Source organism: Mustela nivalis, assembly GCF_964662115.1.
Source record: "Mustela nivalis genome assembly, chromosome: 1".
In the NCBI taxonomy this organism is placed as follows: domain Eukaryota; kingdom Metazoa; phylum Chordata; class Mammalia; order Carnivora; family Mustelidae; genus Mustela; species Mustela nivalis.
The window spans coordinates 105836529-106341935 of NC_139020.1; the positions used below are offsets into that span (position 1 = coordinate 105836529).

Sequence of the window (505407 nt, forward strand, 5' to 3'; positions counted from 1 at the left end):
TTAAACAAATAATGCATGCATGTTTAGCAAAATATACAGGGACACATAAACAGACTAGTAATTACTTAGCGTAGTGCTTTCTGATTCCAGATTACTTCTTATCTTAACTTCATTTTTATTTCTTTTCTTCATTCTTCCGTTTCAAATTCTGACTTCTTTCATCTTCCCCACTTCACACAAATTGCTCAATATTCTACAAGTGGGACTTCTGGTCTGATAATTAGCATGCATTCTTTCTTTTATTTTTTCAAATTTCAGCTTCACTTATTCCTGAGCTTCAAATACTCATTTATAAAACTTGTCAAATGACGACTTCCGCATTTTCCTTCTTCAACATTAACCTTAATAGAAAAAGAACAGGATGAAGATATTTTAAAACTCCAGGATAATATCCAGTGCCAAAACTGAAACTAGAAAAAAAAAAAATCCCTTTTTTTGGACTTAAAAAAAAAAAAAACATAAAAAAACAAAAAACCTACAATATGCAGCTCAAAAAACTGAAACTAGCTTCCTGTTGGTTCTAAAATACATAAGGTAATCAACCTCAACTGTCTACTTCAAATAGATTTATCATGCTTAAGTTAAATGCGAAGTGCGCAACTGAACATTTGCTGTTCATCTAACATTAAAAAACTTTAATTACATTTCACACTTCTTACTTATTGTATTCATCCAGAGAAAATGTTAAGTGTCAAAAGCACATCTCTAGTCAAAAAGTGACACATTAATACAAAAGTGCAAGAAAGGAAAGCACGGACAATTCATTTGTACAATGATGACAAGGCTCAGGGTTGGAGAGGCTTACAACTTGTGACTTTTCTACATTATAAAGTAAAGAAATATATTTAATGTCACAGTGAAGAAATGTAGTTAATGTCACACATTTTTGTACTGCATATTTAAAGAGCTCTGAGAAAACAGTGTCAGGGAAATCAGAAAATTTGGGCTAAAGTGCTCAAAACCCACCCCCCAAGAAAGCTGCTCTAGTGACATTTTAGAATTATGAATGGTTCAACTACTAATTTAGCACTAACATAATAAAAAGACAAAATCAGGTCAACCAACTACTATATCCAAGTAGCTATGAAGGAAAGCAGAACAAATCTGAATCCAACAGTGGTATTTTCAAAGAATCTTTAAAATTCCCCCTCAATAAACAAAGTATTAAAATCTTCCTCAGTCCAAAGGAGAAATCCGACTTTTTAAGGTGGCAATATTGGGAGAAAATTATAGCTCACCTCCTGAAATTATTAAAAAAAACAACAACAAAAAAAAACTCGTATCACTTAACAGATCAATAAAGTATAATAGTGTCTGTTAAACAACCTGAACATAATAGTCCTCACAAAACAGCCTCGTTCTCCTTGTTATCCTGTACTTCACCTTATGATCTTTCATTCTGTCAAGTCAACAATTTCCTCTCTATTAGTTTTATTTTCTTTTGGGGTGACTGGGTTAAATAGTTTTTAAAAAAAGGGAAAAAAATAAGTCCTTGTAACTCTAACTGGGTATAAAGACAACCATGGCTATCGTGGAAGTGTTATGATGTCTTTCCCAAGAAAGCACAATTTTCAGTTTAGTTTTTTTTTTTGAAAGTCAATTGTTTATTTAATTCAGGAAAAAATTTAAATAGTTTTTTAAGGGAGTCACAGTAATTGATTTTCTTTAAATATCCATCACTAAAATGTAATGGGAAAGTTTGCTGGCAGCACAAATGTAATCGTGGAATCAGAATGCCCAAGCAGGTTTCCTCTTTACTGCCTCCTAAAGATAACATACAGATACAGGGCTTAGATGCAGAAGATACTAGAGTGGAGGAGGCCAAAGCTCTAGGTTATCAGAACTTTTCAATATGGATGCCTTCCTGCCTTTCTTTTATTACCCATTCCCAACCATCTTCCTCCTTTTATATTCGAAGATCAAAACATTGTTGCTACATAATGTAAATATAAGGTTTACTTCAACTCAACTACTAAGCTCAAGTGGCCACTTTAATAAAACCAGATGACCAACTATTGGGCTAATGTTATTGTCCATTTGGTTAAGAGATCCTATTAGAAATAAGCAAAAAACTTCTCCCACCATCAACACAATTTCTGTTTAAAAACAAAACAAAACAAAACCCGATTCTAGGGATTACAGCTGGAATTCAAGTAACATTAAAAACATGTACAAACTCCACCGGCTGCTGATAAGGTAGTATCTTAAAAACTGAAACAGGGCAAAGAAAAGTCTGTTGATACTGCTAGAAACATAAAGGTTAATGCTACTATCAACGGACTATTTTATTTTTCCATAGTCAAAGTCTACCGGATGACTGGGTGGAGAAAAGATCTTCAAAAGACTTAAGAAAAATGTCTGGGGATGGGGCAGTGCCCCTTCATCTGACTTGCCTCAATCAGTGGTAACACCATCTCTTGCAGACTCTTATAAGGGGCCTAATACATGCTGAACTATCAGGCAATCCTGCATTGATTAAAGTAGCAATGTGAAAATAACCTCCACAACCTACCTAATTCAAAAGGATTTTGGGGAATTTGAAAAGTCCAATTGCTATAGTGAAACATTTGGGGGGGGCCTTTCTTAAAAACAAGATGAAGTGACAACAATACCTAAAATTCGATGTAACCCATACCCAAAACTAAATTGGGTAAAAACTCATAATTTCCTAAACTTCAATCACCATCCCTTTTCAGAAAATAATTACGAATGAAAACAGATCAACATAAGACAGAATGCTAAGGCTCAAAATACAGAACTGTAGTTCTGTCCTTCTCTTGGGTAAATATGAAGTATGAAAAAGTTAATATTATCACTTAGGTTTTGGGCTTTATTGGAGATAAAGGGGAGAAAAGGTAAATGCTATCAACATTAACATCTCTCACCACCTGAATTCCTCTTTAATCTTTTGACAAAACCGGAGTACTTACCTTGTTATCACTTGTAATTTCAGTTTGAAAATGCCACCTTCTAGTTCCAGACAACACCAACATTATAACATTCTTAGTTAAAATCAAGAAAAAATATTCGTCAACCTGGTTTCTTCAAGAGACTTGTACCTAACCAGACTCAGTGAAACAGTGCAAACTATTTCCTCCCAATGGACATTAATTCAATCCTGTATTAAAGGAATTGGTACAATAGCTGTAATTCTTTAGAAAGAAATAGATTGAGATGTTTCAGTTTTTGAAAAGCAGAACCCGGAGTTAAGGGCTAAAAACAATGAATACAGAAAGACAACCCAAGATTAAGCAGAAGAGAAAAACTGCAGAAATCTGAAAAGCAGTTTGATGGATGGTATCTGGATGCTATTCATCTCCATAAAGAATAAGACTAAAGATAATATATCTATATTGCAAATATTTCTACAAAAACTATAGCCCATATTCTACCAGAAAATTTTCTTTAACTGCTTGCTATTATAATCCTAACTACAGGACAGAAATTAAAACCATCTGGTTCACACAGTAATGTTTCCTTAGTTTCTGGATTCTCTAAATATAGATGCATTTGCACAATCTTAAAGAAATTACAATCAATTAGGAAAGTATAACATTAAACAGGTGCCGAGACCAAACACACAAACACCGCATACTCTAAATATTATGACTGCTACTGGGCCTTAAAGATTTATTACCCCTCAACAGTACTATGGATCTCCAAACTTGGTACTTTTATCATATTCTTACTCCGTTCAAATTGTGACATAGCTGCTAATACTACTTTTTGCAAAAGCGCTGGTCAACCTTTTCCCAAAAACTGTCAGCAATTTTTGGACAATACTGGAAGATAAGTGAATTTGGAGATCAAAAGTATCTTTGCAGCACCAGTTTGGCTACATCAAGAAAGTCGACTCTAAAGACAAATTTTAATTTAAATCTATCAACTTTCACAGGAAAAAACCCACAAAGGTAAAAGCTACTCTACCGTAACTCAATTACGTGAACGACAAAAATTCTATAATATACCCCAAGTGTGCATTCAAAAGGAGATAACAGGACACACTTAACCACAGTTCTAAGAGTCAATAATTCACTCTATCAGGATGATCAAACTGAGAACAATTTACTGCACACAAACTACCAATCTGTTTAGGAAATGAACTTCTAAAGTACAAATAAGGAAAAAGTACCTCTAGAACTATCCTGGGGCTGCAGATACCAGAATATCTGGATCCTGGACAGCTATATTAAGTGGGAGATGGGGTAGGTTTGCAAGTAGTTGGGATTCCAACCAAAATGAGGATATTTGTATTACACGTGGTTACATAACCAGTACCAATATGGCTTTTACTAATGATTCACATTAATAGTCTGAAGTGTTTGAATGCCCGGAGTGGATTTACAGTAATTTTTCAGGCTCCAGAGAAGCTATTCATAACAGACATGTCCAAGATTATTAGCCCGAATGTAACTTTTTCACTGCTTTTAGGCATTTTCAAAAGCAATTTAGCCAATCAGACCTCCCTGTCACCCACACCTAGTCTTTTTTACCGCCTTATATCTAAACTGCTCTATTAAGCTTTAGGTTTTTGCCAGACGTTCTTCAGGAACCTCAACATGCTTTTTAAAAGGTCTCTTCTAACCTCTTCAGGCTTCAATACACCAATTGGAAAGCAATCCACATACAAAACAAAACTTCTAAACAACCTGTTAAGTATTCCTCTACTTCGAAGTTTAGAAACACTTCCAGGCCTCCTCCCTCTCTCTCTGCCTGCCTCTCTGCCTACTTGTGATCTCTATCTGTCAAATAAAATGAATAAAATCTTTAAAAAAAAAAAAAAAAAGGGGGGGGGGGCGCCTGAAGCCTCTGCCATCAGCTCAGGTCACGATCCCAGGGTCTTGGGATCGAGCCCCGCATCGGGCTCTCTGCTCATCTGGGGAGCCTGCTTCCTCCTCCCTCTCTCTCTGCCTACTTGCGATCTCTGTCAAATAAAATAAATAAAATCTTATAAAAAAAAAAAAAGAAGAAGAAGAAGAAACACTTCCAGGATTCAAGACTCGTATGCAAGAAAAAAGTTAATTTTTAACATACAGGCTGAAAATATTTTATTGAGTTTCCTTCCGTAAGACATCAGTGAATACCTATGTAAACAAGATTGTGGAAAAAACTAGGAAGCATGGTTCACTAGGAAAAACAAAACAAAACAAAACAATACGAGAATGTCAAATAATTGGGATGATGTCCCTTGAATGGTCTCAAGCCAGGAAAATACTTCCAACAATTACTTCCTCCCTTATGTAAAATATGCCAGTTTATTTTTGGGCAATTTTTGTCTTCACAAGCACACCACTGGGGGTATATAGCTCAGTGGTACAGCATCTGACTGCACAAGCACACCATTACAAGTACCTTATTCACGTATATGCAACCCAGAGCTCTTCCACTCAGAAACCAGCCATTTTGCATTCTCTCAACAGTCCAAAAAGCACTCAGTAGTTGTTCAGAAAATGGAGGCTTTAATTTATCCTTTGCTGTCTGGTACAAATACCAATGATTCGTTCCAACGGCATAGTCTACTGGCAGAATCAGAAATCACATCTTTAACAATTTGTGGGCTCAGTCCAAACTTTCTTACCGTAAGAAAGCCAAGGGCTTAAAAATAATGGTAGGTACATCCACCCGTGACAGTATCATCAATCGCGTTTCCTTTAAGTGTAAAAAGCCAATATTCCTCTGAACAGGTGAAGAAGGCGGGTTATTTCAATCTATTATCAGTGAGATTTGGCTCCAGTTACACAGTAAGTTCAACAACATGCCAGAAAATAAGAATTTCTTTTTAAAAATACCTTCCTAATTAAGGGCCCCACATCTGTTTTAAATGAGTCTACTTGCTAATACATTTTAACAGATTTACCTGGCGACCGCTTCTGAAATCTTAGGATGGGCAGTAGGAGAAAGGGAAAACCTAACAGGTCAACTGTAAAAGAACCTTACTCATACCTATCAAGTTTAAGGATAGAGTTCTATGATGCTTTTTGTTAACCTCCTAAGAAATTCTTCATAACCTCCGAAAGGTGCAAGATTCTGACAAGCTTTGTATTTTTGCATCTTCATTAATACCCACAGGCTTGCAACCAGCTTTGCATCACGCTTTTTAAGCCCGAAACTGTCTTGTTTCTGCAACTTAATTACCCCCCACCGAACTCCGTATCTGGGTGGTGGAGACTCAGAATATAAGTGTTACCAACACAAGCTGTGGTTCACAGAATCAGAATGCCTGCCTCAAAACAAAGGAAATATCGGCGCCATGAACTGTTGCCCGCCAGTTTCTTAAACAGTCCCGTGGAAAATATCCACTCCATAAAACAAGAAAACCTGAGGCCTGGGGTCTAGTCCACTGGATGCTCCGATAACTATTTTTATTTTGAAAGCGCTGCGGTATTGAAGAAAAGCACTCCATTTAGGCCTACAACAAAGCCCGCGCCAACCCCCTCTAGCCGCCCAGAACTTGTCTACCTCGGATTAGTTTCCCCCAGCCTAAAAGAGGCCCCAAGAACACCTCAGATTCCGCCTTTCTGGGGTCTATAAAACGATCCTTTCTTAAACTAAACGCCGGACAGAACCCCCCACGCGGCCCTGTGAGGCGCGGGCCCGCCTTGACGCGCGGCTCCTCCGCCATTTTGTGCCTCTGGCAGAGCGCCCGGCCCGCCAGCCCAAGATGGCGGCAGCGAGGCTTCGCAGGAGAGCAACGGCGAAATGAGATACCGCTCCCCTCCCCCAACACCAAGGGGACGCAGCGGCCATTTTTAATTTTCCCCCTCTTCTAACGGAAAAAAACCGACGTCTCGGGTGGAGGGCCACAAAACCCGCCGGTGTCCTACTTAACGACCGAAATCACTCTCCGCGAAGGCTTTTTAAGCCACCCCCCCCCATGCTTTCCAGATTCAGAGTTCGGAGCCTAACTCGCTCCTGTCTCCTGGTCTGAGGCCGACGGGCCTGGGAAGAGATGCAAGCTGGAACCACACAGCCGCCCCCTGCACCACCTCTACGTACCCGCTCGCCGTAGTTCTGCTCGCCGCTGTCGCTCATGACTCCTAGCTGCTGTCGCCGCTCGACGTGCTTCAATCGAAGCTGCCAACCTCTTGCGCCTTCTATAGGGAGGCTCCGCCGCAGCCTCTCAGAACGCACACGTTCCCGAGCCGCTGAGGACCGAAGCGCTCCACACCACCTCCGCACAGGCTCTAAGTCGGCCGGACGTGACGCGACGCTCCTTAACCTGGCCCCTCCCCCTTTCAGAACGCGCGCTTTCTTGGCTCCGCCCCTCCGCTCTTGGCCTTCCCTTTCTAGCAGGGGCGCTTCCGGAACCGGACGTGACGTAAGGCCCGCAACTCGCTGGGCCCTACCCACCATCTCTGGAGCTCAGTGAGGCGGGAAAGTCAGCGTGCTGGATCGGCCTTCTTTTGTGGTTGGTGGTCGCCAAGGGGTGTAGTGATGTCACCGGCAACACGCGAAACAGTTCTGGAACTTTTCGGAGAAACCGTCCTGGCGGTGGGAGGGAAGAGATGCCCTTTTCTCCCTTCCGTGTTTCCTTTCTTCTGCTTTATTAATTTTTGTCTTTTTTGTGCCTTTTTGGTTGGAGTGGGCGGATATCCTATACTGGGTCCCATGCTCCACGTTGCGCTTATTTAACTTCAATTCTGGATGCTTCCTTCCTGAAAAAAACCGTTTGAGCACCTATAAAGTGTCCAAGCACTCTTGTCAGCTCTTGCTGTGCTGAAATTAGACGTAATCTTTACTCTGAAAAAGTTAGTGGTCTTGTAAGGGAGAACCATTAAACACAAGTATTTGATTTTAAGTGCTAGAGGTGTCTAATGATATCACAGGTGGATGATTAATTCATTTATCACCCAACCACATGGTATACAGTGGGCTCTTGAACAACATGGGTTTGAACTGTTCTGATTCACTTATTTTTTGTTGTTTTGTTTTTTGATAAATACAGTACTTTGGTAAGTACAGACCTTATCCTCAGCACTTGTCATTTCCCCACCGATTAAAAAAGTAGTACCCGGGTGGTGAGGTACTTTGGTACCTGTAAAGGGCCATTTGATTTTTTAAAAACAGCTTTATTAAAATATACTGGGGCGCCTGGGTGGCTCAGTGGGTTAAAGCCTCTGCTTTTGGCTCAGGTCATGATCCCAGGGTACTGGGATCGAGCCCCCGCATCGGGCTCTCTGTTCAGCAGGGAGCCTGCTTTCCTTCCTCTCTCTCTGCCGGCCTCTCTGCCTGCTTGTGATCTCTGTCTGTCAAATAAATTAAAACAAACAAATATATATATATATATATATATATATATATATATATAACTTACCATGCAATGCTCCCATTTAAAGTGAACAATTCAAATGTTTTTTGTTGTATTTGCACAACTGTGTAAGCATTACCACAATTTTAGAATAGTTTCATCACCCCTAAAAAGAAACCTGTCATTGTACATCACCCTCTCCACCCTCCTTCTACAACACTCCCAGCTCTGAGGAATCTGAAATCTACATTGTCTCTATAGTTTTGCTTATTTTGGACATTTCATATAAATGGAATCCTATAATATGAAGTCCGTTGTGATTGGCTTCCTTAATGTGATGTCTTCAAGGTTCATCCATGTTGTATCATATATCAGTATTTCATTCTTTTTTATTAGTGAATAATATTCTATTATAGAGATATATCCATTTTATTTATTCATTCACCAGTTGATAGACTTTTGCACCCAAAAGTGCACTTCACCACTTTTTAGCTATTAGGAATAATGATAGCTGCTGCTGTGAGTATTCAGGTACAAGTTTTTGTCTGAACATACATTTTTAATTATTTTGGGAATATACCGGGGGGTGGAATTGCTGGGTCGTATGGTAACTCTATGTTTAACTTTTTAAGGAACTGCAATTTAATTCTAGCTACCCTAATGAGTGTGAAATGGTATCTCATTGTGGTTTTGATTTGTATTTTTCCTAGTAATGGTGTTGAGCATCTTTTCATGTGTTTATCAATCATGTATAGCTCTTCTCTGGAGAGATGTCTATTCAGATACCTTGCCCATTTTTTAGTTGGGTTATCAATCTTTTTATTATTAAAAAAAATTTATTACTGAGTTGTAAGAACTGGCAATTTGATTCTTACTTGGTATAGCATCAGTATTTAAGGCACTTGAGACCCAGAAGTTTGGTGATGACTCAAGGTGACAATTGTCCTTTTTTTTTTACATACTCTCTCTCTAGAGCCATCCTCAACTGTTTTCATGGTTTCAATTAGTGACCTGTATGCTGCTGGCTTCCAATTTTATATTTACACTTTTGGACACCCACCTCAGTTTTGTGCTTAAATTCCTGTTGCCTGCTTGAATTTTTCCTGGATATTTCAGAGACTTATAAAAATTAACATATCCAAAATAAATAATTTTAATAATCTCTTCCTCTGCTATCTAAATCTCTCTGCCAAAACTTTCTTCTCTTTTCCCCTCCTTATTTAATTAGTTAACATAGCTCATCAATTCTACTTCTTGTACAATTAAATTTTTTTTCTTTTCTTCTTTATGCCCCTTGCCACCATTTATATCAATAGAATATTACTTAAGAAACTAAATTAGTGTTTGTGGGGTTTTTACAGTATTAAGCAGTTTAAGCAGCTTTATTTCAAGTTTTAATAAGAAGAAAATAATGATTGGAAAGATTCAAACCATTACTAAAGATAATTTCTAAAGATAAAATGCGACAGGGTGTACCTGAGAAAAAATTCTAGTACACTTCCCCTAATAATTGTGTTTTGAATTTTGCAACAATCCCTTGTGTTTTTGTGCACTTAATAATTATTAATTTATTATAATTATTAATTTCTAGTCATTTTATTGGCCAGGTGGTATCATTTCTAAACTTCCTTGTAGCCTCCCTGGGAAGAAGAAATTAAATTTCTTTCCTCCTTTTTCGCACTTAGACACTTGTCAATGTGATATAATTTAAAAATTAAGTCAGGAGCAAACTGATAGGTTTCATTGTATGATTCTCTCCACTATGTATGAACATTTTTGTAATAAAATGTTGAGGGGAAAATACGTAAGTCAGGTCCTGGTACCACGTGCTCTGGAACCATCAATGGCTCCTCATAACTTTTAGGATAAAGTTCAAAAACCTTAGTACAAGCCCCGGTATTCTGCATGATTTGTTTCTTATCTGTCACTCTCCCACTTGTTTACTATCCTGTAGGCACACGTTTTCTCACACTCCCTGTATCCTCTATCTTGGACTTTTGAGTAGGCTGTTTCCTCTTCCTGGGACATCTAACAATCACTCTTTCTCCCAACACACACCTATACTTGGGCTCCTACTCAGATCTCAGGCCTTGCCTTGCTTCCTGGTTTAGATTAGATTAGATTAGATCTCTTGTTTACGTACTTGTATAAGCACCCCTCAGATCATTCAAAACGACTGTAGTTAAACAATATAATTATAATTATTATAATTATTTCTGTGATTTTGGCTTTTATGTCTGTCCTCACTGGACTGGATTCCTCGAGGACTAGATTCCATGCCTATCTCATCTACTGCTTTATACCTAGTACCAGTACCTGCCATGTTAAGCCTTCAATTAATAGTTGTTGAGTGAATGAGTGTGAAGTATGAATTTAGAAAGGGGTAGGTAAGCAGGAGGTACATTTTTTAGGTCCCTGAGCAGGGAAAAGATTTGGTGAAAGCAAGGAGGATTATCCTGGCAAAAACATGGACGTGATTCTGAAGGGCTCATGTCTGTGATCTTCAACATCTAGTACAGGGCCAGGCTGTTGAATGAGGGACTGTGTGGGATGTGGTTTCCGTACTGTTAACACAAGGTGGAGAGGACTGGCAGCTGCAAATGAAGAGGAAACAGTGAGTGGGTAGACTCTCAGGCTGGGCCTCACTGATCTTGATGATGGGAACATGTGGACAAAATGCAAAGAGATAGGGAAAAATGACCATAAAAACTTTGTCCTGGTAGGGGAGGTATATGCAAGAGGAAATAATATGCCTGCTTGGCAGTACTCTTCTTACCTGAGACTTACTCCCACAGCTTAGAGAAAAGGCAGAGGCTGCCTCCAAATTTGATTATTGTTTGCCCTTATAGAGACTAGACCCTTGATGTTCAACTTCTGTCCTGAAATTCATGAGTTCATTCTTTCTTTGATTGATGGTTTCATTTTTGTTCATTTAGTTATCCAATAAACTGGAGAAGAAAGCAAGAGGCAGATCACAGAGGACTTTGTATGCCTTTTTAAGGAGTTTAGATGTTATTTAATAAACAGGGAAGTTTTGAGAGGTTAAAAGGTGAGTTACATTGTTATGTTTAGGTTGTAGAAAAGTGGTAGCAGTATGGAGCACAGATCTGAGGAGTGATGTGGCCAAAGAAGACTGGAGTCCCGGGACAGATGAGGAACAAGACCTCTGCTGTCAGCTGTGCAGGGCATATCTAGCAAGGGTCCAGGAGAATTGATACCCAGACTATGTGTTTTGCACACCCAAAGGAAGGCTCTTCCGCAAATTCAAACATCATCATTTGGGTAAGTGGCAGGCAAGCCAAGTGACCAGTTCCTAGACTCTTTCAACGTTCCAGACAAGGAATAAAAAGAGTAAGTGAGAGAGTGAGTAAGTCTGAATGACAGCCATGGCCAATGGTATTAGAGGAGAATGAATGTACCTGACTTCCTCTGCTCGTTGCTCCAAACTCATCCTTTTTGCCTGCTCTGTGAAAATAGATGTGGCCCTTTTAATATATCTGTTTTGGCCAATTGGCACTGATGCTTTGTCAGGATAGGGCATCAGACAGGCATTACAGGAGGAAGGGTTTGACTTCTTAGTTCTAGAGTGTTCTACAGACTCCTGCAGCACATGAAGCTTCCCTAGTGACCAATTCCTACAGAGATTATAACTCTTTCAGCTCTGAGCTTCTGCAGTGTGTTGGCAATATCTCCAGATCCCAGCTCCTGCAGTGCACAGGGACAAGCAGCTCCTGGCAGCCTGCAGCTTCCCTAGAGCACCCACCCCCAACTCCAACCAAGTTTTGTAGCAGAGGCCTCTGGCTCCTGCAGCATCTGCTGCTTTCCAGGGCTCTGCTCCTTTAGTGCACAGAACCCAGCAGCACCCAGCTGCTGGTGGCTTTTCCTGGATCACATCGGGTAGTTTTGTAGGTGAGACACTGTCCCATGAACAGCTTTCCCTGGCATCCTAGAAGGAAGATTTCTGAAAAATTCTAGAGGGCAGATTTATATTATGTTCTGCCAGGATGATGCCTCAGCAACTTCTCTGTTATCCAGTGAGCTACAGCTGTGCTCTCTGTGGAAAGGTCTAGACCTCACCTCTCGAGGAGAGGCAGGTCTTCTTTGGGAACTCTGTGATAGACCTAAGGATAGGTCTATCCTGTGTTCTTTAGAGATCCCTTTACTTCTTCATAGTTAGTTTCTCATTGTCCCTATCCCCAATTATAGTTAATAATTCTTTATATTAAGGGTCTGCGGTCAGAGTGAAATGGTGAGGGAGAGAGCCTGGCTTTGCAGATGGAGGAAGGGGCCATTAGCGAAGGAATGTGGTTGGCCTCTAGAACTGGAAAAGAATGTTCTGGAACAAACAGGAAGATCAGACAGGAAGTTGCTGTTGGGTAATTCCATGCTGGGTAGAATGGCTTGGGCAGGCTTGCTGCTTTCTTACCTCAAATGCTTTGGTTTCAGGGCTCAGCATGACTCAGGGGTACAAACTCTGGAGGGTCTGCCCCGGAATGTGACTCAGGAATTCTGACCAGTCTCCCTTGCTCATATCTAAAACTGGCAAATTTACAAAACCCAAAAGCTCTTAAAATCAGAAAAGATAAATTCCTATATGGAAGAAAAACACAGCAAAAAATTACATGGGCAATACTTGAAATTGCCTTCTGTGTCAGCAAGAAAGAGGTCAGATGTGGCTAGAAGGATACCATGGCTGTATAGCTGGATTAAGCCTGTCCTTCTAGGAAGTGAATACCTAGAGGGTGCCTCTGGTTGTTAAAAGTTGTTTGAGAACTTCGCACAAACAAAAAAGTTCTCTGCTCATGTTACCATGTAGCTTATCTCTCCTGATTGGACCCTGATTCAACATTGCTCCCAGGAATGTGGTCCCCTAAAATTCTGCTGGGGTGTGTAAGTGAAGGCAAGAGAAAAGCTAGACCAACTTCTAGGTTTAGCTTGGGTGACAAGGTGGAAGGACATTGCTGCCATTAACTAGGGAGGAAAATAAGGACAGGTGGGCAGAACGATGAGTTAAGTTTGGGACATGTGGGAATGAGGTTTTGCTGGAACATCCATGCCAAGATGTCCAGTGAGTACTGGTTATTGCAGTGTGGGACTTGGGGAGATCTGGGTAGAATATATTGAACTAGAATTACCAGTATAGAGATGGTCAAGGAACCTTCACTGAAAAAGCAAGATCCTTAAAGGAGTGATGGGGGGGGGGTGTCCTCAGAGAACTAATAGTGGATCTAGTGACTCAACACCTGTCCATTGCTTGGAAACATGAATGTAGAGGTCAAAACTTGGAGACTTATTTACAGCAGGTTTTCATGAACCACTTTAGAACTGAGAGGAAATTAAGAAACAGATAGTATGATGACTATGACTGCATAATAGAAATAACCATGGTGAAATAACCAATTGCTTTGGAGTGTCCTGAGCACTAAAGAGAAACTAAGCTTAAAAAAATAAAATAAAGACCTTCTCCAGCTACTTGGAGAAATCTGGGAAAGAGATCAAGGGAGCAAAAACTAGAATACCAAAATAAAAACATTTAGAGCTCAGACATTTAACATACAAAGAAAATGTTTGCCTTAGAAATCTTTTTTTTTTAATTAACATACAATGTATTATTTGTTTCAGAGGTACAGGTCTGTGAATCCTCAGTCTTAACACATTTCACAGCACTCACCATAGTACACACCCTCCCGCATATCCATCACCCAGCCACCCTGTCCCTCTCACCCCATCCCTTCTAGAATTCTTATTATATGAATAATATAGGCTGAGGATATAAAAAGCCCTCCAGTAACAATTAAGCAATGTAAAAAGTGAAAATCCTCTTTCCCATTCTCTTTTCTTTTTCAGTTTCATTACTCAGCTTCTCCAGGTATGTATTTAGTGTAAAAACACTAAATTTAGATGTCTGATGGACAAAAAATTTTTTAAAACACATGGAATCATGTATATGTATTCTTTTAACATGCTATTCTGCAACTTGCTTTTTTCAGTTAGGAATCTAAAATACACTAAATATTTTTCCATATTAGTACCCATAGATTTAGCTCATGTTTTAAAAACAGTTGCGTGGTATCCCACGGTAAATATGTGCCATGACCTTTATACCATGCTGTTTTTATGAAGATGAGAAGCCAGCTGTTTCAAAAGCAAGAAAGCTGTATTCCTAGGAGGGAATCAACGAGGGCACAAAGGCGCCTAGGTGAGAATATTTGGCAGATTCCAGGAGCCCAGAGACAAGACCACGGGATGCCTGCGAAACAGCTGGGTAGTAAGGAGGCTTGCGGTGTTGAAAGCAGATCTGCACCAGATGAGGTGGAAGCCTGCCTCCCCGTGACTTGTTGGCAATTGGAATGTTATAACTGAATTCTTTTCTCTGGTTATATAAGTGGTTTTATATGTTGGGTATATATTACTGGTTGTGTAATATTCTACCATATGGCTATACATATTTATTTAAAATTATTTAACAATTTTCTATGTTTCTTTTGATTAATGTTTAATTCCCCCCAAACTCTAAACTTCAAGAGGACAGGAATATTTTCCTCATCACTGAATCCTCACTCAAGGAATAGATGTGGAATGAAAGGAGGACAAAATTGTAGGAAGTGGGAGGAGAGAGGTACTGTGATTGGCTAGGCTAGCTCATGTGCTTACCCTTAGCCTGGGACGCAGCTCTCTTCCTGGCAAAAGAAAGTGGCACAAATGTGGTCAATGGGAAATCACTGTAAGCTGGGTAGCTATCTCAATGAGTGTTGACCACAAAAGATTATCCATTTTCATGTAATCCAAGCTACCCATTTTCTTTGTTAGGAATTTTTTTTTTTTTAATTCTATTTAAGCTGAGAAAGTCCTTTCTTGTCCTGAGATAAGATAAATGTACTTTTACATTTTCCTCATGGTTTTTCTTTTCTTTTTTTTTTTTTTTTTAACCATTTGACAGCAGTTGCACAGTTTTCATTATGACAATGCAGGAGGAAATAAAGAAAGAGGGTTTGGCGTGCAGGAAAAATTTTCTGAACCAAACAGAAGTGAGAGGGAAGATTAAAAATTCTGTTTATCTTCTGATATTTGTCTTCTCAGACAAATCTGATATGATTTTTTTTTTTACTGATTTGCTATGGGAAAATGAATGTCTTCATGTTAATAACTCCTTCACCAGAATATTTATAGGGCCAATATCATTAAAAATGAGTAGATAGTTTTTTTTTAATCAACACAAGTCTTCCCAGACCACATCAGTACAGTGAGGCGAGAAGTCAAATGATCAGTTACAATGCAGGATTTGATGCTCAACCAGCTGAAAATCTGGAACCTTCCCTCTCATCCTCAGTCAGTCCTGATTCAGTCCAAGGAGGCCCTAAGGAGGTGTCTGTCACCTGCTTCCTCCTTGTGGCATTCCTCTACTTTTCCTCGACAGGAGGTAGGAGGGCCCTTGGGACTCTGATTCACACTGCTGGCTTTTTTTTCTTGACATCTGGGAGAGATTCCGGTGCTGTAGCTCTCTTATTTGGTACCTTCCTATTAAGATGTTAAACTGGCTACCAGTGTACTGAGAAATTTTGTTTATGAATTTTTTATGAATCTTTCCTCGATCATAAGTTACAAAGATCTTCTATCCTTTGTTCTATTTGCTGTTTTCATCTATCACATTTAGGTGAAATTCCAAGTCCAGTCCTCTTTTGTGTAGCGTGGGACATAGATTGTTTTATTTTTTTCCCCATAGAGGGATCACCAGCTTCTCCAACATGGGGTAGTAAATAACTTGTCCTTTCCTGTGTGGTTCTATTTTCATTGTAAATTATGTTCCCATTTGTATACAGATTTATCTTGAAGTTGCCATCTTCCCTCACCCAGGGTCAGCAGTGTTGGTGACTAAGTTGTGGTGGGGACAGGGGACAGCAGCCCTGGTATTTTTGCCAGACCAGCTCTGTGACATCATTTTGAGGCATGTCCTTACCATTCAGCCTTGGAGATTTGTCCTCAGAATTTCTGAGGTTTCTAAAATTGACTTGTATCTTTTGAATAATTTCTACAATCAGTGTCTATTGTTTGCAAATGAGAATCCTCACTAGTAAAATCTTCAATATACTAACATGATTTTATTATATTTTGTTCACCTTTATTTTACCTAAGAGCTACCCACCGGTATATAAAGAATGATCTCAACTATATAAAGACAAAAATGAATAAAAAAATATGAGACCAAATATGTTAAATGGCATTCCCTCGGAAGGTAGTGATATTATGAGGAAAGTGATCCTAATCTACTCATGCTAGAATTTTCCAAATCTTCTGGAGGGGAAAACATTATTTGATAAATTAGAAAAATCCATTCAACTCCGAGAAACATAAACACAAGGAAAGAACTTCATCTAAACTTTTTTAAAAATTTTTTTAATATTTTATTTCTTTATTTTTTGAGATAGAGAGATATCACAAACAGGGGATAAGGGTAGAGGGAGAAACAGACTCCCCAGTGAGCAGGGAGCCTGATGTGGTGTTTGATCCCCAGGTCCTGGGATCATGACCTGAGCTGAAGGCAGAGGCTAAACAGACTGAGACACCCAGGTGCCCTAAACTTTTTAATGCTTAAAACTGTTACGGTGGTGGGGTTATGACCATTGGGGAAGGTATGTGCTATGGCGAGTGCTGTGAAGTGTGTAAACCTGGCGATTCACAGACCTATACCCTTGGGGCTAATAATACATTATATGTTTATTAAAAAAAAATAAAAAAACAAAAATAAACTCCTTGAAAAAAAACAACAAACTGTTATGGGCTTGTAAAGCTTTGTCCTTTGGCAGGAATAACTTTCTTACCCAGTTCTACAGTCCGAATTCTTTACCTGAACTAGAATATGAGGCCTTTCCTAAGTCCTTCCCCTGACTTTTCCCCTTTACTCTTCTCTCCAAGTGATAAATGATTTTTTCCCCTCTTGAGAACACCAATAATTTAGCTTATATTTACTATAATATGGAGGAATTATTGGACAGTTACCATGTCCTTCTTATACAGAAAGGGAGGCTGTGTGTTTATTGAAAACAGCATGGGCTTTGCATCCGGACAGAAAGAAGAACTGAATTCTAACCTTGGCTCTGCCCATTCCTAGTTCTGTGGATTTAGCTGTAACTCACTTTCCTCCTCTGAAAAGTGATCACAGGGTTGGTATAAGGAGTAAGTATTTTGTTAATACCTGACATAGTGACTGGGACAGACTAGGCATAGCATGTCTCAGCTGAGTGGACTGTGGGTGGATACTTAAGTTAGGCAGGTCAGTACTTTCCCCTGAGAATTTACCTCCATTCTCAGGAGAGAGAACACACACACACACACACACACACACACACACACACACACACTTGCTGCTGCTCTGGGAAATGCAGGTATATAACAAGTCTTGGTCTGCTCCAAAGGGAACCAAGAGGATGCAGGATCCTGGGCCAGGTTCCTACAGAAAGGGAACTATCTAGTTTAAAAGATAATTACACAAATGTGTGTTTTACCAGACAGCGGTGTTTCTCTTGGGTAAAATCTAGAATTTAAGATGCCTAGGAGTCCTGTCCATGCTAAGGAGACTTAGTCTCACCTCCCTCCCCCAATCCTGGCCTTGCTGGATCCTGTCTTTACTGAACATTTGGAAATATGTTCACCATGGATGGTGGGGATTCATTTTGATTTTTAAAAATCTTGCATTAAGATCTTTATCTTCAAAAATCTTGCATTAAGATCTTTATCTTCGGGCGCCTGGGTGGCTCAGTGGTTTGGGCTGCTGCCTTCGGCTTGGGTCATGATCTCAGGGTCCTGGGATCGAGCCCCGCATCAGGCTCTCTGCTCTGCAGGAAGCCTGCTTCCCTCTCTCTCTCTCTCTCTGCCTGCCTCTCTGCCTACTTGTGATCTCTGTCTGTCAAATAAATAAATTAAATCTTTAAAAAGAAAAAATCTTTATCTTCATCATGGATTTTTTGGCAGTCTCTTATGATCGGAGCCAAAGGTGTTCGCTTAACCAACTGAGCCACCCAGGAGTCCTTGGCAATCTCTTAAATTGTGTACTGAGTTGAGTGCCTCACTTGTCAAATCCTCCTCAGGGCAACCTCCCCAGATCCCCCAAGCTTCTCTGTCTCCTTGGATGGTGTCATTAAGACCCAAGGAAAACGTTAGAGCCAAGGTGCCATTCGTCCTTCAAGAGAAACTGCGGTGGAGAGTGGGAGACCGGGAACTCTCCAACCTGTCGTTAGACGACTACATCTTCTGTTTGGATTTGAACGTTCTTCATGCCTCCCCCACTTCCAGCCAGATTTATTTCCATATTTTCCTTTTTGATAAGCTAACTGCTGCTCTTTGAGCATATATCAGTTTAGTGCAGGGGAGAAGATGAATGGCAATGTGGGGTAAGAGGCTGGTTGCGGTGAGGAAGCTAGCCTGCGAGTGCCAAGTGGGTGAGAAATAAGAGCAGTTCATTTCTTTTAACCGCATCACATAGGTTAAGTGGTTTAATTTCATTTAATCTTCACTACGCCCATATGCGGTAGATACTACTCTAACGTCCAGCCTGTAAATGAGGAAATCGAAGCTCAGGGGAAGTGTGAAACTTGTCTCAGCTCACACAGCTAGTTAGGGTTGGAGCTGGGTGTTGAACCCAGGATGGTCCTGCTCCGCCGCTCAAATCATGTTATACAGCCTTTTGGCTGAGCGTTGACGAGCTGGAGGTAATTACACTCCCAAGTGAGAGGCAAAGGCAGGCAAGGCAGTGTGCTGCTGAACTTTAAGAGCTGAGACTCCTGCCCGTTCTCTCCACTGGGTGGACCAAAAACACAGACTCCTTTCATCCAGGGAACCCTAAATTAACACTTGGACATCAGCTCAGGATGCCTTCAAACTACAAAGAAAAAGGCATTGACTGTTCTCTGTGAGCACATGGTCTTAAAGGGTCACTACTTACCCTGCTGGGGATTTGCTTAGACAATGAATTCTGTTAGGCTGAAAAGAAATTAATTAAAAAAAAGTCATAGAAACTTCAATAAATTGCGGAAAATATACAATAAAAAAAAAAAGCCACAGGTTTTTGTTTCCACCCTGTGTATATGCTTACAGGCTGCCCACTTTAGCTTCTCCTGTTGGGTCACTTTAAATTTATTTTTCCTTGAAGTAAACTTTCCAATGAGGTGTAAGATATATATAGATATATATGTAAGATATATATAACTTTATATATAACTTTTAAAAAATGTGTTTAGTTTTAAAAGATTGTATTTATTTGTTTGACAGAGAGAGAGACACAGTGAAAGAGGGAACAGAAACAAAGGGAGTGGGAGAGGGAGAAGCAGGTTTACCGCTGAGCAGGGAGCCCGATGCGGGGCTCTATCCCAGGGCCCTGGGATCATGACCTGAGCCAAAGGCAGATGCTTAATGACTGAGCCACCCAGGCGCCCCTACATATAACTTTATAATATATAATATAATATATTTTATATAACATATGCCTATATATTATAACACATAAATTATTTATAATAATGATATGTGATTTTACATTAATTTTAAATATTTTATGTTAATAATTTAAATATGTTTTATATTAATAATTTAAAATATATTTTATATTAATAATTATATATTATATATCTATATATAAGATTTGCATGTGTTTGTATATACCCAAATATTTGTATATATTTGGGTATTTGTATATATGTATTTGTGTGTGTGTATATATAAAGGCCTTGTTGGGACACCTGGGTGGCTCAGTTGGTTAAGCAGCTGCCTTCAGCTCAGGTCATGATCCCAGCATCCTGGGATCCCACATCAGGCTTCTTGCTCAGCAGGGAGCCAGCTTCTCTCTGTCTCTCCCTGCCACTCTGTCTGCATGTGCTCGCTCTTGCTCTCTCTCTCTGACAAATAAATAAATAAAATCTTAAAAAAAATTTATTAAAGAAAAAAAAAAAGGCCTTGTTAAGCTCCTTTGGGTCACTATCCCCCAGAGTAACCACGACTCTGACTTCTATCACTGCAGATCAGTCTTTCCTTTTAAATTTAATGTTGACTGAATCATATGCTAGGTGTTCCTCTACCCTTCCGCTCCACATGTCATAGCAGCAAGGAAAGTGTGAGTGTGATACTGTCATGTTATGCCCAGTCCTTGAGCCCCACCACCAACGTATTGCATAAAAGCCTTCAATAGTGTATGCGTATATAATTATTTTTCCTTACAACCCAGAATCACACCCTATATTGAGTTCTCTATTCTACTGATAGCACATCACTTTATGTTGTATTTTCCCATAGTACGAAAAGTCTTAGAAAATGTAATTTTTAATGGAGATATACCATTCTGTCCTATGGCTATGCCATAATTTAACTGATTCTTTAGTGGCAAACATTTAGATTATGTTACAATTCAAACAATGCTATGGATAAACTGCTCTGAATATAAATCTTTGTCTCTTTTGCCTGCTGGCTTGGAATGGTCCTGAGAATTCTCCAACCAGCTAGAGCACAGGACTGTGTGTGCTCTAGGGCAGCAGAGGCATCGCGTGTCTTTCTTGTGATATATCTGACTGTATTCCATGAGTATATTTATCTTAGAAAAGAGGTCAGGCTAGGAGCCTCTTTGGAAAATAAAACTGTCTGAATAATCTCAAAATAAAATCTTTAACCTGCTAAGAGAAGGGTTGCTCAGTTGAATCTGGGGCAGGCTCTGGCATCCTACTCATTTGGCGACCTTTTGCCTTGAGCCTCTCCCATCCTTCCTCCCCATGACTTCTGCAAAGGTGCCAGGAGCACCTCCCCTGCCCCATAGGTGACTCTGGTCATAGTTCAACAAATGACTCAAACTAGTTTGAAAACCAATGTAGTAAGGTAGGGGGACACCTTCTGATGTAGCTACTAGGGCAGCTCGACTCTGAAAAGTGGAGCTCAACCTCCTTTAGTGAACTTTCTTTCTGATCCTTCCTGTGTTTCTCCTCTCCCTGATCCTGCAGGAACTCAGGATGGCTCTATGACCAGGGCTCTTTTGGAGCAAAATGTTGGCTGGGAGACGACTGACCAGGTTTGTGATTCCACCAAACGCACGGGTGCTCTGGAGCTTTGGTGCCCTGGTGGTAAAAGGAGACCTGAATTATGAAGCAGATGCCACCTTAAAAGGTGCCTAGGGGGCTTCTCTGGGAACCAAATTCTGGGACCATCTCAGCCAAGAGACCGAGAGAAAGAAGCATGTCTGGTGGCAATGACCTCTGAGCCCTTTCCTTTCATCCTCCTTGGCTGCTCTACCCTCCTTAGAAGAGGGTAGGCCTTCAGTCTGGGCAAAAATATAGATCTCACTCCACAGCATCCCTCTGGCATTTAAGAAATAGATGTACTTTCAGTGCCTGGTAGAGTGTCTTTGATTGTGAAATCAGTGCTATGTGTCACTTGTCCAAATCTCCAGACCTAGGATACCTGAGAGGGACTGAGTAATGGAGCCAGTCATTAGATTCTTGGCTTCGCATTTGCATGTAGATGGCATAGGAGGGGTGGCAGAAAGGACACCCCACATATTAAGGTTACTCTGACAGTGGAAAGGGAAGAACAAAAGTGCAATGAGTATATTCACACTTCTGGTCGAGAATTTGGGGGTGAGTTAGTAATGGATACATAGAAAAAGAAATAAACAAGCAAATAAACCCACAGCATTAACTCCTGAGAATACAAGAGTTTGTAGAAAAAATAAATGAAACCATAGAATGTCATTTGGCTCAGCCTCAGCTATGTGAGAGCCCTGATTCCTGATCTAACCCACAGATACAGCGTTAGGAGGATGAACTGAAGGAAATTGTGTATACGTGTGGCGGTGATAGCAATGGACTGTGTGTATGCGAGAGAATTGAGAGAGAACACTAAAATGAGAGCTTAGCTTTCATAGCAGGAATTTAGGAGATGACACCATAAACTGGAAAAAACCAAGAGTTAGCAGAGTTAGTATGTTATTTAGAAATAATGAAATAGCTAAGAGATGAAAATAGTTACTTATGGAGAGCAGTTATCAGCACTGGGGCTCAGAGAATGGCTTTGTCATTATAAGATCTACGTTTTCCCTCCTGACAGCACTTTTGAAAATGATATATATGTATAAATTAGAAAAAATTATGAAAATTGGATTTTAAAAATGCAATAGATGGGGTCAGCCTCTTGCAGAAGTGGCACAATTCAAAACATTAAGAGCAAGATTGAACCGTTTAAGGAATGTCTGTTAAATGAATTCTACCATTTACAGCTTGTCTTTTAATGATAAACTTTAGGCGGGCTTATTTTAGTAACTCTGTGTTCTAAATCAGATCTCCACTCACTGTGGAACGAGGAGTGCAAGTCACTTCTCTGTTTTACTTTCTGCATCTACTATTTCAGGTTAATGATGTCTTCTCTGCCTGCTCCATGGGTTTTGTAAGAAAGAAAAGAGAAAAGAGGGAAAAGAGAGAGAGAGAAATGAAGGTGTTTTGGAAAATTTGGAATTCAAAACACAAAAAAAGAGAAGATATGTTTGCTGTAAGTATATATTTTATACATACAAATTTACATATTTTATAAATTATATAAACAAACTGTCAGTGTGTAATATATCTATATCTCCTCAGTTATGCCCCCCATGTCCGAATGATGTGCAGATAGACTCCATTAGCGGAAAACCATATTTTATACATATACATAAATGTGACCATCCACCACAAAGACTCTGAAAGGCCAGAAGGCGGGGCCAATGTGGACTATTCCACCAGGTTGCCTCTCAGCTTCCCAGAAATCCCTGGAATTCCTTTCTTCTCTGCTCCTCCTCTCTCTTTCCTGTTCAACTCCCCACCACCTCCTCAGTGTTCCAGGGTCTTCCACCTCTACTGGGAGCAGGCCACTGGCTTCAGCATTTTGACGCAGTGGAGTCTCTGCTTGCTAATTCTGGTGGCCCCTCGTATGATACCTTAAATATATTTTTATCCTGGACAGCCCCCTTTCCAAGGAGAGTGGTAAGAAAAGGAGGGAGTGGAGGGGACGCAGCACCTGTCCTCTAGTCTCTATGCAAATCTAGTCATCTATAGAAAGAATTTGTCCCTTAAGGAAAGCTCATGGCAGAGGCTGCCAAGCCCCTGGGTGGGAAGCAGGTGATACAGAGCTGCCTGGAGAAGGGAAAGTGCCTGGGTAGGTGGCAAGTTGGAGGTGCCACAGTTGGATAGGGAAGGAGAGGTAGAGGGGTATTTCTGGTCCATTGGCATCCCATGACTAGTGTCTGCATGGCAGCCTCTTTGAAAACTTTCTCACCATGTGGAAGCCGGTGATTGCTACACCTTAGGTAAATGGAAGGTTGCAATGCTCTCTCTTTTTAAGTAAACTCTGTGTCCTACGTGGGGCTCAAACTCACGACTCTGAGATCAAGGGTCACACACTCTACTGACTGAGCCAGCCAGCCAACTACAACCCTGGAAGGTTGTAGTTAAAGTTAGCCACATAGCTGCTGTCCTCCTCTTTCCCCTCCCTCTTTCCCTGGCGTCTTCTCCTCAGTGGACATTTGAGTGCCTACTCTATGCTTAGTTCTGTGTGAAGAGCTGAAAGGGATAGCAGACTCTCCCAGAACTCACAGAGAACGGGTCTTGGACTGGGAACACAAAGGGTTACGCTTCCAGTCTCAACATTCTGACGCTCCTTCTTTAAGTAGTTAGCTTCATGACCTCAAGCCTTAGTTTCTCATGTCTGATGGGAAAACTGGACAATATGACTTCTTCTAGCTCATCCACCTGACCTTCTGGGACAATAGGGGAAAGCATTCTCCTCTTGACCTGGGTGGGTCCTGTGATCAGAATCCCCCGAGGGACCCTGCCTCCCCAGGGACAGGTTCCCAGCTCTGCCTGCGGAGCCCGATTCCATCAGTCTGGGCTGGGGCCTGAAAGACTACTTTTAACGAGGACGCCTGGGAATTCCATCGCTGTCAGTCCACTGGTCAGCGTCCCCTTACCCTTTGGGGCTGTTTTCTTTACCCAGAGTCCGGGCTGGTTCTGGGGTGTGGAAGGAATACTGCTGTATCAATGGCAGCAACTTAACCTTTCTTCCATGGTGTACTATTAAGACTCTTTAGAGGCGTAACTTGGGGCAGGCAGAGTAGACCTGAGCTAGAGCCAGGAGCACATCCCCTGCCACATAGGTGACTCCAGTCATAGCTCAACAAATGACTAGATAAGTGTATAAATGTGGCACATCTCTTCACCCCCAACCCCCTTTCTTCCCACGCCTCTACTAGGTTTCAGAGGCCAGCTCGTCCGACATTTCCTAGATCGGGCCTCGGTGAAAAGATGATGCCTTTCACTTCTGCTGATACCCAGTCCCATTAGGGGCCACAAAGTCTGTAAAACCCAACATCAGATATCCCCACTTCTCACCTCCCCGCCCCCACACTATAGGAATAAGTAACATTTACTAAGCACTTACTAGGTGCTTGGCACTGTGCTAATTGTGTGCATTTTACAGATGAGGAAGCCAAGGGACAGATTTACCAAGTAACTTCCCCAAGATCACGAAGGTAGAACCAGGACTTAAACCCAGGCACTTGGGCTCCAGAGCGATATTCTTTACCACAGTCCCACAGCTGGTTTGAACTTGGCCCAAGAACGTCAACCCTGAAATAAAAACAGTTCTCCAAGTCAGAACAGACTTGACTCCGAGTGCCTCAAAAGGCTCTAACTGCTTGACAAACACAAAATACAATTTAATCCAAGGAATGAGCAGACATTTTGCCTAGATCTAATCAAGGAAGCAAATTTTGCTATAAAAGACTAAATGTGGTTAATAGTCCCTGTCTGCTAAGCCTGAGGTCACTTTTCCTGTAATGACAGTGGGGGGCCATGACACTTGTCTCTGCTGGCTGCCCTCTAGCCGTGAGGCACTGGGCGAGTAAATAGACTTAGTTTCTTCATGTAAAAGAAAAAGCATGCTGGGGTTAAGTCATGTCTGCACTGGATTCTGGTCTGGGATTCTGGGAATCTGTGAGAGGCTATACCACCCTGTAGGCAGGGCATTGTGTTGGGAGTAATAGAGGAGGGTTTGAACCCACTTCCGCTGCTTGCTGGCTGAGTCCCTTCAGGCAAGTACCTGACGTTCCTGTGTTTCAAGGCTGTTTTGAGGATCAAACTAGCCAACATGTTTGTCTGTTTGCCAGTCCCTTATTGAGGAATCCGTAATAAACAGTTCAAAACAGACGATGCTCTGCCGTCGTGAAGCTCATGTTCATGAAGATGACAGATAGCAAACATACCAGAGAAGTAAAACACAGTGTGTGTGTCAGGAGGTGACAGTGCTATGGAAAACGCAGGGCAGGGTCAGTATATGTGGAAAGATAGCAGGAAGGAGAGGATGTGAGATTTATTTATTTATTTTTAACGATTATTTATTTATTTATTTGACAGAGATCAGAAGTAGGCAGAGAGGCAGGCAGAGAGAGAGAGAGAGAGAGAGAGAGGAGGAAGCAGACTCTCTGGGGCGCGGTCCCAGGGCCCTGGGATCATGACCTGAGCCGAAGGCAGAGGCTTTAACCACTGAGCGCCACTCAGGCGCCCCAGGATGTGAGATTTAAATGAGACAACTGGTGGGCTTCCTGGAGAAGGTGACTGTCAGAGCACCTTTTCATGGAGGTAAATAACGGGCTTTGTGAATATTCAGGGCAAGAGGCTTTTGGGCAAAGAGAACAGCCAATATGACTGGATCAGAGGAAATGCAGGGGAAAGTGGGACCTGAGGCCAGAGCTAACAGAGGGGCTGGGCCTATAAGCCATATTTTTTAAATGATTTTTTTAAAAGATTTTATTTATTTATTTGACAGAGAGAGATCACAAGTAGGCAGAGAAGCAGGCAGAGAGAGAGAGAGGAGGAAGCAGGCTCCCTGCTGAGCAGAGAGCCCGATGCGGGACTTGATCCCAGGACCCTGAGATCATGACCTGAGCCGAAGGCAGCGGCTTAACCCACTGAGCCACCCAGGCGCCCTATAAGCCATATTTTTGTTTGTTTGTTTGTTTTTTGTTTTCTGAGAGACACAGAGAGCCATTGGAGGTATAAGCAGACATGAGCTGACTTCAGTTTTTACAGAATCATTCCCACTTGTGTTGAAAAGAGACCATGGAAGGGCAAGAGTGGAAACAGGGAGAACTTTGCAATAACTCAAGTCAAAGGGGGTGGTGGCTGGGACCAGTGTGGTAGCAGTGAAGACAGGAGAAGTGTTTGGCAGGCAGTACATACATGTCAGGCCCCTGTTACGTCCCAGTGGTATTTTTGAGGAGTTTACGGGGGGAGGGGTGTGGTAAAAATGTTAATGCACCTGAAGTCACAGTGCGCAGTACTGAACAGAAGGCCATAGGTGCTCAGCTGTGCTGCTCACACGATTTGTGCTGGACGTGACCAAAGACCAGCAGGAGAAGCTTCCTGGAGAAGAAAGAGGTCAGGAGGTGGTCCTTGAGCGTGGGCAAGACTGTGTCTGGGTGGGAGGGAGTGATACGGCTGGTCGGTTAAATTCTAGAATCAACATGAGTGAACCAGAGGCTCTTTGGGGGAAGTAAGCAAATCCTTGAAATAGCAAATCCTCCACCTATCTGTGGAATCTTGGCAAGATAGGTAGCCTCTCCAGCCTCAGTTTATCCATATGTTTAAAAAGATTATCACATCTCTCTCTCCTGGGACTGTTGCAAGGCTGAAATGAGGAACACATGGGAGAGGCCTGGCATGGGGTCTGGTGCTTAGTAAGCCCTCAGTAGCTGATCAGGCGGGAATGGCCTGGCCTAGAATGTGGCTAGGACAGATTTTTTTTTTCTTTCTTCCTCTTTCTTTCTTTCTGTTTCTTTCCTTCTCTTTCTTTCTTCCTTCCTTTCTCTCTCTCTTTCTAAGATTTTATTTATTTATTTGACAGAGAGAGAGAGAGAGAAAGAGAGAGAGCAGGTACACAAGCAGGGGGAGTGGCAGTCAGAGGGAGGGGGAGAAGCAGATTTCCCAGTGAACAAGGAGCCCAGTGAGCAAGAGGAGGCACTTGATTCCAGGACCTTGAGATCATGATGTGAGCTGAAGGCAGACGCTTCACCAACTGAGCCACCCAGGCGCCCCAAGGACAGCCCTTTCACAGAAAATCGAGAGAAACTGATGGTATTGAGCACTTCTGGCCATTTCTCCAAGGAAGGGGAAAGAGAACGAGGGTTCTGAGAAGGAAGTGTGTGTCTGTGTGTGCCTCACACTGAGTCTGTCAGAGCTGAAGAGGGGCCCAGGCCTTCTCTCAGGCTGACAAGCATTAACTAATCCGCTCTTTGACTCTCTTGGCTGTGGTTCTCCCAGCTGTGAAACAAAACTGTTGTTTGGATGATTTCTAAAGTCCAATCCAGCACTAACATCTCTTCAGAGTAGGGGCCCCCTTCTTCCTTACTGAGCCCAAGCCTGCTTTATGTAAATAATGATTTATTGGAACACAGACACACTATTGTTTGTGTATTGCCTGTGGCTCTGTTCATGATTCAGTGACAGGGCTGTATAGTTAGAGACCATACGGCCCACAAAGCCTAAAATATTTATATCTCGCCCTTAAAGAGAAAGCTTGATGATCCCTGCGGTAAAATGCTTCCTGGGGTTAGGGATAGACCTTACTTTTGTTTTTATCTGCAACTCTTGGTCCAAGCGAGTCTCGCGGGGCTATCTAGATTCCTCTCACTGCCTCGGGTACTGGAACCACGGGATTTTTGTTTTGGTTTGGTTTGGTTTTTGTTTTGTTTCGAGGAGTGGGAGCCATTGTAGCTTTCAATCTAGCCACAAAACCCATCTGGGGAATCTCACTAAAAACTACACATAGTTTCATGGAGAGAATATGTTACTCCCAATCCCATGCAAAAAAATGGAGCTCTGAGAAGATCTGCCAAGTCACTTGCACCTGGGTACAAATTTACTTCTCCGTGACCAACCTCTCTCCCAGGGAATTTGCATTTGGGCTTTATATACGGCTTGAGGTGTGGGGTTTGAGTTCTGTAAGGGAGAGGTGGAGAAAAGTGAATGAGTGTGAGCATGCAGTGTGAGTGTGTGTGTCTGTGTGTGTGTGTTCATTCTCAGTGGACTGAGTAGACATTATTTTGGAGGGCACAGGACCTTCCAAGCATCTTTCAATCATATACCTGGTGCTTGACTATTCTTGGTACACCGAGTTGTTCCACAATGCAGCGGAAACTTCTCTGGCACCACAAGTTAAGGGCTTTAGAGGTTGGGTGTTCTACAGAGTGGTCGATCCTGTTCTTAGTAACCTGAACATGCTCTCCACTGTCTAAGTGGGGAAGGGCTTCGGCACCATGCTACTCAGGGGAAGGATGCATGTGGCCACGAGGTGGCGCTCCAGCCCTGAAAGTCTGACTTTCCTCCGAGTCTGGTCAGACCGAGGCCGTGGGCTTAATCACTTCAGGGAATGCGCGGCTCAGAGCAAACTCCCATCAAGAAATGTAGTCTAAGTTAATCCTCTGCCTTTGGCTCAGGCCATGATCTCGGGGTCCTGGGATCCAGGCCCGGGTTGGCTCTCTGCTCAGCGGGAAGCCTGCTCCCCCCCCAACCCACCCTGCCTGCCTCTCTGCCTGCCTGTGATTTCTCTGTGTCAAATAAATAAATAAAATCTTAAAAACAAAACAAACAAAACAAAACAAAACAACAACAACAACAACAACAACAAAAAAAACAAAACCAAAATGACACTGGTCTGGTTGAAACTGTCTAATCCCAAAAGGAACACAGTTATCTCAGGAGTTGAGACACAGCAGAACAAATCTTCTTCCTTCAAAAATCTACAGAAAAGAATCTTATTTGACAAAGAGATATTAGTAATCCAAATTACAGGATGAAAGAGTGACCCAAGGAGACAAGAAATCATACTTCATGCTTCTCATATAGTGTTCTAGTTGCAAACTCACTAAAATTTTAATTTTTTTTCTGTTTTCAAAAATAACAGAGCTTTCTGCAGACAACTCAGAAAATAAAGAAAATTATAAAAAAGAAAATAAAAATCACATAATTCAATTTACCAGAGATAGCAACTGTAAAGATTTGGCACAATTTCTTCTGGTCTTTTCCCAGTGTATTTATGCAATAAAATTAAAATAGCACTATATGTACCATTTTGTGTCTGGCTTTTTGTTTAATGTTATATTATGAGCATTTTTCTATTCTGTTAAACTTCTTCAGAAACATTACTTTTAATAGCAGCATAATATTCTTAGAGAAAATGTATCCACATTTATTTTGCCATTCTTTTTTTGGGACATGTAATTTGTTATTGATTTTTCATAACTATAAATGGCACATGATGATTGCTGTTTTATGTACATTTTTTTGTGCCGCCACATTTTTTAAAGCCAAGTGGTATAACAAGGTGAGAGTTTATCTCTGGAGACTAAAGGCAGATCACACTGGACCCAAAGTTTAGAAATGGTCTTTGCTGATTCAGGTGGGCAACTGTTGGTCTAGTCAGGGTCTAAAGGGACTCGGGTGGGTGGATTTTATGGAAGGTGACAGAAGGTGGCTCGGTTGGTGCGTGATCAGTAGCATTTCTGTGGGGCCTGGACCTCCCTGGCAGAGGCTGGGATGCTCAGAATGCTCATTTTTAACCAAGGAGGGGAGTGATGATGGAAAGGGTGTCAGGCAGAAGGAAAGGGGAGAGAGCCTGGTGCCAGAGTGAAGGAGTCTTGGTGCTGCAAGGGGTTAATGGACTGCCTGATGAATTCCATGAAGACTTATCTATGGAAGCCAGTCAGGTGAAGGGGGGTACAGGTCCGAAGCACCTTATTCAAAACACCTGGGGCAGGAATAATGTAGCTTTTAAGATCTTCCAGCAATTTTAGATAGGTTATGGTCCACATGTATTATGTAAGATCACCAGCAGGGACGGGAGCAGGAAACTGTCATCAACACATCAATGTCTCTGCAGAAAAATATATGACTATTTCGACTGAATGGGATCACTGAACACCACAAATGGCTTCACGAAAGTTCAGATCAGGTTCTGCCACCAAATGAACTGAGAAAAGTCAGTGTGCTGCCCAGTTGCTCGTGAAGAATGTTCAGAGTATCTTGGATTTTAGAGTTGGGCTAAAGCATTGTGGACCTGTCTCATTACTAAGGGGAAGGAATAATTTCATTTCAAACTACTTTAAGTGTGGGCTACAGCATTCCTTGTCTTTTAACTTGTTCTTAAAAGATCACCCCCCCGAAGCTTACGGGAAGCTGGGATTTCCTGCAGCGGAGGAAATGACCAACATCTGTCGCGCCTCTCAAACGAAGCCAGATCGTGATGTCAGGCTCCCCCACCGACTAAACCCCAAAGTCAAAAGCTTCAGCCAGCTTATCTCAGAGAACCAGGGAGCCTTGGAGGGCATTTAAACTGTTCAGATAGGCCCCTGACCACAAAACGCTCTTTCTCCCTGGTCCTGGTCCTCTTTATAGAACAGCATCTACATATATGGAAGAGATAATGTCAAAACGCGGTTGCTGGAATGCCAGAGATGTCCCTGTGGCTCTCTTCTCAGTAGGAACAAGGCTGTGGTGATCTGACACGGTGCTTTCACTCACACATAAATTTCCAGCCAGCGTTCAGAGTGGTACCCCCATTTGGTTACGTGAGAAGCCCCAAACCTATCACCTTTTGTAGCTGCTCCCCCGCCCCCCCAGCTGTCAAATTGCCTCCAAAGGCTCTGTCCTGAGGAATTTGAAGCTTATTCCCTCACATGAGTTGGGGGCCATTCAACGTTCCCCTGCATAAGTGACTCTGAACCTTGGTTCTGAAATTCTCTCTCCGCAGCTGTAGCCTCTCCAAGAGGATTGTCACATTCTCAATAAACTTTTATGTAACTTGAATTTCTTAAATTAAAAATTCATCATAGTGGGGCGCCTGGGTGGCTCAGTTGGCTAAGCATCTGCCTTCGGCTAAGGTCATGATGCCAGGGTCCTGACTCTCTGCTAGACAGGGCGTCTGCTTCTCCCTCTTCCTCTGCCTGCTGCTCCCCGCTGCTTGTGCCCCCTCTTTCTCTCTCTCTGTCAAATAAATAAATAAAATCTTAAAAAAATCTTTTTAGGGAATTTTCTGGGGAGCACCACCTTCAGTGAGCAAGCACGAGTGTTGGAAACTCTAAAATTCAGTTTTGCTTCAAGGATGGAATTTCATTTCCTGGTTCGTTCGTTAAACCATCTATTGACTCATCATTCAGCTCTTTGTCGATTTATTGTCGATCTCTCATTTATCCATTCCATAAGCTTGGTGTTTAGTCCTAGCACTGACGGGGTGGTCCAGGCTATTGCAGGCAATCTTGATTCTTGGGGGGAAGTCACAGTCACAGTGCATTTGAGGACCACTTTCCTTTTCAAAGAGCACTTTCCTTATCCCCTGAACAACAAACTTAAGGCCACTGAAGCCCTCAACCCTGTCAAAATGGGTCTGGATAGATCTCTAAAAAGGGAAAAGGAAAACAAAACCCTAAACTAAAAAGAGGCAGTTTATTATTCATCTGGGTGGACCAGTCAGGAAAAAATGGCTGCTCTTTCCTAGGTAAATCTCAGTATCCTCTAATGGGGAGTGTTTGCAGGCTGGTGGGTTTCCTGGCCCCCTTGTGTATTTGCTGGGTGGTCCTTTCGGGCATTGGGACAAGGCTGGGGTAGCCCTGGACCAGCCGCACCATTGTTCTTGGAAGGTGCATAAAGCCTCTTCTGGGCTTAGAAGCGAACTTTACAGTTCACTGTAAAGCAAACTTTACAGTGGCTCTTTGGAAAGGAGATTGTGCTTGTAGGGGCCGCCTTTGCGTCTTCCTCTCCCATAATCACTAAGGGAAAAGAACTGTGACAGAAAGTCTACAATATTTTAATATTTGTTGACAGTAGACAAAGGAGCTGTCCTCCCCCCTCAACAATCTTTGGGCTTAGGAGAGGAAAACTTCCCTTTGGATTTGCTCTGAGTAGAGACATGGGGAGCCAAGAGAGGTCCCGAAGTGAACATAGGGCTGTGTACTACCGTGAACAAAACTGCCCTCTGTTGCCCAGGGGATGGGTTGGATGAAGGTAAGGCGGGCTGGGGCGATGAAACAGAAGGGACACAGGAGATCTTTCTCTCTTTCTTCAATTTTGGAGACGTTCCTAGAAACCGAAGCTATGAAGTCAGATAATGCTGGATTTCATCCCTCCCTGTGGCACTAACTAATTGTGGGTACTTGGGCAAGTCACTTGACTCTCTGGGCACTGGTTCCCATCTTCCCAAGGGGCTGCCGGGAGGACCAAAAGGTTGAAAGCACAAAGAACAATTTGCATAGTCCCTGGCAGACCGTAAGCGCTCAGTGAAGAGTAGCTGTAAATATTATTGGGAATAATTCCTGCCCTTATCTCCGTCACATGGCGCCCTGACTTCTGTGGTATCCCCAGAGCGCTCTGGGTCTCCCCTGACCTGCCCACCCACTTGTGGCCTTCTGTACTGCCTGTTCCTCCTACCCTGACTGCCCTCTGCTGGGGTCTTGTCCCTGCCCAGCTCCCTTTGCCCACCACTAGATGGCAGGATGAGCCTTCCATTAGAAAGGTTGACATTGGCCTTGACCCACTTGGATTTCTCCAGGGGCTTTCACTGAGAACGAGGCTCCAGCAGACAGTTAAGATGGTGCATAGTACAGCCCTTTGGTCTCTCTCTTTTAGGCTCTCTCAGTCCCCCTCCAAGGTCATTTCAACAAACATGTGCTAGACACTGTCTTTGCACCTGGCACTGTGGGATTAAGTGCCTCCTCTGTGCCTACTTTGGGATTAAGGAAAGGAAAGGAAGAGCCAGGGTATTATCCAAAGGCTCCAGAACTGGCCTGACCCAGCATGGAGAGAGGCTTTCGGGTGGAGGGTGAACCTTTCACAGAAAGAGGGCTCCTGCCCCAGGAGCACAAAGCACTGCTCTCTAGCCCAGTGGTGAGGAGAGCAGAGCCTGGGTCTACGTGCTTCAGCAGTTGGCTTCAGTGTCATTCTATCTCCTGCCCAGGGACCCTTCCAACTCTGTACACCAGAACTGTACAAGGGGCAGAGACAATTTCCCCAAAGGAATTCAGAGCATTGGTAGGAAAAGAAAGTGCATGCTGGGCAGCCCCTCCCCCCAACTCCCCCACCCCCCAAACTGTGCACTCTCCAAAGTCACTGTCCCCTGTAATAGAGTCAGCTCATGGGCTCCCTGCAGAAGTGAATAGGAAAACAACAGCATGGATTTTAAAAAACTCCAGAGAATAAGATGTAATCGAATTTCTGAAGGAAATACTGAGTGGCCTGTTGCAGGAGGATTAGAAATGTACATCCCTTTTGACTTGGCAATATCACTTCTAGGGAGCTATTTTAAGTAAGTAAACACAAGTCCTGATACAAATAAAAGTTGCAGCATTTTATATGGAAGTATTGTTCATGAGAGTAAGAAAATGGAAATAATCTAAATGTTCAGCACTAAAGGAATGGATAAGTAAATAATTGGATAGTTTTAAAATTTCCTTGAATTTCAAGTTCTTTTGAAAGACCCGCGGATCCCCTTACCCAAGAATCCAACACTGCCACTGGATGCAATCAGCAAGAGGTTCTTTATTGTTACGCAGGCGCCTGCGGGTGGTCAGCGCGCACCTGCGGGTGGTCAGCAGCTCCTGCTAGCTGAGCACCCCGGGCTGGGGTGGTGCCGGGTTTTTATAGACAGGTACAAACAAGTTTTGGGTGGGGCGCAACTGGTTGGTGGACAGTTTGAACTTTTGAAAAAGGCATTCGTGGAGTTTGCTGATTGGCTTTGGGGACCCGCTCGCACGGAAGAGAGAGGCGGGAAGGGGGAACAAGCTGATTGGTTCTGAGGGCCCGCGCACGGGAGGAGAGAGGCAGGGAGGGGGAACAAGAAGGGGGAAGGTAGGAATGCCATCATGGCGTCTTCTATTAATTCTATAAGCTAAACAGTTACAGAAGGGCAAAAGAGCAATTAGTCACGCAATTAATAACCTAATCTACGCCTAAAAGCCAGCGGTTCACAGAAAAGCAAACAAGCGGTTAGTTATCCTATCTATCTTCCAGGGGAGGGGTCTTTCATTCCCCCCTTTTTCTTTATCATGGATAGAATCTTATATCCATTCGTCTTGTTCCTGCTCTAAGTGGGGTGCAAGGCGCCAGCTTTTGCTTTCTCCTCAGCCAGCCTCCTGCTCCTTCATTTCCCCCTGAACAATCTTGACCCTGAAATCTTTAAGGGGGTTGAAGGTGGAAGGTCTCATCTTCTATAACTTCTTCATGCTGAATAGGGGCGTAGAGCTGTCCCTACCTGCTCGGGTCAATATTGATCAGGGAAGGAACATATAAGGGAGTTACAAAGGTGGAGGCAGCTGAATCCAGTGCTGACAGTGAAGAGGCGTCCTTGCGCGCGACAAGGATCGTCTGTCGTGGCGAAGTCATTGTAGCAATGGAGTCTCGGCACCAAGTAGAGAAACATGGAACAAAGCAACATATTAAGATTAATAACGCGATAAGAATGAAAAGCCCGAAAAAGAGATTCGGCCATAGTCCTCCTTCAAATTAGGAACTTAACCATTTACTGAGAGAGAAGGATCTTGTAGGGCCTTAATCTGGGTGTTCATATCCTTTATTATTCCTGTGACATTTTTGTGATAGTCTGGGATGTATACGCAACATTCTGTCTTGATAATTGCACATGTGCCATCCTGGGCTGCTGTCAGGACATCCAAGGCCATCCTATTTTGTAGGACTGCCTTGCATATCTGTGACACTTCAGTATTAAGCTGGGAGATGCTATTTAGTGAATCATTGAGTGCCTTTGTAGTATATTTATTAAGGGCTTCTACATGCCACATGACATTCTCTAGTCCCGCAGATGGAACAAAGATGGATGCTAAGTGATCATACCATTTAAAAACAAATCGTGTCCATCTTTGTTTCAAGTTGGGGAGATTAGCTGGAGTTGTGATGGTTTTAGTAATGCGCCCATGGATCCAGGCAAATCCTAAAGTACAGCGACCTATCCACCCTGGAGGAAGCCAGGGCCACAGGTTGGTTCCATATATCCAGTGGGTTCCGTTTGGAGCTGGCCATCTGATGCCAGGTCACCTTGCCCAATCAGTAGCAAACCGGTCAGTAGCCTGGAGTACTATTACTTGGGAACACATTTCTAGTGAGCCATCCTAGACATCATGTGTTATTTGCCCAAGTACCACTCGTATGATTCTTGTTCCCAGCATAAAACTGCCTTCTGACTGAACTGTCCAATCATGGGTGTAAGACACAGATGTGTATCCCAGATTTGATATATGCCATCCTTAGTATAGTGATGAGGAGGGTTTTGGAACTTCGGCCCATATTGGATTGGGGAGTTATGGCTTGATAGCAATCCCCTGTCCTTCCAAATAGCTCCATGGGCAGGTAGTACCAGGAAAGCATATTTGGAGTCAGTATAAATGTTAATTCTTAGGCTTTGGCAATTGCAAAGTGCTAGTGAGCACTATGGCACACCTAGCTTTTCTTATTTTTTTCTATGAAAACTACTGTCATCAGAAAACCAACTGTCATTCATATTTTTAACAGGGGCATCTTAAATCTGGACAAATAGAGTAAGCAAGATCAATAACTTTTGAACATTTTTGCTCTATAGAGAAAGAAGTACAGTGGTCAGGTTCAGGCATACAGGTAACTAGGTTTAAAGTTTGACAAGTTTTATTTCTGGCATATCTGTTAATGTAGCCCAGTATTTAATAAGTCGGCCTCCATCATCCATTGGTGGCCTTTGGCTTCTAAGACAAATCTGGACCTGATGTGAAGTCATTACAGTCAAGGACTGTTTTCTAGTGAGCTTTGAGGCTCTTTTTATGAGGAGGGATGTTCCATGCTTAGCTAAAGCATCTGTTTGCAATTGCACCTCAACAGAGGTGGCCTCTAGGATAAATATGACTAAGGGATGAAACCAATAAGACGACCTTTGAGTGGTCCAGCCTTAACAATATCCTGATTACAGAGGATCATTGTCAAGTGGGAGAAAACTTGTCAAGAGATAAGGGGAGTCCCCCATGAATCATCCAATCCACTCATAAAGAAAGTGGGGTCATCCATTATCTCCACAAGTCCATAGTTAATCCTATGGAGTGCGATATGGTGGTTTTTAGGCAATTTCATTATCCCAGCCACACATAAGGTGTTAGTTAAGTTATACAATTGTAGGGGAGTCAATCCCATTTTCCAGTTGTTTAATCATGTGCTGTGGGGTCTGCTAATATCCCCACAAAATAATAAGATCGACTAAAGAAGCGATTGTACAACTTCTCTGAAGTTTATCTCAAATTGTTTAGCTTAGGTAAACATTTAAAGACAATCAAATCTAGAATTTAACATTCATAAAGGTGTGTTACTAAAACAATTTTTCTCTCTAAAATAACCCTCATTTCCATAATTACAGTATCAAGCGATGATCTCTCAAAACGTTAAACTTTAGGAAGTGTGTAGAATCTCTAGAATAGTTCTAGCATTTTCCCAAATGTAACCCAAGGTTTATCATTGGTTCAGTAGTACTTCATGAGCAACTTCACATACCTTTAACCTGAGTTAAAGAGATTTACAACTTAAATCTTGTCAACATTTGCTAAAATCTTAGAAAGTTCTAAAGCACATGCCTAAATATAATTAGGGATGTTAAACACCTGATAAAACTGAACATAGAAACTCGTTTTTTCTGGGCAAAGAAAAAAACCATTTACATTTTCTTAACAGCAGATCAATTGATCTAAGAAAACATTGTCCTTTTGAACAGAGAATTTCAGTCTTGTACCAATGTACCTTTAAAACCCATTCATTTCAATCTTAATCCATTCTTGACCATAGCTAAAATTCCTTTTCTGAAGATTTCCCTTCACAAACCTTCTACAACTTTCCTTTGCATTCAGGTTTTGTCCCAAGCCATTTCCTTCTAAACAACCATCTCATTTAGGACAAAATTATCTTTCTTTACCTTCAACAAAATGTATTCCCATTCCTTAAATCTTTCCTACATATCTCCTATTTTCCTACATACAGAGTTTCCTTTTATTTCCATCAGTCTTAGTTACACTAAGCAGAACTTTGTATTCTTAGAAACACCTTTAGTTATTAACCAATTGTGAACTGTTACAACAGAATTCTTCAGGTGGCAAATTTATGAATCAGTTAAGTGGAAAACAAGCTTACCAGCAGATTTAAATACTCTTAGTTTCTTTGCAGTAAGAAGTCAAAAGCACAAACCTACATCCAGTAATTTATGACTTAGCATTTTATCCTGTTTGGTTAAGACCTAGATGTCCACAATTTAATTCCATTTGTCATCCAAGCAAAACTTAAACTTTCAGGTTACCAAAGACTTTGAAAGCTACTTCAGCAATTACCCATTAGAACTTTGAGACAGACAATTAACCATCAGTTTAGTCATTTCTCTGCTAACAAATTTTAACAAATAACACAAGCTTATTTGACCTTCAGTAAATTTTGAAGTTTCACATTTACTGCTGATAACTTAAAAGACAGGTCTTAATTAAACCAACAAACTTAACTTAGTTCCAATAGTGATTTATGTTCCACCTGGGCCCACTCCACTTTGAATGTTTACCTGAGACATGCGTGGGAAGATCTGGAGTGGGGAGTGTTAGGTCCAGGGGTGCTCTTCTTGCTCCTTTACAGTGGAGAGAGAAGGAGCCGTGGTGCATGATCTAGAGGCCAGTCATGCAGGCTGCACACACGTTGGTACAGAAACACGTAAGGGGGAAACAGAAGAAACAAAGTGCTACCAGGAGGCAGAGAAAAGATTACCAGTTTTAGAACTCATAAGCCCCAACAGAGGAGCAGAGGCCATGCTTTCCCACCAGCAAGGGGGGAGGGGTTAGGCAGTCCAAGTCAGGCCAGAGAACACAAGGAAACTTCCCCGAAACAAAGAGAGTTTCGGCAGCTGCTTGGGAATATTCCTTATAGTCTCTGTCTCGAGTTAGACCAACCCCAGTTGGCTCCAGTAATAGCCATTTACATGGGAAGTGAGTGAGGGAGAAGCCCCCCACATCTATTAGGAGAAACAGAGAGAAATAAAGCCAGAGTCCCCTTAAACAGAATGTAACCTTCATGACCAGTACAAGGAACATATATCCACATTTAAAGACATAACATGGAGACATGCATGAAGACATACATTGTTGGCCTCCATTCGGAGTCAAAGAAAACACCAAGGACAATAAGCAAGACACACAAAACAATTAACAAGAAGGACGCTGCGCGTTCGGTACAAAACCGAAAATACAAATTCAACCGGCCCAGGGGAACCATGAGGTCTCCCTTTGGCGGACAGAACCAGCCCAGGGGAACCAAGAGGCTCCTCTGTGGCGGACAGAACCAGCCCAGGGGAACCAAGAGGCTCCTCTGCGGCGGACAGAACCAGCCCAGGGGAACCAAAAGGCTCCTCTGCGGCGGACAGATCCCTGGGGCGTCCCCCAGGGTGGCAGGGGAGAAGTCCGAGTTCGTCAACTCCTTCTCAAGCTGCCTACAGAATACAGAGCAACAACGCGCGCTGTTGTACAGTCCTATTCTGCTACCCGCAGAACAGGCAGAACAGAGGCCTCACAAGACGAGAGACAACAAGAACACAAGACAGGAGACAAGAACACAATTACAAAAATTTAGATGCTGGCCAGCTTACCTCCCGGTGGGAGTCAGTTGGATCCGTGGGCAGGAGTCCGATGATCTCGGTGGGACCTCCAAATGAAAGACCCGCCGATCCCCTTACCCAAGAATCCAACACTGCCACTGGATGCAATCAGCAAGAGGTTCTTTATTGTTACGCAGGCGCCTGCGGGTGGTCAGCGCGCGCCTGCGGGTGGTCAGCAGCTCCTGCTAGCTGAGCACCCCGGGCTGGGGTGGTGCCGGGTTTTTATAGACAGGTACAAACAAGTTTTGGGTGGGGCGCAACTGGTTGGTGGACAGTTTGAACTTTTGAAAAAGGCATTCGTGGAGTTTGCTGATTGGCTTTGGGGACCCGCTCGCACGGAAGAGAGAGGCGGGAAGGGGGAACAAGCTGATTGGTTCTGAGGGCCCGCGCACGGGAGGAGAGAGGCAGGGAGGGGGAACAAGAAGGGGGAAGGTAGGAATGCCATCATGGCGTCTTCTATTAATTCTATAAGCTAAACAGTTACAGAAGGGCAAAAGAGCAATTAGTCACGCAATTAATAACCTAATCTACGCCTAAAAGCCAGCGGTTCACAGAAAAGCAAACAAGCGGTTAGTTATCCTATCTATCTTCCAGGGGAGGGGACTTTTCAGGGCAGGGGTCTTTCACTTTAAAACTAGCATTTGTGGGGTGCCTGGCTGGCTCAGTGGGTTAAGCCTCTACTTCCACTCAGGTCTCCATCTCAGAGTCTTAGGACCCGGCAGGCTTTGCGCTCCCTCTACCCCTCCCCTCACTCACACATGCTCTCTCTTTCAAATAAGTAAATAAAATCTAAAAAAACAAACAAACAAACAAACAAAAAAACCCAAAACGAGCATTTGTAAAGAATTTTTTACAAAAAAAAAAGACTTATTATGTTTTAAGTGGAAAATGTTAGATGTGAAACATTATAGTGAGCTTGATTCCAATGGTGTAAATTATACACGTACATAGTAAAATCCTGAGGGGAAAACCACCAAGATGGTAATAGTGGTTTTTACTGAATAGTGAGGTTTTTGGTTGACTCCTTTTCTCCTCTTTTAAGCTTCTCCTTTCTTCTCATTTTTCTTAGTAAAAATACATTAATTATATGTTGAAACTGTATGAGAAAAAAGGTAACTTTAAAAATTCAATAAATAATCTAAAAAAACAAAACAAATGAACAAACAACAAAACCGAAACAGAATCGTAAATACAGAGAATGGGTGCTTTCCAGAGCAGAGGGTGGGGGGAGGGGCAAAATAGGTGAAGGGGGTTAAGGGGTACAAACTTCCAGTTATAAAATAAATAAATCAGGTATTTATAAAATAAATATGCAACGTACAGCATAGAGAACATAGTCAATAATACCGTAATGACTATGTATGGTGACAGACGGTAACTACACTTATTGTGGGGATCATTTCATAATAGATATAAAGGTCAAATCACTATGTTGTACACCTAAAACTAACATAACATTGTATGTCAATTAAACATCAATAAGAAATAAGTAAAAAGTAAAATTTAATGAAGAGCATAGATCAACCTAATGCTTCCTTACATCATGGCAAGCTATAATAATTATTTATGATTATTCACTTGATATCATCACTGTGCTCTGAAACTGCTTATATGTGCTTTCACAAAGTCTTTGTATCAATGCTCTCCACAAGACTATCTCCTCAATTTACAGAAAAAGAGATACCAGGTCAGAGAGTTCAGCTATTTTGCCCAAACTCATACACTTTGAAGGTGACAGAGCCAGGATTTAAATTGAAGTCTGTCCGTCTCTGAAGTCCGTGAGCTTTCCACCATATCAGAACTTTGACCAATGCAATTCTCAAGTTATGGAAGGTTTGGATCATAATGTTCATCCTGAATTCATTTGTTTGGCATTTGGGGCCCATTTGTTCTTAGAAACAAGGTGGAAGCGCTAGCCGGCCACACTGTATATAAATCAACCGTCCAGAAGTCAGGGACACCTCGTCCAGTCCTACGCTCTGAAACCACAAGATTCAGTAAGATGTCGCTCGTCGACCCTTTCACCCAGATGAATAATGAAATTGATGCTAAAGTGAGGACAAGGCAGTACTTGGGGGAGTCACGAGGAGGGTATCCCCAAAGCTGTGTATGTGTACAGAGAGAGAAAACAGAGCCAAGGTATGGCTCAGGGTACAGGCAAAGCCCATGAGGTCTGAAAGGCCAACTGGGAATGCACCCAAGAAAGGGTGGCTGGGCTTGAGAGTGGCAGCCCTGTGTGGAGACCCAGGGAGCCCTCAAGAGGTCTTGGGGGGCATCAAATCCAAGGGTTCCCAGGAACCAGGCAGGTCAATGAATGAAGCAGAAGGGATATCATCAACAGGGAAGTGTGGGGACCATGGAAGTGAGAGACCGTATACCCCACCTGCAGGCACGAAGAATATTTAACAGAAATACAGGAACACCACTGGTAACTGACCTCACCTGTTCCTTAAGCAATGATTTTCTGACCCCAAGTTTAACAGCTCCAAGTTCCAATGTCATGGAAGGGTAGGGACCTGGTGAAGCTGTCACGGCTGTGGGGAGAGTGCTGGAAGATGCAGGGAAGGAGCACAAACATGGTTCCAGGGTCCCCCCATGTCAGCAATGGGGAAATGTCGGGCGAGGGCTTGTGGAGGTCAGGAGCTTGTTGGCACCAGCTGCTCCTTGTGCATCATTACAAACGAAGATTCTCTCACTGCTTCTTGCAAAAGTTTGGCCCTGGAGAAAGAGAAAGAGGAGAGGAAACAACCTGTGTTGAAAGCTGCCCTATTTCGTAGACATTATTTCCTTTAGCCCCATCATTGCCCTGGAAAGTTGGTGTATGTGGCCAAGACTAGGTAGATGGTCATTAAACTTGTTTCCTCACCTTCCCGGGTGGACCTCGGTTCTAAGTGTTCTTTGCAATTAATTGCAGCCACGTACCTGTGCTATAGACACTAGCCTATGAGTGGAAGTGCTGTGCGATGTTTGTAGGCTTAGAATAAACGTCTTCCACTGCCCACAGTCCTCCATCATCTTCCTCCCACTTTTGCATTGACACCTAAAGAGCCTGATGACCTGGAGAGCCGCGTTTAGAAAATGAGGAAACCAGACAAAGGACCCAGGCATGTAACTCCTCTCCTGCAGGAGAACAGCCTGCAGATTAGGAATACCTGTTTTGTACTTTATGTGAATTGGAAATGAACGTCAACAATGTTAGAGCCAAGTAACTTTGTGTGTGTGTGTGTTTATTACAACAGCTAGCATTACCTGAACCAATATGGTGTTTTTATGCCCATTTTATAGCAGAGAAAACTGAGGCTCAGAGAGGTCAAGTAATTTGCCCAAGGTCACACTACGGAAAATAAATGAATTTGAACCCAGGTTTATCCAGCTGCCAAACCCAAGCTCTGTCTGTAACAACATACTGCTTCTGAGGTAGCCAATAAATTCTGTAGTGTTTAATTTGTGGTTTCTCATTCTATTATAACTAACCTACTCACCTCCAAATTTGATGGGTGCCTTCAAAAATGCAAGCAAGTGGACAGAAACACGGGGGCCTGGGGGAGGGCTGGATCACCTCCCTTCAGTACCTCCTTGTGGAGGGTGACTTGCAGAGGTGGCTCCCAGGTCTTTCTCCTGAGAGCCAGGAGGGGCCGCTGACAGAGCAGAGTGTGGCCTGACAGTCCTGGGGAAGAGTTTTGATTCCCAGTGGCACTCTTGCTTGGTCCCCTTGTTCATTAACATCTGTGTCCCTCCAATTTGGGCTCTGGCTTGAACTCTGTGAACTGCTCAAAGAGGCTCTTGCTACCTCTTTGTTCAAACAGACAATGGTTGCAATAACAAAGAGGAAAATCAGATGCAGGTGAAAGTTTATTTTTAACATTTCCGAGGCCAAATGGGGATTTAACATGAAAATCAGAGCCCTCACTTCCGCCTGCCCTCTCCAAAAGTGGCTGGGGTCCTTCTGGCTGGCCAGGACTCCCACACACTTGGCCTCCTTCCAAGCAAGTGCTCCACTTGATGAAGTCGACCGTTCAGGCCTTCTAGGGCCTTCTTTTGGCCAGAAAGAGATGTTTTGTTTGGAGATGGTGTTAAACTTGGGCCCACACAGTGTGATAAGCTTAGGAAGGCATGCTGGTCTGGCCGCCCCAGATTTGTGAGGTCTCTCTACATTTTAGTCAAATCAGACCGAAGCCTGAATAAATGTATCACAAAGTTAAAATTCTTGGAAGCCATTAGGTAGAAAGCTCGTGGGAGTAGGTCCCTAGCTTGTGCCTCCTGTGGGGCTCCCCTAGAGGATTGGTGGTTCTGGTGAGAAGCAGCTAGGCCCACGGGGCCAGTCTTCTGGGAACACCTAGGTTAGGCAAAGTCACTGACCATGTTATGTCACCCTCATGACCCCTCCCAAGGCCAGAGTCATTCTTACTGTGTTTGATTGGTGAGGAACCAGCAGCTCTAAAACACGAGTCAGCCTCCTAGTTATAGAGCACACCTAAGTGTAGCTGATTCCAGAGTTCGTCTTCTCGCGTTGTCTCATAGCGGGGATGAACATTAGCCTTCTCTCCGCGGGTTTTCCACCTGCCACAGGGAGGCAGAAACATGCAGAATCGGCTCTGTGCTTTCTCTCTCGGGAGAACCCCAGCGGCCGCAGTTTCCCTGCAGAAACGAGGCAAAGAGAAGTTGTGGGTTCACAGCAGCCACGATTGAAATACAATGTTTCAAGGAAGAAAAATAAAAAATAAATGGCGTGTTCTTCTTTTTGTGTGCTTACTTTAAGCAAAATTGGTTTTCCTGTATAAATGGCTTTCCTTTCGGATTCAGTTCTTTCATCGGCAGGTCTTGGGGCAGGTACAGACTGTAGAGAAAAGGAAGAGGAGAGTCAGCAGTCCCAAGAGCTAAGCACCGCCTTTCTCTAGGACACTTGGTGAACGTGCCTTCCCCTGCTTGTATTTTAGGATTTTCTTGGTAGAGCAGAGAAAAGATGGAGTGACTGCTGGAGGGAAGGGAGGAGCAGAGAAGGGCAGGGGAGGAGGGAGAGTGAAAGAGGACATCTGGGCAGGACCAGGGTTGGCTTTAAAACCACCTCCCCCAGATGGATTGGGCCGCCTGGGGCAAACATTGGGCCATAAAGCCTGGGAAGGACTGTCCCATTGTTCCATCCAGCTCTCCTCGCCATCTAACTATTTCCTCTCTGCTCTATGCCTTCTTAGACTGGGCAGTCCCTACCCACTCCTGCTGCTGCCCCGTTCACAGAAGAGTCACTCATTGAACCTCCACCTCCAGCTGGCACCTCTCACTCCACACTGCCCTCTGAGACTCCGTTTGCATCACCAGCAACTTCTACAAAGCTCAACAAGGCAAAGTGATGGCTGGATCTTCTCTTACAAACCAACGTCTCCTTCTTTCTTCCCATTGTTAGAGGGTCATTGCCAGTGTCCGGGACCCCGGGGCTGGAGTTCAGGTCCTTTCCCCTGAACTCCCACAGTCCGTCATTCGCAAAGCCCTATCTGTCCTTTCTTGTGCATGCCTCCTGTGTTTCTTCATTTTTCCTCACTCCCTCTCCCGTCCTAGCCCAGAGTCTCGCACCTGCCTCTTGCACCTGCTTCTTGCCTGGTCTCCACATAGACTTTCCTCTCCAAACTGTCATTCCACTGGGTGTCGTTTATTATTCTTTCATCAGGAGGGCATTCACTGAGGACCCACTAGGTGCCCCACAGCGTACTAGATGCCCGATGCATGGCGAGGAAGACAAGCACGGTCCAGCCGGGGAAGAAGGCAGTCATCAAGCATGTATGGTGATTTGGGGTGAGTGTGGTGACGGAAGAAGTGCAGGCAGTTGAGAAGGCCCACAGGTGGGGTCCTCGTCTACACAGGGAACTGAGTGAGGGGAGCCCCACAGGTGCCGACCATGCTCATTGTCATCCCACAGACCCTTCTATCCTGTTTTACCAAAAATTGGCCTTCTATTCCTTTTGCTCCTTCAGGTTTGCAATGAGCTGAATGTATCCCATCAAAATTCATGTTGAGGGCACCTGGGTGGCTCAGTGGGTTAAGCCTCTGTCTTTGACTGGGGTCATGATCTCAGGGACCTCGGATTGAGCCCCAGGTCGGGCTCTCTGCTCAGTAGAAAGCCTGCTTCCCCCTCTCCTTCTGCCTGCCTCTCTGCCTACTTGTGATCTCTCTCTCTCTCTCTGTCAAATAAATAAATAAAATCTTCAAAAAAATTCATATGTTGAAACCCTAATCCTCAATGTGATGTTGTTAGGTGGCGGTGCTTTCGGAGGTCATGAGGTCATGGGGTGGAGCCATCAAGAATGGGATTAGTGCCCTTGTTGAAGGGACCCCAGACAGCCTGCTCACCCTTTCTGCCATGCAAGGATCCCACAAGATGTCAGCAGTCTGCAACCCAGAAGAAGGTCCCCACCAGAACCAGACCAAGCTGGCCCCTTGACCCCAGACTTCCAGCCTCCAGAACTGTGCGGGGTCCACTTCCAGTGTTTATAAGCCGTCCCGTCTGTGGTGCTTTGTTATAGCTCCCCGAAGAGGCTGAGATGAAGCTCAACTCTACAACGTGAGACTCCAGACTTTCTCTCCTCAGGTCAGCCCTGTCCTCAGAACTCGCTGATGGTGGTAGAAGTGGTAGGAGAGGAACAATGGCCACAGCAACAAAGTGGCATGAAGGTCATCCAGGCTCCAGCGCCCCCTTCTCAGGGCTTCTCCCCCTTCTCACTCTTCACAACATTCTCTGCTAAGGAGGGACTGTAACTGTCAGCGCTGACACAGGAAGAAACTGAGGCATGTGGGCTAAATGGTAGACTCTGGTTTCAAAACCTGGTGGCATGGCTCCAGGCCCGACACATATGACCATACCACCATGGCCATGTGGATCTTGGCTCTCTATCATACCCCATAAAATCTTTTTTCCTGTCCTCTGTCTCCTGGGAATGCCCTTATGCTCTTTCTTTCTCTCTTTCAAGACTGAGGGGGGTGGGGGGAGCAGAAGGAGAGAATATCTCAAGCAGATTCCATACCCACTGTAGAGCCGGACTCAGGGCTCAATCTCATGATCCTGAGATCATGACCTGAGCCAAGCCAAGATTTGGACTCTTAACCAACTGAGCTACCCAGGCGCCCCCTCTTCTCCTTTCTTAGCACACCCTATGCCTTTTACAAAGCCTCCCTCTTTGAGGGAGGGGCTGGGTCTGGACTCAGTTCTGTGTTCAACTCCCTTCTCCCTGACTCTCAGTTCCCCCACCTCTGCAACGGGACTGTCACTCTCCCGAGCACGCCGTGAAAATAAGGATATGAATGTGTTCTGCAAACTGGAGAGTTGTACGCAGAGGTGAGGTAATCAGCATCATTTTTGCCTTTTGTGTCCCCAAGTTGGTCAGAATATTTTTCCATACAGTCTGTACTTCACTGTGATGAAGTTTGCTTGCACATTCCCACATGACTTCATCTTTCTAAACCTTAGCTCTGTCATCTGTGAAATGGGCATAATACCATTTGCCTTCTAGAGTGATTCGTGGGGATTAAACGCAATAGTTTTTCTAAAGGATTACACAACTGATAGCCACATGAGAATGTGCATCGCATGCCTCCCAAACGTTGACTTTTCTCAAGCTGCTGGGGATAAATTGCTTTTGTCTCTCACTGAAAAGCCATCTAGAATCATGCCTCTCTCTTTCTCCATTTTTAAAATAAACGAATGACACCTGTCTTCTCTCAGCCTCATGTAATTCAGCATAAACAGCGGAATATTTACTTAGCAAAGAAAACCCCTTTTCCCTCTCGTCTTGCCTGTGTCACACACAATCACCACCACACGCACCGGCAGCCGCCCCAAGCCCGTTCCCCAGCGGCAGGACATTTTGTGAGCACAGCAGTGCTCTGTGACCCTCCGAGTGCTTGTTCAGCTGGAATTACTTGCGTCTGGCACAGACCTTCTCTTTTGATTTTGGCAGAACTTCAGGGAGTGAAAAAGCTGGGTTAGTGTGAGGGCTGGGATTAGAATTTGAGACTCAACAGATCATACTGTTAACACTTCTTCTCTTTGCTAACTTTATGAAGTTCAAGAAAAGCTTTCTGGGGAACAGCATCGGTTCATTTGCCAAAAGCTGAGATGGGCCAAGGAAGATGTAGTCAGCATTTGGAATCTCCTTGCCTTAGAATTTAACAGCCAAGGAGGGAAGAAGGATGCGCCGGGGAGCTGGGGGCCTGGGGGGCTGAGGGGGTAGGGGTGTAAAAGGGATTTGGAAGGATTCACAATGCTGAACAGGTTTGGCTCCTTGTGCTTCCACCCCCCCTAACATCTCTTAAGCCGTCCCTTCCCATCCTCCTCTAGCACTGCCCCCTGTCCTGGCCCTCGTCACCCTCACTAATGACAGCGATACTTTCCGATCTGCCTTCCCGTTCCTCTGGTTCTTCCTAAACACGGCTGTTAGGTTTTTTTTCTACTTAAGATCATCCAAAGCTCCCCAGTGTTTATCTGGGTGACCCCAGACTTCTCTCTGCCCCCATCACATCCCTTACTGAGCACAAACCTCTCAAACCTCCAGGTATAGGTCCGTGCTATCCCACTGTGGGCCAGTATGGTCCTGTCTTGGAGCCTTTGCCCTGGCTGGCCTCTCTGCCTGGACTGCTCTCACCTGGTCCCCACCTTTGCCAGGTGGATCCCTCCTCACCCTCGAGATCATAGTTCTAATATGGTTCTTTCTGGGAAGCCTTTCTCTCTTCCTCCAGGCAATGCCGAGGCAGCCTCCTCTCTCCTCCGTGGGGCCATGTACTGCATTTGTTTATGCGTGCCACCCGTGACTTTGGGGACAGGACTAAGCTTTATTTATGTCTTCCCCATCCCTGCCTTGTGCCTCATTCAGTGGATGCTACTTTATTTAAACGTTTGAAAGCTGATGGGACAAACTCCCATGATGCGATAGGGAGGAGCAACAGCAGCTATCCTACTCTGGTTTTCTTTCTTCTTTCTTTCTTTCTTTCTTTCTTTCTTTCTTTCTTTCTTTCTTTCTTTCTTTCTCTCTTTCTTTCTTTCTTTCTTTTTTTTTTTTAAATTTGATTTATTTATTTGACAGACAGAGAGAGATCACAAGCAGGCAGAGCGGCAGGCAGAAAGAGAGGGGGAAGCAGGCTTCCCATCGAGCAGAAAGCCCGATGCGGGGCTCAATCCCAGGACCCCGGGATCATGACACGAGCCGAAGGCAGACAGATGCTTAACCTACTGAATCACCCAGGAGCCCCACTACTCTGGTTTCCAAAGTGTGATCCCCAGGCTAGCAGTAGATAGCCCAGGAAAATGGCCAGAAATGCACATTTTAAGACCCTACCCCAGATATCCCGAATCAGAAGCTCGGGCCGTGAGCCCTGGCAATGGCCACCAGGTATTCTGATGTGCACTGATGTCCGAGAACCACTGGGCCCCATTCCCACAAGAATGAAAACAAAACGCCATAGTGGCTGAAGGAAGGAGCAATGTTTGATCAGAGGATAAGGAAACTTAAGAGGTCTTTCTAGAAATGACAGGTGCCAATGAGAATATGGAGAAAAGGAAACCCTGGTGCACTGTGGCTGGGAATGCAGACTGGGACAGCCACTGTGGGAAGCAGGATGGAGGTCCTTCAAAGAATTAAAAATAGAACTACCCTTTGATCTAGGGATTCCTCTACTGGGTATTTACCCAAAGAAAATGAAAACGCTAATTTGAAAAGATAGGTGCATCCCTATGTTCATGGCAGCATTACTTATAATAATCAAAATATGGAAGCAACCTAAGTGGCCATCGATAGATAAGTGGATAAAGAAGAGGTGGCATATATCTACAATGGACTAGTACACAGCCATTGAAGAGAAGGAAATCTGGCCACTTGTGACAACACAGATGGACCAAGAGGGTATTATGCTAAGTGAAAAAAAAGCAGACAGAGAAAGGCAATATCATATGATTTCACTTATATGTGGAATCTAAAAAAGTAAACAAAAGAAGCAGAAACACACTCATAAATACAGAGGACAAACTGAAGGTCGTCAGAGGGAAGGTGGGATGGGGGGATGGGCAGTGTAGATGAAGGGAAGTAAGAGACACGAACTTCTAGTTACAAAATAAGTAGGTCATGGAGATGAAGTGGGGAGTAGGAAATAGAGTCAATATATAGTCCACACAGGGACTATAGTCAACAATATTGGAATAACAGTGAGTGGCGATGAATGGAGACTACATTTACTCTGGTGAGCATGGGGTAAGGTATAGAATTGTCAAATTACTATGTTGTACACCTGAACTAATATAGCATTGCCTGGCAATTATACTTCAATACTCAAAAAAAGAGAGAGAAAAGAAAAGTTTTTTGAGGTGGGTCTTGAAGTTTGGGCAGGTGGCTTGAAATGACTACAAGTTCACGCATAATATTATAATTAATTGTAATACTGTAAATATAAAAATCTCTTACCTCAAAACATGACCTTTTTAATTTAATTTTATTTTTTTAACCACCGATCTTTTCCATTCCTGGTCCATGAGAAAGCCTACACTTTTTTTTTTTTTTTTTTAAATAACTAACACAAATACAATTTTCTAGTTTACTTTTTTACTTACCAGTTTTCTTCCTGCTACACTGTAGTTTTTCTTATATAAGCGTTTTGACCACTCACAATGAATGACTTTGGGGAAATTCATTTAAAACAACTTTAGAAATTATCTACGGGCTCATCACTATAACCTAATCATCATGATCATTTCCTTCTAGTCCTTTTCCCGTGGAAATTGTTTACACAAGAAGGATGGAAGCAGAGAAGTATTATCCACACGTACTTTACATCCTAGCACGAGCATTCTTCTTTGTTACTGAGCTGCTTCGTTCTGCACGAGAGGCTAGCAAATCAATGTATCATAACTTATTTAACCCACCTTCTAGTATTGAACATTTTGGTTGTTTCCAGTTTCTGCTATGATAAACATTTTTGTGTGTGAAATACTTCCTCCCACATTTTGAGTTATTTCCTTAGAATAGATTTCCAGAAGTGGAATTACAGGGTCACAGGAAGAAACTCTTTTATGGTTCTTCATGCATGTGGCCAAATTCCTTCCAAAAGGTTTGTACCAATTTATATTGCCACCAGCAATGTGTGACAGTGCCAGTTTTCCCACATCCTTGGCAGTTTGGAGCATTTTAATTAAAAAAAATTTTTTTTTTTTGCCAATTTAACAGGGGAAGAACTTCACCTTGTTTTAATTTGCATTTTTATTACTTTACCTAATGTTACTTAATAAATGTCTTGCCATGTTGCTTTAGTGTTCTTAATATGTTCCTTTATGGTTGCAATGTCTTTTTTATGGTTTAGGTTTGATTTTAGTGGTGGGCATTCCAGTTTAGAGACCACCATGAGCCAGAGTGCAGGGTCAGGCAGCTCAAAGACAGCCTGTCAGGGACTGGACTCGTTCTCAGCACCTTCCTCCTTCTGGGTTCCCTATCTTAGTAACTGGTACCCCTAGCCATGTAGTCATTCAAGCCAAAGCCTGGGTGTCATTAATGACTTCTCCCTGCTCTTCATCACCTACATTCGTTCAATAGCCAAGTCCTCTGAATTGCTCTTGAAACCCTACTGCTACTACTTGAGTTTAGGCTATATCATCTCTTTCCAAAAATGATCGCGGAAGCCTTCTGATGGTTCTTGTTCCCATTCTCGACCATGCTTCACCTTACAGGCTCACCTATTAGTGTTCTCCTATCCAAATATCACTCAAGTCAAGTTTAACAACTTCCCATTACTTTCAGGATGAATTCCCAACATTTCTTAGTTCATTTGCATGGGCTCCTTGATCTGAACCCTGCCCTACTCTTTTCCAGGTGGTGCAGTTAGAAGGTTATGCACATCTCCTTCCTTCTGAGCAGAGACCATGACCAGATCTTTGAGGACCACATTCTCAAAATGGCTGGCTGGGCTGCCAGATGCTAGTTGGGAAGCACTACCTTGTTCACATGATTGGTCTCACTATCATGCCCTGTATCCTGACCAACCCTGGTGCTTTATCTGGAGCTACTCAGAGTAGCTCCAGGATTTGCCCAGGAAGCGTATATTACTGTTTCACAATGGGTGAGGACAAGAATAGAAAGTATGTGGTTAAAAACTGTTCCAGCAATTTGATAGAGTAATTTTCTGTCTGGAATCTAATAATTAAAAAGTTGTATTTTGTGAGGCTTTTAAAAATTCAATTTGCCTATTACTTGGATTTTATTGTCCTTTTCAAATACTTGGTCTATCAGAAGATTAATTGGACATTTTAAAATAAAAGCTCTTGATCACAGATAGTTAGAGTTGAATTCTGGAAAGTTTAGTCTGAAATAAACACTCTTCCTTTAAGAGTGTAAACACACTTTTTGGAGTAAAGAGATGTTTGAATGCCCACCTGGGAGAGTGCGTTTAAGATTGAAGAAAATCATGAAAAGAAAGAAATCACAACTTTAATTTATATTTTAACTTCATGATTTTTCAGAGAGAAACTGGTTAAAATAGAAAGCTCTGGCTTCTGACTCTCCAGTCAAAATGTAACAGTACTTGATATATTGAATGGGATGGTAACCAGGAACACCTAAGAGGGAAAATTGGTTTTAAGAAATTCCTTGGGACGCCTGGGTGGCTCAGTTGGTTGGACGACTGCCTTTGGCTCAGGTCATGATCCTGGAGTCCCAGGATCGAGTCCCGCATCGGGCTCCCAGCTCCATGGGGAGTCTGCTTCTCTCTCTGACCTTCTCCTCATTCATGCTCTCTCTCAAGTAAATAAATAAAATCTTAAAAAAAAAAAAAAAAAGAAAAAAGAAATTCCTCATCTTCCTGGCCTGTAAAGTGAGGGGGTGGGATGAAAAAAACTTCTGATATTCCTTTCTGCTCTAAGACTATGTGGTTTCATAATTCTATGCTTGACTACTTAGTTTAAAACTTTTCTAATAAAGGTATGTAACATGGAGTAACGAGGGCTTAAGAAAAGTAGCTAATAGAGAATCATTCTTCTTTTTTTTTTAATATTTTATTTATTTACTTATTTGACAGACAGAGATCACAAGTAGGCAGAGAGGCAGGCAGAGAGAGAGAGAGAGAGGAGGAAGCAGGCTCCCTGCTGAGCAGAGAGCCTAATGTGGGGCTCGATCGCAGGACCCTGGGACCATGACCTGAGCCGAAGGCAGAGACTTTAACCCACTGAGCCACCCAGGTGCCCCTAGAATCATTATTCTTATAGTTTTTCTTTTCCATTCTACAAATTCAACAACTCTTTAATGGAGGAAGCTGCCAGACCCTGAATCATTTATCAGAGACCTGGGTTCTCTACCACTAACTAGTTGTGTGACTGAGGACAGGTGACTTGTTTGTGTCTTCTGCTTTATAATCAGGAGATCGGACTGTTACCAATGTCCCTAGAGTGTCAAGGGGGTCTCACAGAGGGTGAAAGGGAGAGGGACGGGGAGAAGATTGGGTCCTTCTTGGCATTTTCCCCACTCCAGCCGGATCAGCTTCCCTTTGTATTTAGAGATCAGGCCTTGTGTAAGATTTCATTAGAAGAAATACTTCACTGCTATAAAAGGTTTGGAGAAGCTATCTATAAGTCTACATGATTGCCAATGTTCCTTTTAGATTTATGTCTACTTATTGGCATGGTACCATTTAGTGGCAGATGCCTGACTTGCTGTCACGATGTCTAGGGGGAAGGGTAGAAAATTCAAATGGATAGAAGACAAGCAACCTATTAAGAAGGCTGGGGTATAAGCCCAACAGGGAGCAGTGAGGACTGTGGAAAAGTAGGAAGTGCATCCCTTTTCTAAAGAGAATCTCAGCAATTCAGCTCTGGCCCATTGTTGCCATGCGGGGGTGTGGACACTGACCTATGCATCTGGTATGATTTCTGGAAGCAAAATATGACTCATCTGTCTCTGGACTGCGGCCACCTGAAGATCTTAGAAGTTTTCACACTAATTAAGTAGCGCATGTGAATTCCCAGGTAGTGGCCTGATCATCTTCCCAACTGTTTAGCACTGTAACTGGCACACAGTACACAGACTTTGGATGTTAGCTATCATTACTATTATCATCATCTTCATTACCTAATAATGATGTAGCAGACTGAGATCTCTTAATAATTGCAGTGGAATTATAACATAATTATACAATTCCTTGCTATTCAAGTTTAAGTCCTTTAAAAGCCTTATCACAAAGCAAGCATTTTGGAGAATTACTGACAAGAGGAGAAAGGCAGTAAAGGATGCCTCACTATGAACTTGAGTCATGTCCAAGATAGGTCCTATACTGTTCTGCCAAGTGTGGTCCTTCAGACTCATCATGGCTCACAGGGAAAAATGTGTGGGTGTCCAGCACTATTAAAGACTTGGATGTCTTTGCTCTGTGTGTGTTTTCAAGTCAGACCTATTCCAGTGATAATGAAACAACACAGTCACACTCTGTGAGGTGTTGGGGTTCTTGGCTTCTCTCTCACTCACATAATAACGATAGCTTTAAAAGAAGTTATAATATCTATAGAATAAGGCCCTCTTCCTTACTTTTTTCCAAAAATGTCTTGGCTTGTCTTTTCAGCTTATAAATTTATTTTTCCAGATAAACTTGCTTATGCATATGGGACATAAATACCCGAAGCCTGATTTCAGATATCACAGTGAAATCCTGTCCAGGCAATTGAGATTCTGCCTTAAAAAAAAAAAAAATAAATAAAAGTAAAACAAAACAGAAATGAAGAATATTTTTAAAAAGTATTCTCTCCGTTTCACCAGCCTAACAAAATTATTGTCATTTCTCTGCATTCCCCTCATCACATATTTGTACATTGTTAAGTAAATTGAAGAATCATGACGGTATCAAATCTCTTAGCTGCTGGGGAAGGGATAGGTGGTTTACAAAAGTGAGTAGGTCATAGTTTCTACCTCAAAGGGAGGGAGATGAAGAGGTTAAAAAAAAAATTTTAAAAATAGAATAAACAAAGCAGAGGGTGACAGGGTGGGAGGTGGCCAGGGAGAAGGACAGCTAGAAGAGCTGCTTAATGCTGCCTGTGGGATTACCTAGACTCATGTTTGCCAAATCACTTTGAAACCTGTTCTAGCTGAAGGTTTCTGATGCTGGAATCCCTGGGATCTGGGGGCTAGGACTGTATTTATTATCATGTACAGTTTTGTGTTTTCCTCTTATTAAATTTTATATTTACAAGTAAATAATTTCTCGTGTTGCTACAGAGACTTTCTAATTATTTTTTGTAATCCACTGAACCCTCCCCTTGTATTAGGTATGTATGTTATATTCTGTTTATCACTAATATAAATGACAGATGGTGACAACTACCTTTACACATGTAGCTTTTTTTGGTCATTACAATTATTTCCTTAGGATGCATTCCATGGAATTGGTATCCTAGATTTAGAAAGATAACTATTGTTTTGAATTGTGTCATGTGGCCCCACTGCCTTCCTGGAAGCTTGTATAAATTTACATTGCTACCAGATGAAGTGGCGTTTTTAATTTTTCTGTAGACTTCTGAGAAATGGATTTTATAAATTTTTGGTTTCATTGTTCTGATTTTTGTATTTTGAAGACTAATGAAATAGAGAGTCTTTGAAAACTTCTTGCTTGTTACTCTTTTTTTCTTGGGTTTATTGCTTCATGTCCTCACCATTGTCAAATGGGATCGAGGTGATGTTCTTGTATATATTTGATGCTAGGATAGATAATAGCCCTTTGGTCATTATTTTTAAAAATAGTTATTCTTTTTAAATCTTAGTGTGACTGTATTTGTGCCAAATATCTGCTGGGCTTTCATATACTTTGATCCCGTCTCATTACCGTTCTTACCAGGTTCTGTTGCAATTATTGGTTTATGTACCTCTCTCCCCTACTGAACCGTGAGCGTCTTTACATATGCCCACAATACATAGAATCTGGCACATAATTATTTGCTTAAAATTGCTTGTTGGGTTTGGAAGAAAAAGAACGCTTGATTGAAAGAAGTAAAGGAAGAATGCTTTGCAGAGATCCTACCATTTTGAATTTCTAGAACTACAAGGAGAAACAGGTTTTCTTCCTTCAGTCAGGAAGAGTAAAGGAAAACCTCTGGCTGACCCTGTGGGGAGGGCTTGAGGTTGGAGAGCAGGTCTTCCTCTCTCCCCTGGGGCCTCACCCAAGACTCAGGTCTTACTTGCAGAGCCCCTGGGGGTCCGGGTGGGCAGCTGCTTTCCTTTGGCGCCACTTTCTGGGCAAAAGGTTCCAGTGTTTGGATTTTATTAGCCAGTAAAATTAAGGGGGAAATGCTGGAAAAAAATCACAGCACACTGTTGTTACTCTTGTGAGTGAATAACATAACTCGCAACTAGACTATTAATGTCTAAATGGATTTTCTGTGCTCCAAGCCAAAACACATTTCATAAAGTTGCACAGAGATGGATGGTATCCCAGTTAATAAAAACACTTGTGGGCGAAGGATGCATGGTCTGATGGAAGGGAAGCTGATTGATGCTAGGCTGGGGGGATGGTTGCATTTCACTGGAATTTTATTTATTTTTAAATTGAATAAAGACCAGTTTATTAAATAGTTGAGCTTAAACAGTATTATCAAAACTTAACTCAAAAAAGTGAATTTACTAAGCACGTATTTAGAGCTATAAATGCGTAGATGGAATTTTATGAGCTATCTTGAATAGTTTTCAACATTGTATTATCAACCATTTTAATCCAAATTCTAATTTGTTTCTAGTCATAAGTAGGGACGTTTCTTTCAAACTCACATTTAGGGACAACTGGGTGGCTCCATAGGTTAGGCAGCCAACTCTGGATCTCAGCTCAGGTCTTGATCTCAGGGTCATGAGTTCAAGCCCCAAACTGGGCTCCACTCTGGGCACGGAGCCTACATTAGAAGAAGGAAAGCAAAAGTGAGTTGGGGGAAATCGGAGGGGGAGACGAACCATAAGAGACTGTGGACTCTGAGAAACAAACTGAGGGTTTTGGAAAAGGGGACTGTGGGGATGTGTAAGCCTGGTGGAGGGTACTAAGGAGGGCACGTACTGCATGGAGCACTGGGTGTGGTGCATAAACAATAAAACTTGGAACACTGAAAAAACAAAATAAAATTTAAAAATAAATAAAAAACAAAAAAATAAAAAATAAATAAGTTTATGTTTATGTGGTGGAGTAATATCCCTCCCAGAATTGATGTGCAGCTCCAGAATTTTAGTCAATACTTAAGAATAAGCAACTCCGCGTATTCGGACAGCTGCAGATACCTTAGCTCAAAGAAGGATTTTTGTGACTATCTTCCTTTACAACCTATTGTGATAATATATTTCAGAGTTTGATTTCTTTAGAGCCTCCATTATAGTCAGCTGCAGGAGAAAAGAAAGAATAGGAGTCACTGTACAGAAAGCCTAAAAGACCTGGGGCTTTCATCTGAAAAGGTAACTTCACATTTCAGTCTTAGAAAACTTCCCCATTCCAGGGTATCTCCGTGGTGATTGGCAGCTGGTGGCTGGAGATCACCTGCAATTGCACCTGCCTCTTCCAACAAGGTCATTTGTAACAAGACTAAGAAATATGTGGTATGGGACATTGTTTAGACAAAGCAATTAGAATCATATATATGTGTGTGTGTGTGTATATATATATAAAATCCTATATATAAATATATATTATTCTATATATATTATTATAATATATAATATATATTATACATATATATGTATATTATTCTATATATAGTATATAGAATATATATGCATACATATACATACATTGTTTTCCTTTTTTACATATGTGGTACAGGCATAATGTAAACAAAGGGATAAAATAAAAAAAATAAATTCTGTATCTGTGGAAATGCACTAAGTGTGAAGAGTGGGTTACTCTATGTCATGGAATTAAAAGTCATATTTATTTTTTGCTTGTTTGTTCCTATTTTTTTCTGCATTAAACCTGAAGTTCTTCCATCAGAGAAAAGGGAACTATTTTTCCTTTTCTTTAGTTCTGGAAAATTTTAGACTAGACAAAAAAGCTAGACTGTCACTTAGAGTTGTGCTGTGCATTTCAGACTCACTTGGGACCCATAGCCCCTTTATGCTTTTGCCTTTTTCTTTCTCCCTTTTGGACTGAGAATACCTATCCCATGTCTCTCCCACCACTGTATTTTAGAACTAGATGAGTTGTTTTCTGGTTTCACAGCTCCACAGATAAGAGTGGAACTTTGCATCAGGATGTACCATATCCCAAGTTTCACGCCATAAATGACTTAGATGATGAAATTGGGGCTTTTTGGAGTTGATGATATTCAGATGAGATTTTGGATTTATAGCTGATTCTGGAATGACTTAAAACTTTTGGGGATGTTTGGGGATATTTAGTACATGGGACAGATGTGAAATTTGGGGGGCAAGAGGGCAGACTATACTAGGTTGACTGGTGTCTCCGTCCTCCCCCAAATTCAATCCCTTCCTGGAACCACAGAATTTGACCTTATTTGGAAATAGGGTCGTTGAAGATGTAAGATCTAAGTTAAGACAAGGTCATGTTGGAGCAGGGTGGGCTCCAGTAATCCAATATGACTGGTGTCTTTATAAGAAGGGAATATACATAGAGAGAGATGCAGGGAGAAGGCCACGTGACAGGGGCAGAGGAAGGAAGAGCAAAGACCGCCATTAATACCAGAACCAAAGAGAAAGGCATGGAATGGATTCTCCCCTAAAGCCTTTTGAGAGAGATGATGACCCTTGCCTTAAGACTTCCAACCTTCAGAACTGTGAGACAGTAAGTTTCTGAGGTTTTTCAGTGGGGCAGTTAGTGATACTTTGTTACAATAGCCCTAAGAAACTAATAAAATTTGTACATAGACTCCTGTATGGGTATATTACACACATTACAAAATGTACACAGAAACAGATATTGAAGAATGTGTGAAGATGAAAAAACTAATATATTTTTAAAAAGTCTTCTTTCTTTCTTTCTCATGTTTGTTTGTTTGTTTGTTTGTTTCTTTCTTTCTTAAAGTAATCCCTACATCCAGGGTGAGCTTCCAACCCAGGACCCTGAGATCAACAGTTGCAGGCTCTACTGACAGCCAGCCCCCTGCTCTGAATAAACTAGCATTTTTAAAAAAAACTGCAACTTACTTACTGTTTGCAAAGAATCTGGAGTAAGAAAGCAATGGTACTATTTGCCGTTTTTAAATAAACTTCACTTGGAACAATTTTACAGGTACAGAAAAGTTGCAAAGATGGTGCAGAGAGTTGGCCAGACACTTTCCTGTTGTGGCTGGGGGTGGGGGCACAGACAGGGCCTGCCAGAGGACAGGTGGCTGGGATGTCTAGAAGAGAACACTGACCTTGGAGCAGGAGACCCACGTGAAAGCCTCATTCAGCCGCCCACCATCTTCCTGCCTCCCTCACTTTGCTCATGGGAGGACAGGGGCAAGAAAGCTACCCACAGAGTTGTGAAGGTGAAACAGATCGAGGCTCTGCCCTGTGCTAGCTAAAGGAGCGCCGAGAAAATACTCCACCCCCAGATGCACCATATCCTCCTCTGTAAAGTGGGAGAGCCCTGTCTTTTCTCTAAGGTTATAAGTGGGGTGAGAGGTTGTTCAATTCTAGGCCACCTGGTCATCTGTTCTTCTCTTTCTTTGTCCCTCAGCCACGCTTCCTAGGCTTTTCCTTAAGCAGAGTTCTTGGTTACAGTTGCAAAAACGCCAAAATGCAGCTCAAATATCTGCATGGAATGTTCAGACGCACCCACCATGAAAACTTGCTCCAAAACATACAGCTTGTGACACTAACATTATTGAGGTGTGTGTGTGTGTGTGTGTGTGTGTGTGTGTGTGTGTGTTGAGGGGGGGAAGGTAGGGGTGGGTGGGTGGCTGTGTTGGTGACCCCTTAAGGACCTTCCAGTCTTAGGATTCTTTGTATCAAAAAGAAGCAGAATCTAGGCTTGTTGCTTTTATGCTGTGAGTAGTCCTCAGCTCTGTCTGGAAAATTCCAGGAGGAGGCTTCTTCAGTACATATGTCGGAGAAGAACTGATTTGTTCTAAAACTAGCAAGTGCGTGGGATGCTACGCACCATTGCTCCTCAGCACCCGCCCCTCGCCCCCACTTCTGCGACGCCAGCCTTGCTTTCAGCGGAGGAACCTCTGCCACCCCCGCGCCTTTCTCTCCAGACTCCCTCAGGGGGGAGGGGCACCCTCCAGGGTCTGGACTTCAGCCCTTTTCTCCTTTTTCCCCTTGATGACAAAGATCACCGAATCGGGATTTTAGAGCAGGTTGTTCTGACAGCAGTTAGGCTCTGTTTCTCAATCTTGGCTACACTTTAGAATCTCTTGGTGGAGATTTTGAAGCATACAGATTCCAGGGTCTCACCTTCAGAGATTCTGGGGAGAAGCCGAGACACTGGTATGTTTGAAAAAAGCTTCTCAGGTGATGGGCTTGCCTGGCTGGCTCCACGGTTGCGGTGCACGACTCTTGATCTTGGGTTCGTGGGTTCCAGCGCTATGTTCGATGGAGAGATTATTTAAAAATAAAATCTTTAAAAAATAGTAAAAATCTTTTCAGGTGATTCTAAAGTCCCGCCAGGATTGAGAGCCGGTCCAGAGTTTTCTGACCACCCCTGACTGAAGGCAGAGACCTCATGTCTCTTGTGTATCGCAGTATCCACTAGCAGGACAAATATTTGTTGAATTAGTGAATGAACCACATTCCTCAGAGCCGTGGGCAGTTCCTTGGAAGCCCCCAGGTGCTGGGTAGCAGAGGGCAAATTTACTGGGCTCCAGACCCCCAACACTACTTCACCTGGAGTGCTCACATTTATTTGTTAAATTTTAAATACATGCTTCCATATAAAACATGGAAACCCCTCATTTACTGATGAAGTCTGGATGTTTTACATAAAAGAATAGCGACAATATCCCCTGTTGCAGCAAAATGGCCCAAGAACAAGTTTTCTCATCAAACTCCAACACATATTCATTAACAAGTTTTATAATTTGAGAACACATTTGTGGAGGCGCCTGGGTGGCTCAGTGGTTAAGCGTCTGCCTCTGGCTCAGGTTATGATCCCAGGGTCCTGGGATGGAGCCCCACATCGGACTCCCTGCTCAGCCAGAAGTCTGCTTCTCCCTCTCCCACTCACCCTGTTTGTGTTCCTTCTCTCACTGTCTCTCTCTGCCAAATAAATAAAATCTTTAAAAAAAAAAATCCACATTTGCAGAGGTCATTGTAACCTTATAGCCATTTTTCTGAATGGACTTTAATTTTCAGAACGGTTTTAGGTTTACAGAAGAGTTGTGGAGATAGTTCAGAATTCCCACATACCCTGCACCAAGGTTTCCTTTATGATTAATATCTTACATTAGTAATATACATCAGTTATAACGAGTGAACCAATGTTGATACATTACTATTAACTAAAGTTCATACTTTATTCCAGTTTCCTAGTTTTTACCTAATATCCCTTTCCTGTCTCAGGATCCCACCCAGGACACCACATTTGGTTGTCATGTGCCCCGTATACTTTCCCTGCTTGTGACAATTTCTCACATTTTCCTCTTTCTGAAGACTTTGGCCAGTTTTGAGGAGGGCTGGTTAGGGTTTTTAGAGCCGCTGTCATTGGAATTTGTCTGTTTTTCTCATGGATGGACTAGGGTTGTGGGTTTTGGGGAGGAAGGCCACAGAGGTAAAGGACCATTCTCATCGCATCATATCAAGAGCACAGACTATCGACATGACTTGTCACTGTCGATGGTGACCTCCATCACCTGGCTGAGGTGGTATTTGTCTGGTTTCTCCATTGTTCAATTATTCCTCCCATCCCTGCTCTTGCCCTACTGTGTTCTTTGGAAGGCAATCACTTTGTGCAGCCCACACTTGAGGGATGGGGAGTTATGTAACCCAACCCTCCTTGAGGGGGTAGTATCTCCATAAATTATTTGTAATTCTTCTACTTGGGAGATTTCTCTTTTCTTTCTTTTAGCCCTTCTTTCTTTTTATTTAGTCAATCATATATTTATAACAATATATAATAGATATACTTCGGACATTTGTTTTGTACTTGGGGGTTCTAATCCAGTGCTTCTCTATTTTGTTTCTCAGAATGTTCCGGCTTTGGCCATTGGGAGTGCTTTTAGTTGGCTCAGGTGTCACTCTGACATATGACCATCGGTTTTTTCTTTTTTTCAAACACTTCCTTAGTTTGTAGAACTACAACATGCTACAACAGGCTCATCATGCCCTAAATTGTAGCCATCTAGAAATGTATTAATATTGTTGTGTTCTCCTTAATTTAAGATTAATGTATATTTTTCTGAGAATAATTGAAAAATTTAAAAAGAATTAGACAAGTGTGTCAGGCTGCTAGGGACTTTATGATGTTGGTCAGCTTTTAAAATTCGTAATTTGCTATACTTTCTTTCCTTGGCTAAAATAAATATCATCTTTATACCTAATTCGGTATTCATGATTTTGTTTGTTTTTCTTTTAGAAAGTCCCTCCAATTAGAGAAGTTTTAGGCCCTGGGGAGTCCTTGGTGTGTCCTTGTTTCTATAAGTGAGCCAAGACATTTAGGAATGAAATCGAAGTCTTCAACAGTCAAGGTCAAGTGAGAGAATGACAAAATATGAACATGGGAAAAAGCTGGCCTAGCCCATGGGCCAGGACAGCTGAGCCTTCTCTTAAACTGGTTGCTGACCATGGGTCTTTGCTAAAAGCACTTCTTTGCCAAGAATATAATTTCAGTTGTTATTTTACTAAGCACATGGTACTAGTGACTCATTTAATAACTGCCCAGGGAGAACATTTGTGTGTTAGGCATCTTTCTGCATAGTTGGAGATAAGACGACAAAGTCTCCAACTCAAAGGATGGATGAGACATCAATAATTACAAATGGAATGTGACAGGTGTTCTGGGGCCATCAAATTCTCCAGGAGAGACTTATTGTCTCTTGAGGGGTTGGGGAAGGCTCCACAGAGCAAGGGATATTTGGACAGATGGATAGAAGTTTATCAGGCAAAGAAAGGGTCCTTTCAGTTAGGGAGTAGGGTGGCTGCCTCAATAAGACATAGGTTCCAGCCACATTAGGAACCCTGGGGAGTCTAGTGAGCCCAAAGTGAAATTACTGATTCCTTCAGTGTCCTTGCCTCGATGAACAGGCCCTGTGACAGATTCACCTTTGTAACTCTAGCCCCAGGATGGTTCATGGTGAAGAGTAGGTGCTCAGGGGTGTGGCTGAGTGAAGAAATGAGAACACATGGTACTCGCTCTAAATTGACTGCTTCGGTGAGTGTGAATATTTAGCTTTATGATGTCCAGTGTAGCATTATAGGTAATAATAAGAATCTCAAAAGAACTAAGATTCCCAACAGGGGTGCCTGGGTGGCTCAGTGGGTTAAGCCTCTTCCTTCGGCTCAGGTCGTGATCTCAGGGTCCTGGGATCGAGCCCTGCATTGGGCTCTGCTCAGCAGGGAGCCTGCTTCCCCCTCTCTCTCTGTTTGCTGCTCTGCTACTTGTGATATCTCTCTCTGCCAAATAAATAAATAAAATCTTAAAAAAAAAAAAAGAAAGGAACTGAGATTCACAACAAAAGTGGATTGGTTAAACCAAGTATGGTGTCTTTACTAATGCAATAGAATTCTGTATAGCTATGATTCATAATATTTATGAATATGGAACAGTACTTACAACATGTTGCTGAGTGGGGATAGGAGTTTACAAAAACAAAATATACAATATGAACCCAGTTTTGTAGATTATGTGTGTGTGTGTGTGTGTGTGTGTGTGTAGAGACACACATACATACATATAGGTGTATATATGAATTTTGGGCAAGGATTTTTACAAATTACAGATTATTTCAATTTTCTCCTTTTGGTTATCCACTCTTCCTAATTTCTCTATAATGCATCTACGTTAAAGATGTAATATGAAAAATGTTTCCAGAAGACTCAGATTTTGAGGACAAATATTTCTTGAGGAGCACCTGGATGGCTCAGTGGGTTAAACCTCTACCTTCGGCTCAGGTCATGATCTCAGGGTCCTGTGATCGAGCCTTGCATGGGGGTGGGAGGGTCTCTGCTCAGCAGGGAGCCTGCTCCCCCCCCCATGTCTCCTCTCTGCCTACTTGTGAACTCTGTCTGTCAAATAAATTAATAAACTCTTTAAAAACAAAAGTTTCTTGAAAAACCATAAAGCGGTAACCAAAAAGAATTCTCTGTTGAAATGCAAAGCCCTGTGTGTGCATGTGTGTTTTCATGCAGGGGTCTATGCTTGTGTATATGGCTTAGATGTATCATTATTTTAACACCTAGTTGGTCTCCATTGAATGGTATTTTCCTAACCATTATCTCATTTAACCTTCCCTGCAGTCCTGGGTTAGAGGCCAGGCTGGCATTACTGTGGGTAGGTTAATGTCAATGTGGCAAACTCACAGGAACAGCCTCAAGCTTGCCTTGGTGTACAGAGTGCTAACCAGCTGGCTGAGCTGAAACTCATCCACATCCATAGGCCTTTTGACACCAGAGGGCCGAAGCATTCTTCTTTCCTGGTCTGGAGATTATCTGATGGTGGGGGAGGAGGCGGGGGAGGGCCCAAATCAGCCATATTAGTATCCCAGGTCTTTTTCCTAACATCTTAGCCTTTAAAAGTCACACCGTGGAGTGTTCGATCCTAGACAAACATGTCCATAAAACATTCTTCCGTGAAAAAAGCCAGTTACAAAAGTGTGATCCCATTTTAGTAAAAACTAAAATGTTTGAAGATACATAGGGAAAAATCTGAACCAAGATATACAATCAAGAGCAAAAAGCAAGATGCAGTATATGTGGTCTGATGCCTCTTATAGTAAGAAAGGTGTAGAACAAGAAGTTCTGTTTGTACTTGGGTGTTTGTCTTCAGGAGCCTTACAAGGATACACAGACAACCCAAAAGATTAGACCTGAGAGGGTGGGAGGGGGTGGGAATCACAGCTAGAGGGGGGGCTTGGGGACAACACTTCTCAAGGAATATCAATTCAATACCACTTTGCTTTGAACCATTCAAGAAAATGAAAATTACATTAAAAAAATCGAGTAGACATACCAAAATGCTAATTTTGGGTGGTGGAGAAACATGTCATGTTTATTTCCTTCTTTTTAGTGCATCTGCATTTTCTCAATGTTTTTCATGTGTCAGAAAAGGAGTTATTTAAAAACATTTTTTCTCTAAACTTACTAAAGTCTTTGTACCTTTGGTTGAAAAGAGGAGCTGAACGAGATTTCTAAAGGATTTTGGGGGAAGGGTGGTCCTGTCGGATATCATCAATGTGAATCCTTCTTCCACATGATACTGTTTATTACTTCAGGCTGACAGCCTGCAAAGAGACATTCTGGGCCCGGTTTCCATTGTAAGGAGAGCAGCAGGCCCCAGAATTCTCTCTGGAATTGAACTTGAAGTCCTGCTCTGGCCGCAAGATGAAATGCAGATTTCCCACCACAGGCCATTCCTTCCCACTCTCCGCCCCCAAAAGTTGATTCAGATAATTCTTTAAAAAGAATTCCACACCATCTCCTTTCAGGGAAATGGAAGAAGTCTAGTCCAGAGACATTCTCTGGGCCTTTAGCATTTTTGATTGATTGTGAATTTAATATATTTTTAGCTCAATTCAAGTACTTCTCTCTCAAGAGACTGCTCCTCTTTTTTCTCGTCTGTGTTGTCTGAGTTGTAGTCAGTGGAGTTTGGCTGCGTGTTTGTTGACACATTTTCTGGGCAAGGCTATTTGAGAAATACTGACATTTCCTCTAACTTTTCTCTTTAGGCATCAACCCAGTTTGTCTCCCCATCCCTGTCGGAGCTCCAGTGTCTCTTTCTTGGAAGAGAAGAATCCGCTTTCGTCTTCACAATCACTTTCAGATTTTTTTTCCTCTTTCTTTCTTTCCCTCTGCAGACTTGTCTCTATTCCATGGCCTGGGCCTCTGCCCAGCCAGCTTCCGAACCTCATGCTGTCTCCTGAAGCATGGAGTCCTCTGCTCTCAGGTTTGGGAGGGACCTCAGAGATCCTTTTAATCTGCACATTAGGCATCTCCTCTACTACATTTTTGCCAGATAGTCACTCAGTGTCTTCTTAAACACCTCCAGGGACAGAGAGCTCACTACCTTTCAGGCCAGTTGGCCATCTATTGTTGTTTGCTCAGGAAGCTGAGAGAAAGCTGGCGACCCTCTTACTTGCTCTTTGGGTGATTTCTGATCCCAGTGAAAAGAATCATCTGAGACAGGAGCATGGCGGAGAGAGATCCTTGCCCAGCCTGGACCAAAGGGACCAGAACACTGGCATTTGCCCTGAGGGCAATGGTGAGAGTGGGGGTGGGGTGAGGGGCTCTGGCCTCAGAAGCAGGGCTTCCTCCCTGCGCCATCTTTCACTGACCAACCCAGTTATCTGGGAAAGTCATTTGTACTCTGGAATCTAGTTTCTCTTGTTTATAAACCTGGAGTTGTAATAACTACTTCCCTAGACTAATGGGGCCACCCAATGAAAGAACCCAGGTGAAGATTCTTTGTAACTATAGACTTTTATGGAAAGCACAGTTACCATTTAAATTCTAAATGAGGAGCTTAGTAAGTACCCCGCCCAGGCTGAGGAGGTTACAAAATGGAGGGTTCGGGGATTAACTCTGCCTACACCTGTGTATCATTGGCAGGATCAGCCCGTGACCACTGTTGGTCGCCTCTGGGGGGCTAACCCAAGGTGATGACAGAATCTGGGCACATCCGAGGCTGAAGGATGTGAGTTCCCATCTGGTATAAAATGCTCCTTTTCAAGACGAATGAGTGCCTTGGTGCCTTGCCCAGTCACATGGTTCAGTAATGGTGGGTTGGCTGATCGTTGAACCCACTAATATTTTGGACAGTACTGTCTCCATTTCCTGGATCACTGTAGCAAGTTTAACATCTCTGCTTCCCATCCACTGAATGGCAGCAGCATCCTGTCATCTTTTTTTTTTTTAAGATTTAAAAAAAAAAATTTATTTGAGAGAAAGAGTGAGAGACAGAGGGAGCAAGCTTTTTTAAAGATTTTTTTAAACTTTATTTGAGAGAAAGAGTGAGAGACAGAGTGAGAGCAGTGCAGGAGTTGGGGAGGGGTAGAGGCAGAGGGAGTAACAGACTCCCCACTGAGCAGAGAGACCCTGACCCGGCCTCAATCCCAGGACCCTGAGATCATGACCCCAGCCAAAGGCAGACATTTAAGCGACTGAGCCACCCAGGCATCCTTCAACCTTGAACATTTACTCTCTTTTACAATCTCAAGCAATTCCTCATCTTCTGTTCTCACTCACACTTGTTTGCTCTTTCTCATTCTCACGCATACTCTCTCCCCCATTTATCACCCGTTGCCCACTACTGCTGTCTGTATTTCAGTATGTTTACATTTCTCATTAAAAATACCCCCGGGGGCACCTGGCTGGCTTAGTCGGTGGAGCTTATGACTCTTGATCTCAGGGTTGTGAGCTGGAGCCTCAAGTTGGGTGTAGAGATTACTTAAAAATAAAAAAAAATCTTAAAAAAATACCCCCAAACTCCCCAATCTTTGACCAACTTTTCTCCCCTTCCTCATCACAATCAAGGCTGTTTAACAAATAACAAGAGCAGTACAAAGACATCCCACGTACTTTTGGCCCAGATTTCCCAAATGTTTACATTTTACCACATTTGTTTTCTCTCTCTGGATCTAATTTCACCCAAACATATAAATAGATATGTTTGTATTTATATATTTTATTATTTTCCCCTTAATTTATTCATTATGTTTTGATTTATTCTTATTTATACTTTTCTGTTTTCTAACACATTGATTTATTCTTTTTTTTTTAATGGGGGGTTGGGCAGAGCAGAGGGAGAGAGAGAATCCCCAACAGTCTCCACGCCCAGTGCTGAAAATGATGTGAGGCTCAAACCCAGGACCCTGAGATCATGACCTGAGCCGAGATCATGGCCTGAGCCGAAATCAAGAGTCAGATGCTCAACCCACTGAGCCACCCAAATGCCCCGCACATTGATTTATTCCTGGATATATATATTTTTCTGAACTGTTGCACATAGGATGCTTGCTTACCCCTATATACTTTGTTGTGTATTTTCTAGGAACATAAGTCAGCCATCAAAATCAGGAAATTGGGGCACCTGGGTGGCTCAGTGGATTGAGCGTCAGACTCTTGATTTCTGCTCAGGTCATGATCTCTGCATCATGAGATTGAGTCCCACTGTGGACTCCATGCTCATCAGGGAGTCTGCTGGAGATTTACTCTCCCTCTGCCCCTGCCCCACCCCCACTCGCATGTGCGCTCTCCTTCTCTCTAAAATAAATAAATAAATCTTTGAAAGAAAATCAGGAACTTAACATTACTGCAATGTTATCTGATCTATAAATCTCATTCAGATTCAACCATTATCCCAGTAACGTCCTTTAGAAGGAAGGAAAATTCATTTGTCATGTTTCTTTAGTTGTTCTTTTTTCGTCGGAAACAGTTCCTCAGTTTTTTCTGTTTCATGACGTTGACATTTTAAAAAGTAGAGGCCAGTCTTTTTTGTAGAAAATCCCTCACTTTAAATTTGTCTGATGTTTCTTTGTGATGAGGATAAGGTTATACTCCTTCGTAGGAATACTACAGAAGGGATGCTCTGTTTTCTCCGTGCATCACATCAGGAGGCATGGGATGTTGATTTGTCTTATTACTGGTGATACTAACCTTCATCACTTGATGGTGTTGACCAGGTTTTTCCCCTGTAAAGTTACTATTTTTTCCATTGCAATTAATAAGTATCTTTGGGGAGATACTCTGAGACTGTGCAAATATCTTTTAGTCCTCAAACTTTTCCTTTACTAATTTTGGCATTCACTGATAGTTCTTAGTTTGCATTAATTATACTATTGTAATGGTTGCTGAATTATGATTTTCTGATTCTTTTATTCTTTTTACATTTATTAGTGAATCCAATGCTTACTCTTTTAATTTTGTCAAATGCTTTTTCAGCCTCTATGGGCATGATATTATTTCTCTTCTTAAATCTAGTAATATGAGCTATATTGGTTGATTTCCTAGTATTGAGCCATCCATGCATTCATTGAGTATCTTCATGTAGTTGTTTTCTTTTTTAATTCTTCTGGATCTGTTTGTTAATACTTCATTTAAGACTTTTGTATCTTTATTTACAAATTAGCTTGACCTGCAGCTTTTGTGTATGCAATATTTGTTATTTATCTGTATGGGTGTTAAATTCTCATTATAAGAGACATTTACATGGTTTTTGTTTTTTCCAAAGCTGTAGAACAGTTTAAATAACATGGGCATTAGCAGCTGCCAAGAAGTCTAGTAAAAATTTTGTGTGTGTGTGTGGGGGGGGGATTCCTCGTAAAATTCTCTGAGTTTGCTGCTTTTTGAGGGAGTAGCTCTTTGATAAATTTCTCACCCCCTTTACGGAAATTGTTCTATTTTTATTTTCCACCTGTTCTGGGGTTGACTTTAGGGAATCACATTTTCCTAGAAGTTGGTCAAGGTCATTCAGGTTTTCAAAGTTATCTGCATAGAGTTACCAAATCAGTCTCATGCCATTTTAGTGTCCTCTAATTCTGGGTATATTTCTCCCTTGTCATTTCTTATTTTGTGGAATTGAACTTCTTCATTGTATTCCTTTTCTTTGGTTGCTGTAACAAATTACCACAAACATAGTGGCCTATTATCTCACATTTTAGTAGGTGGGAAGTCTGACTTGGGGACTGTCAGGCTAAAATGAGGATGCTGACAAGGCTGCATTCCTTTCCAGAGGCTGCGGAGAGAAGCTCTTTCTCTGCCTTTTCTAGTTTCTAAAGCTGCCCGCATTCTTTGGCTTATGGTCTTCTACTTTCATCTTCAAGCAAGCAATAGCACACCAAATTCTCACATACATCTCTTGGACACTTCACCCATCGTAACATTTCTTTCTGACTCAGGGAAAGGTTCTCTGATTTTAGAGACTCGTATGATTAGGTTGAGCCCACCTGGATAATCCAGGATGCTCTTCTGTCCCAAGGGGCTTCACCTTAATCACATCTGCAAAGTCCCATATTCCTAGGTCCTGCAGATGAGAGTGTAGACACCTTGTGGGGGGGGGCATTATTCTGTCTACCATACCCATTTTTTTCCTTAATAAGATTGGAAATTTAAAAAAAAATTTTTTTTTTTTAGATTTTATTTATTTATTTGACAGAGAGAGATCACAAGTAGGCAGAGAGGCAGGCAGAGACAGATGGAGAAGCAGGCTCCCTGCTGAGCAGAGAGCCCGATGCGGGGCTCGATCCAAGGACCCTGAGATCATGACCTGAGCCGAAGGCAGAGGCTTAACCCACTGAGCCACCTAGGCGCCCCAAGATTGGAAATTTTAATCTATTTTATTATTTTACCCTTATTTATTCATTATGTCTTAATTTATTCTTATTTCTATTTTTTTCTGTTTTCCTACATTTGTTCATTTTTCTTTCTAGGTTCCTATAGTTTATGCTGTTGTTCTTTTTGTAAATTTCAGAATGAGATGCTCAATTATTGGTTTTTCTTCTATCTTCTTTATCAGTTTAAATAAAATTATGGAATTTTCCCTGAACACTGTTTTAATGTTAGCCCGCGGGTGCTGCTATGTTGTTTTCATTGTTACTGCTTCTATGTAGACTAGAACTTAAGTTATCGTTCCTTAAACCCAAGAAATGTTTAAGACAGAATTCTAACACTTTTTAAAAATTTCTGAAGATGCGGGGTGCCTGGGTGGCTAGGTTAAATGTCTGCCTTCAGCTTGCGTAATGGTCCTGGGACCTTGAGACTGAGCCCCACATCAGGCGCTCTGCTCTGTGGGGAGCCTGCTTCTCCCCTGCCCGCTGTTCCCCCTGCTTGTGTTCTCTCTCTGTGTCAAATAAATTACACAAAATCTTAGAAAAAAAAAAAGTTCATTTAAAAACATTTCTGAAGGTGGAAGGTCTTTTTATTTTTAGATTTTAGAATTACTGGTAATATTGTACATTGGTCAGAGAATGCTTTCCTATGGTCCCAACACCAGATCTAGTCTCATGAATGTTTCAGGGGCCTTTGTGGGGTAAGGGGATGTATTCTTTATTTTCAGGGTACAGAGTTGAAATTTTATCTATCAGAACTTCCTTACTAATAATTATGTATATAAGGTCTTAATCTGTCATTGCTTATCTATCATTTAACCTCTTGTCCTGTCATGGACTGAGAGAGGTATTTGTGTTTATTTCTTTTTGTATCATTTCTAAGTTATGCTACATGATGGTCATTGTTACATTTCTTGGTGTATAGATTTTTATAACTATTATATCTTCATGACCTCATTTAGTGTAGTATTTTGTTAAAGATTTATTTATTTATTTGACAGAGATCACAAGTAGGCAGAGAGGCAGGCAGAGAGAGAGGGGGCGGGAAGCAGGCTCCTTGGTGAGTAGAGAGCCCAATGCAGGGCTCGATCCCAGGAGCTGGGATCATGACCTGAGCCAAAGGCAGAGGCTTTAGCCTACGGAGTCATCCATGCACCCTCAGTGTCGTATTTTTGATGTATAAAAACTTTTAAGGTTTTATGTAGTCATGTTTTATCAAAATTATCCTTTTTGGTTTCTGTATTTTATGTTGTATTTAAAAATACTATCTCTAATCCCAGTTTTTAAAATTATTCAGTCATGCTTTCTTCCAGTACGTTTGTGGTTTTGTTTCTTACATAAAAATTTAAAAAATCATCTGGAATTTATTTTGATGTAAAGAGTGAATAGGTGCCTAGCTTTGCTTCCTACTCCCAAACGTTGGTCTTTTCAGATGGCTTATCAGATGTCTAAACATCTTTATTGGATAATCAGTTATAGGAGACATCTGTTGTTTCTGCCTTCTGCCCAGCATCCTATGCCTCTCTCTTTAATAACAGCCCCTCTGTTTTCCCTGGGGAACTACCTCTCAGTCCATATGGTTTGTCTGGAACTGACACTAAACTCCTGCTACAAGGTTGGGCATATAAATCAAACTGGGTGTCTTCTCCACAGCCACAGTCATTGCCTTGGGTATGGGGCCTGAGCTAATCTAAGACAATCGGAGTCAAGAAGACTTAGCTCTAAGACTTCTATTGGTATTATTTCAGAATACATCATCTTTTTCTATTGGACTTGAAGCTACAAAAGTGTAAGCCTGGGTTTACAGGGACTGCCACCATGTGTAACCCAAGAACAAAACCAACAAAGTGAAAAGGAGAGCCTGTGTGATAGAAGGAGACTAGGTACCGGTGAATTTACCTGAGTTCAACTCTGTCTCACTCCTGGACTTTTCTGTGATGTGAGCCAAGAGGCCTACTCACCTTTTTTTTTTTTTTTTTTTTTTTTAATATATTTTTTTTTTATTTTTTTTTAAAGATTTTATTTATTTATTTGACAGAGAGAAATCACAAGTAGATGGAGAGGCAGGCAGAGAGAGAGAGGGAAGCAGGCTCCCTGCTGAGCAGAGAGCCCGATGCGGGACTTGATCCCAGGACCCTGAGATCATGACCTGAGCCGAAGGCAGCGGCTTAACCCACTGAGCCACCCAGGCGCCCCGCCTACTCACCTTTTAAGATATACCAAAAATGAACATTGTCAATCACCAATGCCCAGGCAAGATCATCAGAGCCTGATAAAACCATCAGGTAATATTTAACTGGGGAATGGACTACTTATTAACCCCATAGGGAAAGAGTAATTTTATAATAGAAGGAACTGATGTTAGCACCTTAACCATGTCATCAGCTTCAGGATCTGTCCTCTAAGGGTGAGCTGACATCATGTGCCTCTCAAGGTGATGGGATGGGAAGTACACTAACACTTAAGTATTATTCCTGCCCCAAAATGTTTCGTTGACTCTAACCATGAGAGAACATCAGACAAAGCCAGCTTGTGATGTATTTTCCTACACAATAGGCTTGGTAAATTCTTACAACTTAGGCACTTCCATTTTATATATTTTTATAAATAGGTAGAAGTTTAGATGCATTTAAGTAAAATGTTTACAGGTGTCTATTATATTATGTTTTTATTTCATCATAGATTTGAAATTAAAAAAAGATGAATTTGCAAACAAAGTATCCTTCATGCAAGCCCACAAAAATAGGTTCTATATAAAAATCTGATGGGGTTTCAAATTTGGTATGCCTCGTTTAATAAAATAGTTAAAACCTCTTTTGTCAAATCATATTATGAAATGTGCATTGCAATTATAGTCAATACTCATCTTATTTCAGCTTATAATAAGATTTTCCAGTTCTTATTAACAAAAAATAAAATTATATGCTAGCTGCTGGACCAATTAGTTTTAGCAGTATATACCTTTCTTTTTCATTAAATACATGGGAAATTTAATCATAAGGTCTAATGAAATTAATGGAGCTATTTTGGCCTTTTTAATGCATTATTTTATTGCATTATCTCCAGAAGCTGTCCGCCAGAGTTCAACACCCACATGAACACACATATACTGAAGGAGTATCTTGTTTTCAGTAATACTTATCACATTAATAGTAATTGATAACTTTAGTTACACATCACAAGAATAATTATAAAGCAATGAATACTACTATTATCATTTTATTCTGATAACTCAGACGTGATCCGTTACATCAAATACGCATCAGTTTGATCTTGACTGCTTTTAGTAATCTTTCTTATAATACATGCTATACCATGTATTATTTCAAGGTTTTTGTATTTCTTAAATGTTGTATTAACACATTTATTTGAACTGAAAAATGACATCTGACTTTTTCTGACAGAAAGTGGTCCGGCTTAGCTGATGGGTTTGGCCATGAGGCCCAGCTTTGCAAAAAATTATTTTAGTAAATATTTTTCAGAATGTTTATTATTATTGAATGATCGACAGGGAACCTCTGAAGTTTGACCAAATAGAGTTCAAGCAAGTGATGAAACAAGGGCCCTTAAACAAACAGTCCCGAGTGATGCAGCAGAGGTCAGGGTGGCTCCAATGATCCCTACTCCCTGGTACTCTTGTCGCAATGTAATAGCCTCCCCTTCCGTATGGGCAGGACCCAAAATTTGCTTTTAACTTAGGGAATATGGCAATGATGATGGCATGTACGTGAGTACATTTAAGTGATTTTGGTTATATAAAAGCGTAGCTCCAGTTTTATTAGGAGAGACTTTGCCTTGTTGGCTCTGTAGCAGTAAATGGCCCTACTGGGCAGATGTCAGTATGGCAAGGAGCTGAAGGAGGCCTTTAGTAGACAGCAGAGAACTTTCTGCTGCCAACAACCATGTGAATTTAGAAGGGACTCTGCTTCCGATGAGACTGCTGTCCCAGCTGGCACTTTGCAGCAGCCTTAAAAGATCCTTAAGAAAGGACCCAGTCAGTCATGCCTGGACTCCTGATCCACAGAAATTGAGAGAAAATAAATATGTGCTGTTTGAAGCCGCTGAGTTTGCAGGTAATACTGTCATGCACTAATAGGTAACTAATACAAGTGGCAAAGATATGTTGAAATTCATATTTCAATATTTGAGTGCTCTTGGAAACTATCAGATTATATAAAGGTCCAGGCAGAAGGATTGCAGATATAACATACAGTAGTGATTCTCAAACTAGAGCATCAGAATCACCCAGAGGGCTTGTTTGGTAAAACACAGACTGCTGGTCTCATCCCCAGAATTTCTGATTCAATAGGTCTGGGTAGGGCCTAAAATTTGCATTTCTAACAAGTTGCCAGATGATGGCTAGTGCACTTGCCTGGAATCCACACTCCGAGAGCCACTGATGTAGAAGCATTTGGTAGCGAAGTCTTGGTAAAACATTTCTGGTATACTTATCAGAAATAACTGGTAACTTCCAGTTTTATAAGTTAAATTGATTCCAGTCTTTCGTTTTCAAGGAAATTGAAGGAGGACCTAATGGAATTGTCAATTGAAAGATCATTTAAGATAATTCCTGATGAAGATTAGTATGTGGACACTTTGGCATATAACACGGATGGACGATTCTATAAAGGAGTGTGCCGTTTCTATTACACACACACACATAGACACACACACACACACACACACACAGAGTATTCCATTCCTAAGGATTTGTTTCAGTGAACAAGGTACATTAGGGGAAGTTAAACTGCTGTTACAGATAGACTTAAACAAGGTTCTTCGTATGAACTGCAAAAGGTTCACCAAAAAGACTGTGATTCGTACTTGGTTCTTATACCCTTTGTCGATGCTGGACATTACTTACGCTTATGCCTTAATATGCCATTCCTTCCTTCTTTTCTTTAATTTATTTGTTCAAATATTATTTATTGAGCACCTGTTACATACCATACACCAAACCAGCTATTTAGAATTCGGTGATGAACTATATCAGTAGTTTTCACATTTTTTTAAAACTAGACACTTGTGGTTTGTCTCCCTCCCGATCCCAACTTGTTTCATTTATTCTTTTCCTACCCCCCAAAACCTCTATGTTGCCTCTCAACTTCCTTATATCAGGGAGATCATATGATAATTGTCTTTCTCTGATTGACTTATTTTGCCAAGCATAATACCCTCTAGTTCCATCCATGTCATTGCAAATGGCAAGATTTCATTTCTTTTGAGGGCGGCATAGTATTCCATTGAATATATATACACCACATAATCTCACAAAACAAACTGAGTGTTGCCAGGCAGAGGAGGGTAGGGAGAGGGTGGTTGGGTTACGGACATCGGGGAAGATATGTGCTATGGTGAGTGCTGTGAAGTGTGTAAACCTGGTGATTCACAGACCTATACCCCTGGGGCTAATAATACATTACATGTTAATAAAAAAATTAAAAAAAAAACAACAAAAAACTAGACACCTGTTATGTTAGCACTATCTTAAGTCAACATTTAATATTTTCTATTATATCATGAGATGTTGAAAAGGATGCAATCTCCAATTTATTGTAAATTCTTACATTTTAAAATAGAATTATTCCAATTTAACGATGGATTCTATATATGCTACCAATTTAATCATCACCATCACTAAACTTTCATCATTGATTATCACCAAACTATATAATCTCTCCTTTCACAGACTTATGTCACTTTTTTTTTAATAGAGGGGAAGGAGGAGCAGAGGGAGAGGGAGAATCCTGAGCAAGCTCACACCCAGTACACAGCCCAACACAGGGCTCCATCTCACGACCCTGAAATCATGTCTTGAACCAAAATCAAGAGTTGGGTAAATTTAAGCAATTGACCACCCAGCTGCCCTTACGTCATTCTTTCTTTAATCCCGAATCGTATTTCCAAATGAATTTCATGCTGATACAATCTATTTTTATGCTTTATCCTGCTTCTTTATCCTGTCTTTTAATCTTACTCTATTATACTTGTATACAATAAATTGTTTTTAAATAATCTCCTTTGGCAATAAGGCTTTACATGTTAAACAACTATTCTGTATTGAGTAATTACTAAATTAGTAGTTCACGCTTGATCAAAACAATGTAATGAAATAGCAAATCTCGTAGATATGTATTAAAATTAAGTCGTAAAAATTTATCAAAAAGGAATCTGTCCATGATCCCTGGGTTGGGAGTGCTCTTGTTTTTCCATTAGTTCACTGTATGAAGGAGATAGGTTTTAATGTCAGTTTGAGTACTAATTTTCAATTTTTGAGTAAATGCAAAAATGCACCATGGGACAGACAGTGCTAGCTGTCTACCAAATTCATTTTCTTCTTCTCCCATGGTAATAAGATTGCTGGCATAACATTGGCTAAACTATATTCCCCAGCATCCTTTGCTGTTGCTGTGCTCATTATCCATACATCGTCACTCAGCTCAAATTCATCCTTTTTGTTTGCTCTGTGAAATGAACTTGGGCCCCACATGCATTCTTTCTTTCCCAGGCGGCAGTGACACTTTGTCTGTAGAAAGCGCGGAGTGACCCTGAAGGAGAAAGGGTTTTACTTCCTTGTTGCTGTGTGCGGGCTCCAGAGGTTATCCCAACTTCTCTGGTACCTAGCTGATACTACTGATATACTTCATCAGTGAATTCTAAAGAGCTGGCTTGGTGTATGGTATGTAATAGGTGCTCAATAAATATTTGAATAAACAAGTTAAAGAAAAGAAAGAGGAAATGGCATATTGAGGTATAAGCATAAGTAATGTCCAGTGTAGCCAAAGGGTATAAGAGCCAAGTATGAATCACAGTCTTTTTGGTGAACCTTTTGCAGTTCCTACAAATAACCTTAAAATATGCCTACTCTTTGCTTAAATGTCTATCTTGTAGGAATTTATCCAAAAGGCATAAAAGAACAGACTCCGATTACTGTATATACTTGTTCAATAGATCTTTTTTTAAAAAAAAGATTTTATTTATTTATTTGACAGACAGAGATCACAAGTAGGCAGAGGGCCAGGCAAAGAGAGAGAGAGAGGGGGGGGAAGCAGGCTCCCCGCTGAGCAGAGAGCACGATTTGGGGCTGGATCCCAGGACCCTGGAATCACGACCTGAGCAGAAGGCAGAGGCTTAACCCACTGAGCCACCCAGGTGCCCCTACTAGATCTTTCTTAATCACCTACTCTGTCTTGGAGATAAAGTTCTTAGCAAAGTATACAGGGTCCATGCTTTCAAGGACTTTATAGCCTATTGGGTAAGACAATCAACTAATCTTGCAAATGAATGAATAATTAAGAATTGTGAGAAGTACTATGGGAAAAAAGATAGTGTGGGACAAGTGGATAATGGGAGGTGAGAGCAAAGCTAGGAAGGCGAGGAAACTGAAATTACTCACTTGTGAGAGCAGTTGATTGTTTTCCTCTGGGGTGACCTTTGAAATGAGATTTAAGCATTTGTTGAGGTTAAGCTGGAGGGATGGTTTTGAAGGCAATGTCACATTTTGGGTCCCGGGAATAGTTTGTGTCTTGCTGAAGCAGGAGGGGGTGAGGCAGGGTTTAAGCACCAGGAGGCCAGTGGGCTGGAATATCTACAATAAGAGCGAATGGGGCAAGATGGATCCGAAGAGCTAGGCAAGGACCCACACTGTAAGGCCAAGTTAAGGACTTTGGTTTATCCCAAGAAATGACTAGAAATATTCTTTTGAGGACTACTTCACATGATCTAAAATGCAGACTTCAGGTGTTCAGTTTGCCCAGTGCTGACAGATGGACGCGTAACAACCATGGGAGCCAACATCTAGAGCATTTCTATCACCACAGCCCATTCTTCTTCTTCTTCTCCTGCCCCTCCCTCCTCCTCCTCCCCCACCCCTGCCCCCTTCCTCCTCCTCCCTCACCCCTACCCCTCCCTCCTCCTCCTCCTCCTCCTCCTTCTCTTCCTCCTTCTCCGTTGCCTTCTTTTTTAAATTACTGAGTAGCATTTTGTTCTGTGGATACCGCAACTTGTTTATGGGATCCTCCCTGGATGGACACTTGGGTTGCTTTTGGTGGCTCTTGTGAATGAGGCTTCTCTAATGTTCTCGCAGAGGTCTTCATGAACACATTATCTTATCTCTCTAGGCTAAATACTCATGACTGGACTTGCTTGATCATCAGGTGGATGTCTGTTTACCTTCATAAGAAACCACCCATTTTCCAAAGGGGTCACCCCATTTTACACGCCCTCAGCACTGTATTCTCGCCAACATGTGGTGACATTGGGCTTTTTAAATTTTAGGTACTTCAGTGGTGTCGATGGGAAGTCTCAAGTGAGGAAGTGCCTTGGGCACTCTGACTAGAGTAGGGAGAAGGGGTTGGGGGAGGTAAGGATGGATGAAGTGAGGTGGGTTAGATAGTGATGGCAATAGTCCAGTGAGAGGTGGTTGTGGTTCAGTTATGGCAATGATGGTGGATGTGGATTTGAGAGATATCTGGGAGGTAAAATTAGTCAGAGTTGGTTGTTAATTGGGAACCCCAGAAAAACCCTCAGTTCTTGTTTTTATTTACTTGATTTTGGAGGATGGAGATCATTTGGCTTGGTTTTGGATATATATTTGTGGTGCCTTAATCTTTAGCAAAGGGACTGCTCAAAAATGTTATAGTACGAATGTACTGTGAAATACGATGCAGGCACTAACAATGATACTGTAAGAGAAAGACTTCCTGATCTGGAAAGATATTCAAAATATATTGTTTAAAAAATAAGTTACAAAACTATGTTCACTGTATAGCATGACCTTTTTTTCATAATTAAATACTAGTCCAGAGAAAAGGCATGTGGATGGAGCTCCTGGGTGGCTCAGTTGGTTAAGCAACCGGCTCTTGATTTTGGCTCAGGTCATGATCTCAGGGTCCTGGGATCCAGCTCCCTTTTGGGCTTCCCCCTAAGTGGGGAGTCTGCTAGAGGATTCTCTCTTTCTCTCCCTCTGCCCCGCCCCACTGCTGCTTGCACACACACACACACACACACACACACACACACACACTCTCTCTCTCTCTCTAATAAATAAATTAATTAATTAAAAAAAAAAAGAAAAGCCATGTGGAGGGATGTATGATAGAGGGTTTACTGTGACTTCTACGTGGAGTTTTCAGAATAGTTTTAAATTTGGGCTAAGGCTTTTTTCTGTTTTTCTACAAAGAACATATGCTAATTGTGTAATATGAAGAAAGGTTATTTAAAAACATTTAACATTTCAAAAAAGGAAATTGAGGAGCACAGAACAAGAACAGAGTCCCACAGGAATGGCAAAGACGGTGATGACAGCAATGTAATCTCTCCTCCTCTAGCCCTGAATCACTCCCCTAATATCTCCTGGGCAGGGCACCTGGCAGGGATGCCCAGGGCTCTTTCAGACTTTGAGAGTCAGGGAATCCAAGGGCTAGTGAGAGAGTCTGAGCTGAACTCAAGCCCAGGATTCAGAATCCATGGAGCCTTGGCTGATCCCTGCCTAAACCCTTCTTTGGGTCATTCAGCCTCTCTCTCACTGTGGAAATGCACAAGTAATCCATGACCTCCATGTTGCTAATTCTTTCCTCACCCTACTGACAGGGAATCAGAATCACCCGCCGTATTGATTTCTCCTTTCTCCTGAAAATACTGTTCTGATCGTCCCTTCTTGACGAGCCACTTTCCCCCTTCTCTGATGGTTCTTTTCCATACCTCAACCTCTTAATCTTGAAGTCCTCAGGGCTCAGTCCTGGGAACTTTTCTTTTTTCTATCTAGACACATTCCCTTAGTGATCTCATCCAGCCTCAGCTCTAAATACACATTGATGACTTCTTTGTCTCTATGGTCTGGGTCTCTCCCCTGAACTCCTGACTTGTATATCCAAATCAGTGTTCCCATTTGGTTTTCTAATAGGCATCTCAAAGTTAATGCGTTCAAAACAGGAGGCCCGTTCTTCTCCCCCTCCCACCCCCAATCTCTCCTCCTCTATCTCAGTAAGGAGCTGTAAATGGCAGCTTTGCCAAAAAACCTTGCAGCCATAACAGATTCCTCTCTTTCTCTCACTCTACACATCTAAAACCTATTGGCTCTACCAGACTATGGCCTCTTTGTGGCCTGGACCAAACCATGTGTCACCTCGCCTGCATTACTGTATAGCCCACGATACAGGCTTGGGCTTCCTTCCCTATTCCCTATAATCTATTTTCAACTCTGCAGCCAGAGGGGTCCTTTCAAGTACAGGTCAGATTATGTCACTTGTCTCTCAAAACCTCTGACAGCTAAACATTAAGAGAGCAAAGGTCAGTCTTTCGAGAGCCTGCCTGTCCCTAGATAATACAACCACAACTTCTTTCTGCCTTTCTCTCTCTGTGTGCCCCGGCGTATCTCACTCCCTCTGATGTGAGTCACAGGCCTTGCTATTCCTCAATATTCCTCAGTATTCAAAGTTCCAGGGCCTCGCACTTGCTCTTCCCTCTGTCCACATGCTTTTCCTTCAGCGATCCATCCGGGTATTTTACTTTTTTCAAGTCTTTACCCAGCCGTGAGGTCTTCCCTGACATCCCTGCTTAGAATCACAACCCCCACACTTCACCCTTCACTATTTCCCTTCCTTGCTTTATTTTTGCCGCAGTACTGAACACCATCTAAAGAACACCATCACTATGTGTTTCATGTGATTCCCCCCGCCCCCCAAGGTAAGATCCCTGAGAGCAAGAGACTTGCACCTCTTTTTGTCTTCCCACCACTGATCGCAGAGCTGTGCCTGGCATAGCACAGGCACAATTTACTGGATGAGTAATAGTTACAACTTGTATTCTAGTTTCACGTAGAAAACCATTTTCCCCACTAGCCTGTGAGCTGTTTAAGGGGAGGGTGGGTTTCCCTGTGTGACCCCCACACCCTTCTCGAAGCATCTATTGCACTGTCTTATACAAAAGAGATGCTTGATAAATGTTGGTTAACAGAACGACGGAAGCAAAGAATCATCCACCTTAAGTATGGAGACCGAACAACCAAGGTCATCCAGGAGAGCCCTGCTAATGCGGGAAGTGGGTGTCGCCACCCCACATCCCTGCTCTGCTTTGCCTAAGCCCTTTGCCGGCGTTCCTGCCTCTGCCAACAGTTCCCAGCACATGGACCCCCGGGTCTATCCTCTGCTCTTCCTGGTGGGAAGTACCTTGAGGGGAAATGCCCGCCCTCCTCAGCCTCTGGTCAGTGTGGTCCGAAGAAGGCGGTGTCAGTGGCGTTTGTGACCGAGCCGCCGTGAGCCAGGGACTGCATCGTTTATGGAGTCACTAAGGTACTACCGTGCCACGAACAGGGTTTTATTTGAAAAAGGCCATCCGAAGTCATTTATCTTCAGCATCCAGCAGTGCCTGGCTTCTAGCAGGTGCCCCGCAGAGGCCTGGGAAATGAACAAGCACATACCTTTAATGATGGGACTCAGCTCATAACTTCCTCAGAAGTAATGACTTGAGAATGTTTTTAACTGTTAAACCTTTGCACACATGTGTATGTACACACACACACACACACACACACACACACACACCTTGAACTCCCGAAGAAACTCCTCTCTCCCATACCTCCTAAAAGATCCAGAGGCATCGGCTTGTCAATGCACTCGCTGACCTGGGGGGTAGGATCAGGATGGCTCTGAGATCATCAAGTTAATCCAGTCAGTCCCAGAGTTGGGGCCAGAACCCCCGTGTCTAGTCCTCTCCCCACTGCAGCCACTGTGAACATTCCAAGAAAGTACTTTGGGAGGCTTAACAGCCGTATTTTCAGATTCGATTTCAACAGAGTGTTACCATTTAAGAAAGCCTGCCAAAAAGATAATGGGGACGAAAAAGTGCTCTGTAAACTGTTAAGTGCCATCCAAAGGTGAGCTCTCTGAGGTTTACTGCAAAGGTCAACAAACAAGGCTTGGGTATGGATGCAGATCTTAAACCGGAGGAGCAGAAGCAAGGCTGATGGCTCAAGGACCAGCGTCTGGGACATCAGTGCATTTGCCGGGGTCAGGACCCAGCGTCTGGTCTGACCACCACTCTCACTTCCACCGCCTACTTTAAGTACAGTGCACTTATGCTAAATTAAATCAATGCTTATGTAAATATATGTGCTAAAACTGATGCTTTTCTGGCCTTTTACGAACCCTTTTGCTTATGTTCCAGAGGCCACACACGGAGCTCCAGCCACCTATACCACCAGGCAATGGATTGTCTAAGGGGTCCAACCATCTGGGTACATGAGTGTTTTTCTTCCACTTTCGTCTACGTTTGTCCCAGCTGCGTTAGAATTTAGATTCTGCACATACCCGGGCTCTCATGACTGCATTCTTTCGCCCTCACACTACCTCTTTGTCATCTAACAACTGAGTAAGCATTGTCTGCCTGGCTTGGCTCACGAAAGGGGACCTCGATGAAGAGTAAACTTCACATTTTCTGGGCTTCCTTATCCTAGCGCCCAACGCTAGAAGGACGGCCGGTGTTTGGTGACCTCCGGCATTAGGTTAACAATCTGGGTCCAGGCCCGGGTTGGATAATGAGCCCGTGAATAATGGGGAACTGATTGTCACAGACTTATCGTGGTGAAGCGGAGAGGCAGAGCTCGCCTTGTCCTGGGCTCCCCTGCCTTGTCCCCAGGCATCTCTTAATCTGTCGAAGCTAATGGGTTTATGTGGCAGGCATTCAGGCCCCACAAGCTCCAATTCGAGCCGCTATGCACGGAGTCAGTCTCAGATGTTTGTACACTTACAGGCTTGTAAAACAGTGAAAGAAAGAAGGTAGATAAATTTACAGAAAGCCTTCTGTTAAGAGGCCTGGAAAAAGGTTCTACTTATTTCTCTCCTGTAATGGGAGTCTTGAAAAGCCCAAAGGAAGGTGCAGAAAAACGTGAAAGAGTAACACGGTATGGCCTCGCCCCGCACCCAGCCAATATTTCCTTCCACCACACCCCCGCCCCCAACAATACATGCCCACGAGGAGGAGACACCCGGGAAGAAAAATTCCTTCTGCTGCACGGCCAGGAAAGAAACAGGCCAAGACTTTCCCAAGTCTTTGTTGTCATTCTCAAGGAACAGCCTGATGATATTGGTAAAAATTTTACTTGTTGAGATCAAAGCTTGTTGGGGGAAAATTAGTAATGAAGAATTCCTTAGGTGCTTCTTGGTTAAGTAAGTATCTGAGGGGCTGAGCTCCAATCACTCTGGAACTCACAGTTCTAGCCTAGTTAGTAATCTTTCACAAAATCCAGGGTCCAAACGGGAGCTAGGCTTTGGCAAATGGTTACAAATTTTGAGCAGGTAGGTGGGCACAAGGGGATGGGGTGGTCTCCGCTCACCACTGGCTGGGAAGAGGACCTCTCTACCTCCTCGTGCTTCAGATCCCAATTTTTCGCCAGAGTTTGAGAGGTGAGGCCAAAGAGCATGGGGCACTTCTATTTCCAGCTTCTTTTAATTAGTCTCAACTCCAGTCCACTGGTAAGGTTAAATAATATTTCAGGTTAATTAAGGTTAAGGGAGAGGGAGATCAGAGAGAATGAGAGAGAGAGAAAGCCAGGTGGCTTCTGCTTGCTTTCCAGTGAGACCACGGAGGGCAAGAAAGAGGCAGGTTTCAGGCACTTGGTAAACTGAAAGCAAACTTCTTTATTGTACACAGTACAGAATATAACGCAGCTTGGCAGGATTGCATACGGCCCTGCGCGGGGGAAAGTATTTCAAATCAACTGGCAGGTTAAAGCCTTTCTGCACTGTAGACTTTCCACACTCTGGAAAAGAAGCAAAAATAAAACAAAACAAAAGAAATAAAAAAAAACCAAAACCATCCGGGAGGTGCATGAGTCCAATGGGAATGCAATGGTGATACGCCATCCTGTGTCCCGTGACAGCACAGGCCCGGTAGTTACAGCGTGGGGTGGGGGGCGGGGAGGAGAGCTCAGGCTACAGAAGGTTAGTTTCGTACTTGCTAAGACAGCGTAAATCCATCAAGAAAAGAAAACCCAAACCAGGAGAAGGAAGAAAAAAAACAAATCCTATACAGCATTTACAACAAATAAATCTCTAGCCAGCTGGGGGTGAAGTATGCATCTATATATAGACTATGTGTAGGTTAGAGAGCTATAAATATGGTTGGGGAAGAGTCCTTTGATTAGAGTACAATGCTAATTAAGGCCCAAGCTAGAGGTTCAATACCTTGGCGGGCTAATTAGCTTCCATTAGGGGGAAACCTCATGTGTTCATAGCTGTAAAACGCGCCCCTTCTCCCTAGTGAACCTCTTTGCAAACGTGCTGCTGCTGATCAGAAGGGGGACTAGTGAAGACGGGTGCGCACCCTGTTCAGAGGCAACAACGGAAAGCATGTTTCTTCCCCTCACTGGGTCAGCACTGTCTGGTGCAGGTGCAGACCAGGGGTCATTATCAACGTGCTAAGTGCCGCGGGGGGCGGGAGGGGGAGCAAGGGATCCTATCAGCGGAGCAGGCAGCAAGGCACTACCACTTACTTCCTAAGAACTTCTCCTCTACTCTGAGGCCGACTTGCACATTGCTTTAGCTGGGTGGTGGAAAACTTTTCCAGTATCATACAGCATCTGGAGTAAAACTTTTTTTTTTTTTTTTTTTTTTTTTTTTGATAAGGTGGAGGGAAACTAAACTGCTAGCACTGTTTTACCTGTCAGTGTCACACGTACATCTCAAACCCTGTTGAATCCTATGCAGGGTTTAAAGTCCAAGAATTAAAGAAAAAAAAAAAAGAAAACGAACTGATGAAATGGAAATTGTCATCGGTCATGCCTGGGGAGACAGCAGACAGCCCCAGGGTTCCCACCGGGTGGCCAGGTGTCAAATGGACATGACGCGTATTATGTACATATGCTTTCCAGAGAGGGCTTGTTAGAGGACACGGGGAACTATACACATGGAATCTAAGCGGTGTGTCCAGGCTGCCCTGCACACCTCAAAAATGTACAACTCAGGTGCAAATGTTCCGTCAGGCTGTCTGGTGCAGAAAGCACAAAGCAGGCAATAGAGTGGGCTTGTGCGTGGCTAAGGGGGCGCCCCCAGCAAAGCCCCTTTCAAGCTGCAGCGTCTTCATCAGTCGGCACTGCCGTTCTAAGGACGCAGTGCACAGTTACCAAAAGGTTTGTTTTTTTTTTTTTGCTTTAAATACCAAAACTACAAAAATCAGTTTATAAACTGTTTTCCCAAAACAACCACCAAAACAAAACGATCCCCCGAATCGAAGCAAAACAAAATACTGTCAAAAGTGTAAGTCACCCTTCTACAATGAAAGCCGTCCACACACAGCCGTGTGACTGGGAAGAGAAAGGGGGCTTGTTCTACGTGGTGACCACATGGCTAGAAGGTTCCCAAGAGTAGCGACGGTTTATTATTTGAGAACCACGGAGTGGGTAACAGCTGTTCTGACTTTCACCCCCTTCTTTCTAGACCCAGGGGGAAACATTTCAGCTTGAGCTTGAAGAGCTCTCCGAATTTTAAGATCTACTTTTAACCCTTCACGGGCTGAGCTGCCCCAGCTTCTTCGCCGAACGTTCTATAGGTTTGTCATTTCTTTGTCAATAAATTGTGCAAATCAGAGCCCTTCGATGTAAAGGCAATTAGTAGTCCATGACCAATGCAGATTGTCACACACTCTGTCCCGGTTTGTGGGCACTAACCTGAACAAGGTATTGCTTTGCAGATATTGTCCGTGGGAAGGAGGCTTCTTTGCAATCTCTTCCCAGAAACCTTGTCAGGATCAGAGCTGAGGCACCAGCCTTTTGGTGGTTTTTCGGTCCCTTCCCTGTTCCCACTCCCCAGCCCAGGTATCTGTCGTTAAGGGTGCCAATCCAGAGACAGCTTGGGTTCTCCAGATAATACTCAAAGGGCAAGCTTTAGGAACAGCCAAAAACACACACAAAACCACTGCCCTCGTTTGCCTGAATGGGAACTGCTAGCTCTAGGGTTCGGCCGCTCAGCCACTCAGAAACTTAGTAAGCAAAGCCCTCGGCATAGGGGAGGCTGCCGCAGCGATCCATGTCCAGGAGGTAAGCTGGGTTGTCTTCAAAGTGGGTCAGCGGCAGGGTATCTTCCTCGTTGAGGTGACACTCAGACTCTGCTTTCAGGAACGGACGCTGGTTGTCGGGGAAGGCCATGGAGAAAAGGGCATCTGGGTCACAGACAAATTTGTAGACATATCGCTCCCCGGCCACCTGAGAGAGAAAGCACACCTTCTCAGACCCAGCTGGAACAGGGCACGGGGTCGCAGGGGTGGGGGGAGGAAACCAGGGAAGGGAAGGATGGTGAGGTATTCATATGTCAACAAGTTCTCAAGGAGCCGGGGACCAAAGGATGCGCGTTAGTAGCTGATGGCCCAGACCATTCCGATTTATTTGGAGAAATCTGGGAGACCTCTCATGTGCCAAGTGTTTTGTTGACACCAGTGCTCAGCAGCGGTGTCATCTGACTGACTGAAAGACACCCCAATTTCAAATTCACACTGGATAGGCTCACCTTTTGTTTGTTTGTTTATGTTCTTTTAGAGGCAAATTCTCACTGTGTTATATTCACAGGTGAGAAAGAAAGGTTATACTGAGGCCGGTGCTTGGTGTTACAAGGAAGATTGAAAAGTGAAAAGCAGAAGTCAGGCCATGTTTTCAGTTACCTCCAAAGTCCACAGTCTTCACGGTACAGCTTCGTTATTTCAAAAGGCTAGGAATTTGATCATTAAAGCCTATGCGGAAGTTTGAATGTGTTCCAAAGCCAAACAGAACTGCTTTTTGGCTTACCAATGATTTAAAATTTTGCATTCCACAGTTCTGCTACATCGAAGAACTGCTAACTACCTTTTTATGAATTTTATGCATTATCTTATTATTAGAACCAAAGGTCTTGATTCAAAGGCCTCACAATGTAGCTGATGAGCCATCCAGGTCCATGGGATCAGCCATTCTCTGCTGGCTGGTTAGCATCAGTGCAAGAGGAACTCCACCATTGAAAATCAAGCCTGATAATGTGCTTGGCTTGGGTAATGCAAAGGGGCAAGGGAAGGCCGCTGAAATTACTGATAAAATGAACATGTTTAAGCTCAAAAATTCAAAAGGTCGAGTTTTACCCTGCCCTTCGGTCATTATGTTGTGATTCTAGAATCTCTTTTCAATTGCGGAAATATGGCTTTGCTTCCAAATCTTGGGTTTAAAAACATCTGTTGCTATGGTGGCAGCTTAGAGAGGGAACGGTAGAATTCTCCTAATAGGTCCGAAAGCTTATTTTATGGTGACATGTCTGTCTAGTCACCAGAACACGGTTGTCTGCACCAATGTTCTTTGGAACTCAAGCACTAGGAATTAGGGGCTGTGTGAGCAAAACTGAACAAGTAGCATCATCACCAAAACAAGATGTAAGTGTAGCAGATATACCCAAACAACCCTATTTAGTTACAGGCTTAATGCTAAATCTCTTGATGGCCCACCCCGAAAGCCAGTACATATATGCAGCAGAGTGAGGCAGAAGGGCAGAGTGGAAATAATACGAGATCAGGAGCCAGGAGTGGATAGCTTCCCATCCTCGTTCAGTCACTAATGAGTCTTAACCTCTGTGCACCTCAATTTTCCCTTTCAAAAGCTGAGAGTATGGGACTCCAGGCTTTCTATATCTCTCCCCATGCGGGCATCCTATCATTCACCCTTAATTAGTTTTCTTTCACTCATGGGTCATGTCATAAATATAACAACAATTCCTTACATGGCATAGCACAGTATTACCTCTGGGACATTTTCACATATATTACCCTGTGAAATTACAGTAGGGTTTTTTTTTTTTAATTGTTTTGTTTTGTTTTTTGGGGAAGAGAAGTTTTGGCAGGTCAATCTAAAGCATCCAACTAATAAATGAGAGTGTTAGGATTGGAAGCCATCCAAGCCTCATTCTTGTGCCTCCCAGCACTCTGCCTGTTTCGTCCTCAGAAATGAAGTTCTCTTCCACTTCCTGAAACAACTGAGGACCTGGTCCCAGGGAAAACTAATTGTTGGTAGTTCAAGTTATTGTGTCTTGGTCACATTCCCTCAGATTGGATCTGGAGTTGGGAATAGCAAAGGAATAATAACTCTTCTTCCTGAATTTTAGGATTCCACCTGATAGTATTAACATTAAAAGGGGTGTGTGTGTGTGTGTGTGTGTGTGAGAGAGAGAGAGAGAGAGAGAGAGAGAGAAAGGTTTGGGGGAAAATGGAAAGTGATTGCGAATGGGTTTGGGGTTTCTTTCTGGGGCGATAAAATCTTCTAAAATTGATTGTGGTGATGGTTGCACAACTCTGTGAATATATTTTAAAAACCACTGAATTGTATGCTTTACAGAAAGGGGAAGTCAAGAGACTGCCCATTTAGATTGTCTATCAGCTCTGTGCCAAGCACTATAGTCGAACCCTCAGCGCTGCCCCAGAGGAGCTCACAGTACAGTACAGAGAGAAGGACTGTGATGGAGAGGTGCACGGGGGCTACTGGGGGCAAGAAAGGAGACCCAGCCTTAGGACTTCAGATTCTTGGGAGTGATGAGGTGATGATCGGCTGGCCAGGTAATGAAGGCATTAGGAATGTTCTAGTTTTTAAATAGAATGACAGTTTAATAGGTCCCCCCCCCCCCCCACTTTCTGATATGCCTAATGACTTCCATGCATGTGGTGTATATTCTTTGGTAAACAAATTCTACATGAATTAAGAGAAGATGGCCATACTAGTGAAAGCAGTGAAGCATGGGTGAGGAAACGAGTTGTTGATGGTACCCAGACCAGCAATAGCCTTAGAGTCTGTATGAAACACTACAAAGTCTATAAGACTTTACCTTTATCTTCACCTTTCTTCTCTATCGAGAGGCCCATGGCAAACTCTTTAATACTTTTGAAGGTGGTGAGAGGAAACTGGGGTCCCATTACCACCTGCCTATGAAAGAGGTAAGCCTGGCTTCAGCACAGACAGGTTTTCAGCAGCCATGGCCGCACACTTCTGCCACTGCATCTTACTGGCTACCCACCACAGACAGCCTAAATGTGTAAATGTTAGAATCTGGGTAAGAGCGTGGCATAAAATACGGTGGCTAAGAAAGATGAACCAGTGATTAATCATTCCCATCTTCTGCCTATCCAAGTAATTTTCAGATCGTGGTCCCATTCCACCCAGCCAATGAGGATTTTTGTACCGGCTTCCTCAAAATATGCCTTAGCCTTCATTCTGCAAAGAGTGACCTGGTACTAGTTGATTCTGCTGCCATTCTATAAACCTTGTGGGGTTTTTTTTTTGTAGTTGTTATTTTTTACATTTGAGTTCCAGTTTTTTCTATAAGTTCTGAAAGAGAAATAGGATTTCCTTACTCCTCTAACACTATTGAAGAGTATGAAACCAAGAGATTTAGAGGTCTGGGTATTTTGACAACGAAAGACTTCAGCTCAGCTCTTATGGGAGTGGAGGCCTTCAATCTGACTCCTCCATGTACTCCTTTATGTAACTGTTGGACTATGTTTCTGGACATTTTGGTAATTAGAGGCAGGTTAAGTAAAGCCAGGGGGCCTAATTTTCCTATAGTGTGTTCCATGTGTAGCCTCTGGTGTTTGCGTCCCCAAGAGCATTAGAAATACTCTTTATATCTCATTTCACTCTTAAGTTTTTTCTCCCAAGTTTTTTCCTACCACAGAATCGCTTACGAGGCTAACATTTTCTCCCAGCCATTACACACAGTTGTATTACAGAAGCCCTTGACATGTTTGAAAGTGGTCAGAGTGGTCTAGGTGCCTCTCGTAACTGCTCACCTTCTGCATGATGCCCTTTTCGTAGTAATAGCGTAGAGAACGGCTGAGCTTGTCATAGTTCATGGCTGGCCGGTTCTTTTGGATACCCCAGCGCCGAGCAACCTAAAGAGACAGGGAAGTAGAGAGCAATGGAAACTCGTTCCTTGGGCCTAGTGGTATTCTCCCAATCCTGGGAGCGCCAGTTCTGAGACTTGACTGCTTTGGCCAATGGTCCGCTTCCCTGACCTGGAAGCAAAAATACTTAATTCCCTCAAGACCCAATATTCAACAAAGGTGATGAGTCAGTCACAACTGCTAAGAGAGGTGAGATCCAGAGGTGGAAGGATCCTAGCACTTTAAGATTACAGAGGGCTTGGCTAATGGCCCAGAGGAAGCAGGCTCTCTACTGTTTCTCCACATATGAATTATTGACCAATACCCATAGACCATTAACATGTTGCCATTAAGTGCTATGGTTTCTGTAGCAGTCAATAAGGAATAATTAGAATGGTCATTCCTGAAACATTAGAAACACACTAGTGAGTTGCTAATGGGCCAGCAGAGCAAAAGTTCAATTCTAATAAGATTGGCGAGGGGCTGGGAGCTGTTTACTTACTGCAGCTCATGGAGTAAGGGGGAACCAGATCATTCCAGCCCACTGCCATCCAATCCCCTGCTCCCAGCAGACTTGCAGAATGGACATTAAAACATGCAGCACCATTATCCACTTAATGAAAAATTAACAGGGCTTCCCAAACAGTTCTGAAGTACATTATATCCAACCCAGTCCACCTGAGGTGCAGTGATGGGGAGATGTAATTGGGGTTTTAGGCAAAGATGCCTTATAGCAAGAAAATTTCCTAGTAGAGTTTACTCAATTGTCAGGACAGCCAAGCAATTCCTGCTCTCAAGAATCCCAATGTCCAAATCCTACTTGTAAGGATGACCGTCCATATAGAAGAGTAACTCTAGAAATGGGAGTCTCCTCAGAGGTCTTTAAATGTATGGAAACCAGGGGTCATGTTTTGAATATTTGAGGTCACTTTTGGAAACTTAAGAAAAAAACAAAAACAAAATAACTATATTCCTTTGATCTTTAAAAAAACAGATGTTACACATGGAGTGGGAAGCAGGGAGACTGCAAATGGGAAAGTGGATAAAAAAAAAAGCATTTCACTTAAAGCATCTGGGCAGAATGAAAGCAACATCTTCTGAAATCAGGATTCTAAAATGACCTTTAAAAATGCCAGAAATGATCTGATAAGCAAGGAAGAATGCGTCTGTCCTAATTACATTAGAATAATTCAATAGCCATGATTCTGATTCCTCTCTGCCTTGCAACAGACCGTGTGAAAGTGAAGTTTCCATTCGTTTGCTTTGGGCCCCTATGGCACGCACGATGTCCCTGGCTCTCCTTCTTTCTCCATACTCTACCCATCCAAGTCTCTCTTTGAAATAGCCAAAAAGGCACAGTTCACCAAAACTCCATCCCTTGGCTACAGAAGATAAACATTTTCAACCAAAAGAAATAGCAGTGCAAGAGAGACCTACTCAACCAATACACAACCTTCTACCCTGTTCAAAAGCAATGACTACGAAACTGACTTTGAACTGCTGTGAGCCCACTAGTTGCCGGGAACCCAAAAGGAAGCCCAGTCTCATCGTCTTCCTGTATTCAGTGGTGGAAATCAATTATGGAAGATTCTTCAGCTCCAGCCCTGACCTCTCTCTGCTGTCACTTGCATATGCAGTGGCTTCCTGGAGCGCGGTTCTGCATCCGCACCGACTTCCAAGCAGCTCTGGTAGCCATAGTTACTGACTCATCCTCTTGGGCCAGGGCCCTGTGATTCAGGAGCCCTCCCCAGGGCTGCTCCTTCTACAGTAATGCATGATGAAGCACAACGGCAAGCTGCTGGAAATGAAGGCTGCCCCATTTCTGGGGGGAGGGGAGCAGGCAAGAGCTTGTTAGCAGCTCTTTCTGTCATTTTCCCATTCATTACTTTGATCACACACATCTTGAGGATAGAGGCCGAAAGAGTTAAAAAAACCCCTCACATTTCTCTTCCTCCCTCTTCAAGAGACAGCAAGCCACAGCACGGGGAGCAGCTCTTTCTCGAAGCCCATCCTTTTAAACCTCCCCATGGCATCAGTTATCTGCCACATGTTCAACAAACAACCCTACCCCCCAAAATATTCATTAATGCAGATTCACAGTTAAAATGGCTCCAGATTAAAGCCGAGTCAGTCATAATTGAGAGGGTGCTAAGCTGGATGACTATCAAAAGACATTTGATTAGGGGGCCTGCCAAAACGCAGCTCTAAAACCACAATTTCCATGCACAGTGTAATGGATATTATGGATAATTACCCAGAGTGCACTACTCAGCCACACAGCTGCCTACAATTACGTCCCAAACAGCTTCCTCCTCCGCTTCACCCTTCAAGCTCCCCCCATGACAACGTCTTCCAGCTTTCTCGAGGAGTTGGTATCTTCCCGGCTTTAACAAAGAGTGGGGATGGTGAAGTTAACACAACCGGGAGGGAAAGAGCTCAGCCAACGCTGCCCGCTGCGTGTCCTGAGGCCAGAGTGTGCACGCGGAATAGAAGTGGTTCTGGAACGTCAGAGAGCGGATCACTCAGAGCTCGTGGAGCACCAGGGGATTTCAGGGTGGGGTGGAAAGAAGGATTCCTGCAGAAACGAAGCCGTCCTGTTGGCTGAGGGAGGCGCAAAGCCACAAGAGGCCTCTCGTGTGACTTGGCTACTTGGCTTTATGAGCATTTTGGACTAATGTTAGTTTCTCTAAGAAGTATGAAAGCAGGAACCTTTTACCATCAGTTCATCATTGTCTTTCCAGCTGGTAGGAAAGCCAAAGATTCAATAAGGCTTTATAGAGGATCATAGCCAGGTTCACCTACAACAGCACAGCCCGTGGTCAGGCCCAAGGCAGTGGCAATAAAGGAATAAAAGCTCCTGTTTGTGAAATGAGATAAATCAATAAGGACGGCCCCTGTGACAGACACAGACTTGCTTGCAGTAAGCCTCGGTGAGTCCAGGCAACATGCTTTCTTCAAGCATCTGGTCAACCAGTCCAGGTTAGGAGGAAGAGCCTGTAGGGCGGATGGCTCTTGGGCATGCCTCCATTTTCCACCTGACTTGCTCCAGGAAAACCTTCGAGAAACACAGGAGTACCAAACTCCGGCTTTGAAGGGAGACTCAGTCTTAACGGAAATGGGTGACGATGGGAGATGGCCTCATACTTTCATTTTTATGAAAGACGCAAGACAGGGAACGCCACAGATCCTTCTTCTATAACTGCCTTTAGTGAAGCCTTCCTTACCGTCCTAGTAGCCGGGATTCTTGAGACATTTCCAATCCACATAGTCTCCTTTTCTCATCTTAACTTTCAGAACATTTTCTTCTTCCAAACCAAGTGCCAAGTGGCTATTTCCTGCTGTTGACCCCCAGGCCAACTGATCCGTTTGGTGTGCTGAGGTGAGCCCTGGAGTTAATCCAACAACATCTAAAACTGCCATTCTTGCTCAAATGCCTGCTAAGAGGACTGTTGCCATTTCATTTACATCCAACCCAAAGACAGCTTTTGCTTTGCTGGTTTAACGTATAATGCCTAAGTATAAGCTACCAGAAGAAGCCTATATCAGATATTCAGGACAGTTTTTTCCCCCCTCATTTATAATTTCTCTAGAGTCTAAATCAAATAGAAATTTAAAATCAACCCCTTTGGAATATGCCAAACTGAGAACATGATTTAATTTACTTCCCTATGTGATATTCAGGAAAGGGGTTCTGTAGATTTTCCCCATTGAAGAAATGATACTGATGCTGTCTATAGGCCTTTCTGTCAATAGTTCTGGGCACACAAATAGTAATAGTGTTTCTTTTTCTATTAGGATAATGAAGGTTTGGGCTACCTCTCAACTATTGTGATGCCACATAATACACTTAAGAAAAATCTAAGCCCATAAGAATGACTCATTTCTGATCATTTTATTTCTCTAGGGTAGAGTCATTTGAAATATACAATCTGTTGTATTGTAATTGCATCTGATATTAACACAAAGTCATAAAATATGTTAACGTAACCTTAAATATAGCCTGTAACAAATGAGGACCCACACCAATACAAGTTGGTATCACCAACATATTGGTATCACCGAAACAGCACTTGAAAAAGACTTTTCGATATGGAAAACAGATGCTCTCTGGATGCAAGTCTTCGTGGCCGCACTCTTCCGATTTTACAGACATATTACTAATACTTCTTGTGTTTTCTACAGTGGAGAACTTTGCCTGTCCCTGAATTGTAACTTGTCCTAGTAACAGGAAGAGAACTGCCAAATCCACTGGCCGGGTCAGAATCTGAATGAGAAAAGCATCCTTAACACAGCAAGAAGCTTCCACTGAGAACTGAACAAGAGCAGACATCATCATCATCATTGTTGTCATCATCAACCAATCAAACATCACCCAAGCCCGGCACTAGTGCTTACCTCCTCAGGTTCTATCAGCTTAAACTCCATGCCACGGCCCGTCCAGGCAATGAAGTGGGCATTGGCCGGGTCATCAAGCAGGGTAACCAGGAACTGCCACAGCTGAAGAGAACCTCGCCTCTGGTAAGGGGGCCCCTCCCGATACATGGTGGGCTCTTGTTTGACTTTGCCTATTTGGGATGAGGATATACATGCAATAGTTTAGTCTTAGGTTTCTTGGACAATTTGGGCATGAAGGATTTGTGAATGCCAACCTGGCGTTCACAAGATTGAGGGGCTCTGATATCGCTGACATTCTGGCTTAGCAACAAACTGGAGGAGCTACTTACCTTCCAGTCTCTCAGGAACAACACAAGTGTCGTCAAAGTACAACCGGGGATCTTTTTCATATGAAAAACCTGAAAAAAATTTAAAAAGAATGAACATGTTGCTTAACAAATTCTATCTGTATCCTACTTAAACTCTGGTTTTAAGGACTAAAATGGAATTCTGCTATTTCGGGTCCTAATCCCTACTAATTGCCATATGTTTGCCAGACTCAATCTGACAGGGCTTCAGAAGGACTTAGGCATTGGTGTTCTGATGCCTCAGTCAGAGAAGCATCGATTCCTCCTACTCGAGCTAAGACTTCAGAGAAGTGCTGAGTCACCAGTAAGCTCCTTCACATCTTGTTATAAGGTCTGTACAGGTCAGTGTTGCCGTGACCGAGCTTTTATATCTGAAAAGACAACTCATCTATTTCAGTGGGCCTACCTGGGAGGATTTGGTTGATCTGTACATAGTCTTAGCATTTTCCTTTTAGCAAATATTAATTTCAACCTTTCCCAGGACTTGTCGAGGCTGCCCATGTACCTCATTCAATTATGAAAGAGCTTGGAGGGTGGACAACGATGCCAAAATGAGTAAAGACTTGGGCCTGTGGAGGATTGTGACCAGCAATAAATTTAAAAGCAAGCTGGAAGTATTATCACCAGACATAATGGAAGAAATCTGAAGAGACTTCCTAGCAATAAAAACTTGCTCATCGTAGAGTTAACAAACCAGAGGTCAAAAAAGGGGAACTGATGGGCTCAACACGTGTAAGTGTAAATGAAATGAAGGGAGGGCAAAAAGTGAAAGAGGTCAAGGAGAGGGAAGGATGGCCAGCAGTCTCAATCCAGAATGTGTGCCTTCTGTGCTGACCACCCAGTCACGTCACCAGGCACCCTGACGAGATCAGCGGTTCAAATCAAAGTCAGTTAATAGGCTTGATGGGACCACATCCCTCCCTGTGGCCAAGCCTGTTTCTCAGGGGTGAGCATGCCAGCCCTGCTCCCTTCCAGCACACTCCTCAGCAGAGAGTCCTGGCAGCTCCCGTGAACTCAGCCATGTGCCCTGCTCTGTCCAGCTGGGTGGGCAGTACAGAGGGGTGTGCGTGTGTCGGGTGTGTGCATGGCAGGTGTGTGGTGGGGAGATGCCACGAACCTGCGCTGCGGTGAATGACTAGCATGAGATTTTGAGAAGGATTTGCTAGGACTTGAAAAGTTCACGGGTAAAGACGCCAGGAAATAATCTGTTCTTTCTTCACAATCGGCCAAGATCAAGTTCTTCTTGGCAGGACCAGTGGTGCTGTGTTTAAAAGGCCTGGGAGTGGGAAAGCACTGCCCGCCTTGGAAGAGACTGAGATTATCTTAGGGTGTGTGCTATTCATTTTTATTTTCTCAGCCCGAAGCACTATTTCTTGGTTTGCCGCACGATATCAAAGGAAGTCTATTTTACTGACATTTATTTATTAGTATATTTTATTGACATTTATTATTTAATCCAATAAATATTTATGCCAGGCACTGTGCTAGAAGAGGGTGGGTAACAAGAAGAACAGAGACTTGGTGCTTGCTCTCATGCAGCTTGTATCCCCAAAACATGAGACTATTGGGAAAGAAAAGTGAGACTTGGGGTAGTGGGGAGCATTATAGAGTGTGGGCCATGGAGCCGGACTGACGGACCTGGATTCACTGTGTGACCTCTCTGCGCTCCAGCTTCCTCATTTGCAGACAGGGGAAGATGTTAATTGTATGAGAATTGGCTGTGTGAGAATATGGGTTATTAACATATACTCTGTTACGTTGATCTGTTTATCTTTATACCTCGGTGTCAAGAGTAGTGCCTGGCACATAAGTGTACAATAAATGATAGTTAAAAAGACTAAGATAGTAACCGTACATTGTGATGAGTACTATTAAGAAATTAACAGTAGAAGGGCCTGAGTGGCTCAGTCGGTTAAGTGTCCGACTCTTCATTTCGGCTCAGGTCATGATCTCAGGGTTGTGAAACTGGGTCTGAAGATTCTCTGTCTCCCTCACCCACTCCCCAAAAAAGAAATTAACTGGATAATGTGAGAACTTTATCTCATATAGTCTCTGTCATGGGTTCTAAATTCCTTGAGGATAAAGAACATGTCCTGAATATCTTTGTAATATCACATCGCCTTGTACATAATAAATGCTCAACAAATATTTGAATAAATATGAAAGAATCTCCATTAAAAAAAGATTTAAGAACACAACACTTGCTTTTAAGTCAGGGTTTCAGTGAATCCTATGATAAATTTATTTTCCAATCTGGTACCAGGAAACTGACTTTTATGACAAACTGTTACACTTTCTATTATCAATAAGTATTACATAATCCCTCCTCATGTTTCTTCCTTCTCCCTCCCTTTCTTTCTTTCCTTCTTTCTGCCTTCTTTCCTTCCTTTCTATTTCTCTCTCCCTCCTTTCTTTCTATTTTTCCATTTCTTTTCTTTCTTTCCTTTCTCTCTCTCTTTCTGCCATGGCTACCAGGAAGCTATAAATTTCCTGACTTCCTCTGGATTCTGATACTCCAGTGATGTTTTAATGGCCTTATTATAAAGCCATTATAAGGAAACTCTTCGAAATTTACACATCTGTCAAACTTGTATTATCTGTAAGGATAATACATTCACTGTATACAGGGGAAAAAAAGGTAAACCTAAATGAAATTCTAGGTTTGGCTTTCAAACCAATCAGATGAGGGCCTGCCGTGAGTGTCATTTCAGTGTATCTGCGGTTTCTAGTCACTGCCCCACGAGGTCTTTAAACATCTGCAAGATGTTGTTGGCTTATGTGAAATTAAGTCAGTTGAATTTGCCCCAGCAGTTACAGCAGTTGTGGCCACAACCATCCCACCACTCAAAGGTGGCAGGAAGGAAGAACCTATTTGAGGAGCCCAGTGGAAATGAAAGATTCACCCGCTGTGCAGAGATTCCAGGTGAACGAATGCTAAGGCAGGATGGCTATCTTAGTAATCACAGATGCCAATCAGAAACACTTGTTTCACTAACTGGCATCCGTGGTCAAGCCTCTAGAAGAAGGAAGGAGAAGCCACATCACAGTAATTTAGAGCAATTAAGAATGCAGGTCTCTTTGAAACTAGTTTCTCTGCTGCGTGGGGGGTCAGGGAGAGGAATGGAAGAGAGCAGGGGGAAAACACACAAACTCGCCAGATATTCTGTGTGTAGTAAGCAGCCCAATGCTTTACTAAAAATATTTCCTTTAAGAGCATGCTCCTTCCTAAATGTTGTAATTATGCAAAATGTTTTCCTCCCTCTCTTCCCCTACCCCCTCCCAGTTTGCCTGCTGCAGACATCAATTGCTGCCGCAGAAACATTCAGGAACCTGGAAGAGAGCCTCGCACAGCTGTGCTGATCGATCGCAGTCAGAGGTCCAGTAGACAGCCCTTCTTTCCCAGGGCTGGACACGCACTCCGAATATTTTCGGACACTATTCTTGGGCACCCAGTGCAACTCCACATGAGAGAGACTCTCATCTCTCTCCAGGTCAGTGGGAAGCAGCTCCCCATAGAGAGCATGCTTGTGAACCAATCATGACACAAATGAGCAGGTGCTTCCTAGTACTGTCCCATTAGCTTTTCAGTCCTCCTTGGATACACATTGGAATCACCTGGGGACCTTTAAAAAGAACCAATGCCTAAGACCCACCCCAGAATTTCTGATTTACTTGTTCTGGGTGAAGCCCAGACACCAAAAGTTTTGAAAGCTCCCAGCTGATTCTAATGTGCAGCCAGAGCTGCAACTCCCAGTGCTATAATAGTTCTCAAACCAGAGCGAGCATCAGGACCACGTGGAAGGCACGTCACCACACGGAGTGCTGGGCCCCTGGAGCCTCTGAGGCAGTAGGTGGAGGGGGTTTCCCAAGAACCTGCCTTTCCAACAGATCCCAGGTGAAGCTGATGCCATGGCTTTGGGGAATCACATGTCTCTGGGTATTTAAGAAGAGATGTATATGACAAAAGACAAGACCTACTTCTGGGGAAAATGTTCTAAGAAAAAAAAAAACCTTTCCCTGTTTCAGTGTTCAGAGAAGAAGTCCTAAACCTACCATCTCAAGTTGTCACACAGTTCCCAAGTGCTCATTCAGGCTGGTAATGTTATATACTGCTAGATACACCTCCTTAGATGGAAATTTTATTTGGTTTATTGGTTTATTTTTTCTTCATATCATCTCATGAACTCTGAAAAGTTAGAGTCATTACTATTGAAAATGATGGTGGCCCTCACTGCGTTCAGGACCATGCCGAAGAATGACTGAAGGTTACTGTCAATGAGTTCTCATTTTCATGACTCAAGAAAGGTTTAACTTATCTATGATCCCAAATCTCAGCATGGAAGCTGAACAATTTTCAGCTTGCTTGAATATTCTTTTTTTTAGAAGTTACTTACCTTCATGGCTGCTGGAGAAATATCCCCCTCTGATGTAGGACGACTGGCAGTTAGGCACTTCTGAAAGAAAAACAGACATACACTCTGTCAGTAGTTTCTGCAGGTGAGTCAGCACATCTCTTGACCTGCAGCCCTAGACAGTCTCCTGCTCCCAGGTCATGTCTTTCTTGTCTTGACCTGGGAGAGAGTTGTCACCCTAACAGACAACATGGGCAACACCATCACCCACCATTTGAAAGTAGGACTCTTGGCTCCTCATCAAAAGAGTGAGTAGGAAAAAATAATGCTTTATTCTCATAACTTGTTCATCTTAGAAATTAGTTAGCACCAACTCTGGGGAGAGGGTTAATGGTAGAAAAAGAAACTTGGCTTTCAAAAGGCCAAGCCTGGCCTTCTGTTTCTACTGACTCAGGGGCTCTAGGGGTTAGACTGGGATGAGGGGTGCTTTAGATATTTCCCAATTTGCTCCCCTTTACAGCTGATAGTCATATCCAATTCTGCTCCAATGGATGAGGGTGTTTTCTGGACCAAAAAGATTTGGGTATTTGAGGTTAGGAAGCCAGTACAAGAGCTGGCAGGAGGGAAGCGGGGGAAACCTGCCATTTGCACGTACATTTCCCCATGTTGGAAGTGTTGGAATGAAACCTGTGCTCAAGCGAGCTCTTCTTCAAGCATCAGGTTACCAAGATGTCCACCGAGAGGAAGGCTGGTAGGTTGAGTTGTGCCCATGCAGGACACGAATTGCAGATATGTTAACATCTGCTGAGTGTCTTGCTTTAAGGGAGTGGGGTGGGGTGAAAAACTCGCCAGGATGGATTAAAATGTCAATCCCAAAGGAAAAATGTTGCTGGTCACGCCTGTTCCTGAGAAAAATACACCAAAGCCTTCAGGAGTGCCAGTGGGAATTTTACAAGCTATCACTACCTATACATACACTTGGTAATTTTTTTTAATATCATAAAGCAACAGATGTCTCCCTTCTGTCTACTTCCCAGCCTTTCCCATAATCCATTTCTGCCTGAATTGAGCAATCTATATACTATCTCCCAGAAGGCCAAGAGCAAACTGTATATCCTATTCCATTTGCAAAAGTCGTTCAAATACGTACTGCCCCACTGCTCCCTCAGGTTCTTCAAGAAAAGCACCCATGGAAAAGGCTGAAAGCCTACCTACCACCCTCAAATTCCTTTGGCACCAACTGCAAAAGAAGACTGAAGAAGTTTAAGTAATTTCTGAAAGAAGAGGAAAAGAAGAGGAGGAAACAGTTTCAAAATGTGCAAACTGCAAAATTCCAACTCTTCTTTCCCCTAATGATGTCACTTTATATGCCGGGCCTAGAAGATACATAGTTAGTGAATGAGTGTGTGTGGTGGTGGTGGGGGGGGAGAGCCCCCAAGTACAGCTTAAACTTCTTGATATGCTTACATTTCTAGACAAGAGGTAACCCACAAACAGACAACAGGTGTCCTCTCCCTGTGTACACCAACAGTCTCTGAAGGACACCAGGAACTTTCCCAGGTGAAAGCAATGCAATAGGGCAGTGAATCCCATGAAGCAATCAACAAGACAGCCTTCTCCATGGTGTACCCAGCACCCCATATAGTCATGACATACCAGGTGCTTTCTCAAAATACCGTTCATTTCAAGAATAGAAAGAATTCCATCCTACGTGTAGACTCACTTCTTTATGCCCATATTGGGAGTTGGTGAGTCTACTATATTCAAAAGGAAAGCCATAAGGCTAGGGGCAAGGACTAAAATGCAGAAATGATATTTCCTAGGTCCAGGGATTCTAGGATCTTAAAAAAGGGCATCACCATGACTGGATCTTTAGGCTTGGATTCAGAGGTGTCCTCCCCACCACCTCTCAACGCCTACTGCTCTTCCTATCATGGGATGGCTTTTCTGTTTGGTTTTATACTCAGTTGTGCATACACAAGTCTGCTTTACTAGCTCCTAAGTTCTTTGAGGGTGATTTTTAGTAAAGCTATTCCCTAAAGCTGCACACACAGAAGACAATAACAGCCAGACAGATAAATGAGAGAACAAAGAAAGGAATGGCATGATTTTATGCTAACCTGAATCAACGCAGTAATCCCGGGGCTCCTGCTTGATTCCCATTGGTGACTGGAACCCATGTGCTGGGGGGCCTGGCATGCCTGGGACCCCATGTTCATAGAGTGGATCATGGTATTCTTGTTTGAATCCCTGAGGGGGTGGGGGAGCTGCAGGGACAATAGGTTCTGACATTTGCCGGTGGTAATTGGGGCGAGTATCTCCAGGAACTCCTGATTGAGGAGGGAAGGGGTGGCAGGGTTCAGACAGTTGTCTCTGAAATCTGTAAGAAGAAAGTAGTTACAGTTTTTAACTAAGAACATGATATACACCTCCTCGATTTAGCATAGGAATTAGAAGTTCAGATAAATGAAATTATTTGCAAAGCACTTATATTAATGCTTATTTCTGAACATTTTACCCTCTTCCCCAAATTATATGGCATAGTTCAGACCTCTTGAGTCAGGGAATGGCAAGAAAAAAAAACAATCAAAGCAATGACACATAGCCTTTGTTTCCCACGCACATTTATCTCACACAGTCCACCTGTACAGTTGGGCCAGATTATGTGTCTAAATATATACAACCACTTATTTTTGCAAATACGACTAACATATACATATATTTACTACTTCATTCCTTCTTTTACCAGTAGATAGAATTAAATTTTAAAGACCAAAGAGTACAGATTGACCAGTTAGAAAATGTAATTTAAGAAACCCATTCATAATAGTAATAAAAAACAGAAAATCTCTAGGAATAATCAAGAAATGTGCAGGCCATATAAGAATAAAGCCGTAAAACTATTTTCTGAGGAAAAGAATGAAAATTTAATTAAAGAGAAAATATTTAGGACTTTGAAGCTATTCTTTTGTCAACAATTATTTTTTAAAGCAATGACTTCCCAATCAACTTGATAAAATGATTCTAAATTTTATTTAAAATATTATATAATTTTTGAAAAGAAATGATGATATATTAGATATTCACAAATTTTCTAAAACTGCAGTAATGAAAACAGCAATACAAGGAATGAAAGATAGGCATAACAAAGGAATTGAAAGGGAAGTAAAAAACTGAGGTATATTCCAAAATTTACTACTTGTTAAAGTTAACATTTCAAATTGGTGTGTGTGGGGGGGGGGTGCGGGGAGTTAGGCCCCTGTTTTATACCACATGTCAAAATAAATTTTAAATGGATTAAAGATTTCAATGTGAAACTTTTTTTTTTAAAGATTTTATTTATTTATTTGACAGAGAGAAATCATAAGTAGGCAGAGAGGCAGACAGAGAGAGGGGGAAGCAGGCTCCCTGCTGAGCAGAGCCCAATGCGGGGCTCGATCCCAGGACTCTGATATCATGACCTGAGCCAAATGCAGAGGCTTAACCCACTGAGACACCCAGGAGCCCCTCAATGTGAAACCTTAATGGCAGGGAAAATATATGTGGAAACATAAGATCTTGGAGCGAGAGAAAAGCTTTCTATGCATCATACCAACAATGGAAATCGTCAAGATAAATATGGATATTCCTCATTGTATAAATTTCTACAGGTCAAAAGACATCAGAAACAAAATCAAAAGAAAACAAACTGAGGAGAATGTTTCTAACAGAAAACATCAAAAACAAAAACCAAACAAGCTGGGGAAAAGTCTCTAACAGGTACAGCAATGTTAATACTGTTGACAACAAGCAGTTTTTAAAAATCAGTAGAGAATAACTATCCCAGTAGAAAAAAATTGGTAACAGACATATATAAAGAAGAAATACTAATGATCGTCAACAAAAAAGCAGTTCAATTTCATCAGTAATCAAAAAAGTACTAAGAGAGAAGAGTTTGTTCTGGATACTTGGAGGATGAACAGGTGGTTAACAGAACTGTGCCTGGTACACAAAAAGCACTGAAATCATAGATATGATGAGATCTAGCTACAAGCACAGCCACCAGTGCAAGCCTCCAACAAGGAAACTGGCTAAGCACATTGTGATACAGCGACTGAGTTGAAAGCAACAATCGAATATGATGTAATACACAAATATGTAAGAACCTGGAAAGATATTTTTGACGTATTGTGAAATAGTTCCAAAGAGCATCAAATTTTGCAAAAATAAAAATTATGAAAAAAGTATGGTGTCATACAAACCTTGGAGAGATCTGCATACTTATATAAATGTGAATACTGCTTATCTTTGGTTGGTTATGATATTAGAGGATTTTCTTTTTTTGCTCATCTACAGTTTAATAAATACACACTATTTTATGATAAGACAGTGTGATAAAAGCCTTTTGTTATTAACTGAGTAGCATTAATATCCTTGAGCTGTCAGAAAAATTCGCAAGTGTGCCAACTGCCCTTTCTCTGTTGGAAGGGCAGTATAGTGAAAGGGAAAGTGATAGACGGTAAATTTTCTTGGCTTCAGTTTCCTTGTCTGTAACATGGGGGTGTATTCTGCATCATAATGCTACTGGAATGACGAAATAAAAATCCTGCCTACAAAGCACAGTTTGCACCATGGCTGTAAGCACTACCAGACTTCAGGAGGATGGGTTTAGAAGTCAGAGATGGTAACCGTCAAGGTGAGGTCTCCATCCAGGAAATACGCGTAAGGCACTGATCTCTGTGTATAAAGAAAAGCATTTGTGAATATATGCCCTCAGGCAGAAAGCAAGAGCTGAGGTTCAGGTTCAGAAATAACCTGTTCACAACAGCAAATTCCAATAGCTTTTTTAAAATCAACAATAGAATCCTGTAATATTAAGGTCTTACTCTAATTATAGCTTGACTCCTATGAATAGTTTTCATAAAATAATTTGAATTTGATTTGAATCAATCTGTGGCAACAGGTGGCCAACAGATTTCTAGAATATCAAGATTTAAAATCTTTAACTGAAGAGATTTGGATGCAGATAAAACATTGTTTAGATCGGGGTTTAGCACGGCACTCCCTCTGTGGGAATCTATACTACCTTACCAAAAGCAGCGCCGTAAGATCATGCCCTAACATGAAGATCACCAAACAATTTTACATACGCTCATTCTTTTATCCCAGACACCAAAGGCCTCGGAATCTGCCTGGTCAATGTATTACACAAGTTGTACCAACTGTAGAAGGTTCGGTGGGCTGAGAGCCTTTCCCTGTGGTGCTGAATGCATTACAGTGGAACTTCATCAGGAATGCGGATTTTCAAGGTTGCTGTTATTTAAGGAAACCCTTCCATGGTCTTTGAAGAAGTGTAAATTTGAAACCCGGGTTTAGGCTTGACATTTAGAATACAGGCAGCAGCAGCACACTGCAAACCTGAATTTTTGAAGAGAATTCTGAAGAAGTGGGCAGAAAAGAAAGAAGAAGATATTCTCAAGGCCTTATTTTTATAAAGTACCAAGCCTTACACCGGCAGGAAGGAACAGGAACAAAGGCACCCATCTTCCACACGCTCTTCCCTCTGCCACCATCTTAGCACCTTCAAAGGTGACCTCCACAAATCACTTCCTTTGATGGCTCTGAGAGGGCACAGAACCGCTTAGTTCTGTAACCAGAGCCTCTGCAGCTGGCAGGCCCAAGTCCTTCACTTCCTCCGGGTGCCTAGCTTCTCACCTTCCAGAATGAAACTCTAGAGTCGGCCTGGTGTGGCCCCTTTAGGAAAAGGTACTTCCATATGGGTACCAGCCAGCAGCCCCTGTCCCTCCCCCAAGCCCCACTACAAGGGTGCATGGAGCTTAGAGGCCTGGGATCTGCAGGAGAGAGTCTATAATTGGGATGGTTCAGTCCTGGTTTGTTTTGAGGGAGTGGCATGGCAAAGGGGATCTTAAGGGTAGGTCACAAAACCAACATATTTGGAGAAAGAGTCTCTCAGAGCTTGCTGCTGATAATGGGTTTTATTCTCAGAGATTAGTAAAGTAATTCCGTTCTTGTCCTCAAAATACATTCTGTGAACTTTACTCACTGACCTTCATTTGAACCCCCTTCCCCTTTCCGCAATCCTTTTGAAGTATCTAAGAACGTGTTGTATATATAATACAGCTCTGACAAGGATGCCTCCTGTTTACTGAGGCAGGCAATCATGTTCAGTGGAGGAGCTGCTTGGTTCCTCACAAGCCCCTTCTCCGGCTCACCCCCCTCCCTTCTCCCTCCCACACCGCCATCCCAGCAGAACTCCTCCGTGGTGGCCGTAGTGAACTCACAGCTAGGGAGCAAAAGATTTCTGACTTTTGAGTGAGCTTCAATCCAATAGGTGACGGATGAAGGCTCTTTCGGTGCCAGTTTATTTAAAGAACCAGTTATTTATTTATTTGTCAGATTTATATAGCGCCTTTCCTCCCAAGAGCTCACCCACGCTACCAACATTTGGTTTACGTTATGAAAACCGTTAGATGCTTTTTCTGCATTTCCTTTTCGGTTTCTGCTGCCAACACACAGAGTAAACACAATGCTTGGAGGACGAAAGGAGAAAAGTGTGGATTTGACGAAGGCTACACAGTGGCTATGGGTACCAGGTAAAGTAGCTATGGTCCAGAGGTCAGCTGGGAGATGAGACATAAAATCGGCCAGGAAACCAACACCATGTCCTTAATGTTTCCATTAAGGCTAAGAGAAGGTAGAACAGGGAAGCAGCAGAGCTGGATAAGAGGCTATGGCTGTGAAGGCAGAAGATTCCGGGCTGAAATCCAATCTTTACCACTTACTGGCTGTGTGACCTTGGGTGAGTTATGTAACTGCTCTGAGCCTCATTTTCCTTGACAGTAAAGTAAGGATGACCAGGATACCCATCCAAAGTCTTGTTGTAAAGATTACAAAAGCTAATGCATGAAACAGGGCCCGGCTAACTGTTAAGTTTTCCTTACATTACTTTCTTCCTTATTTTTTTTAAACAATATTTTTTTAAATTCTTAATTTATTTGACAGACAGAGATCACAAGTAGGCAGAGAGAGAGAGGAGGAAGCAGGCTCCCTGCCAAGCAGAGCGCCCAATGCGGGACTTGATCCCAGGACCCTGAGATCATGATCTGAGCCAAAGGCAGAGGCTTAACCCACTGAGCCACCCAGGTGCCCCACCTTACATGACTTTCAAACACCACTATCAACTGTCCCAAATCCTCCCCCACCTCCCCTCCACCCAACAAGCAAAATTCAGAAGCTACACAACTGTACAGGGAGATCTTAAAGAATCGGGAGAAAACTATCACGCACACATAAAAAGAGTCCACTAGTTGCCTACCCGATATCTACTCTCTCAGAATAAAAATGCTGATTTTTATTCACATTTATTTCATACTAACGTTTACTTTCCTGCCATATACCAAGAGCCAGACGCTGTTACCAAACAAAACTCGAACACTCCCTAAAAGCACACCACAGAACTCTGAAAAAGCTCTCAAGGCTCTGTGAGGTCTGTCAGCACTGCCGCAACTCAAATTTGGCCCATCTAAACTGTGATAAAACATTGATAGATGAGGAACAAAATATGTCCTTTAAAGGCCTAGATGTTTGTCTCATTTCCTAACATCAAACACAGAAAGAAGGATGGGGATGGAAATACAGGATGTCCTCAGAATATCAGGTGGTGAGAGTGTTAGCTTTATATGTACAACACTAATGCATCTGATGATGAAAAGATTAGGGATAAAGGGAGCTTCACACAGTAAGAACTTACCCTTAACCAATGAAGCAACAGAAGTTTCTAAGCTGTGGTATCTGCATCATTTTAGGAAGATTCCTTTATGGAATGTGAAAACTATCTTTAAACAGTGTCACAAGAGCTAGCATTTACTGAGCCCCTTCTCTGTGCCAGTATGATGTCATTTAATCCGCCCGATGATTCTATGTGGCAAGTAACTACCCTTCTACCGTTTTCAGACAAAGAAACCAAAGCTTAGACAAAGTTAAGTGCCTGCCTGAGGTCATGCAGATAGGAAGTAGCAGAGGTGGGATTCAATCCCAGGCCCAACTCCAGAGCCTATACTGTTTCTGTAACTACTTTTAAATACTCTCTTGATGATATTTAAATAAAAATCATATAGTCCAGACAGCTAGAAAACTCCCATATGTTTGGAAATTAAGAACTATATTTTTAAAGAACTGCAGGATTGAGAGAAAAAATAGAAAACACTTAGAACTGAGGTTTTAAATCAAATCAGAATTTTAATTTAAAGCAGAACTTCAGGGATGCAGCTAAAGCAGGACTTGGGTAGGGAAATCAAGTAACTGATTGTATAAAGCAGGACATTTGGGGGAGTAAAAAGGAAAGCTACGAGCAATAACTTCGATTAGCCATAAACCATAAGTGATGACCTGAGACAAATGGAATATCTGGTGACCCCAGCCTTAGGAGAAGTTTTATTTGCTTACATGTTATACTATAAAGAAAAAAAAGCTAAAAAAGTAACGAGTGAATCAAACCAAAGAAAAGAAAAACAAAACAAGGAAGTAGAAAGAATAAAAGATTTTAGTAAGAGCAGGGAGAAATCAATGAAAAAGAAAACATCTCATAGAGAGGATGAGCAAAACCGATGTCAATTTGTTGAAAAGACAAATGATATTGTCTGCCAAGAACTAACTAGAGTTTTTATGGCAATTAATTTTAAAACTCAGACAAAATGGAAAAATTCCCAGAAAAAGTAATTTACTAAATTCACTGAACTAAATAGAAATTCAGAGCAAGACCAGAGAAGTGAAGATGCTTAACCGGTAATTAAAAATCTGCCCACAAAGAAAATATCAGGCCCAAATGGTTTTACTGGTAAATTCTTCCAAAAATTCAAGGAATAAAGAATTCCAATTTCACATGAACTATTCTGGTATACATAAAAAGGAGGACACCCCACCCCCCACTCCTTTGATGAGAATAACTTCAGTGCTAACACCCAACAAGGATAATATAAGAAAAAAAATTATACATTATTCTCAATCATAAATACAGATGCAGAAGTCCTCAATATGTATTGGAGAAAAAGTCCAGCAATGCAGAAAAGGTAACACATAACAAGTAAGTTAGGTTTAGCACATGAATACAAGGCTGGTTTCATATATAAACCAAGGTAACTCACTACATTAAATGGAAGGAGAAAATTCAGTTGATGATGTCCATAGACAGAAAAAATGTTTGATAAAATTCAATATCCATTCATATTAAAAACTCTGAGTAAACTAGGAATAGAAGGAAATTTCCTTTAACTCGACACAAAGAAACAAAATAACTAGGGTAAACATGGTGAAATGCTAAAAACAATCCCTCTTAAGATTCAAAACAAAAACACCCCCCACTCTAACCATTAGAAGTACATCAGCCAGTCTGTCAAAGAAGGTTCCATTAAGCATCTCTGAAACTCAGTTTTGGATCCCAAAGTGAATTGGTGCCGCCATACGTAACATGCTATTAACAGCAGTGCGTGGAGAGGAGATGCGTCAGACACATTCACTTCATTCCAGGCCAGGCTACAAATATGACTCACAGTCAGGTTCTTCCCTCTCTAAAAACTACAAAATCTGAAGGACAAAAATGAACAGCAATTTATTGGGGATGGACTTTAAGGGAAGAAGTAGAAACAACAAGAAGCCTTGAGTTTATTAAATCTCTTAATCTGCACAGCATCTTTAGGGAATGAATAGTTATCGATCTAACCCCAATTCCACAAAATGTAAGCTCATTCCTTTAAGCTTTGAAGACTGGATCATAAACACTGAGGGGGAGAATTTTCCCGAACAGGTTAGGCGATTCGCATAACTGACCCTTTCTTGGTGACTCTGGGACATTCTATTCTATCAATTCAGCAGGACAGCCTATGACAATACTGATCCCTTGGGGAACATCCAGAAGCAGAGGATTTTTCCACCAGAAGTACTGTCTTAAATGTTGTCATTTCTTGAGATCTGTCTCTTGATGCTGAGTGAGAGAGCAGTGTATTCCAAAATTTTTAGATGAAAAATTTCCTAGTGGAGCCTCTTCAGTTGAATGGTGGGGGACTACCTCAACTCGAGATGTAATGAGAAATGGTAAAACAAAGGACAAAATCATACCTAGCCAGTACGATGGGTATAACATAGGAACATTTTCTAAATTTCTCCACTCAGCCCATGTAACATCATAAGTAACATGATGAAAAAACTTTTGAGATTGGGATGGCTGAATGAAAAAACACGCCGCCTCTTTAAGGAACAGCTGGTCTTTAAGGATAAATGGAACATGTCTCAACATGCCAAATTACATGTTAGTCCCCACCCCCCCTTGAGGGGGAGGAAATCACGAATCTAAATCATGGATTCCAAACACAGTATTTATCTTCTAAGAATAACTTATGAGTTGTGAAAAATTATATAGTAAGATTATATGGAACATTAAGAATGTACTTTTGAATAGATTATATTTTATTTGTTTAAAGCATAATCCTCGCAAACTACTAGCACTGTCAATAAACATACACTGAGGACAAGTAAGATACTGGGCTAAGAAGGTTCTAAGTCATGGTTTTTAAACCTCAGAAAGTTTATTCAAGTGCAGAAATAAGGCATACTGTGAGCAATACAAATAAGGTAACTGTCACAACATGAGTTTAGACAAGTAAAATAGGAATTTAGTAGGATTTTGTAATTTAAAATAAGGAGAGAGTTCTGGTAGTTTAAGAAAATGTTAGCAACCTTCCCCCCCTCCAACCAAATCATAACCAAAACAAACAGTGCATGCTTTGTTTCTAAATGTAGGCCCCTATAGTTGGCTATGTGACCATTAGGAAGTTCCTTAGCTGTTCTGAGGCCCGATACCCTTATCTGTGGAATAGGTTTTTTTACTCTGCTTTGGTTAGAGGATTGTTAAAAAGCTCAAATGAGACTATTTGCCCAGGTGCCTGGGTGGCTCAGTTGGTTAAGCATCCAACTTAAGGATGATGATCTCAGGTTCCTAGGATCGGGCCCCTCATCAGACAGTATGCTTATCTCTCTCCCTCTGCCCCTCCTCCACTCATGCTCTTTCTCTCAAATAAATAAGTAAAATCTTAAAAAAAAAAAAAAAAGATTGTATTTCCTTCATATCTCATATCTTGCAAAATACCATATATTTTGTTAGGGGGTTATTTTTTGAAGTAATATTCTTAGATTGTAATTAAATAAAAATTTAATTTTTCTTTTAAAAATAAATTAAAGAACAAACTCCAGTTACCAAAAAAAAAAATGATCTGCTCCATTTTAGGCAGGCATAATCATTATGAAAGGTGGGATTATGAAGCTTGTTATCATACACAAGATGCAGGGTCATATCATACACAAGATGCCCAGGGTCCTGGGATCTCCTAAAGAAGTGCAATTACTATGACTTTTACAAAATCAGACCAGGGATTTTAGTTTGCCTCATTTTCTGTGTGTTCTCCAGTATCTATAAGCAAAATAATTTGTCATGTCTTTGATATAATTTACATCACCCAAATATCACATGGATACCATCATTGAGAACCGATAAGGGCAATAAGAACAAAATTCAGAGTACTGGGTATTTGATGCTTAAGAAAAAGGGGGGCTGGAGTAAGGATGGGGGTAGAAGAAACAGCTGGATCATGTTTTCTCAAAGTGTGACACTAAAATATCCAGGCCACGCCCCAGACCCACCAACTCAAAATCTGGGGCCAAGGAAGGAATCTGCATTTTTAATGAGCTCCTGTGGGAACTCCTGTACACTCGCAACCTGGTGGGCTACAGTGCCTTAGGGTACAACACTGAGTGTCCCAGTGTTGCTCTTATTTTACCAATTTAGGACTTTGCCCTTCACCCCAGTTCTCCCAAGGACCTCTGTATCAGCCCAGTGTGTGGGGGGTCTTTTTATTCTAGACCTACAGTCCCAATGGCAGAGTGTAGGGGAAGTAAGTCTACGATACACAGGCAGACGTCAGGGAGGAATCCTCCCCAAAAAGAAATACCTGGTTTCTGGTTCCTGCCTCTCTCTCTCTGGACACCTGAGGGCAGATACTCCTATATTTCAGGGATCAAACCTCCCCTTTTGGGGACAGAGGGTTGGGTAGCCTGGTGACAAACCTATTTCACCATGGAGACCAAGGCTTCCTGTCTGCCAGGGCTGCGAGAGGACAAACATTCTCCTTACACAAGCCCTCTGGATAAGAAACAGGATTGAGGGGGAACTATGAATAAAAGAGACTGAACATGAAGTAATTTTCCTTTACACATGATATAACAAATACAAGGTTTGTTAAGTATTTCAAATACCAAATATATGACCTCCCTCATCCCTCCTCCTCAATTAATGATTCCTGCAGAAAATCAGGAAGATACTGTTTAAAAAACACAAAACTAAAAAAACTTTAGAAATAAAAATGCTATCCAGGCCTGAGTGCACAAACTGGCAGCTTTGCAGAGTGATTTTGCCCCAGGAAGTTTTGTTTAGTCTGCAAAGTGTTGCTGTTGTTTTCAATTTGAATTAGTTGCCAACTTAAAAAAAAAAAAAACCCAAAACAAAAAAAACCCAAACCCATACAACCTGGAATTTTCAAATGAAAATCCAATTTCTGAATTCTCCCGAAGAAGTGCAAGACTGTTAACACGGTAATAAACTGGCAAAGCTCAGTGGTAGCTATCTCCTTCAGATGAACTCCCTATTGAAACCGAGGCCCGCTATTAAGACACTTGAGTCAGTGTTTGCCTCTTGGGACCCATGTATCATTGGTGTTCATGGCTCTTGGCCTCGCTAGGGGAATAACGACTAACCAGCCAAATTATGTAGTCCTTTATGGTGACTTTCACAGCAAGGGGGAAAGGGAATCAGAATCAGACAAGAGGGGCACCTGGGTGGCTCAGTGGGTTAAAGCCTCTGCCCAGGGTCCTGGGATCAAGCCTTGCATCAGGCTCTATGCTCAGCGGGGAGCCTGCTTCCTACTCCCTCTCTCTGCCTGCCTCTCTGGCTCTTTGTAATCTCTGTCTGTCAAATAAATAAATAAAATCTTAAAAAAAAAAAAAAAAGAATCAAACAAGAATGTCTGCTTTCTTTTTGGTGTTTCATCTAGAAATAAAGTGACCCCTGAGTATGTGGGTTGGACCAAGCCTGAGGAAGGTATACTCCTATATCCTCCCTCTCCTGCCCCTTGGCCCCTACACCCAGGCAGGGCAGAACAAGAAAGTGAGGAAGGAAATACCAGTCACCATCTTGAGACCCTTGGTAACATCACTGACAACTCCCTACCTATAAGTCTAGAGAGACTTGAAATAAAAAGATGGGTCTCTAGAACACCCTTTATAAAGGAAGGCCCCAGGCAACCAAAATTCTAGAATACCCAGATAATGGATTTACAAGGCTGGGACCTAAGATGTTAAGTTTGGTGTTTTTTGAGTAGGTTCCCTTTCCACTTTAGTTTATTTGATGAATGAAAGACTCTGGGCAAGTTATTCCTGATGTCTCAATTTCCTTATTGAACACAGGACCTAGCTGGAGTGAAAACAGAAAGTTTCTATTTCCAAAGTAGGTAATTACAAAAATGTCTTTAGTTAATTCCCTGTTAAAATATGTTACAATCAGATGAATGATAATATGTTTTGTAATTTAGCAATCCTCCCTAGTACGTGAGTAAAATGTTAATAAAGTATTTGTAGGTAGCATAAACCAGGGTTTAATGCTAGCAGGGAGTATCCAGTGAGAAGCCACAGCCCTCAGTGAGGGTCAACAGATTGTATAACCAGGTTCTGTCAGTCTTCTACCTTCATAATGGGGGGATGGTACTAACGATCTCTCCTTTATCTACTTCATAAATCGTCTGGAGTACCTCAAGAACAGGGTGCTATATAAATGGGTCACATTCCTGTCATTTGTCTTACCTCGCAAGACGCCTCAATGCCATGAGAACGATATATGTCCCTGGGAAACATGACTAACTGCTTCCTTTCTCCTGGTGGGGCACAAGGGAGGGGATGAAGGCAGTGAAAGAAGCCCAGATCAGCACCCACCTCTGTTCTGATGGATACTGGTTTTCAGGCATCATCTTTGGCATCTGCAGGGGCTGATGTGGTGGCCGGGGGACCGCAAAGGTTTGCTGCTGTGGTCCAGGTTCAGGAAGCGAGTGAGGGGCGGGGGCAGGGCCCACACCTGGTACTGGGCCCGCTGCGGGGGCGTGTGCAGAGGTGGGCAGAGTTGCCTGGGGTGGGGGGAACAGGGAGTTCTGATGGGTAGGTGACAGGGGGGTGGTGGGAGGAGTTAATGGCTTGAACCCAGAGGGAGGCTTCCGATCATAGGCACTGTAAACAGAAAGAGAGAAGGAACCATTAAGCCACGATGAAGCCATTAGCCTGGTTGCTGGTCTGGCAGGACAGCTAGGCTGGGTGGCAGGCCACATTGCCAGGAAATGACAGCATTAACATAGTTAAATTGCTGGCAGCCCCGAGGGAATATTTGTACCTCTGAAAAGTGACAAACACACTGCGTCACAGAGACTTGTTTAACACTTCTAGTGATTCTTCTCAAAGATAATTTTAGCCTCTGTTTCCGGTTTCCTTTTTCCCCCTTCTAAAAGCACTCTCCATATATGCCATGTGTAGGGATGGATTGGGGGGGGGGCAGAGTTTGTGCCCTGGGGGGTTTCTGGCCCCCTCTCCCGAGGATTCCAGCGTCCCCAGAAATTAGGTTCTCAGTGGAAGATACATTTCTGCCGTAACATCGCTTGAGTTAACGACTCTTCTCCCCCTTTCCCAGGCAGATCTTTGTTTATCTTCTAGAGCAAAGACTGATTTAAAATTAAAGCTTCATTCCTGGGGCCTGGATATTCTTAAGTAAAGGGCACAGGCACGGGGACTTTTTCATATATTCTGATTTGAAGATTACTTCTTTGGTGCTTAAAGTTCACATTAACATATGATAGACATGAAGAAGTATATATTCCCTCCCTAGAAGCCCCAGATCAAATATCCCAGTATTCAGGGTTCTTTCCCTCAGGAGGGCTCAGTACCCCCTGCGCTCAGTTCCCCTGCAGAGCCCGTTTCACAGTTTAGCTTTTCATGTGCAGCACAAAGGCCCCCATTTGTACCAGCCCCCATCTAGAGGACGACATCGCCCTGAGAGGCGACTCTGAGCTCTACTCTAAGTGTCTGCTAAGGGTCCTTGAAGCAGCCTGCCGGGGGGCTCCTTTCCGGCTGGCCCTTCTGTGGGTCCACTTACCAATAGCTGTAGAGGCACTTTTCTCCATAGTTAGCACCGAGAGCCTGCTCGTGGCTGCAGGATGACAGCTCCGAGGAGGGGCTGTGCAGCTCCCGTTTGATCTTGGTTGGAGGTGGGGCGTGAAGCACCACTGCAATCAGAAAAGGGTTGGGGCCGGGTTGGGGGGGGAGGGAGGCAGAGAGAGGATAGCTGATTAACAGCAAGCACAATGCTTTCCTTCTGTAACCCCTGTCACCAGTGGATGGTTCTTGGAAGTCATATCGAGTCACATGCGGGGGAAAGCCAAATGCTGAAACACAGAGCCTTCCATCTAAAACCAATGAAAAGCTCTTTCAAGTCGGAAGTCATCATCTGACACTTTTAATTAGCCGTGTCTTTATTCCCTCATATCTGTGGTGTTGGGTCTACTTCCTTAAAACTCCTGCAGGGGATGGTTCGTCCAGAAAAATGCAGGTGCGACAGAATACCAAGGGTTGCAGACATGGAAGAAATCTGTTTCCAAAAGGAACAAAACAGCCATAGATACATTGGGAGACAGTACACATGAACTTACCAAAGGCTTGAAACTGCTCTGGTAAGTATATTTCTTATTCAGAGGCATATAAATTAAATATTTGACTTTTTAAAAGTCCTTCCTCAAGCAGCTCTAAACATCAGCTCCGAGTAAGAAATACTGAGCTTTAAAGGCATTTCAAAAAATTTAAGAGCAAAGAAATACAACAATGGCCCAAACCTCAACCTTAGTTAAGGCTAACTGTGTAAGGACAAGTCCTGGAAACCTTTGTGCTTATGTCTGCTCTGTGCCTTTCCTACAGACCAACCCCTGAGGGTAGGTTTTCATAACCAATCTTTTCAGATAAGTGCCAATTACTTCTCCAAAACCGATGAAACAGTACACAGAGCTCTTGCGTAACGTTCGGAAATAAAGTGCATATTCCTTAAGTGATTCCGAGAGGGCAAAGTTTTTTCAAATCAAGGTGACTTACAGGGTAGCAAAATGAAACAAAATAAAACCAGGTTTGCCTCTTCTGTCTCATCTAGGAGCTGACTCATTTTAGTGAGAGCATTTTACCCAAAGTAGAAGGACAAACTCTAAAAGACGCTACACCACGGGGGCTGTTTGTTCCTTATGAGTTAGGATCGCTGCTCCCAGTCCAGCTCTCATGAAGGGTGGGAGAGAGACGAGTTGCCAGCAACTCTCCACCCTATCAAAGGTCTCATTAAATAGCTAACCACCATCACTGCCCTGGTATCCCACCAAAATTGAGGTCTGACTTAGTGCTTGACCCTAGAACACTTTCAGGAGCTTAGTTCATTCTTAGTGATGATACCAGGCAGAATTAGCGAAACAATCATCTGTTTTCTGCTGAAAAGATTGAACAATCTTCTGGCCAATGCTTGCTCAGGTGCCATTTACAACCCCAAGTTCAGGTCTCCAACGTGAACAAATGCGACAGATGACTCCTTCACAGATGACAAGTTTATAAAGCAAAGTCCTGCCAGTGACTGACTGGAAAGGACAGGTTTTTATAATTCTTTTCCTACATAATGCCAACTGCTTTTCCTAAATACATGCAATAAGTTCGGAACTGGAAGACTATATTTAGAAGTCATTAGAGTCGCTCTCGTGATTTTTTGATGGTGACATCATGGCAGCAACCCTCAATTGTTATCAAATGTTTTCAGACATTCAGACACAGAAAATGGCTAAGCTTGTTGTTGTGAGAATGTTGTTAGTACATGAAAAGGGAGAGTCAGACAGCTTGACACTGAAAAGCACTTCTCCAATGCAGTGGTATTCTGGTGGTTCTCAGCACAGTCCCTTTGTCATTGCCTCTCATTAGCCTTCTGCCATAAAAGTTTTGGAAAAATCATGAAGGAAGGTTGATGATGCCCCGGTGTAAACACAAGTTACATGTCCTTGAAAAGTCTACTTTTTTTTATCTAAAGAAAATCCTTTCTAATCATGACTTTATCTACATTTAGAAAGTTAAAAATTTATGGTATCATCAATTTTTCTATTTCAGGTTTTGGAAATGTATTGACATTTTCACAGGATTATTTAAAAAGTTACCAGTTCTGCTGACAAGACGAACTCCAGAGGGTAAGCCAAAGTTGTCCGGAAGGAAACATTTTTCTAATGGCTTCAGGAAGAGCATATACCCATTTTGAAAAAGAATCTAAACTGACAGCTAAGCCTGATGTCCTGATTTCTTCAGATCTACACAGTACTCTTAGTGTGTAACCTATCATTTTGCCTCTAAAGTAAAATGGCATCTTCTACTACACCCCAAACTGTCTTATACCTGGAATCTTATGTTCTCTACACAAAGGAGGAGTTCAAGAAATATCTGGTGAGTGCTATGGTCTGAATGTTTGTGTCCCCCACCCCAGATTCATATGTTGAAATCCTAATCCCCAAGTAATGGTATTGGCGGTGGTGGGGGGGGGGGTGCTTTGGGAGGTGATTAGATCATGAGATCATGTGAGGACAAAATAAGAAGACAGCCTTCACCTGACCATACTGGCACCCTAATCTCAAACTTCCAGCCTCCAAAACTTTCAAAATAAGTGTCTGTTGTTTATATGTTATCCTGTCTGTGGATTTTGTTACAGCAGCCTGAATGGACTAAGACAATGAGTGACTGAGTGGATTGTTTCCAATTAATTCTTTTAACCTTGAAGGCTGGGACCACTTCTACCCTACAAGGCAAGGCAGTGTTAGTCATAAATATGTTTTCCCCAGGAATGAACCACTGCAAAGAGAGAGAAGAAAGTAGAACATGGCCAGAGGAAGAATTGAAAGTTCCACAGGTCAGTGAAAAGACAATCATTAGGGGCCATTGGAGTGGTAAGGAAGAAGGCTCAGCTCTCCAAACGGACTGCTGGGCCAGAGGATGTGTGAAGGAACCTAATTATGGCATGCATTAGTCAGAGATAGTGGTGTATTTAAAGCAGGAACTTAGAAGCCCAAGGAATGCTCCTTGCTTTCAGTCTGCTCCCTCCTTTGTAAAATGAGATATGTGATGCTGCCTTGAGAAATACAGAAAATGGCACAGCACCTTACAGTGCTGTGATGTTGTGTAATTACACACTGTGCTTTCAAAAATAGAGTATTTAACTTCGCACAGGCAACTTCCTAAATGATGACAGAGACCTAAGACTACAAAGCATGGCGACCCACTGGAAAGAAGAAAGGTCATGAACTCCTGAGGAGGTTGGCGAAGAAATGCCAAAAGAATTGACTAGGTAAGCTGATAAACATTTTCTACAATTAGAAATTCTGAGTTTAAGCTCAGAGTTACAGAAAATGGGCCCAATAATCCCCGCTGAATACAGACAACCTTTGCTGTTATAAAGATACCATTCATTCATTCATCCATTCACCCACTCACTGAGCATCTTCTATGGGCTAGGCATTCTGGAGATGCTGGGGACAGGATGTATGCCCCACAGCCATGGCCCCTTTTTCATGGCATGCACAATTTAGTGAGGAATCTGACTTCTAGCATCATCTCTTAGATGCACTTACAGTTAGACTAAGACCACACAGTCCTCTTCATTCAGGGTCCTACATTTATAAGGACTGTGAGGCCCAAAGGAATTAAAGTAATTGCTCAAGGTCTTGGAACTGCTATTAGAGGGGAAAGAAAGCAAGTGTTTCTGTCATTTCAGTAATCTATGGCACTGACAGAAATGGGAGACATTTTGCTCACCCACTTCGTACACTAAAAATAGAGGACACGAACCTTCCCCCACCCCAACAAAAACAAAAATATCACATTACACCTGGTGGAGAGAAAGTACTCTAGAACAAAGAAAAAAATGAAATAAGTACTAAAACCTCTGGAAAAGAACAAGGTAGACAAGAAAGAGGCAGCCAGACAGACCCCTTAAGCATTTACTTTGTGATAAGTTGCTCTTACATACATAATTTCAGTCCATCTTCCCAACACAATAAAAAAGCTACTTCTAGTATTCCCTTTTCATAGGATAGAAAACCCAGGCTCAAAAAGGTAAGTAATCTGGCATAGTCTCTTAGCTGTAAGTGGTCAAGATTCCTACTTAAACAGTGCTTAGTGACTCTACCATATTGCCTCCTGAGAGAATCTGCAAGAAAAAGACTAAATTCAAAAGGTATTAAAAGAAATGGGGGAAGAGAGAGAAGAAAGACACCACCTGAGAAGAGAGCAGAAGAATACTTTTTGCCAGCTCTCTGGGTCCCTCATGTTTCCTCTGCCTTCATGTTTACTCTGCAGTCTCCAGCGGGAGACACGCTCTCAGGGTCCCTCATGTTTACTCAGCCCTCATGTTTACTCTACAGTCTCCAGCCGGAGACACACCTGATACACCTGCATCCATCCAACTCATACCTTCCTTGTCCCTAGGCCACCAAAATGCCCAAGATCCCTCTTTCACTCCTATCTTGAACCAACATCTCTTGACTCCAGTAGCCTTTACTTCTTATCAATCCTTGTCACCCATTCCACCTAAAAGATCTCCTCTCCCTTCTATAATCCAGCTGACCAATATTTTCTGCTTATTAAGACAGCCATAGGAATTTGAAGACCTGGTATCTTCCACAGCCAGTCACTGACTGGCCAGATCCCACCTTATGGCCATGGATACCATCTCTCTGCCTCTCCTGAAAGTGCTTCTAGACAATTCCCTCTCAATGCCACCTGTGAGGCAAGAATACTTTGAGTGAACTAACTGGACTCTTACTGAACTTCAAAAAACTCTGTTAAGGATCCATACACTATGAGACTCTCTGCTTGTCAGGGGTAGGAAAGATAAGGATTCCTGTTTAACCAGATTTAAGTCTGTAGCTATGGACGTGTACCACAAAGTATAATATATTGCTTTGTAGACCACCATAACACCATTTTAAATCTAGGTATTATGTTCAAGATCAATCAACTTAACTTTATAGTTGGTTTTCTTATTAGGGAACTCTTTGGGAGATTTTTCTATCTGACACAAAAATCAAGCCTGAGGGACTCCTGGGTGGCTCAGTTGATTAAGCATCTACTATTGTCTCAGGGCATGATCCCAGGGTCCTGGGATCAAGTCCCACATCAGGCTCCTTGCTCAGCAGGGAGCCTGCTTCTCCCTCTCCCTCTGTTTACTGCTCCCCCTGCTTGTGCTCTCTCTCTCTGATAGATAAATAAATAAATAAACAAATACTTTAAAATCAGCCCTGATCTTAGCCAACGTAATAAGGCAAGAAAAATAAATACAAGGCAAATGGATTAGAAAAGGAGAAATGTAACTGTCATTATTCAAAGATGGCCTGATTTGGTATGTAGAAAATACAGAAGTATCCCCCAAATATAGGAATCAGTAAACTAATTTACCAAGACCAATGGCTACAAGCCTAATACAAAAAAGAACCATTTCTGTATATACGTGAAATTTAAAAAATAAATTTACAATAGCAACAAATGACATCAAATGCCTAGGAGCACATCTAATAAAAGACATGTAAGATGCCTAAACTGAGAACTATAAAACACAAGAAAATAAAAGAACTCTCAATATATGGAAGGATATATCATGTTCATCATTTAGAAAGCTTAACATTATAGCGATATGAATTCTTCCCAAATTTATCTACAGGCTCATTGCAACCCCAAACTAAATCTCAGCACTACACAGAAATGAGAATAAAGACATCCCAATTACATTGACCAACGTGGAATCTCACAAATACGCTTAGTAAAAGCCAGACACAAAAGAGTACATACTGCGTTAGTCCATTTATATAACATTCAAAAGGACAGGAAACTAATAGATGGTGTTTAAGGTCAGAATGAAGGTTACCCTGAGGGTAGTGCCTGTTCAGGGGGCATAAGGAGTCTTCTTGTGCTCTGATAAGTTCTGAGTCTTGATCCAAATGCTTGTACAGTTTGTGAAGCTTTATGATCTATACATCATATCAGTCAAGTTTCTCTGTTTTTGTATTAAGTTTTTTAGTTTAATTCCAGCATTGTTAAGATACATGGTTATTTTGGGAAAACTATGGAACACTCCACGAATTTGCATGTCATCCTTGCGAAGGAGCCATGCTAATCTTCTCTGTATCATTCCAATTTTAGTTTATGTGCTGCTGAAGGGAGCGCAAGTTTCTCATTTTTAAAGCAAGCAGCCCTGCTCAATAGCATCATTGAGTTAATACTTATTAAGAATTCTCAAATTTTAGAAAATCTTTCTTCTTTGATGGTATAGAAACAGTCTTCCAAAGAAATAACCCAATTGTTTTGAAATAGAAAAAATAGACAAACTGGCCCATTCAAGAGAAATAATAATTCCCTCTGCTGACAAAATCTGTTTCCTGCCCACAAGTACAGGCTTGTGGACTCTGTCCAAGGCAGCTACCCCATGCCAGTGCTGGCAGTGAACTTCACTATTACAGCACATACGATCAAAACAAAGGAAAACACTTTTGTTGAATGTTATGATGAACGACAGTTTGATTTAAAAGGATTTTTTTTTTTTTTTAACTAAGACAAAACCCACCTCCTCTAATACGGCTTTCCTTCAGTGTCCCCATAATCTCAAAGTTTCAATTTGCCACTAACTTTGTTGTGAATACATATAACATTCACATAGTTATTGAGCGTTAAAGAAATTGCTGATCAGTGATACTGCAGTCTGAGAGGGAGAAAGACTAAGCCCATTGTTATTTCTCCCACTTCACACACAGGCTTTGCCTACTTTCCTGTTTATGGTCATTGCTCAGGTTTTGTTTTGGGATTTTCCTCCTACCTTATTCAGTTTCAGTACCTTCATCTGGAGCAGACTCATCTTTTCCAAATGAGTTATGCAGGCCTGCCCTGGGGGGAGGACCTTATGTGGTCACACTCGACAGCCATGATCTTCTTACTTTACACAGAAAGCTGTGTGTCATGACAAAGTTGGTCAGAACCCCAACACCTGCTTCCAAATGGCATGTCCATGAGGCTACATCTTAGGTGGCCAGCCTATGTCTCCAGAGCTTCTCATAGCACTCCTGAATGTGGAATGTAGATAGTCATGGTCAGAGACTTCTTGAGATTCTGGAGTGATAGTCCTACAGTGAAGGTCTATTCTTGAGCTTTACTATTCCCTTTGCCCCAACTTTAGGCACTCTTCCTTTCTTAGACCACTACCATCTCACCTCATGTCCCTCCACAGTAAGGAAATACGTACTGTTTAGTTCAAGAGTGGGGAGGTGGGAGAGCCCGAGACATCTGCCTGTATTATTTTTTGGTTATGGCAGTGAGTAGAGCACGAGGAAAGAAGGCAGGGGGAAAACCATCAAGCAGAAGGACATGGGAATATAAACAGGATGTAAAATGAACCAAAGAAGCCACCGGGAAGAGCAGGTGTGATCTCTTCTCTCCTCATGTACCCTTAATTTGTCAGAGTGCCCCACTAGCAAAGACCAGAGGGCTTTAAGGTACCAGATGTAGTATCCCTTGGGACCTGTGGTTTGAAGAGCACAACAAAGCCAACAGGCTTACTTTCCAATGTACTGCTGCCTTTCCTTAGCTCTGGCCTTTTTTGGACAAATTCTGAGAAAAAGTGCAAACAGCCAGTTAGTAAGAAAAAAGAAGTAGAGAGAACGAGGCTTATTTTTTAAGTTCTACCTTATTACCAGAAGAGGTCAGAAATAGGTCTTTATTTTAGGGCTGAGTAGATTAAAAATTCATTTCAAGCATAAAATGTATTCCTAATGTTTCGATATTCTTTGTAATTGCTATAGCACTACTAGTGAATGACAAGGACAGGAGATAATACTCTGTTCTGGGAACCAAGAAGGTTCGAGGGAGATAAAGTAAGTGGATAGGTTCTGGCACTTAAAAGAGCATCTGGAAAAGGAGACGCCTCTTGGATTTCCAAACCAAATAAGAAACATGCTCAAACCCATTTGAACAGTTAACATTAATTCTGCCTGGCAACAGTTTCCAAAAATAAAAATTTGAAATGTTATCAAATGTAGTTAGGGGGCACAAGTTCTAAAAGCAGAATTGGAGGAGGTATGAGAGAATGTGCTGTTTTCTTTAATATCTGACACAGCTAACCTTGCGAAGTTTAAATTTAAAAAATTGAATATAGTGAAAAATCACCCATAAATAGTAAAATCAACTATTTAGTAAGCTGTGCTAAAAAAATTTTAATGATTCCCTCAAAAGCCCTCTCCTCAAACATGCACAAACTATCTCTGACCTAAATAGCTCATCTGACTCACTGTTCTTTTATATAGTATTTTAGGGTCAGTGTAATAACATGGGTAGAAGAGTAAGGGAATCAGCAACATAGGATATTTCTGGGCCTAAGGCCAGCATTTTAGTGTGTTGTTTCCATTTCTATGTATCCTTTAAAAATGTACCTCCCCAGGGGCACTTGGGTGGCTCAGTTAATTCTTGGTTTCGGCTCAGGTCCTGATCTCTCGTGAGATCAAGCCCTGCGTTAGGCTCCATGCTTAGTATGGAGTCTGCTTCAGATTCCCTCTCCTTCTCTCTCCCCCTCTATGCACACACACACCTATGTTCTCTTTCTTTCAAATAAATAAAATCTTTTAAAAAAGTACCCTCCCAAAACAACTGTCTAGGACCCTTCAAGAAAAGGTCAATGTTATGGGGGGATAAAAGGACAGAGTGTTGTAAAGAAGATAAAAGGTAACAATAAATGCAATATGGGATTCTTAATTGAATCTAGATCAAAAACAATATTAATATCAGCTATAAAATATATTTGGGGGACAACTGGGGAATTCTGAATATTACTGTATAAAAATTAATTTTCCTAGGCTCTGTAGAATAGCCTTAATCTTTGGAGAGGCACACTAAAGTATTTAGAGGTGAAATTCATGTCTGCAACTTGCTTTTGAATGGTTGAGAAAGAAAAAAATAATCTATACACAGAGAAATGAAGCAAATATAGGAATATGTTTTAAAAATCAGTCAATAAGGGGGTGCCTGGGTTAGTCAGTTGACTGTCTAACTCTTGATTTCAGCTCAGGTCATGATCTCAGGGTTAGGAGACCAAGCCCCATGTTGGGCTCCATGCTCACTGAGGAGTCTGTTTGGGATTCTCTCTTTCCCTCCCCTTCTGCCCCTGCCTACTGTGCTCTCTCTAATAAGTAAATCTTTAAAAAAATAAAAAATAAAAATAAATCAATCAGACAGATGTATTCCATCTCCTCTGAGATACTTGGAGGGGAAAAAATGCCTTTAACTTATGGTTGACTAACAGGTCAAAAGTAGATGTGCTAAAAACTTCAAAACCATGCATTCACACAAGTAAAAAGTCACCCCTGGCTCATTACCAAATTGGAAGGGTACTATCCTCTTTATCCTTGACCATGTTTGGATAATACAGCTTCAGGAACTAAAATTACACAAAGACAAATGTTGGTCACATTCTAACATCTAAGCCAGTGGTTCTCAAATACTTTTTGGCCCTGCTCCACTTAGAAAGGAGAAAGGAACACCCAAGCGAGGGCAAAATGAAAATCACCACTTCTACCATCATGACTATGGCCCATGGCCACCTTCACCATTGTCTAGGTAAAAAGACAGTAATTACATAAGTACAATACATTAACAAAAGTAAAATCTATCAGTAATTCCACACACGTATCAATACACACATAACAGAAACTAAAACATATGCCCAACTCAAGACCACAGAGCATTCTTGGGAAAAGATGGAGATTGTAAATATAAATGTGCAACAGGTTTAGAACATTACCAAAACAGCTGGACAACTCCTTAGATTTTATCCCCCCAATCCTCAAGAGGACACAGTGTAGTCGTCACCAATCTGTGAAGATTGGCAGAATAAAAAAGAATTAAAGTCCTCTTCCTTGAGGTTCTCTTTTGTTCTCTTGCTTTCTACACAGCTGGTTTGGCTTCTTCTGTCCATAAAGGCTGAGCAGAGCCAGGAGAAACAGCTTGAAATGGGTGGCCTTGGCTTTTGGTGCTCGGAGCATTAGGGAAAAAAGGCACAAAGTGTCTGAAAGGACAGTGTCATTGGACGAAACCGGCTTACCCAGCCAGACCAGCTAGAAATGCAGATGAAAGCCCTAAGTTGTGTTTTAAAGGGATGCTGGCTTGGACAACCCCCTGTGCATTTGTGTATTGGGAATCAAGGATGTCAGCAGGACTCTGGTGTAGAATCAAGGCTCTCTACACAACTCATGGGAGATATGAAAAACACCGGCAAGGCCAACACCTAGGTGAGCACACGCGCACAGGGACTAGGATTTCAGGGCAGACTCCTTCTGCAGTCTCTGCAGGAACAGCTTCATTTGTCCTGGACAGAGTCCTACATGGAAAAAGCAAGGCATCCTCCCTGGAATAGATTTGGTCTCAGAAGGTAAAGGGAAAGTTCTCTTTAGGATTGGCATGGTGGCAATATTCAGGATTTTAGATTGGTGATTAATTACAGTGGTAGGGGTGGGGGTTTACGGTGTTGTTTACTCCAGGTTATTTTTTCCTACTTATCTTGCTGCTAGTTGGGGACCAAGGGACTGAGTATTATCACCCTGGTGGTATATTTCTGGGCCCCAGGGTACAGAATCAACCCTGAGGTAGCAGAATTCATCAATGAACAATTCTAGAAGCCCTTCCTAGACAGCCAATATTATCTTCTCTACAATAAATATCACAAGAGCCAAAATAGGAACTGATAAAGCTAGTTCCCAGAACATCTGGCTTCAGGAATCAGATTTCTTCTATGCAGTGGGAAAAACCTATAGTCAGCAAAAGAGAGGCTTCAGGAATTAGAGTGTGGACCAAAAAAAGCCAAAAACAAAAACAAAACAAAACCCAACAACAACAGCAACAACGACAACAACAAAAACCCACTTTATTTTTCATGATTTAGAGCTAGAAACTTGGGGTAATAGAATAAGCTCAAGAAAAAAAGACTTTGACCTTGTTATCATGACGTGGACTGTGGGAAAAGGCAGACCCAATAAATAGGATCGGGGTTACGCTGGTATTCGGAAAGGACCAATCCAAAAGTGAGATTCAAGTATTCTGACCCTGCATGAACACGGCCTGGGGAATACCAGGTCTAGACCTAGGGAACCAGGTCTCGTAAAGGAAGAGAGGTGAGGGAAGAAGACAACCTTTTTTTTGCCGTAGGATAGGTGAGGTTATACTAAGTATTTGGAAATCAAGAGCTGGCAACGTTTTCGAGGACACAAGCCCAGGGATCATGCTGGTGAGATCCTGTTACACCGGAGAGGCACTTACTTGCAAGACGGGGTGGGGACTACATCTCGAGAGAGCCCACTCTCAATTCATGACTGGGGTGGCAGAGAAACAGGGTTAGTGGGGACATCAGAAGATTACTTCAGACTTCCGAAAATGGCAACCCAGAGGCCTTGAATACAAGAGTTAGAAATTAAAGGGAAGGAAAAGGAGCTTAGAAAAGCACTGGCCCAACTCTGAAAATGTATAAATAGCATTAGTGAAAAGTGGTATCTGAAATATCTCTAAGTGGCCACCTGCAAAGGCAGTAGAATTCCTCCCAGGATACAGGAATGAGAGTTATTGATAGAATTTCTCCCACCTGGGTTTTAAATTAGACAACGGAATTGATACCATGAAGCAGTTGAAACCCTGAAGCCGTGCTCTGGAAGCCTCTTCCATTTTCTGTTTACCTTGGATAACCCTAAATCTTTGCTATGGTCTGGAGCTCATGGCGACATGGGTTTAGGCTGGGCCATCCGTATTTACTGAACTCGCAGAAACTTGCCTTCTCTGGGGAGATGCTGGCTGTATCTAGGACTGCCACTGGAGCAATGACAAGGTGTCGCAATGCTCACACTGGCTGGGGAAAGTAAAGAGTTTCTAAATTTTGTCTTGTATAGGGCCAGTGTTAGGACATTGTATACCCTTACTGCTCCCTGTAACGTGGAATAGATACAAGACAGATTCGACAATGGAGAAATCCAACTTCAAAGATGCCAGAGCACATCTGTAGCTCGTCCCCGGTGGAAACTTCTGGTAGTCGGCCCCCGCCCCCTCCAACAAAGCCCTTCTGACAAGGGTAAAAGCAGAAAAAGAGAAAAACCAGTTACAAAACAACTGACATTTCTCTGTGACTGACCTGACAAGGGGTTATACTTTACAGGAAAGGGCTTTATTGGGAGTTCTCTTAGACTGCTAGGATATTATTTGAACTATAATGTTTGTATCATCTAGTGACTTCATGTAATGGGGACAGGAATGGGATGGTTTGGAGGTTTGACTCTGTTAAGCTCAGCTCAATGATGACAACATCCCACAAACAATTTCCTCCCTCCCCTTCCCCCTCCTTCCACTGTCCCCTTCAGCAAAGGCAGCAGCTGGCGGGCAGAACCAGCACATGGTATCCCAGAATCAAATCACCAGCTGAAATACTGTTGGTCGAAAGATGAAAAACTCAATTTTGCCCATGAACATCAGTTTGGGAGGTCATTGTGCAATACACAACTGTAACCCAAGAGGTGGGCTAGTACCACACAAGTTGACCACTCAGAATATGGGGGAGGGGGGAGTACCTCTGCCTCCAGGGGGGCTCAAGGCTTTCCCTACCTCTTTGCTCCCCCTCCAGAGAGGAGAAAATGTGATCCAAGTGAAGGATGACATTCAGGCTCTAAAGGAGAGAGGGGGTGGGGTGGGGGAACAGCTTTTGCTAGGACGAGCAAAAGTGGTCCTCAAGGCTATTTGCCTCTTCTGTCGTGAGGGGCTAGAAGCTGTTGCCCACCTCCAAAGGCTGCACAGGCTCTGGGGAGAGCTCAGGGTAATAGCAGGCCTGTTGTAGGCCTTAGAAGCAAGAGTCCTCACGGGCTGTCTAGTAGCAAGTCTGCCAGGGTAAAAAAGTTGGCAGGTCCTGTCTTTTCTTGTTCATCAAGTAGGAGGAGAGTTTCTAAATAGAATTTGGGATATTGACCTTGCCCTTTCTTTAAACTCCATCAGTACTAACAATAATGACACATGATTTTTGAAGGGTTCTATTCTAAGTCCGCCTAAAAGAGAAGGAAAGAGATTCTTTGTATGAACCCTCCTTAAAAGAAGTGGTCATGTTGGTAAAAGGAGCCCACTTTGGACGGAAGTACTGAATCAGGGATGTCCTGACTCACCGATGGGGAAGTGTGGGGAAGAACAAGGGTCTATCCCAGAACAGCTCCTTCTTGTTCTCAGCACAAAATTACAAATCTTTCAAGTAGTGATTTCCAAATAGAAAACCTCTGTTATCAAATCAGGAAGATAATTTAATGCCAATGGTAGCAGAGAGGTGTTTTTTTTTTTTTTTTTTTTTTTTTGACCCAGATAAACTAGTCTCAGATTTACTTCAAGTTCACACTCTCCACACCTCAGTATTATTTTTGAAATGGCTTGGATCTGTGCAGTTTCTTTTCTTCAAAGACTCATTTATCCTAATAACTTAGGATTATTACTTTAGAATTTCAAAGTGGAAACCTAGAGGCTTTGATTAGAAGAGGTAGAAATCAAACAGAGGAAAGCTTCGAAAAGTACCAGCCCCATGTTGACTGAGTTAGGGCTTGTGTATTAACTGAGATGGGGTTCTTCCACTAAAATATTTTGTACAGAACGAATATATCTAATTGTATCAGTGTGTCATATCCCCAAATTTGTGGGCCACTGGCTAAACCAGAGCATTGGACAGTGAAGGAAAAGGGTTATGTGGGTACAGAGACCTGACTCAGAGGAGAGTCAAGATAGAAATAAGTGGTCTTTCTGGCTTTGAAAGAACCACCCCATTTTGACTACCCCCAGGTGGGTCTTTTTAGACCCACAGCCCAGAAAGCAGGTTTCTACCTGGGGCGTTTGGTTACTTTCAAGCTGAAGAGACTAGGAGGATGAAATGGTGACTGACTGGCCTGCTTACCCCAAAAGGAAAATCTGAGCATTATCCATACTAATTCCTTTCCTGGGGCAGCTGCTCCAAGAATTTAGAACTTTCACCAATATAATAGACAACCATTTGTTTGATTTCCACTCGTGAGAAATAGGTCTATAAAGAGAGCCTCTGCGGTAGAGAGGACAGGATGGCTTCCTTTCCTGTGGGCCTTACGTCAACCACAGATTATACCGTGAAGGGCTGCTCACGGCGGGAACACACTGTCAAGAAAAGAGGAAACAGGGCGTTTTTCCTGAATGGGGAAAAAAATGCAAAACTTAACCTTCTTTAACACTGTTCCTATAATTTATTCCCAATTTATGTGATTTCATCTGAACTAGCATTAAAGAAAAGTGTTAATGATACTTGAAACAGGACTTAAGCACTGTGGAAAATTTTATCTTTGAACTTAAAATCTGACAGGAGAAAAATCCAAACTCTAGAGAAATTAGGGAAATCAGCTTCTCTGAGAACCATTCCTCTATTTCTGGCCCTCCTTCTCCTAAAAGCAGAAACTCGGCAAATGTGTCAAGGGTGTCTGCACCGTGACTTGTTCTCTAGCACATGCAGTCTGACTGGGAAACATAGCATTAGCTGCACAAAGTCTAAATGCAGCCTAGGAACACTTGGCTTGTATATGTGCTTAAAGGAGGAATTAGAAAATGAGAACTAGTCCTACTTCGTTTTTTCCTATGCATCTCTAAAGTCATCCGAAGGACTCTCAGAACTCTGGTTTTGAGATCCTCTGTTTCTCTGAGCAGTTAGAAGCTGCTGCTGGGGGCTGCTGAAAGACGGGTTGGGAAGGGAATCTGACAAGAGAATGGGGTATGTATGCAAAATACTCACCAAGTACTGGCAGTGTGCAGAGCCCCGCGCTAGGACTGCAGCAGAGAAAGAAACAACATGGGGGTTCTCTGCTTTTCGAGAGATTGTTTCCTGTTTTAACAAGAATGTACATTGGGAAGCAGGGGCGAAGTTTAATATTTATCAAAATAGAAATGACATTAAAGCCCATTGCGGCTTTCTCCTCACTCCTCAAGAAATTCCAAGAGGGAAAAAAAAGGAAAGGGAGTTGAGGGGCAGAAATCTTCTGATGTGAGGACTCCCTGGGCATAGGCACAGGCACAGGCACAGGCACAGGCACAGGGAAGCCATCACTAAGTTACCCCCCCATTAAGAGTCTGATTCGGACACTTGGGATAGACATTCCAGGATCTGGTTTTCACTGTGGGCAGGGCAGCCCCCATAGAAGACACATCCCTTCCTTGAATCTACCTTTCCTATGAGAAAAGTATAAAGGACCCTCAATATGTGCCCTTTCAGGGAGTCACAAAGCCTTTCCAGGCACTCAACTAAAAGTGTTTCTGGTAGCCGAAGTCATCCTCAGCCCCTCTGGAAAAGCACAAATGCCAGCATCCTCTTACAGGGCTGCTCTCTAGGGTCACCTCCTGAGAGGCTTCAAACTCTCTCTCACAAAACAACAATCTGCCCAGGCCTGTTCTTTTTTTTTTTTTTTTTTTTAAAATAAGGAAGGGAAGACATTCTTGCAGGCCCAATTGATAGCAAAGGAAATATTTCAGGGGGGAAAAAAACACCTTCTAGTAAAACACAAATGCAAAGAGCCTCATTTCAGGTGTGAGGATAAGGAGGAGGCACTCGGAAGAGCTCTTTAAGACCCCCGAGGAAGCTGCACTGAATCAGTATTAAGTTTTGTTTTGCTTTTTTAACGGATTGTCCTTTTCATGTTTATCCCATGGCCCTGGTCTAGCCCACGCGGCCCTCTGGGGGTGCTCTGTGAGCTGTTGGCCAAGAGGGTGGACGGTGTCTGGAGGGGATGTGGCTGAGGACATCTAGAGTCCCCCTAGAACCTGGCCTCATGTGAGGTGAGGAGGACGCTCCGGTTTTGGGGTTGCTCAGAGGCAGGGTTCTTTCTGGTACTTCCTGAGATGTTCATTGGAGGGGGCCAGGCATCTGATGCGTGCTGGAGAAGGGTCACAGCCAGAGCAAGGCTCCCCTGTAGCTCAGTAAGTCTGGGAAGTATCATTTTAAAATGACATGTATCCGACCACAGTGGGAAATTAAACAGGACAGAGAAGACCAAGGAGTAGGGAAATTACAGCTTTGTCATTGCCGAGTCAAAATGTATGCCTCGCCAAGAGATCCCGGCGCTGCAGAGTACACCCGATCCCCAGGCCCACAGTCAAGCCTGGACTGAGTGGCAAAGAGCAGACAGGAACCTTCACTGGGAATGAGAGCTCCAGCCACACCACGAGCAAGCGGAAGATAAAAGGCTAATATCCTCAGATCAAGTCTCAACACCCCTCTATCCAGGAAAGCTACACCACCCTCTTCTGTTAGCAGCCCCTTCAGACAGGTCCAGTTAAAACGGGAATAAAAGAGAGGGGACTGGCCTCCGTGGTCAGGCACAGCTCTACCTATGAAGCCCAGACCATCCGTCCGGCAGCTGCAGGGTTAAAGCTAGCACTTAAAAGAAAACTGGAACCCCATTAAGCCCAGGCTCATTAAGCCCAGGCTCGGAGAACTGGGAGCAGCAGGGAAGCCAAAGGAAACTAATTTTGGAGGTTCTCCAAGCTGCCAATCACAAGCATATTTCTAACAGTCCCAGTGTTGTTTGAGTTGCTTGTTTTTCCACAGGCTGCACAATAGGGTCTGGTTATTCATTGAAAAAGTCTGCAAGGGAGCCCCGCCCTCCATTCACAACCAATTTGGAATGCTCCATTCAGGCAAGAGGGGGACTAGGCAGCTCAGCTCGCTGGGGCGGACGGAGCAGAGCCCAGCTGTCGCCGCAGGGACGCTTGCTCGCCCAGTGCGCTGTGTTTATGTAAGAAATTCAGACACTGCAGGCGCCTGCCTGCTCTGCTCCCTCCCTGAGATTCAGAAGGCCAAGACCCTGGCTGAAATCTGCAAGGATGGGCAAGTCGGCTCCAAATAAGGTCGGCAAGCGCCAGCCGGCAAAAGGGGGAAAGGCGAACTACCTTGCGTGGCCCTGTTCAGAATCCGACTGTAGCTACCAGCTGAGAGAAAAGACTTCAGTGGTATTTCTCCTGCCCCCAGACAAGCTGGTTGGCATTAGAGGACAGCTCTCTATGAAAGTCAGCCTTAGCAGACTCCTTGCTTTTCCATTCACTGCCAGTGAATGCCACCTGGCATCCTCTTCAAGGGAGAGGGTCTCCGGAGACACTACTAGATTCTCTGGCTGCGGAGGGGGGGAGGGTGCGAGCTACCTATTATGAACAGCTTCACAGTTCCTTTCCTGGCTTCACATCCGGCTTGAAAGGTTTATAATCCCCCCACCCCCCCACCCCCGCCCATGCCCAAGAGACATCAAAAGGGAGAGCACGGATATCTTGGGGTTGGCGGGTGCAATCCACTCCAAGGACAACGCAAAGTACAAGGCTAAAAACTAGTTCGGTTTCTTAGAGATTTTTCCCCCAAATCTTCAATAATTACCCTGAAGATCTGATGAAGCCAGTCTGACAGCCAGAGTTTATTTCAAGAAAGCATCCTACTTTGTGAAAATCAAATCCACAAGATAAATTAGCTCTTGGGTTGTTTCCTTTTTTTCAGAACATATTTGGCTATTTTCAAATACCTCCTCTCTACCTCTTCTCTTCGCCTTCCCAGGCCCCTCCCCCACACTAGTGAACACCGAGGGCAACATGGGATGCATTTCTCTACAGCTTTTCTGACCACAGAACCTCCATTCAATGCCTTGGCTGCTCTGCAGACCAGTGGCAAACTCCTGGTCTCTTAAGAACTAGGTCTTACTCTGCTCCCTGGAGTCTTTGCGCCCTGTCCTGCAACCTTCCCCCGAGGTTTCCTCATTCTGGGCAGGGGAGCCCCCCCTTTGTTTGCTTTGTGGGGGCTCTTCCCTTAAGAAGAGCTGCTACTCCCTTGCCAAGCCTAAGGAGTACTTACATTGTGGTTACACACACACACACACACACACACACACACACACACACACACACATTCTCTCTCTCTCATTTGCGCCCACCCTCATATACAATGCAGACCTAGTATTTTGCCCCTCCTTTAAGCCGAGCCTCTTAGAGGGCTGGGACAATGATAGAAACTGACGACCAAAGCCTCTGTTAAATGAGCTTGATGAGTTCACAAAATGAATTTTTAAAAAAGCAACCTAATCCGGTACTGGCAGCAGCAAGCCTGGCACTTGTCCAAGAGCTGGGAGCTGCAACATGACAAGACTCTGAGCTCCTTGGATTCCAAGTGGAGAAGCACTGTGTGCCAGGGCACAGATGGGGCCCAAGCTGCCTCAAGGGCAGCCATGCGCCCGAGAGGGGGCTGTCAGCCTCTGAGGCTGGTTCTACTTTACCGCCATTAAAACTGAAGTCACATGTGGAGGCTACAGTCCCTTGGTAGAGAATCACACACCCCACCCAAGCCTACCACCATGAACAGTTTTCCTGAGACTGGAATGAAAACAATGATACCCCTAGATGGTAAAAATGGCAGATAATACAAATCTGCAGCTCTGTCGTGCCGCCCATATTTTAATCTTAGAAAACTAGAAGAATGCTGAAAACAGGGTAGATGGTAATTTCTCGAAGGATACCAGGATTTTGTGAGCTCTGAAATTTACATAAGTGATGTGCCTGGGGCAGACACACATGTAATTCCCCGTCCCAAGTTCTTGCCAAACACAAAGGACTGGAAAGGTTACTGGGTTTTATTAGAGGGCTAAGAGCAGAAAGACATCAAAGAGGAAGAGAAAAAGTCATTGTTTTTAATAAGCCTAACTGAATTAAAGTCAGAGAAAATAGATTTCGTGTGAACATATGGCTCTCTTAGATAAATGGGGACTCTAGGTCTTGGATCCTTAAGAGTCTGGTCTATGGATCTTAGAGGCTATCAGAACAGGAAGGATTTCCAGTGCTTAGCACCCTCTCTGTGGTAAGGTAGTGGGCTAGAACAAAGACTCTGAAAGATACACTGTAGCCTGGAGTCATATGACCTCTTCCCTCTACACCCCCCCACCCCCAACACTCCTGTCTTCTACCTTCAGAACTTCTGGCTCCCAAAAAGGACAAACTGATAGCTTTGAGTCCCCCACATTTCTCATTTTCCAAGTGCTTAAAGTGCCTACTGTTACTTTCTTAGCTTCCAAACAAAAAGACTTAGGGACCATCTTTTCAAATAGAAATGGTCTAAGACCACAGAGCAAGTAAACTTAAGAGTCTTGCTCCAAAGTGGGCCCCAAATGATGTGCATTCACTCTCCAAAAGAAGGCTCTGTCTCTACTCTATCAACTTCACATGTAGTTTAAAAAAAAAAAAAAAGTCCAGTTGAATAATTTCATATTAAAACAGGATTAAGATCAATGCGTTTTAGGCTCAAGGGCTGCCTTTTTCCCGAGCCACCTATTACAATGTATTTATGAGAAGTCGATTTTATCAGTTAATTAGCCAGTCCTTAGGAAATTACTAGTACTTCCTCCGATCGGTCCATTCTTTTTGAAACACAGATCTAAAAAAGAACACTTCAAGGAGAAAATGAGGTCATTTGGATTTTCAAACAGTTCTCTAAATTATATTTGCTATGGAGGCCATGGTTTTAAAATAAGATTTTTATCATGCCTTTTCTCCACTATAAAATATTTTTGTTATTCAAGATGCTGACAGGTAAACATTCACAATATTACAATTCAAACAAATGAGTGTAATTAAAAGAAAATTAGAACTGAAATCTGCATTTAAAAAACACTATTGATATATCCTAAAATCTAGTAATACCTTTAAGTGCCAAGTCAGTCCAGAAAAATTAATGTAAGCTCCCCCTCCCCAAACCTAAGTACTTTGAGTTCCAATCTTATCCATGGTTTTGATTTATAGTTAATTCTATGAAAATGTACAGTAAAAACATATACACAGCTAACCACTGACCCAGAGTCCAGGTATGCAGCTCTGTGTTAACACACATATTTAGCTATACACACATTTATATGGATATATATGTACACAAACTTATATTATATAGGATGTATACAGATAAGTTTTGTCTGTATGTACACTAGTGTGCCTTATAGGAAAGATGTCAGTTTTATAATTTTTCTGTTTTATAGATCTCTTCCAAATCCTAGATGGAAAAACTCAAAGCACCAAGATATTTAATAAGCTTTTCAGGATCACGGAATGAAGAGAACTGAAGTGTCAAACTGGTTGGCCTATGGTCTCCCTAAGTTTTTTCTGAGGGCTGGCTTTGAGTCCCCCACATTTTTTGGAATCATTAGGGAGAGCCTGGACCATACCTGCATGTGCCGATACCCCCCAGCCCTGCAGCTCTGTGAGAGCTTTTGTAAGGATAAAATGTTATAATTTCTTTTTCTCATTTCACCTAACCCCTCCCCTTTGTCCCAACCTACCAGTCAGTCTCTCCAGTTATCTGGACCTTATATTATCCCTTCTGTAAAATGAAGGGGTTAGGAAGGCTATGTCTACAAGGGACCTGCAGCCCAAACAATCTAGGACTTCAAGGTTATTTCTCAGGATCAGGGGACAATCGGGGGCATCGGCAGAACCTCTATCGTCTATAGGTTCCACTTTCTGTTGCCTTGAATTTGATCTTTAAGAGTTTCCAGATGGGGGGATATTTTGCTAATGTCTGTATTTGTGAGGTAAGGTGAAATCTATGTAGCTAGAAGTAAGCTGAACATTTCTCTAAGACTTACAAGAACAATGGTTTCATTTATTCAAATCACACTTATGGATAGATGCCTCTGGGTAGGAACCCAAATCTGGAAAACTTACAAAACATAATCTCTTTAGAAGCTGAGCTCATAGCACTTACTGAAAAAAGTAAGCCATAATCTTCAAAACTGACATTCTAAAATAAAAATTACCACATTACTTAGTATTTCTTTTTCTCCCATACACACACACACACACACACACACACACACACACACACACAGACTCTCTCTGCCTTTGCACCCTCCTACACACACACTCTCTCTCTCTCTGCCTTTGCACCCTCTCTCTTTCTCTCTCTCTCTCTCTCTCTCTCACACACACACACACAGGAAAATTAATCAAATCATCTTAAAAGGACCAAGTATAATCAGTGTGGCAGGCCACAGAAGAATATTTGTTACAAATGCTTTTGCTACTATAGGGAAAAGGTTTACTTTACTGGGCAAGTGCAGTTTGGTTTACAGTTCATTGATTGGCTGATTCAATCAACTCATAAGGTTTTATTTGAATGGGTTTCTCCTCCTCCCCTAGAATAATCATGGGCTCTTCCAGAAGGTGACTGCAGTCAAAGCTGATCCTCAATCCAAGGCTGTGAGAGGTGCTCCCAGAGAAGTCTGCCCAGCACCCCCTCCATCTCCACTGTCAGTCACAACTGCAGTCAAACCAGTCACAAACAACAGGAAAGGCGAACTGCTCAAGAACATCCCACCCCAACCTTGTACTCTTACTTAACTTCTAAGGCAAGCTGATCTGCTTAAAGCCCTCCTTCTTAAAGCTCCATCTCCCGAAATAAGAGTCAGAGAAGCGGAGAGAATGATTAAAACACTTTTTGAGGCTACTCAACTGTCTGTTTCATCCTTAAAGGACAGAAAAGCTCAACCTTAAGAAGTTAAGGCAAAAAGCAAACAAAAGTAAAAAACACATCCCACTTGGTAAGCAGAAACCTCTCAAAGCATCTCCATTTTAGGTAGGTATGGCAATTTAATTGAAGAATTTAGTACATTCTATTGGCTGAGTGGGAATTATTTCTAAGGAGCCAAAACACATTTATTGATTCCTTCACTTTAGCCTATTCCTGCAGATAAACATCTCTCATCTCAAATATAAATCTTGTTTACGGACATCTTTCTCTAAAGAGCATACCTTTGCTTCAGCACATGAAATCAATTTGAATGCAGTCATCTCAACTCCCTCTTAACTCTTTGGGTTACAGAGAAACAAACAAAAGTGTCATAAAAGCATTTCAAAGAACTTCTGCCAAGAAAGCCACCTCCCAAGCAGACTGCAGTTTATGCTGCTCTGGGCAGGAACGGGAAAGGCTGGGCCAAATTGTCAACACAGAACAAAGTGGGATTACAAATCCTGTCTTTTATCTTGCAACACACACACGGACACACACACGCACACACACATACACAATATTTGGGTTATCTTTATTTAGCCTTTTAGTGGCAACCTTCCCAAACACTTGAAAGCAATCAAAGGGCAATAATTAACATGCATGCCCCTTCTTATAGTAAAACTATAGCGAGTTCTGACATCGCTAAGGTAAGTATGCATCTGTGGGCTAGAGTTTACTCCCTTTTAAATTTCATGGCATTGTGCCTTGAACAGGGTGCATTAGAGAATGTTTAGCTGGTACCTCTGGTCTTTTATCCAATAATTTCGAATAGCCAGCTTTTACTTGGATACAAAGAACCCTCTCTCTCCCATGGCATTTACACACATATACACACATAAACACACACACACACACACAAAAACAAAGCAGGGAAGAATTTGTTGGTACAAAATGAGAAATCGAATCCTTGCCTGGCTCAGGTGCTTGCTATTATAAACTATGACTAAGAGACATGAATTTCTCTATGATGCAACCCTCAAGAGAGGCAGCATTTTCTCCAGGCCTCTCTTTAAACCTGCTCACTCGCCAGTGACTAATGCTCTCTAGAGCTGCCCTGTGCTGCTCACATTTCATCAGCTGGCTTTGTCCTTGATAGCTCTGCCTGGACCATAAAAGCTCCCAAACCTGTTGAGGACAGCCCGGAAAGATCAGCACAAAGCTAACCATGCCCTTGCCAGCACCGAGAGCCATCTTTTGAGCTTCCCACTGCGTTTATTAACACAATGATAGGGGCCCTTCACAAACATTCGAAGAGTAAGTTTAGACTCCTCTCTGAAAGATAAGTCCTGAACTACACGAAAAATAAGAGTCAATCAGATCACACCGTGACCACCCTGTGTCAACTTAGAAGTAGAAACAAAATTGACAACATGTTGGGTGAGGCCACAATTAACTGGAATCTTCCATTAACTATTTTCTGCACCTTTAAAAGAGAAAAAAATGTCAGACTCATGATCTGCATCAAGGAATTAATTTATAAAACAAAACAAAAAAAAAAACAAAAACAAACCACCATAAAATAATGTCTGGTTAATGGATGTTAAGTCCAACATCTTATTTATATGATATCAGTTGATTGATAATTCTGAGCTTGAAGGCTTGCAATATTCTGAGGCAAAAAAATTTAGGTGAAATTATGTTCAGTAAATCTTACCTGCAAAGGAATAAAAGCATTTTAGAAATAACTCCAATAAGGAATGAAACAAAAGTTTTGGGGGTTAACTCTGAATTATTAAAAGAAACTAAATGCATCCCACTGTCCAAATACGCTGGCAATGGCTGAAAAGAGTCTTCCAGACATGGATGTTCCAAGACCAAACGTTTTCGGAACAAACGTGCCACCCCCAGAAAGGTACTTACAGTTATCAGACTGGAAATCTGGGACAAATTGTTCATCATCAGGAACTTGTGCTGGAAAAGAGATTTTTATTTTAGACCTTTAAGTTTTATTACAAAGCACAGCGAAATGTTTTATATGGAAAATCGGACAGCCAAGAAACTTGCCTTCAGCTAACCAAGCCTCTTGAAGTTGACTGAGATCCTGAAACAACTCTGGAATTGAAAACAGAAGACACCAGAATGAGAACTCCTGTGCTGGGGAGAACAGGGAGGGTGAGTCTACATGTGGCTCTCACAGGGGACCATTTGAAGAAGCCACAGACCAAAGGGAAAAAGCTTCGCTACCTTCAGAATCATGGGCCAGATCCGTGTCCAAAAACTTCCTCTTTCTGTCAATCACAGGCCGTCCTCTACATTCCTCTGATCGAGATTTCTGAAAGAGGCCAAGACACGGTGAAGGCTCAAGGGTAATAAAGGGGTCAAAGGGGATTGTGCTACTAAACCAATGAGAGGACTCATATTGGAAGAGAGAGAACAAAACAAACCAAAGCCACATCAACTTACCCCTGGGACCATAAAAGGGACTTGCTGATCATAAAACCCATCCATGGTGTTTCCAATGCCTCGAATATCACTTTGAAAGGTTTCAGCATTGAGTACTTTCTGGGGGGAAAGGGATCCTCCTGTAATAGGAATTTGGGAGATTTTAACTGAGAGGGGGAAAAGGAGAAATGAAGTAATTTTTACTGCTCTTTTTGTAGGGCCTGTGCAAAATCACTACCTTTCTCTGAGGTACTTAAAGCCCAGTCAGGATGTAAGATTTACAGACTAAAGGTGTGCCTGATTAAGGGCATCATAAGTTCACAGTGTACTTAGTGTCAATCCATTTACCTAGCTGTCCTTCCCCCTCTCTCTAATCATTAACATCATAAGTTTGTTACTGTCTGTTCCCTATAAAAACCAAAACCAAAACTCGTTCTTGTCATTATAAAAGGGTGATTTCAAGTTTCTCTCCAATAGAAGATTCTCCAGGGCATTTATAATGTTAGGTCTTTTTTTTTTTTTTTTTTTAAGAGATAATTTAATTTTTGACAGTACAGTGACAGGAAGTAGAAAAATGGGTTTAAGCCTTCCAAATTATTGGCAATTAAAAATTTGACATACATAGTGTTTCTAAAAGTAGTTTGTAGGTCAGTGATAAGATACCATATATAGTTCCAGGCATATATTGATCAGAGATATACTAATCTTCACACAACACTCTTTTAAATCCTAATTCTTCTGTTCAAACAGATCTAGTGTCTGTAATGTCACAAATATTCCTATGGCAACTTACAGAGATTATCTGTGATATCACCAACTTCTAAAATAAATAAAATAGCCATGAAAAGTAATGAATCAAGAAACTAAATTCCAACACACAGATTTTAAATATATCTCTACCAGAGATCTTAAAAATGTATTAAAAGCAAAAGATCCATGTACAGAAAATTCAGTTTGTTTCTTAGAGTGAAGTCAATTTTCCCCAAACTTGCAAAAAAATATTAAAACTTAATTTAGCACTGTCAAGTCTTGGGCCTGGGAAGACAGGTTAAAGGTCAATATGGAAAGGAGGGAAAGTTATCTTTTTTCTTTTCTTTTTTTTTAAAGATTTTATTTATTTATTAGACCAACAGAGATCACAAGTAGGTAGAGTGGCAGGCAGAGAGAGACGGGGAAGCAGGCTCCCTGCTGAGCAGAGAGCCAATCTCAGGTCCATCCCAGGACCCTGAGATCATGACCTGAGCCAAAGGCAGAGGCTTAACCCACTGAGCCACCCAGGCGCCCCAGGAGGGAACGTTTTCTAATTTCAGAGGAATAAATAACAATTTTAGGAAGGTACCATCTTTGTTTCATTCTCCAAATAGAAATGCGGTTAAATCAACAAAATGGAGAAAACAGTAATTTCCTTTACGCAGCTCTAAACAAAGCAAAATGTTTGCAGATAATTCTTTTGTTTACCTTGTGTACAAATTTTAAATAGGGAACTTTCTCTCAGTGGGCAATTCCATGCAACTTGTTTTTCTTAAGTGAGCAGGATACAAGAAAACCCTTCATGGTCCTCTCAGCACTCTGGCCCAACTACTCAGAAATTTTCAAAGTCAAAGAGAAAGAGGGAGAGGAGCAAAACTGTACACAGTCCATAATTTCCTAGAAAAACACTCCCGCTGGCATGCCTGCATGCCTTCCAAACAGCGCTAAACGTTCCGAATAAAGCCTCTTTCTCAAATGTCACTAACCCATACACAAAATCTGAGAAACGTCGGCAGTGAGTTGAGGGCCATGAAAATGAGTCCTCTGTAGACTTCAAAATCTGTCAGATTAAATCGTGACCTTAGAATTTATGTCAGTGTCTATAGGGGAAAAGGCACAACGGAGAAGAGATCGGAGAGGGACATATTTCCGAGTCTCACGATGAAATACGTTGCAAGATACCTCACCACGAAGAGCAATAATACCTTTTTTAAAAATGAAATAAAAGAAAGAAGCTGCCATAAGCGAACCAGGGAAGGGCATCGAGAATTTTTAAAGCAGCTCTCAGAGTTCAAGGGCTAGGAAAATCTTGTTCGAAGTATAATTTTTTGTAAAGCCTTAGGGGAGTTTAAACCACTTCCTTTGTGGTCCCCCCTTCCCGGTGCCCCCAGGAAAACTTTAACACGGCGCAGCGGCGAGATCGAGGCCCCTCCCCCGCGGCGCGCAGCGGGCCTGGTTTTATGAATGGAAGAGCGAGCCGCGGCCGCCACATCAGGTAAAGGCTGTAACTGGATCCCTCGCGCTGGGCCCCATTCACAAAACAAGACACACTTCCACCCAATTCCCAGCCTTCCCCATTCATGAAAACTCCTTTGGATGAGCCCCCGCCCCCACTTCCAACGCACGCCCAGCCTCCGACGCAGGCCCCTCACCCCCAGCGATTTAGGAAGAAAGCTCAATGCTTCATTCACAAAAAGGGAAAGGAAAAAAAAAAAAAAAAAAAGCCGCAGGGAGCAGCGAGCCAACGAAAGAAACCCGCTTCATTCATAAAGTCATCCACATTCATAAAACCGAGCCGCGGCGCCGGGCGCTACCAACCACCCGCAACGGCCCCCCGGCCCCAGACCCCCAAACATCCAAACAGCTCTTCTTGGCACTCCTCCTCAGCCAGGAGTTCGGTTCCCCCCAGAGGTCTCCTCTCCTCTGAAAATGCGGACAGATCCCTAATCCAGCGAGAGGCTCCAGCATCTCTCCACCCCCACCCCGCACCCGCTCCCCCCCCCCCACTATCCTCAGGCCACTGCACTGATGCTCCCCGATTTCTCGAGAACCGCGATGCAGCCTGACGCCCTCAGGCTGCTGGGGGTGGGAGTTGGGGGATTGAGTGTCCACTTTCCACAATCTGAAACTTGCAAGGCCTGCATAAGTTCCTGGCCAACCCTCAAACCCTCAGGCTGCACATGCCTGTGTCATTTAACCCTTCCTGGTACTTTGGGGGGCATCACCTCTCAAATATTCCCCTTCAAGCTGCTTCCCGCCCCCTCCTCCCCACCAGAAAAGCTTCGCCGGGCGTCTCTTCTCGCGAGCCTCCAAGTCTTCTCCGGGCTCTCAGACCTCCAGAGATTGTAAAGCCCCGCAACTCAGCATCCCTCCCCCGCCCATCCCCACCCGAGAGCCCCAGCACCTCGCGCCCGGGCGCGCCTCCTCGTGACGTGCGGAAACCCGCTCTCCGAACGCTCCGGAACCGTTAGCCACCCCCACCCTACGCCTCCCAAGAACCGAACCGAAGCGAGCCACGGGAGGAGGGGGCAGCCCGCTCGGGGGTGGGGGTGGAGAGCTCAGTCCAGATAGAAAGTACACCCGGACTTTGAAGATTCTGAATCAGCCAGTGAATTCTCGCCAGCTGGGCCCTTCGGACCCGTTACTGGACACCCCCTTCGATGCCCCCCTGCTTCCTCGACGCCCCCTCACCTGAGGCAGCCGCTCTCCTCCCGTTGCAGCGGCCCCGGGGCGCAGGCGCGCTCACGCACGCGCGCACCGGGCCTGGGCGCCTGGGCGAATGGCTGGGCCGAACCGCTCCGGGGACGCTGAACCGCTCTGCGCACCAGCGGCTGGACTCTGCGCCGCAGCTGCCAACCAGGCTGGAGCGCTGGCCCGGCCCCCCGGGGCGTGCTGCTCCGCCTGCCGCCATTGGCCAGCAGTCCTAGCTCAGCCTGGTTCTCATTGGCCCGAGGCAGCTCCTCCGCCTGTCTATCACGTCTTGTTTACCCTCTCTGCGGGCAAATCCAGCCAAGCCGCCCCATCAAATACAGCCCCCATTGGTCAATAACGCGTCCCTCTCCGCCCCCTCAGGGGTCTGTTTTACATAATTTATGCACCGGGGGCCATTGGCCAATCAGCACAGGCTTGTTTATATAATGAATGTAAGGACGTTTTTCATTCATAAAAAACGCGACCTGAGGGGGAAGCTTAGCTGAGTCAGTGAAGCACTTAAAGGGGACGAAGCCGCGAAGAGTCGCGTTTACTTCCCTCCTCACAGCTCTCCCAACTTTTCACCGAGGCTTGGCTCTTCCCACGTCTCCATTCACCCCTGCTTCTCGCCCCCAACCCCCGCCCCGCAAGGCCACTGCTAGGATGGGCCACTGGGCGCCAGACGTTCGCAGCTGCAGCACCAAGCAAAGTTATCATTTTAGAATTCAGGCGAGAGAAATTCGTCATTCCACCCAGAAAGAAACTCGCTGACCGACCTGGGCGTTTGGCCCACAGAAACACAGAAAACGGAAACCAAGCCCTCTAATCTTAGGTACCTTTAAGAGAGGCCTTAATTTCTTTTAACCAGGTTTCCAGTGGGGAGAAATAAGCAGTATCTCCCTTTAAAATCTGAGCTCTCAAACAGATTTTAGTTACTATTTTATTCTGGCAAGGCCTAAGGCCCAAACAAATTCCGTTTGCTCCCCCTGTTTAATTGCAGTTTACAACGTCCGCCAGCGTGGGTTCTGGACCCGAGATGAGATGAGAGAGGGTCGGAGCTCAAAGAAATCCTCTCCGGGGATGGCACTAACCAGTCAACCGACCTAGAAACGTAAATCCCTCCGAAACCGGCCTGCAGAGTTAGACCGCCTGCTTCCCTTCCGGGACTGCTTGTTTTCCATTTAAGTATTGAATGCAAGATGGTGCATTTGCGAATTAGATCCCGTGCAGCTGGGAACGGCGAGAAGCTACTCTGCCTGCCAAACGATCGGGCACTAACTGCAATTGCTGAGATTCTTAACAGGGTGTTCCAGGAAACAAATAAATAAGCAATTCTCTCCCCACTCTGCTCCCTCTACCCCCTTCTGTGAAGGCGGGGCAGCTCTCTGCTCTCCCCCAGGATGCTGGGGTGCCCTGCCATTCACCCCGTGTGCCCGTGGAAGGGAGGAAAAACATCAAATGTTAGAGGAGAGCCTCTCCCCCAGTGAAGGGGGTCCCAGGGTAGCCAACTGTGGGGCTGCCACCACCCCTGCCTGGGGAATGCAATATGGATTTTTAGGGGGGAAATTTTTTTTAAGTCAAAATTTGCCCACCTTCTTTTCTGTTCCTAGTTGTGTATCTTAAAGAGAGAAGCCACTTGTTTTGTCATTTATAGCCCAAGAAATGTTAGGGTACACCAAAGGAAACTGGAGTACACTGCTGGAGTCCTGGACCCAGCACTGGTCCCGTGAGAGCTATTGGTTCTGCAAGATACTGGGGGTAGCACAAGTTGATGGGTGGGAAGGTGCTCTGAACTTTCAACAAGCAGTTCCATGATATTTGATTTTCCAATAGAGTATTTTGCTTCTGACCCCAGCTCAAGGACAGTTTTTCCCTTAGAACCTCTATTCATTGCCAGGTAATGCTATTTCTGTTTGGTGGATGGAGATTTTACCCCACTCCTGTGCTGCCACTGGGTTGCTAACTGCCCTGAGAGCCTTTTCTCTTCAGCTAGACTCCCCGCCCAGATTAGCTCTACATCCACTGCTCTAAGGCAGGCAGGCTCCAGAGACCCTATGTGGGAAAAATTGCATGTGTCTCAGTTGATCAGCAAATTACCAGGAAATATCATTTGAACCCCAAATAGTAGAGGACAGAACTGGCTGATGTCACAGGGAAGCAGATATTAGCTTGGTGTAGTATGAGGCAGGACTTTGGGATGTCTGGAGTGGCTCAGTAAAGAGACTGGGTGGGGGGGGGGGGGGATGCAGATAGATGCTTGCAGGGAATTGTTCTAGCTCTAAGAGTCTATGATTCTGGGATTTGGAGCTTGGGTTGAACAGGGAGGTCCTTGGGGGCCCAGGCCCCATAGCTATAGTGCGAAACATGATGGTGTAACTCATGGTGACCGACTTTGGCAGGCTGACTCCTGGGCCCAGAGTTGGTTCCTTTTTGTTTAGCATTTCTGATGTCTTTTCTCCATACCTATTCCTCCTTTCCGTCTGTTTCTCCTTCTTGGCGACTTATGTCCTCTGCTGCCATCCCCATTTTACTCCCCATCTTCTCCTGTTATCTGTACTTTATAAGAGTTCCTTTACTCTTAGGGGCCACCTGGGTGGCTCAGTCAGTTAAGGCTTTTGATCTTGGCTCAGGTCATGTTCTCAGTGTGGTGGGATTGAGCCCCGCATTGGGCCCATGCTTAGGGCAGAGTCTGCTTGTCCCTCTCCCTCTGCTCCTCACCACCCTCTACTTGCTTTCTCTCTCAAATAAATAAATAAAATCTTTAAAAAAAAAAAAAAAGAGGTGTCAGTATTTAGAAGTTCTTTGTCTAATGAACAGACATTTCTGCAAAGAAGACATCCAGATGGCCAACAGACACATGAAAAAGTGCTCCACATCACTTAGCATCAGGGAAATACAAATCAAAACCACAATGAGATACCACCTCACACCAGTCAGAATGGCTAAAATTAACAAGTCAGGAAACGACAGATGCTGGCGAGAATGTGGAGAAAGGGGAACCCTCCTATGCTGTTGGTGGGAATGCAAGCTGGTACAACCATTCTGGAAAACAGTATGGAGGTTCCTCAAAAAGATGAAAATAGAGCTGCCCTACGACCCAGCAATTGCACTACTAGGTATTTACCCTAAAGATACAAAAGTGGTGATCCGAAGGGGCACGTGCACCCGAATGTTTATAGCAGCAATGTCCACAATAGCCGAACTATGGAAAGAACCTAGATGTCCATCAACAGATGAATGGATAAAGAAGATGTGGTATATATACACAATGGAATACTATGCAGCCATCAAAAGAAATGAAATCTTGCCATTTGTGATGACGTGGATGGAACTAGAGGGTATTATGCTTAGCGAAATAAGTCAATCAGAGAAAGACAATTATCATTTGATCTCCCTGATTTGAGGAAGTTGAGAGGCAACATGGGGGTTTTGGATGGTAGGAAAGAAATAAATGGAACAAGATTGGATCGGGAGGGAGACAGCCCATAAGAGACTCTTAATCTCACAAAACAAACTGAGGGTTGCTGTGGGGAGTGGGGTAGAGAGAGGGTGGTTGGGTTATGGACATTGGGGAAGGTATGTGTTATGGTGAGTGCTGTGAAGTGTAAACCTGTACCCCTGTTTAAAAAAAAAAAAAAAGAAGTTCTTTGTCTAGTACATTGAGTCTTTCCTCAGAACATCACTTACATTGAAGGTTTTGTCCTTCGTATGTTCTAATGTACTGTTTCTTCTGTTCCAGGAGAGTAACAGGGCTGGAAAAGATACCAAAAAGAGTGAGCAGTCCTCTGGAACACTCATCTAGTGTCAACCTAACTTTTGTCTTCTAGTGGTAGCAAAACTCACTTAATTACAACAGGATAACTCACACCTTGTTGTTTGATATGCAGTATGTCTTCAGGGAAAGAACATGGAAGGATGGAAAAACAAGTTTCTTGCTCCAAGCCTGAAAACATGTTCCCTTAGAGGGCAGCTTTTAAAGTTTTCCCTAAAATCCCCAAAGCAGGTTAAAGCGTGAGGCAGCCAACTCTGCCTCTAGCTGATCACCAAAATGGTGGCAGAAAATGTGGCAGCGTCCTGCTCCTGGTCCCTCACCTTGGGGGACTGCCTCCCATTCCTCTGTTAGAACTGTCCTGGTGAGTGTAGCCCTGGATGGAGGCTAGGGTGTGGCTGCATGGACACATCCAGTATAATATGGAGGAAGAGATTTGAGGGCAATGTCAAAAAGGTAAGGAACTGTTAATTTGTTTGTTTTGTCTTCAAGGGAGAAATAAAGAACTCCATTTGGCTAGTATCTCTTCCTTTCTAAAATTTAGAAGTAAATACCCTAACAATGGAGAGAGAGAAAAGAAAATTTTTTAGATTCAATGTATCTTTAAACAAACAGGGGCCATATTGCCTTCAGGGTTCCTTATAGCCGGAGAATAATAACAGCTGACATTTACTGAGTGCTTCATATGAGCCAGACACTTTCCCAAACCCTTCACACGTGTTAGCACATTTAGTCCCAACAACAGTCCTCTGAGGGAGGTACTATTATTACCACATCTACTTTTCACAGATGAAGGATTTTCAGCCTGGGAAAGTTCCATAAATCACTCCAGGTCACAGTACAAGCACCCAGTGAGAGAGAGAATGTCTCTAAGGGTCCCTCCAGAGCCTGCGGGTCCCCACTCTGCTGGGACACCTCAGCCCCAGGGAAGGACCTGCAGGACCACAGCCAGAGCTGAGAGAGCATTTTGCTGCACCAGGCAGGTGAAGGGATATGCTTGTACTAACCCCCTTGACCTTCCTAGACCTTCATGGACCAGGAAGCCAAGAGAGATTAAGGAATTGGTCTACGATCTAAGAGTAGGAGTTGGAGTCAGGAGCTGAATGTAGATCTTGAATGGAGTCCTTGCTCTGAAACACTTCATGAAGTCTATGTTTCTGCAGTTTCCCTCTGGGTCTTTCCCTCATTTGCTTTAGGTGCTCTGGCTGCTTACTGACCACTCCCTTGGAGGTCCCAGTGCTTCCTTGGGGACTTGCTCCAGCAGCTCGCACCTGACTACTACTACTACTACTTCTTGGTCATCGTCGTCGTCGTCTTCGTCTTCTTTTAAAGATTTTTATTTATTTATTTGACAGAGAGAGAGGGAACACAAGCAGGGGGAGTGGGAGAGGGAGAAGCAGGCTTCCTGCTGAGCAGGGAGCCTGATGTGGGGCTCAATCCCAGGATCCCAAGACCACAACCTGAGCCGAACGCAGACACTTAAAGACAGAGCCACTCTGACTTCTGAATGACACTCCTGGGCCAGCAAGACTTGGTGTTCAGTGAAGCCACTTTAGAAAGAGAATGGAAATGGCGTTTACTGATCATCCGTCCCCTAGACGCCAAGCTAGGCGCTTTGTGTACGTTGTCTTAGTTAATACTCCCAATCCTCGTCAGAGGGAGCAAGAACACCCAATTTGCAGCTGTGAAAACTGAGAGTCATAGCAAGAGATTAACAAATTTGTCTGAGCTGTCATAGTGAGGAAGGAACAAGCCAGGCCTCTGACCCACAAGCCAGGCCTAGTGGGACCTCACTCCTCTCCTGGCTCATTTCCTAAGCTTGAGAACATCCTCTCTCCTGCCTCCTTCTCCTAACTTTCAATTCTTAGATTTTAGAAAACATCTACTCTCCAGGAAACCTGGAGTGCATGTCATATTTAGATTGCTGATGGCTGAGGAATTCTTTTTCACTAATAAGATAGTGAAAATCTTTTCACTAATAAGATAGTGAAAATCTTCAGAAACTTCCTAGGACTCTCACAGCCTTCAGGGAGGAGTCCGGCTCTGTGGTGGGCTCTCTGCTGTATACAAGTGCCCCTGCTGTCTCTCCTGAGCCTCCTTGGCCCTCCGGTGGGACAGTCACAGCCCAACATCCTGCTCAACCCCCCAGGCCTAAGAAGGAATGCCTGTCCTCAAAGAAAGGAGCCCCACCAAGCTGCTGGAATCTGGGGGGGAATCCCGGGTCTTATCTTTAAAGTTTTCTTGCTCCTTTGCCTCCCTAGTGTGTCAGTCAGAACTTGTCTGCATGTTAAGAACATGCGTCTCCAGCAACCCTTCATGGCTGCTGTAAATTGCTGCCTCTGATCCGCGAAGGGAAAGCAGCCAACCAAGTGAGATTGAATTGGGCGTAGAGAAAGGGTCCACGGGTTCTGGGTGAGAGCCACAAGGCCCCCTCCAATGAGGAAGTGGATGAACTTGAATGTGTCGACTTGGCAAAATCTATTTTGACCATTCAGAGTCCTCTTTTTTGCTTCCTTTATGCCATTGTGGAGAGTTCCTTATGGCCAGGGGTTAACACTTACTGCCATGTTCTCAGTTCAGCCTCCCACGTATGAGTAGCAGGCTCAGAACTTGCCGCCTCGGGCTCTGCAAGGCCTCTCTCTGGCATCGCCCCTTGGGCCCGCTGGAAGGGCAGGCTGTCGCGGCTGGAATGTGGATTCTCTTATGGGCCTGCTTCAACGTGGCAGCTGGAGAGCGGGTGGTAAGGAGGGCCGTTCTTTCAGCTCTTGGCTTGGCTTCTGAAGTGCCCACCTCTGCCTCGGCTCTGTCAGGCCTGTGGAGGGGGTTGCATTTAGTTTGAGTCGGACAAAGGAAAGATCAAGGACAGCCACTGGTACGGGAGCCCCCAGGTGAAATGCCCCATCCGTGGATTTGATCATATGGCTTCAACCAGACATCCAGCCTACCCTTTAGACCTGAGACAGTCTTTCCCCCTTATTGCCCTATAGAGCCAAATGGTCAGTGTTTAAATACAAGTAATGTCCCCTTCTGTTTCTCCTTCACCATGATTCTTCCTAGTAGTCTGTCACCTGCCCCTTACCTCTGGGACATAAGGCACCTTCTATTTAAACCAGAGCCCACCTAAAAACCTCTCCTCATCCCTTCTCCACAGTCTCTCCCATGAAATAGCCAAACTACGTAAGAAAAAATGCAAAACATGAGAACAGCCTCCCATCCCAGGAAAGCTCTGACTTCTCTACCCCGTGGAAGTGCTCAGGTCCTCTGTTCCTCTTCGCAGCGTGGGCTCTGCCTCAGGGCAGGACACAGGGGCACAGTTGGGCTCCCATCTCCATTGTCCCATCGCTGAATGTTTTGGGAGGCTGGAAGGTTGGCATCTTGCTCTTAAGAGAGATTATCAGCTTGAGGTAAGGACTACTCTGAATTCTCAATTGTGACCGATTTTGTGACTTTGTTTACTTTTTGCTGAAGCATGTATACAGGCAAGGACACAAATCGTAAGTGTAGAACTTGATGAATTTTCACAAAGCAAGAACTTCCGTGCATCTAGACCCAGATTACAAGAGAGAACGTTATCAGTTCCCTGTTCCCAAAAGACTTCTTCGTGCCCCCTTCTCTCCAGTTACTCCCCTCTCCCCACTCCCCACAAAAGTAGCCCCTATTGTGTCTTCTGTTATCAATGACCAGTCTTGCCTCTTTCTGTACTTTTTATAGATGGAATTGTACAGTACAAACTCTTCAGTGTCCAGTTTCTTTTCTTTTCTTTACTATATTTGGAAGAGTCATTCTTTTTGTAGTGTGTAGCTCTGTTTCATTCAGTCTTTGCTGCATAGTATCCTATCATATGAATATATTACGGCTGATATATCCATTTTACTGTTCATGGACATTCAGGCAGTTTCTTGTTTTTGCTATTCCTAGAGAGATGGCTATGAACATTCTAGTAAGACTGCAGATTGTGTTTTTTAGTAACATTATAAACCTAACTTGAAGTGGTTCATTTTAAATGCAGTCATAAGGGGCACCTGCCTGGTTCAGTCATGACTCTAGATCTCAGGGTTGTGAGTTGGGTACAGAGATTACTTAAAAATTGTAATTTAAAACTTAAAAAATTAAGAACTATATAGTCATAAGATCCATTTTTGTGTCTTATTTCTTTGAAAAGTGACAGAGACTCATGACAAAAATTCTCAACATCACAGAAAGGTGTGGAATGGAAAACAAAAACCCCTATATCTTCCTAGCCTTTACCCATTATCCAGAATCATCCCCTATTAATAGTTTCTTGTGTATCAGTCTAGGTATTTTCTACTGCTCAGGCAATCATATCTAAGGGTATACATTATACCATTAAAAACCCCACAAATTGCATTTTACTACATTCGATTTCTGTGCCCCCCCCTCCCAAGCATTACAGAGTCCTGGCAATCATCAGATGAGGGTGTCTGGCCCTGGAAGGTGAGTGGCCCATCCCTCCTGTCAGACAAAGCCGGGCTATCATTTTGAATGTGCTTTTATTAAGGTAAGACACATGTGAGTTTATACAGCTGGAACTTTCATGCCTCCTTCCATACACATTTCTGGAGCAGCTGGTGTCCTCAGAGTGGGGCTTGTCTGAGAAGAGCTCCCAGCATGGTGGGAGGTGGGTACAAGGCACAGGAACAAATAGCTATGATATGATGTTGACAGGTGTCGAAACGGAGACCGGTAAATGGGTTCTGAGAGTACAAATGAAGGAGCGGTGAGTACTTCCTGTTAGGGTCAAGGAAGGCATCAGAGAGAGTTGATATTTGGGCCAGTCCTGGACTGTTTAATTACTAGGGTTTTGCTGGGCAGAGCAAGAAGGGGAAGGCCTTCCAGGCAGAAGGAAGGACTCACGCAGACATAGCGAGGCTGGGCAGTCACTGGCACGTTCAGGGACGTGTGAGGTTAGACCCCAGGATGGAAGGAGGGTAGGGCTGGAAGATGAATGAAATCCCAGGAGTAAGATAGGGATTTGGGGGATAAGCTGTCAGGGGACTTAGACAGTCATTCTGGGAGTGATCATCCACATTTCGGAATTGTGGGCTACATCTCTTAGGTGCTGAAAAACGATGAGCCAAAAGACACGGAATGGTTGCTTCCAACATCACCTCCTCTACGACACCCTTGATTAAAGTATCGATCACATTGTTCCTGGGTCTGTATTGTCCACAGGACGAAACCCTCTCCTACAGATCCCCTTCCATGCTTGCCTGGATTGCCCCGCCCCAAACACAGCTACTGCACCTAACAGGTGGTCAACGAAGGATGAATGAGTACGTGAATGAGCGGCAAGTGATTTCACCTGCACTGCAAAACGGTGCCTGAGAAAGCGGGTGGGTGGGTGAGCGTCTCTTTGTGGATTTGTTTTTAGGCACACCCAGCTTCTGCCTGCCCACATGGTGGGAGAGGAATGAAGAGCTGGTAACCTTGGCTTCTGCACCAGCTCAGGCTGTGTGCTGAGGGAATTGCTTCATTTCCTTAGCAACACTACCTGTGCCCAATGTGGGGCTTCAGTTTAGCCAGATTGGGGATGGCATGGAGCTCGGTGAAACCCTCCAGCCTCATCTCTGTCCATGCCAACCCAGGGGAATTCATACTGCACTAAAATGCCCACACCTTCCCTTTCCATTTTGGAAATCCAGGCCTTGCTCAGAAATAGGGGATCAGCCCCCTTGTTGACCCTTTTGACCTAGATCCTCTCCTGCAGACGGCCCCTTAGCCACTGGACTGGTGACATGAAACAGATTGGAAGAACCACTTTCCCTTTCTCCTCGGTCTGCCTGGCCTTCCTAACTGGTCAGCTCCCTGGAAGAGACCCCTACCCCTAAGGGTCCCCTTTAGACAGCCCAGAAACATCAGCATTTCTACCTGAACTTCGAAGACTTTTTTTTCACCAGGTAGCACCCTGATTGGGAGAATTTCCCCTGCCCTTTGACTTGAACTGCCTTTGCAATCTTTCCTCACTCCTGCTGCTCTTTTCTGCATACCTAATTGCTTTGTCTATTTATCTGGGTTTCATCTGGACCTTCCCACTATGGAATGTTCATTTTATATCTGGAAACTGACCCCAGGGCCTGTTCCAACAGGGTCATCTCAACCACAGGAGAATATAAATGCTAAATATGGTCTTCCTCTTCCTCCCTACGTATTAGACTACCTTCCACGATGAGATGTAATTTTTCATTACAGGATCCGTGTTTTACCTTTTCCAACCCACACATTCCCGAAAGAATGCGGGTAGCATTCATTTCCAACTCTGTGTACACTGCGCAGATGTAAATGGTTGTGAGGTAATCCATCAGGTAATATGGTAATAGCTCTATAGACTCATGTCTGGAAGAAGCTCTTTGTTTATTAAAAAATCTTCAGTGGGCTAGACTACCTCTCCCTGCTTCCCAGACTCACTGCCTTCCCTTGTAGTTACTAAATTATACCTGTGCTCCCTTGTATGGTGAACAGAGGGAGGAGAGTGTGAATACAGAGACAAAGCCCCACTTCATACTTCAGCTCCATCACTGTTAATTATGTGACTGTTGGTGCAGGCCACTTTGCTTCTCCGCAAGTTAGTGTCCTATCTAAAAAATGGGAATAATAACTCTTGCTACACAGAGTAGTCTGTCCAGGGAGACTGGGTGTGAAGAAGTCCGGTGGCGAGCAGGCAGGAGCGGTGGGACTAGGTTTCCATCATGGCTCTGTCACTTGCCAAGTGGATGAATTTGAGCAAATTTAATCTCTCTGAGCCTCAGTTTTGTCACTATAAACTAGGGATGCCAATGCAAACCTTCAGGTTTCTAAGAAGGAATAAATAGGATATTTGAAAAACATCTAGCACAGTGGGATAGATTAGAAACATAACACATGTTCTCACTCCTTTCTTCTCTGTACAAATTCAGGTGCTGGGTGAACCTCGCATGACCATGCCTGACCTTCCTGGGATAAATGAAAGAGTTTCTAACATCTAGCTTTTCGATGTGATATTTTCCTTTCTCATAGATCTCACTGGTGTTTTCTTCCTAGCTACTTCTCTCTGATGTTGAGAGTGTGTCTCTCTTCATTGATTTCTGAAGGAACTAAAGGAGTTCTGTTGGATCTCAGGACAGAGGGCAGAATGCCTTTCATGGAGGATGTGTTATATGAATGGGATCTTGTAGAAAGCTGAGGAGGTATTCTTCGGCAGAGAAGGGGGTGTGGAGAGCACGGGCAGAACAGAACGACAAAGGCACAAATATGCATGTGTGTGATATGTTGTGGGTAGAGGGTCTGAAGCAATTGTTTATAAAGTCACCCAGGTGTCCTGGCTCACAACAATCGGAGTTTTCTTATGCAAAGAACACCAGGATTTTTTTTTTTTTTTTAAGAGGATCGCAAAAAGCACGTGGTATAGAATCCTCTCACACAGGCCTAAGCAATTTAATTAGCAGAAAATGAGGATTTATTTTTTTGTGTGCTATAAAACCACAATGTGAGCACATGTCTGTGAAATAAATAAGCTACTGAAGACACATGATGGGCTGTTCCTGAGGCTTTCCTACAATTTTTCACCAGGGACTTGTTTTTTCGCTCTGCCATCTGTGGGCTCTCACTAGAGATAGGCAGAGCTGCCAGTGCCAAAGGTTTAACAAAAGTCAGTGGGAGAAAACTTAACATTGAGAAAATTGTATCTTTGAGCATAATTTGGACAAGACTCCATTATTCTATTTTAGTGAACGAAAATTTCTTTCCAGTTGATGGGACTTCTAAGGTTCCACTGAAGGGCAGCCTGTAGGGTGGCTCAGAGGGCTGGGCTGGAGGCTGGGGTGAGGGTAGGGAGAATGGAGTGGGGTGGGGGAGTGAGGAGGGGAAGTAGAGCAGAGAAGGGTGAGTTTGGAGGGACCTGGGTAAGGACCAGAAGTTGGGTAGTGAAGATCTGAGGAGTCTGGATCTGATTGCTTGAGGGAGATGGAGCTATGGTAGGGTCTGGCATAACGGAGTGACACATGAAAAGGGGACATTTGGGAAAGACACATCGAATGGATATGAAGGGTGGCTTGAAGTACATCAGAACAGAGAGGTAAGAGGAAAATAGATCAGCTGTCAGATGAAGAGTTGGAGGGGGGGATTTAAAAAAAAACAAACATTCACTCTAGATGCCTCCATGTCTTGGATCAGAATACTCCAAAGTGCAAATGAACAGGACAGGGTCTACAAGAAGAATGGGGAAGATTGGCTATGGGCTATTGGCCGTCTGAGTGCCTCAGAATGGTTGGAATCAACACATTTCCTTCTGCTGCTACTTTCTGCCTCTGCTAGCTTGCATAGTGGAGGGGGAACAGAGTTCTAAATTCCTCCAGTAAGTGACTAAGCTCGCACCAGGTTGGAGAGGAGGCTCCTGTTTGCTTACACCTCTGCCTCCCTTCCCCCATGGGATTTCATCAAGAGCCCCCACTGAAGACTGACCCCGAATGGTAGAGGTCAGTGCAAGGCATTTTGAGCTCAAGTCTGGGATTGACAGGGAACAGAATTCTGAAGCCTGTTACATTTGTTATTTTAAAAGATTTGGTACATTATTACTTGTCAGGGAGTAGGATCGGAAGTAGAAATTGTTCTTTCAACGGGCAGGCTTACATATCTATCATGATACTTTAAAATTTTTTTAATTTATGGCTTAATTCCAATCAGATATTTAATAGCCTCACTTTTTTTTTTTTTACAGTTTCCCCAGAATTGTTTGTTTCTGTACTTTTTTAAAAACCAGTCTTCTTAATTCACGAACACTGGGGATTTGGTCTTTGAAAAATTCTAAAAACATATCATACAAATTATGAAATCATTATATACTCATTGTGTACAATTAGGAAAATACAAAAATGATTCAAAATTAACAGGCACCCATAATTCCAGAAATGAATACTGTTAACATTTAAACATATTTCTTCCCTGGCTTTTCTCTTCACTGTTTTACATAATGGAGATATATTTTTTAATATATAACTTTGCATTTTGCCCAAGATTATAGGCATGTCCCCAGGGCATTAAAAGCTCTCATAAATTTCATTTTTAAGGTTTGCTTAATATGCTTAGTTATGGCTATAACATCATGTACTTGTTTTCCTGAGGTTGGAGATTAGGCTGTTTCCAATTTTTTGAGATTAAAAACAACACTACCATGACAATCTGTGTGTGTGTGTGTGTGTGTGTGTGTGTGTGTGTGTGCGTGCGCGCCCGCGCGCGCCCGCACACGTGCGCCCGCGCCCGCACACGTGTTTTAGTTTTAGTACAGGTGTGACTGTTGGAGATGGGGCCAGACCCTGTTGCCTATGCCAGATGAGGGTCCACTGCCCCCTTCTCACTGTGAATGACAGCTGTCAGCTGAAGGAAGGGCTACTCTGGAGGTATCCCCCAGACCCCTGGAGAAGGTGTTGCCCTGGTCCCTGGAAGAGGCAGCAAAGCCCAGAGCACAGGGCTGTTGTAAAGGCATCAGAGAGGTCTTGCGATTCCATTTTGTAATGGAGGAATCTGAAAGAGAATTCATTTTCAAAGGAAACATAGAGGTTTTCAAGAAGTCTTTTGAATTGATTGGGTTAGTATTGTGTTGCTTTTACATGTGTTAAAATTTTTAAAATTGCATGTGTTAAAAAATAGAGGATCTAATGAGGGAGAGAATAGCAGTTGCTTTGAATAACAAACTAGTAGGAATAAGCAGACATTGGCTTCCTGAAGTTCTGTGCAGGCTGGCTCTCTTGGTGAAGCAGTCCCCTGGAAAGGAGTTTTGGGGTCAGCAAATCAGAATTCTGGCTCTAGCTGGGTTTGCACTGGGCAAGTTGCTTGGCCTCTCTGAGCCCCAGATCCCCCCACCCTTCTGAAATGAAGCAGATGACGCTAATATTTTTCACCTGCGGTTTGTTGAGAGGCTTCAAACACCAAGGAAGGATCTGCGAACGGCACAGAGACTGTGCCCTAAGAAGTAGCTGAGGCTTGTTCTCTAACTGGAATCGTACACAGGTATGCCTGGCCTCAGGACAGCTTAACCTGGAAGACTCAGACTTCCAGTGCCTAGACATGCAGGGGGAAATCCTGGGTTATATTTTCAGAATCTACTGCAGGGACTGAAGTCACGCCTCTTGAGGCATTTACTAAATGGTTGCACTCGGACACCCTGGGTTTCCTTAACTGATCGTTCAATGCTGTGATTTTTTTGTCCCAGGCTGTAAGCAGGGACAGGGCCAGGCTAAGGAACACTGAAACATTGCATTCTGGGGTCAGATGCTTAAAAACCCTGCAATCAAACCTGAGGCCATATTCGGCAACAACTGTATCTGATGACAGCTTATTATGGAAGGTTCTGAACTTCTAAGAATCCCTTAGTAGGAAACATACAAAATGGAAATCTCCCTTCCTGGTTTTCCGCAGCTAGGAATTTTGTTTCTTCCTGACTTCTCCAACCATTCTGCCTGTTTGTTAAAACACGGATCCATGGTGTATGTTGGTGTGTGTGTGATGCTCGGGTGAGCAGGAGGCTAGCTTCAGAGGGCCAAGGAGATGGAGAAGTTCAGCTCACACACATGCATTTCTGGGAGGTAGACTCTCCATTAGTTAACTGGGGGCATCCAGCAAAGTTTTCTGGTGTGAGTGTGCGCTGATGTGTTTTCATGGGTTTGGCTCTTCTGAAGCTGAGGAACAATGGGTAAGAGAACCTTTCCATGACCTGTCATGTCTGGGATCCTGACAGGCCCAGAGGAGGGTTTTTTGTTTGTTTGTTTGTTTTTAAGATTTTATTCTTAAGTAATCTCTACACCCAACATGATATTTGAACTCACAACCCCAAGATCAAGAGTCACATGCCCCACTGACTGAGCCGGCCAGGCGCCCCTGGAGGAGTAGGTTTTCCTTAGAAATGTTCAAGGGGAGTCATAATACCTAGTCTTCATTTGCCCTTGTCTCTGGGAAGGAAAGAGTTACACCTCCTGCCCCCACGGGGGACGTTTTATTTTCGCAGTTCTTTGAAGTGCTCTCAGAGAGCTAAGCATCAGGCCCAAGGCAGCTCTGTGTATCTTTGCAACAGATTAGAACATATTCACATTTTATTTGCTCACAGAACAAATATTTCCCTTGGAATGAAACCGAGGCAGCCGAGCAGGATCAGGCAGGACTAACCGTGAAAGAGCGCCCCCCCCCCATCTCCCACCCTCCCCACTGGGGTGGCCAGGCCAGCTCAGGCCTACACCAGTGGTTCTCCCCCTCACCTCATGTAGGCCCTGCAGACTCATAGTGATTGATTAACTGAGTCATTTATTCGTTTAGAAATAATTATTTTGGGGCACCTGGGTGGCTCAGTCTGTTAAGCATCTGACTTCAGCTCAGGTCCTGATCGCAGGGTACTGGAATCGAGTCCCAGGTCAGGCTTTGCACTGAGCATGGAGCCTGCTTAAGAGTCTCTGTCTCCTTCTTCCTCGGCCCCTCCCCCTGGTTGTGCACTCTCTCTCTCTCTCAAAGAAGTAGAAAAATTAAAAAAAAAATTATTGAGCCCTAACCACAGACCAAGAGCCATACAGTTTGCAAAAACAAAAAGAGAAATGGACTCAGTCCTCAGGGCTCTCCTAGTCCAGTAGGGGAGGTGAGATGTTTATATATGATTATCTCTAATCAAGGTGAAAGAGATAAGTCTTCAGAACTCAGAAGATCAAATGTTCTGAGGTGGGTATTTATTCTGATTCTGTGTTGGGTGTGTGTAAGGATGGGGGGACCAATGGGAGGTGTATGACACAGTTGGCGTGTTGTATATGTGTCTCTGTGTGTGTGGGCTCTGTGTGTGTGCATGCGTTTGTAGTGTGGGGAGTGTGCCGTGTACATGTTCAAGGGAGTAAGTGTACATGTATGTAGTAAGTGATGGTGGTGAGTATGGGTGTGAGGGTGTGGTAGTGGTGATGGGTATAGGTGTGTGATGATGCTGTGTATGTATGGGGTGTGTGTGTGTGTGTGTGTGTGTGTGTGTGGTGGGTATTGATCATGGTGGTCGTAGAAGTGAGGAAGGGATGACTTTTAGTCAAAGGAAGACTTTTGGGGTAGATGTGTATGGTGTGAGTGTGTGTGCGTGTGTGTGTGTGTGTGTGTGTGTGTGTGTGTGGTGTACTTGTTATTGGTCATGGCATGATAGGACAGAAAGAGGAAAGGCTCAGTGCCCAGTGAAGGTGGGGAGGAGCAGGCTGGTGGTGACAGGGGAGGGGGAGGGCCCAGCAGGCAGAGGAGCTGTGCCAGAAAAGGCCTGGAGATGAGAAGACTCTCGAGGGGGTGTGTGAGGGGAGGGTGAACAGTCAGAAATAAGCTAGGAGGGAGTGTTTAATTTTGATAACTGCTTTCTTATCCAGACAATGGCAATTTTGCTTTCCCCAGCTGTCCCTCTTCCTGAGCTCATGTGAGATTCTTGGTTAAAGGAGCCAGTGCCTTCCCTGAGGCTCAGCCCCAGCTCAGACTCGGGCCTTACGACAGAATCTCTGAGCGATTCCTGGGTACCTTCTCCACCTGAGTGGTTGCCCCAGACGTGGTTCCAGGCACTTCCAGCCTCCTGAGCTCAGAATAGCAAAAACAGGGTCTGCTGGGCTTGGGGCCTGAGGAGGTTGAAAGGCAGGCATCCCTGAGGCAAAGGTCAGAAGAAAGGACAGTGTGGTCTACCTGCTGGGACAGCAAGGGGATTGCTAGCTTCCTCATAACTCACGGGCTACCCTGGCTGGATCTGCATTTTGTGGAGCTTTTTAAAGAACAAACAAGGAGACAGATGGTAGGAGCTGGCTCCCTTTCTCAAATTTTGGTTTGCTTTTCATTACTTTTCCCTCTCTCGATAGGGACAAAGCTGCTGCAGGATTCAAAGTTGGCCAGATAAGAATGATTTATTTCCATTTCATTAGACAAGGAACACAAACTAACATTTACAGAAAGTCTGATGTTTGTAAGATACATGTCATCTTCATGGTTACCTATGAGGTAAATATTATCACCCCCATTTTATAGATGAGGAAATCAAGGTCAAGAGAGGTAAGGTAAATAGCACGGGATTACTCCCAAACTTCTGCAGTGAGCTCCCTGTAACCAGTCACCTCGCTGGAAGCTGAGTCTCAGTCTGTGGGCCACTGAGACTGTGCTCTTTTCATAATGCTTTCGGAAGTTTAGGAGGAGGCAAGAGCCAGTGAAATGAGGATGTGTTTTATTGTCAAATACTCAGGTTCAAACCCAAGCTCTTCCCTGTACTGCTCATATAGGCGAGTTTGGACCCCTTCCTTCCTTCCTTGCTTCTTTGTCAGATATCCGTCAAGGGCCTATAATATCCATGTCAAACAGGGAGCCGGGAGCTGAGAACATACCAGTTAACTCCATGGTCCCAGCCTTCCTAGACTTCCTAGACTTCCTTCAGTCTGATGGATAATGCAGACCATGAAGCAGGTAGTCATGACATAGTTGGAGAAGGGCTGTGGTAGGGGGTGGGGTGGGGAGCTCCCCAGATGCGGTGGGAGCACCTCGAGCTTCTCTGGCACAGCAGCTGCTCCCCCCAGGCTAGCGCTGTCATGTCAAATAAATACTGGGTTTTGAAGGCTTCGTCCAAAAAAAAAAAAAAAAAAGTTAAGTATTTAGCTATTAAATTAACTATTTCAAAGTATTTGAATTTTATTTAAAGTTGTTTAAAATTATTTGAAGTATTTAAGTGTTTAGTTATTAAGTAGTTAATACCTTTTATATTAATTACATGTGAAAATGATAATATCTGGGAAATTTTGAGTTAAAGAAAATATTTTATTCAAGTTCATTGCATCTGTTCCCTTTTGCCCTTTCATGTGGTTGCTAGAAAATGTAAGCTTACATATGTGGCCCTGTTATATTTCTATTGAGCAGCTTTGCTCTGCAAGAATAAGAACATGGGATGGTATTTCCTAGCTTAGCACAATGGTCTGAGATCATTTGCCATGTGACCTCCGCAGGAAGGCGCGCGAGAGATGAGTAACATGTTCTCTCCCTTCTCATGACATGTCAGGGGCCACTGTTCACTGCAGGACCCTTGGCACTCTAATAATATGGAGAGGGTGTTTGGTGACAGCTACAGAGCTTCTGGTTCGACCTCCTTGAGGATTCCTTAGTCTTTGGGTCCAATATCTTGACACATAACTCTCCAAATCCTTCCTCCCCTTCCCCACCCCGTAAAAAGCAGGGCTAGCGATCAAATGAAATAGATGTTGCTTAATGCCATGCCCATAGCCACCTTTGCTTTTCTTTATTGTAGCAAAGGAAAACCATGTGAAATATCTGGAGTGAAATCTGATGTCCGGTATAGTCATTGGATTAAAGGAGAAGACTCTTTGGACTAACGGTAAGGTCTTTTTCTACATTAGATTCACGAAACTGGGAGAAGTCTTGGGAATGGAGTAGTCCAATTCAGATGCCCGCTTCTGGGAAAGTGAGGCTCTGAGAGGCTAAGTGGCTTGTCTAGGGCAGCAGAGCCTGCAGAAGTAGGTGGGTTTGGAACCCAGTCTTCCCCCAACCCCCAACATGCCACACCATGTTGTCTATTCTTCTCTGAGATGCTCCCTTTCCAGCTCCTTTCTCCTTCCTTGTTTGGTCCTTCATCCTCTTCGGCTGCATTTTCTCATTGATCCATTGTCTTCCCTTTAATATACAGGGTGGCAGAAGTGGGAGTCAAAAAGATCTAGACAAGTTCAGGGATGGGCAGAAATTAACAAAACAAAATGGAACAGAAAAAAAGATTTTTTTAAAAAAAGATTTTATTTCTTTATTTGACACAGGAGAGAGAGAGAGAGAGTGCCCAAGTAGGCTGAGGCTAGATCCCAGGACTCTGGGATCATAATCTGAGCTGAAGGCACACACTTCACCAACTGAGCCACCCAGGCGCTCTGAAAAAGACTCTGAATAGACACTAACAAATGAAGCCGAGGAGGCTTTCTTGGCCTTAACAAAAGTTATAGTGTAAAGGCATCATGGGTGTGTATGGAGGGTTCGGAACCACAGGCTCAGGGCATGAGGCCTGGCCCATGTGGCTTTGGAAAAACCTTAGCTTCCTCATCTTTTTTTTTTTTTTAAGATTTTATTTATTTATTTGTCGGAGAGAGAGAGAGCACAGGCAGACAGAATGGCAGGCAGAGTGTCAGGCAGAGTCAGAGGGAGAAGCAGGCTCCCTGCCGAGCAAGGAGCCCAATGTGGGACTCGATCCTAGTACACTGGGATCATGACCTGAGCTGAAGGCAGCTGCTTAACCAACTGAGCCACCCAGGCGTCCCTAGCTTCCTCATCTTTAACTACCCTCCCCTAGCTGTGCTGAAGAGCAAACAAGGCCGTGTTTCCGAAGGGACTTGGGGATCAGTAAAGCACCACCCCAGCAGCAGTGACTGGCCCTCACGGGAGGTGGGAGTTGATCTCCGTGAGAGCCATCAGGCTGCCAAGGAAAGCCAACGCAGAGCCTGGAGCCTGGAGCGCAGGGTGTGTCTCTGCCCACTTCTGGGGCACCGCACTCTGCTCAGTTCTGGCAATCCCATTTTAAGAGGGACCTTGGCAACCTGTTGTTGTTCCAGAGAAAGTCGTAAGAATAGCTTAGGGCCTGAGCGTCATGACATATAATGGGTGATTTAAAGATTCAGGGGATGTTTGGTCTGGAGGGGGAAAAAAAAAGAGGACAGGATTGCTGTTCTGAGATAAATGCGCGCTGTCCTGCTGCAGGGGTACGGTGTACTGTGGGTTGCTAGGGGCCAAGCCGGGGCCCAGGGCTTGGGAGTCCATGGGAGGCAGACTTGGGTGTAATAGGAGCCTACCTAAGGCTCAGAGATCTTCTGGAGGGGCTCCCTGGAAAGGAGGTAGGCTGCCCACCCAGGGTAGTCTAGAGGCAGAGGTGGCCGTGCACAGGACAGGGGCCATAGAGCTGAGACCCGCTCTGGCTGAGAGGTCAGACTCGGTTCTCTCTGCGAGCCCTCCAGTCCGAGACCACCATTTCTCCTTCGAATCTCTCCTGTTTTTCTTTCTGCACTTCCTTACCACGTTGACTCTCTTTGACTTTCTGCTCCCTCTGTGAATGGCTTGAAGATTTTAGATTCAGAAATAGTTCGGTAATAATTGATAGTCTGGTTTAATGGAAAGTAGGAGGGAAGAACATCTAAAAACAAAGGCAGTTTTGTTACATTTAAAGGCATACAGTAACCTGTTAGGTGGGGGAAGGAGCAGGAACACGGTCACATGTGTTAGAAAATCTTGTAAAGGCTAAGGCAAATGGCTTATTTTTCACTATTGTTTAAAATGCAAACACAACTGCTAAGGGCCTTTGTTCCTGAATGGACCAGAATTTTCCTTGTTTACCCAATTCTTTTCCTAGCTATGGAGACTGGTGAGTGTTACAGCGGGGCGGGTGAGACCGTAGCTGAATGTCCCCAGTTGAGTGGCCCTGGAGCTATTTCCAGAATTTCGTCCTGTCCCCAGTAGCAATGATGCCTCCACCTCACAGCGCCCCACCTCAAACATCCCCACCGTTATTTCAGAAACCTCCACCTAGACTCCAGGGCACAAAATAGAATTCGGCAGATCCAGGTAGAAAGGGGAGGGAGTGGGTAGGAGTGAGTAACATTTTGGTGAGGTTCCCTGAGGCCAGAGTCTTTGCCCAGCCCTGAGGATGACAGCAGGGACCCAGAGAAGACAGACTTCAGGACCTGAGTTCTGGGTCTTTTGGAACACTGTTGGCCACTTGTGGCAGGAAGAACCTGGAGAGGCAAGCCAATGGCTCTTTGGCTCCTGAGACTGGCCAGTCAGGCCAGGCTGGCCAGGGCAATGGGGGTTGCAAAGGCAGCGGAGGCCGATGACCAGCCGCTGGGCAACCACGGCCTCCTCCTCCGGAGGCTGCCGCACCATTGTAGGCCCCTATCCTGTAGGCTGCCAGGTTGAGACCCTGCCGCCTTGCCTAACCCCGCCTGGGTGTGACTTGGAACCCTTGGCTGGAGACGGCTCAACCTAGAGCTGAGCTGATGGACCTGTTGTTGGCATCTTTGTTCTGGGGTGAGGGGTCAACCCACTCTGATGTGCAGTCCACAGCCTCACTTCTTCCCACATCTGTCTCCTCTCCGGGTCTCTCCTGTCTCACGGCGTTCTTCTGCAGGCTCTGGTTTCTGAGCTCTCCTGAAATGCTGGCTTGGCTCAGTCCTCTCAGACAGGTCCTGCCCTCCCCGCTGGTTGCGGCACGGTGAGTGTGAGGGTCTATAGACCGACCCAGATTTGAGGGTCCTACTCTCAGAGCCCAGGATTCAGGAGGTCTGAAAGGGCCGCAGATCCAGACCTCAGGTGTTTCTGATGTTAGCAGTCCCTGCCCCCCGCACCCCTTGGAGAAATACTGGTTTAGAGCAAAGAGTGAGAATTTTGGGATTTGAGAGAAGAACTGGGTTACTTATTATGTTACTTGTTGAGCAAGTTAATGACCCTTTCTGAGCCTTGGTTTCCTAATCTGTAAAATGGCTCATTACTTCATAGGGGAGTTTTCACATATCAATGAAATGAAGACTTTGAAATGTCTAATAAAGGCTTATTTAATAGGATTTTCAGCTTCCTCTCCCCATCCTGCAATACCAGGAAAGGGGCAACAAAAATTTTCCCTTCTTCCCAGTTCTGGCCTATCAGTGGAACCCCTGGCAGTGGGCACCAGTGAAATGCCACGGAACAGTGTAGAGGAGCCTGCTTGTCTCCAGCGCCCTGTGGCTGATCAGCCGATCCCGATTTCTCAAGCAATGGCTTGAAAAGAAACCACCAGGAGGTCAGGGGTCAGCTGTCCGCTGTCATGTTTATTTGTAGTAAACTGCAGAGGGAAGACACACATACACACAGTACATTACAGAAGAAGTCCACGGCACTCTGGCAGGCGGACAGGCAGGCTCGAGCAGGCAACCACCGCGACAGAGAAGCATATCTACAGGCGGAGGAGGAGGCAGTGGAGATGGACGAGTAAGGAACAAAGATTCTGGACCCTGGCACTGTGCCAGCCAGTCACTGCCTCCGTCTTGGCAGGTGAGTCTGCGTTTATGGGCCGCAGGTGAGGTGTGTTAGGACCTTTAGCTTCAACCTAAGCCCAGGGTGACCCCCAAACACTGAGGTCTAGCTAAATTCTCTAAAAGGAAATGGTGCTTTTCCATGGGTGGGAATGGAGTCTCTCTGAACACATGGGCAATGAGAAAGGGTAAAATAGGTTTGAGCCACAGAAGGGGAAATGTTTACATGTCAGGGATTAAGTATGTGTGTTTGTATATGTCTGTGTGCGTGTGTGTAAACGTGGAGGGCTTCTCAAAGAGTTTCTTTGTAAGGTTCTTTTTTTTTTTTTTTTTTTCATGTTGGTCCCCCAAATCAGCTGGATTTCTGAGCATGATCAATCCTTAAGAGGGAAGGGAAGATTCTTTAAAGGGCTAAGGGTAGCCCTCCAGAAGGGCTGGGGGAAGCCTTGGGCCTGGTGGAAGACCCAGAAGAACAAGGACCATGCCCCCTCTCCCATGGCCGCAGCGTTTACTCCAGGTAAAGGCAAGATCGTTGAAAAGGGAAAGTCTTTAGAGGCCCCTTGTTTGATAGATGGAGAAAGAGAGGTCCCAGAAGGACATGTCCAAGGCCACGTGGCTGAAACAGCGCTGTGGCCCACTCCCCATGTTGCTCTTGTTTCCCAGGCAGGGTTTCATCTCTCGGATCATCCTGGCACATAGGATGGCTCCTTCCACAGCCGCCTCTATGGAACAGTGGCCAGACTTTTCCCACATAGAAAGGTCTAACTTGTTTCCTGCAGAGAGAGAAAAGCATCTGTCAGAACCCCTCTAGTAGTGGCTCCTTTGGGACTATGCTTACTGGCTAACAATAACACTTGCCCAGAGATACCTACCAGGAGTGGAGACTGATAGTACAAGAGGCACAAAAGGTTACTTGTTCCCATTCTGTGGAAGAGGGCAGCTGTGCTAGAAGCTGGGTCAGCAACTTGCCGTTAGACCCTCTTCTCTTTAGTTGGATCTCCTGCCTCTTGCCATCTGAAGAAAGGAAGAAAGAAAATTCTGTAGGTTTTACAATCTGCCTCCTTGCCTGGTGACCTACTCTCTAGGCACACTGCCTCCATCAAGAGTGTGAGCCATCTCGGCAGGTTCACACAGATCCAAAAGGGCTATCAGGCCCTGTCCAAGGGTAGACCTGGCTTGCCTCCTTCCCAGAGGCTGGGAAAAATGACTCTGGAGAGGAATTCTGTATATGGTCACATTGGAACCAAGGTTGAATGACGCCCGTCTACAATCAACAGACCACAGACTTTGTACTCCACAAAGCGTGCAAGGCTGAACTCGAGGACATCGAAGGGAGAGCCTTTCCAGCAACAGGGGGTTGATTCCCGAACTTTCTGCTCAGTGGACTTTTTGTGTTAACTGAGATAGTTGATCCAAAATGGCGACTCCAGTAGGATTACGCTTGTGGGTTATTGCTTAGTCTGTTTTTGTTGATTTCAGAGAAGTCACACCCACCTCTCTGCCCTGGCCTCCGGTCCTCCCTTTGTTCCTGATTCTGTTGTTTTCATAATGAAGCTAATACTCTCTGGTCTGGGATATTCAGCTATGTTGCTTTCATTAAACTTCCCAATGGTTCTATATCCAAAAAGGTGCTCTATGCCTGAGATGTGACTCAAAAGGGAAAAAGAAAAAGAAGAGTAGTACCGAACAGAGGGGTTTCAGTTAGACATTGGAGATCATTTCTGGATGGGAGAAGCTGTGAGACACTCAAATTACATCCTGAAATCAAGCTCTGGACTATGTTCTCTGATCTTCCCTGGGCTTTTTCAGCACAGCCTTGCCTGGAGATAACAAAGTGGGCAAGTGTCCCCTTAAGATCCCTGTGATCCTCTGATTTTATGTATGAAAACTCTAAAAATAGTATCATAGGAGAAAAGGGAAGAGAAACATCACAAGAATAAAAGAAGAAAAGGTGGAAGAAGTAGGCATTGGGGGTGGATGGAAGTTGGGAAAAGCAGAACGCAATGGGAAATGGTGGAGAAAAAGCAAGAGAACTGCGTTGAAACAGGTTAAAGACCCTTCTAGTGCCTGGCAAATAGACATTGGTTAATAACACAATATTTATTGATGGATAAATGAACAAATGTATGAACCACCCTCTCCGGCCCCATCTCACAGGTGGGAAAGCTGAGACATAATCTGACACTTGCCCATGTCCCTACCACTCCTTGGTGCCAGGCAGGAAATGGCGCTGGCCCCAGGAGAGGAGCAGAGGAAGAAGAGGTCCTATCCCTACTTGCCTGTGGGTACACCCTGGGTCATGGCCTGTGAGGCTCAAGGAGGAGAATGAGGAGCTCCGGGCTGAGTTTCTCTGTCTTGTCTGGCACTGCCCTGAGCGGCCCAGGCCTGGAGTGACTGGGGGCAGAAGGGAGCCCATCACTGCCAAGGGCACCCACTCCTCCCCCTCCTTTTCTTCCTTCAGTGGCAGGAGAAGAGCCAAGTTCCTTCTCCTCTTGGGAGCTATGTAAAACATTCCGTGACTTTGGACTTTGGTTTCATGGCCTTCCCTTTCTCTCTCTCTCTACCCCTTCTCTTTGAGTTTCCACAGTGCACTTCCCCCAAATTCCCCCAAAGTTTCTTTCCTCCCTCAAGACAACGGCATCTGGGAGAGGAAGGGAGTTGTCACCAAGTCATTGGGAGGCAGGATCAATTTCCTGCGATGGGAACACTTGAAAGACCTCCATAAATGTTCTGTTTCTTCCTCTGGAGGAAGAGGAGGATTTCCATCTTATTTTGTCTCTCTCTGCCCTAGACCTTGCTCGCAAACATCTCAGAAGGGACATCAGAGAGGGAGTCCTCTGAGATGTCAAGGCAGCTTTGGCCCTTACAGCTCTCACTGCTCCTCCAGGGTGAATGAAGGCGTATAGGCTCCTCAGAGACAGAAGCTGAGAGAAGGGATAGAGCCAGTGTGAAGGGGCTTGACACATGCCGGTGGATTCCGTCCTTTAAATACTATTTCTGCCCCTTGGGAAAACTCCACCAATTTGAATCACTGGGATTTGGGAGGGAACACTGTGCTTCCTTCTCCCTGCTACAAAACCACTACTGAACAGGAGTACAAATCAGCCTCTCTGTTCTGAGGAGATAGAGAAGAGAAAAATCACATTGCCTAGACAAGGCAAATGCGAGCATGCTCCTGCGGAAGGCCTGCCAAGAGCTCTTATATAAGCTCCAATGAGCTCATGTGTTTTCTCACCCATCAGCGGATCTTGGGCTTGGGCTTCGGGGCCCGGGGTGAGGCTGGAGGAGGGAGCTCAGGAGAGACTGTGTGCTTCCAAAGAGGGGGCGCTCTGGGAAGAAAACACGTTCCTACTCTCTGGAGGGTGGAAAGGATTTTCTTCGCCGAGTCAGTCAACAGAGACTTGCCTTCCTTATGGCAGCAATGTCATGGAGAAAGAAGGTGGTGCTTGTTCTTATGAACCCCATGGTGTGGGGAAGGGGGTACTGGGGTGGGGTGCTTCATGAGTCAAGAGGTAAATGTGCCCTGAGGGTATGGATAAGGAAGCTTTTCCATCGGATGGGTGGAAAGCCAAATGCGTGCTCAGTTAGGTCCACCAGCCACAGACTGGGTATCAGGCCTTGGTCTCCAGTTGTTGAGGCCACCTAGGCTGTTTTGAATAGGAAACGAATTTCATTTATTGACAGAGACAGGCTGAACATTCTGGAACCTGCTGTCACTCATTCTGCCTGCTTCTCTTTTGTTCGGCAGAGTCACTGAGCCAGCAGACCTTTGCGAGCAAACTACCCAACCACCTTGCCCGCCATCTTGTCTACAACATCTGCAATTCGCCTGCCCTGACCCCAACAACAAAGCACAGAGCAAGTGTGCCTACTGAAGATGATATCTTACCCCGCCTAAGTGAGCCAGCGCTTCTCAACCAAGCTTCCCAGACGTTCTCCTGGGAGTTGATGTACTTCCCGTTCAGTTATGCCCCAGTGGAGGGGGAGGACCTGTCTGTGCATCTCAGCAGCTTACCACCACCTGCCACCCTGCTGGGTCTAGTGCCTTGCTCATCACATGGTGGGGGCAAAAACCACAATGGTCTTTTCTATGATTAAAGGAATCTGCTGATAGGATGTTTTACTGTTTTACCTGTGCCCAGTCATTCTGTCATTACCAACGTTTTAAACAATTTTTCTTTCAAAAATAAGAACATGCAGTGTTCATGTAAATTTCTACCTCCACACAAGTGCTTTGTGTTTTCTCTCTGGCATCATTATTGTGTATAAGACTTCCCCACTTCCCCACTTTGTGTCTTTTGAGAATTTAGTTAATGTGCGGTTGCCTTTCCTCTCTCTGTATCAATCAGGAATGTTCTAAATACAGCTAAGACCTTCCTTGGGTTCCACCCAAAACTTACTCCTCATTAATTGTTAGAGTGATGTCCTGATTAACTTCTATTTGGGACTGAGAAATGACTGAGCTTATGAGAGCTCCCACACATCTTCTGACAGCAGTGCCTTTCCCACATAAGGAAGGATCCCCTATAATGATATATGTGTAAGTATTTTGGTGTGAGATGTCATGACATCTGTAATTTACTTTAAAATACTTCAGTAAAAAAAAAAATGAAACAAATATGGGAAGATGGTAACGACTGCTGAATCTGAGTGACAGGTATATATGTTCTCATTATACTCCTGGCTCTGCTTTTCTGTATGTTTGAAAATTTCCGTAATAAAAAGAGATTATTCCCAGATATTCTAATTCAAGGAAGTGTATTTAACCTGGATGACCATGGTGGGAAGCTTTAAGAGGCTGACAGGAAGAGGGAGGGAGGTGGGATTACTTTATCCTTTTTATCATTTTTTAATCATTATCATTTTTTATCATTTTATATTTATCCTTTTTTATCATTACTGACATGCCTGGTGGTAACAGAGTATGATAATAGAAAACCTCAAACAGCAATTTAATAATATCCCCTTTTATTCATCCCTTCCATGGACATTCGTTGCTCTGAGTTAAAAGATCTAGTTAGTTCTCAGTTCTTTTACCTCAAGGACTCAGGGAAAGAGGAAATATTTACCAAGAAATTTTTTCTTTTCTTGAAGATCATGCCATTTTCTGGTAACCAATTGGTACCAGTTTTCTTAAAAACTAAAAAAGACCAAAAAAATAAAAAGTTCATTAATTATTTTGAAACTACTAATGTTTAATCCCTCAACAGAAAATGCTCACTTTCTGGAGTCTTTTTATGGATTGCCATTTACATTGCGAAGTTTAGAAATTAATTTCCTTTTGTCTTGTCTAAGGAAAAAAAATATTTCATTACCCCTCAACTTATATAATTCTTGTTAAGTTTCCATTTTTAAAAGGATTTTTGGGGGGTGTTTTGTTAAGGAAAAAGTTCAAAAAAATTTTTTGCATCATTCTAGAAGCAGTCTCTTTACCCCAAATTATGATTTACCCAACAGATTTTTAAAAGGATGTTTTGGAACTCTGTTCCACCTTTATGTATCAGTTACTGAATTCGGATGTTTGACTTCCTGACCTCATTTCACTTTCTCCTGGTCCTTAATATGGTCTCTGTGTCCTTTAAGGTGATCTTTCCTACTATGTGAACACCCTGATCTGGTGAGTTCTTTACCAGCTGCCATTGTTGACTGTCTGCCGTCTGAGCAAGGTCCTAGGACCAGGCCCAGCTGGCGCCTTGGAGAGAGGGCCTAAGAAGAAACGAGGGTAAGGTGCGCATGCACCTTCCACAGCCCTGATCCGCTCCTCCTCCATGGGCCTCTGCGGCTGTTTCCCACTCCAGCTTTGTGGACTCGGGTTTCCAGTTTGACACGGAAATCAGTGAGTTGTGCACATGGGCTTGGTTTGGGGTAGTTAATCCCTATCCCGGTGCTTGGAGCTCTGAGGAATCAGCAGTGGTCCTGCAGGCACAGGCCTGGCTTTGAAGAGGAATACTGACAGATTTGCCATGGGGAGATTTGCTCTGTTCCTCAGTTTCCTCGTCTGTTAAGTAGGGAACCATAGGCCACCAACTTCATTAGAGTGCCTGTGATATTTAACAGTGGTCATCAAAGTAATAGGTTTGGGACCACACAATAAATGACAGTTATTTACTAGCAATTTCATTAATGCCTGGACATGTCCATCTTCCAATTAACTCAACTTTAAGCTGCCTTAAGAAAAAAAAAAAAAAAAGATCTGTCGGTCCTTTCTTTCATTTTTGAACTATAGTGCTCAGTTCCCTTGCCCAAATAAATCTAAAAAATAAAATAAAATAAAAAACCGTTCTCCAGTTGTCTTTTCATCTCTTGAATCTGTACCTTATTATGCCGATCTCTTACTGTGTTGTAACTACACTTTTGCTGCCTTTTTAGTCTTTGTCCATTCTGACCCGATGGCTAAGAAGTAGATTGCAAATATTTCTATCTTTCTGTCCAAGTTGAATTTCATTTTTTTCTGAATCATGCAACTGCCCTCCATGTGACCTAGAAAGCCCTTTGATGATCCATATTTAGCTGTGTCCATCACTCAACAGATGTCTGGGTAGTTAGAGGCCCCCATGAGCTCCCTCTACATCCTGTGGTTTCAAGTTCCCGAGTTGTTAGTTAAAAAGCTTTCATCGCCTCTACCTCCCCTTCCCCTACCCATTCCAGGATAGAGGGGCAGATACCCAGTTTAGCTATTCATTCATTTAAGAAATATTTACTCATTACCTACTACATGCTTGGTACTGGGTTATATGTTCTCTTCTTTGCTTCCAACTTGCGTTTTCCTCATTTGGAGCATTTAGAGTTGTCCTCATATTTTCTGATTATTTCTCTAGAATCTGTGCTGAGCATCCAATCATATGGTCTCTCTTAGCTGCAGGGCTTCCTGGTCCTTGGGAGACTTGAGGGCTTCCCTGCAAACTCTGGTGGCTTGCTGTAATGCACCTGTCACTGCAGCCACAGATCTCAGGATACGTGGGCTCCATTTAAGGGAGCTGAGCGAGCCGATGAGGCCGCAGGGCTCAGCTTGCCATTCTGCACCACAGGCATGAAGAATGAAGTGGTGGCCAGTGTGGATGCCCAGCAGGTTAAGCCGTTAATTTCCCAAACCCCTTGGTTCTCTGTGTCCCTGGTTTCCCACAGAGATCCCCATGAGGAAAGAGGCCTGTCTGCTTTTTGAGCTCTCTGGATCTTCCCATTAGATAGCTTCTCTTGGCATCTGAAAGGCAGCCTGCCATTCTGTTCTCCTGCGGAATACAGATGGCCCAGCCCACGCCTATCACTAATGAGGAGCACATGCAGAGCCTTCTTGCTGGAGGCTCCCTTCAACAACACCAGCCCTCCTTCCCTGTGTAGGCCAGTCACCGTTGACCATGGCATTTATGTCTGAGAAGGCTGCTTGCTGCTCTCCCACCCACGGAACTGAACAGAAAATCTATTAGGGAGCCCTGGGAGACGTTCCCATTCCACTAGAATTTGAAACATTGAAGATTAAGTTTTTGCTGCCAATCTGATTGCAAAGTTGAGGTTTGGGGTTCCAGCTGTCCATGGAGGCTGTTGAGTTTAAATATGAACAAGCACTGGAAGTTCTTTAGAAGGAACGTGGTTAGATGGCTATACAGAGGTAGACCTGATAGATCAATTTGCTAGCGCCATGTAACCTCACCCAGAATGATAGTAGGGTTGGGAACGGACAAGAATGTTAAAAGCACTGAAGTATAGTAGTAAAAGCATTCATTTTTGGTGAGACAAATCCATGTCAAGTCTTAGCTGTTACTACTTACTATCTTTTTGACCTTGGACAAGGTACTTCACCTTTCAATGCACTAATTCCTTTATCTGTGAAATAAGTACAATGCCCATATCATAGGCTGTTCTGAGGATTAAATGGGACAGCACATGAAAAGACCTAAAAGACCTTGACATGGTGCCTTGTATCCAGTAAGCAATAAATGGGAATTCCCTTTCCTGTATCCTTTTCCTGTTTTCTCTCTGTAGCACAAAGTTGAAAGACATACTCCAGCATGATGGGACATCAAGGTGAGCTACAAACAATGGCTCCATGTGAAATTCTATACAATTCTGCTCTCTTGTTTTATCTAAAACTTGACTGTTATTTGAGATGTAGGATGGTTTCTTTTTCCTTGTTATTGCAAACCAGATGCAGGTCTGATATTTGTGACTAGAAGAGTTCCACACTGACAATATGGACCCCAATAGAAAGGCAGGACCTTTTTTTGTCTAAATACTCAACCTCATTCCTTTAACTCTCTAAGCTATTGAGGGGACATCACCACCACTAGCTGTCTGTGGAGGATGTCAATGATTCTAGTCAACCCTGCCATGTATTAGGTGTGGATTATCTGGTTAGTACCCACTGATCCAGAAATGTCTCTGGGAGTCATTTTCATTCTTTCAGAAAACAGGGGATACTGAGGTAACCCTTTCAAAAGGAAGTAACAGATATTGATTTAACATTATTGCTGACAAAAACAGTTTCAATAGCTTGTTGAACAAGGTAGATTGATCATTGCTTGTTCCCCACCCAACAAGGTCAAGACCCTTTCTGTAAGAGCGAGTAAACTGTTCACTCCCCTGGAAGGCAACCCCTTCCCTATTTGGCCAGTTCAAAAAGCAGGCATTACATTGAATTCAAATCAACCTCTCTAGAACTGTGCTGTTTAGACCTGGTTCTGTTCTTTGGAGCTACACAGATGAAGTCTGACCTCCGGCAGCTATGATGTGTCCCCAATCCCTCCTTTCCCACCCACTAACCCCCAGGGGGCAAAGAGTTCAGATCCTTAATTATTGCTTTAAGGCATGTAGAGGGGAAAAATAAAAATATTTCAACAGTCAATTAGAAGAAACTAAAGAGTGTCTTAAGACTGGAGACTCCTTGTCCTAGAGAAGTTCTTTTTGGAACATTATTGCTAAGGATGGTTACTTGTGTGTCCCTGTCTTTACTGAGAACAAAAAGAAGAAGTGGTGGGCATAAAGTAGTATTTCTATTCTATAGATGTTGGAAAACAAATAAAGGACCCTATAATTCTTTACTGTGAATTCTTAGAGTTGAGCCTTTCTATGTCTCTCCTAGAAAGGGAGCTAGTACTTGATCAAATAGCTCTGTTTTCATGGAACATTTTATAGCTACTAGCATTTTGTGAAACATGTCTTAGGAAGTTATGGTCTCAGATATGCTGTGGAGACTTAGACATTTGAAATAACTTCCTGATTGGTTATTGTTGAATCCTGGAAACTGGTGGCCAAGGAACACTATGAAGTTTCTTTCCTTGGAGTGTTGGTAGACTCTTCCTCCCTTCCCTCTCCCCTTGATATTAACATGAGGCACCCACTTGACTAGGGATATTAAGGTGCAGGCCTGGGACGTAGGGAAATCTGAAAGTCTAGATCCTTCCCAACCCCATGATTCTATTTTTATGAACACAATTGTGGTGTGTTCCACGGAAGGTACAACCTAGCTGGGACAGGAGGTAACTGAGGATTTTGGCCAAGAGGAGAGGGGGCTAGAGATGGGAGAAGTTGATGCAATTATTTTTGTCAGGAATTGGAACCAAAGCAGCAGGAGAGAGTAAGTTTTAAGACTCTCTGGCAAAGTAACTTCCTAATCTGTCACTGAGTATGTGTAAAAAAGTGATTAGTGGGTCTCTATATTTATCATGATTACTCACAAATATGTAATTTGCATAATATATACAGCACATTAAGTACTATGTCACCTTATATAATGTGCATATGTATAATGTATATGCATGTTATGTAACGCCAGTCTGGAGGCTCTTCCAGATTCTGCCAAGTATTTCCTAATTTATTTGGCAATTTTAACATATCTTTTCCATCTGTGGAAAGAACTATCTTGAGAGGAGCTGGTCTCTGACCTGAAATATAATCATTCTACTAAGCCTATCTCCATTCTCAACTCACTGGAGGAAATCCACAAAGACCAAGCCATAATGAGATGCAACTCTCAGCTGAATAGTCCAGGGGCAACACAATGTATTGAAGACTTTCTGTTTCATTATTTTTATTGCTGGTGGGGTAGAGCCGTGGGGGTGGGTGGGAACAAGTCTGTGGCATGGTTACAATCAGAACAGGATGAAGAATAAGGGACTGGATTCTGCCCTGATTTCCTAACTGTGTGACTTTGAGAAGTCACTGAACCCTCATTAAGCTTCACTGTCTCATTATTAACTTCGGGATATTAATACCTTCTCCACCAACCTCTGAGATTGCTGGGAAGCCCACTGTGGTGAAACCACGGTCACAGTAGTTAAGGGGTGAGTTGCGATAGCACACTAAACAACAACACTAGACTTACCGAGGTTACCAAACTGGAAGTACTATTCCACTGCCTTGTTATACTCTGTGGCTCTAGGGGGGCCTTGGGACATGTCTCTCAGGCAACACTCCAAGTCCTGGGCACCAGACTAGAACAGGCAGGGGCCACTCTGACTTGTGAATCTCTGAGACTCAGTTTCACCTGTCCACAGTGCCACATGTCAACAGCCTCAATCTTGGGGGATCAAGGTCGAAACACACAAAAAACTGCTGCAAATATCTCCGAATCAGTGACCTCAAATCCGAATCTGCCTGTGTTTCAAAGTCAAGTGGCTTCCAAGATAGTACCTGTTGTTATTCTGGAGCATGCTGGTCCGTCCCGTCACCAAGGATCCCATCATTCAAGACATTCTTCAGGTGGCCTGGTTGTCCCCTCACCCACTATTTCGCGCTGTTGCATCCAGCAGGGTGGTCCTAAATGATTGCTTCCTTCAGAGTTAGGATCCGTGTGTACACACGATCTTAGTTTCCCTTCCTTGTGCGAAGCTCCTGACTCAGTGCAAGGAGATTAGAGAGAGTTCAGTGGAGTGATGTCGAGTGGGCCCACGTATCCTCTGAAGACATCTCGGGGATGGAGGTCCAATGGAGCAAAGGTGCCAAGGCAAATGCTCTACACAGACTTGCCCTCGGGGAAAGGAAGGCAATGCTGGCACCAACTGCATGAAGCCCACTGAGCACTGCTGGGACCCCTCTGGGAACTGGCTGGTAGCACCTTGCAGAAGGTACCTTGGTCCTTCTTGCGCGCCTCCAACTGAGGTCATCCCTACAGCCAGAGGCATTTCCAGACTAAGAGGCTATCACGACCACGATGAGTTGACATGTGGAGAATTTAATCTCATGATCTGTCTAGTGCCTTCAACCCAGACCAACTTCTTACCAGTTCAGGCCAGAGAGCATCTCTGGGAAGCATCATACGGCACTCATTTCCTTGTGTGGGCCTGTCTACACATTCACTCTTCCCTGGAAACCTGCATTCAGATGGAATAATTTCTCTGTGACCAGAAATGACCCTATTCTAAGATGTGTGGGTTCTTTTCTCTAATAAATATCCTCTCAGTGGCACCTACTCCCAAACCACATTAGTTAAGATACCACGGACAAGTCTCTTAACTTTCCTGAGACTTGCTATCTCTGGCAAGTGGGAGAGTAAATTCTGTCCAGCATATCTTTCATGGCTGTTTTGAGAATCCAGAATAGGAATTCTCAGTCTCTTTACGATAAGAAGCTACTTTCATTTCCCTTAAGTCTCATGATCGCCATGGGGAAATGTGTCTTAACAATGAAATGGTGGAATGGGGGAGTAAAAACCTTCTTTTTCTTTCCCACTTTCTGTTCCTAGTCTACAGATTTTTTCCCCCCAATCAGGAAAAGTCCATCATTAAATAAATATATATGTGTATATATATATATGCTACATATATGTACACACATAAGACCATCAGAAGGGCTCTCAGGCCAGGCTCTGGGAGTCATAGGTCCAAAGAGGCAGGTGGGAACCACCTGATGGGTTGTCTCCTGGTCTTCTGAGCAAAAGGCCCTTCCTTATCCTCTTCTCTGCCTTCAGGAATAGTCTGCCACCAGGGCTTGGAACTCAAACAGGAAACACGTTTTGGCTTGAAAAAGAAAGAAACTGGGGGTGGTTTTTTTTTTTTTTTTTCCTTCCCTTTTTACACAATATTATGACACCAATTTGAAAAATAAATCCCAGTTTCTCTGCTTTCCCTCCCAGGTGTTCACAGAACTAAGAAAATAAATACCACATCTAAGGTGTGCTGTGAAGGCAGCTCTGGGGGCTCTTGGAGCCGTCTCTAAACAAACACACAGCCACCAGGAGAAAGCTTTGGGAAAATAACAAGTGCCCACTGACAGCGTGGAGAACCAAGAATGGAAACACAGCTTTCCACAGCCTTTCTGCCTCCTCAGCAAGTTCAGGGAGAAGTTGCCGCTTGAAGGACGACTAAGAAACCAACGTGAGCTTGCTGAGCCCTGCCAAGGGTTGTGCTCTGAGAGCTGGAGGCCGTCTGTCCCTGTACAGAGGGACCTTTGTGTAAATTCTCTGGAATGGGAGCTCTTTTCCTTGGCCGCATCCGATCTCAACATAGGCAAGAAACCTGCAGCCTGCTTCTTGCGAGCGTCCATGAGGGAACTTGCAGGACTGGTGGGAAGAAAGGGGGGATTTCTCCTTCAGTCTCAGAAAGTCCCACTCATGGCCTTCTGGGAATGTGGAGGTTGCCGTATGAGCCAACCACACCCTGGTGGGCCCTAAGTCCATTCAGAATTTTCTGTTGGTGCTGGATCTGTTGGGGTGTGTCCATTGTTGAAGCAGAGAGAATGTAGGGCAAGATGAAGATTTCTTCCTGATGGGTGGCTTTGCTTCCACTGGTTAGAGATGAGTGTGCCTGTGTGCGTGTGTGTCTGTGTGTGTGTGTGTGTGTGTGTGTGTGTGTTACAGTCTCTTGTTTTCTCTCTTGGTTTAACTGGCATTTGGCGTATTGTTTAGTCTTTTGAACGGCTCTTCCTCCTCAGTGAAAAGAAGCTGCTCTTCTGGGGAGGGCCCATCATCATAGGCGCTTGATTCTTGTGAGTAATTTTAATCTAAAAGCAAAGAGGCATAAATGAATTAGTGGCATGCAAATCCCAGTAACTTACGAGGGAGTTGCAGAGGATGGAAGGCAGGCCAGCTTTGGGTTGGAACAAGCCCCATGCAGAAGGACGACTGTCCTTGAACAGCTTCAAAATTGGCAACTGGACCCTCACTGGGCCTGGAGTTTGGCACTGCTGGAAGTGAGGGGCGGAAACACTGGGGAGAGACAGGTGTGAGCTGCCCACGTGGTGATCAGCTCGCACCTGTCTTGTGTCCTTGCTATTCATAGATTCTCAAAATGTCACAGCCGGAGGAGATCTCAGGGACCATCTCATTCAACCTCTCTGCAGGACAGATAAAGGAATGGAGGCCCAAGGCTCTAATGAGCCTTGGATTAGCCTAAGGTCCCACAGAGAGGACAGAACAGCTACAGTCCAGCTCTTAGACTCCTCACTTCCACTGCTCCAGGCGGTGCACAGATATTAGCCAGTCAACTTCAAGTCAACCTTAGAGGCTTTAGTCTGACATCTGACCCAAGCCACATCATGTGGAAAGTTTCAAGTGAGTCCCTTAGTTGTTTCCTCTTTTCTTAGCTTTCCAGGAAAAAAACCAACTTTCTTTTTAAAAGCTTCTTCTTCTTCTTCTTTTTATTTTAGGTTTTACGAGGTTTTTTTTGTTTTTTGTTTTTTTTCTCCTGCAGACTTTAAGTCAGTTGGAAGTGAAAGACACTGGTGAATCCTCATTTTGGTCTTTTCTTCCCAAACTTATCCTCAGGGCATGGCTTCAGAACGCTAAATCCCTATTTGAATGTGGCCTGATGACACTGCACATTACTAATCTGCATTATCAGTCCATCAGCATTTATCAAGTGTGACACATGTCCAGAGTAGGAAGATGATGTGGGAACAACAGGCACTTAGGATTCAAGGAACTGGGTTTGGGCCCCTGATCTCCTGTTTCTTTGCTGTGAGACTCTGGACGAATCATTTAACCTTCAAAGCCATGCTTACTGAACTGTAAGATGAGGGTAGTAACATCTGTCCTGTTTTCCTCACAAAGTTGTTGTGAAGATCCAATGGGAAGCTGTCCATGAAAGCCTGCTGTGAATTGTGAAATGGAATATAATGGTTAGTTGAGTAATTGTTATCTTACACTGGAGGTGAAGGAGAAAGATGTATGTTAAGAGAAGCCATCTATGAGCTCATTCTCATGGTTTCTATGTCATTGGAAATGACAGTGTGGCCACAGAGAACTAAAGAGGAACTCTTGAAGAGAGAGACCCATCCACAAGTTTGAATTAATATAGGGATAGACCAAGTGGGGTCAAAAAGAAGTTAGGTAAGGAAGGAGAAGAGTCTGAATGGAGCAACTGAGAAAGAGTTTTAAGAGCTAAAAGGAAAGGAAGGAGATGTACTGGTGAAGATCGAAAGGGAAGGCACCAGGTGGAAGGGCCACGGATGAACTGGTTGGGTGCAGGGCAAAGGATGAGAGATGGGGTCAGGGATGCAGGTGGGGTGGTTAGTCTAGGATTTTCAAGGGGAGATGGCAGAGGCCGGGTTTAATATGAGGTAATGGGGAGCCATGATAACTTTTAAGTTGGAGAATAAAAACATGATGAAGAAAAGAGTTCCAGGGAAATTATTCCACAGCTCTTGTCAGGGTAAGTTGGAGTGGGGGAGACTCTGGCTAAAAGGGTACTACAGCGAGCCAGGTTTAAATTTAGAAGTCCTCAGGATATGGAAAGACAAGGATAAACCAAAAGACATTGTGGAGAATTAGAATAACTTGGGTGATGGAAGCTGCAAATGGCTCTTCATGTTGGTTTTCACCACCCAGGACCTCCAGAAGGGGAGGACATCTTTCCATTTTGTGGCAGTCCCCAGAAGAGCAAACCAAGAATATATCACGTACCACTTTGTGTTATGGGCCTTATGATGGGCATTATGTTTATTTCAGAATTCACAGAAGTGAGGCATAGACAAGGGACTCTGATGGAGCTTGTCTGTGTCATGTGATTGAGCACTAATTGACCAGAGTGACTTGTGGCACATGTCCTTGTGTTGTGGTGAGCCTTTTCTCATTCCTGGGCACCAGAGCCGCTGTGAGGAAAGACTTCATCTTCTTCACGACACTACTCCCTGAACCAGCGCACAACCTTTTGACAGCACAGGCAGGCGGTGGAAGTACTGACGGATGAGCACAACCCAGGAGAGAGAGAGGATGTCCTGGCAGTCGAGATGGCTATGTTTGGGACAGATAGGGACAGCTGATATATTGCCTATATTTCCCGCTGATAGAGCCCATTTTTTTTTTTTTTTTTTTGGATGATGGAAGACCCTTACTTCTCCTTTTTCTTTCTCTAGCTGAGCAATTTATTTGCTTGTTAGCACCTCCAGGGCAAAGAGGAGGAAGTGAAATTCAGATCTCCCATTTGGTATTTCAGCAGTTTTGACAAAGGTCTTGATGGGATGGGGTAGGAGTTTGGAGATGCTGGCTAACATGAGCTTTTGATGTGGTCTATGGAGTCCAGTGCCATAGGTAACTGAAGGTAAGACGTAGATTATATTTTTGAGTCAAAGAGATGTCAGTCTTTTATCCCCTTCTCTCCCATTTGGGAGAGGCTAACTAGTGGGTTAACTAGTTCAGAGCCCACTGGAGGAGGTAATTGGACATGGTGGAGCTAACCTTTTTAACCCCCAATGGAAAGACAACATCCCATATCTTCGTAATTACACCCCAAATTTCTCTGCTAATTGGGCTTGTCAGGCAATTAACTGAGGTCTTGATGATTTTCTTAAAGACCTTTCAAGAGATTTACAACATTCTGGAACAAGCACTGAGAATAGCAGCCTCATTTTCTTAGTTCTCTGCTCTATGAGGGAGAGAACCCTCATAGGCTCTTGTGTGATAGCTCAAAATTCACAAAACCACTGCAGCATGTAATTTCCCTTTTAGAATGGAGTGCATTTTAAAATTTTACTAGTGCTGAGTGTTGAGTTTGTTTTGGGGGCCATTTCCGGCAAATCAACACATTTTTATTACTCCAAGAGAAGCAATAAACTGAGGGACTCCTTCCTGAACGTTGCCCCCTCTGGGCAGATGACTCAGATGATGTCCCGCAAAATGGCCAGTAACTGTAAGCGTGGACCCTTCCCAAGTCATTTGGGAAACACTCCTGCTTAAAGCAAGCCTCGGGGAGATGGGAGAGCACTTGTAACATCTTTTTAGGTCTTTGCTGTCTAAGTTCTTTGGATGGATGCCCTGCTTCATGAGACGATTTCTTGCCACCAGAGGCTTTTAGATATAGCTGGACAGTTGGGTTTGCCAGTGGTGGAGGAGAAATCTGGGATTTATTGATAAGTCAGGGAATTTGACTAGATTATCTGTTCTCCAGGTATGGTCCCTACACCAACAGAATCAGCATCTCTTGGGAACTTGTCAGAAAGGCAGATTCTCATGCATCCAGAATTACTGAATCAGAAACCCAGCAACCCGTATTTTAAAAGCCTTTCAGGTTATTTGGACACACACTTCAGTTTGGGATTCACTGGACTAGATAACCGGAATCCCTTTCCACTTTGAGATCCTAACTGCAGGGGAATATTCCTAATTATAAGCCTCAAATTATGCTGCCTAGCTGATGATAAAACATGAAAGGTCATCTGACTGTGCTGTAAGCACAAGGCAAGTTTTCTTAATAATACATTTCTGATATACATAAATTTATAGGTATAAAAAACATATGCTCCTTTTTGAGAATTTGGGAAATATGGAAAAATTTAAAAAATCACCTAGAGGTAATTGCAGTTAACTTTTAGGTATTTATATATATTTTTTGGTTTATTTATATGTTTATATGTTTTTAATACTTTGAAATCAGCTTCTTAATCTGTTTTCAGATAATCTGTTTTCATTTAGTGTTCTTTTATAAGTGTTTCTGATGCCATTAGATGTTAATTAACATGGCTTTCAATGACAGAAAATTATTCTATTTGCTGAATCTCACATAGCTTACTTAACCCTTTCCTTAAATGTTGATTTTTTTCTGCCATTTTTTTCACTGATAACCTATATTTTATTTAAAATAAATTTCTAAAAGAACAATGAACAAAATTTTAAGGGTCAAAGGAAATGAGCTGGATCAACGTATATTAATATTTGTAAGGTTCTTCTTGATATATGGCTCCCACTGTTATCCAGAATGGCTTTCTGGTTGTACCTTTTTTTTTTTTTTTTAAAAACTTACTTATTTGAGAGAGAGAGTGAGAGAGCAAGTACGCGAACACATGCGAGTTGTGGGAGGGGCAGAGGGAAAGAATCCCAAGCAGACTTCCTGCTGAGCGCAGAGCCTCAGGTGGGACCCCGGAATCAGGACCCGAGATCACGACCATAGCCGAAATCAAGAGTCAGAGGCTCACCCGACTGAGCCACCCAGGTGCCCTTTTGGTTTATACACTTATCTCACCACTTATACACCTCGACGGCAATGAATATTATTTTAAAAAGGAAAAGAAATTATGCTACTTTGACAAGGGAAACATGGCATGGTTTTCTCACAATTTCAATCTGAAATTCTTTCCCCCTTTTTCCTTAACTTAAGATATTAAGTAATATTTCATGGCTTTGGATGTCCATGGTATTACTTCGGTGAACTGTCTGCTCACTCTTGCATTGTTGCCTCTTCTCCTGGTGTCTAAGAGCTCTTTAGACACTGTGGGAATGAACCTGTTCTCTGAGATAGCTGTTGCACACATCTTGACCTTGGCCTTTACAATTTCTACATTGATTCTTTACTTGTAGACTTCAATGTGCTAGCAGTCAAATATGTCACCTTTTTCTCAGAAAGTGCAAGCTCACAGTGTGATTATAGTCATCTATGTTCCCTCCTCGGTAGTCCTAATTTTTAATTAATTAATTGTTAAATAATTCATTTCTGATTTTGTTTTTGGAGTATAGTTTGGGGTAAGAGGTTTCGGTATATAATGACATTTTCCCAAATTGGCAATTGCTTTGACACTCTACATTAAAGAGCCTATTCTTTTCAAATTAACTTGTGTTCTTTCTTCTTTTTTAATAGGCTTTATGTATACTAGGATTTCTTAGGGCTCTCTTCTGTACTACTGATTTATCTATTCAATATCATGCCAAGTATTATGGCTCTCTATTTTAATACCTTGTGGTAAGTCCTTCCTCACAGCTCGTTCATAAAACACCTTAACTATTGCATTGTTTTGTCAAGTTAAAAAAATAATTGCATTGGGTTTTTGGTTGAGATCCCTATTTAGAAACATGGGATGTTATAAAATTCATATATATATATATATATATATATATATATATATATAATATTGGTTAAGTCTTATTAGTTTAAATTTTTTCTTCATAAAAATTTTTTAAATTTTTTCTTCATATTTTGGTTTTGATTGTTCCTATTATGATACTTTAATTTTTTCTATTATCTTCTTCTGATTAGTTAGTCCTGAAATATACAAAGGCTATTAACTTCTGTCTATCTTTCTATAGAGTTTCACTGAAATAATTTAATCTTTGGAGTTTTCAGTTGATTTCATTAGCTTTCTATATACATAATCATAGTATCTGCAAATAATGACAGTTTTGACTCTTTTCCAAATGGCTACATTTTTTTTTCTGTGTTGTTTATATTGCATTGGCTAAAACTTACAAATGGTATTAGCATACAGGTCTCGCCCAGGATTTTAATGAGAATTCTGCTAGTGTTTTAGTATTAAATAAAATATTTATTATTTGCTTAGGATACTTTTTTTTTTCTTATTTTGAGGGATATTTTGAGTATTTTTCTGGTTTTAGTGTCCTAAGAGTTTTTTTCTTTAAAAATCACAATTTGGGGGTACCAGCGTGGCTCCATTAGTTAAGTGTCTCATTCTTGGTTTCTGCTCAGGTCATGATCTGAAGGTCATGAGGTTGAATCCCGTGTCAGGCTCCACACTCAGTGGGGAGTCTGCTAGAGATTCTCTCTCTCTCTCCCTGTGCCCATCTTCCTGCTCTCAAAATAAATAAATAAAATCTTAAAAAAAAAAAAAAATAGGAGCACCTGGCTGGCTCAGCCAGTTAAGCATCAGACTCCTGATTTTGCCTCAGGTCATGATTTCTGGGTTGTGAACTAAGGCCTGGGTTAGACTCCACGCTCAGCATGGAGTCTGCTTGAGACTCTCTTCCTCTCCCTCTCTCCCTGCTCATGCTTTCTCTCTCCAAGATAAATGAACAAATCTTTTAAAAAATGATAATTTCTCTTCAGTTTTTGTAGCTGTCCTAATTTCATGAAATGGATCAGGTGGCTTCCTTTTTTTGTTTATAATTCAGAAGCGTTTACATGAATATTTATTTCCCAATAGTATGGAAGAACTCACCAGTTCACCATCTGTTTTAAGATCATTTTGGATGTAATTCCTTGAAGGTATTTTCTCTTTCATTAGAAGTTACCTAGAATTTTCATGAGATGGTCAAGTTTATTAGAATCAAGATATGTCTTATAATTAAATGAAACCATCACATTTATACTTATATTTTATTACAGTATATATATTTTATATTTTAAGGTCTCTGATCTTTATTTTTTTGTTTTTAAAATTAGGCTTTTAAATATTTGACATATTTAAAAAACAGGTTCTCGATTTTCCTGCTTCCTAATTATGTAATTTCTTCTCTTAGTCTTACCATTTTCCTCCTTCTGCTTCTCCTGTTTGTTTTAATGTTGTTCTTCTAATTTTGCAATTATTCATTACTTGTTTCCCCTTTTTAAATGATGAAAGTATATGACACTTTGAATTTACTTCCAAATACAGTTCATGATATATTCTGCAGTTTTTCAATGAGAACCTTCTGATTTTTATTATTTTTGGAATAGTCTGTGATGGTGGTTTTGATCTCCCTTTGAATCTACTATTCTTTAGGAGATTTAAAAACCTCCAAGTGATTGGATTCTGCTTGTTTATTCATTTAACCTTCTACTATTAATTTCTGGGTTTGTTGCCTTATGATCAAATAAAATAACCTTTATGATTTTCCCCTCTGGCTTTATATAGATTTTCTTCTTTGTGAACTAGTTTAAGATCTATTTTAGTAAATACGCTCTGGATCCTTGAAAAAAAACTGAGATATTTAATTTGTTTATAGGTTATAGAGTTATCTTATCCATGTTGTGATTTTGTTTATTTTTGCTTCTTGACCTCAAAGGCAGAAAGAAATATTTTAAAGCCTCTCAACACTTGTATCTATGTCAACTTCATCTTTTATATCTATTTTTTTCCCTCAGAATATATATTCATCCTGTCTTTCCCAGTATATATTTTGATTCTGTTATTGCACACCTATAATTTTATTGACTACTACATCTCAGAAATGAGTGTACCTGTTATCAAATGAAAAGTGACCTTCTTATTCCACGCCATGCTTTTGGCATGTTGGAAGGTTAGTTTGCCTAAAATTTATGTAATTAATCATATCATTTTTTACTTTTTATTTCTCTATGCTTGATAAAAAAATAAAATAAAAAGATATATATGTCCTTTTGCTTCTCTTACAAGAAACACATCATTGGATTTTAATTTTTAACCCAATATGAGAGTACTGTGCTTTTAACAGGAAATTTTAGCACATTTTGGGGGTCACTATTGATATATTTAGCCTTAACCTCTTTCATCTTACCTGAACATTTTTATTTAAAGTTTGTTTGTTATTGTTGGGGTGGTGTATGGAATTGTCAGGTCACTATATTGTACAGCTGAAACTAATATAACATTGTATGTTACCTAACTGGAATTAAAACGAAAACTTGAAAAAATTAAAATGTTTGCTTGTGATTTGCTTTCTGTCTGGTTTGACATTGATAGGGTTCATGAAATTTTTTTTTTTAAAGATTTTATTTATTTATTTGACAGACAGATCACAAGTAGGCAGAGAGGCAGGCAGAGAGAGAGGAGGAAGTGGGCTCCTTGCTGAGCAGAGAGCCCGATGCGGGGCTTGATCCCAGGACCCTGAGATCATGACCTGAGCTGAAGGGAGAGGCTTTAACCCACTGAGCCACCCAGGCGCCCCTAGGGTTCATGAAATTTAAAGCCTCCAAGATTTGAAAGGTGTGCACCCTGTTTTTTATTTCACTAATTATTCAAATTTTCTTCTGGTTTATGCTTTTCATTATCAAAGTAAAGACAGACAATGAAAAATTTCACTATATTTTTACTATCCCCTCTTATTTTTAATTGTTAAAAATTATTTATTTTTTAAAAATTTTACTTATTATTATTATTTTTTTACTATGCCTCCCGCATTCCTTCATTCTAATTTAACTGGTTTCAATTTTTACCAAAAGTTGTTTTGTGTCACAATGTCCTGTCATTAAGCCTTTCATTCAGAATTACTTCCCAGCTGATGTATGTCTTCAGGAAAATGTTTCAGAAAGGGTTCTTTCGTTTTCACTATTGCGAGCTGAAGGTGGCTTTCTGTTATGCACTGAATTATGTTTCCCCCAAATTCCTACATGGAAGTTTTAACCCCTACTGCGCCTATATTTGGACACAGGAACTTTAAGGGGTAAGTAAGGGCAGATAAAGTCAGAAAGATGGGGCCCTACACCATGAGGGCTGGCATCCTTATTATAAGAAGAGACACCAGGAGTGTGCACGCACAGAGAAAAAGCCATGTGAGGACACGGAGAGAAGGCAGCTGTCTGCAAGTGAGGGAGAAAAGCCATACCACGACAACCCCGCCAGCACATTGGTCTTAGACTTCCAGCGTCCCGGTGGGACAGTAATACATTTCCGTCATTGAAGATGCCCAATCTGTGATTTTCTGTGATGGGAGCCTGAAAAGACGCCTATATCTTTACATGCGGCTATCCTCGGACTGTGTCTTAAGGTCACTGGGTCACATCTCGTGTTTTCCCACTGAACTGAAATCTCTGAAGGGTGGGTCCGGAGAGAGGGTCAGGGTGGGGACCGGAGAAGCATTGGGCTGTTTCAAAAACCAAGTCCTTGCACAAAGAGAAATGGCAATCCAGTTTCCAGATCTTGCTGAGCCAGGTGGGAGAGGATTTGATTTCTTCCAGCCTTTTTTTAGAAGACAAGAGGAGTTTGGATAGATTTTTCTCAATTTAGCTCCATCGAAATTATAAGTAGTAGAAATTTCCTCCATCCTTTCTAATTCTAACAAAGTGGTAAGCTATTATTAGTTTTTGCTGTAGTGTGTTTTCATCTTTTTCTTAGTCTTCATAGAAGCCAGAAGATTGAGGTAAGGTTTTGCAGAAAAATCTCTGCTTTTGATACCCTTTATAGAAGTTGCCATCCCTAGAGTCTGTCTCTAAGGGCCAGTTTTATAATCTACAGAAGTCACATGGACCCAAGAGTGATGGAAACACATCTACGATTCAGGCCTGGTAGAAATCTCATGCAAACCCTTCCTCTAGTAGAAGAAAACTTGGTGTTCCGAGGGCTCAAAATAGCAGGTTCTTGAGATATTTGAATACTCCACAAGTGAGGGAGCTTAGAAACATTGCCTTTGCCTCTGGAGGTTTGCACAGTCACCACAGTATTGAAGGTGATATTAATGTAATGGCCTCGGAGCACCCTGGCCCCGAACACTGAGACAGTGTTTCTCTTCACCATTGAGTTTTTAGCTGGGTTTCTAGCTAGGCAGGAAGGACGCCTGGCCCCGTCATTGTGCTACATGGAGGGCGGCTGTAGGTATGGTAAGTCGGGGAAGGAGGATGTTCCCTTTCTTTTGTTTGCTCATTTGTTCAGCATTTACTCACTGTTCAGCAAGTATCATTGTGCCCCTGTTCCATACAAGGCACAGGGCTGGATGCTGAGCGAGAACTCGGCGTCTCCCCTTGCAGAGGGGAGTTCAGGTCCATGCCTTGGTGGTGAAGTGTGTGTGTAACAATAACCCGCAATAACCCCTGGGCTCCGGGGGTCACAGTGCCTGGGCAGAAGTTCCAGGGACAGGGTACCGATTTGGCTTCTACACAAAGAGATGCTTTCTAACAATTAGACTTATTCATCAACACAGCAGATTTCCTTCTGGGGGGCCAAGTTCTTTGCCATTGCAATGACTCAAGAGGAGATGCCCAAGGATATTGCAGAGAAGTCTTGGAATTCGCCAGCTGTACGTGTGAGCACTTTAGGGGACAGGTCTTTGTCTCATTGGGTTTGGGAACTGGTACCTTGCGGAGCCTGGCACAGAGTGGGTGCTCTATGAAGTCTCAGCAGGGACGTGAATGGGTGGATGAATAAAGTAGAAAACAGGCGGCACTGGATGATTTCCCCAAATGCCAGGCAACTCTGAGAGTCGGCGGTTTCCCACTGCCAGTGCCCCCACAGGGGCCCAAGATAAAGCTTCTAACCCTTGGCCCAAAGATTGGCGGCACTCACCGTGCAAGGGGGCTGCATCCAGGGCTCCCCGTCCACTTGCATTGGCAGCAGCTTGTTTGTCCTGCAATACCAAGCACCGAGAGAACACAGTGAACTCCGACGCTTCTGGAGGCCAAGAATTTGGCCCACCCAAGAATTTGGGTGGTCCCCCCAAAGGAGACAGAAGTGGGAGGACCTCCTCTGCCCACCTCGGAGTGGTTCCCTAAGACTCCCTTGGAGGGCTTGTTAAAAACAGATTTCTGAGCCCACCTTGGGAATTCTGACCAGGCAGGTCTTGAGGTCACAACTCAGGCTATGGGCAATTCTGTTGCTTTGGTGTTCAGACCCAACTTTGAGAAACACTGTGCCGGGTGAGCTGTGAGGAGGGAGGTCCACTGCTGGAAGTTTGGGAAACAGCGGCAACTGGGATGGCAACGCCGGTGCTGAGCAGACCCTCAGTCAACAACCAGCCGGAGGGCCTGCAGACTGTGCCAGAAACTCCACAGCGAAACGGGAAAGGTTATGAAATGGGAAAAGGCCTGGTCTCCCTGTTGACTGAGAGGTTGCACCATGTCAATGAAGTAATGTCTCTAACTTATGCAAGGTACTGCTCAGGTCTGAGTGTGTTTGCCTTGCCCCCGCTCCTAACTATCCTCTCATTCATGTCTCAAACAGCAGGGCACTCCGTGGTTGCATGGACTATGAACTTGGCTTAGCTGGGAAAGGGGGTCATTGTGAATACCATCCCCATGGTAGGAGGAGAGGAGAGAAGACAGTGTTGCTTTCTCGTCGGGGACAAGGCTTCTCCGCCATACGGATTCTTAGAAGGAGAGAGATGAGGTCTTTAGACTTCCTTCTGGGGAAGAGTTGTGAATTTGTTCTCTATTGCCTTTGGGAGAAAAGGAAAGTCCTTTCGGAAGCCTCTGGTCTGGGCCAGCAGGGAACAAACAGTTGCCACCCACTGGCTGGGAAGCTGTCACCTGGGTTTGGCATCGGCCCTGCTTTTGAAATGATAAAACGAGGAACACAGGCTATGTGTCAATGTCGATCACTGTCTGACTCATCTCGAGAATATTTAATAATAAAAAATAATAAACCTAATAATAAAACCGATCGTAAGCGGAGAGAGCAGCGTTTAGGTTCTTGGGGCTGAAGAGGGTGTCTGGGAAATGCCCAGGAGGATGGGGATCTTGGACCACCCCCACATTCTATCTGAAAATAGGTCTACTGAATGTGAAGAAAAAGTCCTCCCTCTGACACGTGGCTTTTTTGATTCCCCGGGGACTAAGATGTTATATTCTCGTGATCTGTGTCAGTTATGGCTTGGCTGTGCAAACAGACTGGACCTTCTCAGTGCCAGAGTCATGGAGGATAGACAGGAAGGGAGTATGGAGACGAATGTGGAAAACAGGTGCCCAGCACAACAGCCCAGAGAGAAAACAAGCAAAGCTCTGAGTAATAATGGAAAAGACAAAGAAGATACAGGAAGGGAATGAAGAAACGGGTTAGTGGGATAGACTTCAGCTAAGGGATGTCAGGGAACCAGCTCTGGGGATCTTTCTGAAAGATACTGGTTAGTGCCTAGAGCAGCACTTTCTTAAAAGTGTGCTGAGGACACTCACCCAAGGGGTTTTGGGAGGAAAGAGTTCTGTGGTCAAATATTTTTGGGAAATCTGCATACTCTGGCCCTTCAAGGAGATCCCTAAGGCACACTAAAAGCTTTGAACTGTAAAAATTGAATGGGGAAAAGGAAGGGAATAAAGACTTCTCAAATAACCAGGTGGAGAAGAATCTGATGAGTTTTATTGACTAAACAGAAGCAACCAAAATCAGAGGATGCCCTCTTAGACTGAATCTTTCCAGCAGTCTATAGTGACAGACCAGTGACGGCCCCACCTTGCAGAAGCATCGCCCTCTTAGGCAATTATGACAGATGGGCTGATGTTGATGGTTTGGCTCTCCAAAGGCACACAGGGCATAGTATTTCTAAGGCCACTATCCAAGAAAGAGTGAGCAGAGAACCTGGTTTCTGTCACAGTGTAACCCCTGGCATACATCTAGCATCTTAATTTGTAAAGATAAAAAAGGCAGCACTGAGCAGAGGATCGTAGGGGGAGGGAGGGAAAACTGAAAGGGAAGAAATCAGAGAGGGAGACAAACCATGAGAGACTGTTATCTATAGGGAACAAACTGAGGGCTGCTGGAGGGGAGGTGGGTGGGGGGATGGGATAACTGGGGGATGGGCATTAAGGAGGGCACGTGATGTGATGAGCACTGGGTGTCACATGCAACTGATTAATAACTGAACTCCACATCTGAAATGAATGAGGTACTATATATTGGTTAACTGAATTTTAAAAGAAAAGGCAAGGAGTTGAACCTCTGGTTCTCTGGACCTCATAATCTTATACTATTTAGAGAACTTCACCAATTCATTACAAGGGAATAACAGACAGGTCATGGTTGATGTCTTAGATGGTTACCTGGTTTGAGAAACTAAATGTCTCTAAAGATATGCTTTATAAACGTTAATCAGGCTTCTGTCCTGCACTCTCCCTGCACTGAAATCCAAAGATGGCTCCCTAGTCCTTGTCCGTAAGAACACTGAGGGGAAAGAAGACCTGGAGGCTGCTGGGTAATGAGGAAACATACCTGATGGTGACAGAGGAGCACTGGGCTAGCCTCCTGCCCGCACTCTTCAGGCCAGTGTAGATCTGCCCCATCTCCATGGCTCCCTCTAGCCCTACCACTTCAAGGAGCTGGTCACTGAGGTCTGCAGAGTGAGACAAACAGAAGCAGTGCATACACATCTCTCTGTTCCTCAGGCTGGTTTTGGTCAGAAACCGAGATCTGTCAATGATACCCTTTCATCTCCCACCAAACAGCATTTTCAAACTAATTATGAATACAGAATTTCCCCCAAAGGTCAATACATGTACTTTTCATGAACAGAAACCCAATTCTAATGGAAAAAAAAAAATTTTCATTCAGAACATTAATATGCATCCAATGAATAGGTTGGCAATTCTAGAAGTTTCTTCAAAGGGAGAGTAACAAATGATGAACCAGCTATTTCCGAAATGATTTTCAACACCCCCGCCCCCCCAACAGTGCAGCTAAAGACACATGGGTTTGGGTTTAGGATAGGAAGTGATGGTGACAGAAGTCCTTCTCTGTAGCTGGTTCAAGTTTCTTTTCTCTGAATGTCGGAACAACATCATGGCCCTACTGATGATGACGGATGGTCAATTAACCTCAAATTTGGCCTGTGGGAAGCCAGTGGTGAGCCAACCTCTTTCAGGACACCAGGTGCCTCATCTGAGCCAAGGAAGAGAATATTTCACCTCCACCAGATTATTTTGGGTCCACAGTAGAAAAAGTGGGATAGAAAATATGAGTCTCAGGCTCAGAGTCCCATGGGCTCGAAGGTCTCTCACAGTGGCAGTTCCTCCTGATTCAGCACCTGGAAGATATCTTTTGTTCAGAGTTCCTGAGGGCTGCCCTTGCCCGATTTCTTGTGAAATGGCAGGATCAAGGTTTGATGCTGGGAACAAGACTCACTTTTACAACACAATTTTAGTAGTTAAAACAGAAACAAAACAAAAAGGCGGATTCTTTAAAGCTTCCTTTTTTTTTTTTTTCATCCTACTAATATCCCCAAACAAGAAAGTTAATGCTTTTATTTATTTAATAGACGGTTTTTGTCAAAGGTGCCTCCTGGTTATAGCGTAATGGTGTTTGTTAAGATTGCCAAGGAGATATTTGGGCTTGTCTTTACTTTTTTTGTTTAGAAGACTATTGTTTAAAAACATTGTATTGATGGGCATATTTCTAATGAAGAGTTAAGCAGACCATGAGGCTGACTACAAATGTGTCAACACTGCTCCAATCCAACCTCCTGATGATCACTGATGGACAGCAGCTGCCAACAGACAAACCGTGCTCGCTGGTCTTCCTGTGAAAGACACAGAAGCTTTCCCCTGTATTTTCTATTTCAGCCCACACTCCCATTCTCCTTCTCCTTCCTCCCTCTCCTTCTCCTCCCCCACCCCTCCCCTCCCCACCCTCCTCTTCTTCTTCTTTCTCCTCCTCCTCCCCCACTCCCCCTCCCCCTTCTTGTTTTCTTCTCTTTCCTTTTCTTCTTCTCCTCCTCCTCCCCTTTCTTTCTCCCCCCCCCTTCATATCTATGAAGAGATACTGTCTCCTCTGTCTCTTAAACTCTCTTAAACTCTCCATCTCATTTGGTCTTGGACCAAGAGGCCGTGAAAGAGCAGTGTTTGTTTAGGAGAACGCTCCAGGCTCTCTTAAAGAGTTTGGCTCCAATAAACAACAAATATCTAAACCTCTAGTCATTTAATTAGTTCCCTTCTTACTAAAGAGCATTAAATAACCATTGGGTAGTCTTAGCTTACTGTCCCATTTTAACAGTGTCTGTGAAATCAGCACAGGTTATGAATGAGAGCGGTGAGGAAGGGAGGAAGGAGGAGGAGGGAGGAGAGAAACAGAGGAGTGTATCTAGGGCAAGGAAGGTGGGGGAGTTATACTGGGGTAGGAGGAAAAAAGAAGCAGAACTTTTCAGAGGTTCCCCTAATGGCAGAAAGACAGATGTCTTGTAAAATGTTGCTCTTTGTACCAGGCTTCAGTATTTGACAGTGCTGTTATAGTTCAGTGTTTTCCCTCCTTGAAACATTTCCTGGTAACAAAATGTTCTAAGAAGCAGGGGACTTAATAGACTCAAGTGTTTCAGCTTTTACAATGTCTTGGTCTTTTAACAAATTTTCCTGTTGAATGGCTTTAAGTTGTTATCACTTCCCACACATTACCTTGCAGCTATCACTTCCCACACATTACCTTGCTTCCTGGCTCTAGAAGAGAAGTAATGAAGGCTGATCTCATCCACATGGTGGGTGGGTGGGGGGCAGAGGCTTACACACATGTGGGACTGAGGAGATAAATGCAGAGTAAGGGGCTAGGATATAGTGGTATACTTTTTGCTGTTCTGCTTTTAAATTGTACTCTGAATCTTCTCTGGCATAAAGAGGCTACGATGACACTTGTCTACTACTGGAGGAATACTTGACTGCTCTTCTACTTCTCCACCATTGCCTAGCTGATCTTCCTTTCCTTTTCTTACAATGCCTCCCATGAGATTCTGAGATAAGGAAATCTATTTAATGTTGTTTCCCAAACTTATGGGACCAGAAGTCTTTTCTTTTGTGTGATACCCATAAACAGTCCATGGTAGTTTTTTTTGATACACATTTTGGGATTGACATTACTTAATTCCCTTTACTTCCTTTAGCACAGAGATACTTATGCATAAATTAAATTTGAACTTAAAGTGAAAAAGAATAGAGTGCAAGTCAACATCCAAGCACACAGAACAATTATTATTTAGAGCTTAGAATCCAGGATCAAGACATCTGGTATACCAGGTGTCTGTTTTACCTGGTACCAGTGATTCAGAGTATGGTTTTGGCAATTCACATCACCTCCATATTGTCTCTCTTTACACTTTTCAACTCATTAGTATTTAAGCTGGAATGTTCATGTACCTTAGTAAAATAGGAATTCATTCATTCATTCATTCATAAGTTACTGAGTAGCAACTGAGTGCCAGATAAGAACTGGGAATACAAAATGTTCTACTCTTGAAGGACTCTTGGTCAAGAGGGAGAAAATGTAGTAGGTGTAGAAAATGCTATAACTGAACTGTGAGGACAGGGAGGCGTGAGTAAGTATAGGAGGACTAAGTAAGGGAGGAAGATGTCACAGACTTTTAAGGAAAGTCTTGAAGGATAAATGCTGGGTTCAGAAGGAGAAGGGACAAAGATGTTCCAGGGACAGAATGATAAGTAGGGTTGGACGGTCACAGAATGCAGAAAGAAACTAATTTAGCAATAAATCACTTGGCAAATTCTTTGAAAAATATTAACAAAATCTACATAAGGAGAATTATTGTCTAGAATGTTTGTTTGTTTGTTTGTTTGTTTGTTTTTGACACCTATAGGAAGAGGGTCACTGAGCTGGGCACAGGTTTGCCGCAAACACTAGAGTGAGGCCTTTCAGTTCTGCCCCTGGTAAAAATCCTTGTGTTTGTGGGCAGGGAACATTTAATATACACTCTCTACAGAGGAAAAAAAAGATGAAGAATGGGAAAATGGCAAAAAGGAGAATGTGGAAGCAAAGCAAGAACAGCAAGGATGGCAATAGCAGCTCCAATCTGGCCCGCTTGACTCAGCCCCCAGCATGTGATTTTATAAATGCAAATCCGCTCATGTCATCCTCATACCAAAAATCCTTCAGTGGCACCAATCATAACACCAAGTGCTGGCAAAAGAAGATGAAATGTGCATTCTTTCACACCTATGATGAAAGTGTAAATTGGCAAAAACTTTGACAATGGGAGTCTACAATTTTCATACTGTTGATTCATTAATTTCTTTTTTGGTACCAATCACAAGAAATCATTGACAGGATCTAAGTGCACACAAATATGAACACTGTTGTCTCATTTATAGCAGTGACATCCCCCTTCCTCATTTCCGTCTGTATGAGAATGAAGTATACAGTATCCATGACGATGGACTTTTGCGCTGTCATTAAGATATTTACAAAACTTCGAAAACATTAACTATGTATATGACGTTAAGTGTGAAGGTGAGATACACACTTATTTATACACAGCACGTCCTCAGCTAAGTAAGAATATGCATAGGAGAAAAGGATAAATTCCCTTAATATCCTAACAGTGTTGAGTTCTGGATCATTAGATTCGAGACCACTGTTATTTTCTACTTGATGCTTTTCTACATTTTTCATGTTTTCTAGAAGTACATATTAATGTTATAATTTAAAAGTCATTTTTATAAAACCCTATCGGGGCGCCTGGGTGGCTCAGTGGATTAAAGCCGCTGCCTTCGGCTCGGGTCATGATCTCGGTGTCCTGGGATCGAGCCCCGCATCGGGCCCTCTGCTCAGCAGGGAGCCTGCTTCCCCCTCTGTCTCTGCCTGCCTCTCTGCCTACTTGTGATCTCTCTCTCTGTCAAATAAAATAAATAAAATCTTTAAAAAACCCTATCAACTGACTGCTCTTCATGCTTGTAAACTTGATGTAAACTCCCTGGCTTGTTCCCCAAGGCCTGTCCCCATCTGTCAAGAGGCTGCCTTTTCCTGACACTGTAGGGCTAGGTACCTGTGCTTGACAAGGACAACAGCATGAAGATCTCCAGGTAATCTCTCCTTTGTGCCTCTGTGTATGCCGTACCCCTGCTTGAAATGCCCACTTCCACTTTTACTTGTTCATCAAGACTCGGGTCAAGCACCATCAACTTCGCGAAGCCTCTTTGCACTGCACTGTTTAGATCCTCGAACTTTTGCAGGTAAGTGTTGTCAAGGAAAGAACAAGGGCGTTGATGCCATGATGGTGGGCAAGAGATGGCTGTAACACTTGCTGTGGCACAGGGTCTAGTTTGAATAAGGAAGGAGATGAAGGACTAAAGGAAAGGGAGAAGGGGGCGAGAGGTGTAATGAGTTCTAGAAGGTGTTGTGAGCCAGTGGGAGAAGGAGGGTTGGGAGAGATGCGGTGAGCAGTGCTCGTGCATTCCAAGTCCCTCCCATGGCCCCAGTGCTGGGCAGCTGGAGAAGAGGGAGGCGATGGGTGTTAGCGTCAAGGCGAAGTGAGGCTAGGTCAATGGTCACCATCCTTTGCTGCAGGTTTTGGTCACCTGGAGAGTTTTTCCCCTTAACAATGCCCAGATTGCATCTATACCAGTTACATCAGAATGTGTGGGCCTGGGAGCTACGTGTCGGTGCTTGTTTTTAAAGATCCCCAGGCGATTCCAAAAGGCAGCACAGTTTGGGAACCGCTGGGCTGGGATGTTGGGTGGATCACTTCTCAGAGTGAGGTCTTGTAGCAGCAGCATTAATGTCACCCAGGAACTTGTTAGAAACACAAACCCTCGGGCCCCGCCCCAGATCTACTGGGGTTAAGAGTTAAGCAGACCCCCCCTAACTCTGGGGGTTAGGCCCAGCAGTCTGTGTTCTGACAAGCCTTCTGGAAGATTCTGAGGTACGCTCAAGATTGAGAACCTGAGCCTTAGGCAATAGAACTGCCCAAAATATATAGCAGGAGTTGGAGTGAAAAAGATGATAAACAAGTTACTTCCTGATTACTTTGACCTACGGCTTTTTCACTTGAAAATTAGGAGTTAGGAATAATAACCAAGTGTGGTTATGGGATCGAAATGGCAGAGCTGAATGCTAAAGTGTCTGGCATAGACTGGGCACTAAAAATCTCTTAGTTTTACTTTCCTTTTCTGCCAGATTCAACCTGATAGCTTCCAGTCATCCAGCTGGCTACCTTCCTAGAGCTGTGCGTACAAATGTCCCCAAATGCCAGTATTCAGGCTAAATTTTTTAAAACATCTTCTGTGGTCCTCAAGGTTTCACACCTCCACACAGAGGCCACAAATTAGAGGAGCTTTCCATTAAATGTTTTGTTTTTCCTTCCTCTTATCTCTTCCTTCTCTCTGCTTTTCCTACTTTGATCTCAATGGTCCCATTTTTGCTTTTATTTTTTTAGTCCTGCCCACTGTCGGCAGGTGGGTTTGGAGCTCACTGCTAACAGGTAAAGCTGGCAGAGCATTCATAGTGAAGGGGTATGTCTGATCTGTCCACTCCCTCCTTCAGGCCCTTCAGGGGCCCTGGAAGCCCAAGGGACAGAATGCGAAGTTACTGAAGCTGGCCCCATTCCCTCCACAGGTGACCTTTTGCTTAGATAACTCCTGTTTACCCTCCTGAGATACCCGAAGCACCCTGCTTATTCCTTGTCCTTTGCTCTGAGAAAGACAACTGTTTCTGAACATATCACTCTCCCAATTCCAGTGAGAGTGGAAAGTAGGGACGCTTTTCTGTTTTGTTTATCTTTGTAACCCTAGCAACTGGCCTACCTCTTGGCATACAGAAGGCTTCCAATAAATGTTGGTTGAATAAACTGTATAAGATACATGTTTTAGTGCCAAAGACATTAATAGGTTTGACCTGAAAGAGGAAAATGATAGTGAATAATAATAATAAAAATAATAACTACTTGCCTAGATTGAACTTGGTAGCAGGCTTTCCATGAATTAATTTATTAATCTGCATATAACAGGTAACATGCAGGTAATATGATGACCCATTCTGGTTTTTGCCTCTCTCTCTTTTTAAAAAAGATTTTATTTATTTATTTGAGAGAAAGAGAGCATGAGTGGGGTGCAGAAGCAGAGGGACAGGGAGAAGCAGACTCCCCACCAAGCAGGGAGGCCCACGTGGGGCCAAGTCCCAGGACTCTGGCATTATGACCTGAGCTGAAGGCAGACGCTTAACCGACTGAGCCACTCAGGTGTCCATTGCCTCTCTCTCTCAATGCATAATTCTAATGACCATCCTCATCTTGACTTCTGATTCACACTAATGAAAATTCAATCATTTCAGAAGCAAAGGAAGCTCAGGATATATTCGTGTGTGATTTGAACTCCTTGCTTGCCGTACCATAGAGAAGCATGGGACATCCTTAGCCTAGCAGGATGCCTTGCTACTCTCAACCCCAATCCTATCTGTTTCCTCTTTAGTCAGTCATACTCCAGATTTAGGCTGAGAACAGCAATGGGCCAACCCAGGGAACCAAGCAACCCCCAACTGACGTGTGGAAACCCCACGTGACGGCATCCAGAGAGTTTCTGAACCATCCCGCCATATAGCCCCACACCCTAGAACGCCTGTGGGCACTGTCCCCTTACCTGGGTTCTAGCAGCATGAGTGAGCTGAGATGTTGGGCGTCCCTGCTTTGGGTTGGAGTCCTATCAGCTCAGTGGGGAACACTGGTTAGCTGATGCTCACCTGAAGGTCTTCCTGGCAGGGGTACCTGTCTGACTAATTAGAAATGAAAAAGGAATTTGTCCCTACTTGATAAATGGCCTCTGGTAGACAAATAAGGAGTCATAGCGCTCATGGCAGCTTCTGAGAAACTGTACAAGTTCTGGAGTTTAGGGCCAACAGCTGTGTCCATATAGGGCAGGTTTTGCATCTTTTCTGAGTCTGTCAGTTGGCTAAGCCTGCCGTAACAAAATCCCATGAGGCTGGGGGGGCCTGAAACAGCACAAATTTATTTTCTCACAGTTGCACTGGCTGGACAGCTAAGACCAAGGTGTTGTCAGGTTCAGTCTCTCCTGAGGCCTCTCTCCTTGGTCTGCATATGGCCACCCCCTGGCCACCTGTTCACATGGCCTTTCCTCGGAGGCTGTGTGTCCCTGGCATTTCTCTGTGTGTGTCCAAATCTCTTCTTAAAAGGAGACTAGTAAGATTAGATTAGGACCCACCCTCACTGTCTCATTCCATCTAGATCACTTCTTCAAAGACCCTATCTCTGAACACAGTCACATTCTGAGGTAGAGGATAAGGGCTTCAACATATGAATTTTGGAGATGACAAAACTCCCCTCAGGTCCCTGCCCCATAACAGGCACAATAATAAAACCTACTTCATAAGTTACTTTGAGGACAAAAGAGTTAAAGAATGTGAAGGTGTTCTATAAACAACTATTAGAAATGTTCCTTATCCCTCTTCTAGGGAGAAGCTGACCTACACTGGGGGGAGTAGGGGGTTGGTAGGCCTTCTTACGATCCTCAGAAGGAAAGGATGCAAGTGGAGCTCTGCCTTGTGGTGGGGCCAGGTTCAGTCCCCATGGTCCAGATAGGTGAGTGGCAGCTGGCAGGCTTCTCTCAGACTCGGCCTGCCAAGGCTGTGGCAGCTGTCACCTTGGGCTCCTTCTCCTGGGTCCAAATTTCCATGGAGATGGGCCACGTTCCCTTGGTGGCTCAGGCATCCAGAGCCCCACAAAGCCAGGCACTGAGCAGACCGCCTCGGCTCCCCCCTGGGTCTGGTCTGCACAGATGAAAGAATGCTCCAGGCTAAAGAGCTTCAAAGCCAGCTCAGAAGCCTGGCATCCCCAAAATAGTCTGGGTATGGGGAGATGGAGAATCCCACAAGATTCTTTCTTGATTTTCTGGAGGGGAGGGGCTCTGGGCTTTCCTTGGGCACAAAAGGGTGAGTAAGGAAGGCTGTAACTGACAAACAGGATTTTCACCAGGCACGTTCCCAGCTGGCCTCTCGGGTATCCCAACCACAGCTACCCAGAAGAATAACCCAGGACCAATGCTTTTCCTAGGGATCCAAGCTCAGACACAGGATAGAGGCAGAGAGACCTTTGCCAGCAAACCAAGCAGGCAGGAGGCCTTGTTCCTTGGCGTTCTGCAAACCCAGTGTGAAGAATGTGCTCCTGAGATAAGCTGTGGGACCCAGAGCATGGGCCCTGGACAGACTTACATCAACTACTACTGCTTGGCACACAGTAGTCTTATCACCTTGAGAGAAGTCACTTTGCTTCCCCGAGTCTTATTATTATTATTATTATTATTATTTTTGAAGTTGGGCAACATGCACAGCATGGGGCTTGAATCCATGACCCTGAGCTGAGTCAAGAGTCAGATGCCCAACTGACTGAGCCATTCAGGTGCATCCTCCCCCACCCCAATCTTTCTATTATCTGGCAAATGGAGATATAATAATAACTCACTGGCAGGCTTATGGTGAGGTTTAGAAGTGAACCAATCAGGAGCCCTGCCCAGAAAGCCCTCAAGGACTAGTAGAAGTTATTGTGATTTTATGTTCCTTGGGAAGGGGGATCTCCAGAATATCCTGTCTTTGCGACACGGTAAGTGAGCGGCCCTCTGCAGGTGGTCATTAGTGTGACCCAGAACAGGTGGTGCAGAAGGGGAAAAAAAGAGGGAAAAGAGGAGAGGGATGGTGGGGGAGGGGTGGGTAGGAAAAGAGGGAGGAGGAAGATCAGGGAAGAATAAAATGCTGAGAAGAAAAGCAGGCATAGCAGGATGGCCAGATACTGTGACCTTGAGCTTTTAGGATGACTGCCCTTCCTGGCAAATGTAGCATCCCTATTCCTACTTCTTTAAATCTGAAGCAGGATGGAGGGTCAGCATTTTATTTGGAAAAGGGTTCCTTTAGTTCTTTTCCTTTCCCTGAATTCCTGCATACATGTGTGTGTGAGTGTGTGTGTGTGCGTGAGAGAGAGAGAGATACAATTCCACGGTGATCCATTGTTCCTGGGCTGAGCAACGAGAGTCGAGGAGGATCTGAAGATATTTCAGGCATGGTTTTGACACCCTGGTCTAGCTAGGCACCTCCTTTTAGGGACGTTTCCTTTGTGCCCTGCTGTGATCATACTGGCTTGCAGGTTTCTTCTACTCCCCAGGGTCTGTAAAGCCCCATAAGAAAGGGTATGGAGTGGTCTCTGCCTCTTGATAATCCCAGATGACAACAGGTAGGAAGGAGAAACAGCCCAGAACCTCTGCATTCTGAAGAGGAGAGGCTGTAGGGTTGGAGGGAAAGGGAATGTGTTGATCTAGAAGGTTTAGAGCTGGGATTTTTGTCTCTGCTCTGGCTGTCCAGTTGAGTAACCTCGGGCAAGTCATGTTCTTCCTCAAGGCCTCCATTCTCCCTGACTTGGGTGGGGGCAGTCTAACCTTCGGTCTGTTTGAGTTGCTCCTACAGAAGTAGAGACTGGATTGCCTGACTGTCTGGGTCAAGTGAAGAGTGGCAGCAACCCCTACCATTCCTTACACTGTGCAGAAGACAGAACATTCTATGCAACCCTACACTGAGGCAAGAGAAAGAGCAAGGGTGGGTTCCTCACAGCCATTGTTGTTGGCTCCCGAAAGCCTGCTGTTTGGTGAGGTGGGGAGGAAAGAGTGGGGCCTCCATTCTGTGTGACTTTCTCTTCCTGGGTTGGGCAGGGCTCTGATGAAAGCTCTGTCTTCTGTGGGAGGGGGGCTTCTAATCCCCTCTATGCCCAAGGGTCGGGTGTTTGAGGAGGAGAGATGCAGTGTGCTGGGGAAGTCGTGTGGCAGGAAATTTCTCAGGAAGAAATGGCCTCCTGGAAATGGCTCTGAAGTGAGGGCCTGACATCATCATTATTCCTCCAAGAAAAACCAAGAGTGAGAATGTCTTAGAAGGCCTGGGAGGCAGTGGAGATACGGGGAATCTTGACCGCATGGTCCCAGTGAAGAAATGAAGAGAATGACAAATAGCGAGCACAGACTCTGGGCCAGGCCTAAAGCTTTACAAAGGTTATTGCTTTTAGCCCTCATGACAACTCTGTTAGGTGGAAACTATTATCTTGACATTAAAAAACAAACAAAAGAAAACAAACAAACAAAACCCCCCCAAAATTCTTGAGGCTCAGAGGGCTTGAGGAGTTCTGCCTAATGGCACAAAGCTGGCAGGTGGGATAGCTGGAATTCAAACCAAGGCTTGTCTGAGTCCAAAAATAAACAAGGAATAAAAAACTCAAGGCAGAGACAAAATACCTAGGAGTGATAGGATGTCCAATGGCCAGGAAATGAGCATGGAGGGGCTGAGCCTCTCCTCGGTTCCTCTCAGGGAACACTTCTTGGCTACATGATCTTATTAAATGGAATGCTGACTTTCTCGGCTAGAATGTGAAATGCTATTGTTGGTATTTTGCCGGTATATTAGCTGGCTTTATTTTGCTCACTGAGCTTGAGAAGCTTTGGTTCCAGGTACGGTGTATATAATAGAATAAATCAATTAGTGGTGAGATTTTCCAGCTCAACTCAAACCTGATTCTCAGGCATGACACATATAATAAGGTACATTGCAGACATCTACACCCACCAAGCTAATCACAGCTCGGAGAGATGTGCACACCACCCACCTGCCCCAGAAAGGCAAAAGTAGAGAGTTGCGATCAGGAGGGACGGTTTCCGGCTGTTGGGTCAAGATTGGCCAGAGATGGGGGGTGGGGGGACGGTACTGCGGTGCACATGGAGGGAACGCCATGTTTGCAATACCAGGACTTGGCCCTAGTCCCAGATCCACCAATTAGTGTGGCCTCGGACAGGTCAATTAACCTCCCTGAGCCTCGTTTTTCTAATTATAAAGTGTTTCTCAAGGGTGCTGCAGGGGATTAAAATGAGATGATGAGTATAAAGTATTTCTAGCATCTAGTGCTAAATTCAAGGAGATGCGTAACCGGTATTGGACGAAGTGGCCTGAAAATGGGAAGAGGAGGGTGCAGGCGGCACACTGGAGGCGGAAAAGACCCAGGTTCCGGTGTAAGGCGTCCGCTCTTCGAACAAGGGAGCCTTGTGGTGTGGAGGCAGACAGGAGGGCGGAGCATGTGGGTAGAAGCTGGGATGCTGTTGGGTGGTTTGTGGGGGAGGGCAGAACCACCCACTGGGCAGCGTCCCCTTCCTCTGCCCTCCACTGCCTGCTGGCTTTTGTTCTCCATTGTCGCCTGCTGCCCTTCCCTTTCCCTGTCCTCTAACCCAAACCGCACACTCGTCTGCCATCTTATTGCTCTGGGCTTGAACACCTTCACCTTTTCCTCTCTTCCTATTATTAGAGGATCATGGACAAAGCCCATGGCGCACGACTCATAGATCTCTACCTTTCCAGCCTTTCTTTCCGTCAGCTCTGCATGCTGGTGCTCTAACCTATGCTCCCCTTCTCTCACTCACTGTCTTTTCAAATCCTTGCCAGCTTCACTTGTCAGCACATACATATTCTGTATCTCGCTCACTCACTCATTCATTCATTCATTCAGACATCAAATACTTCCTGGTCACCTCCTGGGTGCAGGGCATAGTACTGGCAGCCAGGGATCAAGTTCTTAAGGAAAGCCCTCCTTGTCTTGCTCCCCACACTCTTAACGATACTCTGCTTCTGCCACTCCGTGGTGCTCATCTATGGTACCGGCATTACCAGAATTGCTCTCCATGTATTTCCTGTAGGTAGACTGTGAGCTCCTGGAGCCCCCACACTCTTGCTTGTGTCCTCCACAGCACCTGGAGCCCTACAGATCCTTGAAGGCAGGTTTGAATCCATGCTCTGTCCCGTCCTGTGGGCCACGGGACCCTATTAACCTCAGAGTCCTCAGCCATAAAGTGGATTAAATGCAGAACATTTCCAACTTAACAATTGTTTGACTTTATGGTGATGCAAAAGTAATATACTCAGTAGAAGCCATACTTCACATTTTGAATTTTGGTCTTTTCCCAGGTCAGGGATGCACGGTACCATACTGTGTCATGCTGCTGGGCAGGGACAGCACAGCACAGCTCCCAGTCAGCCATGTGATCAAGGGGCAGATGGCTGCTATGCAGACAGCCATTCTGGTTTTTCAGTTTCAGCACAGGATTCACTACATTACATGAGCTATTTAACACTTTATTGTAAAATAGGCTTTGTGTTAGAGGATTTTCCCCCAATTGTATGGTAACATATGTGTTCTGCATGCATTTAAGGTAGGTTATGCTAAGCTACAATATTCGGTAGGTTAAGCATAGTAAATACACTTTCAACTTACTGTATTTTCATGGTGTTACTAGGAAGTAACCCCATTGTAAGTCAAGGAATATTGGTAGTTAAATATGCAACAGGCTTGGCCCATAAGTAAGTGCTCAGTAAAAAACAGCCCAATATATATTAATTGATTAGTTAAGAACATGAAACACTTCTTACGCAAATTAGGAGCAGATGAAGAACACCAGTGTCCAGGCCACATGGAGTGGAGTGGCCTGCCTGGATTTTGCTGTGGATTGAGTCTTAGCAGACGCCTGATATCGAATGACTAAGAAGCTGCTACAGAGAAATAGGGACTGGTGCGTGGGCCAAGGGAGGGCAAGCCAAGGGGGAGAAATCTAACAGGTCTAGACCTGCCAAAGAGCTACCCCAGAAGTTTCTTCTGCATGTGAAAAATGAAGGGCTCATTAGCTCTGGGTTCTATTTTGAGCAGCGAACTTCTTAAGGCAGGAATTAAGTTGAAGTTTAACTCCAGCCTGAAGCTGGGTGAGCAAGTCTGCCCCTGCCAATGCTGGGCCGCCTCCAGCGACACAATTCTAGCTCGCCAGCCCCTCCCAGGTCTTGGTCAGGGATGAGCTGGGGGAAGAGGAGGAGACACAGCTGGAGTCAGAGCCCTCTAGATTCAGAAGTCAGCCAAGGAAGGATGAGGGACTACTTTACTTGAATTTCCGGTGAACTTAGTTGGGTCAGGGCCAGCCAGAAAGGAGGAGACTGGGGCGGGTACTCTGGCATGTGCAGAAAGAATTCTATGTTGAAATACTAGGACTTGGGCTCTAGTCCCATACCCACCAATTTGTATGACCACGGGCAGGTCCACAAATCTCCCTGGGTCTCATTTTTCTAATCTATGAAGTTTCTTCTTGGCATTCTTAGGGGGAGTGACCAGGCTCACCAGTTTCCTGCTTCTCAAACTCCAGCACACATAGGATCCCCCCGGGGGGTCTCGTGAAAATGTAGATCCGGCTTCACCAGGCCTGCCTGAGGACTCAAGGATCTGCATTGCTGACATAGTCAGGGGATGCCCTTGTTGTTGGTTGTGGACCGCATGTGGTCTGGAGCAGAAATGGGCAAACCACAGCTCGAGGGCCAAATCCAGCCTGCTGTTTGTTTGTGTCAACAAAGTTGTGTTGCAACACAGCTGAGCCCATTCATTTGTATATTGTCTATGGGTGCTTTCACACTAAGTGGATGGAGTGAGGTAGCTGCATCAGAGACTGTACGGCCCACAAAGCCTAATTATTTTAGTAGTTACTCTGTGACCCTTTACAGGAAAATTTGGCCAATGCTTGCTCTCGGGTACCAAGAACTGGCCCATGTGAGCCAAGAAACCTGCCCTTCAGTCCAGGTCGGGCCAAGGGCAAGCCACTTCACCTTGCTCTCACTTTCCTTATCTAGAGGACACAGTGATCTCTGAATTTCTAAGAGACTTGTGATTCTGGGATTTCAGTGCTATGTAGGAAAAGTCATAGTATCTATGGAAACAGACTTCTGAGAACCAGATTTGGCCTTGATTTGGAAGATGCAAAATTCCTACCTGGCCTAACCTGTAGATCGAGCAGGCAGCTCTGACCGGTGCTCCTAGAGCCACACCTAATGTAGGGTCAGCTGGGAACAGATATGGCTTTGGAGAGGGAAGAGTGTGGATTGGGAAGTGGACCTCCTGGCCTCTGGTAGAGGCCGATGCTGGCACAGGGGGCCCCGGGATGTTGTGCCCCAACATTACACTTACAAATTCCACTTTGCTGGGAGATAACTCAAACACAGCTTCCTAACTCACCGCGCCAGGTGCCCCTGACCTTGGGTGATTTTGGTCAACCAATATAAATATTAGCCCTTTCCAGGTCTCAGCGACTGTGCCGGACACAAGGATATAGAAAGAACGATGACATCTGGAGCTGAGGAGCCCATAGCTGGGTGGGGGACCCAAGGTAAGGAAATAATTGTGGGAGAGTTCCACAAGCCAGATGTAAAGGAAAAAGTATGACTCTGGGTCTCTAGTGTGGGCCATAGGTGATGCCATTAACAAGGCAAGGAGCAGGGACGGAGAGGGGGTAGGCTGTATAAAGAAGAAGATAATGCCTCTTTTGGGACATGATGATTCTAATGTGGGCACCCAAAGGACTGAAAGTCAATGCTGTGATTTTTTGTGAAAAGCAACACACTGTCTCTCTGCAGGCCCGCAATGGTTAAGAGGAACAACATGTATGTTGCCGTGGTTCCTCCCCAGAACTGAGGGCAGTCCCAGTGCACACCCAAGTACCCCCAGGCTCTTTAGGGATCCCTTGCCTTCCTCCTCCTCAGGCCCCAGGAGAGACCTTGGCCAGGAGAGAACTCTGTGGAACGCATACTTGATGTAAATTTCAACTTTCTCTCAACTCCCATGAGCAGTAAATAGCTGACTACTGTTCATTATGACTGTCTTTCTGGCCAGCTCCCCACCAAATGGGAAAATTGGGAACCTACAACTCTGGACAGCTCCTCAACCCAATGGGCCACCTTCTGTTATGGTTTCATGGAAGTGGAAAGAAAGCCCTGAGAAAGAAGGAACTCACAAGCTCACAATTATTTTTTGGCTCGTCTGAGCTCCAACTTCTCAGCCGGGAATGTGAGCCTGAGATGACTGGATGGCAGCCCATTCTCTTGCTTTGACATCTAGAGTATGGTCAATACAATCTGTGAAAATCCACATGGGCACAGTACCGAGACAGACAGAACCACGTGTGCCCTTGAAGTAGTGGAGTCAGCTGAAGAGGCAAGTTATCCCCTTCCCAAGCAAGACATCTGCACTGGGGCTGATATAGGACTCTGTTTGCTAGCAGGGTACCTGTGTGATGCCTGGTTGGTGGGTTGGAGTGTGAGTCTAGGCATTCTATGAGCCCCACACTGGCTGGCTGGCCTCGCTGGGGGCTCCTTCTTTGCTGCTTATCACAGATCCTAATTGTATGCCTATCTGTTGGATTAATTTATTGAAGCCTGGTTCCCATGCTCCCTGATGGCTCCCTCATGGTCTCTCTCCCTGTCTTCATTTGCCAGGTATTAAAAAATTATTACCAATGAAAGTCTGGGGAGATTTTGTCTTTTCTGCTTAGAACCTCATATAGGACATCCTGTTGACAGTTCAATTGGGATTGACTAAGAAATCACTGAGAAAAGAGTTGCTTTAATAGCAGACAGACAGAAGGGCTTAGGTGTGGATGACACAGTCTCAAGGCTATTGTTGTTTTAAGACGGAAGGCTGGATTGTGACAGATATGGGGTTCCGTGAAGAATGTGAGAAAAAGTGTAGGAAGTCCCTGCATTTACACCTCGGGTGGGGCTAGGGAGAGATGATGGCAGAACTTCTCAGGGCTTCACTCCCCAGCCTTGCAGGAACTGGTTCGGCTTTGTGTCATGCCCTTGGTGCTTCACGTGGATTCAACACTTGGCATCCTTACCCTTTATCTTGTTTCATTGGAAACTCAGCTTAGGGGTAACTCCCAATTGGAAGCAATAGCCAAACCAACTTAAGCATAGTGCCAACAAATAACCCTAGAGATACAGGTTTTCAGAGCCACAGGTAATTTAAAAATAATCTAGACCAAATTTCTGAAGTAGAGCTTAAAAGAATGAAACACTAAATCCAGCCCCTTTCCTGGGCACCTGGGTGGCTCAGTGGGTTAAGCCTCTGTCTTCAGCTCAGATCATGATGCCAGAATCCTGGGATTGAGCCTCACATCGGGCTCCCTGCTCAGCAGGAAGACTAATTCTCCCTCTCTCTCTGCTCCTCTCTCCCATTTGTGTTCTCTCTCTAAAAAAAAAAAAAAAAAATCTAAAAAAAAAAAAAATCTGGCCCCTTTCTTATCATACACTATCACTCTCCATTTATCACTTAATAATAATTCAGATTACTACTGATTAAACACTCCCCATGTTCCACCCACTCTACTAAATGCCCTACATGGATGATCTCATTTAACCATCAAAACAATGCTCAGTGAGAGAGACCATAATTGTTTCCATTTCCTACGGGTTGAAATGGAGGCTTGGAAGGTTTCATGACTTAACCAACGTCACATGGCTGGTGGTGGGAAGGCCTGGGTCTTTCAGCTTCTGGCTCAGTGTTTCGCCCCTTATCCTATATTGATTCTAAGTCCTCAAGATAGATTTGAATTACTTATTTGCAGATAGCTGGCACGTTTTACTTATCAGTCGAATCTAATGGTATCACAAGGTTGAAAATCTCAGCCTCATAAACACTCACATATAACTCTTTAAAATACATTTTTTTTTTTCTTTCAAGATTTTCCACTGAATGCCTGTTCCTGCCCAGCTCCAGAATCTACTGCCCACTGTGCTGGCAGACCAAAGGCAAGATTCTCTCCCCTTCTCATTCCCTCCAAAAAACATTTCTGTAGACAACATGAGCCAGGTGGGAAGGATGCTAAGCTTTGAGGGGGATACACAGATGAGGACCCCATGCTTCCCATTTTCCAGGTCCTAGCTGAAGAAAGAAATGACAAGGATACAAACACCCATGCCATAGGACCAACCCGTAATCAATGTACTGTCAAGACAGCAAAATCAAGTGCTCTAGTAAGACAAGGGCTGGATTCACTCCCAGAGGTGCCACCAGAGGCTCCAGAAAGGAGAAAGCCCTTGACCTAGACCTTAAAGGAGGAGTAGAACTTCTGCAAGTCTATTTGGAGCCTTTCCTTAGCTTGGTATATAAACATTTCCTGTTTTCTGAGTGTCTGGCTTGTGCAATACATGAAGTAGGATTTTCAAATTAATTTTCTCGTTAGACACTAGACACTAGGGGCTAGCTAGGAATCATGGACTTGGTTCTGATGCTACCACTGGATGTAAATTGTGTAAGAGGGCCCCCTTCTCTGGGCCTCTGTTTTTCCTCAGCTATGAAGTAGGGATGTGGAAAGGAGTGGGTATAACCTTGCTCCTGGGTTTCTGGTTAGGTCACATGAAACTAACATAGGCAAAATTATTTGTAAGCCAAAATGAAATGCAAATATAAGAGACTATCCATTGCTATTCTTACTAGTATCATTAAAAAACAACAACAACAACAACAACAAAAAAAAACAAGAACCAATGCCCATGCACTGCTCGTTATCCAACAACCTTGTTTTGACTAATTACCTATCAGGCACTGGGAATACAAAGATGACTAAACCCCAGCCTCCATGCTTGGAACACGGAAGGTTTAGGAAAGGACATGTTGGGACAATTGATGGTGAAAGTTTAATGTGCTAGCACAAAGGCAGGGGCTGGACTTCTGCAGGAGCTCTGCTCCTTTCTCTTGTTAGTACAGGTAGATGGCAGTGCTAAAGTTAAGAACTTCAAAATCAGAAATCCAGCTGGTATGCTCCAGAATAAACTAGGATAAAAGGGGAGAGGAAATATTTTTTTTTAAGTTTGAGCTTATGCTATGTTCCAGGCACTTACACATCCATCATCTTCATAAGTTAGATATTACTATGCCCATTTCACAGTTGAGGAAGCTGAGACTCTCAGGAAGTCGAGTTTATAAATCTGGAAGGTGTAAAGCCTAAATGTAAATCCAAGTCATTCAGTTGCAAGTATGGTGCTTTTCCCAGCACTCTTGCATTCTAACTAGGCAGTGTTTGTATAGAACTCACTCCATGCTCATTTTGAACGACCTTATTTCTTAGATTGCTTTTCTAAGTAGAAAGACTGATCTGTGATGAGGAGGCTTGACAGTAACCCCTTCTAGTGTCATTTCCTCTTAAACTGCCTGAGAGAAATCACTTCCCTCCCACTATTCCCTCCTGACTTCTTCCTCACCTCTAAACCTAATGAAACCGCCAAGGAGTAAAGAATCCCAGCACATGAAGAGCCTGTTGAGAAGAGATTCCTGCCTTCTCAGCAGCTGGCCTAAAAACTGTGAAACAAAACACACTGAAAGACAGAGGGAGCGTGTGATATGATTTAGCTCAAGGAGCCCACCTAGACGGAAAACTGGCCATGCCTTAATTTTGTGGATCTGCAAGGAAGCTATGATCTCTAGAAGCCTGTGTGATTGTCACACTTGCATATTTTACAGATAATGAAAACTGAAACCCAGCAGGGTGAAAGACTTGCTCAACATCACACACTAGCGAGAAAGAGAGCATCACTGGAACCCAGGTCTCCTGACTCCCAGGCCAACCTCTTCTACTAAAATAGGTTGTCTCTTTAGCTTTCCCCCATTAACATCTCAACTTAAATGAGATCATGGCCCTTTCAGAAGAAAACTCAATGCTGCTGTCTCTGTAAAGCCCAGAAGCCAGGCCCCTCTTGGGCCTCTGCTCTGATCAGCTCATGTCCTCATCTAAAGAACAGGAAGTAGCTTTGTTTTTAGCTCCGAAAGCACATTCTGGGGGTGGGAAAGGGGGATTTGGGGAAGAGAGTTCCTGTAGATGATGGGTAGGAGTGATCAGCAAACACATTACTCTTGCTGGAAGAGGAAGATACATGGGCCGATATGTAAGGAGAAGATAAGTCCTTGAGTCCTAACCAGAACGTCTTTAGCAAGAGCTTTCCCATACCCTGGGCAGGGGTAGGGGAAGGAGTCTACCCTGATCCTGTTTTGCTGGAACTGAATGTCAGGGTGGAGGTTGGGGTAGGAGCACCAGGGTGGGAAAATTTGTACAAAGTTTCTATAACCTCCAATGCTTCCCCCACCCTCTGCTAGCAACCACAACTTCCCTTGCCAAGGAAGGAAGGAGGAACACATTAATCAGTTCAATAATTTACACAAATTGAAAACTTTACTGTGTGAAACAAAAAGGACTTAAAAGGGCAACAGAGAAATAAAAATTCCTGAGTCCTCTCTTAAAGGCCGGAGGTGTGGAGATGACCCCCTTAATGACCTTGACTTGGAATAGAACGATCTGACTGTCCAACAGATGGGTCTGAAATAAGCAAGTAACCCCTCCCTTTGGTGGTCAGCCAAGCTTTGTCTCCTTCTGTGGTAGGATCACATCCAGTCTTAGTACTTGTCAACCAGGGACATCAAAGAACAGAGATCCAGATCCACACATACTTTTTCTGTGTTAGTGGTTCTCAGACCTGGCAGCCTATCAGAGTTGTCTGGGGATCTCATTACAAATTTAGGAACCAACCCAGTGATTATTAAATTGATCTGGGGTAGGGCCTAGGAATCTTCATTTTCAATAAGCAGGACTGGTGTAAGAACCAATGATCTGGCTCAACCCCATTCATTCAGCTATCAAAAGTTTACACGAGATCCTGGTTTTCCAACAAAGAAAACTGAGATGTCAAAAATAGGTTAGAGCCTGTACTTGGACCCAAACCCAGTCTCTTGCCTCTTGACGTGGTATCTTTGCCAATACCCTCATACTCATACATGGCTTTCCTCCCTCAGCTCACCAGTCTGTTACGAACCCCTGAGGATCAGTGGGGGCCATTCATCCAAACCATGGAGAAATCAGAGCTGCACGGGTACTCTGATTGACTTCCCACTTGGTTCACTGATGGAAGTGGCTTGGTAAGGTGTAGGGGTGAACGTGTGGATTGAGAGGGGAAGGTTCAGCTGATGGCCTCTAAGGCATACTTCCCAGTTGTTCCAGTCAGAAAGTAGTCAGTTCCTAGAAGCAACCTGCTGTGTTAGAGGAGACATGGTAACAGAGGCGGGATGAGGGGGGAGTAACAGAAGATGAAGTCACTAAGGTAACCTGAGGCCAGACCATCTAGGGCACTCTGGGCCACATATGGATCTTTGGCTTTTACTCCAACCCACCCACTGTAGGATTTTGAGCCAGAGAGTAGCATAATCTGACATATTTTCGCAGGGGTTCTCCAATGCAGTGCTAAGGACAGACTCTATAGGGCAGGAATAGAAGCAAGGAAACCAGTTAGGACGATTTGTAGGAATCCAAGGAACAGAGGAAGGTGGCTCAGATCAAGGTGGCAGAAATGCAGGGGTGAGAAGTGACTGGATCCTGGATGTTTTTTAAAAGTAGAGCTAGCAGATTTTCTGATGGGTAGGATGGGAGGTGTGAGATAAAAAGGAGTCAAGGATGGTGCCAAGTGTTTTGGCTTGAGCAACGGGCAGGCTGGAGTTAACATCAACCGAAATGGAGAAGGCTATGGGTGGGGAAGGTCTGTGGGAGGGACATCAGGAGTTCGGTTTTGGGCATGCTGAGTCACTGACGCTCACGTGGTTTTTAAATAAAGTCTCACGCCTGGATGAGGTCATCAAGAGTGAAGACAGACAGAAAAGAGAATTGAGGCCCTTGCCTGGGGGCCTCCAGCACTAAAAGATGATAGAGATGGGGAATCAGTGAAAGAGACTAGAAAGGGGTAACCAGTACAAGAGCAGGAAAACAGGAACCCGTGGAATCCTAGTATCTGCAGGAACAGGGACTGGATGAAACACCACTGCTGAGAGGAGGAAGATCAAGTGTGAGAAGTGACTGCTGGATTTAGTTATGGAAGGGCACTGGTGACCTTGAGAGCAGCGCTTGACTCCTGACCTCAGAGTTCAATCTGACTGCTGATTGTCATTTAGGGCTTCCTTATTGTTAATTTTCTCCTCTCAGTCGGACGGTAAACGTTGCAACAAAAGGGATGATGAAATGGCATATTCCCAGAGCAATGGGTCCTTGTTGGGTTGTAGGATGTTCTAGAGCCTGCTGTAGGCCCTGATACAGTTTGCTAACACACCCATCTGAATGTCCCCCTCTCACTAGGGCGCCAACCCAGAGCAATTTTCCCCATGCCTTGCTTACCTTGCACGCAGAATTTCAGTTCCTTTGGGTCAGTGACAACTTTTCTGCTTTCCCGGATCACAGCCCGGTTCTTCTTGGTTTCTCCCCAGAGATTGGTGCCCCCGTACATGCTGGGAATGTTGAGAATGGCAATGCCTTCAAGAAAGATGTTGCTCAGGTCCACCCCAACCCCGTCACACTGAGGGGCAGAGAGAAAAGATCATTGGTTAGTGTTCTCAGTGTATCCCAACCCAAGACGCTATATGTGTGTGTGGCAGGAGTTCTCGTGAAGGGTGTGTGATGGGGCCTCGTCCAGCTGCCGGCCTCTGTTAGATGCTCAACCTGGGGCAAAGTGACGGAGGCCTAATGCCTTGGCCCCTGCAGTGGGTTGGGGAGATACAATCCTGCTCAGCTTTGAGGATCGAAGTACAAGGCTTCAGAGATCCTCTACAGATCTACAAGGGCTCAGGGATCGTTCTCGAGAAAACTGCAAACATGTTCTCTGATCCAACCTCATTATCGTCAATTCTGTTTCTGACTAACCAATGTGAAGATATGGTGGGACGCTGAGCCCTGAACCTAACACATAGTAGATTCTGAACAAAGGACAAATAAGTTTCACTTTACCCCCTCTTATCCTATCCCTCCTGTGATAAGGACAATACGGGAAGACTTGGAAGGCTTTCAGATACAGCACAAGGAACAGAGTCAAAGGTATTGTCATAGCGTTGTACGGTGACAGATGGGAGCTACACTTGGGGTGAGCCCAGCATAAGCTATATAGTTGCTAAATCATGATATTGTGCTCCTAAAATGAATGTAATATTGTGTGTCAAGCATACTTCAATGACAAAAAAGATTTGGAAGGCTTTCAGAATTTGCCTGTCTCTCGTATCTGCATTTTAAGTGCAATTTTGGCCCTTATGCCTGCTGACCTTGCAGTTTCCTTATCCTCTCTCCACCACCCGCATCCTCCGTCAGGTAACAAAAGGCCAGAAGGCCTGAATGTGCCTGTCTCAAATATGCCTACTTTTGGCATACTCTTTACCAATGCAGCAAGAAATGAATTAGTTCTGATCATGGTTCTGCACAACTGTAGGTAGTTCTCTTCATTTATACAAGGGAACAACCCACCCAGAGGGGGGAGTTAAGTTACTCAACGTTGTACAGCTGACACATAAAAGAGAAAGAACTCAAAGTTAGGGACTTTGACTGTAAAGCCCAAGGTCTTTATCGTGGTTCTTGAGAGGCAGGAAAAATGAAAAGCATGCAACAAAAATCTACCGTCTTCGGGGTTACCTACAAACCCAAACGTCCAGAGATTTCTCAACAGAGGAGGAACAGGAAGGAAGGGCTTGTTGCCATTCAGATTTGCTCAGCTCCTGATTTCTTCAAAGCTCTTCGTTTATAGTAACTTATCATCCCCATGGCTTGTCCCCTGACTACAAAATAGAATGGAGTGAGTTTCTCTTATGACTGGAAACTCATTTCTTCACTGGGAAGTTCTGATTATTTGAAAGCTTGTCTCTTTATGTTGAACCAGATCCTCTTTCTTCCTGCTTCTACCTATTGGTCCTCGTTTCCCTTCTGAAGCCAGACAGAATGACCCTCCTTCCTCCTCCATGGGGACAGCCCACCGGCAACATGATGACCATCGTCACTATCACTGTTCACAAGTATTAAGCATTGCCACCTGCCTGGTAAGATTTTGGACACAGCTCATTCAGTACCTTCCTAATAATCTTGGAAGTCAGTTACTGTGACTATCTCCTCTTCGTAATGGGGAAACTGAGACACACGATTGGTTAGACAATTTTCCCCAAATCACACAACCTACACATGGAAGTACACAGACTTGATGGCAGGCAGTCAGAGCCCAAGTCCTAACGGCCCCTTCATCTCTCCTCCCTCTCTCACTGCCATTTTGGTTGTGCCTCCTCTGGGTTGAACATGGTCAGCTCTCTCATTTGCTCCTGTGGGACCTGATTTTCAGATTTCCTTGTCCTGGCTGCCCTGTTCTGCAAAGACTACTGTTGGTTAGTCTCCCATTCTCTTAAGTTCTCCAGCGCTGCCCCAGAATCTGATGGCATAGGTGGCCAAGGCAGGAGCACATCCTGGGGCTGGGATCCTCTCATACTGTCATTCCTCCAGAAATGAGATAACGTGGCAAGCCCATGGAAGTATACAACACATGTCCCCCGTTACCATTATCTTTATTGTTAAATATGAGCACAGTGGCACCAGCTCTTTTGTTAGCAGCTAGATGACAGCTGGATCGCTTCAGCTTGAATGGGTAGTCATCACAGACACCCGAACCCTCCGCCCATTATGTCCTTCTCAGCCTGCTCTTCCCTATTGTGAACTTGAGTGGGTATTTTTTTTTTAATAATGTAGACATAGGGCTTTACATTTATGTCTATCAGTTTCATCTGGTTTCTAGCCCAAGTCTCCTCCTCCATCTAGTTCCTTCATTCTATGACCCCTCGCCATAGCTGTGCTATCATTTGTGGACTAAATCATTAATGCACGTATATGAAGGGCAAAAACAGGGACCGAGCCCTCTCCTTGATCAGTCTAACAAAGCAGACGCTGTACAATACCCAGCCCTCGTGGGGTGGGGAGGGTGTATCCTCTGGATTGAACTGTCTCTCAGTCTCCTTTTCATTACAGTGTGGAATCATGGAAATTAAAAATGAGAGTGCCTTAAAAGAACCTGCCCCAACTTTCATAAACGAGGCCCAGAAGGGTTTAGAAACTTGCCTGTGGTCACTCAACTTACTAATAGTGGAACCAGACTAGTTTCCACGTCTCCAAACCTCAATCCTGTGTTCTCTCCTTTAAAACACAAGATTGTGCTGTGACCAAACGGCATTTTTCTAAATGACTACCCTACCCTTTCTGTCGGAAAAGAAATAAGAGAACTCAGAGTAATATCACTATTATCTGTGTGCAAAGGGCAAATACTTGGTTAATAATTTACTTCAGAAACCTGCCAGGGATTAGGATGTCTCCTTTTCTAATTTTTTGAAAACTGGGGCATTTATCCATTTGTCTCTCATTGGCTGACTCCCACTTTGTTTTCTAGATTTGTCAAAGCGGTCCAGGAAAGACATCTGTAGGCTTCTCCAGCAACTTGGATTCTAATGGGTGTGTTTTCCAAGGCCAGTTAATTCTCTACTGATCTACCCTGGGGTCTGGTACCCACCTTCAGCATCTGTTCTTCCTTTTTTTTTTTTGGTTAAGGTTACTCTCTCTGGAACGGATCATTCTTTTGGAGATCAGAGTTCTAATGAGCTATTCTTCCCGTGTTCTCTTTCGCTTCATTGTCTCACACTCTGTTTGCCATCTAGCATCAGGTCTGTGTTGCGCTTGTGCATTTACACTCGCTTGCATGGTCATACCCTGTTTTTGCACGAACATGTATGGTCTCCTGAATGCCTGGGCCCGACCCAGAGCTCCTCACCGCAGTCGGGATGGTTTTCATAACTCTTTTCCTTTTTCTTCCCAATGGAACTAATCAATTGTTAACAATTTATTTCAGAGTATCTTCCATCCTTCCTATCCTTTATACGGAAATTCTTATTTAAGGATTTAGGCTAGAATCCCAGTGGGTCAGACGGTTTTCCAAACTCTCTGAAATTAGCTTGGCTCAACTCTGCGTCAAGCACAGACGTCCTTTACCCTTATCACCTCTGAGACAAAACGGTCACTTTCACTCTGGGTTTTGTTACTTCCACAGCATCTCAATTTATTTACCAGGGGTCAAAATGCCCCTTCCGCTTCTAGAGGTAACAATAATAACAGAACGAGAGGCTCTTGCTTGGCAAGAGCTTCTTTGGGCAATGTGCTGGTCCTTCCCCTGCTCTCTCTCTTGGGATCTTCATGGCACCACTGCTGCCCCCAGACTACAGGGTCTCACAGGGGTAAGGTGCCTGCTCGAATCTACAGAACTTGCCCCTCTACAAGCTGACAGAGCAAGGACGCAAACCCAGGCAGGCAGACGCCAGGTCTTACTCTGGAGATGAAAGAGTCAATGAGGCAATTCGGAACTTTTGCTGATGCTAGACTTATAGCAAAATTAAACTCCAGCTGTTGTCTGAATAATTGAAATCTTCCCACCACTACTCAGTCTTGCAGAGTACTTAGAGCAGTGCCTGGCACATCAATGTTGGATAATAGTATTAGATCTTGCCTTGTTGCCAACTTTGTTGAAAAAAAAAAAAAAAAGTATACCACTAGCTCAGCACAGCTCTTGGCACACTGTAATCCACAAAGTTACCTTTCTTCCCTGCTGCCATTATAAGTGTACCCTGTCCCCTCCCTCTCCACTCATAACTAGCTAGGAATGTTAGCTATTAACTCTGTCAGTTGTTAACCTCTCTCTTGAAGAGCAAACAGTCCTTCCTTTGCTTTCTGACGGATTGTCCCCTTCTCCCATTATGTCTTGTGCCATAGGCAGATTGGGAGAAACAGAAGAGATGTGAGAGCCTGGAGGCTCTTGGACACTAGATGCCATCACTTTTGCAATGTACCTACTTGAAAACCGAGAGACAATGCAGTCTCAGAAAGAGGGTGCTTGGGCCAGAAGACAAAGAGATAAGGGTTTAAATCCTGCCTCAGAGCTCCTTAACCTCTTGGAACTTTAGTTTAGCATCTGTAAAATGGGGGTGGGGTGTTGGAATGACTTCTACTTCTAGTGTTTGATTGGTCTCTGGAAAGCAGTAGCACTCCATAACTGTTTGCATTGTTTTTATAGTTAATAATAATATTAGCTGTGCCACGAGGCATAGTTCAGACTCAAAGCGGTCCCACTACCTGAGACCTTGCTGAAAGAATTTTAATGGCCTCTTTGCCCCAGCCATGGTTTTGAAAGCCTTGCCAGCCCATCCCTGCAGGCCCATTCTCCAGGGTCCTTGGCCTAGACGTTACACTGATTTCTTTCAGAACCCCCACCCTGCTTAGATCTTGGTTAGGTGGAAAGCTGCCATGCTGCACTTGGGAAAGTGGAGCCTAGAGTCTTACACCGTCTGCTTAAATAGAACATCGGCCCCAGGGCTGCTCCCGGGTGGGTTTCTGAGCTAAATCCTCCACCTAGTTCCATGACGTCATCCGGCCCCCTCCCCCTGCTCTGGCTGGAGGTGGGGTGGGGGAGGGGGCTCCAGGGGAGAGTGCAAGGAGAGCGGACGGTCCCGAGCGCACTATTAGCCGTCCCTAACCTAGGACTGGGCTAGCAGGCTCCCTTCCAAGCTGAGGCTGCGCTGAACCCAGGTATTTATAGCCTGTTGTGCGGCCCAAACAGAGAACTCCTGTCCCCGGCGGCGAGCGCGCACACGCCCGAAGTCGTGCTCGCAGTCACACTGGGACGACCGGCCGCCAGGGTCCGAGGCTGCGCTGCTGGCGCGGGGCGGGGCGCTCCGGGTCCAGCTCGGCCCCTGCGCCCTTGGAAGGCGTTCAGGAATCTGCCAGAGCACCGGCCGGGAGCGGCCCGCGCCCGCCTCCTCCCAGGCCACGATGCGCCTGCCCGCAGCTGTCCGCCACGTCCACCACGGCCCCCCTTGCAACACAGTGCCCTTAGTTTTAGTTTTTTTTTTGTGAGCTGGGGACGGTTGGTTCGTCTGGCGGAAGGCTAGTGAGTAAGCAAGCAGAGACTGGGTTAGGGAACCGGAGCGCCTTTCCGTGCAAATGCAAAGCACTGGGAATACATACCTCCTTCCCCTCCCCCACCCCCACCGGCCCTCTCCTCTCCTCTGGCCTTCAGCTCTTGGATCCCTAAAATTCCCGTTACTCTGGGCACAACCAGGACCCGCGAGAGCGTAGGAAATGCGGGAGGCGTTGATGCTTCTCTGCTCCCGCTGCAGGCTTTTCCGCGCCCCAGTGCCTGCCGGCCTCGGTGACCTGAAAAAGGCGGCGGATCTGAACCTCCTCCCCGCTGAGCGAGGCCGCCTCCTTTCCAGCCCCGTCGGTCCTATTTCTGAAGGTCCTCTGAGAAGGAGATCCCATAATTTACTTGATGACCTGTTTCAGTTTTTAGCAACTAGGAAATTCTCCCTTCTTCTAACCTCGATTCACGGGGCCACGGATTACGTTGATTTTCTCTGGTTTAGAACGCAGATTGTTTTGTTTCATCCTCTTGCGGTTGGGACTGTGTCTGTCTGCTCTCTGGAATGACCCCTCCCGGACCAGATCGGAGGTGTAACCCAGGCCACAACCGCTCTGGGGCATTTGTTCCCCCTTCGGCTTGACATTTTCTTTCTTGGGTTCCCTGCACTGCTTTATCTAGATTTGTCTGCCCCATCTTTGATGATTCCTTCTTCTTTCTTTCTTTCCTTTTTTTTTTTTTGGAATTTTTATTATGGGTATTTCTGAGTACATACGAAATTAGAACAATAAATCCCATGTATCCCACATCTCAGCTTAAGCAATCAGCAACTCACAGTTAAATCTGGTTTTAGCTGTATCTCAGTTTGTTTCCCCATGTCCATACTGAATTATTTTATAGGGAGGGTCTGGGTGGTTCAGTTGGTTAAGTGGCTGCCTCCTGGTCAGGTCATGATTATCCCAGGGTCCTGGATCAAGTCCCTGCATGGGGCTCCCTGCTCAGCAGGAAGTCGGCTAGTCCCTCTTCCCCTCCCCCTCTGCTTGTGCACGCCCTCTCTCAAATAAATAAATAAAATCTTTATTTATTTTTTTAAAAGATTTTATTTATTTGACACAGAGAGAGAGAAATCATAAGTAGGCAGAGAGGCAAGCAGAGAAGGGGGGCGCGGAGCAGGGGGAAGCAGGCTCTCCGCTGAGCAGAGAGCCTGATGCAGACCTCGATTCCAGGACGGAAGATCATGACTGGAGCTGAAGGCAGAGGTTTAACCCACTGAGCCACCCAGACGCCCCCAAAATCTTTATTAACAAAAAGTTCCCGATATTCTCTCATTTCATCTACAAATACTTCTGTATGTATCTTTAGATGACAAGTCTTTAAAAAAAGAACTACCCAATATTATCACTCTTAAAAGGTAACAATTCCTTAATATCAATAAATACCCAGTAATTGTTCAAATTTCCTTGATAATCTCACTGTTAAAAATAATTGGTTTGTTTGAAAGGTCTACGGATGTGTTTGATATGTTTCTTAGGTTTCTTTTTTTGAAATTAAAAAAAAAATTATTTATTTATTTGAGAGAGAGACAGTGAGCGAGGGAGCTAGAGAGAGCATAAGCAGGGGGAGCAGCAGAGGGAGACAGAGAAGCAAACTCCCTGCTGGGCAAGGAGTCCCATGCTGGACTTGATCCCAGGACCCTGAGATTATGATGTGAGCCGAAAGCAGACACTTCACTGAGCCACCCAGGTGCCCCTCTTAGGTTTCTTTTGATCTATAAATTCCTTGTTCTTTTTCCCTTATAGTTTAACGTTTATTGAAGGAAACGGGTCAACTGGGCATACAAATCACTTCAGGATTATTAAAATGCAGATTGGGATTCAGGTCAACTGGGCATACAAATCACTTCAGGATTATTAAAATGCAGATTGGGATTCAGGAGATCTAAAGTAGGGCCTGAGACTCTGCATTTAAAATTTCTACGTGCTCCCCAGTGATCCTGAGTGCTGTGTGTGATGGACCACACTAGAAGTAAAGCCGTAGCTTCCCAGATTCTGGATTTTGCTGATTCTGTATCTGAGGTGTCTTTTATTTATGTTTATTTTAATTTTTTTATTATGTTCAGTTAGCCACAGTATGGTATGTAACTGGTTTTGATGAGGTATCTTTTAAACAGATTCCCAGTCCATCTCCTGTATGTTCACTAAGATGGTAATTACAGATCTAGAGGCTTGATCAGATTCAGGGTTGACATTTTTAATCAAATTTGATCACTGAATTCATTTAACTTATAAAAATTTGAATATAGTTGACACTTGAAGGTTGACTTTTTGGCAAGATTACGTTATCAGAGGGGGTGTGTATTTCCTAGTGCATGTCATTAGGTGGTTATAGCTTATCTCATTTTGTTGTCGGTGGTGGTGTTATATTCAGATTGATTAGTGGGTTCCAGTGTGGTCAGTTTGAATCTTCCATTTCTAGAGATTTTAAATAGTGGATGCTGATCATTGTCTAGACCCATTATTATAGTCCCTTACTGGAAGGACACCCTTGAGGACACCTTAGTACTCTTTCTGTGCCTTTCTTTGGAATATCTACAAATGTCATTTTCTCTATGAGTTCTTCCCTGTCCACTCTCCAAGAGGGCTCTCTCTCTTCTCTGTGTCTGTGTTCTCATGGAATCAAGTTTTAAAAGCCATTCAGTCCAATCACTTCATTTTATAGATGGGAAAACGGAAGTTAAATTGGAATGGTCCAATGTCACAGAACTAATCAGAATCAGCCGGCCTGAAATTAGACTTTTGGTCAATTGGATTGGCAACCAAGAGGTCATGAGTGATTTTGTAAAGAAGATTTTTCGCAGCTGGATAAAGGCATAAGCACGGAATCTTAGAACAGTGAAGCCAGATGGAATATTAGATTTGGTAATCTCTAATTATCAGAATGAGAACAATGAAACCTAGAGCTGGTAAGTGGCCCTCCTAGATTACACAGCTAATTCTTGGATGATCTAGGGCTTAGCAGGGACTGACTGCATGGTGAATAGGGGTAGTAGTGAGGGAAGAGTCAGAACAGCCATGTGTTTTGGGGGTACATGAGGCTGGAGAAAGAAGATTAGATCTAAAGGGTAGTATGATCTAAAGGGTAGATTAGATCTAAAACTAGGTAGATTTTCCTAGTACGACTGAGGAAGAGGGTTTCCATGGGAGGTTTGAGGCAGAGAAAATACTCAATGAATACATATTGGATAAATGCACAGAGGGAGGAGGACATTGAGGATACCTAGAATGCAAGTAGATTGGAATGAAAGAGAAGATGCTGAAGACCGTGGTGGACATTGGTCTGGGGTTGATACTAGAGACCTTTCCTACCCTGGTGAGTGAGAACTGGGGTGTCTTTTGAAGAGTGAAGTAAGGAAGTACTGGGTGATGTCTAGGGAAAATAGTATCTCAGTTACACTAGGAAAGAAGAGAGAGGGCTGAGGAAGAGGCAGGCGATATCCAGATGCGCTTGAATAAGGGTTCTGATGGGGTGAATAAGGGGTGGACATGAAGAGAGGCGGGCCTCACTTGATGCTTGGGCTCTATGTCAGGGCCTTAGATAGACGCTCAAGGGCAGAGGAATGGCTGACATAAAGACCTAGGATTCCCCACCGCCCCCCAACCCTTCTGAGAGAACAGGATACTGATAGGCATTAGGAAAAGGGAAAGCATCTGTACCATCCTCTAGAGTCCCAGGGTCCTGTAGGGCCCAGGAGAGCATGGGTGGTAGTGTTCATTCATAGTGGCCACATTTCTGCTTTGGTCGTGGGGAGGGTGCTCTCTCTGTGAACTGGCCTGGCAGGCTGGAATGGAACTTAGATTATGGGGAAGGAAGGCTGGGCACTGGTTCAGGGTATCCTTTGATTTGGGAAGAGGAGAGTAGCTGAGGAAGAGGGTGAGCTGGGCCCTAGCAAAAGTCAGTCATGATACCCCAAATTGGTCTGTATACAGGCCGCAGAGTTGGGCCTACTTGCTATTATTTCTTTTTCACTCCCTAAATTGCCAATCACCCTTTTTATACCTATTAGAATCCTACCCTTCCAGCTCAAAAGCTATCTCCTCAATAGGGCTTTTCCCAACACTCTACGTAGAAACCGATCTTTTCCTTTTCTGAATTTTCATTGCCTTGTTTCTCTCTCCAGTACAGAATGTATATTTTGTTATGTATTATTCGCCCGTTCCGAGGAAACTTTAAGTTCCCAGAAGACAGGGACCACATGTTACATGGCTCTGTGCATTTCAGTGTACCTGGAATGTCTTCCCCACCTCAGATGTCCAATATCACTACTGGGAAGGAAGGAAGGAAGGAGGGAGGAAGGAAAGAGAGAGAGAGAGAAGGAGTAAGGGAGGTAGGGAGGTGAAATCTCCAAATAGAAATCAAGGTGTTCTTTAAAGAAAACTGACAAAAGTTTCTTTCCTTCTAGGTGCAATCCCACAGCTTCCAAGAAGGAATATATTGGCCAAATAAAGTGCCCTAAATGTCCAGGTTAGGGAGAGATAAGGAAAGTGAATCCAAGTCTGCAAGAAGTAGTCCTCTGATCACAACTAAGGGAAATCCATAGCTGAACAGCTTGTAACAAGACTAGGGCACATGGGTCAAGAGACAGAGGACAAAAGCATTTACTCATCTATCAAGAGTGATGAAAATCGACTTACTTTGGGCTAGACCCTGGGGATAGAGCAAAATGGGACACAGTCCTTGTCTTCAAGGCGCTCACAGCAGGTCAGTGCTAGAAGCAATGGTGTGCTACGAGGGAAGTGCTTAGCAGCAGGATCTCAGGGGTGGGGTGGGGTGTGGGGGGGGTGCAGCAGCAGATCTGATTGTGGTGGTCTATAGTATAAATACTCCCAGTACGGCCAATCTCAATCTACCAACATTCACCATCACTCAAAGTGGGGCTGGAAGTGATGCACTAGCAAGCAAGCAGGCTCTAGAGGGTCATGGAGGAGGAAGTGGCTATCTGCATATCTGTAGGGCCTGTTGCCAGAGACAAGTATTGGGAATACAAGAAAAGCAGACAGGACAAACAACGACCTCTGTTTTCCCTAGAGAATAACAAAAGAGATAATCTGATCTGTATCCTGGGGGAAGAGGAGGATAAATTGAGTGGTGTTGACGAGTGATGATAGCATTATTAGAAAGATAGTCCCGTACTATCTACACTTAAAAAAAAAAAGCCTGGCAAGTAGGTAAATCTTAGGAGACATGGCTTTCCCTGTAGCCGGAGGGGCAGTTTTAGGTCATTTTAGGAGCTGATGTCTGTCATGGGCAGTTAGATACTAATGCCAACGAATGTTGTGTGATGATATTAACATAGATCATTTATTGAGTAACTATTGTGAACCAGGCATACTTCGTATTATTTTATGTCTAAGCCTTACCACTCTGCACTGTTGGTATTTGTAGCCTCACTTTTACGGATGAGGAAACATCGCCTCAGTGAACGAAGGAAGATCCTTCTTTTCCCAATTTATGCGGGTTCGTGGTAGGCTTCAAGAACCTGAAGTTTTCCTGCATGAGATGCAAACAGTGAGCTCAAGAAGACAGTCTAACTTACACAGCACGTACCTGACGCCTGATCATTTTGTCCTTTGTTACCTACAAAACCACTTTTTGAGTATTCTTGAAAGAGATTGAGTATTCTCCAAGAGATTGGAGTCATCATTTCAAGGAGGTTGCTGGAAAAAATGGAGTCTATCAAGAGAAGAGTTGTCAGGAGAGTCACAGGTCTGTACATCGAGTCACACGAGGAACTGGGGATAGTTAGCTCAGTGAAGATAGTAGGAGATGCTGTGGAAGAGAGATCTTCAGTGCTATGAAGGGCAGTCACACGAGGAGCAAGAAGGCATGTTCTGTGGGCCTCAGAGAGTGGAAATCAGCCCACTGCATGTAGACAGATGGGGATCTCAGTCACGCATCCCACAGACATGGACTGTGCACCTACTTTGTTTCAGGCATTGTTTTAAGTGCTGACAGGGGAAGGACGTGGTGAGGAACAGGACACACATCCTTGTTCAACATCCAGGAGAACTTTCGAAAAGTCAGAGCTGTCCAGCCATGGAATGGGATTCTGGAAAAGTAGTGAGCTTGCTCTTCTTGGAGAATCCACGAAGAGGCTGGATATGCACTTATCAGAATGTGCCAGAACGAATCTTTTTGTTGAATGGCAAATGGGACTGATTCCCCTTCCAGTTCAGAGATTCAGTGTCTGGTTCAGCTTTTCTTTGCTGGGCTGGACTGCAATACTGAAAATGTGTCATCCGGACCCCCCACCCCCAACCCCACCGGCTTTGCCCACCCAGCTGCAGGCTCTGCATTCTCTGACAGGGAGGTGCGATGGGCCAGAAAGACTGGAAAGTGGCCACCATCTGTGACAGGGATGACGGAGTTTTGGCGGGTTTGTGTGGGCTCAAGGAATGCAGCATTGAAGCCATGTACACAACCTGCTTAGGAACATCCCATGGGCAGAAAATGTTTTCTTCCTCTTCAGCCTTCCTCTGTTGCCATGCCAGGCGGGCACAATGGTGCCTTTGAGAGGGGCAGCTGGAAGGGGGTATTGGCAGGGAGGCTGGAAGTAGAACATTGCAGCTGGGGGGGGGGGTGCACAAATTCATTTCCAGGAGCAAGCCTGCACTGAGTGCCAGTTTCCAAAACAAAACTGCTGTTTCTCAGAGCTCATGGTGGTGGGTTGCCTCAGAGTTGGAGAGAAGGCAAAGCCATTTCCTATACACTGCTCCACCCTCCCCAAGTTCAAAAAAACCCAACCCAAACACAAAACTGGTGTATTGAGGTATTCTAGCTCTGGATGCAGATGAACAGGTTTTGCTGTCTGTCTGGGTCACTCAGGCCAGTGTGGAGTGGATAGTGCTTTACTGAAAGGTCCAGCTTTTTGGCAGACGGAGCAGGGCTAATGGCCATGGGGACAAGCAGGGCCCAGGGGTAGGTAAGCTTTTGAGCTATAAGAGAGGGCTCAGGATGGAGACCCCTTCTTCTGCCTTTCAGAGTCACTTTCTTTGACCCCACAGCCGCCTGGGACCCTTGCTGTCACATGGGCTCGGCCCACTCGCTGTCTTAACTCTCTCTGGTGGGAAAGAAGTGGGAGAACTCTGGCATTTCCTGCCCTGGGTTGACAGTTGTCCCAGACCCTCTGCTACTTTCAGAGGTCCTAGCAACAGCTCAGGGATGGGTGTGGGAGGACTTCCCACTTAAGGCAGTTAGAAGGCACGAGTGCCCGCTGTAAGCTCAGCCACCTCCCCCTTTGTGTTTGAAATGGAGCAAGGTGCATCCCTTTTATTTTCATGGCTTCCAGCAAAAAGCTCTCTCTTGAGGCTGGTCAAGTGGTAACTTGTATTAATGTTTACACTAATTATGGGATTTTTCACACATTGGTTCAATTTTATAATGAATCACTATAGAGCCATTACTTCATTTCAGGCACTGTGCTAGACGCTGGGGATCCAGAATAAATAAGATAGAGACCCTGCTTCAGGCAGCTGATGTCCTAATAGTTAAGCCAAACCCTTACATGGGATCCCCACTATCAACTCGGGGACATGTGCTTTAGGTGGAAAGCAGAGTGTAATGCAGAGACCATCTCCTCCAGGAAGAGAAGGGACTGTGGGGGCATCTGGGCCAGAACCTCATCCAATCTTAGAGTTCTCACTGATTTTTAGGAGACTTAGTTTCCTTGTATCAGTAACAGGAATAACATACACCATGCAGAGTTGTTATAAGGATTCAATAAGACACAAATGAAGATGCCCAGACAGAGCTTATCTCAAGGTAAATGACCACTGCTATTATTAATCAGTTGATCCTAATGGACTTGAGATATAACACTTACGTGTGCACAGAAATATTTATGTAATCCTTTGTTAGATTAGATACCCTTCTTGAGTCAATTCTACTTTCTTAATTCCTCTTCTGTAGAAGACTAGGATCAGCAAGTTTATGACCTCCCTAAGATAGATAAATGAAGGCCTATCCACTAGAGGCACAAGTCATATCTGTGTATAATATCCCCTGTCTGTTATATAACCCAGTTGTAGGAGCAGTGAAGGTTTGGAATGCTTCTATTCCCTGAGGTTCTTGAATCTCTTGAGCGTGGAGATGAAGATGATGAATCCTATTCAATATTCTAAAAAGTCTAAGAGAAATGATACATTTCCCACTGACAGAAGCTCACAGTTTGTCATTACTTGGAAGATGCATCTCTTTGGTGGACATTGTTTAGGGAAGTTATTCTTTGACTAAGGGACCTTGAAGGTAGAAAAGTTAAACTCACCAGGGCAGAGGTTAGTCTAGCGATCTTCCAGGAACCCCTTGTGGGTGTGCCTCCACGTCTGACAAGCTGTCACATGACCCCAATCCAGGTCATGTGAGACTGCCTACGGCCCCATCTAGCCTCTGTGGCATGTATCCCCCCACTGTTTTGTGAAAATGTGTGCATGAGAATTCATCCTTAAAAGTTATTCCAAGGTCCTTGGAGGACACCAAAGTTTGTATAACCAGGAGTCTGCAGACACAGAAAATCAAAGCAATTCAAGAAGAACAAAGGAAATGGAAAAGAACAAGAAAATAAGAGCATATAGATGAATGGAGGCTTGAAGTGAAATACAGGGTTCACATTTGTGGGAAATTAAAAAAAAAGGGGGTCGTTTAAGAGAGCAAAGAAGTGACGTGGCTGAAACTATAAGAAGACAGTGGCATTTTGTAAGAGAAAACTGATAGAAACCATTTCTTCTTACTTGGCTGAAAGATTTTAAGGATAAGGGGAGGAAACTTGAGGACAGTACATGGCTCAAAGAGGTAGAGAGGGAGCACGGAGCTGTGTTGAAAAATGGGTAAAGATTTAAGAAATCGAAGGATCACAGAAGTCTTCCTAGAGATCCAATTTTCAAGAAACAAGGGCTAATATTCTTAAAGTTTGAAATAAGGCCTGCATTAGAACAGTGCTGACCTGACTGCTTAGAGCGTGAGTTCCCTTTCCCCCTCTGCCTCTTTACAGTTTAAAGTGTTCTACTGAGAATTTAGGTTACTTTTATAATCAGGGAACGAGTGGCCTGCATAGGTGGAGGGAGGAAGCAACTGAGGCGGGGACACCAGCAGCAGTAAGGCGCTGGGCGCTGGGCAGGAAGGACCCTGAGCTGGCTGGCCAGTGCTGCCTTGGATGGTCTCAGTGGGACGATGGTACTGGAGTGGTGAAGCCATTGCTCCTGACTGAGGAAGGGAACAGACCAGAAGGAGGATGCCTCTCTAAGGCCTGTTCCAGCCTCCTTTTGACTCCAGGGTTTCATGCATAATTAGGTTGCCACCTTTTTATTTTCCAGGAACTGCAAATCCCTTTGAATGTTCTTCTCACCTCTTCCTTCCCCAGGAGCATGTTTTCATTTCATCTCCCTTGGATTTGCGGCTGGGTTGATGGCCTGAGTGTTTGGCCCGTTCCCATCTTCATTACTCCAGGCTCTGAAGGGCTCTACCTGCCCACGCTGAGAAGGTCTCAATGCCAGAAGAGGCCTGGATTGAAGATTTCTTCCCCTCTCATTTAAGGGTGTGCACTACTGCAGGTGGAGACTGAGGCAGAATAAGAGAATGCCTCCCCCTGGAGCTGGAGCTGTGAGCTGGCTGGGTGAACTTGGCCCAGCCACTTAAAGTCGTAAAGCCCTTGATTTCTCTCTTTTGAAAAATAATGGCACTTGATTGGCTTGAAGTAGCTAAAGGTATCTGCCCAATCTTGAAACAATCTGATGCATTCATTATTAACTTCTTTATGCACACCTGGCTGTGCTAAATGTTAGTTTTAGCATTTAGGATTCTCGTGGACAAGGCCCATATCATAAGGAGAATCAGCTCTCCCTAGCACCGCGCCCAGCACACTCCCTTTGGTAAAAGTAAATTTCTAAAAATTTAGATGAAATTCACATAACACAGAAGTAACCATTTTAAAGTGTGTAATTCAGTGGCATTTAGTACTTCCGCTCACACTGTCTTTTTAAAGTGTTAGAATAACACAGTCAGCTGGGTTGGTTCCATTTTGTTGTAATAACAAAATGCTGCACTGCACCTCCGTGCTTACCCTCTCGTGAGCTTGTAAGCAGGAAATTCTCTAGGCTTGCGTTGCAAAGAACCTACTGGATCATATGGTCTACAAATGCATTTTCAGTTCAGCATATACCGCTAAACCGCCTTGTAAAGCAGTGGCCACTTGAATTTCCAGAGGGTCCCACTTCTGCGCATGCTCACCACCGCAGGGCGTGGGGAACGAACTAGCTCCGTCCACATCAGCAAAGACAGATCTCCAGAACATCGTGGTGAGTGAAAAAGGCAAGTTGCGGGGCACAAAAGGATTGTGGGGGAACTCAGTTCTCTCTGTAGTATTTTCTCCCTTTGATTAAAAAAATACTTGAAGGGAATAAAGTAAAATATTGACAAATACCATTTCTAAGTGAGGGGGAAATGGGAGTATTTGATATATTGTTCTTGAGATTTTGTTGCATTTTTTAAAATCCTCAATTAAATGGGGGGGGGGGGGTGGAGGAGGACAGTGATGTGCAGCTTCCCAAAATACACAGGATAACAGATTTTTTTGAGCAGCTTCCAAATTTGGATTCACTTCTCCCCATGCAGAAATTCGTATTAGTGGAGCCAGCTAGCCTTCCCTTGTGAACATTGTTTTAAAGTAGATAAAATATCAAGGAATTTTGGAAGTTCTTATTTTTAGCCAGTAAAATGAAAAATTTCCACAGCATATAAAATAAAGTGCTCTAGTCGAAGCCTGCCTGGTTGGCTCCGCCTAACTATGATCACGTCTAAGAACCTTTCCAAAGCTATTCTGGGCCTGGGGTGGGGGAGGTGACTCACTGTGTCCCTCCCTCACCCCAGCCCCTATCTGTTTATTCAGGTGAAATCAGATTAAAATGAACCTTAACAGTAGCTTCAGAAGGGAAGAGAAGTCAGAGACAAGAGATCGTGTGAGAAGCCTTAGACCACGGATGATGAGAGTCGCGGGGGTGACATACTGGCTTCTTAATTAGCATCAACCATAATTTAGGAGCATCCATTTTCCAGAACAACACTAGCTTTTATAGGCCTTCCTCTGTGTTACAGGGAAGGAAGCATTCAGAGTGAGCATGGGCAGTGTTTCTCATGCTCTCTTTTTGATAAATGTAAAAATCTCATGCTTACTTTTAATGCTCTCTGAAATGTTAAATACAAGCATGTGAATAAAAGGAGATCACATGTGCCCCATGTCTAGTTGAGAATCTGGGTTCTAAACTGTGTGCCAGCATCCAGGGGTATCCAGGATTTGCCTGGCCTGACCATTCGTAGGCTGTAGACTTCAAGGGAGCTCCTTGCCCTCTCTCTCTGCTTCTAGCCCCTACTCTGGAAGGGTGATTGTGACGGCCGCCATGTGGGGCTGCTTGCAGATTCTGACCCTTAGCTCCATTGCTGGTTTAAAACAAACAAACAGATGTGAAAACTTTAACCCAGATAATAGCCTTGGGAAGTAGGTTAACCTCTGTCATCCCATTTTATAGACGAGAATACGGAGGCCCGGATATTTCAGCAAGTGACTTGCCTAACTGCAAAACAGGGCTCATCTCCTGGTCTTGTGTGTCTGGGCCAGGTACCTTTAATGGTGCCCACCCTGGCAACATCTCTGTGGGTAAGCAGGAGATCTAGACTTGTCTTCTCCCTTGCCTGAGTCTCTGAGCAGCTCAAAACAGCATCTGGAATGATTTGGCTCACGTGGCTCCCCAGGACCCCTGGATCTAATCTCCTTAGGACTAGTTAAGTGAGGATACTATATTAACCAGCTGTAATGTGTTCTGTTCACTGGGCCATAAGCTTCCAGAGAAGCAACCAAGTCTCCCAGTCCTTCTCAATAAGCCACGAGCCTCAGAAAAATAGACTCTGTTTTCTGTGAGAGACTTTTAATGAAGACCTTCCCTGAGTAATCTCAGGTTAGCTTTAAGTCTTACCACCCAGATTCTGACCAGCATGACACATGTGCACAGCAACTCTATAGACTTGATAATGTGTTGCCTTCAGTCCCTAACCTGTGTGCTCCTTTTCAAGTTGCTGAACCTCTCGGCCTTAGCTTCCTCAACCATAAAGTGAGGATGTAAATATTTGCCCTGGATGTTCTGAATGAAAGGAGTGCTGCATGGGAAAGCCTTTTGTAAACTTGAAGGTACAGCCACGACCCTCCTGTGGTCCAGCACAAACCCATTCCTTTCTCAAGGGAGCTGTTTAGGATTGTGTCTTCTGTTCCTCTAAAGCATCTCTCAGCAGACCCACCTAGCCGCCTTGGCTGAGAGGGAACCAAATGGGCTCACCTTCAATGGAGGAGGAGGAAACCGTGCAGCCATGCTGAAGAATTCACGGAGTGAATTTTTTGCACTTTCAAGGTCAATCTTTGTTTAGTGAGTTCTAAGCTAAAGTCATTCCAGGAGATCTAGAATCTTCTCTCTTACTGGTTTCCAGCAACAGAATCTTGGTCAAGTTACTTCATGCATCTGAGCCTTGGTGTCTTTATTTAAAAAATGTGAAGATACTTGCTTCACCGGGTGCTTGTGTCAAATGAGGACACATAATGGTAGGCAGTCAAAGCATCTGACTTTTTCTTCTTCCCTTTGTAATTTTCTCTTCCTTCTGTTTACCCTTCTAAATTTCTGTGCCTCAGCTTGCTTTTCTGTGAAATAGGAGTAATAACGCCTGGCCATTGAAGCTCACAGGACTGCTGGGTGACTACTCAACGAGCTGAGTTGGGTTTTGAAAACAGTGACGTGCATAGAGATACCTGTGGGGCGGGGGATATTCTTGGGGTCACTGACCTTGAACTGGGGAGGGTACTGGTTCTCACAGGCCTGGGCTGCTCTGTGTAGCAACTGCTTTAGCAGGCCACCTCAGCAGTCTCTCCCACTACTTTCCCTGAGGCTCCTGATGCTCTCCCATCTTCCCGTGGTGCTTTGCCGCTTCCCAGCCCCTGTCACCCACACGCTTCGCCCCCATCTGCCTCTCTGTCCTCTGGATCTCAAGGCCCCGGACCATATCCACACTGCTCTCTGGATGCCAAAGCCATGTCCGCCCCAGTCCTGCAGGCTGTTAGAAAACGGCCTGCACATGACCACCCTATCCCTGCATGAATAAATACTAAAAAGACTCATTTGGGGTAGATAAGGAACACAGGAAATGCTCCCCCAAGCCACCAACGACCCATAGTTTGAACAAACCCACGCCCTCCAGAGGTCCCCAGTGTCCTTGGCCCTGAGGCCACCAGCCCCCTCTGTGGTTGAGGAAGAGGCCTTGTGTCTTGGGCCCAGAAGGAAGCATGGGCAGGGTGGGAGGAGCTGGGAGGGCGAGCCGCACAGGCAGGGGAGCCGAGCTGCTCTATTCTGGGCACAGTTTCAAGGCCAGCTGCAGGGAGAACAAGCAGGCGCTGTGCGTCTGCAGCTGGCAGTGGTTCGGCGAGGGCTGTCCCTCACTTGGGGTGTATTTAAAGAGACCCCACCAGACGATCATGCCAACAGGAAAAATGCACACACACGGGCTCTGTCGGCCTGGCTCAGTCTCCAGGCCCGGCCCCCGGCCTCGTCCTTCACTGCATCGCCCAGGCAGGGGGTTGAGAGAAGCGGCCTAGCTCCCTGGCCTCTCCCAGGTGCAGCTGGTCCCACCTGGGGACACACAGCCCTGGCACCTGGGCCTTTCTGTCCTCCGACTGAGCTGGGCACAAGTTCCAGGGATTAGCCCTGACCAGCTCCTCCCACCCTGGGGTTGGTAACCCGGCAACCAGCAACCGGAGGGGAGAGGCAAGCAGATGAGTCAAATGGAAGCAGAGAATCTCTGGCTTTGTGTTTTGTTTGTGAAAACTCCCTGGGAGCACAGGCTGCCTTGGGCTGGGAATGGTGGGGCTTTCCCACACCGCTTGAAGCCAAATGCTCCTCCTCCAAGGGGTGCCCAGGCCCCACCTGACTGCTAATGCAGGCTTAAGGACAACGCTGGTGGGCCCTGGCGGAGCCCATCCTGGCCAAACTGGTTGGCCGCCTCTTTCACTTGTCTTTCTCAAGTGAATAGAGGCCACAGGCGAGAATCCCACGGGAAGGTGGCACGGTAGCTGAGGGAACTCAAGACCCCAGGCCCTACCTAGCAGAGACAGGCTCTCCGGTGGCCAGAGACCAAGAAGGCCTTCTCCTAGAGGTGAAGAGACTTCTGAGGGAAGCCCAGTAGGAGTGGGCTGAGCGGGAGGGAAGCCTCAGGCAAGCCCATGTGAGGCAGGCTGCTGCAAGTGCCTAGAGAGTTAGGAAAACAAGAATGTGCCAACAGAGGCAGCTACGGAATTTAAGGGGCCCACTTCGCGATGAAAAGTCAGGGCCCTCTGCTAAAAAGTTACTAAGAATTTCAAGATGGTGACATGAAGAACATTAACCTGAGGCCCCCCTGGGCCACTGCACGCCCATGAAGCAGACTCTGGATACCTCTGAGTCGGCTCCTTGAAGCAGCTGTGACAGTGGAGGCCGAGTGGGCTGGGAGATATGTACCCTGTGCCTGTGGGCTCCCAGACCTTTACCGGCCCTGGGGCACTGCCTCTCCTCCTTCCAGCAGCCTGTCTCCCTGTGCTGCCGTTAACTGTGTCTTTGCCTCTCTGAAGTGGGGCGGCGAGGGGAGGGGCAATCCCAAGGCCATGGTGGGGACAGGGCTGAGGACAGGAATGGATCTCTAGCCCCAGGGCTTCCCTGGACAGGCCAAGAAAGGGCTAGGAACAGGATGGAGACACAACAAATGGACTCCACTTGGGAGCTCTTCTTAAGAACCTTGAGACATTTTCTGAGGGGGTCTGACAGTCCAGGACCAGAATCAAGTTCTGGGAAGCCTTACCTCCAACTCTATGTGGTCGTGGAGCTTCTTACAGGTGGCGGCAAAGGTCTCTGAGGTGCCAAATTCAAAGTACCACAGCTTGTTCTTCATCCTGCCCGATGAAGAAGAGAGCTGGCTCAGTAATCTGTCTTTGGAACAGCCATGGCAAATAGCTATGTTCTTAGGGCTGGGAGGCCCAAGCCCTCAGTATTCCCCACTCCTATGTTCTCAGCACTTGTTCATCAGACAATTGGGGAAGACATTTTTCACCAATTCTTCCAGCTATGAACTTCAAGGAAAAACCCGTTCATTTCTTAGACGTCATGGCTACTTGGCTGAATTGCCAATGGCTCTGAACTTCCTGGTCAGAGCAGCAGAAAGGTGTGTTTGCCTCTGCATCTGGACCAAGGGAAGAGTTCTATGAAAACCAGCCAGAGGGCGGGAAGTGCCATCCTTTCTATGGAATCCTTTCTAATGCAGAGGGACTTCCGGTAGAGCCCTCTCTAGTGTATTGTTGGGGTACGAAGGGAAGCTCAGACAGACTTTTCAGACTTGGGGTATTTACAGTCTTGGGGCAGAGAAGAGAGAGTCGCACATGGAAACAACCAAAACATGTGCTGCTTTGTCTACGCGCTCTGCCTGAGGGAAGCAGAGTGGAGAGAATTAGACAGAGATTTGCAGACAAGGTGGAAAGAGAAGAAAAAAACCAAGTTGCTTGGTAGCAAGAGCTCCCGCCATCCCCTACTCCTCAACTGCATCTGCTTAGGTCATGGCAATATTTCATTTAGGGGGAGAACTTGTCATTTGCTTTGAAGAGTTCACCAGTTTGAGCTTTAAAATTTTTCAACATTTTCTTTAGTGGGGGGAAAAGAAAGGGATTCCCGCATGGCTGCGGACTTGGCAAAGTCAGACACTGTGTCCTGACATTTGGTCATTTTGATCAGATGGTCTCACCAAGAAGTGTGTCTGCTGGTCTTCCATTCTTTCCATCCCACCTTTCATCTCATTATGAGGGGCTGGCTAAGAGAAGGGACACCTGTCGGGCTAAGAAGCTGGCAGATTTTGCTAAGGAAGGAATAAACAAAATCACATCTTTCTTGACACAGTCTTCAGGAGAGGAAGCCATCTTGTGCACTCCTGACCCTTCAACCTCAGATTTGTGGCGTAAGAGGAATGGAATATTCTTTGGAGGGAAGAAGGGTCTTATTTTTTCCTAGTATTTCTTGGGCCACAGGAGACAGTCTTCAGAATAAAAGACATCAGTTATCTCTGCATTTCTCAAAGAGAACATAAAGATGGCGAGACTGTGTTCATTGCATATGATTTCTAAGACCTAGTTGACTGGGAAGTAGCTTTTCTGATTCTATGTATGTATGTATGAAAAGAAATAATAAATTTTGAGGGAAATAAGGATAGGCAGGATGTAGGCAGTTGTGCCTAATGAAGAAAGTTAGCCGAAATGGGTATACTTGTAACCAGACCAGGGCTTCTCAACTAGTGTGCTGCAATCAGGCCTGCCTAGACTATGGATCCCCTTGGTCTTCGGGTGGCCAGGCTGGCGTCTGGGGCCGACTGAGCCCTGCCGTCACAGTGGGCATTCTCATCGGTGTGTCAAACAAGTGCTTTTGTTTTCTACGCCTGCCATGAAGTGAAAAGTCTTGGGAAACACTGTTCTAGATCACTGGCTCTCTGTAGGCACAGCAGTGTGAATAGAGATCACCTGGGGACTTCATTAAGATGTAGGTTCTCATTTAGTCATTCAGGGCTGGGGCCAGAGAATTCTGTGTTTCCTAACAAGCTGCTGATGTCGGTCTAGGGATTACACCTGGTGCTGTGAGGATGAAGAGACAGATGGATAGTTCTGAAACATCAGTATTCCTAAGAATTGCCTGAGAATGTGATTAATATGCCACTTCCTGGGCATAGTTATCCTGTGATAACTATGGGCTGGGGCCCAGGAAGAGGCAAGAGCGCCCCAGGGATCATTATGCAGGTGGTTAGTGGTCACGAATTGAAGAAGCATTCCTCTAGCTACCAATGAAGTGATGGCCAAGGAGGAGAATGGACTGATTAAACTTGACAGGATTCCTCAAGGAGGATAAAATGAGGGTCAACGCCTCTCCATAGACCGTGATGGCAACAGACCCAAGGACAGGAATAACACAGACTGTCATAAATGTCAAGGTTGAGCATTCCTCTCTGGCAGCAAGAGCATCTCTGTAGCCAAGAGACCTGCGTTGTGATTCCATTTTCAAATATCACTTCTGGTCTGAATCATGACTTTTGAAAGTTATTGCCAGGAGATTTAGAGTTTTAATAAAAATTTCCGGAAGCCACCAGCTATTTTTGCCCCAGAAATGGCTCTTCTGATAATCTAATAAGGTTAAGAGGTCATGGTCAGGTCAGTGTAGCAGAAAGACTGCAGATCAGATTCCTTGTCTATGGCTGGTAAGATGCCTGCTGCAGCTCTGTAATCTCTGAGAAGCTTTAAGCCTTAGTTTTCTCACCTGTAAAATGGAGTTGATAAATATTTGCTTCAAAGGGGAAGTGAGAAGATTAAATGAGGTGATTGCCAAACACCTCCCATAATGCTGGCTGCACAGTGAGCTCACCAAGAACATTAGCTATGTACGTATTAGCTATTATTTCAATGTTTGGGTTGACATATTTGGATAACATAGTAGGGCAAAAATGACAGATCAGGCTGGGTGGCTATGGACATACGTGCGTATTTTTCTAGGACAGGAAAAAATGTGATCTTATTTGTTGGATCATGTGTCTTGACTTGTGGTCAGAAACATATGTTCTCCACATGTTTATTCTAATAGTTTTTTCCAGATCATGGACCACACCCTAATCCTTGGGTTAATTATCTTGACTGGTCACACAATTGTCCAAAGACATGATGTTGATTAGGAATATGCTTCTGTGAAAGTGCATTTTTGGTGCGAGACAGCATTTATCAGTTCTAGAAACTCATTGTGTTGGAACTAGATGGGGGTCTACTAGGTATACCGAAGACTAAAACATGGCACTACATGAGCCAGGCACCTGGGAAGGACAGACAAGGAAAAAGATCACAGAGTTATGAACAAAGCTTTAAGCCTTGGGAGTGCATAGGAGAAGGGACATCCAGTTCTTAGGGAGGCCAGAGGCAATCAGGGAAAGCAACGTGGAGGGGAGTGATGCCAAGGTTGAGTTCTGAAGATTGTGGAAGGGAACAAAGAAAGGGGAGCATTCCAGGCAGAGAAAGAAGCCTAGGCAATGGCACAGGGCAAGAAAGAGCATAAACTTGCTGCAGGTGACCTAAACTCAAGGTGAGTGGGCTGCTGATTGGCCAGGTAAGGCTGGAAAGACAGGCAGGAGCACATCTGTAAAGGATGGGGATGTTACGCTTAGGTGTTTGGGCTTTAAGTCTACAGTGTGTCGTGGACCATCCTTATGTGAGGCTGCTGGGGGGGATGGGTGAGGGGGCCAGTAATTATCTCATCAGATTTGCGCTTTTTAAAAATCACTCTGTTCCAGATATTTCTGCAAAGAAGACATCCAGATGGCCAACAGACACATGAAAAAGTGCTCCACACCACTCGGCATCAGGGAAATACAAATCAAAACCACAATGAGATACCACCTCACACCAGTCAGAATGGCTAAAATTAATAAGTCACGAAATGACAGATGCTGGCGAGAATGCGGAGAAAGGGGAACCCTCCTACACTGTTGGTGGGAATGCAAGCTGGTACAACCACTCTGGAAAACAGCATGGAGGTTCCTCAAAAAGTTGAAAATAGAGCTACCCTATAGCCCAGCAATTGCACTAGTGGGTATTTACCCCAAATATACAAACGTAGTGATCCGAAGGGGTACGTGCACCCAAATGTTTATAGCAGCAATGTGAACTATGGAAAGAACCTAGATGTCCATCAACAGATGAATGGATAAAGAAGATGTGGTATATATATATATATATAGGAATACTATGCAGCCATCAAAAGAAATGAAATCTTGCCATTTGTGATGACGTGGATGGAACTAGAGGGTATTATGCTTAGCAAAATAAGTAAATCGGAGAAAGACAACTATCATATGATCTCCCTGATATGAGGAAGTGGAGATGCAACATGGAGGGTTTGTGGGGTAGGAAAAGAATAAATGAAACAAGATGGGATCCGGCGGAAGACAAACCATAAGAGACTCTTAATGTCACAAAACATACTGAGGGGGCCGGGGGAGGGGGCTAGGGAGAGGGTGGTTGGGTTATGGACGTTGGGGAGGGTATGTGCTATGGTGAGTGCTGTGAAGTGTGTAAACCTGGAGATTCACAGACCTGTGCACCTGGGGCTAATAATACATTATATGTTTATAAAAAAACTAAAAAATTAAAAAAAAATCACTCTGTTCCAAGTGTGGAAAGTGGCTTGAAGGGGGTGGGTACAGACTGAAGCCTTGAGAGTGGTGTGGAGGTGATGTAGAAATTCAGAACAAATTGGGAAGGGCCTGAACAAAGGTAGTGACAGTAGAGTAATGGAGAAGAGAATGCTTTCAAGAGAAAAATCAGAAGGTGGAATTGACAAAGCTGATTGCATGTGAGGAGTGGATGAGAAAGAGTCATCACAGAAACACCCAAGTTTTTGTCTTAGCATGAGAGATGGCAGGTGCCATTCACTGAGAGAGGGACACAGGAAAGCAGTGCTCCAGTGGTGGTGGTCTTTGTAACTGAAGGACAGCTCTCTAGTGTTTTGGCCTATTGTCCATGCATCCGTCCATAGAGTATCTGTTGAGTCATCTTATGGGCCAGGCACTGTGTAAACCTTGGAGATAGTCATGAATGAGAGTTTCTGGCCTCACAGAGCTTCCATACTTTGAATAGCTTCCCCCAGACACTAACATTCGACCTCTGACACACAGAAGATGAAGTGTCCAAAATTTAAGAGCTTTTACTTCTTTTTCTAACTCAGGCACATTTTGATAGAAGTGGATACGTTCTATTTTCCTGGCCTATGGACATGGCTGCTGAACATTTTACATAGGCTCTCTCTTTCAAGTCTCAGAAGAACCCCCATTAGGTAGACAATATTGCTACAAATGAGGGAACTAAGATTTGGGGAGGATAAGTAAGTTGTCAAAGGTTGCATAGCCAGTTAGTGAAGAGTTATGCCCAGCCCTGTCTGTGCTCTGCTGCCCTGCCACTGAGCCTCGTGTGCTTTTGTGGTGTGCTGCTGTGTGTCACTATCGTACTTCCTAGACCTCTGTGGTTCTCCTTCCCCAGGTTGTTAAATGGATGCACTTGGGGATCTGGGGGGGGGGGGTCAGTCGTGACTGACTATTCAAAGTATGGAAGCTCTGTGAGGCCAGAGACTCTCAGTCATGACTATCTCCTAGGAGATATTGCCTGATGCACAGTGTCAGGCCCTCCCAGCTCCCAGGAGCCAGGGGCTTCGAGAGTAGCTGGGATTGGATTTGTCCTAGGAACCTCCTGATTTTGAACCTCCTGATTTTCTCACAGAGTCAGGGAGACCAGAACGGACCCTGATAAAGATGCTCCCAAGACACCCTGCTCTTTGCCTTCTCTCATCTCACCCAGAAATGGCACAGGGGCAGGCCCTGGGGACCATCCCCAACACTGAGTGCAACAGGGAAAGCTGGAAGGCAAGCCAGTTTAAGAGGCATGAGAAATCATCTAGAACAGGTCCTGACCTATGGAAGGCGCTCATCCCCTATACACATTTTGTTGACTGAATGTTGCTGATGGCCTGTCAGTAATCAAAGCACTGTCTTGATAATAAAGAAGGTCACTTATGTGTTTAATCAGAAAAGATAGCCACTAGCATTTATTTGAGATAATATAAAGGGGAGTTATTTTGGTTGTCTCTGTCCTAGCCACCAAAATGGTTGAAAGTATGAGTACGAAGACTGGGGCCATGGAGGGTCGAGCGAGAGAAAGGAAGGAACCCCTACTGGGATAAAGGTTGATCAGGTTAAGATGGCTCCCAGCACCCTGCCTGACTGAGGTCAGCCATTTTGGTGGGCCCCGAGGTGGAGGCTGGCTTCAAGCCAAGTGATGTAAGAGGAGAGAACACAGAACCTTTCTTTATACATGTTGGAGTGTTGTTGCCAAGGATTTCACTGGTAGGCGTATCTGAGGCAGAGCTCCTCGCAGGTTCCTAGTTGCCCCCTTTCCCAGCTTCTGTAAGCTCAGGAGGGAAACCAAATGCCCAGCCTCCCATCATTGCACAGCCAGACACCAGGGGAGCGGCAATAGGGATACTTAGGGTCTGTCTACACTGTAAGAGCAGATCTGTATAGCATGGAGTGCTGGCGAGTTTTTTGTTGATCTGGAACTAGGCTCTGGCCTCTTAATTTTGTACTCTGCTAAACATTTTACATATATTATCTCTTTTCAGTCTTAGAAGAAGTCTATGAATAGGTCTGGTTGCTACCAATAAAAAATTCACAGACTGAAGTACGTTCTCCTCTGCCTCACTTTCCCTTTTCACCCTCCCGTTGACCAGCACCAGAACCTTTCCAAAGCCCTTGGTAAAAGCCTACAGGCATGTGATAATCTACAAGGGGCAGAGGGACAGACAGCCCTACCCCACCCTGCCAACCAGAGCCTGAATGACAGTGTTCCTTCTTCTCTTTTGAAGATTCCTCCCCAGACACTTGACGGTTAGCCCCTGCTGGAGGGTTCCTGCTCTGCCAACGGTGCTGGTTTCTGTCTGTGTCACCTTCAGTTGTACGAGATCATGGCATTTGGAATCTGAAAGGCTAGTGTTCTGCCACTTGCTGGCTAGGTGAGTGATAGGACTTCTTTGAAGCTTCGTTTCTTCTACAAAATGGGGATTATTTTCTTTCTTTCTTTCTTTTTTTTTTTTTTTTTTTTAAGATTTTATTTTATTTGGGGGGGGGCAGGGGGACAAGCAGACTCTGCTGAGTACAAATGACCTGAGATCATGACCTGAGCCAAAATCAAGAGTCAGACATTCAAGGCCCTGAGCCACCCAGACACCCAGGAATATGATTTTCTATCCCACAAAATTGTGAAGATCCTGTGGCAGATACATAGCACCAAGCAGTGTTTACTGCATGGGAAGAGCTCACTAGCGGTTCTTTCTAGTTACTAGGTGATGCCATCCCTGGAAGGCTCATTCCCCTATGGCTGCTGGGGGAGGGGCAGGAGTGGGGTGCAGGGGTCTATCCTAGACAGCCAGTGTATTTGAAGAAAATAAAGCTAACAATGTTTTAGTGACTTCTAGAATGCTTTTTCTGCATCTCTCTTCCTGAGTTTTTTTTGGCTCACCATAACTTCCCTTCTCATAATCACCTTTTAGCTGGAGATGACTAATCTTTAGCTAGTTGTCCCAGGGCAGGTTTCCATGTCCACAAAACTCCTAGATGCATGGTCAACCTCAAAACTACCATCCAGCTAAGCCCATCCTTGAGGCGGAAGACCCTTGTTGGGGCTCCTCAAGGGGCTTTCAGTCACATGGAGGAGAGGCACATAGCAGGAGTGACACCATGGGTTGATTCTATTTCTGGGTTTTCTTAATTTCCCCCGGCTTTATAAGAAAATAACATCGATTGCACACGAGTGAGTTGAATCTCTCATTTGACAGATGAGGGCCAAATGAGACTAATTAAAAATGTTCTTTTGTATTTGTCAGCAGTTTAAGGCTGGATTCAGTCATCATCCCGACAGCCTATGAATAGGCCATTTTCAAGGATGTCCCCAAGTAAAACCAAGCTAGCTGCTGGGCATTTTTACCCACAAAGGCAATGGAACTTCTGATGGCCCTTTTCTGATATTCTAGGAAGTTTTAAGGGCAACAGACTTTTGAAGTCATGAAAACATGAAAACATTTCTTTGAGTTTAGAAGGCTACAAAGAGGACACTACAGCTATTTCTAGAAATAGGAGCCCTTGAAGTGATGGTATTCCTCTTTGTGGTTTGGACTTTGATAATCAGGTTCCCTGAGTGGGTCATGAGTCAGTCAGTCAGGCCTTCTTTCTCGGCCTTGTCAAGCAAATGCTCCCCGCAAGATGGGTTCTGTGTTGTGTAGAGGGGGCGGACTGATGTGGTGGAGGGCGTGCTGGGCAGCCGGCAGGGGCTCAGTCTCGTAGGCCTAGTTCTCATACACATTGGCATGTGACTCCATGACTTACTTGGGGTGTCCTGGCCTCAGTTTCCTCGTCACAATGAAGGGTTTGGAATGGCCGATTTCTAAGGTTTCTCCCAGCTCTCTAAACAACTAGAGATAACACAATCCAGGACAGGGTGGGAGAGCCCACGTGCTCTGTCACCATGTTGGGGTATGGGCCCCAGTATTGTCAGAACTATCATCTTTTACAGAGAAGCCAGAAATATGTCTTTATGTTAAATCTGAGATTATTAGAGTTAGGCAACAAACTCATTTTTTGGTTATTTTTTTTTAGAGGTGGGAGGGAGGGCAGATGGAGAGAGAGAGAGAATCTCTCCCAGATGTGGGGATGGATCTCATGACCCTGAGATCATGACCTGAGCCAAAACCAAGAGTTGGACACTCAACTGACTGAGCCATCCAGATGCCCCTGAATAAAATTTTATTTTAAATAAAAAAATAAAATAAAATAAATGTATTCAGGAGCCCCTGATTAAGATTTTTTAAAAGACCCAAATCTACACATCAGAGGAAAACTATAGCTAGCCAACACACTATTTCAGTACATTAATTATAAATTTTCACAAGGTTCAGCTCAATCAGAAAACAAAGCAAAGAATTTCAGTTACTGTTCTCAGGGATTTGTTGAGTTACTGCTGGAGCTACTGCTACTCCTACCGAAGACAGTAGACCAGTGTCAGGTTACTAAGGTGAATAATAATCTAGCAAAATTAAACAGATGTGATAACACAGGAAGAACAAACGCAACCTGAGCTGAATTGTAATTGAATGATGAAGGTCAGTAATAATAGTGAGAATACTTTATCTGTTAACATTTTACACTATTTGAATATCAAGGGCCTTTAGAAATTTAGTAATTGTTTTAACTGAAGTTTAGATCAAAGGTTAAAAAAAAAAAAAAAAAAAGAGCCGAGGCAGGTGGGCTTGGTTCTAAGGCCAGGATATTAAGTCCTGTAAGGGCCCTGTGACTGTCCCCTCACAGGTGCTGTTGAGGCCATCTGTGTCACCCACACACCCAGCTGTCCTGGCCCATCAGAGAGCTTGTCACCGCATCTAATCCACCCTGCATGCTGTCCCCTGTTCTCACTGCTCACTGGAATGGGCGCTCCATGACCCTGAGGCATGGAGCTGTGTGTGAAACAATCTTTTCCAAGAGGGGGCACTGGCCCCTGTGCTATAAGGGAAAGTGACCCCCCAGCAATCAGGAAGCAGGCTTTATAAATAGCTGTTTTTGTTCTCCGAGTGTGACTCTTGTGCCCACGGTTCTTGCCAACAGATTTGTCTTGGCTCAGTGTATTTCGGCCTCAAGGAGGCAAGGTATTTGCTGGCTGCTTTCCATACTGGGGACAGATTGGTGTTCACGGCACTCAGGAAAATCTAGGGTGGTGACTAGATTAGACAACTGGAGACCAGAGACCGGGAGGGGGTGGGTAGAATTGTGGGGAACAAAAAAAGAGGAAAGGGCTCAAGAACGAGCTAAAGGAAACAAGAAGGCTAAGAAAGGAGGAAGGACATGCCTAGCATGTATTTTGCAATATAAATACGGAATCCTCTTAATAACCTATGTTATAATCGCCTTAATAACTTCTTAGCTCATTTTCATGTGTGAAAAATTACCTGTAAAATCACAGATGACAGATCGTTTGCACTTAAGGGGCCTTTGGGGTCCAGGGATTCCCAGCCAGAAGATCACAGGTTCCAAGGAATCTTCCAAAGTATGAAAGGAGTCCATGAGTTGCTGTCAACATTTCTTAATGTGAAACAGTATTTGTGCATTTGCTCATAATAAAGACCGCATAGGCTATCTAGTGGGTTAAAATTTTTTGCCATGGGATGGAATTAAAGTATTACATTGGTCACCTCATGGTAACCAGAGTCACTGATTGCTTAGTAAATGGGTGGTGTTGAATAATAAAAATGGGAAAACAAATTATTACTTGGAACAGCTTTATGGCTGAGAGAAATTTAGTCAATATGGCACCCATGGTGGTGAGGGATGAGGAATGAAGAAAAATAGGGTGCATGCAGAACTGCTAGACCATACCAGCTCTGGAAGTTAGTTCTCTTCTAAGCCAGAACAGCCTTCTCATGGTACAGATTAGGAAGCTCAGACTAGTCCTTAGTGACATACTGGCTGGAATCCAAGGCCCAGCTCCAACTTCTAGTCCACATCCCTTACCTTTCCACCTGCCCTGCCTCCTGTTGCTGTGCCTGGGATGCATCTGAGAGAAATGGAAGAGTCAGCCACTTCAGGGGACCTAGTGCCTACAAAGCTGCAGCCATTCTTAGTGGTACAGTGGCTTTGTTCACATCTCCCCAGCCACAGGCATGGCTGAGAGAGTGCAGCTCTAGGTTGACCGACTCTGGTTGCTCAGGGCCCTGTGGCGCGCTTCTCCACAGAGTCTGTGATCTGGGCCTCCTTACCGGCCTCTGGTCTCCACACTTTTCTACCGAAGCAACAAAAGGCCAAATCCACTGGGCAGCCTCTCCACCACTCTGATGGAATCTGGGGTCCAGACAATCTATCCCCTCTGAACAATGATGCTTCTCTTTCATGCAACACTGTTACATGGACTACGGACATAGTCTCCTTTGGTAAGCTCTCCCCATTTCTGTCTGGCACCTGACGAAATCTCCTCCTAAGGGCAGGACTCCAGCATGAAGGCTGCCAAAGTCTGAAATCTGATCCTCCCCCATGGTAGCATCAATGACACGTGTGAGTGTGTGTGTGTAGACACACACAGGCCAGCACAGCGAGGCTTCTCTGATACTCTGCTGCGAAGCACACTCACAGCCATGGCCTCTCTGAGGTGACAGGGTCTCTAGAATTTCCACAGCCCGACTTGAGATCTGCTGCAGTGATGACCATGCCACCCCATGGTCCTGCTACTTTGGGGGTGACTCTCGGGAGCGACAGCTAGTGAGGCAGCTAGGGTTTTCCTCTCCTGAGGGTCTGAGTATCTGGAATGTTCTTCCAGTCACTATTTGTCCTTGCCAAGAGAAAATCACTCCCTTCCCCCATCCAAAAATTAAAAAAAAAAAAAAAAAAAAAAAAAAAGAAAGAAAAAAATCTCAGAGTTTGGCTGCTTTCAGCAATCTTTTCTTCCTTTGAAGATTTATTCATGGAACGAAAATCCTCCTCAGGCCAATTTGGCCAATGCTAGAGGGCTCTGAGTAAGTTTTCTCTCTCAAGTCTCAGAGAGCAAAGTCAAATACTGGGACAAAAAGAAATCCTGTGCCTGGAGGAAAGGGGGCAAAGGCAGGTGGCAATGTGTGTTTCTAAGGTTCTGTAATGACCGCTTAGTTGTTGTGTTTCTTTCTTTCTTTCTTTCTTTTTTTTTTTTAAGTAGGATGCCCAGTGTGGGACTTGAACTCGTATCCCTGAGGTCGAGTCACATTCTCTACCAACTGAGCCAGGAGGGCACAGCTACTATGTACCTTTTTGATTCTGAACTATGCTTTACCAGCATTCACACATCCATCAGCCCGGGAGGCTGGTCTTCAAAGGGAAGTGGGGACAGTGAAGGCCCAGGCAAGAGGAGATGGCTGATTAGAACATAAGTCCCAAATGCCTAGAAAAGGCAAGCCACTTTGCTGGAATGAAGCTCATGTCCAAGAAGGCCGCTTCCTGGGTCCTGACCAACCAAGGCTAGAAACTAGAAACCATCCGGGTCAGTAGAGGCACCCTAGAAGCAGGTCCACACCTGCTCCCTACTGTGATCGCCAGTGGGACCCTGAGAGAGACAGCAGAGCTTTGCCTTCCCTCCACACACCCTTCTGTCCAGCCCCCCTCCATCCGTGGAGAGTCCTCTCAGTCCTGACTCACCCCATGTTTATTGTGTGCTCCCACTGCACTAGCTGTTTTGCAAACCCAAGGGTCCCCCTCTCATGGTTCTCACGTCTACACTCAGTGGTTTTTCTATCGATGCATCTGAGACATCCTTTAAACTGCAAAGCTGGGGGCACCTGGGTGGCTCAGTGGGTTAAGCCTCTGCCTTTGGCTCAGGTCATGGTCTCGGGGTCCTGGGATCGAGCCCCGCATCGGGCTCTCTGCTCGGCGAGGAGCCTGCTTCCCTTCCTCTCTTCCTGCTGCTCTGCTTGTGATCTCTCTCTCTCTCTCTCTCTGTTAAATAAATAAATAAAAAATCTTTAAACTGCGAAGCTGACTGGAACAGTATCACGGTGTCGGAGGCAACGGAGGAGCCTGCTCTCTCCTCTCTCTCCCACAATCAGCTTTTCTGAACAGGGGGCTGTGCCAGACTTATGGTAGGTCAGGTTACAACAGTTCTGTGGTTAAGCCGCCTGCTGTCACTCCAAGCACATTTCCCCATAGAAACGATGTGATGTTGAGGTTGGTTCCCAGGCTAACCTACAAAAGCCAATTAACTGATTATGTATCTAGTTTTGGAGACAGCTACGTGGAGCTGAAGCAGTTCTGGCTGGAAGCCAGAAAGGCCTGGGTTCAAGCCACAGGTCAGTCACTTACTTGCCATGTAGCTTTGGGCAAGTCATTTAGTCTCTGTGCCGTAGTGTCTTTATCTTGCATTGGGATGATATCATCTACCTTGCAGCATTTAGGGGAATGTTCAAAATGGGCCATCTGATATACGGCACAATAGAGATCCATTGCCATGTATAAAATTGGCTTTGTGGCCCCATGGATTCTGAATTCCAATTTGAAATACAAGCAGTGCACCTTTCTGGCTGACTTCGGATTGGAGAATTTTTTGCTTTCCTGGGAAAGGGACATGGCGTGTCCTCAAATCCCTGGTGCTACCCTGAAGTCTGGGCTGGAGTTCTTAGAATGGGACAGGAGGTGCCAGAGAGAAGTAGGAAGGAGCAGAGGTAAGTAGGTGAGTAAGGGCACAACGTAGGTAGGCATCCTATTTCTTCCTTCTGCTCTCATAAAAGTAGGTGATGCTATGGTTACTTCTTCCCAAGTTTCCTGTGCCTTCCACACCACCAAACAGCCAGACACCTCCTGGTCATAGTGCAATACAGACTAACTCGTTCTCCCCTCCTTCTTGTACCTTTTAAGTCATGAAACCGTTAGCAAGGCAAGCCAACGATTCATTAGATGGGGCACATGCCTGGATAAAACCCCCTTCCCATCCCGATTGCATCTTCTTCCTGTGCCAGTCTTAAAAATCTTAACTAGGAAAGCACTCGCCAGAGCCTCACTCTGCCGGAGAAGGCTGCAGTATATGCTGCCAGCAGAATCCTTTCTATTTTGCCCTTTAGAAAATCTCATCCATATGCTCTCGGCTTTGCTTCCACTCTGATGTTTGTGACTTCTGATACTTGTGTATGCACTCCTAACACCCACTGCAGTGACTGTGATCATGTGAACTCGTCCCCCTCGTGAGCCTGGCATTCTGGTTGTGTGTTCAAGCCCACCAAATCCCCGCGGTCTCTCGGGGGTCATGCTCATTCCCCTGAGAAGCCCAACCCGTTCCCTTTGCCCCGTCACGGTGCCATTGGCAGACATGTCCCCACTGTGGATGTGACCCTGCTGCTCCTGCCTGCCAGTTCCTCGGGAGAACTGCTTGGCACCTCGTCTGCGAGGCTTCTTATTTCTAGCTCACACCTGCTGCCCCACCGTGGGCTGTGATTGTAGAGTTTCATGTGAACATTCTACTTTATCCCCTTTAAATCTCATTTTAAAGCTCTCCTGTTTGGTCTTCAAGTCTCTGGCCAAAAATATTCCTATTGGTTTATGGGACAAGCTCCTGATTCCTTGCCAGGAATCAGCACTGAGATCCATGGTCCTGAAGAACAGTCGTTCTCAGATCGGTTACAGAGCAGCTCTGTGTTCCACATACGTGCCTGTTTCTTCTAAAACCATGACTCATGCCTGATGAAGAGACTTGAACATCACCTCTGCCCCACGTCCCTTCATTTTCTACACAAGACACCAGAGTCACTAGGGATACTGACCAGGATCCTTCTGGATGTGTTACTTGCCCCCACACCCACAGGCAGCAGGGGGTTATAGGAGTATGTGTACCTCCTTTTGTCTCTAGTGCAGACGTTTTCATCAAAGTCAATTCAGCAAAATGTTGGTTTCATAAGATACTCTAGGATAGGGGAATTCTATGGTCAGGGAAACCCAGTATCTTGCTTTTGCATGGTATCAAGAGGTTAGAATCTACACTAAAGGCTCTATAATATTCCACAGAAAAGAAATATATTTAACTTGGAATTTCCCAAATGAATTTGATGATTGCCCTCCTGTGCGTTTCCTTTTAGCATCCCACAGAATGCACTCTTACCAATGCTGCTTTGATGCATGCTTGAAGCAGACAGCCTAAGAAGCTACCTATGATGAGTCTGCTGGCTGTCCCACTTTCCCTTCTCCAGAAGACCCAAGACTTCACCTTGGATAGAGTCTCAGACTTTTTTTTTTTCCTCCCCAAATAGGGATGGGGTATTTTCTCTTTGTTTCCATGTTATGTCTATTTATTAGTCAGCCTCTGACCTTGCTTTATGTTGCCTTGACCTACTGAGTTCATTTTCTTTCTGGACCATTTCCTTTAGGCCATCTAGAAACCCTTCATCAATGCAAAAACACTGATCTCTTAAGCTTCCTGGAGCTCATTCATTCCCTCCTCTGGGAGGAGACCAATTTACATGTGCAGCACCAGTAACTTGTGACCAAGGTCAAGCGAGATTAAATCAATAACTGGCCCCCATCACATGCCTAAGGTGATATTTCTTGAGCAATAATGTGACAACTTGGAGGCCCTTGGATCTTATGAGGCCTGGAAATAGTTTATTTGACTTGCACTACGGTTTCTTAAATTGGAGGATTTTTTATACACACCTGGAGCCCAGCTCCTCTTGAGATATTGGATTTGTTAGTACTGGGTTGCTTTCCAACCTGGCAGCAACTGGCCAGAGCTGAGTTCTGGCTGTTCCCATGACACAGAGCACATGCTCTCCAGTTTGCCAGAGTCCGCGGCACTCCCTAGAGCCCCACATCCTCTCACCCCCCTCACTTAAATTAACTACCTTGCCTCTACTGCCATTTTGATCTGTGACCCCTCACAGAGACCTTTGCAGTTTCCTCCTAGGAGTTTTCCTAGGAGCTGCCTCAAAAGGGTCTCTCCCACCTCCTTCCCCATCTGATTCCTCCCATTTGAGCTGCTGGTACCTTTGGACGAGTCCTAATACATGTCTAATGTCAAGGGCTGATTAGTTATGGCAGAGTAAGAACTGAAGCCGTTGGCACTGGCATTGCACTGCCCATGTGCTAAGAGAGTATCATCCCAAGGCCACATCTTCAGAGAGAAAATGATTTTCAGTCGCTGTGTGTTTACAGGTTAGGAACAACATGTCAGGCTTATCAACTGTTTGACCAGCATGGAACACCCAACTAATGAACTCATCCTTTCCTGAAGAAGTAGCTCAAGCTCATGTTTACCTTTCCCCTGAATTTTCTACTTTGCACAAATGATGGTTATTATGAACGCTAACATTAGGCTATCAAGTCTTGATTATTAAAGGACAAATTATTATCCAGTCCTCAAATCTCTTCTTTTCTAACTCATTGGCTTATTGCTGGTGGTTTCATTTTTCCTTAGTATAGTTATCACTAGCTTGGTGGAGAGCAAAATTAAAAGTACAAATCATGAACCAGGCCATCGGCTCAAGTCAGAGAGCATTCTGTTTATTATCTTTGCCTCAACACTGCACATGTCTGCAGAAACCCTGATGATGATGAGCAGCCTCCACTCCTCTCCCTGGCCAAGCTTAGGGCTGAGGTGATGCAGGAGAGGAAAGGGAGAACCTGATGAATTAGATGCTAATTAATAGGAATACATTGATAGCTCCAGTAAGTTTCACAAGACTAACAGTTTGGGGTTTTAATTCACCCGTGATGTTCCTACCACCTCTTGCCTTACGGTAATCCAAAACCAGAGACTGCAGACACACATTCAGCCCACTGAGTTCAAAGGCAAGGTACGGTACTTGGCTTGATTGGCAGTTTGGAATGCTCTCCAAAAAGCTCCACTTTGGAGATTAAAGGGACTCTTGATTCGACAGAATAGAAAAATCTTGTTACTAGACAATGAGGAGTTTCAGTCTAAGTGTAGGTCCAATAAGCATGACTACATAGCATTTATTATACGTAGCATGTAAGTCCCTGACGCTTTAGCAATTGGAGGGTATAAGTACATTCTTGGAATGAGGAGAGCCTCTTTGATTGAAGAGCATTAGAAGATAGGGAAACTGCTTTCTTAGTAAAAGGTGAAGTGGTAAAGCCCAAAGGAAAAAAAGAATTTAAACACTCATTCAATCTTCAAAGTAGAGATCTATAATCTTCAAAGTAGAGATCTGATGACCCCTCTCCGAGGCGTGTTTACAGAAAGATGCTTACACTGGGAAGGGGGCTGAAACCCAAGTGCCAGTCCAGAGCCTGGAGTCCGCAAGTTATTACTACAGTTAAGAATTACAGCACTATCCACGGAAACGAGAGCGGCTACAGTGGACTTGCTTATGGACCGCGAAAGGTTCTTCTTACAAATTCCCATAATAATCCACAGTATCACACCAACGTCTGAAACATTTCACATCCACTCATTTATCTGCTCTCATTCTCAGAAGCATCCTGTGAGATAGCTGTGATTTCCATTTTACACACCAGAAAATGAAGACTCAGGGAAGTGAGTAACTTTCCCCAGGGCAGAGTAAGTAAGAGGCAGGGTAGAAGCTCTGATTTTTTGGATGCAGTGAAACGCAGGGATTAGTACCTATGTTTCATGTGAGGGGAATACAGCCTAACATATGGAGTTGTAAGGCCATTTGCCTGGGGTTTCTGGAGAGATAATTTGCTTATTTTACCAGGGAGTTACCTGGTTTCCTGATAAGTACAGCAAAAGGCTGCTTTCAAAATTTCCTTTGGCCATGCGGAACCCAGGTGGTTCGGTTGTTAAGCCTCTGCCTTCGGCTCAGGTCATGATCTCAGGGTCCTGGGATGGAGCCCTGCATCGGGCTTCCTGCTCAGTGGAGAGCCTGCTTCCCCCTCTCCCTCTGCCTGTCACTCTGCCTACTTGTGCTCTCTCTTACTCTGTCAAATAAATAAATAAAGTTTAAAAAAAAAATTCCTTTGGCAAACAACAAATACATTAAAACTGTGTTTAGTAAATATTGTTTGAAAAGAAGGATTAAAATTAATCATTGGAATCTTTCTTGAGAATATCTATCGTTTTTCAATCTCTTTCATTAAACATGGCAAGTATGAACAGTTTAAGGAAACTATATGAGACTGAATATGCTAATCATATCAGTTCTAAATATAAAGATGGACTCTGGTGCATCACAGAAACACCCCTAATACAAAAGGATGATACTTCTCCAAAGTTCTAATTAGTAAAATATAACAGACGGATAATAAACTCTGAATTTTTTTCTTTGGAGACAAAAAAACCCAAGCCAAAAAAAAAAAAAAAAAAATGCTGAACTAAGTTTAGAGGCCACCTAAGTCCATTTCTGCTTGAGAGAATCTGAAATCGTAGCAGTGAGGAAGAGAGAATGACATGTGGAATTTTGTTCAATATGAATTTCTACTTCCCCAACCAAACAGCACGCTTCACAGTTCAGGGCTTGTGAAAAAAGCCCCATGGTTGGTTTCCACAGTTTCCCTGGCCCTGATTTGCATGAACTCCCCCAGGTTAGCAGAGCTGATTCCTGTTTGCCTCTCTCCTGACAGCCCTCTTCTTTCTGTCTCCCTGAGGCTTACTTCATCTCCTGTCTCTCTGGATCTCTCTCTGACCTAACACCCTGTACACCCAATATGTTTCAGTATAAAAGTCCCCATGTTCCTGGGAGTTCTGGAATCTGGGCTCTGGAAATACTCTGCGAGATAATTCATCTCTTCACGGACCTATTCACAAAGGATCTGCTGACTAACCATCTCCCCGTCCACTCACTCACCCCGTGCACAGCATGGAGGCCATGCTGCCGCCGCCTTCCCTCCCTGTCTTCCCACTCCACCTCAGAACCACCCGCCTCTCTCTTCAAAGCCAGCATCCTCTCGCAAAGCACGTCTGCCCTTTGCCCAGTCTGCTTCTCTCCTCCTGGGTCCTTCTTTCCTCAGGGCATTCCCATTTCTTTCTCAAGCTCAAATGGAACCTTCTTTCTGAAGTCTAATCCTACTCTCTCTCAGTTAGGTGCTCCCACAACACACTCATTATTCATGGCTCCTTGTTCAAACAAAGCCCACCATATTATACTATATATCCTTTTTTGGTGATAGCTTGAGGGAAGGTGGATATGATTGGTTAACTTGTGTTCTCCAGGAAGCTCTGTGGAAGGCCTAACACCAGTACTTGCGAATGTGACTGTGTTTGAAATGGGGGTCTCTGAAGATGTCATCAAGTTAAGATGACGTCATCCTGGGTTAGGATGGGACAAATACAATGACTCGGAGTCCTTAAAAGAAGAGAGACATTTGGACAGAAAGACACAGAGCAAGAAAGCATGTCAAGATGAAGGTAGAGATTGGAGTTCTGTAGCTCCAAGCCAAAAGATGCCAAGAATTGCTGGCAACCACCAGAAGCAAGAAGAGAGACACGGAACAGATTCTCCCTCAGACACTGGGAAGAAACCAATCCTGCTGACACCTTGATCTCAGACTTTTAACCTCTACAATTATGGAGGAATATGTTTCTGTTATTGGAAGCCACCCAGTTTGGGGTAGTATGTCATGGCAGCCTTAGGAAATGAATACATTGGTGATAGCTTCTGGATATGCTCATCTTCCCAACTAGACCCATGGGCTCCTGGAAGTAGGGGCTGTGGTGATCCCTATTTCCTTGGTCGCAGTACCAATACTGACACAGAATAGATGCTCAACACATTCTGGCCAAATGAGGGAACATTCTCAGCACCATCCTTCAGCTTTTAGGTCAGTGGATCCCAAGAGGGTTCACTTCCCTGAGTGAGCAAGCTTAGGAATGAGGTGGAGAGATAACGGGTTAGCATCAAAACGATGACTTAGAGAAGACAAAGCAGAAAAAGTGGGAAAAAATGTGTCAAAAACCTTGTAGGTGGATTATAAGAGGAAGTGGAGGTCAGGGCTGGGGTTGGTCAGGGAGGGAGTGTTTTGAATATTTAGGACTGCATTTTGAAATAATGGGTGATGATCAGGCCCCAGAAGGAGATGCCACACTAGACTGAGGGGTCAGGGTGGCGTAGGGAAGGGGGAGCAAAGGAGCAAGCAAGTGATAAGGCCAGACTGGCATTTGGGAAAAGATATTTATAAAGGGTCCTAAAGCAAAGCACGCCTTCCTTTAAGATGGGACAAGGATTGTGGCAGCAGGTTCTTGTGTGACAGAAACAGGACAAAAACACAGGCAGCTGCCAAAGTGAGGACCTGAGAACAAAGAGTATGAAGACGGCCAGGGGCCCAATGAGGAAATCCTGAGGAGGGGACAACGTGGGGACCAGCTGGGAGCTGAGGAACTAAGGAGGTAAAGATCTTCCGGGAGCACCCCAGTTGGTTGCTGGGGTGGCGGCAGAGGGCTCTCATTCAGTGGGTACCATAAGCTCACCCCTGAGCTCAGAGAAGATGATGTGTTTGTCATCCAGATGAATGAATCCAGCTCCTCTTTTTAGAAACCTTTGCAACATATTCCACAACGTCTCTCAATAACTCATTTTAGCCTTTAATAGGTCTCCAGGCCAGGAGAATCTTCCTCCCATCCAAAACAGCAATTCCTCACTTTAGAAGCACATTTTCTCCCTCTCATTCTTTCCTGAGTCCAGATGAAAAGTAAGGTGTGGTCACTATTTCCTGCTGTGAATCCTTCACACTGTTGAGGCCTAGTCCCAATATATTCTCTGCTTCTTCTCTCCAAAAAAACCAAAACCAAACCAAAACAAAAAACAACAACAAAAACAAAACAAAAACAAAAAAACTCTCCCCTGCAAAAAACTATTTTGGTTTACTTAAGGTTTCCTCATGGGGCTGTTAATTAGCTCTGTGGTTCTTCTCTAGTCTCTTTCTTGGGTGTCTCCTTGGTCATGGGGCACCAAACTGGGCCTCCAGAGACGCAGGGAGTGCAGCAGGATCAGTGGAGGTGGTGGAGCCAGACTGAACAAGGTTTCAATAGCAGCTGCCCTGTTACCTAGTTGTATGTTCTTTGATACATACAAGTGGAGCCTCAATTTCCTCATCTGTAAAATGGATCACCAGTAGTTACCATATACTTGGGGAGTTGTGCTGGTTAAAAATAACGTACATGAAATTCTTGAAAACATTAGAAAATGATGGCTCCCATTGTCGGTGTCAGTTGGAGCAATGCTGATGACGTGGGGGAAACCACCCTTTAAGGACTTTAATAAACACCCAGGAAGTCTGTGTGCTTAAACCATGACATCACTGCAGAGTTCAGATGGTAACTCTTGCTGCCTCTCATGGTCACATAAAACACAAACTGGTCTTATTCCCATACAGCAAAACCACGTACGGGACGAAGAACTGTGCTTTTGAGGGTAAATTTTTCAAATTTTCCTTCCACAAAGATAAAGTTGCATAACGTATCAAACAGTTATTTCACTTGCAAAGGGACCTGAGTAATGGTATCTTTAAAACTCTCATAGTGACTGAACAAAATCATTGGGATTTTTTTTAATCAGAGAAGACTAATAAAATTCCCACTGGAGATAAACTTGCTCTAATCAGCTCCTTTATATCCGCTTCCCTCCAAACCCTGTAAATACTACTGTGTTAATAGTATTTTTAAGTAAGATTTATTTATCGATGGGGGCGGGGTGAGAGAGTGAGTGTGAGTGGGGAAAGGGGCAGAAAGAGAGGGAACGGATCCTCAAGCAGACATCCCATTGAGCATGGAGCTCAATGTAGGCTTGATCCCAGGACCCTGAGATCACAACTTGAGCTGAAATCAAGAGTTGGACACTTAACCATCCAGGTGCCCCTACTGTGCTAATAGTGTTTTAAACCAGTATGTACAGTGTGGTCTCAAGTAAATAAAATCGTACAGTGCAAGTATGGGAAAAAGATATTATAATGCTAAAAGTGTTTATTTCCTGGGGACAGTATGATTTGTTTTCCATAATAAGCCTTAATTACTCATATAAAGAAAAGTTTTTTGAGAAATGGCACATATAACTATAAAAACATGTTACTACAAATATTTAAAAATATGTGTATCAAGTAAACCGCTGAAAAAAGGTAATATTGTGTTTCTGAGTGATGACACTCTAAGTGATTCATTTCTTTTTTAACTTTTCTGAACTTTATAAATTATTTATTTATTGAATATTTTTAAATTTTTAAAAAAGATTTTATTTATTTATTTGACAGTGGAGGGAGTGACAGACAGAGGCAGAGGGAGAAGCAGGCTCCCCTCTGAGCAGGGAACCTGATATGGGACTCCATCCCAGGACCCTGGGATCATGACCTGAGCCAAAGGCAGACATATAACCGACTGAGCCACCCAGGCACCCCTATAAATTATTTATAATAATACTGCAATGTATTATGTAATCATACTTTATGATCTATTATTAAATAATGATAAATGCATTGAAAAAAATTTATCAAGAAAAATGAAGAGAAAAAGGACGTCACATATTGCTGTATTGATGACTCATGTCCTATGACCAACAGGTATTTATTTGTCCCTTTCAGAAAATCACCAAATCTCAGAATTTAAGGGCTTCTGAGTCATCCAAGATGACTATTACTTCATGTAGGATCTATTTTTGTAATAATATAAATAATAATAATAATAATAATAGTAGCAATATAGTAACTGTGTGCCAAGCCTTTGTAATAAACACTTTAAATGCACTGGTCCATTGGAGCTTCAGAATAATTCTATGGTACTTAAGTAAGGTATCTGTAGTAGGCAGAATAATGTCTTGAAAACGTCCACTTTCTAATTCCTGGAATCTGTGACTATGTTAATTCATATGGCAAAAGGCAATTAAAGGTGCAGGTGGAATTGAAATTGACAGTCAGCTGACCTTGAGATAGGGAGATAATCCTGAATTATCTGTGTGGGTCTAGTGTAATCATAAGGGTCCTTGTACGTGAAAGAGGGAGGCAGAAAGAGACTATCAAAAGGATGCCATGGAGAGGAAGACTTAACTGCTCATTGCTAGCTTTCAAGATAGAAGGGGGCCCTAGCCAAGGAATGTAGACAACTCCAGATGCCAGGAAGTAAGGAAACGGATTTTCCCCTAGAGCCTCCACAAAGGAATGCAGCCCTGAGAATAACTTGATTCTAGCCCAGTGAGACCTACTTCAGATTTCTGACCTCCAGAACTGCAATATGATAAATTAGCGTTTTAAGCCACTGAGCTTGTGGTAATTTGCTACAGCATCCGTAGGAAACAAATAAAGTATGATATCCCAATTTCGCAGGTGAGCAGACTAAGCCTTAGAAGAGTAACTTGATGAAGGCCGCATATAAGTGGTTATGACAGCTCCAGCACTGGAGCCCAGGCTGTCTGATGATATCGCCTGTACCCCCAGGCACCTGGCCTCACTGGAGCCCCAGATGTTTGTGCTGCACCTGTGTGAACATTAAAATCTGAAAATGCTCTCATCAGTAGCCCTCTGCCCCTGAGAATGGCTCTAATTGGTAGAAATGATGTCCAATATTTGGTGCTTAAAATGGTCTTTCCAGTCATTTTCCCCATTGATTAATCAGGCCAAATAACCCAATTCCTCCTTTATGAGAAATATTTTTTAAATATTTGAGGTCAATAATCACTTCTCCCTAAGTCTTTTCTTTGAGTGGAACAAACCCAGATTCAGTCTTTCCTTATTAAGACATTAAATTCTAGCACTTTCCTGACTTCTTCCCTCTGGAAATCATCCACACTGTTGACACCCATTTGAGGAACTGGGCAGTTCTTAACCTTACTTTGATTTCTTCCAGGAGCTTATCATGCTGACCTTAACCCTTCTGAACTTGATATAGTCTATCTTGAGCTCTTCGATGGAAATATTTCTAAATATCAATCCATCAATACTGATAATTTTTGCATTATCTATTCTAATGACTTGAAACTATAGCTTGCTTTCAAGTTCCTTTTGATATTACCACAAACTGATTCCACTCTTTATTGACATGAGTTATACCTTTCTTGTTTTAGTTGGGAAGGCGCGAGAAGAAAAGGTTTGTTAAACTACAGTAAGAAACTGTTCTGGCAAACCAGCAACTTTATAAGGAGCCCTGAGATACCATAGGCTTCTCCAATATGCCAGTCTGAAGCTGTGTTACCCATTCCAGTGTGCTGGGGAGGCAAGAGGAAAATGAAAGAAATGTTAAGAGTCAATGTGATTTCAGGGCACCTGGGTGGCTCAGTCAGTTAAGCACAGGACTCTTGATTTTGGCTCAGGTCATGATCCCAGGGTCATGAGAGAGAACCCTGCGCAGGGCTCTGTGCCCAGTGGGGAGTCTGCTGGAGATTCTCTCTCCCCCTCTGTCCCTTTCCCCTGTGCTTTTTCTCTCTCAAAAATAAATGTGTCTTTAAAAAAAAAGAGTCAATGTGATTTCATCATATTAAATTACTGTGAGTCGTTAAGGTAGAGAGACCTGCACACAAATATTAGTAACATCCACAGCTCTAAATGATCCATGTTGCTGTTCCCTTGTTTCTGCAAATAATCAAGGGCTGACTGTAAACAAATAAGACAGCCAAGAAAAATCCCTGAACTTATGCAGTTGCATAATGATGAATGCTTGGTGAAAAAAACATGAACCCATATTTCATTCATTTCACTCCCTGCATCTCTTCCAAGGATGGGTGGGGAGGGTGGGGATAAAATATTTTTGTGGGCTAGTATATAAACATCCCAGTAATTAAGTAAGCTGCTCTGTCAGAAGTGACTTGAAGAGTCAAAGGTACTTGAACACAAGCATAAGGTTTGCATTTCCTTTCTAAATACCTATGGGAGTAACAATAAAAATAGAAATGCCACAATCAACTTCACTTGGGGTTTTTCTGAATCCCAAATGTTTGAAAAAATAGTTTGTTGTATTGAGGGAAACAGGTGCAGACAGTCTGGATCTCTGGGTACCTAGAGCAGGTCTCTCTTGGGTGCTGACTATTAGACAAACCCAAGTCAGGACACTAAATGAAGCCTCCAATGGTGAGGATTTTAACTCTACCTACTGTGTCTGCTGCTTTTGTACCTTTATGCTTTGGGAAAGTCAAACACCTGGCTATAACACTAGGCTACCTCATAGGGCTCCTGGAAAGGGTAACTTAGAATGGTTTCATTTTTCAATTAAAAAAAAAAGTATCTACAGACACCTGGGTGGCTCAGTGGGTTAAGCCTCTGCCTTCGGCTCAGGTCATGATCCTGGGGTCCTGGGATTGAGCCCCGCATTGGGCTCTCTACTCAGCAGGGAGCCTGCTTCCCCCTTTCTCTGTCTCTGCCTGCCTCTCTGCCTACTTGTGACCTCTGTCTGTCAAATAAGTAAATAAATAGAATCTTAAAAAAAAATCTTACATAAATGGTGATACAGTCTATGCCTGGGACTCATCACATACCACCCATATTCAATAGGGGAGGCCCTTTCATTTTCAGAATTGTATGATTTGAGCTTTGCTGGTTTCTATTTTGCCTCCTATAGAACATCTCTGTGTTATCTAAAGTATGAGGAGAGATGCTCCGTGGGTGAGGCGAGAGCCAGTATGAATGAAGGGTCGTTATGTCTCGTGTCTGACTGCCCCTGGCCATCCCCCTACCCACCAACAGTGCACTCCATGGCCCCAGCTGGTAAGCCCTAGGTATCCCAGGAAGCACACAGCATCTGCCCTGCAACTCCCCCTTACTCCTACCCTCTTCCTTCTCCTTCCATGTCATCTGGGGTCTGAGGTCCCAGTCTTGATCCTGTCTCTAGCCTGGCCTTGGCATTTGGACTTAGCATCTCTGATGTTCAGAGGCCAAATCTCTGCCTCTTTGAACACCCATGGAGCCTATAAAGGGAATTTTCTCTATAGCTCCAGTCCTATAGAATCCAACTCAATCCTGGCTAATTGATGCTATCCTTCCGTTCCCTAGGAGAGGGATTTAATGTATCACAGAAGAGATCTCCTCCAACTTTCAGTTGTCCTCCAAATTTCAGTTCAAGGGCCATGCCAATAAAGCAAAGACTTCATGGTGACTGATTTCATTGACAATTTCAGGCAATGTTTTACTCATGCTTGTTATTCAACAATACTCAACAACAAATGTTCATTGATTACCCACGGTGTGCCATGGACTTATACTCGATCTCCGTATACATACAGCAACCTTGCAAGATTTTCGGGGGAGGAAGCAAAGGATTAAAGAGATTAAGTAACTTGCCCAAGGTCACACAGCTAGTACGGGGCAGAGCCAACTCTGGATGCCAACTTCGACTATACCCTGCTGCCTCATTCTATAAATATCTGGTAAGGGCTCAGTTATTTGCAAGATGTAATTCCAACCTCTTCAGGTCTCAGGCTACATAAGGACTTCTAGGGGAACCCCTCATCAATTACTCCATGGGCCTGAGTCCAAGAAAGCTAACACTCCAGAGTGTACTAATTACCCAAGGGCTTTTGGGAAAGGTGGTCCGCTTTTGGTAGGAATGAAGCACTGTTTCGGTGCCTTTGAAGTGTCTAACAGGAAATACTTCGCTTCAGCCTAAACTGCTGAGGGACATAGTCAAGTGGATGACACTCGACAGGTTTGGAATAACACATTCTCCAAGTGCTCGGAGTTTATGAGCAGAGCAACAACGAAAAGAATTCCATTGCTAGACTTCTCTTTCTGGACACTCAGCCACAGTGACACTGGGATTTGGGAGCTTTCGTGTATATATTCCTTAAATAAAAAAAAAAACCCTTCACAGAGAGTTCATCCAGAAACTCCACGGAGAACTGGTTCTTAGAGACCAGCAAGACTTCCGTAGTGTCATCAGCTCATCTGCTAATACAGACTACTGCTGGTTTGAGGGACTTATCATTCCTTCCCTCCTCCCTGGTTAAAGCCATCTTTCCTCCATTCCTTTTGCCTTTTTTGCAAACGTCCCCCCTCCAAGAGCCCTGGAACATGTGAGGTTTTGTTTGTTTGTTTGTTTGTTTGTTTTAAATAAATTCCTCTCTCCTTGCCAGAGCCACCTTACGAAAGAAAAATCTACATAGGTGCAAGGAGCCGGACACCAGAAGGGCTCTGTTCTTGGTTTAATTAAAGCTCTACTCCCGTGGACTTGAAATTCTTAAAGGGCCCTGCATCTTAACCTTGCACTGGCTGCCCCCATCTATATTCAGTCCTGCTCTGTGCCATGGACAGGGAGACAGGGAGAAGAGTCATGCCACACAACTGAGAGTGGGTGGCGTGCCCGTGGTCCCCCCTGGGAACTCAGCAGGCATTTTCCCACAGAGACAATCCATAAAGATGGACAGAGGTGATAAAAGCTCTACCCTCCTTGGCCTCCATATTTTCTTCTCTAAAATGGAGATCATAGCACTTAACCTTGCGTGTTACTGTGAGCACTGGGTGGGACAGTGTATGTAGTACCCATCAGCATGTTTGATATACAATAGGTATTTGATGAATGAAATCCACAGGAGAAAGCAAGTGCAGAAGACAGAGTCTGAAGTCTGGAGGAGTTAGGAACTGGCTTAGAATCATGTCAGCTCCAGTGCTTATAAAGATGTCTCATTTCAGTCAGGTGACTCGGCTTCTCTCAGCCTCGGTGTCTTTACCTATAAAATCCCTTTATCTAATATTTACCTTGTAGGGTGATCATGGGATGTCAATAACATAATGTATTTGAAGAACCTAGTTTATCACTTGGCACCTAGTAGGAGCTCAGAAAATAATAGTTCTTTCTTTGGTTCCCTATAACACCATTTCTGTCCTCTAAACCATTCGTTTATAAGTGATGTAGGGACACAAACATTAGTAAGTGTCTTACACGATCCAGCTTCCTTTATGCTCTATGACTTATAAAATGGAACCTCCTTGTACGTGAAAATCACTTCATAAAAAATATTTGAAGATTACTCTTCCTTCTTTGCTACACATGAATTCCCTGAAGGCAGGAGTCAGGGTTTATTTACCCTTGTAGCCTAGAACACCTTCTAACACATGTCAGAATCTTAGTTGAATTAAATCTGTCTTCTGTTGTTTTTGCCAACGACATGATAATTTTTCATAATATTTCTAAACTAGCAATTAATTATTAGCCTGCCAATGATTAGGAAGCAGAATGTACCAAAAATAGCCCCATTAAAGGCCTTTTTATCCTTGCCCATCGCAGTTGGCTCATGTTCCTGCATTCTTGGGTCTGGTTCTTGCTCCATCAACAAAGCTATTCCACTAACGAACATAACTTAGTTTTGTACAACCAGCCACCTTCTCTGGCAACAACTGTATAGAGAAGCCAAAGGAGGAAGAATTTCCTAAAACGCCAACCAAACCCCCACCCCCTTTTAAGATTTAAGGAGGCCTCAGAACTGTGACTTTAAGCCATAAGAGGGGCACGGGTCCCTGCGAGTGCCTTCTGATAGGTATGGACTTTCTCTCCAGAAAACTATATTCAGTGTCCTCTATATAATTTCAGGGGGTTCCTGGAGCTCCTGCAACCTTTGTAACTCAGGTTGAGGATTCTTGTTAGAATAGCCCAGAAAAGTGAATGAGCCCTGTGAAAGATTCAAGTTCCTGATAAATTCTAGCCCATGTTCAAACCAAAACAAAACAGTTACAACTCCCCAGATTTAACCTCAGGGTTGTCCCCGAGGGCTTGGCCCGGCACCTTCACTGTAAGGACATCTAGCCAAGCAAGCAGTGGGTACTCTCTGGAAAACCTAAGTTCAGCCAAGTAAAATGAAGCCTTGTTTGATAATATCGTTTACATTTCCAAATCCCTGGTATCAAGCTTTCTTCCTATCCCTTGTGGCCCTTCCTATGTTTAGCTGCTGGTGTAATGGGGTAACCATGGCAACAACCACCTGCCTATTTAAAACCATCTCCAAAGCTAAATAAGGAAGCCTGGAGAAAATGGCTGCTCGCCTGCCTCTTGGTGGACAAAGCAGGCACTCATGAGTGTTTTCCACCGGAGCAAGCAGGCGGGGTAGAAGCAGCAGGGACTCAAAGTTCTTACTAGGACGGCTGCTAGGACCTTGTGCCGCAGGACCCACCTCTGCGCCACTAGGTCTCCCTTTATTTGGAGGCACGCAAATCTGTGTGCCTCTCATCCCGGGCGACCCCACTACCTTGACCTTAACCAGGGGAAGGGTGTGCAACTACCTGTAGCCTAGTCTTATTAATGGCATGGAGGAAGTGGGAAGGAAAAACAGTCACCAGATCACAGTGAAAGGCACAATTACAACTTTTTTCTGACAGAGGTATCTTTCTAATTATATTTAATCATGTGGGCAATTGACAACCACCCTTATTTATATGTCCTGTGAGGACCTTCTGATTTATGGAACATGGAGAAATTTCTGCCTTCCTCTGCTTCCTCACTCTACAAACTTCCTTTGCTCTTCCCCGAGCATGCTGCTTCCTCTCATTCCTTGTTATTATCCTTCTGTACATTTGCTTCCTTCTCCCTGGGCTGCCTTTTTTCTCTCTCTCTTTTGTAAAGATTTTATTTATTTATTTGACAGAGAGAAGAGAGATCACAAGTAGGCAGAGAGGCAGGCGGGGGGTGGGGGGATGGTGGTGGAGCAGGCTCCCTCCTGAGCAGAGAGCCCAATGCGGGGCTCAATCCCAGGACCCTCAGACCATGACCTGAGCCAAAGGCAGAGGCTTGACCCACTGAGCCACCCAGGTACCCCTGTCCTTCTCTTTTTGTCAACCTGGAAGATATACACTTGTTTCCCAGTTCTTGGCATCTCCACAGATAGAAGCCCCTCCACACCAAATTCCATGTCCTTCCTTTGTGTTCCCATAGGTTAGCTCTATTCATACCACTACACACAAGTCACTCTGCATATCTGCCTTCTCCTCTGCATCCCTGGACTGTGAGCCCCTCTGTCCAAAACACCTACAGAACAGTGCCTGGTACGGAGTCTGTTTTCTTTTCTTTTTAAGATTTTATTTACTTATCTGACAGACAGAGATCACAAATAGGCAGAGAGGCAGGCAGAGAGAGAGGGGGGAAGCAGGCTCCCCTCTGAGCAGAGAGCCTGATGTGGGGCTCGATCCCAGGATCCTGGGATCATGACCTGAGCCGAAGGCAGAGGCTTAAACCACTGAACCACCCAGGCGTCCCCGGAGTCTGTTTTCAAAAGCTAGTGTGGAATGAACAAATGAGCAGAACCGCTATGGATTTCACAGGCATCTGGCATTTTAACAAGTATGTGTGTAAGGGTATGCGTAAGGTCACCTCTGGGAAAAGAGCACCTCAGAGGTGAAAGAGAAGGAATAATTTAGCATGTACGGGAAAATGACGAAGTATGTGTAAGGACGGTCGGCTGATTACAGTAAGGGTGGGAGTTGGATGTACACCTGTTAATAGTGATTCGTGATTGTGGGCAGGATGTAGGAGAGGGCCAGGCGGAACAGGCCTAGGACAGAAGGACCACACTAAGAAGATCAGTTCAGCTAGTAGATCACAGATAACTTTTCCTGCAGCTGAAGTATGTTGTGATAAGACTTTCTTTTTCCCGGTTAACCTTCCGGGCAGTGGGGTCAGGGGAAAGGAGCAGGAAGGAAAATGATGGCCCTCTTTGGGGGTGCAAGGCTTTAGACAAATGTCTTCAGACAACACTGGACCTCTGCTCTGAAGGGAATCCTACAGGCTGAATAGGTCACTCCCTTCAGGCTCAGTCTGCATTCCTCCTCCCCACCTGCTGGAGGGTGGGGAAGGACCCAACGGTCATCTTGCCATGGCGCAACAAAGAGGAACGGGGATGGAAATCAACCAAAGAGAAGAAAAAAGGAAAGAAGAATGGAGAAAGGTATTTTAGCAATCCCAAGTTAGCTAGGTGCCAGTCACAACTCACTTCTAGCATATTGCCTCCCACCAGCAAGAAGGGTTTAGTTTTGTTTGCGAGAGGACTGGTTTTCTCTCTCCTTATATTTTTGGACCTAACATCCAGGCTTCACCCAGGGGCGGAGGCTGGGACCTGGCCGGCTTCTGGTCTCACAGCCCCTGCAGGGGCCTCCCTCTGCTGCCCTCTGCTGTCGGGGGACGCGGAGGCGACGCCCTCTCCGCCCTCCGGCTCAGGCCCCGCCGCTGCCTCCCCCTCCCTTCGAGTGAGGCCCCTGCCGTCCCGCCTGCCCCTCCCCACAGAAATTCTCGGGGGCTGGGGGCTGCGGAAGCTTACCGCCTAGAGAAAGCGGCCAAGCCCCTGGAGTGGGGTTCTAGTTAGCCAAGGGCAGATCCCCACCTCTTAAGACCGGCATACCACGCCCTCCCTGCCGGCCCGCCGGCCCTCCCACTGCACAGCACCCTCCGGGAGAGGACAGGCGGCCAGGCTGCGGCAGGTTTCTGACACCATTTCTGCTTGGAAATGGAAACCCTCCTTCCGGCAACGTGGCAGGAAAGCCAAGTCAAGTCCCTGGGCGACCGGGCCAAGAACGTTTGGGTGAGAGCAGGTGGACGCCTGGGTCTGGCCGGCTGCGTGGGGCAGGGCGGGTCCGGCGGGCAGTGCCTACGGGGAGGGATGCAGCATCATGACACTCTTACCTGCTGTTGAATTTTTCAGGGTGTTTCTCTCTCATCACGTGGAATCTGTGTGCAATGGAAGCATCCTGAAAGGGAACGAGAGGAAAACAGACGTCTGGTTAGTGGTCATGACCGTGCCATGTGGAAAGAATGGAAGCACACAGGCTTTCACGGAAAGCCCCCAAACCTGGAGAATTGGGGTCACAGGGGAGAAAAGGAGGGTCCCACAAAGGAGGAACACCAGGTCTAAGGTTAAGGGCTAGCCACCAAAGCTGGTAGAGCCCAAGCCGCTCTGCTCCTTGCGCTTTTCACTCTCCGCCGTAGTTCAGGGTGAATGAAGGGGACAGCCGCTGCCCTTTGAGGGGAGAGCGTGTGTCTGGGTGTGGGGGCAGTTAGAGTGCAGAGGCCTGTGCGTGGGGTTGAGTGTGAATTTCTGGAAATGCCTTGCCATATTAACTCTTTTTAAAAAATACTTTTTATTTGGGAATATTTTAAGACTCACAAGAAGTTGCAAAAATAGTACAGAGAGTTCCTGTATCCCTTTCACCCAGCTTCCCCCAATAACATCTTATGTAACGATGGTACATTGTCAAAACCAGAAAACTGACTTCAGTAGATGCTATTATATATAAATTCTAGTCATCTGCATCAGGAGAAATAATTAGTAGCATTGAATAACATAGCTTAGTAGTATATTTAAATGTCTGGCTTCTCTTACTTGATCTCCACAGAAAGGACCTTCCCCAAGGTCAAAAAGAGTCTCACTAGCACCTTCTGTAGACTCTATGCTGCCCTTCTATTTGCTCACCCGCTTTGCTGCGCTATTGGCCACCTGCTCCTCAGAACTCACTATTAGGAAGGCTCCCATGACACCATGTTTCTGGGCTTTCCATCCTCTGATCAGACCTTCTCAGTCCCGAGTCTTATCTGCAGCCTACACTCCATGTCATAGACCATCTCGAGTTCTCACACTTATTACTAATGTCTCTGATGTCTCCACGGTGTCTATTTCTAGAACCAACCCTCAGCTTCAGCCCTAAAACCAAGCTCATCTTTCCTCCTCACGCTAGGTCTTTCACCCTCATTAATGGTCTCCTTGTCCAGCAGAAGAATGTGTTGAGCCCCCTCACTGCTCAGGCCTCATGCCAACACGTTAGGTGCAGGTGCTGGGCTTTAGAAAGAAATAGGAGAATCAAGCTGCAGGTTGGGGGGCAGGGAGTGACACAGAAACAAGGGAGCTGACTCAGATACGTGCAGAAAAAAAAGCTACAGAAACTCATTTACTACACTGTGTGGCTAAAAGAGAACTGAAATTCCATTTAAGTGAATGCATATTAATCCCATTTCTTGGTATGTACTCATAAAAGAAAAATTCTGAATGTTATCATTATTTTTTAACATCAGGAGGTATCATTCAGTGGAGCAGCTTTTTTTGAATATGTTCTGTGTGTGGGGAGTAAAATATAGGCCAATGGTAGGAGACAGAAAGTCTGGAAGCAAGTTAGGGGGCAAAGAGGGGCTTCTGTCATACTTGCATTTGGCAGAAGAGTAAACCCAGTGGGCAGCCCACTACAGAGGCAAGTCTAGGCCAAGGGCTTTTTTTGTGTGTGGTTGGCCACACTCCTGCTGAAATAATGTTTTGGGAACTTAACATTTATTTCTTTTTCTTTTTAAAAAAGATTTTATTTATTTATTTGAGAGAGAGAGAGAAGGAAGAGAGGGAGAGATCTCACGAGCAGGTGGCAGGGGTAGAAGGAGAAGCAGACTCCCTGCTGATAGTGACCCTGAAGTGGGGCTTGATCCCAGGCCCCCAGGATCACGACCCTAGTCAAAAGCAGATGCTTAACCCACTGAGCCATAGAGGCGTCCAGGATTTTAACATTTAAACTCTAGTTATTGATTGTTTCATTTTTCCTTTAAGACACATGGAGAATTGAAGGTCTTCGTTAGGCTCCCCATGGACACATGGTAGGACGTGTGCAGGGCCTCCAAGCCTCTGTCCTAGGGGGCATCTCAGGCAGCAGGCCTTCATCTCCCACCGCCCCCACCCCCAGCTCTGAGCAAGTTTCAGTGAACACTCTGAATAAGATTCCTGTGACATCTGTCAAATGCTTCTCTAGAATTCAAGAAAATATTCCTTCTACTTGTGTTCCTTTGAAGCACTAATTTTCTTCTGTCAGAGGAGAAGAGAAAAAAAGAGGAGGAAAGAAAAAAGTCATCACATGTTGCCTGGCATGATCTGTGCTTTGTCCCCCCCCCCCCCCCCCACATACCTCTAAGACTCTTAGGATTGGTGTCTGGTTTTCTTACTCTCAGGGATATGGGCACAGGCTCCTTCCCTCTGCACAGTTCTGATTATCCTTGTTGTTTTTAAAGACTTTACTTATTTATTCAACACAGAGAAAGAGAGAGTACAAGCAGGGGGAGTGGCAGAGGCAGAGGGAGAAACAGGCTCCCTGCTGAGTAGGGAGCCCGATGTGGGACTCAATCCCAGGACCCTGGGATCATGACCTGATCCAAAGGCAGACACTTAACCCACCTGAGCCACCCAGGTTTCCCTGCTGTTATTTTTTTTTTAAAACTAGGTTTTGCAAAGCTTCCTTTCACAAAGACCAGAGCCTTGGTAATATTATTAGTTAAGCATGGGGTTCCATTGTAACCTCCCAACAAGTGCACAAAGTAGCAAGGGAGAGCTGAGCAGGAAAGGAGATGCTGATAAAGACCTTGACTCTGGGGTGTCTGGGTGGCTCAGTGGGTTAAGCCGCTGCCTTGGGGTGTCTGGGTGGCTCAGTGGGTTAAGCCGCTGCCTTCAGCTTGGGTCATGATCTCAGGGTCCTGGGATCAAGTCCCGCATCAGGTTCTCTGCTCTGTGGAGAGCCTGCCTCCCCTCCCCCCTCTTTCTGCCTCTCTGCCTACTTGCAATCTCTGTCAAATAGATAAATAAAAATTAAAAAAAAAAATCTTTAAAAGATCTTGATTCTGACCACATTTCTCTACCTGGGGATTTAAAAGAGTGAAGACTCCTTTGCCCTCTATTGAGCTCCTGCGTCAGCCCCTGAGCTGGGAGTGATTTCTTTAAATTTTGGAAACTAGTACTTCAAGAGTCCAGACCCTTTCTTGGTAATAATTACAGCAACATGAGACTTCCATTTAGAAGGGCCAGGTGGATGGAGATGGGAATTGCAAAGCGTTGGAAGTGATGGCATTTCTGAAGGTCATTCCCCAGTGTCCCTTCTGTGAGGTGTGAGGAACAGAGGAGATGATGGGCTGCTCTTTCCTGAACTAAAACTAAAAGTCCAAAAGATTTTTTTGTGCTCCTTCCCAATATAAGCAACCATAATTTGGACTCTGAGATATTTGGATGTCTAGGCCAGTGATGTCCGATAGAAATAAATTTAATTTTTTTCTAGTAACCACATTAAAAAAGTGAAAAGGTGAAATTAACTTCGATAATATATTTTCAGTGACAAATATTATCATTACAACATGTAATCAATATAAAAAACCCCTGAGATCTTTAAAATTCTTTTATACTACATTTCTGAAATTTGGTATATATTCTATCCTTACAGCATCTCTCAATTTAGACTAGTCTCATTGCAAGTACACAATCGCCCTATGTGGCTAATGTCTACCATATTGAACAATGCAGGTCCAAGTCACTTGGGCAACTTATGGAGATAAAAAGGACAAAGGAGACAATAAAACAGATCATTTGGAATTTGGATAGTTCTGAAAAATTATGGCAGATGGGAAGATGAAAAAGAGTGTGGACCTGTTGTCCCAGATATCTCTCAGTGAGTCCCATTGTCTTAGGAACTCCAAGGGCTCTCAGGTGACACACACGAACTTAACCCTGAGGGAATCCAAAAAGTTGCAGGGAAAAGGTGCAGGAGCCCGCAAATTCCCTAATGGGTAGGGGGCTCATCATTTTGGAAACTCAGCTGGTGAAGACTGAGAGCTACAATCTGTAAGGTGGAGAATGGTGTGCGGGTTAGTGTGGAGACTGTGGCCTCTCCTTGGCCCATGGGATCCCCTAGCAGCAGAAATAGATTTCATTGAATCAAGGGATTAGCTGTCCACTCCTCCCGTGGAGGCTCAGTGACAGCAGAGCCTTTGAGGCACTGGGCATCACACATACCTCAGGAATTACTTCACGGGCCCAAACTTCCTGTCACTGATACCTGGCCATCCTGACATTTCTGCAAATCCAAAAATAAAGAGAAAGGACGAGAAGGCCAGAGAAGCCAGAGGAAGTAGCAGCCTGAATGACTGTGTTTAAAATCTCCTGCCAAGGGGTGTTGTCAGTTAGAGGGACTGAGAAGGCCGACTCTCGGCTCGTCACTGGTAGAGGACCAGCATGTGTGTAGGGGAGGGGAATGTGGTAATGATGGGGCCATAGCAGTTCTCTGTGTGGCCCTGTTTATCCCTCCACGCGTGACGTGGATTTTGCTAGTACCCTGGGGCCCCAGTGAACTCGTCAGGACAAATGCTTTCCCACCAAGGGCCACCACAGCAGCGGTCACTGTCACGGTCATCATCTTTATATATGCAAGGCAGCAGACACCTGACATCACTCATATACCCTGAGTCCTTCAACAGAGGCAAAGACTTCACAAGGCTCTCTTTGCCAAAGGAGTCTGACTCTGATTATCACAAGGAAGTAAAATTGTAAGTTGGTTTACATACCTACTTCTCCTCTTACAAAGTTTGGGAAGTCAAATAGGGAGGAAGAGCTTCTGCAAATGTCAGCCCCAGATTCTGTCAGAGTTGCGTGTTGGCTACTTGTTTTCTCAAGAATTTCCCTTTCCAACTTTTAAAGAGCGAGCATACAAACCCTGCAAACATTTTATTGAGAGAAGCCTTAGGGTACACCAAAGAGATAAAAGCCATCCTGGTTCCCCACTGCTTTGTAATAAAATATTAAACACACCCAAGCGAAATGTGTATGGGAAAAAAAAATTGTGAGAAAGATATTGTGGAGTTCTTTATAACTTAAAAGATGAACAGACTGGGTTATTATAAGTCAGCCCTAGGCAAATAAATACCCTGACCAGTGAGTGTGATGGAGAATCTGTTTGTATGCGTTTCCTTGGGGGACACTTAGGTGGTCTCCTTTCCTTCCTCCTGTCCCCAGCTTCCTTCCTTCCTTCTTAGTTGCAAAAATGAACTAAAACCATGATAATCATGGCTCTTGGGGTTAGAGTGAGGTTATCTAGGTTAGGTGAGGCTGTTTATTCCTTTTTGATGTGTTTATCCATGGTCAGGAAGTACTAACTGAGTGAAATTTTTTGCATATGGCACTGTGTAGAGACAGACAGGAGGGATCAAGAATCATGTTTTGGCAGCCAGAGCTGAGTGTGTCAAGGGGCTAAAGACTCTGAAGGCAGCCACAGCTGTAAACTGCCATCTAGAAGTTTCCAGGCAGGATACCCGGCCCTGCTACTCCTCTCTCCCTTCTGTCTTGTAGAGTCTGTGTCCCATCCTCACTTATCATTTTTCTCCATCTAGTTCAGTTCTGGTTTCTGTTCCTGTGTAAGAACACTTCTTCTGACCATTCTTCTTTGTTCTGATAGGCTGTCTCCACTCACTGAAGATTGGTGGGGACCATCTACATCAGAATTATCTCATAGGCCTGCAAACTTCCAGACCTTGCTCAGGCCAACCGAATCAGAAAGCAAACCAGGATCTGTCATAGGGGTGGAATTTACATTCCGACAAAGGGCACCAGTGAGTCATCACACACTAAATGTTCAGACTTCCCCTGCCCGCTACCAGTGCTACTATGAAGGAAAGCATCTGAAGATGGAGAGGGCTATTCAGAGGTTACATGGGTCCTGGTCCACAGCTCAGGGGCTCTGGAGCTCAACCCCAGTGGTTCTCAGCAACACCACTCAGCTGAGACCTGTCTCTGTATTGTTCTAAGATGCAGTTCCTTCTTACAAAATGCAAAAGGGTAATGACTATACCTATCATGTCACTATCAAGGTCGCTTCATGTGCAGCGAGGACTCAATAAATGTTAGCAAGCTATACTCTGGTTACTCTAGGAAAAAGACTCAAGTTTTTGTGAAATTATCATGATGGGAAGCCCACGTGCTAGAAGCCTCCTGAATACCAGACCTGTCGATCATGTCCCACTGGCAATAGCTGAGGGCTGTGCGTTCTTGCTAGGGGAAGTGGGGCCTGAGCTGGTGGCCAAAAAGGAGAGAAGCATTTGAGCCAACAAGAAGAGGAAGGAGGGGTCTGCCTAGGTCATTGGAGTGGGGGCAGCTGGAAGAGGTCTAGGGAGAGGCATCTGCCATAACTGAGGCCAGGTGAGCTGGGGAGATAAACCAGATCGGGGCACAGGGCCCTGAACATGCCGCCAGTCCAATCTCCCATTCTTTTTTTTTTTTTTTTTTTAAGAAGTTTAAATGAATATTCTTTTATTTATTTTTTTAAATTGCTTTTTAGTGTTCCAGAATTGTTTACGCACCACATCCAGTGCTCCATGCAATATGTGCTCTCCATAATACCCACGACCAGGCTCACCCAACCTCCCACCTCCTCCCCTCCTAATTCCCATTCTCTCAGACCATGACTGTTGGTCCAGTGATGCCTCTGTCTTCTGTTGTAGCAACAGAAAAACAGTGCTGGCTTAGGAGCTCCAAAATGATAGCCAATCGCTTCATCTGACTCTTTGTTTCCTTATCTACAAAATGGAGCTACTACTCTTATGGCTGCTCAAATGCAGTCACAAGAATCAAGAAAATAGGGGCGCCTGGGTGGGCTTAGTGGGTTAAATACTCTGCCTTCAGCTCAGGTCATGATCTCAGGGTCCTGGGATCGAGCCCCGCATTGGGCTCTCTGCTCAGTGAGGAGCCTGCTTCCCCCTCTCTCTGCCTGCCTCTCTGCCTACTTGTGATCTCTGTTGAATAAATAAATAAAATCTTAAAAAAAAAAAAAAGGAATCAAGAAAATACCTATAAATATGGTAAATTTTAAATTCTGTAAATATATGGTATTTTAAAACATCCTTTCCCCTTCCATGGCTCTTCTTCGGGTCTTCTTATTAAAGACTGTATCTATCTATTTATTTATTTGAAAGAGAGAAAGAGAAGGAGACAGCGCATGCAGTGTGGAGGGTAGAGGAGGAGGAAGAGGGAAAGAATCTGATGCAAACTCCACGCTCAGTGTGGAGCGGACGTGGGGTTTGATCTCACCACCCTGAGACCATGACCTGAGCTGAAACCCAGAGTCGGATGCTCAACTGACTGAGCCACCCGGATGCCCTTCTAGTCTTATTAAAAACTCTTTTTAAATCTGCTCTTCTCTTAAGCTATGTATTATTTCCCCATCTAGTTCCTTTTTCTTTTTAAGCCACAAAAGTTTTCAAAAGAGGCACAGGTGAGGATGGTTGACAAAAGCAACTACCACACAATCTGGGCCCAGATGGTTGGTTTGGAGGGATTTCTATGCACCTGACACGAGCAGGGTAATTCTAGAGGCAAGAAAACTGAGAGGAAAGCCTGTAAGGCACAGCAGGCTGTGTTAGTTCCCGGTCCTCACTAGTCAAGTGTCCGCAGACCTCGTCTATAAAATGGGGACTATGGGGACAGTGACACCTGCCAGACTGCAAAGGATTGTGATATATAAGGTCTATAATAGTGGAGAGCTCACAGTAGGTGCTCAATAAATGCTAGTGTCTTTGATGCATCCCCCTCCTGAAACCCAGATCTATGGAATGGATGGATCTTTTTTCTTCCAGATCTCATCCTTAACAGTTTCTGGTCCAAAAAGGAGTTCAGTATAACAAACTGAGTTGTGTTTGATGTGCTGTGGGCTGGAGGAAGAAAGAGGAGTGTGGAGCTGTCCTTGTGCTCTGTGTGTGTGTGTGTGTGTGTAGGAGGTATGTTGTGTGTGTGTGTGTTAGAGGTCTGTTAGGGGTGTGTGTTGGGGATGTGTGTGTATGCATGCATGTGTGTTGGGGATGTGTGAAATGGGCACAGTAAACCAATCCCTCCAATCCAATGCAGAGAGTACACTGGCGGGGTGAACACAGAAGGCTGTGGAAGACACCTAGAAGGATTGTGGAGCTCACCTGAGGGTGGGGTCAGCTGGGAGGAGATGCCTCCAGAGGTTTATGCACACCAGAGTGTGGGGAATACAGCTGAGATGGGAGAGAACAGGAGAGAAGGAATTCTGACAGCTAAGTTAGCTAAGCCAGCCTGGGACCACTGGTTCTCTTTAAAGGATCGGAATTCTTAACTCTGGAAGCTCACATGAGAGTCTTAGCCTGACTTTGCCCCTTGGTTATTACTTCTTTTAAACTGTTTCAAATTCTCCAAAGGGTAAATCTGTTTTAAAAATATTTTCTAATTTTCTTGTGGTAATTCCAATTATAGGGAAGGGAATTTCCTCCCTAATCTAGGGTGGGGGTTTGGTACATTCTGGATGAACATACCCAGGCCACACACAAGATGCTTGGACCCGAGTCGAGACTAGGACAGCTGGGAGAGGTGAAGAGTAGGGACCTAGAGTGGGAGGACGGGGGACCAGAGCCTTCTGCCCACCAAGATGTTTCTCATCCATGCAGAAAGGCAATCCTTGACCAACTCACCACACCAATGGAGAAATAGTTGTTCATGATGTTGTATGGGACTTGGTCCCCATTCTCCACCTCCTCTCTGGGGATGACTTCCAGATGCCAACGGTCTAGCATCACCAAGGGGCTCTGCTCGATGTCCTTCAGGATTTTTGTCAAGCTGCCCCCTTCATAACCTGTGGAGCACAGCATTACATCTGACCCAGGGCAGAAAGGCTAAGTGGTTACCAACATACAGGCAGCTATCAGGACAGGGAACTCTGTGGGCTTCTGTGACCAGGAGACTTCCCAGCGTGTCGGGGCCCCAGAGACACTTAGGTTCCCTGAGCCATGGAGGAGGAGAGACAACACAGTGTAATCAGAGAGAAGCTGGGTAGATTTGGAAGGCAAAGGGGTGGGGGCTGGCCAAAGTTAGGCAGACCTGTGTAGCCACATCAAGTCCTAGAGAACTGGTGGGCTGGGGGCCTGGGAAGCTGCAAACGGGGGAACAAAGGGTCTGTTCCAGGACTAGGTCATGTCAGAGATGGAGAGTGTGGTAGACAGAATTTTAGGATGGTCTCCCCAGCCCTCCACCACCCTCCACCCAGGGGTATACACCCTCCAATTCACGGGGCTTATAAATAAGACAGGACAGTCATTGTCGTGATTAGCTATACTATTTGGCACAGGAGACTTTAAGCAAGGGAGATTATCTGAGTGGATCTGACTTGATTGGTTGAGTCCTTAGGACAGGGCTTTTCCTTAAGAAACTGATTCAAAGCTCTCATTGAGAGGGATTTCAGATGAGGGAGATTCTCTCTTGCTGGCTTTGAAGATGGAGGGATCCATCTATCAAGGATAAAGGAAGCCTAAAGGATTTGATAGTGGTCCCAGCTGATAGCCAGCAAGGAAATGGGGACGTCAGTCCTTGAACCACAAAGGACTCAATTCTGCCAACAACATGAAAGAGCTTTGAAGGAAATTCTCCCTCAGAGATTCTAGAGAGGAGCATGGCCTGTGCAACACCCTCACTTCAGGCCAGGAGGCAGAGAACTGAGTCAGGCTGTTCCAGGCCTCGACCCAGAGGACTGGGAGCTAACAAATGAATGTTTTGAGCCTCTACATTTAGGATCATTTGTTATGCAGCCATGGAATTGCAAATCATGAGAGGTTAGTGGGAGAAAGAGTCTTTTCCTTCAGGTGACACTCCTGCTGTCCTTATTTTAGGGCAACCCCAAAGAGTATTTTCAAGTTGTTAGTTTGGTCAGCTCTTCAGGGATGCCTCCCAAGACAGCAATGGTAGCAACTACATAGCTGAGGGCCTGGGGGCTCTCTGGAAGCACGGGGCTGGGCTTCCCGCACAACCCTGGTGCGGAGCTATGCTGCCTAGAAGTGCGCAGCATGAGACTACATTCTGCTTGTTCCTCTTGAACAGAGGGCTCTTCCCTAGCCTCAGTGTGTGGCTGAGGACATCTGTGCCTGCCAACTTCCTTCTGGGGCTGGCTCCTGCTTCCTCTGCTCCTGCCGCCAGGCACGCACCCAGCTCTGAACACTGACCGCTGCCTGAGCTGGTCTTGAATCCTTGCTGAATCGATCAGCCATCTGGAAGCCCATCCCTGTTCTGCCTGCCAGACTGCTATGTCCCTTCCACGTGCTGCCCTGACCTCCTCTGTGTTCTGGAGCATTCCCAACTCCATGGGGGCGGTTGCAGTTTGCAGAGTTCTCCTTAGCTCCTAGCCCCTTGTCCCGTGAGCTGGTCACCACATTGAGATCCTCTCCCAGCGGGTTTGCGAAATGAGGGCCTCTGATGAGCTGGAGCATATAGCATATAGCTTCTCAGTTTGTATTCTGAGTCCTAATTCAGAAGAAGACCAGTAGCTTGGAGAGGAGGGAGTTTTATCCCGACGACGCCTGCATGAGCCCCTACTAGAGCGAGCAATGTGGGGCGAAATAGATATGACCCTAAAGCTATGCTCTGTTGAGGGGAGCAGGCTCTAGGTTGAGAGTCTCTGCATCAGAGAATATAGACTGAGGGCTTAGCACAGGTCTCAGCAAGACTTGGAGGGCAGGGGAATGGTCATGGGGTACGGAGTACTCTGTGAAATGTAATTCTTAAAAGGGAAGTTCAGCCTGGCCCTGACAAGCTCCCCTGGAGACGGGAGGGCTTGTCCCCAGGGGGGTGCCACCGGCACACAGACTCACCTCCTCCCCAGCGGAGACAGCGGGCCAGGTCATTTCCTGTTCCGAGAGGCAGGACCGCCACCGGTGGATGTTTCGCAAAGTTGGCCTTATCTGCAACCATGCAGAAGACAAAACCATAGGCCCAGGTTACGAAAACTGAGGGTTATTTAATTATCCCTGATCTGAGCCTTAGAACCCTTTCATAGCATCTCTGTTTGCAGAGTTCCCATGATGGAAAGTACCATTGCTTCCTAAAGCCGTCTCTTCTGTCCATAGCGTGGGAACCACTCCAAAGGATTTTCATACTGAGCTCCCTCTGTCTCCCTGGAACTTGTACCTGCTTCTCTACATCTCATCCAAATTCTTTCCTTTGAGGTGACAACGTACACCTCAAACACATTCATTTGTCATCATAGCTAACACCTTCTCCCTTTGTCCCTCACAGCAACTCTGCGGGGGTATGATCATGCTCCTGCTAGATGACGGGAGAGAGATTCAGAGGGGGAAAGTAAGTCCCGGGTCAGGATGAAACCCAGATCTCTGTGGTCCCAAGTCCAGGCTCCTCCTTGTTTCAGGGGCTAGGCAGGTGCACAGAGAGTAACACAGGCAGGTCTGAGAAATCAGGGAATGGTGGGACGTTTGGGAAACAGGAGCTGTCTCATCTAATTGTCATTCAGGTTCAAAGTTTAAAAATAATATTGTGTCTAACAAAACCTCAAAGTGTTATTTAGCACGCGGGTATGAATTCGTCACTTCCCGCACCTCCCAGACTCGCAAATCCCCAATCCCCAAGCTGCTCTGCCCTGTGACTTGTGAGGACGCATCAGACTGAACTGCTGGAGAAAGCAGAACGAACATGCCTGGTTTCACCAGCTGCAGACACTCAGCAACAGGTTGGCCTGGCCACATGGAGGAAGGTGGGACAGGCACGTGCAGCTCCTGGGCTCCAGGGGGCACCACAGACAGAAGCTGCAACACACCTGTGTCCGTGGATGCACCTGGGGGTGGGGGAATCAACAAGTGGCCCAAACGTTATGGCTACCCTCGAAAAAGGGGAGCTCACAGGCCCCCCAGGGTTGTCTGGCTCCTGCTGAGCTCAGGCAAGGCCCAGGGTTGAGCTCAACACCTGGAGGTTTAAGAGGGGGGACAGAGCAAAGCGATGGGCTCTGTCATTGCTCCTGGAACATGTGGTCTGCATGTCTGCTTCCCTGCCTTTGTGCCTGCTGCTCCCTTTGCCTTCTGTCTGCTCCTTCTGTGGTCCCCATCTCAAACACGTGACCCATCTTCACGGTGTTGAGGCTAGAAACCCGGATGTCATCCTAGGTTTGTCCCTCTTCCTTACCCTGCCTCCATTCACACAGCAGTTTCCATGTGCTGCTTCCTTAATAGATCTCTCAGCAATCTCTTGTCACTATTCCTCTGGTGATGCCTGAGTTGAGGTACATGATTCCTCTCCCTCTCTAGAGTGTTTCTTGTAACTGACTACCTGTCTGTTCTCTGAATGTACTGTAACCCCCCTAGGGGAACTATGTCTCATTCATCACAGTATCTCTGCACACATTTACTGAGTGCCTACTATGTGCCCAGTGCTGTGTTCTGTGTTAGGTACTGTGGCTCTCATAGTGGGTCAAAGTGCCATGACACAGGCTCTGATGGTGCTTACAACTGAAAGGGAGAGACAGATATTAATAAAGTCTTCATATAAATGATGCATAATTTCAAATTCATACTGGAAAGGGAAGAACTACAATCATATAATAAGGTGACTGAGGCTGGGTGTCAGGGAAGCCTCCTCTGAAGAAGCCACACTTTGACTGAGATCTGAAGTAGAAATTGACGAAGGAATGGCCAGGGAGCCTATCTGACAGGAGGAACTGCTTGTGCAAAGGCCCTGTGGTAGAATGGAGACTGGTGTCTTCAAAGGTCTAAGAGATGGAGTGGGTGCCTGGAGTTTAGAGGAAGAGGAATGGAGGTATGAAGTAGGGTCAGAAGGCCTGGAAGCTATTAGAGCACCAGGACCTGATTTAAGAGGCTTTTGTTTTTCTCCTAAGAATGATGGGAGGCCACTGATGTGCTTTATGTACATCATGAACCCGCTGACATTCAAAAAAGACTGCTCTGGTTGTAGAGCATAAGCAGATCGGCACCGGGATCAAAGTGGGGGCGGCTGAAGGCACTGAATAAGGGCTTTAATATTCTGGAATGAATGAACGAGCATGATGTGGATACTCCTTTCACCACTGCTTTCTGTTGTTAGGCCACCAAACTGTCATATGGCCTTTATTCTTTCAGTTGTGGGCATGTCCTTTCCCTGGTCTTCCCTGCAGGTGAATTTTATAAAACCACCAAGGCCGACATTCTCCTTCGTGATGGAGAGGGAACCATGTGAGCAGCTCCCAGCTTTTCTTCCCTGGGCTCCCAGAGGATGCCTCCCCCACCCCCACCCCCCACAAACAACTCCAGAGCTGGAGGTGACAGGAGAGCGTGGGTGGCTGCCTGGCAGGGCTGTGTCCATGGAAACTGAAGCTCCTGTGGGGAGCAGAGGGTGGCAGGTGTGCTGGGTTTGGTCCCCTCCCGGTGGGCTGCCTACGACCCCCACAGGGGCAGCTTTCCCTGCCCTAGTCAGGGTCTGCCCATGCCCATCCCTGATGCCTCTCTTCCTCTCATCCTATTGCTTCCACCTTCAGACAATATCCAGAAGCTGACTCCTCCTCACCACCTCCTCTGTATCTCCTATTGTCCAGGCCTTGGTCACCTGTCACTCGGATTCCTGCAGGAGCCTCCTGATGGGTCTCCCTGCTGCTGCCCTTTTCTTATGATCTCTTGTGTCTTTCCTCTGCTCCAAACCATGAAGTGTCTTGGGACCTTTCTTGTATGAAAGTCATATTCTGTCTACTGTCCCCTACATCCTAGTGACTTGGCCCCATGCCATCTCTGCTTCATCCTCTGGCACTCTCGCCTCACGCACCCTGCTCTGAGCACTCTCTGCAGCCCACCTGCTGCCTTCAGCCACCTAGCCTGATCCTACCTCAGGGCCTTTGTATATGCTGTCACTTCTGCTGGAACTGCTCTTTCCTCAAGTATCCTCACAGCTCACCTCTCTTCCAGGTCTCCATGCAAATGTCATCTGTTCTGTGAGGTCTTCCCCAAACACTGGGTCTTAGACTGGAGACCATCCCCAACCCTACCTACCTTGCCCCTTCCCTGCTATGTTTGAATTACCTTCTGATATGCTACATGTTTCCATCACTTTTTTGGTGACTGCCTTTCTCCTCCCTCTAGAAAGGAAGCTCCGAGAGAGAGGGATTTCTATGCGTTTGTTCACTACTGCATCTCTAGTGCTTGGAGGAGAGCTCAGAGCATGGAGGTGTCCATGCAGTATGTGTGGGAGGAATGACAGACAATTCCAGAGTTAGTCTTCATTATTTACGGGGGATGAGATGTCCAAGGACCCTCCAAGGACCTGCAGATCCAGACAGAGCTGGACTGAAACCCAGGCCTCCTGATTCCCAGCCTCAGCCCTCCCCATTAGCCTTCTAATCTAAGCATACTGGATACAGAACAGCGTGACCTTTCTTTGCTTGTACTGATCTATGCTTTCTAGTTCTGCTTTCTGGACTCAGGTTCTGGTACTCGTCTCAAGGTGATTTGCCTCAGGCTATGGATGCACCTATGCTTAATTCTGTGGCCTTTTCCCATTCCCCTGGGTCTGGCCAGAGTCCTAGTCCTGCCCTCTCTCCCGTGCAGGTCCCCAAACGGACCTGTCCTGCCATTGCCCAAACCCCGGCCATCAGAAATGTTCATGAGGTGAGGCCGGAAACTAAACTATCACACCTGTACCTGTGGGCACCCTTCCATTTTTCTTTTCCTCCCAAAGCAGAGGTGTAGTTAAGCAGCACTCCAAGAGTGGAAATAAGGATGAACAAGACATGGCTCCATTTCTCTCTCCTGTTGATTGCCTGCCTCTGACTTTCAATATACTTATCATTAATAAACTCTAAAGGCCCTCCCAGTCCATTCTTACCAATGCAATCCAAAATCCAGCCGACTGTCCCATCTCCTCCGCAGGCCAGAACACGAAAGTCTGGAGTATCACGGAAAAAGTTCAACCTGAGAAGTAAAAGGCCAAAATGGTCTTATTTACTAGGCTGTGGCTGACATTTGACACTGCTTGAGTCAGCGTCTCCCCTGTTCCCTGGGAGTATGTTACAGCCCTGACTCCTTTTGGGGTTGAGGGGATCACTTAGTATTCTGAGGCCAGAACTTCAGGGCTGCGGAAGCATAGGGAAGAATCGGGAAGAATCCTGAGGAGCCTTCCTTGTAGAAGGAGAATCTAACTCAAGGTTCAACACAAAAGAAAATGGTTTTTCTAGATCCACTGCTATTTGTATGGAGGAGGCCACCGTTTACTTCTTTGGGCACCAATACAATCAACCCCAATGTTCCCACTCCTCTCTGGCTCTCCTTCCTGCTCTGTCCTCCCAAGCTCTCCTGTAATTCAGATGTAGTGAACTAGCTGGATCTCCATCCCACTGTCCTGCGGGTCCGGACCGACGTGGAGGGAGCACCACGGCTCTTCATGGGGGCCCCCAAAGCTCTAAGGCATCTGTAGATAGAATCCAGAGGGCCATGAACTTGGGAGGAAGAAATGGTACATTCTTACCTTGCGTAGGGCCTGAGATTTAGCCTCTCCAATTATCGAAGTGGGCAACAAATCACAGAGGTTCGAATAATACCGATGACTTTGTTAGAAGTCAAATTCACAGGTATTTTCATGTTATACTACAGTTCTGGCAGCTGCCCTTACTACCACTTATGCTCATCACTGCTTTAATTAACGGTCATTACTAGATCCGCCTCTGGATCTTACCAAAAATGTGTTAGTAAATCACATATATTCCGGTATCGCAATACTTTTGTTTTTAATATTTTGATTACTGTCTTTCAGTATAGTTCGTTTCCCTGAGGATCATGTATATTTCACTTTACGCATTAAGAAAAATTCTGAGAAGAGGTCCATTGGCTTCAACAAGCTGCCAAATGGGGCAGAAACAATTTACCAGCCCTGAAAGAGACGGGGCTAGTAAAGCGGCTTGCAGATTGCCTTCCAGTCACAGGTCACGATGGGGGAGTGAGTACGATCATGGTGACTAGGGCACACCCAGAGCATCGGTGGGCTCTGTTTAGAAATTGGTTTTACACGTAAAACCTGGACTTACACTCATATTTCTTTCTCCTTTTAACTGGGTCTGGCACCATCATAGCCATATAAATAACAGCTCTGTGTCAAACAACAAAAGACTGGGACATAGTGCCTTTTTAGAGTCCCTCCTGCAGCCCCTTCCCCTGCCCCCACCCACTGAGGGTCTTGCTGGACTGAACCTGGGAACCAAGGTTGGGAGGCTGGGCCAAGCAGCCTTGTGCTGGGAAGCTCAGCCCAGGGTGCACGGATCTGAAAAGCCGGCCTGGACACAGACAGGCTCAGGCACGCCAGCAGATGTCCCTAGTGCACCAGCTCTGTCTGGTAAGAAGCCCAGGCTGGGAGCCTTCCAGGCCGATGCTGAAGCGGCCTCTGATTACAGGGACCCACAGCCATCACATTAGTGTACCATGGGGCCCAGCCTCTCCTACCAGATGGGGGCGTGGGGGGGGATGGGATGCAAATGGCTGCAAGGGGCTCCCTGCGTCCTTGCCTCACTCTCCCGCTCTAATGGGCAGTGAAACAGCCAACAGTCACCTGCAGGAGAAGGGCCAGGGGCAGCTTAATAACCTCTAAATTGGATAATCCTGGGGGGGGGGGGAGTGATTTCATTGAATAACCAATTGCCTCGATCCTAAAATCCTCCCCAGCAGCACATGCCGCAGAACTCTGAGTCAGCTGTACAGATTTCCGAACTGCTGACTGCGCTAGGAAAACGCTTTCCTCCTCCCTGATGACTCAGTGTGAAGCCACCGCGAACACAGCCTTGCAGAGATGTCCACGTAATTTACTAGCCCGCTCTTCCTGTCATTCCAACGAATGGCATGTGTGCTTTTTCTCTTTCACAAAAACAACAACTTTTTCTAGGGTGAAGTACACCAGGAGGCCTCTTTCCGGAGCTAGCCCCAAGGAGCAACCCCAGGAGCAAGTAAGAGCAGAGGTGAGGAAATGAAGACAAAACAGAGTAAAAGGGCAGGAAGGATAAGTCCACAGATGAAGGAGAGACAAGGAGGGTGACCAGAGAAAGGTCTCCTCTTTAGATGAAAGGGAGAGGAGGAGAGAGAAGTAACGATTGTTTCTCCATACCCTGGGGTAGGCCCCCCATTGTCCAGGTTGAAAACTTGTTTGGGGTTGAGCAGATAGTGGAATTTCCGAAGAATTCTATGGAAAAAACAAAAAAGAAAGAAAGAGGGACAGAAAGAGAGACAGAGAGGGAGAATGTCATTGTGAGAAGTCACAGTAGGGCAAACACCTCTGGAGCCCACCAGTGGCGGGAATCTGGGTGCATTTCAACCCAAGAGGGGAGAAGACAGCACAAGGCCCAGCAGACCCTGAAGTCCCAGGTCCAGCTGTACCATTCACACCCCCACGCCCTGACTCAAGGCCTCCCCACCATCCAAGTAGCATTCAACCCCAGGACTATCCTCCCTTGCAGATGAATAAAACTTCTATTCTCTTAAAGCTCTGTCCTTCTCGCAAAAGTTCCATATATTCTAGGTCGTGCAATTCTGCTCTTTGTGGACTATACAAAGGTAACAAGGAACCCTCTCTGGAAAGCCCACTAGAACCTGGGATCAGGAGGAAATGCAGGAAGTGGGGCTGAGCAGGGGAAGCCAGGGGCAGTGACCACCTCTAGGCTTGGTGTCAGGTTCCAACTTGGGACTAATCAGGTCAGTTCAGGAGGGGTGTCCTGCGCCTTGGATGATGGTGGGTGGGAGAAGAGAGGTTCTCATAGTTCTTGCTTTAACCCTACTTATTATGTTTGCAAACCTGGGTTCCAGATCACTGCCTCATCTGTCCGTGACCCTGAGCTGAACAGGACGGAGAGGCAGAGCTGGTTCACCCAATTTCCCTCTCTCCTCCCATTCCCTCAGTGCTTCCAGGAGATGGGGCATTTCCTTTCCCTGAGGAGGTCGTGCCCTACTTTCTCAGGAGTTGGACAGGCCAAGAGGTCCCAATCAGGCAAGTCTTGCCACTGCTCTTAATCAAGGAAGGGCCTGTGAGGCTGGGAAGGAAATCTTCGTCTCCGAACCTGGTTGGAACTTGGGAGCCGTAATAATGGTTCATTCGATGGGCCCTAGGCTAAGGATGGGTCTGCTTTAATCCTCACCACGGAGCTATGAGAGGAGTGGAGGAAACCAGACCATAGAGACGTTAAGCAGTTAGCTGAACCAGGTCAGAAGGCGGTTGGGGGTCGGAACACACATCTGCCTGGCTCTGCAGTCTACCCTCTTAAGGGGAAGAAAAAAAAACCTGCGTGAACTTGTCTCAGCCTCTCATTTTGAAAAAGAAGAGAACATACCTTTCTCCTTGTCTCCCTCCACTCTTGGGGTTCACCAAGACCAGCAGGGGGTGGGTACCCGGGGTGGGAATGATCTTATACTTCAAAGATAAAAGAAAAAGAAATTAGCTCTTTGTCCAGCCGAGACGACGAAGGAGATGAGAGTTGACGCTAAGATGGCTTCCAGAAAAGGTGGACGGGAAGCAGTTCCCGGCACAGAGCAGAGGGAGTAGGGAGGTAGGTCTTTGTTCCCCGGCTGAATTTCCTGAAGGGTTAAGCAGCTAAGTGTCTTTGACGTAAGTGGACCTACGCAGTGTTAACAGTGAGTTTGAGGCTGGGATCAGAGATGCGGCAATGGCACCATAGCTTCAAATCATTCAACAATGGTGTGGTATTATGTCTATAAGCACAAGATTAAAGATATATATTTTAATTCTTTTTTTTTTTTTTAAGGAAGCTCGATGCCCAATGTGGGGCTTAAACTCACAGCCCCTGAGATCAAGAGTCACACCTCCACCCACTGAGTCAGTCAGGCATTGGCTGGAAGCACAAGATTACACTTTGTGAGGGATACAACTGAGTATAACTTTAGAAGTTGTGGTCTTCTGGCCATACACACGAAACCAAATTACACTCGTGAAGTTAACCATCACTTCCACTAGCACCTTCCACATCCACATTTCTAGCCCTTGTCTTTCTCTTGAGCTCTGGTTCCACATTTCTCACTGTCCAATGGATACTGTTTCCCTTAAACATACTATTATTCTGCTCATCATCTAGGGAAGACCCTATCCTGACAATTACTTCCTCGAATGTCCCTTTATCTCTGGCAGTCGCCATGGTACCCACACTGCTCGGGCCTTTCCCACCTCAGATAAGACCTGTATACAGCTCCTTCCCAGGACATCAGTCCTGCCACTTCCGCTCAGAAACCTTTAATGACACCTTGTTGCCCAGAAGATAAAAATCCCAATCTCCTGATGTGGTATCCATGACATTTTAACACAGTCCCGATCTGTTGCCTCTTAAATGCTAAGGGCTTCAGTGGCAGTCCCAGTCCAGTCTGGCTCTGACTCTCCAGTCAGTGTGTCCCCTGCCTTCCCACCCTGGGGGGTCTGCTCACACTGGTTTCTTCTCCTCCTTGATGCTCTGAAGAGCCCTCTTCCTTTTTTGCAATCTCTTAAAAAGAACTTCGCATTCTTAGGGTCCAACTCAACAGCTATATCCTCTATGAAGCTTTCCTCTATTACTGCAGCTAAGACCACTGCACTTGAAACACAGAGTATCTTCTGGGTTCCCTTTGCTGTCCATTCATGTGGGTTTTGTTTCATGTGTTCTTAGGCAAATGTCTCAAAATATCAACTGGATTTTAAATGCCTTAGGAGCAGGGCGGGTGTGCGTGTAACCCTCCTACCAAGCACCCCGTGACACCAGACTGGGCAGTGGGGACTTAATAAACACCAGTGGACACAGCTGAGGGACAGACTGATAGGGAGATGCGTGAGGCCTACCTTTTCAGATCGCAAGCTGAAATTTCAGCAAGCACAGCACTGTGTTGTTTGAAATGGACGCTGGCATTCTTTATGAATGTTTAAGAATTTTCTCATCTGCCCAGAGTGACTATCTGTGTGACACCCAGAAGCATCTTGGAGACCAAGGAGTAATTCCTTACCTCCGGGGATGATATTCAAAATAGTTAATCATCTGTACAGCATGGACACTCCCAATCAAAACAGATGCAGGATAACCAGACAGTTGCAAGCTGTAAATAGCTGGTATATGGTACACCTTCTGTGTGTGTGTGTGTGTGTGTGTGTGTGTGTATCTGTTCCACCTGACTTTCTGCCTTTCTACTTGTCTAGGGCTATGCCATTTTACTATGGTTTCTCCATCATTGTTGCTTATGTTTTAATTTTCAAGACATACTAATCTTCATGTTCTCATTTAATCTTAGAGCATCTCTGGGAGGTGGGCAGTGTAGGGACTGCAATGCCCTTTTCCAAACAAGAAAACATGAGTCTCGGAGACAGAGGAGGAAACCCTAGTTTTCCATTTCCTTTTCTAATACTCTTACTTGGTGAACCCAAGTAAAAAATTGAGTTCTTAAGGGGCGACTGGGTGGCTTAATCCATTAAGAGTCCGACTTTGGCTCTGATCATGAACTCAGGGTCCTGGGATTGGGTCTTGAGTGGAGCCCCACATCAGGCTCCTTGCTTGGTGGGCGTCTGTTTGTCCCTCTCCAACTTCCTCTTCCCCTCCCCCTGCTTGTGCTTTGCCTCTCTCTCAAATACATAAGATCTTTTTAAAAAATTCTTAAGTATATATTTTTACGTATACATTTAAGGATAAAAAGGAACTTTTGGATCTGGTGAACTTTGTTTTGGCAAATCACATTCTAGAAACAGCTTGACCGTCTTGGAAAACCCATTGTATGTTTTCAATAAGTTTTACATAACTTCTTCCTAAAGAGGTAATAAAGTTAATATGACCAGCATTGGAATCAGCCAACCTCCCTTTTTACCACTTGTCAATAGTGTGGTGGTCAAAAATAATCAGAAGCTGGAAATAAAGTGTCCCTCTTGTGTGATGTATTTATGTAATTAATCAGATGAGAAAGCAAATGTTGAGATTTATTTCTCTAGAATCCAAACCCTGTCCTCCCCGCAGGCAGCCTTGGACACGCTTAGAACGAGAGACCGGACTTGGGACTTGCTGAAGTACCTGCGTCACAAGTTCAGTCTTGGCTGACACACTGCCATCAGACTTGCCACCTTGCCTGTCCTGTGACGAGAAAGACAAACGTATATTTTTTTAAAATGCCCTAGTTAAAATAAAAAAAACAAAAAATCAGAAAAAAACCAAATAGTTAATACAAAGATACTGCAAAACCAGTAGAGAGTAAGGAGGAGTTTATCAAAATGGGGCTTGAACCTAAAAAAAAAAAAAAAAAGACATGCTCCGTATGGGTCTCTCTAGGACTCCCCAGGCCTCTGTCATTCTTTGCTCTGACTTTAACTTGGAGACGCTGGAACAGACCTGGGGAGAAGAAACTCTAAAACTGACAGAAATCTTTGTTGATTTCGAAGCTCAAGCTCTGGAAAGCCTTGTCTTAGACCTGGCTTTTCTGCTCAGCACTATCTAAACGATGGGATACTGCGTTAAGTCATTTCTTTTAGTTTTGTTTGTTTTCTTCAATGTTGATTATTTTCTATTGATGTTTATTTCACATGTGTTAAAATCCTCAAATCTCCATCCCCAGTTTTTCTATATACATATATGCCCTTGTCACTACGGTCTCGTCAAGCTTTGACGCCTGGCTTTGGAATTTCATAAATGGAATAATAGGGCATGTCTTTTTTAAGTCTAGTCTCTTCCGTTGAGCATCTATCTTTGAGACAGCCCGTGCTGTTGTAGCTAAGCATGGCTCTCTCTCGCTGCAATGAGGTATTCCATTACACGGGTATGCCTCAGACCCCTGTGGTCAGCGGTCATTTAGCCGGTCTCTAGTTTTTTATTGTTACGAACAAGATCAATATGGACATTCTTGCGCCGGCCTTTTGGTGAAACAAGCCCTTGTATTTCTCAGACAGATACCCAGGAGGACATGTTGGGTCACGGAGTTAGTGTTTTTCCAACCTAGTAGGTACTGCCAACTGGTTTTCCAAGGGAGTGCTGTTCCTTTCTTTCTTTCTTTTTTTTTTTTTTTTTTTTCATGAAAAAGGAGTAGCTGGTCAAGTCAGGGGTGAGGTGAGAGGGACCCGCAGGCCCTGGCAACATCTTGAAGACAGAAGGGATCGTTAAGGTGTTCGGTGTTTGGTCCAAAAGAGGAATATCCAACACAAGAGACAGAAAATTTCAGAAGGACCTAAAGGGACATCAATATTCCTGCTTTCATCTCCAAACAAGGTTTGGACGCCTAAGAGAGGAGAGATTCATGTGTAGACAAAAGAGACAGGCTGACAGGGACAAGGGAGGCCGGGCCGCACACAGGTGGGGACAGGAATCCCCGCAGCTTGCTGGGCTGGCCAAGTGCGTAGAATGTACGTGCTTTCTCCATGGGCCATTTTGGAGCATTCAAGAAGGCCAACCGTGAGCCCCAATCAGGGGAGTTTTCTCTCACAGGCTGATGAGTGCCGCCCTGAGCTTTCAAACATGTAAACACAAAACCTAGGAGTTGTGGGAAGCCCTCGGAAGGAGGTGGCTATCTGAATGCCACCTGCATCTGAACCAGGAACCCAGAGAGCCCAGAGGCCTGGTGGGGCAGCACTTACCCGCGTCACAGGACATATTGAAGTGGGCAGCAAAATATGGTCTCTGAGTTCCCCACCATCACACAACGTTGATAATTCACATTTGCGGTGAAACTGGAGGGAAGAATGAAGAAGCGAGTGAGTGAGGCTAACCGGGGTCAGTTCAGGTGTGAGCCTTCAGAGACTTGCCAGGGAGCCAGCAATGCAATACTCCCCCAAATCCTTATGCACTGCCAGCTTTGGCAGGATAGCTGTGTGTGTGTGTGTGTGTGTGTGTGTGTGTGTGTGTGTGTAGCGTGATGTGGTCAGGGGTGTCATATTGGCTGCAGGCAGAGACAAAGGAGATTGAGCGCCGTCCACGACTGCTGGAGTGAAATGGTCATGGGCAGGCTGGGACCCTTCGGTGTGGCATGGCCCTGTGGATTCCAGAAACCCCCTTGGACCTAGGCTCTGAGACTCTGTAAGGAAGGAGAGCTTGTTGAACAAACTTGTGAGAGGCTGGAAATAAAACCTGAGACTCTTCCTGTACATTTTAAGACATCTACAGCCTGATGTGCAGACACATCTTTTCTGAGGCTGATACCTGGTCAGGGGGACAAGACAAGACACAGAGTTTCCACGGCAGGCAGGGCGGGCAGCGTCAGGTGTCCCAAGGGGACATAGACCTCTGCTGTGGAGTGGGGCTGCTGTAAGGGGTGTGCCTTCAACAGATGCCTTGAGGAGCAGGGGCTCTCGTGTCTATTTCCACTCCTACCCTGTGCCCCTGGCCCCAGACGACACCCAGGTGAGACAGCTAATGGTCTGGTGACTGCTCACAGCTCCCTGGCCACATCGGCAGTGGACCGGCCCTTCTTCTTCAGCAGCTCTCGCTCCCTGGTTCTGGGGTCACCTTTTCTCCAGGCAGCCTGGAGAAGCCCTGGAGACACTGTTAGACTCAGCGCCTGGAGCGGGGGCTCTTGTCCTCCTGGTCTTGCTCTCCTAGCTCCACTCATGCCCTCTGGCAGGATGTCCACTGCTCCCTGGCTGCAGCTTGAGCAAAAACACACAGAAAAGAAACAGGGCCACCCTGCACGCCGACCCACCGTCATCCGGCACCACACGCAGTGCCGCGCGGTGACGCTCTGGTAGCACTTGATACTTTTGTGGCACCGGTCACACTTGACGGAAGAGTTCCCTTCCACCCACGCGTGCTGCATCACCTGCAGGAGGGAAGGGAAGGGTGCCAGGGAGGGCTGCAGGGCCACATCCCTGAGGAGAAGGGTCTGAGAGGAGCCCAGGGCTGGGGAGGGCCGACGGGCTGCCTTCTGTTCAGTGGACTTTACTTGGTGGACACGGGGCTGCTTTGCCGAACTGCATAGACTCGGTCCCTCCCTAACTGCAATCGTGCTAATCAAAGTCGAGGAAAAACCACTTGGGCTGCACTTTGAATAACTCATTCACCCCGGTAGGCAAGCCTCTGAGCAGCATCTTGTCTGGCAGTCCATCTGTCTTGCAGAACTCCCTGTGGAGTGGTGTGCTTGTGTGCGCCCTCTCCTGGAAGGCAGCGCGATGCAGGCAAGCACTAGAGGGCCCAGGCCACGGATGGAGCCCGCTGGAGTCACTGACCTTCCACTTTGCAGCGGGGTGACCTTGGGCCAGTTCCTGGACCTCCCGGAGTCTCAGGTCCCTCACCTATAGAAACTGGTATGATAAGTCCCCCCCCGCCGCTGGGTTTTCTGGGGGCAGTTAAAGAGAGCGCACGTGGAAGAGGCTCCCTGGCACAGCTCTGGGCCTTGAGACGTACCTGCTGAGGGATAACTCCCTTCACGCTCCCATCTTCTATTGGCCAGTGGTGCTCAGTCCATTAGAACTGCCTAGGAGCTTCTAGAAGTCCTAATGCCCAGCCCTCACTCCAGATCAGATAAATCAGAGTCTCCAAAGACAGGACTCGTCATTAGTTTATTTTAAAGCACCATGCGTGATAATGTGCAGCTAAGATTGAGAAAACCTCTAGAAGGAAGTTAGAGGAAAAAGTTCAAAGACGTTAGTGTGGGTCAGCAGCCAGCAGTCTGTGTATCTGTTTCCTACAGAGCTGCTTCTATCTGCTCCCTGCCCTGGAAATGCCACTAGCGCCACCCAGGAACTTAGGAAGCAGGTGGGAAAGTCCGAGTACGTGTGTGAATACAAGTGAAGCCGAAGTGCCCCATGAGACCACCTTCTGGGAGCCTAAACCCTCAGTTAGCTCTATCCAGGAATTCTACAGAACTTCTCAAGATTTTCTGCTGGCCACTCTAAACAGCAGAATAGAGAGGGTATGGCCTCTGCAGGGATGAAGGCACAGCCTGAAGAGCCAACTACAGACACGATAATAAAAACACATGGACAGATGCCTAGGTGGCTCAGTCGGTTAAGCGTCTGCCTTCAGCTCAGGTCATGATCCCAGGGTCCTGGGATTGAGTCCCACATTGGGCTCCCTGTTCAGAGAAGAGCCTGCTTCTCCCTCTGCCTGCCTCTCCCCCTGCTTGTGTTTACTCTGTTTCTCCCTGACAAATTAAACACACACACACACACACACACACACACACACACACGGAATATTTGCATGATTCCATCCATATGTGTATTAAGTAAAAGCTTTATTAAAGTTACTTATCAATTAAGTTACCATGTCCTCTCCCTTAAAGGTTTTCGGTGAAATTGTTGCTCTGGAAGAGGTGTCATGTTTATTTTGTAGCTTCTCACCTGCTGCACATCCCCACTCGTATAAAATAACCTGTTTGCTGATCAATTTGTCACCCATGTGGTTGCAATGAATTTGCTCTGAGATTCTGGTTATCTTCATTTTGCAGAGAAAAAACATGAGGCCTCAAAGAGGTTAAGTGACCGGTCGTAGGTCCCAGGCTGGTAAGTGGCCAAGTAGGGACTCATGGCCAGGTCTTCTGACTCCAAGTCCATGGCTGTGTCCCACCACCGTCTTGCCTTCTCCAACCTCTTCTGGGATCAGAAGAGATGGCGAAGGCCCTGGGTTACCCCTGAAGACTCAGAAGGTTGAGAATGTGTTCTGCTGGCCCATGAGCGGCCTCCCTCTGTGGCATGTGTGCAAATGGCCAGATGTAGGCTTAGGGCCTGAGCCCAGGAAGTAGGTGGTGCGTCCTGGTGAAAGGTATGGACATGAAAAGAGGTGTGTATGGGCGTGGTGCAGGCGTAGACAAGAGACCATGCGGCATCTCATGAGGCATGCACGCGTGTCCTGGATCACCCTTCTCCCTCAGGAGTCCTGTGGAGGGCTGGATGCCACTCCCTGCCACTAATCATCTCCTCACTCAGGTTGAATGCACTCAAGAGTGCCCCTCCCCTGCTCATTTTAAGGAGAGTCTAGTTCCAGACTCTGTGAATGGCACCACCCAATGGCCAAAACCTGGGAGCCATTCCTAACCTCTTCCTCACTCCCATCCACTACGTCCCCATCACCAAGTCCTAGTGCTACCTCCAGATTATGTCTCCAACTCTCCCCTCCTCTCCTTTCCCTCAGCCAGGAGACAACCAAAATATGCAACAACCAGCATGGCCAGGGGACCCTCAACACAGACACTGCCACTACCACGTTTGCTGTTGTCAACGTGAGTGTATTAAGCATGGTGAGTACAGGACCCCCGTCCCCCTGAGGCAGTCCCTTGGTGTGGCACTGCCTCTTGCCTGAACTGTTGGAGAAACTCTGTTCCTCGCTCTGATCTCTCTCCTGCCCCAAGGTCAGAGCAGTTAACCTAATTCGCAAACCCAATCATCTCTTCGTGTCTCTTCCCGGGGTTACAACTCTGCAGAGGCCCCTTCACTGTGCAGGAGATGCCTTTCTGACACCTCAGCTGGCCTCGCGAGAACTTCCCCAGGCCAGACCTACCACTTCTGGAGGACATCTCCTGTCACTTCCCTTTAAGCATCCTCTGTTCCAGTCCCACCAGACTAAGTACAGATCCTAGACTAGGCCACGTCTCCATGCCTTGCACTCAAGGCTTCTTCGGCTTGGGGTGCCTTGTCCTCCCTGATGCCTTGTGAAGTCCTCCCAATTTGGGCTCAAGGCACAACTCAAATGCCACTTCTTCTATGGAACCTTTCCCAGCCTCCTCCCTGGTGTCTCCACTGTCTGTCCCACACAGCCCTACTGTTATCCTACATCTCACTTGCTTATACTTTGCTTGTGTGTCTGTAGCTCTCCTACAAGACAGCACAAACTGGGGACCATCTTGTAACCTGGGGACCCCCTAGCACAGCGTTTGGCACATGGTGGGTACCGGGAAGATGCTGATGGGTTGATGGATGAACAGGATGATATAAAGGCTGTCCCCGAGGCAGAGCAGGGGCCTGAGAAAGCTTCCTGCCCAGGAGTCTGTGGTAATGGACATGTTGCCTGGGATGCAGCATGCAGTAGAACAAGGCAGGAGAGATCACTAACCTCACCACCCCTTTTGGTTTTTGAGTATGTTTTGACACATCCAGGAATGTTTTTGGAGACACAGCGTTCATGGACAGTGTACTTGCAGTCTGGAAAAAAGAAAAAAAAAGAAAGATAGAAAGAAAGAAAGTGCTTATGAGTGGTTACCTAGGAAGGTTCAGCCGTCTGCCCACCACCTCCACTCCAACTGAGTTCTGTGCCTCCCTCTAGGTGACCGGTTAGAGGCCGGGAACCTATGCGCACTGGCTTTCCAAATGGAAATTTGAAACTGCCTCCAGTTGCTCCGTGAGAGGAGAGTCCATAGTTCTCTCCCAGACACGTTTCTGTACCCTCTACCCCACCACACTGCCTCTGCAGAGCATGAATGCAGGAAGAAAACATCCCCAGAAAAGACGTTCCACTTACGGGAAGTGTAACCTGCTCAGTACAACCAATGCCATGCATTCTGTAGAGGAAACGGAAAGACCAGGGGTGCTCCTCACTTTGGAATTAGGCAGGCCTGGGCCTGAACTCTGGCTCTGCCACTGGTCACCGCACACACAATCGTGGGTAACTTTCTTCCTGTCTCTAAAATTCAGTCTTTTCTATAAAATTGGGATAAAATGGGCTCTCTTTCTCTTTGCAAGGCTTTTACAGCATCAGATGAGATAGTTTGTATAGCGTTGTGTGTGTCAGAATAGCTCTCCCATAAATTATTATTGTGTTGTTACCACTTCTTACTACGCAAACAGGAAGGCCCACAGGCCTCGAACCTACCAGCAATGAGACTGGGTTCTTCTATAAGAGGAGTGTATGTGAGGGCTGGACGTGACTGGGTGCTGGAGGGACGGCGGGGGGGGGGGGCTTCACTCTCCCATGGGCGCTTGCTCTTGGTAGACCCACGGCCCAGCCCTGCTCAGGTGGCTTCTGTGGCCATGTCACTTGCTGACTAGCTCATGTGTGCAGCTTGGATAAACGTTCAGTGGCCTGACCTGCACTCAGGGGCTCTCCTGCAGCCGCAGCTCACCAAGGCCTGGTGGGTCCCGGCAGAGGGTTTGCTGCCTCTGTGATAAGGTAGCTGGTGGGACTCTGTGCCACAGCCCCTGGGCCCTATAAAGCTTTTGTGTGCTGTAGCCTCTCCTCCTCTCCCCCTGCGCTCTCTCTCCACTCTCCTTCCTACAACACCCCTTCTCCTTCCTCCCCTTTCCATCTTTCTCCGGTTCTCCTTTCTGGTCTCCTTCCCTCCTTTCTCCCTGAGCTTTCTTCCCTCCTCTCTTTTCTGACTTTACTAAATGGATCATAAAGAGAAACAGCGGAGTTTTAATTTCCATTGCATTTATACAGCAGTTTTATCTTATTTCTTAAGAAACACCCCCAGCTTCAGCAAAATAAACATTCGCTAGCAAAACCCAACTCAAATGAGTGTGAGATGTTTCAAAATGATGTATGAACGTGAATCTCCCCCGCACCCCCGCCAGGGCTCAGTGGCCCTTGGCAGAATTCCAATCACAGGACAGTGGTTGTCCATTTCACATGGGTAACGCAAAAAAAAAAAAAAGGACAGAGAGCTCTTGCTTTATTCCCTGCTGTGGGGTCCTTCAAGCTAGAAGTAGCAATCCCTAGACTGTCCTGAAGAATGGCTTAGGTATGTGCAGAGCAGGGCCATTCCCGGGGTAAGGGGTTTGAAGGAAGCTGACTCACAGACGCAGCACAGGCCTTGCTTCCGAACGCCCATCAGCATGATGTGGCAGAAGTTGCAGTAGGTGGGCTTCTTGAAGTGCTTCATGGTCCAGGCGTGCCTCCCGTCCCCCTTGGAGCCCTGCAGGGGTATGAGCAAAGGAGATGCTGAGCAGGCTGGCAGGGGGCGGGGGTGGTGGCTCCTGGACATTTCTCTTTTTTTCTAAAAAGACTCTTCTCACATGTGGAATACAAGAGAGTCGTTTAACTGTTTTAGGGACTCTTTCAAAAGAAGTGCAAATCAAGATAAAATCCTTTGTTTCTAGAATTAGCAAATCTTAAAAATCAGGAATATCTGAGTGGGGATAAAAGAAGACCTCTCCGATGTGGCTGGCAGAAGGGTAAGTCAGAACAAATTCCTTATCCATCGTCTGTCTGTCTATCCATCCATCTGTCCATCATCATCCTTTAAATGTTTACAGCTTTTGACTTAGAAATTCTGCTTCTTGGGTTCTATTCTAAAGAAATAATTCTTTTTAAAAAATGATGTATTTATTTGAAGGGGGGGGTCAGGGATCGAGGGAGAAGGAGAAGCAGACTCTGGAGCAGAGAGCCCAACGTGGAGCTTGATCCCAGGACCCTGAGATCATGACCTGAGCTGAAATCAAGAGCTGACCATTTAACCAACTGAGCCTCCCAGGGACCCCCTCATAAATGATGTTTGAAAGTCAGATGAACATTTTTGTGCTCTTCCAGGTGTTTAATCCAAAACTGTTTTTAAAAAATGGAAAACTGGAAATATCCTGAAGGTTGCAAAAATTTTCCAAAGGTTAGTTGGATTTATTGTTAATGGATCATCAAAAAGATACTAAAAAGATTATCTAATGGCACTGGAATGTGCTCATGATACAATGCTAAGTGAATGCAAATTTGATGATGTATTATAATCTCAGTTTAACACAAGATCTAAGATGGGAAGAAACGTCACTGAACTGTTAACAGAAGTTAGCTACTGTTAGCAGTACCACAGATGTATTTTAATCTCTAATTTCTCCTTACCGTTTTTTCCAAAAAAAATATGTTTTCCATGTTTTCTTCTACAGTGAGAGTGTACCAGTTTTGTAATCAGGAAAAAGTCATTTAGCAAAAACAACACACTTCTTTCAACTTTCTGTACACAGATAAAATAGTAAAGAGAGATAGAGAGAGGTTAAACCACTTCCTCCTGACTTGGCCCAGAAGCAAATTCATCCTTACCCACGAGTGAAGCCAAGCCTCATACAACCACATATGAGAGGGGAATCCACTCTCCTCAGGCTGCAGGAGGGAGAGAGAGAAACTATATCTTCAACATTACACCCAATGTCTCCCCCAAATGCTAAACCAGCCTCCTAGAAGACCATAATTTACAATGGTAAAGAGGCAAACAAAAGCAAATGTGAACGTAACTTCTATTAATTGAAAGTCTAATGCATTTATTTTTACATAGGCACCGAAATATAAGATTTTTACATTTGATATTCAAAATTCTGAAGAAAGCATCCTTTGGTGTCTTAAAAACCATATTGCTAAGTGCCATTAGATCTTCCAACTTCTAGCTCTGGGAGCACAGCCTCATGGGAGGCTGTGGCTTCAGGAACATGCCTCCGTGTATGCTGTCCCTGAACGTTTGTCTTGGGCTCCATCGAAAGACTAACATCCTTGGGCTGGTCTTAAGGGCGGTAAGAACTACTGGAATCAGGTGGGGAGAACTGACATAGAGACAGCGTGCTGGACTCACACCCAGGTCCTACTTCTACGCACCTCTGGTTTGGGGTGGTCACGGCAGCCAGATCTGTCTCTGTGCCCAGACTGGGCTCCTCATGGTCTCCAGGGAAGTGCCATCTGCTCTTCCGAATGCTGGTCCCCTCCCCAAAGAAGGGCTAAGCATTTTTCTTCTTACTGCCTCAAAACACTGCTTCTTTAAAGATCTGAGTTTTATAGAATTATAGCTTTTTGTTTAATGGTTTTCACTTTAGTAAACAGATTTACTGATTGATTAAATGATTTAGGGAAAGATTGATTCATCCATTCACTTGATAAACATCCAAAGGATGTCTGTAAGAATCAAGTGAAATAATGTTAAGTCAAGCTCCTAATCCAGCGCTTACCACATCGTGAATTAAAACTTTTATTAAGTTTCTCTCTGTGTTAGACACTGGGGAACACAAAGCAAGTAGAGTGTTTGTAAGGAGGTAGATTTATGCCTATCCCAGAAATGAAGAAAGAGGGCCCTGGAGAAGTTATATAAATAGTCCAAGACTATAAAATAACAAACGACTTATTTCATAACTTGGTCTTGCTGGCCTGAGTCTATGCTCCTTTCATCCCTCCCCCTACTTACACATTCTAGGGTTTTCCTTTATGGACAGAAGGGAAATCACAGCAGTCTTCAGCACAGCTTCTTCATATACCCTACAGAGCTGTCATTTTACCTGAAAATCCCTTTATTAACTCAATCAGATGGTTTTGTTTTCTTAGATACTATTTTCGTGGATGTGGGGTTAGAAGCAAAAGGACCCAGATGAAGGCTGAAATAATATTTCTGCTTGGGTTATAGCGCCACCATGTGGCCCTTTCATTTCCGCACAACGGAGTCTGCATGATGTGGGTGTCACCTCCCCAGTGCCAGCCTGGTACCCGGGAGGCAGACCATTTCTCCTCTGCATTTGTGCCATTCAGAGATCTCCTGACTTTTTAGTTGTCCCATGTGGGTTTTGAAAAAACTAAAGGGGCTATGTGATTTTTTTAAGCTACCGAAGGATGCTTTCTCTAGAATCTTGAATATTAAATGTAAAAACTTACAATTTAGTGCATATTTTTAAATGCACTTAAGACTTTTGATAAAAGCTACATTCACATTTGCTTTTGTTTGCCCCTTTATTGATGTAAATTACGGTCTTCTACGAGGCTGCTTTGGCATTTGCGGGAGACATCAGGGGTAATGTTGAAGAAATAGACCTCTCTCCCTCCTCCAGCCATATGAGAGTAGATCCCCTCCATGAAAAGAGTTGTATGCTGCCTTGGACTTAGCAAGTCCAAATCAGAATAGGAAATAGAAATTGCTTCCTTGTGGTTAAAATGTCTCACCTCCATTCTCACATTTCAGGAAAAAAACCAGGAATGCTGGAACTTCCACTTTGATTCAAGTACCGATAGCAGAAACTGTGCCTTCCTTATCTGAGCCCACCATGCCCTAGCTCAGGTGGATTATTACATATGATAGGTTCTTGGTAAGGAATCACTGAATAAGCATATTCTCTTCCGGAATACGGCAGTTGGCCTCTGGTACTAACTGGGTGTGCCTGAGGGCAAGTCCCTTTACTTCTCTGACCCTCAGTTTGTAAAAGGGAGAGACTAACGTGTGGGTCACCAACATCATTTCCCGCTCTGACTTTTTGGGTCTTAAGGAATAAGAAGGCAGAAGTTATATAGTTCCTAGTTCCTTGATTTCTACTTAGCACTTGGAAAGTGCTGGACATGCTAAGATGATTGCAGGATTCTTGTTCTTGAGTGTTGGGAACGGAGGCGCAGCTTCTTAACTGCAGAGCAGTCAGATGGAGACATTATGGGCAATGGCAGCCAGCGAGAGGCTAACCCAACTGAACTTCCTCTCTATGGCATTTCTGTAATCTCGAAGAGGTGTTGTCCACAACCTGTGCAACAGTCCACCATTCAGTGACATCAAGCATTTACCACCATCTAGTTCTTATCTTTCCTTTGTGTATGGAAGCGATTTCCCTTGCGAGATAAGCAGACCAGATCAGATGCGGCTTATATTACCATGGATTTCACATCAAGCCTCTATATGTATTCCCTATTCTGGTAAAACTGGGAGGTTTCTCTAATACGCTCTGAACTTTCTTTCATTTAGGTCTTTGACCAAGCTTTTCTCCCAGCCATAAACTTTCTCTTCTATCATTTCCCATCGGCCAATCATACCCATCCTTGGAACCAGATCCAACATCACCCTCTAAGGGCTTTCTACCTAACCTTTATACTTAAGAATGAGACCTCAGACTCCCACATGGTACTTCCCACCAGGCCAAACGACCCCAAGGCTTCTTCCCACTTTCTCACTCCTCAGTATGGAAGATTTTGAAAGCATGGGGTCTTTGGAGTCAAGTGCAAACAAATTCTGGCTCTTCCTTTGCTCTTTAGGCCCAGAATTTCAGTTTTCCCTCTATACAAATTGGGGAAAAATATATATCTTATCCGGTTGTTTTGATGGTTAAATAAGATAGTATTACTGAAAAACCTCTACTTTGGGACACATCAGTATCTTTCCTTCCCTTCCTCCTTTCCTTCTTTTGTCAAGACTCTTAGCATATTTTACCCTAATTTGTTGAAATGATGGGATTCTTCCTTGACTCCCCCCACACAAACCCTCAACCCACCTGGTTGAGTCTAAGCTTCTGGTAGGGGAATATTATTTTTGAATCCCCTTACTGTGTTCAAAACAGTACCTTTATTTAATTTAGTCAGTGTTCTCAGTCAAATGAATGAATATATACCAGGCACTAACAGGTGGAAAAAGAGGACTTTGGGGCTGGCTTAGAGGCTATGGTGTGCCCAGTGGGGAAGGGAAGAAGCCAAGGCCATATACAGATGTTGATTTCCGCATGGAACCTGATGCTTCTGAAAGATAAGAGCTCTCTGAGCTCAGGCTTGCTGACTTACAGAGTCGTCCATGCCCAGCAGGACCAGCAGTGGGATGGTGGTCATCCCTCCATGGACCCATTCCTCTAGAGACACAAAGCCGTCCCGGTCATAGTCCATCCCCTGCAACATCTCCTTCAGTATCTGCAGAACCCAGAGAGCAACAATTGTCCACTTTCATCCTGCACTTCCCTGCCTCCCTCTGTCCCCTTCTTTCTCTTTTGCTGTGTTATCCGCTTTGTGTTTTACCCCTTTGTGCTCTGATTTACAGCAGGCAGAGCAGTGAGGGAGCAAACAGCAGTGAGGAGGCCAGGGTTCCATGCCCTGCCCTGCCCTGTCCTACGTGGCCTTGGGCAAGCCACCCCCACTCTCTGGGTTCGGCTTCGCTCACCTATAAAATGAAAATAATATTGCTATGTGGGTAGCAGTGTAGTGATGATAAGAGAAAAGGTATAGAAAATGTCTCATCTAGTACCTGACTCATAGGAGCCCCCAAATGTAGCTACTAATATTATCTCGTGATTGAGAAAATCTTTAAAATTCTTTCTAGTTCTAAATTCCTTGAACCCTTGTTATAAAAATTTAGCTCTGGTGGAAAGGTTAGGGAGCATTATTAGGTATTATTATTTAAATTATGTCTTACAATTTTTCCTATTTTTCAATTTTTTCCTAGAGAAAACAGAGGTCAAGGCATAGGACCCCAGAGAAGCTGCCTATGAGAGGGTGAGTCTGGGGGCGCATGCACGGTCAACATTTTATCTTGCTTTCATTCAGAAGTTCACTTGGACATCTCCCCTTGCTTCTGGAAACTTACAGGTCTCAGCTCTGTGGGATCCCACTCCAGATACTGGGCAATGTGAAGCATCTGGTTGACAATACGATCCATTTCCTAGAAAACATCAAGAGAACAGAACCACTGAAGATGTGTTTTCATGAGCAAGACCCAAAACCAAACCCCGTGGGAAGATGGGCAGGGCAAAGCGTGAGAAGCAGCCGTGTAACATACTGGCCTTTCCTAAGGAGAGGACTACAGCCCCAACTACAAAGCTCTGTGGAGAGTAGACGCTCACAAGAAACAAAGAACATGGGCAAGCCACAGGTATGCAGAAAGCTCACTGTCTTCTTCTTGGACTCCCCCTGAACTCAACTTCCTTCCTCAATTCTGTTAGTCTCAGCAGAGAAGGCACTCCTGTTTTCTCCTTTGTGATTCTTGCTTCCTAAATACTTCCTAAATACTAAACCAAGGCAGTTCTCTCCCCTCACCCTCTTTTATTGCTCCTCATTCCCAAAGCTTTAGCACCTTGGCATCCATCTATATCCCTCAGGGGTCAATTTGCAGGTGGATGTAGGGCCACTGTATTGGTCCTAGCTCAGGTCTTAACTCTACCTTTTGAGTGTCTCTCTTTCCTCTGCATCTTGCCTAGCCCTGAGCCCGGGACTCTGATTAGGACATTTATAAGGGCTACACCTGCCTGGTAAGCAAGACTTTTGTTTAGTACCAAGGTCAGGCTTTCTTTAAGACCTCACAGAACTGCTGGATGGGAATGAATCAGTGCACCAAGAGTTGCATGGCAACACACTAGACTGAGGAGGCATTTGTATCTCTTGGGCACCATGGAAGATGTTCATAGTAAGACTGATCTGGGGAGACACGTTGGTGAATGGAAGCCAAGTTCAAAAGTGTTATTTCCACCACGTAGGATGCTGGGTTAAAATAAGCAACCTAAAAACCAGGAGGGATTTAAAAAATTACATTCTATTTAAAATTTTAAAAATTCATTGCAAAATCACAGATGAGGTAATAAATGGAGGTAAAGTAGTGGGCCAAGCAGTGGGGACAGGGTGCAACAGATTTTCCAACAAAAAAAGAGCTTGGTGGATTGAGCTGGGTTCAAGAGTCCTTGATTAAAACAATGTGATTCAGGAACTAAGAATTAGACTCAGTCTTGATCTGTGTGAATGGAAAGGCATTTTCAGGAAGCAGAATAGCAGATCTTAGGAAGAACTTGTTCCCCAGATGTCCACTCTGTTCAGGCCACATGTGACTGCTTAAAGCGTCATGGAGGAATAGGTTTTCAGTTCTGTGTCATATTTTAAGAATGGCACTTTCAAACCAGAGCTTGGTCAGACTGGTTATTTAAGCCTGCCTTATGAGAAACAGTGTAGAATATTGGGGGAATTTGAGCTTAGTGAAGGTCTTAGGGTAGATGGGACAGTACCTTCTAAATCTTAAAGACCTACGGTGTAGGATCGATTTTCCACTGGTCTGGTGTCCTGGTCACCTACACAGGGCAGAAGTAAGCCAAGGGGTATAGGGAAGGAGCGGTTGGAGGTTGGCCTATTTTGGTCTCACTGCTGGGTTGGGGGAGGGGGAGAGGGAAACAGAATCCTCTTTTGTGCTGAGAATTTCTCTGGTAGATGAGAGGTGCCTTCTGTGCAGGAAGGAAGCCCTCTCTACCTGTTCCCCCAACAGTGGAACCACGGTCTTGAGGCAGAGGGTGAACTCTCCACTCCTGAGAGTTTTCACATAGATCCTAGGCATCCATCTGCTGGAGATCTTCTGTGGAAAATTGAATTGGGTGTCTCTATAGACACTCACTTCCATCCCCCAGTGTTGTCTTCCCAACAGATCTGGAACTTAACCCCTTCTTACCATCTGCAATGCTTCTACTCTGGTGCACGTTACCAGCATCTCTTATCTTGTTTATTCCAATAACCTCCAAACTGGCGTCCCTGCTGGTGTCCCTACAGCCTAGTTGCAACACAGCAATCTAGAGTGATCTGGTTAAACCGAAGTTGTGTCACCCCTCTGTTCAAAACCCCCAATGGTTCTCTCTTCCTCCAGAGTAAAAGACACACTTCCAATCCCCTCTACAACTTGCTGGGTTTTGTGAACTCTCCCCACAACCTCTCCTGGTCATTCTTTCTCTGATCTCATCTCTATTACCTCTAACTCTGACCTCCTTGCTGTTCTGTTCCATCAAGTTCCCTCCTCATTCATCTGCTGACATTCCAAGCACCCCTCTGGCCCCTCGCACTTGGGGCTGCCTCAGCCTGGAAGGGGTCTCCTCTGAATGTCCCCCTGACTCACTCCCTCACTTCCTTCCAGTCCCTGTTCACAGATCCCCGGAGGGACACCATCCTTGGCTCCTCTAGCTAAACTGCTCCCTCCAACACTTCCTTTCCCTCCTTTATTTTCCTTCCGACTCGCACCTCTCTCTGACACATACCTCGCTCAGCTTTGTAGGGCGCGTGCTTGCGCTAGAACAAAAGCTTCATGAGGGCACAGATTTGTGTCTGTTGGCTTCACTGACATAGCCCCAGTGCTCGAAGTAGTGCTTGATGTGGGGCAGACACTCCATTAACGTGTGGTGATCAAATGCTTTGGAAGTCTGTGATTCTCTGGTTGTTCTCCAGCGTGATGCAGCCCACGGCATTACCTTGTGGCTATGGCATCCCTTAAAGGAGCCTTGGGGTTTAGAGGACTTGGGGATGACTTCGTTGGTCTAGTGGACTTGTTTCCTTCCTCCCTGTGGGGCTGGTGTGACTCTGTCCCATGCCTCTCAACCTCACAGCCTTTCTGTTAAGGAGCCCCGTCTCTAACAGTGCCGGTGATAAGCGCAGGGCTGCCTGATTGTTTGCCTTCTCCCCTCTCTGCCTTCCATACCTCTTTTCACTCCATGATCCCTGTTGTGTCCTTGCCTGTTCCTAAGGGAGAGCGGGGGCGGGTCTCAGGCCTTCCCGGGTACAACGGGACGGGACCATTTGCTCAAAGCAGAAAGAACCAGACTGGTTGAGCTACTGCTCTGGGTATAAGAGGAAGACTGGGAAGTTCAACTAGATAAGATACTAAAGCAACTCCCCTTCTGAAATGGTGAGATCCAAGGCTTCGGGAATGAAAACGTCAGGTGGAGTTTGTTCTCCCCCAAGCTGGCCCTCTGGGAAGTAGCAGTGGGGGGTTCTGCCCTGATTCCTGCAGGCTCTATCAAGACACTGCTATTCTCTAATGTTAGAACTGGGGGTTTTTAGACTCTTCCTCCACCTGCTCCCTTCTCCCCCAGATTTTCTTGGTTTCAGGAGGGACATTTGGAATGAGAGCTTACCGCTTGGTCCAGGAGACCGTTCTCATCCGAATCATAGAGACGAAACATGACTGCAAGAGACACAGAGGTGAGGCTCAAGGTGTCCTCTGGGCACCACAGATGGGCTGGGGCTTTGATGCTGCCGGTCTTTAGCTCAGTTCTGTCGCTGGGGCAAAGGCCCCTGCAGCCAGCTCACCCACCCTCCAAAGTACAGAGTCTGATTTCTTACACAGAGGGTGGAAATAGGGAGGAGAACCTAGCCGTCTGGCTTCTGGACCTGTCTAAGCAATAACTCCATGGCTGATGAGATCCAGGTGGCGGTGTGGTTCCTGGTGGAGGGTGCATACCCTCGCAGCATCACTGGAACACAGCTCACAAGTGCCCGGCTGGTGGGAGCACCAGAACTATAAATGGGGCACTGCTTTTACTGCACCCAGAAAGGGTGTGGATTTAGGCCTTGTCCTATTACCTCAAGGGCATCAGACAAGTCATTTAACTTCATTGAGCCATGTTTCTTTATCTGCAAGATGGAGATTACAATGGTTCCCCTTCCTCCTAGGTCTTTTTTTTTTAAAATGAGGATTAGTATGTAAATGATCGGTCAATTTTTTTTTCTGTAATAATTTTAATTGTTCTATATAAGAAATATAAATAAGCATACAATATCCTACAAGATATGTATAAAATAAATATAAAATGTTCATGAAAGAAACATGCCAAGTAAGACTACATACATAGTAAATATTTTTGCTGCCTTTTTAATACTTAGGGTTTTCTTTTTTTTTTAAGATTTATTTATTTATTTATTTATTGGACAGACAAAGATCACAAGTAGGCAGAGACAGGGGAGGAAGCAGGCTTCCCGCAGAGGAGATAGCCCAATTCGGGGCTCGATCCCAGGACCCTGGGATCATGACCTGAGCTGAAGTCAGAGGCTTTAACCCACTGAGCCACCCAGGCGCCCCTTAGAAAGGCTTTAAGAGAAGGTTTTGACAACTTCACTCTCTAAAAAAGATATTCAGGGAAGTTTAAATTGATGTGTTCTTTCTCTTAACATCCCCAGAGCAAGCAAAGAAGTCCAACATCATTTCTTTAACCTCAGAATTTTATGCCAGCTATGATCACTATAAAAATCAATATTGTGACATCTAAATGTTTTGGCCTCTTTAAATATTTCAGGAAGATCGAGCTTATACAGACAGATTCATGTGCCCTACTCCTCGTCCCATGGCACCTGAAATGGAGAAAGCACTCAACAGATGTTATTTATTTTTATTTTTTAAATTTTTAATTAATTAATTAATTAATTAATTTTAAAAAACACTATTTTATTTATTTTACAAGTAGGCAGAGAGGCAGGCAGACAGAGAGAGAAAGAGGAAGCAGGCTCCCTGCTGAGCAGAGAGCCCGATGCAGGACTTGATCCCAGGACTCTGAGATCATGACCTGAGCCGAAGGCAGAGGCTTTAACCCGCTGAGCCACCCAGGTGCCCCCAGATGTTATTTATTGTTGCTTTCTTTCATTAACAAACATTTATATGTGGCATTTAATAAGTACGATGCACTGTGCTGTACACGCTATCATTACTGCTAATGGAATCCTCAACAAAGCTATGATGTAGTTACCATTATAGAAGCTGTTGTATTTGTTTTTCTTAAAATGTCAATGTGCTATTCAGAAACACCCTTTAGCATGTTCTAGCTGTAGGGAGGTGATGCAGGATAAGGAAGACCTGGGACAGAAATTTGGGCAAAGGACTAAATTTTCATTTTTGGGACTTGGGAAACTGCATTTCACTCATCTTAAAGGTAGAGATCCTGTTTGTGATCTCAGAAATAAGCGGAGTCAGGAGCAGAGCTGACACATCTTCATTTTCCTCCTGATCTTGGAACCCTTCATTGGGCCTCCCTGACTGACCCTTCCCCCACATACTCACTCTAGACCTCTCAGCATGTACCCACAGGTCACGACACTCCTGTTAGGTTGCTTGTGTGTCATCACATCTTTCTAATGTTGTGACATCCCTGCGCCTTGCGTTTGTTCAGTGGGGTGACTGTGCCAGGAGTCAAGATTCCTTCAAAGTAGGGTCATGGCCTTCTTATTCTCTGAGTCTTCAGAATGTCCTAGTCAGAGGCACTCAGCATAGGAGGCTGAGTTGCCAAGCAGATGCTGGATGATGGAAAGGGCAGGCTTTCCCACCACTGCTGTTCCCAGACCCTGGGCCCCGGGTGACTCCATGGGGAGCTCCCCTGGTCCTATAACGCAGGGACAGCTGACCCAGAAAGAACAGGAAGAAAGTATCCCGGTTAAGACCAGCATGCCCTTGGGCAAGTCGTTTACACTTAAAATGAGAATAATCACATTGATCTTCTCAGGTTATTGTGAGCTTAAAATGAGATAATGCATTTAAAGTGATTAGCAGAGGGGCGCCTGGGTGGCTCAGTGGGTTAAAGCCTCTGCCTTCCGCTCAGGTCATGATCTCAGGGTCCTGGGATCGAGCCCCGCATTGGGCTCTCTGCTCAGCAGGGACCCTGCTTCCCCCTCTCTCTCTGCCTGCCTCTTGGCCTACTTGTGATCTGTCTGTCAAATAAAAAAATAAAATCTTTAAAAAGGAAAAAAAGTGATTAGCAGATAAAAGGTCTTCAACAATGAGAGTAATTGTTAATGAACAGATGATAGGTGGGATTTCAGGATATTATTTCCAAAAAAATGCACTTTTGGTTATTAAAAGAGAAAAGCTTAAGTTGTTTTCAGTCATTAAAATCAGGAGAGGATTTGAATTCATCTGGTTTAGTTTAAAAAAAGATTAAAAGCTCTAGAGGACAAATATAACCAAGTTTCTACAATAAAAAATTACAAGGAAAATAATAAGCAGAAGATTAAAATAGAAGAAACATAAGAAGCAACGGCAAATGTAGGGACCACATTTGGATTCTGATTCAAACAACCAGTTAAAAATAGGTAAGATAATTGGGAAAATGTGAACACCGACTGAATATCTGGTATATAAAAGGTGAAATTAAATGGAGTCACTTATGTCAAGGGGCTTTAAAATGGAGCTGGGGGGCCATTAAGGAGATGGGCCTCATGCAGTTCCTAACCGGGCGGAACCGTGAACTCTGAATGGGGCCAAACTGCAAATATTCCAAGGACTCAACCTGAACACCTGCAATTTGCTACATTAAAGAGACTTTGTTTAGTGATAACCTCAGTCACCAATTATATATCAATTAAGATTAGTTTTCCACTACCAACACCAATCAAAATTCTCTGCAAACACATACATGAGAATTCCTCTTGTCTTTAAACACCCCTGACTTTTGTTCCTTTGGGACGGACACTTTATGGGTTTCTACCCAAATCTGTGTTCTCCATATTGCTATTCTGAGGCCCTAAACGAATACTTTTGTTCTTATTTTAGCTCTGCCTGCTTTCTCTGTGAACAGGCAGTAATAAGGAATCGTTGTCTTTCAATGTGATAATGGTGGTGAGGTTATAGTTAAGAAAAAGTCGTATTTTAGAGGTACATACAGATGTCTGGAATTTGCTTCAAAATATTCTGGGGCAGAGGGAGTGCATGGGAGGTATAAATAAAACATGATTGATTATAAGCAGGGTCATTACTGAAGGTGGCTGATAGGTATAGGAAAGTTTACTGTGCTTTCTACTTTTATCTATGTTGGCAATTTTCTGTAACAAAAAAATTTTTTTTTTAAATGCAGTTTCTTTTTATTGCCATTACCAGACTCAATCTGAGAGCCACTAATAAGAAAAAATCTGCCACATCCTTTCTGGTAAATATGAACAAATTCAATACCTTAAACTCCAATTTTCAGCTGAATGTTAGAAATAATTTGACATTTCACTTTTAACATTAGCCAAAAGATACAGAAACCTGCTATATTTGCCACCAAATTAGCACTTCAGACTTGCAATTGTTAACACCTCAAAACTACGGGGGAGATTTTAAGCTCAGCTAATGAATGAACTGTTTCATTTTGGTTTTGGCAAGGGTTAACCTTGCCAGTAGATTAAACAGTAACCTAGTTACTGTTGAAGTTTTGTTGATTAGTCATCTTATTAGCTGGAATTTTGACTTTTGCTATGATACGTGTGGTTTTTCCCTTAATATCTACTAAGTTCCCAAGAGGAGCCAAAACAATATATCTTTTCTAACAAGGTCCTATTATTTCCTATTTTTAAAAGTCTGCCTGTAGGCTCTTGGAGGTGGGGGAAACCATCCCTGAAGTGAATCTTCTATAAGGTTCCAGGCTCTTGGGCGCCTGGGTGGCTCAGTGGGTTAAGCCGCTGCCTTCGGCTCAGGTCATGATCTCGGGGTCCTGGGATCGAGTCCCGCATCGGGCTCTCTGCTCAGCAGGGAGCCTGCTTCCCTCTCTCTCTCTCTCTCTGCCTGCCTCTCCATCTAGTTGTGATTTCTCTCTGTCAATAAAATAAATAAAATCTTAAAAAAAAAAATTCCAGGCTCTTTCAGTTGCTCTGGGTTTTCCTTTCTGCCACTAGCCATTACTCTCTCTCTCTCTTTCTGAAGATATGTTTTTTAAATCAACTTTAGTCACATTTGGAACCAACTCCCTCACTTAACTAGCCCCTTTTCTCTAGAGGCCAAAAAACTTGAGGTGGGGGTGGGTGAAGAAACAGAAATAAGTTTTAACAAGCTAGAGGTTGATCAAGAAAAAGGAATTCCTCATAGTTAAAGAAAAAGGAATTCCCCATACTTGGGTACAGAATAGAAGGAAGACAGATATTGAATAGCCTCCCTTGAAAAATAAGGGAAGGTAGGAACTTTCTGGTTAGAGACTTTCAGAAAATCCTGCCAGCAATGGAAGGGAGTCTCAACCCCACGTTGAGACTTCTCCAATTTCCAAATCCAGATTCTCAATGGCAAGGTCTCAGATGTACTTCCTACTCTCCACACAACTGGTACTGGGTTCCCAGCATGGATTGTAAGATGTGTCCAGATCACTGCTGGTGACAGGACCGAAGCACCTTCCCCAAGCAGGTGTCACCAATACCCATGATCCCAGGTCGCTCTCTGGCATGCTTAGAATGAAGGACAAGATACTAGATCTTCTAAGGAAAAGTTGAAGGCCCTTGAGAGGGTGAGCACTTACATTCCAGCTTATCCTGAGGTCTCCCCGTCTCCAGCAGGGACAGGTAACACACAACATCCTTCAGGTACACTATGGGGGATTCCGAGCCTGGAGATGGAGCAACAGGGTTTCCCAAGGGGGTTGCAGCCACTTGGTCTTTAGCTGGCTCTTGCTTCTCAGTGATCTTCAATTCTGTAATAGCCAAAAGCAAACCATCCAAAAGCACTTAGTATTTAACAAATATTAAACCCCTTTTGTTACTCCATCATTTTCTTGATAGAGGCAAGAATTTTAAACAAGTATCCTCAAAAGTGTTGGTCACTTAAATATGATCCAATCTGTGGTCCTAGATATCTAATTTGTGGAGTTCATACTCTCTGAATGGGTCCCATTCTGACCCCTTTAAGAATCTATATCCTTGTAAGAAATTCACCTATACCCTGTGAATTTTCAGAAAAGATGACAGTGATTTTTAGTAATGCCCATAAGCAACAGGTAAATGGGAACACACCCAGTTTATAGAGTTTTGGCTAGGATTCTAAAAACCAGACTATTGGTCATTTACCAATGCCTGCTTTCACAATTTTCTTCTCAAATAAATTAAAAGATAAATGAAAAGGTGAATATTCAGAAGACCAACAATCAACGAGTTTCCAGAAACTAGGACGAATTTTGACTAGCTGCAAGCCTAATCAATTGGATTAAGAATATGCAGAAAGTGGTTTATCATTCAGCAGGAATGGAGTGTTTTCCCTCTGGAGTTTCCCCTTTTCTTAGATAGGAAAACGCTGTCTCTTTTATACTTCTTGTCCTCTAATTCAGAAATATGAGGTTATTACTAATGAGAAAACCAGGCACCTATATTCTACTGTGTGAATTATACTTTCTCAAGTCACTTTAAGAGCTCTATCTCTCTTTTCCCAGTCTCTCTAAATCCATGCCCATCTGAAATAATCTCTTAATATCCAGGAAGTGGGTGCAACTCACAGAAAACACAGTGAAAAGTAAGAGGAAGACCGGCAGTGGAAAATCCACTAAGTAATAGAGAGCACACAGACAGGCAGCCCTGAGAGTAATGCCTGCTGGGGAAGGCAACATTACCAGCCCACTTTTTGTTCAGAGAGCCAAAGTGCCAGGCAAAGGCAAACGGTTTGTGTCAGGCCAGTAGAGCTGTGTTCCATGAAAGCCAACTGGGTCCCAGGAGTTGGGCTATGATCTGACAATGATCCAGATGGGCAGCAGGTGAGACCACTGTCTCAATGACACTCTGTATACTACAAGAGGCCTTCTGAAGAGACCAAGACAGATCTTATGAAACAGAACTGCAACACAAGGAAAGGAAGCTTCCAGATCATTGGAAACCACTTCCTACTGGACAAGACCCTAAGAGGTTGCAAGAAGATATAACCTCTACTAAGAAGGGGCAGAAAGCCTCAAGGGTGAGTAAGTTGAGCTAAAAATAAGGATAGTGAGATGGGGAAATTGTAATAAAATTACATATGCAACAGAAGTATTTAAATAATCATTGGAGGAAAAGTTAGGGATAAACATACTAATATATAAGACAAATGAGAGAGGGGTGCCTGGGTGGCTCAGTGGGTTAAAGCCTCTGCCTTCAGCTCAGGTCATGGTCCTAGGGTCCTGGGATCGAGCCCCACATTAGGCTCTCTGCTCAGCGAAGAGCCTGCTTCCCCCTCTCTCTCTGCCTCCTTCTCTGTCTACTTGTGATCTCTGTCAAATAAATAGATAATATTAAAAAAAAAAAAAGACAAATGAGAAAAATCCTTTGTACTGGATAGCCCATTATATCTCATGTTACTGTTACATCCTCAAACTATCCATCATTAAAACACTATTACAATGACTTCTATTTTGACTAAATTGGAATAACGTACCAGATATACCCTTCTGTTGAAACAATTAAAAAACTGGACAAAAGATATGAAACAATGGTTCACAGGACACTGGATGTGGTAGCACCAAATGGTGATTCCCAAGAGACTGAAAAACAAATGAGATGATTCCTATAATTGCCACATCTTACTGTCCAGAAAGAGTTTTAAGGGCTGCAGCACAGGAAAGGGGAGCCCAGACAGATCCTGCAAGTCTCTCTGAATTGAAGAGGCAGACTTTGGGGAGTCCAAGGTGTCTAGAGTTCACAGGGCAGTGCACCAAAGAGGAGGAAGCTGCACAGAGAGAACTCTAGAGATCTACAGAGGGTCCTCTGTGAGTAATCAGTAGAGTTTCCCCTCAATTATTCAGCTGAGTAACAATTAGCATAGATGTGTGATGAGACTACCTGAGGCTAGGGAAAGAATCAGTATTGGTGAGAACAATCCCTGGAATGCAAGAATAGTGTCTCTTCTCACCAATCAAGGCAGAAAACTCAAGAAACACTGGGTAGAGAACTCAGAAGAGTTTTGCTTTGGTAGTTGGATGAAATTAGTAAACGCCTCTCTGGTCCTGCCTAGTAAAGCTTTAAAACCCAAACCAAAAAGGTCAAACTATTTCCAAGTGACCTAACAGTGCCCCAAAGCAAAACTCAAGAATTTTTCTAAGAATGTAAAACCCAACGATGTAAAATTGTCAATGCCTGGTATTTTACAAAAAAGTTAACAGGTATACAAGGAAGCAAGAAAAAAAATGAACAATAATAATGAGAAAAGCAATTGACATGGAGCCAGAAATGACACAGATGATATAATAAAAACTTTACAATAATTATTACAAATGTATTCCATCTCTCCAAGAAGCTAGAGGAAAGATTGCATATGTTAAGAAGAGACAAAAAAGATACGTAAAAAATGTCCGTAACAATTGTCTAGATATGATGTGTGTGAAATGAAAAAGTGCCCTGAATAGGATTAGCAGTGGATTAGAATTTGCAGAAGAAAAGATCAGTGAAATTGAAACAGCAATAAAAACTATCCAAAAAAGACTTTAAAAAAAAATAGTGTCGTATCGGTGAGCTGGGGGACAACTTCAAATAGACATGTATAATTTGAATACGTGAAGAGAGAAAGAAGTAGAAAATTTAAGAAATAATGGCTGGAAATTTTCCAAATTTGTTGATATTTGATAAAAGCTATAGAATCTCAGGTCCATGATGCTCAATGAACCCCCAATACATGAAGAAACATGAAAATTATACCAGGGAACATTATAATCAAATTGGTTGAAATCAGTGATAAAGAGAAAAAAAATTCATAAAAGCCACAGGAAAAGAGACCTTATGTAGACAGAAAAAAAGAGGAGAATGCCTGTAGTTTTCTCACTGGAAAGATAGCAAGCTGAAAGCAAGTGGAACAACATCTTTAAAGTACTAAGGGAAAAAAAAAAACCTGTCAACCTAGAATTTTTTTTTTTAAGATTTTATTTATTTATTTGAGACACAGAGAGAAAGAGAGAGAGCACAAGCAGAAGGGAGAGGGAGAAGCAAACTCCCCTTTGAGCAGGAAGCCCTACTGGGGGCTTGATCCCAGGATCCCAGAATCATGACCTGAGCTGAAGGCAGATGCTTAACTGACTGAACCACCCAGGCACCCCTGCCAACCTAGAATTCTTTACTCAGTGAAATATCTTTAGAAAAAAAAGGCAAAATAATTTTTCAGTATACAAAACTTCACAGAGCTGCAATACAAGAAATGATAAAGAACATCTTTTTAGTTGAATTATACCATATGGAAACCTAGATTTACACACAAGAATACAGAGTTTTATAACAGGTAACCACATGGGTAAATATAAAAAATATTTTTATTAGTTAAATCTCCTTGAAAGATAATTAACTACTGAAGCAAAAATAATAACAATGTGGTTGAGCAGTTTATAATTCAACATGTATAGAAGGAAAATGTATGATAGCAGTAGCACAAAGGCCTAGGTGGAAGATATGGAGGGATACTGCAATAAATTTCTTTTTTAAAGACTTTATTTATTTATTTGACAGAGAGAGAAAGCACAAGCAAGGGGAACAGCAGACAGAGTGAGGGGGAGAAGCAGGCTTCCCACCAAGCAAAGAACCCAACGTGAGGCTCCATCAAAGAATCCTGAGATCATGACCTAAGCTGAAGGCAGACACTTAAACTACTGAGCCACCAAGGCACCACTCTTATGGTAAATTTCATAGAGTATATACAAAGTGGAATAATATTACTTGAATATAGACTATTAAAGTTAAAACCATCACTAAAATACTGTTACAAAGAGTTATAGCTAATAGTGTTAAAAAGAAGATGAGTAAAATCATAAATAATTTAACTAATTGAAAGAAGACAGAAAAAGAGCAAAAGGGAAAGAAAGGACAGATGGAGAAAAAAAACCCAAATAGCAAAATGGCACTTTTAAACCTAATGATAGCAATTATCACAGTAAATGTAAATGTTCTAAAATTCTAAAATGCAGAGATTGTCAGCTTAGATTAAAAAAAGAAGATCCAACCAACTACATGCTTCCTATTAAAAAGTCTTTTTAAATATGGACACAAATACATTAAAAGAATGGAGGAAGATGCCACTGTAACTCTAGTTAATGAGAGTGACTACATTAATTATGAATTAAAATAAACTAGATTTTAAAGCAAAGAGTGTTCCCAGGAATGAAGGGAGTCACTTCATAATAAAGAAGTCAAATCATCACAAGAACATAATAATTGTAAACACTCTATTTCTTGATCTTTACCTAAAAGGAATGAAAGCTGTCCATATAAAGATGTGTACTAAGAATATTAATGTTTTATATGTAATAGCCCCAAACTGGAAACAACCCAAATGTCCATCAGTAGGTGAATGGATAAACAAATTGTGGAATATCTACCTATATATTGGCATACTAATCAGCACTAAAAACATGTTGATTATTATATTATAAATTATTATACTGAGTGAAAGAAGCCACACCAAAAAATGTACATACTGTATGAGTCTATAAGAATAGAAAATGCAGTCTAATCTATAGTGGCAGCAAGCAGATCAGTGATAGTACAGACATGTGGGTAGTGGTAGGGAAGGTGGGAAAAAGAGATTATAAGGCAACTTTGGAGATGATAGATATCTTCATTATCTTGATGTGGTACTGCTTTATAGGTGTATACACCTGTAAAAACTTATTAACTGTACATTTCAAACATGCAATTCACTTTATGCCAATTATATTTCAACAAATCTGTTTTAAAACATTGTTATAGACTTTTCCAAAGATCTCTGGGTTACCAGAACTATGACTGGATCTTGAACCACCAGTTCTAGTCTACACTGAAGTGAACTATTCATTCTAGTCATGGAAATGCCAGGGCACAGAAGGACTGAGGGGCACTTAGTCTTACTAGTGCTTTTCCTCCTCAAGCTGCCTTATGTGAAACATCCCCAACCCACGCCATTCAAGTACATCCCTCAGGGACCATCAGTAACAACAGACTAATACCCTCTTCCAGATTACAGAAGTTCTGTCTAGGTGCCATGTCATTAACCATTTTGCTTTAGGGTTCTTAGGCAGACCTGATTTGTTCCACCTTCTCTCTTAGTCTCTGTATTACCTGTTGCCTTCTGGTTGGGCAGGGTTGCATGAAGGAAAGAATACCAAGCTAGAGGCAGAGGACTGGGTTTCTAGCTTTGGATTTGTGCTAAATGGTGTGTGATCTTGCATGAGTGGGCTTACTCCTATATCCAACCTCAGATTTTTCATCTATGGAAGGAGGGCCTTGCATTAAAATTGATGTTTACCAAAAGTCTTGAATGATATGAAAAATGCTTGAGTATAATGTTAAGTGAAAAACAAAACTGGTTCCCAAATTATACGCATAATCTGATTCCAATTCCATAAAAAATTTGTAGAAAAAACCTACAAGGAGGGGTGCCTGGGTGGCTCAGTGGGTTAAAGCCTCTGGCTTCGGCTTGGGTTGTGATACCAGGGTCCTGGGATCAAGCCCCACATCGGGCTCTCTGCTCAGCAGGGAGCCTGTTTCCTCTTCTCTCTGCCTGCCTCTCTGTCTACTTGTGATCTCTGTCTACCCAATAAGTAAATAAAATCTAAAAAAAAGAAAAGAAAAGAAAAGAAAAGAAAAGAAATGAAAGAAAGAACCTACAAGGATACGTGTATACAGGCATAAGTGTAACTGCATTGGTAAATTATGGGTGATTTTGTTGTTTCCTTTTATTTGTTTTGTACACTTCAAATTTTTTATGATATAATGTGTTACTTTTATAATTGGGAAGAACTTTCCTTGAAAGTCCAATATGTCTAGCTGCGGAAAACATCTCAAGAGCCTGAGGAATGAAATAAAACCTAGGAGATTGAAGTTCACATTGTTTATTCGACTTAGTCCTGGGCATTAAGGGAAGGATGCACTCTGGCTTTCCTAGCTGACAACCTGAAATGACAGATCACTCGAGGCTCTGAGCCTATGTCTGGTCTTAGTGGAAGCCCCTCTCTACTGTGTCTATGTACCCAAACATTCCCCTACCTGGTTCTGGAAATGAATAACTTGAACTGGATTGTTCTGGGTCCCAGCTTGGAGACTGCTCTGAAAGGCCTAAGTAGGCCACAGCAAATGAGAATCTAGTTTCCTCTGGCTTCAGCTTGGACAACAGGAAAAGGCTGGGATTTTTAACAGATGGCCTGATCTAAGGTGATACCAGAACTTGGCTCTTCCTTACTGGCAGAGGCCCTTCTCTGTGGTATCCGTCTGTCCCTACATTCCTGTTTCTGGTGAACAGGGGCATCTAATTAAGACATCCACAGAAGGTGGTCTAACAGGAAAAGGATGTTCTACTTTAAATCTCAAGTCACAAAAGATGATGAAAAAAAATGGTATATACCTCCCTGAGACAGCATTCACATCATTACCCTTTTATTATCTGACCACAGGAAACTGACACTCTCCATACACAAGGAAAATGGTACATCACAAATCACTTCTCCAGGAGGAAGTTTCTGAAAGTTGCTCTCAGACCCAGAATGATACAAATGTTGCCAATAAACATTGTGGTCAAATACGCCGGCCAAGTTCCATTATCATCATCGATTACTTTTTCTCAAATATCATGTATTGACAGCATCCCCAGGAAGTCCTTCCTTGGTTCCTCAGAAACTTTAGCCACTAAAACCCTGCTCCGACAATTTGGAACCTCAAGGAATAAAGTGTAATTTTTCTCGGGTTCCTCTTGAAGTTCCAGATATTTGGACTAAGAAAGTCTCTGGGTAAAGAATCTGGGCCCAAATGCTTGTCATGGTTGATTTTCTCTTTCAGAGTTTAGAATGTCAAGGTTCCCAATTTCACCCTTCTCTTCCTATTATGAGAATATTTTAAGTCATCATATGCCTCTCTTATTCCATATATGATTTAAGACTTATTTATAACTTAAATCCATTTACCTAAGAGCATCTCCCAGCATCAGCTTCTCTACCAGAAAGGCCATGGACCTCGCATGGCTGGGTGGGATGCTGGGAAGGGTGGGTGGGTGAGCCATATTTTGTAGAGTCTTGCCCTGATGCTGCCCCTGAAGGCTTCAGGAAGGCACTGATGCTTGTAAGCCTTGCTTCGTGGAACTCTAGGGGAAGCCTGAAATTTTCAGAACTTTGCAGAAGGCAATTTTCCTTTCCCAACCATGCTCTGCTTTTCATCCACCATCAATTTTTGATCTCACCAGTCCTTCAGTTATACCCGGAAAACTCTATAGTCTTTCCAGTTGCCCTTTTTGCTATGACTAGAGAAAAGATTAGAAATACACCTAGTATCCTCTTGAAGAAATTCTCTCATCCTTCCAGGTCCCGAGCAAATAGATGAAAATAATGTTAACTGCTTTACCTGGCTCCTCCTCCTGACTTATGAAAACTGGTGCATGTAAGTCCCACCAATTCTCCCATCTAGGCCTCTGTGCTCTTGTTCTACATTTCACTTTTACATATGTTAGAAATTGCACAACACAATGTCTTTTTTTATTCTTCAATAGTTAATTACCTTTCAAAGAGATGTAACTAATAAGAAAAATATTCTTCATATGTCCCAATGTGGTTACCAGTTTCAACATTCTTCATTTGCTTGTGTAAACCCAGGTTTCCATATGGTATAATTCTACTAAAAAGATTCCCTTTACCATTTCTTACAGTGCAGCTCTATACAGTTTTGTCCATTTGAACACACTCCTCCCCTCTTGCCCGACCAACCTTCAACCACTTACAGGCAGTCATGTGTATCTTGGCCCTAGATCCCTCTTTATAAATATGCTCTGCTGCTTTTCTCTCTCTCTCTCTCTCTCTCTCTCTCTCTCTCTCTCTCTCTCTTTCACACACACACACACACACACTCACTCAAACCCCCATATATATTTACTCCCCAGAAGGTTCCCCTTCTCCCCTGTCTGGCCAGGCAACCCCATCAGAAGTAAACAGCTAATGAGCTACTCTGTTTCACGGCAAGTAAAGAAAGAGCCTGCACCAAGCCTCATGATCCCAGCACATGTGAGTGGTGGAGGCCCCAAAGACAGAGGCAGACAAGATGTGCTTAAAGGACATGGAAACAAACCGCTGGTTAGATGTCCCCTTCCTCCACCCCAACCCACAAATCTTGTATTATAAAGACTTACCTGTATCAGGGGCACAGGCCTCATCTGCTTTGGCAGCGTTATCCACATTCTGTATGTTGGTATCTGGGGAGGAAAAAGAAGATCTGAGGACCAGCCCATGATCTCTAGCTTCTTAGAAACACAGGAAGGTGACACAGGAACGGCACACCTTCCTGTGGGGACCTGGATCACTTGAGTTGTGCGTCCCTGAGTGTCAGCTGGGTTCATGCTGACTCACTGGGGTTGGCTGTGTCACCCCCATTATAGACCAAGCAGAGAAGGATCATAACCCCCTTCCTCTGCCACTACTGGGCTCAGCCCAGCCTGGGCACATGACCTGAAGGTGTTCCCTTCAAGGGCTTCCTGCCCTCTTTGCAGAAGCTTCTCTTCCCCCTGTCATGCATTATTTTGTTCTTCTTCTTCTCCCCATCCTCCCCTCTGATCCTGGGGGAGGAATTTTGCCCTTCTTTGTTCCTCTGAGAGAGCCATCAGACAGGGTTTCCCATGAGTCCCTATGGGGAAAGGAGTCCTGGTCCCCTAGGCCCCATTCCCACCCCATAAGGAAGTTACTGCACACAGGGGACACCCTAGAAATGCAGCTGTGCCTGTGCCAAATGCATCAGAGCTACAAAATCTCCTTCTTGTCTCAGGGAACACTGGTCTACATACCTGGGCCACTGGCCTCATTGCTGGCCCCCTCTGTTGGGTGGTCAGGGGTCTCCTGTCTGGGCTTCTGGCTGAAGGCCAGGAAGAGGTGCGTGCTCAGTGGCTGAGGAAGGTCCACCTCCAAGTACGCCCTCATGAACAGCTTGAAGACATCGTAGCTAATTGGCTGAGAAGAAACAAAGAGGACAGAGAAACTGGGGAGGGCAGGCAGGTGAGAGAAATGGAAGGGAAGCAGAAAGAAGTGGGGGGCACTGGTGGGCTCAGGAATGAAAAGGCCAGGAGGTGATGGAGAATGGCAGGCACAGGGAGCAGGGGACAGGAAGCAGGAAAGAGATGACACTGGTGGTTGCATGTCGGGACTGGCAGGAGGCTTCTGTAACAGGACATGTCCAAGACTAGGCAGAAAGCGGGTGATGGGGAATGAGCATGACCACACAGGGGGACTCTGCCTGAGTCGATGCCCACAAGCCAGACGGTTCTCTAATGAGCTGGATTTGGTCAGTGTCACGGAATCCTAGTAAGATGAAGAAGGACGGAGTGGAAAACACAATGGAAAGATGGTTCTTCTGTAGGGTCTCCATTTTTCTACTTAGGCTGTGAGGGATGTGATTTCTGAGTGCTCGGGTCTTAGAAAAGAGGGAAAAACAGGCTCCATCCTTCAGGAGTCTCATAACTGATCTTCCCTGGATGAACCTCAAGAGAACCGGAGAGGGTATGTGTCTGGCTCAGCTGTTCTCAAAACATGCCCTTGTGAAGGTTTTCGGCACTGGGAGAAGAGCCGAAGGGCAGAAGGTAGAATCAAGAAACGCGCCCCAAACTAGAACCTCTCCCAGCTGCCTCTCTCCCACCACTGCCTGGCTTCTGGTCCCGGGCTGGGAGCAACCGTGCCAGAAAGGGCTGCTGTACTCAGCAAACGCTCAACAAAGACAGTCTGCAATGAGTCATCACTGGCTCGTTCTCTGATGGCATCAGATTCTTCATCAAATCGGCAGATGCTCCTGGAAATCACTGAGGAAGCTCTCCTCTAAGATCTGCTGTGCAGGCTTTTGTAAATAATAACAGCCATGAGAAAAAAAAAAATCCCTTTTTAGGGAGCCTACTTGGCTCTCCTTCCAAATGCTGATAGCATTTAACCCCTTGTCTCTTCTAGAAAATCTGGGAGCCTTTCCGGAGCCATGAGCTGGCTCAAATATATGCCATCAAGTCTGGGATGCAAAGTTTTGGCCCCCAAAACAAGGGATGATCTCCTGACCCCATTGGGAGGGAGCTCAGGAGGCAGTTTTCACTTGCCCTAGGCTGTCCTTTGCCGAGGGGAGGAAGCCTGATTTGGTTAAACAGAGGATAATGCAGGCTCTTAGCTCATTAAGGCATCTCTAAGCAAATGGTGGATTCATATTTCTTGTGACAACTACCACCAATCTGTCTCTATCTCTCTGTCTTTCCTGAGTCTCTGTGTCTCTCTTTCTGACCCTATCTCCACAGCCTCATCACCCAAGTGTTCTTCCCCAAACAACCTTCTCTCTTTTTTTTTTTATCAGTCTGCAAGAGCAAAAGCTTTTCTTTCTACTTTGCAAGTGGAACCCACCAACTATGACCCTTGATTCTACCTGCCCTCCCTCTGAAGGCATCTCCCAGCATCTGCTTCTCTACCTGTAAGCATGTTCAAGGTCACTGTTCCAAAGAAATGACTGAATACTTGAGTTACTACCCTGTCCTTCTTCTCTTCCCCTTCTGTGTTCCTTGGCCAGACCACACTAGCCTGTTAACTCTTCAGTCCTATTCAGTCTGGGTTCTGGCCCATCACCTCTGAACCTACTCTCTTGAAGGTCATCAATTCAGGTGTCTCTTTTTTGACTCGCTCATCTTTGGCTTCTCTGTAGCATTCCCTCCTCTTTACTTGAACTTTCTGTTTTCCACATTGTTGTTCTATTTTGGTTTTCTTCATTCTCTACTTTGATTTGCCTGAGTATTTATTGATGGCACAGTTATATTTTAGAAGGCTCCTTTTGCATGGTCTTCATCTTCACACTATTTAAATTGGCAAGTACTGTTTGCAGTGTACAACTGACCCTTGAACAACATGGGTTTGAACTGTATGAGCCCATTTACTTGTGGAGTTTTTTTCAGTAAGTAGAGTACAGTACTGTCAGTGTATTTTCTCTTCCTCATGATCTCCTTAATTACATTTTCCTTTCTCTGGCTTCCTTTATTGTAGAATATAGTACAGTATATACAATACAAATAACATATAAAATATGTGTTAATCAACTGTTTATGTTAAAAGTAAGACCTCCAGTCAACAGTAGGCTATTAGCAATTAAACTTTTTGGGGAGTCAAATTTATATGTGGATTTCCAACTATGTTGCGGATTGGCGAACCTAACCCCCATGTTACTCAAGGGTCAACTATAGTTTTGAGCCCCAAAGTGTCCCGTTAATTTTTTTTATCAAATTGAGAACTAGCAGCAGAAAATATTTCTGGAACACTGACTATACTAAATGATTTTTTTAAAAAAAGAGAACACTTGGTTAACACATCTAATATAACACTCTTCAAAAACCAAAGCTGAAAGATCATCAAAGAAAGCAGTATGGGATTCAGGGGACCTCGTGACTGGTCTCAGCTCTACCCCATTTCCCTCTCTTTGTGAACCTCAGTTTCTTCCTCAGCAGATGGTAAGTTTGAGAAGATCTCAAGTTCTCAACTTCTAGTAGCCCCCTCCCTCGGCCAGTCCCCTTCCTGACCCTGCAGCTTCTGCTACCTTTGACAATACCAGGCTCTGTTTTGAACTCCCAGTCATCGGAGACTAGGTGTTGTCCCTTCCTTCTATTCACTGTTCTTTTGCCACATCTGTCACCTCTGGGTCTTTTCTGTGTGTCCACTGTCCTGCTGCCTCCACCCATACAAGAAGGCTCTGGAGGCCCAATGTTCCCTGGTTTCAGACTTCTGTTCTGTGCCTCCTACCTGGACCACTGCAATACTTCTCAATTTGCCTCCACCCCCATCTGTCAGTCCTCCCATCTTATCTATCCTTGCCAGATTGATCTTCCCAGAGCATAATTCTGAACAGATTGCTTCTCTACTCAAAAACTTTCCATGCCTCCTAATTGCCCATGGGAGAGGTGAGATCAGTTTTAAAATCACATGACCCTCTATAACATTTTTGAGCATGCATTCCCATTTACCTATACTTACAAATTAATACATGTACTACTGTGCTCCTTTATTATACCCCATAGAACATACACAAGAGAAGAAACTAGAAAACAGAAGATGAGATAAAAAAAACTCAATGTGACGGGAAGGTCTAATTTGTAGTGTTCCCACACTCCAGTGGGTCATCTCCTGTATTCCTTGAGTCCTCTGGGATTCACAGCCCTCCCATAATCCCACTCCAACCTAGATCCGTAGCTACTTCAAGCTCTGAGGTCATTCTGATCTTTTCTCCTATGATTCCATATGTGTACCTCTACACTCTGTCCACACTTATCTCTGTGTTCTTTCCTGGTCAAGCCTCCACGCGTATCACATAAACTGCTTCCTTCTCTACCTGTTAATATTCCAACATATTTTAGCTAGACTTTAAGGTCCAGCCCAGATGCACCTCCTTCAGAAAGCCTGGTATGATCTCCTGTACCTGAATTTCTGTACTTTGCCCCTTCCGTTCATGTCCTATTACACTTTCATCAGCTGTTCTCTTTTTAATACACAGTTGTTTGTGATAATTACATCCTTAGTTCCTCAACTAGATCTAGAGTTCTGGGAAGGTAGTGAAATATCCTATTTCATCTAAGTATCACCCCAAACCATCTATGACAGGTATTTTAATGGATGTGGGGTTTCTTGCTGTATACTTGGCTCCCATCGATTATTGTAGGGCCTATTCAGTCAATGTCTATGTACTGAACCTCCTAGGTACAAGAAACACCTTGGGGAACACACCTGTGACACACACACATAGGTCTATACCTTCAAGAGACTCAGGTATTGAAATAATTCCAATACAGCATCAATAGTGATGAGTATGGGAAAAGTACTGACAAACTACTATAAGAACTTAGAAAACAATGATGGAAGGCATGTCCAACCACTCATGACCCTAATCAGGGGTACAGGATGGCATAGAATAAGCCCAGAAACAAAGATCTTTCACATCAGAAGAGCCCAGACCTCCTCATGTCACCGAAGTTCTGAAAGTTCAGTGACTTACCCCAGCCACCCAGTAGCAGAGTAAAACCGGAAGCCTGATCTTCTGACTCCCAGTCCAGTGCTCCTGCTCCCATGTCTGTTCTAGGTCCCAGTGCTAACAGATGGCTCCCTGCCACTCTCTCTAAGAACCTCAAGTATAGTATGCAAAAAAAAAAAAACAAAAAAAAAAATGTGACTGTGTGCCACTCTCAGAGCAGTATCTGAGTGGTGGAGAGTGAGTTCTTTATGAGCACAGGCCAGGCTCAGATGCGCTGCCAGTGAATGTGTGATGGGTAGAAAGTGGCTTACTCTGCCCAAGCCAGACAAACAAACACTCTGAGGCATGCTGGCAACTCTCTGTGCTCGGAATAACATGCTGGGCACTGTCATGGTGCAGGCCTGTTTTCTTCCCAGAAACTGCCACTTTCATATAGGAATTAACTGGGCACTTGCTGTTTCTGTAGTCTGCTTCAAGAGTGAATTCTTGCACAGGTCAAAAAAGGAGGGGGGAACTAGATGGACAGCTTATTGTGCATCAGGCAGTTTACGTTCATGATCTCATTTAAGTCTTAAGGCAACCAGGGCACCTGGGTGGCTCAGTCCTTAAGTGTCTGCCTTCGGCTCAGGTCATGATCCCAGTGTCCTGGGATCAAGCCCCACATGGGGCTCCCTGCTCAGTGGGAAGCCTGCTCCTCTCTCTCCCACTCCTCCTGCTTTTGTTCCCTCTCTCGCTGTATCTGTCAAACAACTAGAAAATATCTTAAAACAACAACAACAACAACCACCGTGTGAGGTGGGACTATTACCGCTAGTAATAGCAGTGGATGAAAAAAATTCTGAAAACATGAATAACTTGCTCAGAGTCATACAGCCTGGGCAGAGCTGGGCTCTGTGCTTCCACATGTCTGAGTCCAAGATCACAAGGCCACCGAGCCACCTTGCTCCTCTTACTCCACCATGTACTGGTTCACTTTCTGTCTGTTTTTTGCTCTACTCGATTCTCCAGAGTATCACTCAGTTTTTATGGGCAGCGGCCCTGCTTGTCGCGGCCAGATGCGAACTTTTATTCTTGGCCTCGCTTTCCTAGCTACTTGCCCTTCCCACGACTAACTCATGCCTCCTTGAGACATTTTAGCAGCAGTAAGCCATCAAGCTCAAGAGCAAGTACATGCTTTTTGTTTCCCCCACCCCGTGCCGGGACATTACACCTACTAGAAGCCAGCCACACTGGGAGAGAGAATAAAACCAGAGTGACAGAGCTTCCCAGCGACACAGCAGTTCCAGGCATGCAAAGAGTGGGGGGCCAGCTGGATGAGGCGTGGGTGGCAGCAGGCTCCTAACAGCCAAGCTGCTCTCCGCTTCTGAAAGCTCCCGTGGCCTTCACACCCTCGGTGGCCCTGACCAAATTGTTCCCCTCCCACTCTTCAGCCTCAAGGCTGTCGGGCTGATTAGCAGCCCCCACCCTTCTTTGTTCCTGTGTTTCTGGAGCTGGGGGTGAGGGGTGGGAGGGGCAACAAGTTCTTTGCGGCTTCCCCATCTTCTCTGCATGGCTTCTCCTCAGGAATGTTCTTTGAAATGGCTCATTCTCGGTCTGTCTCCTGTACGGGCAATCTTCCTCCTGTTTCATTCTCCAGAGGACTGTGCACTTTATCCAAAGCCCCTGCTCAGGTAAACCTCAAGGACATGTGCTTTGCTGGTTCCCTGCCAGTGCCCAGCAGCAGAGTTGACTCAAGGGTCACTGAAAGGATGACAATACCAATAAATAATGACCTGCCTTGTCCCAAGTCTGTCCTGCTGATCAGTCATTTTTCTGCAATTAGCCCTCATGAAAGGACCTAGGATCAGGGAAAAGGAAGTTGAATTTAACACATTCTGGGGAAAGGAGTCAGAATAATAATGGATACCACTTTTTAAGTGTCCTATAAATAATTTTTTGCAAAAATTATCTCAATCCATCCACTCATCTGCAAACTTCAATGTCTTTGCTTGTGATCTTCAGGTCACAGATGAGGAAATTGAGGCTCAGAGACGTGAAATATTATTTCAGGCCACACTGCTGGTTGGCAGCAAAGGCAGAAGTCTAACCTAAGACCACGAACCTTCAGAGCCTGCCAACAGGGAGTAAGTTCTGGAGGGCAAGAACCGTGCTTCCTCACCTTAATATCTTCTACAGTGCCCAGCACGGTGCCTGGATGCTCAAGAAACATGAGATGAGTGGAATAGGAAAGTAGGGGAGGTCTTGCATTCATTTACTCATTCAACAAATATTTCTTGAGTGCGTGCTATGAGCCAGATACTCCTCTGGGCACTGGGGATACTGAAATGAACAAATATATAGCACGACAGTTGGTGAGGAATACTAAGGAGGACAATAAGGCAGACCAGGGGGATAAGAAACATCAGGAAAAAGGGCTTAAAATTTTAAATAGAGAAGGTGACATTCACTGAGAGGGTGATCTGAGCGAACACTTTAAGAAGTAAGGAAATAAACAACATGGGTATCTGTGGGAGGAACATTCCATGAAGAGATGAAAGCAAATGCAAAGGTACTGAGGTAGAGCAACCTTGGCTTGTTTGACAACATCAAGAAGGCTATAAGAGCTGGAAAGGAATGATGAGGAGAGTAGCAAGAGATGAGATTAGGGAGTAGACGGAGGTACAGATGGTAATGACTTTGATTTTAACTCTGAGTAGGGAGTTGGGGAGCCACGAGGGATTGTAGAGCAGAATAGTGACATGATCTGACTTAAATTTTAACAGATTGCTCGGGATGAGTGTGAAGAATAGGGTTTAAAGGTCAAGAGCAGAAACAAGGAAGGAGCTCAGTTAGGTGACTATTACAATAATCTGGACAAAATATGGTAGTGCAGGTAAGGGTGGAAGCAGTGCCTGTGGTGAGATGTGACTAGACTTTGGATATATTTTGAAGGTAGAAGTGGCAGAGTTTGCTGATGAATTGGACATGGGATGTGAGAGGAAAACTCAATGATGACTCCATAGTTTAAGACTGAAGAACTTGAAGAAAGGAGTTGTCATTTATGGAAATGGGGTAGACTGCCGGAAAAACAGGCTTCACAAGGGAAGATCAAAGAACTCAGACTAGCTTATGTTAAGTAGGAGACAGCAGTTTGATTTTTCAATAGAAATGTCAAGTTAGAGGGATGAAAGGAAAACCAGTGTCCTGAAATCCAAGTGAAGACAACAGAGGAGGACCTGACCAACTGTGTCCAATGCCTATTGGCATTGAGTAAAATGCCTATTGAGTTCAGCTACATTGTGATCCTTGGCAATCCTCACCAGTGGTTTTAGTGGAGGAGTAGGGGGTTATGCTCTGATTGAAGAACTTTCAAGAAAGTGGGAAAAAGAGAAATTAGAGGCAATGATTACAGACAAATCTTTTGCACAGTGTTGCTATTAGGGACAGGAAAGAAATGAGGTAACTGGAAAACTGGAGTCAGGAAAACAATTTTAATAGAGGACAAATAACAGTATGTTTATATGTTGATGAGAAAGACCTAGCAAATAGTGGAAAGCTGATGTGAAAGAGATACATATACATATACAGAGAGAGCAATGCTTCCCAATAGATTAGAAGAGGATGGGAATGAGTGCATACCTGGAGGGGCTGGACTGACTAGGAGCATGGAGAGTTCATTCCTAGTTATAGGATTAAAGGTACAGAGGCATGTGAGGATCTTGTTGAAGATCTCTTCTGATTTCTTTCTATTTTCTCAGTGAAGTAGAAAGCATGGTTGATGACTTAGAATGAGGACAGGAAAAGGGAAAATTTGAAGACAGGAAAGTATGATGGAGTCTTCTAGGACATTAAGAGAATGCTTAAACTTGGCAAACATATAAATGGTTCATTTGAGACTTAGGAGAATATATGCTGAGAAACAAGTTCTTTAAAAGGAGCTAAACTTCTAAGAATGGAACAAATTATGGAAAAGCTAGAACATAGGGCTTTTCAAAGGCTTGAAATGGAAACGTTCTTACCTCATGTGGGTCATATTGTTTGAGGCTTCCACCCTCATTAAATTCAGCCAAGACATCCTTTATCTTCTTGGAAGAATCTAGAGAGACATAATGCACATGTGAAATATTGGTGAACAGCTCATGGGAGCTGGGCCAAGTACATTCTCCCTGTCTAACCTTGGTTATGATGGCGCCAATCCTCATTCCCAGGGCTATCTGGAAAAATCTCACCCTTATCTGCCCTTCTCCCCTCTTATTTCTTTACTTATAGTCTCTCTCCTGTTTTATGAACTATCTTTCTAAAACACAAATGTGATCTGATCATGTCCCTACTCAGTACACTTCCATGGCTCTCAGTTTTCCCAGGATAAAGCTTAACTCCCTTGCTTGGTACATAAGTATGGTGATTTGACCTAGACCATTCCTCATCTCTTTCTTTAACCTTCTACTCACCCTGCTTTTCAGCCCCATCAAATCACATTTCCATCAGTCCCTGATTACACTGTGTATTCATTCACTCCTTCGTTCTTTCATGGAGTCTGTTCTCTATGTTGTAAACTTCACTCAATTCTTGGTATCCAGCTCAAATGACAACTCCTTTGTAAAGTCTTCCTTTATCAGTCAGAGTTCCCTCTCCCGTATCCCACATGACTTGTACACAATTCTGTAACAGAGCTTGCCATATAGTGTTATAACTGCCTCTCTTACTCCTCTCCTGCCCCAGTTCTACCTTGAGATCTATAATTGGTTAGTGAGTCTTTGTATACCATATCACAGTCTGACACATAAGAAAGGTTCAGAAAACCGGTTTACTAGGTGACTACATAAAATCTGAGAAGAAATATTAAAACATTTAAATTTTTGTTGACTAAATAAGATGGATGGGCATTCAGTCCACTGATGCTCTGTCCTTGGTGCTGAAACAAAGACTCAGAGTCCGTGAAGCATAATGACTTAGAAAATTCTCCTTTCCATTGGAAATAATCTGGAAACTAACAGAAAAAAGTATGGCTTCTTCTTCTTCTTTTGAGTTTTATAAGGAAATTGGGAGTCTAGAAAAGGGATTCGATAATTGTCATTATAAACCCATCCTGAGTATATCCTGTGCAGTTATCAGAACTCTAGACATCAGAGAAAACCAGGGTCTCTGTGCTCTCCTTGTCTCAGAGTACTGTAGATAATTAAGAGCTTCCCAAGCTCCATTACTGCCATGATTTGAAGATCTGAGCAAAGGGCAATGTTATTAAAAATTGACATAGTGTTCCTTGGTGTTTTTACAGAGGGCTATACTCTCTCATAGGCCTGCATAAAGTAGATGTGCACATGGGCTGCTCTCCACGGCTCTGCTGACTTGGATTCGGTCAAGCACAAGTTATAGTCATTTTAGAACTGAGACACATTGAAATGCCACAGGAAAATGTTGATGTTGCCTAAAAATGGACATTTCTTCCTGAAATTCAAAACTAATAGCTCAGTGAGATCCAGGCAGCAGATGTCAATTTGGGCTGCTTCCACTCAATTCAGGAAACACTATGGAGGGTGAGAGGCTGCAAGGTACTATTGATGAACTAGCTGGGGAGATTATCTGAATAATTGTTCTAATGGCCAGCCTCTAGTTGAGGCCTTTATTGCATAGTCTCATATACTCTCCCCTGCTGATCCATGCACATTTGGTTATATTTTCTTCAGTTTACAGATGAAGAAGCTGAAATTCAGAAAAATTAAGTGACTTGACTAAAAGGGTTTTTTTTTTTTTTTTTTGGTTTGTAATACGTAATTCTTTTATTCTGTAAAAGGTAACAAAATATACAGAATGAAACTTTCCCTTTTTTAAACTAATGTTACAAACCCATATTGTCACTCATATATAAATACTATTCTCTACAGCTGATCATTAATTAGGTGTGAGTCCAACAAGGTGACCCTCTGTAAAGCAAAAACAACCCAAGTTTCTCCAAGGCTAGAGTGTCCTCCCTGTACTATCATCCCAAACTGAAGGAGCAAAGAAGAAAAATCACTGTGTGCATGTGTGTGTGAATGCTTTAGATGGTTTTCAAAATAATTTCCACCTCTCAAAACAAAAATATACAACAATAGATCCTTCATGGAAATTAAAAAATCAATCTGAGCTCATTTTAAATGCAGAAGACAGTATGGCACAGACTCTAAGCCACGATGTGGTTTTAATTACACCAAACCTTGTGTCACACACGCCAGCAGGGAGTTTGTTACACTTTACAGGCATCTTTCCTTAATTCAGTCAGTCCTGCTGCAAACATGGAACAGGAAGTGATTCAACAACAGCAGTAATAGAATCAGGCCTGTTTGGCACTATGATACAACGGGGAAAAATAAACCAGGGAAGTGTCCAATGACCCCAGCCCCAGAATATTCCCACTGAAATAACTACTCTCTTTTTAAAGGAACTGAAATATGATGGGGGGGGGTTCTAGATTCAAAGAACTACAAACACCAGCTTCAGAGTCTGACCGCGACCCCCTGCAAGCTCAGCCGCAAGGCCCCACCCCTGCCCCAGTCCTGGCCGGGCCTCACATGGCCTCGAACTCGTCGATCCGCTGTTTGGTGTTGCCCTGCCGGATCTGCCGCAGGGTCTTGTACTTGTCCCGGCCTTGCCGCATGTTCTCGTTGTGGATGATGTCATTGTGGGTCCTCTTGTTCTCGTCTCGGGCCTGGGACAGCTCATTTGTCAGGGTCAGCAGCTGCCGCTGCACCCGCTCGTTCTTCTCGGCCTCGGTGATGCGCTTCTCCTCGTTGCGGTCATCCAGGATGCCCTCACTAGACAGCTCGGCGCTGTAGCCTGTGTACTCCGTGCCCTCGTCCTGCAGGTTGTCCTGCACGTGGTAGCTCACTGGCTCATAGACCGGGGGCGGGGGTGGCGGCGGGGCCATCATCACCAGGTGCAGCTCCTCCTTGGTCTTCACCAGGTCATCTTGGGCTTCTTTGGCCCTGTGCTGCCACTCCTCGACCTCGTCCTCCTTGCGCCGCTGCGCCTCCTCCAAGAGGGCAATCTTGGCGGTGTACTCTGCCAGCTCTGCGGCCAGCTGCTCCTGGCTCTTTATCTGATCTGCTGCCTGCCTCTCCAGCTCCTCCTTGGCCCGCAGAGCAGCCACGCGGTCAGCCTCCAGGCGCTCGGCCTCCTCCTGGGCACGCTTCCTCTCCTCCTCCAGCTGCAGGGCTCTCTGAATCTGGTCTGACAGTTCTTTCTCTGCCTTCTTGGTTTTCTGCTCGTAGTCCTGCAGCCTAAGCATCAGCTCCTCCTTCTCCCGCATCATCTGCTCCTTCTCTCTCTCCACAGTCTCTCTCCTCTTCTTCTCGGTTTCCAGCTGCTGCCGCTCCAGCTGCTTCTGGTGCTTCTCCTCTCGGGCCTGGGCCTTCATCTGCTGCACCTCGATGGTGTCAGGCTTCCTGCGATGCATGTACAGCTCGTGGTTCCCCATGCAGAGCTGGAGGATCCGCTTGTTAATGCGCAGGCGGGGGGCGTAGAACACAAAGTCAGGTGCCTTCTTGTCGATGGGCTTAATGACAAACTTTTTGTCATTGAATGAGATGTTCCTTATTTCACTCCATGGAAAGCCAATCTTTGGGGTCAACTTATCATCTTTCTCATAAATATTTAGTCCAAGGGCATCAACTCCAAGCCAAAGGTCTGTTCCTTTCTTATTTTTTATCTCAAAATAGTTGATTCCATACATTTCCAGGTCCTGAGCAATCTTCAGATACTCCAGCATGGCACTGTCTTTGAGCATCCCTCGGTGCTCGGCGTGCCACACCTGGATCCGGTCCTCCCACTGGTCCCTGGTGAGCTTGTGCTGGTCCATGACTCTTTGGGGGATCAGCCGCTCAGAGCTGAGGTACCCAGACTTATGTGTTTCTTTATTATAGTCTCCAAACTTGGCCTGCACTGCATAGGAGCCCAGGAGCACCGCCGTCTCAGGAGGGCAGTAAATCTCATCGCTGAGAATTCCCTCCTTCACTTGGAGGAAGAAAAGCTTCTGTGTGATGTCCTGGATGAGCTCCTCAGACACATCTTCGGGGTAGAACTTGGCCCGGAACTTGAACTGGAGAGGATTCTCCTTTCTCAACTCCTGTGCTGACACCTTTTTATCAAGTTTCAACCAGGTAGGAAATCCTTTATTATCCACATACTGGAGGCCAAAGTACCACACTTCCCGAAGGCCGATGGTCTTAACCACCTGATCAAAAAGCTGTTTTCCTGTTGTATTTGGCTGGATGGCGAACTCCAGCTCCGCATCCATGGTGGTAACTCGGACGTTGATTGGTTTCGGCATCTTTGGTTCCTGACGGGTTTTCCTTAGTTCCCTGGAAACACGAGTCTGCCGCAGCAGCTGAGACCGCTCTCCCGACCCGCGGCGCCTGCGAAGGACCGCTGCGCTCCCGGCTGTCGGTGAGTCGGTCTAAAAGGGTTTTAATTCAGGTCTAGTTTGGCTCAAAGTCTATATTACTTTCCCTTGAGCACTATTCAGTTACTCCCCAAACCGTGGCTGACACAGAGAAAATATAATTAATAATAGCTATAATACAGAAGCTCCATGAAGAACAGACCAGAGAAGTAGAACGAGCAGGAAAGAAGTAAAGTTAGGATGACAGTAAACTTGGGTGGGGGTCCAAGGATGTCCCATACAGGAGGTAGAATTTGAGAGCTGAGGTGTAAAGAATAAGTGAGGCTTAAAAGATGGACAAAAAGTGGAAAGACTATTCTAAGAAGGGGCAGGGTAAACAAAAATACAGAAATGGGCATTACAAGACATCTAGGAAAGGTCAGAACCAGAGAGTAGTTTGGGGCCAGATTTGTGGGAGTCCTGAGTGCCAAGCTAAGGACATTGATTTGAAATTGTTAAAGATTTCCTGAATAGTGGAGTACTGAAATCAAGTCTGTTTTCTAAAGGCCACTCTGGCAACAGAATGGAAGACAACTTAGAATTAGGCCAGAGCTCAGTTAACATTACACATAAATTATGTTCAAATCATTCTATGGGTAGCTCAATTATTTAGAGAAGACTACATTTTAGAATCTATTTTAATGGGAGGTTTTCAGGCCAACCAGAGTGGCCAAATCTGGACTGCATTAAAAAGTACGAATTTGGAAGCATGGGTACCCTTGGTGTTGCTTCTGCAAGAGTAGTAAAGAGCCAACATTTTGACTGAGAACCAGGGAAGTGATTTCACTTGAATTCATACTCTTGATATTATTGTCACATTTTGGAAATTCCACAGTTGATCCTAGCAGAAATCCTATTTTTGGTTCTAAGTGACTATATATTTGCAAAATCCTGATTTATATTTAAATATATGCTATAAATGCATGACACACACACACACATATGTATATACACATACACAAGTATGTTCATCCTATGTTCACATTCAAATAAATAGGCTTTAAAAAGAAAAACACAAAAAGTATATTAAAATCTCTAATTATTAGCCTAAAATTAAGTAGAAAAAAACATCCAAGAGATTGCTGGTTCCTAGATTTCTGTGAGAGTTGTTCTTCACCACACATTTACTTCCATTTGCTTCATGGGCTTTAATGAGCTCATAGTGTTAACACCTGTCCCTTTCTTAAAAAAAGGGAGAAAATCTAATTCTCAAATTTGAGACCCATTCCTTTCTCCTGGGATGTCCTTTGATATTTTATTAGTTCTATTTTTGACAGGCTTCTGGACTGGGTTTCTATTTGCCCAAGGAGGAGTAAGTGGGTACTGCTCCATTCTGTTTCATCTTATGACAGCAAGGAACAATGAGGGTCATCTTCAGAACATTCCTTGATCTTACCCCAGGCACCATCTGTGGGTCCAACCGCATAGCCTCAGTAGAGAGCAGAAGCCTATACAGGAGCACCACCACCAGACTCAGAGGAGATCCAATTCTATTCCTAAGTGTCTACAGGAGGGCCATGTCCACAGTTCTTTGTAAGAACTCCTATTTTATTGAGTGCTTACTGTATGCTAGGTACCGTCCTACTTATCTTATATGATTTATTTAAATCTCCATAATTACTCTCTAATGTAATAATGATCCCTATTTTATTTTATTTTTAAAGATTTTATTTGAGAGAAAGAGAGGAAGAGAGCACAGCAGGTGGAAAGGCAGAGAAAGAAACAGACTCTCTGCTTAGCAGGCGCCCTCCCCTGCTGAAGTGGGGCTTGATCCCAGGACCCCAGGATCATGACCTGAGCTGAAGGCAGACATTCATCCGACTGAACCCCCATGCCCACCAGTGGTCCTTATTTCAGAGAAGAAAAAAAACAAGGTTTATGAAATTTAGATGATTCTTTCAGGGGCACATAGCTAGTGAGTGGGTGACTCTGATTTTTAGCATATTTAATAATGTGACACAGCTATTAAAGTCACTGGATATGTGAACCTGGGGAAATCAGAAGATAAGGCCTTTCCTCTGCAACAGTGCCTCTCAAACCTGACTACCTGGCTACCAGAACCACCTGAGAAGCCTAAATACATTGAAACCCAGGACTCACCCAAGACCAGTTAAGTCAGCATCTCTTTGGAAACTCAGGAATCAAAATATTTTAAAGCTTCCTGGATGTTCGCATGTACAGTCAAGGTTAAGAACTGCTGTTCTGTGAATGTAATTTTATTGTTAGAAATGAAGACTATCTTAAGAAGCAGCTAAACTTGTTGGATAATTATTGCAAAAGGAAGAAAAGTTTATAACTCTGCTAAATCCAAAATCAACCACGCTTGGCAGACACTCTCTATTGCTGAAGTGGACAAAATGAAGGAATTTTACCCAACAGGTCGACTTATTCAGCTTTGTGGCAAGGCAGGGATACATTCTGTAACTCGCACTGGCAGAACCATCAGCATGCAGTTTTATTCCAAATCAGGGTCAAGAGCCTCTTTTCCATGATCAAGGTCACTAGTAGTAACAACTACCCTAAGAAGTTTTGATCCAAAATTGTCTCTTTTGCTTTATGTGCCAAGAATTCTGGGACCTTAACCAAACACTTGTTCCTAGTGTTTAAGCACATTCAAAGCCTTTTTAAGGAGAAAAACTGGCCCAACTCACAGGCACCTTCACTGCCACGCTTGTGTGGGAGAGGGATGCCCTCCAACTGAACAAGCAGACAAATTAGGAGATTCAGTGTTTACAGGAGAACGGCAGTGATGCTGCCTAAACCAGAACCCAAAGTTGATGAGTCATCTTCTAGCTAAGAACCCTGAGTATGTGACCACTAGTCAGACCATTAAACTCTGAAATAACTATAACTCGACATTTTGAAATGGGAACCTGAAAACCCATAAATGGCCGTGAAATTATAAGTGAATAATGACTTTCCATGCCTCAAAGTCCCCCAAGAGCATCTCAGACTGAACACATGCAGCCACTGCCTGAGGCTCCGGTTTAAATGCAGATTCTGATTCAGCAGGGACTGAGTCCGGGCCTGACATTCTGCATTTCAGGCAAAACCCTCGGTGACACTAATTATGCAGGTGCATGGACCTCACTTTTGATGAGAAGGCCTTCAGTAACGCTTTTGTGTATTTGTGGTTGACTAGTAAGGCCTGCCTGTCACAACATAGACAAAACCATGATGCTGAGGCTAGAGGAATATAGTCCATAGACTGAGAAGACTGAAAATGACTCAAACCTGGGAGACAAAGACACAGAAGAAAAGAGAAAGTTGGCCCATGAAAGGGGGAAGAAACCAACAACACCACCTAGATTTTCCTTCTTTTGATGATGGCTTGGAAGTATGAATAAGTTTTCTAAGTATTCCAGGGAGTCAAGAACACAGTGAGGTGCCCAAAAGCAAGAGTGGAGTTTCCCAAGGGTTCTGGAAAGACGGAGAATGAGGTGAGAACAGAGATGCCAGATCCAGGAGCCGTACATCAAGAGGCCCACCTTTTCATCCAGGAGGAGTCAGGCCCCAAAGTGAAATGTGGGGAACACGTGTAAGAAGCCCAGCTTCGGAAGCATCGACACATTCTCCCAGCTACGCTTCTTTTCCTGTGCACTGTTTCTGCCCAGCCTAGAGCCACTGCCTGGAATAAATTCAACATTCAATAAAGGTTGGTGGAATGAAGGAGGACTAGAAAAGGCACTGGGATTATTGTCCTCATTCCATATGTCCTGTATTTCCAGGGGCATAGGGAGAAAAGCTGGACCAGTGGTGGACAACCTTGGCTGCATGGTGGACTCACATGGTGAGCTTTAAACAGCACTGATGCCTGGATCCTACACCTACAGATTAGGACTCAGTGATCCTGGGGTTGGGGTGGGGTTATGGGTGGACAGGGCACTGGAAGGGTTGAAAGCCTCCTAGGTATTTCTAGTGCACAGCCAAGGCTGAGGACCTCTGAGGTCTGCGAATCTACTAAGGGGAACCAGTGGAGGTGGTTAATTCTGCACAGTGCTACATATAGAATAAGAGAAAACTACTTTACATCAAAAGTAGAGGGTTTGGGGGCTCATATCCGAGAGCCCTCTTTAAGAAACTGAGAATTTCTGATTCACCATAAGTGCTATGAATGACTGGTACGGCTTATTTGTACAAGGGACATTGGTATTGATAGCAAAACTTCCCACTTTTTCTTCAAATAATTTGGCCTCATTAGTCATAGCCCACATGAAGGGGGAGGAATGGATCAGACAATCTGCATCTTCTTGTGACTCAGAGTGTGGCCCATGGACCAGCAGCATCAGCAGCCTAGAAGCTTGTCCAAAATGCAGCATCTCAGAACTCTCCCAGATCTACTGAGTCAGAATTGGCATTTTAACAAGATCTCCAGGAGATTCGTGTGCATATTCAAACCTGAGAGCTACTGTTCCATAGAAGCCTAACCCTATCCATAGATTCTGACTGCTTGTGGGTAGAGGCCTGGTCATCAGAATGAAAGGAAGGCCAGCTGTGCTACGAGAGACGTAAGGGAGAAATAGTGGTGGTTTCCTTCCGAGTTGGAAACAATGACAATGAGACATGACCCTTTATGGACCCAGGACTTCAAGAACATTGGATTAACTCTCACTCCACTGACTCATGTAAATAATAAGGTTTCAATGGAGCTTACTTAGAGCCTTACATTGTTCCATAAACCAGCCCTAAACATTTTCTCTGGCTCCCGTATTAACACTGACAGGTTTGAATTTTGAGCTGTAATTTACCTACATCTTAAAGTCAGAGACTTTGCGTTGATCTGATTCTAATGAAATATATTTCTGAATAGCACAATTTATCTGATTCATGCTTCTTAGATGTACTTTAAAATTTTGCTCTATTATAGTTTAATTGACATGCAAATATATAATATATATATTAATCCCTCCACTGTATCACTGAAGGCTGAGCTCCAGTGGGTACTTTTTGTTTAATTTACTGGAACTGGATTGAAGCAAACTGAATTTGACCTGGGACTGAGAACTTTGGTTCTAATTCTTATTCTACCACTGACTTTCTGTGTGACCTTGGGGAAATCATGGAGCGATTCTCAGTGATTGAACACAGGACTCAGTGTTCTCATTGTAAGATGGGTAGGAGTTAGATCTGATGGTGCCTTAAAATTTCTCCCAGGTGTAAAAAAGTCTATAAAATCTAGCAACCATGGACTGATGTCGAAAATGTTTAATTTTTGGAGAATTAAAAGTTAAAATTGATGCTTTATCATTTTTTCCCTTTCTGAAAAAGCTGATAGCTTTGTCCTTGACAAATTATGGAAAAATAATCGCCTCTCCCCGAATATCAGGATTAGTACAATAACCCCATTTTATCTCTATTTGAAGCTGTTAGAAGAGGGTCAGTAGGAGGCTTCCCCATGAGCTCATGCCCTCTGAGGCTGAAAAGAAACCTGTTTCAGCATAGAAACTAAGTATTAGAAGGGCTAAGATGGTCATTTAATCAACTGGACACCCAGGGAAAGAAAACTCAATTGCGTTGAAGTCAATTCTGTTCTATCTTGGGCAGGTCAATGAATCCCTTGCTTTAAGTCCTTCTTTGATGATTTTCTCCCAGTCCTAGGGCTACTTCTGGAAACCATTCAAAATTAACTACACACCTCCTCCCCCAACAGCACTTTTTATTTATTTACTTATTTGAATCTCCCCTTCTCCTGCAAACAGGCATAGTACTCGCAGGTACTTTTTCGTAACCATGCTGTGAGGCCCCTCACCATACTGGCCGCACTTCTCAAACACCTCCTGGTTTGTCCCTATCCATTGTACACTGTGGTGCCCAGGGACGAATTCAGCTTTCAAAGGAATCTGATCAGGGTAGACAGAATGTGGGTACCAGTTTGCCTTGTGACATACTGTGAGACTATTAATACATCCGATGATCACAATCAGTTGTTCGGCTAAATAAGATAATGTATCAAAAGATATCTCCCCAGCCCCTAAAAGTCTTGCTTCTGGAAAGTACTGAACAACACAGGAACACCTCATGATATACTGTGTGCCAGCTAGTCTCCAAAGAGCACTGTCCACAGTCTCCCTGCACCCTGTGTGAGCTGCTCTCCCATGAGAAGCACAGTTCATGCCCTCACCCCGTTGCAACTGGGCCAGCCCAGTGGAATGTGGAGATAGTTCTGTTTAGGGACCTCAGAGTCCAGGTGTTAAAAAGGCCTGCTTTTATGCTCTTAGGAGTCCGGGGCCACATGTAAGAAGTCCAGGCTAGCCGGCTGGAGAAAGGCTGCGTGGAGAGGCCCTGGGAGATGACAAAGCACTTAGGGAGAAAGCAGTCCCATGGAGGAACGCTGAGGTAACAGCATGGCAGTGAGTAAGCCTGCTGGACCCTGTGAGGCATCCCACCCGAAGCCCCACACACTGCAGAGCCCAGCCATCCCCGCTGGGCCCCGTCCAGATTCCTAAGCAACAGAATCATGGGAAAAAAACAAAATGGCTGTTAGAACGCATTGAAGTTGTTTTGATGCAGCAGTAGATAACTGGATTGCACAGATAATTGTTAGGGTGAGGAGAACAGCATACGAAATAGCCTCGCATGTCTATTTTACACACATGCACATGCACAGGCACGTAGTGGTTATCACTGGGAGACGGGATCGTGGGTAGCTTTACATTTCATCTGTTTTCATTTTTATACTTGTTTTTATTTTGTGACAAAAATATTCTTAATACCACAGTATGTTTTTTACAAGCATTTTACTGAATCACATTCAGCTTACCAGATAGAAACGTATCAACTCCGTGTGTGTGTGTGTGTGTGTGTGTGTGTGTATGTGTGTGTGCATATAAAATACTTATCTACATCTCCAAGGACGGTTTTAACATGGTGTCCCCCCCACAGCAGAAGGCCACCAGGAAGGTATAGGGGTTTTGTTATATAAACAGAATACACCAAGAGCCTCTTATCCTGAAATTCTTGGCCCCCTCTACCTGGTAACCCCCCTGGGGAAAGTTCCCCATTCTTGGGCTGTATACTCTGGCTATTCCACTACCACGAAGCTCCTGTTTATGTAGTTATGGAAGAGCAGTTGCTATGGTAATGCAATCTGACTGAATACCAGCATGTGTCTAAAATTGGTAGAAGTGCCTTTTCCAGGGTTTCCTCTGAGGATTAACCATTTTCCAAGAACTGTGGCTTTTTTCCCTCTCCTGTTACAATAACAGCTCCAGGGCACCTTGTGCAGTCCCGGGAACCTTGTTCAGTCCCAGGACACAAACAAGATGAGGAGGGGTCAGAAAAGGACAACACTGATCATTGAAAAAGAGACCCGAGCCACAAAGGAACGCCTTCCTAGTAAATACTCCGGCTTCTTTTTGACCCCTGCCTCCTGTACTGCTTTGCTACATGTGGACCCCTCTGTTTCTCTGCTCCCTCTACCCACTCCTCTTTTTGCCAGGCCATCTTGCAGGTTCTTCTGTCTTCTTCTCACTTCTTTCCCTTCTCTGACCGGAGGCTGCAGGCAGACCCTTGGCCCTCATGTGCTTGCTATCTGAAGTGCTTTCATTCTTGTTGTCGTCCTCTCCTTGCTGCCTCCACACAATGATTCCCATGTCAGAGCTGGAGCCTAGCTCTCCTTCCCACTCTCTTCCCATCACCAATCCTCCCAGGCCCATAGGAAACCTCTCTTGCAAAGCAGTGTCCTCCACAATGGGCACTTATTTATCATTCTTGCCCCCAATCCTTTCTTACCACCACCACCATGGGTCCTAGGCTCCGAGTCTGTGACCTGCTTGCAGTACCATGATGACCACTCTTCCCTGCCTTCCCAACCACTTCCTCTGCCTGCAGTGCTCTCCACTACTGCCTCCCCCTAGTGTTTCCGGCATCTGGAAACCAGCCCTGAGTCAGGAAGCCTCCCACCAGGCTAGGCGAGGTCTCCTCCTCGGTGCTCCCCACTCCTTAGCACCTGTCATACGGAACATCATCGTTTGAGTCCCAGTTATCTCTCCCTACTAGGCGGGGAGCTCCTTGAGGGCAGGGCTTGCGTCTCCCTCATTGCTGGTTCCCTGGAACCTGGTGCGTCTGAATATAGAAGGGGATATGTCATCACTATCCCCAAATCAACCTTGCCAACCCGTCCCCACCAGCCTTGAATAATAATGTCGGCATCTGCCCTGGGTCCACAGACTCCAGGGATTATCTCTGCTGGCTTCCATTGGTTCTTCCAGCACAGGTTTCCACAGGTCAGCATTTGTTCATTGCCACAGTCCTCCCTAGCCCCGATACTCCGCTCAGACTAGATTTCATCCCACGGACCCTGCTCTACCTCCCTGATCTGGCAGCTTCTATATTCAGGCCACCAGATCCATGGCCCTGGACTCAGCCACCTTGGTCCCAAGCCATGCTTTGACCCAAGGCATCCTACTAAACCCACCCTACTCTCCTTCTCTCCACAGAGCCCATAGGTTCTCCTCACCACCCATACACAACCCTCTTTGTGCCTCTCTCCCTTTGTTTCTGTTGTTTCTCTCCCTCCCCTACTATCTACATAGTACTCACATTTTACACTTCTGTCCTCCATAGCGGTCCTCCCAGCTGAATCCTCTGTTGTGGGGTAAATTGTATCCCCTCCCCTGTAAAATCATATTTTTGAAGTCTTGACCCTGGCCCCAGTGCCTCAGACTATGACCTTATTGGGAAATAGGATCCTTACAGATGTAGCTAGTTAAGATAAAGTCATATTGGAATAGGGTGGATCTAATCCAATATGACTGTGTCCATATAAAAAGGGAAATTTGGATATGGATACACACACACACACACACACACACACACACACTTAGGGAGAATGTCATGGAGAGACAGGTAGAAGGTAGCCATCTACAAGCCAAGGACAGAAGCCTAGAACAATTCTTCCCTTACAGTCCTCAGGAGGAACCAACCCTACTGATATCTTGACTTTGCACTTCTAACCTCCAGAACCATTAGATACTTACTGTGGGTCTAAGACAACCAGATTGTGAGTACTTTGTCACAGGAACCTAGCAAACTAATACACTCCCCCATACCAATTTCCTCTAGCTTTCAATTCCCTTCTCCCTTGTGTGCTCAGTTTAGACAGCTCTGCCAGAAGTATTTGCCTGCTGCCTTAAACTTGCTCTTTGCTTGTGTTATGAACACATTTCTGATTCCCAAACCAGATTCTAATTCCTCAAGAGCAAATATTTTCTTTGTGCTTCCTTTTCATCCCTGAGAGGGACCAGTACTTGGATGACATACAGAGTGTGCTGAATTATATGGAATTTACCCCAGAAGATGACATCTTGCTCCTTGTCAATACATTATAGAGTCTCTCTAAGCCCATCCAGGTCAGACAGGAGGCTGAGCTTTAGGGAGCCAAGAGGGAAACTAACCAGAAGTCCCATGGGGGTTCTGGTTGACTGTGAGGAGCACAGCGTCATGGGTGTCAGGCCTGGGAGGAATCACAGGAAGAGATCATCTAGTCCAACTCTTTCATCATATAGAAGAGGACACAGGCTCTGGAGGGCTCGAGGCTGTCACATCACAGAGAGCAAGAGCCGCAGGTGGTACTGGAACCCAATCATTAGATTCCCAGACCAGTACTGTGGACAAGAGCTGCTGGCCCTGTGGGAGCAGGGCAGCTGCCAAAAGGGCATACAAGGGCTCCCTGGGCAAGCTTTGTAGGGCAGGTCAACTTGCCAGCAGCCTAGTGATTTACAAAAGCGCCAGTATAATTAACAGGAAGGGAGAGGTGATTAGAACAAAGAGACGGGGCAGGCATGCCACGGAGAGGTCTGCCCAGCAAAGGGCTCTTGTAAAACGCTGGGGTCACTGCACAAACACTATGGTTGCCATGTGTGCCGAGGGCAGTGGTCCAGTGGAGTTCCAGCCCGGGGAAAATTCCCATCTTGTCAGGATTAGGGGTAGTCTAAGGAGGGCCCAGCTGTTGTGCCCCCATGGGAACATTGGCTTTGTCATCAGTGTGTCCTGATGCACTGCAATTGTTCCTGGGTATAACCACCAGGAAACCAAGAGCCCCCATTGAAAGGTCAGGCTTATTCAGAACAAAGTCAAGAAAGAGACACACATCAGAATTCTATATCTTACTGAAAAAAGGCTCTGGGTCCAAACACAAGGGTATATTAAAGCCAGTGACTGAGTAACTTTATAACTATGCAGCCTTCAGCCTTTCAAAAATTATGTTATAATAATAGGCGTTAATGACTTGAGAAAATACCATTTTATGTTAGGCAGAAAATGTAGACTAAAAAAAAAAAAAGGCACTGTATACTCAGGAACTCAACCACATAACACAATAAGCACAGGAGGGCAGTACTCCAAAATGTTCGTGATTTTGGCTGTGATTTTCAACCTATTCTTTATTTTTTCCCTTGTATATTCCAAATTTCTATGGTGAGCAGGTATCATTTATGAAGTATAAAGCTAATTGTTTTTATGTTTAAGGACACTGGTTCTGTGTTTATAAGGAAATATAACTGTCCCAACCTCATTCTCTGTGGCTTTGCAACAATTACACCACTGGGCTCTCTCCAGAAATGTTCTCCCCCACCAAGAGGAAATCCTGCCCCAGGTGGGTCAACCCATTTACTCACACTCTGAATATTTCTGGAGTTGGTCAAATTCTTCCGGCGTGAGGGAGACCCACCGTTCTTCACTCATCTTTAAGCTGGGTGTGAGTGCTTGAGGCAGGCAATGGAGTTCTGGTCACCAGGGTGAAACTGAGGCCCAGCCCAGGGCCTGGCTCATTGCAGGAAGGTGATGCACTGGCCCTTCGGGAGACTCTGAGGACCCGCGGGTCTCTGGCGGTGGTGGGCCCCTTTCAGCAGATGCGAGAAGGCCTGTGCTAGTGTTCCAACAGCATGCTTCTATCCGTAGTCAATGTCGTCAGAAATCCTGTCTCCTCCTGGGCAGAAGTAGAAAAGACATTGTGAATGGGAGGGTTAGAATTCATAAGTTACCCTTTCTTACATAAGAAATCCCCAACTGTTCTCTGGGGAAAGACCTACAGGAGGTAGCGGTTCCCAGGGTGTGTGTGGGGGTCTCCTCTGCGAAGTCTGCAGAGGACGTATGGACCAGACCAGCACAATTCCAGTTGGGTGGCCTGTCTGAATTGGTACTCACACTCAGGAAAGGTGTAGTAGGACCACCTGAGGGCATCCTCAAGGTGTGAAAATGCGTCAGGCTACCAGATGCCTCATGAGTTAAGTAGGGGCAGTACTTAACTGCTGTGATTTGAAAGCTAAGCCAGTCTCTCCTCCCTGGATTTCTAAATTCCACCATTACTATGGACATCTAAATACCCCCAAGGCTGGCTAACATCCCAGTGACTGAGGTGGTTGTCTACGAAGATGGTTAGAAAAAAGACCTGTCCGCCCCAGTGTAGGGGAACTTGTGGGAGGGAAAGGGGATGGATTCAGACAGAAGCTTAACATCTTTTCCGTGAAGCCCTCCTAGCACAGTGAGCTCTGGCAGTCAGTCATACCCTCAGTCATGAAGTCCACTGAGCGAGTTCTGAAACTGATGTGGTGGGTCAAGGCCAGCATTTAGAAACACCAAATAGGGGCGCCTGGGTGGCTCAGTGGGTTAAAGCCTCTGCCTTCGGCTCAGGTCATGATCCCGGGGTCCTGGGATCGAGCGCCGAATCGGGCTCTCTGCTGGGCAGGTAGCCTGCTTCCTCCTCTCTGCCTGCCTCTCTGCCTACTTGTGATTTCTGTCTGTCAAATAAATAAATAAAATCTTAAAAACAAAAAACAAAAAAACAAAGCACCAAATAGAATAGGATAGAGTGGGATGGTATGAAATGGAGTAAAAAATAAGAGCACATCTCCTTTCGTAATACGTGTTTATTGATCATAATGTAAAAATGTATTTCTTATTCTGGGTTGAGGTTTAAAAAAAAAATGTTGGAAAGACACCAGCCTAATAGGGGGAGAAATACAGACCGATGTTACCAAAGAAGCTTGATTTTCATAAAACAGGATCCACACTGGGGGGGTCAGACATCAAGTTAAGTCTGGAAGCCTGGAGCCTATGAGGGACGGTGGAGGGGCTGGATGAGACCACCTGGTGAGGAGGCGGGTTTGTGTAGCTCTCTGCGGGAGCTCGTGGACTTGGTTGGTGTGGACCTCAAGGACAGGCCAGAAGCTTAAGGGAAGAGGTGGGAAGGAGACTCTGGCTCTGGAAGGAGGACCTTCCACAATCAGAGAGCTCCACCAGCAGGTGGGAATGCATGGCAAGGGAGTGAGGTTATCTGCATCCCCAGGAGCACAAGTTCCAGTTTCTCTTCTTAAAATGTTCGATTCTCTCCCTAATCCACTGCCCATCTGGATTCTGCTCCTTGGTACCTGCTCTCCCCAGGCTCCCTGGGACACAACTGTCAAATCCAGTAGGCATTTTCAGGCCTTCCTTGCTTCGTTTGCTTCTCTTTGTAACTCTGCCATGGCAGGAAACCATCTTATCTTATCTTCTACAGTGTTCCCCCTCAGTCTCCTTCCACTTCTTTGGCCATCATTAAATACTGGCATTTCCCAAATCCCAACCTCGGCTCTCTCCTGGCTCCATATTCCTTCCCTGAGGGGCCTACTGCCACAGCTTCAGTGACCCAGGCCCGCTGCCCCCAAGCCCTGAATTCTTTCCTCAGTCCAGATCTGAATATCCAACTGTCTGCTGTGACTCCTCTGTGTGTCCCAGACCACCCCCAATCAGCACGTTCCCAGGGTCCCAACCTGTCCCTCCTCTACATTCTGGTCATACCCTGAGATGAGCGAGGACGCAGGCCAGAAGCCCAAGGCTCAGCCTCAGCTGTTTCCCCTTCCTCTCCTGCCAAAGACAGGTGCCGCTCTCCAGAGTGACCGTCCATTGTGTGTCCCCTCCTCTGTCATGCCAGCTTCATCAGCTCAGACGCCTCATCGCCTCACGCCCAGTCTCTACCAACGGCGTCCCGATGGGCTCCCGCCTTGCCTTTTATTCTCCTGCCCTGGGTCTGCTCTACATGGCCAACTAGTCCACATCTCTCCCGGCAATAAAATTCTTCAGTGGTTTTCTATGGCCTACAGAATAAAATGTAATCTTCTTTTTGTGATACATAAAGCTCTTTAAGATCTGCCCTCTGATGATCAATTCAGTCCAAAAGTGAGGGGTGACCTTTAGAAACATTTTCCATCATACCAGGGAATTCAACATTACCACCGATGTTATTATGGCTGTGGCTGTCATTTAGAGAACACTTACTGTACCCTCCATGCTTTACAGAGATTAGCCCATTTGTCCTCCCAATGAACATGTACATTCAGCATCGCCTTCCCTATTTTTATGAGAAAAATGAGGCAAGGTGTTCAGTAAATATGGTGCAGAGAAAGAAGGAGCCTCCAAGCTTTTAAGCATGACTCTTTGGCCGTATCATTCTGCATACTTCCAGAAACACAGAGGTAGGGCGGAGGGGACAGAGAGACGCATTGCCTGAGAGAACACCATGGAACTCCAAGTCTCAAGACAGGGGCTTTGAAACCTGCTCTACCTCCTATTTGCTATTTGACATTAGACAAATTTTGTGTTTCTTGATCCTTGGTTTCTTCCCTTCAAAAATGGGGATACTAATAAAAATCTCACTGAGCTAGTGCTAGGAGAGAATTAATATATACAAAACCCAAACAGAGAACCCCAAAACCTCACCTAACATAATGCCCAATATGCAGTGGGCACTCAATAAGTAATCATTATCATCCTAATTGCAAATACAGCACTTAGCAATATGACTTAAGCGATCAGCTGACGGCAGTCAGGTGCCAAGTCTTTGTGCTGTGTGGCAGACTTCCAAACTTGATCTTCTGCTCCAAACTGCTGCAATTTTATAATTGCTCAGCAGACTTTATCCACGAGTTTTAGCACCCAGTGATGAATCTTGCCTGGATTAGTTATTTTATTATTTTATTTATTTTTTAGGGAGAGGGAGAGTGCGTGAGTGGGGGAGGGTGCAGAGGGAGAGAGGGAGAGGGCGAATCTTAAACAGCCCCCACACCCAGTGCAGAGTCCAGCGTAGACCTCTATGCCATGACCGTGAGATTACAACTTGCGCCAAAATCAAGAGTTAGATGCTTAATCCAATGAGCCACCTCTGTGGCGTTTCTGGATTAATTATTATTATGAAAGAGAATTTCTAATTCTGTCACTCCCTCTGTATTTATTAGTTTGGATTCTACTATAAGGAAGAGCTTTCTCTTTATTTCTTTATATCAGTTTACTTATATTTTTTATATTATAAATGCTATATCTATATAAACTATAAATACATATGTAAATATAAGTAAGCATGAACATATGTTATGTTTACATATTAGATATATATTTCTATTAACAGACTCTTATTTTATTCAGGGGATTATAATCCATCACTATCATTACTTGTTTTGATTGGAATTGTCCCAGATTTGGCCAGTGGAACTCATTCAAGTTGATTTCTTGTTCTTCAGACACCTCCCCATCATTCTTTGAGTACATCTTTATTTTCTAGTACTACAAAATGTTTCAGTCTCACCCTGCACTTCCTCAGTTGTCCTGAAATCAGTCATTTCTCCAAAGCACAGATTCCTTTTGCTGGAGAATAGTATTTGAAATCAAGTTTTGGGCACTAGGTATGTGCATCGCTACTGGAGTGTTGTAGCTTCTAGACTTTATCAGGGCCTGGAAATACATGCAGTAATACACACACATCTCGTCTCTGGCTGACTGGTTGTCTACCCAGCCACCTGTTCATGTAAAAAACCCCAAGTTCATACTCAGACCTCCAGCCATAATCCAATATTACTGTGTCAACTCTAGACTTCTCCTCATTCCATATTTTTCAGCTCCATTCCCCAACAAACTTCATTTCCATTGTCTACAATATATTTATTTGCTCAATCCTTAAATACACAGAAGAGAGTTTCAGAATTGCTAGCCACAACTCTGTGAAAAACAAAAACGAGTTGGAGATTTGTTAACAGTTCTTTTGTTTTCAGCCAACAAAGCACGTCTTCCAAGTCCTATTTGCAAAAGTTACTTAGATCCGTTCTTTCACACTTCTATTCATTTCTGCTTGTATTTCACTCTAGAGTTTTCCCCTCCATTCCCAATGATTCTTTTTTTTAATATGGTTTCTTCAGAGAGGCCTGGCTGCCCCATTCGTTTTACTCTGTGCCCATCCCTCTCTTTTCCATCTTATTCCCACTCATCCCTTCTAGTTTCGAGTTCACCTTTCCTGTTTATTTTTGCCCCAGTGAATAGATTATTGGATATATTTTTATTTCCCCTTCTTTATTACACTCAAGACAGTCTTTTGTACTTTTTTTTTTTTTTTTTTGCTTAACAATATATCCCATGAATCATTCTGTATCTGCTCATAGAGATTTTTCTCAGTTAGAATTAAATTGGACCTCAACACTTATTTGCTTGAAAACCTTCAGTGGTTTCTCTTGGACTCTTTTGGGCAGGCTTTTTTGCCAGTTCCAGAAAAATCTGTTCCCTGTGGTACAACTCACCTCCCCATCTTCACTCCAATTATCTCCTGCCCCCCACACTCCACATTCCAGCCAAATCATCCTACTGCCTCCTCCTGGCACCAGGCCAAGCACACGGCACGTGGCAGCATCTCATAAACATCAGTTAGTGGACTCACAAACACACTGTGCCTTTAATTTACTGGGAATGTCCCTTGCTCTCTCCTTCCCATAACAAACCACTACGCATATCTGGGTCCAGATTGAAAGGTCATTTCTCTTCTCCAGTTTTTTCCGACTCTGTGAGCAAACTGAGCTGTTCTCCCAGCTGTTCCCACTGAACATATAGGTCCTCTATGCTTCATTCTTGTGGTGGCTAACAGTCCCATGCAGGAGACAGGCACCCCGATCGATAGTTAACACACAGGATGGGAAGCGTGGCGGTGCAGACAGGTACAGGCGACGAGGAGGCCCTTTTGTAGCAGCCACAGGGGCAAGGAAAGACGCGTGAAGGAGCTGGGAGGAGTAACAAGGTATATTTTGCAATAATTCAACAAATACTTATTATCATCCTTGTTGCGTGGTAGCTCAGTGCTTGGCTTCAGGAAGGAAGAAGCTGCCCCTTTTCTCTCCATCAGGAGACGTTAGGGGCCTGATTGTCCAGATGGTCACTGCTGACCACACTCCCATGTGACGGCCCCTCTGGTTTTCTGCCTTCGGCAGAGACAGCAGCCACCGTGCAAGAGGTTTGCTCCCGGCATCACTCAGCACATCCCTTTCAGCAGCCGGCCTGACACGCCCCCTCGGCGGCCCTGTAGAGTGCGCACAATCTTCTTATTACCACCCTGAATATCTTTCCTGACAGGGGAAAATGTAATGGGGTTTTCTAAATAACACTCAGATTGGGTATTGTCAGGCTTGGATGGGAGCAAAGTGTTTTACTTCCCGACGGCGATGCCACTCTGAGCACTTGCTTCAGCTTCCCCAGGCTCCTGTGACCTTGTCTGTCAAATGAGGGGGTGGGGAAAATGGCTGCTAACACATTTTCTAGCTCTGCAATTTCAGATCCCAGATCAAACTCTATTTGTTCTGTACAGATGTCAGCATGGAAATCACGAGTCAGAAGGAAGACGGCATATTCAATGGGTATTGACTCGAGCCCCAGGTCTCTATTCATCCGAATGAATCAGCCATAGCCAATTACCCAGAACAAACACCTCTTCATCTCCTCTTTGCTCTCATAAAAACATTAATTCATGAACATGGCATCAGATTGGGGGATCTTATTGGTATGCACGCAATGATTTATAACAATCCCATAATGAGTACTTTTTTCTATGGGAAGAATGACTAAGAGCTAGAAAGATATCAAACTTATGATGAGTCCCTTCTTGATAACTGTCCTATCTCTGACCTGTGCTCCTGCTGATCCCTCTTAAACTCTTTAATGCCTATACTGCCTTTGGAGTTCAGTTCCAGTGTCACCTGCCCCAAGAAGCCCCTTTAATGGCCCGGTCAGGCCTGGGCTTGTCTTCTCTGCTCTTCATGAGTTCCTGGGCACTTGCCACACTGAATATACCTCCCAACTTTCCCTGTGAGACTCTTGAGCTCCTTCAGGGTAGAAACAGTGTCCTCCTGCCTCCTTTGTGGCCCCAACAACTACAGTATTTATGATGGCTCAGTTCTTGACCAGTAGAAAAGTAGTTCTCAACCTTTTTCAACAGAGACCATTTGCATGGAGCAAAAGATCTTACCGTACCTGTTGGCACCTCCCAATAGGAAAAGAAGTTTAGTATTAAAATCTGAATTTTAATATGAAACTGCACACATTTTCATATGAGAATAAAGACCTGCAAATCTATAACTAAACTACCATCTATAAACTTCTAACAGTCATTTTATTCAGCTTAACTTGACAGTATGCTCCAAGTTACTTAAGTTGTTTGAATTCCTTAATACATTGTCAATAGGGTAGTAGTTTATCATACCGGGGGTCCTTCCCAAACCATGCCTTCTGACACTCGTGCCCATTTTGGTCCCTTCCCCTTGCATCTGGACTATGCCTGGGACTTGCTTTAACCAAGGGAAAGCAGTAGAAGTGGGACTGTGCCTGGAAGCTTCCGCTTCTGTGTTCTTGAGAGTGCCGTGAACTGCCATGTCAGGTGCTCGGCCATCTTGCTGGTGAGATCACAGGGGCACTGCGTGGACAGAGGGAGGCAGAACATCCTCTGGAGGAGAAGCGAGGAATCCAGCTGATGTTGAAACCGAAGACCCCACTCTGTGATCCTATGTAAGCCCTCCTGGCCAACAAGCAGTCTCTTAAGCTGTTCTGGCTGTGGTTCTGGACACAGAAGACAAGAAGCTATTTTGGATCTGGCCCCTCGGCAGACGTGATATGGAGCAGAGAGAAGCTGTCCCTGTCTGAATGCCTCATGCACAGAATGACTTTGAATAATACAATGATGGTTGAGCCACTGAATTCTAAGGCAGTTAATCATGCATTCACAGATCACTAAAACAACTACACAACCCCTTCTGGGTGCAGAGAACGTGTGCACCTGTAGAGCAAGAGAATATGCATGGTTCATGCTCGAACTGAAACTTGCTTGTGTCTTAAAATCTAGTAACTGGAAAATTATAGGCCCCAAATATTTGTGAGGAAGATATGTGTCACTACACGCTGTTAGGTTAACCAAATATCCTCCACAGGCTAACACGATAATGATGAAGGTAAATGAACTCTGATTTCTAATTAAAAGACAAGCCTAGCAGTCGCTGAACACTACAACCACTCAAAGCAAGCCTGATGCTGCAAGACAACATGACTTTCCCCCAGGTCTCAGCATTCTAACCGTCTTGCTGAGTGAGGAGGCAGCAGTGGCTGAGTGTCGAAAAGCAGCTGGACCCCACAGATAACTGAATTAGAGCCCCCTGGGGAACTTAGTAATGAGCTAATTTGAGTTTATGAATAGCAAATATGAGTAATTTCTAATAACTCATTTAACAAATTACTAGGCTACAGTCCTTATACAGACATAAAAATAGAAGTCTGGGGATGGCGTGCTACCCAGAACAATTCAGAGATAACTGTAGTTAAGGGACTTTGCATCTCACTCGCAGCCTCAGACCAAGCCTAGGGATCCCTACTCTGGGGGGTGGTGTGGAAATGTCTAGGGGAATGAAGCTGCCCGGGTGCGGGCTGGGGAGTCTGGAACCCAGGAGAGGCGTACAGTTTCTGGGGAGAAGTGGAGACCTGCATCTTGAGGGGGGCTGCCTTTGGCACATGCAGGCAGGGTCAGGTGGGGGAGCATTTATAGCCCAGTGGCGTCCGGGCAGGAATGTGGGTCACTCATTCATGTTATTATTCACCCGTTCAACATATCACTCTAACAATAAGCCACAGCAGGAACCTCCATTTCTAGACTACCACACACCCCGTGCTTTGCACACTTCGTCTGCCTTATTCACCAAACCCTGTGAGGAAGGTCCTTTCTATGCCCAGTTTACAGTGGCAAGAACTATCCCAGAGTGATTCTCCCAAGTTCACTCATCAGTAGGTGACCGAACTAGTACTTGAACCTAAGTCTGTTTGGTCCCAAAGCCCATGATCTTTCCATTCATTATAATACAATATAATGAATAAGTGCCAGGTCCTGTGTTAGGTGCTGATGCCATCGATAAGCCAACTAGGGAAGACTTACACCCTCATCCTCAAACTGGAAGGTGAACTGGAAGCCAGAGGGAAAACCTTGGCGTGCTCCTGGAAAGCCAACAGTATTTGAGGAAAATAACTACATTATATTGAGCACAAGCACATACTGGAATGGAAGAATGTGAAATATGCAGGGAGTTTGAGGTAAAACATGAGACTTCAAGGGTGCCTGGGTGGCTCAGTGAGTTAAGCCGCTGCCTTCAGCTCAGGTTATGATCTCAGGGGTCCTGGGATGGAGTCCCGTATCCGGCTCTCTGCTGGGCAGGGAGCGTGCTTCCCCCTCTCTCTCTGCCTGCCTCTCCGCCTGCTTGTGATCTCTGTTAAATAAATAAATAAATAAATAAATAAATAAAATCTTTAAAAAACAAAACAAAAACAAAAACACATGAGACTTCAAAAAAAACTGCTCTTAACATTTGGGACCTCTCTGTTCTCTCCACATGGGAGAATGTAGTCTTGGCTTGGCCACTAGGGGCGCTACAAGGGAACTGCTAAGGAAATGGGGTTGCAAAGAGCAACACCATGGCCTGATTTCGCTCCAGAGCTTGGAGGGTGTGGGGGCTATGTGCTGGACTGTGAGGGTAAGCCTCCTTCAGGAAATTACTGCTTGGAGAAAATGACTCCTATCCAGTGTCAGGGAGCCTTCTTCCCAAAGCATTAAGCACCAGTCTGGTATTGAAATTAGACCAGAATTTAAATCTTGGCTCTACCACCTACAACTATGTGACATTAAACACGTGGTCTTCATCTCTAAATGAAAATAATAATAATAATGGTAACACATTTTTACAGGGATTGGTATGAGAATAATTTGTATAAAGTTTTATGAAAGTCTTAGCAAGTAAGATTTCCTAACAGTGGTTCTTTTTTTTTTTTTTTTTTTTAAAGATTTTATTTATTTATTTGACAGAGAGAGATCACAAGCAGGCAGAGAGAGAGGAGGAAGCAGGCTCCCTGCTGAGCAGAGAGCCCGATGCGGGCCTTGATCCCAGGACCCTGAGATCATGACCTGAGCCGAAGGCAGCGGCTTAACCCACTGAGCCACCCAGGTGCCTCTCTTTTTTTTTTTTTTTTTAAAGATTTTATTTATTTGACGGAGAGATCACAAGTAGGCAGAGAGGCAAGCAGAGAGAGAGAGAAAGGAAGCAGGCTCCCTGCCTAGCAGAAAGCCCAATGCGGGGCTCGATCCCAGGACCCTGAGATCATGACCTGAGCTGAAGGCAGAGGCTTAACCCACTGAGCCACCCAGGCAGCCCCTAACAGTGGTTCTTAAAGCATGGTACTCTCACCAGCAGCTACTGGTATTGCCAGGAAGATGTAAGAAAAGTATATTCCTGGAACACACCATGGACCTCAGGAAATTTAGGGTGGCCCAACAATCTGTTTCTCGGAGCCCTGGAGATTCTGATTTATGCCAGTATTTTGTAACCTTGCTTTACCTTAATGTAATGGACAGAACTAACACAAGAAGCTTGGGGGCACCTGGGTGGCTCAGTGGGTTAAAGCCTCTGCCTTTGGCTCTGGTCATGATCCTGGGGTCCTGGGATCAAGCCCCACTTTGTGCTCTCTGCTCAGTGGGGAGCCTGCTTCCCCCACTCTCCCCCTGCCTGGCTCTCTGCCTACTTGTGATCTCTGTCGGCCAAATAAATAAATAAATCTTTAAAAAAAACAGAGAGAGAGAGAGAGAGAGAAGCTTGGGATACCTGGAGTTACTCCTTCTCCTTAAGAGGCCCCTAAAGCAGACAGATTACAGATCTCTCAGTTCCATTTTCCCGAGGCAGGAAAACATTCTCGGGAATCTAGAGCTCCGTGACTGCCAGATGCCTGTTACCCTGCCTAGTTACTAAAATTTTCATGTTTTGATTTATATTCCTTACAGAATTTTCCCTTCTTTACAATCTGGATCATATTCCTCCTGTGACATTTTGTGCCAAAAGTATCATCTAGAGAGGGTACAGAACAGATAACAGGAGTTTCCTACCATAAAGCAAAGGGCAAAACCCAACAAACAGAAAAGGCTGGAAGGGTGAGAAAGTGGCAGGCCCCTTCGCACCACAGCTCATTCCTGCATCAGAAATGGACCTGTCAGGGAAGGGACATGGCAAGGCATGAGGAGGGCTTGGCAGATCTAGAAGAGAGCACTGGAAAACACAGTGTGACGTGCGGCATGCTTGTGATGATGTGTGTGGTAACAATAACCACAACAAAACCACACCAAAGCAACAACATTCACATTTGGAACAGTGTGTGAAACCCCATTTAGTTTGGAGAGGCCCTGCAGACCAGGAGGAGCCCTGGTGAGCTGGCCTGAGAGCATTCTCTACTTTTTTCTCCTCTCCCTCCTCTGCAACTCTACGCCTCCCATTCTCTGATTCTCCTTTCTGTTTCTTTCCTCCCACTTTCTGCTTCTCATAACAACCTCAGCGACAGCTACCATTCATGGAGAATCTAATGCCTTTCTACATGAACAGAACCCTCAGAAAAATCTTTCAAAGTAAAAATTATTATGCCACCATACCTAGCATCAGACTCTTTGCAGGCAGCTGAGCCATCATTCAAACCCAAGTCAGCCTGAACACCTAGTAAGATCATGAATACCATTTCGAGATTATAAACTGCCTGAGGATCAGTTTTCTGCCTCATCTGAGGATCCCAGGCCTTAGTTCATAAAAGGTTCTGAGCTGTCAGGTGCCTCTTCCTCCACCAACTGCAGAGAATAACAATGTCCCTACAGGCAATCATGCAATAATAATTAAGCACCCTGGACAACGGCTCCCGGGGGTGCTTACATCTCATTCTGACTCCAGACAACATGTCCCTGGATTGCCCTCCTCACCCCAGACGTGTCTAGGCCCCAGTATGAAAAACACCTCATCAATAAAAACTAACTTTTACAACATGCCAGACTATCTTAATTAATTCATGTGATTTATCTGGCTGACTATTCATAACCATCCTATGAGGTAGATACAAATATTTTGCCCATTGTAAGGATGAGAAAACCGAAGCATAGAGGTTTAAGGAGCTTGTCCTAGGTCTTGTAGCGATTGGCAGATTGGAGACAGGATTCCAGTCCAAGTAATATTTCTCTGGAGGTTGTTCTTCACCATTATGCCATGTGACACAAAGATAACAGGGGCACTGAGGTCATAGTGCAGTACTTGGTGTAAGGCAGTCATCAAAAAAAAAAAAAAAAGGCAAATTCATTTGTAATGATTTTAAAAGAGGCTTATTTGAGAGCACCCGGGTGGCTCAGTCGGTTAAGTGTCTGACTCTTGATTCTAGCTCAGGTCATGATCTCAGGGTTTTGAGATCGAGTCCTCTACTGGGTTCTGTGCTGGACATGGAGCCTACTTAAGATCCTATCCCTTTCCCTCTGCCCCTCCTTTCTCTCCCTCTTCCTCTCTAAAAAAATAAAATAAAATAAAATAAAATAAAATAAAATAAAATAAAATAAAATAAAATAAAATGAGTCTTATTTGAAAAGACACAAAATCTACAACATCTCATGGGGCCTCATGAATCCCAGCTTCAGAAACACCACAGTTTGGTGAAGTTTTGGAAACCGGAAAGAAAGATACATTCGTTTCCCAAGGAGATCAGAGAAGGTAGAGTGACAGGCCCTGGAGCCCTCAGGTCTAATGCTGGTTCTGACATGTAGTAGCTGGGTGATTTTGAACAAGCCACTTCTACTCTTTAGACTTCAACTTCCTCATCTGATAACTGCAGAGAGTGGAGTAGTAACGTTTAAGGTTCTTTCTAACTGTAACTCCATTTTCCTTCTAGAAATGTTAGACATCAACACTTGGCTTTTGACACATAGTCTCTGGTGCCATCACTTTAAGCTGGGAAAGGTCATTTGTTTTTATATTCATTTAAATCATACTTTATTGGATAGCCACAATAGTAAGCTACTTCTGCCACATTATCAAATTGTTAACATTTAAAAAATAGGTAATATCCCTACTGGTAAGAAAGCAAGAAAATGGAAACTCTCCAGCACTGCTGGTCTGGAAGTATAATAGCCAAAATAGCATGGGCACGCTCTATCAATAGCCTCAGAATATACATTTCCATGTAATTTTATTTCTGTAATTGTATCTTCAGAAATTAACTATAGGCAATAATAACAGCACTATGCCTACAATTACTATTACTACCTCTACAAGATTTCAACTCCAAGGATATTTGTGGCGGCACTGTTAGAAATTCCAAACCATTTAAATGTCTCACAGTATGGGATTGTTAAATATATTTTGGTTACATGGATCTAAGTAAATACCCTGAAGACAGTGAAACTCAGTGTTAAAAAAAAGGAAAAGAATCCATGGAGAAACGCCTCATACAGATTGAACATCAACAGCCAGAAGTCAGTTAACTTATTAAAACTATATTTGTAGTAGGTGCTGAACTGTGCCAACCAGATCTCCTTTTGGAAAGAAAGATTTATTCCCCTAGCTGCTTGGAAGTGCTGCTGGCAGACTGCTCTTAGCTGTCAACCCTTTTTAGGAATTGCCTTAGCTGGTAAGAGCTGCCTTGCCCAAGGTCATGGCCCCTCCTTGGGCAACCCCCAGGCAATTCCTGAATGATACAAGGGAGTGGGGGGGGGGGTGCTGCTTATAAAGGCCCAGTCCTTTCAGCCAACTGAAAACAACTGAGGAGCACTGTCCCAGCCCAGCTTCTTTGCTAAATCCTCTCTGTCCCTTCCCTTCCACAAGTGGTGATCCCAAAAGCACTCCCTTTAAAACTAATACCCCTCCCTCCATGCCAACTCCATCTCAGAATCTGCTCCCCAGGAAATCAGATCTGCAACAATATGGAAATGAAGGAGGGAAAAAAACCCTCATATTCTTAAATAACTTCTTGTTTAAAAAGAAAACGAAAACATGGAAGCATTACATATAAACATAGGAGCTGTGTAGTTTGGACATAACAATGCTTAAAGGACATGCTGAAGCCGTAAATGAATGTCTTGGAAAACAAGAGAGATGGAAAGAAAAAATGACCTAAACCTCAACTCAAGAAGTCAGGAAAGAGGGGTGCCTGGGTGGCTCAGTGGGTTAAAGCCTCTGCCTTCGGCTCAGGTCATGATCCCAGGCTTCTGGAATTCAGTCCTGCATCCGGCTCTCTGCTCAGCGGGGAGCCTGCTTCCTCCTCTCAATCTGCCTGCCTCTCTGCCTACCAAATAAATAAATAAATCTTCAAAAAAAAAAAAAAAAAAAAAAAAAAAAGAAAGAAAGAAAGAAAAGAAAAGAAAAAAAGAAGTCAGGAAAGGAAGAAAAGAAATCTAAATAAAGCCGAGGAGGGCTACACTAAAGATAAAGGCTGAAAGGAATGAGCTAGCAACCAAAACAAAACAACTGGATGGTTAGTAAACAAGAGCAAAGGCCCTTTTAATTGTTTTGGGGGTAAAAAGTCTGTAAGACAGATAACTCTTTCAGGTAGAGAGATAAAGACCAAGGGGAGATTGAGGTGGAGGACCAGGAGGAGGAAGGGAGGAGGGGGAGGGAGAGACTGGAGAGGAGGAGGAGAATAGAAAGCCGGCAATATTAGGAATGAAAAAGGAGGCATAACTATAAATCCAAGAGATTTTATTGAATTATGAAAAAATAAGATAGTCAATTTTATAGAACCACATTAGAAAAACCAGATGACAAAATTCTGAGAAAATAGGAATATTCAAAGTGACTCAAAAAGTAGAAAAGCCTGATGAGTCCAATAATAACAGATGAAAGTGGATCAATATTCAAAAATCTAAAAAAAAAAAAAAAAAAAAGTCTATGGGGCTCCTGGGTGACTCAGTGGGTTAAGCCTCTGCCTTCATCCCAGGTCATGATCTCAGGGTCCTGGGATCAAGCCCCACAAAGGGCTCTCTTCTCAGGGGGGAGCCTGCTTCCCCCTCCCCCACCGCTTACCTTTCTGCCTGCTTGTGATCTCTCTCTCTCTCTCTGTCAAATAAATAAATAAAATCTTTTAAAAGTCTACTTGCCCCACCCTCCTGGTCCAAACAGTATTATATACAGGCAAGTTCTAAGAATCATCAAAGAATAGATAATTCTCTTATATAAGTTGTTCCAGAGCAAAGAAGAAGATGTTAAGTTACAGTTTATTTTATGAGGCTAGTATAACCCAGTTACAAAAATGGAATAAGGAGAACACAAATGAAAATACAGACCGATCTCCCTACTAAATTAAGCAACCCCCCCATGAACCCTCCAAATTTGGTACGGCATTAAAAGGACAAAGGACAATACATAAAGTTTATTCTAGGAAAGCAAGGATAAAGCAAAATGATAAAACTTACATAATTCACTATATTAACAGAATAAAAGAGAAATTCATATGATCATCTCAATAAATTCAGAAAAAGAAATTTGATAAAATTCAATATCCAAGTAGGATGAAAAAGCAAATGCACCTCTAAGCACATTTGAAGGTAAATGGAACACCCTCTACTTTGCAATAACCCTGTACCAAAACCCCACAGCAAACTCCACACCTAAATGGCCACCTATTAGAAGCACTGCTATTAAAATCAGGGACAAGATAAGGATGCATGTTATGATCTCTACTATTCAACGCACTACTAGAGCTCCTAACCAATGCAATTAAATAAGAAGCAATAAGAGGTGTACATATTAGAACAGAAAACAGGAAACTGTCACAATTTTTAAATGATATGATAGTATACCTAGAGAAACCAAGAGAATAAAATAAACTATTAAGGAATTTCAACAAAGTGATTGTATATAAAAATCAATATTAAAAAATGAATTGCTTTCCCATTTACACAAGCAATAGTCAATGAGGCTAGATAAAGACCTCTTTCAAAATTCTAATGAAAAGTAGTGTTCCCTGAAATAAATCTAACAAGAAATGTGTAAGACCTTTCTTTATGTAAGACCAAATCTATAAAAATGTACTGAAGGACATAAAGGAAAACCTAAATAAATGGAGAAATACCTTATTCATGGAAAGGAAGGCTCAAATTAGATCTGTTAATACTTATTATGCATGTGACCTTGGAAAAATTTTTGAATCTTAATCTATCTGAGCCCCAGAGTCCTCACATGTAAAATGCAGTAACAGAATTTCCCTTACAGTTATTGTGAATATTAGAACTAGGAGAAGTAAATTGCACTGGGGTGCCTGGGTGGCTCAGTCAGTTAAGTGTCGGCCTTCAGCTCAGATCACAATCACACAGTTCTGGGATCGAACCCTGCACTGAACCCCACATCGAACCCCACATCAAACCCCAGAGCCCCACATCGGGCTCCTTGCTCAGCAGGGTGTCTGCTTCTCTCTCTCCCTCTGCCTGCCGCCCCCCCTTCTTGTGCTCTCTATCAAATAAATAAATAAAATCTTAAATTAAAAAAAAAAGTAAATAGCATTTTGAAAAACCCTCAAAATCATATGCAATATTTTAATGGAACAAATGTATATATGTAACCTCAAAAAAAGAGATGTATGAAAGGATACACATAAAATACCATAATTAATACCTCCAAAGAACACATAGAAATTAGAAGTTGAGTTTCCATTATCTGTAACATTTTAATTCTTTTAAAAAGGAGGATAAATTATTTATTTTATTTTATTTTTCTCAGTGTTCCAAGATTCATTGTTTATGCATCACACCCAGTGCTCCATACAATACGTGCCTTCCATAATACCCACCGCAAGGCTCACCCAATCCCCCAACCCCCGCCTTCCAAAACTCTGTTTGTTTCTCAGAGTCCACAGTCTCTCATTGGTTCATCTCCTCCTCCGATTTCTTCCAACTCACTTCTCTTCTCCAACTCCTAATGTCCTCTATGTTATTCCTTATGCTCCTCAAGTAAGTGAAACCATATGATAATTGACTCTCTCTGCTTGACTTATTTCACACAGCATAATCTCCTCCAGTCCTGTCCATTGTTGATACAAAAGTTGGGTATTCATCCTTTCTGATGGAGGCATAATACTCCATTGTATATATGGACCACATCTTCCTTATCCATTCATCTGCTGAAGGGCATATTGGCTCTTTCCTCAGTTTGGTGACTGTGGCCATTGCTGCTATGAACATTGGGGTACAGATGGCCCTTCTTTTCGGTATGTTTCAAAAAATAGAAACAGAAAGAAAACTTCCAGACTCCTTCTATGAAGCCAGCATTCCAGCATTACCCTGACCCCCCAAACAGGCAAAGACCCCACCAAAAAGGAGAATTTCAGACCAATATTCCTTATGAATATGATGCCAAGATTCTCAACAAGATCCTAGCTAATACAATCCAACAGTACATTAAAAAGATTATCCACCATGACCAGGTGGGATATATCCCTGGGATGCAAGGGTAGTTCAACACTCACAAATCAACCGACGTGACAGAACAAATCAATAAGAGAAGAGAGAAGAACCACATGGTCCTCTCAACTGATGCAGAAAAAGCATTTGACAAGATACAGCATCTGTTCCTGATTAAAATGATTCAAAGTATAGGGATAGAGGGAACATTCCTCAACTTCATAAAATCTATCTACAAAAACCCCACAGCAAATATTATTCTCAATGGGAAAAAGCTGACAGCCTTCCCTTTGAGATCAGGAACACAGAAAGGATGTCCACTCTTGCTACTGTTGTTCAACATACTATTAGAAGTCCTAGCGGCAGCAATCAGACAACAAAAGAAATAAAAGGTATTCAAATTGACAATGAAGAAGTCAAACTCTCTCTCTTCACAGATGACATGATATTTTCTATGGAAAACCCAAAAGACTCCACCCCCAAACTACTAGCACTCATACAGCAATTCAGTAATGTGGCAGGACACAAAATCAATGTATAGAAATCAGTTGCTTAGCTGGTGCAACCACTCTGGAAAACAGCATGGAGGTTCCTTAAAAAGTTGAAAATAGAGCTACCCTATGGCCCAGCAATTGCACTACTGGGTATTTACCCTAAAGATACAAAGGAAGTGATCTGAAGGGGCACGTGCACCCGAATGTTTATAGCAGCAATGTCCACAATAGCCAAACTATGGAAAGAACCTAGATGTCCATCAATAGATGAATGGATAAAGATGTGGTATATATATACAATGGAATACTATGCAGCCATCAAAAGAAATGAAATCTTGCCATTTGTGACCATGTGAAGGGAACTAGAGGGTATTATGCTTAGCCAAGTAAGTCAGTTGGAGAAAGACAACTATCATATGATCTCCCTGATATGAGGAAGTAGAGAGGCAACATGGGGGGTTTGGGGGATAGGAAAAGAATAAGTGAAACAAGATGGGGTCGGGAGGGAGACAAACCATAAGACACTCTTAATCTCACAAAACAAACTGAGGGTTGCCGGGGGCAGGGGGGGCAGGGAAAGGGGGGTGGGGTTATGGACATCGGGGAGGGTATGTGCTATGGTGAGTGCTGTGAGGTGTGTAAACCTGGCGATTCACAGACCTGTACCCCTGGGGCTAATAGTACATTATATGTTAATTTAAAAAAAAAGAAATCAGTTGCTTTATTATATACTAACAATGGAAATATAGAAAGGGAAATTAGAGAATTGATTCCATTTACTATAGCACCAAGAACCATAAGATACCTGGGAGGATATATTATTTATATAATTTCTTAAGTATAAAGGAAATTTCCTCTTTTCCCCACCATTTTGGTCTGCTTCTTTCTTTTTCCTCTGGCACAGTCCAAATCAAACTTCTCCAAATTTACCTATATTGGCTAGAGATTGAAGAACACTGACTTGAAGGTAGAAGTACCTGAAGGTATTCAGACTACATATGGATATGTATTGTGTATGTGCTTATAGTATGAACAAGGTACATCTTTTTGTACTTTATGAGTAGTATGCATATATGTGAATTTCAGTGTTTGTGAACTATGTATAAACACAGACCACAGTTAAATAAATGAATTTCCTACCCCTGATACTGTTATTCTGTACACCACAGTGGACTGTTTTCCAACTTGAAATCCCATTCTATCTCCTATTTATCTTTTTCTAGGAAGTTTGGTTAAAATAATGATGTTCAAAGGGCAATTAAACTTGAACATTTGCCCATCCCTTCGTACAATACTCTGCTAGGAGCCATGAGGGCTTCAGGGATGATTAAGGAAAAAAGAATGATCTCAGTCCTCAGTGAACTGACAGTCCATGGGGGAATACCCCAAAGCTGCAATAAAAGCTTAGCTGTGTGAATTCAAAGCTGTGGGATTCAGAGACAGAATAGCTCAGTGCACAAGGATGCTCACATGGTTGACTGGGAAGAAAGGATAGAGGAAAAAACTCATTTACTAAGTGTAACCAACATGCTTACACTGCAGGGAGGAACAACTGAAATCAAAACCTCAAGACTCCTAAACACAATTTGATTTAAGAGTTTCTTCATGCTACGAGATTTTTTTTTTTTTTTTTTAAACGTAAGCTCCACACCTAGCATGGAGCCTGACACAGGGATTGAACTCATGACCCTGAAATCAAGACCTGAACTAAGATTAAGAGTTGATGCTTAACCGACTAAGCCACCCAGGTTCCCCCATGCTACAAAACTGTCTTATTTTTTCAATTTCAATAAAAATTACAGTTAATGGATTCCTCAGTTTAAATTAATTAGTAGAGTGTGCCATTTCATTTTCCCCAAATTTTCCAGACTCATGAGTCCTGTTCACTCATCGGTTTGGACAGGTTGGCAATGGGCGAGACATCAAAGGGCCAGGCCCCTGGGGCCCCTGGGCTGTAAACGGTTTCTCTTCCACTGCTTTTTCACACTACTGGGTTCTGACGATGACAACAACATGCCAACAGTATCCTATGCATGGAAATCTACACCTGTCAGAAAACAGAAAATAGCATCCCTCTGGAGTCCAACAAACCCAAGTTCGCTTCTCATCTGTGACATCTGCTAGATTCATGGTGTTGAGCAAATTACTTATTTTTACTTAATCTCTCTGAGCCCAGGTTTTCCCAGAGGGGGAAAATGGGACTAATGCTGTCACTTTACAGAGTAGGATTAGACATCATGAACACAGATTTCCCAGCACAGTGTCTGGTACATATGGCTCCATGGTGCCAAATACTTTCCCTTTTTCCTTGTTGAATGCAGGTAACTGTGCCAATATTCCTTGATACCTTTAAATAGGGCCCTCATATAATGGAGAAAGGGGTCTAAGATGAGAGAAGGTATGAATTTAGGGACGGAAGGGAAAGATGATGCATTTCAGAGCCGGCTGAAATGGTACAAATTTTAGTTTCACCTCTAGAAGCAATTGACGAATAAAGTCTCAGGCTATGACATGAGAGTTTTTTCCTAACTTTTACTTGGAGTGGTCAGAGGTGACTGGATATAAGAGCTACACTTAGGACACTGGGAGGCTTCAAGAGAGCACAGAGTTAGTCCTTTGGCTGAATGAATTTAATAAATTATCTTTCAATTGGAGAGGCCTCCCTGGGTGAATCACTTTCAATTAGACAAAAATAGCCAACAGAAATCAGCCCCCACTAAAGAAGAAGAAAGAAGGAAAGAAATCATTTGATTTGATTGACTGACATTGTTTCGAACAGAGCGTGAAAGAACATGCAGAGCTTAGTTTGGTCAGAAAGACATCCTGCTGCTGATGAAATCACATGCATTTATTCAGTCCTCCAACCATTTCCTAGGTGTGACTTTTTAAATATATAAATAGATCTACTCTCAAACTTATCTTCCTCCTACCTCCACCTCCAAAATGAAATCACACAGATTCTCCTCACTTTTTCAATGGAAATGTCATTCTCCACATTCAGTGGGCTTGATAATTGGTGTTATTTACCTTCGACCTCCTTTCTCCTCCCCAAAATTTCAATACGAAATCAGAAACCAACTTAGCAACTGTTTTATATTATCTCTCAGCAATGTCCCTTTCTTGTACCAGACAGTATCCCCAATTCTGAGTAACTGGCTCCAGCTTCTGTCTCTGATCTTTAGAATTGCCTCCCTCCATTTTAGCGTTCCCTGGGCCTGAGGACTTTACCCTACAAAATCCAATATTGGTTCTCAAGAACCAATACTTGCCTCTTATTGACTATCAATTTGTGTTCAACTCCTTTTCCAGGCATTGGAGGTCCTTTATGATCTAGTGTGACCTGATCTCCCACTAGTTTTAGGCAAGATGGTGGGGAAACCTGGGTATGGGGATGGTGTTGTCATCCACTCTTTCTGCTAACAGTTGGGATTCTGGGACCAAAAAAAACCAAACAAACAGTGTCAACACTGGCTATTGCTTTCTAGCCACAATTCACCAAATGCTAAAAGGGGGAACTCATGTGTAGTAAGGAGAGGCTTGCCCCTCTTGAGCATGGGGGGGGGGCATATATTTGCCTAGAGGCTGATGGGGAAGGAGCAAAGAGCTGGGATAATGCCATGAGTATTTCCGAAGTGTAGAACAACTGGCCAAACAAAGACAAACATGAGAGGCAGGTGCTTGGAGACACATACACACACAACACACATACATGTGTTTACTAAGAGTGCTAGAAGCTGTATTTATGGACTGGCATGTCACTATGGCCCCATGGCTTTGGATCTAAAATTGATTTATAATGGGGACTCATGTCTCTAAAGGTAGAGCTCATGACTGAGCAGAAAAGGGAGAGAAACATGTGCAATATCACTGTGAAGCTTTTCTATAGGCCAGTTGGCCACAAGAAGGAAATGGAGGGGTGCTCTCCTAACCACTACTGCTCTGGGACAAAGGAAGCAGGAGCAGAGAAAGGAAACTTGAACCCGCTGAATGTCTGCAGAAAGCCCATTTGGCTAATAGTAGAGAATCAGACTAGTGTTTTTATTTCCTTTGTTGACATGGAGTAAAGAAATTTAATGGAATAAAGTCCTCTGGACCGCACTCCAACAGATTTTCCTCACTTTTTCAATGGAAATGTTCTTCTCCACATTCAACAGCCTTGATAGACTTGATAATTTGTATTATTTACCTTCAACCTCCTTCCTTCTCCCAAAATTTCAATACCAAATCAGAAACTAACTTGCTAAGTGAAGCAGGCATAGAAAGCATCTTGAGAGAAGGCATTCACTCCAACTCAGAGGTCATGATTGTCAAGGAGAAACCTGGTTGTAAAAAAAACAAAACAAAACACCAAGGTCTCTAGATTTAGGCAGACACTAGGTTGTTAAAAAAAAAAAGCCAAGGTCTCTAGATTTAGGCAGAGGATAAAGGAATGATTTGTTGAAAAAAAAAAAGTGCCTGTGAAACATGCTAATGCATGTTTCACATCTGAAAACGATATTTAGAAATAAGGGTAAGGGTACACAATCATGGAATACATAGGAAGATGCCACAAACCTATATGAATTACATCATGCAAAATAGCTGAGATTGATCTGAAAAATACTAGTACAAAAAACAACAACTATATTAGCCAGGAAAAGGTTAGGGGGAAGTTTGGGAAGTGGGCTGGTTAATTCCAGAGCAAGAAGAGCAAAGAACACTTTGGTCTATTGCTTGGGAACAAGTATGACCAGGAGAACTTTCAGTGGTTACTGAACCACTTTTACTGACTTTTGAGGAATTTTGGAGAACAATAACAGCAACAACGAAAGGCCAAAGGTCGAGAAATAAGCTTATCTAATCTTAGATTAATTAGCAAAAATGTGGAAGAATATAGATTCTACAAACTATAAACAGTATAAGCATAATATTAATCTTAGTCAAGAATCCAAAACATATTTTATAGTGATTTCAAAAGAAAAATCACATATAATTCCACTACCAACTACAACCACAATTGTAACATGTTACTTAAATTCATGAATAGATGCATGCATTTTTTTGTTTTGTTTTGAACTCCTTTTATCTCTTTTTTACTCCTTTCACATAACAGAATATGGTGACTATTATTTGGTGTTATTAAATATTCTCTGACATACAATATTGTTTTCCATGGCTATATAATATATTTTACACATATATATTATATAAATCAACTGTGATTCATGACTTGTCCCTCATATTGTTTTTTTTATTACTCATTTCTAATATTCAGAGACTATGACCTTTAGCATTTCTGCTTTGAGGAATCTCCTAAGGTCTTATTTGTACCCTAATAATTAATATTTGTAAATGTTCTTTGGATCCTGGAAAAAAAATGTCACTCTCTGTATTTTAGATATTATGCAGCATATATTCAATCTTGTATATGAATTATATAATTATTTCAATTATATCAATTGTATAATTATATTATACAATTCCTGTAATTTATATTATTTCTTATTTGTTCACTTGGACTCTGAAAGCCCGAGAGTGGCATTTTCACTTTATTTTATTTTTTAAAGATTTTATTTATTTATTTGACAGAGAGAAAGAGATCACAAGTAGCCAGAGAGGCAGACAGACAGAGGGGGAAGCAGGGTCCCAGCTGAGCAGAGAGCCTGACACAGGACTCCATCCCAGGACCCTGAGACCACGATCTGAGCCAAAGGCAGAGGCTTAATCCTCTGAGTCATCCAGGTGCCCAAGAGTGGCATTTTTAAATCTTCCCCACCACTGTGTTTTGGGGGCAACATTAGTTTTGCATCTGTCAACATTTACTGATGCATATATTTTCACGACCGTGTAGCTTCACTGTGAACTGGACCCTTTGTTTATATAAAACAACCCTCACTGCCTTATTCAATAATACTTGTGTTAAGCTGTGTTTTGTCTTAGATCAATGCCACGACTTCTGCTTTAGTGTTTGTGTCATCTGTCCACTACACCTTGTCTCAGCATTTTAATCTTTGGGCATCCTTTCATTTCAGGGATGAATATGTAGACAATGTGTATGGTTGAGTTTTAATTTCTGGCACACAATGAAGACCTTTATTAAAAATGGGTCATTTTAGTTCATTAATGGGAGCTGTTATAACTAACTATTTGATCTCATCATTTTCGTGGTCCTTTTAATTTCTTTTTAAACATTTCCTCGGCATCTCCTTTATTTTCTGTCTTGTTTCATATGAAGTATGTTTCCTTAGAGTCCTTGGGTTTGGAAGATGGATTAGTGGAAAAAGAAATTCTATAACTATTATTTTCTAAAATTAAATGTCAAGAACAGAATGACTCTCTCATAGTTGAACCAAGGAATTCAGAACATTTGATTTTCACTGTCCTATCCCTTCCCATAGACGTCAGACAAACACCAGTCTTTGCAGGTTTTTAAGAATGTAGTCTGGGGCTTTAAACCCCAACTTGCTGTTTCATAAGTTTTTGTATCAACTGCGTATCTTCTCTTTGAATATATTTGACTTTTGCATACCATTTCATTTTTTAAAGATTTTATTTATTTGAGAGTGAGAAAGAGAGAAAGCAAGCAGGGGGAGGGGCAGAGGAAGAGGGAGAAGGAAACTCCCCACTGGGCAGAGAGTCCAACGTGGGGTTCTATGTGGGACTCGGTCATGGGACTCCAGGATCATGACCTGAGCTGAAGGCAGATGTTTAGCCAACTGAGCCACCTAGGGGCCCTTATTTTTTTAGTGTTTTTTAAATTTTTTTTTTTTTGTTTTTCTTTTTCCTAATTTTAAGTGGGCTCCACACCCAATGTGGGGCTTAAACTCATGACCCTGAGATTAAGAGTTGCACGCTCTACCAACTGAGTCAGCCAGGTGCCCCCTCCACATAATTTTAGAACTGGATCCACACAATAATTTAAACATCTCTTTTTAAGTTGGCTTCAGTACTAATCCTCTACCTTTTATAACATTACCTTCTCCACATACTGGATTCGACTTTCTATAAAACAAACTCTGCTCATTAGTTGCATCTAAGAGATTTTAATTCTGTTGTGTTTTAGTTTCCTTGCAATCTCATCTGTACCTCTGCATACTGCATTTCATTTTCATCTCTGCCTGCTTTCATTCTCTTCTGATTTGTGAAGGCCATGGTTTCCTGCCCTCTTAAAAGCATTCCAGTCTCCTAAAATATTTTCTTAGGTCCAGCTGGAGGAGATCATTTATTTTCATTCTGTTTGCTATTCTTTGCTCCTTTATTTTGTGTTTTCCTTAGTTCCTAACTGTTTTACTCTTTACTCATTCTTAGAGAAGGAAGCATTCTACAGGTTTGATGCTTGTCAAATAAAGGTTTTTAGTCTTGTTCTCACTGAATGTTGAATTAATAGTGGCAGGTCGATGTGTACATATCCCAGGCTACATCAACTTTCTAGAATATATTATCCCAGAGAAATTCTACTTTGGATATGCACACATCCTAGGCTACATCAACTTTCTAGAATATATTATCCTAGAGAAATTCTACTTGAATTTTATTTTCCTCTTGGTCCCAGGACAATTTCTACTTTTTGGAATGCATCACAAGGGTTACAAAATGATCAACATTTCTCAGTATTTTATAAATGTTTTAACAGATATATATATATATATATATATATATATATATATATATATATATATTTTCACTCTAGAATGTGAAATCCATTGCATATATATCCATTGCATCAAATTCCTTATATCCTTAAAATTCTTTACATACTCATTCAGTTTTGTCACTCAAAGTATTAAAGATTGATAGAAATATGTTGTTTCCCACTGTGAATGTTCTGACAATTTTATTCTATATATTTTACTATTTATATTATTTAGAATAAAAGTATTCATGGAGGGTATGCCTTTTAATGGATTATATCTTTTAGCCACAGTTAATGCACCATTTTACTTTGTCTAATATTAATATTGCTCTCCTTTCTTCCTTTGGTTTGCATTTTCCTGGTATATTTTTGTCTTTCCTTTTTTTCTCTCCTTTCTGTCCCACTTTGTTTTAAACAGCATATATTTAGAATTAGTTTTTGCCTGATCCATGTCTCTTTGTCTTTTAATAGAAACAATTAAGCCATTCACACTTAATGTGATAACACGTTTGACCTCACTTCTACCGTCTTATTTTATACTTTCTTTTTTTATGTTCCCTTGCTATTTTCTTTATTAGTTTTTAATCTTGGCCTTACCAGTCCAAATCTTTCTCCTAATTTTGAAGTTAAATATGGAATTTCTACTCTTATATTCATCTACTCTCTTTTCTTTTAAAAATGTATTTAGTATTTGATGTCTCTCAGCACAAAATGAGCGCTTTAGTACTTCAAGCATTTTTGTTTTTCTGGAGTAATCTGAGTTTTCAGATCCAGATTACTATCATTAAATTTCTTATCTATCTTTTTAACTAAGAACTATTTTTGACAGTTGCATTGTTTCATAACCAAATTAATAAAGTTTAAACATTAAATCTGCTCTGATTTTATTGTTTATCTATCTTTTATATCACATCATCTCCATCCCCCAATTTTAATATTCATTAATTTCCCTGTGGATCAGAGTATTTTGAATACTTTTTCCACTAAATGATTTTGGTGGTCTACTTTCTGTGTATTTCTTTTGTCTGACAATATCTTTTTTTCCCCTCATGTGGTACTGAATACAGTTCTGGGTCACAATTTTATTACCTTAAAACTCCATAGCTATGTATCAACTTCCTTCTAACATTTACCACTACAAAATATCTGACACATGCTTATTAAAAATACTGTTTCTTTTCCCGATTGCACACCAATAGATTCTTATAAATCTTATAAATTAACAACATCCACCAGAACGTATCTTTAATTTTCCCTGGTACACAATGAGTATTTTGAATTGAAATTATAAAAATATTTCTCTATACTTTTTATAACTCATCTTCCATTTTCTCTTCTCCTAAAAAATTCCATATTTTAATATTTTAATGTGTTGAAATAGCTTCCTCTTTTTCACTCATTAGTTTTGTTTCTTTTTTATAAAAAAAATTATTTAGAGGAAGAAAGAGAAAGTATGTGTGTGGGGGGGTAAGAAGGGGGCAGAGAGGGAGAGAAGCAGACTCCCCACTGAGCAGGAAGCCCATCTCCAGTCCAATCCCAGGACCCTGAGCCAAAACCAAGAGTCAGTTGCTTAATCGACTGAGCTACCCAGGAATCCCTTTTGGTTTCTTTCTTTATGTATTTTCTATCAAAACTGTGAGAATTTATGCTCATCTTTATTGCTCTGCATTGTCCTAATGTCCATGCTTCCATTGCATGCTTTTAATTCTGCAAAATATTTTTATTTTAAAGAAAGGAAAGTTTCCTAATCTCAGATGGCTTTCTTTTGATAGTTCCTGTTACATTCTTTGGAATCTCTGTAAATAGAACTTGGACCTTTCTTTCTTTCTTTTTTTTTTTTAATAGTGTCCATTTTACAGGGAGAAATTAGTTTCACATTCTTAGATGTCTTCCTTCTTCTGAACCACTAAATACTGTTTTTGTGAGCTTTGACGATGTGTTGACTATGAGTGAGTCCCATGGCCCATCACCATGTGTTTTGGCCAGGGTGTGTCTGAGGAGAAACTAACATGATTGAGATGCTGAGGTGGTGCTTCCCATCACCAACGTGGCTAGCAGATACACACAGTATTTATATATTTAACATATATATAACATATATAAAATATATTAAGATATATGTTAAAATATTATATATGTTTTAAAATAGTGGCAAAATATACCTAATATAGAATTTATGTTTACTTACGGTGGTAAAATAAACATGACAGAAAATTTACCACTCAACCATTTTTAATTATCCAGTTCAGTGGCATTAAGTACATTTATACTTTTGTGCAACTACCACCATCATCCATTCACAAAAATTTTTTCATCTTACAAAACTAAAACTCTATACTACTACATGATAACACCTCATTCTCCTCTTCCCAGCTCCTGGAAACCACCATTCTACTTTCGGTCTCTATGGAGTTTGACCACACTAAATACCTCCTATGAGTGAAACCATAAGTGTATGTCATTTTGTGACTGGTTTATTTCACTTAGCAAAATGTTATCAGGTTTCATCCATGTTGTAGCATGCATCAGAATCATTCCTTTTTAAGGCTGAATAACACTCCACTGTTATACATATACAACATGTATGTTATACATATACAACATTCTGTTTATTCCTTTGTCCATCAATAGACACTTGGTTGCTTCCACCTTTTGGCCATTGTGAATAATACCGCTATATATTTAAGTGAATGAATATCTCTTTGTATTCTTGCTTTCGATTCTTTTGGGTATATATTCAGAAAAGGAACTGATGGCTCATATGATATTCCTATTTTTAACTCTTTGAGGAATCACCATACTGTCTTTCATAGTGGTTGCACCATTTTACATTCTCACCAACAGTGCACAAGGGTTCCAACTTCTTACATTGCCATCAGTTGTTTTTCTCTTTTTCTTGTTTGTTTGTTTGTTTGTTTTTGAGAATAGCTATCCTAATGGATACAAAGTAGTATCTCATTGTGGTTTTAATGTGCATTTCCCTAACAATTAGTGATGCTGAGCACCTTTTCAGGTACTTATTGGCCATTTGTGCATCTTCTTTGGAGAAATGTTTTTCAAATCCTTTGCCCATTTCTTAATTGGATTATTTGGGGGGTTTTTGGTTGAGCTTATTGAGGTCTCTACAGATTCTGAATATCAACCCACCTTCAGATATACAATTTGCAAATAATTTTCTCCCATTTTTTGTAGTCCCTGTCATTCTACCCTTAGAGATGCTAGTGAAAATTCTTCTAGGAGTTCCTTCTTTTTCATCTGTAGGCCAACTTTTCCTTCCACTCTGGTGATTTATGGGTTAGTTGAGCCTTCCCCCAATACTCTTTATCATGGACTGCTGTCAAAATTTCTGACATGTGGATTACACTGGTATCCTTTTCTGTCAGTACTATAATAAATATCCTCAAATATTTATTTATTAATATGATCAATTCAATAAAAAATCAGGGGAGTAGGCATGAGTTAAATGTGTTTTCTTCACTTCCCATTTTTAACACAGTATTTCTTAAAGGCAGTCTACCTGCACCAGAATCACCCTGAGTGCTGGTGAAAAATGCTGCTTCTGGGCCACCACTGCACGTCTCTGAATCAGAATTTCTGATGGGAAAGTCACCAGGCAAAAATCAAAATTCAAGAACTGCGAGATTGAGGGCTGCCTTGTGAGAACTTGGGAGAGAAAGCAATGATTCCCTGGAACTAACCAAGTTTCAGAAGTCATAGCAGGTGATTCTTAAGTCATTTTGACAGGTATATTACTTATGCAGCTCAGAGACAGGATATTTAACAAAGCTTCCCAGAAGCCTCTCAGGCATGAGGGAGAAATTACTATTGAATGCAAAGACAGGGATAATGTGCAGACATGATCATGACTGGAGTGCAGTGTCCAGTGTAGGTTCTGACATGCTCAAGAGGGCTTTTAGAGAAAACCTACTGCACTGAGGATTTACCAGAGAAGGTAAGGAATTAAAAACACCGTAGAGGAATCACTGAGGGAACTTCTTGGTTAGCAGTGGTTCTTAACTCTGTTGAATGCTGGTGTCACCTGAGGATCCTTAAAAAAACCCCTCAGGCCCAGCCTTGACCCCAGACCAATTCAATTAGCATCTCTTGGAGTGGAACCCAGAACTGTTAGGGCTGCAGTATTCTCCAGGTGATTTTAATATTCAACCAATGTTGAGAACCACTGGTCTGGAGAAGAGGACCTTGATTATAAATCTGTGAAGCTCGAATGCAGCAGAGGAAAAGAAGTGTTTCAGGAAAAAAAAAAAAAAATCCACCCTTGACCATGCACCTGGCAGAAGGGACACTGAAGGTCTAGCTGAGTCAGCAGATGGCTACTGGCACAGCTTGTCTATCAAGCCCAGACTCTCAGTGCTGTGAGAAACGTCCTTCCCTTCCTGAAGAGACACGGGTCTCCTTGACATGGATCTTTTAGACACTGGCAGTACATACATATCAAGATAAATGAAAATCGACTCCCATGATTTCATCAGCTCTTGTGGTTTCACCTACCTCTTAGAGTGATGATTCCCTAATCTGGGTTTCTAGCCACAGAGCTCATCTATCATCCACATCTCCACCTGGATCTCTCACGGACACTTCAAATGTAACATATGCCAAACTGACTCATTACTTAACCCTATCCTGTTTCTTGGTTCTCGTGGTCAATGGAACCACCAGGTGGAAGCCTGGGAGCTACCCTTGGTTCATCTGCCTCCCTCACTATACTCACATCCACTTAATTACAGGTTCTTTCCTGATTCTCTCCTTCCCTCTGTACCACCTTGTTCAGTCCTCATATTACCTAAATTCCCACGGAAACCCCTCAGTGGACAGCCCCACTTTTTGTCTTCTCCCCTCTTGACGTTGTAATTGGAAGGATTGCTCTAATGTTAAAATCTGGACATGTCAGTTCCCACTTAAAATTTGCCAGTGGCCCTCTGCTGTCTACCAGGAAAGATCCACATTCTTTTATTTGATGACAAGCCCCTCCTGCCCACATTTCCAGCCTCATCTCCCAGCATTTCTTGAATCATGGCTTTGCTCCAGCAACACTGAACTGGAGACAAGAACTCCTTCTGAGCTTCTGCTTATGCTGTTCCATTACCCACACTCAGGCTGTATTGCCCACATCCACTTCCTCACTCCATCCATCCTTCAAATTTCAGCTGAAGTTCTTTTACTCCAAAAAGTAATGCCTGACCTCCTTGGTCTAATACCTTCCTAGGCTGGAGAGGTGACCCTCCTCCAAATCTCATCTAAACATAAAGGTACATGGTATCTGTTTCTGGATCTGTCCCATCCAGCTCCTGGAAATGCAGTGAGTCCTGTTCCCAGAAACTACTCCTCTGCCCACCACAGAGGGGATGTTCAGTATATATTTGCTGATTTAATGTTAGTCAAATGATTGGGTGAATCTCCTCAAGAATGTATTTGCCATGATTTGCATGATTTACAGATTAGGAACAATGGAAGCTTTGGAGCAAAGTGGAAATTTCTCCAGCTGTGGGAACATATAACTACTCACTTCCTAATGCTTGGGCAAGATCACTTTGTGATCAGCCAAAGGCTGCTGGACATCCATGTATGAGAAAATGGAGGGGACCAACTTCTACCAGTGGGTGTCCTGGGGTCAGATTCTGAGGATCATGAACGTACTTATTGATGACAATCTGGCTTGAGAGAATGGGAAACTGGATGAGAACATCCAACCCACTTCGCATTGGACTTCATGGATTTTGGAAGGAATCCTCTGGCCCTCTCAGAGACTGAAAGAGCTTTCTCTGGCTCCACTTTAACTGAAAGGCAGGGGCACTGAGGCAGCTGGTAAAGGGCTGTGGGCCACTGTCCCAGAGCAGAGAAGTGGAGAAATACAGGAAGGAATGAAAATATTTGGGCCAAACATTTCAAGCATTTCAGCATCTAAGGGTCAAAGTGGCCTTGCTGACCTCTGGTTACTTGGAACTTTCACATCTAATCAGCCACTAGGGAAGTGAAAACTCAGTTTCTGTGTAGATGAAATATTGTTTGTGCCTTAAGTGAGGAGCCAACTCTCCATGTAGACCACTAAAAGAGCATGGTAGGCCCAAATGGCCAGCTGGGCAGATGGGTCTGGGGTTTGTCAGCAGCTATGTACCACTGAGTTTTACCTGTCATCCCTTGTCTTGCCACAAGAGACTCTTCTAGACTCCTTTCACCCCAAGGCTGAAAGAAGGCTGGGGATGTCTGTGCTGTCTCACAATCATGACAGGAATCAGGAGATCTCATGAATATGAGCCCCTGTTATCTTCTAAGTGTGGTACACATCCAAAGGATGATTATTATTCTCATGATTTTTATTAATTTAAAAAATCTTTTTTAACTTGAACCTTTTCTCTCTGTGCCCCTCTCCTGCCTTGAAGACATTTTGGCTCCATGTCCCACTTAGAAAACGAGAACCTCTGTTACGTTCTCCTTTTAAATCACGATACCAGGAAAGGATCTTGAATTTTCACTGAGGCATCAATGACGTCAGAGGTTAATTCCAAGAGGAAAGTGGACATTTCTTTAAAAAAACGAAACAAAACAAAAAACCCCCCAAAAAACAAAAAAACAAAGGCTGTGCTTCTTCAGAAATGAAGATGAAGAGCTGGAGTTGTGCCCTGGGGAAGAGTGGGAGACATCAGTTCCTATCAGATATGCAGGACACTTCACCTTTAGAAAGAAGAGGATTCCACGCTTCAAGACAAAGCCCTGGAATGGGTACTCTCTAGGCTGCTTCCCTCATTTCATTTTCTATGATGCTAGAAACACTTTTATCGGCCTCAAACTAATCCAGTGTTATGGCCTAAATGAATAATGCCCCAGAGTGCTAAGACAACATGCAACTGATATCACCAGACCACTCTCCTTAATCTGTTCAGAATCCAGAGTAAGGGGTCCACTACCACCATCCTCACTGCCAACCACCATCGTTTCCACCACCATCACTACGATGGACACCATCACCTCCAAGGCAAAGACAGTTGTGATTTTTTTAATGGGAGAAATAATATATGAAAATTTCTTAACTTGAGGGGCTGATATTAATCCCAGAGAACATTCTGGAACAGATGTGGAATAAGACATTATGACTAAAGTTGCGCCCTCTAAGAACCAACAAGGGTTAACTGAAAGTAGCTTATGTCAGACTAGCAAAATAACTGCTTTGACAACATAATTGGCAGGTGGATCAGGGAAATGCCAGTGATAAAAAGTATCTGAACTTAATCAGAACCTTAGAGAAGATTCCTTTGATGGATTTTTGAAAAAGTTGAAGAAATATGGGCCGGGTAATGGTAGGAAAAGTTGAATAAATTTTCTGAAAGGCTGCTGTTTACTTAATGAATGAACATCTACCTTGAGAGAGCAAATAGTGACATGCCTCAGAATTCCCGTGACGTTCATCATTTTTATTGATGACATAGTTGAAGAGGTCACACTCGTCAGATTTGGGGATGACAGGAGGCCAGCTGGAAGGGACAGTAAATACACTGGATAACAGAATCAAAGCTAAAAATATTTAGTCAAGTTGGCAAGAGAGACTAAACAAGACAAAATGAGTGACTGAGTTAAGTTGAACAGGATGAAATGAGTGATAAAAGCAAGGGCTCTATATTCACGTCCCAGGTAGCATCTGTACGACGGTAGCACATGGGGGGGGTGCTGCAGGTGCTACTGTTTAAGAGGAAGTTTGAAAAAGAGTTGGCTTTTTTCATTTGGCACTAGACTCACCAGTTACTATTGGCTTAGATTCCCAATTCAACCTTACAGAGTTTTTAAAAAATATATATGAAACGTAAAATGAAGGAGGTAATAATCTCTACTTGGGACTAATTCAGCTGCCCTTGAAATTCTGTATTTTACTCTTTAAGAACAAGATGGGGGGACGCACCTGGGTGGCTCAGTTGGTTAAGCGACTGCCTTCAGCTCAGGTCATGATCCCATGATCCCCGAGAACCGGAATCGAGTCCCACATCGGGCTCCTGGCTCCATGGGAAGTTTGTTTCTCCCTCTGACATTCTCCTCTCTCTCTCTCTCTCTCAAATAAATAAGTAAAATCTCAAAAAAAAAAAAAAAAAAAGAAGAAGAAGAAAAGAAAGAAAGAACAAAGACAGGGAAAACTAAAAGAAGAATGACAACGATAGTGAAGACACTGATGCCAATAATGTATGGGGCAGGGCAGAGCAGCACGAAGAGCACTGGCTAGGGAGGCAGGAGCTGGACTGGGCCATGAACTGGCTGTGAGATCCTAGCCAAGCCAGTATTTCCCTCAGAGCTGGTGATAGGCCTCTCTGAGAAGCCTGGGTGGTGGTGGTTGGCTGGTCTGCCCTCCTCAGTTCTGGCCTTCTGGTCAGACCACAATACGGGTCGGTTCCTTTCTCCCTTGTCACTCACCCAGAGACAAGGCCTCTGGAGAGCCCAGGAAAAATTTTGCACTCTTGAAATGCCACTAACACTTGCAAATTATACCAATTATTTCCCTCAGGAAGCCTTCAAATATACCCTTTCTTTGGCTCCCTGGGAAGTCAAGCTGATGGCGGTTCACATCTCCAATACCACATACGACATTAACGGAGGCAGGAAAGAAAAACGCCTAAGAGAACAGGCTCTGAAATCACAAGACTCTGAGTTAAAACGCAGCCTCCCCTACTAACTTCATGAGCATTTACTTAAGACTCCCTGAGACTCAGTTTTCCTGTCTGTACAACAGGGTTAATGCCAGACTCAGAATGATGTGAAGATTATGTGAGGCAATGCATATACAAAATATAGCACTATGTCGAGCACAAAGTAGGAGACCAGTGGATAGTATATCTAATGTTACTACTCCATTTATTTACCCAGCATCCCTCTGCTTGCTTTCTCCCCTCTCCTACCCTCCTCTAGGCCAGGTACTGGGCTGGTTCTAGGGAATATGGTGGATTCACATCTCCTGTCCTCACCAAGCTCACAACCCAACCACCACTGTTTAGACCAACTTTCTACTCCAATGGCAATATTCTGCATCTGCATTTTCTAATGTGCTAGCTGTATATAGCATTTAAGTACTGCAAATGGGATTGACGTGACTGAAGAATGGAACATTTAGTTTTATCCAATTTTAATAAATCACATGAAATGGAAATAGTCCCATGTGGACATAGCACAGCTCTAGATACCTTCCTGGTACATTTCTGAGGCTGCCTAGTCTGAACAAATAAAAATGCATGGAGAGAGAAATGCACATAAAGCACCCAGGACACCACCTGGAAAATTCTGTTATTTGTTCGTTCACCACATTCAATTGTTTGTGGTGCATAAGTTCTATCCCTGGAGCCACGGTATGGTGAGAGCTGTACCTTCAATGAGCTCCCAGATTCGTGGGGGCTATGCAGAGCAGTGCATTCACCATAGTGAGGGAAGTGTATGCACAGGTGCTATGGGGGAAGCAGAGAGAGGTCTCTAACCCAGATGGGTAAGCCGGGAGGGCTCCCCAGAAAGATGATTAAGATCTGAGCAGAGTCTTGAATAGATTTCAGAGAGGGGAGCCAAAATGTAAATTTATTCAATTTACAACAACAGGTTATATTCCAGGGCCATGAGACCCAGGGCTGGTGGCAGAGGTGGCCGTGGAGCAAACACTGTCTTAGAGAAAACTCGTAGCCTAGGGCCAATTTGTTGTCTTCAAACCCTTCCCCTTTGTGTCTTTTTTGTATTGCTTAATTTCATTGCTCTTCTGCAGCCACATCTTCTTTACCTGGGTGCATTTTTTTTTTTTTTTTTGGATGGTGTATATAACCTTATTTTTTTAGAGCTTTATTAGTAGTCACTAACCATAACTGATTTGGTGGGGGGTAGGGAGACAGATGAACTGTTACATACAAGGTGACATCAACTCCCACTGTGATTTTGTTGTAGAATTCTTTTCCTTGGTATAAACAAAAGGCTCTGTGAATATGGCCAGTGTGTGAAGAAGCTGCTATGGATTGGCTGGGCTGGCTGAATCTGGCTGTGACAGTGATACACTTTAATAGGAGTAAGGGTTATTCTCTTGACATACATGGAGAAATGGGATCCCACACACTTTTGTGTATTTTACATAATGTTTGGTTTGCCCAAAGCTAATATGTGACATCTAGCCAGAGAGTTCTGCCACTGACCATTGCTCACATGAAAGCAGGTACGGCTCTATATTGTATGGTTTCCATACGCACAGGGGTGTGTATAAAGCTGGATGATCCCTGTGATTCTTTCTCCCAGGAGGCCAGGGGGATGCTCGGGTGGTATTGTTTGGTCGCAGGAGGCCCTGGTCTATTTGAGTCTGTAGAGGTCATTTGCTTTGACTGTGTCAGAGTCACCTCTGATGGATAGAAATGTAAACTGGTGTCACCTTTTCAAAAAGCAGCTTGTCCTATATATCAGGAGTCTTAAAACATTCATGCCCCGTGGCCCAGTGATGCTGCTTCTGGGAATCTATCCAAACAAAGTATTTGGAAATGTATGCCAAGTTATTTGTAGTTGCTAAATGGCAAATAGGTGTAATAATATATGGCCATGAAAATGATGTTCGTGAACGACTTTGGCTACTAACACTAACTGAGGGGGACAGGGAGAGCAGAGAAGCAATAGTTACAGAGGACAGGCAATCACTCAGGACTCAGCCTGGGTTTAAATCCTGGGTCTACCACTTACTAGCTGTGTGGGAGGGGCAAGTCACCTGAACTCTGTGGGGTTGGCTATAATACTTGCCTCAGAGAGTCTTCTGAGAATTAAATGACACAATGAATATAAAAGAATTAGCACATAAAACATACATTTAGTAGATAATCAATGTAGGCTCACTATAGGTTACATGATCTCAGGGCAAAAAAAAAAAAAAAAAAAAAAGGAAAGAAAAGAAATATACCAATATAGCAACAATGTGGAAATCAGGTGGACGAATTGTGGGTGGTGGTTGATTCTTTGCACACTTACCAACTTCCCCATTTTTTTTCATTCAACAGTAAATGATTTTCACACTAAAAAAGTATATGTAACGATGGAATACAATACGATTTTTTTTTTTAAGAATTTTACCACAACTGTCCCTTCTTCTTCCAAAGCAGGAGCAGGGGGCAGCCTCCTCCCCCAAGCATCAGCAGGAGAGGGAAGAGTTAGTACTTTGTGGGTTCTCCCCTGGCAGCACGTCAGAGTGCAGAGCTGGGACCTCTGGGTGCCACCTGTTGAAAGTGCTCTGTGGCAAGTTGTGGAGAGTTGTAGGGAGAGTTGGAACTGGTGTCCCAAGGGATTTCTCCTATCTCAGAGAGTCTAGATTTGAAGATGCTCTGGTATTTATCATTTTCTTCCCATGTTTGATTGATCTGATCCAAACACTGAACTAAAAGTGTAAGGTGGGGAAGACTCCTCTACTGGCACCCCTCCCAGAAAAATACCTGAGATAATGCCAAGAGTGCTACACATAAACCCTACCCAGACACATAAACATTCAGGGTGACCCGCAAAGAGAAGACTTAGACCAGGAGTACAAGAGGGAAGTTAGCTTAGTTGCACCTGCTTTATTTAATGCATATTATTTATATGCAGAATGTAATCTCTGGCAAGTCCAGCCCTTTTTAACACGTCAAGCCGCAAAGTCCCTTCCCACGTTAATTAGGACACTTCCCTGGAATGAGAGGATCATAAAGCCCAAAGGTAGGGGTGTGTGCATATGTGCGTATATGTACGTGACCAAGCGTGATGACAACTGCCCTGACGATCTAATGTCCTTCACTGACAACGAGGGTGCCCTGTGCTCCAGCAAGTGGCTCTGGGGACTGTATTTTACACAAAGCATCCCAGGCACCGAAATCACGGATTGGTTCTCCCCACTCGAACCTGAGGGCCAGTTCCCAGCCCTCTGTCCTGACCCCTGCCCCTCATCAGTTTCTACCGCCGGTGCACACCTCCAGACCCAAGATGGTGCCCTCCAGACCCTGAAACGAAAGAACGACAAAGAGCGCTGCCGGGCCCTCCTGGGACGGCGAGGTCACCGTATGGTAATGCAGTCCTAGGAGCCGGCCGGGTCGGGCCGCGCCAGCCCGCAAGCGCGTCGGCGGGTTCTCAGCTCTCCCGCGCACCACTGCGGCGCAGCCACGGATCACCGCGCGCTGCCGCAGACCCTCGGCGGTGGGGAGGAGGAGTCGTGCCCGCCACGCTGAGCTCCGCAGCTGGATCGCTCACATCTGGAGACGCCTCCTCACTCCTGTCCCAGGCTTTCCGCTGCAGCGATGGCGGGCGTAGGGGAGGCGCGGCAGAGTCACCTGTAGGGCCTTCCAGAACTCCGCGGGCCCCCTCCGCAAATTCTAGCCCACCCATCCAGAGGAAGAAAAGGTCCGAATACTCGGGGTGAGGTGACTAGTGGAGTTTTGGAAAGCCCCACAGGTGATACTAGATACGCGCCCTTCAAGACGCACATACCCGGGCACACATGTTGTGACTCGGTCACCAAACAGGTCAGCTTTATATTCTCTCTCGACCCTCCTCTCCCTCCCTTTCTTGTATTTGCCCAAGGTGTCTGTGTTCTCGCCAGCCTCCCTTCAAGCTCCCCTAGCTCAGAGGCTTTGCGGACTGTCCCGAAGTCCTGGAACCCCGCGAGACCGTCAGAGGCTTTGGCGGCCAGACGTTAAGAAAAGTGTCCCTGCTCTTCGCCGCCCTTGGGCACCCTCGCGCGCGAAGGCTACCAAGGAAGCAAGTATGTCTAGAAGGGGAAAATCTGGCCAGATGCTGGAGCCAAGTGCCGGGAGCAAGGCTGCCTCCCGCCTGCACACCTTTGGGGCGTGGAAGGTCTTCCCAGTTGAAGAGGGAGCCGATGACCCACCCGTGCCGGTCCCGCGTCCCCAGCCCTCCAGCGGGGCGTCTCCTCCCACAGGGGCTTTGCGGCAGGTGGCGGCGCCGGGGTGGGCACAGTGGCGTCGCCGGAGGCTCCCTTCCCTGCCCGCGCGACTGGCTCCCGCTCTGCCCTCGTTTCCCAAGTTGCGGCCGCCCGCGCCCGAGAGCCCCGAGCCCCCTCCGCTGCGCGGGCGGCCGTCTTACCTCACCATGCAACACTTGGTTGCGCGGTTCCCCGGGGCGCTCCTTCCTCGGGGCTTATTCCCTTACTTGGGAGGAAAGAGGAACCGAGAGACCGAAGGGGGACGGAGGCTGCGGTCTGGGCTCCTTCCCGCCGGCGTAGCCCTCTCAAGAAGGGAAGCAGCCCCCTCTCCCGGGAGGGCGCCGCGGGGCCGGGGCGGCCGCGCTGGGGCTAGGCAGAGCCGGGGTCCTGCGCCTGCCAGCGGATCCTCGGCCCCAAAGCAGTGCGTCCCCGCTGCCCGCTACTACGGCACTGCGGCGCCCCGCCCCTAGCCGCGCGGCGAGTCCGCCTGCCACTCTCCCGCGGAGCCCTGCCCCCGGGCGCGGAGCCCGCCCCGCACCCCCGCGCGCGCGCGCACACACACGCGCCACAGACAAACACGCGCGCGCGCCTTCCGCACACGCGTGAATGCAGATCCGCTCGCAGCGACCACGCGTCTCTTTGGTGCAACTTGGGCGCGCGGGCACCGCGCAGTTCGGGCACTTCTCCCCGATAGAGCTTAGGTCCGGAAGGAGGAGTCAGAGACTTAGGGATTCGGGAAGGATGCCCAGGGAGTGGGGGCGCCTTAGGGAGCCAGAGGCCAGCTGACTCCAGGGACAGAGGACAACTGCTTGACAAACGAATCCCCACTGGGCATTTCCACATCTCAGCCGAAGTCTAGGCTGCCTTAATATCCCGACCAAATCAGATGGGGGAAAAGGCAAATTAAATATCAACAAGTTCTCTCCATTTCCTGGGAACTCGATGTGTAACCTCTAAATCGCTTCCCTTGCCCAGGGCCCATTTTCTGACAGCTCTGGCCCTGGTGGCAGGAGATTGGTGACTACTCAGTCTGAAAAGATTTCCCCCTCGGCTGGTGTGGTGGGGAAGACGGCATCCCGCTGGCGTTGGCCGGATCAGAGCTCAGGTCTAAGAGCTGTTTATTCCCTTCCTCCTTCACTTTTAGGCGACTGTGGACTGTTTTCCTGCACAGCAAACAGTCTGTTCTTTAAAAATGTAAGAAAGCACGGAAAAGGGTCGAGGGGTTAGAGGTTAGGAATGAGGGCCAACACTGGCCAAGGTGCCCTGACTTGCTGCTTCTTTTCCATGAGGTGCCTGTCAGCAGGGGTTGTTGGTGGTGGTAGGGACACTATCTCAGGCGTGTCACACCAGCAGGATGACTTCTGTCCATTTCACACAACATTTAGAGTCATCGGGAGTTTGGACTCTCATTTGTAAAATATGTAGAATTTGCCATTTTCCACAACTGAGAATTCTTTCCCGCCGGCAGGCAGTGAAGGTCCCCGGGTCAGGACTGCAGCCAAGAAAAGCTTTCTGCAGATGCAGAGGCGCCGAGGGAACTTGGGTGTCTGGGCATTTGGGGCAGAAGGCTCCAACATGAATGTCAGACAGTTCTGAGGACCCGGGTGATCATGGTCCATCTGCAGCCAGGCAGATGGGACAGATGAGGAACTGAGGTTCCGAGATTTCCCCAAGGTTCCATGTGGCAGTGAAGGCAGAGCCAATACCAGAACCCCGTGTTCACACTTCACCCTATCACTCACTATTCTCATTTCATTCTGTCACCCTGGTTGGTTTTCAGGACTCCCTTTAGCTAGACTGTTACAACCCTAGTGAGAGTGCTCTTGACGTTTTTTCCTTTATCCTGCTTCCCTTTCACTCACTGACTCATGCATTTCACAACTATCTGTTAAGCTCCTACTGTGTCTTCAGGCACTTTCCCTTAATTCTAGTCCTGGGTTTTCCTTGGGAAGAAAGAAGAACCAGAAGAAAGAAAGGGCTTGTAACCGCCTCTGTCCGCTGTAGAGGAGAAGGCTTCTCACAGGCTTGCTGTTTGTATTCTCACAGTGCCAGGTTGGGTGGACGTGGAAGAACACTCCTTGCCTTCTGAACTGCATTATCTGTGAAGGAAAACACACTCACGTGCATGTCATAAGAGAAACATTCTTGCTCTGTCCATTCGACTCTCTAAAGGAGGCAGAACTGAGGGAGAGCCTCCATTTGGCTGAGAACTATGATGGATTTGGGGGGTGCGTGCTTGCAGGGAGGGGTTGGGCCTCTTAGAGAAGGAAGGGAATACATCGGATGCAAGGAATGTGGGAACCACGCAGAGATAGAGTATGGAGGCCTGACTCGACCTGGTGCTCACTGAGGAAGATGAAGGAGAGAAACCCCCTGAGCCAAGATTTGGAGAACAGTAGGACTTGCAGAGATTCATAAATAGTTTGCTGGGAAGGGAGGGTGGGGGGTGTGTAGGGCTGTGAAGTCTCTGCTCTCCCTACTTCCTATAACACAATCATTTGTAAAGACAATGTTGTGCCTCAATTAGTTTGTGAGAGGACTCCTCTGGGGAACTCAGGGTGGGGCTGAGTTTAAGATCTGGCCTGATGCAGGGTGAACACAGAGAAGCCTGTGTAGACAGAGGGCTTGAAGACAGCCCGCCCCTGGGTTGCACACTAAGAAAATATCGCGGAAAGGTTGTAACAGAGGGCAAAGTGATATGGAAGGCAGGGAGGGCTGTAGGTGGGGAGAAGCACCAAGGAGAATGGTTATTTTGGTGTTTTTTTTTTCTTTTAAAAGACTTTATTTATATGACACAGAGAGAAAAAGAACAAGCAGGCAGAGTGGCAGGCAGAGGGAGAGGGAGAAGCAGGCTGCCTGCTAAGCAAGAAGCCTGATGTGGGACTCGATCCCAAGACCCTGGGATCCTGCCCTGAGCCAAAGGCAGCTGCTTAGCTAACTGAGCCACCCAGGTGCCCCGAGAATGGTTATTTTGATTGTGACATCAGGAAGGGGGTAAGGTTTGTGTTTGAAAGGGGAGTGGGGATCTGACACGAAGCTCAGCAGGACAAGGACAAGGCTGAGGACACAGTAGGAGGAAAATCCACGGTGAGTTCTGGGTCTTCGCTGTAGGGAAGGATGGTTGGAACCCTATTGTAGAGGGCCCCCGAGTGCCCTGCCCATAGACTTCAGTCCCTGAGTACCAAGGAGCTCTCAAAGGGGGACCTTTTCTGTCCCTGTTTGGTTTTGACAGAGTAGGGGCTGGGGAAAAAGCTGGGAAGCCTCTGATGGCAGCTTTCTCAAGAAAGGCCATCCCTGTCAGCATGGAGAGCAGTGGAGGGCCCAGGCCAGTGAGATGTGGTTGCTGCCCTCATGAGGGACCAGAGTCCAGGCAGTGCAGGGGGCTCACTGCCCAGGACACCCAGCTGAGGGGCTGAGGTCCCGCCATGTTCCACGGAGCCATGCAGCCTGGCAGGGCTGTGTCTGCCGGGGAAAGGAATTTTCCCTAATGTGCACAGAGACATGGTGTGGCTGACAGAGGCCTGAAAATTCTGAAGCCACAGGGAAACCAGTGAGGATTTATTGAGCATTTGCTGTGTGTGTGAATGCAAGGTGAAGCGGGAAGAGCCTTGAAGCCAGGAGTAGCTGTGAGCCTGAGCATGTCTCTGATTGGGAGTGATACTCCAAGATGAGCTACAGGGTAAGGAGAAGGGAGCTTACTTCTTCCCCTCGGAGCGTTTGCCGTCCATGCAGCACTGAAACAAACACTCAAAATGATTAAGAAGGAATAAAAGAGTATAAAATCAAGTGCTCAGTTAGACAGAACAGAGTCTCAGGGCTTGAGAAGGGAGAGCTTCTCCAGGCTTGAGCAGTCAAGTCTTCAGGGAGGAGGAGGTCTGGGCTTCCTGGGGGTGGTGTTTGGGCTCTGTGTTGGAGAAGGAGCTGTGAACAGGGGGCCAGTGGCAGACAAGCTTGTGAGTGCGAGTTTTTAGCTCCTCCGGCCACTGTAATGCCATTCCCAGTCATAGCCCAAGCACTCTGATGAGTCACCCTTGTTTCTGAGAGACAGGGCATTTTTGGATCTTTAACTGGCTCCACACTTAACGTTCCCTGAGACTTGAATGTTGGCAGCTCACGTACGCCATGTTGCTTGGGGAACACATCATTCAAGTCAGCAGCTGATGCCTGATCTCCGCTGCCAAGGCAAAACCAGGGCTCGGGTACCTGTGTCTGGAAATCTTTAAGTCGGACTGCCTGACAAACTGGGTGAACTGCCTTTGACACTGCAGGCAGCTGCGGTCCCAGAGGTGGGGTCAGTGACAGGGGACACCATGACGTGTGTTCAAGTCTCTCTCCAGGGGCTCCATTTGCCTTTCTGGGCCTCACTTTTCTCACCTACAGAACCAGAGGATTATACCATGGAATATACCTTGGAAACCAGATGATTTCCAAGTTGCCTTCCACTGGATAGTTCATGATCCCATAACTGATGGGATCTTTCCATTTTATCCGACAAGTACAGGATGGGGACTGATCCTGGCCAAGACCTGACCTTTGTTTTCCTCTTTGCTTTGAATGGGAGGGCTGTGCTCAAGAGAGATTGTGAGGCAGTGGGATGGGGTTGGAAGAGACGGGAGGCTCGCTCCTGGTCACAGTTAATCATGAATGAGATTCCTGGATCCAGCCCTGGGAATGTTGGCAGGTCAGTTCCTCTCTGGGCCTCAGTTTTCTTACTGGTAAGATGAGGAGGTTGGAAATGGTCTCTACACCTCCTTCTGGTTCTGATAGTCTAAGTACTATCAACTGAACAACTTTTAAGTACTGACCCATCAGTAGGGTGTGGACCCCTCTCCCAAAGCATGCTGGGAAAATTCCCATAATGCCAACTGATAAGCTTGGGGAAAAGCACAAGAGAGAAACCATCAGGTTAAGAATAATAGACCATTTAGATGGGGCTGGAAGACTCGCCTCTGTGTCTCTAAGCTGCAGTTCCCGCTTCTGTAAAATGGAGATGGAAAGATCTGCACCACTGGGTGGGTAATGATGAGGAAGTATGTGGGAAAATACTTCATATATTTAGAAGTGCTGTGCAGAAAATGTATAGTTAATACAGTCCATTTCCGTAAGACCCTCTGTTTAAAAAACAAAGCAAAACAAGCCCAGTTGAATCAGCTACTCACTTGTCTGCTTCCTAGGAAGGAACAGTTTGGGTCAGCAACTGTCTCCAAACTTCTAGGGATAGTATTATTTTAACATGCAAACTTCAGGGCTGAATAAGAAGGCCTGCCATCTAAGAAGTCTGCATTGTCCCTTGAGTTACTCACAGTAGATTTCTCAGAAACTTTGATGGAGTTTACTTGACTATGAAACAGATACTCACCCATCCAAGACCCTGCTTTGATTACTGCCTGTCAGGAGGGCGAGGGTGGAAAGAAGGGAAGTGTGAGTAAGCAGGGAGAAAAAGAAATAGAAGAGCCTTTCACCTTTCTGTTATATTTTGGGCAATGGGTGCTAACCTTTATGCTTTAATGAGCTTGTAAAGAGGCTAATTTTGGTTCACTTACATTACTCTGGTCAGGGACACTGCTGTAGAATTCTTCACTGTGTTCCCTGGAGGAGAAGCGTTCATGAGGGCCCCTGGGGAAAACCACAGGGAGGAAAAGGTTCTCATTCCATAAATGACCATATGCTTCAAAGCCTGCTCAACTCAAGACTTTGGAGAGCATCAGTCCATTTTTAGAACTATCGGTCACTTCTTTATCTCTTGTTAACCAGTTTGGGGGGACCACATGTCACAATATGTTAGAATTGAAGGAAGGCCCCTAAGTGCTAACACCTACCGCATTCATCCCTCCCATTTGCTGCTTCCAGAATTACTTTCTGAAAGCATAAGCCCCAGAGTCCTTCCTTCGCTTAAAAGCCTTCAAAGCTTCATCTTCTTCATCCATAAAATGTACTAATGATATTTATGCATATGCTTCTGTGGGGTTTAGAAGAAATAGAAAAAGGTTAGCAAAGTGTCAGTCACATAGCAAGCTCCCAACAACTGCAATGATTGTTATAGTTGCTTTAGAATAAAATGGTATCCCCTACAAGGACACTCAAGGTCCTCCATTACGTGGCCCCAGTCTAGTCCTCTTACTCATATATCCACTAAGCCCTGCGAGGACCCGGTACGCCAGTTTCATCACCCAAGCCTACCTCGCACACATCTCTCTCTGTATCCTGCTCAGGCTGATCCTGCGGCCGAGAGAACTGCCTGTCTTCTCTCTGGCTCTTTTTGTTGGACCACCTCTTACACCTACCCCACCAAAGTTCATTATCCTCTCTCCGGTCCATTGAACTTTGATTATAATTTATTCTGCTACTTACAACAGGCTGCCCTGCCCTAGTCCTGTGACTGCAATTGATCTTCCTTAGACTACATCTTAATCATCTTCCTATCACCCACGGAGTAGTGTACATAATAGGGGATCAATAAAACTGGATTGAACTTAAAGAAGACAATTAAATGTCCCGGTTGGCCCTGAGATTCTACCATCAAGGGAAGGTTTATTCCCACTTGCAAATCTTCTGTAGAGCTGGTATTCACTGATCGCCTTGAGGTGCCAGGCGCCTGGCTTCTTAACCCTTCCGGGAGCCTTGGGAAGAGAGCACCACCAGCCTCACTTTACACTGATGTTGATGGTTCAAGTTCTCCCAGCCAGTAAGGGGTGGGGGGAGCTGGTATTAGAAACCAGAAGTCTTAGCGTGCAGTCTCTACTTCCTCTAAGAGAGCATCCCCCACGCTGAGCTTGCCTTAATTCTCTTACTATAGTAGCCCTTGTGAACAAATTGAACGGTATTCTATAGAACTGGTTTATCGCTGCCTGAAATTTTGTCTTGATTCTCCAAGTAGTTGGAAAGCTACATAATCACAGAAATAAATAACCATTTGTTAAGCACATATGTATTTAGCACTTTACAAGGACACATGAACTGTACAAAGAAGATGTTATTAATCCCATTTTGCAGAGAGTTTAATCAAGGCAGCTGCTGGCAGGGAAGTGTTATGGGTGTGGGAGACCCAGGGCAGAGGCCATTTTCCAAGAGGTACAAAGTAGTTTTTTGTTTGTTTGTTTCGCTATTTTAATCACCAGCATACCAGCTAAATCTCAGCCCTAGATGTGTGATGAATGAGTGATGGAGTTTCTTTCATCTTTCTAATCTGTGCTCCTAACCCTGAATGCAAGCATATCCTGTGGACTGACAGGTAGCCTTCTCCCACCACTGAAAGAACACGGTGGAGGAAGGAGGGGCATGGCACTGGACCAAAGGGAGAAAGGTTGGGGTGATGACATCTCAACCCCGCTGAGGTGATGTAGCCTCCCCTCCAGGCAGGCCCAGGTGAAGTCCTCCTATCATCCGGGTCAGTCTCTCCAGAGTGCTGGCTAAAAAACACATCCCCCTAAGGGCCGATTGGGTGGCTCAGTCAGTTAAGCATCTGCCTTAGGCTCAGGTCATGATCTCAGGGTCCTGGGATCCAGCCCCAGGGCAGTTCCCTGCTGCCCCTCCCCCTTCCCTTCTCCCCTTCCCCCTCTCCCTCCACCCTCTGCCTCTGCCCTCTCCCTGCTTGTGCCCTCCCTCAGTTTCTGCTCTCTCTCTCAAATACATAAACAAAATCTTAAAAAAAAAAAAATACAAACCAAAAACACATCCCTGGGTTCTCTCCACCTGCCCCCCCCCATCCGCCTCCCTGGAGGCAGAGGCCAGAAGCCTGTGTTGTAACAAGTCTGGCAGGTGACTCACCACAGCCTACGCTGCTCCACTGGGGGGAACCTTCTAACCTCTACTAGAGTTCTGAAGAAAACGGGCTTTTCCTCAAGTGTCAGCATCCGTAATCAATAAAAAGAAACCATTTAGAATTTCACTTGATTGCTTCCCAGTGCTGCCTCTTGTCCAAAGGCTACTGTGTGTCTATGTTCCATTATTCTGCATGTCTATTTTATGACGTTTAAAAGAAAAGTTGCCTCTCCGTATAGCTTTATTGCTTCCTATTATTTCCCTTTGCAAACATCTCAAGTTAGAGCCACGTTGTCAGTGACTCTTCTGAACAGGGCTCTATCAGAGAGTGTATTCTGAATTCCAAACAACAATTTCATAAATAGACTTTTGGAACACAACATGTTCCTAACTAGGGAACTGTCTGTATTTTAAAGTTTTTGTAGTTATTTGTCTCTAAGCAAAAGGTTTTTATAATTGGCCCTAGAAGGATGTGGGCTGGGGGACTCTGAGATTTTCCAAATTGACTTCTCACAGAACCCTGGCTGTAGCCTGGTGGCTTACTTGATCTGCACACTGTCTACGTTTCTGGGAGGTTTGCCAATTTGGGACATATACATTGAAGGTGTAGGAAGTGGATTTTTTTTTTCTCGTTTGTGAATTTGTTCATTTAACAAATGCTTCCTGGGCACCTCCAATGTACCAGATGCTATGCTAGGGATCCAGACAGTAATCTCCTTCCCAAGAGGCTCAGAGTCTAGGAGGTGGAGCAAATATTACAGACCACACAGGGAAAGGAGTCGGTGGTGAGAAGGGTGCTGCCGCGGAGTACAACTCTGAAGGGGAGAGAGTCAAACAGTCAGTGGAGGAAGGATGAGAGAGAGATCCAGAACACCCAGCAGGAGTTCTTTGATTCATTTATATACTGGGAAGAGAGATATTCAGGACCATGACTTTGTTCCTTTGAGTAATGTCGACCTCTTCTGGGCTAAGCACGCACACCCGGACATGTTTCCTTAATATCTATGGCAATTAGCAAAAGCTCCTTTCCCTGTGCTGGGGTGCGGGAGCTGGGCCAGAAACCGGCGGATAGACTGGAACTAGTTTCCAAGTGAGTGAACAGCAGGACATGCCAACTTAGAACCTTGCACTCTAACACTTTGTGGGGCCTAGGAGCTCTAGTTATTTTTTTCAAAGACCGTAAACATGTTTTCCTGACATTTCTTCGTGTTGGTTCTAGCTCTGACCATTGGTTTTGTTGTTGGTGGTTTTTTTAATGGCACATCGCTGCAGCTGTCTCACAGCAGCCTCCTCTCCTCCCCAGACCATTCACTCACTCATTTGGGTGTCCATCCAATAAACATGGATTTACCACGTGTTCTTAAGGAACCTGCTTGTCTCAGCACTCTGCTAGGTGCTGGGGCTGTGGAAATGGAGACGGGGCCTTGTGTTTAATGAGAGGACTGGTGTTTGGACAAATGATGACACCAGGGCTTCACAAGTGATCTGGGAGATGGAGAGGCACAGGGGATCCAGCCGGGGTGGGTTGGGAGAGGGGAGCTGCAGGAACACTTCTCAGAGGCAGGCAACAATTCCTTAGCTACATCTTGAGGGCAAGTCAGGACCTTCCATGTGGGACCTCTTGACAACTGCAGGGAGTGGTGATCTCGGAGTCCTACCCAGTGGTGTGCGGGAGACAATGGTGTGCCTCTCTTCTCAATTCCGCATTGTGTGACCCCACATTGGTAGTTTGAAATCAGCCATGGTGGGAGCATTTACACAACTGCAGTCTGCAAATGTTATAGATCAAGTACCCCTGCTCTTTTCCCGCCAGAGCTGGCTGTCAAGTATCTGCGAACATGATATTGGTCCTGTCCCACCACCCTCATGACGTGGTAGAAAAAGTGTCACTGGGAAGAGGAAGAGATAAAATCACTTAGTCTCTGGTTCTAATGTGTGAATAGTCTGCCTGTCTGCCTACTCTTACCTCTCCCTGGTTCCCAGGTAAACACTTCCTGGGGACACTGGCCGTGATCACTGCCCTTCCCTGGGTCCCTCAGCAGAAGCCCAACAGAGTCTCTAGGAGTGACAGCGTGTACCACTGTGATGTGAGTCCATGAGCTGGTTTCTGACGGTGGGTCCAAGGGTAATGAAGGTAGGAAGGTAGAGACTATAGGCCGCATAGCACTTGTCAAACAGTTCCCCTCCCCCCCTCCAAAATCACTGTTGTTGGAATGTAAACTTGTGTCTTTCTCCTCACGTCTTAAGGCAAAACTGGAAACACATTAGTGCAAGCTTTAGATTTCTTCACCATTAAAATACATATAAATTTGGACTTCAACTCCATGATCATTTCAGGATTTTTGTTAAAGATTTATTTATTTATTTTAGAGAGAGTGTGTGTGCATGAGCAGGGGGAGGGGTGGAGGGAGAGGGAGAACACAGGAAAGAAGCAGACTCTCTGCTGAGCATGGAGCTCAGAGGCAGGGCTCGATCTCATGACCCTTGAGATCATGACCTGAGCCCAAATCAACAGTTGGATGCTTAAACAACTGAGCCACTGGCGCCCCTTCATGGTTCTTCAGTACAGAAACAAAGAGAAATAATACAAAAATATGCTGTTTATCCCCTTGCTTTTGGGCAGTCAGTGGGAATAGCAAAGAGTTCCCAGCTGAGCTCCAGATGCTGAGTGGTCATTTAAGTGGAAAGCATCATTGGGCTACTTTATTCTAGATGACTGTCTGCTTCTTGGATTCGAAAAGACGACACAAAACATAAATGCACTGAGACATTTTCTTCTGCAGCCTGGGCATTGGTGTTACCTCATCTCTGCAGTATCAGAAAAAGGGAGGGACAGGAACTGGGCCAGTTAGCCATCAATCCCCCAAATCAGAGTCAGCTTATTTTGTTGGATTCTGGATGCTTGTTTTTCTGTTCTCTCTGCTGACAATTACATTTAATAATAACTTAAGAGATTGATTCATATCATTTAGCCGTGAGCTGTTTCATACTTAAATTCTGATCTTCTCCGAGATCTCAAAGATCTTGAAAGGAGAAGATAGGAAAGGAGAAGAAGGGAAAAGGGAGGTGCCATGGGTGGCAGTACTGTCTTCTAGGTTATGTCACTTCATTCTTGAAATGCCCATCAAGGGAGGGATAAGGATGCTGAAATTAAGGGAATGAAGTGAGTTGACCAAGGTCACATGGCTGGAGTGGCAGTGACAATAACATAGTAAGAACTACTGAAATTAACCCAGTACCTCCCCAGCACTGTCTCTTTGCTGGGCCAGTTCTCACCCTGACCCTGCAAAGAAGGTTTTACCCTACATATCTTACAGATTAAGAAACTGGGCCCCAGAGAGCTTCCATGACTTGGCCAATGTCACACAGTCAGATTTTCCCCCTGAAATTTGAACCTAAGAATGCAGAGCTCCAGAACCCAAGCTCTTTCTGTTAGGTCAAGCCGTCCTCTGCAGGCAACTCTGGGCTCTACTTTCTTTGTCTCGCCCAGTGTAGATCACGTCAGGGCCTCCTTTATACATAGGTTTTTGTCATTTTTTACTCTGTCTCATTGTTCCTGCTTCTCTCTGATCCTTCTGCATTGCTCTGACAGTCCTCCCACGCTTGTGACTTTCCTGCCAAGGTAGCAGCAATCCCCTGGGTCACCTTTGACCAGTTTCTTAGGACCACTAACCTTTCGCTATATCCTCCAGTTAAAGCTGCTGCCCTCCCTTTCCCATACCTGCGACCAGCAGAGAAAAGGCATATTTACAATGAAGGCAAACAAGAAATGGTAGGTTTTGGTGTTCTGCACGCAAGGGAGATTTCTTGCTTAGAAAACTTGGAGGCATTTCCAGACGCAGCCATGGTTGCTGACAGCTTTCAGAAGAACTTCCCAGGGAAACGTTCAGATTGGTTTTAGCTAGTTTGGCTGTTCATCTTCCCGGAAATAGGGCCTGGAGAGATGACCTCTTCAGACAGGGTCTGTCTAATTATGTGCCCCAACAGTCAGATTCTATGCCATCAAAAGGAACATTGGCAATTTTCCCTTCAATTCAACGTGTCCCACAATCAACTTGTCTCCCTGTGTTGCTTTTCAGTCCCTCAGCAAGCACAGTTCAGTCTGTTTCCTTGCCGATTTCCAAGTCTGCTACAAGAGAGGCAGATTCTTCATTACTCCACTCCCTGCCTTCACTTAGACTCCTATCATGTGTCCTGGGGTCAATGTCCAGATCATTCTGTCTCCCAGTCCAGTTCCAGTCCAATCTGCCCTGTAGCCAGAGTGAGCGTCCCCAAATGCAGATTTGATCCTATCACTGTTCTGAAATTTTACCTTTTGACAATCTGCCCCATTCTTTCAATATAAAATCATAAACTCCTTCGCCCAATCTATAAGACCTTTTGTGATTTGGCCCTGCTTACTTGCTCCTACTTACTTCTTACTTCTGCCCACTCCTGCCTATACTTCAAATACATATTGAACCACTGAATTTGGAGCTTTAAGTAGTTATTAGTCCTCATGATACTCTACAATATTTATTTTTACACCCTCTTTTAGGTGAAAAATGTGAGCCTCGAAACACACAGCTGGTAAGTAGCACAACCTGACTTTAAAGACAAATCTTGCTATCTCTGAAGACCAGGGTCCTCCTAACAGACTCAGGTAACCTGGCATTCCTTGTGCAGTCTACCAGGTCTGCAGTGAGAGAGAAAGAGAGAGAGAGGGAAAGACTGGACCACTCTACTCAGAAAGCCCTGTGATTTTCTTCTCATAGCCCTGTCCTGTCTCTCTGTCTCACGTGATTTTGCAGAGGTGAGGGGTGACTGAACCCCACAATTAAAAACCACTGCAAAATTCACTGCGGCCAAGGAGAAAGCACATCATTCATCATGTGAACTGTGCTCAGATTCCATTGCTTGAGTTTAATCAGACTAATGAACCAGCTGGCTTCCTTTCTAAAGTGATTTCTGCTGTTTCCACTACTGGGTAACAGCACAGCAGGATTTGAAAGGGAGAAAGAAGAAAATTCAGCTGGGGGGAAAGGACATCCTCCAAGTCAGCCAGCTGAAGGGTTGGCTGTACTGGGGGAGGTGGGGCAGAGTGGCTGGGGTATGGAGGAAGAACAGGCCGGGACCTTGGTTGTATTTGGGCCCAGCCTATCACCTCCTAGCGGATGATCCCAAGGAAGGGAGGGGGTTTTTAAAGTATTGATGAAGACAGCTCCAGATGACATAGAGGCCAATACCCCCTTCCATCACCAAGGAAGTCCCCATCCACAGGCCTTGCTTCAGTGAGGAGCCTGGGACAGCCATATTGAATTAGCCCATTCTGGTCACTTGACATAAAGGTAGCCTACCAGTCTGGAGGCCGGCAGGAGCTATAACTTGGGTTTGCCCTTGAAAAGATGAGCGGGGACAAATTCTCTATCTCTGAAAACCTGAGTCTAGAGGCACAAAGAGAAGTTGCTAGTTAGGATCTGGGGAAGAGAGAGAAAAACTCATGTACATGTGGGGTCTGTGATGGCCATTATGGATTAGATGACACGTACGTCTACGTGTGCCCCAGGGAATCCCAGTTTATCCCAGTTTAATTATGACTAGGGCCTCCTTTCACCCTTTTAAGTATTCTGGTTTGGAAGAAAAAATATTCAGTCACTCTAATTATGGATCATAATGGATGTGGAGTGGGGGAAGGGAGGAAGGAGAGAAGACTGGGATCAGGACTTCATGAGCCTTGTGGGTCAGGCTGAAGAGTTTTGGATTTATGCTAAAGACAAAGGGGATTTTAACACATGGGAAAGTATAAGATCAGATTTGGCTTTTTACAAGATCATTCTGATAACGCATGGACAGTGGATGAGTGATGTGCTCAAGAGGCAAGGACAAAGTCTGGGAGGCTAATGAAACAGTGGAGGCAAGACACACAGAGGCCTGAATTAAACCAGGTGATAATAGAGGATAGAAGAGCAGATGTGTTCAAGGACTCTGCAAGAGGAAGCTCTGAGAAGACTTGGAGACGAATTAAATTGGAGGGAAGGAGGAGGGAAAGCTATTAAGGATGAACAGAATTGCCTTCCCTCAGGAAGGGACTGCTGGCTTCGGGAAGACGGTGACTAGAGCTGTGGACATATTGGTCTTAAAGGCCATCAAAATGGCAGCTGAGTGATTAGGACTTGATTAGGGAGAGAGACCTGGTCTGGAGACCCTGAGGGGAAGGTAGATTCATTCACGGAAATGGAGAGACCACAAAGGAAAGAAGAGTAAGCTGAGGAGAGGGAAGAAGGAGAGATGGCGATGAGGATGGCACTCAGAGCTGCCTATGCCTTGTGTCACGTACCCTGCCTTGTATTATATTTTATTTCATCTTCTCCTTCCCCACTGCTGACTGTAATCCCTTTCAGGCCTGGCACCTTTATAAATGTTGAATCATCTACCACAGTGCCTTTGTGTAGCAGATTGTTAGGATTGATCTGGTACTAAGTGATGGGAAAATGTTTAAAGGCCAATGGTCTGAGGACCAGGAGACCACTGAGGTCCTGAGGAAAGCATCTTCCTGTGGTATCCTGGGGCTGATGGCAGACCACAATGGTGCACGGACTAGGGGGCGAAGGGAAAACGAGCCAGTGACTTCAGCACGCTCTGGGTTGCCTTACTTTCCACTAGCCCATCCTCTCCTTCTTCACCTTGAAAGCAGTATTATTTTTAATTGCTTTCGAAAGAAGGACTTGAGGTACTTGGGACTTGGAACATCTCTTGAGACGGGACAAGCACCAATGGGGGTGTTAGAATGTCTGTTTTTCTTACCTAAATTCAGTCCCCTAGGAAAATGGACAGCACCGCCATGTGACAGGAAGAGCTGCCCTGTGTTCAAATCCCAGCTTTGTACTTGCAAAAGGCACCTCTGAAATAGCTCAGAACAGCGGGAAGAGTTCTGGAAATTGAAATCAGATCAACCCAGAGCTACTATCTGGCTGTTACTAACTTACCTGATAGCTTTGCAAACTTGTAAAGTTGCAACATCTTTGGATCTTGATTTCCTCAGCAGAAAAACAGGGATATTGATGAGTACCTTTCAGTTTGTGTAGCTAATCGGTGGGCCGTGGAAACTGGAGCTCACAGAGGTTCTATTTAACCATCCAAGTCACTTGGCTAGTAAGGGATGGGGCTGGATTCCCACCCCGCGCTCATCCATTTTGTTGCTTTTATACTTTCTGGGTCATTTTGTGACCTGGCACATGGATGATTTATAGATGGATGCCCTCAACTATTTTTGAATGAGGCAAGGCATCAATAACTAGATATCTAGATAACTAGATAAATGCCAAATCAAGAATATGCAAAGTTCCCTCGCTAATCCCCACCTTGGGACCTGAGGAAAGCCCCCTATTTCTCATCTATAAATGGCTGCAAAATTACATGTCTGACTATAGCTAGACAAGTCAGTGTCAGCAAAGGCACCCAGTAGAATGTTCTCATAGTAGGCACTCGTTAAATAGTACCCAAAGCTGATTGTTTGAGGTTTGGGCTTAACTCTTCCAACAGGCTTCGCTGATAGTGACAGCCATTGTTGTAGCGGTGGGGGTAGTTGTAGTAAGAGCAGCATTCACTAACATTTTCAGAACACTAGGAAGTCTTCAAGTGCCAGAAATAACTCTCATTTAACTCTCATTTAAATAATCTCATTTAAATTCACAACAAGCCTTCTAAACAGATATCATTATTTATTTCCATTTTGACAGATTAAGATAGCAAGACAAAAAAAAGAGAGAAGATAAGTCCCTTGTCCAAAGTCATCTAACTAGTAGTATATAGAATAATAGGGGTCCAATCAAGGGCTCGGGGCTTAGTGAAGTCTCCACCTCCAGTGAATGCCAACACATGAACCCTAAGGTCTGTTGGAATGTGTTCCTATGCAGAGTACTGTGAGCCAAGAAGGAAATAAGAAGGCACCTTCCAGGAAGCACCATGACTGCTGAAGAGGAAGACCCAATTGGCCTCCTTCTCTGATTCCAGAGCTGACTCTGGGCTTCCAAGGACAGGGCTAGCAGCTGGGACAGAGGTGAGGTATTATCACCACCCCCAACCTGCACTTTCACGGCCCCCTTACCAGCCAGTCCCTGTCCAGAGACCCTACCAGCCTTGCTGAGTCCAGTGGGATGGAGAAAGAGACCTGAGCTACAGGCTGGCAAGAGACTCTCACGGTCAAAAGGGAGAGGTGTGGAGCGAGGACACATACTTGGAGGGGCTGACAGGAAGGCCACCAGCCTGCTCAGCTGTATGCTCTGCGCAGGAGCACTGCAGCAGAAGGCACCGTCTGGGCAGCCATGTGAATGTGGGCCATGAATCAATCAAAGCTCATGGGTACCAGTTCTGGGCTTCTAGGGACTCCTATCTCACTTGCTCCTTGTCTTTGTCTTCTGTCCCAACAATGGGATTGGGGTGTGTGTGTGTGTGTGTGTGTGTGTGTGTTGCATTTCCATATTGAAGAGGCAGAAAAGATGGAAGTCCTAGGGTCCATCCTCATCCTGGAACTCAAGCCCAAGCCTGCGTCCTCTCACTCTCTCCCTGTAGCTGCTCTGTAGTCCACTCCCCCAGATTGTTGGCAAAGCCACTGAGCTTCTGATTCAGTGACATTTTGCGGGATCACTCTGTTCTTTCTTCAGAACCATTTGATATAGAACTGGGAACAGGAAGCCCACTGTCTCAGAGGACTGGATCAACAATGGTGTTCTCCAAGCACCTGAAGGCTACAGGATCTCAGAGCAGTGGGGGAGAGGAAGGAAAGAACGAATGTCCCTTGGATTCCAGGCATCAAGTATTGTCACAGATCGGCTTTTCTTTTCATCCCCTCAGTAACACTAAGAAGAGAGTAAAATTGTCCCACTTCTGAAGAGAGAAAATTGAAGCTAAGAGAAGTGACTCACCTAAGGTCACTCAGTGAGTAAAAGGCCTAAATGATCCTTCACACCAGTCTTCTAATTCTCTGTGATAACTCTTCCTTACGTCACACACCCTCCAATTTTTGCCACAAGCCAGGATTTCTGGGAAGCATCACTGGTTTAGAAGGCAATGATGAATAGTCCGAGGTTGGAGGGGCTTACACACCCACAGTGGATCATTGTGCCTTGTCTCATTCTATGTGCTCTGGATCTAGATTCTATCAGAAATTCTCATGGAAAGTCAGATGAATCACAGACCAATTTGGCAGACTCCAGGCATATGGGCCTAGACAGGTGTGAACACAATCAGACAGAGACACACATGCACCTACCAAAGACTCTCAGAACTGGAAGAGAATTTGTAGGCCATTTAACGCAAATCTCTGATTCATGGACTAAAGTTGCAGGAATGAAATCGAGCAACTTTCTAGTCTATGCTTGGAGATTTATAGACTACAAGTTGCCACCAAAGGAGAAACTGTTGTAAGAAATAGTGACAAGAGATGTGTGGCCCCAGCAACACACAAGCTTAGGCTGTAGGCACCCAGATGATGTGGTGGTAGTGGTCACGATGGAGATGGTGTGGTGTTGGGAGCAGCAGGAGCGGTGATGGTGGCCATGGAGGTGGGAGCAATAAGGGGCAGTGGTTGAAGCAATGTTGGCAGAGGTGGTGATGGTGGCCACCAATGGTGGAAGTGGTAGAATGTGGTTGGAGTTGAAGGTGGTGGTGGCAGTGATGGTAATTAGAAATGGAGGGAACGTGTCTCTAGAGGAAGAGGCAGGAATACAAGCAGAAGTGCTATTTGTAGTGGTTTTGGAGGGAATGGTGTTCTACCCTCTAAGATTTAAGGTAGGTTGAGCTCCCCAAGGCCTGGGAACCAGTACACACAGGGGGAGCCCCAGGCCCAGGATGGGCAGAAGGCCAGCTCCTTCCCAGGACCCCGAACAACTGCCCAGTTGCCTCAGGGGAGCTCGTTGCTGGGAGGAGAATGAAAAGCCCATAGCTCCTGCCTGGCCTGTTGAGCTCAGGGGGCTGTGTGGCTCTGATGGTTGCCCAGGCTTGAAGCTGCCCAGACACAGCCAGTGTCCTCCGTTCCCAGGTAGCCAGACAATAGGGCCTGGCAGAGTTCAAGGCTTCTGTGGGAATGGTTGGGGTGGAGCCCTCCTCAGGTCCCCTGCCAAGCGGCTGACACACATGCTCACACTCACACACAGAGTCTCCACAGAAGCTCACGCTCTTCGTCTTTAAGAGCCAGTAGACACAGGATGGAGTGTGTGTTTACTGCGCCACGAGCCCACCTCCGCCGTCCTGATCGGGCTGCTTACCCAGCGCTGGCAGCCCTGTAACCGACTTAGTCATCGAGACACCACCAGTGAGGAAAGTCACTCTGCTGTTTCCCTCTCTGAAGTGAGAGCGTAGCAGATGAAGAGTCACAAAGGGTTGCCCCGACGGCAGCCATCGTGGCCGCCAAATGGCTGCCTGTTGTTTTAGCACCTGTGTCACCTGCCAGGAGGGACAGGTGGACTACGTGACAGAGGAAGCCCCCACGCCGTATGGTCTACATCCACTGGTGTGATTTATAGGCTTCCCTTGGTGAGTAAATATTTGCAAGGCTGATTCCGTGAAGCCTTGACCCACAAGGACTCCTGCCATTTTTGGTGCTCCCCAGCACCCCTTCCCTACAAAAGTATGCGCTCTTCCTGTTCCGTGCACTCCTTCTCCCTTCACCCCCACACTCCCGGCCATACCACCCCAATCGCAGACTCACTAAAGTGCCTCCTCTAACCCGATCCCTTCCTTCCTCACATGAGTGAGTAATAATTGCGAGGGCAAGGACGTGGGAGGACATGCAAATACCATTCCTTCTTGGTGCCTCGTTCGTGGGAGGTGCTCAGAAAATGAGCAGTCGGTGATGGGAAGGAGGGCTGGGGGCACAGATGTGGCAGCTCCCCAGTGTTTTCAAGGCCACGGTAACCGCAGCACAAGGAAGGAGTCAGCTCGGAGCTTCAACAGCCTTTAGGAAGCAGAGGGCCCAACTCAGAGTTGCCAGTCCACAAACAGAGCTCCCTAGGACTTCCAAGGACCACAGGCTGTGAGGACAGGCAGCAGGCACACCCTCAGCGTGAACAGGTTGGCACAAGACTGTGGCACACACTGGTACCTGGCAGTTCTCCAGAGACCCAATTTGAAGGGTTTCTTCTGTTTCCTGGTTACATGGGTTCCATGAGGACATGTGGTCAGTCAGTCGTTGCTGGCTACAGCCCCCTTGAAACTCTGGACAGTGACTCAGAGATTAGCCAGAAACAACAATTCATCTGTGGGCATAGGCTGAAGCACTGTGTGTACCTGTGGCAGTGTCCCTGCCATCCCGCCTGGCTCCCAGCCCAGGTGCAAGGGTAGGCCCCACGTTCTAGCCAACTGTAGGCATCCACCTGTTCCCAGCTCATGGCATTCCACTGGCATCTGTTGCTGGTCCAGGGGTTGGCATGTGGACTTAGTCAGGCCAAGGAATTAGCATCCGTGCTTGAGAAAACATCAGATTTCTTGAGAGGCCCATAATGCACGGAGCTCTCATAGCCATTAGCAGCTATCTTAAAACCACAGAAAAAACCAGCTCTGGGTAAACGCTGACACCGAGCACAGCAGGGTGGACCATCAGAAAGAACTTGTGTATCTGATGCCTGGATTGCATCATACCTACGGCTGTTCTCTCTTGCCCTCCCCCCATCACGTCCAATAAGACATTTTCTTATTGTGGATAGCAGTTTGATTCAACATGCTCTGTGTCTTGCAACCAAAGGGACCCTAAGTGATGCTCATCACAGGGCTGGCTGGGGAAGAAGATTCTCCCTGTGAAGAGAGGCAGAAAAAAACAATCCAGTCCAACTCCTGTTTCCAACGATCCGCCTTTCGTGGTAACTTCCTAGAGCACCTGTTTCATGTCGTGACCACAGTCTTCCTCTTAAAAATTCCTCTGTCGAGCAGAGGTCAGGGCGGGTATTTAAACAATCCTTCGCAAGCGTGCCTGGGTGGCACAGTGGGTTAAACAATCCTTCATGACATCTTAGAGATGGTAGCAGGAAAATAAGCCTAGAAAGTAATCTGCAGCTAGACAATCTGGTTCTCAAGATAGGGCTTGATCTTCCTCAGACTGTCCCTTTAGGTTTCAGCCCGCATTTGCATGCTGGGTACTATGGAGCATCCCAGAGTCCTGCCTTAGAAATCCATGCTTTCTGACATGTAGTCTGGGAGCGAAGAAAAGGCCCCAAGAGGAAGGGGAAGTGTCTCTCCCACCTTCTTAGTTTTCTGTATCAGGTCCTACCTCTTGCTTGAGTGATTGACTCAGGAAAGACCACATCTCTCAACAGTAAGAAGAGGCACTGCTTGAAGCCACAGCAGCAATAATGAACAACGTTGCCAAACAATGAATCCCAGGATGGTGCAGTGATATAAGATATGAGAGCCAGAAGTCAGCCAGAAGGGAGCACACAGGAATTACGTCTTTATAAGATATGCATTGCATCATGCCTCCTTTCCTGGTATGGACTCCCAAATCTGCTGGGCCCGTGCCTCTTTGGCCCATACTGAGTACAACACAGAAGGAATATCACAGTCTGTACCCTCCATTCCCATGCTGGCAGTAGAAGACTGGGCGCACTGCCTGGTTTTGACCCTATTTCTCTTACTTGTTGATTGTGTGACCTTAAGCAAGTCGTTTGTCCTTTGAGCCTCCGTTTCCTTTTGTGCGAGTCCACTGCATAAGTTGTCATGATGATTCAAAGGATAAAGTATATAGTGTGCTTGACACATTATTAGTTTCCCAAACGTGGTAGTTTTAGTTATGAGTAACCCTTCAGCTTCCACTTCCTTCTGTGACCTGTCTCTTCTAGAGATGCCTATGTCTTTACGACTCTTTCTTCTGTTGGGCTTCTAGGTCACCCTCAGGTTTGACATGCAGCTTATTCTTTGCTGAGTTACTATACCATGACAACGTCCTACAGACATTTCTGAATGGCCTCTGGTACAGCCAGGCCCAGAACCCGTCCTGTCTAAATGTGTCCTCCTGGACTACACTCCTATCCCACACATCTAAGCTGGACCAACTCCAAAGCTTTTGAAAGACTCTGGAGATAACCAGGTAGGACTGCCCCTAGGCAAATGAACCCGTGAAGCGGTCCTCTTGGAAATGAGGTGCATGGCTCTCCCTTGAGTCTTTGCCGTTTCGATGACATGATGGCATTGAATGGCAAACCATGCTAGCTTGGGATAGAAGCAGGGCTGCGCACTGCCAGCATGGTAAACCGTCTGATCTCTCTTACTACGGCCCATCTCCTGAGGTGGAGCCGACCAAATCTCCTGGGGCTACTAGAACCAGATGCCTCTCAACAGGTTTTGCCATTGATCTAATAAATACAAGAAGGCAGCAACCGGCAGGAGAAATCCAAAGCAGTCTTGGCCTGGAAGGCTTACGCTCAGCACTCTCACTATTTCAGATCAATTCAACCAATATTTCCAGGGCACCTCCCATGAGCCTCTCACTGCACTAGGCTCTGGGATTACACAGAGGAGTAAGAGGTATCTCTGTCTTCAAGATGCTTAGCGCTGGAAAGAGAGGAGAAAGGGGGCCACATGCAGGCTGAGTAGGGTAATAAAGTATTACAGGTTCTAAAAGGGGGCTGTAACTAGGGTATAAAGAGCACACTAAAAAAGGAGGGGTCAGTCCTCCTTGGAGTAGCAGGTCAGAAAAGTCTTCACAGAGGAAGTGACTCAGATATCATTTCCACGAATATTTACTGACTATCAACTTGCACTGATTTCTGGGCTAGAGGATTTCACAGGCATTATCTCATTTATGCTTTACAAAAACTCTGTGAGGTAGATAGTATCATCCCTGTGATTTTTCAAAGATGAGGAAACTTGAGTCCAAAGGCCACATGCTAATAAACGATATTGGAACTCTGGTATAATTAGAATTGTCTGACCACCCTGGTAATGGATATCCTAACTTTGAGGGTCTATTTTGCTGATGCACACAAGCTTCAACTGAGCAATGATACCAGTAGATGCCCAGACATGATAGGAAAATTCATGCAAGTGAAACCCACAAACAGAGAAGTGAAGGTAAGCCCTCTTCCTTCATATCCCCACTTCCTTCCTCATTATCTTTCTCAGTTTCAGAAGTCTTACACTTGACAAAAGAAAAAAAAAGCCTCCAAAAGCCACTGTGCTTCTCTATTCCATCATGTTGGCCTTGAAACTGACAAAGAGCCTACTGCCAAGGAGGAGGGAATAGGGTGGGTTGGGAAAGGAGGGATAACTGGGGAAGACAGAGGGAGAGGGAAATAGGAGGATATGGGGGGGGGGGGTTGCTGTGAGGATGCAGGCCTAACAGAGGACTGGATGAGTGGAGAGGGTGAGGGGAAGCAGAGAGCATCGAACGGGGATAAGAGGATACAGAGCAGAAAGAGATGGTTGAGAGATCCAGAGAGGATGAGCAGGAAGAACCATAGCCAAGTTGAAAAGGGCGCAGGAGCAGGATGTCCCCATGGTCAGCCCATCCCAGTTTCCTGGCCGCAATCCTGTGTCCCAGTCTCTTTGGGAGATACTGTGCTGGGTCCTTAAAAATACAGACTCACATATTAGAAGGACTGTTTTCTGAGGGAAGAGACTCAGCAGGCCTGGTTTCACTCAAACCACAGGCTCTCTGTCCATAAAAGAGGGGAGCGGGGATCAGCGAGGTGATCCTTCCAGCTCTGACATTCCAGGATTTCAGGGCCATCTCCTCTTCCCTGAACTTGGCTGGAGGGTGAGGAGGCTAAGAGCGTGGGGACTTGAGCCAACTCTGCAGGAGCATGGGAAGAGGCAGCAGCTTTAAGACTGAATCAATAAACAAGCTGCTTCATCATGAAGGCAATCTTAGTCCTACCCTCATCCATAGAAGTTCCTCAAAACTATTTTGTCGCCTTCCCATGTTTCCTTTTCCATCAGCAGATTCAGCTTCTCCTGAGTGACAACCCAGAGGCAGAAGATGTTATGAACATGTACGTCCCTAGCCCAGGGTGGGAGGCTGAGTTCATTCCTTTGAAGATATCAATCAAGTCCAGAAGCCAGGAACCTATAGAGTTACCTTATTTGGGGGAAGAGGGAGGGGAAAGGCTTTGCAGGTATGATTAAATGAAGGCTTTTAAAATGAGGCGATTATCCTGGATTATCCAGGTGGGTTCTAAAGGCGATCACATACATACTTATAAATGAGAGGCAGGGGAATCTGACTCGGAGAAGTCCATTTGAAGCTGCTGGCCTTGAAGACTGATGTGGGTAACACAGCCACAAGCTAAGGAGTGCTGGGAGAGCAAAAACAGATTCTCTCCCCGAGAGCCTCCAGAGGGAGTGCAGCCCTACAACACACTGATCTCTGCCCAGCAATACTGCTTTTGGACTTCTGGTGTCCAAAACTGAGAGAATAAATTTCTGTCCTTTTTTTTTTTTTTAAGCATTAAGTTTGGGGTAATCTATTACATCAACCCTAGAGAAAAAAAAAATGCACCCAGCCTCCTCCTTCCCCCCACCCCAAACCTACACATTCTGCACACATGTCCTGTGTTCTGAGTGTGCCATGGGCTGGCTGTTCCCTCAGAGCGACAGAGCCATATGGACTCTCTGGGTGAGCTGTGAGGAAAAAGCCACGGACTAGGAGGTACAGAGAGGACCTGAAATGGAGATCCCATTTTGTCACCACTTTGTGGTAGGAGAGGACTTCAGCTCTCTGAGCCTGTTTTCTTGTCTGTGAAATTCAAACGGTAATCCCTGACTACTTGCTTCCATCACGTGAGGACTACATGAGAGAATGATTTAAAAGTAGTTTGGCCTCTTTAAAGCTCTGTCCATGTACCCTTATTATTTTTCATTAAATCTTGCTTCCTGGACATAATCCTGGGAAGATCTCTAGCAATATCACTCCACAATCCTTAGGAAATGCAACTAAGAGTCAGGGTGATAGAATCTTCTATGGCCTTTGCTAGCTCCCATGTTTCCCAGTGCTTGTTCTCTGATTCTGTGTGATGGGAAGCAGTGGAGAATGTTCGAGGGATCCTGGAGGGGTGGGGGGGGGCGGTTATTGATGTAAACCCTTTCCCAGCTCCCCTAACCTAGAGTCATGGATGTGCTTTATCTACAGATCGCTCAACACCATAAAGAAAATCCTAGGTGTGTTCATGACCTCTGCACCACCCTGATGAAAGTACCTGGCATGAGTCTGATCACTTGTGGGCAATGTCTTATTTGCTTTGTGTCCCCAGTGCCTAGCATGGTAGACCCAGTAAATGTTTGTTGGTGAGTGAAGGAATGGACTGATGTATGAAGGGGTGCGTACGTGCGTGAGTGAATGAATGACTGAATGGATGGAAATGAGACTTGAACATCCATAGAACCTTTCAGCCACAAACTTCTCATGTCCATTAATATTATCCCTGCCTACATGTAATCTCCATCCCACCATCTCACATTGTCTATCTGGACCTCTGTTCTGAGCTTGGCTGGGACACATTCTAGCAGGTCTCAATCCAATATATATATATATATATATATATATGTATACATATATATTTATATATATACAGTCTGTGGTGCTCCCCTGAATCTCCTGTTTATTATCTGTAATGGGTTTCCAGCCACTGCTGTGGGCCCCACAGATACAGCAGCAGCCTGTCCTGGTCACCCAGAGGGCAGCACCCTCTTTGTCCCACATGCTGGTAGACCACCCATCTGCACCTCGGACCAGCAGCAGCACAGACTTCGTGTCCCCCAACTCCCCTCCCACCATGTCTAAACTCTTTCAGCTGGGCTGCTGGGGTCCCATCATGGCTCCCCCAGATTCCAATAGAAATATACTTGGGAGGGAGGACCAAACATTTCTATAGATCAAATGGAATCAGAGAAGCCTGATTTTTTCTTTTATATTAGATGTTACAGTAGTCCATGCTCATTGCATAGAACTTGAAAAGTACATAAAAGCACAAAGTATTAGAAAAAAAGTCATCATAATTCCACATCTCTAGGGTCAATTACCATTAACATTCTGGTGCATTTCTACTCAGTCATTTTTCTATAACTCTTACATAATTTACATCACAGAGTATATGCAATTTTAACCTTGCTTTCTAAATGTAATATTTAACATAAACCATTTTTTCACATCACCAAAAATACTCTGTAAATATCATTTTTAGTGGTTGTATAACATTCTTCAGTCCCATATTAATAATGATTTACAGGCATAATCCAGAGTTGGCCTTCCCTCAGTGCTTTAACTGAGCCCCGTTTTCTTTGTTCCCTGGACAATCTTTTTGCAGAACTCAGTAGCATCTCCTCGAGCTCTCTACGGATTAGTTCATTCCAGAGCCACAATGAGCATGAGCAGTATAGACTTTCACTGAAGATTTCACAGCAAAGATAAAAGAAAGATTTTACATTGTACATCCTACAACAAATAACTTTAATAAACACATCCCTTCGACTTCTGATTTATATTACGCCCCTGTGCGGCCAGAACGCCAGCAGGAGTTTTCTTTTTTTTGCTTTTCCTGGTCCTTCTTTCCTTCTTCCTAGATACCACTCCCCCAACCCCATCATATTTTTAAATTACTGTTATAAAAGTTCCTAGCTTCCCAGCCTTATGCTCATCCTGGGACTTGGGAAAGCAAAGGGTCTCTGAACACTGGGACCCACCTACCTTCTGTAGAAGGCAATTTAGTGAGAATCATTTTGATACTTGAATAGGGCTTAAAATAAACCAGTCCATCTCTACTACCTCACCTATCATCATCAAAGTATTTCTTCCAGACATATAAAATGCTTTCCCTGGGAATAAATGACTTTCTCAATTTCATTAAACTGGTATATAATAAAACCTTGATTTTTTTTTTTTCTCATGGGACCAATTCTTTCTTATTTAGAACTGAATAAGAAAAAAACTTGTTTTAGGAGGAAAGGGAAAACTGCCCATGCAAATATAGAACTTGATACCCAGAAAACTATGTTACTTACCAATTCTCATCAAGGATTATTTGATGAGGGGGAAAGAGGAGATATTACTTAAATAAAAGAATTTCAGTGTGTAGCTATATTTGGTGAAAGAGAGTAGCAGCGGCCTAAAAGCAAGCCAGAAGGTGTGTTCTGTCCACTGGGAAGGTCCCTTCACCGTCAAAAGTAGTCTCCGTCCCTGAATGCCTGGAGGCCCCCTTTGCAAGGGAGCTGCCCAGAACTTTAGGTCCAGTAGAGCTCAGCTCATTTCCAGAAAGCCATAGCAAAGTGCGGTGTGCTCACAGGGAAGCTAAAATAACCACTTGAGGGGCTAGAAGAAAAGACTGAAAGAAGGGGACAGTGGCTCCATGGTAAGCTTCTGTGGGCAGCAGAAAGGGTGAGGTGATACCCGCTTACACAATGAGGCAAAGACAGACGGGTGTGACACAGCCAATCCTGAGAGGCTCTATGAAATGAAAGAGCCAGTTGGTCCCAGAGAACACAGCTCCATGTGGGAGATGAAGGGTGCTCTGCTCTCTGAGTGGAGCATTCGTTTGTGAACATGAAAATAAACCACTCTCCTGGGAGCCGGGTAGCCAAAAGGGCACACAAGGAGCACTCCTTCCCTAGGGTGACTAAGCTTAGCAGGTGGAAAGATCTGCGGGTGGAGAGGAGAGGGCAGAGGCTGGGGTACCCCCTTCTTGGAGCCTGGGGAACCCAGGGAACGGGAAGCAGGCCCCTGCCCCACACCCCGCACACTAAGTGTCCTCTCCACTACTGGAGGCTCCCAGAGGAAGGGGATGCGGCAAGAGGGGGTAGGGTTGTAGGTTTAGTACCCCTCCAAAAAAACAACACCACAAAAAACCAGGGGCCCAGTTAAATTTGAATTTCAGATAAACCAATTTCTCAAGTGTATCTATGTTCTGAATATTGCACGGCAAGCCTACGATGACAAAGTGAGTAACTGGCCAAGTTTTCCATCAACAATAGAAAAAGAGGAAGTTAGGGAAATGGGGAACTTCAGTTGTTGGAGACCCAGCATGGACGCTGGCTCATGCGCGCTTGCTAGAGCCGGACCAGGAGCCGGGAAGGGGGAGGAGGAGAGGTCCTCTTGGCACCTCTTGGCACCGCCACTGGCTGAAGACAAATACTTGGGGGAGCTCACAGGAAGATAAAAATGGTTTTTAAAAAAACTTGGTTTCACTGTAAACAGAATACTAGTCATTTACGTGAATTTTCACCATTTCTGTCTTTTTAAGCTATCACCATCCCTTCCTCATGTGTAGTCGCGCGGCAGAAGTGTTTTAGGAGAGCTCACCAGTCCTCTCCAGCTTCCCTTTCACCGTAAAGTCACGTTTAGTCTGTGAAGGCTCTGACATCTGCCTGTCCTGGGTCCAGGGTGGATCTCCGTGTCCCGCTGTGTCCTCTTCTTGTCATCATGAACTGGCTCTGCGGCTGCTGGGAATTTTTCCCCCCGAAGTTCCTCTCCAGGATACCCCTCCTCCCGCGCCACTCTCCCAGCTTCCTTCTTGGTTGGAATTTCCTTTAGGGCCGTTTATCTGCTGCTTCCTCGGCTTTCTGGGCCATAAAATAGTCAGCGAGGCACATTATGAGTGCATCAGTTGCTCTGCTTTTAGCCAAGTAATATTTCCACAGACTGGAGTAGTCTGAGTTCCCAGCTGAGGGTATTTTCTCCAGGAACAGTTTGATGATGTGTAGCAGAAAGACACTCTCCACTTCCTCTAACCAGGTCCTACCGTGTCAGTTCCTGTCTGGAGTTTTCCCGCTTGCCCCTCTGGCTGGAGCTACTCCTGTGTATTTCCAGGCCGCACGAAGTCTTCTTGGCTCTCAGTTCTTCTCTAGCCTCTTGGTAATGGGGATGGTTCTTCATGAACGGCTTCCATCCTTCAGCAGTCCTTTATCAGCCTTGAGGGCCCTATTGCTGTGACCCAGAGAGCATGTGGACTGCCATAGGGGACGACCTGCTTCACTTTGTTCACGGTGCCTGCTCTGTGTTGTATGAACAGACACTATGGACCTCTGTAAGGAGAAATATGATTTCTCGTGTCCCACACAGGCCCCTCGGATCGTCTTACTCATCTTGCCATCTTGGGAGTCTACTCAAGCTTCCTTTCCTTTTCTTGGAGATCACAACTTGCTCTTCCTTTGGAAACTGCAGCCCCCTTCTACCCCTTTCCCCAGATCCCCTCCTGTCTGCTGGAGCCATCAATCACAACATCCCACTTCTGGTCACAGGGGAGAGAAGAGAAAGCAGCAACCCCCGCTCCCAGGGGTTTCATCCCATCTCCCTATCAGAGACATAGCACGTGTTCCAGTCTGCGTCAGTCTTCCTCTGGGAGCATCTGCGAGGCTGTTAGTGCGGTGATGCATTGTGGGCCCCTGTGCTTTCTCTCCTTCTGCTCAAAGAACCCCATTCTAGAAGGCAAGTAGAACTGAGGGGTGGAGGGAGAGACCAAGAGAGATCTGGTAACATCATCTGAGTCCCTCAATCCAGGTGTGCCTGTGGCCACCCTACTTCCGGACTTCCTTCTTTTATTTATTTATTTATTTATTTATTTATTTATTTATTTTTGCATTCGGTATTCTGTGTCGGCTTTCACATTTGTAGCTGAAGAGTCCTGAGCAACACACTCTTGGTATCTTCGGTTCTTCCCACATTTAACTGACACTAAGTGAGTACCTCATAGGTGCCAGTACAGGCTTTCTCTCCCACAGTTCTCCGCATCAGTCCCATTGACTAGGCAGATCACAGAGAGGAAACAAAGCTAAAAAAACGCACAGCTAGTAAAGACTGCTGCTGGAATCTAAGTGCAAATTCTCTAAATCCAAATCCAATCGCCTTCTTCAAATTTTTCAAATTGTGATGCACACAAAAATTTTCACATGAGGCCAAATATATATGTATCCTGTTATGGGGAGCCATACGGAACAGCTGGTATCTGAAGGGTGTGACCTGACAGGAGCTAGTTCCTAGAGTTCAATCTCTAGGTATGATGTGACAGAACCAAGAATGTCACAAAACAATGCTCATCCTTAGTATGTATAATGCACCGAGATAATTCCATTCTCTCCTACTCCATCTTTCCAAATGCTAGTCACGACCCACTAACCTGATTTCATGACATACTAAAGAGATGCGACCTGTGGCCTTAGAAAAACATGACCTACACAAAACCTTTCTGGGACCTGCACTTCTCTGGAATTTTTTACTTCACTCTTTACATTTCAGTTTGAATTGCTTGCGGTGAACTTTCTGACACAGACGTCTTTCTCCATCGTTGTTATGGCCAGAGCTCATCTGCCTGGATTCTCCTCAGAGACATCTGAAAGGGCTGCCTCCACGGTCACGTGTGCCGTGTGGGAATGTGGTAAACATAGCGCCAGGACCATTCCACCTCGATTCAAGAACCACAGATGGGGGTGTTGCTACTTGCAGGAATAAAAATGGAGATTTGTAATAAATATTGTAGCAAGCATACCACCCGCGGCTCAGAATGAGATCCAAATTGCTCTGAGCATGTCTGGTTAACTTGTAGACGGTCCCAGAAGAGTCCGTTTTTGTGAAGTAACTTGCCCACAGCCTTTTGGTTTGAGTGGGTGAGAAGGCAGATTTGATATAGGAAGAGAAATGATGAACAGAGCAGGTGGATGTCTGTCCCCTGTCTGGCCTTGGGAATGCTGTCTGAGCCTTCAGGGGAGAGGGACTGCAGGAACTCCTATTCAGGGCTTTGTTGACACCCAAGTCACCCTATGTGACATGGGGTGGGGGTGGGATGGGGTAGGGTCCTTGGATATTGGCAGCATGCCCACAGGGGCAACCCCAGAGCAGGAGAGGAACAAAGCGTGCCCAGGGGAATCGTATTTTGTGGGGTGCCTAATGGATGTCCCCGGGGAGTGTGACAAGACCCCAAGGGGCTCTTCATCGGGCACCAGGGCCTAGCTTGCCCTGTGAAGGTATTGGCTGGTGGAGCGTGGGTGGTCACTGCTAACTGCTTTCCAGACACCCCTCTGGCTGGCAGATCTGGGGAAATACAGCTTACATTAAGCAAACACAGTCACATTACAGAGCATTGTGTTTAGAGAGTATATGGCCCAAATTGCTTTCGTCTATATATTTCGAAAAGCGCCAAACAACTCTATGGGGGGGGGGGGGTCCAGGCTCCCTATTTTTCAGGGAACAAAGGGGATGTGGGGGGGTAGTGGGCATGACCTGGCGTGGGCAAGGTCGTGTGGCCAGAAAACGGTAGAGACAGGATTCAAACCCACGTCTTCAGGGAGAGGGTTTTTTTGTTCTTTCCACTGCAGGTTGTTCCCATGGCAACCCTATTAAACTGCCCAGAGAGTACTGACAGGGAAGGAAAGAAAACCAGGATGGAGGAAGAAGGATGCCAGCTCCTGCTACCCTCCCCTGTCTCCCCAGTGCCTGTGGTCCTGACGTGAGCGAGTCATCATCCAGTGCTCTCCCTCCTTCGACACCCCTGCTCCGCAATCCTGCTTCAGGATGGTCTGCGAAGGCTGGATTTTGTGGGCACCTCCCCCAGGGGCAGTGAGGGTGGGGTGCAAGAGGCTGCTGCAGGCAGAGTCCAGTAGCTGCCCTGACCCATGGCCCCTGCAGCACAACCTTCGAGTAGATGGTGCTGGGCCTTCCAGAATAAAAGTCACAGAGGGCACTGCTATGTCTCTGGGTCCCTTGGGAGGTCTGATGCCATTACTGAGTGCCTACTACGTGCCAGGTCTTGTGTTTGTCACATTATATGCATTATTTTATTTGATTCTCATCTTGTCTCTAAGGGAATATAACCATCCCATTTTACAGGTGAGGAGGTTAATGGGCCTGGCATCACACAGGAGGTGGTAAGCAAAGCCCAGATCAGGACCCAAGGTCCTGCCTTGCACTCTGGACACGTCTCAACCTCACTGTATTGCTTTGGGGCTCATTTTGCCCACTCTGGATGGAGAGGGCATGGACATATGGGAAAGGAAGCAATGATAACTGCTGTAGGGTTTCTGTAGGTGAGCAAGCTCACCTGTGCCTCATTGGTATGCGGCAGATGCACACTGTTAAAGCTGAGCAGGCTGGTTAAATGTTGGCCAGTTGGTAAACGGCTACCCAAGTGACTCTGCAGTACCCCAGGCATCTTGGCTGGTCCCGAGAACATCCTCAGAGCCCATTAGCTAAAGGGTTATTGCTCAAGTCTCAGGGACCTCAGGACTGTGGTCATCCCAATGTTGCGGTCACTGTCCACTCTGACTGGCCATCTGTGCCCACGACATAGTGGTTGTTATAAATTTTAGCATCACTACCATCTGACCCAATGAGAGTTGCGGACTAGAGGCCCTTGGACACTGAGCAATATATGAAATGCATAGTTGGATTCTGGCTTAAGAGAAGAGCCTGCTGTCAGAGGTCACTTGGTAACTTGGAACATAGAGAGAGGTTCTGAGCACTGCTGAAAGTTTGCTCAAGGATCCCTGATGATGCAGAGAAGATGTGTGCCTGCAGAAGTAGATATGTGATTCGATTCTTCAAATGAGCCCTATTGGCTTATTGATTCTCATGATAAAAGTCAAAATCATACTGGAGTAGTTAGCTCATTATTGACAAAGGGACATGTTTCTGATCAGGCGGAGCTGGAAATGGACTGTGCCTGCTCATGCTGGCTATTGGGATATGGGGTTGCTCTTGCAGGACTTTGTGAACTTACAACACTTGAATGACCTTGGGAGTCACTGTCTGCTGTCACCTGTCAGCCCTCAGGCAATTCATTTTGTAAACCGATGGTATAAACTTACTATCAATAAATATGGCACAGGACCGTAAATGCAAAAAAAAAGAAAAAGAAGAAGAAGAAGAACAACAACAACAACCACCACAGCAACCTAGGGAGTTCTCTAGTGCCTAAGGATACTGACACCACATTTGGGACTTCTGGAAACTGGCTCCCTTCCTTCCATTTTTGCTGGGAAATAAACCTAGTATCTCCCATTTAATGAATCACTCTGACATGCCTCACACTGTGGTTAAGGGCTTAGCATCCCTTATCTCATTTACCCTTCACCATAAATTTATTATGACCGTTTTGTAGACAAGGAAACAAAGGCTTGCATTTTTTTTTTTTAGATTATTTATTTGAGAGAGAGAAAGAACGTGTGCACAAGCAAGGAAAAGGAGGGGCAGAGGGAGAGAGAGAAGCTCAAGCAGACTCCCCGCTGAGCGTGGAGCCTGACACCGGACTAGATCTCAGGACCCTGAGATCATGACCTGAGCTGAAATCAAGAGTCAGACATGTAGCCGATGGAGCTATTCAGGTGCCCCGAGGTTTAGAATTATTAAAAATTATCCCCACCAACCCAGCTAGAGAAAACCAATTGTCAAACTCAAGTCTGTTGAACTTCAAACCCCATATTCCCTGCTCAACAGTCTGGGTGGTCAAGGCCCCTACTGGAGCTCTGAGGACCTGGCGTGTTCTGACTTCTGTCTCCCATGGGTCCTCATCCTCTACTTTACTCTCAGCCTGATTGTGCTCCAGCCACACAGATCCCCATTCTGTTCCTTAAATGCATCCAGACTGTTTCTGCTAATGTGCTTTTGCTCTTCTGGCCTGCTGTGCCTGGAAGGTAGGAAAGTTTGCAAGTTCTGGGGATGTACAGATATGTAAGACACAGTCCAGCCCTTAGGCATATGCAGTCAAGGGGCACCTGGGTGTCTCAGTGGGTTAAGCCTCTGCTCAGGTCATGATCCTGGGGTCCTGGGATCAAGCCCCACATTGGGCTCTCTGCTTGGCGGGGAGCCTGCTTCCTCCTCTCTCTCTGCCTGCCTCTGCCTACTTGTGATCTCTGTCAAATAAATAAATAAAATCATTTAAAAAAAAAAAAAAACAGCACATGCGGTCAAGTAGGGCACCTAGGTGGATCAGTTGGTTGAACGTTGAACTCTTTGTTTCAGCTCAGATCATGATCTCAGTGTCCTGAAATCTAGCCCTGTGTCAAGCTCTGTACTCTCTGCTTGAGATTCTCTCTCTCTCTCTTTCTCACATAAATAAATAAATAGAATCTTAAAAAAAAAGAAAAAAGAATCTGCAATCTAGTGATGGGAAGTACAACCATAGAGAGATAATTGTAACACAGTCTGATCAAATGCATTACTAGAGCTCTCGAAAGACATACAGAGGGCACCTGGGTGGCACAGTTGGTTGGGCAGCTGTCTTCAGCTCGGCTCATGATCCTGGGGTCCTAGGATCAAGTCCCGCATCGGGATTCCTGTTCAGTGGGGAGTCTGCTTCTCCCTCTAACCCTCCAACATCTCGTGCTCTCTCCCTCTCTTACATCCTCTCTCTCTCTCAAATAAATAAATTTAAAAATCTTCAAGAAAGAAAAAAAGAAATAAAGAAAGACAAATAGAAACAGGGAAATGAAACTGAGTGCGTTCGTGTGTGTCAGAGGAGGACAACCAGGAAAGACTTTATGGAAAGCTGATGTTAAGCAAAGAACAATCAGGAGTGAATAAGAGTATGTAGGAGAGGAGAGATTATGTCATGTTCCAGGCAGAGGAGACAACAGGAGGAAGCACGTACACAGGAGAGACGGTTGTACCTATGACATGGATGATCAGCAGTTTGGCTTTGCTGGAACCTATGTACGAGATGAAGCTGGAGAGGTAGGCAAGAGCTGGACTGTGGATGGCCCTATGGCTAGGGAGACCGAATGATGTGTTGTCCAAACCAGGATACTTTGAGAGTGGGAGAGGGCATCATGCCTGCTAGGACCTCAAGACAGGAGGGATAAACTGGAACTGTCCTTGGGTCCCTGGGGTATATAGTCATTCTCACCTAAAGTCCACACTGCAGTATTTAGACATCAGTCTATGAACAATGAAGAAACACTGAAGGCTTTAACAGAGAGGTGGCAACATCACACTTACTTTCTTTAAAGTCCATTCAGACATGGATATGGGGGGATGGGTTGGAAGAGGAGGAGGATGGCTTAGGAGGCTTTTGTACACGCCTAAGTGGGACTGGGAATCCATTGGAGATGATGGTGGTGGAGAAAGACAAAAATAAGGATATTTTTCAAGGAATGAAAGCAGACTGAGGAGGTAAGAGCTTCGGGATTTTATGATTGGTGAAGAAACAGAAAAGGGGAAGAATGAATGACCCCTACTCAGGTGCCTAACTAGGAAACTGGGCAGACAGCTGTCCCACCAGCAGTAAATCAGAACAGACTTCAGGAGCCATGTGTTGAGTGTGTTGAGTTGGGCAGGTGGAGCTGAGGGACCCGTGGGGTTATTGGGAGAGAGGACCAGTAGGCTGTTTCTTGGGAGTTTGCAACTGTGCACAAAGGGCTGGAGATGTAGCTGGAGCTCACCACAGGCAGACTATCAAAAGTGTGAACAAAAAAAGGTGAGGAGAGGTGCCTGGGTGGCTCCATTGGTTGGGTATCTGACTCTTTTTTTTTTTTTTTTAAGATTTTATTTATTTATTTATTTATTTATTTATTTGACACAGAGAGAGAGTGAGAAAGAGTGAGAGCACAAGCAGGCAGAGGCAGAGAGAGAAGCAGACTCGCTGCCAAGCAACAAGCCTGATGCGGACTTGATCCCAGGACCCTGGGATCATGACCTGAGCTGAAGGCAGAGGCTTAACCCACTCAGCCACCCAGGTGTCCCAAGGGTATCTGACTCTTGATTTCAGCTCAGGTTGTGATCTTAGGGTTGTCTGCTTGAGCCCCATGTTGGGCTCTGTGCTAGGTGTGGAGCCTGCTTAAGATTCTCTCTCTGCCTTGGCCCCCCATCCACCCCATGTGCACTCTCGTTCACTCTCCAAAAAAAAGTAAAAAGAAAACTCTCACAGAGATTTCTGTTCAGGGAGAAGAATACAGGGTGAACATAATTCTCATTCTCCTCTTGTCAATTTTCATTCAAAAAATAAACTTTATTTCAATAATAGGATACTTAATTAACACTCTCACAACTTGTGAAAATTAATAAGCTTATGATTTTCCCTTGGAAAAACCTGCCTCGGGTTCTCTACATTCCTGATTACATTATTATTTTCCACAAGCTAAATTTATTTCTGTCAGTTAGGTATGACATGGCTCGTTGCCCGGTGTTTGTGGAGCTCAGTGCTTCGTTCACGAGGTAGCTGCTGGAAACTGGTAACAATGATGGGACTGCAGGAATTAAGCTGGGCTGGGACTACTATAACTACTTTTTAAAAATTTTTTAGAAGATTTTATTTATTTATCTGGCAGAGAGAGAGCATAAGCACAGGGAGCAGCCGGCAGAGGGAGAAGCAGGTTCCCTGCTGAGCAAGGAGCCTGATGTGGGACTCGATCCCAGGACCCTGAGATCACAACTAAGCAGAAGGTAGACACTCAACAGACTGAGCCACCCAGGCACCCTTTTTCTTTAACTTCATAATTCACCTTTGAAATTTTTTTTTTAGTTTTAAATATGTAATACATTCACAAAGTTTATACATTTTTAAAATATGTAAGTATATACAGCAAAAAGTCACTCCTCTACCCCCAACCCTCACCTACACAGCTCTCCTCCTTGCTCCAGGCAACCACTGCCAATTTCTTGGATAGCTTTCCAGTTTCCTCAGCCTATATGAACCAGTCCAAACATATATTCTATCTTCCACCCCATGCTTATGCAAACATTTTTACAGTAGCCCTGTAGTTTTTATTTTATTTTATTTATTTATTTGACAGAGAGAGAGAAAGAGAGATCACAAGTAGGCAGAGAGGCAGGAAGAGGGGGAGGGGGACGCAGGCTCTCCACTGAGCAGAGAGCCCGATGTGGGGCTTGATCCCAGGACCCTGAGACCGGGACCTGAGCCAAAGGCAGAGGCTTAACCCACAGAGCCACCCAGGCACCCCGCCCTTGGAGTTTTACCCTTGTTGCTTTCATCTCATACATCTTGAACATTTTTCCATCTTGGAACACAGAATGAAAGATTATAGATATTTTTTCATCCTTTCCTATTTTATAGCTTTAACTTCTTTGTATATTCTTGTTACTTAAGCTAGTATAATATTTAAAGAAAAGTCATAGCAGGGTGCCTGGGTGGCTCAGTCAGTTGGGCCTCTGACTTTCGGTTTTAGCTCAGGTTATGATCTCAGGATCCTGAGACCTGTGCGCTGTGCTCCGTGCTCAGTATGAGTCTGCCTAGGATTCTCTCCATCTCCTTCTCCCCCTCCCTCTACTCACACTCATGCTCTCTCTCTCTCTAAATAAAATTTTAAAAAAAGAAAGAGAGAAAGAAAGGAAAGTAGTGGCAAATATGGACTTGTTTTTTTCATAACTTTATGGGAAATGTCTAATGCCATTTAAGCAAGCAGTAGGCCCTTGGGGCTCAAATAGTTGTATTTCATCACATTAGGGAAGTATCTAGTAACTAAGTTCTACTGAGTGTTTTATTGCTTTTTAGCATTTTTAAAAGGTATTTATTTATTTATTTGAAAGAGAGAGCAAGAGCATGAGTGTGGGGAGGGCCAGAGGGAGGGGGAAAATCAGACTCCCTGATGAGCAGGGATCCCAATTCTGGGCTCAATTCCAGGACCCTGAGATCATGACCCAAATGGAAGTTAGACGCTTAACTGACTGAGCCACCCAGGTGCCCCTATTTTTAAGTTCTTTTTAAAGATTTTGTTTTTAAGGAATCTCTACATCCAACGTGGAGCTTGAACTCACAACCCCATGATCAATAGTCACATGCTCTTCTGACTGAGTCCCCTCAAGTGTTTTAAAGCAAGGGACGGTATTGATATTATAGAAGAATTTCTAGGATACATGAAAAGAGCAAGGTGGAGAAAAGTATATGTTGTATGCTATTATTTATTTATGAAGAAGAATATCCAAGTATTAGATAGGACCAAAGGAAATTACTCATAAGTGGACTATTTTTGAGTTATAAAAATGTTAGGATCGTATAGCTCAACTTAATTTATACATACTTGGTTATATTAAAATATGCATGGATAAGCCATTAAAATAAGCATTATTATTATGATAGTAATAATAATGCTACCTATGGTACAGGAAGGAACAGAGATAGAATCTACATAGAATCTATACACGCACACCTTAAACTGTTCTCAGTAATCATATGGCTGGGGGTACTGATGGTATCATTATTTTAAGACTGTTGTGTATGAGATAAAGAAAATGAGTAATTATGTAGATATTGTTGAGAGCTGGGAATTTTGACATAGGAGAAAGAAGTACAGATAGAAGACCAATGATATTAAGTTAAAACCTTGAATTTGAAGTATCCATATGAATTCATGAGGTTTTTTAAATCATATCACAGTATAAATGCATATTCCCTAGTTTACTCAAAAGGACTAGAGACAATGGCCAGTCGGTGGCAATGAGGGTCCCTAATGACCAAATTGTGGCCCCTAAATTCTATTTCCCATGACAAGGGACCAGGGCTCCTTGGAGAAGAAACTGATTACAGGTCTATAGAAGGAATGATATAAAATGAGCGTAGGATGTCTTACCATACAGAGAACAAGGAAGCTAATAAAGACTTACTGAGGTTGTATCAGAAGGATTCAGGAACAGGGCGCCTGGGTGGCTCCCTCAGTTAAGCGTCTGCCTTTGGCTCAGGTCATGATCCCAGGGTCCTGGCATCAAGTCCCACATCAGGCTCCCTGCTCTGCAAAGAGTCTGTTTCTCCCTCTCCCTCTGCCCCATCCTCTGCTTGTGCTCTATATCTCTCTCTCTCTCTCTCTCTCAAATAAATAAAATCTTGAGGGAGAAGAAGGAGGAGGAGGAGGATAAGGATTCAGGAGCCAAACTGAAGAAACTCACTGACAAAAGATAAAGCCAATTTGAGTATCAACAGGACACTAACTGCAATAGATTGAAATAGAGAGTAATGAAACCACAGATGGTGAGCAAATCCAAATGATAGAAACACTGCCAGATCCTTCAACAAATTAGTTGACAGAAAACAAACAAACAAACAAGATAAGAAGTGGGTGAGGGAGAAAAAAATATGTCTATAAATTAAAAGGAACTTAAGAGACAAGATCAATTACTTGCCATGGATGAATATCATCTGGATCCTGGTTGAAACAAACCAAAATGTAAAGTCACGACCATTTAATACCCTCATTTTAAGACAAAGAGCACATTTGTTTATTTACCCAATGGCAGTCAGTCAATGGGAGAAAGGAGTCTGACCGTAAGAGCAGCCAGAACTAAAATCAGAGGCCTCCAGTCCCAGGAGCCAACGGCTCAGACAAGGCCATGTGGTCACAGATGAAGAACAATGGCATGTTCAGGTGGATGATGTTTGTCAACCAGAAGCATTTGCTTGCATAAACCACAATTTCTATCACCGTTGAGTCAGCCAGCCTCACAGTGATGAAGAGCAGGAACTCAGCTCCATCACTAGGGCTGGTAGAGTCAGAGGTAGGTAGGCTCCTGAAGTCATGGCTGCCCCTAGGTTCCTTGGCTCCAAAGCCCTTGGCCCCCTCAGGCCAGTTCTGGGATGTCACCCACCTTGTATTGCAGCATCTGAGTAAGGGAGGGATTCTTAGCCACCCCTGGAAAAAGTTAGATACAAGTCCTTTCTCCCACCCAGCTGAAGAGTCCAGGATGGAGGGAAGGAATAAATCGTTACGTTTCCAAAGGCAAGCAACCCCCTGTAGATAAACAGGCTAGTTTCCCAAGGACTGCCCTGGGATAGATGTGTCAGGAAAAAGAAACTTGTTCCTCTGCCCCTTCCTGAGAACATAGGTTTCTCTATCTGTTTTATGTCCTTGAAAGCAGATAACTGGGTCTCTTACCATCAAAGTAAGGCCATTCTTCAAGAATTGCATGAACCTGTTTAGATGCAAGTGAACACATGTGCATCTAGGTGCCTGCCTGGATGTTATTCTTTGTAATGGTAACTGATGAATTCTGGCTGGTGAAGTCTGGGATGCTTTTCTGTTCCACAATGCAAGTCAATTATTTTTATACTTAGAACACAAAGCCCCTCCTGTTAGGGAAAAGAAAAATAAACTCTCCATGTATCCCAAGAAATAGTGTTCCTTCTGGCCAAATACTCAACACTCTTCTGAGTACTTTCCCTGTGCCAACACTTGATAACAGAGATCGGATTCTCCCACATTTCTGACTCCAACAGCTCCTAAGTGGGAAGTGGGAGCCAAGGTTTCCCCATCCTTGATGGCTCTTTCTGGGAGTGAGATTAGGTGATAAGAAACCAGGGATCGGGTCTCTCCATGGTCTATTTTTGGGGGGACCGCTATAATGCTCGATTACCCCCCAATACTGAACCTCATCCCAGCCAGGGCTGGATCTCAACACTCCTAGATCTGGCCCCTGGCCTGGGGTTTCAATCCCATTTATTTATGTTTGTCCTTTCCTGTTTTTGTGGTGACCTGTCTCAGAACCAAAGAAGCTGCGTCTAATTGAATTAAAGGGAAATGTGACTCTTCGGCTGTATATTCAGGAGAAAGGATCCCAGATCAGACAATATTTGCCCATGACCTTAGTGCTGAGGTTGGTAAGGGTTCTTAGGCTAGCAAATAATGAACTGTTCCTTATAACCCCACGTGGCTTGGATGCAGATCCATTAATGTATGGAAAGTTGTCCTGTTCTGTTATGTCTGCAGCCCAGAGAGGCAGAACAGTGGTCCTGACTGCAAAGGGCTTTGCCTGGCGCGAAAGACACTGAGTCGTGGGAGGCAAGGGCCCATGTGTGAGGAGCCAGAAAGAGCGGAGGTTGTCCCCCATAAACTCCTCCTCATAAAACAGTGACAAGGACCAGGAGCCTTTGCCATATGCCAGGGGATAACTCTGTGAAAAAGCACAAGGTTGGCTGCCCACCAAGGCACAAGGCTCCCAAATAGAGCCTGAGTCCTGGAGGGAGAGAAGATCCAGCTAAAAATAGCTATGACGTTCCGACGTTGATTTTTTGTTTTCCTTTTTTTTTTCTTTCCTTTCTTCTTCTTCTTCTTCTTTTTTTTTTTTTTCAGTGAGTTCACCTAAAATAGCCTGGCAATAGACTCGTTTGCCCTTTAAGTGGAAAAAGAAAAACAGAGATGTCCCTAGCTGAAGTAAAGCTTCTGAGGGGCCTGAAGTTTTTGCCCAAGCCCATGGCGTGTCTCTGGGGTGGTGACCACATCTATTCCCATGTGGAGGCTGCCCCTAAAGAGAAGGGTCAGGACCTGGGTGTTTTCAGGGAGCAGCACAGACTCCCCAGACCCTGAGGGCTTGTAGTGGATCTGAGCAGATTCTGAACAGGCCTCCAGCTTGGGAAGAGTCGTCAGGGTCTGAGAGCCACCCTGAGGAAACCCAAGACAGTCAGACATGTTGGGGAGGTAGCTGCCAGGGTCTCTTATTCAGCCAGTGACTGGAGCCAGAAAGAGTCAGGATGGCCCATGTCATTCGCAGAAAGAGCCTTAACCCAGAGGCGTGGGTTTACCTGGAGCTAAGGTCAGGTAAGGGAATGGGTTCCCCCAGCCAGTCAACCACCCAGAAGTATGTGGAGAAGTCCCTTCTCTCAGGGTTTTCAATTTCTCCACCTTGGCCTTAGATGGAGAATGGGTGTCTCTTTCTTCTTTGCTTTCCTGGCCCTGGCCTGACCCTCCCTGTCTGTCACGCCTGCCTCAGGTCCCTGGGAGAGTCCTCACTGAGACAAGGTCATGGCCCTCAGGCCCTTGTTGGAAAGACGAGCTCCGAGTCAGGGCCTAGGGAATCAGAAGAAGGAGACAGTGCTGTGCTCTTAGGGCCCAAACCATCTCAACAGCGTGAGGCCACAGAACTCTGATACCATTATAATCTTGTCTCTTATATTCTGTTGAGTGTTGTTGTCTACACTGTTTGACTTGTGCAATGGGGTTGTGGTATAAGAATGACTCCTTCATTGAGCCAATGTGGCAACAATTCTTGTATTTTTTTTTTAAAGATTTTATTTATTTATTTGTCAGAGAGAGTGGGAGCGAGCACATGCAGACAGAGTGGCAGGAAGAGAAAGAGAGAGAAGCAGGCTCCCTGCTGAGGAAGGAGCCCGATGTGGGACTCGATCTCAGGATGCTGGGATCATGACCAGGGCTGAAGGCAGCCGCTCAACCAACTGCTCAACCAGGCGTCCCCAATTCTTGTATTTTTGAAGAAAATGAGGCTCAGGAAGTGGGGGGGGGGGAGGATTTGCTCAAAACAACATTTAGCAAATTCTAGACCAAAAGGTCAAACCCAAGTCCATGGCTGCGGGCAGCACCCCTTTGCCACCGACCTGTCCCAGGAAGACAATGCCTGGGGCCCAGTGTTTGAGGGTTCACCCTGCTACCTGCTCTCCAGGACTTTTGCCCACGTGACCCCGCTGTGGCCTCTTTGGCTCTCTCCCTTCTGCATCCCCCCACCTCAACCTCCCTTTCCCTAACACCCCCCCAACCCGTGCCAGTATCCCACCCTGGACCTCGTTTACCCCAGAACTCCATCTTATCCTCTCCCTTCAAACCCCAGTGTCACATATCTTGTCTCCTCGCCCGTGCCTCCTCTGGCGTTGGTGGTCCCCCGGCACCCCCTCTCTAGGCCTGACACTTCTCCCAGTTGCTGAGGTTCCTTCTCCAGATGCAGGCTTGCCGACCTGTCTCTCTCCTCCACGAGCAGTCCTCCTCACCCTGTCTTCCTGACATTAGAGCTAATGGTGTTCTGTCTCCTGCTGGAGTTCTTTCTTCCTCTCTAACCCTTATACCGCCTACCCCTTCCCTCTCTCCTCCACCAGCTGCAGGCCCTCCCTGCCCTTGGTCCTCTTCATCTGCTCGCTCACTCTGGTCAGGGGACAAGGGTCACGTTTTTTTTCTGGGCCCAGGATCTGTCCTAATTTTTATTTGTATGTATTTTCCACTTACCCAGGAGTTTCCTTTTCAATATTTTAAATTTTTTAAAAACTATGCAGGGCTGTCAATTTCAAGGAAATGTTACATAATGATCGTACAGAGGATGGGCACATATTTCAAGAACTGGGAAGGTGAGACAAGGATGGAAGCTTGGGGAACCGTGAATGAATACAATGAGTTGGGTACCAGTTGAGGGTGGATGTTCCTGTTGCTCATCAGGCCATCTGTCACGTGCTGATTTTAGAGTGACCCTGCTCAGATGACCCTCTGATCTCAGGTTCTGGAGGACAGTCTCCCACTAGTCCCCAGGTCTGAACTACTCTACCGTGTCCATCAGTATAGACAGTTTCTCCTTAAGAGTAGGTTTTCCTACCAAAGTTAGTTTGTAATTAAACTGGAGCTCCTTTTCCTATAGGAACACTTCGATATAAGGTAAATTCCAGACCAGTATACAGAATGCCACATCACCCACAAAGTAGCTATCCAGAAACGAAATGGTTGTCAAGCCCTTAGTCCCATGAGTCCTGCCTATGGGGCCTGATAGCCACCCTAGGCTTGCCAGCAGGAGACAGAGACCTGGGGTTCTTTGAGAAGCATTTATCCAAGTGTCTGGTCTATGAGTGAGCCACTCACCTCATGGGGAAGCCTGTTACAAATATAGATATCTAGACTCCTCATGCAACTGGGTCATTTAGAATTTAGAGATTAGGGGTGTTTGGAATCTGTTCTACAATCAGGCCCCCAGGTAATTGGTATGGATTCTAGAATTTGAAGACCATTGCAGTAGAGGCTTGGCAGCCCCCACAGCAGCTAAGGGCTGGGTATGGGAGTGGCAGTGGGCCTAGGCTATGGCTGGCAGAGGCCACCAGGCCATCAACAAGCCAAAGGTCTGGAATGGACAAATCTGATCTACCTATAAACTCTCCTTTCTTCTCCTCTTTGTACATATACCCTGTGAGCCGCCTTTTATAATCTTTCTCCTTCCAAACTGCGTTTGTTAGTCAATGGAATCTAATTCAGGTCACTTCTATGAGATCCTATGTAAATCGATCATTAGGAAGCGTACGGATAAAAGAAAGCCTCAAAGGAAGCTATTGGTGAAGGTCACACCAGCCTCGGCAAGAAATAAGTATCAACTTTGGGGCTTAACACAATAGGACTTGCTGTCTCTCATACGCACTAGTTCAACGCTTTGGGGGGTGGAGGTTGGCGGAGGGGCGATCTGATCTACTCAGTGCTTTGTGACCCAGGCTGCCACTACCCCATGGCCTTTGAGGTAGCTTAAAAGGCAAGGGGCATCCAGCCCATACACGTGGAATACCCATGGGAGGTGTTTATGAGCCGGGCCTAGCAGTCACCCTCACCATTTCCACTAACATCCTAATATTCCATCACCTAGAACTCAGTCGCGTGACCACACCTAACCACAAAGGAGGCTGGGAAATGTTTAGCTATATGCACAAATAAAATGTTTAGCTATATACACAGGGGTATCTGGGTGGCTCAGTAGGTTGAGTGTCTGATTCTTGATTTCTGCTCAGGTCATGATCTCAGACTCCACCTTGAGCCCCCATGACTAGCTCTGAGCTCAGGGGACAGTCTGCTTCTCTCTCTCTTTCCTTCTGCTCCTCCCTCTCCTCATGTGCTGGCGCTCTCTCTCTCTCTCCTCTCTCTCTCCCCCCCAAGTAAATAAGGCTTTGAAAAAGAAGAAGAAGAAGAAGAAGAAGAAGAAGAAGAAGAAGAAGAAGGAGGAGGAGGAGGAGGAGGAGGAGGAGGAGGAGGAGGAGGAGGAGAAGAAGAGACAGTTTGGTGAGCAGCTATTTGGTCCTTTCCCATAGATTCTTAGTTCAGCCTTGAGGGAGAGATCTGGGAAGGCTTCCTGGAGTAGGTAACACTGGTAAGAGGCAGTATGACACATTTTTTTAGAACAACAGCTTTCTGGTCAGATAGAGTTGGGTTTTGCTAGCTGTTTGACTATACATTAAATCACTTAACCCTTCTGAGCCTTTTTCTTCATCTGTAAAATGGGTACCAGTAAGAGTGACTATCCTATAGGATTATTGTGAGAATAGAATGCAGATTAAATGAGTCATAGCAGGGTCTGAGTAAATATTAGCTAAATGTGAACACAAATTAGATGAACAAAGAAGAGAGACAAGTGAGTTTTGGGCAAAAAGAACAGCAAGGAGGGTTAAGATACCATTGCCCACCCAGAGAGGTAAAGGGGGCAAGAATGAGGAGTAGCTCTGGGGGTTGTTAAGGGCGATGCAGCCAAATAAGGCAAGGCCAGGCCATGTGTGCATCTAAGTTCTGCTTCTGGAGGAGTTTCTATCACTCAGTTGCCCACATTTCCCTGGCCTTGAAGTAATGACCCTATGCATCTGGGAGGCTCCTGGTCTTGGCAATGGCACTCATGCCCACATGGCAGAAAAGTAGCTCCCCCACTGGACTTCCTGGACTTCAGCAGGGACCACTGAGGCCTGGTGGACTAGGAGACCTCCTAGACTTTTTTGCTCTGCTGAAGAATCCAGAGGTTTCTGCTCTATCTGCAGGAGGTGAGGTTCGCACTGTGAGAGAAGGGCCCTAAGAGAAACAGAGTGGATTACTGCAACCCAGCAGAATCAAGTTCTCCAAGTCAGGCTTAATTAATTCACTTATTTATTTATTTATTTTTAAGTAGGCTTCATCCCCAACATGGGGCTTGAACTCACCACCCAGAGATCAAGAATCCCATGCTCGGGCGCCTGGGTGGCTCAGTAGGTTAAGCCGCTGCCTTCGGCTCAGGTCATGATCTCGGGGTCCTGGGATAGAGTCCCGCATCGGGCTCTCTGCTCAGCAGGGAGCCAGCTTCCTCCTCTCTCTCTCTGCCTGCCTCTCTGCCTACTTGTGATCTCTCTCTGTCAAATAAATAAATTAAAAAAAAAAAATCTTTAAAAAAAGAATCCCATGCTCTACCCATTGAGCCAGCCAGGCATCCCTAGACTTAACTTTAGTTAGAAGAAAAGTAACATGACTTTCCCAATTTTGTGGACGGAGTGTCATACTCTCGACATAGGTATAGAAAATGCTAGATACCTGCATTAACCGTGTCTTTTATTTTCTGTATGCAGACGCTTTGACATCCGGGGCTTTGTTGAATGAGAGCAGCTGCCCCTCCCAGGGTTAGTCAGTTCCTAGAGAGAATCCACAACTTGCTCAAGGGTGTACCTTTCCAATACAAACCAACCAGTCAGAGCCCACCGTCCCAACTACCTCCTTTACCTAATCACCTCGGAGCAAAGTACCAGTTAGGGACATCCCTTTTGCTCTAGCGATCCCCAGATTACTCAAACTTGCCAATCCCAAACTCTGCCTTGCCTGTTCCTTCCTGTGGAAACCACAATCAAGTCTGTTGTCTACATCCTCCCCTCATTCCCTCTGCCTCCTGACCCACCCTGGAGCATACCTATGTGGCCCTCATGGCCTAGTGTACACCCTCCTCTTAGGAACTGTAATTAACTATCTTTTCTTTCTCTCTCTTTTTTAAAAGATTTTATATATTTGACAGAGAAATAGCCAGAGAGGGAACACAGACAGGGGGAGTGGGAGAGGAAAAAGCAGGCTTCCCGCTGAGCAGGGAGCCCCGTGTGGGTCTTGATCCCAGGATGCTGGGATCATGATGTGAGCTGAAGGCAGACACTTAACGACTGAGCCGCCCAGATGTCCCTAAGCTATCTTTTCAATGACCATCATGTCCTGGTCTACTGGCCTCACTGGACCTTAACTTTTGTACAAATACACTGTATGTTAAAACAATCCTATTTACTGTTTATTTACTCTGTGCCAGCCAGGAAGATAACTGATTAAGACACACTGTCTCATTCAAGCCTCAAAGGCACCCTACCAGGAAGAGTTTTTCAATGGACCTTTGTTTTACAGGTGGGGAAACTGAGGCCTGGAGAGGTGACGTGTTACCTGTAAGTAGAGTAAGGCAGATCTGGTCTGATCCCCAAAACCCATACTCTTAACAACTATACTCTCTCACCATTTGCCAAGTGCCTAGTAGGTGTCAAAATAGAGCATAAGACCATCCTAGAAATACAGCAGTCAAGGCCATGCCTTGGGGCCTCCCAAGGACAATACTCCCCCTTCCCCTACCCCCTGGAGTCAGCTTTGACCTTGCCTGCTCTTGAGCTGTACCGAAAGACCTTGAGGACGTGCTGACTGCCCAAAACCTCCCAGGGCAAATGAGGAGTTGTCAATAAACTGCATTTATTCATCTGTGAATTTTGAGCATCTGGCTTAGTACCCAGCAGTAGTTTGCATAGCACATAACACCTAGCAGGCATTCAAAAAATATTAGCGGCTAGATGGGCCAGATACGCTGTCTCCTGGGTGCAGCATGCCAGGCAAGGAGAACCCTCAGGGAGAAGAGAGCCGGAGCTCTGGGAAATGGGACTTCTTCTGACAGTCAGGCTGGTGAATGTACAACCCATCAATGTGGCATTACATTTCTTTTGAAATGCGACGCACTTTCTCCAGAAGGAATGCCAAAGGGGCTCCCAGAACAGGGACTAGCTGTACCTTCTCGGGAAACAGGGAAGCTAAAGGAGGGAAATGCCATCATTGGTCCGCAAGCAGTGGGAGGATGGGGGTGGGGGGTGGTGAGGGGGGGATTCTGGCCTCCATGGGACATGGCAGGGAAAAGCAACAGCACTGGAGCTGTGGGCCTCCCCTGTGTCCCCAGGACTGTGAAGGACTAAGAAGGCAGCAGAAACAGTTCCAGTTCATTTACAAGCCTCGGGCTATTTTTAGCTCATTGATCCCTGGGGGGGCATTACCAGGCTCAAGCTTGGAGGCAAAAGCTGGGGAAAGCTTTATAATCCTCCTCATAGAACAGGTACTCCCTTCATCACTGCACCTCCCAGCCTCTGGAAGCCTATCTGCTATTTGCAGGGGCAGGAAGGAGAGACTCGGTCAGCGGAGGGAAGGGATTAAAGCAAGAACGGGAAGCTGAGACGTGGCAGGAGGCGGAGAAGCCTCTGCCGGTGGCATATTGGGTCAGAAAGAGCCGTCTTTTGAATGCAAATCAGGAATTGTGAAAAGCTGTCTTAGCAGGCCAGGTGCTTGCCTGGTGGGGGCCTTCCCAGCCCGGCAGGGCACAGCGTGGTACCTCACCTCCTATAGCTCTTGTGAACCAGACAGACCATCCAGAAGCCCTCTGCTCTCATTTTTCCTTTCCCTGTGCCCTGAGGTGATTTTATTTCCTCTTCTCTCCCCTTCCTAAAAGCAGTGAGGAAAAAAGAAGAATCAGTTCAATATAAGGCAGTTTTCTTATCATCTCTGACTTCAAATCTAAATGGTGGAAGAGATGAAAACCTTCGCCTAGAAAGTCATCATCCGTGGACTGTGTAGTTACTGATGGGTTCTATTATCCCTACCCTGTGTGTTTCTGATTGGCACTGATAATCAAAAACTGCTTCCCCCCATGCCGCCCCTCCCCCCGACCTCTGCAGTTCTGGAAGGAAAAATCGTTGTCTGCCCCCCCACCTCCCCTAAGCGTAGGCTGCCTTAATTTGAGACACTTAACAAAATTGCCTTTGTTCCAATGATTTCTAAGCAAATAAGTGAGTCATGGTAGTAACTCAATATGTGTTGAGTTGATTTGTTACCAAGAAGTTGTGGGTAAATCGAATTTTTGTATTTTTGTAGGTTAAATCATGTGTTAAATGTCTTGGACAGCTTGACCTTTATGGGACTCCTTGTGAACCCTCCAGAGAAAGCTCTTCACTGAATCTCTTGGCAACTTTGGGTGCAGTCATCCATAGCCTCCTTCTTGAAATAGGGGTGATTGCTCGATCCCCACACTCACCTGCCCCGCCCCCCAAGTTGCTGGCTGTGGTTTCTCAGGGTCCTTTGCTGCCCCTCCTGCTTCTACCATACCTAGAAGTACTGGAGGGAGCCAGGGTTTCACCTGCGGTCATCGCGTCTTCATTATACAGAGGAAGAGTCCAAGGTAATCTGCGCTAAACCCGTAACTGGGCTGTTCCCGGGTCCCCTTCCTCAAAGCCCCTTTGGGCTCCAGTAGGTCCTGCACGTAGCTGCTAGGTTAAAGCATCGCTCAGATCAGATACCTGCTTAGAGGGCCATCTGTAATGAGTTTTTTTTTTTTAAAAGATTTTATTTATTTATTTGACAGAGAGAAATCACAAGTAGGTAGAGTGGCAGGCAGAGAGAGAGAGGAGGAAGCAGGCTCCCTGCTGAGCAGAGAGCCCGATGCGGGACTCGATCCCAGGACCCTGAGATCATGACCTGAGCCGAAGGAGTCCGGGGGCCTGGGGTTATCCTTGCAGGGTGGCAACTTTAGGAAGAGCTCGCTTTGGTCACTGTTTCAGAGCCGCCCGTGGTGACTTAGGGGTACAGATAGAGCAGCCTCAGGGCGCTTAATGAAGGGCGCTTTCCCACGCGGTTCCCAATTGCCTTGCAGAATCAAGGCTGTTGGGTTTCCAAAAGAAGCAGAGCAGTGGTGGTAAAGGTAAGCCTGGGGCTGCAGAGAGCCTCTTCCCTGGCCCCACCACAGGCACAGAAACAAGCCTTCGGGAAGCTTGATGACACTCTGGGAAAACATTAGGGGGCATTTATCTCAATTACACATTTTTCCTGCATTAGCCTAGAAAACTTGCACTGGGAAAAGACAGTCTGCTTAGCGTGCGGGCCACTTATCAAATCAGGCTGCCGCGGAGAACATTAGTCTCCTGCCGCCGGGTCCGTTTCAGCGGGTGCAGACCCGGAGGAATCTGGGATCGTAAAATAGCATTAAGTGGAAAAGTGCTTGTTGTGAAGTAGGATGAGTCCATGTTTGTGAAAGAATGGGGAACATATTTATATACTATGCACCTTTTTTCAAGAAGTGGGACTTGGTACCGTCAAAGTTTAGAGCGGTGATATTAATCGGCTTGAAAATAGGGACATGTGCACCCGCACGTTTTCCAGTATTTTTAAAATAATCTCTACCACCGATGTGGATTATTTTGGGAAGTAGATTAAAAACATTCATGATTTTGGAAACTGAAAGTAATAAAAGACGCCAAAATAGAAGCTGTTGCAGTTTTAACAGCCCATTAGACATTTTCTTTTATGTACAAAGTTTTTATAAATTTAAAAAATCATTTGTAATTACATCATTTTGACATAAACACTAATATTTTCAATATTGTTTACATTATTATTCCTACACTAAGATAACGTTGTTCTTACCCTAACACAAATTCATACTATATTCAAAAGCTTATTAGACATAGAAGGGATGACTGTGTCTTTGCTACTTTTTAAAAAGATTTTAGTTATTCTTTGACAGAGAGACACAGCCAGAGAGGGAACACAAGGGTGGGAGAGCCAGAAGCAGGCTTCCCACTGAGGAGGGAGCCCCATGCCAGGTAATTCTGGGGTCCTGCAAGGCAGATGAACAGAAGGCAGAACAGTCGCTTAGCGACTGAGCCACCCAGGCACCACACCCAGGCACTATGATTTGTGTTCACAACCAGTATCAGGTAGTACCTTTAACAGTTTTGTCTCTGAAAGCTCAGGATAATGTGTGATGGAAAGTGTTTTAAGGTTCTGTGCCCCCAAAGCAGACATGTCTTATAAAAATTTATATTCCTGGTAAAGATGAAACTCCTGTGCCTTCTCCAAACCATAAACAGCTTCTGTATGGATTAACAGATATTTGGATAACTCTGATCCTAGTGGAGCGTCTTGCCAAAGTCTGAAATAGGTACTCGGTGGGGTGTGGACGGGTATCCACCCAGTTCTGTTGTTCTGTTTTTAATAAGACCTAAGTGAACTTTGCAGAATTTAAGAACCTGGAAACAAAGGAAGAGCCCCAAATACTGTTTTTGTTATTATTAAATATTTTATTTATTTATTTGACAGAGATCACAAGTAGGTGGAGAGGCAGGCAGAGAGAGAGGAAGGGAAGCAAGCTCCCTGCTGAGCACAGAGCCCAATGTGGGGCTCCATCCCAGGACCCTGGGATCATGACCTGAGTGGAAGGCAGAGGCTTAACCCACTGAGCCACCCAGGCACCCCCCCCCCCATACTGTTTTTGAAGTCAAGTTTATTGAGATATAATTTAGAGTAAGATTCACCTTTGGGGAGTACAGCTCTGTGAATTTTAACACATACATATAATGTATAACTACCTTCAGAGTTAGGAAGTAAACCATTTCCGTCACCCTCAAAATACTTTCATGCCTTTTATAATCTGCCCCTGCCTCCATTCTCAACCCTTGTCAATCACCTTTCAGTCTCCTACTACCTTTTACCTTTTCCTTAATGTCCTAAATCACTTACTAGGCAGCTCTTTGAGTCTGGATGCTTTCACTTACCAGAATCCTGCTGAGATCCATCCACTTTTTGGCGTGTGTCCAATTGGGTACCTGTCCCATACTTTTTTTTTTTTTTTTTAAATCCAATCACTGGTGGAAGGACACTTGGAAGAACATTATTTCTGGGGTTTGGCAGTTACAAATAAAGCTACTATAAACATTCAGGTACCGGTTACTATGTGAACATAGGTGTTCTTTCTGTTTCTCTTTTTTTTTTATTCCAAATTGGCATTTGCTAGATCGTGTGGTTAGTATATGTTTAGTTTTATTTCAAACACTCGAACTGTTTTCAAAATGGCTGTAGCATTTTGTGTGTTCCCCTGGAATGTAGGAGAGCTTTATTGTTGGCGGGGTTTTTTCCTTCATTCAAATAGACTCATGCAGCAGGCTCGTGGTGGTTCAAGTGCACATCATTTGTATTTCCCTCCTACCTAATGATGCTGAACATGTTTGCGGGTGCTTATCTCCTGGCCACATTTTTCTCTGCTGAACGTTCTGCTAAATCTTCCGACAATTTTAAAAAATTGGGTTGGTTGCTTTCTAACTATTACATGGAGAGTTCTTTATATATTCTGGAAAATATATTCTGCTAAATCTTCCGACAATTTTAAAAAATTGGGTTGGTTGCTTTCTAACTATTACATGGAGAGTTCTTTATATATTCTGGAATCAAGGACTTTTTATCAGATATGGGCTTTGGAGATATTTTCTCCCATTCTGTACCTTGTCTTTTAATCTTTTGAAGAGCAGATATTTTAATTTTGATAAGGTCCCATGTAATCCTTGTTTTCTTTTATGAATGCTATGCTAGTATCATATGATACTAAAAAGTATCATGTTTTAGTATCATATGATACTTTTTAGTATCATACTTAAGAAATCTTCCTCTAACCTAAGACAGCAAAGACTTTGTTATGTTTTCTGGTAGTTTTATAATTTTAGGTTTTATTTTTAGGTCTATGATCTATTTTCAGGGTTATTTGTGTTTTTGTTTTCATTTTCCACATATGATGCCAGGCACGGATCAGGTTTTTCACATTTGGCTGTCTGATTGCCACTTTTGAGTGGTGTGTAACATAGGTTACTGGACAGCAAGAACACACAGAGTTGATTATAATTTATTTACTGATGTGTCCTTGGTAAGTCCTATAATCATTCACTCATTTAAGTGTTTGTCAAATACCCACCATAATCCAAGATACTGATCGGGAATGATGACTGTCCATAAAGTGTTTATTCTCTAGTGTAGGAGAAACACAGGTCAATGAGAACTATGATAAGATGCAGAAAGAAACAGCTGCATATCCTCTGGCCAAACATAAAGTCTGAATCAATCATTTCATCCTTCATTGTCAAGGGTCTACTAGAATATGAGGAAGAAGCTATATGACAGGCTAAGTTTGGACACGACTGAATAACTGACCCATCTTTCCGGACAACTGGCCCATGGCACAGATTCCCCATCAGAATGTTTAAAATGCTTCCTTAAAAATGACAGTCACCCAAATCTAAATGGGCATATTGAAATGCTGGAGAGCTAGTGAGAAACCTGATCTTGGAGACAACTCATTGCACAGCTTAATCAAGCCAGTTCAACAATCTGGATCTCAGTTTCCATATCTTTCAAGTGAGCTACTTGGACCAGGTTCTCTGTGTGTTCCTTGCTGGGAAAAAAATGCCAAAATTTGCAAGTTTAATGTTACAGCAATGAAGCATGGAAGGTAATGGTCATATCAGGTAAGTGGCAGATGCTAGACTAAAGGATAAATTATTGAAATCTTAGGCAAATACAACATAAGGTAGTAAAGGAATAAATGGATATTTCTCAGAAAATGAAGACAGACTTACACACCATAGTTTTTAGAGGGGTAAAGAACAATCATGAGAAAATGAATTAGAGGACATTATTGATATTTTCAATAACACTGTAGTAAGATTCTGTGAAAAGTTTATGACAATATTTTTCCAGTATCAATGATAATTCAGTTTTCCATGATTATGTCCAAGGATTTGCCTAAGATATAGGACATAAGAGATATGAAAAAAGGATATTTTTGTGTATGACAAATTAGAAAGAGCAGGTTTCCAAGTCACGGATTGGCCTTATTTAACCTTTTTATGTGTCCTACGGAAAATGAAGTTGATATTGAATATCTCTGATTTGTGAGTGTCGATCCAAATGGAACAAACTCATGGAACCTTACAGAGTTGGAGGCTTTAGGTAAGTAAAATTATACTTATAAGGTGATGGGCAGCTTAGGGATAAGTTAAGGACAATGACTTTTGTAGTCCCACAAAATAATGATCTCTAGACTCTAGGAGCTTGTACAATTCAAAAAATACACGGGCCAGGCAACATCACTTACCCCTAATGGGATGTGGATGGCCTTTATATGGAATATGGATCAGAAATATTATCCTGTCACTATAAAACCATGGGGGTATCCAGACTAGAAAACTGTAAGTCAGATCTTGGCTGCTCATATTAGGGCAGATATTTGGCTGCTCATATTAGGGCAGATATGATTGAGCTGAGGATTTATGTAGGGGGTGGAAATGCTGCCACAGGAGGCCAGCCTGAAAGAAAAAACAAAAACTAAAAAGCAAAAAAAGGAGGCTCAATCTAGAAATAAAAAAACCTTGACATAGAATATGATCAGCCATAGAAGTATTAACATTCTAAAGAGAATGCCAGAATGTAGAGGATGACTGGGGAAGCTTAAAAGTACAAGCACAGTAGATCCTAATGCCATGAATCTCATTACCCCCAGAAGAGATTAAAGATGATAATTCCAACAATTTCACATATTAGCTAATAAGTTTGGGGCTCAACCACCCACTGATTTAAAGAACTCAAATACTTTCGAGATGATCTCACAGAAGGGCTGTTTGTCATTTTGATCTCAGGAAGCCAATAGCCAAACAAATTTTCTTTCCCATTCTACCAGATCATAAAAAGTACTAGCTTTTATGCTGAGTTCTGAGGAGTCTCATACGATCAAAGCAGGTACAGTTTGTCAAGTCTGAAATTTACATTTGGAGGAAACAACTTCCTGCAGATTGACTTTTTCCATGCCAGTCTCCTAACAAAACGAGCAGTCTGCTCACCAAGATGATACCCTACATACCCTGCAGTGGTATTAGCACTGTTCATTAGCTGCACATTCTTGTATTAATCAACCTCTTGGCCCCACTCCAATATTTCCAGAGTCATGTTGAGCACCCAAGTGAATCCTTATCGTCTCACTCAGATTCTGAAAAAATATACTTCAGGCAACAAACAATAGAAATAAAACTTGAAATTTCATTTTTTAAGAAGATTCATCCATTTATTTTAGGGGGGAGGGGCAAAGGGAGAGGGAGAATCTCAAGTAGACTCTGTGCGGAGTGCAGAGCCCGCCCTGGGGCTTGATCTCGCAACCCTGAGATCACCAGCTGAGTTGAAACCAGGAGTTGGAGGCTCAACCAACTGTGCCACCCAGGCGTCCCTGAAATTTCACTTTTAAAAAACACCGTGAGGGAATGGTGACACGACATGAACAGAAGATGCCGATGCAAACAGTTTGGTGCTATGGTCACTTGGAGCACAGTAGCAATGCCCCAATGCGTATTTAGGATCTTGCAATGTAATTGTGATTAGTGTGGTTAGAGTCACTGAAAGAGTTAAATCTTCAAGCTAATCCTTCTTTGGAATCCTTTTAAGAAAGCCCAGATGGGGGCGCCTGGGTGGCTCAGTGGGTTAAAGCCTCTGCCTTCCGCTTGGGTCATGATCCCAGGGTTCTGGGATCAAGCCTCACGCTCTCTGCTCAGCAGGGAGCCTGCTTCCCCCTCTCTCTCTCTGCCTGCCTCTCTGCCTACTTGTGATCTCTGTCTGTCAAATAAATAAATAAAATCTTTAAAAGAAAGAAAGAAAGAAAGAAAGAAAGAAAGAAAGAAAGAAAGAAAGCCAGCCCGGATGGTCCCAGAATGGCTTGAGGAAGTGGTGGGTCTGCAGTAGTTGGTCAGTGGTGGGAATGGCTGCAAATGAGGAGGCAGAACACAGTACCAGGGTCCGGGGACGAGGGGTGACTCTGCTCAGCTGGTTTTCCTTAAGGCTACACCTGAACACACAGCTGTCCTGAGAGCTGTCTCTATATAATTTCTTCCTCTAAAAATGAAGTTTCTGAAAGTATGTTTCCTCAGTGGGTCCTTATCCCCCCGCTTTTTTATTTTAAAGATTTTTTATTGATGTATTTGACAGAGACACGGCAAGAAAGTGAACACAAGCAGGGGGAGTGGGAGAGGGAGAAGCAGGATGCTCACTTAGCAGGGAACCCAATGTGGGGCTCAATCCCAGGACCCCAGGAACATAACGAAGGGAGATGCTTTACGACTGAGCCACCCAGGTGCCCTGGGTCTTCATCCTTGACATGTGCTCAGACACGGGTCTGCCCTTCGTACATACTCTCCATTCTAGGTCATATTCTGACCCTCAGTTGGCTACTTGTGTTCCCAGGGAAGAGAAAGAAAAGATAGGGGGGCAGATCTGACCTGAGCACCACTAAAGGAGGCACGGGAGGGTTGACATAACTTTGGGGCCAACCGCAGAGAGCACAAGAAGGGCTACTGTGATCTCTTTGAAGGGGGAAACTTATGTAAGATTCCTTCTAATTTGCATGCAACCTGCATAAACCCAGCAAACCAACGGACTAAGTTACCTTTGTTCTCCCTCAAGGTATACCTACTAAGAAGTCCTGTCTTTATTCTTTGGTAGGGACTGGTATTCAGCCACAGACAAAGCTGTCCCAGGTGTTCCGAGTGTTGAAAATATTTCTGTACCCCTTAGTCACAGAACTGCCATCTGGACCATCCTGGGCGCTGCCAGCTACCCTGTTGGTCCCAGCTTCTTCCCCGGGACCCCACCTTCTGTCCCCTGCAGCATCTAAAGGGGGACTGCTTGGCTCTGAAGGGTCTCCAGCTAGCATCATAGCGCCCCTTCAGTTATCCTGTCTGTTCTCAGATGGTGGTCACAAGTGATACCAGCTACCCAACCAGGAAGTCATTAAAAAGTAACCAGGTGCAGAATAAGTGAGATGGGTAGAGATGGGAGGTTGTCCAGGGACACTGAGCCAGGGGCTCTTAGTTCTGAGGGCTCTTGGGCAGACGATGGAAAAGAGGATTCTCCGCAATGCTGGGTAGTTCAACAGTACCCACTTGATGCCTCGAGGAGATGCTGGGAACAAGAACAAATCCTTACTGAGAAGCAGTAAGAACCCCAGAGGAGGCAAGTCCTACGTAAATAGGCAAGATGATTAAAAATAGAAAAAGAAAATTAATCCAAACCACAAGTGTATTTTCAGCCTGCCAAAGTCTGGAACGCCTGTTTCTTCTACACCTTGATTTGAACGGGGCTCTTACCAAAGCAACAGGGAATTTAGCTCAACTGAGGGACATTTAAGGGAGGGTAAGGAAACAGTTCTAGATGGCGTAGTACAAAAATGCCAAAAGAACACAGAATTCCCGGAACAAGTAAATGCTACCGAAGGCCCCAGCTCTGCGCTCTTGGGGCTCACAGCACTTACAAGACGCCCCTTTAGAGTACAGTACGAAATGTGGCCATGTGATAAGATTTCACCTAGCATGTATTTATTGTATTTACAAGTTTGGTCTCAGAACTGAAAAATGCAGGGGTAGCCCCCACCCAGAATGTTCAAAATGATTTCCTGATGTGTGATCTGGTCTCCTGTTTTTCCTGATGTGTGATCTGGTCTCCATCCCTCCTCCTGTTTTCTCTTCTGTGATCAATCCAAGCCACTCTGAGGGACCAGGGCTTTTTGCTTAGGGGGTAATCCCTTTTACAAAGAAAGTGAGAAGTTCACATTCCGCTCAGGCTCCAGAGGAGCGACCCTCTCTCTGCCAGCAGGCTCTGGGGCACCATCTTGAGGGGGTGGGAGAGGGCATCAGGGGCATCCTCACTCTGACTCCTTTTTCCTGAGCTTGGTGTGAAAAGGCGCAGAGCCGTGGGCACTTTATGTTTGAGGGGTGTGGTTGGGGTGGTTCGTGCAGCCTGGAAGGCTCTGTTTCTCACAGCCAAGCAACAGCGTGAGGAATGTGTCTGAATCAGTTCGGGCTGCTCTCACAAAAATACCATAGGCGGGTGGCTTAAATGACACACAGTGACTTCTCACAGTTCTGGAGGCTGGCAGTCTGAGATCAGGATGCCATCTTGGTTGGGTTCTCCGGAGAGTCTTTTTGCTGGCTTAGGTGGCTGCTTCCTTGCTGAGTCCTCACATGCGGGTGGGGATTGGGGGTGTGTGGAAAGAGGGCTCTAGTTTCTTCCTGTCAGGGCACTAATCTCATCCATAACATATTACCTCATTTAAACATATTACCTTCCAAAGGCCCCATCTCCAAATACCATCATGGGGAGCATTAGGCCACCGACATAGGAAGTTTGGGGGAACACATTCAGTCCAGAGCGGGGCTGGATAATATTTGAGCTGAGCAATGGCTTCGTTTCCTAGGCATAGGCACTGGGAGCTGGGTCATCACCGGACATGGGGGAAGGGGGAGCACAGGGGCAGGGAAGGCAGCAAAGCAGCAGGGTATAAAAAGAGAGGAGGATCATCAGGGAATATTGATCACCGACTAAAGAGTTGCTGGTCCACAAGGATAGCTTTAAGCTGGTTTCGTTACGGACTCTACGTTCTCTGCAGACAGTGTACCTTTATTTACTGTGTGGGCTGGGCCACCCCCATAGCTCCTTACCCTCAGTCCCCTATCCAGCTACGCCCTGGCCCACAGGGCGAGGTTCGAGCTCAAGTTTCTGAACACCTATCACAGTTGTCTGAGAGCTAAAGCCTGAGATGCTCTCTCAGAATAAATTGATGATGGCCAACCTGGGAACGGAGGCGGAGGTGGGGGAGGGGACCAGGTATCATGACTGGCTAGAGGGAAAGAAACAGGCTCTTCTTCTTGTACCACCTTCCAGATCAGTCTCTGGTGACTGCAGCTTCACAGGAGGCCCTGCCTGTGTCCTCCAGTTGCCAGGGCAATTTAAAAATAGCTTCTGCAGCCAAAGAAGGGGGAGGGGAGTTCTGGGGAAAGAATGAAGATAAGTAGCCTTTTGCAGGAAAACTACCGGCAGTGAATCCCGCCTACGCTGCATCTGGACTGGGAGGGGCTCTTGAGCTTACTATACTTCGTGCCTTGAGGACAACCTTTTTGCACGAGATCTGCTGCAGTCTCTTTCTGGAAGGACCCATCTGCCTCTGGAGAAGGACTTGTTTACTCCTTGGGCCAGCAGCCAGGAGGACACTGGCAGTCTGGGGAAGAAACCCTCCATGTTCAAGTGCAGACAACCCTTCCGGCTGCACAAGGAGGGAGGGATTTGCCAACCAGGCTTTGTGGATACAGCAGTTCTGTCGGAAAGGGGATGTTTACGGTGGGAGGAACAAGGGATTTGGCTGACCTTGAGGTCAGTCACCTCCTCCTCATCTTTTTACACCAGGAATTCCCATTTTTGGTGTCAACATAAATGGGTTGGTGCCCCACCCAGGGTAATACTAGCCAAACCTCCAGGCAGATGCCATGCCAACTTTATGAACTTTTCCCTATTGCATATGAGGGCTTGAGGTCAAGTGTCCCAATAAACCGACTAGCTACGTGATGGGTGTCCCAGAAAGCTGCTACGGTTTAGATCTTTCTCCAGATCTCCCTTCTCCACTTAAGACACTGTATCTCACTATTATCGGGCTTTAGGATAAATCAAAAGCAGTTCTTTATTCAGGAAAAGAGCCAAGACACTTGCATTGAACTATGTGAGAAACTTCCTTATTAAGCAGTTTTTTTTTAAGTATTTTTAAAAAATATTTTATTTATTTGAGACAGAGAGAGAATATGAGCCAGGGGAGAGGAAGAGGGAGAAGCAGATTCCCCACTGAGTAGGGAGCCTGACACAGGGCTTGATCCCAGGACCCCAGGATTATGACCTGAGCCGAAGGTTGAAGCTTAACTAACTGAGCCACCCAGGTGCCTCTGCTAAGCAGGTTTTGATCCCTCAGAAATGCCACCAAAACGAGTTATGGTACTCATTTCATGGGATATGGTAAAGCCATTTAAAAATAGTAAAAGAATAATTAAAAATATGTAAAACTGTAAAAAACAGATCACCAAAGATTATGTATTTATTATTAGAAATTATAATATATGTATATAAATATTATACTTATGTATTACACATATAATAATATATATCTATAACATGTGTATAAAAATATAAATATATCAGATTATTTCTGTATAGCTCGATTATAATTTTTTTCTTCTTTATCCTTTTCTTTATAGTTTGTATTTTCTATAAGTGGCCTTAGAAAAATCCTAATGTGATTTTTAAGAAGTCTCTGCTACCAAAGTAAAAAAACTGTGGACTCTTCTGCTAGCTACACCCATATAGAGACAGAACAGTGGCCCAGTGGCAGAAGTGGCCTTACTTTCCCTTGGAAATTCCCAGAGAATGTAGAGCAAAGGCAAGGCTCCTTGGAGGCAGAGGGACAGACCAGACAACTTTCCTAGCTCCTAAATTCAGATCACTACTGAATAGCAACTTGCCCAGGGACCTCCCAGAGGGAGCTACTCAGAGCCTTCTCTATGATCTGATCTCATCATCGATCAAAATTTACTTCCTTACATTTGAACCAAATCTCTCCACACTAGCCTGCAAAACATTCCCAGTGGGTTCCAGGATGAACAAGGGCCCCATGGCCAGGCATTCACCTATCAGGTGTGCCCAGGCACAGACGCTGCATCCCAGGACCCTGGGGGGCACAGCTCTGCTGAGGTGTGACAAGGTGGATGGCCACGGTGTGGCCTTTGTGGCCTTACGTGTCTTCTGACTACATATGGTGACTTTGGGCAGACAGAACCTCACCTTGGGCTGGGCCTTAGTGCCTATTCTCTGTGCTTTGACTTCAGCTCCTTTTCCTGTGAAATGAAGAATACACTGGATGAACTCTAAGGCTCCTTGTGTCTCTAGGATTTGATAAGAGCCGCTTGCAGGTAAACAATTGCTTCTCAAGTGTTTGGATGTGGCCAAACCCCATTCACCCTGTGAAATCTTTGCTGTAGTGCTAACTTCAAATCCAGGATGCAAGCACATGCCAGAGGCTCAAGGATTGTATCCAATCTGTAGAGATGGTTTGTTTGGCTGACAGTGTTAGAAGGGCAAAGAATTTAAAAAGAAAAAAAAAAAAAAGCACCTGATATTTAAAAAGCACCTGTTATTTAAAAATAGGCACACTGGGAATAAAAACCTGTATTTCTGGAGTATCTTAGAAAAGCATAAAATCTGGCAGCACTGGCTCCTCCAGGCAATAACCTCCTGGATCTGAGTGGTGGCTGTCCCTTCTGAAGGATGTGGTCTCCAGGTGCTCATAGTACCTGTCATTCCCTACTGTCCCTTGGACTCTGATACTGAATGGCAGTTGCCTCATAATTTTTCTTACATCAGGTCTTCCTCATTTACTCTTGCTGTCTGACCCTTATAAGCAGCTGAGTTTCCAGTTTCTAATACAATAAAAGCCACTTGAGGACAAAGATCACCTTTATATCCTAGACAAATCTTAGCTCAGTAAGAACAGAGGGAGTCTTTGATAAATGTCCGTTACTGTGTTGTTTCTAGCTACCTAAAATAAAAGGCTTGGCAGCCAGAGTTCAATCAAGCCCTGGATTTGGAGTTTTATTGTGTTCCTCCATGAACCTCTCTCTTCTTTCATGAAGGCAAAAGGATTTTTCCCTTAGAGTAAGCCCCTGACTACTACTGGCCCATCTTTCATGCTGCCTTATTCTCAGGCTAATATTTCCCCAGCCTATGTCAAAGGAGGTTGAGCTTAGCTCAACTTCTTAGTAGAGAACTTGGCAGTTATCTCCATGGAGACATAAATGGGATTCTGAGCTCCCCCAACAAGTCGCTATTGACATTGTGAAAACACAAGTGCATATTTTTCCTGACAAGCCCACAGTTACCATTATACTCAGTGGTGAAAGGTTGAAAGCTTTTCCTCTGAAATCAGGAACAACTCAAAGATGCCAGTCTTGCCACTCCTATTCAACATTGCACAGGAGGTACTAGCTAGCTAGAACAATCAGGCAAGAAAAAGAAATAAAAGATACCAGAATTGGAAAGAAAGAAGTAAAATTATCTCTATTTTCAGATGACATGATTTTATACATAGAAAACCCTAAAGACATGGGGCGCCTGGGTGGCTCAGTGGGTTAAGCCTCTGCCTTCGACCCAGGTCATTATCTCAGGGTCCTGGAATCGAGCCCCGCATCAGGTTCTCTGCTTAGTGGGGAGCCTGCTTCTCTTTCTCTCTCTGTCTGTCTCTTTGCCTACTTGTGATCTCTGTCTGTCAAATAAATAAAATCTTAAAAAAAAAAGAAAAAGAAAAGAAAACCCTAAAGACTCAACCAAAAAAACCCCAAAACCAACCAAACAAAAAAACCAGCCTGTTCAATCTAATCAACAGATTCAATAAAGGTGCAGGATACAAAATTACAGTGTCGGGATACAAAAAATCAGTAAGGTTCCTATATCCTAACAATGAATTTTCTGAAAAAGAAATAAAGAATCGATCCCATTTACAATAGCATAAAAAAGAAAAAAAAATACTTGAGAATAAATTTAACCAAGGGAGTGAAAGATCTCTACTCTGAAAACTTTAATACAGTGATGGAAGAAATCAAAGATACGAAGAAATGGCAAAGTATCCTGTGTCCATGTATTGGAAGAATTAATATTGTTAAAATATTAATACTACTGAAAGCCACATATAGATTCAATGCAATCCCTATCAAGATTCCAATAGCATTTTACAGAAGGAGTAAAAAAGCACTCTATAATCTTTTAAAAAATAAATAAATGAGTTGTACCACATCAAACTAAAAAACTCTGAATAGCAAAAGAAACCATCAACAAAATGAAAACATTATCTATGAAATGGGAAAAAATATTTGCAAACTATACATCTGATAAGAGGTTAATACCCAAAATATATGAAGATTTCATAAAACTCAATAGCAAAATAACAACAACAGACAAAAAGCAAAAACTACCAAACTCAGTAACTCAATTTAAAAATGGGTAAAGGAAACAGAAGAGACTTTTTCTGAAGAAGATATACAAAAGCCAACAGGTACATGAAAATATGCTCAACGTCACTAGTTATTAGGGAAAGGTAAATTAAAATCAAAATGAGATGCCATCCCAAGCCTGTCACAATGACCATCAACAAAAAGATTATGTCATCAAAAAGATGACATAACACATGCTGGCATGGATTGTCAATTGGTACAGCCATGAGGGAAAACAATATGGAGAACTGCACAAAATTAAAAATAGATTCACTATATGATCCAGCAATCCTCTTTCAGGAAAATGTCCAAAGGAAATGAAACACTAACTCGAAAAGATATCTGCCCCTAACATGTTCATAGCAGCACTGTTTACAACAGCCAAGACATGGACAGACAGCTCAGTGTCCATCAGTGGATGCATGGATGAAGAAGTTATGAGATATATATATATATATATATATATATATATATATATATATAATAGAATATTATTCAACCATATAAAATGAGGAAATCTATCACTTGTGAACACATGAATGGATCTTGAGGGCATTATGCGAAATGAAGCAAGTCAAATAAGAAGACAATGTATAATCTCACTTATATGTGGAATCAAAAACAAACAAACTCATAGAAAAAGAGATCAGACGTAGGTCTGGGCCTGTGGGGTTGAGGGGAGGGGGAGGGGGAATAGGAGAAAAATGATCAACAGTTATCAACTTGCAGTTACAAGATAAGTAAGTACTAGGGATGTGATGTACAAGATGCTGACTATAGCTAATGCTGTATGATATAGAGGAAAGTTGTTAAGAGGGTAAATCCTAAGAGTTCTCATTATGAAGAGAAAAATTTATTTTTCTCATCTTTCTTTTCTTTTCTAATCTTATTTATTTATTTGAGAGAGAGAGAGAGAGTGAGAGAGAGCATAAGAGGGGAGAAGGTCAGAGGGAGAAGAAGACTCTCCATGGAGCTGAGAGGCCAATGCGGGACTCAATCCTCAGACTCCGGGATCATGACCTGAGCTGAAGACACTTAACCAACTGAGCCACCCAGGTGCCCTTCTTTCTTTTCTTTCTAATGTATCTATTTGCAATGATGGATGTTAGCTGAACCTAGTGCAATAATCATTTCACAAAATATGTAAATAAAACCATCATGCTGTTCACCTTAAACTTACACAGTAATGTATGTCAAGTATTTCTCAATAAAACTGGGGGAAAGGAACATTATTTGTGGGTTTTTTTTTTAAATTTTATTTATCTATTTGACAGGGAGAGCAACAGCAGCAGAGGGAGAGGGAGAAGCAGTAGGTGGGGGAGAAGTAGACTTCTTGCTGTGCAGGCTCGATCTGATGACCTTGGGATCATGACCTGAGTGGAAGGCAGACGTTTAACCCACTGAGCCACCCAGAAAAAAAAAAGAATTTAGAAAAGTGTGCCAACCATCCAAGCATAGAGTCCTCATCCTGTGTATTTACACTATGGGTTTAGGAAAGCTACCAGTAAATACAGAGATGGCAACTTCTAGAAATATGAGCGGGGTAAGGTGAGAAATATCGACTCATCTACTTTTTATCTCTACTTTTGTTGCTGTCTATTCATTCTCCAGCCTCTGCTCCTTTACGCTTCTATTCCTCTGATGATTCTGTCTTTAGTCAAAGGGAAAACATGCTGTAGAGTAAGAGTGATGGTTCAGAGAGTAAGTCAAGAACAGTTCATTAACTTAAAATAAATAACTTGAGGGAAATAACATTACCCATAATAGCACACATTTCAGACTTGGAAATAGGGTAGCCATATAACTTATCATCCAAACCAGGACACTCTGGAGAGTGAGAGAGGGTGCCAACCGGGTAGGATCCTGGGACTAGAGGCATAAACCAAAACTATCCCAGGAAAATTGGGATGTATGGTTGTCCTACTTAGAAATCAGATGTCTTAATTAAAACAGCCTAGGGCAATAGTTTTCATTTATGTCAAGGCTGGATGGTTTGAGCTGCTTATAGCAAAACCTGCTGTAGAGGGAAGAAAGGAGTCTCAGGTTATTAGGAGAAATTTTTATTTTATTTTATTTTATTTATTTGACAGAGAGTGAGATCACAAGTAGGCAGAGAGGCAGGCAGAGAGAGAGAGGAAGAAGCAGGATCCGAGAGCCCGATGTGGGGCTCGATCCCAGGACCCTGAGATCATGACCTGAGCCACCCAGGCGCCCCTATTAAAAGAAATTTCTAAGTGACTATAGGCAGTTCCCAACTTCTACTGTTTAGCATTTATATGTTCATTTGAGGCTGTGTAAAAATAGTCTACACCTTAGCTCATACTCTTACTCCTTCATTTTGAGCTTTTGTCCCTAAGTGATGTCAAACAGGTCGAAGGAGTCAAAATACCTACAATGCTGGTACTTGGCAGGATCCTAGGAAGGCTGAAGCAGCAGGTTGGGGAGGAGGAGGCAGCTCTTGTGGAAACTGATAGTAGTAATCATTATCATAGGAGCACCTGTTTTATGTACTAGACTCCCTTCTAGGCAGAAGAAAGTGACCCTCAAGATAGAAACACCATAGGGGCGCCTGGGTGGCTCAGTGGGTTAAGCTGCTGCCTTCAGCTCGGGTCATGATCTCAGGGTCCTGGGATCGAGTCCCATATCGAGCTCTCTGCTCAGTGAGGAGCCTGCTTCCTCCTCTCTCTCTCTCTGTCTGCCTCTCTGCCTGCTTGTGATCTCTGTCAAATAAATAATAAAATATTTAAAATATATATATATATTAAAAAAAAAAAAGATAGAAACACCATAAACAACCCTAAGGCCAGCCCTGTAAAGGAAGTTAATTGCTATGCTAACTGCTGTAACAAATAAACCCAAAGTCTCAGTGACTTTACACAATTAAGGTTTAATTCTGGTTCATGACAGTCCGCTGTGAGGCAAAAAGTTTTCCACAGCAGTTGTCCTCCAAATGGTGACTCAGATTCCCCGCTCCTTCCATTCTGTGGCTCTGCTATCTCAGAATCTTTCACTTCTAGCCATTGACTAGGAAGACACTAGGAAGAAGGTGGACATCACACTGGGGGCTTTATGGCCAGGCCTGAACTAGTATTCATCACATCCACCCAATTATATCAGCCAGATTAGTCACATGGCCCCAACCTGGCTGCAAGGGAGACTGGGAAGTGTAGTCTTCCTTGATGCTAGGAAAAGATGAGTGAGAATCTTTAAGAGAATCTTGGGGCACCTGGGTGGCTCAGTGGGTTAAAGCTTCTGCTGATGGGGTGCCTGGGTGGCTCAGTGGGTTAAAGCCTCTGCCTTTGGCTCAGGTCATGATTTCAGGGTCCTGGGATAGAGACCAGCCTCCGGCTCTGCTCAGCAGGAAGCCTGCTTCCCTTCTTCTCTCTCTGCCTGCCTCTCTACCTACTTGTGATCTCTGTCTGTCAAATGAATAAATAAAATCTTTTAAAAAAAGAAGAAGAAGAGAATCTTGTTAGGAACAGAATGCGCTAGTGAATTTCAAAATGCTTCCTTTCCCTTCGTCCTGCCAGAAGCATGTGAGAATGTCCCTCCCTGCTCCAGTATTCACTTTGAGGAGGTAAAACCCAGAAAAAGGTGGGCACTGCCACCTGCCCCCCCGCCCTCATGACTGGGTTCCCCTGGAGGTTTTGACTCTCAGAATGGTCCTCATTGAGCCTCCAGCAATTTGTCAATATCAGTTCTGGTTTTCCTAACCCCACACCGGTTCCAATGGAGAGTTCCCATGAATAGTCATGGGCTCCTGCTCTGGTAAGTTGTAATTCTCTGCATCTGTCTTGCCTCCAGTCTGGGGGTAGAGGGGGGCAGCAGTTTGCCCTGTAACCTCACTTCTCTTTTTGATATATGAAGTGTTGATGATTTTTTCAATTTATTCAGCTTTTTACTTTTTAGGACAAAGGGGTGACCTCTAAGCTTCTTACATGCTGAATCAGAAACCATAGCTCTCTATTCACTTTCTTAGAAATGCTTTTTGATGCACAAAAGGTTTTAATTTTGATGAGGTTCAATTTGTCTATTTTTCTTTTGTTCCTCATGCTTTTTGTGTCGTATCTAGGAATCTATTACCAAATCCAAGGGCATGAAGATTTTCCTCTCTATTCTTCTAAGAGTTTTAGCTCTTTTATTTAGTTCATTCATCCATTTTTGGTTAATTTTTTTTTTTTTTTAAGAAAGTGTGAGTGGAGGTTGCAGGGAAGGGCACAAGAAGAGAGAGAGAGGAGAACTTAAGTAGGCTCCATGCTGAGCATGGAGCCCGACACAGGGCTCCATCTGACTGCCCTGACTGAGATCATGACCTGAGCCAAAATCAAGAGTCTGACACTTAACCAGCTGATCTACCCAGAAGCCCTTTTTTCTGGGTTAATTTTTGTACATAGTGTGAGGTAGGGGTTCCAATTAATTCTTTTTGCATGTGGACAGTTGCACGTGCAGCCGTCCTAGCCCTGAACACATGACTTTTAATATCATTTTGCTTTTTCTAAACAGGAGAAATATATTACCCATCAAGAATTAAATAATTTTTTAAATGGGAAGGATATAATCCTTGCAGAAAGAGAAGCAAATTGATAATGTGGTTAAGATCGTGAACTCAGAAGCAGGGGTGCTTGGGTTTGAATCCTGGCTTCTCCACAAGCAAGCTGACTGATCCTGGGCAAGTTCCTTGATCTTTCTGTGCCTCGGTTTCCTCATATATAAAATTAGGATAATGATAGCACCTACTTCACAGAGTTATTATGAGAATTAGGTAAATGAATATATATAAAGTACTATGCCTGATTATTAATAAGCCCTATGTAAATACTTTTAAAATAATTGAATAAATAAGTTTTGAGACTCCAGATATTCCAACCACTTTCCATTCTTCAGGCACTAAGCTTTCCAGACCAGCAGGGCCCAGGTGTGGTGAACCAGAAGAAAGAACACTGAAAGTGTTCAGTAACAGACTGTAAGAGGAAAAAGCTCAGCCCTCTATGTGGGGTGCCCTGGCCATGGCTCTGGGCAAAAAGGCTTCTATCCTGGTCCCGTGTTAGTAGGCCCCATATATCACAAGCTTAAAAGAACACACGGCTCCCTCTGTTACCAGCACAGCATAACCCACAACCCTAACGTCCAATCCAAGGACTAATATAGGGAAGCATGTCTTTACCTCTCTTCCCTATGTTCTTTAGACAAAAGACTACTGTGTTCAACCATTGGGAAAGTATGTAGGTGGCTTGTGTCCCTGCAATCACTATGATGGACACTGCTTTGAAATGTGGGAAACATCTGCAGGGTGGAAGCGTTTTGCAAGTAGTGTTCTTTGTATAAAAATTTAAGATTATTTAATTAAAATATTTAATAAGTTATAGTTCAACTTTATTTAAACATTTGATTAAATATTGAAAATATATTTTACTGAATATCCTATTAAGTATTTAAAACACTGATATTCTGCTCATTATAATTTGTATTTTGTCTTTTAATTTAAATAATTTTGAATATTTTAAAAAACATAACATTAAAAATAGACAGGAATCTTATCTTTTTATCTTTTACATTTAATCTTTTAATTATAATTTTACTAAATATACTCCATTTTGAATAATATTAATATGATGACATTTTAAGTTTTAATCCTTTTAATTAGTGCAGTCAAACAGAACTTGTTGCAATGGTGCCATATTCTACATCCGTGCTGTTCAGTATGGTAACCACTAGCCACATGGGACCAGTGAGCTCCTATAATGTGACTGGTGCAACTGAGGAACTTAATTTTTATTTTATATAATTTTAATTAATTTAAATTTCAATAGCCTCATTTAGCTGGTGGCTCTCATCGTACAATGAAGCTTTAGATCCTACTCTCCCTAGCATATAAATTACATAAAAGTCTTGATATGACTACATAATTAGTGAGTTTGCCAGAACAAAGGCAAAAAATAAATTTTGTTTAAAAAATAATAATTTACAAATTATGAGTGTCTCATCTGTACCTCATCTGAACACTCATTAGCAGAACTCCCAGCATATGCGATAATAATTATGTCCAGTCATCTTTGATGTTTTGTCAACACGGAAACCTTCAGCTTCACACCTATTTTTTTCTGCCCAATCATCATGAAGATGTATTTGTCAAGAAAGGAGGATAGAAAGTATGTTGTTGGACTGTTTGAGATTTATAACTTTTAAGTGTAGGCATATGGTATGGAGGCCTCCATTTGAACACTGGGCCTTGAGCTCTCACAGATGTCAGGGCTGAACCTACCCGACCTGAGTGTCCAAAGAGAGGTAGGGTCACGCATTCATTGGTCACGGCTCTCAAGCCCCAGGAATCCTATTCCACTGGCCTCTCCTGATAACAGCCACCTCCCAGGGCCCGCCCCCTCCAGCTCCCTTGAGGCTGGGGCCCTTCCCATCTGCCCACTATTCACTGTCAGTGAAAGAGAAACACCTTTGACCTTGTCCAGGAGGGTCCTGACCCACAAAATTGCGACCAGCCACACCTTTCTCTAGCAATCTGTTCATTCTCTCTGCTCCTCACCTGGGTCATGCGTGCACCCGTGCATTCTAAAGGCTGAGAAATTCTCATGGGCTCTCAGCGTTGAGCTGTTTTTATGATCATCTCAGATGGGTGTGTACAGATAAGAGTATCAATTCCTTATGCCTGTAATACGTATTCAACTATCAAGCTCAAATAGGCTTTCTAGGTTAAATACAAACAAGACTGCAAAATCCATAAAAATAAACCCAACGACCTTAACTTCATGTGATAATGTGTTACTGAAACTAAGTTGCCATGCTGAGTTTAACAGTAAAAAGTTGTATCTTGGTGTCCGTTTTTTACTTAACTGCGTTTCCGTATTTTAAATTTAATAATACCGAGAATGCCCTGTGCAGAGTCATGTTAAAAACAAACTGGATTTCTTAGCTCAGAAGAACTAGGACTCGTATTTAGCCAAAGCCTTGCCCTGGAGCACGAGTCTTAATGAGGTGCTTCTTGCTGACTCCATTGGCTCCCTCGTTTTATCTGTAGGTAAGGGCTGTATTTACAGCATTATTGATATCTGAAATGGGCAGCTAATTCCACTGGGTTTCTAGATTTGGAAATGGAATGTTTTTTCACTGACTACTTTCAAATATCCTTGCTCCTAAATTGAGATTCTTGCAGTAAATTCCCTCTGCCCATGAGTGTGTCCCTGCTCAGGTTCCCTGTACTTTCCTGCACTCCCCGTCACTACGGTTTCCAAGTGAGATGTGAAGACAGCCGGACACGTGTAAATGTGGGCCTCAGGGCACATGGTTTTGTTCCTGCTGTGGTCCTCCATGTGTTCACAGATGCATACTCTAGTTTATCATAAAAACCAACACACAAAATGTACAAATCCTCGGTGGTGTTCCAGGAAACCCCAAAATGTCCTCAGCTGAGCGGTTCCCAAAGTATGGTCCGCCGATCCCTTGGGTTCCCCGAGACCTGTTACTGGAGTCCACATGTTAAAGCCATGTTTATAATAATTTCTACTATGGGCATTATTAATATATAGAAACCACATACACAAAGGCTCTGGCCAGGCAAGCATTAAAGTCAACACTCATGGTCAAAGTCAGACACTTAAAATTAGCTCAGTCCTGCATGTGGTCATTCTCCCTTGATCGTAATGCCCAGTTCCACGTGTCCCCTCCCTGAAATCTAGTGCATGCGCGCTCTCTCTCTCTCCATGCCTGCTGTGAATTCAGAATTAATTTTTCTCTTCCATGGTTGAGTTACACAACATGGTTGAGTATGAATTTGAACTTACTTTATAGTCACAAGTTACACCTTTTGGGGCAGAGGGTTATGTCCAGTGGAAATGGGAATGATGGTGACAAGCTATCTGGAGAAGTAACTCCAGCTATGTTGGGAATAATTTAACTCTTTGGTTACCTGAGATTTCACAGATATCACTGTAGTTTTCACAATTCCTGTGTTTGCCAGAGGACCATCGCACTGACAGAGACACTTATGTCTAGAAATTCAGCTTAAGTTCAGAATCAAATCAGTTTCTGATCACATTCTCTTGCAGCTGTCTACAAGAAAATGGATCCCAGGGAAAGATACTTCGTGAATGGGGTCTGCTGCTTTATTCACTTAGAGCAGCCAGGCGAGTCAATTCCTCTCCCGAGGTTACACTGAGCCATTAGAAACAACCTACCTGTCCTTGCCTAAAACTTCTCCCTAGCCTCTGACGTGCCATCTGTCATTGCCTCAGAGCCTCAACCTGGATGGGCACCTCCCTTTGATCCTGAGACCAAAATATGAGAGCGTAATTAACTGCTTCACTGCTCCCAACCACACACCTGCCAGTCTTCGTCTGCAAAACATGGGTATTCTGACTTTCCTCCAGCCGGTGGCATTTTGATCCAGTCCGTGCCTCCACTGAGCCATCTTGGAACTACACGCTCTGTCCCAGTGTCTGTATGCAGCAGGGTTTCACATGACGGCAAAGATTCCCACTGGTATGGGGACTGGTGGAGGGACGAGGGGAGCCATGTCCCAGGCAACCCTGGCATCGGGGTCCCGGTGCTGCTGGGAGTCAGAAGTGCGACCACCCTAGTACAGAAGCAGAGAAAAAGCCCAGGGTGGCTTGGGTTACAGCCTTAGCTGGAGAGAGCTGCCCTGGCATTTGTACTTCCAAAAATAGAGAGTTTGACTGAGTTAGGCGACTAACCTCCAAATGAAGTGCCTCTGAGGAGACATGATTCACACCAACCCTCTCCACAGCCTTTAGCCTTCCTTCTGTTCAGTCCACCCGTGGGCCCATCATGTGGGGTGAGGTCATCAGGATGGTGCCCCTTGATTCACTTGGCAAGAACCATGGCAATGATGCCGACAGGAGCCTGCACAAGTCCTTCTTGCCAAAGGGAACCAGTCAGCCCTCCGGGCATGAAGGCCTTGGCAAAGGAATCCCCTCCCCAGGTCCAGTGTAATTATTCTCAGGGAACATTTTTTATAAACTTTTGTGGCTAAAGTCATGGTGGGGCTAACTTTCCGAATAATGACTCCAGCTTTGAGGCAGTTCGTGGCTCAGAGAACTGATTTTCAGGATCTCTGTGACTGAGCGCTCTATTGAGAGAAAACACAGACATTAGCTCTCAGTTTCACGATGCTTTTTGTAAGTGACTTGTCAACAGCATCCCCAATGCCATTTTAACTTTTCAAGGTGCCACACAGAACGATTACTAATTAAGTATCTATAAACATGAGCTAGTATTTCCCAAACCGTGCCCTGTAGAAACAGCTTCTTGGAAATGTTCATTGATACGCAGCAAAAATAAGTAAATAAATCAAAACATTTAAATCCATGGTCAGAAAACTCGAGGAAGAATTTGTGTTCCACAACGGCCTTCTCTTGGACACACAGTCTCTGAGCAGAATATGTCAAGTCCCAAGAAGCGCGTCTTAAAGAAATTTATTTTTGTTAGCTAGGCTTTTTCCAGATTTACCTGAACACATAATCATTTTTGATTTTTGTCTCCTGCTTCCCCAGATCCGAATTTTAGGATATATTGTTTTTTGTAAACTTTAGGGCCAGTGTATATTTTGGAAAAATAGGCAAAATGCAAAAATGCATTTGTGAGTGAGTATAGTGTGTAGGCCTTGATTCCAATCAGCTCCTCAGGAAGCAAATTCTGACACAAAAACTTGGGTGTGGGAAGTGTACAGGGTGGGGTCCTCGGGAGCAACACCTGTGGGGAGTTAAGACATAGTCATGGGCAGAGGGAGGGTTTGAACTGTTTCTGAGCCACCACAGAGGCCTCAGGCTATCATGGAGGGAATCACAGAAGCTGGGACGGCCCTACCAAGTGGCCTCACCCTGAGGTGACCACGCTGCTTCCGTGGCAGGAGTGTGACCCTGGGTGGGGCAGTTCTTTTCAGCTGAGGGCAGTTCTTGGGGAAGGATGCATCTGGAGTCTCCAATTCTCAGGCCATCACCAGTAGGGAGGCGAAGTGCTTCAGTCCTAAAGAGGCATCTAGGGGGAGTGCTACAAGTTCTACGACAGCCCATTCTGCACCACTTGCTTTGTGCCTTAAGTTCTGGAAACAACTCCTTCGGAATTCTGGTTGGTCCCTTTATTTGGGGAGACATAGAGGAGAAAAGAGATAGGAGCCCAATTGCAACTAATACTCATTGTCTCCTTTGACCACCGTCCCAGAGTCCCTCCCATCCATACCCAATAACTCTGTTGGTCTAGGTGGTTCGCATGATTTGGTGACTAAACCCCAGGAGGGGCTCACAGTCATGACTGGCGCATACTCCTATTTATGACCAAAATTGGATGCTGAATATTTTCTTCCTGTCTCTGATGAGTAACAGTAAGCCTTGTAAACCTCCTCATAATTACCTGCCAAGATGGTGACTCCTTTCCTTCTCTCCTGCTCTCTCTCACAAGGAATCAACACTGGCCCCCTGAGAGCCATAGCTAAAAGTGTAATGGGAACCTTGCTGGGTTCCCTGGTGGAAGCATTTTCTTTCTAAACCTGTAATGCTTGAAGTTCTGGGGATGGGAAACACAAATTCCACGGGTGGTTCGCTAGGCATGATGGTGAGCAGAGCAATTCCTAATTCTGTCTTTTACTTTCTGGAACGGTGTGTCCTACCTACCAAGGAGACAGCACCATATTGTGGAAGATATTTCATGCCTTTTGAATTTTGGGTCTCAGGACCCCTTACACTCTTAGAAATTATTGAGGACCTCCAGAGGACTTTTGTTTATTTGGGTGATCACTATCAATACTGTATTAGAAACTAAAACGGAGAACATTTTGAAATACTTCTCATTTGAAGATAATGGTGAGGAACACATTGCACATTGAGAAAATAACACCTTAGTATAAATACTCTGAAATTGCTTTTGACCTAATGGAAACCTGAGGCCCATCATAAAGTGTCAGAATGTTCCAGAATATGACGGAAGATGATAAAGAACAAAATCTGGCAAATGAATTTTACTTTCCTTGGTTTTTAATACTTGAATCTCAAAAGAAGCTGAGGAATATGTTAAAATTTAAGTAAAGTTTGGTCCACTTTAATGGGTTTGCCTTCTTGATTTACTGATTTTGCCTACTCGATTTACTTGATTGATACCTTTGCTGACAATATGAAGGATTATTCTTTACTTTCTGTGTAATCTGCCTACATGGCCAAATTCTTATGTTAATTTTTTATATTTCTGATTTTTTAGGAAAAGAATCTTGGTTATGAAAGAACTTATATATTCTTTATAGTCATGCTAATGCTTTTGTTTTTTAAAAAAATTATAGCTATTTTGGGGCACCTGGGTGGCTCAGTAGGTTAGAGCCTCTGCCTTCGGCTCAGTTCATGGTTCCAGGGTCCTGGGATCGAGCCCCACATTGGGCTCTCTGCTCAGCAGGGAGCCTGCTTTCCCCTCTCTCTCTCTGACTGCCTCTCTGCCTACTTGTGATCTCTGTCTGTCAAATAAATAAATAAAATATTTAAAAAATTATAGCTATTTTGATTAAATAGGTAACTAAAGATTGTCAGGTACCCATGATCCCATCTTAATCAAATGTCCAAATCTCCTCTAACAGTTTTTTTAATTTTTCCCTCTCTAATCACACTCAAATACAGGAATATTTTTTAAAAAAGAATATTTCAGGATATCTTTTACACCAAAATGTATTTTGAGATTTCTCAGAGGATCTTTAGAAAAACAAAAAGATTTGTTCCTTCACCTTATAAAAAGAAAGATGCTAGAAATAATTAGGGGTTTTTTTATATGTTACTATTGTAGTTTCATGGGAAAAGTTATCAAATAAAGAGATAGTTGGATTTCAATTCAGATGGGTAAAACATTATTAATATAAAGATCTCAGAAATTATATATCATGGAAGTCTCTAGATTGTCTCCTTACTTTTCGTAATAGGTCTAGCTTCAGAGGAAACATTGCTTAGATTCTGTCTGGTTTTCTTACATTTGTCAGAATCCTAGTGTTTCCTCAACCGATGTTAAACAACAACAATATGATGTTAGCTTTCATTTCCATTACTACTAAAAATTACATTAAATTAAAATTACACAATTACTTAACTCTGAAAGAAAAAGAAAAGAAAATGTTAACTCTGTCACAGTCTTCTTTAATTTGAATTGAGTATCTTTTATTGCACTAGTTTTCAATTTGGGAATGCACATGAGACTTACCTATATAGTTTTATAAAGATACAGTTGTCTAGCACCTGTGCCAGACTTACTGAATCTCTTTATATTCTTGATATATTCCTGTATTTGTTTGGTATAGTCTTGGTATATTATGTCTCAAGAGTATTATGTTATTATGTCTCCAGTTTCTTCCCTATAAAATTATGTTTACCCATTTATATAAATCAGATATTCTCTGACTTCTCTGAAACTGGGTTTTATTGTTATTCTTAGAGACAAGTTGTCTAGAATTTGCTTTGGAATGGCTTTATCATTTTGTTTTGCATGCTAAAGAAGCAGGCAAATTTCTTTGTCAGTTATATTATTATTATTATTATTATAAACTCTCATTAGCCCTTTACATTTGAAAGTTATCTGTAACGAATTAACCATAGCCATTTCCCCTGTGATCTAAGATACTTTTTATTTTTGCTGACACTTGCCTAAAGTCTGTTATCAGCTACAGACCTGAGTGTGTGTCTTCAACAAAGAAAGATGATCGCAGAGCTCCATGGAAAAGGACTATACCAGGTATTATAAAGTATTAACCCTTCAAAGAATAGACTCTTGGGTAGGCCTCTGATGCATCACTTGGACAATTTTCAGGCCATACCAGCGGGTTGGAGCAGAATTTCCAGAATTCTTTCCTTTAAGAAGTATGCAGGCTCTAGACCCGAAACCTAACTCAAGACCCAGTAAAATAGGAATTAATTACATAGGGCTGAATGAACCTATGAGAAGAATGCGATGTGGTTATTTGTTTAGAATATTGTTGATCTTTTAATGTTCTATTTTTCAGATAGAAAAGCAACTATTTGTTTCCTTCCTAAATTTTCCATAACTCATGAACAATGTCATGCCTTTAAGTACTGAAATAAAACATTTCAAAATTATATCTGATTCTGATTAATTCCCCGTGAAATCAGAAACTCTTACTAAGTCTCCATACTTTACATGGCAATATAGTTATTTGCACAGGTTTAGTAAAAATCTTTTTATCTCTTTAACCAAAATATAATTGGTTCCCAATTATGCAACTAAAGCCTTGCCTGGAATGTCATAGTTTAGAATAATGCTCATTTAATGGAACGTAGGAAGACAATATTTATATAAACTTCCCAGAAAGATCAGTTTACTTCCTAGTTCACAGGACCCCAACCTTACCGGAATGAAAGCTTGACTGAGGCCACAGGATCACCACAAGATGGTTGACTCATATGTGTTGGCATCTTCTACCTGACTGTTGGCCAGAGACCACACTACTCAGGCCTCTCTCTCTCCAGAAGCCGCCTGAGTCTCCTCATGATAACTGATTTGCCTAGATCCAGTCATCAGAGAGAGAGAGAGACAGAATTAGAGGGAACAAGGAGGAAGTTCCAAAGCCTTTAATACCCAGTCTCAAAGTCACACTGTTAACTCTGCCTAATTCTATTTGTTAGAAGCGAGTCACTAAGGCTAGCCCACATTCAAAGAGAGAAAAATGAAGCTCTGCTTCTTTTCTTTTTTTTTAAGATTTATTTGTACATTTGAGAGAAAGAGAAAGAGAGCATGATTAGGGGAGAGACAGCAGGTGAGGGAGAGAGAGAATCCTCAAGCAGATTTCCCACAAAGCATGGAGCCTGATGGCGGGCTCTATCCCAGGACCCTGAGATCATGACCTGAGCCGAAGTCAAGAGCTGACCACTTAACTGACTGAGCCACCCAGGTGCCCTGAAACTCTACCTCTTAAAGGAGAGAGTATCAAAGAACTTGTGGACACATGATTAAATCCACCCCAAAGGCAAACCAAGGTTTGGTGACTTACAAAGACCTGGCCTGTCCATCATTCATGGCCTACCCTCACCTCACCCTTGAGTAAATGTACAATTTAATGGTAAAATAATCTTGAAACAAATACTGATAAAACAAAGCAGGCCATATTTGAGTGCTATGATAGAAGTCAATAAAGCTCCAGGGAAGGAGTGATATTGGATTTCATGAAGGAAAGAACATTGGACATGCGTCATGAAGAATGAGAGGACTTCTCTAGTCTCAGATTAGAAGCCAGAAGGAGGAACTGGTCAGGAAAGGCAGGAGCTAGTACCTGTTGAGTCCTGGGGAGCTGGGAACAATACAGTGTCACCAAAACCAATCAAAATAAAAGAATGACTGTTTAAAGAAGAGAATGGTGTGGGATTATGCATCCAGGTCGTTGGGGATAGACACCAGGAAGACTTGTACATCAGGGTCAGGACGTTAGAAATCCCGGAAGTTTCTGATGAGAGATATCTTTCCAGCACCCTCCAGTATACCCACATGCATTAACCACATCAGCCTGGTGAAGACCCAGCCTGGGAAGACTGGTTCGGAGTGGGAAAGGGTAGTCACGGGAGGGCCATATGGGAGGCTGGTGAGATGACCAAGTGCCTTACCCACCCCCAGTGCACATCAGAGTCACCATCTTAAAACTCACTGGTGCCCAGCCCTCCCCTCCTGGGGTTCTGATTTAATTGTTCTGAAGTGGGTTTAGGCACCCCGGATTTAGGCATTCTAAGGTGCAGCTGGGTTGAGAAGAATACCGTGATAGAGCAAAGGAAGTCTTCTCAGCTCCAAAAGGAATTGTGGCTCTGTCTCCTCTTGCCTCATTTCCTGAATTCCTCTTCTACCTCCTCAGGTCCTTGTCCCTCTGTCCTTTGTGTTTTTATTATTTATTAAGTTCCCCCTGGAAGTACCTCTATTTTGCCAGACTAGTCTATTCCCCAGTGTCTCAAATTCTCAAACAGCCTATCTTTTCCCATGACCCTGCAAACTTCTGTTTCCTCAGAGCAGCTGCTGTCAAGTAGACTTTAGGAGAAAAGCAATTCTATTGGATACATTCACACTAAGATGTGAACGATTGATGAGCCCATTACCCTTCTAGGGGTATTTGATTTTTAAACATTTTTTCAAATCTTTTTTGTAATCTATTAAATGCTTTTTATATTTTAAAAGTTTATTCATTTGAGAGAGAGAGAGAGAGAGAGAGTGCACACATATGAGCAGGGGGGAGGGGCAGAGGGAGAGGGAGAAGCAGTGACACAGGGCTCTATCCCAGGACCCCAAGATCACAACTTGAGCTGAAACCTAGTGTCAGACACTTAACCAACTGAGCCACCACCCAGGCGCCCCTAAATGTTTTTTATCTAATCTTTTTTTAAAAAATAATTTTATTCTTACAGAAAAGTTACAAGAAAAAAAAAAAGACTCCTATATACTCTTTTTTTTAAATACATTTGTTTTATTCTCTATCTCTCTCTCTCCACACACACAAGCATACACATACAATCACAAACACACATATTTGTTTTTCTAAACCATTCAGGAGTTAAGTTGTAAGTTTATCCCCAAATCTTCAGTGGATGCTTCCTAGGAATAAGGACATTTGCCTACAGTCAAAACATGCCAAAATTAACCCATTTACATCGATACAATTGGCCATCTAAGGTACAGACTCAACTCAACTTTTGCCAATTATCCCAATAATCACTAGGATAGAAAGACAACAACATCAAAAACAGCATCTTTCTTTTTGGCTTTTTCTTCCTGGTCCAGATATGACACTTGATTCCGCACTGCGTTTAACTGTTTGGCCTCCTTGAGCTTCATCAGTCGGGGTCATCTGCCCAGTCTTCACTTGGCACTACACGGTCTTCACATTTTTAAAGAGCACAGGCCATGGTTTTGCAGAAAGTCCCTCCGTTGGGGCTTGTCTGATGCTTTCTCACAATTAGATTCAGGTTACAGATGTCTGGCAGGAACACCACTGTGGGGACGCTGTGTCCTTGGGGACATCCCATCAGGTGCTGTGCCATGTCCATGTATCCCATGAATGGTGCCATTAACGTCTCCACTGTTTCTCTGATGGTTTCCCTGTTTCTACCACTGTTTCTCAGAGGTGGTTTCTCTGTAAAGTTAAAAAACATTTTGGTGGAAATTACTAAACATTTTGTGGGAAGATACTATGAGGCCATATAAATATCCTGTTTCTCAATAAACTTGCTTCTATGACCCTTCTATGACCCTTCTATGACCCTTCTATGACCCTTGTCTGAATCTGATAACTCTGATGGTTGCCAAGAGAGGATTTTCTAATTTTGCCATTTCTTTATACCTATGAGTTGGCCTTCTGCTGTAAAGGAGAGCTCTTCTTTCTCCCCTGTTTATCTGTTTATTTATTTCTATAAACATGGACTCATAAATTCCTATTATATGCAATAGGTTGTAATATATTGATGTCATTATTTATTTTGATGCCCCAATTGGCTCAGATTTGACCAACAAGAAACCTGTCAAGCTGGTTGGATTATTTTATTTTTAAAAGAGGTAGAATTTCCATTCAAATATGTCTCCAAATATTACACATAAGGCAGTCATTAAGAGCAAATGAAGTGAAAAGTTTAGCCCGTCACGGTGGGCAGAGTATCCTTTACCAGATCAGTGCTCCCCAAACTGTTCCAGCTTCTCATGACTTCTTCCTTCTTCTCTGTCCTAAAATGGAATTAAATGCTAGGACTTGAAGGGACTCAAAAGGGAATCTGTGGTTCCCAAATACTGACTTGTGCCAAGGGCACTGGGATCGTTGGAGAGCCGGTTTACCAGAGTGCTCTCCCGTGAAGATTCTGATTCAAAGGGCAGACCCAGATGGGTGGGCACTTCATGTGTTCACAAGCTCCCCAGGTGACTCTTGTACTCCACCAATACTCCCTTCCCCTATACACACACCCTCCTTTTATAGGTGAGGAACCAGTGACTGGAGAGGGACATCAACGGTCTTGAGGTCACGCTGTTAGTGCACCTAGTGTGAAATCAAAGTCAATGCCTGCTGTGGGCCTGCACAGAGCTGTCACCTTTGCACTCTTTGAAAACTCCCAGGTTTTTGTCCCGTTACAACCCTCACAGCGGTAAGAAGGCTGTCCGGGCCAGGGGAGTGGGAGTTAGATGCTTGTAAACCGGGAGCTGCTTCTGTTCTATTGACTTAATAACTACCTGCAATGTAGTTTGTTTCTTTTAAGCTGATCCCCAGAGTTTGACTGTTGTAAATCAAAAATGATAATACATGATTCATACAGTTGTTATGAGCATTCATTGTAAAGACGATCTATGGGAAAACCTGGCACTTTTGCTAGGGAATGAATTAACCAATTCCCCTGCTCCCAAATATGCGCGCGTGCGCACAAACACACACACACACACACACACACACACACCACTAATGCCATGGAAGGAAACCCCTTCTGTTACTACTTCTCTCTCCTTTAGCTCCGGTCCCTACTGAGGGTACCAACACGCCCTTGCCCCAAACAAGGACAAAACTGTAAGGTAAACAGGTACCACCACATTGCACACACACGACCACTGGGACCGTTCTGACCCATGGGCCACAAGAATTTGATTATTCAACAAAATCAACCTTGAGACATACCTTGAAACCTGATAACCCAGAATTTCCACCTGACAACTCAGCCACCCATCTTCCCAATCTAAAAATCACCCGAAGTTTTCAAGGCTTGTGACGCTACCATGAAGGAGCGGCCCATGTCTACGTTTCTGAATATGGATAACTGTCACCTCGTGTCCATGTGCTCAAGATCGCAAGCCCTCTGCGGTGTACTCTCTCATTAGCTAGGTCATTTCTTAACAAGCTTCAGTGCTCTTCCCCTACCCTCCACCCGCTCTCCTCCTTCCTTCAGGAAATCTGTAGGGCAAGAGGGTACCGGAGGCCAGGGCCCCTGCCGCAGCCAACACAATTCTGTCGCCCTCCTTCCGCTGTTATCTGGCTGGCCACAGCCTTGGCCTCCAGGAGAGAAGAAGCTGGGAAGTGGTTTGGGCTGGGGCCGCCTGGCTGTAGAGACCCTGACTGGTGAGGCTGTATTGTCCCGGACTAGAAAGAGCTGCTGGAGCAGCTCTTTCTTTCATCCACTGGGGATGGAACAGGTGGTGAGTCCTGTGTTTCTGAGTAACTGCAGCAAACTTAGTTAGCATCACCGCTAATTAACCTCTGGCCTCGTAATCCATAAAGCAATCAGTGACTCAGCATGGAAAGGGCCTGTGGTTTTAAACTAAGTCCACAAGTCCTTTAAATCGCCTCCCTCCAAAGCAGCCTAATTTCTCTCTTGAGTGTGGCTTATACACTTTTAATCAAAAGGATGAAGCCAAAATGTCAGAATATGACCTCCCAGGGTGAGTTGTGAAAGACATTACTACACTTCTGTTTTGCTCCCCCTCCTTTGCATCATGTGGTCTGCAGGAAGCCAGTTGCCATGTCACGAGACCCGCAAGCAGTCCTGTGGAGAAGCCCACCTAGCAGGGAACTGAGGCCTCCCCCACAGCTATGTGAGCGTGTCAGCAGGGAAGCAGATCTTCCCATCTCCGGCAAGACAAGATGGCCGCCATCCCTGCCACCGTCTATGCTGAGGCCAGATCCTGAGCCAGAGCAGCCTAGCTCAACTGCCTCTGAATGCTTAACCTACCACCATGGTAAAGTGGTAAAAATCTGGTGTTTAAGTCTCCAGGTTGTGTGGTATTCTGTTACATCATGATAGATAACCAATATAGGGGTCTTCATCTTTTCCAGAGCAACTGTGAGGAAGGATAATTCAGGCTCAGCCTCGAAAGAACTGTCTTCCTCCAGCGTAACCCAGGGCAAGGCTTGACCACTCTAAGTGTTATTAGGAGCTGGTTTTGGCTTCCTGTAAGTTCCGCCCCCCATCAAGGCACACCCTTTGAAGCCAACGTGCATCCTCTCCTCTTCCCGTGTGACTGCCTTTCAGACACCTGAAGCCAGTGACAATGCCCTGGGTCCTCGTCCACTGGCTACAGGAATAAGAGGAGGGGCCCAGGAAAAGAGACATAGTCTGGAATTAGGCCACAGTTTTTCGTGTACCGATACTGAGAGGCCTTGGGAAATGAGGGAGACCAGTCCTGAACCACTAGGTAATATGATAAGAGCAGTAGCACTAATAATAATACTTAGCACTAATATAGCACCAAGGGTGCGCCTGGTTTGTTCGTCGTGTTTTATGTGTGTTAAGTCGTTTAAACCTCACAACTCCTCACTACCGCTCTTTTCCACAGATGGGGCAACTGTGGTGGCTAGAGGATGCCCGAGGCCCCCCAGCTAGTAGAGGACCCCCAGAGCCTGCTCGCAGTGGCATTCTCCCAATCACAGCTCAGGACTGCCTTTCTTGCTGGGTCTAGCTCACCTTGGAGCTGCCTTGAAATCTTGTAGAGAAACAAAATCACCATGTATTCAGCATCTGCTACATGTCAGCACCTGGGCTGAGGATTCTGCACACACTAGAGACATTAATGCTCACAGTCACAGAAAGATGCAAGTGGACAAGGGTATTTTTGTCTAATCCCAGACCCACCATGTGATTTTTATAAGGACCCATGGTCTGAGGCTGCCGTTCGTTTGTGATGGCAGCAAATCCACTCCAGGCTGTAAAAGCTGAGGTCCTAGGAGGGCTTCATCAGCAGAAAAGGAAAGCTGTCAGATCCTCAGAACCCTCAGGACACTCATTTATCATGGTGAGAAATATTGATATTAATAAACCCTTCCACCTGGTACAATTTCCTGTCATCGCCCCCCGCCACCACTTTCTATTTGTAGAATAAAACTCTCAGCAAACAGAACTTCACACTTCCTGCAGACCCGTTGGAGAAACACACATAAACACTCACGGGCAACCATTTCACACCTAATGAATGGGGGTTGAAGGTGTGTGACGCACGCACTGCAGGAGATTGGAGTGCTGCTTTCCCTCGGATTCCCTCTCCCGGGAGCCTGGCAGCAATGGGCAAGATGCAGCCCTCCCCCCACCTCCTGCTCCCGAGGTGTCTGTATGCACTGGGGCAAGGTCAGGTCTCTGGTCCTCCCACCCCTCTGTCGTGGGGGGAAAGTTCCCTCCAAGGGGTGAGGCTTGCTTTGAGAAATCTGCCCTTTCTCAGATCTCAGGGAAAAGGCAAATCCAGATTTTGTGAGGCCTGAAGCTTGTACAACTGGAAGTCCTTCTTTAAGAAAAAGAATACATTATGATACAATGTGAGATTTGAAAATCACCATTTATGTGAAACAAGAAAAGAAATCATAACCAATCTCAAATCTTAAAAATGCTGACCAGTACCATAAACATCACAAAGTCCACACAAATGATAAACGATGTCAGTAATAGCCTAACCTATGACTAAAATATTTTTTCCCTAACTTTTTGGGGGGCCACATATCCTTTAGATTGCTTCTTTGAATTTAAAGACAATTCTGCCACAGGAAGACAAGTCAGTCTTGTCTCTAGTATGCTTGATTAAGATTTTTTTTTCCTTACTGATTGTTTCAAAAGGGTTCCTTCAGTATCACAACTCATTCCTGGAAATACCACATAAAATGTTTAGGATTGTTGTCAATTTGGGGGAAAATCATATAGAAAGCTTCTTTTCTATATGATTGCATGACTTCAGAGCATAACAAGTATTCCTTAGCAGTGACTAATCTTAAAAACTCTTTAAATTCAAAATCACTCACTGATTTGTTAGTCATACATGTCCTCGTTGGAGAAGACTGTCATGAGTTGTGTACTATCCTCTTGGGTGTCAGTTTATCAGCAAGAAATGTAAATCTTTCTCCAACGTATTCATATGATTCACTCCTCATCATTAACTGGATTATTAAATAATATGAGTCTATTCATTATTATTCTATTTGCAATTATCTCTCCTACTGAATTACTGCTTTTGATATGATTAATTATAGTTCTGCCCTTGAATCAGATAATTTCTATTTATTTAATTGCTTTTCTTCTTCTATTAACTTTTTTCCTGAAATACTTTGCTAAGGGCAAAAGACAATCTTAGCCTGAACCCCCCAGAATCCTGTTAAGTCTACTTTAACATACAAACATTCCTTTGGAAACTTCCTTTATCTCTACACCCCAAGATACATGTTGGCAATCATTCCCCAAGCATATGACCTACCGACATACATCTGAAGGGACTTATGACGAAAGTTTTATTAGACAGTGATAATGATGTTCTCCCAACGATAGCTAAGCCCCTCAAGGTACTGGAAACCTTGCTTCCAGATTTCTTAGAGAGTGAGGCTATCCCTAATGCTTCCCAACTTGAAAGTACATAACTGGTCACTCCTCATGACCCCAGTGTAGCTCTTTCTCCCCATGAGTCCTGTCCCCGTGCTTTGAATAAAGCCACCTTGTTGACAAAAGATGTCTCAAGAATTCTTTCTTGGCGATTGGCTTTGAACCCTAATGTCTTTCCTACATCATATACTGCCTTCTTTCTTTTAGTGAAATGTTCCAAAAAATGTCTTTCTAAAGTGAATTAAAATGGCATATTAAGCCTTAGGAACTTTTATTGTATTCAAGTTTTTCTTCTGTCTTCAAAAACAGTTTTTAGAGTCTCTTTTCAAGGTTGTTGTATCCATGTTGCAAGGCTGAACAGATTTATAATAGCAGGTCAACTATTATCTACATAATTCCAAAGCCGGGTACTGTAGCCCACATCATACTAAAATGAGACCTCTGGTCCTGTACTGATATTCTTGGAAGCCATTCCGACACCAGATACCCAACAATAGCTCAACTAACTACATGGAAGTGACAGGGATTTCAAACAACATAATTATATTCCAATAGATGAAATAACTAAATTAAAAATGCCCACAACTCAACTTCCCCTTGCCCATATACCCAAAATATCCATGGGCACCACATTACCTGGGATAAGGAGGAGTATGAGGAAGAAGAAAGTGCAGCAGAAAGAGATAATGAACTTAACCAACTACAATTTAAAAAATGTTTATTTTGAGGAAATGTTTAAACTGAAAGAAGTCTCAATGGCCAAATCTAGGATAACTAGAGCAACGAAATAAATAATGATAGTAATGGATTTAACCTGCAGAAGAAGTTACTATCTATCAGTTCATGGTGATATAAAAAAAATAACTGATGAAATAAAGAAATGGGGGAGAAGGCACAGCTTTGCCTCACAGAAAATGTCCAATTAATAATTGTATGAAAGAGAAGATGGAAATGGAAAATCACCATTTGGCAAATACCACAGTAATAACTGTTGCAGGCAAGAATCGTCAATGCATGATAAATCAGTGGTGAAAGTATGATGATGAATAGAATATTTGCATAGTATCAAAACATCTCCTCATCATGTGCTTACTAATTACTAGGAGGTATGGGGGGAATCCAATTCTACAGAAGAGAAGCCAATTCTACAGAGAAGAAGCCTCACAGACACCCTAACCCAATGGTCAAAGTTGACATCACTAGAAACAAAACACATTGATATCATGTAGCACCTGGTATCATGCCCGAGAGAACATGATATCACTAACAAGTCAGTGGACTCTTAAGGGATCCAATGGTTTGGGGTAAGGGGATGTCTCTTGGAAATAAGGGACAAATTATTGTATCTCCCACCTCTCACCACCAAGAAAGAAGCCCAACCATGCTTGGTAGCTCTATTTGGGATCTGAAGTTCGTTTAGTGACATTGCTCTGGCCCATTTACCAGGTAACACGCAAAGGTGTCCACTTTGAGTCACACAAGTCCCAGATGCAGTGCAAAAGAGGACCAATATTGCTTAGACTGAATGGCTGAACAGATTCTATTGCTATTAGAGTTATCCGTGGTGGGCAGAAATACCATGGGGAGCTATGGCATGTCCCAGCAGGAGATTCATGATGTAGGCCCCTAGGGTCCTAGAGCAAGGCCGTTCCATCTGCAGAGGACAGATATATACTATTTGAAACATAGCTCCTGGCATGCTTGAGATCCTGATAGACATGGAGCATCTGACTACAAGTCACCACAAGTGACTCTGTGGCCAAAGCTTCCCAACACGAGCCAGCATCCAACCTAGCAAGCCATCAGTTCGACAGACCCAGTAGCAATCTGTGTATAACAGAAATGGTTCATCTGGGATTGGGCATGAGCAAGGCCAGAGGGCAATGCAGGTTGTACTGGTAGATGGCCCAGATGCCGCTGTCATCAAAACTGCTGTACTGAGTTCACTCCCTTAGATAAAATATATGGCCCCGAGGGGGATGCCTTCCAACAGCCAAGCTGAGGGAGGAAAAAAAGGCTGAGATTGGTTCAAGGATGTATTAGATTGATTTGGAGATGCTAGCCAAAAGTGGACCATTGTGGGGCGCCTGGGTGGCTCAGTAGGTTAAAGCCTTTGCCTTCGGCCCAGGTCATGATCTCAGGGTCCTGGGATCAAGCCCTGCATCGGGCTCTCTGCTCAGCAGGGAGCCTGCTTCCTCCTCTCTCTGCCTGCCTCTCTGCCTACATGTGATCTGTCTGTCAAATAAATAAATAAAGTCTTAAAAAAAAAAAAAAGTGGACCACTGTGGGCCTGCAGTCCCACTCTGGGCAGTCCTGAAAGACAAGGGCAGAACACATGGTCATTCACTTTGGGTGACATAGGAATAAGTAGCAATAAATACACAACTCAGGGCTATGGGAAATGACTGGGCTGGTTGGCCAAGGGGCCTGAATAGAGAAAGATGACAAGACTGGGGCCTAGGAGACCATGAGGGGGACCCAGGGGTGAAGATCTTTGTACTACATGTTAATGCCCAGCAGAGAGCATCTACCCTGTTGGGACATTAAACCCCGTGGAGATCCAGTGCTATCCTCTAGGATGCCCTTAGCACCCCCCAAAGACCATTATAGGATGTCTCCTACCCCCCAGCAACCAAGGGGTAGAAGTAAGAAAGGCCCCGCACACCTTCATTTTCTGTGTCCCACCTGGGCAATTAATGTCTCCTATTGCTGCCGCCTTAGCTCTGTAAGTCTAGAGTCCTGATTCCCAGAGGGAAGCACGTGTACCCAGGGACATAGGAAATGCCCCATTAAACTTCAAGCCCCAGTTGCTGCCTCATCACTGTGAGCTTCTTGTGCCAAAAGAAGGAGGTGAGAAAAGGAGTCCCCATACTAGCAGGGTAACTGACCTTGATCATCACGGCAAGGTAGGGCTGCTGGAACAGTCTGATTCCAGGTGCATAGTGGTTCTCTCCTGCCTCTTCTGGTGATAACTGGACAAGTGCAGGCATGGCCAGAGACAGCATACTGAACAGAAGCTCACACGTGATGGTTTGGGTCCTCCTAGCAAAGTCAACAGCGAGAATATGAAATGGGTAATCATGACATTGAGACCCAAAAGCACCCATACAGGTTACACATCATCCCTCTAATCTTCCTCCGGTAAGTGGCAAAGGAAACCAATTGGAATCCCAGCAGAGCTGCTCTCGGAGAGACTGAATGTCCCATCGAAGTCCAAGCAGTCACTAAGGCAGGTGCTCTGGTGCCTGACCCAGAAGCTTCCATTTAGGGTAAAGGTTCCCGTTGCCTCAGCTGCATGAGTATTGGCTGCTAACTGCTCAACCGAGCCCCACAGTAAAGGAAATGGTCTGGGGAGCAAGGTGGGGCTCCCCCGCCTCAGTCTCAGTCAGTTCAGAAGGACTATACAAGTAGAATTGGCTGTGGCCGCTGTTGGAACTGTGCCACACTTGAACCCAGCCCGTGCTCATCTCTGTTTCCTCTCTCCCTTACAGGTGTCACTCGAGAGACTGTTCCCCTGCACACAGACGTCTGCCGCACTCTGTCTCTCAGGGAGCCTGACTCAAGACTCCCGGCTTTTCTGCATTCTCATGACACGAGTAGGAGTGTCGGCCCGTACACCTAATGGTCGACACTCCTCCGGATGAGCGGGGATGGTGTGAAGCTTCACATGGATGTAGGAGGTGAGCAAGAAGTAAAATGTATGGTTTGCGGTCCCTGGGATGTGGTGGCCGCTTATTACCGCAGGAGAACTGAACCCATTCAGATGGTTACAGAATCAACACAGTAATTCTGCATTTAAAATTTTACACATTTTTGGACCCAATTTAAGGGTGGCCCAAGCCAAACCTCAGTTTATGAAGCAAATGTAGGTCTGAGCTTATAAGTGACAAACTAGACTTAAGCGAGAGAGAGAGGCATGGAAGCAAGGAGGTTGAGGGCCCACTCAGTGGAGTTTTCTGGAGTTGCAGGACCGAATCCACTCAGGCTTGCTTGCAGTGGTTGTTGAGTGAGTCTGGAACATGAGGCCGAATTGCTAGTCAGCAGGACATGGTCCGAGTTGGTTAGCCAGCTGTCCATGTGGTTTCAGATCACTGCCAAGAGCTTTTTGTGAGGAATCCAGATGTCTCTGGACTCAAGTGGAAAGTGAGTCGATGCCTGGATCTGTGGGCGAAATAAAGCCAAATGCTTCATTGTTACGTTCCATGTCTTCATCCAGTGGGAGGCATGGATCTAAGACAAAGATCTGGACCACTCGGCAGTACACTCAGACAAGAGAACTTGATAAAGTCCTTCCCAAAGAGGCATCAGCAATGACTCTTCTGATGAAACTTGACTAGTCACAAGGTTTAGTGCCTCTTTCCCGGTACAGGGTAGAGTTTCTTGAGCCCGTGAATGTGTCCTTGCCACCTTAGTTAATGCCCTGGAATAGAACACAGCGGCATCTGGCTGGAGAATGTCCTGATGCGGTAGCCGCTGAGGGAGAAGCCGGAGTCTCACTCGTTAATATTTCATGAAGTCAGGCCTTGGGAAGTTGTGTGTTGCGGATCTAATCAACCTATGAGCCAGCGGCAGTGCATCTGGCCTCTTGCATCCAGTTTCTGTGCAAATCTTGGCCACTTTTTCATTTTTAATCCCATTTTGATATTCCATTCCCTCTGGTGACTACAGACAATGTGGCCATTGACAGAATGAAGAATCCTGTAGGCTTTGTAATTTTAGAACCTGACCTGTCAAACATACGTCCCTAGGTTTGGACAGGCTTCCAAATCAGGGGATGAAGTTTTATACAGTTTTCGGCTGATCACCACTGCCTCAGCCTTGGTGCACAGATATGCTGCTCCCCGTTCCGAAGAGACCATAAATTACAAAAACATGCCCATATGGAGAACATTCTCCCTATCTGGGTAACTCGAGCTTGAATTTTAATTACAGATAGCCCCCAGAGGAGGGAATAAAGTGCTTTCTCTTTTTTGACAGTCACCCTGTGCTCCTTCTTCAGTTGTGAGCCTTACTAACAGGGAAGCTCCTGGTGCACTGTTTGGCCAAACAGGAACACTGTGGACAAGCTGGTCAAGCCTCCTGCTTCCGAACGTCCCTTCCTCGTTGCCCTTGGGGGGTGGGGGTGTCATGGGCGACGTGAAGGAGGGGCGGGGGCAATGCTGTTTGTGCCAAGCAAAACAGGGGTACGAAGACCGTCTGCCCATCTCCCAAGATTGTGATCTGAATCGGACACATCATGCCAAGGTGCTCCCTGAGGAGAGTGCCAGGCTCGTGACATTGGAAAGAAGCCGCAGTCTGAGAGTAGCCCGAGGCCAAGGCTGCTTGGCGATGAGCCAAAGCAAACGCCGTTTTATATCACATTAAGACACCAGAAATTTTAATTTTTCCGTTGTCATAAACGGCCCAAAGGCACAGTGAGCATCTGGCTTTGAAGAACTAAGCATTCCCAGCTCAGGTGGGGGCATCCATCGTGCCCCACAGGAGGCCAGGAGCGGCAGCAACCCCCTGGGGAGGACAGAGTGCCTCTCTGGAGATTAATCCTCTTCCTTTTGCCTTCTTAAACCAATGACTGCTTTAAAAGACACTGCTAAGCCCTTCAGAACACAATACCCCCTGCAAGATAAGCTTATCTCCATTTCACAGATGGAAGAAACTGGAGTCCAAAAGACAGGTGGGTGGCACTGGCCAAGCCTGGTCTTGAGCCCAGATCCTTTTGCTCTAAAACCCTCGCACATCACCTCTGCTGTAGTCCTTCCCTTGTCTGCAAAACAGCCCCTCTTCTGTAGTACAAGCCCAAACTAGAGACTCTTGCTGATCAACCTAAGCATGTAGGGAACATAGCAATGGAAAAGAGACCTACTTGATTCGCTTGTGTATCCTTCATTCTCTCCCTCACTCTCCATTCATTAGCTTAACGAATATTTGTGCTCGCTGGGGCAACACATACACTTAACAAATACTTACTGAACTGTTACTCTGACCCACATACCCCGCTAAGTGCTGAACAGGGGGTCCACTGAGGAAATCAGACACTTAACCAAGTAAATTCACCAATAAATACATAATTACAAGCTGCACACAGGGCCTTTTTTTTTTTTTTCTTCCCAAAGTCCGTTCCCATCTGCACCAGCAATACTGGAGAAGGGATTTCAGACATGTGGTTTGTGAACTGGAACAGAGAGACTCTCCAGCATGGCACGGCTCCCAAGAAATAGATGTGTATCATGCAAACCGCAGACATGGCGGCGCGGTTTCCAGTAGCAGCGTTAGGGCAGGTGAAAACAAACGGGTGAAACTGATATTAATATATTTGGCTCAGCCTGCTATGTCCAAAAGACCATTTCGGCAACATCTCCTTATTGACGAGATATTTTACTTTTTTTTTTTTCAGACGTCATCCACATCCGGGGTGTATTTCAGGCTTACAAGAAGATGTGGACTCGAGCTAGTCTCATTGCAAAGGCTCAGCACTGCGTGTTGGTTGTGGTTGTCGTGTTGCAAGTCAGTGTGGACACTGACAGAGCAATCTCATGTGTACACTGGCGGCTTCCAACCTTGGCTATCATGGGAATCACTGATGGATCATAATTCTCATTTGCTTAGCGTGGGGATGGTTTAGCTTTGGGGAGAGGGATTGCCTGCCTGGCTGTTAGTATATTTGAAAGCTCCCTAGGTGATTTTAATGTGTAATACGCGATAAGCAGTAACACCTTGCACCCAAAGTCTTCAGATCATTCAAGGTGACAGGCCTGAAGCCCCTCACCCCCACTTGTTAACCCCTGCCCTCTATCCTCTGTAAGCCAGCCCTGGCCCCAAGCTCTGGACCAGGCACCTGGGTCTGGAAAGCTGGGCTGGAGAGCCCCAGGAAAGTTGTCATCACACCTGGCATGCACGCCCTGGCTGCTGGTCCCTCTCTGACCTGCTGGCCCTGACTCTACCCTAACTATTATTATCTCCTGTGCCTAAGGCTTCCTTAGTCCAGGAATCTGCCCTGTGTCTCTAGTCTTGGGTCTGCTTTGGTCTCTTTCCTGTCTCCCAATCCCACTGCCTATGGGAGCTTCTGTCCTTTTTCCAGCTTGCTGGGACATCTGCTGCCTCTTTGCCAGGTGGTGGGCCCACCAGCTTGGTTGCTCTCCCTTCACTCCCCCAAACCTCTCCCCAGCAGCTGGGCCACCTTTCCTGCCTTGGCAGATAACCCTTCCCTGCCCAATCCTTATTGGAGCATCTTAAGCTCAAGATCCTTTAACTTCAATCATAATGGGCTCATTAATCTTTTTATCTAGGCACTTCAACCTACCCAGGAAACAAGAACCTCTGCTTCTTTCTAGTTTTATCCCTCTTGACTTACCTTTGTTTTTTTATCTTATCTTTTAATTTTTTTTAGTTTTTAGTTGCTTTTCCTGCTCTAGGCTTGCCATCCCCAGAGGAGACCACAGAAAGTCTAATAAATAATGGAAGAAGTATGTCGCCCACAGCCACGACAAGAGGTGTCTGCTCTGAGCTGACTCACTGCCCATGACTGATCTGGGAGCCCAGAAAGAACTTCAAAACCAGTGGAGAAAAGTTCCCTGGGAGATTTCAGTTTCCAGCTCAGTGTTCTCTTGGAGCCTCTTGTGTAGGCCTTGCATGAGTTTTTTTGCCCCAAAGTCCTGAGGGCAACATTGTTACAGCCAACTCTGCAGTCCTGTTATGAGGGTAGCAGAACCCTTGGCTGGAAGTTAATAATTTTTTGCTATTTTGCATAGACTTACAGCTGGTGTCTCCAGAGTCAACCTTGTTAGATAAATAAAATTAAGGCTGTGAGGCTGTTATCAAAAGCCTACCACATTTCTCTTCCCACTAGGGATTTAGGCAAAGATGAAGAGAAGACAAGAATTTTTTAAATCCATGCATCACACATCCAGAAACCAAGACTTGGCGGGTTTTCTAAGTGTGAGGGAACAGGAATGACTTTCCCTACCTCTGGCAGATTCCTACTGCCCCAGGCCAACAGGTGGAATTTCTGGGGGAGCTAGCTACTCTAATCCTCTCCTTAAACTTGAACTCTCCTTGAACTCTTATGTCCATAAATTGACTTGACCATTGGGGAAATGTCAACTTTATCTTTGGATCATTTAGTTCTGTCTATAAACCTAAAACACTAGGATTGAACAGCATTAATTGGTGGGGTGAGCACTGCACAACAGTAACACAGGACTTGTGGGGTCCTAGGTGGTTGGGTTGGTGGATGAACGGATGGATGGATGGATGGATGGATGAAGACCTACTCTGTCAACCATGAAAATAATTTATTCCTCTGTCTTGTGTGCAATGAGATAATATTTGGAAACCTTAATTGACATGCTGTTGTCCCTGATAATATATTTTTATTTCTTGGCTTTTCCACCATTAAAAAAAGTAAAGATGATAATTGTATCTTCTTCACCAGATTGTTACGAGAATTAAAGGAGAGAACTAGAGAAAGTTTAGCCAGGTATTAACTTACAGCAAGAGATCAATACATGTAGCTACTTTTCTTCCTATTTTACATTAATGACTAGTTCAATATCGCACAGCTAGAAAGTATAAAACCTGGATATGTCCCGCCCTGTTGAGAAGCAGCTGCTGGCTTAGATTTCTCCAGAACCTCACTCATCCCCCTCAGAGGGAGAACATCACCACTGAGGCTTCCTGATACCCGTGTGGACCAGTCCTCTCCTCCTTCAAATGGTCATGCTCATGCACTGCAAGAAAAAAAGAGGGGTGTGTGTGTGGGTGTGCGCGCGTGCACAGGTGTGCACATGTGCGTATGTTGAAGGGAGGACTAGAGAAGAGGTCTTCTATCCCATTTGGAAAATTATAATATATGGGAGGACTCGGGTGTGTCTTCTTGAAAACTCTTCTAGGAATGGACATTCTCAGCTTTTATTTTGGAAGCCCAAGCCTTGTGATTCTGATGGTGCCTCAGATGGGAGGAAAATCAGAAGCAGGAAGGTGCCAAAGAGGAGCTAGCTGTTCAGCCCTCCCTCTGCTCCTTCCCTGGGACTCTTTATTTTATTTCATTTTATTTTTTTAAAAGATTTTATTTATTTATTTGACAGACAAGTAGGCCGAGAGGCAGGCAGAGAGAGGAAGGGAAGCAGGCTCCCTGCTGAGCAGAGAGCCCAAAGCAGGGCTCCATCCCAGGACCCGGAGATCATGACCTGAGCCGAAGGCAGAGGCTTTAACCCGCTGAGCCACCCAGGCGCCCCACCCTGGGACTCTTTAAAATAAATATACCTGCGCGCTGGTTCTGTGCAAAAGGGGGGCCTCCCTGGCTCCCTTCACCTCCATGCTGGCTCCAAAGGTCCTCATTGCCCTGAATGTCAAGGATGGTCTGAGGAGCCTCTGAGTTGAAGGATAAGGACGGGAAAGAGTCGGCCTCTGAGAGGTGGTGTTATTTGAGTAGGATAAAAAATGGCCAAGTAAATCAGCCTTTGGGGCCAGAGGCACAGTCTGTCACTCCCTGTTGGTTTCTAAGCTTTGCCCCAGGGCTCCCTCGAGGGCCCTTCTAAATCTGGACCCCAGCAGAGGTCAAGACGGAGAGCAGACATCTTGACTAGAGCCAGGCCCCCGTCTGCCGGTGCTCAATCTGCCTGCAGCTAGAGATAGCAAAACGCGGACTGAGCAGAGAGGTGACTGACCGAATAGGTGGCCTCCGTGCCTGCTCAGGATTCAAGAGTGTTCTTCCAAGAGCACATAGTACCAACCCCGAGGGGGACATTGTTGAAAACGGAGCAGCTACTGCATTTTCTCTATGTTCCTATAAGAACCTTCAACTTTTTTTTTTTTTTTTTAAGATTTTTATTTATTTGAGAGAGAGTGGGAGAGAGAGCACAGAGGGAGAGGGTGAAGCAGACTCCCCTGTTGAACAAGGAGACAGACGTGGGGCTCGATCACAGGAGCCTGGGATCATGACCTGAACTGAGGGCAGTCGCTTAACCCACATATCCCAGGACCTTCAACCTTTAAACATAGCATCCAAAACACTGGTTTTCCTTACATATCTCAGTGGCAGAGCAGCCAATGGAGCAGACAGGTGGCAGAGGACCCACATGGCACTTAAAGGACATCAGTACATGGAAATTCAGCTTTGGAGAACAGTTAAATAACTGTGGATAGGTTTCTGACTTCATGAGATGTTTTCCATTACCCCTTTTGATAAAGAGTGATTCTGGATCACTTACCATATAAGTCTGATTTATAAAAAGCCTGTCTGTTCACAACACAGAATGTGAAAGTGAAGTGGTTTGGTTTGGTTAGCAAAGAAAGGATAATCTCTTGCTCATAGGAGGATGGCAAGGGTAATGTCCAGGTGACACAGGGGAGCACCTTTCCTGGAATTCTTAGCAGAGTCTATTTTCTAAGAGACTGTCCCAGTAACTCACGACTCTGACAGTGCAGCCGGGGAGCTTGTGCGGCTTGTAAGTAACACAATGAGGAAGGAACTGCTGTGATTTTGTCATATCAGCATGGAAGATGATGGAAGATGCCGGAAGTGGTCCAGACAATGGGGACACTTTTGTGCTGAGATGCAGATGAGGCTTACACCTGGGAAGGAGTCATCATCTAGGAATCAGACTAGAATCAGGCTAAGAACCAGGGGATCCATAGAAGCCAAATGATAAAGCGAAGCTGTGAGGCTGAGGTCTGTGAACTAGGAGATTCGTGGGTTCTAAAGCTAGGCCAGGCATAGATCAGAAATGAGTTACAGGAAAGCACACAGATTGGAATGATCATCAGCTCTACTCAAGGAACCCCAGAACTGGTAGGTGTGGGAAAGGTAAACCTGAACTCAGAGGATAAGAGACTGCTTGTCTGGAAGGTGGAGCCAGAAGTCAGGCTGGAAGCAAGGACTCACATGGGATGGTTTCTATCTGGAAGAGGTAGTGGCAAAACATCCAAAGGAGCAGGAAATTAAATCTTACTCTCTCCTGCCTCCCTATCTATTTATAGCCCCAGCTCTTACTGAGTAAGGGACAGGCAAGTCTAGGTAGGGGGAGATTGAAAGAGGGTTACTCACCAGGCTCATAGAAATCTCAGATGTGGAGAAGTGTTATGGACAAAATATTAACCAGAGAACAGGGAACATAACAACACCCCCCCTCCCCGTTTGTTCTGAATATGGAGGGGATATTTCCATGATAATTACAAATCTACCTTATTTGTCTTAAATGTTACCGACAAGGTATTTACTAAGTTCCCTGGCCAGTTTTCTATAAGAAACTGATTATAAAAGCCTTCAATGACAACCCACTGGGGACTCCTCTCACTCTAAAGGGCTTTTTTCCCTTTCCTTTCACTTAACTCATTTCACTTTACCCTTTCTGTCCGCGAGATTCGACTCAGTGACACAAGAACCCTGCAACCCTGTGTCATTACTTTTCTGTAATCCTTGTAACCTGAGTGTGATACATAGCCAGCTTGTCAGGGATCCAATACAAGGGACCACATGGTCTTCCCAAAGCCAGGTCTTCTGCTTAACATTATTGAATTGAAGGAAGTTCTCCCAGGAGGAAAGGGGACCTCAGCATCTGACTTGCCTTTTTCCTTCCTGAGCTTGCAGATTTGGTAAGAGGTATCCCAGCCTGGAGAAGAACCAAGGTGCCTCCCAACAATGAGGAACAGCAGAGAGCAGTCTCCTCTTGTCAGTCCTGTGACTTTGGAGCTTTGAAAACAAGGGAAGCAAGAAGAGAGACAGGTCTGCATGTTTTGCCATTTTAAACCCTGAGCTATTTCTCGGGACAAGCATCCTGAGTGGAATGCCTAATAGGGGGAAGATAATGAAAGAGGTCCCTTCAAAGAGGTACTAAGCATATTCGCTTCTTAGAAATGGGTGAGACAAGGAGAGAGGGAGCAGAGAGGCAAAGGTGGGAGCCAAGTGAAATCATCACAAATATTGTGTTCTCTGGTACACTGGAGCACCCTCCAGCAAGTCCATTTTCATCAGCAGCCAAAATAAAAACAGCAGGCATATAGATCAAATCTGAGACACCTTGGAACTTTAAGGAAAAGCCAAGGCATCAGAGAGCAGAATTTGGGTCGAAATTCATCTCAACAAGCTAGGAAAATTTGGAATTTAATCAGATAAATGGAAAGGCAGATGCTAGGTCCAAAACCACAGTCACACTTAATAAGAACATATGAGGCATGGCTCAGTGGGTGCAAATTAGAAGTGTGCATCTTTCCTACATGGCAGGAACACCACCAGGGCGGGCAAGCAGGTCTTTAGGAAGGACTTCCACAAAAGAGAGCTAACAAGCACAGAGGCGGTAACAGGATTCAACCCCAGAGCCTTAAAGGAACATCAGAGGAGTTGGCCATGCGGCCTGCAGGGAACAGCTGTGGGCAGGTGATGTGTGGAATTTGTAGCACCCTCTGCATAATGAAAATATAACACCACTTGTTCAAAAAGCAGGGAAGGAAAAAAAAAAAAAGCCCTTAAAGGTACTGCAATATAAAGCTTTTTCCTTTAAGATTATTTTTACATATCAAACATAAAACATAATTGGGGTGATAACAACAGTATGTGAGTCACACCATAAGTTTATAATTTTCAAAAATAACATTTTGATGTCATTTTATATAATACAATAAATAATACTTCATTACTGTGATATATTGACAGATCAGGAGGCTCTTTTGCAAATGTATTTATACTCCCAGCGATTTCATTTTCATTCAATGTCATTAAAGGCAATGAGATACTCTTTGCAAATGCAAGACTACAAGCTGACAACTGATCTTTTTAATTTTGAGAATAATCTTTCTGATGATGCAGCTGTTGCTGAGCTATTAAGAGAATTTTACAGGCTGTGGGAACATTGGGATACATTTCTGATGAATTATTTTGAAATCTATATGTTAGTACACCTAGAACTGATGATTCCCACGAAACGCTCTTTCTAAAGAAATTTAACTCTTCCTACAAACCAATTTCCTGTAGTCTGAATTTAATTTTGAAGTCCTTTTATGCAGCAACATTTTAAGGTTTCCTCTGACATTTCCTGTAACTCGTGCAAGTCATACAAGAAGCTGAAAGTGGCCTCATGATTTTCTGTAATTCAGAACATCTGTTTATGCGTTCTCTCACTGTATCTGCCATTATAAGGAAACTTAATTTTATAACTCTTCTCTGTTGAAAATTGGTCCATCTAAAGCTTTATATGATATTAGTGTTCTTTTCCATCCAAGGTATCATCTTCAGATTGAATTTCTACTCTAAAGCTGTGCTTATTTCCCTTGCAATGTTGTAGCAGTTCTCAAAACTGGAGTTGTCAAGCTCTTTGGAGAATCCTAGTAACTCTGTGATACACTTTCTTGCCATGTGTGTGCTTTTATTTTGTAATAATTTACTGACAGTTTACTGCCTGAGCTTTGGCAGCTCTAATGTGGGAGTTCAGGCCAGAGATGGAATATTTGTGCAGATGTTCTGGGGCCCGGTTCCGGGGCCAGACAGGCAAGCTGGCCTCCCACCAGTGAGGCTGCTGCCCTCGCGCGTAGTCTCCCCTCCCTTCCTGGCCCTGGCGGCTGCCGCCTCTGCTTCTTCTGCTACTACTGGTACTGTCATCACCACCAGCCTTGGAGCAGGTCCCTCCCCAAGCTGTCCAACCAGCTGCTCAGCATGCACGCTGCCCACTGACCATGGGGGCAGCTGACCTGGGACCATGCATATCCCATTGCCCCCGCCCTGGGGTGTCTTCTCAGCTCATGCACTCTGCTCTGCTCTCCCATCAGACTTCATCTACAGAGCATGAGTTCCAAGAGAAAATGATTCAGAATTTACAGCAGTGACGGCAGGGCATAAAATTTAACACAGAACCCCTTGTGAGGTGGGTCCTGTGTGACTGCACGGGTCACACGCCTGGCTTGCTGGAGAGGTCGGGTAGGCGATGCAGATCCCAGGCTGGACTTTTGGCAAGTCTGCACACTCATAACCGAGTGGTAAGGTGGTTCCCATACATTAGTTTGCTTGGGTTTCTCTCTGCCTGATGCACAAAGAAGCTAGCGCCTCAGAAGGAAAGGGCAGGGGAGAAGGAGACGGATCCTTTCCTGGACCCGGCTCAGCCCCAGGGACATGCACTTGACCTAGCCCCTGGCAAAGGAATGTTGCAGGTAGAAGCCTAAGGAGCTATTCTCCTCAGGGACCCTGAAATGTACAGAACCCCACTGAGCTGTATGGGGCGCAGGTGACTGCAAGGCAAAGGGCAGCCCCTTCCTCACCACTGTTCTGAATGGAAATCAGCCAGTTGCTAGACCACAAGCTCTCCAGGAAGACCCAGCAGCCCTGACCCCTTGGGACCACAGGTCTGGGGCACTGGTACTGCAGATCCAGCAGTAGGTGGTACGGTGGGTATCCTGACCTCAAGGGACTTCTCACTTTGCACTGCTAGGGTCAGGCAGGAAGGCAAGGACACCTGCAGGAGCCTGTGGAAATGGAGGACAATTTGGGATCTGGTGGGGAACATGCCCTGCAAAGGGGCAAGAACCAGCACAACAGGGTTAGAATCACTCCTGGGATGCCATACCCATAGGCGGCTGAGACCCGGGGGGGGATGGGTCACAGTTAGGCTTTGAGTTAGGCTTTGAGTATTTGAAGACCCATTCGATGAGAAAAGAAGGACCAGCTCTGTGAAGAACAGCTTGGGGAAGTAGTGGGACAGTGTGGGTGTGAGCGAGAACCATTCCAAGGGTCACAACAGTCCAGCATAGGTATGGGCTGCCTCAAAGCAGTTCCAGCAGAGACAGGTGTGACTGTAGGTCAAAACCCTTTTGTGGATGATGCAAGAAGGAGATGGGTTTAGGGGAGAGAGGGGAGTGTTTTGCAAGGTGTGGATGGAGGACCTGCTTGCATCAGATGCACTCTGCAGAGAGGGCATGGAAATGCAGATTCGTGGTCCCCCCAGAATTTCTAATTCAGTAGTTCTGAATCTGCCTCTTTAACACACGACCCCTCATCCTGCCCCTGCCCCCTCTCCGCCAATCTTAATAGGCACTCAAGATCTAGAACCACTGTAGTAAAGACTTTGCAGCCCTGAACCCTGATGCCTACGGCCCAGCATTGTTCCCCCTGCCCTTGCAAAAAACACCAGCAATGATTGCACAGAGAATCCCCAAGGCTGCAGCCCACTCAGGTCCCATGTGCTTGAACATTACAGAGGAGGAAAATGAGCAGGAGAGGGAGTGAGTCTCATACTAATTCTTTTAGCATGAATTAAACCCGATTTTCACAAAAACACTTTCAAGTTGTTTTTAAATCTCTTCTGCAATCCAAACCAGCCCAAGCACTAAAGGTACGAACAGCTTTCCCCAGACCATTCAAAAACACTGCAAGGGAGATGCTCCATGCACCGGGGTTGGCCTGGGTCCGAGCTACGGCTGCCCTTTTAGCAAGGAATTGTGGAACAGCTGCATTGAGCCACCAAACGCTGCCCCCACTCCACTTCAATATGTATGTCTAGTCTGCATCAGCACCCCCCCCCCCATAGGTGGTATTATCCACAATTTGCCGAAGAGCACACCGAGGCTCAGACAGAGAATTGCTTAAAATCCCAGAGTCAGTAGCGGAACCAGGATTCAAGCCAAGGGCGACAGGTTCAAACCCGGGGCTATTCCCAGCACTCCATGCACGGAACGCCCCCACTTTCTCTCTGGCCCCAGCGGAGCTTTGTGAAATGGTAGCCATTAGTCATTCCTGCTCCCTCCCTGTCTCACAGATAGGAAGAGGGAAATCGCAGACCTTCCTGTGCCTTGTTAGTAAGAAGCTGTTAGCTGTGAGCACAAAGGTAAATGTCTGTAAGGGTCAGGAGGACGATGTAAATAATAAATTAAGCAAGATTTTAAAAATTCACTGAAATCCAGTTGGCATATTCCACATACAAAAATAGTTCTTATTCCATAGAGAACTATGTTCAAAGATTTTTCCCATGCCACTCAAGAAAGCACTTTATCTCTAATTGTCGGTGTGTCTGTCTCTTGCCCCTGCAATTTTAAAGCCTTTGAAGGTAGGATGCATGTAGGATATTAATCTTATTCCAGCCCCCACCCTCCCCCGGCCTCCTCCAGTGCCTGGGCATCTGGAGGTTACAGGAGTGGTGACGAGATATTCTTAACAAAAGAAACAACGTGAGACAAAATGATTTAGGCCAACACTGAGGGAACACAGATATTAATGGAGAAAGAATGCTCCCATTTACCAAGGGGAATACCTCAGGCAAGTCCTTGGATTAGCTCCCCGTGTTTCATTAGCTCCTAGGCTATTAGGTCTAAGATCCTATTAATCTAACACACAGAGAATTGGTTTACTTTTAAACCCTGGGTCGGTTTATCCAAAATGCCATGTGTTTTCTTCTTCAGATCTTAAAAGAAAGAAAATTTCTCCCCTGCGTGGGATGGTTTAAATGTGGTTTTATCTAAGGACAGGATGAGTTCTTAGTTTTTAATTAATTATCCTGCCTCCAATGACTTGGATAAACAAGTCAGTCTTTTTGCGCAGCTCCTCCTTGGTAGAGACCCACTCGTTATTTTATTTTACCTTTACAGAAACCTTACAGGATGCTATTTTTCCTATTTTACAGATACTGAAATTGAAGCTCAAAGAAGCCAAGTGCCCTTCCTTCCTATGCTCCTTCCTTCTTTAAATTGCATTAATTTTTGACAAGGTACAAAAGGTAGAAAAGGGTAGGGATAAGAATTTGTGTTATCTAAGCCCCTTATGTTATGTCATACCATGACTGAAAATGGGTGCTGTGATTCTTGGCTTTGTCTCCCGGCGAAGTTGAGCCCTCTGCATGTAGCCCACGGTGCAGTTATGTCTTACATAGGAAGCCTTTCAGGACCCCCGTCAGTTTCATTTTAGGTGCGTTCTCGTAGACTCTCATAGCACTCATCTAGATAATATAACTATTTAACCGATGTCTCTGTGGCCTGATAGATTTTAAGTCTCCTGAGAATGGGAGCTTATCTCTTTTGCTCATTGTATGTACCATGCCTTCAATATCTGTTAATTAATATCTGTTAATTAGATATCCTGGTGTCCCTGAATTTATATTCCTCAAGCTAAGGTGCATCTAGTGGTACAAATGCCAGATCCAAAGTATGTACATTTTCAATTTTAATAGATACTGGTAAAAATTCTTCTCTAAAAAACCTATATAAATTTATATCCCTACCAACAATGTATGGGGAATGTTTGTCTCTCCATATCTTTACCAAAACATTTGGTCTTTGCCAACCTAATAGAAGATGGAATCTCCAAATATTTCATTTATATTTTTCTTACTTTAAATAAAATTGAGCATCTTTCAAGTGTCCTTTAGGTTTTCTTTTGTGCAAACTATCTGTACAGGACCTTTGCCCATTTTTCTATTGGATTATAAGTCTTACCATTGTAGTGACTCTTTCTTTAGTATAGAAATTAACCTTGTTATGCATGTTGCAAACAGTTTTCCCAGTTAGGCTGTTCTCTTTATTCATGGCATTTTTTTTAGTACAGTTAAAAAAAAAAAAGTAGTATATAGGTGAACCATCAGAATTAAGTTTTCTAGATGTTAGTTTCATGGTTAGAAGAACATTCTCCACTCTAATGTACAAAATTCTCACAGGGTTTCTTCTGTGTTTTTATGACACTTTCTCTCTCTCTTTTTTTTTTTTTTTTAAGATTTTATTTATTTATTTGACAGAGAGAGAGAGATCACAAGTAGGCAGAGGCAGGCAGGGGAGGGGGGACCAGGCTCCCTGCTGAGCAGAGAGCCAGATGTGGGGCTCTATCCCAGGACCCTGAGATCATGACTTGAGCCAAAGGCAGCGGCTTAACCCACTGAGCCATCCAGGCACCCCACTTTATCTCTTTTTAAGTCAAGTCTTTCACCCATCAGGAATTTATTTTGGAATAAGATATGGCAATACCTTATTTTATTCAGCAAAGTTCTTCATGTTTGGCCTACTGGTTAGGGCTGAACTCCATCTATAAACAACCTTCTGATTGGAAGACTTTTTGGGGGCACCCCATTAGATGACTCCTTCCAGAATTCATTCACTTACTCATTCATTCATTTATTCAGTATTGTGCCTGTTATGTTCAAGGTACTTTATTAGGTGATAGAGACTCAAAGACCAAGATGCAGTTTTTTCCCTTCAGAACCCCATGGACTAGGAAGCACATAGTAGGCAAATAACCATTTAAACACATGCATACATGCACACACACACATACACACGTGCACAAGTTGGACATAGAGGCAATGGTTGTTTTGAGAGTCTAGTGGGGAGCACACAGTTCAGGGATAGATGACCTGAGGGTACTGAGCAATGTCTGAGCATCGTAGCGCCATTCCTTCCAGTGCGTTCCAACATCTTGTTTCCTCCCCATCTCCACCGCCCCAGCCCCTCCATTTGTCAATATAACAGGATATGTCTTTGAGTTGCTAAAAATCTTCCCACTCATAGCTTTTGGTCTAGGGAAATTATCTCCTTGAGGAGTAAATAGACAAGTTTATGCAAGTGGCAAGGAGCTTTTTGGGAGAAAAGAATCAAAACCCGATTTCTTTTTTGAGGTTCAATGTTTTTAGAACTCATGTGATGAATTTCAGTTTTAAAAAGCTGATTGGCCACAGGTGTTCTTTTCTTTACCCTACCAAAATGTTGCCGAAATGATAGTAAAGGAATAAAAATGGATATAAGGGCATACAGGGTAGAAGAGCAAGAGCAGACATGGCATTTAAATGAATTATTGGAGGATGGGTAGCAGATCACTGACTTAGCAGAAAGGAGTAAATTATAACTTAGGAGTCTGTCATAGAAAATTCTAGAACCCACAGTCTCCTGAAAGGTTCAGGATTTGGAGGCTCTGCTAAGAAGGAGGGTGGGACTCTGGTCTTAAAAAAAGAGTGATTCTTTGAAAGTCTGCAAAATCTGGCTCAGTGTTTGAAAATCCTAAAGAAAAGTGAATCAGTTGACAGGCTCTATCCATTTACTGTGGATCTTCATAGGGGCTTTTTAGTGCTTTGCTCTTGAAAGGAATAGATAGCCCAGGTATGACATGTGAGGAATGCTTCTAACATGAGGGAGACGAAATGTTCAGAAAACAAAGGAAACTGGAGAAGACAGACAATACAGGGCACAGAAGAAATGATATTACATTTCAAAATAAGAACACAAGAGCTTTAGAAATAAGAACTTTGACTGGAATAATTCAGGATGGTGGAACATTTGATGGTGAAAGTAGATTGTAGTAAAATAGGCCAATGCAAAACAAATTAATTATAAAGTCTAAGAAAAACCGAGGCCTATACCAGGATAAAAACTTCATCTAACTTGCTATCACGCTCAACAGTGAAAAATATTTGCCTATCCCAAATAATGAAATATAGAGTATCGGTTTTACATTACAGTACAATTGTACAATACAATACAAATATCCAGATTTGATTTGAGAGCTGGGCACTGGAGCTCAGCTGAGGTCAAAAGAAATCCTGAACTTGGGGGAAAATAATAAAAGTAATTTTGTAGGGGAGAAACCTGGCAGTTACCACCTTAGCCAAGTGATCAAGGCTGCTATCCCCAACATATTATGTGACTGGCTCCTCTAGGTTTAAAATTATTTCAAATTAAAAAGCGTCTTAAAAAGCATAGAGAAGAAAAGCCAAAATCTGTGAAAAGACAACGGACAGAAATGCAAAGTGGCCAATAGATCTGTGAACATATGCCCAGCACCCCCAAAAATCAGAGAAATGCAACATTTAAAATTATATCACTTGAGCCCCACCAGAATGGTAGAAAGTAGAAGAGAAGGAGAATAGCTACTACTTATGAGAAGATCAGGGGTAAGTCCCCCCACCCCCACATGCTGTCTTTCATTGTAAGTAGAAATGTGAAAGTCATTCTTTCGGAAATCAACTTTGCTCTGCTTTCTAAAATAAGAAATCCATATTCTCTTCCTCCCAACAGTCCCTCCCCTTGGAGTCTATCTGATAGAAATAGAAGAATCCATGGGGAAATAACTCCATATATTTGATGACAGTTTATCATGTGGCCAACAAAACCACAGTTAAAATCCAAACAAAAGGAAAATAAATAAAAATAACAATTTACCATGAACTCAGTTAACAAAAGAAGGAGTTAGATCTATGTGAGAAAACTTTGGGGAATTTTCTAGGGTATGTTTTTTCATATCTCCCCCCTCCCCAGTCTGTATCCTAGGGTCTGGTACACAAGCTGGTTGTCAAGGGTTCCCTGGAAAGGGAAGGAGGGTTGATGCAGAAGAGGCAAGCAGAAGGGAAGAGAGGGTTCGGGGGGTGGTCAGCTAGCAAAAAACTGCATTAAAAGAAAAAAATCTCCAGAATAAAAACCATCACGCATGAAACAGTCTCATTTATGTTAGATGACGTATGTTTATGTGTATGCAAAATATCATCAACAAATGGTTAATGGGATCGTCTTAAGATGCTGGGATTTTAAGTAATTTTTAAAATATTTTCTTACACTTTGGTATGTTGTTAGATTATTTCAAAGAGCATGTGTTAGGGGCGCCTGGGTGGCTCAGTGGGTTAAAGCCTCTGCCTTTGGCTCAGGTCATTCTCCCAGGGTCCTGGAATCAAGCCCCACATTGGGCTCTCTGCTCAGCAGGGAGCCTGCTTCCTCCTCTCGGCCTGCCTCTCTGCCTACTTGCGGTCCCTGTCAAATAAATAAATAAATACATAAATAAATAAAATCTTAAAAAAAAAAAGTCTTGCCAAGGATCCATCATCCATGAAGGTACCTGGTGATTTTTTTAAAACAAAATCAGCCATGTCCTGGAGCGATGTGGTCCTTTATTTTACTATGTGATGAAAGAGGCGGTTCTTCTTTTATATATTCTATCACTCCCTCATTCTTGCTCTGAGGAAGGTTCCTCAGCATTCTGAGAATTGCTAAGTAAGCACACATGGGCCATTTCCGACCCTGAGATGGTTCCATAGATCTGGTTACTGTCTGCTCCATCAACTGTGAGTTCCCCAGTGCAGACAGGAAGCCAGGGCTGAGGGGACGAAAACCCCATCCTAAAACCACCCCCAGGAGCTGGAGAGAGCTGGAATGGCCACCTTGTTACAGCCTTAGCGTCCAAGCAAACCCGGCCTCCTCCTTCGCCCTTCTTGGGAGGGCAGTGGCAAGGTCAGGGGCAGTGCCAGGCCTCTCTGCAGAGGCTCCCTGGGTAGAGAGAGAACCACAATTGCTCCCCTCCTCTTAGTCCACAGCAGAGAAATGCAAACCAGCCTGGCAGGCAGACAAGCTTTCTGGAGGGACGGAACTGGCTGCTTTCAGGCCCCAGTGACCGTCACTGAAACCAGCAAATCTCCCACAACAGAAACCACCTGGAGGAGAGCCAGGCAGAGGCCTTGCCATCAGTGTTTCAGGAGGCAGGAAAGTTAGAGAGAGCAGCTCAGCAGCAGGCCAAGGACTGGTGGTTCCCACGGGGGGTCCCCAGCTGCTCTCCCCGCCCTCGGGCTCATTGTGCCACTCACTTAAAACAACAGGTGATTCTCCCAGGGAGCATCTTCGAATACAGAACCAACGACCCTTATACCGTTAAACCCTTGAGGACAGAAGCAGGGAATCCTAGAATTTGGGCCTGGAAGGTAACTCGGAGATCATCTGGTCCGTCCCCACACGTGGGTGACAGGTATTTCTCCTGAGGAAGCTGAGTGCGGTGACCACATGGTCACAGTCCCTGGTGAGCGTGGGGGCAGGCCCAAGGCAGCCAACGTGAGCAGCATTTCTGTGGCTGTCACTTCTGACACAGCACATGAGGGCAAAAAAACCCATCCCTTCTCTTTGGTGGCTACCTGAGCTCCTGCTCCGTAGAAGTCTCTGGAACTCCTGCACTCTCCCCGAAGCTTCATTTTTCCTGAGGAGGACAAGGAGGCTGTGGAAACTCTAAAACGCCTTCCCCAGCTCTTCTGAGGATCTAGTCTTACAGACCGTTCCCAAGAAAAACAAGAGAGAATGGGAAATTCTTTACCGCTCTCTACTTCAGAACTACGGATTATTTTTGTCGACATTTTTCCACCCTCCCCCCCCTCCTTTTTCTTTTTTCTTTTCTTTTTTTTTTTTTTGGCTCTTATATATAAAAACAAACAAATAAAACCAGGCTGTTCTGTGAATTATATAGAATCTGAGCTAATTCGGTCCTCTCCTTCCTCCCATCCACCACAGGCTCTGGCCACAGCCCGTGAGCATTTGAAAATGACTTGTCACCCACTCAGCTCCCCATCTCGTTCTTAAAGGAAAATATTTATATTATGCCACAGAAAGGGTTTCCATGGCAGTGATGACTGCAACACTGTTGCCTTGGCAACCGCTGGAGTCCATCTTGAATGAGCTGAAATCCCCTTTAGAGACAAATAAGGAAAATCTGTCAGGAAGGCTGTTCTGCCTGGGGAGCCCCCAGAAAGGGCCTTCTCAAGCCCCCTCCCCAGTTCTCCCTCTGACTCCTCCTCAGTCTCCACTGGCTCACCTCCTTTTAGACACTCTCTTAAGAACTTTCCATAGTTCCCGCTCTTCCGAGGGCCCCCTTGCCCTTTCCCTAATCCAGCGTGGAGACACTGCCCCGAGCTCTGCAAAGGGTTAAGGACTGGCATGCAAAGCCATGCCAAAGATAACAGGAGGCAGAATAAACACACAGATCAGCCTTTTTATAGAGCTTGCTGCTTGCCCCTGGAGACTGGGTGCACCTTCTCCTTGGTCCACCCAGAGCAGGTCTGACAGGAGAGTTGTACGGGTAAGAAAGACCGGTCTATCCTGAGGTGCTGCTCCCAACAGGACAGGTTGGCAAGTCACCTCTCTGGGCCTCAGCTTCCTCATCTGGGGGGGGGGGGGAATAAAAAAGTTGAGTGGAGGGTCCTTCTGGTTCCTACATTCTAGACATTTTTATGAATCAAGAATGCACCATCTCCCAGCTACGAGAGACACCAGAGATTTCTCTTGGCATGGCTGCTAGGAACTGAGGTCCCTGGGAAGAGAGAAATCCAGCAGTGAAATGGAGCGTGCCTCCCCTGCACGACGAGTCCGTGCATTTTAAATCCACGAACGCAATGTGCACGAGTGCAAGTGTCATCAATCCCATTATTAGAGCAGCACGGCCTCCACCTGGAGACTCCAACTTCAGGGCCACTCTAACTCCAAACTCAAAAAAAAAAAAAGAAGAATGTACTCCAGCAAGTGGATTAAATAAGTAACTGAGCCCACCCTCTGGGAAGCCCAGGCTTTTTACAGGGAGGAAATATCCTGAGAACAATTCATGCCCACCTCTGGGGGTTTCTTTGCCTCTTGTTACTGAAAAGCAGGTTGAAAAGCTAGAAATGCTGATCTGTTTTCTCTCATCCTTCCTCCTGCTTCAGATGGAGAAAGAGGTTTTGGAGGAGAGGAAGACAGCGGTTTAAATCTTCTTTATCATTTTTCTAGTGGACAGGGAAACCACCTTGCCAGTTGGGTATGGAGAGCAGGAGACAATGTGAGGAGTCATAGGGAAAAAAAAAAAGAAAAAGAGAGAAGCAAATGTTACCTCAGAAGGAAGCTGAAATGACTCTTCGCCAAAGCCCTTCTCAGAACGTAGAAAGTTCTAGCCAACTCCGATTCACTCAGATTTCTGACCTGAGAGGTAGAAAGAGGGTGCAGGAGTTAAGGGATCGGCTTTGGAGACAGAGAGCCAAGCACAGAAGTTGGCTCTGACATACAACACTCTTTCAACCATGGGCATGTTCCTTGAACTAAGCCCCAGTTTTTCTATCTGTAAAATGGGAGAATCAATATCTACCTTATGGGGCTGTGTGACGTTTAGCTTGTCATGTCAACCTGGCTGGCCTATGGTATCTGTGTGTGTCATCAAACATGAATACAGGTGTTGCCGTGAAGGTGATCTGTAGATGTGGTTGACATCTAGGATCCGTTGCCTTTAAGGGAAGGAGGTTGCTTTCTAATCTGTTGAAGGCCTTAAGGGCAAAAATCAAGGTTTCCTGAAGAAGAAGAAAGTTTACCCTAAGACAGCAGCGAAAACTTCTGCCTGAGTTTCCAGCCTGCCGGCTCACCCTATTTTGAACATGCTAGCCCCCACCATTGCATGGGCCAATTCCTTAAAACAAATCTGCCTCTGTGTGTGTGTGTGTGTGTGTTTGTGTGTATTCTGTTTCTCTGGAGAACCCTGACAAATGCAAGCTATTTGGGGATTGAGACAACACACATGTCCCTAACATGTTTGCTAGCCCCCATCCCCCAGATGCAGCTGGTATAAAGGAGGAACTGGTCTATACCCAATAACCTTCCTGACTGAGAGACCACATTTTGTCCCCGGATCCCCTCTTGCTGGCTGGCTACGGCTGATTGGACAAGGCAGGAATAGGCACTTGACCTAAAGGCAACCAGTCATGGCCTGGCCTGATCTGATCCAAAAGGCTGAGCCAGGCCAATTAGCTTTCTTGTCTTAGGAGCCTCAATGGCAATTAAATAAAGAACTGAACAGCTGGGAGAGGAGGAGTCTGGTCAAAGGTGGAACAATTAAAAAGCTCATAACGTGCAGTCATGAAATAGACTGTCACGGCATATGACCACATAATGACCCACGTTTCTGTGACTCTGTCCCCAGTCTTCACAACTGGGGAGATTTCACGTAAACACACAGTAATCTGTAACACAGGGCCTGTCCAGCCACAGGGAGCTGGGGTGTAATAGCCTGTTTCCAGGGGCCCTGTGTCCCGCGACTCACAGCCTCCACCAGGCCCTACTATGCGCCATCTGGCCAGCCTCAGGTGTATGCTCCCTGCCTGGCAAGTGTAGGGATCAGTGCTTGTGACTCCTGAGCTGGAGGGAAGTTTCTTGGACGACGGCTTCTCTGAAACCAGCGTTGCCTTGAATACAGAGCCACCTAGAGCTTGCGAATGACGGAGGCAAACCTTAATATGATTCCTGGGCCTACATTTCCTTGAGGTTTCCGTGAATCTTCCACATAAATCCTCTGTATTTGAGAGAGTGTCAATGATTCTATCTTCTTTTCAGTAGCAACATCCCACGTACACCCCGGGGAATAATGAAAGCTCTCTGTCCGGGTCTCCCAGAGCCCGAGACTCTCAGAGGCTGCGTGCTAGGCCAGGGGCTGCCATCTAAGAGGGGCTCCAGAGAGCACTGGCCGGTGATGTCCAGTCACAGTCTCGGGGATCAGCTGGGTTGGGCCCACATCTGCCAGGAAAGATACAAGGGTTGGGGCTGTGGCAATCCGGCTCATGGGGCCAACAGTTTGGTGAATAGCACAGTAATTCCTGCCAGGAGGCACCTAGGGTTTCCTGGGGTCAGGGATAAGCCCAGCATGGACTGGTCTTCTGGATACCTGGGGAAGCCAAGATGGTGTCCTGCAGGACTGTGAGGAAGCTGATCCAGGCCAGCAACGAGAAGGGACCTGAGCCCTAGCACAGGAACTGGGGTGCACAGGACCCCAACCACACTGAGGACCCCAACCACACTGAGTCTCCTCATCAACCAGTACGGCAGTATACAGTGTGCTCACTGTACGTACGGCTGACTGTGACTATAACTTTGACTCACTAAATAGTCATGGATATCGGGACCTTGTTCCTAATTTGCCAGCAGTGCAACATTGGTACCTTTGTGGGTCCGTGCAGCCTTCAGAATCTCCCTTTGCCATGCTTACGTGTTCCTGGCAGCTCCGCTTTGGAAAGGGTTTTGCCCCACAAGAGTGTGTGAGCTCCAGGGGATTGCAATTTGCTATCTCCCACTCCCAGGTGTGCAGGTTGGGAGCCACTAAACGCAGCGCCTCTGAGGTCTTCACCTTGCCTTCTAGATACAGACACATGCAAGCCTGACCAACGGGCTGGGCCGAGGGGTGAGAGCGGATCTCTTATCCCGAACCCAAGGCACATTTTGACAGTAGGGAGCTCCTCAGTGTCAAGTTTTCAAGCGGGAGCTGGAGGAAGGAACATGGCAGTCTGAGAAGAGAGGGGCACGGTTGTTTTCTTGGCCTTTTCCACGACTGAGTGGATATTAAGCCCCCTGCTTTTAAACTGAATGCGTCTCTAACATTTGAAAACAAGTTGGGTTTGGGGGGAGCTTTTTTGTTTGTTTATTTTGAAAACAAGTTTTTTAAAATACAGATTATTTTCTGACTCCAAAGTAACTTTACTTTCAAGCTCCAGAATTTGGAGAAGACGAAAGGAAGTAAAGACTAATGTCCCTGCATAGTTTAAACTTGTTGCAGCATTGAGCTGTTGAGTGATTCCCCTCAGGTGGGTCCCAGAGCTGGAAAGGCAGAGCTGGGGGGCGGTTAGGGCTTAGATGAAACCTGCCCAGAGTTCCTTCACCTGGGCAACCGGCTACAGACTCCATGGCCTTCAACTAGCCCATGAGAACCCAGTAACATCCTGCACGCACCAGTGTCCGCTCTGAGCTCTGGAATAATAGTCCCTGTTCCTGAAGGTAGCACTGACCTGTTTTCTCTGGGAAAACTGCAGCACCCTCTGCTTCTCCCTCTGCCCTCCCCCTGCTCGAGCTCTCTCTCTCTTTCCTCCCCATAAATAAATAAAATTTAAATCTGGCAGTCAGATTTGTCCCTGGATCCCTTCTAGCCCGGCCTTAAATCAAGCCCACCCTTCTACGAAGCCATCTCCACCCTCGCCACAAGCAGCTGTAGTAAGTTCCTTTCATGTGTCTCAGGCAAGATGTCTTCAAAGTTTGTGGCTTATTTTAAATCAGGACAGCTGGTCAGGGTGCCTGGGTGGCTCAGTTGTTAAGCATCTGCCTTCAGCTCCGGTCATGATCCCAGGGTCCTGGGGTCGAGCCCTGCACCAGGTTCCCTGCTCCACGGGGGGTCTGCTTTTCCCTCTCCCACTCCCTCTGTTGTGTTCCTTTTCTGGCTGTGTCTCTCTCTGTCAAATAAATAAATACAAATAATTTTTAAAGAATCAGGATACCTGGGACATCCTCGGGTGGCTCAGTGGGTTAAGGGTCTGCCTTCAGCTCAGGTTGTGGTCCCTGGGTTCTGGGGTCAAGTTCTGTGTGGGGCTCTCTGCTCAGTGGGAAGTCTGCTTCTCCCTCTTCCCTCCCCCTGCTCGAGCTCTCTCTCTCTTTCCTCCCCATAAATAAATAAAATTTTAAAATGAATACATAAATCAGGATAGCCCCAGTATGTGTCTCTGAAGCCAGTCCATCACACCCGAGTGCGTATCTGGAAGGTCAATTGCCTCTCTCCCAGTTCACACTTCTACCTGGTGTCTGTCCCCGACACTCAATGGGGAGGCCTTGCAGTCTCTCCTTACCAACTTCAACAGCTCATTTCAAGCCGGCTGGTACAGCACACGCTTGCACAGGGCTGTGTGTGATAAAACAAGGTTCTGAGACACTGCTTTTCAATAAGCTGCTCATGTAACCCGTCCCCCGGGAGAACATCTTTCCTGCATGCCTATGGCCCCTAAGTCAGTTTCCAACCACAATGAACTCCCACAAGTCCTGCTTAAATCTCCAAATTAATTTCTTCTGATAATAAAGCTCTGCTAAGCATCTTCCGCATAGCGGGTCCTACAGGTGCAGTGGAGGACTGCAGCCGGTTAAGATGGTCTACGACTGATGAGCCCCAGGCTTCTGGACTGTGAGAGCAAGAGAGGGCAGGAGGCCGTCAGCACAAGCTCTCATTTCACCTGGGAAAATGAGGCCTGTGTGGGCCCATGTCCTAGTTCTCCCGGCTTCCACAGTGAGCATCAGAGCTGGACCCAGAGCCCAGTTCTTTGGGCTCTTTGGCCAGGTCCAAGGAGCAAACTTCAGGTCTCCAGGCAGGTGACCTAAAGGAGTGACATGGCCAAGCTGGAGGGGATAGACCCCTCTGACAGTAACCTTTTGTGCCTCATTCAGCCTACTTAGCCACCAGGGAAGACCACCCCCCTGCCCCGCCCCCAACCCGCCCTCTGCACTTCACACCCCACAGACAGGAACACAGGAGGGTGGTTAAGCCCAGTCCTTTAGGTCTGCTTAGGGGAACACCCGAACTGAAGTTCCTTTAATCCCATTTGCATGGCCTAGCTACCAGGGTCGACTGGGGCAGGGGTGGGGGTGGGTGGAGGGGTACGTGGGGGGATAGCATTAAGAATTGCCTGGAGGAGGGGGTTAAAATGTGAACCCCTGGACCCTTCCCGAAGAGTCTGAGCCGGTACCAGGGGATGTGACTGACACTCGAGCTGTTAAGCCCCTGGGAAAGGAACAGCACTGCTGTCCCAGAGCCCTGGAATCTGGAGCGGACTGGGGGACGCAGCTGTGGACTTCAGTTCCCCCTGTGCTGTTATATAATAATCCCACCGGACCCTTCAGTTCTGACATCCCAGGGAGGTTCATTCTGCAAGTCCCACACACTTGGATCCCTTGGCTTGGCTGAGCAGATAGACACGCTGTGACTGGGGGTGCAGATCCTGCTTAAATCCACCTGCCCAGGGCTCCCTGGACAGTATTCCCTCATGCGGATGAACCTAGAGATGTGTGCCTGGGTCAGTCGGAGCACCCCATGCCCACTGACAACCTCCCAGGGGCCCTGAGAGCAGAGTCTGGCCGACAGGCCTCTCTCTGCCTAGGGGTGTGCGGCCTCTGGACTCTGACATCTTGTTTCCTTTTCCTTCCCACTGACGCGACTTCCTCTAAGGAGGCTCTCTCACACTCTGCCTGGGAGGGGACGAGCCCATAGACGCAAAACACGTCATCCTCCAAGGGATGAGAAAAGGAGGGGTCCCGGGGGAGTCAGCTCTGGGCCAGAGAGCTGGCGTGGTTCTGCCTCTCCCCTTTGAGTCCAGAGGTGAGAGAGGTTTTAGGGTCAAACCTGAGTTCCAGTCTTGACTCTGCCACTTACAGGTGACGCAATTCCCTGAGCCTCCCTGCTTCTCATCAGAAAAATGAAAGGAGAAAAATCCAGTTCACCAGCAGGGCGTGGGGAGAATAAAATCTGCTTACACCCCGGGAGCTCCTGGCACTTAAAGGGGGCTGGGGAACCCCTGCCCTTCCCCTCCCTCTGGTAGCTCACTCTGGCTCACCTCCTGGAGGAAGGAGTGGCCGCCTAGGCCCTGCAGCTCAGGTATCATCAGGGTGGCGCAGGGTCGGGGGAGGCTGCCTTCTCTCCTTCGTGTTCTTGAAAAATTTGCCAAAGCAACATTTATACCAAAAGCGACTCTGGGAAAACAAAGGGAAAGGAACAAAGCAAATATAAATCCATGAAGTGAAATGCAGATAGCAGCTCCTAGCAGAGCCACTGATAACTCCCACTCCCCACCCCATGGTTTCCAGGGACTTGGAACAGTGGGGTCTCCAGCTGAAAACTGGTGGCCCCGTGCCCCCACCTCCTGAGGGGCCTCCTCTGCCCTGGGCTATTTTCTCAGAGGGGAGGGTGGGAGGTGCCAGATTTGCAGGCCCAGAGAGCCCTTGACTTAGCCCTGTCAGCTTTGCAGCTCCTCTGTGGCTTTGGGCCCAACCCATAGCACACTGGCCTGCCTCCCCCACCCTGCCCCGGGGGGCCCAGAAATGGACAAAATCCACAGCCCACCATGGAGGCGTTGCACAAAGCCTGTCCCAAGTCGGGGGGACTCCCCCTCAAGTGGGTACTGGAGCCAGGGTCAGGAGGCTGACCCTGCTGCTTTTCTGCGTCTGGGCCCTGAGGGGACACGGAGTCCTTGCTGTGAACCACTGTGCTGCTCTCAGCCCAAAGGACACCCTGTATAGAGCACCCAGGACAGCCAGAAGCCCAGAAAGGGCAAGGCCACCAACAGTAATCTAGAGGACCTTGTGCTCAGGACCCACCAAGGAGCATCAACAGCAGAGGAGGGAGGGAACTCAGAACCGGTGCAAGATTAGATTCGGATGGTGAAACAGCGAAGTGGGCAGCTCGTTAAAGCATCGTTGTGTCTGAGGGGGCGGAATTTTTCTGCATTGGAGGACAAAACTAATACTGTGGCCAGACCTTCCAGGGCAGCAGACTTCGATCAGAATTAGGAAAGCCTCTTAAGCAGAGCAACACAGCAGCATGGCGGGCTGCCTGTGGAAGGCTCTTGGCAAGGTGGACAAGAGTATGCCCCTTAGAGGGCAGCCACTGGGTCAGGTCCCATCAAGCAAAGCTGTGTGACCTTCACAAGTTTCTGAACCTCTCTGTTCTCATTGGCAAAATAAAGGCAGTAACGGTACCTACCTCCTGGGGCTATTGTTGGGGCTCGAGCCAGTTTGTCAAGGGCACAGAGCCTCTACCACGTGCCTACACGGATGGATGTGCTAGGTATTCATGAGGATTATGTCGGGAGCTGTCGAGACCTCATTGCTGGGAGCCGTTGAACCTGGGCTGGAAGACAAGCTCCGGTCCGTGGAACCAGACCATGTTACAGAAAAGAGAGCATGGGCTCAGGGGGCAGACGGATCTGGTTTCATATCACATGGTGACCCCTGTGCCTTCAGGCAAACCACAAAATCTGCAGGTCTCAGTTTTCACATCTGTAAATGAGGCTAACATCTCTCCCTCCACACACGGTCACGAGGATTGAATCGTCACATGGACAGACCTCTTACGGTTTGCACTTTTTCTTGTATTTTTCAAGTCTCAAAAAATAATAACGAGAGCTGTTTAAAGGACAATCACCGATGTATAGTCCTTGCTACAAAACGGGGGCAGAGGACACAGGACCGAGACCCCCTTCCTCCCTGAAAGCCCCCTGCCTCCCCAGACACCAGAGCTGGTCTTCAGCAGCCCTCTGGCTTTTTGTCCTTTTACAATGAGTACCCTCTCCTTTCAGGCTGCCTTGTGTGACTCACCCGTCTTTGCAATTAACTGTGATGTTCTGCTGGAGGCTTCCGTTACAAATGACAAGAACAGCCGAGTTGGCCTCCGCAGGGTCTGGTGGGTGGGATCGTCTCCTCTCATGATTTACTGCCACAGAGACAGAAGATGGGCCCCTGGGCATGTCGCAGCTGGTCTGCCTCTCCCCCACTGCTTAACTTTGTTCCCTGACCTGGGTCCCCTGGCATACTCTGTTCCAAGGGCCAGGCCTGCCCAGTCACACATGCTCGCAGGCACCTGGCAGGCTGGTAGGAGGGAGGTTGGCAAAGAGAGGAATGCTATTTCTTCTCTTGGAGTTTGCCTCCCATTTAATTCAGGATGCTTTAATTGAACACCTACTCAGTGCCAGGCACTCTAGGGGATCAGATGTGAATTTGAAGCAGTTCTCTCTGCCTAGAAGCTTCTAATTCACCAGGAGGTGAATAGTCCTGACCCTCTGATGGCACGCAGCAACCCCTATGGAAGGACAGAGAAGAAAGAGACTTTCCAGTTGCAGGTGCCCTAGAGAGGCTAATAACAGCTGCCATTTGTTGACCACCTACTGTGTGCAGGGTACTTCCTTTACCTCATTTAATCTACACCAGTCTGCGAGGAATGGGATTATTATCCTGCCCATTTTACAGATGGAGAAAATGAGGTTCCGAAAGGTGAAATGACTTACCCAAGTCACATAGCCAGTGAGAGGTAGAATCAGAACTACAGTCTAAGTTCCTGACACATGTTTTTTCCTGAAGGCCAGGCTGCCTACTTCTTAAAGAAGGCTGGATTTGACCTGGGCCTGAAAGAAGGCTGATATTTCCTTCCTAGGGGGTCAGGCATTCCTTCTAGATGAGTACAGACTGCCTGCTTTGAGTCACACAGCTCATGTCCTCCCTGCTCTTCCCACAAGAGGCTGGGGAAGCCTCATGGTAGGCTTGGCGAAGGGCCCTTCCAGTTCTTGTCTCCAGCCTCCAACTGCGATTCCACCCTGAATAAATAACCCTACTGTCAATCCAGATAGTCCTGTCCGTCCCCGGGAACCACCAAGCCAGACTGATGTAACACCTGCTGGGAGCTCTTATGAGGTGACGCACTATTAATAACCCCTTCAACCTGTAACTTAGCGGAGCACAAACACATCCTTTATGTTCCCTTCAGGCATGTCTGTTCTTGCCCCTGTTGTAGAGTTTTGGACAATCAGTGCTAGAAGGTAGGAACCAAGTTCAAGTACTCTTTCTACAGATCACCTACTGAGGTTCAGAGTCGGGTCGAGCTTGCCTAGGGGCTTCGAGAAAGGACAGCTGAGGAGTGCCCGGGTGGCTCAGTTGGTTAAGCGTCTGCATTGGGTTCAGGTCATGATCCTGGGTTATTGGGATCGAGGCCTGGCCAGGGAATCCCTGCTCAGTGGGGAGTCTGGTTCTCTCTATCCCTCTGCTACTCCCCCTGCTTGTGCTCTGTTTTTTCCTCTCTCAAATAAATCAATTATAGAAAAAATTTTTAAAAATCTAAAAAAAAAAAAAAAAAAAAGGAAAAAAGATAAAAGAAAGGACCGCTGAAGAGCCACTGTCTTCATGATCCTCAACTACCAGGAGGGGCAGAATTAAGACGCACTGAGCACGTCTCCAGCCGGGTTTTGACCTGGGCATTGTACCATCACGTTTCATCCCCATTATAGCCCTGATTAGGGGTCCTGCACCCCATTTTCTAGAGGAGCAATCTAATGACCTGAGGAATCTGGGGACTCACCCAGGGTTCTATGAGAAGAAGCCAAGGATGGGACACACAGCTGGCTGTCTCCCAGATCCCACCACAGAGCAGAAGGAGACAGGTGTTTCTCCCCTACCTCTTTTTGGGCTTACAAAACGGGCTGAGGTGTAGTGTAGACCCAGGAGGTCTAGGACCTAGCTCTCCAGCTTAAAGGGGCCTAGCCTTGGACCTTCCCATGGGAGAGATCTGAGCTGCCCGAAGGAATGACCAGCCCTGGGCAAGCATGAAATGACACCCAGAAGGCTGTGGAAAGTGTGCTTACATCTCTTGCTTTGTTCCTGGATGACTCATGCAGCCCACATAACAAAACTAATGTCTTCTCCAGCAGCAGTAAATTGTATTTCTTTCTTTAAACAATCACACCCAGCCTACAAATGGCCCTGGCTGATTTTGGAGACACAGAGCCATCCTGTGGCCACTTCCCTGGACAGACTGGCAGCTACAGTCAGGACCCCCGGAACGGGGGTGGGGGGACTCCCTGAGGCTGTCTCTAAGCCCTGCACTCCTCTTCTGCCAGAACTTCTGCTCTAGTCAGTGACATTCTGTCATACCCGTGTCTCCTCTGAACGGTGTCACCTGTAAGAGCAGGTGCTCTGGAAGTCCCCCACCCCACCTCCCCGGGGTGGCCCAATTGACTCATCTCTCAGGCTTCAGCTCCAGCCCCCTCCACCCTGCCCGCCCCAGCCTTCTCTGCCCCCTTCTGTACCATTACTACGCATTGCCCATTCCTCACTCTGTGACCTCACAATCTCCACATGCAGGGCTCTTCCCATAAGAATAAATAACAGCATTCATGTGGTGCTGACTGTGTGCCATCACTGTTCTAAGATACATATGTGCGTAGATTCATGAGTGTATATACTGTGTACATACATGTGTGTGTATAGATACACATGTGCTCATTTAATCTTCACCATGCTCTCAAATAAGCTGTGTTGTCGCCAATTTCCAGATGCAGAAACCGAGACAGAGCCAAGGGTGCAGAGTTTGTTGGCCATCACTCAGCTAGGTAAGTGGCAGAGGCAGAATCTGGGTCCCCTCGGTCAGACTCCAGACTCCTCTTCCTACCCTGGAGCCCACAGCCTCTAGCACCAGTCAAGCCCAGTTGTTGGGCTTGAGTTCCCACCTCTCACACCCCCTCCCCTCAATCTGTGGTCTGCCTGAGGACAGGGCTTGCATCTTCTCCACCCCCCCCAAGGCCCTGTGCTGGGCTCCACACTGCTGACAGCCCCTTCCCCTGGCCCCATGCATCTTCCTGCCTCTTATTTCTTCAGTCCTGTCCCTCCTCTCCCCTCCCCGGGGATTCATCCCTGGGCTTGCTCTCTGTGCCAAGGATTTTGGTGCTGTCTCAGTCCAGGTCCTGCCTCTCCATTTGGGGCTCAGTGCTTCATCCTGTGGGGGCCTGTGGGTGCAGGGGAATATAGACAAGCACACACCCCATTCCTAGTTCAATTTTTCTTTGCCTTTCAAAAGTGCAATGTATATATGCATGCATTCAACAATCAATTTTGCACATCTCCCTCAAATCAGGCACTGTTCTAGGTTCATGGCAGTCATGTTCTGCTCAAGCAGACAGGTGGGATGCCAAGAGCAACGATCCTGTGCCTGCATGCCAAGGGACAGCAGGTACTGGGAAGAAGAGGGTAGGGGAGGGCGAGAGAGGCAGAGATGGCCGGGTGTGGGAGGGCTTCTCTGTAGATAGGAGATTGGAGCAGAGACCTGGTGAAGTGTATGTGGGGGGGTGATAGGCTGGCAGTTCGGAAACTGCTGAAGTTTCTGGCAGAGGGTCCGCCAGGCTACGTGCCATGACGGTTAGCGCATGAGGAGCACAGTGGATAAGCGTGACAGTAGCCGCCGATCCCATAGCTCCCCATGGGCCCTGAGGAAGATTGGAGGGTTGTCCTTGTCAGAGCTGCTTTAACAAAATCCCACAGCCTGGGTGTCCTACAAATCCCAGAAATGTATTTGCAGCTCTGGAGGCTGGAGGTCTGAGATCAGGGTGTTGGCATGGTTGCGGTCTCAGACTTCTTGTTGTCCTCACCTGGTGGAAGGGGGCAGGGAGCTCTGTGGGGCCTCTCTTATGAGAACATGAATCTCATTCACCTAAGCAACTTCCAAAAGCCGCAATGATCCCTAGTACCCTCCTACTGGGCATTAGGATTTCAACATATGAATGTGGAAAGGGGGACACAAACATTCAGACCATAGCCAGTTTTATTCCAGGTATGTTGGAAACTCCTGAAGACGCTGGTACGATTTGACCCGGTTTTAATAATTTGAAAGCCCAGGTTGCGTGTGTTTCCCAGTTACCCAGATGGATAATGATGTTTCAGGGTTTAAAGTGCTTTCTATTCCCACCGTTTCTCTCCACAACTCCATTCCCTCACAGCCGCATTATGTCTCCATAGACTTCAACTAGAACTCAGGGTCCAGCAAGGGACACGATTACACAAGCTGCTGACACGGCCAGGATGGGGTGATCTGGGGGCTGTGGGAACACAGAAAAGGGCGTTCCCAGGGTGATGGGGCTTTCTTTCTTTCTTTTAATTTTATTTATTTATTTTTTTTATAAACATGTAATGTATTTTTATCCCCAGGGGTACAAGTCTGCGAATCGCCAGGTTTATACACTTCACAGCACTCACCATACCACATACCTTCCCCAATGGCCATAATCCTACCCCCCTCTCCCGACCCCCGAGATGGGGCTTTCTTGCCTAGAAAGTCAGAGATGGCGTCTGCAGGAGGCAGAGTGTGACAGGAGAGCTGAATAAGCAGAGGTCCAGCCATGGGGAACCACAGGCCTGGACAGAGAAATCACAGCACTACCATGGTGAAGGTCTTGCCTGCACCCTGATTCTCTCACCCCCTTGTCCTTCAGGACCCACTTTGCCAACCCCAGTGCTGGCCTCTGAACTTCACTGTACAGATTTGCCACCACTGGTTTTGACACATTCTAATACCAGCTGGACCTTGGCCCCCCAGCACTCCTTTCCCTGGAAATGAACTGCCTGCCACATTCCCAACAACTCGGACTCCAGGCTTCTCTTCTCTCCCTGCCCCCTTCACCACCAAGGTGACCTGACCTCATGGTGACCTACCTCCCTCCCCCTGACGTCCACCCGAAGGATGCTCGAATCTTCACCCCTCATCTCCTTCACGCGGTCTTGGGAGAGATGTGATCATTCTTCTTGATGAATATTAACCATTTATCTTCCTTTGCCTGGGTGGATTGTATTTTAGGGTAACCAAATAGCCCAGCTGGATAAGAGAGAATTCCTTATGATAGGAGAGTTCCAGGAAAAAAAAGAAGGGGGGGGGAATGGAATACAGAATTAGAAAATCACCTTTCTGCAAGCCCACTTGGTGCAGGTGAAAGTTACCAGGGGATGAAACCATCAGAGAATGTATGCAGGGGGCATGCTACATGGAGAGAGAAAGCTGCCAGCCCCAGACCCTCAGGGAGGCATCTTAGAGAGATACAGAAGGAGCCAAAAACACGTGAGCATCCTGATGAGATGAAACAGGGGCTGGGCCTCAGCTGCGCATTGGAATCACCTAGGGGATCTTTAACTGATGCCTTTTACTGATGCCTAGATCCATCCCCACTAATTACTATTAAAAATGTCTGGGTGCAGCCTGCACTTGGGGTTGTTTACAGAATGCCCCGACCAAGTCTAATGAGTAACCAAGGTTGGGGTCTCTGCCACACGAAGCAGAAAGCTTTACCCATGAAGGACACCCATGAATTGTGCTTCCCCTGCAAAACAGAATCCTACTTAAGTTAATCTCTAGTTAAAGAAATTTCAGGGGATAGAGAAACAAGATAAGTGGCACTGTGAGGAAACCATCAAATTCACTCATTCTGCCAAGCAACTGACTCATGTCATGTGTTTAGTAATTCAGTGGCTTTGAAAAGGGGGGTGGTGGGTCTGTTCCAGATTGAGACTTTAAAGACCTAAGAACCCCCTGCAGTACATGGCTGTGTTTTAGATCCTGAATTCAACAAATCATCTTTTACAAACCGGGGGAAACCTGACTGTGGACCGGACATTAGAGGCTGGCTACCCAAGAGGAAATGCCTAGTTATTAGGCATGTAATTGCAATGATGTAAGAGATGTTCTATATCTAGGTGTAAAAGTGTGAAATGGTAGGAGAGCTGGGATTTGTTTTAGCCACGGGGTGCCTAGGTGGCTCAGTGGGTTAAGCCTCTGCCTTTGGCTCAGGTCATGACCCCAGGGTCCTGGGATTGAGCCTTATCAGGCTGTCTGCTCAGCAGGGAGCCTGCTTCCCCCTCTCTCTCTGCCTGCCTCTCTGCCTACTTGTGATCTCTGTCAAATACATAAATAAAATATTTTAGCCACAACAAAAAACAATTGTTGGGGACAACTGGGTGGCTCAGTCAGATAAGTGGCTGCCTTCAGCTCAGGTCATGATCCCGGGGTCCTGGGACCGAGTCCCACATTGGGCTTCTTGCTTGGTGGGGAGCCTGCTTCTCTCTCCCTCTGCCTGCCACTCTGCCTGCTTGTGCTCTCTATCTCTCTGTCAAATAAATAAATAAATAAAGTCTTTAGAAAAAAAAAAAATCGTTGAAGCAAGTGGGACAAAAGTTTAGGGATCATTAAATCCCAAGAGAGTGAATATGGGAGTTCCATTATGTTACTCTACTTTTGTGTATGTTTGAAATCTTTCTAATACAGCTTTGACAAACATGGCCCTTTTTCTTCTCCAGGATCCGATGTCATAATTATTTGTGTCATTCCATTGACTCCCTTGTTCCGTCTTCAGAAACAGCAGCACTAACCCCTGCTGAGGGAGACCAGGCACCATGCAGGGCACTAATTCCCATCAGCCTCCAGCAGTGGGTGCCATCCTTCTCTCTGTACAGACAAGAGAGTTGTCAGTACAGAGAGACAGAGAGATGTCTCTATACTGAGAGTTCAGAGAGATGTCACTCGCTCAAGGTCACATAGCCAGTGAGGAACCATCAAGATTAGAAGTCAGATACAATAGCCCCTGGTCTTTATCACAAAACTTGATACTCTTCTCCCCTTCCCTTCCTCTCATTTTCTCTCTCTCCTGCACCATCTCCCTCCTCTTCCGAACCCCTTCATCCTGATAGGACACACCCTTCAACTGTCTTGGTTCTGGAGCATGGGCCTTCGTCTCTCCTGCTCTTTCCTCCCCACCTTGCTAGAAAGACTTAGCGATACTTACCCTCTTTCTCGCCCCCATTTGTTCCTTAATCCCTTGTACTCTGACTTCTCCCACAAGGCCAAAAGAGACCTCATAAAAAACCAAACCAAACCAAACCCCGGAGAACATTCTCCACCCCGTGGAATCTCCCTGCAGCACGTGACCCACTGCCCGTTGCCCTCTTCTTGGAGTCCTCTCTCCTGTTGACTGAGCAAAGATGGATTCATCTGAAAACGTTTCTCTCCTTCTCTGAATCCTTGATTTTGGACTCCTTCTCCTCCTTGATTTTGGCTCAGGTCATGATCTCAGGGTCCTCTCGTCTTGAATGTTGAAATCCTATCCTCTGTGACAGCTAGATTCAAAAGAGCCTCCCCCATGAGCCTCGGGTCTCCTGGTCATCGTGCGCTCATGTAAGCCCTTCCCATCTGGATCTGGCCTGCTCACTAGAATGCAGAAGTGCCGTCTGTGATGCCCAAGGTTAGCTCGAAAAAGATCTTGCGTTTTATCCCTGGGTCTCCTGGAATGATGCTCTGAGAGAAGCCATGTGAGAAGTTCAAGTATGCTGTTTGCCTTGCTGTGAGGAAGCTCAGCTAGCCAAGCTGGAAAACCATGTAGAGCAAAGGCTGTTCCAGACATCTCAGACAAGGCGCCAGGCGTGTGAGTCGTGGAGCCATTTTTGGTGCCTAGACCACGGGAGACTTTGAGGGGCTCCAGCCCCAGCTGCAACCTGTCACCCCCTACAAGACCCCAAGTGAGAACCACTCAGGGAGCCCAGCTGACCCCACAGAACTATGAGAGAGTATAATCAATTACTGTTTTAAGCCACTAAGGATTGGAGAGTTTGTTACCCAATAATAGATTTCTGGAACAATTTCTTTCTTTCAAAGTACAGCTCATATCCCCTCTCCTCAGTGTAGAGACTGCCGGGCCCTGGGACAGAAGGAATTGCCCTCTCCCGTGTGCTCCCAACTCTTTGTGACAACCCAGGATGTATTATAGTCTGACACATAACTGAGGAAGCGCAAAGATCTTGGCGCTGGTACCAATCACTGCTCGTGGCACGGAGCAGATGTTCGGACAGTGTTTGCTGAACTGAATGGAATTCCTTTCGCTTCTCCAGCCACTCCAGGCAGGCAGCCTCAAGACAGCCCAGATGCAGAGCATCGAGGAAACCCCAGAGCACACAGGATTGATGAAGGAAGTTGAAGGTACCAAATCAGTCTTGGCAAAAAGCTTTCCAAACCAGAAGGAAGGAAAACTTGGGAAACAATTTTAAAAAACTGAAAGGAAGAGACATGGAAGAGGCTAGAGGTGGCTGTCATTCCTTGCTCACTGATGAGAGACAAACACTGGAGGACTGGAGACTTCTGGACCAAGGGCCCACTCTGCAACAGCCTGGAAGGATCTTGCTCATTCTGGTTCAGGACGGGGGCCCTGGGTGTCCATCATGGGCCCACCTAAGATGGCTACTGTATACACTTAGTTCACTGGTCACTGCCAACCCAGGCCTTTGAAATGTTCTGGAACCCCAGAACCTGAAAGCCATCAGAGCCCTCTGGTGGGCCCGGAATAAATCTTGTAGGTAACCACCAACCCCTTGAAATCACACTCCCAGACCTCCCTCCATCACCTTGATTCAAACGATCCTCCCATTATTCTTGGCCATATTAGGCCAAACAATTTTAAGTATGTTTTATTCAAACTGCAGCTGTCACCTTATGCAGATGACAAAGTCTCAACTCTGTTGTAAGACAGGATTCTAATTAATCTGCCCTTAACCCTATGTGACGTGGTGAGGATTTTTCTAAGGACTGTCCTGTTACACCAAAGATTCTCTATCCTGGCTGCACGTTAAGATCCTGGAAAGCTTTGAAAAAAATACTTCTGCCTTGGTCCCATCCCATTCTAGCCTGGGGGTTCCAGGCAAACCCAGGTAGTTTCCTGCCCAGTCCTATTTCTCATTTTAGCTACAAATTATCCTTTTGTAAAATTGGTCTGTCCCTATAGGACAGAAGGGACACCAGGCAGAAACTGACATGTCACCGAAGAAGTCATAATTACATTCAGAACAGTCAAATTGCCTAAGTTCAATTCTGTGTCCTAGAAATTTGATTTACTGTCCAGCTACAGGGTATGATTTTCTGTGACAACCCTGAAGACTTCAGCATGAGGAAAAAATCACTCCATTAAATGAGAAAGCAGAATTGTCTCTCTTCTGTGATTGCAGCTCCATAAAAAAAAAAAAAAAAAAAAAAAACAGCAACAAAAAAAACACCATATTTTTGAAAGCGTGAACATGAAAGCCTAAAATGATCATAATTATGATATTGGATGATTTCTTTCCTTTTTCTTTCAAAATTTCCTTTGTGTTGGTCACCAGACTTTTAAAACTTTTTTTTTATTTTTATTTTTAAAAAAGATTTTATTTATTTGACAGAGTGAGAGAGCAGAAGCAGGCAGAGCAGCAGAGGGAGAGGGAGAAGCAGGTTCCCCACTGAGCAGACAGCCTGATGTGGGGCTCAATCCCAGGACCCTGGGATCATGACCTGAGCCAAAGGCAGACGCTTAAGCGACTGGGCCACCCAGGCGCCCCAAAACTTTTTTTAAAAATGCAAAATAAAGTCTGAACACTTGGATTTGTTTCTTCTAGAGACTGCCCTCCATCTTGGGCCACTGTTTCCTGTCTGCAGATGGCCCCAAAGGGGCTGCCAGGTCTCTTGACAGTCAGGCTCCCGTGGCGCTGTTTCTAGGAGACCACTGAAGCAACTGTTCGCCAATATGCTTCCTTAGTGAGGAGCGGGGCCAGGCTGGCTGGCAGCCGAGCTGTTTCACCTCCTTACCTCAGCGTGCATGCTGCCCCGCCCACAGCGCGGCCCTAGCCTCCGCCCACACCATGCCACCTCGCTTGCCAACTTCCCTCTGCAGTCCCCTGCGCCCACTCACAACCGCAGGGCTCCTTCCAGGCCGCCCCCCCACAGGATGAGCGGTTTGTCAGCTAATATACATCAAGCTGCCACCTTCCAACAGCTAGCTCCGAGAGCCCCATCTGTGGGGCGTGTGCATGCCAGCTAGAAGGACCACCCACCACCTGCTGCTGCCCCCCCCCAAGGGGGGAGTCTGGGCAGGGGGTCCTTTCTGAGCCCAGTGGGCTTGGTTCCAGGGAGCAAGAAGCCTGAGCATCAGTCATGGCCAGACAAAGGGCCCCACAAGTCACCTAATAAGGACTTCTGTCCCACTGTTGGAGACGTTAGGGGTCAAGGTCCAGCCCCAGCCACCCTGGAGAGCTCTGAGGGCTGCAGACTGCACAGCCCGGGATGTCAGGGCGGAGTGGGAAGGAACTTCGTTTTGTCCTTTACAATAGTCCTCATCACCGCCACCCTTTGTTTTATGTGCTGACTGCTTCAGACTCCTCCTCCTATGGAATGTTCTCAACAACCTGGATGTAGGTACTGTTATCATGACCATGTTTGTAGGTTAGGAAATGGAAGGTTAGACAAGTGAAAAAATTTCTCCCAAACACAGAGCTAAGTAGTGAGACAGTGTCAAGTGTGGGCTCTAAATTCCAACAGTCAGGGTTCAAATTCTGGCTCTGCCTCTCACCACGTGTGGATTACCAAGTGCCTCTTACCAAGTGTGGGTGAATTATTAATCTCTCTGAACATCTGCTTGACGAGGATTAAAGGACACCATCCATGAAACTGCTTAGCACAGAATCTGTGCTCTCTAAAGGCACGTTATTGTTTTTAGCTGGATCTGAACCCAGATCCCTCTTCTGGGTACTCAAAAATGGCTTTTTCAGCGTGTTGAGTTTATCTGCTTTGCCCCTTCACATGGGCCTCTGGGGCTCTGGGCTCCAGGCGCCAGGAATGCCCTCCAAAGCCCCGCCTTGAAGAAAGGAATAACCAAACACCCATACGGAGCACATCCCATTTTAAAGCCCGCCAGCTCCCGAGTCTTCTACTTCTGGATGCCTCACCTCTTCTCTCCTCAGAAACATGGTTGTCCCAAGCACCGGGATGAGGTGGGACAAGGGAAGCAAGTGGAATATTTAAAAGAAATGAAATGGGACCACCCATCCAAGGACACACCCTAACGGGGAGTCGGCTAGTTGCAGAGCCTCTTGAAACAGGTGATCTCCCATCCCACCTTCCGCCCCATGCCACCCGATCCTCACTCGGGTCAAATAGAGGTGGGAAGCATTTTTGCCAAGAAAATACAAAAGCACTTAGTGTATAGATAAAATAAAGTTTGAACATCCAATTGGCCCCTCTGCCTTTGAGGCTGGAATAATCTAGAAAATGCATGAGCATTTTCCCTGCTCCAATATTCAGGTAGGACCAGGTAGCAGCATTAGCCCTTGGGAACGTTTCTAACGTTGTGAGCACGTGGATTTGTTCTGCCCAAGCATGGGACACCATCCAGTGAGGGCATCTGCTTTATTCAGTTGGTGCTACTACAGGTGACTCTATCTGGACACCTCCCACACCAATGACCTTGGGAAAACGGGAGGAATAGCCCCCATGGGGATTCAAGCCTGTGGGAAGTGTCCGACGAACTGGGGATTTTCCAGTGTGGTTTAAGCAGGATTAGAAGATGGTTATTTGTGCTTCATTCATCAAACTCTTCCCAAGGACCTACGTGTACCGAGTACTAAGTAGCTGGGGAGGTTGAGATGTGAATAAGACCGAGTTCTGACTCATAAAGCACTCTGAGCCTGGAGGAGAGGAGCTATTTGTAAGGAGATAATACAATACCTTGTGGGTGTGTGTGTGTGTGTGTGTGTGTGGTGTTTCTCTGTGGGTGTACGCATGTAATGTTAGTGAGGTTAGTAGTGTTAGTGAGTTCAGAATCCAGGCCACAAATAAACAGACTGAGGTGTGGGTGACATCCCTGTGGAAGGGACTTGCCATCATAGCTTTCTCCAGGCCACAGGCTTAGTGAATCCAGAGAAAAGTTAAGTTCACTTCTCTGTCACTGAGCATTGCCGTGCACACAGTTTTCTGGGCGTCGGGAGCTGGGACTGTAATTGGCAAGCTCCCTCCCACAGGGGTAGCTCTTGGGATTGCAGAGGAAACTCTTCCCATTAATCTTCAACCCCAGAGCCCATGGGGCTTGGGCTTCCGGGAAAGCAGGCTCTGTGGGTGTACAGCTCATTCTGCAAGGACTTTTTTTTTCTGTTGCACTTCCCTCTGAGCAAGACTCACTGGTTTATGATTCATCCTGCCTCCCCTCGCTCTCTGGGCCACTTCTTCTGCCAGGTGGCCCTCCGATGGGAATCCTCCTCCTCTTTTGAGGTCAGGCATGTTTCCCTTCCTGCTCCTTCAAAAATAACTGGGCCTCCCTTGGCAGTGACAGACCGCCGTGTGGGGCCACTTGGCCTCATTCTGCTTCCTGGGAAGGCTTGTGTGGCCCGGGTTCCATGAAGTCTGTCCTCATGTAGGAGTTCTCAGCTTGGAATTCTGGGCTCTTCCATTAGCCTTTGTCTGGCTCTCCATTCTCTTCTCTCATTCAGCATTGCCTCCACCTGTTCTTCCCCACCGTGCCATGTTCCTGCAGGAGGACAGAGAAAAAAGCCGATTTGGGCTGCCGACACTGAGAACAGAAAGAACCCTGATTAATTCAGCACTGAACTTCCTGAAGGAATCTGGACTTGATTACCAAGGCCTGGCTCCCAAAAGAGCCTTGTCCTGCTAGCCCTTCCTTCTCACCTCTGTCTGGTCAAGAGTCATTTGTGGACTTGACCTTCTTTCTGGCCAAGGCTCCTGTCAGGGGCCCAGGCAATACAAACAGAAAAGCCTCTGGGCTAGGTTTACTCGTGGCCGCTATTAACATCCTGTCCCAGGTCCAGCATGAAGTGGAGAAGGCGAGGCACGAAGTGTGTATAATGGAGAGTGACTGATGTACTGAAGAGGAAGTAGACGAGGCTAGAGGACACACAGGAAAGGCAAGGATGGAAGTACCATGGGAATAGGCACTCAGTAGGTATTTATTAAGTGAGTAAGAGAACAGAAGGAAAGAATATCCCTGAGTCACGTGGGAACATGGTATGGGCAGGAGCCTGCCGGTGGGAGAGGGGAGGGCTTCAGGGCGGAGGAGGGACCTGAGACGGAAAACCACCGTGTATCGTGGGCTGTTTTCGCGCCCGTGTGCTACCTCTAGAAAGAAAATGAGGAGTAAGAACGGAAAAGCAGGACACTTCAGATTTAAAACAGGTTAAAGAAATATAAGATCTGGTCAACAGTCTCTTGCTGATACCAAGGGGAGAAAAGGGGCGCTGCGGATTAGCAGTCCCCGCTCCCCTTTTGCTGGGCATCCCCTGGGGGCTCCTCTGCTCCTGCTGGTAAATATGGCAAACTCTGAGCTTTTCCTGACATAGGAAAATAAGGTTCCCATAAATAGCACAGCCTACTTGCTTGAATACTGATGCAACAGGCTTTCATTCTGACAGCCAGCCCTTGACATTCTGTCAACCTCTTGGGAAGTCACTTCTGCCTGTTCTCCACGAGGCTGATTTCACAGCTGCCTCTGGAAATGGTAGGCACCCTTAGAAAAGGAAAAGCCCTCCGTGTTTCATTTGAGCCCATTCTCCTTACAACAAACATTCTTCCAGTTCTAACGATATTGCTGAATGTCACATTTCAGTGCTCCTTTCGAAAAGTGGGGAGCAGAGGAAAGGCAGAGGATTAGTATTTTCTACCTCTGACAGAGAATTAGAATTTTACATAGAATATCTCACTTAAGTGCCATAACAACTTTAGGCGGGAGAGAGGAATACTTCATTTTATAGAGATGGGGGCTCAGAGAAGCAGGGGAGTAGCAAGGACCCCTGTCTCTAAAACACATTCTCTTTCCATCCTGCTCTCCTGCCTCCCTCCGTGGGTATCTGCAGTTTACAAAGCAATTCCCATGAACTACCCCCTTTTTGCCTCACAACCTTGAAATCCACGAATTATTTTTCATTCCCATTTACAGTGGTCTGAATGCTTATGTTCCCCCAAACCATTCATATGTTGAAGCTTAATCCTCCATGTGATGGCCCTTGAAAGGAGGGGCTCTAAAATGACTTTAGTGAGGGCGAAGTCCTCCTGAAGGGGATTGGAAACCTTCTGTCCTAGGTTCCCTGCAGCGGGGAGGTAACGAGTAGGTGGCCATCAGCAAACCAGAGGTGGGCTCTCCCCAGAAACTGGATCTTGGACTTGCCAGCCTCCAGAACTGAGAAAAAAGTGCTGCTCAATGGGCACCTGGGTTATTCCGTGGGTTAAGCCTCTGCCTTCTGCTCAGGTCATGGTCTTAGGCTCCTGGGATCAAGCCTCCCAGCAGGCTCTCTGCCTTTCTCTTTCTCTCTGCCTAATTGTGATCTTTCTCTCTCTGTGTCAAATAAATAAATAAAGTCTTAAAAAAAAAAAAAGTGCTGTTCAAGCCACCCCACCCATAATAATGTATGAGCAGCCTGAGTGACTGAGCACCATTTTAAGGGGGACACTGAGGCTCAGAGATGGGCACACAGAGACAGTGTGTTGTAAGAGAGAGACCACCAGTCTGGGAGCAAAAAGACCTGACTTTTACCCCTGGCTTTAACCGCAATGACCTTTGTGACCTTGGGCATCCTTTCGGGCAGAGGGTTTTCTCGTCTGCGAGGTGGGATTATGGACTAAATGGTCTCGCATCCCCAGCAGTTCAAATAGTCTGTGATCCTGGGAAACGTCTAGGTGTTCCTAGTAATGAGATTAGAACTTTAGTTGCAAAGGGAAGCCAACAGAAACTTAGGTACACAACTGGCTCTGGTGAGATATTTGCATTTGTTCCTACGCTGAAGTTCACACTTTCAAGTTTCTACAGTTACAATGTCTTAATCATACTGACAGTGCTTTGAGAGGGCCATTAGCATTCCCATTGGAAATGGAAATGCCAAATTGCTAACAGCACCCTGGGGGCTTTGGGTCTCCTGCTACCATCGCCTGAGATAATTTTTTTCCCTATCATATTTAAGTTTATTAAAATATCAATCTTTTTTGGTTTAGAAACAGAGATGTCTATGCCAGTGTTTATACAGAGGGAAAAAACACTGCGTGCCCCAGAAATAAGCCCACCCACATGTACCCCGCCCCGCTGAGCTGGTGGAAACATCTGAGGAGGCCAACGGCTGCCAGCCCTTGGGACTTCCCCTTGGTAGGGGGCGCTGCCGGGTTTGAGGCCCAGAACTGGGGAGGGGAGCCAGGATGTCTTGCACAATAAGGTATCTGGTAGAGCAGAAAGAGACCGGACAGGCCAGGTTTAAATCTGGGCTCTGTCGCTTGAGGCCCTGGGAGGGGAACCTCTCCCAGCTTTCTTTTCCTGGCCCATAACTTCCCAGCATTTCTGGCTGAGAATTGTTTCAAGGATGAAATTGTTTCAGGGATTGTTTCAAGGGTGGAATGACGCTAGCTAGGTAGGTCGTTCTACTATTTGTATGGAGTAAATGAGAAAACCGAGGCCCAGGAAGATGAAGGAACTTGCCAGAACATGAACCCGTGTCTGGTCCAGTCCTAAAGCCTGCATGGTCAACCACTATACCCAGCTGCCTATCCAAATGAAACAAGGTCCTCATTCATGGTTACACAGTTACACTGACATGTTGCCCCATGGGATGCTGTCTGTGTCCCCGGATTTTCACAGGGCATCTTCTGTCGCTTCGATAAGGAATCCAGATCTGGACTCCAGGCTTCCAGGTCCAGAGGCTAGCTTCTGGGCCCACAGTGAAGATGGGCCCATCCGAGTCAGTAATTCACAGTGAGTACTGACCGCCAGGGCAACCAGAAGCCTTGAGGCATCATGACCAATGGCGGTCACATTGTACTTGGAAGCCAAGTCAGAATCAGAAGTTTATCTGCAAAACCTGGGCTCAGAATGAGGGGCATTTGAGAATTTCAGTGGCTGACAGCTGCAGGTTGGTAAATCCAGGCTCTACAGGTGGGCCTCCGACCTGCTTCACCTGTGGGACAGTGCGATCTATAGGTCTTCCACAGCTTCCTCTTCTGGGGATAGCATATGGACAGATGCCCCCTTCTTACCCAACATTTGTCCCTGGGACTTGACTTTTCTTGGATTCCATGGTTGACCAGTCCAGTCCTGTTTATTAACTCATTTCTTCACGTAGAGCTTTTTTGCTTTCTATCAAGGTATACTAAAACGTGGAATATATGGAGCCTGTTTGTCTCCCTGAGATGACTTTGAAGATCTCTGTTGATTCTTTTTTAAAAAATTATTTATTTATTTTTTAAATTTATTTGACACACAGAGAGAGCACAAGTAGGCAGAGAGGCAGGCAGAGAGAGAGGGGGAAGCAGGCTCCCTGCTGAGCAGAGAGCCTGATGCAGGGCTCGATCCCAGGACCCTGAGATCATGACCTGAGCTGAAGGCAGAGGCTTAACCCACTGAGCCACCCAGGTGCCCGAATATCTCTGCTGATTCTTAGTAAGTTGTGCTCATCACAGACATATACCCCTGAAACAAATAATTCCTTATATGTTAATAAAAAAAAAAAAAAGTTGTGCTCAAATTTGTTTATCTATTTTTGTTGTTGTTGTTAAAGATTTTATTTATTTATTTGACAGAGTTCACAAGTAGAGAGGCAGGCAGAGAGGGGCAAAGAAGGCTCCCTGCTGAGCAGAGAGCCCAAAGCAGGACTTGATCCCAGGATGCTGGGATTATGACCCGAGCCAAAGGCAGAGGCTTTAACCCACTGAGCAACCCAGGCACCCATATTTATCTATTTTTTAAAAAAAGATTTATCTATTTATTTGAGAAAGAGAGCTTGTGAGTGGGGCAAGTGGCAGAGGGAGAGAGAGAGACTCCTCAAGCAGACTCCTTGCTGAGCAGGGTTCCCGATGTGGGGCTCCATCTCAGAACCCTGAGATCATGACCCGAGCCAAAATCAAGAGCCAGATGCTTAAGAGACTGAGCCACCCAGGCGCCCCAGTCATGCTCAGATTTAAATCTTCAAGAGAAATCTTCCTCATAATTCCTAGTCCACCAGAACTAGCAACAGAAACAAAGCCCCCACACATAGTAGGGGCATGGTCAATGCCCACATAATGACAAACACCTTCCTTGGTGACATCTGGACAGGACACAGTCCATGACCTCAGGCAATTTCACAGTCTAAAGAAGAAGACAAACATGGGTAGAGAGGCATGACCCAGGATGCTTGAGCGGGGACAGCGGCAAGAGGGTGGGGTGTTAACAGGATCAAGGAAGAGCACAGGCCGCCATCTTGGGAGGGGAGGGGCCAGAGAAGACTTCCCCGAGGGGACATCGGTTACAAAGGACGAGGAGAAGACTCACAGGCAAGAAGGCAGGGAGGGTTGTTCCTGACAGGCAATAGCATGGCACCTTTGAAGAATTCCCAGCAATTCACCAGGAGTGCAGAGTATTATGAAGGGCAGGTAGACGGTTTTCGTGAGGGATCCGGGGGAAATAGAAAGAGATAAGACTTTGTCCCAATTAGAAAGAAGGTGCCCCTTTCTCCAGCTGCATTTGAGCACCTCCCCTTGGCCGGATGGCTCTGTGCATACAGTGTGCAACTGTACACTGAGGCCGTTGACACGATATACTCTCTCATCAGGGACATGTTTCATGGCTCTAGATGTTTGGATTTTGCTCAGAACATGCAGAATCTGAAAGATTAATGAGGGGCGTTTATTATTATTATTATTATTATTATTATTATTTTAAGATTTTATTTATTTGAGAGAGAACGCTAGCACAAGTTGGGGGGAAGGGAAGAGGGGCCAGCAGACTGCCCGCTGAGCGGAGGTTTGATCCCAGGACCCTGAGATCATGACCCAAGCTGAAGTCAGACCCTTATCTGACTGAGTTAAGGCGCCCCATCAGAAGGGTTTAAATCAAGAAAGTGACATGACCACTAACTGTGTTTTGGAGAGAACACTCTAGAAGCAGAGAGGCTGACCCATTGGTGAGGAGTTGAAGAGAAGGCTAAGGGGACCCAGGGCAGGGGGAGTCCAGGGAGGACTCAAGGCAGAGGCACAAGG

At 44.7% G+C, this 505407-nt stretch overlaps 4 protein-coding genes, 2 long non-coding RNA genes and 1 pseudogene across 21 annotated transcripts in view; 3 read left to right on the plus strand and 4 right to left on the minus strand.

The window, feature by feature from the left end:
• Nucleotides 1–7249, minus strand: part of TRA2B (transformer 2 beta homolog) — a 19976-nt gene extending 12727 nt beyond the window's left edge. The window contains exons 1-3 of one of the 7 annotated variants that reach the window (XM_082693737.1): nucleotides 5353–5516; nucleotides 2931–3118; nucleotides 66–341 (exon numbers count right to left, since the gene is read on the minus strand). Coding sequence is in view for 1 of the 7 variants with exons in the window: in XM_082693733.1 (XP_082549859.1) it covers nucleotides 6997–7032 (36 nt within the window). In the remaining 6 variants the exon portion in view is untranslated. Of the gene's footprint in view, nucleotides 342–2930; nucleotides 4979–5352; nucleotides 5517–6996 lie in introns of those variants that run through there. The other 6 variants (XM_082693734.1, XM_082693735.1, XM_082693736.1 and 3 more) reach the window with 6 other exon arrangements.
• Nucleotides 7250–21267: 14018 nt separating this feature from the next.
• On the plus strand, nucleotides 21268–30636 carry LOC309860190 (nmrA-like family domain-containing protein 1; the record flags this gene model as incomplete). Its single annotated transcript, XM_082721852.1, is given in 6 exon segments — nucleotides 21268–21388; nucleotides 23412–23477; nucleotides 23480–23506; nucleotides 23509–23540; nucleotides 25916–25979; nucleotides 30455–30636. Coding segments are annotated over 6 exon segments (492 nt in total).
• Nucleotides 30637–82952: 52316 nt separating this feature from the next.
• Nucleotides 82953–141080, minus strand: ETV5 (ETS variant transcription factor 5). The gene is made up of 13 exons (XM_082693789.1): nucleotides 140903–141080; nucleotides 137483–137601; nucleotides 137264–137351; nucleotides 137084–137131; nucleotides 136940–136990; nucleotides 113543–113672; nucleotides 112339–112626; nucleotides 100428–100687; nucleotides 98350–98409; nucleotides 93938–94006; nucleotides 93609–93778; nucleotides 89121–89222; nucleotides 82953–85533 (listed from the first exon to the last, which is right to left on the minus strand). The coding sequence occupies exons 2-13, from the start codon at nucleotides 137525–137527 to the stop codon at nucleotides 85312–85314; spliced, it is 1533 nt and encodes a 510-aa protein (XP_082549915.1). The 5' UTR covers nucleotides 137528–137601; nucleotides 140903–141080; the 3' UTR covers nucleotides 82953–85311.
• On the plus strand, nucleotides 111714–136488 carry LOC309845607. 2 transcript variants are annotated; one of them, XR_014301377.1, is made up of 6 exons: nucleotides 111714–111856; nucleotides 115570–115896; nucleotides 116159–116356; nucleotides 116674–116791; nucleotides 133551–133783; nucleotides 134710–136488. It is a non-coding gene; the product is annotated as an uncharacterized lncRNA (long non-coding RNA). The 2 variants fall into 2 exon arrangements; XR_014301378.1 differs by lacking the exon at nucleotides 134710–136488 and having other exon boundaries at nucleotides 133551–134381.
• Nucleotides 141081–162461: 21381 nt separating the features above from the next.
• On the minus strand, nucleotides 162462–374743 carry DGKG (diacylglycerol kinase gamma). 5 transcript variants are annotated; one of them, XM_082693809.1, is made up of 28 exons: nucleotides 374383–374743; nucleotides 336329–336639; nucleotides 321313–321389; nucleotides 313131–313293; nucleotides 312483–312545; nucleotides 303922–304092; nucleotides 298810–298859; nucleotides 295521–295595; nucleotides 294728–294850; nucleotides 290033–290150; nucleotides 288353–288441; nucleotides 285006–285122; nucleotides 283945–284037; nucleotides 282395–282454; nucleotides 279695–279774; nucleotides 278479–278553; nucleotides 276217–276302; nucleotides 272214–272303; nucleotides 270048–270208; nucleotides 261468–261532; nucleotides 230672–230762; nucleotides 210181–210358; nucleotides 188645–188765; nucleotides 186014–186074; nucleotides 173312–175618; nucleotides 167755–167825; nucleotides 163558–163699; nucleotides 162462–163458 (listed from the first exon to the last, which is right to left on the minus strand). In XM_082693809.1, exons 2-25 carry the CDS (start codon nucleotides 336393–336395, stop codon nucleotides 175520–175522), a joined length of 2373 nt encoding a protein of 790 aa, XP_082549935.1. In that variant the 5' UTR covers nucleotides 336396–336639; nucleotides 374383–374743; the 3' UTR covers nucleotides 162462–163458; nucleotides 163558–163699; nucleotides 167755–167825; nucleotides 173312–175519. The 5 variants fall into 5 exon arrangements, with proteins under 5 accessions (XP_082549935.1, XP_082549933.1, XP_082549934.1 ...); XM_082693807.1 differs by lacking the exon at nucleotides 167755–167825; XM_082693808.1 differs by lacking the exon at nucleotides 167755–167825 and having other exon boundaries at nucleotides 173004–175618.
• Nucleotides 323456–325723, minus strand: LOC309845636 (ezrin pseudogene; annotated as a pseudogene). The gene has a single exon. The product of its transcript is annotated as an ezrin pseudogene (transcript).
• A 2504-nt stretch (nucleotides 374744–377247) lies between the features above and the next one.
• Nucleotides 377248–399394, plus strand: LOC309846250. 4 transcript variants are annotated; one of them, XR_014301807.1, is made up of 10 exons: nucleotides 377248–377308; nucleotides 383966–384069; nucleotides 386520–386551; nucleotides 389878–390020; nucleotides 392393–392494; nucleotides 394270–394440; nucleotides 394836–395039; nucleotides 396890–396942; nucleotides 398079–398233; nucleotides 399253–399394. It is a non-coding gene; the product is annotated as an uncharacterized lncRNA (long non-coding RNA). The 4 variants fall into 4 exon arrangements; XR_014301808.1 differs by lacking the exon at nucleotides 383966–384069; XR_014301809.1 differs by lacking the exon at nucleotides 383966–384069 and having other exon boundaries at nucleotides 396893–396942.
• Nucleotides 399395–505407: the final 106013 nt, after the last annotated feature.

Bases quoted from the DNA above. Each gene is read 5' to 3' on its own strand.
- ETV5 (XM_082693789.1), bottom strand. From the start codon at position 137,527: ATGGATGGGTTTTATGATCAGCAAGTCCCTTTTATGGTCCCAGGG. The intron at 136,991-137,083 runs GCAAGTTTCTTG...TCTCTTTTCCAG, and splicing joins AGAGGCTTGGTTAGCTGAAG to CACAAGTTCCTGATGATGAA. The intron at 94,007-98,349 runs GTAAGTAACTTC...AATTTTTTTCAG, and splicing joins TTTCTCCAGCAGCCATGAAG to GTTTTTCATATGAAAAAGAT.
- DGKG (XM_082693807.1), bottom strand. From the start codon at position 336,395: ATGAGTGAAGAACGGTGGGTCTCCCTCACGCCGGAAGAATTTGACCAA. The intron at 321,390-336,328 runs GTGAGTAAATGG...ATGTCTCTCTAG, and splicing joins ACTCCAGAAATATTCAGAGT to ATTCTTCCAAGAAGATAAAG. The intron at 304,093-312,482 runs GTAAGTCTTTAT...TGGCTATTACAG, and splicing joins GGCCTGTGCCCCTGATACAG to AATTGAAGATCACTGAGAAG.